Genomic DNA, 576,716 nt, shown 5'->3' on the forward strand with positions numbered 1-576,716 from the left:
GACCCTTGCTGACTGGCATGTGGGAGGAGGGCCTACCCGGGAGGAATTTTGTCAGGCACAAAGGGCGTGCCCCACGCTTGAAGGCATGCGGCGACAGGCCGAAGCCCAAGTGGCCAGTCAGGAGTTGGGAGGTTATCATGTGTATTGGGAGGATGGTCTCCTATACAGTGAGCCCAGGGTGCAGGTACATGGATCTTCGAGGGCCATAGTGGTCCCCCAATGTTACCGGGCCTTCCTGCTGGAGTTAGCGCACGAGATACCCTTAGCCGGACATCTGGGTCAGGACAAAACCTTTGCACGGTTGGTCCCCCATTTTTATTGGCCCAGGATGAGGATTGCCTCAGACACCTTTTGCAAGACCTGTAAGTCTTGTCAGGCAAGTGGCAAGACTGGGACTAAATTGAAGGTCCCTTTGCAACCGCTCCCCGTGGTCGGGACCCCTTTTGAGAGGGTCGGTATTGATATTGTTGGGCCATTGGACCCTCCGACCGCAGCGGGACACCGGTTCATCTTGGTTTTGGTGGACCACGCCACAAGGTACCCAGAGGCTATTCCTCTGAGGACCATCACTGCACCGGTGGTGGCGCGGGCACTGTTGGGGATTTTTACCAGAGTGGGATTCCCCAAGGTCGTGGTGTCGGACAGGGGCACGAATTTTATGTCGGCCTACATGCAGGCCATGTGGAAGGAGTGCGGAGTGACCTACCGGTTCTCCACCCCTTACCACTCCCAGACTAACGGACTTGTAGAGCGCTTCAATAAGACATTGAAGGGGATGATCCGAAGCCTGCCAGAGGGCTTGAGGCGTAAATGGGACGTCCTCCTCCCCTGCTTGTTATTCTCCTACCGGGAGGTACCGCAGAAGGGAGTCGGGTTCAGCCCGTTTGAGTTGCTCTATGGCCATCCCGTTAGGGGTCCCCTCAGTTTAGTGAAAGAGGGGTCGGAGAAGACTTCGCAGAAGCTTCCCCGTGACATTGACAGCTACATGCTGGCGTTCCGCAGCCAGATGGCTAAGCTGTGGAAGGCGGCCTCAGAAAACCTAGAGGCTAGCCAGACCGTGATGAAGGAATGGTATGACCGCAACGCTCGGACGGTCGAGTTGGACGTTGGACAGAAGGTGTGGGTTATGGAACCTGGGGAGCTTTGTGCCCTCCAGGACCGGTGGACTGGCCCGTACGACATTGTGGAGCGGTGAGGCCAGACCACGTACGTTGTGGACTTGAAAAACCCCCGTCAGCCCCTCAGGGTGCTCCACGTCAACCGCCTGAAGCCGCACCATGAGCGATCGGAGCTTGCTCTCCTTATGGTGACGGATGGGAGCGAAGAGGAAGAGAGTGAGGCTCTTCCTGACCTTCTAGCGGTACAAGAGAAGGATGGTTCAGTGGAAGGTGTAGTCCTCTCCCCATCCTTGACCCCAGAGCAACAGAGGGGCGGCCGCCATGTCCTGGGACAGTTCGCCTCGTTGTTCTCCCTCACGCCTGGAATCACTCATCTGTGTACCCATGATGTGGACACAGGGGACAGCCCCCCGGTGAAGAACAAGTCTTACCGGCTCTCTGACCGAGTGAGGGATAGCATCCAGCGTGAGGTAGCCAAAATGTTGGAGCTGGGGGTGATAGAACCTTCCAGCAGCCCGTGGGCTAGTCCAGTGGTGTTGGTGCCGAAAGCGGCCCCACCGGGTACGACACCGGAGCTTCGGTTCTGTGTGGACTACCGGGGGTTGAACTCTGTCACGAAGACAGACGCTCACCCCATCCCACGTGCAGACGAGCTGGTGGACCGGCTGGGAGCAGCCCGGTACCTCAGCACCATTGATCTGACATCCGGATATTGGCGGATTGCCATGGCCGATGGAGCAAGGGAGAAAACAGCATTCTCCACCCTCGAGGGCCACTACCAGTTCCGAGTGATGCCCTTTGGGCTCAAAAATGCTCCGGCCACATTCCAGCGGTTAGTGAATCAGGTACTATCTGGCCTGGAGTCCTTCTCAGCGGCCTACCTGGATGACATAGCTGTCTTCAGGGGCACCTGGGAGGACCATCTGCAACACCTCCAGGAGGTATTGCAGGCGCTGCAACGTGCAGGCCTAACAATTAAAGCCAGCAAGTGCCAGATTGGACAGGGATCTGTCGTGTACCTGGGACACCTGGTGGGCGGAGGTAAGGTGCAACCCCTCCAGGCCAAAATAGAGACCATCTTGGCTTGGGAGCCCCCCAAGACCCAAACAGAGGTCCGAGCTTTCCTCAGCCTCACTGGGTATTACCGCCGGTTCGTCAAGGGATATGGTACCATCGTAACCCCCTTGACAGAATTGACCTCGAAGAAGCAACCTCGCAAGGTCATATGGACAGCTGCCTGCCAAGAAGCCTTTGACACGCTGAAACATGCGATGTGTACCGCTCCAGTACTAGCAACACCGGATTTCAGCAAGGAATTTATTGTGCAGACCGACGCCTCAGAGCACGGCATAGGTGCGGTGCTCTCGCAACTCAACACCGAGGGCCAAGACCAACCAGTGGCCTTTATATCCAGGAGACTCATCCCTCGGGAACGGCGATGGAGCACCATTGAGAGAGAAGCCTTTGCGGTGGTCTGGGCTCTGAATAAGTTGAGGCCATACCTCTTTGGAACTCACTTCCTTATCCAGACCGACCACCGCCCCCTTCGCTGGCTCATGCAGATGAGAGGCGAAAACCCCAAGTTGTTGAGGTGGTCCATTTCCCTACAGGGGATGGACTTTCAGGTGGAACATCGGCCCGGAGTTGACCACGCCAATGCTGACGGTCTCTCCAGGTTTTTCCGCCTTAGCGATGAGAACTCCCTAGAGGTTGGGTAGCGCTCCCCTCTTTCGGCTGGGGGGCGACGCGTGTTGGACCTGTCAGCCCTAGGGTGGTCTCCCCATCTATTTTTGATCGTGCCTCATTTTTTCCACCCTTATTTTTGATGTTGGACTTAGGTCTCCGGGAGCCTTTTCATTGCCAATCAGTGTTAAGGCGCAGATGTTCCCTTCTCCCAAGATGGCTGCCACAGACCCCTGCTACTGCAGAGTGGTCTTCATAGTAGCACCCTAGCTATCAGGAGCTGGCTGGAACCCCACAACAATGTTGCGACACCAGCCCGCCTTTTTGTCCCATAGGTAGAATGGGGAAGCTCCTGGAATGTGCTGGAACCTTCTAGAAGGGAGGTGTGGTTTTATTTTTGCCGCCTTGGCTAGAGGTCACCTGACCTAGGGCTACTTAAGTGAGGGAGGGAACTTTTTGTAGTTGGTTGGCCAGTGGGGTAAAGCAGAGCTGGAGAATCCACGCCGGAGTGGAGGCGGTAGGGCCTAGCCAGGGACTTATGCCTCTGAGAGTGACAGGATTTAGGTGCTGCCTCTTAAGTGAGTGAGGGATCCTGTGAAACCCACTGATCTTGCCCAGCAGTAGGAGGACCCAGGGAACCTCTGCCCAGCCTGTCTAGGAAGGACCTAGTCGCCAACTCAATCCTTACCCCCCTGTAACAGAACCCCTCAAGGGCGACATCTGCGCCATCAAGACTTCATAGAGTACAGACACCGAATGCTGAGACTGCGTGTCCAGACTGAGCCCTGAAATCATATGCCAAGCGCTGAGACTGCGTGTCCAGACTGAACCCTGAAATCCTATGCCAAGCAGACTGAGGAATCGCTGGGGATCAACCAGGTATTAGCGCTGTGACCCCTGCGCTCCCTGACGTGGCCTGGGACCCCCGGCAGTGTGCTCCGCTGAGCGCGGAGCTCCCCTACTTAATTTGAGCCCCCCCGGTGGCGTGGAGGCGAAGCGCGCTCACCGCTGCGGCCCGGAGGCCGGAAGAAGTGCCCCTCAGTGTCACGAGGCCCGCGGAGAAGCCCGCATGCACATACATGACACGGTCCAAGGAAACACAGTTGAAAACACCAGTGACTGGCAGTACAAAAGAGAACACACAGACTGCATGATCTATCTGGGGACTCAGAAAAACTGCATGTGACATCCATCAGAGATCTGCGTGAACAATTACCTGGTAATCCCCTCAACACAATGCAAACATGCACATTCATGACACTGTTCATGTAACCTTCATCTACAGCTGACATTAAATGACCATTCATCATGGTCCCCCCCCCCCCCATTAAAGCAGTGGGGTCCTGCACAAACGTGATGTGCTCTGTGGACCCAAAACCAACTTAACAGTGTCGAAGCCTGTGATTCTTTATCTTTCAAAAACAGCAAATGTATTATTCACAGGGAATGACTCAGTGTGTGCCCTTAAAACTAAACGCAGCACAAAGGGGTCAGTCAGCTCCACCTTGCCAACACAGACCGGATACAAAGCCCACTCTGGTGGCCCAAAGGCAACAACCAGGGGTCGCTCCCTGTCATTACTTCCAAGCAGCAGCAACCAACTCCCTGGGAATGAAAAGACATGTGCTCTTGGTACCCAAAACCAGCTTGTAATAGTGCATCTCTCCTTCACAGCAGGCTCAGCACACACATGGTGCACAGCCTGCCTGGGGGCCCAAAGCTAAAATGCAGGGAGGGGCGACACATTATGATTACAATCCTTAAACACAGTTGTGGGGGCCATGGGAACTTGTTCAACTCTATCCAAGACCCGGGACAAACTGTTCCGGCGCTGCGGCACTCCTTGAATATTCAGAAGAAACCAGAAAAATAGGACCAGTAAAACTCACTCTTTTCCAAATCTCTTTCTAAATATTATCACTTTCCATGTAATGTTCCTTTGATGGGAAGAGGAGGTTTCTGAGGTGGGAGTATCAGTCAAGTGATACTACTCAGGCTCCATCTGTTCGAGCCTTCATGGAGGATCCCTCTTCATTACTACCTCCACCTGACCACGGACTCTGCAACGCACTCCCTTACAGGCTCCCTCTGTGCGAGCCTTCTGGGAGAATCCCTCTTCATTACTACCTCCACCTGACCCCGGACTCGGCAACGCTCTCCCTTACAGGCTTGATTATCCACTACTCCTCTCTCCAGTGCACCTTATCTCACAGCTGACCTTGGGCCCCCAGCCCCATATCAGGCCCCATCGGGCTCCACTTTGCTTTTTCCCGGTAAAAACATTAGTAAAATCACCTTCAAACTTAAAACATTGAATATAGCAGTAAATATAATTAGCATGCACTTTAAAGTATTTTCCACAGTAGCCCTTATGACCCGACTGCTAATTAAATAAACAAAAACAGAAAGGCCATAACAGGGCCGGCTTTAGCGCTGATGCGAAAGTCTTTTTTGGCGCCACACTAATAACCTCTTTCTCCATAAATACCTTTACTACTGCTGGAGCAGAGTTTTCTGTTGAAAATTTATCGAGTTTTAAGCTCCAGTTTCGTCTATATGTTATGATTTAAAACCACTAATTTGTAACGACTAATTAATAGTTTGGTTTTGTTTGGATTAACCAACATTACTAATGAGAGAAATTACACGTGGGATGCATATATGTTGCGTAATAATAATGTGCGGTTCTACTAAATAAGTATTGTAAAGTGCTATTTGTTTTGTGTTTGTGCGTTTAAAATAACGTGTACTAATGCTTTGTTGCATTGCAGAAGGCTAGATAAGTACATACACATAAGGGTAATAGTGGGATTTAACACTGTACAATCATTATGATGTGGTAACGTTGTTTGTGTTTCTTTTAATTAAGATGGTCCGTTTTGGCCTAAAACAAGATGGCTGCCATTTACAGCCTGCACTCGAGTGATTGAATTTTGATGAGAGGCCTTGCTGAACATGGTCGAGAGTCACCTGACCACAGCCTTTGCCTGGTTAGAAAGTTTTCCGTGAGGACAGCAGCTCCGGGAACGATTCCAGCTGTCCTTGGACAGGGATAAAGCCACAATGAACAATGACCAGTCTGCGGTGGCTCTGCTAAGATATCAAGGAAGAGCATTTACGAAAGAAACATTTGCAAACTCGAGTTTCCTTCTTCCATCTTTTTATTTTTGTGATTTTTCCTGAGCGGAGGTTTTCTAAATGTAACCAAGAGACTTCCTTTCCTGCTCGCTCTGCTCAGTGGCTCAACGGATATCTAACATTTGTTTGTAACTTTTATTTGCAACTTACCCTATAAGTATGTTAGACTAGAGAGGGTCCATGTTCGTTCGCTGGTTCATTCTTTCATCGCGTTTGGACGTTTCCTATGCTGAGGACGGCGGCTCGAGAGACTTTACCGAGAGACCTGACCTGTCCCATTTAGCTAGAATAGGTAACTATGAGAATAAAGATTTTGCTAATGATTGATTTCCATTTGAATTAATTTAGATAAACAAGCATTGTTTGAATTCCAGTGTCGGGTGTTTATTCCTTGTCATTTATTGAGTTTCAAATGTTATTTTTTATGTTCAAAATCATGACTCAAGGCAATGTCATTAAGGTCGCATTGACCTCTTTGTAGATGCAGATTGGTTTAGGTTTTCTCTCCTATATTCAGAGTGGATAGAGTAATAGTGTGAATTTAGTGATATGGGCCCTAGCGTATGATGTGTGATTGCGCGTGTGACTGTGGATTTACTCTGTCCGTGGAAGCAGGAAGAATTTATATGTGCCGATCTGCAGCAGTTTCCTGGTAGCAGTATGATGGTTATGATTATTGTCTTGATCTGATAGATTGCTTGTACAAAGGCTTTGATTTATTGATTATTGATTGATGTTGGTATATGTACTAATACTATATGTTGAGGTCGTCGTGTTGAGTTCTATGTAGTGTGTACGGCTTCTGGAACTTGGGAGCTGGTGACAGTTCCGTAATAGGGCAGAGGGAAGTGAGTGCTGCTCTCGGGAAAACGGGATTGTTGGCCCTGTAAGTATGCGGGGAAAAACGTGTGACAATTGAAGTCGCGCGTCACATTGTCTGGGTTCGGAATCAGTGACATCGTCGTGTGTTACTATTAGGGATATATTTTCGGTATAAAAGGAGTGTGTATGGTAGCGAAGGTTATCTGTGAAACTCTGGTCTTAAGTCCCAGGGATCCGTAAGGTTTGCCGTTAAAGCTTATCGCTGGAGGAGTAATAGGTATTCTCTGAGCTTGTCTGAAGGACTGGGCAGAGGTAAGCTGCTTGGTTAACGTGTGTTATAATTCTGTGGTGGGACAGATTGTTCGCTGTTCTCGGGAAGGGCAGGATTCTGTGTGTATGTGCTATATTTTCTAGTGTGAAAGTGCGTGAATGTATGAGCATTTAATTGATTGTAAGACTCTTTGGAGCAGTCCTAGAGGAAGCAGTTAATGGATGCATGTTAGAAGGGCAGAGTAGAGGGATGTGCTACTGTGTCAACAAAAGTGATTATTCCGTGGTGGAGCAGAGGTAAGCGCTGTTCTAGAGAGAAGCGGGATTCTTGTGAGAAAGAATTTCTTTACTATTCTGTGGTTAGCGAAGCAGACAATGGAGATGTTTATATGTTGTAACTAATAGATTTTGTAGAATCTGAAACGAAGTCTACTGAAAAGGCTTTGTAAAGGAGGGGTAGACGAGTGACAGGAGACAGAGCAGAAGCAACTGCAGCGACTGCTGACGTCATTCAGACCGCGCTGTGATTGGATAGTGGCTCAGAACAGTGCTCGCGCTAGGATTGGTGCGTTGGTGTGAGCCGCGCAGGGATTGGAAGGAGTACAGAGTGACGTAGACGCTCCAGGATTGGTGCGTTGGTGTGAGTCGTGCTGTTATTGGACAAAAATTTGCACAGTTGCGGAAGGGACTAGAGAATATTGGTAAACGTTAAAATGTATTACCAACCAGAGGAAAAGAAGAAAAAATCTTTGTTCGGTAAAATAAAGAGGTGGTTCGACAAAGATAAAAATGTAATAACTAGAGAGGGTGAATTGCTACCTCCGACGAGAACTCCTGCATCCTTCATGGTTGCGAAATATGGGTATCATACCTGTATATGGTTGGATAACTGGGCTAAGTATACTAAGGATGATGGTGTCTTAGCGTTCCCAGAACATGGTTCATTTAATCTGGCCGTGTTGAGAAATTTACACAACATGGTAAAATGGGTAATGAGAATTCAGCTGAACTAGCGAAAACCACTTTAGAGTTAACTGAAAAGATTAGGGAATTGACCAAAAATGTGGAAGCCGTAACCGTTCCTGTAACTATAGGACCTGTAATGCCTATTTTTGATAAACAGAAGGATAGTGAGCATTGTCTGACGATTCCTTATAACAGTAATAAACAGACCGAGAGGCCAGAAAAAATTGCAGATGAGAACCCATGGAGACAAACAGCAGGAATTTCAGAACAAAGTACGCCTAAAAATTTGACAGTAAATCAAAGTTTAGTGGCTAGAATAATAATGACAACAGAATCAGTTCCAGGATCACCAAAGAGTTTAGCACAACCAAATAATGAGAAAAATAGTGTAGGGCCTACTTCAGAAGAATTAAGTGAATGGCTGAGGAGTTTACAGCGGAAAGATACAGAATCCCAATCTATAGATGTGGCCAAGCTGAAGATTGTTTTGGAAGAATTAATAGTAGGGACTATCCCCACGGAGAAGTTAAAAGCCTATCAGGATGAATAATTATTATTTTTATGTAAAAGTATAACCTGGAAAGCAAGGAATCTTCACGAGAGACTAGAAGTGGCAAATGAAATGGGTATAGACTTTGAAAGAGTAAAGGCTTTACAAAAACCATACCGAGTAGATTTTTCTGAAAAGGATATTGAAAATCTGAACATCGCAGGGAGAACAACTCAGATTAAAGACATAATCATTTTGTTAAGAAAATGGGGAGATGTAGATTAATGGAAAAGTAGGTGGTTTCGAAAACGGGATGATGTCTCAGACAAAACATTTGCAGCCTTCCCCGTAAGAGAAAAAGAAATGGTAGTAACAGAATGTCCCATGAGAGAAATTCCAGGAGGAGGATATATGCATGTCCCTTGAACTAGACAAGATATTTTGTCATTTACCAATGATTTCCCTCGACTACGCGAAAAGCCAAACGAGTGGTATAGGCAGGTAGATAGGTTTGTAAAGTTATCAAAAGTTTTATGGATTGATTTAAATAGTCTTTTTGACATAATAGTACCAGCAGATTTATGGACAGAATGCAAAATTGTGATTAGCTGGCCTACACAAGAGTATCCTAGAGACCCAAAAACGGGTGCCCCTGATCCTGAAGTGATGAAAAAATATGAACAGGTGATTGCTTTTCTGAAAAACAAAGTACCTCCAAAGGAGACTGATTGGGTAAAAATTGATCGAACTCATCAGGAAGCTAAGGAATCGGTACATGCTTATTATGAGAGGTTAATTCTCGCCTTTAAGCAGTTTAGTGGTGATGAAAATTTGAGTGAAAAAGATTTAAGTCACTTTGTATACCGATTTGTATATGGACTGCGTCCAGAAATAAGTGAAATGATTAAACAGCATACAGTGGACTGGCAAAATAAGAAAATAAATGAAGTACTGAGACATGCAAAATACTTTAGTGATGAAATTGAAGCCAAACAGCGTAAGTTAAAAGAAAAGGCTATATGGGCACAGGTAAAAGTGGCAGAAAGACAGGAAGCTCAATTGATTGAACAGGCAAATGGTGCAGGTATGAAACCCAAATTTAATGTTGGAAAAGGAAAGGGACAATTTAATATAGAAGAAGCCAAAAAGAAGTGGCCATGTCATAATTGCGGAAGAATAGGGCACTGGAAATCCGAGTGTAAATTTCCACGACTACTAATGGTGATAATGCATCATTGAATTCGCAGGTGCAGAAAGAGGTGAGTTGTCAACCACAGCGACAGAAGCAGGTTGTTGCCCAACAGAATCAGGCGCCAAAACCGCCTTTTCCACAGAGCGTAAATCCTCAGAAATACAGTAATGAGACAGGATTCTACAATGAAGAACAGGTAACTAAGCTGCCGCGCGCTAGTGCTGTTTCTCAGTATTGGCTACAACGCGATGAGAGTGAGTCAGAAGAAAGTTATTGACGGTGCCGAGGGGAGGAAGAAGAGTGCGTACTTGGCGCAACTCTAGAAGTAGACCAGACAGGTCCTTTTGTGGATGGAAAGGTAAATGATGAAAATATTACTTTCCTAGTAGATACTGGTGCTACTCGTTCAACTGTCAGGTCAGCTGATGTTAAAAATCTTCCTCTCTCGGACGAAACAATCCAAGTAGTTGGAGTATCCAACAGACAGATTAAAACGTATCTCACTGAACCAGTAAAAGTTAACATAGGGACATTTTATGAAATGCACCGTTTTGTAGTGTGCGATTCAAGGCCTATAAATTTGTTAGGAAGAGATTTACTGTGCAAAATGAATTGCACCATATTTTGCACTCCCGATTAGGCTATTTCAGGCCCATAATTCGTAAATGATTAAACAAGGTATTTTGAGAGAAATAATGAGTAGTCCATGTAATTCACGAATTATGGGCCTGAAATAGCCTAATGGAACGTTTAGAATAGTGCAGGACTTGAGAAAAATAAACAAAATTGTTGTGTCATGTTGTCCTATTGTACCAAATCCATCTGTGATTTTGTATCAGATTCCTCATGATGCGGAATGGTACACAGTAATTGACCTGTGTCATGCTTTCTTTTCCATCCCATTGCATCAAGACAGACAGCAGATTTTTGCGTTCCGGTTTGGTGAACGTATTTTGGCATGGTGCCGAATCCCACAGGGGTATACAGAGAGCCCCTCAATTTTTAACCAGATATTGAAAAAGTCCTTAGAAGATCTAGAGATGTCCGAAAGCTCAGTACTGGTGCAATACATTGAAGACCTACTTGTGGCGTCAAAAACTCGAGAATCTTGTGTAGTGGATACAATAGCATTGCTAAATCATCTGGCAGATGGAGGACTTAAAGTATCCCCATCGAAATTGCAATTCTGTCAGAAAGAAGTACAATATTTAGGCCACAAAATTGAAAAAGGACTTAGAAAAATAACTGCAGAGAGAATCAAGATAATGAAAGGAATGAGAGTCCCAATGATGCAAAGAGAAGCGAGAATGTTTCTTGGAATGGTCGGATATTTTCGTCAGTGGATAAGTAACTTTTCCCTGATTGCAAAACCTTTGGTACGCCTGACAAGACGTGATGTAAAAGACCCCATTGAATTAAATAGGGAAGAATTAACAGCCTTTAAACAATTGAGAGGCAGTTTGTTTGAAGCACCAGCACTTGGTATGCCTGATTATGAGAAGGAATTTGAACTATACTGCAGCAAAAGGAATGGATGTGCACTCTCTGTATTAATACAGAAACATGGAAAACTGAGAAGACCAATTGCATATTTTTCAGCTATACTCGACCCTGTAGCTGTAGCATTGCCTGGCTGTTTGAAAGCTGTAGCAGCCACCTGTAAGAGCATAGAACAGAGCGAAGGAATTGTGATGGGATATCCTGTGCGAGTGTTTGTACCGCATGATGTGGCAATCCTTTTAACAAGGAGCCGCACTCAGTTCATGACGCATAGTCGGCTGACTAAATATGAGAAAGTCATATTAGGTGCAACAAATGTGAGCCTTGTGAGATGTCTGAATGTGAATCCTTCAACGTTATTGCCTGATGCTGAGGATGTGGAAGTCAGACACGATGTGGATCATGACTGCTGGGATATGCTTGATTTCTGTACCAAACCACGTCCTGATATAAAAGATGTACCTTTGACAGAAAGTGACTATGTGATGTTTGTGGACGGGTCATGCTTGAGAACAGACGAAGGAATTCTGAGTGCAGCATATGCAGTATGCACAGTAGCAGCGGTAATGGAGGCATCTTACCTAAAGGGAGTAAAATCAGCCCAGGTTGCTGAACTTTTTGCGTTAACCAGAGCATGCAAGTTGGGAAAGAATGTAAGAGTGACTGTGATAACCGATAGTCAATATGGCTTCGGTGTGGTGCATGATTTTGGTCAGATATGGTCCCAAAGAGGGTTTTTGACTTCAAGTGGAACCCCTATAAGGAATGCTGAAGTGGATGGGAAATTGCTTGAGGCGATACAGCTGCCTAAGCAATTGGCTGTTGTGAAGTGTGCTGCACATACAAAGACTGGAGACTATATCGCAGCTGAGAACCAGTATGCAAATGATATGGCTCAATATTGTGCACGAAATCAGAATTCTGTTAATCGGGCAAAAGAAAAGGAAATGAATTCATGTCCCTTGCTGTTTACTAACATTGTGAATACATGGGAAGAAGTGAGACAGTTACAGGAAGAAGCAGGAGATGAGGAAATGAGACAGTGGGTAAAAGCAGGATGTGCACCAAGGGAAACAGATCATGTGTGGGTTTATTGAGATGGAAGACCAGTTATGCCTGATAGCATGGTGTCCGCCATGGCACGGACGTATCATGGACAAGCACATGTAGGGAGAGATGCAATGCTTAGATTGTTTAAGCAGACATGGTATAATGCAAAATTCAGACTTGTAGCTGAGAGCCTTTGTCAAAGATGCCTTATATGTCAACAGTTCAATCCTGGAAGAAAAACAGTGGTAAGTCTAGGAACGCTAGGTCGAGAAGGAGGGCCTTTCACCAGAATGCAAATCGACTTCATTGAGATGCCCCCCTGTAACAGGTTGAGGTGTGTTTTAGTGATGGTCTGCATGTTTTCTAGATGGGTAGAAGCATATCCCACAAGAAGAAGTGATGTAATTACCGTAGGAAAACTACTTTTGAGGGAGTTTATCCCTAGATTCGGGTTCCCAGTCACAATTGAGTCAGATAGAGGAAAACATTTCCATAATGAAATCATGAAGCTAATTTGTGAGGCATTGAATGTACAACAAAAACTGCATTGTGCCTATCGCCCAGAGGCTTCTGGTGTGGTAGAACAAGTAAATGGCACTATTAAAAACAGATTAGGAAAGATGTGTTTAGCCACAGGATTGAAATGGCCTGATGTCTTGCCTCTGGTACTCATGACTATTAGATCAATTCCAGATAGGAACACAGATTTGAGTCCCCAAGAGATTGTGATGGGGAGAGCAATGAGGCATGTGTTCATACCAGTCAACAAGTTGTTGCCTATCTCTGATGACTTGGTGTTGTATTACTGTAAGGGGTTGGCTGACTCCGTTCATTCTGTGTTTCATCAGGTTGGATCGGATGCCACCACCCTTGAAAAGAAGCCAGCTCATGATCTAAGCCCAGGTGACTGGGTGAGAATTAAAGTGCACAGAAGAAGGAACTGTTTGGTCTCACGTTGGGGAAAACCATGACAAGTGATTTTAACTACGACAACAGCTGTGAAGTGTGCAAGAGTAAAGAACTGGATTCATGCTAGTCATACATTGCGAATTCCAAACCCAGTGGATAACAAGGAAGGAGAGTACTTTGAGGAGTCAGAAACTAGTTCTGAATCTGATACTGAAGACACCAGAACAAGACAAAATCCTGAAAGGGGGGAGTCAGAACCAAATTTGATCGTTGCCCCAGAGAACATTCCCTTGAGGAGGAAGTTGCAGATTTCTGACACCAGCTCAGACTCAGAGACTGAACAAACACAGGTACATGCTGGAAAAGAGAGAAGCAGTGAAGAGACAATTAAAGAAATGTTCGATAAGGAAGTTCCTGATGAAAAGTTGAGAGAAATTCCACCTGAAGTAACAAAAGCAGATGGTCAGGTGTCAGATACAGAAAGTGAGGGAAAGATTTTTGCGGAAGACCCCCGAGGAGTTGTAGGGAATTCAAACATCCAGTTAGAGGAAGGGACGGTTAGTCAGCAGGAAGATTGTGTGGAAGAACCACGAGGAGGGACAGAAGTAGGGAAAATAAAAGAAGTGGTAGAAAGAAAAACAGTTGAAAGTAAAAGTCAAGTTGAAACAGAATCAGAGGACAGTGATGAAGAAGTACCAGAAGGTCGAGTCTTGAGAAAGAGAGCATGGAGAGCTGAGAAAAATGATAAGGGAAATAAATTGAAAAGATCAGCAAGAGATGAAATTTGGCCAAACAAAATAAAGAGATTGAGATACCGATTGACACAAGTGAATTCATCTAGAGCTGAACAAGTGAATGAAGTATCTAGTCAAGAAAAATTGAAAGACGAGGGAAAAACGACAGCAGAGGAAAATAAGAGAACGAGAAAACCTAACCAGAAGTATAAGTCGCCGGAATGGTCATATGTGGCGCTGCCTGAAATAAAAGAAGAGGCGGATAGCCAAGAAAATCCAGAGGTGACTGTACCAGAAGTGGTTGAGGAAGACGAAGAATCGGAAATCCTGAGAGTTATCTTGTCCGACATTGGCGAAGAAACAGATGTTCAGGAAGTTCTGTATCAAGATTATGAAAGAAAAGTGAAAGTCGATCAAATGCCAAACTGAAAAGACCAAAAGTGATTCTAATGGAAAGACAATAAATTACTGGAAAAGACATAACTGATAGAACCAAGTAGGTGCTTAGAGCCTTGGGTAGACAATACTAGTTGTGAAGTAGAAGAGGCTAAGTCAAAAGACACTGATCATTTTTCGAAATGACAAACACAGAAAGTAGAAAAACTAAATGTGTATTTCTTAGAAGATGGATTACAATGTGTTGTTGTTGTACAGGATTACTAATGCTTCTATGGAGTGCGTTGGCTTTAATGATTTCATTTAAAGTTACACTAGAAACAATAGAAGGACATAGTGAGAATAAAACTAATGTAGAAAAGATCCATAAAGTATATCCGACTAATATAGATAGAAATTATTTACATAAAGATAGGTCTATAAATGATTTCTCTAACAATGCATTTTCAAAATTACTATACGAATATGTAAAGACGATGGACGTGAGGGACTGCTACGTCTGCATGCAGTTATCTGCATCTGTGTCTGAGGGAGTGACATATCATCACCTCCCAGTAACATATGGAATAACATGTAGTGTAATAGCAAGTTTGTTTTACAAAATAGGGAAATTAGAATATTATTTTTTGGATGTAGATAACATATTTTCACAAGTACCTGTAGTTAACAAATTGAATAAAGTGAAGCCTGCAAAGGTGTTAGGTGAATTTTTCTTAGAAACTAAAGAACTAACATTAGAGTCCATATTTAGAAATAATCTAACTTGTAGCTTAAAGAAGTAGGAAAGGATTTTCTTAGATATGGTTGAAGAAAGGAGATTAAAGATGCAAAGGAAAATACCTGAAGGAAAAGAAGAAAAGACAGTTTGGGATGTTGAAAGAGAAAAGCATTTGAAAGGAGAAGCTAGTCCAACAATGGCTTTAGATTGGCCCCAGAAAGGAAAGTTGTGCATTAGAAGGAATCAAACTGCATATGATAATTATTTTGTAGGCACAAGTGATTGCCATGATACATATCGAATCATGGGTGGATGGGGATTTAAAGGAGGAAATGATCCAGTTTCTCCTGGATTATATTTTATCTGCGGGAACAAAGCATATTATCGATTACCAGACCATTGGTTTGGCACATGTTATGTAGGCCTGGTTTTGCCAAAAATACTCCATGTGGGAAGAGGAAGAGTTGGTGTACATGAGTTAGGTAGTCAACTAACACGTAGAAAAAGAGAAACTTGGTCAGAAATTGTGGGAGACATTTTTGGAGCATTGATACCAGCAGTGGGAATATCTCTGAATGCACACAAAATTTGAAAATTATCAACAGTAGTGGATCGCTTGTCAACAAGCACCGCTGGAGGATTTTTATTGGTAAATACAGAGATGGTTGCCATGCGTGCCATGGTAATGCAAAATCGACTTGCCCTTGATATAATTTTGGCAAAAGAGGGTGGAGTCTATGGAATGCTGAAAGTTCAACATTGTTGTACTTACATTCCTGACGAAAGTCAAGATCTAAAGACATACATTAAAAATATAACAGATTTGCATGAGGAAATTGCACCACTGGAGGTTGAAGGTGTTTGGGAAAAGATTGGAAAGAAATTATCTTCTATTAAAGATTTCCTATTAAAATTAGGTAGTACATTTATAGGTAAGATCCTATTTCCATTAACCTGTGTGATTTTTCTAGTATTAATTTTAAGACTAGGATGTTTATTTTGCAAAAGAAAGAAAATACAGATATTTTTTTAAAAGAAACATTGAAAAACAGAGAGAATAAAAGACGAGAAAGAGAATTTGAAGAAATAGAATTAGAAGAAATGAAAGATAGTATGTATAGAGGAGAAGAAATTGGTGAAACAGAAATGTGAACTAATAATATGTGAATTCATTTCTTTTTATAATAAACTTTACAAAATGTAAGGTATTGTGGTGATATAATCACCAAAGGGGGGATTGATGGAGCAGGTTGTGCAAAATTTTGTATACCTCCTCTATTCTTGCATGAAAATACTAATTTTATAATCTATTAACAATAATATTATTAAAAGAGTGTTGCATGTATTGTGGAAATGTGGATTTTCCTGATCAGTTATGTCCCCTATCTTGGACCCCAACGGTTCTATATGCATGTTACAAGTACATGTATGTTCCCTCCAGTTCCAGTTTCTAAGACGCAAACATATGTGTGTCTACCGTTGACATGTTCTCTGTCAGATCCGCCATCACAGGGTTGGATATTCGATTCCTAAGTATGAAAAGCCACCGACTTTATATGGCTAAGTTACTCCATTTTTACAGTTCAGGCAAGTAGGCCCGATTCTGTCCTCAAAGCCTTTCCCTGCTCTCTGTCTTTGACAGCTTCAGCTTGAGCTCGCATCTGTATCCATGAACTTTGTCCTACTCCCTGTGCAGCTAACGGTGACTGCCTCGGCCCGTTTTCGCCTGTCTGCCAAGAAGTTGTATTTCACCTTCGAATTATCTATTTTACTCTTCAGCCGATGCATTCCTGTCCAGTGATTTAGGTAAACATTTCCTTTAACTCACAAGCAAAGGACTCAGCCTTTCCGTCCTCCTGCAAGTGATTCATAGCCCTGTTGCCATGGAAAGTTTTCTATCCCTCGCATCTCATATAGACACTTAGACGCTTGTACACGCACACAGTCAGTATAGAATAGATTCTGTCCGAGAGTTCTTCCTTGTGGATAACATAGTTCTTTAAACATAGGATGTTAGATATGATTTGGGATTAGGTTGACTTGACCCCAGACTTCTCGTCTCCACATGTAGAGCTAAATGTCAAGTCCCCTTCACCCCCTAGTTGCACGTCAATTACACGTCATGCTGCCGCGCGCGCATCTATGCCAAGTATTATCTTATAGATCCACCTATGTCTGATAATTCTAACCAATCATGTTTCTTTTATTCCTTATTACGCCTAGTTTCGATTATGTCACTGTTTTGTCACTTTTCTTATCAAATGTTACGCCTTCTACATTCGTTTCATTGTAATGCACTTATTATAAAAATACATGTCTGTTAATGAATTATTGTACTTCACTTCCTGAACCCTCGTGGTGACGGAACCTGAAGGCCGCGACTCGAGTCGGCCATTTTGAATGGAATAAAGCCCATTAGAAAACCTCTTATACCACGGATTCTGCCTCTTGTTATTTTGAGCTATTTTACTTTATTTTAAGATTCCGTATGAAATTCAGTCCGGTAATATTTATTTTTATTTACCACATAATGGCGCCCGAACAGGGACACTTTCTCATCTCACGCGCCGGCGGTGCGTTGCAGGCCCGGTCTCCTGCCACAGCTGGACGGACCATAAAACGCGTACCAGCAGGATTTCCTGTAAGCTCCCTCCGGTCAAGCGGGGGCGACTGAGGCTGCGATCAACCCAGACGAGGCGGTGAGAAGTGCGAAGTATCCCGACCAGAGCCTAGCTGAGAGAGCAAGATCCGAGGTATACAGAGGCCCACCAGGTTTTCCGAAATCCCGACGTCCAGAGGGTCCGATGTCCGCAGTTATCGAGTCCTGTCCATTCTCTGAGGCCTTCCGTTTCAAGGAGCTACTCGGTGAGTACCATCGCCGGGGAGGCGTGTTGACGCGCACATAGGTTGTGCCGGTCAAGACGGATTTGGGTACACAAATCCGGTCTGCACTGTTTAGCAGTGTATATGTACTGTTTAGCAGTATATCAAGTATTCCGAAGTATTCAGTTATTGTCAAGAATTCAGCGTGGTGATTAGTTAGGCAGACTGTCATCATTGTCGACCATTGTTATAATGTTTAATGTTTAAAGTTTAAAGTATTCAGAAATGTCTTGCATATTGTGGTATGAATGACTGTTCATTGTTCACTGTTCATTATTGTGTTTTTCGTATTAAGAAAATTCAAGAGTAAGTATCAGATCAGTTGTAAATATGCCGCTCTTCTCGAAGTTAAGACAGATTACTACCAGAAAAGGGGTGCTTGAAGAAGCAGTTCCTATTCCTCCTAGAGACACTCCAGGGCATTTCATGTACCATAAACATGGCTTAGATGCCATATTGTTTCTTGATCTATGGGTAGATTATACCAAAGGATTACCGGAAAGTCAAAGGTGGCCCATAGCGGGAACCTGGGATGCAGAGTGCATCATGAAAGTGGAGGAAGAGTTATGGAAAAGAAAGGTCAGACAGTCACAGAAAGACGCTGTTGAGTTATGGCGTAAAGAATCTCATAGACGAACAGAAAAAGCACGTAGACAAGAAGAGAGGAGTAAAGAAAGTTCAAATAAAGTTCAAGAAAATCTATTAATTGAGGAAGGTATCCGAGTGAAATCAGAACAAGTGAATAGACAAAGAAATGCTCTTATGAATGGTATGTATCCCCTTCTAGCCGAAGGACTACCTAAGGCTGCTCCAGAGATACCAAAAGACTTGCCACCCCCATTATTTCCAATTAAGGTACATCCAAAGGGGCATCCCAGAACCGCAGAAGATGTTTTTCTTTCCTCATATCTAGACGATGCAGCTCCCGAGTATGCTAACGCCACACCACATAGACCGTCTGGCGGAGGGGTCCAACGTCAGGATCAGGTATCTGTCCCCGTGCAACAGCAAGTCCCGGCTTCGGCAAGCACATCTGTTTCCGCATCTGTCTCCGCAGTCGACTCTACAGAGGTATCGACACCCATAGTTGCTGTGTCACGTTCAACGAACCCATTCACACCCGACGCCCCAGATAGGGCCACGGGAGGTGCTAGCAGTACTCACCACCTAGAATAAATAAACTTGTCTTTCAAGAGTCAGCGCATTCACGTACACCTAAATTCGTAAGTGAACGTACGCTTAAAGAACTCCTTGTAAATTGTAGATATGACCCAGTGGTTGGTAAAGAGGACGAAATGGTCCTGGCATCATTACGTATCAGGCGAGCCGCAGAATATTTAGCAAGGTTACCAGGGATGACTACGCATCTAGATAACATATATCATTTTGTTCAAACAGGACGAGATCCAGGATGTATTAACAGAGCTATGGAATTCCAGAAAGTAGAGATACAGGGGGAACTGTTACGTTTCCTCATAAACTGTGTAATCAGAAATCAAGATCGTCCGGGGGTAGACCCGAATGCAATGCTTATTCTTACAAGATGGAGTCAGAATATATCAGAAGGGAGACACGATAAGCAAAATTGTATAATAGCCATGTGCCAAAAAATACGTAAAGAAATAGAGCGTATTCATGAAGAGAGATTGGGAACAGACGAGTTTGAGCAAGATGAAGTGTCCGAATCAGGGAATTCCGCAAGACAGTCAGAGACCATAGCTTATGTAGGCAGAGGAAGATCTTGTGAAAATACTAGATGTTTTTCTGATCCCATACACTCCGTATGTCCAAATAATAGCAGAACGTATCCGACGCCTGTAATAAATCTGAAGTCTCCTGAACATTCGTTTCAAGCCGCAGATAAGATACTACGAGAACGAAGAGGTTACCACCTCCTCGATTCTATGGATGAGCAAGAATTAGCCAGATCAGCCGTTCACTGGATTGACAGTCCTGAAAAATACGGTGATGAGACCGTAGCACACACGTTTCTCAACCTCAGTACAGATGAACAACGCTTAGCTGGAATCTATATGATTCAGCAACTTCTCATATTATATAAGAGCCAACATGCTGACCCTGGTCCTTTACCTGATATATTAACGGAACTACTCACAAACAGATGGAGAGGTTCTAGTAATAAGCTAATTAAAGAGATATTAGTGTCACGTAAGCAGTACGTCCTTTTTGTAAGTCCGGATTCTCTCTCGCTGCCCCACAGAGAAAGAACGCCGTACTATATGGATAGACAAAATCCTTTACGAGAAGTGCACCCAATAAAAGGCGAAGACAATGAGTTTCACCGTGTATTTGTTTACACACCCATATCAAAAATGGAATTATTAGAAATGAAGAAAGTAGTACCTAGTCATGACAAAGACCCAGCGGGTTTCCACCGAGAAATTAAAGACATGTTACTGATGGGAGAGTACACCTTTCCTGATATTATGACGATATTAAAGGTGCTTTTGCCTGCTGGCATATATGAAAAACTGAAAGAAAAAGAGTGGGAAGTGGGAGACCAAAAGATAGACTGGACAGCATTAGCAGAGGAAGAAAGGAGCCGAGCTGCAGGTTCAGGGCTCGGGGATAAAGTTAAACTGTTACCAGGTTTACTAGTACAGGTACTGCCACGTTTATTAACTACAAAAAAGGAAGATTGGGGTGCAATCACAGCCTGCAAACAAAAGCAAGATGAAGACACAAGCGATTATTATGCTCGATTTGAAAAATGTTTTGGTATAAATAGTGGTATAAAAGCAAGTAGTGACTCATATCCACATTTATTTGTGACAAAATTGGTGGAAAATGCATTGCCTCCAGTGAAGAATAGAATATTGAAATTCGAGAGTACCTGGCAAAGTAACACTCCGTCGCAAATGCTACAAATGTTACAGTATCATCACAATAGAATTAGGGATGAACAAGAACACGAGCATAGACGCATGAAGGATACAAAAATGAAAATGCTAGTTTCTCAGACAGTACCAGCAGATGGTCACAAAAAGGGTGTGACACATTCTGGTGATTCTGCAGTTCCTGTAAAAGGAACCTGCAATTACTGTAAACAACTAGGCCATTATGTACATGATTGTCAAGTCCTGAAACGTAATATAGCTACAGGTATTGCAAAAGAGAGACCACGATTAGTTAGACAAGATCAGAATGAACAAGGAGCTATGCAGCATGGACAGTCCATGCCAGTTCAGCAACAGTCTATGCCAGCCTCACAGCAACCCATACAGTTTGTGCCAGCTGCACCACCGTTGCCTGCTACTGCCACACAAACCACAACACGACAAATGTATCAGACTGCACAGTATGAATACCCTGAGTATCAGCGCTACGCATGAACCAGCCTAAAGAGGGAAGTCGACTTACCGCTTATCGAGATTCCTGTAGATCAAGAAGGACCTTATGTACATAGTGAATTATTAGGTCAAGATAGAAAATTCTTACTCGATACAGGGGCAAGTCGAACAACCATAAAACGTAGTGAAGTTCCAGGGGCACCCCTCTCAGGCTCTCAAAATGTTTCCCTTGGTTTTTCAGGAAAACCTATTGTTAATGAAGTATCACAGCCTCTACCACTTACGTTAGGACCTTTGACACGAACTACAGATTTATTGCTTACTAAATCATGCCCAGAAAATCTGTTAGGAATTAAGACTCTGAAAGCACTAGGAGCCATAATATGTTGTTCTCCGGAAGGAGTAAGGTTGTTTTTACGTGATTTTAAAGGTCACTATGTGTCTAGAGACATGGATCCCCGACTACAGACTTTACCAGTACATCTATGGGCACAAGGCCCTACGGATGTTGGCTGCATGAACATTACACCCTATCGAGTTACATTGAAAGCAGGAGTGGTACTACCACGAATGCGACAATACAAGTTACCGCATGATGCTGTAGTGGCTTTGTTGAAAATCATTGATGAGCTAATTGCCCAGGGAGTAGTTGTAGAAACAGACTCCAATGTATGTAATTCACCGATAATTCCGATTCTTAAACGAACTGATCCTACTGCTCCGCCAGTATACCGATTGGTTATTGATTTGCGTGAACTAAACAAGTGTATTGTACCACAATTCCCTGTGGTCCCTGATATATCATCATTGTTGACAGCAATTGATTCCGAAGCAACATTCTTTACTGTAATCGATCTCAAAAATGCCTTTTTCAGCGTCCCAATAGATCCGGAAAGCCAATACTTGTTCGGATTCAGTTTAAATGGGCGCAGTTTTAAATTCTCACGCGCTCCCCAAGGATTTACAGAAAGCCCCAGCATCTACAGCCAAGCACTGAAAAGAGAACTTGACAGTATCCGCATGCCAGTCAATACTGCACTGCTTCAATATGTCGATGATCTGCTGATCACCGCAAGAAGCGAGTCAGAATGTGAAAAAGCTTCTCTGACAGTTTTACATTTCCTAGCCGACAAGGGGCACAAGGTGTCCCCTTCTAAGCTGCAATTCTGTGTTCAGCGAGTTATTTATCTTGGTCACTCGCTGTCCAAGGAGGGAAGGCAGCTTACACCAGATCGCATTCAGTTAATTGCTAACATGTCAATACCCCAGACACAAAAGGAGGTGCGAGCTTTCATAGGCCTCACTTCATATTGTAGGCAGTGGATCCCTCAGTACGCATTTCTAGCAAAACCACTTATTCAGTTAACCACACAGGAGGCAGCCACATCGACTGTTCTCCCTTGGACTCAGGAACATACACAAGCTTTTGAAAGCCTAAAGGAAGCTTTATGTCAAGCACCTGTTTTAGCAACGCCATGTTATAGCAAACATTTTACACTCTTTGTTACAGAACGCGAAGGTACTGCCTTGTCAGTACTCACTCAGGATCAAGCAGGATCATGCAAGCCATGTGCTTATTTTTCCAGTACATTAGATCCCGTAGCTCAGGCTTTGCCTGCATGCCTGAAATCAGTGGCAGCGACAGCTTTAGCAATCAGACAAAGCGATGCCATAGTATTAGGACACCCATTGACAGTTCAAGTACCACATGCAGTAGAGGTTCTTGTGAACCGAACACAAACACAACACTTGACCATAGCAAGACTTACCGGTTATGAACTGACATTGTTTCAACCACACATAGAGATCCGACGGTGTAATACATTGAATCCTGCTACACTATTACCTGTAATTGGAACAGACCCACTAGCTCATGATTGTGTTGAAATCATTGAAATAAAGACGAAACCTAGACAAGACTTGACAGACGTTCCATTGTTAGATCCAGACCTGACGTTGTATGTAGACGGATCATGCATGAGAGCAAGTACAGGAGATTTAGTGGCCGCGTATGCAGTCACAACAGACACTGAAGTTATTGAAACAAATTGTATAGATACTTTGTCAGCCCAAGCAGCAGAACTCATTGCTCTAACGCAAGCCTGTATTCAAGCCACAAATAAGAAAGTTAATGTATACACTGACTCACGTTATGCATTCGGAGTTGTACACGACTTCGGCGTGCTGTGGCGAGAGAGAGGTTATTTAACGTCCCATGGTGCCCACATTCAGCACGGACCCCTCATTCATGCTTTGTTAGACGCAATACATCTACCCACTGCTATATCGATTATGAAATGTAAAGCACACACGAAGGTTACTGATACCATTTCTCAAGGCAATGATTTAGCTGACAGAACAGCTAAACAGACTGCTCAGAATCGCACATTAGACATGACAAAGCCAATAGTTCAGACACCAACACAGTGTATGACAATTAAGGATCCCGCACTTGATGTAATTGACATACAGACACATGCCACAGCAGAAGAAATAAAGAAGTGGACTGAACTAGGAGGGATCCAGACAGATCAAGGGTGGATGACAAAGGAGAAATCTGTATGGTTTCTCCCTGATTCCATGGTTCAAGCCATTATAGCTACAGTTCACAGTCCAGCACATTTAGGAGAGAAGGCTATGCTAGACAGCATTCAGCACATTTGGTTCAACAAACATTTACGAGCAGCAGCTAAACAAAAAGTTCGTACCTGTATGATATGTTGTCAGTTTAATCCAGGAAAGAGTGTTCCCGTAGAGCAGGGTGGATTTCAGCCTCCTGACCATCCTTTTGAAGTCCTCCAGATGGATTATATTCAGATGGAACGTTGTCGAGGATTCAAATATGTCCTCGTAGTTGTCTGCGCTCTCTCCCGTTGGACAGAGGCGTATCCCGTATCAGATTACACTGCCCCGACTACTGCCAAGCAGCTAGTTCGAGAATTCTTCCCACGGTACGGTTTACCACGTGTTGTATATTCAGATAACGGTCAGCCTTTCTCATCCGAATTAATGAAACATGTCTCACTCTTGTTGGGATATCAGTGGAAATTCCACTGTGTCCGACACCCCGAGGCAGCAGGTCTCGTAGAAAGACATAACCAGACACTGAAAATCAGACTGTCCAAAATATGTAGAGAGAAAGGTGTCGACTGGATAGTAGCATTACCAGTTGCACTCTTTTATATGAGAATGGTAGCACACTCTAGAACAGGGCTATCCCCGTATGAGGTGATCTTTGGTAGACCACCGAATATGTGGGGGACGCCTATACCACGCAAAATAACTGACATTGACTGTAACATGCTGACAGATTACTTGGCTTCCTTGATGTCTGCACTACAATCTTCTCGTTCACAGGTAGCTGCAGCCTTTCCCGACAACACTGAGGCGAAACCCCATGACATTGTTCCGGGTAATCTTGTCTTTGTGAGAAATTTCGACAGGAAAAGTCAATTGGAGCCCAGGTGGAAAGCACCGAAGTTGGTCCTGTTGACCACAAGAACAGCCGTGAAGATCGAGGGACGTAAAGGGTGGATTCATTCAAGTCACGTCAAAAAATTCCATGGACTACCTTCAGATATAGACACTGTGCCCTGCACTCCCTCACAGACTGATTCAAACCTTCCTTTTGTTGAAAAGAATGACTCTCAGTGCTATAAATTAAAGCTTAGGCCCAAACAGTCGAGCAATTTGATTGTTTAAGTCCTCTCCAAGGTGAAGCGGTTGAATTGTCTCCGACATGTATCCCTTGGACCTGAGTAGAGAAAATACCCGAGAAATGTTGAAACGACAGGCGTATTGTAAATCACTGCGTAGCCACTGTATTGTGACTTTATTAATTTTGTTTTTCTTGAGTTTTTTAATAGTTACTGCAAGTATATTGTTGCATATGTATTATCCTGATTCTAAACGTGTTTTCAATATAACTGATGAACACTCTTTTAGTGACCTACCGCCACATGAGTTGTCCTATAGACTTGCGCTGCGTAATAACACATTCATTAGTATGTTACATCATTCCCATCAGACTAGTAATGCCACCAATTGTTGGGTGTGTGGCCGACTCCCTCCCTATCAGAATAACAAAGGAGTTCTGCCTTTCTTTCCACATCCGTTCACACACAATGGCTCCTGTGGAGCATGGTTTAGTTTATTAAATTCCATAGACCCAGACACAGCAGTTTATCAACAACATTGGATATGGGGAAATCTGAATTTAGTTTTATTCAAAGTCTGTCACCCTAATAAGGAGGGTCACCCCAGTAGAACAGGAACTGATTTAGAAAATGAAGTGTATAAATTAGGTAATTTTACGCCTAATCTTATGATTTTGAATGTCAAATCCGAAGTTGAACTAATTCTGCCCACTATGTCAGTATTTCCAGTTAAGGGTGAATTATGTGTAAGAAAAGTTGGTTCCATACACATGGGCCATAGCCAATGCGTTACTATAGTAGAATATAGTGATCAAGGTAAATCTTCATTTAGAGCTTCTCGCCATTCTTACTTTATATGTGGTCAGACGGCATATATGCGTCTGCCTCTAGATTGGGATGGTACCTGTTACATAGCATTCCTTTTGCCACCTGTTTTCCTAGCTCCCCCTGATTATTATCGAAATGTTCATTTAGTACACAATAGAGAGCAAAGAGATCTCCCAGTTGTCGATTATACTGAAACAGCATGGGACAAGTATGTAGATTTCAATAAAGGTATCTTTCCCTATATAGGTACAATATCAAATAGTAAGCTGATACGCAGACTCACCAAGACTCTTGAAGCTGTAGTAAACGAGACTATAGCCGCCCTAGGCAATCTGACAGAGGAACAATCAGTGATGAGAATTGTTGTTCTCCAGAATCGTCTTGTCCTTGACGTCATCCTGGCCGATAGGGGCGGAGCTTGCAGGGTCATCGGATCCAGCTGCTGCATATTCATACCAGAAAATTCGCCATCTGTATATAAAGCTATAACACGCCTTCATAAAATTGTAAGCCAGATACACGAGAATCCAGGCACTTGGACGTGGTCCGGGTGGTTTTGGAGTGTGATATCAGCCTGGGGATGGAGAGTTCTATCCTTCCTAGGTATTGGCCTTCTTATGCTCTTCAGTTGTTGTTTATGCCTACAATGTGGACCAGCGATTTGTGGTCTGTGTGCCACATCGTGTATTCCACATCAAGGTTTTCGTTCAAAATACCGGAAGAAGAAGGAAGAAGAAATGATGCTCCATGAGCAAATCAATGGAATGATGAAGATTGATGTCTCGTGAAGGGCAAGAAGGGGACAAGGAGGGAATGTGGAAATGTGGATTTTCCTGATCAGTTATGTCCCCTATCTTGGACCCCAACGGTTCTATATGCATGTTACAAGTACATGTATGTTCCCTCCAGTTCCAGTTTCTAAGACGCAAACATATGTGTGTCTACCGTTGACATGTTCTCTGTCAGATCCGCCATCACAGGGTTGGATATTCGATTCCTAAGTATGAAAAGCCACCGACTTTATATGGCTAAGTTACTCCATTTTTACAGTTCAGGCAAGTAGGCCCGATTCTGTCCTCAAAGCCTTTCCCTGCTCTCTGTCTTTGACAGCTTCAGCTTGAGCTCGCATCTGTATCCATGAACTTTGTCCTACTCCCTGTGCAGCTAACGGTGACTGCCTCGGCCCGTTTTCGCCTGTCTGCCAAGAAGTTGTATTTCACCTTCGAATTATCTATTTTACTCTTCAGCCGATGCATTCCTGTCCAGTGATTTAGGTAAACATTTCCTTTAACTCACAAGCAAAGGACTCAGCCTTTCCGTCCTCCTGCAAGTGATTCATAGCCCTGTTGCCATGGAAAGTTTTCTATCCCTCGCATCTCATATAGACACTTAGACGCTTGTACACGCACACAGTCAGTATAGAATAGATTCTGTCCGAGAGTTCTTCCTTGTGGATAACATAGTTCTTTAAACATAGGATGTTAGATATGATTTGGGATTAGGTTGACTTGACCCCAGACTTCTCGTCTCCACATGTAGAGCTAAATGTCAAGTCCCCTTCACCCCCTAGTTGCACGTCAATTACACGTCATGCTGCCGCGCGCGCATCTATGCCAAGTATTATCTTATAGATCCACCTATGTCTGATAATTCTAACCAATCATGTTTCTTTTATTCCTTATTACGCCTAGTTTCGATTATGTCACTGTTTTGTCACTTTTCTTATCAAATGTTACGCCTTCTACATTCGTTTCATTGTAATGCACTTATTATAAAAATACATGTCTGTTAATGAATTATTGTACTTCACTTCCTGAACCCTCGTGGTGACGGAACCTGAAGGCCGCGACTCGAGTCGGCCATTTTGAATGGAATAAAGCCCATTAGAAAACCTCTTATACCACGGATTCTGCCTCTTGTTATTTTGAGCTATTTTACTTTATTTTAAGATTCCGTATGAAATTCAGTCCGGTAATATTTATTTTTATTTACCACAGTATACTAATCAACATTATTAAAACTTAAACTACACATGGGATTTGCTATTTGCATGGCTAAATAACTCTAATAACTAAAATCTGTACGCATATTAATGAATAGTATATGTGGTAATAGAAAATTGCATAATATATGTTGCTTTGTAATGTTGCATCATCGAGGAGGATCGAAAATGGTGAATATAATGGCTTTAAATGTCGCTATATGCTAGATAAATACAAGCACATAGAGGGATTAGTAAGGGGTTAACATTAGAATCACCATTTCTATGTATTAATTATTCTTTTGTGTTTGTTTTGCTTAAGTTGACATCTGGGCCTAATCCAATATGGCCGCTGACATCGCACGCAGAAGTGGCCACTGTCTCGTGAGGCGCGGAGTGATTTGCGCATGTGCGAACAGTATCGTGAACCTCTTAGCGACCTTTGCTCATCATGTTCCCGGTCAAGGATATGAATTTGGTGGTCAGCCAAGATAGGGGAACAATCAACCTTACAGTAAACCGGAACTAGCCGACACTTTAGCTGACAAGTGACCTCACCCCTCGAACTGTATTGAGAATCTGGGAATAAGAATCGGACGATCCCAACCAGTCAATGACCACTGTTCTTGGCCTAAAAATGTATCTTCTTTAACCTGAAATCATTATAAAAAAGGGTGGGAAAATAGAGAGGGGGTTGCTTGTTCGTTGCGAGTTCGTGACGCCTTTCCTGATGGTCCAGATGCTGCCGACCGTTTGCAAACTTTTTCCAAATCCACGGGCTATGATAGATGCTTGCACGATTTCTGGTCCTTTGATAAAATTGGGGACTGTAACATGCTGAGCAGAGGACTTTGGACTTTGAGCTTTGGCCTGCTTTAGTCGGACAATTTACGACAAATTTGGTTATGCAGAGCCAATGAATTAGAGGGCTCCAAATAGCCAGTTTAGGTAAATATGATGTTCTGCGATTTATTCAAATTGATCTAAAATTTCTAAACTTTTGACGAAACAAATGATAATATAGATTATTATGAAAATTTAGATAAACAAATATTGATTAACAAGAAATATGAGTTTGTGGTTTTTCATTAAGGGAAATAAGGATTTTAAATCACCATCAACCAATCCAACTAATTGGTCCGTCGACCAAGTGGGTGGAGTGCCTTGATGTTTAGGATTAGGTATCTATAGGCGACGGATGTTAATGTATATTTTGTAAAATAACTTTTCTTTCCCTATAGGTTATAAGGTGTTCCCCCCACATGTCCAGCGCTTGAATTACTCATCCCTCCTGTGTGTGTAGACTAGTGAATGATGACGTGTGTGAGTTGGTGTTATGGGCCCCACCAATGAATGCGTGTATGAATGAGTGTGCGTGACGACGGGTCTGCGACGCAGGGAGGATATCGGTATATGTTGCTCCCCATTTCCCAGTCTTGCGCTGGATCAGGAGTAATAGGCATAGTCCATTTGAGTTAATGAAAGGCAGGGCACCGTTTGCAAAGGATAATCTAGGGTGGATGCTAGAATCGAGAAGAGTAGAGTGGTCTCTAGAGGAAGTGAGAAAAAGATTTGTCTGTGGACAGTGGGCATACAAAACCATGTATGATATTAAGAATGGTGCCAAAGAAGTAAGTATGAAAATTGGAGACTGGGTCAGAGTTAAGGAAGGTTTCGTAATGATGGTTGAAAGCAGATTTGCATCGCCTACGGAGGTTAAATGACTGTTATGCAATGCTCTTTGGAGTGACAGGACGGTATGGCATGTGAGTAGTCTAGCCAGATGGAAGCAGAGAGGTGAAGTACAGCTTATGTCTGATAGATATATCAGAAATCTAGATTGGATGGATGAATGAGGAGCGGAAGGGTAGCAGTTTGGAGTGAGAGGGAAGACAAGGGGAGAAGAGAGAGTACAAACGGCAACGGGTGAAAGTGCTTTACCTATTACCTTTAGTGGGGTGATTGAGTCAAGGAAAATTTAGGAGGAGGATTGTAAGACCTAAACAATGAGAAGATTTTAATCATGAGTAACAGGAGTAAAATAGGTTTTTGGCATCTTAAAGCCTTGACGAGTGATCTACGTACACATTTTTGCAGGGTTTATGTTTTGTTTTTCTGTGTTAACGGGAAGATGTGTTGTGTTGTATTCCAGTGGGAATTACTTTTGCTCCACTTGCTTCGCCCTGTGGTGCATGCAAGACCCAGTGATATGAAATCATCAGGTCACCCTATCTGTGATGGGAATTGACGCCAAACTCAAACAGAAGTCAGGACATTACAAATAGAGCCATGTTGGTTTATTTTATTATTTCTAAGATATCAGATAACATGAGCGTAAAAACCAAGGGCAGGCTGGATTTTTCCCATCCCGATTTGGACTAGAAGAGAGAAGGAGACAATACCCTCCCTAGATTATTGACTGCAAGGAAACATCGAGAATAAACAGTGGCAGAACAACTGTCTATGCAGTGCATCACTTAAGTCTCTTTGAAAATCTGTAAACTAAACCGAGGCGTAAACTCTGTGGGGGGCTTGAACACCTCTTAGTTTTGTAAATTATTTAATTGTGGGTACTGAGGTGTTGAGTCTCTCCTAAAATCCGCTGGTTGTTAAGTGAAGTGTGGCGAGCCAACAGTAACATTCACTTTAAAATAACATCTCCTGCCTTCCCTTATACTTAAATGTTGCAGCCTGTATTAAAATGGTACTTTTTTCAAATATAAAGTTAAAGGGGAGAGGATGAGTTCTAACGGCTAGAGCGGTCGACTTCTAAGGTGGGGAGCCAAGTTCGAGTCTCGGCAGGGACGCTCAACATCCTTTGATTCTGGGCAAATCACATAATCTTCTCGTACCTAAAATGAATGTGTCCGTCTGTAACATAACTGGTGCTCATGTAAAGCGCTCCGATACCTTCGGATTGAGTTCGCGCTACATAAAACTAAAAGAAACAAGCATTGAAAATGCAATAGGTCTCGCCTTTGATTAAGTTAAAGCCATTTGCTTTGCTAATGGGATTGCATAGCAAAGCAAATGGCTTTAACTTAATCAAAGGCGAGACCTATTGCATTTTCAATGCTTATTAAAGTGGCTTCTAGGTTACGTTTCTGGTCCAACATGATTCCAAAGAATCAGTAAACAGTTTGATGCTAAAAACCAGCAGACCTGCTTATTTTTATTCAATTTTTATTCAGAAGCCTGTCAGGTTTTGGGGATAAGAGAAACATATTCTGTTTTTCTGTTTGCTCAGTTTTAGATATTTACTTTTTTAGTCATTTTCTTTTGGGTAGACAGTTCAGCACTGGGTGGGCAGAGGCTCCGGACACCTTAAGGAATAACTGGGTTTCATGTTCACAGAGGTAACAGAGACTTTCTTACTCTGCTAGTGGTGACCCCAGGGGTTCCAAATACATATTGACATGTGGAGGTACCACTACTGGTACCTGGGGTGCACCATAAGAAATGGGGGTTGGTTTGACGGGAGGCTCCACACAGAGACACTGGGGAACTAGATAGATTCAAACCATAGTAGTGCCATGTTATTAAATGTGATCCCTTCTACGGGGGTAAAAAGTAGGCTTTGGTGAAATGTAAATTACTGCTGTGAAATTTCTAGAAAAATGCTTTACACTGTTATGTGGAATTCCTGAAATGACTCCATCATGCCATTTCACATAATTTCGTGCCATTTGTGGTAAAAACCGACCGGGAAGGCATGGGAACAACTGAACGCGAGTGGCTGCTGTTCACGGCTGCTTTTGTTAAATGCATCCTCGTGCCAAAATTTTACATGAGGGCTCATTTCGCACTAAAATATAGCTCGGAATGGCGAACTTGTCTTTCCCATGATGAGGAGTAATTTTGTGTTCATTTTGCCAAAATTACGTGCAGTTATGCGAAATCAAATTTCGTGAATTTCACAGACCCCTCGTGAAAAGGAGATCTTTGTTGCCAACTCTATCCATGGCTGCGAATGTCACTCTGTTTCCTGCTTCCTCCCTCTTAAGTCCCACCTTTCACCACCACTCTCCCTCATTCTTTTGTTACTTTGATGTTTCTTTATTTCTTTCTTCTTTCCATTGTCTCTTTCTTTTCTTTCTTCACCTCCGTTTTCTTCTCTTTTTTTTCCTTCTTACTTTCTTTTCTTTTTCTTTCTTGATACCGGGCGCAAGGCATCTCTCATCCTCCATGTAGTGATAGCAGTCTGACCTCTAGAGATGTGTAGTGGGGGGTGTAGGAGTAGGGCCTAGAAGGCTTGAGGGAGAGCAGCTGGGAGAGGGGGCAGCTGTGGGCAAGACATTTTACAGGCCCCCACCTGTCCAAAACACACACACAAGGCACACAGTCCACATGGCAGCTCAGATAGCAACATACACACACACAAACACAGGACATGCACAGCAACACTCAGAACCACACATGCAAACCACTACACAACAATTCACACAGCAATGCAGATAGTAAAACAGAGAAACACAGATAACACGCAGAATACATAGCAACATCCACACAACACCCATCTCTCTCTCACACGCACACACAAGTTCAGCGCCATTATAATGTGAGCAACAAGTTTTAGAGAAATGCAACACGACCCTTCATTAATGTGTTTGTGGTTAGAATTAATTTCACACTGACACACCTTAAAACCACATAAGCATACATGTTAGACCAAAAACATATGAGGCTTCTTGTGGACGGGTTAGTCACACAATCATTTAGTCATTTAGTGCACCGCTCACTAGTGTGTGAGCCAAAGTATATTTTTGGCAGGTATCAGTAACAGCTTGTAAACAAATAGCGACTGCACAACACTCAGATCTGAACAGAAACACAAGCTGACACGCACCGGGTTGGAGCCCGCCCGAAAGGGCGAGACGCATTCTAAGGGAGGGGGGCACCAGAAGATACTGGATCTCACAGCCCCCATCCCACAGAGACAGTCCCATAACCATCTGGTGACCCCCACCTCCCAGAATCAGAAAGCTATCTCAGGAGAAGTAAACGTTTTGGAAATAACAAGTCTGGCAGACACACACAACACCACGCCCCCCTTCCCCCAGCCCCCACCCCGACCACCCCCCAGATCCGTGGTTCTGTCTGGGTCTTCATGGAGAAAAAAATATGTGCCCTGCGAGATACATATACATATCGACAGAAACATCTATATATATATATATATGGATAAATGTGCGTACAGATCTATACACGTGTATAGATACTTGAATACACAGATAGACATTACAGGTATGTATATCTTTAAATATATATATATATATATATATATATATATATATATATATATATATATATTCACTGAAAAAACCATAGGTTTCACGCATGTTATAGTTAGCTGGACATTTCACTCGTAAAAAACCATTGAAATTCCCCCGTTATAGTTAGTTCAGCTAACTATAACTCGCGCGACCGCAATCCACTGCTGATGACGTCACATATTACATCACTCATGACATGGTCAGTGACATCACTGATGACATCACTGATGACATCTCTGATGAAATCACTGATGACGTCATCCAGTGAGTATGTGTTTCTGTAAAATTGTAATATGTTTAATATATCTAGGTAAAGGCCTGTTGAAGAATGAGTTGGTGTACATGTGTGTGAATGGATGATATTCTAGGTGTGTAACTGACTCTATTAGTGAGTCATTAAATGTATCTTACTGCAGACTAGTGACTAAACTGTGTGAATGTCTGTATGTTTCTGTGTGTTGGTGTATATTTGGCTGCATGGTTTTGTGAGTAGCTATATCAGTGTCTATATGGGTTATTGATTGGTTGTCTGAGTATATGTATGGGTGCCTGAGTGTTTGTGTGGGTAGGGAGTGTGTGACTCTCTGCATAGATGTGTGAGTGGGTGATTCTATGGGTGCATGGTTTTAAGAGTGCAACTGTGATGGTCTGTATGGTTGGGTGAGTGTATGTATGGGTGTGTTAGTGATTGAATGTATATCTCAGTTGTACAAGTGTCAGTAACTATATATCTAAAACGCAGTGTATATGTGTGTAACAGTATATAACTATCTATATGTGAAAGTGTGTGATTGCAGGAGTGGCTGTATAGATGAGTGAGTGCTTGTATCAGTAATTGTATAAGAGCATCACAATTTGATAGTATTTTTATGAGTAAGTGAACTTTAGTGTGTATAACTGTATAGGTGAGTAAATTGGACTGTGATTAATTATTTGCATGACAGGACTAGGTGTGTCAGTACCTCAATGGATGATTGGCGTTGTGTGATTGTCTATATAGGTTTATAAATGCATATGTTAGTCCTGTACGGAGTGACTGTAAGTATGAGTGACTGTACAGGTGAGTGAGTGGAGATGTATGTAGACCTAAGAGTCAATGAGTCGGTATGTAGTTATTGGTATTGGAGTATCTATGGTTTTCAAAATGGCAGTCGAAAATTTTGAGTCGGTGTATCTAAGGTTATATTAGGGTGTGAGAAGATGCACTAATTTTTCACATGGATGACGTCATCAGTGATGTCATCAGTGATGTCATTTGAGATGTCATCAGTGATGTCATCAGTGATGTCACTGACCATGTCATGAGTGATGTAATATGTGACGTCATCAGCAGTGGATTGCGGTCGTGCGAGTTATAGTTAGCTGAACTAACTATAACGGGGGAATTTCAATGGTTTTTTACGAGTGAAATGTCCAGCTAACTATAACATGTGTGAAACCTATGGTTTTTTCAGTGAATTTCTAAGGTTTTTTAAATGCCAATTCCTAACTATAACGTGTGTGAAACCTATGGTTTTTTCAGTGAATTTGCAAGTTTTTTAAATGCCAATTCCTAACTATAACGTGTGTGAAACCTATGGTTTTTTCAGTGAATTTGCAAGGTTTTTCAAATGCTAATTTCCAACTATATCGTGTGTGAATCCTAAGGTTTTTTAAGTGAATTTTCAAGGTTTTTTTAATGCTAATTTATGTATGTATTATTATATTTTTTATTTATTTATTTTAAAATAAACTACCTATGTATATAGTTATAAATTAACTATATCCTGTAATATGGAATGGCTGTGCTCTTTTTTTTTTAATTTAGATAAAGTTGAACAGTATAGTTAATATATTCTATAAACTTATAAACACTTAAATTATTATTATTTTTTTTTTAAGGGTTTTTTACCGTGCGCGCACCGTACGCGAACGGTACGCACCCTTGAGGTTAGGAACTGTTACCTGCTACAACTATTTTGCCTTGCCTAATTCGTTTTAATTTTGTCCTAATCTTCACTTGTGGGGCTAAGGAGCTGTGTGTTATGCTCCTGGGGGGTATTTTAGCTTTTTAAAATCTTGTCATTGCGCCTATCAGTTGTTTACGTACTTCCATGTACTTGCACTCGCCACCTTCACGCTCCCAATACGAAGGGTAGCGTCATAGCTGTTGCTGCTGTCTGCGCACGCGCCACGCACCTCCGCTATTTTAGGAGCGAGATCGCGGCCGCGCAGCAGCACCCTTGAGGTTAGGAACTGTTACCTGCTACAACTATTTTGCCTTGCCTAATTTGTTTTAATTTTGTCCTAATCTTCACTTGTGGGGCTAAGGAGCTGTGTGTTATGCTCCTGGGGGGTATTTTAGCTTTTTAAAATCTTGTCATTGCGCCTATCAGTTGTTTACGTACTTCCATGTACTTGCACTCGCCACCTTCACGCTCCCAATACGAAGGGTAGCGTCATAGCTGTTGCTGCTGTCTGCGCACGCGCCACGCACCTCCGCTATTTTAAGAACGATGTCGCGGCCGCGCAGCGGACGCGCGCAGCGGGCGCGCCGCTGGCGCGCCGCTGGCGCGCCGAAGGCGCGCCTAAGGCAAGCCCGTCTGCGCCCGTCCGCGGCCGGCCGGGGCCTGGGGCCTGTTACTCTGCCCAACTTTTATCCTACTCCCCTAGGGACTTAATCTCTCTACACATATCCCTGCCGCTGGCCGCTACTATTCAGTTAAAACTTAAACAACTTGGCATTCTACAAGCCCGCAGGACTTTCCCTGAGTTCCGGACCCTCCCATCTTCCCTTGTTTCTGGACACATTGTTACTCCCTCTCCCCCCTCATCTCTGCCTGCTCAGGCTCCTGCCAACATGGAATTAACAATTATATATCTAAACACTCGGTCGTTAGTCCGTCATCAACTTGACATATGCCACCTTCTGGACGTTGACCGACCAGATATCCTACTTATAACTGAGACCTGGCTGAACGAGGATTCCTCCCCTGACATTTTGGCAGCCATTCCACCTGGGTATTATATTCTTCAAGCCAACCGCCCAGCTGGGAAACCGGGTGGCGGCGTTGCCGCCATTATTAAACTTCCCCTTAGGTTTACCTCCCTTTCCCTACCCGATATCCCTCAGGTTGACTACCTAGTTATCCGCTTTGAATCCTCGGTGTCTCCTCTTACCTGCGTCTTGGTATACCGCCCCCCCCAACATATGCCAAATTTTTCTTTGCTCTTTGGCGACTTACTCTCCCAGCTTATTATTAACTACTCCAAACTTCTGGTTCTGGGAGATTTCAACTATTGGCCATCAGACGCCTCTGAATGCTCTTCTTCTCTGGCTTTTACCGACCTATTAACTGGGCTCAACGGCCTCCAACATATCCATATGGCTACTCACTCTAAGGGCCACACTCTTGATCAAGTGTGGACCTATAATCTAGGTATTAAGTCGCTCACAATTACACCTTGTCATTGGTCTGATCACTTTTTAATTTCTTTCTCCCTCTTGGTCCCTCCACCGCCTTCTCGCAGCCGAGGCCCTAGCCTCTTGGCCCGCAATTGGAATAAAGCAATCCTTGACTCATTTTTTACATCTCTTACATCCTCGGCTCTACCCAGTTCCGGCTCCATAGACTCCCAAGAAGTCGCACTTGCTAAATGGCTGGAGTCCGCCAGCGATAAGGTTGCCCCCCTTAAGACAATTAGAACTAAGCGTCCCCATGAGGCACATCGATGGTTCTCGGACAGCCTCAAATCTCTCAAATTGGGACTCCGCCAAGCCGAGCGCCGTTGGCGCAGAAACTACGATCACTCAGGAAAGCTACAATTCCTAAAACTCTCCGGCGAATACAAACAGGCCATTTCAGCTGCAAAAAAGGCCTACTTTTCTACCAAAATTCTTAACTCTGCACAAAAATCAAAAGAAATTTTTGCTATTGTGGAGGAGCTCTCACATCCTGATAGGGTGACCCTCAAACCCCTCCCATCTCAGGCTCTCTGTGATTCCCTCAATCAATTTTTTATTGACAAAATCAGTAAAATCAAACACAGTATCCTCTCTGGATCCCCGGTGATGTTCCCTACTGATATCACTCCCTTTTCTAATCCCCACTCTCTTACTCAGTTTCCCCCTATACTTGAATGCGACTTTCTTTCTCTGCTTAACAAAGTCTCTTCTGGTTCTCCCATCGATTGCTGCCCTCCTGCGATCCTCCGCGCTGCCTTTTCAGCTTGCCCCACCCCTCCACTAGCCCTCCTGAACAATTCTCTTCTGTTCGGTGAGGTGCCTAGCCAGTTTAAGAATGCTGAGGTGGTTCCTGTTTTAAAAAAACCTAATGCCGATCCTACAGTTATGGGCAATTTTCGCCCTATTTCCCTTCTCCCTTACCTGAGTAAGGTACTTGAGACTCACGTGACTGGAGTCCTCACCTCTTTTATTGAAGAGTCTAATTTCTTAGACTCCCAGCAAGCCGGGTTTAGACCTGCTCACTCGACGGAAGCAGTTATACTCTCTGTCATGGAGGAACTCCGTAGAGGTGCCGACTCTAATACCAGTCAAGCCCTGATCCTCCTAGACCTTTCGGCGGCCTTTGACACGGTCGACCATACCATCTTGGCCGACCGTGTCAAAGAGGCAGGTATCAGTGGGACGGCCCTTAGTTGGGTTCGTTCCTTTCTGACTAACCGCCATCAATCTGTGCGGCTCTCCCAGTTTTCGGCTGACAAAATGCGGCTTACCTGTGGCGTTCCACAGGGCTCGTCTTTGTCACCACTTTTATTCAATTTGTATCTTACTCCTCTCATTCGCTCCCTCCGGGGAAGGAATGTCACTGCATTTAATTATGCAGATGACATTCAGCTTGTTTTCAACCTTGACTCATCTGACGAAGCAATTCAAGATTTCCAACTCACCCTTTGTCATATCAGTGATTGGATGGGTGCTCACCACCTCAAGCTTAATCCCGACAAGACTGAGCTTGTTCTTGTCGGTGGCCCATCCAACCCCTGGAATTCGATGTTTTGGCCCCCTTCTCTGGGTCCTTCTCCCTGCCCGGCTGACAAGGTGAAAAGTCTGGGAGTCTACATTTCCCACGATCTCTCTATGAAACACCAGGTCAGTGCCACTGTGTCTTCTTGCTTCTTCCAGCTTAGGAAGATTCGGAAAATAGCCCATTTCTTGACCACCGAGGCCCTCACTCTGGCACTACTGGCATTAGTCATTTCTCGAATTGACTATGCCAATGTTCTGTATGTAGGCATCCCACAGTATCAAATTAAAAGACTACAGCTGATACAGAATCAGGCTGCTCGCCTGATCTACCACTGCCCCAAACATTCTCACGTCCACCCTCTGCTCAAAGCCTTGCACTGGCTCCCTGTATCGGAGCGTTGCAAGTTTAAACTTGGCTGTATGATTCATAAATCTTTGGCCGGTTTTGGTCCTTCTTTTATTTCTTCTCTCTTGCATCCCTATGTTCCCTCTAGGCACCTTCGCTCCTCTCATCACGCGCTCCTCCAGACGCCAAGGTTTAGGCGCAAAAAACACGGTGGCCTCAGATTCTCTTTTCTAGCTCCCTCCTTCTGGAATTCACTCCCGTTGGATATCAGACTTTCTCCTTCTCTCCCTCACTTTAGATCCCTTCTCAAAACCCATCTCTTTCACTTTATCTATACATAAGCCCTCTTCTTTCTTTTTCTGCCTCTGCTCAAGTAAGTGCTTAGCGCCAAGAAACCGTCCGGTGTAAGTTGCGCTCTATAAGAATTTTTTACATTACATTACATGCCGTACGCGTACGGTGCGCGCACCGTACGATGCGTACGTGCTCCGTGTGCGCATGCATACGTGCTCCGTGTGCGCATGCTCTACTTTCGCATGAGTATGTCGTATATGCTTCGTACGCGCATGCTACTGACGCGCATGCACGTGTGCTCCATACGCGCATGAGCACGTTCTGCGTACGCGCATGCACGCGTACTCCCTATGCGCATGCGTGCGTTTTCCGTACGCGCATGCTCCGTACGCGCATGCGCGTGCTCCTTACGCGCATGCGCGCATGCTCCATACGCGCATGCGCGCGTGTGTTCCGTGCGCGCTCCGTACGCGTAACGTGCGCGCACCGAGCGCGCACGGCAAGTCATGTGATTTAAGAAACAACACTTTTCAATGGTTTATACTAGTTTCAGGTCATGTGATTAAGAAACAACACTTTTCATTGGTTTATAGTAGTTTCAGTTCCAGAAACTTCCAACACCACACCCACTCCCCTCATTATTTCTTCTGATTCCATGGGAGAAGGAGCTGAACTGTTTTTGTGATACAATGGCAGAGCAGCAGTCATCTTCTGGGAGTGAGCAGGAGACCCCTGTGCCACAGAGACAGAGGAAACAAAAAGACTCTTTCATCTGGCAATTTTTTACATTTCCGCAGGGGCAAAAGAAGGTGAATGCTCCAAAAGTCACCTGCACTCTTTGTGCTCGTGTCTTATCTAGAGGAGTTCCTAAAAAGAAGTACTCTTTTAGTATCTTCACTATGATCAGGCACGTTAGGGATGTACATCCTGTGGCTTATGCTCGAACTGATAGAGAAAACCCTCCAGCAGCTCAGCCGAGTACATCCGCAGCAGCTCAGCCGAGCACATCATCGGCAGCTCAGCCGAGCACTTCATCTGCGGCGGCAGCTTCACCTTCTTCTGCTCCTCTTGATGTACACCCTCTGTTTAGGAGGGTGCTTATAAGGTGCAATACGTGTAATGCTCTTCTCTGTATAGGGGAGACCAGCATACTCCTAATAGAGAGCAAGATCCAGCAGCACACGTGCGGCACCCTATAATTTTTGCCATTCTTTTTTTCCTCTGTCCCTCTATTAACACAACGGCTCTTTTTAGAGCCACCTAACATCTAAACCTGTTTTTTTTTTTAATTCTATTTTTTTTATGACTTTTTCCCGCCGTGCGCGCACGGTAAGCGTACCGTGCGTGCACGGTAAGTCATGTGATTACAAAACAACACTTTTTATTGGTTCATATTAGTTTCTGTTCCAGAATGTTCAAAAACCACACCCACTCCCACTCCCCTCACTATTTCTACTTACTTCCTGAGAGAAGGTTGCTGAAGAGCTACTCCAGTAAAATGGCAGAAGTCCAGTCATCTTCAGACAGTGAGGACCTTTCAAGAACCACCCAGAAAGAGTAAACAGAAGAACTCTTTCATTTGGAATTTTTTCACTTTCCCTGAGGGACAAAAATAAGTGAATGCTCCTAAGGTCACTTGCACAATTTGCGGAACTCTCCTGTCTAGAGGGGATGCGACCAAAAAATACTCCTTCAGTATTTATAGCATGCTCAGGCACTTTAAAAAAGTGCATCCAATTCGGTATGCTCGCGAAAGCACAAGAGCCCTAAGGGAGAACCCTCTACCTGGACCATCTCAGCCGAGCACATCATCTGCGGCTGCAGATTCACCATGCTCCAGATCTCTCAACATCCGTCCTTTATTCAGTAACGTGTACATTCCCTGCGCCGGGGATGGAGGGATTTTGGAAACTGCAGTGAGAGAAAGGGAGTCAGGATTTCAATGAGCAAAGGAGAGTGAGGGAGAGTGAAGGAAAGAATGCGAAAAGGTGAAGGGGTGTGAGATACAGACAGGAGAAAGTGAAGTAGGAGAATAGGAGTGACTATAAGTAAAGGATAGTGACAGTTAGGGAAGGTGAGGGAAGGAGAATGATGGAGAAGGTTAAAAAATTAACATAGATGGAAAATGAGTGATAGAGAGAGGAGGAGTGGTAGAAACAGAGGGGCAGATTTATAACAAATTAACGCAGCACGGTGCAGCAAGTAATTTTGCTGCGCCGTGCTGCGTTAGTTTCGAAGCATAAAGATGAAACATATTTACACGAATATGTCGCATCTCTATGCTTCCCCTGCGCTGGCGTACAAACTGCAGCCATGCACCGGCGCAGGCTCCCTTGCACCATGCTGCAAGCATGCCTGCGTGGTGGGGACATTGTTCTTCTGCAGGAAGGGACACCTTCCTGTACAAAAAGAATCACAAGAGGCTTTTTCCTCTTTCAATGCATGCTGTAGCATGCAGCACGCACTGAAAGAGGAAATAAATAGGAGAAATGAAAACTTTTCTCCTCATTGTGCCTCGCTACTCTACCTCTACGATGGCGTAGCATTCACATTCATCTCCAGAGTTACGATTTCACGTAAATCTGGAGATGTGTCTGGTTCTATGGGTGTTGCGTGGGAACACCCACAACAACATCCATTGAATGCCCCTTCAACGCACAGTGCTGCGTGTGAAGTGGCTATATTTACGAGGAGAGGAAAAGTCACACAGGGGGGCTTTTCCTCTCCTTGTAAATATGGAGGAGGCCCCTGCGCCACCAGTACGTCTTGAAAAGTGACGTAGTGGTGGCGCAGGGGGCTTGTAAATCTGCCCCAGAGATGTTAAGGAAATTAAGGGTAAGACAGACAAAGGGAGAGAGACAGAAACAGAGACAGATAGGAAGGAGTAAGGCAGTTAGAATAACTCAGACATATAGAGACAGGGAGAGAAACATGGTTGAAAAAATAGTGATGGAGGCAGTAAACCTAGGGGAGTAGTAGAGAAGGAGTAAGGGAGTTACGAAAGAGCAGTAAAGGAAGAAGAAAGAGAGGGAAAGGGAATGAGAAAAGCTGAGTGAGGAGAAATGAAGAAAAAGGAGCATGAAAGTGAAGGGGTGAAAAATACAGATTTTTTTAAACTTACCTGACCAACAAAATATCCTAATTAGAAACAAATGGGTTCAATTTCCTAAGTTTTCTTTCTCGATCTGAAAAAAAAGAAAAAAAGTAGTAATATTTATCAATACATTTTAGAATACAGTACACATATTTTCATATTTAAAAAAGTAATTTTTTGCCCTTTTTTTGCTGTTTTCAGAATATATTGAATTTCACTGTAAATCGTGAAATCAATTGCATTCATCACTTAACAGCGGGAAAAAAAAACAATCAGAAAGATTGTTTAAAAAAACCCCGAATCTATCCTCAGTAAAAAATACCTTGATAGAAATGTAATATATAATTTAAAAATATCTTCTAAGAACAATAACTATTTACAATAAATAACGTCTGTAAATCTTGTTGCTTAAGCACATACACCAAATTAATATCTGTCAAAGAAATCCACAATAGAAACATTTACCTTTCCATGAGGCCAAATGGTAATTTTAAAATTCTTTTTTGGTGAAATATCCAATGGTAATCCAATAAAATCAAAATAATGGTTTCTTCAGATAATGCAATTTTTATCTAAAATTTTGGTTTTAGAAAAATTAAGTAAGAATTTGGTAATTCTGCAGGCAAACGTTGCTTGAAAATCAATTGAGAATCATTACACAGTGGCCAGCCTTTTTCACATTTTAGACAAACTGTGTAATGACCAGAAGTTATAGAAGGTCCATCATGGGAAATTATTGCAACTGCAACAAAAGTCTTTCCTGATATTGATAATTGATTTCCTGTAAACTTCTTTATTAAAGTGTCCAATTTTGTTCCATCAGCTCTACAACGTTGCATCATTAAAATTATATACTGTCCATATTTCTTTAAAAATAACGTTGATAACATGTCTGATTTACATTGAGAACATTCCATGTTGTGATTTGCATCTTTAACTAATTTACTAAAAGTCACTGATTTACTCTCTGGTAATGTTAAATATATGAACCTTTCAGAATCAACATTAGAGCTGCATGTGTTCAAACAGTTTTCACAACAATGTTCCCATTTATAAGACAGACCAAACATATTTTTTATTTCTACCCCTTCATCTTCCAGTACCATAAGCATATACATTAAGAATTCCTGTGCATCTTGCTGGACATTTTGTGTAAACTGTGTACATCCAGAACATACATCTAAAAGATTTCTAACATCAGAAGCAGTTTCTATTTTAGTTTTATCATTACTCAAGGTCTCATAAAGGAAACTCAGCAGAGAACAAAATCTTTTTTCATGATTTAGTATTATCTGCTCTTGCAAACTTTCAAGATAAAAAACAACATTCAGCACTACATTAGCGTAGCAGTTGACACCAGAGCTATTTTCAAAATGACAACCAACAACCTCTTCAACATTGTCCTTTTTCTTTTTGCTTGCAATCACATCACTCTCCTTTTGTTTTCTCTTCTGTACATCCTCATTACAGATATTCTCAATTCTCCTTTTCCGAGAAACAACACGTTTTTCAAACACAGGATACTGACCTAAATGAGGAGCATAGGTTCTTCTTAATCTATTATACTCCTTTACACAATTTGCATCAGCACTAACTTTCGAGTCATCAAAGTCTATCATGAATAAACCAGATAATGTTTTCACTCGTGACAAAGCAACATATGCCATACCTTCTTTGAACACACTAGATCCAATGTTTACAAAAGCACTATCTACAGTTAATCCTTGAGATTTGTGAATAGTTACAGCATATGCTAGAGAAAACGGAAACTGCTTCCTACGTACATATAAGTCTTTCACAAGCAAAAAATGAACTGAACAACGACTAATGTCTTTAACCTCTTCAATCTGATCAAATTTTATTTTAAAAAATTCAATTCCATCTTTTTTCTGGTATTTCACAAAACCCACAACTTTACCCATAGCTCCATTCACTAAACCTTTTTCTACATCCAAATTACGTCTTAAAAATGCTCGACAGTTCATACATACATAAAGATTCTTTTCTAAACCAGCTGTTTTCGAAAAAAAATTCTCTAGAGAATCCAATTTATTTTTCAATTTGCCTGTCAATGTAATAGTTATTCCTTCATGCTGTATTTTGTCCACTGCTTCCATTTTCATAATCTCTTCATTTTCCAATTTCAAAAGTTCTTCATTGAATATAGCGCATTCATGTAGTGTTGGCATTAAGCAGATTACAGTACTTTTTCCTGCAATTTTCTTGTATATTTTCTCTGGAACTATTTGTTCTGTTGGAAACAAATTACATAGCAATCGACTCTGTAAAGCTTTTCTGCCATTTTCTGTGAGTAGTCCAATTCTGATATCTTTCAGAATACTTGCATAATCTTCATCATTTGCTTGCCGCATATTGGTGATGAGTTCTTTGTACTTAAAGAATGACCAAATATTCACATTACCTATACTTCCTAATGACTTTTTCGTGTCTTCATGTGTAACAGTATTAAATACTGGTTGTCCTTTAACTGGAGTGAGCTGGAGTAGATCCCCAAAAACTATAACATGTTTTCCACCAAATAACACGTCATAGTCTCTCTTTAGAATTTGCTGCATTCTTAAATGCACAAAGGCAAGCATTAAGTTTGATACCATGCTTACCTCATCAATAATGAGAACTTGCATTTTCTTCAACACTCTTGAAACTTCAAAACATGCTTCTCCTGTTAGCTTGTGATATTCTATTTTGTTCTCATGCTCCACTGGTAACATTAGCAAACGATGTAAGGTAATTCCTTTTATGTTATATGCTGCTAACCCAGTTCGAGCAGTAACAACACAAGACAAAGTTGAATCCGTTTTTTTCTGTAGGTAGCTTCTAATTACTTTAATTAAGAAACTTTTTCCAGTTCCAGCTTGTCCACTAACTTACATTCTGATTGGTTCAAATGATGTGCATGAGCACTCTTTATTTTCATGTAGTAATCCACGATCAATTTGTTTTGTGACTTCTTCATAAATTTGTTGTTGTTCTTCATTCAGTTGTTGTTCCAAATTTGGTAAGTCTATTAAATCTTCCTGAGCTTGATTCATAGCTGTTTCCACTTCAGTCATGGCTATTGCAGCTTCATTTTCTACGATTGGTTGTCCTAGGGGATCTTGACGGAGCGTTCCAGAACTTTGACTGTCTTGAGAACTGTCTCTAGCTACTTCAGCTGCAATTGTAGCTTCCTGTTCAATTTCTTCATTTAACATTTATACATAATTTGTGAAAGTACTGCATTCTATGCCATCTTTACATGCACTAAAGGAATCTTCATAGCTGTGAAAATCTCCAAGTAATTCATCCTCTGAACGCCATGGTTTAAACATCTGTAAAAGTGCTAAGTAGTAAAATTCTTTTTTTTCAGTAGTGTCGCAACTCAGCTTCCTGTGATTAATCAAACTTCCTTTTGTTTGTTTCACCAAACATCCTTCCTCACCAATGACTTTATATTTTCCATTGTTGATGTCTTCTGTGGCATTCCGTGTAAAAATGTAGTTCTGCAGCACTTCATAGAGACACGTTCTCAAGATGATGACTTCTTTTTGGGTAATATGTGTCCAACATATTTGATTTAAGAATGTCTGTACTTTCCGGTTCGTTCTCTGCTAAATATTCAATTTCTAGAACAGATTTCAGTACCCGATTTCGTATTCCTGCAAGGCCTAAACTTACCCAAATTATTCTTCTGGATTTGGAGTAAAGACTTGCAGATGATAATCTATCTGAGCATTCGTATGATCCAATTTCTCGATGCGATAACATCTTTAAACTGAAACTGTATAGCTTCTTACTGACAGTCTTGTCGTGAGAAATCTCTTCCCACATTTCTTTCAATTCCGTTTTCTCAGATTTAGTGATGTAAGATGTGACATACCGAGCAACAGCAATAGAATTGTCAGCTACATACTGAATATCCATGTTAGCATTCCACATGGATAAAATGACTGGGTTGTAGTCATTTATAAATTTTGACTCTTCTTTTCTTCTTAGGTTGTAAGTATTTTTTGGAGATTTTCTTGTAATAGTATGTCGCACAGCTGACATAAAACTGTTTACTCTTCCTTTACTCTTGTACTTTCGCCGACAGTATTTTCCACACCGATGACTTTTCTGTGCTTTTAGGTATAGCACATGTTGCATATTCTTCAATGAAACTTAAAACTGCATCATCAGAATCTGTTCCAAATTTTGGGGCATCCTTGATCCACAACAGCATATGAATATGAGGAGCACCTCTTGCTCGGTACTCTTTTCTCCAAAAGAAATCCACAACTTCTCCAAGAGGTGCATTTTTTTTATTGCAGATGAAGGACATCATAGCCTCAAATCTATGATTGAAATATCTGCAAACATTAACCGGATCCAATGAGCACAATTCTCCTGCTGTCTTGTATTGGATGTTTTCAATATTTGAATTTGCCTCTCGAAGAAAATCCAGTAAATCATCCCAAGCGTACTCAGCACAGCTTAGGGTAAGGAACCATGTAGGAGTTTCTAAATTCCGTAACATACATCTCAATTCTCCATGGCGTCGGTACCAATATTCATTAGTTCCATGCTGACAAGCCATCAGATTCATCAATTGTGATTCCAAATGATCATCTCGCTGTTTCACTTTGTTCATAAAATCCTTTGCAGACACATTATGTAGATATACTCCACTTTTTAAAATGTGATTTACTGCATAAGACAAGTCACTTTCAAATAAAAGATGGAACAAATAAGGAATACTTTGACGAAATCTTGGATCTTCTGCATATAATCTTGTAGTCCGATACTCAGAAGCAGGAATCTGTACTGGACGTTCATCATATCGTCCACCTTTTCCTGTAGGAAACAGCTGGGGAAAACATCGAGCTTCCAAACTCTCCTCCCATACACTCACTGGAGTTCCTTTTGCTTTTTTCATCTGAAACAGATCAATAGTGTTTGCCATAACTTCTTTAGAATGAAGAGGATGTATGCTGAAATGTTCATAAATTTCTTCTTCTTCTGTTGACTTGTCCACTTTTTCAATTTGCCCAGTTGGTATTCCTGTGTCTGCTAGTAAAACTTCTTCATCTTCATCCATATAAATTGATTCATACCCATTTATTGTTTCTTTTCAAATATAAATTTGCTCTTTGTACTTTTCGTACATCTACTAGCTCCTGCCAAATTTTCTTATTCTTTGTAGGTACACCATTAACCAGAATAACTAATGGTTCAGTTTCCAAACTATCTGCATCAATTGTTTCAATATTTTTTTTCAAATCTAACGGCAAATAGACAACTCTTCCTTTTAAACCTCTTTGTAAATCTGGAGGAGGTAATTTACCAGTTTTGGGCTCCATACGAACTATAGTCTGAAACGGATGGACACATTGAATGAGTATAGACTCATATGTATTTAAATCACTAAGTTCTGCAGGAATATCGACCAATTCTAAATTATTATGTACAGCTCTAGCTGGCATTTTATTTTCTTCTAACTTGTTATAACAATATTTACAAATACGCTGATCTTCACCCAAATCAAAACAATTTTACAGAAACAAATATGTAGCAAAATCCTTCCACTCATAATTATTTTCTTTTTCACTTTTTTCATAGAGATCAACATTCCTTGTTTGACTTATATAATGGGTTCTTCGGCAACAAATACAAGTAATATTTGGTCTTTCATTAGAAATGATAGTAAATTTTGTCATTTGATCTTCAAAATTTTTACTAGCAGTGGGTTCTACATTCTCTTCCACATTTTCTTCAATAACTGTGTCATTTCCTGCACTTTCTGGTTCTGGACCAAAGTAACAAAACTGAATTTCATCAGTAACCTTCTCTACATCTGATACAGATCAACGGAACAGAGCCCTATTCAACTCATTTAACTTTAGTGCTGGACTTTTAGCAAAATACAATCTTCTCACAAACTTTCTCATTTCAGTATGATGTACTGCCAGCATCCTAAAATGGTGAAAAACACTTTGACAAACTTTCCTAGAAAGACAAGCCAGAGAATGTCCTTGCAAACCAGTATTCTCTCTCACTCTGCATGGATCTAGTCTTTGAAGCAACTTAATCTTCTGTTTAACAGTTTTTTTTAGTATATTCTCTTAGAAACTCACGTAATTTATCAATAGATTCTTGTCGTACAGTACAAATACTACTACAATTCCAAGTGTATACTGGGGCTTTAGGACGTCTCCCCATAAGCTCATCAGCTAACACTTCTTCCTCATTTCTTGGAACCATTTTCTCCTTTTCCATTACACAACCATTTTTAACTTCATATGCACGACCTCTGGTGTCAACTGCATGCAGCAAACTATTACTTTGAAGATAACTCTCTTCATTAAAAAATGGTTCAGTACTTGAACTATACATCCATTTTCCTAAGAACACTTTACAAAAGTTATTTTTTTTCACAACTCTTTTCCTTTTGCTTTGTGACTTCATTACATTGACCATTTTATCTAATGTACGGATCCTGTTCAAAATTAAAATGAATAGTTTTCTTTTTAATTCCAAAGCCTTAGCAACAATTGATTCAATATGTTTCTTTCTCTTATAAAAGTTCGCTTTCTTCTTATATTTTTTCACATCCTTTAGCAAATTGGACATCACTCTTCTCTGAAACATTTTTCTACGAATGTTTTTGAATTCTGTTTTTCTTTTTAAGTCACTCTTTATTGCTTCTGATTGTACATTAGCATTTAGTATTTTTTTACTATTGTCTGGTTGTTTTCTACTTGAAACACTATTTGCAGTGGATACATTTTTTATATTTTTTCTTTGTTTGAAGATATATTTTTTTTAAATCCTTAGTCTGCTTACCAGAAGACTTTTTCTTTTTTCCAACATGAGGTTCAACTAATTTGGGTTGTCCAGTTGTCTTCAAATATAGATGTTTTTGCTGTTCTTTTCTCTTTCTTGATTTTATAGGCATGTTTAATTTATTTCAGTGTTGTTCAGCAATACCTGAAAGAAACTAAAAAAAATACCATTATGTAATTTAAATATATTACTATATTTTTTTTGAGCTTTTCAAATCCTATCATATTAACTGCCCCTTTCCTACAAATGCAACTCTTACAGAAGCAGACCAACACAAATTAAATCTCTGACAACAATTCCTATGTGCAAACAGACTCATGGTGTGATTCTAAGCAGAAAACGATATTTGATTGGCAATTTGAAAGCACATTTACTACTGTGGTTTTGCAAGTGATAATTACTGTTACAGCCTGACACATTTTCCTTATAGTTTGGAGAAGCAGAAAAGACCACATGTCCTAACAGCTACTTGAGACCATAAGCATTTGTAACCTGGGTGAGTGACTACACTACAGCAAAGGAAATGAGCCTTGGTGATGTTGAATGTATTAGCGTTACTCACTGCTATCTGAAACACCACACAGTCCTGAATAGTAAGCATGACTGTACAGGAGAAGCAGCTGGCTGTGTGCTAAGAGTGTGCTTCTGGCGACTGTGTATTGTCAGGTGCAAGAGAGATCTGCATGGACGCTTGCACAACTGCATAAACACTGGAGAGATGTATGTAAGAGTACATGTGTGGTAAGGGTTAATAGGAGTTTTGAACATGTAGGAAATACCTCACCCATTGCAGGAGTGGAAGGAAAATCTACCATGTTGATTTCAAATGTGTTAGCATTGGCCTCTCATTTGTGACATATTAATTTGGGCTGAATGCTAACCATCACAGTTCAAGAAAACAAGCTGCCCCTTTCCTACGAATGCAAGTCTAGGGTGAGTGACTACACTACAGCAAAGGAAATGAGCCTTGGTGATGTTGAATGTATTAGCGTTACTCACTGCTATCTGAAACACCACACAGTGCTGAATAGTAAGCATGACTGTACAGGAGAAGCAGCTGGCTCTCTGCTAAGAGTGTGCTTCTGGAGACTGTGTATTGTCAGGTGCAAGAGAGATCTGCATGGACGCTTGCACAACTGCATAAACACTGGAGAGATGTATGTAAGAGTACATGTGTGGTAAGGGTTAATAGGAGTTTTGAACATGTAGGAACTACCTCACCCATTGCAGGAGTGGAAGGAAAATCTACCATGTTGATTTCAAATGTGTTAGCATTGGCCTCTCATTTGTGACATATTAATTTGGGCTGAATGCTAACCATCACAGTTCAAGAAAACAAGCTGCCCCTTTCCTACGACTGCAGGTGAAAAAGAACCAGAGTAACACAAATTAAATCTCTGACAACAATTCCTGTGTGCACACAGACTCATGGTGTGATTCTAGGCAGAAAACGATATTTGATTGGCAATTTGAAAGCACATTTACTACTGTGATATTGCAAGTGATAATTACTGCAACATCCTGACACATTTTCCTTATAGTTTTGAGAAGCAGAAAAGACCACATGTCCTAACAGCTACTTGAGACCATAAGCATGTGTAACCTGGGTGAGTGACTACACTACAGCAAAGGAAATGAGCCTTGGTGATGTTGAATGTATTAGCGTTACTCACTGCTATCTGAAACACCACACAGTCCTGAATAGTAAGCATGACTGTACAGGAGAAGCAGCTGGCTGTGTGCTAAGAGTGTGCTTCTGGAGACTGTGTATTGTCAGGTGCAAGAGAGATCTGCATGGACGCTTGCACAACTGCATAAACACTGGAGAGATGTATGTAAGAGTACATGTGTGGTAAGGGTTAATAGGAATTTTGAACATGTAGGAAATACCTCACCCATTGCAGGAGTGGAAGGAAAATCTACCATGTTGATTTCAAATGTGTTAGCATTGGCCTCTCATTTGTGACATATTAATTTGGGCTGAATGCTAATCATCACAGTTCAAGAAAACAAGCTGCCCCTTTCCTACGAATGCAAGTCTAAAAGGACCAGAGTAACACAAATTAAATCTCTGACAACAATTCCTGTGTGTGCACACAGACTGATGGTGTGATTCTAGGCAGAAAACGATATTTGATTGGCAATTTGAAAGCACATTTACTACTGTGATATTGCAAGTGATAATTACTGTAACAGCCTGACACATTTTCCTTATAGTTTTGAGAAGCAGAAAAGACCACATGTCCTAACAGCTACTTGAGACCATAAGCATGTGTAACCTGGGTGAGTGACTACACTACAGCAAAGGAAATGAGCCTTGGTGATGTTGAATGTGTTAGCGTTACTCACTGCTATCTGAAACACCACACAGTGCTGAATAGTAAGCAGGACTGTACAGGAGAAGCAGCTGGCTGTGTGCTAAGAGTGTGCTTCTGGAGACTGTGTATTGTCAGGTGCAAGAGAGATCTGCATGGACGCTTGCACAACTGCCTGATCACTGGAGAGATGTATGTAAGAGTACATGTGTGGTAAGGGTTAATAGGAGTTTTGAACATGTAGGAACTACCTCACCCATTGCAGGAGTGGAAGGAAAATCTACCATGTTGATTTCAAATGTGTTAGCATTGGCCTCTCATTTGTGACATATTAATTTGGGCTGAATGCTAACCATCACAGTTCAAGAAAACAAGCTGCCCCTTTCCTACGACTGCAGGTGTAAAAGAACCAGAGTAACACGAATTAAATCTCTGACAACAATTCCTGTGTGCACACAGACTCATGGTGTGATTCTAGGCAGAAAACTATATTTGATTGGCAATTTGAAAGCACATTTACTACTGTGATATTGCAAGTGATAATTACTGTAACAGCCTGACACATTTTCCTTATAGTTTTGAGAAGCAGAAAAGACCACATGTCCTAACAGCTACTTGAGACCATAAGCATGTGTAACCTGGGTGAGTGACTACACTACAGCAAAGGAAATGAGCCTTGGTGATGTTGAATGTATTAGCGTTACTCACTGCTATCTGAAACACCACACAGTCCTGAATAGTAAGCATGACTGTACAGGAGAAGCAGCTGGCTGTGTGCTAAGAGTGTGCTTCTGGAGACTGTGTATTGTCAGGTGCAAGCGAGATCTGCATGGACGCTTGCACAACTGCCTGATCACTGGAGAGATGTATGTAAGAGTACATGTGTGGTAAGGGTTAATAGGAGTTTTGAACATGTAGGAACTACCTCACCCATTGCAGGAGTGGAAGGAAAATCTACCATGTTGATTTCAAATGTGTTAGCATTGGCCTCTCATTTATGACATATTAATTTGGGCTGAATGCTAACCATCACAGTTCAAGAAAACAAGCTGCCCCTTTCCTACGAATGCAAGTCTAAAAGAACCAGAGTAACACAAATTAAATCTCTGACAACAATTCCTGTGTGCACACAGACTCATGGTGTGATTCTAGGCACAAAACAGTATTCCTGAGTGATACCAGTACACCTTAACTTATGGTGAAGACATAATCCATAATATCTTACAAGTTCAAGGCAGTTAAATATCTTCCAAAACACAAAATGAAAAACACAACTTTAAAAGAAGAATCACATTTCTATTATTTATATCAAAATGCACCACATACATCCCCTCTCAAATCCATAACTCACCTTTAAAAGTAGTTAGTTGAGAAAAAAATGTGGCACTCAAACAGCAGATTATCAGAGCCAGAATCTCTTAGGTGTACATCTCTCTCCTCTCACCAGAACCAGTAAATGGCAAACTTTCCCTCTCTTTTTTCACACATATACATGTTAACTTCAAATCACAGTGCTTCCCACATTTTTTCAAATGGAAACAGACATTTCTATTGGTTGCAAATTTCAACCCTTTCCAAATGATCCCTACCCCCAACTTGACTTCTGCCTGCTACCATAGCAACAGGTCATGGAACACTGGTGTGAGCAGAGAGGTCAGAAGTTCAGCACACAAAGTTTCAAATCCAAAGAGCAAGAGTGCTTGACTTTTCAAACCTAACAGCAAATCCAAAGTAATGTTCTGTGGGAACACATTTTTCTGAACCAATACAAAACATGCTAGTAAAAATGTAAACATACAGCCTAGTTTTTAGTCTATAATGGTTTAAAACAGCCAATGAGTTCATTTTATTAAAAAAAAAGTATGTAAGACACCACTTTACAACTATCTTTCTTTTCATATTGCCATTCTACTGAAAGACACCTTCTGAGTGCATCCAGATCTCCTTGAAAGATGTTCACAGTGTGGATTGTAGGTCATAGCTATGTCTTCTGGAGTGAAAAATATGCAGAGAAAAGAGGTATTGTGACAGACCTTTCTTTGCCAAATGTAGACATTAAATAGATTGGTCAGAGAGGGTTAAAGTAGCACCAATTAATGCCTTTGGTGAAATCCTTTCTACATCTCCCACACCCTGACCTCATAATAGTGCACTGTGGTGGAAATGACCTAGGCACTTTAACTGGGGTAGGTCTGGAAATGCTTGTTAAGGACACCTTTGTGCAATTGATGTCGCTTTTTCCACAAACTACCTTTGTATATTCTAATATATGCCAAAGGCAAAAGTGGAACTGGTCCAACCAATTTTGTCCGCAGATTGACAAAGCAAGAAAGCACGTCAATAAATCTGTTTCTGCTTTCCTCAGAGACTATGGTATGGGTTCTATATACCACAACAACCTGCTTTACAACATGCAAGGCATTTATAGAGGAGACGGTGTACATTTCACAGATGAAGGCAACAGAGTCTTCCTCTTGAACTTTAGACTCTGCGTCGGTACTTACTTGTAGGTACCGAAAAACACTCAATGAACACAACGGCTCTTTTTAGAGCCACCTAACATCTAAACACTTAAATTTGATTTTTAATTCTATTTTTTTTATGATTTTTTTCAGCCGTGCGCGCACGGTGCGCGCACGGTGCGCGCCCCCGTGATATTTTTCAATTTTTTTTTTGTGTGACCTAACGGGTCTTTCATAGTCCCCCTGAGAAGGCCTAGGGGGTCAGGGACTCTCTACCCTACCCCCTTTTCACGTTCTCCACTTGTGTTTTTAACTCTCTTCTGCCTCTATAACTCAAAATGGCCGCTGGGGTGCGCGCACCGTGCGCGCACCCCGCGAATTTTTGAAAAAAAATAAAATGTTTTTTTCACCCTTCAGGGTCCTTCAGGGACCCCCTGACAAAGGCTAGGGGGTGAGGAACTCTCTACCCTGCCCCCTTTTCACGTTCTCCACCATTTGTTTTTCAGTGCGAGACACACAAAATGGCAGCCGACACTTCCTGATTTCGACCGATTGGAATGTTGACTGTCATGTAACCACCAATCAGAATTACGCTCGCGCACGCTTCCGTGCGCGCACGGTGCGCGTACGGTGCGCGCACGGTGCGCGGCTATAGATATTGATGTACGTTTAACTGCAATTTTCTCAGGAACTACTGAACAGATTGACTCCATATATGCAAAAGGCACATCCCTGACCTGAGGACTACCTCTTTGCCAAATTTCAAGTAATTCTGTTCAGCCATTCGGGCTGTACCTTCGACTAAAGGTCCCTATGGAAAATTGCATGGGGAAAACGTGTTTTGGGACCCCCCTTTTTTCTCGGCCCCCGCTTGTCGAATCACCCCGAGACTTTCAGGGTAGGAGCGGAGCGGAGTGCCCCATTAGTTTTGAAAATTTCGCGAGGATTCGTCAACCGGCACCAAAGTTATTCCAAATAGAATGTTGCGGATTTCCTATGGAAACACGGTCCTAACTATAACTATCTACTGGCGACCGCCAGTAGATAATATATATACACAGACCGGCAGATGTACATATATTTAAACTTACAGCTACACCACACACACAGGCACGTGCACACACAACGTTAATCTGCAAGACTGATACACATACGTTCCGACAGAGCCATAAATGTACAAGACAGGTACATATGTATAGACAGATCAATAAATATAGAGTCAAGACCATTAAACCTAAATATGTTGTAATATTTGTGGGGAGTTAAATAATTTCTGCACCAATAAAAGTTTGAAAACTGTGTCAGGTTCTTAATAGTGGATCTCGGAAGAGATTTAAACCCTCCATAGCACTCTACGAAAGATCCAACGTACGGACAGTGAACCTGCACTGGAGGTGTCGGTCTGTGATTTACTTCTCATACAAGACGGAATAACTGGACAGAGGGAGCTTTGCAGATATACAAGGAAGCAAAAAAGGAAAGATCGATAGAGGAAAATGGAGCGAGTAAATATAAGGACAGATGGAAAGGGAGAAGAAAGAAAGAAAGAAAGAAAGAAAGAAAGAAAGAAAGAAAGAAAGAAAGAAAGAAAGAAAGAAAGAAAGAACATTTGCAAGAAAACAAAATATCGGTAACAAGGACATTGTCCAGATGGCACAGAGATCAAAACATACAATTTCCGGGGGAGTTGTTCACTGAAGCAGATTCAGAGGGTCCGGGGTCGGTTAATTAGTCTCAACTGTACCTTTTTGCATCTCAGAGAAAGTTGCAAATTTCACCGCAGCACCCCCCCTCCCCCGAGCCCTGGAGCCAAGTCCATCCCAGCCCCTGATGTGGGGCAGGAAAGGGTTGACCGTTGGTGGGAGCCTTGGTTTCAGAGAGGGTTCATTTTTCTGTTGTTTTTAGTTATTTATCCCTAATTGGCGCGTGCTCGGGAAAATCATTAAAGAAAAGCCACTTGGCGCTTCCTGTCTGCGGATCGTAATTACAGGCCCAGGGTGGACGTGTCAGCCGGACACGGCTGCCCCCGCGGGTGGGGGGCTAAGTTTGTTCTGCTAACGCCCCCCTTCCGGCCCTTGTTATGCCCTGAGACCGACCTGGAAAAAATAAAAGCAAAAAATAACAAGGGTGGCATATCAGGTGTCCCCTTACAAACAAAACACCCCAGAAGACCCGGAGACGTCCGCGTTTCCTCTGCCCACTCCACGCGGCCATGGGCTTTTTTTTAATTTTATTTTTAAATAAATGACTCTCCAACAAATTAGAAGCTGATAGGGTTAAGCAAACCCCACAATAAACAATATTATAATCACAGCTCGCACCTTTCAGTCTCAAAGATACTGTTCTTTAAATTGTGTTTCTCGATAAACTGACACATTTCCGACTTTTAATTTGTTGTTGCAAATTGCATCACAGACTTTTTGAGGGAGGGATGCTTAAAAGCAATGTGTCATTAATCTTTCAAAACGTCATTGGCGCCCAGCCAATATCCCTCCTAACTTTCTGCGCTCCCATAAGTAAAACTTTAATATTTAAGCAAATTGCAAGTATGGAAAAAACATCTGGAAGTTTGTGCAAAAATCGCTGGTTAAGATCAAATGTAACAAGCTCTCAGCTTTGTCAAAGGCAGCCGCATGTTTATAATTGCATTGCGCTTTCTCTTTAGTGAAAGTGTGATGCAAAAATAAACACGCAGCTGCTTTTGACAAAGCCGAATGATAACAAAAAAAGTGCCTGAAGGCTAATTAGGAGACACTGTCTCCCTCCGCCAGTAAAAGATGCAATCCCGGTGGGCAGAGCCAAAAGGGGACAGGGTGGTAACCAGGAGATACTAAAAACCCTCCTGGACAATCAGAACACCCGGTTTTGCATAATTGGTGATGCAAAATGACGCGCACCAATGCAAAACACGGGCGGAGCAGAAAGCGAGCTTCTGGAATCGTACCGATTCCAACAAGCCTCATATGACGAGGCAGCGCATGCGCTGCTTTCGTCAGGCCGAGACCTAAAAAAGTGTAAAGGAAGACGGGGATGGTATTTATATATTAATGTTACTGTTGGTTCACCTGACTTAACTAAAAAAATGTTTCAAGTAAGGCTAAACACCTAAATGGCACAATTAAATAATTAGCAATCCCGGTGTTCTTAGAAAACCCGATTATTATTATAGAGGTCAATGTACTAAATCTGATTTGTGAAATAACTGAAAACAGAGCATTGACCATTGGTGCTAAACGGAAGAAAGAAGGATGTAAACCTACATTGGCTAAATTGCACGATTTTAAACCTGATCTCAAATCCCAGTTTACCTACTTGACCAAATTGTGTGATCCTGGCACATTGCTTTAATTCATTTTTATGTATTTTCCTTAACAACCAATTTGACAGCACCTTCAAATAATTCAGTTCAGGGTCTGAGCTACACAAAACCTCACTTGCACATGGGTAATGGTAATATACAATAATATTGCTTCACATTAGTAACAGTATGAGCCTTGTAAACAGAAAATATGACAAACTGCCATGTCTGGGTAACTCGTGGTAACGGTTTCAAAGTATACAGGTATTCTCGAATGTTTCATGTTAAAAAACATTATTCACTCAATTTAGTCATGTACGCAATTGAAAGGCTCGCGTTAAAAAAAATGTGTTCAATTTTTAGAGATTATTATTATAGTTTATCCTGACGCATGTTGGCCGATTTACATTTTTTGATGGCTCGGCTAGCGCTTTGGTTCGTGGGGGAAAGCAAGACCGCTGCCTCGGCTCTGCTGACAACTTTAATGTGCGTGGTGTGATTCCAGTAAGGCGAACATTTTCCCTTTCTGCAGACTATTGCGAGAATGGCTCGAGTAATCTGTAAGGAAGTCTCAAATTCGCCAACGCCCGTTAAAAACACACTCCCTCTCTAATAATAATCGATAAATAATAATACTTTCTGAACTGGTTGACCATGTATGAACACAAAAAGTGCCTTCTCCGTTAAGGTACCAACTAAGTTTACAATAAAGCGGGCAGTCGTTCCATCGTCGTGATCTCTTATTCCTCCTAAATAAAATTATTCGTGGGCGTGTCCAATCTTTCAAAATATTCATTTTCTAATGCCATGGCACAGTCCTCAGCCGCACTCTCTGATTGGCTCTGTCTCTCTTCTGACGTCGCATGCATGTCGCGGTCTGCTTACGTCGCCTTGATTTACATTGCAGTTTACTTCCTGCTTGAGCTGCTGAAGGCTGAGTGCTCTGAAATATGCATCGACGTGGGGTTGGGGCTGGCGCCATCGCCAAGAAGAAACTGGCAGAAGTAAGGGGCATTTAGCGGTAAATGTAAACTTGTCTAATCCGTACAGTCTGCAGTCACCCTCATTATTTCGTCGCGCTTGCCAAAGCACAGCTCATGTCAGAATCTAACAACTGTTGCAGACACCAGGACCGATAAAACAACAAACACCGAAAAGCAGAGGACAAGCTGGCAACAAAGATTGTGTTTTACATTGTTATGTCATTTCCATTTGGATAGCACTTTCAACCATTATCGTGGCTCTGTAGCACTATCACCCTCTGTGCGTTTGAAGGAACCGTCATTCAAAATGTGTGATGGGATTTGGTTGTCCCTGGGTGGTACACATTTTACACTTTCTTTAGTTTTTAATATGATTGTGTGAATTTGTGTATGTAATAATGAAGATTGTCTCGTAGACAGGTCACGTAGAACAAGTTGTAGGTTTATTGGTTAGTCACAAAGTCCATGTAAAGCTCATATAAAGCCCATGTAGATCTCCTGTAAAGCCCCACCAGGAGCAGCCTCCCTGCTGCTCAGCCCATCTCATCCAACTGCCAACTCCTCCAGTCCCACACACTCAACATTCCAAGTGACATCACTCATGGCTGAGCAGCAAGGGACAGAACAGTAATCAGGAAGATGCACCAACTAACAACTAAAGGTTATAGCACATCTCCCTTCCTTAGGAAAACTAAGCAAAAAGATATAAATATATTAAGTCAGGATAACACAAAACAACTTAGCTTGCATAGACAAGAATAAACATCCTGAAAGAATTAATAAGAAAATACATCAAGCAATTGAATATACATAAGGCAATCAAATCGTTTAAATCTTTATTTCGACTTTATAAAGTCATAAAAGAGAAACAAAACATATACAACAAATATACACAATAAACAACGCCCAGAATGAAAAAGGGTTACATCATCTGCACAGATATATAACAAGAGCTTCTTACATTACAGTTATGATTTCAAATCGTCAAAGAAGCTCTTCTAATGTTCCATACAGCTGCTAAATACTTGCTAACAGCAAATACAGTAGGAGGGGATAGGTCAGATTTCAGCAAACAATAAGCATCCACGTGATTCCTAAAACCCCAATTTCTGCAGATGGGAAGAATCCACTTTTTCCTGGGTTTCAAATAAGATGAACAAAAAAACATTAAATGAATATCATTTTCGAGCTCATTTATACAAGCTGGACAATTTTTGGGAGTGGGTGGGTGCCAGCTACTGGTAAGGGCTCTAATAGGTAGTACGTTGTGTCTCCATTGGAGGAATAATTTCCTAAGACCGATGGGGTTTATGTCGTCCAAGACTGTCTCCAGCTTGTAATAGTCCTTCACTGTCAAGAAGGTGGAAGACATAGGCCCCAGTTTAGTAGATGTTACGGACATGGTTAAATTGCGCTCATAGTACAAGGCGACCAAGTTTTTACGGGTTATAGTACTACATGCCTCTTGAGGATTTGTCCATAGAGGCAGTAGGCCCAGCACCGATAACTCATCCTTTATGTACTTGAGCCAAGGGATTTTGCGTAGGGCTGCGTGTTGGTATAGCTCCATGAATTCACAACGATAGCTCAGGAGTTCGGGTGTCGTCCAGAGTCGCCTCCAGAAAGTTAAGGGCTTCACACCAAGTTCTTCCTTTATTGATCTTAGACCCATATCAAGCCTAAGTGGTAAAAGGGGAGTGCTTGGTGGGAGAGCGGACAAGTTCCGAAGGAACTTGTTTTCCGTTACAACAAGATCAGAGACACAATTGTTGCCCCACAGTTCACCACCAATGTTCCCTCTAATTTTTTTCCTCTGTGTGCGGCAGTGATGTGTCTCTGTGCGCTGCAGCCATGGCTGTGTGCGCCAGGAACCAGACCGCGCTTGTGCGCAGAGCCAAATATCACTCCACACGTTTGCTTTAAAAAACTGAAAAGACGGTGCATTTCCACACATACAACCCACGTTAAGGGGCTTAAGGCAGATTTGCAACGACATGACATGAATTGGTTACACAGGCAAGTACACTTTAGGTTTAGAAAAGCACAAGACTCCAACGGCTGAGGGTCCATAGACTGCCTGAAGTACATGCAGTTCTCCAGCTGAAAATGCCATTATAACGGAATGGTCAGAATGAAATTAGGGGAGAAGAAATTAGATGGGCGATGGGGAGAGCCTGCAAGCTGACAGGGATAACTGACATACTTTAGTTAGAACCTTCCAGGACTTAGTGCAATCTCATAATATCCCACATACCCTACAGTGGAGATATGCTCTACTGGTGCACCCAATACGTGGAAAACTGGGCCCATGACCTATCTACATACCACAGTCCCCAATTCTTCAATATCTACTCACCTGGAAGGAATATGGTGGGACAGATTCTGGCTTATATGCAACTCTAATTGCTAAGCTCTTCTTGCAAGCCACCTCAAATGCACTTCATAATTGGAGAGAAGTGCAATTACAGACACAATTCTTTGAGGGGGATTCGGAGGAGCCATTAGAAAAACATGATTGATGGTTAAGGGAGGCCCGTCTGAAAGATAGTTATATTAAGATACTACATCAATGGCAGTGGACCCCCAAAAGACTCTATGCCTCCTTCTAACCCAACCTTTTTTTCTCTCCTTTTCTCTTTCATGTGTCTTGCTTCTCCTTTTGTCTCTGTCTCCTCCCATTGCTCCCCTCGTCCTCTTCTTTTTGCTTTTCTCTTCTCGTCGCCTTACTTGATTTTTCTCTTTTCCTACTTTTCCTTCCTTTTCTCTAGTTTTCCCTGATCCTTCAATCACACAGGTGATCTTTGTTTCAATCATCGCCTTGTCTCATCCCTTTCCCCTTATTCCATTTATCTCTCCCTCATTTTGCCCTTCTAACTCTCCTGTCCATTAGCCTTTACCTCCCTTTCACCTCTCCTAGAGGTCCTGTCCATCCCTATCACTCCTTTCCTTTTATTTCCCTACCCCTCTCTCTTTCCTCACTGTTTCCGTTCTCGCTCCTGGGAAGCATAGACTGTCAACTCGTGGAAATGAGAGTTAGTGAGAGAGACTGTGCCTAATTAAAAAAATAACAAGCACAGGGGCCCAAAGATTTTCTCAGGGGCCCGCTGCAGGAGCAGCCGAATGCTGGAGTGGCTAGACTTGTGGATAACTAATGTCTGTTTTTTCACCCCACCCCCCCAACACTGCTTGTCTCATTATCTCCCTCTCAAAGGTGCATTTTCGTTTATGCTTTCTCCTTTTTTTACAGTTTTCCTATCCCTTCTTCTTTTTCCGTCTTTATCTCGTACTCCGTCTGAAAAATGAAAAATGTGTCCCATTCCTCTAACAAGCATTAAAAATGCAATAGGTCTCGCCTTTTTTTAAGTTAAAGCCATTTGCTTTGCTATACAGTACCATTAGCAAAGCAAATGGCTTTAACTTAATCAAAACCGAGACCTATTGCATTTTCAATGCTTGTTGTTTCTGGACCGGCACTTGTTTTTGCTCATCCAACTTCGACCTTGAGCAAGAGCAAAGAAAACACAAAAGGGATAAAGAAGGAGGAAGAGAAATTTGGAAAATCAATGACTAAGTCAGAAAACAGGGAGGAAAAAGACCGTATAAGAGCGAAATAAAGGGACAGGGAGTTTCGGATGGTGGATGGAAGAACCATGAGGCAAAATCAAGACTTCGGTAAATTCCTGGAGCTGCACAGGGGATTTGGAAGTGCTAAAACAACACCAAGTTTGTTTTCAAACTGGACTCTTTCAGGCACTCTAATGGTGGTTTGGGAGATGGATCATGGCATGATTGTATTATTTAGCCAATGTAGGCACACACTAGCAATTAGTGATGGTGGTGTAATAAACATCTGTCATACTGTGCCAAGAAACCCTCGGGCGCACATTAGAACGAGAGTTTAAGCTATTGGCATTGTAAATGACAATGCCTTTCATTTATGTTTTAAAAACCAACAGGTAAATAAAAGCCATTGACTTTTTCAATGTCAATAGCTCAAACTCTCACAACTGCGAGACCTATTGCATTGCAAATGCTTGTTCGCTTTGCAAGTGGACGTGGTCTCATTTGAAATTTCCAGACGTACTCACTGGACTCGTCTGCTATAATCGTCATAAAAAAAACCATATAGGAGTCCAATACAAAGACATGCTGGTTGCACACACAGGATGGAAACCCATCGAAAGCACATGCTAATACGAACACACCAGATTCATATCCTGAAACATCCAAATTATACAAAATCCACACTTTGTCGAAAATTATCAAAATTACTGTTGTTGGCATATATGAGGACAACTGTCTGCAAATGCAAGTTAAATGTAAATGAATTCAGTCAGAGATGTTACGCAAAAAACAACGTACACTTGTGAAAAGATTCTACCATTTGCATGTGATATTGCGGATATTTCAAACTTGTGCCCAAAAAACTGACAAGCCTAGATTTTTATATAAAACACCCCACTATTGTCACAAAACCCAATTTAGCCATCCTTTTAAACAGCTGATCCGGTGTGAGCACAGTAAATGATACGATTTGTAATTATTTTTCTTTAAAATCAAACAGATGTTGCCTATTATAATTAGAAAGTACCTTCCATTAAGTTATTGCAAAAGCAGTAATTGCGTCTCCCAGATGGAGGTGAAGGGGAGCTCAGAGTAAGTCACGGACAGCATAAAAAGATATTTAAGGTCAGAGCAGAGGTCCCGGCCCTTTGTGGTAAATATTTCATTACCGGTACTATTTTTTATGCGGTAAAGTCTAGTAAGAATAACTCAGTAAATATAAGAGGCAGAATCCGTGGTATTAGAGGTTCTAAAAGGCTTTATTCCTCTACAAAGGAATTACAGTTCGAACTGCAGGCTTCAAATTCCATCACCACGAAGGTTCAGGAAGGGAAGGCAATACATTATTGACAAGTAATGGTATTTATATGGAAAGCATTACATTAAGACAGATGCAAGAGGCGTAACAGCTGATAATACAGATATGATACACATACGTAATGAAAAAAGGCGTAAACATAGGCGTAACTAAATACGTCATTAAACATGATGTCACAAGTGGGTGGATCCATAAGAGAATCCTGCAATGTCAGCAGAAATAGTTGGCAGAAATGCGCGCGCAGCCGCATGACGTGTGATTGACGTGCAACTAGAGGGTGAAGGGGACTTGACATTTAGCTCTACATGTGGAGACAGAAGTCTGGGGGGTCATGTCAACCTAATCCCAAATCATATCTAATATCTTATGTTTAAAGAACTGTATTATCCAAAAGGAAAGGTCTCTAGGATGAAATCTATTCTATACTGACTGTTAGTGCGTGTACAAGCGTCTAAGTGTCTGCATGAGATGCGAGGGGGCAGGAATCTTCCATGGTAACAGGGGCTATGAATTACTTGCATGAGAACAGTGAGGCCTGGCCCTTTGCACGGTAGCTGGAAGAATGTTTACCTAAACTCCTAGACAGGAATGCATCGGATGAGGAGCGGAGCAGATAATCTTGAAGGTGAAATACAGTTTTTGGCAGGCAACAGGCTGGATCAGGCACCGTTAGCCACGCAGGGAGTAGGACAAAGTTCATGGATACAGATGCGGGCTCGGACTGGAGCTTTCAGAGGCAGAAGGCAGGAAAAGGCTTGATGGCAGAATTCAGGGCCTACTCGCCTGAATCTGTAAAATGAGGAAAGTGAACCACATAAAGTCGGTGGCCTTTCATACTTAGGAATGGAATATTTGACCCATTCATGGCGGATCTGAAAGAGGACATGTTGACGGTGGACGCACATGTATTTGCGTCTTCATAACTGGAACTGGAGGGAACATACATGTACTTATAGCATGCACATGGAGCCGTTGGGGTCTACGATAGGGGACATAACTGATCACAAAATTCATATTTCCTCATTCCCTCCTTGTCCCCTACGGACCCTCAGGAGATATTGATCTTCATCAATCCATCGATCTGTTCATATAGCATCATTTGTTCTTCTTTCTTCTTCCGGGATCTTGAACGAAAACTTGGATGCGGGATACACGATGTGGCACACAGGCCGCAAATCGCTGGCCCACATTGTAGACATAAGCAGCAACTGAATAGTATGAGGAAGCCAATACCTAGGAAGGATAGGATCCTCCATCCCCAGGCTGACAACACGCTCCAGAACCAACCGGACCAAGTCCAGGTGCCTGGACTCTGGTGTATCTGGCTTATAATCTTATGAAGGCGAGTTATGGCTTTATATACTGACGGCGAATTTTCTGGTATGAAAACACAGCAACTTGATCCGATGACCCTACAAGCTCCGCCCCTATCAGCCAGGATGACGTCAAGGACAAGACGATTTTGAAGCACAACAATCCGCATAGCAGACTGCTCTTCTGTTAAATTGCCTAAGGCGGAAGTAGTCTCGTTCACTACTGCTTCAAGGGTTCTAGTTAATCTACGTATCAGCTTACTATTAGTGACTGTGCCTATATAGGGAAAGAAACCTTTATTGAAATCTGTGTATTGCTCCCATGCCGTTTCAGTGTAATCGACAATCGGGAGATCTCTCTGCTGTCTATTGTGTACTAAATGGGTATTTCTGTGATAATCAGGAGGGGCTAGGAAAACAGGTGGCAGAAGGAATGCTATGTAACAGGTACCATCCCAGTCTAGAGGTAGACGTATATATGCGGTCTGGCCACATATGAAGTAAGAATGACGGGAAGCTCTAAATGTAGATTTGCCTTGATCACTGAATTTTATTACAGTGGTGCATTTACTATGGCCTATGTGTATGGAACCATTCTTTCTTACACATAATTCCCCTTTAACTGGGAATACTGACATAGCGGGCAAGATTGGTGTAGCTTCGGATTCGACATTCAGAATCAGGAGGTTAAGTGTAAAATTACCTAATCCATATACTTCATTTTCTAGATCAGTTCCTGTTCTTTTGGGAAGTCCCTCCTTGTTAGGGTAGCAGACTTTAAGCAAAACTAGGTTCAGGTTTCCCCATACCCAGTTGTCTTGATAAAGTACTGAATTTGAATCTAGGGAATTAATCAAACTAAACCATGCTCCACAGGAGCCATTGTGTGTGAACGGATATGGAAAGAGGGGCAAAACTCCCTTATAGTTCTGATAGGGAGGGAGTCGGCCACATATCCAACAATTTGTAGCATTGCTGGTCTGATGGGAATGATGTAACATACTAATGAATGTGTTGTTGCGCAGCGCAAATCTATAAGACAACTCATGCGGAGGTAATTCGCTAAAAGAATGTTCAGCAGTAACATTGTAAGCACGTTTAGAAATAGGGTAATACATATGCAGCAATATACTAGAAATGATGATCAGAAGACTTAGAAAAAACAAAATTAATAAGGTTACTGTGCAGTGACTACGAAGTGATTTACAATACGCATGCTTTTTAAGCTGCATCTGTCGATTTCTTTCTCTACTCCGGTCTAGAGGATACATGTCAGAGACAAATTCAACCGATTCACCTTGGAGAGGACTTAAACAATCAAATTGTCTGACTTGCTAGACCTTAATTTCAGTTTATAAAGTTCCGTTTTTGTTGGTTCAACCAAGGGGAGCTTTGAGTCTGTCTGTGAGGGAATGCAGGGCTGAGTGTTCACACTGGACGGTAGTCCATAAAATTTCTTGATATGACTCGAGTGCAACCACCCTTTACGTCCCTCGACCTTCACGGCTGTCCTTGTTGTTAGTAGAACGAGTTTAGGCGATTTCCACCTAGGCTCCAGTTGGGTCTTCCGGTCGAAATTCCGCACCAGAACCAGGTCACCTGGAACCACGTCATGGGGCTTTACCTCTGTGTTATCGGGAAAGGCTGCAGCTACCTGTGAACGACAAGATTGTAGTGCAGACATCAAGGAAGCCAGGTAATCTGTCAGCATATTACAGTCAACATCAGTGATTTTGCGAGGTATAGGCGTCCCCCACATATTTGGTGGTCTACCGAAGATCACCTTGTACGGGGATAGCCCTGTTCGAGAATGTGCTACCATTCTCATGTAAAAGAGCGCAACTGGTAAGGCTACTATCCAATCGACTCCTTTTTCTCTACATATTTTGGACAATCTGATTTTCAGAGTCTGATTATGGCGCTCCACGAGACCTGCTGCCTCGGGATGTCGGACACAGTGGAATTTCCATTGGTAACCTAATAGAAGTGAAACGTGTTTCATTAGTTCAGATGAGAATGGCGGCCGTTATCTGAGTATACAACACGTGGCAAACCATATCGTGGGAAGAATTCTCGAACTAGCTGTTTGGCAGTAGTCGGGGCAGTGTAATCTGAAACCGGGTAGGCTTCTGTCCAACGGGAAAGAGCACAAACAACTACGAGAACATATTTGAATCCTCGACATCGTTCCATCTGGATATAATCCATCTGGAGGACTTCAAAAGCATGATCGGGAGGTTGAAATCCACCCTGCTCTACGGGGATGCTTTTACCTGGATTAAACTGACAACATATCATACAGGTACGTACTTTCTGTTTGGCTGCTGCTCGAAAGTGTTTGTTAAACCAAATGTGTTGAATGCTGTCTAGCATAGCTTTTTCTCCTAGGTGCGCTGGACTATGTATTGTGTTAATGATGACTTGAACCATGGAGTCGGGAAGAAACCATATAGATTTTTCCTTCGTCATCCATCCTTGATCCGTTTGGATCCCTCCTAATTCAGTCCATTTCTTTATTTCTTCTGGTGTAGCATGTGTCTGTATGTCAATTACATCAAGGGCGGGATCCTTAACTGTCATGCAATGTGTTGATGTCGGAACTATTGTCTTTGTCGCGTCAGTTATATGAGTCTGGTTCTGAGCAGTCTGTTTAGCTGTTCTGTCAGCTAGGTCATTACCCTGAGAAATGATATCGGTAACTTTTGTATGGGCTTTGCATTTCATAATCGATATTGCAGTAGGTAGATGAATCGCGTCTAATAGGGCTTGGATGAGGGGTCCGTGTTGGATATGGGCGCCGTGAGAAGTTAAATAACCTCTCTCTTGCCACAGTACGCCGAAGTCATGGACGACTCCGAATGCATAACGTGAATCTGTGTATATGTTGACTTTCTTATTTTTGGCTTGAATACAGGCTTGTGTCAGAGCGATGAGCTCTGCTGCTTGAGCTGACAAAGTGTTAATACAATTTGTTTCAATGACTTCAGTGTCTGTTGTGACTGCGTAAGCGGCCACTAACTCTCCTGTACTTGTTCTCATACATGAACCATCTACATACAATGTCAAGTCTGGATCTGATAAAGGGATATCTGTCAAGTCTTGTCTGGGTTTCGTCGTGATAGTAATGACTTCAATACAATCATGTGCTAATGGATCTGTTCCATTTACTGGCAAAAGTGTGGCAGGATTTAACGTATTACAACGTCTGATTTCTATGTGTGGCTGAAACAATGTTAATTCATAACCAGTGAGTCTCGCTATAGTCAAGTGTTGTGTTTGTGTGCGGTTCAAGAGAACCTCTACTGCGCGTGGTACTTGTACTGTCAATTGATGTCCTAACACTATGGCATCGCTTTGTCTGATTGCTAAAGCTGTTGCTGCCACTGATTTCAGGCACGCAGGGAGAGCCTGAGCTACTGGGTCTAATGTACTAGAGAAATAAGCACATGGTTTGTGTGATCCTGCTTGTTCCTGAGTGAGTACTGACAAGGCAGTACCTTCGCGCTCTGTAACAAAGAGTGTAAACTGTTTACTGTAACATGGTGTTGCTAAAACCGGTGCTTGGCATAAAGCTTTCTTTAAGCTTTCAAAGGCATGTGTATGTTCTTGAGTCCAAGGGAGAACAGTCGATGTGGCTGCCTCCTGTGTTGTCAACTGGATGAGTGGTTTTGCTAGAAATGCATATTGAGGGATCCACTGCCTACAGTATGAAGTGAGACCTATAAAAGCCCGCACCTCCTTTTGTGTCTTGGGTGGTGACATGTTAGCAATTAACTGGATGCGGTCGGGTGTAAGCTGTCTTCCCTCCTTGGACAGCGAGTGCCCAAGGTAAACAACTTGCTGGACACAGAATTGCAGCTTAGAAGGGGACACCTTGTGCCCCTTGTCGGCCAGAAATTTCAAAACCGTCAGTGACGCTGTTTCACATTCAGGTTCGCTTCGGGCGGTGATCAGCAGATCATCGACATATTGAAGCAAGGCAGTGTTAACTGGCATGTGGATACTGTCAAGTTCTCGTTTCAGTGCTTGGCTATAGATGCTGGGGCTTTCTGTAAATCCTTGAGGTGCGCGTGTGAATTTAAAACTTCGTCCATTTAAACTGAATCCGAACAGATATTGACTTTCCGGATCTATTGGGACGCTAAAGAAAGCATTCTTGAGATCAATTACAGTGAAGAACTTTGCTTCTGAATCAATAGCTGTTAGTAATGAAGAGATATCTGGGACCACAGGATATTGTGGTACAATACATTTATTTATTTCGCGCAGATCAATAACTAATCGATATACTGGTGGTGCTTTTGGATCTGTTCTTTTGAGAATCGGTATTATCGGGGAATTACATACATTGGAGTCGGTTTCTACAACCACTCCTTGTGCAATGAGCTCGTCAATGATTTGCAGCAAAGCCACAACAGCATCTGGTGGTAACTTGTATTGTCGCATTCGTGGTAGTACTACTCCTGTTTTTAGTGTGACTCGATATGGTGTAATGTTCATACAACCAACATCAGTTGGGCCTTGTGCCCATAGATGTGTAGGTAAATTCTGCAGCCGGTGATCCATGTCTCTGGACACGTAGTGACCTTTGAAGTCACGTAAAAATAATCGTACTCCTTCCGGAGAACAACATATTATAGCTCCTAGAGCTTTCAATGTTTTTATACCTAACAAGTTTTCTGGACATGATTTAGTAAGCAATAAATCTGTAGTTCGTGTCAATGGACCAACCGTAAGTGGAAGAGGTTGCGACACTTCATTAATGATGGGCTTTCCTGAGAATCCAAGGGAAATATTCTGTGAGCCTGAGAGGGGTGCCCCTGAAACTTCACTGCGTCGTATAGTTGTTCTGCTTGCCCCTGTATCAAGTAAAAACTTTCTGTCTTCCCCTAATAGTTCACTATGCACATAAGGTCCCTCTTGATCGACAGGAACCTCGATAAGGGGTAAGCCAACTTCCCTCTCTAGGCTATTTCATGTGTATCGCTGATAATCGGGATAGTCATTTTGTGCATACTGGTACATCTGTTGCGTGGTTGCTTGTGTGGCAGCAATAGGCTGCACTTGTGGTGGTGCTACGGTCTGTTGTGGAGCTGCCTGTTGCGGAGCTAGTTGTTGCGGAGCTGACCTATGTTGTGCATGCTGAGGTATTTGTTGTTGATTCTGATCCTGTCTAGGTGGACGTGGTCTTTCCTGGGTTCTACCTGTGGCAATATTATGTTTCAGGACTGGACAATCGTGTATATAATGACCTTGTTGTTTACAATAGTTGCATGTCCCTTTCGCCGGACCTGTGGAATCACCCTTTTTATGACCATCAGCTGGAACTGACTGGGCAACAAGCATTTTCATTTTCGCATCTTTCATACGTCTTTGTTCATGTTCTTGTTCTTCTCTAATTCTAGTGTGGTGATATTGTAACATCTGTAACATCTGTGACGGTGTGTTACCTTGCCAGGTACTCTCAAATTTCAATACTCTATTCTTAACTTGCGGCAGGGAATTTTCAACTAGTTTTGTCACAAACAGATGTGGATATGACTCGCTACTTGCTTTTATGCCACTATTAATACCAAAACATTTTTCAAATCGGGAATAGAAATCACTAGTGTCTTCATCTTGCTTTTGTTTACAGGCTGAGATTGCACCCCAGTCCTCCTTTTTCGTAGTTAATAGACGTGGCAGTACCTGCACTAGTAATCCTGGTAGTGCTGTAGTCTTTTCCCCAAGCCCTGATCCTGCAGCTCGGGCCTTTTCTTCGTTCTCTAATGCTGTCCAATCTATCTTTTGGTCTCCCACCTCCCATTCCTTTTCTTTGAGTTTCTCGTAAACACCGGCAGGCATTAACACTTTCAATATTTTCATAATGTCGGGGTAAGTATACTCTCCCATGAGTAACATGTCCTTTATCTCACGGTGGAAACCTGCTGGATCCTTGTCATGGCTGGGTACTACTTTCTTCATTTCTAATAATTCAATTTTAGTTATAGGCGTGTATACAAACACGCGTGTAAAGTTATTATCTTCACCTCTGATTGGGTGTACTTCGCGTAACGGATTCTGTCTATCTATGTGATACATTTTTCTACCCATAGTGGGAATTGGAACGTGTTCTGGGTATGCGAAAACTATATACTGGTTTCGAAATTCTAGAATTTCTTTAATTAAATCAGTACCTGACCCTCTCCATTTATTCGTGAGTAGTTCTGTCAATATGTCAGGTAAGGGTCCAGGATCGGAGTGTTGGCTTTTATATAATATAAGGAGGTGTTGAATCATGTATATACTAGCTAAACGCTGTTCGTCTGGGGCTAGATTCAGAAACGTGTGTGCTAGTGCATCATCACTGTATTTGCTGGGACTGTCAGCCCATAGTACTGCTGACCTGGCTAATTCTTGTTCGTCCATGGAATCGAGCATATGGTACCCCCTTCGATCTCGGAGTAATTTATCAGTGGCTTGGAATAGGTGTTCAGGGGACCTCGTATTTAACATAGGGGTTTGAAAATGTCTATTACATTCTGGACGTATCGGATCATTAAAGCCTCTAGTATTATTATGGGGTTTTCCTCTACCTACGTAAGCTATCGTATCTAATTGTTCTGATTCTTGCTCCTCCTCTCCCTCTGATTCAATTCTGTCTGCTTCTCGTCTTTCTTTATGTATTGGTTCTACTTCCTTGCGGATCTTTCGATACATGGCGATTATACACGCCTGTCTATCATGTTTCTCGTCTGATATGTTCTGACCCCATTTGGCAAGTTTTTGCATGGTATCATGATCTGCCTCAGGCCTGTCTTGGTTCCTGATCACGCAGTTTATGAAAAAACGTAGTAGTTGTCTTTGTACATCCACTTTCTGGTATTCCATAGCTTCGTTAATACTTTCTGGGCCTCGCCCTGTTTGGACAAAGTGATATATATTGTCTAGGTGTTCAACCATTCCTGGTATCGTCATTAAATACAATGTAGCTCGTCTTATACGTAGTGATGATAGTAGCAATCTGTCCTGTTTACCTGGCACTGGATCATATCTACAATCCACAAGATGTTCTTTAAACATGTCGGATGTCGCTAGTTGGGGTGTACGTTGGAGTGCTAAATCTCTAAGGGTCTGTTTATTTCGCGGCGGTGTGGCAAACATGTCTGTCGTACCTCCTGTAGCACCATCTGAGGTGCTGGGCAAGAAAGGATTCGTTGGACGTAAGATAGAAATTGTAGATGCGGGAAAAACAGTAGAAACGGATGGACCTGTGGGAATGGGCGTAGGAGTTTGTTGTTGCGGGGATACAGACGGATGATCTTGACGTTGAACACCATCAGCAAGCGGTGTGTGTGGTATGGTATTAGCATACTCGGGAGCTACGTCATCTAAATAGGAGGAAAGGAAAACGTCTTTTGCTGTTTTAGGATGTGCTTTTATCGGGAGTAATGGGGGTGTCAAGTTTTTCGGTATTTCCGCGGTGGCCTGAGGTAACCCTTCGGCCAAAAGAGGATACATACCATTCATAAGGGTATTTCTTTGTCTATCTACCTGTTCTGATTTGACTCGGGTACCTTCCTCAATTAATAGATTTTCTCGGGCTTTATTTGAATTCTCCCTACCTTTCTCTTCCTGTCTGAGCGCTTTTTCTGTACGTCTATATGATTCTTTACGCCATAATTCAATGGCATCTTTCTGTGACTGTCTGACTTTCTTTTTCCATAATTCTTCTTCTACTCTCATGATGCAATCTGCATCCCAGGTCCCCGCTGCGGGCCATCTCTGACTCTCTGGTAACTCTTTGGTGTAGTCCACCCATAAATCAAGAAATAACACGGCATCTAGGCCATGCTTATGATACATAAAGTACCCTGGAGTGTCCCTAGGTGGGATGGGAACAGCTTCTTCGAGTACCCCTTTTCTGGTTTTGATCTGTCTTAATTTCGAAAAGAGCGGCATTTTTAGACCTTATTACTAGAACACACTTTATACAATAAACACAATAATGAACAATCATTCACACCACAATATGTAGAACGTATTAAAACAATTAACATTTAACAGTTTAACGAACGATAATAACTAATAGAAAACTAGTTACTGACATAATACTAACACTAAATAATACTTAATTATATGCAAGACATACTAGATATACTGCTAAACAGTACAGATACACTGCTGAAACAGTGCAGACCGGATTTGTGTACCCAAACCCGTCTTGACCGGCACAACCTATGTGCACGTTTAAATGCCTCCCCGGCAATGGTACTCACCGGGTAGCGCGGAACGGAAGGCCTCGGAACTGAACTGAAACTGGACCGGACTGGACTCGACTCGACTGGACTCGGAACTTCGGAACCTGGTGGGCCTCTGTATACCTCGGATCTTGCTCTCTCAGCTAGGCTCTGGTCGGGATACTTCGCACTTCTCACCGCCTCGTCTGGGTGTTGATCGCAGCCTCAGTCACCCCCGCTTGGCCGGAGGGAGATACAGGAAATCCTGCGGGTACGCGTTTTTGTCCGTTCAGCTGTGGCAGGAGACCGGGCCTGCAACGCACCTCCGGCGCGTGAGATGAGAAAGTGTCCCTGTTCGGGCGCCAAATTTATGTGGTAAATATTTCATTACCGGTACTATTTTTTATGCGGTAAAGTCTAGTAAGAATAACTCAGTAAATATAAGAGGCAGAATCCGTGGTATTAGAGGTTCTAAAAGGCTTTATTCCTCTACAAAGGAATTACAGTTCGAACTGCAGGCTTCAAATTCCATCACCACGAAGGTTCAGGAAGGGAAGGCAATACATTATTGACAAGTAATGGTATTTATATGGAAAGCATTACATTAAGACAGATGCAAGAGGCGTAACAGCTGATAATACAGATATGATACACATACGTAATGAAAAAAGGCGTAAACATAGGCGTAACTAAATACGTCATTAAACATGATGTCACAAGTGGGTGGATCCATAAGAGAATCCTGCAATGTCAGCAGAAATAGTTGGCAGAAATGCGCGCGCAGCCGCATGACGTGTGATTGACGTGCAACTAGAGGGTGAAGGGGACTTGACAATTAGCTCTACATGTGGAGACAGAAGTCTGGGGGGTCATGTCAACCTAATCCCAAATCATATCTAATATCTTATGTTTAAAGAACTGTATTATCCAAAAGGAAAGGTCTCTAGGATGAAATCTATTCTATACTGACTGTTAGTGCGTGTACAAGCGTCTAAGTGTCTGCATGAGATGCGAGGGGGCAGGAATCTTCCATGGTAACAGGGGCTATGAATTACTTGCATGAGAACAGTGAGGCCTGGCCCTTTGCACGGTAGCTGGAAGAATGTTTACCTAAACTCCTAGACAGGAATGCATCGGATGAGGAGCGGAGCAGATAATCTTGAAGGTGAAATACAGTTTTTGGCAGGCAACAGGCTGGATCAGGCACCGTTAGCCGCGCAGGGAGTAGGACAAAGTTCATGGATACAGATGCGGGCTCGGACTGGAGCTTTCAGAGGCAGAAGGCAGGAAAAGGCTTGATGGCAGAATTCAGGGCCTACTCGCCTGAATCTGTAAAATGAGGAAAGTGAACCACATAAAGTCGGTGGCCTTTCATACTTAGGAATGGAATATTTGACCCATTCATGGCGGATCTGAAAGAGGACATGTTGACGGTGGACGCACATGTATTTGCGTCTTCATAACTGGAACTGGAGGCAACATACATGTACTTATAGCATGCACATGGAGCCGTTGGGGTCTACGATAGGGGACATAACTGATCACAAAATTCATATTTCCTCACCTTCACAACATAAACGCCATATGAACAGTGGACACTTGGCCTCGGAGGGGTGGTGAGGTGGGAGGGGATGCACAGGGAGATTCAAGGAAAGCAAGGGGCCTGCGAGCAGTGTTGTGGGGGGGTAAGGGGAGCCACTGGAAGGTAAAGCGAGGGACGTTGTTTCAGCTAATAAGTAACAGTAAAAACACCAGCATTTGCAATGCAATAATTCGCGCAATTGCGAAATTTTGAGCTATTGGCATCGTAAATGACAATGCCTTTTCTTTTTGCTTTTGTTTTTAAAAACATAAATAAAACGCATTGTCATTTAAAATGCCAATAGCATTAGCGAGAGTTTAAGCTATTGGCACTGCTGTCTCTCTCACACACCATGCTCTCCCTAGGACACACACACACACTGCTGTCTCTCACACTGCTGTCTCTCTCACACACCATGCTCTCCCTAGGACACACACACACTGCTGCCTCTCTCACACTGCTGTCTCTCTCACACACCATGCTCTCCCTAGGACACACCCACACACTGCTGTCTCTCACACTGCTGCCTCTCTCACACTGCTGTCTCTCACACACCATGCTCTCCCTAGGACACACACACACTGCTGTCTCTCACACTGCTGTCTCTCTCACACTGCTGTCTCTCTCTAGGACACACACACACACACACACTGCTGTCTCTCTTACACTGCTGTCTCTCACATACACTGATGTCTCTCTCACATACACTGATGTCTTTCTCTCTTTCCCTCAAACACACACACTACCTCAGGCATACACAGCTGCCTCTCTCCCTCACCCATACACAAACAGAGGCTGCTAATGTGGAAATATGTGTTTAATACGGCGATGGCTAAATTATGAGAAACGCTTCCATGTGGCATGGCAGAGGAGCAGTGTTCTAGCAGAAAAGAATTCCATACGGACATACCCTAAGCGCTAGATAAGAGAATTCTGCAGTCCTGGTGCTGATGGCACATCCTGTGCAGCATTCAGGTGCCCGTATTCCTAATTTTTCAATCACTTTATAGGAGTACCTGAAGAAATGTACTGTCAATAACGTATTTGCAGTAAGTTAAATATCTAGTAAATAAAGAACATTGCTTTTATGGCTTCCAGAAAAACCCTGACATAACATTTTTTGGGAGCACAATATTGATCACTTTCGGATATTAAAATATGAAAAGGTGCTTGAAACCATATTGTTGGAAGTCTGCTCTTTGGAACTTCGGCACAACAGAAACAATACAGCCAAGAGCGTTAAAAAAATAAAAACAGGAGGCACTTACTAGTCAGTTCTATGCAGAATGTGTGATGTTTGTGTCCTGGAACAAACAGCATACACTAATAAAATTGCTGAATATACAGTGATACAGGCGACGGCATGACTGCACTCTTAAGTCGTTCGGCAAGTGATTGGCCTCTTATACACAGCAAGCGGGGTTTGGTTAAATTACTTCCGGTACATCAACAAAAGAGTAGAGCAAGTTTAAAAACACAGCGTGTTTTTAAACTTGCTCTACTCTTTCGTTAGAAAAGCGCGGTGCGGGGAAGACTGTGGGCTTTTGAAAAGGAAGTAGAAGTGACTTTTCTCAGAGTGCAAATGAGGGCCGGAGTGCTTTTGGTAGTCCGGGAACCATTGGGAAGAGGAGTCCAATACGACAAAGCTCATTGACATGCAAATGGTCTTTTAAAGACCCGTGAAGTACTCGGTGCGGGAAGCTGGCTCAGCCGGGCTGACACACGACGGGGATGTGGGGGGCTGAAGCAGAAGCCCTTTAAGCACAATGGGCTTTGCACGCCTGCAAGCACCATGTCTCTCCCCCTGCCTCACGCCGGGATTTCGCGCCGCTCGCGTTTAAAAATACGGCGGCGCGAAGGGTCTTGTAGGGATGTCTCGCAGTGTGCGCGCCAAATGCAGGACACTGCGCGCTGCGGGTGACCGTCGTGCGCGCGCGCCCGCGCACGCAGGTTAGTGGGAACAGTGTTCACCACCGTATATTACTGCCCCACGGGCCTGCAATTTATAAATTTCTAATGGCGCACCAGTAGGATGTGTCATGGATCCTTTCCATAAATTCAAAATACCCCCCACCTTTTGGGTTAACTTTATATTTGATTTTATTTGATGGTGGGACCATGACATCTTTTCATTCAGGGTCAATCCAAGATACTCAAACGTATGAACTCTTTCTAAGCTGATACCATGGATGACAGGATTAGGACGGGATGACCTGGGAGGGTTAAAGATCATGAATTTAGTTTTGGCCGTGTTAATCTCTAGCCCCCGATCAGTACAGAAAGAGACAAAGCCATCCAGAACGCGCTGGACACCCATAGGAGTCTTGGCGAGTAGCAAGGTATCATCGGCGAACATAATAGCTGAGATACCTATGCCAGCGAGTCGTGGGGCATCTCGATTTGGTACTTCATTCAGATGGGAGATGAGTCCATTTACATAGAGGCAAAACAGGGTTGGTGCCAAAACACAACCCTGCCTTACCCCCCTTTCGACGGGGAAACTAGCTGATAAACCTCCGTCACTCCCACATCTGACCCTTGCAAAATTATTAGTGTGGAGACGCACTATAATCTGCAAAAGGGATGCTGGAAGACCCAAATCCCGCAGCACTGCCCAAAGTTTCGTGCGTGGAACCAAATCAAAAGCCGCACGTAAATCAACGAAGACAGTATAGAGCGAGCCCCCCTCCACCCCAACTGCCTTCCAAAAGAGCATACATAATCTAAAAATCTGATCAGTTGTTGAAACGCTCTTTCTAAATCCTGCCTGATAGGGACTCAGGATCTCAAACTCCTCCATCCAGTCCAAAAGATGATTTAGGATCAGCCTTGAAAAGAGTTTTTGGGCAACATCTATCAGACTGATAGGCCTGTAGTTGCCAGGGAGTAGAGGGGACCCTTTTTTAAAAATACGGACGACTTCAGCGCCAAGCCAAGTATGGGGAACTGGCATACCCCCAAGAATAGCATTGAATAATGCAGTAAGGTATGGTGCCCAGACTCTTGGTTCGTGTTTATACAGGTCGCCCGGAACCCCGTCCAAACCGGGAGCTTTTCCCGGAGGGAGCATTGATATGGCGAGTTGAACCTCACTCAGGGTAAAATAAACATGGACATCAGTAAGCTGAATAGGAAGGGGTGAGGAAAAAACCCCCCTATATAGAGCCTTAAAATGTTCTTCCCAGACTTCGGAAGCAATATTAGGGTTCACAGCTGGAACGGATTCGGTTGCACCTGTAGAGACAATCAACCAAAATCTCCGTGAGTCTCTACATTGAAGTGCAGATGTTCATTTGTCCCAAGTTTCTGAGGCCCACTCAAGTTTGGCATGGTAAATTAAAATCTTATAGATACGTCTCTTTTGTTGTATATCCTCCCTGTTGGTTCTCTTTTTTATTGCATCCAGAAAATCCACTTTAGCCGATCTACAAGCCCTATTATACCATTTAGGCCCTCTACAGATCCTTTTGGTACAGCGGGCAGGTGGATTAAATGTATCAGCTAAGGTGTAAAATAGTTCTTTGTTGACATCAGCCAATTTTCGACAATAAAAATCAGGGGAGTGAGACTGGTCCATAATTTCTATTACATCATCCAGTGCACAACCAACCCTCGCATAGATTTGGGAGAGTCCACCTTGATTAGCAGCCAATTTCGCCCATTTGATTCTGCGTTTATTGTTTGTCAGGGTAGCTTTGCTCAGTGTTAGAGATTTAGGTACTGAGCATAAGTCAACAGGACACACACCCGCTAAAGATGCTTCCAGGACCAATGGATTGTGGTCACTCTCACCCCTAGAGAGGACCTTAAAATCAACAACTCTGTGCCACTCCTTGCATTGGACAAAAATATAATCAAGTCTGGCCTCCCGCCCAGGTTTATTAAACGTAGGCCTAGAGGGATTATCCGAATTTTCGGCCATTACAAGCCCTAATAGAATGGGTCATCACCAAAGAGGTGATTTGGAGGGCCAAAGGGGCCCAAGCCCGAGCCATTGGGCCCACAACCTTTGGAATATGCCATATTTCATCCTCCTCATGATTTGCTTGGTCCACCAGCCCCTGGAGTGGTTCAAAATGACAATTTAAATCACCAGCTAGAATGAACATTGTACCCTCAGGGATCTTGGCTAGAACATTAGATACAACATCAATCACCCCAGATTCTGCACACACATTCATGGGCCTGGAATACACATTAATCACTGCCAACTTTGTGCCTTGTGACCAATCTAATAACAAGCAAAGGACATCCTCGGACCCAGTTTCCAGGGTCTTAGCACTACAGCCCAAGTGAGTGGCAACCCAGATGGATAGGCCGCCAGAAGGGCGGCCTCTACCCCCCCACACAGCCGGAATAGAAAAAGATGCAAAGCCCAGTCGAAGACATTCTTGCCTCGCCCATGTCTCTTGGAAACAACATATGTGATAGGAATCTATAAAAGAGCCCCACAAAGGGCAATCAAGTTTGCTAGCTAGGCCGGCTATATTCCACGAAAGAATTTTATGCGTGGGTAGTGAAACTAGAATAAGATCTGGTTTTTTACACGTGGAGGGTTCGTATGGAATCAAGGAAACAGTTGGAGAGGTAACACACGAGGGAGTGGAGATACAATGTTGCTTAGAAGGCGTCATCGAAACAGTAGGGGAATTGGGAATAACAACCTCTGGACTTAGTCAGTCAACCTCTTCAAGACAAGCATATCTGTTATTGCATAAGTAATTGCCTCGTGTAGGCACATCAAAACGAATGTGCCTCTGTCTTCCTCTAAGAGGAGAGGGTCCAACCCTAGTCCAGTTTCCGTCAATCTTAGGGTGGGAAAAAGTAGTAGTTGGCGGATAAAAGAAGGACAATGGTAAGGGTTTAATAGTAGTAACTCCAGTATTACCATACCAATTAAAAATATAAGAAACAATCTGGGGATTTCTAAAATTCACTGTAATGCAATCACCCTTGATTTTCTTTGTAGTAATTCCCAACCAAGAAACCCTCCTCACCATTAGAACCTCAGAAGTTACATTAGGAGGGAGAGGTCTGTGTGTGTTGAGCCAGCTAGTCACTTTATTTTTTAAGAGAAGCATAAGTCTCTAGTTCGGGGTTAGTAAGTTCTGGGACGCCAGTTAGAACAATAACATAGGGCGATGCTTCAGGAGGAAGGTTTATCACATTTTTCCAGCTTAGACTAGGCACCTCTTCACAAGTGCAATTACCAAGATCTCTAGAAGTTCCAGGTTCATCTATGTGGTTTGATTTAGAAACTCGAGAGGGAGTTCTAGTTATAGTAGGTGGTTGAGTTTGGGCAGGTAAAGGAATGGCAATGGAGGAAGGGAGGGAATTGAATGTGGAAGGTGATGCACCAGATAGAATAGATTCCGTCCGGGAAGGGGTTTTCGAGGCTACAGATGTGGGAAGGGAAGAGGGTTGGGGATCTCTCAAATTGTTCACAGATACACTAGAGATTATACCTCCACTCCCACGTAAGTTGGCTGTGTCTAGAATTACCCTTTCAATTTCTTTAAGCCTTGCCTCAATAGCATCGAACCTAGCCATCATTTGGGGTGAAAAATCCCTTAAGAATGTTATTTAAGGTATCATTAATGCAGACATTCCCCTGATCGGGACCATCGTCCCTGTCTTCAGGAGATACGAGGGATTCAGAATGGGGGAGGGTTGTCACCGAAGGTATAGTGGATGTCACCCTGTTATTTGTAGCTAGCCTAATTGGGGTGTTTGTCGTCGTATTAACGGTACTGCTATGAGAGCGGTCCAGTCTTGGTTTTTTCCCTTGTTTCAAATTCCCCTCACGTTTTCTTTTAGGGACTGCTCCCTGGTGTGTCACATGAGTATTGCTAAAATTTAAATCAGATGATACTTCGAGCCTAAGAGGGGGTATACACTCCGGAATAGATTGGAGTTTGTCTCTGCCTGAGGAAGTACTGGTCCTGAGGTCATGTATGACTGATTCAATTGTTTGATCGATAGAATCCAGGAGTGCTGTATGTGAATCATCCAAGTTCGATGGGGATCTAACAGAAGCAAGTAAGCCCAGCGAAGACCTCCTAGTACTATGAATCCCATCAGATAGGCGCCTTTCTAACATATTCAATTCACCTTCTACAACAGAATTCGCCCTTATAATAAAACTGTCCAAAGTGCCGGCTACAAACGGTTGTGCTCTTGTACATTTACCTCGGGTATCCATAGTAATTGTGGCCTTATTCCAAGATTAGACACCAAAATACAAATCCAAGAGACTAAGCCCGGTCCGGTCTTAACCGTGCTTGAACGGGCTTAAACGGGCCCGCCCTTGGCCCGGGCTTCGCCCCGGACTTAGCCCCGCACGCGTCCCGCTAACGCGAGAGTGGGTATGATTTAAATAGTGAAAGAGAGGAGGAGTCAGGAAGAGGACCCAGGTGCGTCCGGTAAACTCTTCGCACGGCGCCCTGGTCCTCGCAGTCCCAGAACTCAAGTGAAGATTAAAACAAAGTTAAAATGTTCGTGTCCTCCTGCAGCTTGTTGCTTTGCCACCAATGCAACCCCGATGGAGATTTCACAGTATTAAAGCCTACGAGCGGCATCAAATCAGAAAATACTCACAAGAAAATATCTTTAGCAAATGAATGAATGAGCCCCATCCCCCTCCCTAGGGAAACTAATAAGATGGGTACTCACCACCAACAAACTAACAGTAATAGGGTAAACACACCACCCAATAGGGGAATACACCTCCCTTAGAAACTAAAACAACGTAATAGGGGAAAACACCTCCCTATAGGGGAAAACACCTCCCAAAGACTCACCGAACACTGTAATAGGGGAACTCACCTCCCTATGAAACTCTGAACACTGTAATAGGGGAAAACACCTCCCTATAGGGGAAAACACCTCCCAAAGACTCACCGAACATTGTAATAGGGAAAATACACCTCCCTATGATACTCCAAAACTCAAAACAACGTAATAGGGGAATCACACCTCCCTATAGGGGAATACACCTCCCTTAGACACATAGAACATTGTAATAGGGGAACTCACCTCCCTATGAAACTCTGAACACTGTAATAGGGGAAAACACCTCCCTATAGGGGAAAACACCTCCCAAAAACTCACCGAAGACTGTAATAGGGAAAATACACCTCCCTATGATACTCCAAAACTCAAAATACTGTAATAGGGTAAACACACCACCCTATAGGGGAATACACCTCCCTTTGAAACTAAGCAAGACCATAAAATTAAATGTAAAATAGAGTGAATTTAGGACTAAAATAGAGATACTAATACTATAACTATAAAACATTTAAACTGCGCACACGCCGGTGAGCGACCTCTCACCCGATGATTAAGTGGGACTCCCATACGCCAGAAGTCAAAGTCACCAGGATGCATAACCATGTAAACAAATCCATAGTCACAGTTCTGAGTGTACCAATGCAAAAATGCGACAAAAAAAAAAAAAATGAAAAGGAGCCAAAAGCAATAAGTCAACGTGAAGAACTGCTCCTCAAATGTGCACTGTGTACTTCCATGCTGATGTAGCTGCTCAACCGTGCACTGTGTACCTCCCCCGCACAACGAATAACCATGAAAAAAAAATACTTGAAATAACTGTCCTCCAGCAACTTTGTACAATAATGTCTTAAAACATGCTATTCATGTAATGTCATGTCACTGACCCCAAATGCTCACTTGTGAAGATCAGAGCATTTGGCATGAAAACGAAACATGCGCTTTCATGAACACACAGCGAGAATGTGAGTGATCTCACAGAAATCTCCCAATCCAAAATGGATGCCAAAAGTACGCGTGAGCGTGCTGACGTCTCGCAGATCATCTCGTAGATGACGAAAGTAGATCAACAGTGCAGCGCGCACCGTGTGTATCGTGTTACGTGCTTGATCTTGGTCAGGAAGAAGATTCCATTGCGTCATCACTCTCAGGATGGGAACGAAGGACGAACATCTCTTGCACCAACGAACATCCCTCGCACCAACGGCTCCGACATAGTGGTAACAGAGCACAGCAAATCAAGTACGGTAAGATGATTCTTATAGAAGCCTTCCACCCTGTCTTCGCCCCCCAGGGGCCCAAAAGACAACACGGTTCAACTCATATAGAGCAACAATACTCACAGATAGTGTACAATACCCCTCCAATAGTTTTACACAGGAGTGCAGATTTCCTCCACAGCGCGTCTCTCCTTTTACTCTGGATCGCCAAGGCTCACATTCACAGCATCTCACTGCACCACTCTTGTGTAACTCCTCACCGGGGTGTCAGTTTTAACCAGCATACGTCACTGCTTCCTCTGGAGAGCCGTGGAGCAAACAATTCCCAACTCTAGTATTTACTTCAAAACAGCTGACCAGGGTGTCTATCGCCACTCCCAAAACAGATAGCTGGGGCAAAGCAACTCTTCCATAATAGTTGGATTTCTACAGTAACTTTTCGCTGACTAGTAATAGAAAGTGAAAGGGTATTCACAACCATCCCTCCTCAACATGTAGGTTCTCTTTAACGTGCAGAGAACAAGAGATTCTTGTATAGAAAGTTTCAAAAGGAACTGGCACTCACTTATTAGGGCGACCGATGGAGTGGTCACTGGTGGGGCTCTGAAGTGTCAGCTTCCTCAAATGTACAGCTAGTTCCAGTTGATAAGTTTAAATTTCTTTTACTCACATCCTTAGTTCCAGTACAGTTTCCATCAGCAACACACAGGTTCCTCAAATACCAGCTTGTAAGTTCTTTTGAAGTTTTACTTGTAAATCATTTAGGCTTCAGAAACCATTAACCTTTGAAGTAACACACGCGTAAGTCCTTCCAAATCGTCGCCAGTGTAATAATGAAGATTGTCTCGTAGACAGGTCACGTAGAACAAGTTGCAGGTTTATTGGTTAGTCACAAAGTCCATGTAATGCTCATATAAAGCCCATGTAGATCTCCTGTAAAGCCCCACCAGGAGCAGCCTCCCTGCTCATCCAACTGCCAACTCCTCCAGTCCCACACACTCAACATTCCAAGTGACATCACTCATGGCTGAGCAGCAAGGGACAGAACAGTAATCAGGAAGATGCACCAACTAACAACTAAAGGTTATAGCAGTGTAGTAGAAGAGTGCAGTGCTTTAAATGACAGCAACTTACCGGTACTCGTTTTGATACTGGAACTCTCCTAGTAGAATGAGAGTTCTTGAAGTTGGGTCAGCGTTTTGCAGGAGATTCTGATGATGAGGGTTTATCGGAGAAAACCCTGTCTTGCAAGGCTGGGCGGAAGCTGTGTGGCAGTCACCAGAGACATTGAAGCACTGTGGATGGCAAGCATATATAAACCAGCATTGCCATAGCCAATAGGTCTCGCCTGTGTGACCTCATCAGTGTTTAGCCAACCGATTGGCTTTGGCAATTTTTTAAAGCTATGATGCTGAGTGATACTGAGGTGGTGGTGATTAGGTGTAGTTGAGTGTGCAGTGAGTTGTTTTGTTGAGGTGATGCTGATGTGGTGCTGTATTGGTGCTGAATTGTTGTTGAGGTAAGGTTGTGCTGGTGCCGAGGTGGGGGCTGCTCTGGTGCTGAGGTGGAGCTGTGTTCTTGCTGACTTTGTGCTGGATGACACTTATGGTGTGCGCTTGTAATATTCTGTAGGCGAAGGTGAGGAAAGGAAGCTTGCAGTACAATATGATTGTTGGGGACCCAGAGTATAAATAGGTTAGCTTAGTTGGGGAGAGGTCACCCCTCAGTAGTAGCCTGGAGTGGAAATAACACAACCTGTGCGTATTTGTGAAATATTTAAGTCCACGCAGTAAAGTGGTGTGCTGGTCATAAGTATGAACACCGAAAAGTTTTCAACCTTCCATGCTCCAAACTTTAAAGTCTTAAGTTGTAAAGTTTGAAAGTGCATATTGCACTCCTGCACTGTTTAGCTAGCATGAATGTAACACCAAAGCGATCCCCAAAAAGAAATTAAACATGTGAGGTGGGCTGGGGCGAGGTGACTATAATGTTATTGATGCATACGGAACATAAAAGTAAAGCCTACATTAATAACCGTGAATACAAAATCGCTCCAAAAAGTTTTGCACAGTATAATTAAAAGATTCTAGGAGACTTAAAAAAAAGCCAGAATGCTCCAAAGTGGACAGGTCTATTATTTAGACAAGCATTGATTTCGCCGATGTCATGAAGAAAGAGCTGTTTTTATCATCTGGGAGAAGGAAAGAGCTCCCTGACAGATAACACAGGAGTGGAGATGATGCGGTCAGAGCTGGGGATCCTGGTTCTAGTCTCGGCGGTGCCGCACAACAACCTGTGATTCTTTGCAAATCACTTATTCTCTCCAGGGGATACATTTTTATATAAATATGCTGCATGAGTGAAAGAAAAAACTTTAGGAAAATATAGTTATATCAAAGCGGATGTTAACTATATTTCGGTGTTGGGAAAATAAGAGAATCAGACGAGGAACAAGCATTGATAAATGCAGGAAAATATGTTGCAACCAATAGAAATGGAGGAAAGGTAAGTGGCACGCACAGGAAACAATGAGAAGGCTGGAACGAGAGGAGGCAGGATGTAAGTCCCTTTCAAGTTTATATTAAAAACATAAGATTTCTAAAGCACAGTGCACCAATACTTCCAGGTCACAGCTCCGACCATAGGCTGCCTTGAGGAGGAAAACATGTAGCCGATGTCAACACCACACTACATAAGAGCGTGCCAGCAAGGAAAATGAAAGTCTGACCGACTTCGACCCGGCAGCTACAGACAGATAACACACAGGCTGCCTTGAGAAGGAAAAAATGCAGCTGACATCTCGGGATCTAACGAAGAGTACCACTGAAGAAAGAAAGGACAGTCGGACACCCAGCTGCCAGTGCTTAATTAAAGCCGGTGGATTCCGGTGCTTGGCACCAGCACTTAATTATCAACACCGGCACTTACGCCAGCTGCCACATAGTGGGGCTGATTGTGTATTTTAAAGAGGAACAGAACAACTGTTGATTATTATTTCAATATGCATTTAAAACAGCTAATACCTGCCGCCCAAGCTACTCTTATAGCTTTGGGGGCCTTGACCAGTCTGAATTGTCAGACTTGAAGCAGTGTGATGGTTAGTAGTTGTGTTGATTCTGTGATGGGCTGCGCTGGAAGGGGCTGAGGTCCGTGCATGCTGTGGTGGCCTCCTGACGAGGGCTCTGGCAGTTATTGTTTTACAAGCTAAGCACTGTCAGCAGCAACAGACAACACCCACAGGGCAGACTGGAGGAGGGAAACATACAGCTGACATCACCACCACAGGACATAACGCAGGCCGCCGCAGCCCCGTCGTGTGGGTGTGTGAGGGACATGGTTTCTTGTTGTGGTGGGCGGGGGGGCATCATTCCTTAACCCAACCCATTGTATGCCTGGCAGAACTCGTGCAATGTCATGGAATAAGAAACATTTAAACGCCAGAGAAAGCCTTGCTGCTTTCCCAAGCAAAAGGAAACAGAAAAGCAACACAGTTTATTTGATATTGCTGGCAGAGAGAGGCCCACCAAAAGGTACCCTATGTCCATGGCAGGGGCGTAATTCAGGCCCCTGCAACGTAGGAGGGTGGGGGAGGGAGGGGGCACGAAATAAAAATAACCGGCCACCCGTAGAGGGTGCCCAGACTCTGAAGGCATTATACAACCAGACACTTGGTATTAAGCGCTGTATAGAAGCAGTTGTTTTCCAGAATATTTTATACAGTAATATAGCATGACATACATATTGTGTTCTAGATACCGTGTACAAAAATATCTTCCCATTCAGTGTGAATTTTCTATTTTTAATTAATAATTTAGGACACAATATTGATGTGACAATATTCTGGACCACACCACTAACCCCTGTCATTTACAGTGCTTAGAAATGAAATGAGATGTGAAATCCTGTATAAAAATCAAGTTATTGTCGTGTAGAAACCAGTGGGGCACAAGATCTAATCCTCAAAGCTGCCCCCTCTGCTGTGCCCAGCCCCTCAATACACCCGCAAACTCCAAAAGCGCCAAAGGGCAGCTGGAAACTGGAGGGGGCGCTATATAAACACAACTTGTGATATGAACAGTGTGTGATCACCTGTGATGCCGACAGGTGTGTGAAGTGACTGGCTCCCCGCTGCAGACTGGTCATCACCTACCACGGAGGGTGTTGGCAGATGTGGGGTGCAACCTGTGCGAACATGGAAGAAATGAAAATTCAAAGTAACAGAAAACCCGGCCATTATGTTTCCAGTTAGCGAAACCCAGAGAGGGTGAGGCAATGTAGGAGAAGCTCCCCCACCACCCCCAGACACCAGTCCCCCAAGAGAGACCCCTGTCACAGTGGATAACTGGACATGGTTTAGCGAAACGGTTTAACGAAGGGCTATTTGGGCGAATTCCACTGTTTCTTCTGGGTCGCTGAGGAGAGAAATTGGGCTAAAAATTCACTTGGTGGCGATGACAGGAAAGAAGCAGATTTCTAGACCGAACTACCAGGACAAAACAGAATGGAAGACAAGCATTTGCAATGCAATGGGTCTCTCATTTTCTAAACTCTTAAATGTGAGACCTATTGCATTTTCAAATGGTTGTTTGCAAAAGCGCCCCATGCAGCACTGTCACATTAATGGCGGCCATGCCACTTTCCTTAGACAAGGCTCGTGTAAAGAAAGGGTCGTGGCCACCATTAACTTGAAAGTGCAGCATGGTGCGCTTTTACAAACAAAGTTTAAAAAATAGGGAAAAAAACATGCAGCCGCGTTTGGCGCCACAAATAAACCTAAGGCGCTGCTGCCACTGTGGCGTGCTATGAAAATATAAATTAAGCCCACGAACGAGCACACAGACTACGAAAGAGCGTGTCCCGCAAGCAGGCAGGGAAAAGCATTAAACAAAATAGTGCTTGGAGGCTGTAATTCAAGCCTACCAAGCAGCAACACAGGTAAGGGGGGGTGTCGCCATGGGAGGTTACAAATGAAGACAAGGCGGTACTAAGCAGGGACTACCAAGCCTATAAATGAATCAGAAGCCAGCATTTACCAAGGACAATGACACAGCCCAAGAAAAAATAGGGGCGAAGAGTGGGCGGAGCTTCACCTCCATACTCCGAATACAGCATACCTCGCAGAGCAGCGCGTGCGCTGCCCAGGAGCAACCTAAAAACAAGCATTGGCATAGCCAATAGGTCTCGCCTTTGGAACCTTATAAGTGTTTAGTTATCCAGCACAATATCCTTGGTGCGACAACATCAATTGTTGCATGGCTAAACACTTATAAGGTCCCAAAAGCGAGGCCTATTTGCTATGCCAATGCTTGTCTGAGTTTAATGAATGTTCTCAGATTGGGATACAATGATTTAGGCGTTGTCGGCGTAGGATACAATGTCGCAGCCAAAGATATGAACGAGGTACAGAAGAGACATAAATCTTGGAGTAGGACTCAACGAGGAGCTTTTAAGTACACTGAACTTAACAGAGTTTGCGATGGAAAGGGGGGGACAGTCATAGCCCGAGTGCAGTCTGAGAGAAAAAAGTAAAACCGTTTTAGTGCCTGAATGCAAATTCTGTTCTCAAACAGGAGCGAGATGAGAAAAGAGTTTGAGACTATGCCAAAGCTGCAGAGAAATCCAACAGCACCATTGCTGGGCCACCATGGTCGATAATGGCTCTGATATCATCAGATATTGCCAATAGTGCTGGTTTCAGTGCTGTGTGAAGGATGAATTCAGACAATGAAGAACCCCACGAAGAAGGGGTACAGGAAGAAAAGAGTGTACAGAAGTCAAAAGGAGGAGGAATAGGGAAATCTTAATATATTTTTGTGATCATTTCTATAAAAAAAAAAAACAGATCGTCACAGCTTCTGAGATGGCTGGTTAGTATTACCGCAAGCAGACTGATTTAGTAGATTTTGACAATTAAAAACTAAAGTCACAGGCAGAGTTTTTTTAATGTTTACATTTTTTGGTATGGAAAGCTGTGGACTGACCTGATTAACTGCTTGTAATTCTAAATGTCGGAGCGATAACCGAATGCATCCGCACGTGCAAAAAAAAAAAACAGCGCATGGGCCTTAGATCACAACGGAGATTTATAAATAAAAAAAACAAGAAGCGCGAGCAAAAAAAAAACACGCGAGTGGTGCGCGCGAAAGGAGAGGCCTGTGCATGTTCACGCTCACATGCACACAGGCTTTAAGCCACTCTGGTAGCACTTTGAAAACCCGCTTACTAAAGGTCTCGCCTGAGCTAGCGCATGCGCTAGCGCTCAGGCGAGACCTAATGAGTTGAAAAGTGTGTGCATGTGCCACTGTGTGTATGTACATGCCTGTGCGTGTGTAACGATGTGTGTATGTTGTGGTTGGCCTTCACCCTTGGTAACATGCTGGAACGTGCTCTGAAGTACAACCCTGAGACCTCGCGTTGGGATACAGGAGCAGAGCACACCAGGCAATACACTTGCATGTGGGTCTACTGGTAGCACATGGCCTTCATGTGCGGGATCTCTCCATTCATAGCCATTATCTTCAGAAACAGTGGGAAAAGCATCAGAGGCAGCGCCTATCGGCAGCGCAGATTGTTTCTGAGATTTGGCGCGGTAGCAGTTGCTGTTGCTCATAAATAAGAGGGGGCAGCATTCAAGTGATTCTGCACCCTGAACCAGTGGTAGAAGTAGGGGTCGGGCGGGGTGGAAGTGGATTTGAGGGGTATGACGTGCCCATACTCTTTATTTTTATTTTAGGAGAACAGTCCCCCTACTTTTGTCAAAAGTCAACCACCCCAGAGCGGCTAATTCCGACATTTGAAATGCATCAAGCTGCAGTGTCATTCAGGGAGTCTCCTGTGCTGTGAAACCGAAGGAGGGGCAAACAGCTCACAAAGCCTTCTTGCCAGGGTGCCTGCTTGCCTGAAAGAAGTGTAAATGTTCACAGATGTTCAATCGGCAAATGTGAAGGACCCCTGGAAGCCGGTTTCGTCTTTAATTGAAGCTTCCTGGTGACACACATTTATTCTTTTTGAGAGGTATTGTGAAGGAGCTATCAACAAAGCTGAGCAGTGTGTGCTTTTATAAAGACAGTTACAAAAAATTGCTTCCTGATGACTCATTCTTTCGTTTTACGGGTTACTGTGACGTAGCGAGCTGCCAGCTAAGCTGTGAAGTGTGTTCTTTTAAAAGATTGTTTTTTAAAAAACGGCACTACTACAGCCTGCAAAAAAACTATCTTTTTGGAAACACTGTATCCTAAACTTTTTTGTGCATTCTGTAGCAGCCAATGTTCTACTGTGTGTAATGCAAGTTTAAAGTATTGACTTGCGTGTTCACAGTGCTTTCTGTCACAGACTGGGGCCATGTAGCACTAAACATACACAAGTCACTATTCTCCACTGCACCAACCAGGATTTGGTGCAGTGCATTAACTAATAGAGGCTTCATAATCTACGAAAGTGCATTTCCCACTGATTGACATTAATTTTCATTTAAGCTGTGTGTTATTTTATATGTAGTTACCTTACCAGAAGGTGAAAGACTGAAAAAAGTTACAAAATATTTTGTTATTAGCCACACCCACATGCTCACTCACCACGCCCCCTTGCGCGCATCAACACAGATCGCAATACTTTTTAAATGCACTTCAACCACTGCCCTGAACCAAATGCACCATCATGCATATACACCTTCTTAGACTGACACTTTCTTTCTCTGGCCTGCGTAGGGCCATTTATCACCCTTGTATCCAACACCTAATTCGAGCACTGACTTCCTGGCCGACCTGAAGATAGCTAGCTCGCCATTATAGTTCCGGGGGGGGGGGGGGGGGGGGGGGGGGGGGGGGTGTGTGTGTGTGTGTGTGTGTGACCATTCACGCATGACCGACTCAGCCGCTGACTGGGGTACCTCAGGAGAGCCCACTCACTACCATCCATGTCCAACTCTCGACTTACTCGCTGATTGCTTGATACATGCATATAGTCCCCTTACCTCCTATGTGTGCCTGACGCAGCCACTGATTCTTTGTATGATCTGAAGCAAATCTGTGTTTCCAGCGCCACCCGAGGAGGTCCATTTGCTGTACTACATGGTCCCGACTAAGACACAGACTCCCGAGGTGACCTTAGGAGAGCACACTCACAACTCTACATGTCCAGCTCCTGACTCATCCACTGACTGTATGACCCGAGGAGGGACACCAACGTGCCTTTCCAGCTCCTGTCTCTAGTGGAGACTCATTGTGGGGCATGAGTGCCACTTAATACCCTATGTATCCCGCACCTTACTCAAACACGGAGTCCCAAGTGTGACCTCTATAGTGGAACATTTTACCACTGTGCTTGTCCAACACGAACACCTGGTGTGAACGGATATGTTCCAAACGGAGAGCCTGTTAACACGATGTCTCATTTGCAACTCCTATCACTGACTTCCTAGGTGACATGGGTAGTGCCCACGCGCTACCAAGTCTATCTCACGGCTGAGAGCTTGTTCTGAGGGCCCATCTGTGCCAATCTCGGCCGTTCACTCCTTACTATTGCTCAAATGAAGTAGTATTTTGTCTCAACACTTACAAAGGTCACCAGACACCATTGATGCACACGAAGAAAATCACGAACCCATAGCATGTCTGCCTCTTAGCCAACCTGTACCTAATTTGGTGAGGAATCGGTAAAATAAAATGAGTTCACTCTAGGGAGATCTCCGTGTCATAATGTGTCGGAGTGTGTGTGCCTAAAGACGGACATTTGTCTCCCCGTTTGTGACTGGAGGGTCAGGTAATTGACTAGAAGGAGCGCTCAGAAAAGAAATAGACCGGCTTCTTTCTGCACCATCAGTACCTGCACTCTAACAACACCAGTTTAAAAGAGATTTTTCTAATTGATAATTACTTTTGAACACATTCTCTTTTACGTTTGATTTTTTAGGCTAAATATAAAGAACGGGGAACTGTGTTGGCCGAAGACCAGTTGGCTCAGGTGAGAACTAGTTTTTTTTACAGTGTGTCTTTTGTTAGAATTCGAAGTTCTTAAACTGGTGTGCATAGCTAGTCTGAGAGATGCTTCCTGTTACGCTGCATTAAACATTACAATAGCATTTAACTCTTAAGGTGTCCAAAGACAGCAGAAAACCTAAAGATCACTTTAGTCAGGGTGTGATCACAGGAATTCTGGCAGGCATTGAGCGGAATAACGCGGAGCATCGCACATACTTTCAGGAGGCCGCACACTGCCTAGAAGTTCCTCTGGTTATTATTTGAACAAGAAAATACATTGCACAGTTCTATACAAAAATCACTTAAACATGATTTTAGGTATATCATGTCTTCCTCTGAAAGGATTCAGTGTCTCTAGAGTGAACTCCAACTGTTTGTTAGATAAGCTATGCTTGGGGCTATTTAATAATGACAAAAATCATAGGCTTAATGATCTATACCAAGATAACTGCCACCCCTCTATGGTAGGTGGCAAAGTCCATAACTGTTAAAATCCACACTGCAAGCAAATGAACAAATGTTTACTTCTGTGATAGGCACCAGTCACCGACTTCTCTTTGTATGTGTACAAAGATGGGGTTTTTCATAGACAGGAAGAAAATGGCGCACCACTTATATATACGTGATTCAAAAAACAAGTAAACAATTGGGTATGGTGCTAACAGGGAGGGGAAGACCCTAAAACCCCTCAATCTGTGAGGGAAACTCCCCACACATAATAAACAACTGACAGCAATCCCGTGCACTCATACAATATTAAATTACACAATATTAGTGTATCTTAAGCTTGACATAGAAACACTCCAGCGTAGAAGTCTTTGTGTTCTTTAACAGGTCATCGTGTGAAAAGCAAACAAACAGCCAGTCGACACGTGTTTCATCAGAGCAAACGTGAATCTCTGACTCTTCAGGGCTATAACGCTGTGTCCAAAATCAGTGACATCCAAAAAAAACAGAAATTATTCCACCTCAATCAGTTGTATGTATTCGATAAATCTAGATGGTAAGTACAAGCTTCAACTGCCAGCCTTGTCGCAGCAAAAGACTGGAGCTATAAATTATAACCAACAATCTGTTATCAATACTGATCACGGTCTGTGACGCCAGTACAGTTACGAACGGGAAAGATCTTCCCAGTCATCAAAGTTACGCCTGAAGATACGGATGGATCCAGCAATACAAGATATAGACATGCATTCTTCCAGAATACAAAAAGGTCGAGAGACAGAACCCTGAATTTCCTGTTTTCTTTCTGGAAAGCAACACTACCCAGTAAAAGAGACCTCGATGAAGTCAAAATTCTGAAACTGTGATTATTTGGTCTTTTTTTAATGTTATCAGCTACTAAAGGGACAGGAGGACCTTGCAGGTCTCTACCATGTTCTCTATTCCCAACTACGGGTGGGGGCATCATCAAGCCTGTCTACTAGGTAGGGAAGGATGTACAGGACCTCTAAATCACTGCCACTATGTTCTTTGTGAAAGTCCTGGTAACCAACTGGAGCACAGATGGAACTACATGAAACTGATAATGCTAATCTGAGATGGTGAACCAAAAATACCTCACAGCTCTGGTGAAGCAAAACATTCATATTGCCATTCTGGAGAATACGCCATACAGGTGATTGTATCAATACATACGTTACTTACGTCCTTGTTTTCTTTTTTGAGATTAAACACTGACTGATACCTACCAAACCACTTTTGTAATAGAAACAAAATGGAGTAAAATCCTTTCAGCTAATTTTTGTCAGCAAACTTACGTGATGGGCTGATTCCTCAATAACTCTTCCTGTGAGGCTCGCTGCCTGCCTGGATTGCTCAGCCAAGGCATAACGACCAGTTAGAGTCTGAATAAGTATAATATAGCAGTCTCATAATACTGCAATGAACCCCAATATTTTTTCTAATGCCTTCAAGTTGCCTGATGCAACAACCTACAGTTTTATCTACTGACCATCTCGCTCCTTGACTGTTGCGGAAACGTTTGCTACATATTCGCAAAGGATGCTTGACTTCTCAGTATAGGAAAATTCTGCAGAGAAGCAAATTGTCAACATGTACCCTGCAAATGTTTCACAACCTCCTCACGGTTCTGGTCCAAATATTAGACCTACGAAAAGAGGACTTTACTCAGCAGATTGTTCGGGAGAGTGTACAAGTGCGTGTTCTGAAACTAAATATGGCATCTGACAGAGATGGTGTTTCCCCCGGCTTGGGAAGAGTCTTTCACAGCATCCATATCTATGCACAGAGCTGCTGAATCTGCTGCTCAGTCGTGGGTAGAGTCTTAAAGCCTTCACCCCCTCATAATAAGATCTCGAATCTCACTGAAATTACAGAGACATGCATCCATAAGTATTTGTACTGACTGAACTCGAAATTTTCACCAAGGTTGCCTCCACTTTTCAATCATGTACATTTTAATGGGGCATACTTCTAGTTACCTGAGATATATAGTTTTTTACCCAGGTATATGAAGGTATTGATTTTGATGGACTTGGATGTGATACAGATTTCTAAAAATGATATACGCCTAGAAGGCACGCCACTGCAGTTGCTTCGGCTTTGGAGTGATGTAACCTTCAAGCCCTTCATAAGCCGAGCCACTGAGTTTGTGATGTTTTTAAGGGTGCCAAGGTGCTGCCTGGTAAATTGGTGAGCAGTGTTGCCATCCAGGTCAACGAGCCAGAGCTTGCACTATTTATCTGAAATTGGCTTTTGGAAGAATAGCTTTACTTCCTTTCAGAAGAGGTGTTGGCATCTTGCTGTTTTGGTTGTCCTTGTAATTTTCTGCCGTCATATTTGTGGTGGCTGAGCATATTTAGTCCAGGCTTCTGCATCTGTAAGAAATCGCCAATCATCTGAAAACCAGCAGATTTTTACAAATGGGCTGTTCTGTCCATCTACTGCGGCGACTAACGCTTTCTTTCATCTATGATCAAGAGCCTGTGTGAACATGCCGTCTAACATAACACAACTTAACCACACACAGATTAATGAATGGTTGGTTCTCCTATGATTCAAAAATTCAATTACCAAAGGAAAAGCAAAGGAAAGTATTATGGCACTGAACTTAAGAATTTTAGTAAACACGAAAATGTAGTCCCTGCCCATACTCGGGCGAAAAATAGTTTAGTTAACAAACAAAGGTGGTGTATTCAGTAATAGCTTTCCCGGGAAAATATAATGTTCTCTATGTTTTTGTAATTTCTGGTACAGAGTACAACATGGAGCACATCGGCTCTCCTGAATGTGGTTAAATAGGGACACAATTTACTTTCAGTACTTTACACCACTTGCTTTCGGCAACTGACAGAGAATGAGTCACTGGATTACTTGATGCTGGCCGCATGCTCAATGAGCCCCTTAATAGTGCTTAGGATAAAAGAGACACACACATAGGACATTCTGGTACCTCACTGCAGGTAATGCTAAGGTTCGACCTACGCTACAAGCAATGTCAGAGAAGAAGAAAGCAATACACTTTTAGGCATCCGAGGAGCAGGGATTCGGGTAATATTTTGAGAGGGAGCAGTAAGTCATGGGGTAACGTGATTTTTGCAGGAAGTAAAAAGCAACTCTCATTCCACGTAAAAGTATTATCGGATCATAAAAATATTTTTTTATTAAGCTGGTATGTAACATATATATAAAGATGTATTTTCATCATAAAGACTTGATTCAGATCAGACAGCAGCAACAGCAGACTACCTCCTCGTTGTGCCGTGGTTCATATACCATCAATCCTCACATAACCGAGCAGTATCAAGGACAGGCTGCTGCCCATCTCTACCTCCTATTTCTGTTCTGAGAAGCAGTGGCGGAGAATGGATCTCACTGGAAGATCGAAATGGACTGTTACACCACATACACAGATACACAGACTCTTCCGGTTGGATTTTCAGACGCCAGGACGCTTTTTCTCGTCGGATCTTAGTTCGGGAAACACACACACGTGTTTCTACATGATTAATATGGAGCGCTGATCTTGGAAATATGTAATCTTTGTCATCCAGTTTTGGATGTCAATGACCTAGTTTTCCATAGTGAAGAGGATGCCAATTGGTCACAAGTGGTTGCAACTCCTCTTATACAGTACTTTCATGTCACCTTGCATCTAATCTCTGATGTTTGAAAGCTTCACCTCTCGGTTTAGAGGTTTGTAAAAATGTGGGTTTTTAAGGGAGGTTTCCCACAATGACTCTCAATTCAGATGTCCCCCCTCCATAAGAGATTGCATTCCACTTTTCTTTCAATCATGGTTTTCACAAAATGGTGTAAGGCCACTTAGTTTGTGATCCTCATCTTAATTTGCAGTTTTTGTGGGTTTTCAGGTAGGTCTGCTGGTATCGACCTGCAGGGATGAGTGGGTCGCTGCTGACACATTTTGACGAGCCCCAAGAGGAATTATCATGCATTTTTTTCAGTGTTAAACCCTATTCCGTTAACACTTCCTTTCTTGAGGCACTTATATCAGTTAGCCATGTAGGGCTGATTTAGACGCCTTTTTGTGTAGAAAGCCTAGTCTGAAATTTTTTCTGATTTTGTTTTGTTGGGACACACAAATCCCCTGCATGGTGTCGGACGTGCACCCCTGCCCTGTGTGCCCCAGCTGCGTGAATATTTGGATCCCTGGTACTGATTTTTGGTCATGGAAGAACACAGATAATGGGTGTATGCAATTATCTAGACATATCTCGTGGTGATGCGGTCATGTTAGACAAAACGGGTGCTCCAAGCTCTACTCTCATAGTGGTAGAGGGCTACTGCTGTTGCAGGGATTCTGCTTATACACAGAACTATGCGTAGAACCCCAGGACATCAGTGAATTGTGGTGTACCAGAAACTCACCTCAGAACCCAGTATCCGGCTAGCATAAGTGTCCCATTCGTTATCCGAGATTTAGCTCGGCGGTCCCAATGAAAAGACAACCCAGAACAAGCGACTCAGTATACTCTCAGGAATGGTGGGAATCGGAAATACCTGTTCGTATATTATTCTCACATCAGTCCACAACAATAATCAACAGAGACACGGTGAAAATAAAAAGAGTTTATTTTTATAGACCACGTGTCCTAAGATGCAGTACTTTGGCTAATACAAGCAGACAAATGATTAAAATCAAAACCATCAGCATCGTTACAATACCATAGAATATAAAAGGGTTGATCATGTTATAATGACAGTGGACCCTACCACCTTCCCTTTACTAAGAAGCTAATATTATTATTAGGCTAGTAGAAGGTCTCTTAGGCTTGAATAGGGGACCCCATACCTCAAAGATCAGCTTAGTGAAATCACATCACAGGAGCATCAGGAGTCTTCTCGCAGGAAGGCTCGTCTTCGGTCTGAATAATAAACATGATGTCTGTGATATTAAAAGCACCAACTTTCAGGTATTCGCAGCTGCTCGTGTGTTATGGCTAAATAGTGGGTCGATCAACCTAGAGTGGAAAACATGCATTGTGTAATAATCCAGACTGTTTGTCACACCATGTACAGACCAAGGTCGCTGCGCAGAGCTCGGGATGGTAACAACAGATTGCTCCCGTGTGAGGCGAGTCTCGAGTCAGCAGTTTGTTTAAGAAATAACATGTAAACGCAGTGTCGTGCGCAAAAGCAGCAAGATGGCTTTCTACCCTCTAACGTGGTTATGCTAACTTAACAATGTATGTACATACTCAGGGAGTCCTCACTACATGCCCCCTTGATCGAAGCACTATTTAGTAGGCAAGAAAACAGAGAACGCAGAGTTCAGTTTCGACAGAGCAGAACAAGGCGTAACCAATCTAAAGCTTCAGAATGTGCAAAAGTCTGAAAAGACAAAAAATAAACAGGGGTTTAAAAAATAAAAATAATAAAAAAACTCAAAACTTCCATCAGGAAGTGAAAAGGAAAAAAAAAAAATTGCTGCGCCAGGTTGCTGTCCAAAGGCACAGTTGTAAAGGACGTCAGTTCAGTTAATCCATGAACGTATAGGCAGCATACGTGGCAACTGCTTCCAACAAGAAATCGTTTGCAGGGCCACTAAAAGTCTCAGCCATCCAATTAAGCAAAGAAAAGGAACATACGTGTTCTTCAACCATCGGAGCCTCTAGCACAATCAGAGGGCAACCGGACTGTTCCTCCAAGTAGCTCATAGCTAAGAAGTCGTAGGCAGCCATTGCGATGTCCCAATTACCCAGGATACCATGTGCCGCACCACAGGCCATAATCCGGACACCAGAACAGGCAAACTCGTGAGACACTAAGGGCCTCATCAGTCGATCGAAATCCGGCACCGGAGACACCGTGTTGGTCAAGCACAAATCCAGAGGCCATTCAAAGGGACAATCCAGGCAGTGAAAAACAGGTTGCACGCAGGTGAAGTAGGAATACCTGAAGGATAATCCATACGCCAGGCTCAAAGTCGCCAATGGCAGAGTACGATAAAAGTCAAGCATCCTATCACGAAGAAGATGCAGACGGGACAGGCGCTCGTGTGGCACAGAAAGAGCAGCCATTCCGTAGTATGAAAAGTAAAAGCAGCACACCTGCCACCAGCGCCAGAATCAGCGGAACACCTCCAAAGATGCTCGAGAAAATCGAATGAAAAAATGCCGGAATCACACCAAAAATAGTTTGGAAAGAGGTCACGAGGCCTGAGCTTACAAGTTTAAAAAAATGAGCCAGGCCGGTCGTGGACGAGGCATTGAAAATTGTTTGTATCAAAGCTCCAAAATGTAGGGGGAGGTCAGTATTCAACAGCGCCTGCACCTCAGTGCGCGTATTTGCAACGTGAAGGACAAATGTTTCACGAGAGGAAGTCAATGGCACCTCTTTTTGGGACAATAGAGCTCTTATTCTGCTCAACTTGTTGAACTCTGCTTTCAAGGTTGGAATCGAAGGCCAGATGGAAACATCCAGCCGCCCGTGCGGGGGCGGAAAGAGAACATTATTGCAGCAGACAACCCTACGCGATACAGTTACTATATATGGGATTCCTACTAACATCCCGCAGCAAGCTTCATTATTCAAAATTAAATAACTACCGTTTGCAAGCAGCGTGAAAGAAGGCGAAATCACAGGCACCGGGACACCGCGGAGGACGCAGGCCAAATTCGGGGCTTGTACATTGCATGCACCGTGTAATTGAATGTGCCTACATACCAAGGAATGATCTGGTGTCGTGGTACATTCCTCACCCTTCAGATAAACCTCAGTACTGTCTCTAGTACATCTATACGTAAAGGGGAGGGACCAAACCTCATGTATGAAAGCGGTGCCCAGCTGTTCATATCTACCCAGAGCATAATGTTTCATACAAGACGTAAACTTAAAAAGTGCAAACGGGAGAGTTATCAACCCGTGGATAAGCCACGTGGCCGAATTGATTTCCGCCACCGAAAAAGGTAACGGCTCCAATTTTTCAATATGTAATAATGAATATGTAGCATCCTTCATGGACATGAAACGCTGCTTATCTGTCAGGTTAAAGGGAAGGAATAACGCTGTAGTGTTCAAATAGTCCCAAGGGACCCTCCCTGCCTTTAACGTCTGCAATGTCCATGCAAACTGCATAACAGAACGCAACTGGTTTTGACCATGATATAACACAGACATATCATCATGCACAATATCAACAACTGAAGAAACAATATTTTCTAATGTATAAATTCTTGAAGAGAGAGTGTTAATGCTGTTATCTATAACGGCTAATACCTTTTCCATGTTTGCTTGGTCAATAGCTCTCAATCTGGAAGCCGCCTCAATTTGCGACAACTTCCACACTTCGTTGTAAATAGCATATGCCCACCTTTTGGTTCTGCCACCCACAGGACCCTTAACAAAATCATTCAAATCTATTTTGTCATGTAACTTTGATAAATGAACTTTGACAGATGCCAAGGTGGAATGTCGCAGCCAGGATTGACATAACTTTCCTACAGAGTATGTAGTTACTGTATGTGTCGACTCAAACCGAGGGTCTACGCGTTCCTGAGTATACCCTGGGTTCAGCCCTAGAAAACGACGTTGACAGGTATCAGAACTGCTTTGCCAAATTAGCCAACCCTCATTATTAAATTTCGAAATATTGAAAGATGAATTTGAAATCAATGACTGCAAAGCAGGAAGCGACAGAGCTGTGTGATTATCCCAATTGGGGTAAGCGCCCAGATCCGGCACAGAAGGTGACTTTAGTTGTTTAGAAGTGGCCAATCCGAAACAGGTGGTTTGGAAGATGGATGAATTTAAAAACCGTATATGATTTGGTATAAGACAGGCACGATGTAAAGCTTCAGTTCCCTGAACCTGCCACGGTTTGGATCCCCAAACCGACTTAAGATCAATTGTAGCCTTCCATAGATCATAACCTTTGATTGACAACTCGTCCATAAAGGACTTGGAATAAAGTAACTTGGTGTGTGTCAGTCTAACCTTTGCGGCAGACTCAGGCATAACCTTAAAATAAAAGGATGCCGGGTTGGAAACACCGAAATCAGTAAAATAAGTATACTTATCAACTAGTGTATGTGAACTGCCGAAAGAGGGAGTAGGACAGTGTTCCCATTGGGTAAAATTTACAAAATTTCTAAATGTATTCGCTTTATGCTGGAAGTGATTGCCATAATGCTGAAAACAATACTGTTCCGCATAATTAGCCGCATTTTCATATAAATCTTCAGCATCAAAAGCGGCATAATATTTCAAATCTGAAAACAGTGACTCAATGGCGTGTACATCCCAATCATCAGAACGTATGTTCTGCCTAACCACATCACCCATAGAAACACGAAATACATTAGGTACATTAATGACCTCTGTAGGCCCATGAATTTGGAATTTAACAGCATCCCACGCGATTCCATCCAAGACGGGCCAGGCAGTAATATTCACAAAAGTCTGGTCCCTTTTCATGATGTGGGACGAGGAGTGGGGGGCCAAAGTTCCATTGATAAGTCTAATTGTCGATCTCTCTTTGAGATAGTGGCCATCCACCAAACGGAAAAAAACTATCACAAATCCAATTGACATAAACAAAAAAATACTGAAAAGCAGCAACCAGATGTATGTCCAAGGGGCAATCAAAAAATGTCTCTTAAACCAGCTTACAAAAACAGCAATGTTCGATGGGGGAGTTGAGGGCAATGAGTTAGTGTCAAAGGAGAAACGGGACTGGCCAAGTGCTGTAGATTGTAAAACAGGCGAGGGACCACGTGTAGGATAAGCATACTCAGTCTCGTCGGGCAAACCACCAGCCGGTGGTGTCAACAAGGGATCAGTAACTGTTTGCATCTCGATGGCAACATCAGGCAAGGTGTGAGAAGCAGGAGCCAACATTGAATTTCTTTGCATCGTCTGGCATGAAACTGCTGGAGTCATACTAAGAAGTATCGGCCACTCGCTGAAGTTTGACATTGTCAATAGAGGTGTACCTGTTTTCTTTGCGACCAGGAAGTGGAGGTAAAATGACTGTTCTTGTACCCTGCACTCCAAGCACTGGAACTGGTGCACGATAAGAGGGGCCGAACTCCTTCTTGTTCTCCACCTTCTCACGGACCAGGTCTCCAACTCGGGGTAGCCAGCCGACTACCGGAATCTGAACTTCAGCTTCAGATGTGGAGGGCAAGTGTTCCTTCGAAATAGTGTCTCTGGCTTCTTGTAGAGTCTGCAAAACAGCACAGTGATCATCTACGTCAAAGGGTGCGGTCGACGCCGCCATGTCTAGACCATCAAGGTCTGGGACAAACATTCTGATTCCGAAGAGCATCATGTACGGGGTCCGCCCACCCAGAGACCTTCTAGGGAGATTATTAAGTGCACGTTGGACGTTATACAAATGGGCTAGCCAGTTCCGGCCTGTGCCTAAAACACGTGCTGTCAATGATTGCTTTAAGTCACGGTTCATTCGCTCCACCACACTATTACCCTCAGGTCGGTAGGGGGACGAAAATTTGACTAGGACCCCCAAATTTCTCATAGCCTCCTTGTAAGCCTTAGAGGCGAACGCAGGGCCCTGATCAGAATGGAAGGTACCACACGCAAAAGTTCCCACAAAGACACGCAAATCCCTGATGACAGTCCGCGAGTCAGCACTCCTTTGTGGCCATACCCATAGAAAACGTGTGCACGAATCCACTGCAACCAAGATGTACTTGTACGCAGTATCAGAAGAAAAAGGACCGCAGTGATCCAAATAAACACAACCAAATGGTTTATTAGATATGTACAACTGTGTTTGTGGTGGGCGCGCAACAGTAGAAGGTTTAATCTGTTGGCAAATGTCACAATCAAGAACATAAGCGCGCGCTTGTTTATATAAACCAAACCACCAGTAACGTTGTTGTAGCAGAGATATTGTAGCTGACACACCGGCGTGGGCTGACGCCAACCCCTCGTGCGCAGCTAGGATCAGTGCTGGTCTGCAGTCCACGTTGGGAATAATCCTGTCACCAACGTCGTTAATCCTCACTAATGGGACGTTATCAGGACTTAAATGATAAAAATAACGAGAAGGAAAACCCTTCGGGTAATCACTTCCCTTTTCTGTAGCAGCAATAGCTGCCAAGATGTCATCATCAATCTTACTTTTGGATCTTGTAACTGCTGCCACTAAGTATGTAGCCACTGCTGTTTTTGCTGCCTCGTCAGCCAAGCTGTTGCCGACAGCATGGACACCAAGTCGTTGGTGACCAAGAGTGTGAATAACATTCACGAGAGGGAGACGTTCTTTAAAGTCTGCCACTCGAACCCAAAGCGTTTTATGCTTAATTGTGCTACCTTTCGTGTCTCGATAATCATTCTGAGACCAGAAGTGTAAATTGTCATTGTAGGACTGGACACAGTAGAAGGAGTCACTCACTATAAGAGTAGTGACTCGGGGATCAGCAAACTCCAGTGCAAGCACCAGAGCCCGAAGCTCCGCTAATTGCGCGGTACAATCACCCAATGACTGCGTATGCACTGCATCAGATTGGAATTCACCATTTACGAATGTACCTACGACAATTGCGCAAGCCGCTGAATAAGCGTGCTTTGATCCAATTGCGGGCTGCGCAGACCCGTCAGTGTATATGACACAATGGTATTCTTCGAGCGGGCGCAAAGACAGAGGTGCCGGATGAACGAATTCATACTGCAAGTACTCTTGAGTCTGTAATGAGGCATCAAAGATGTAAGTGACATCTGGCGACGTCAGTGTTGTGGCCCATTGTATCCACCGTGGATGCAAAGCTTTAGAATTTGGTACACTTGCTTTAGTCACTGCTTCTAAGGCAGGATATGGTGTTACAACCAGAATCTGTTTCCCATGCGACAGTGCGCGTTCCTTAAGGATCGCCATCTGCACAGCAGTCAGAACTTTTTCGACCGTGGAAAAACGTAATTCAGCAGAGGTGTACAAGTGGGATTTGTACGCAATGGGGACTGTATCGCCCTCATTAAACGTCAAATACGTGAAACCCACGGCGCCTGGCACTATTCTTATTACCAGGTTAGTGCGGTTATCACGTGTCAGCAAATATTGTGAAGCAAGAAGGTCAGCCTGTAAAGACTGTAAAATTTTAGAATGTTCTAGCTGCCAGCTAGACTTCGAAAACGATGGTTGTACCAAGGCGTAAAGCGGCTTGATACGCTGGGCATAATCAGGAATGTACGTACGGCCGAAATTCAGAAAGCCCAGCAGAGATTGTAATTTCTTCAGTGTCGTAGGAGCACTTAAGCATGCGCACTTCTCCAGAAAGTGGGGAGCTAACCCCTTACCTTCATTATTGAGCTCGTAGCCCAAAAACAACACTGTATATTCCGCGATGTGAGACTTCGCAAAATTGAATTTGTAGCCATAGTCAGCAAAACTCACTATAATATTGTCGACTCGAGACAGATGCGGCATCAGCTCATCATCCGTGAGGTAGATATCGTCAACATAGGAGTATGCGTCGGGGTCTATTCTTTCTAAGAGAGAAACCACGCGAGCGGAAAAGACGCCAGGGCTATTTTTGTAGCTCATGGCCAATCTTGTAAACTGTTTTTGTTTGCCGCCCGAAGTAAACGCTGTCCACTGGCTACTCAGTGTGGACAGGTTGTGGCTAAAAAAGCCATTGGAAATGTCAAGTGTCGTTTTAAACCTTTTACGCACGAGACTGTCGACAAGAGCCGAGCTATGTGTATTTTGTACCGCGCAGGTCCGGCAATGGGAGTTTAGGTGCCGGTAATCCAAAACTAAACGGTACGAGCCGTCAGGCTTCGTTACAGTGAATAAAGGGTTATTCATAGGGGACACACAAGTTTCAATAACACCCTGATATTCCAATTGTTCAAGGATCGCCGCGACGTGGGGTCTAGCTTCACGACGCATGGGATATTGGGGTTGAGGCTGGGGCATAGACCGCAATGGAATCTCATGGCAGGGGGACAACCGGTCCCATCCCACCTGAGTACGATACACCGCTGGCGCAAGCGCCAGCGCCCACTCCTCAGCGTACACTTCAGCCTGGTCCTTAGGCACCGTGTGCGCAAAGGACGGGAGGATTACCTCCTCCCCTCTAGGAGCTTCCAAAATGAAGGCTGGGGGCCAATCTGCCTCCGCTAGGAGGATATCATAGGTGGTGGTCAGATTATCCCAAAAGATCCCTTTTATAGTACGTTGTATGTCACCCTCAATTAATAAGACTATTTCATAAAGTCTGTCAGGGGGAGCCACTCTGGTGTCAGCTGTTTCAACAGTAACCAATATATCAGTTGCTGTCACCGCCAGAAATGGACGCAGAGCTTGACGGACTATGGTAATTTCCGCCGCGCTGTCCAGTAGCGTCAGCGCCCATGTCCGGTTCCGAAGCTGTGTCCGCACTATCTGAGGCATACCTTGCCGTCAGAGCCGCCACTTTCTTCTTCTGAAACGGGGGTCTTTGTCGTGCAAATTCGTCCTGCTTGCCTTTACCCTCAGTCAGTCGGGGCTGTTCACGTGTTTGTGGTGCACCCCGACCTTTTCCACCGCCTCCGCCACCGGACTGTGAAGCCGATGTTTCCTGTGAAGAACGAGGAGAACGTTGTTCAGAAACCTGAAATCTATCAGGAGACTTAATAGTAGCACGATCTCGCAGATCATAAGTGCGTTCACTACTTGACTGAACGGGAGAGGCAGGCCGAGAGCCCTGTTTCTGCTGCTGCTTTCTTTGTTGTTTAGACCGCCAATTTTGTTTTGGAAAGCTTGGTCGGTCATCCTTACCAGTGGCTTCTGCATTACCCTGCTGCTTAAAATCGGGATTTTTGATCACAGGCTTAACTCCTAAAGAGCTACGACCTAAATCTCTGTATGCACCGGAGATTATTTTCGCAAATTCCTGCGGCTTGTCCTCTTCAGCAACTTTCTTTAGTTCATTACGAACCTGAAACTGCAAAGCATCACCCTTAAGGTTACCCATTATCATGGTAGCCACCAGGTCAAACTCTCCGGGGAGCCGCATCCCTAATTCTATTGCAGACTCCGCACCGTGGTTATCTTGAACACGTTTAATAACGGAGGGCAGCTGCAACATAGACGGAGTGCCAAAGCACTGCGCGTACGTCGCTGCAAAAACCTTACCCCAGGTAACACAATCATCTATGTGGGGGACTAGGTCTTTAGGCAAACTAATGGTGAGGATCCTGTGTTTCTCCACAGGAGTTGTATTCGGGTATACCACTTCTATTTGGTCAAATTTTTCAGCAAGCCAAAAGGGAAAATCATCCCTTGTTTGGGGGCGCTTGCCCATAACAGAATTAACCATAACAGGACTAATGACCACCGCGTGATGATCATTAGGTTGTCCCGCACCAGCAGGCGCCCCCGCCTGCACAGTGCGCGACACCTACTGCACCAATGCCCTATAAACTGTTATAAGGGCAGTGTGTAGTACACGCAACTCAGCCACCGTCACTGTGAGGTAACGGGGATGAGGCGTAAATCCGGCTAGTACCGGCCATGTGGCCCCTGCAATTGATAAAGGGCCCATTCTCGGCGGTATAACCACATGGGGGAGGGCGCCATTAAACCAAATAAGATGCTGCCAAGCAGATATTGGTATTTCTTGTGTCCTATACGGTACATAGTTCGCTGGCACGGCAGTTGCAGTGTAAGAATGAAAGGTATTATCAACCGCACTCACCGCCGGAATCATCACCCAAGAGTAGAACAACTCATATGGATATGCCGCATCGGCTCCCACCACAAAGATGACGTCCATGCCAGTGTCCGGCACCCCATACTGCGTCAAATGACGTTTCAGAGCTGCACGGCTATGTGCCGCAATATCTACCACCATAAGGACAAACCACACTCGAAGCTATCTGTAGCACAAGGGTTCAATAACCTTTTTAATGATCAAGCTTGAAGGAACCTATATCAATAGAACTAGGTAGGTTTAAATCCGTCAGACTTGTACAAGAATGAGGGTGCTGTGGACTAATATAAGCACTACTAAGGCGTTTCAACTCATAGACCAAACGTTAGGTGCGCCATGTTGCAGGGATTCTGCTTATACACAGAACTATGCGTAGAACCCCAGGACCTCAGTGAATTGTGGTGTACCAGAAACTCACCTCAGAACCCAGAACCCAGTATCCGGCTAGCATAAGTGTCCCATTCGTTATCCGAGATTTAGCTCGGCGGTCCCAATGAAAAGACAACCCAGAACAAGCGACTCAGTATACTCTCAGGAATGGTGGGAATCGGAAATACCTGTTCGTATATTATTCTCACATCAGTCCACAACAATAATCAACAGAGACACGGTTAAAATAAAAAGAGTTTATTTTTATAGACCACGTGTCCTAAGATGCAGTACTTTGGCTAATACAAGCAGACAAATGATTAAAATCAAAACCATCAGCATCGTTACAATACCATAGAATATAAAAGGGTTGATCATGTTATAATGACAGTGGACCCTACCACCTTCCCTTTACTAAGAAGCTAATATTATTATTAGGCTAGTAGAAGGTCTCTTAGGCTTGAATAGGGGACCCCATACCTCAAAGATCAGCTTAGTGAAATCACATCACAGGAGCATCAGGAGTCTTCTCGCAGGAAGGCTCGTCTTCGGTCTGAATAATAAACATGATGTCTGTGATATTAAAAGCACCAACTTTCAGGTATTCGCAGCTGCTCGTGTGTTATGGCTAAATAGTGGGTCGATCAACCTAGAGTGTCAAACATGCATTGTGTAATAATCCAGACTGTTTGTCACACCATGTACAGACCAAGGTCGCTGCGCAGAGCTCGGGATGGTAACAACAGATTGCTCCCGTGTGAGGCGAGTCTCGAGTCAGCAGTTTGTTTAAGAAATAACATGTAAACGCAGTGTCGTGCGCAAAAGCAGCAAGATGGCTTTCTACCCTCTAACATGGTTATGCTAACTTAACAATGTATGTACATACTCAGGGAGTCCTCACTACACTGCCTTTCCCAGGAGTCAAGTGACATGAGCGCAGTGGTGGCACCATACCCATTTAGTGTTAGTAAGAATCAATTATGTGATTGGACCTTTTTACCTATGTCATGGAGTGGTGCCTATGGGCACACTTGTGTACAGGTCTGCTGCAGTGTACTTAACACACCTTTGACCTAAACAGTGACTGTGTGTTGCACCATGAAGTGCATGACACTTGCGTGTTCGTGCAGGGTTGTATGTGGTCCTGTAAGTGGTACATACCGTGAAGGCCTGCGAGTTACATTCTGAAAGTCCAGGGCCTAGAAAGGTTTTTGAAGGTGAGGTCTGCAATCCTCAGACAAGAGATGTGGATTTCTGAACCAGGACTAGTTACCTTTGGGTGAGGGCCCATCACCCAGGAAGTCAAGACCACTTGTTCTGAACCTGGAGCACCAGCCTTCTCCTTGTCTCTTCAGACAAGCGGACTCTGTGAGGAGGAAAGGGCTGGAGGGAGTGAGGCCCAGCAGATCCCAATGAGCAAAGTGTGATTCTCCCGGTTTGGACCCCTGCAAGAGTGCGGCTAGCTTCCCTGTTCTTTAGAAGTCAGTGACCCCTGTGTGCCAGGAGGGGGCCACCATGAAACTAGGATAATCGGCCTTGTGCAAGCGAAATCGGTGACCCTCATGTGCCAGGAGGCAGCCGCTGTGAAGAATACTTAACAATTGCCAAAGAAGTCCAGGAAAGGATGTCCGACACAGGCCATCCACCCAAAGACTGCGTCATTAGGGAAAAACTGCGATAGGTCGCAGACCCTCGGCATAGGAGACCAGAGCCAGCAAAGACGCACCCTGGTACTCCTGCACTTACTGGTTGCAATCAGGTTGTGTAAGACTGTTCGAGGCTGTTTTGCCTGCCGGAACCTTGCACAATCCATTGCATAGAGCTGGTATAGTTGATTATTAGGGTAAACTTTGTTGCGTGGGTACTAGCATGGGCACATCTGAAATTCACGTCCATTACCGAATGGGGAATAACCAGCTCCACTACAAGGGACTGCTTGACTCAGGGATACCACCCAGGACAACGCTAGCATGTTGACCTTAATAGACTGTGGATATTTTTTAGTGTGTTGTCTCTATAACTTTGTGTGTGTCTATTAAAATACGGTTATTTTTTTTAGCAAGTATTTAGACAACCAGCTTATTGCGGTTACTTTTTAGGCCGAAGTCTACCAGACAGCATAGCTGTCTGGCTGTGACAGACTTCTTGGGGACAGCCTGGAAGGTGTCCTATGAATGCATTCCTGCCACTTCCCTTTTTTCTTTTTTTTTATAACCAACTTTATTGGCATTTTATAAACAAAAACAAGACCGTTATTGGAATTATTTGTAGCACCGTGACATAAACGACATTTCATTGCATATCCTCTTATTATCTTCTGAGTAATAACTTTTAAGATTACATAAGAAAGAGTCTACCCTTAGCGCCATGATCAATCAGTCCAATAAGCCCACTCATTTCCCCCATATTAGCTCATATTTATTTGGGCACCCACTTGCCTCATAAACCGCTTTTTCTTGGATCGCACACCAATCCACTCCCCTGTGCCATCTCGAAATAGCAGGTGGCTTGGAGTCTTTTCAGGCCACTGCAGTATCTCTTTTAACAACCAGGAAGGCTTTACCTAGGAACGCCTTGTCGGCTCGGGAGCTGTCCATCCCTTCCATCATCCCGAGGAGAAGACCCAGTGGAGCAAGGGGCACCTCCCATCCCAGTACTCCACTAAGTTCCGTTGTGACTGCCGCCCAGTACTTAGCTATGACTGCGCAGGACCAGACCATTTGAAAAAAGTCAGCTGGTTCCTCTCTACAGCGTGGACATTGTGGGGCTGGGAGGAGTCCAGCTTTGTGCAGTCGTGCCGGTGTAAGATATGTGCAGTGAAGATAGTATATCTGTATGAGGCGAAGTCTAGCAGAGATCGTGAGATTTCTTGGGGCCATAAGGGCGTCTCTCCAATCCTCGTCCTCAAGAGGGTCCACCCAAACCTCCCACCTACTTTTAAGAGGGTCCAGCGTGGACGGAGTGTTGTTTATCAGGGACCGGTAGATTTGGGATACGCCTCCCTTCCCCAGGTCCCCCATGGGAATTTTGGCTTCCAAGGGGCTGATCTCGGGGAATGACCCTGGGTCAGGGATGTGAATGGCAAGGGCGTGCTATAGCTGGAGATATCTAAAGAATTGCGTAGACTGCAACGAATATGTGCGTTGTAAGTCTTGGAAGGAGGACAGATGGTCTCCTTTCCAGACGTTCCCAAGGTGGGTAATGCCTATCAGGTCCCACGCCTGAAAACCCATCAGAGTCCCCACCTCCCGGAACCAGGTGCTGTGCCATAATGGAGTTAGTCCCAGTGGATGTGTCTCAGTGCCAACCGCCACGCCAGGAAAGCCGAACGAGTCACTACTGGTAGGGCCTAAGGGATTGGGGTTCCGTATAGCAGTGCTTGGGCCTGAGTGAATCCGAGACTTCTCAGTTCAAGCCCATACGCCGGATCCGACCATTCCCCGTTAAACCAATCGTGGATTATCAGGAGGCGAGTGGGGAGATAATATAAAAAGAGATTACTCATGGATCGGAAGGTTCTGAAGGACATACAAGAGTCGGGGGAGGGCCATCATTTTGAAGAGGGCCACTCTTCCGAGAGGGTTAAGAGGGAGTTTGTGCCACCTACGTAGGTCGTCTTTAGTTCGTCGGAGGAGTGAACCAGCGTTAAGGAACCAGGTCAACTCCGGGAGAAGTACCACCCAGATGCCCAAATATTTAAAGGATAATCGTCGAATAGGCATGGTTGTCTGCCAGTCGAAGCATTCCCTGGAGGTATGGAGGGGGACCACCGTGGACTTGAGGGGGTTGAGGTGCAATCCAGATGCTCGCCCAAATTAATGTAGGGTCTGTAAGCATCTTGGGCCGGAGCGGGCTGAATCAGCGAGGTACAACAGGACATCGTCCGCTTATAGCGCGATTCAGTCTTGGGAGTTCTGCCAACCCTGTATCTGATCATCTATGCGGATATAACAGGCTAGAGCTTCATTCGCAAGGGCGTAGAGGAGAGGGGAAAGAGGACATCCCTGTCGGGACCCTCTTATGATCGGGAAGGCCTCGGACAACGCCCCGTTTATAAGGACTCTCGCTGAAGGGTTAGAGTAAAGAACTCCCACCATTCTACGAAAATAGGGTCCAAAGCTCGCTATTCTTCCCACTTCTAACCATTGGTTTTGTCTTTTGCCTTTTACATATCCTTGCTTTCTGTTGGTTGGCTTTATTTGTCCCTCCTGCTTTTCTTTGTCTCTCCCGTAGAGCACTGCATTTTTACCACATCCCTGATAGGCTGCTTCTATCTTTCCAGGAACGCTTGCTTCCCGGGAACTATTTCTTTCCTTTTTCGAGAAGCTCTCCTTGAAAGTGCATGTTTTGAGCTCTCTTTCTCTTATCTGCTTCTCTCACCCCTGCCACGCCGTGTGCTGTCTTGCACAATGCTGCAGTGGACCATTGCTTTTCACGTTGCTGTCTCGCAGCCCGTATTGCTTTCTCTCACCCTTCTGCTTCTGTTTCCCACCCGCTTTGCTCTCTAGTTAAGTTATTTTGTTAAAAAGCACGCTTTTGTGGTTCTGGTTTTATCAATCTTTGTGTCCATCACAGATCTGTAAGGTAAATGATTTCTTTTGTGTCTAGCCCTGCAGGTGTTTGAGAGCATCTCCCTTGTGTACTTCTGTCCCCCTGCATTGCTGTTTGTTGCCTGCACCCTCTCTGTAGTGCTCTCCCGGGTGTTTTTCCCATTGTCTCTCTTGCAATGGTGTATGCAGTGATGGAGGGGCATTTTTGTAGGCGTGCATATTCCTTCTTTCCTCTGCCTTTCAAACGAACATTGAGGATGAATGTGTGTGCATTTCTGCGCACCTCTGGTTGGAAGGGAACTCTGAAGTAGCACAGGAGGGGGGTTTAAAGGGCATTTTATGCACTTTTCTTGAATGACATTCTGGAACCTCGCCAATTATGAGTTTCTGTCACATGTTCTAATAGGCTACCCTGTGCCAGATAGTAAAAATCTAGTGGCAAGCCTCTATACTTGATTAATATAATCCGGCATCATTTTTGTGTAGGTGGGTATGTTTGGTTGGCAACTCCTCCCTGATCGTGTTCTTTATTTTAAATTTGTTTATGAATGCTCTAATGGTGCCTAGAAAAATGTACATAGTTTGTCTTGGAAAGGTGGCAGTCCGCGAGCCTAGCTTTGTTATTGATGCTTCACGGATTCTGTGATGGACGACTTCCCCGTGGGATCAGGCCTGATGCCATTAAGAAAAAGTTGACAATTTGAGCAGTTTGGGGGTAACACTGAGATTGCAGCATGTGTCGGATTATATTAACTTACTTTACAGTCGTGTTTTCTTACAATACCCATCCAGCGTGACATCAAGTCGGAACACCCATTTTATATCTGTGTTTGGTACATCCGTAAGTCGATCCCTTGGGGCACTTCAGAGAATTATCACCACATGTGGCCTGTAGGTAGGGTCTGGCTCTCCCTCTGTTATGTTACATGGTTTTATAGAGCGTTTGAATGCCCGGCGGCGTCTTGGCGCTAGCTTAGATGACTAACTGTGCTGGGATGACATGTGCCTAAGGAAGATGGAATAACCAGGTTTTTAAAGATTTCCTGAAGGCTAATAGGTTAGGGGCCACCTTGATATGCAGCGGGAGTGAGTTCCAGGCTTTTGTGGCTCTAAGTACAAAGCTTTTGCCACCCCAAGTAGCCCGCTTGAGCCTGGGAGGCACTACAAGTTTGGAAGAGGCAGACCGAAGAGTCCTAGTTGGTGTGAAGCTCTTTTGGAGGAAAAGAGAGCCTAAGCCGTTCAGTGCTTTGTAGGCAAAGCAAAGTGCCTTGAATTTGATTCTATGTCTTATCGGGAGCCAGTGCAGTTTTCTTAGGGCATTGGCAGCAGAAGGGTTTTTGGGGATATTGAAGAGAAGTCGAGCAGCTGCATTCTGTAAAATTTGTAGTTTGTTCAAAAGATATTGGTGGGTGGTGAGAAATGGACCATTGCAATAATCTAGTTTAGCCATGACCAGCGAGGTAACGAGTTTTTTGTAAGTGTGTTGGGATGAAGGGTAAAATCTTTGATGGTCTTTAAGTCTGTCATCCACCAGAACCCCCAGGTTCTGGGTTTTCTTCACAGGAACTGGTAGCGGGCCAAGTTCCTGTGGCCAACAGCAAGCAGTCCAAAAGGAGATCTAGGCTCCGAATAGTAAGACCTCAGTCTTATCTGTGTTAAGTTTTAAGCAATTACTATCCATCCAGGATTTGATGGATAGCATGACCAGCTGAATATGGAGCCTAGTGTGTTGATGTTTTTGGCTACGGATGCGACTATCTGACAATTAGAGCGAAGCCAAAGTTCTTTATGAGGCCGGCCAGAGAAGTAACATAAATATTAAAGAGTTGGGTTGAGCGTAGAGTCCTGTGGAACCCCGCATGGCAGTGAAAAGTAGTGAGAAGTGAATTGGCCCAAGCTGACTGACTGTTCACAATCCTAAAGGAAGTATTTCAAGAGAGTCCAGGCCTGACCTGAAATCCATTGGTTTCGATGATGGCCTAACAACAATGTGTGGTCACTGTATCAAAGGCCGCCGAGAGATCAAGCAGGATTAGGGCTGCCCCTTTCCACTAGTCAACAACTATTCTGATCTCTTCGGTGGTCTTGATTAGAGCCGACTCGGTTATGTGGCTGCTCTGAAATTATTTTAATGAATATACTTACTCCATGAGCTGCGAGTTCATTATTTTTTCCTCAATTGTGGCTGGAAGAGGAAGATGCGAGATAGGAAGGTAGTTGTTTGGTCTTTAAGGTCAAGTGTGGATTTTTTTAGAAGAGGCATTATTGAGGCTTTTTTCCATGAAGTAGGAAAAGTGCCACAGTTGAACATATGTTGGAAGATAGATGTTAGTAGTGAGGCAATGACGCGTTTTGAACTAAAAAGACATCCCCAAATGCCAGTTCTACATTTTATGTAATTATGCACAAGCAAATTATGCACATTCCGCACATACTTAGGAAGCAACTAGCTAGAAGCTTGTTTCTTTTCTGTATTATGAGGACTAGGTAACTGCAAGGAAATGAATCGTGGTGCAGAAGGACTAATTTTTCTGCTGCATGCATGAAGATGTCCCAGCTGCTGGCGGCAAGATGCTGTTACTGAAGTTAAAAACAGAAACCTACCTATCACAATTGTGCAAATAAGATTGATTGGCAGGAGCATGAAGGCCGCTGTAGAGAAAACGGATACAAGTTCTTAGTGACATACAAGTGAAAACAATTCTATCGGATGCTGGACCATGACTTCCATAAATATGCTGCCCATAAAGAGTTCAATTGTGTAAACACGTACCGTAAGGCCACCAAAAGAGAGGGGTGTTGCTGTAGCAATTTTATTATACACTCCTTCTACTTTTTGTAAGAAAAAGCTAGCCAAACTGTTACGTAAAGATTGTGTAGGTTCAATATGCTGTTTCATGTCTGTTGTCAGTTTGATAACCATATTAAATAATTCTTTGGTAGAGTTTTTAGCTTCCTCTATTCTCTTTTTGCAATAGGATGCCTTTTCCTTGGCAATTAAAGCCTTATACTCTGTTAGGCAGAGTTTATATTGTGTCAAAGTTGGCTCTCCATTTTTTCTCCTGTTTCCTGCAGCGTTGCTTTTGGGCTCTGCCTCTGAGATCTATGGAGAACCAAGGTGCCGACATTTTTGATCGTATTTGTTTTGCTTTGCTGGCACCAGTAAGGTGATAGTAGAGTCTAGCCATTGATTGTATTGGGAAACAGCTGTATCTACATTGTTTGAAAGTTCCGAGAGTGAGTTGATAGGGTGCAAGAGAGAAGATCTGATTGAATTATATGCCAGTCCCGAGATGAAGAACTAAGTGGGCGTGCATTATTTTGGAGGTTAGGGTTATTAATGCTGATGTCGAACAGTACGGCCCTGTGGTCAGACTAAACTAGTGGAGGGGTTTTAATGTTGCCCAGAAAATAATTGCTAGAGAGAATTCCATCAAGTGTCTGTCCTGCCAGGTGTATAGTGGCATCTACCATCTGTGATAGACCCAGACTCGATAGTGTATCTAGAAGAATGTTAGTGTCTGTGTCAAAATGGGCTTTTAAGTGGAACTTAAAATCGCCTAGTACTGGGTAGTCAGTGGTGAGGATGTTTCGCCTTAGAAGGCTGAAGATTTCCTGAGAGAGAGCTCGTCTGGGTCCAGGAGGTCTGCAAATGATCGTGCTGTTGAAAGACTGTTGAGGAAAATCCTATCATAAAAGAGGAAGCTTCGCATTGCAAAGCGGCAGCAAGGCCATAGTTTACTGAGAGATCTGCCCTGTGGACTATTGTTTTAGTGTCCAATCTGCTCTATACATTACAAAGCCGCCAGGAAGGGCAGATAACAAATAGGAATTACAAGCTGGATCGGCCCACGTTTAAGTAATAAAAGCCAGGGACAGCTAGTGGGTTTCCATAAACAGGTGGTAATCAATGCTATGTTTTACCAATGACCTGGCATTGATCAACACGCAAAGCATGACTTCACTAGGCAATAACGCATTGCTGTAAGAATTCTCAAGAGTTGAGGGCTGTTCCAAGGTCCCTCCGTCCAGGTCAGAGGTCGAAGAGGTAAACCCACCTGAAGCTAGCTGATCTCCACAGCTCTGGTAAATTAGTGGAATTTCAACTATGAAGCAGGAGTAATCCAAAATGGGCAGTCAGCTCCCTTTCCTGGATTTAGTGTGAGCAGCTGGTCCCTGGCGTAATAAAGGGGTTTTGGAGCTTTCCCGGAACAGCCAGGGGGACTGGCACTAGTCGCGGATGGGCGCAGTTGGGCTTGACTTTGGTGTGCCCGTGGCAGAGACATACTGGATAGTTCTAGATATAGCCTGCCATGAAAAGGGGGACGCGGCTTGCGCACAAAGCTCGTCAGCTGGAAAAAACAGCAGGGAAACGAAAAGAGAAAAAACAGGGTCTAGCAACTACTACAACCAGCCGTAGGCTCCCCTGCGAGCTGGTAGCTACTAGTAACATAAAACAAATTAAAATAATTGCGAGGAAGTTAAAACATAAAATCAATGAAATCTAGGGGAATCCCCCTTTCCAATGGCCCGTTGTCTCGAGCGAGCCAGGCACCTCCCAGAATAATGGCAGCACTCTGCCTACAAGGAAATTAAATGCGGGCACTTGCTGTGTAGCATTTTGAGCTCCCGGAAGGATAAAGGTTGAAATAGCATTGATCCTTCGACCCTGCAACTGTTTAAGGGGGTCTGTGTGATCAAAAATGGTTCAGATACGTTTTAAAATCGGGATACAATCAGGCATACCTTTAAGAGGAATTGGCATTTTAGAAGGTTGTGTATTTAAACCTTAAAAACAAGTCAATCGTATTTTAGGCTTTACTTGGCATTCCTTGTCAGTCTGTGTGCTTAAAACGCATGAAATAGGGAATGCATATGTCTCCATATTCTTTCACACGATGCACTGAAGTGGCCCCTTTATCTTCAATGCTTCTCAGGCTAGCTTGATTCCAGTGGCATAGTGAACATGGGACCCATATCTGGGGATACCCTTCCCACTAAGGGCTACTATATCAACACAAAAAGTTGATGGACGGGATGCTGAATATTGTCAAACATTCACCTCCAGTCACAGATCTGGGTTTAATCCATCATTCTTTAGCTCACTTCGCCACCACAGTTTAGACCCAGCCATATGCAAATCAGTCTTGACAATGGTCCCTGTAGAAACAATCCAGCCCGAACTGCCAGGCCAGGTCCTCTCTGGACTAGACAACAAGCATCCTGGGACCCATTTTGGGGTATCACCCCTCATCAGCGAGGCTAGCTTTGTAAGAAAGTGCCCTCTTTTTGCATGGTTGCCCCCACTTTTTGCTAAACTGCTGATGTACTTTGAGTGTGCCCTGGGTTCCTGCCAAACAAGTACCCATGGCCTATGTTCTTTCCCTAAGACTGCATTAAGACAACACCCAATTGGCACTCTTTGGCTACAGGTCAGTCCCTTGTAAATTGTAGCACAGACACCAAGGGCACTGTAGCCAGGGAAGGCCTCTAGGGGCTGCATTACTTATTGTGCCACCCTTAGAGGCCCTGTACCTTGACACACACACACACACTGCCTTTGCAGGCTGCATGTTTTGGTGCAGAAGAAAGTGAAGAGTCGACATGGCACACATCCCTTTGTGCCATGGCTACAATCCACTGCCCTGGCATAGATCAGCCACCCCTCTATCTGGGTGCACCATTCCAGTGGTGAGGGTCCAAGTGCATGAGCCCTGTACCCCCTACAGTGTCTAAGCCAATTCTTAGACATTGTAAATGAAGTAATGCCATTAAGAGTATATGGTGCTGGGAGTTTGTCATTACGAACTCCACAGTACCATGATGGTTTTACTGGAAACTGGGAAGTTTGGTATTAATCTTCTCAGCACATTAAACCCACTGATGCCAGTGTCGGATTTAATGAAAAATGCACTCAGAGGGCATCTTAGAGATGCCCCTGAAAAACGACCTAACACTAGTGTCCAGGATGAGTGGCTGCTCGCCAGCTGCCACCATGTTTCTGGACCCCTGGGTCGAGAGCCTGCTGCTCTCGGGGGTCTGAAACAATGCACATCCTGGGACGAGGTGCCAAGCCTCCTCCTCCAGGATGGGTAGGGGCCACGAAGGGGAAGTTTCAAAGGTTTGCCACCTTTGAGCTTCACCAGGCCTTTTGCTGCTTCCAGCAACTGACCCCCACCGGTTCTGACCCCCACTTTGTGCGGGAAAATCAGTGTGCAAAAGCAAGTGAGGAAGGGAGGTGTGCTGACCTTTGCCAACCCCACCCCTCATGTGGGGGAGGCGAGGTGAAGCACAACTCTCAGTCCCAGCCAATCAGATTGAGGCATATGCCCCCCTCTCACTTGAGGGTGGCAGAATAGGGGGTGTACTCACCCCAAGGAAGGGACCCATTGGTCCCTACCTTTACCTACCTGTGACATCCCTAAATCTAGTATAATGGGTCAACCCTAAACCTTGCCTCCTCAGATAAGAACCGACCAAGAAGAAGAGAAGAAGAAGGACCGAAAAGCCATGCTGAATCTAATAGGAGGAGGATGCCCACTGACTTGGTCCCAGCCCTACCGGCCTGTCCCCACCTCAAATCTGCTCCAGCAAAATCCCGGTGTGTCCTTCAGCCAGCAGCCACAAGAACCCGAAGGACCATCCCTGCCATCCACAAGAAAGACTTTGTCTCCCGTGAGCCCCGGATTTGCTCACCCACAGACTCTGACTCCGGCCAAATCCGTGAGTCTTCACCACTTTGCACCCGACACCCACGGCCCGAGTTCGAGTGGCCCAACACACCGAGGAGGTCTCCCTGGCAATCCTTACCTGAGGTCTGGTGATCTCTGACCTGCTTTGAATCTCCAAGCGAAGCCTGCAGCCTCTCTCTGGAGGATCTTCCCGACCGCGACCGGAGCTGGTAAGAAAGCTCGACACCTAAAGACACACCTGCACCCGACGTCCCACGGCCATGGGTTGCCCAACCGACAGTGTCCCAGCATCTCCAGGCATCCCAAATTACCTCTCCAGCCGGTGGTCACCTCCAGAAGATCTTCGTCCCCGAACCGGAGAATCCCTATTGAAAACAACAGGGCACCTGGCGCCAAAACAGTACCCTGCACCCAGCCGCCGCTGCGGGTGTACTTTGGGTGGGTGCTAACTCGGATCCCCCTTTGCTCTGAGCTTAACACCACAAGCTTTGCTCCCACACCCTGTGGCCTACCCGTGAGCATCCACCAACCGGAGGCCCCTGTCCCCCATTGGATAACATTGGGCCTCAGCACTCTGTGCCCGGCCGCCGTAGTGCCGCTGAGGGTGTTTCTAGGGTGCATCCTTGACCTTGGGGGAACCCTGGTTCTAACTCCAGAATACCAACTCACACAACAAAATATTTACCTGTTAACCGATAAATTAAATTCTCTCCATAGGAATACATCGACTGTTTTTTCTTGAAAAATGTTTTAAGTGTGGAGTTGATTTGTATGACAACCTGAAAAACTGCAACTGTACAAAAACTGATTTACCTATCTTTTCTTTAGAAAATGTCCCAGTGTGATATCTAGGCATATCACACTGAGTAGATCCGCTGCGGGTCTCACATCATTCTGTGCATCGCCACATGCTAATCTATTGAATATACTATCACGTATTGCTGAAAAACGCCTGAATATCTTCACCACCTTATCCACAGAACCATCATTACTGCGGCTCCAGCCCCTCCTGAGTCCACGTACGACTATCCTTTTCCCGCAAGTACTATCCAGGCTATTTTCATTGATTCAGGCTTGCACCTTAACTGTCCTGATGATGATCCTATTATTGTTTTTAAGTGATCGAAACGTCGTCGACTAATGTAAACAGTCTACACGTTAATCGCACATGATAAAAAAGTGCAGTTACTGTTTCTCTTGTTAGAAATTGTGCTCAATATTCCACAAGCTAACCCGTCTTGCCTGATATGTTTTTGTCCTAAATGTATTTGTTATGTGTTCATGTAGGATGCAGGATTGTGTCCCGCGTTATTGCTACGTTTGTAATTTTGTTCTTTGACATTTTTGATTTATTAAATTGATTGTCCGGCTGGACACTCGCATTATAGTACTGATTCAAGTCCATCATTTTTTTTTTTGATACTCTAGTTTTATTAGATTTGAAACATACAAACAAATCAGAAAAATCACGGATGGCAAATGATCATTTACATCTTCAAAATCAATGCAAACCACAGTTCCACTCCCCAGGGAATGCATATTGGCAAGAAGATTTAGCAAATCACTCAGTTTCTTCCACAGTGCCCAGCCATTTACCCCACACCCTCCGATATTTCTTAGGGCATCCTCGTGCCGTGTACAGGACTTTTTCTTGGCTCGCGCACCAGTCCACTCCCTTGCGCCACTTTCCCAGGTCTGGAGGATCGGGACATTTCCATGCCGCCGCTATGTCGCGATTAGCTTTAAAACATACAAACAAATCAGAAAAATCACGGATGGCAAATGATCATTTACATCTTCAAAATCAATGCAAACCACAGTTCCACTCCCCAGGGAATGCATATTGGCAAGAAGATTTAGCAAATCACTCAGTTTCTTCCACAGTGCCCAGCCATTTACCCCACACCCTCCGATATTTCTTAGGGCATCCTCGTGCCGTGTACAGGACTTTTTCTTGGCTCGCGCACCAGTCCACTCCCTTGCGCCACTTTCCCAGGTCTGGAGGATCGGGACATTTCCATGCCGCCGCTATGTCGCGATTAGCTTTAAAACATACAAACAAATCAGAAAAATCACGGATGGCAAATGATCATTTACATCTTCAAAATCAATGCAAACCACAGTTCCACTCCCCAGGGAATGCATATTGGCAAGAAGATTTAGCAAATCACTCAGTTTCTTCCACAGTGCCCAGCCATTTACCCCACACCCTCCGATATTTCTTAGGGCATCCTCGTGCCGTGTACAGGACTTTTTCTTGGCTCGCGCACCAGTCCACTCCCTTGCGCCACTTTCCCAGGTCTGTAGGATCGGGACATTTCCATGCCGCCGCTATGTCGCGATTAGCTACAATCATAGCTGTGTTAAAAAAGGTCTTGCCATTTCGGGACCCATCTAGCCCATCCATGATCCCTACTAGCGATGGACGTGGGTCGTGGGGAACCGCCCAACACAGGACCTCTGTAAGCTCCTCCTCAATGGCCCCCCAGAATCTAACCAGCCGAGGACAGGATGAGACCACATGAAAATAATCTGCTGGAGCCTGGCCGCACCTTGTGCAGGACGGGTCAGAGCGTAAGCCCGCTCGGTGGAGGTGCAGTGGAGTGAGGTAAGCTGTGTGTAGATAGTATAGTTGGATTAGCCTGAGTTTGGCGGAGGCGGTGACCGTCTTGGGTGCCATGAGGTGGGAGTGGTGTTGATTAGGGTGCGGTATATACGGGAGATGCCCCCCCTACCCAAATCACCCAACAGAGTCTGGGCCTCCGTGGGGCTGTATTCTGGGAGCTGGGTGTCGTCAGTGATGTGTGCCTGGGGGCGTGTCATAACTGTAAATATTTATAAAATTGGGAGGGGTGTAGGGAATAGCGGGTTTGCATGTCTTGGAAGGAGAGCATATGGCCTCTAGCCCAAACGTCCCCAAGTTGCGTGATGCCGATGAGATTCCAGGTTTTGAACCCCCGCAGGCCACTTACTTCCCGAAGCCAAGCCCCATGCCAGATGGGTATGCATTGGGTCAATTTACCCGACCAACCGGTGTGGCGCAGCGATGCCCGCCAGGCCAGCAATACAGACCACGTCACGTCTGGCAATTGGGACGGGGTGGGCCCCCGTACATCATTGCCTGGACTTTAGATAAACCCAACTCTCTCAATTCCAGCCGGTAGGCCGGATCAGACCATCCCCCATTAAACCAATCGTGGACCACCAATAGACATGCAACTAAAAAATACAGATACAGATACAGATGCGTCATTCCCATGCCTCGGTCAAAGGAGGGGATCTGACATGTGGACAGGGCCAAACGCGCCCTCCCTCCGATGATGGGGCGGGGCGGGGCGTGGCACCAGGAGGAGGCTTGGAGTACATAGAGGAACCTGGGAAGGATCAACATTTTAAATAAAGCAACCCGACCCAGAGGGTTCAGGGGTAGTGTCTTCCATTTTTGAAGGTCCTCTTTGGCCTTTTTAACCAGTCGGGCGACATTGAGGGACCAGCCCAACTCTGGAAGCACGGTAATCCATATCCCCAAATACTTAAAGGAGTTGCGCCGAAGCGGTATATTGGACTGCCAGTCGTAACAATCCCTCGATAGGTGAAGTGGGACCAATACTGATTTCCCTGGGTTCAGACGAAGACCCGAAGCCTGCCAAAATGCCTGCAGCAACCGGAGACAGTGTGGCCCTGAGGAGGCGGGTTTGGCCAGAAAGAGCAAGACATCATCTGCATATAGCGCAATCTTGTCCGTTTCGGTATTTGGCTACTCCTAACCCGTAATGCGGTCGTCAGCCTGCACCAAGGACCCCAGGGGTTCCATCGTCAGGGCGAACAGCAAGGGCGAGAGGGGACATCCTTACCTTGTACCCCTAGTAATGGGAAAGGCTTCGGACGGCACACCGTTCACCAACACTCACGTGCACGGCTGTGCGTAGAGTACAGGGACCAGTACCCGGAATTGGGGCCCGAATCCCATCTCTGCCAACACATCTTGGAGGTAGGCCAAGTCCACTGAGTCGAAAGCTTTTGTGAAATCTATGAGGAGGAGAGCGAAGTAAGGAGTGAGTAAGTGTCGATGGGGCAGAGGCAGTGACGGGTCGCACGTTCGGACACAGAGCCGCATTGGTCCGGATGGACTAGCGAAGGCAAGTACGGCTTCAGTCGCTGGGCCAGGATGGTTGCGTAGAGTTTGATCTCTATATTTAGGAGAGATATGGGACGGTAGTCCGCGCAGTGATGGGAGGGAGGCTGGGAATATCAGGAGGACCACAATAGTGGCAATATCAGTTTCCGCCGGAAAAGAGCCCTTTATCAAGGGCTTCCCGAAAAAGGCTGGCTAGATGGGGCACGAGAGTGTCACGATATGACGTATAATATTCTTGGGGAAGGCCGTCTGGTCCTGAATTCTTACCCGATGATGTAAGGGAAATTGCTTCCTCAATTTCTTTTCTAGAGATGGGGTGGTCTAGGTCCTTCTGGGCGGCCGTCTCCAACCGGGGGAGAATCACATTGCCCCTTTCTAGGAGAACGTGAAGCGATAGGTCGGGGGTTTGTGCTGCATAAAACCACCGATAGTAACCTGCGAACGTGCGTGCCATCGCTAGAGGGGCACCATGCATCGTACCTTGATTGTCTACTACTTCTGGAATTATACGATTCGCCTTAGGAAAAGTAGCTAACCTATGCAAAATCGTACCATTTTTGTCTCCCCAGCCATAGATTCGCGCCACTGAGGTCCTCCAGAGGAGCTTGGCCGCATCTACTGATAACTGCTTGATCTGGGCCCGGAGATGGGCTAGCTGACAGCTTTGGGCGGCATCCTCCGATAGGGAGAGTGATTGTTCCAAGCGAAGCGCCTGCACTTCCCTCAGGGTAATTTTCCGTTGCTGCGTCTGCCTCTGTTTCTTAAGTTGCCCTTTCACGATACCCCGTATGGTTGCCTTCCCGGCCTCCCACAGGGTGCCCGGGGAGGATACGGATCCCTCGTTGGTAAGAAAATATTGCTTGAGTTCCTTCCCTACCGCCTTCTTAAATTCTGTGTCTTGGAGGAACCAAGCGTTCATCCTCCACGTTTGGCGGGCCGAGGGAGGGGGAGTCCCTGTACTGAGGAGCACTGGAGAATGGTCTGAGATTCCCCTAGGTAGGATACGAGTGTACACAATTGTAGAACAGTCAGTGGCGGGGAGAAAGATCGCGTCTATGCGTGCCTGTGTACGGTGGGCTGCAGAGGTATGAGTAAAGTGGGTGGTGCGTAGATGCCACGTGCGCCACACATCAGAGCCCAACGACTCGGACCAGGTCCTCAATTGTTTTGCTTGCGCAGTACGGGCAGCGGAAGGAGGGACCGTTGTATCTAAGGTCGGGAGGGAGACTGCATTGAAGCCGCCACCCACGACCGTGGTGTCCAGAGGGAGAGTGGACAGGAGGACGGATGTCTGTGCCAGTGTGGGAGTGAGCATTGAAGGGGGAGAGTATATGGACATGAGGTTGAGAGGGGAGCCACAAACTGCCACGTATGTGCCCTGAGGGTCGTGTCTCACCTGGGACAGGACGAAGGGCAGATTGCGTCTTATGAGGATGGCCACTCCGCGGGAGCCTCAGGAGAAGCTGGAGTGCCACACTCTGTCATACCCATATTGGGCAAAGAAAGGGCAGCAGTTACCCAGGAGATGTGTTTCTTGGATGAGGAGGATGTCAATGTAGAGGCGTTGCGCAGGACGGCAGAGCACTTCAGTCTGTCCAGGAGACCATTAACATTCCATGACAGGACGTGGAGAGAAGCCCCGATTGTGGTGTCGTCAATCATGGCGGGTGATATCTGGGTCTAAGACATGCCCTCCCAGGGGGGTGCGTGTGGTGGCCAACATATATGTGACAGATCGCATGTGTTAAGAGCTAGTACAGCCCTTGAGGAAGAGGCATGTGCCGGTCCGTGAAAGCTGAAACAACAAAACAAACAAAACAGAGGGAAAAACCAATCCCAACCCTTTCCCCTCCTTTCTCCCTCCACCCTCCACCTTCCACTTCGAAAACAGAAACATCTGTCGACCCCCTCCCATTTAACTAGACCAAACTAAAACGCTCTGATTGGTTGCGTGGAGGACCCCTCCAGAAGAACGGATAATCAGTGCATCGGCATTAAACAATTTGAATGAACATAGAAGTCTACCAATGTCAGATGACCACCCTCCCCCCTCCCGATGAGGTGCCCCGCCCCGGTGGTGGACCTACATTTGAAACGGACCACAAGGCTACAAAGAGTAGGAGTGCGGGAAAGGTCCGAGTCCACCTGGGCCAGCGGTAAGGACGAGCCCAATAAGTTCTCAGTGGCGTGATGCCTGTTTCGTGGTGGAGAGCCGGATTGGCTAGAGGAGTCGCGAAGTTCGGGAGCCGCCACACTGGAGGATCTGAGCACTGTTGCTTGTGACTGGCGCCCCTTACGAGACCTCGTGCGACGTCAGCGTTGGCGTCCCGGTGACCTCGGCCCCTTGGGTTGTGACCCCATGCGCTCCGATGAGGTGTCGCGCCGTGGTCGGAGGGGGCGCTCCTCCGTTAGCCATGTCCATGTCGCCTGGGGCGAGTCGAAGAATTGCGTTTTGCCCTGAAAAATGACCCAAAGGCGTGCCGGGAATTGCAGCTGGTATTGTAAGCCCAGGGCGAGCAGCTTTTTTTTTTTGGAACTTGAGAGGTCCTGCCGCCTGCAGGATGGCATCACGGTCCTTGAAGTTGAGAACTTTTAGGATGATGGGGCGGGGCGTGGCACCAGGAGGAGGCTTGGGCGCCAGGGACCTGTGGGCTCTCTCTACAACTAACCACGTCGACAGAGCGTCTTCAGGCATCCATGACTTAAACCAATCTTCAATGAAGGTGGCCGCCTGGCCTGCTTCCACCCCCTCAGGAAACCCCACCAGGCGAAGGTTGTTGCGATGTTCACGATTTTCCGTGTCCTCGGCATGCCTATGGAGCTCCCTGGTGTGAGTGGTAAGGTGGGCCACCTGTTCCTTGAGCTGTGAGATGTCGTCCTCGGCCGTGGATATGCGGGATTCGGCTTCTATCAGCCGCGCGGTGGCGTTGCGGAGGTCCTGTCTGAGGAGAGACACGTCAATCTTGATTTCCCCAATTTTCCCTTCAACAGATGCTTGCGAGGCACTGATAGCCTGGAGGATGGTGTCAAGATCTCTGTCCTGGGGGGGAGGCCCCCCCCACAGCCCTCCCAGGAGGCTCTAGCTCAGATGTGGTAAACCGGTCCATTTTGGTCTGCGTGGGAGCCGGTGTAGATTTGGGGCCCTTGTCCCTCCCCATGGCCAGGAGTAGTTCTCAGTGTCGCTGCGGTGGAGGGAAACCAAACAGGTCGGAAGGTCGGTGTGAGGGCCAGGGCCCCGCAGACGAGTGGAGTGTTTATAGTCAAATCAGAGGCCACTCCAGATGCAAATAGAAGGGGGACACTGTCCACCGTAAGGACGCAGCGGCGCTGACCTCGGGTCCGAGCGGGAGGGGCGGGAGGCAATAGAACCCCAGGAGCCAGCAGGCCCAATCCTGTGCCCCCAATCAGTCCCTGGTACCTCCAGTGTCACCCCCTCTGTAGGCGGGGCTCCCTAGCAGCGAGGGACCAGCTGGTGCGGGAGGCCCCCCACCAACAATCAATCGGGTGACACCCGCAACTGTACTCTTCACCGTCACCCGGTGTGATGGCCGAGACCGCCCTTCCCCAAGGGCAGGGCCCATTGCTGAGGGAACGTGTGCAGACCAGCCTCCTCAGCGTCTGAGGTCCGCAGACAGCCGCGAGGGAACAAGAGCGGGCGGGGGCACGAACTCACCCCAGGGCCCAGCTGATGGGAAATCAATTGTCTGAGGCCTGCGTACAGGGAGCGCCCTCCGCCACCCGGCAAGATGGCCGAATGCGCCCGTCACAGACCAGGCCCCAACGAACTCATGCACCACAAAAACCGGGAACTCTGGTCCAGAGCAAGGGAGATGCAGGGGCACACGCACCGCTGCACAACGGTGCAGCCGATCCCCGCCTCAGGTATTAGATGGAGAGAAGACTCCCCCGGACTCGGCGAATGAATCAGCCAGGCAACGGGGGGCTCGACCCAGTGTCACCTTCTCCGCGGGCCCCACCGCAAGCCCCACCGCTTCGGGCACCCTGGTCCGGCCCCACAGTCAGCCCCGGTGCAAGATGGAGGGACAGATCGCCCCACGGCACCCAGCAAGCGGAGGCGGGGGGGGGCGTGAGTGTCCCGCGCCGCTGCCCGTGCCGACAGCTGGCCCCCTCACACTGTTAAGGACCGCAGTGAGGCCCACGGCCAGAGGCCCGCCCAGCCTCGCGATCCGTAGGCCTTCTTTGGCGCCACCTCCTCCACGTCGCTGGTGCCAGCCGACGTGCTGGCAGATCAGACGCCGGAGGCCACAAGATGCTTCCGGGCCGGTCTCGCCCCTCGACTGCAGGGCCCTCACGACTTAGGAGCAGCCCGGCCCCTGCAGGCCTCGCCAGCCACACGACCCTTTCTAGCACCAGCACTCGTCTGGCGCCTCGACCCCGATGACAAGGGGCCGCGCACACGGGGACAGACAGGCCGCAGCAGGCTGCGGGCCACAGATGGCTGCAAAAACCCCACTCCGGCACCGAAACACCGGACAGGTAGAGGTCCCGTATGGGTGCCGATGTCCGTAGGATTCTAGGCGGATGACGAAGGGGGTCCGGAGTAATCTTAGAGTGCGACCGCCATCTTGACGCCTCAGGCCACGCCCCCCAATCTATAATTATCCTATCTCCTCAACTGTTGCGTTTAAGGACCACTGTTCTAATACTAAACTGTTACCCAAGGTCCTTATCTACCTTCTGGGTTCCCTTGTTTTTGTAAAAGTATAGTAATTCCCTGCAGCAGAGATCTGAAAGAAACACGTTAGTTATAGATTCCTTACCTTAGTCCATATATTGTGAAAAAGAGGTGGCAAAACAAAAGGCATACAACATATATGTGAGAATGGAATTCCTTTCAAAGGTTATCGCATTCAAGTATAATTTGCTGATAAGTCTTGAGGTGCAATAAGTATACAAAACCGTGATGGATGGAATGCTTGAATTAATGAACAAGTTACTTACCTTCGGTAATGATATATCTGTAAGAAACATTAGTTAGTTATAGATTCCTTACCTTAGAATTACCCCCAGGCGTCAGACTGGATCATGAAGGTTTTTTGGCAGCAGTACTTCTACGCGTTGGAAGGTGGCATCGGTCGGCTCCGCGTCCGTCGTTGGCGTCGTGTCGCCGGGATGACGTCGCGGCAGCTACTTAGACACCGCTCTCGCGTGCTGACATCAGTTTTTTCTTTTTCTGCGCCAGCCAGTGCAGATCTGGGAAGAGCGGTACCTCCAGTCACTTTTTGACTGACATTTTCTCGACTATCGTCGACTTCTTTTTTGTGTCTTCGACTTCTGGTGCACAAGGGATGCCCAGCTTCAAAGCCTGCTGTTCCTGTAACCGACTGATGACGGTGACTGATCCGCACTGCATGTGCCTCATTTGCCTGGAGCGCGACCACGACCCCAGGTCGTGCTCCGACTGCCGGTCGATGGCGCTGAAGGCTTTGCAGGTGCAGTCCTGAAAGCTGCTGGAGCACCGGCAGTCGGATCCATGCCGTTTGAGGTCCCGGTTGCGAGGGAGGTCGATGGACCGGTCGCGGAGCCACCACCATTCGTCCAAGTTATCGAAGTCTTCGCACTCGTGGTCGGGTATGTCAAAGCATAAGAAGAAGTTAAAGAAGCATCGCCGCTCTTCGACTTCTCCTCGTCGGTCTGCCGATCCGACGAGGGATGCGGGTGGTGCCTCTCCCGCGGCTCCGCGTGCGGAGCCCGAAGAGTTGACTCCGCATTTCTCTCCCTTTCCGGGACCCGGAGTGACTCCCACCCAGCTTCGTACGTTCTACGAGGCGATGCATGCCATCTTTGGGTGGCCCAGACCCGTCGGCGTGCCTTCGAGCCCTGCGGAACCGGTTGGGGGGGCCTAGGCCTTTACCGCCGACAGCTCCGGCCCTGGCGCCGCAGGCCCCCCTTGGATCCAGGCCGGGATCCGGATCGGCGCTGGTTGACCTCATTACGCCTCCACCGGCGCCGCTTACTCCGGCACCATTACAGGGGTGTGGAATTGTTTAAAAAATGTACTTGTCTAAGGGACAACATTTTTTAGAAATCTACTTTTCCTGCAAAGAAATCTACTTGCCTTACCTCTTCACTAAATCAATATGATGAACAGATTCAGTCCCACTTAGATCAAAGCATCATCTCTGAAAGTGTGTAAGGTTTTCATTTGGATGACTCAATCTGTGACATTGTGATACATAACGGCAAGTTTGGAGTGGGTTGGGGGGGGCTCTCTTAGGCCTATGCTGTAGAGGTTTCGCCATTACACAGGCAGTCCTAGAAGCATTATTAGGGAATGAACTGCCCTTTAGAGCATGTGGAAAAATCACTAAGCCTGAATCCGTACTGCACTACCCTGTAGTTAGCATTTTGTGATTTCTGATATAAAGCATACAGCATAAGAACAATTTCACTTGTTCTGCTGTATATCCGGAGAGGTTTGTAACATTAGCTCTTTCTGAGTTTCGCAGCTTCTATAGGACTTTCTACATGTAGTGTATTCACCTGCTTTACATGTGATTATTTTCCAACAGCAAATCCTTCCTCACTGCCTCGGGGTACAGACCTTATCTCTGTGGTGCCATTTCAAACACCGCTCCCTTGCAAGATGTAGCTGTAATATAGAATCCAGGGCATAGGGTTGAGAAGATCAGCACAACACAAAGGACAGACGTCTAGGCCCAGAGAGGCATTTACAGCCTGAAAGCCACAAGCGTTGCTGTTGTGGAGCAACAGAGGGCCTCATCAACCTATCTACTCTAAGCAGGATTTATTTGAATATATTTACATTACTATGTTCGCTTTACTCTGTACACTATTAAGAAGCCCATTTCAATGTACCGAATAAACACACTATCCAGTTATACGTGCACCTTTATTTATTTACACCTCCCGCTACATTTGAGATAACCATTCCACATATTACCTTCTTATCTTACCTTGCAGTGCACCAGGCTCTTGTAGGCTCTTGTAGGAATGTGGCTTATCAGCTTCCAAATGAGGGTGTTGAGCCTCTAACCTAGGCTCACCACCACCTAGCCACATCGTGTGATCCTGGCAAGTGTTTTATTTTTCTGGTCTTCCATTTCCTAATCTTACAAGATTAGTAGTGCTCACTTAAAGGTAAACTCATTTTAATAAGAGCTACCTAAAACAACAGTAAGTTGCTAAACAGCACAGGAGCACTGTTATTAACCTTAACTTTAATAGTTTTTGCAGGGGGTAGTAGGGACAAGAAGAGCTTTTCAGAGACTTGCCTGTTATTGTTGTAAATTAAGTAAAATGTTGGATATTGGAATGCCTGAGCTATAGTCAGGGCCACTGGAATTATGCGGCAAGAGAGGACAAAATTATGTGGCAGGGTTGAGAAAATTATGCAGCAAGAAAAAGAAAATGATGTGACATAATGCGGCACATTTTGTAATAGTATTCATTATTTCATCATTTTAAAGTTCCGGGTGGATGACCAGCTCTTTGTTGGATACGTGGGTGCCAAGAAAGGTCGTGCCGTACACAAGCGGACTATCTCCCGATGGGTCGTCTTGTGTATCAAAACATGCTATTCTCTTGCTAAGAAGGAGCCTTCATTGGGGCTGCGCGCCCATTCCACCAGGGCGTCGGCAGCCACAACTGCTCTGGGACGGGGCGTTCCTCTGAATGACATCTGTCAGGCTGCTACATGTGCATCGTTGCACACGTTCACCAAGCACTACTGCCTGGACAGTCCAGTCCGGAGAGACAGCTTCTTTGGCCGTTCTGTTCTCCAGGACTTTCTGGTGTGATCTTGGTTCGCAGGCCCACCTCCGGGGTTGGTATTGCTGGGGTACCTTTTCTAAGGTAAGGAATCTATAACTAACGTGTTTCTTTCAGTGGAACAAGTTACTTACCTTCGGTAACGATATATCTGTAAGAAACATTAGTTAGTTGTAGATTCCTAACCGTCCCACCCACCCTCCCTGTTCTGTGAACTGATTTCTAGGGTTAAGGTTATCCTTTCAGGGCCCTAGTTTTGTGCTCCAGTGGTCAGTGTCTTGCATGGCGTTTCTGGCGCGGAAAGTCAGGTACAGAACTGACGTCAGCGCATGAGGGCGGCGACTAAGTAGCTGCCGCGACATCATCCCAGCGACACGCCGCCAACAACGGACGCAGAGCCGACTGACGCCACCTTCCGACGGTCAGAGGTACTGCTGACGAAAAACTTTCCGGATCCAGTCTGATGCCTGGGGGTAATTCTAAGGTAAGGAATCTATAACTAACTAATGTTTCTAACAGATATATCATTACCGAAGGTAAGTAACTTGTTCATTAATTCAAGCATTCCATCCATCACGGTTTTGTATACTTATTGCACCTCAGGACTTATCAGCAAATTATACTTGAATGCTTTAACCTTTGAAAGGAATTCCATTCTCACATATATGTTGTATGCCTTTTGTTTTGCCACCTCTTTTTCACAATATATGGACTGAAGGCAATAAGTACAGCATTGAAAAATTATATTGAACGTGGGCTCAAGTTTCTATTCTGCTCGGTCCTATGTAGAATTGTGGTTGCCAAGAGTTTTGCTCCCTGAGCTTTTAGAAAAATAGCCGAAATGGAAATTAATGCCCCCCCCTTCACTTACCATGTGTGAGAATGTGCCCTCTTTCTTGCATGGTATGCCCCCACTTTTTGCTGAATTGCTGATGTGCTTTGACTGAGTGTGCCCTGTGCTCCTGCCAATCAGGTACCCAGGGCCTGTGTTCCTTCCCTAAAACTGCATTGAAGCCTAAACCCAATTGGCATCTCTGGCCACATGTCAGCCCCTGGTAAATGGTACCATAGGTACCCAGGGCACTGTGACCAGAGAAGGCCCCTAAGGACTACAGCACTTATTGTGCCACCCTTAGATGCCCGGTACCCTGACACCAACACACTGCCTTTGCAGGCTGAGTGTCTGGGTGCAGAACAAAACAGAGTCGACATGGCACACATCCCTGTGTGCCATGTCCACAAACCACTGCCCTGGCATACATCAGTCACCCCTCTAGCCTGGGTGCCCTATGACAGTAGTGAGGGTACAGGTGCATGAGCCCTGTACCCTACAGTGCCCAGGTCTATTCCTGGGCCCTGTAAGTGCAGTGCTGCCATTAAGAATATATGGTCCTGGGAGGTTGTCATTACGAACTCCACAGCACCATAATGGCTACACTGAAGAATGGGACGTTTGGTATCAAACTTCTCAGCATGTTAAACCCACACTGATGCCAGTGTGGGATTTAATGTAAAATGCCCCACAGAGGGCATCTTAGAGATGCCCCCTGAAAAACGACCAACTACCAGTGACCTGACTGAGTGGCTGTGCAGGCTGCCACCACCAGACATGTTTCTGGACCCCTGGGTTGAGAGCCTGCTGCTCTCGGGGGCCTGAAACAATGCACATCCTGGGACGAGGTGCCAAGCCTCCTCCCCCAGGATGGGCAGGGTTCACGAAGGAGAAGCTTCAAAGGCATGCCGCCTTTGTGAGCCTCTCCAGACCATTTGCTGCTTTCAGCAACTGGTCCCTACTTTGGGCGGGAAAAATAAGTGAGGTAGAGAGGTGTGCCCACCTCTGCCAACTCCACCCCTAAGGTGGGGGAGGTGAGGTGAAGCACAACCTCGCGTCCCCGCCATCTTGAGGATGGGGGGACCCAGCCAACCAGGGACAGGCTCCTGCCCCCCTCCCACTGGAGAGTAGCAGAATAGGGGGTGTACCCACCCCAGGGAAGGGACCCATTGGTCCCTGCCCTTTACCCACCTGTAACGCCCCTAAATTTAGTATTTAGGGGCACCCGGAATCTTCCTTCCTCTGATCCAGCAACCACAATAAAAGAAGAGAAGAAGAAGGACGAAAAGCCGTGCAGAGCTAACAAGAGAACGACGCCCACTGACGTCTCCCCTCGAACCTGCTCCTGCAAAACTCCAGCGTGTCCAGCGGCCAGCAACCTCAAAAACCCCGGAGTACCTGCCTGCATTCACTCTCCAAGCTGTTTCTCCCGTGAACACCGGACATGTTTGAACTGCAGCTTCTGGTGCCAGCCAGAAACCGCGAATCCAGCCCTCTCTGCACCTGCTGAGCCAGGCCCGAGCTTGAGTGGTAAAACACCACGAGGAGGTCCCCCTGGCGATCCTTACCCGAGATCCGGCGACCCCTGACCTGCCTCAAGCCTCCAGACGATGCCTGCAGCCTCAATCCAGAGGACCCCCCTAACGCGACCAGAGCTGGTAAGAAAATCTGACGTCCCAAGGCACCCCTGCACCCGACGCCCCACGGCCTTGTGTGCCCAACCCAGCGGTACCCAACTAACCCTCAACATTCCAACTTACCCCTCGAAGTGGTGGTCACTCCTGGAAGATCCTCGTCCCCGAGCCTGCAGTGTTTCTTTGTCCTGGAGAATCTCCATTGAAATCAACAGAGCACCCGACCTCAAAACAGCACCCTGCTCCCGGCCGCCCTAGTGCCGCAGAGGGTGCCCCTTATGTGCTAACCTGGTCCCCAACTTGCCCTGAGCTTGACCCTAGGAGCTTGGCTCCCACAACCCCGTGGCCTGCTTGCCAGCAGCCACCAAACGGTGCCCCCTATCCTCCATAGGATAACATTGGGCCTCAACACTCTGCACCCGACCGCCCTAGTGCCACTGGGGGTGCAACAACAGTGCATCACTGACACTGGGATACCCCTGAGTCTAACCCCAGAACCCTAACTCAAAAGACAGATTACCTACCTGGAAACCGATAACCTCTTTTTCCTCATAGAATAACATTGACACTTTTTCTCCCAAAAAGTTTCTAATTGTCGACTTTTGAAAATTACAAATATTCCTAAAAAATCAGCCGAATAACCAAAATGCATTTTCTCACCTGTTTTCAGGAAATGTCCCAGTGCTGAATCTAGGTATCCAGCACTGAGTAAGAAAACGTATCATTAACATAACTTACCTGCTAAGTGAATTTCCTCCCATAGGATAACATTGGTGATCCAATGTGAAAATGTTTTGAAGTGTCAACTTTTGAAATGCAATGATATTCTTTAAAAATCGTACCTCTAACTAAAACGCATTTACTCACCTGTTGTCAGGAAATGTCCCAGGGCTGAATCTATGATCCAACCCTGTGTTAGTAAAAGTAATCTGAAAAGTAATTAACTGCATTTTACTTAAAAAGCCCATTCATTTGAATGTACTATACCTGCAATGTGTTGCAAACTGCTTACTTAAAACTGTAGCCAAAACCAGTACAAGTTATACTGCAATTTTGAACTGTGGTTATACAAGTAATTTACTACTGCAAAGTATTAATATGCTTACCTGTACCAGGCTTGCTTGGTTCTAGAAATAAAACAACAGTATATTTTTTAGGTCTCGCTGAGCAAGCGCATGCGCAGCTCTGAGACATTTAGTAGGTGAGTTTTCAAAGTGCTACCCCACACTTTGGCTAACCTAGCGCTTGCGTTCACGCGCGCAGCCGCCAGCTGTCTTTCACGGGTGATTAAGTGCACCACTCGCCGCACGTCTTGTTTTCTTTCTTAGCCTGCTTTTGATAGTCGAGTCCTGTTTTTTAAATCGATCTGACGAGCGCAGAATACTTGAATTTATTTATGTAATCTCGGACAGAAAGAAAGTTTCTTGTTTTTTTTTTCTTTTCTCGTGCTTGTTGTTATTCACAGGGAGGCCGAGGACATTGCTGAAACCGATAGCTTTTCAGCTGTGTGGCCGAAACATATCTGACGAGGGCAGAATACTTGAATTTATTTACGTCATCTCGGACAGAAAGAAGGTTTCTTGTCCTTAGTTCAAGCTAAACAGCCAACTGCCATTTATTTAATTAAATGCAGCTTTTCTGCGGGGCCTGCATATTGCATAATGTTTCCAATGCCACAATGTCATCCTTAAGATATCAGTACCGTAGCTTGCTGGTGCACTCTTCTCGCTTCATGTACCACTGACATCCATTGTGTGAAGTGTATTGTGTTCGTTATCATTGCCAGTTATTCTCAATTACCGAAATAAAGCATCACAAGACAATTTGTGATGTATTTCATCCGAGAAAGTATTACTAGGACTAACAAGTTTACTGTAAAAATAACTATTTCTTAGGAAAGCAAACACATTTGATGGACATCACTTTGAAAATAAACATGTACATGAAAATCTTTTTTTTATTGTTACCTCACATTAAACTTGCATTGGTTATAGAAATATCTGCATTGTAACTGGCATTACATCAGTGATGTTATCGCAGCCAATCGAAGGGTGAAGCGATTGATTAAAGGTTTTTATATAATTGACACAAAAAAACGTATTTTGTGCTCCCTCATACGTGGTGCATTGTAAAAGGACACGGGGAATAATTTCTTCTGAGTGCGTCTGCCACGTGCAGAGCTTTAACTCCATCAGTTTGCCAAATCAACTATTAATTAAGCATTGCACATAATTTTATTAAATCTAGTCTAGTAAGGAAATATGTACGTCACCAGGCGAGGCAAGCAACCTTTAAAAAAGCACATTTCTATGCCTGTTTTTTTGCACATTGACTATAAAGATTGTACGATTTCAGTATGTGTACAACCTGTATGTGTACATTGCACCCTTCTACCCACTGTCTTTAACCTTTCTTTAACTACATCTTTCAAGATTTTAACCACGTCCACCACATCCACCCCCACCACGTCCACCACCACCACGTCCACCACCACCATGTCCACCACCACCATGTCCACCACCACCATCCCCACCACCCTCACCACGTCCACCACCACCACGTCCACCACCACCACGTCCACCACCACGTCCACCACCACATCCACCACCACGTCCACCACGTCCACCACATCCACCACCACCACGTCCACCATCACATCCACCACCACGTCCACCTGCACCACGTCCACCACCACCATGTCCACGTCCACCACCACGTCCACCACCATGTCCACCACCATGTCTACCACCATGTCCACCACCACCACCACGTCCACTACCACATCCACCACCAGGTCCACCACATCCACCACCATGTCCACCACCACCACATCCACCACCACATCCACCACCACATCCACCACCACATCCACCACAACGTCCACCACCACCACATACACGTCCACCACCACGTCCACCACCACCAACACATCCACTACCACATCCACCACATCCACCACCACGTCCACCACATCCACCACCACCACATCCACCACCACATCCACCAACACGTCCACCACCACGTCCACCACCACCACATACACGTCCACCACCACGTCCACCACCACCACCAACACATCCACCACGTCCACCACCACTACCACATCCACCACCACATCCACCACCACGTCCACCACCACCACCATGTCCACCAGGTCCACCACCACCACATACACCACCACCACCACATACACCACCACCACCACATCCACCACCATCATTTCGACCACCACGTCCACCACCACCATGTCCACCAGGTCCACCACCACGTCCACCAGGTCCACCACCACGTCCACCACGTCCACCACCACCATCACATCCACCACCATCATGTCCACCACCACCACCACGTCCACCACCACCACCACGTCCACCACTATCACGTCCACCACTACCACTTCCAACACCACGTCCACCAACACCACGTCCACCACCACCACGTTCACCAACACGTCCACCACCACCACCACATCCACCACCACCACATCCACCACCATGTCCACCTCCACGTCCACCACCACCACCACGTCCACCACCACCACATCCACGACCACCCCGTCCACCACCTCCCCGTCCACACCGTCCACCACCACATCAACCACCACGTCCACCACCACGTCCACCACCACATCCACCACCACGTCCACCAGGTCCACCACCACCACATACACCACCACCACGTCCACCACCATCATATCCACCACCACCACGTCCACCACCACCATGTCCACCACCACCACCACATACACCACCACGTCCACCACCATGTCCACCACCACCACCATCACATTACCACCACCACCAAGTCCTCCACCACCACGTCCACCACCACCATGTCCACCACATCCACCACCACGTCCACCACATCCACCACCACGTCCATCACCACATCCACCCCCAACACCATGTCCATCACCAACATGTCCACCACCACCACCATGTTCACCACCACCACCACATCCACCACCACGTCCATCACCACCACCATGTCCACCACCACCTCCATGTCCACCACCACCTCCACCACCAATACCATGTCCACCACCACCAACTCCACCACCAAATCCACCACCACATCCACCACGTCCACCACCACCACATCCACCATGTCCACCACCACATCCACCACCACCATGTCTACCACCACCACACATCCACCACCACCACCACCACACATCCACCACCACCACGTCCACCACCACCACTACTACCACGTCCACCACCACGTCCACCACCACCACTACTACCACGTCCACCACCACCACATCCACCACCACCATGTCCACCACCACGTCCACCACCACCACCACGTCCACCACCACCACCACGTCCACCACCACGTCCACCACCACCACATCCACCACGTCCACCACATCCACCACCATGTCCACCACCACCATGTCCACCACCACCATGTCCACCACCACCATGTCCACCACCACCATGTCCACCACCATGTCCACCACCACCATGTCCACCACCACCACATCCACCACCACCACCACACAACCACCACCACCACTTCCACCACCACCACCACATCCACCACCACCACCACATCCACCACCACCACATCCACCACCACCACGTCCACCTCCACACATCCACCACCACACATCCACCACCACACATCCACCACCACACATCCACCACCACCACGTCCACCACCACGTCCACCACCACCACATCCACCACATCCACCACCACGCTGCATCACATCAAACATTGGCAAAGCTAAGTGGTCAGAAAGCCGAGACCTATTGGCTTTGCCAGTGCTAGTTGTAGTTGGATTCTTGTGCAAGCATATGCCTCACGTCTACCTCTTCCTCGAAGATCCATAGACCCAATGCAGTAGTCCTCATTTCATTAAATCCTCTTTCTCGTCCCAGTACTTCCTACCTGGGGTGCCAACAGATATTATCAATGGTATAGAAGAGGAATGAGTGGATTCCCATTTTATAATCTTTCTACCAGGCAAGAGGACTTAATGTCTTAACAGTAAAATAATGGTTTAAGATTATATTGAGATGAGGTATTGACTACCTTAGTTCGCAAGTACTCTGATAAGGTAAAGAGGAAGTGGTATAGTGATGATTACTAGTAAGTAATCAAGACTTTAAATTTCTCTCTGCGCTTCACAGCATTGGTTGGTAAGTCGTATGCGCTCTATAGTCCAAGCTTTTGATTGCAATCCTTGCAATTTAATTTTTATATTCTTTCTTTTACAGATGTCTAAGCAGCTGGACACATTTAAGACTAACCTTGAGGAATTTGCAAGCAAACACAAGCAAGAAATTCGGAAAAATTCTCAGTTCAGGGTGCAGTTTCAAGATATGTGTGCAACAATCGGTGTGGATCCATTGGCTTGTAAGGCATCTGCTCTCAGTTTCTTAGCTCACTTCTGAAATAAGCATAGTTTTTCCATTAGCTTGTTCTGATTAAAGCTGAGCGCTGGCAGAGACTGGATTTGGGTGAAACCTCTTACGTGGACTGTTGGACTTTGTTTCCTTATTTAGCTTGCAACTTGTATTTCAGTTGCTGTGTTTCTTTTACTACTAAAAACTGCTTTTTGACTTGCCATGACTTTCTGTGCAGTGGTGGCAGCACTAACATGCTGCTGATATCTGTGCGCCAACATTGTGCCTCTTTCCCTTAAACCATTCTGTTTCAAAGCATAATTTGTTAGAAGCTCTTACTATTAAGTTGTTCAGAGTTTACCTTCTTACATGGGTGGACACAGTCCTAAAATATTTTTTTTATTTTTGTTTGCTCATCGTGCACCTGCCTAACTTTTCTCAAGTCTTTTGCAAATTATGAGTAATTAAAATTGGTAAATAGTAGCATGGCCACACAACTATCTTCTTGCAAGATGTGTTTGTTGTCGTTCAGAGCGTGTTAAATTAAAAATTGTACTCATTATGCTGTGTATTTCATACACACTTGTGCTTTTTTTTTTTATAAACCTAAATGTAGCACACTGCGGCTGTATGTTAGATATGTGTCCTTTTGAATGACTGTACTGACACTGAAAATGAAAAGGGAGGACCGGAGAATGATCCTTGAACTTGTGTTACCATCAAAATGTTGACTTCCATCACCCGTCACTCTGCCATTTTTACCAGAAAAAGCCTTTTCACCGACTCTGTTCTTCCTTCAACATTCTGAACTGTTCTCCTTTGTTCTGCCTCTGCTCTCTTTCCTGCCCTCTTCTCTTTCCTTGGTCCTACACCTAATGACATGGTATATTTATGGTAATGTCACAATGAGCTGGTTTCCACCCTGTGGTGCTTGCATCATGTATTAAATCAATGTTTATTAACATTCAAAATGCTGCAGCCATCTTACCATTAAGCTGATGATGCCCCCTTCATGAAACTAGTATTTCTCTTTCCATGCCCCCCTTCCCCGTAATTGAATATTTTGTTATTTAGCTCTTTATGTTAAAACATGATCTGATAAAGTGACCAACTCTGTACTAATATTTAAATGAAGATGGTGTGACCCTGATAACTGACGCTATGCCTGTGACCTGCAGATAGAGAGTAACTGCAGGCAGTAAACTTGTATGTTACTATTGAACGCACCATCAGTAAAACCTGACTCCCTGTCATATGTTACACTTGCAATGGTTCACATAATCCATTGTGGTGTGTATCATGCCTCAGCATATTGTTGACGTCTTGTGGACCAATTGTCTGCTGTGGCGTTTACGGCTTTCTCCCTTACATTTGTTTTTTTTCTGTCCAGCTGGTAAAGGCTTTTGGTCGGAGATGTTAGGAGTTGGAGATTTTTACTATGAGTTGGGGGTACAGATTATTGAAGTCTGCTTGGCAATGAAGCACAGAAACGGAGGTAAGGATGAACATGGGTTTCTTAAGGTATTTTGTGGCCATGTATTACAAAATGACACACACAACTGCCCAAGTCTTCAAACCTTCCTGTACCCAGTTTTCATGTTTTAAATCAAATTTTCATGAACAGTTTGATTTATTTCCAAGTCACTGGATTCAACATAGATGTGCAAATATGCAATTTGTTGTCATGAGGCAAGTTCATAATAGTGCAGTGTTCTTTGTTTTGTCTGCAAACTGTGGTGTCACTTACTTAAAGATTCAGTTACCACCTATCACTGTACTGAAATGATCTTTAATTAGTGTTGGTTAGTAATAAACATGCAAATCATATTCAATAAAACCCAGAGGAGCACTGGCCCTAATAAATATCCTGAAGCATAATGTGTTAGTCACAGTGCAAATTCTGGAATGGAACAATATAACATAGTATCTAGGCTTCAAATCGTTTTGTAGAGCTCTCCGGGCATACAAACTATCTGTTCAAGGTTTTCTTATAATTTAATCAAAATATTGCATATTGTACCAATCTACTGCACAATCTTAATCAGTCCAGCAAAACATTATTTTTCAAGTATTTCTTCTCACCCCAGTATCTGCACTTATTTTGTGCATACGTCTAACCGGGGTATGAGGAAATCAAGTTAGTTATATCTTCTTGCTTAGACCCTAGAAGCCTACAGCATCCCCACACCTGAGGGAAATATGACCAGGAAAACTGTATCTCTTAATAGTCGGACTCAGCGCTCTTAAGCAAATAAAAAGTATATTTTAAATATTGAGAAAGAGGGATGATCAAATATGGTTGATGGAGACAAAGATACAGAGGATGGCAATAAAATGTTTGGCATTAAGATTATTATACATCACTACTTTAAAGTTAAAAAAGTGTCATCTCAGAACCAAATGATTGTCCTTCTCAGTATTTTAATAACATCAAGGAAAACTTTTCATTAAGCACTGCAAGCAAAGGTGACATTTCTGTAAAATGTTTGATTTAAGCTTTTAATCACATATTATCTAAATTGGTTTTAAATCCTCACTAGGGGTTTTCTGCCTCATGTGCATCCTTGTTCCTAAATAATTATCGGCTGGCTCTTACCTCACTTCAAGTTTATCACTATATTTAAATAATTTATTTGTGCAACTGAATGATTTAACCCATGTTTTATAAATAACTCTCCAGGGCATTTTGTGACCTTTATATGGTAAAACATATCTGATTATTTCCTTCTCCAGTCGAATGGTACTTTTTCCCCTACACTGACCCCAAAAACCTACCTAGTGCTGCCACATCAGAAGCCTGCTCTGGTGTGTGGCCATGGGCTGCCATTACCGCCCGTTGTGCTTCTTTTTTTCTCAGTCGGAATGTAATGCATCTGTCATGTGCTCCTTCTGGGGCTTAAATTAAATTAACATCGTAAATAGACATGCTCTTCTAACATTGTTGGGCTCACTACACTGTAGCAAGGTTTTCAACACAAAACGATTTTATTACCTCACACCTGTTTCCCCATCTGTCAGATGGCTTCCCTTTGAACTTAATCCAACTTAAAAAACAGCAACATCACATACAAGGTAGTTCATCGCAACACCTCTAGCAGAAACTGAGTGCAAATAAGGCACTCCCTTTTCACAAGTTATATACCCACACCCACACTGAAACATTTCCTCTCTGTCACACATCACTTACTTTCTTGCTCCTTCATACAAGAGAAGCCTCCCAAAATGCACTCATTAAACTTGAGCTGTTTCAACCTAGTTTCATAGCGCCAATACCAGCTTATGCTAAGCTTCATCAGTAATGTCCTATCAACATATTTTAACATTTCATGCTTTCTGTTCGCCGAATGATCTTCTCTCTTAAATGCTCTGCTGCACTTAGACCTCTATAAGGGCCCAACATCGACCATTATAGAAAGTCTTTTTTATAACCACAATGTTTAGGATGATCAGAAAGTGTTTTGCAAAATATGCCAAGTCATTACTTGGCCACTTGAGTGATCCACATCCTGTTGCATTCAGTTTCAACATTTCACAACAAGTTAAGCACAAATATGGCTGGGGCCCTAGGGGCGTACCAGACCATATACTAAAAAAGAGACTTCGAGATAACGACTTGAGAAGGGACAAGGCCTAGGACCTTCAGAAGCGCTGGGGCCTCACTAATCCACCCAAGGCAGGTAAGTAAAGGACCCAGGGGAGACGCATGCAGTGTGAGAACACAGCAGCGGATCCCAATTGACTTCAATGGAGCAAGTCGCGATTGGAAATTTAGAGTTTTAGGATACTTTGGGAGAGTCTACATGCAAGTCACTTACAGGGTAAGTAGTTCTAGAGCCAACACCCACAGGAGCACCGTAGTGCTGGATTTACCTCACCCAGGGAAGCCGGGTGCATAGGTGTCTTTTGGTGTCGGGTCGCGGCGCCGTTTTCAATGGGAGCCAAAGAAGACTTGCTCCTTGTGAAGACAGGAGAAGTGTCCGGTGGAATCCAAGCCTGGATTCAGAAGAAAGAAGACCTGAAAGCAGAGGAGACAGTGTTCAAAGTCTCTTGGCAGTGACCCGGGGCAAGGAAGCTGGATGCCCACAGTCGTCGGGTGATTTCAGGTGATCACGGGTGTCTTGACTCTTCAGCCACGAGGTCCAGGAGGCGTCGACGACGACCAGGAGCTGGATTCGGCATGTCCCACGAAGTCTGCAGCTTACTGCGGTGTCGGCGACCAGATTGGAGCCAACAAGCCTTGACAACAGCAAGTCTCGTGGAAAGTGTAAAAAGTCAACGGTGCAGACCAGCAAGGTGTGAGGGATTCACCCAGCAAGTGTAAGTCAGGGCAGGCCTGGAGCAACCAGGGGAGCCCTTTGGTTTCGTAGAAAAGTCTTCTGGGGACCCACAAGCCAGCCGGCAAGGGATCGCGAAGACGCCTTGGGAGGATTCACTCACCAGGAGCCCATGGTCACTCGGGACGAGGTAGGCCTCTGATCTTCGGAGGAAATCCTGCTGGAGGCTTGGACCACACGTGGTCCAATGCACACGTTTGTAGAACGTCGTGAAGGGGTTGCACTCGAAAATAGTGCCCGGTACCCAGGTATTGCGGTTCCTCGTCACTCGTGGGGTCCACTTGCCTCAGCATCGCTGGGGACTCACGATGGCCTTGGAGAAGTCAGGAAATCCATTTCAGGGGCTGCAGGGACTTCGGATTCCGGTGGGAGCGGGAAAGTTTGCGACCGTTGATTCAAAGTTTTGGTGCCTGCCAAGCAGGGAAGTCACTCCTTGATACCAAGGGAGATTCTTCAGTCTTCCAGAGGTAGTGAAACGTCGAAGGTCCAGGATTCTTCTTCAGAGCGTCGTCCAGGGATATCTAGTTTGCAATGGCAAGGGTTCCCTAACTTATACTACAAGGAAAGGAGGGACTAGCTCTATGACCCCTCCTATGGGAGGGTCAGGGGAGTGGGTGGCTACACCCACTTTCCTTTGTCCAGTTTCGCGCCAGAGCAGGGGCAGGTAGCCCCTGAACCGGTTTGAGCTGGCATATGCACAGAGGAGCCTAATGATCCCCCAGTGCAGGACTTCAAAGCACTCTAGGAGTGCACCCACCCAGCCCCAATACACTAATCCCTGTCTGGGAGGTGACCACACCTCCCTGTGACAGGATGCCTATTGTTGGGCCTCTTCCACTGCGAGTTTCGGTCAGCAGCAGGAGGGCAGCCCAGTGTCTGTGACTGGTGGCATCCATTTTGTGATGCCAGGACTCTTCAGGATTCTACAGTGTTTCCACAGTGGGTACATGTCTATCCCTCCAGAAGGGTGGGATCATACTCCCACACCAGTTACTGGTGTGGGGGTATGATTCCAAAGCGTTTGACACCAAACACAACATGTTTTGATGCAGCCATTCCAAAGTTAGCATTTACCGCTAGGTTATAATGCACTTAAGAGTATATGGTTTAACCGCATCCACAAACAGCCACAGATAATGGACTCTGAGAGCTGCAGAGGGGCCCTGCTCAGGCAGAGGCACCCCCTCACATGGAAACCAAGCACCCTGCCCTCAGGATTGATAGGGCCTGCCTTAGGGGTGACTGATAGGTTTATATGTGTGTGCAGGTAGGGATATAGTGTACCTATATCTCAGTGAGGAGTGCTAACACTACCTCACCCAGGCTGCAGTAGCAGGCCTGTGGTGTCATGAAGTACTGGGTTTTTCAGAACCCAGCGGTGCCAGGGAACACACCCTAAGACTTCGAGTCCTTCCTGTTTCAGACTACAGAAACACAGAGTCTTCTTGGTGAAGATCTTGTTTATTGGCTGCAGCCAGTAACAGGTATCCTAGAAGTACAACACGGTGTATATTCTCAGGAGACTGCTCCCCTTTACAAAGCCAGTCTTCTCCTTTTATACAAAATATTATGCTTTAGGCAATCATTCCTTATTTTACAGTTGACCATTCACATATTTTCACTACAAAGAAAAAGCAGAGTCATGATGATAAGCCCATATTTCAGTCTGTCCAGCCCTCAATCAATTACCCGGCAATGCTCAGTACTTTCATCAGATATCGACGGACCCTCAATAAAAACGGGCACCTCCTCCTCGTAAAGCAAGTCATAAAGAAAGAAACAGGGACAGGTGTGTGTAAGATTATGCATGGTTTGTGTGTGATGAAAGGTTTATGATATGTTGTGCCTTGATACTAATCTCATTCGGCCACTGGGAAAGGAACTGGCCGAACAGGTTTGGCTTCAGGCAGTGGAGTCAGCTTGCCCAGGTCACAGAGGAGTCAGCTAAGGTGCACGTGTCCTTCAGACTCGTTTTTGGCCTTAGTCATTGGCCCATGTAAGGGCAATCACAAAATGGCTGCCGTTTAAATGGAACCCGAGGGTTCAGGACAGAAACAGTGATTTTAAGGTGATTTCGTCACCCGAATATGACGAAAATGCTTGTGCATAGTATTCTAATCATTCTCGGTCTGCTGATACCAAAATCGTCATGATACGACGATGTTTATAACAGGGTCCAGAATTTTCCGTACCACAGACCCTCCTTTTGCCCTTACATAGGCAATTACCTATACTCACGTTAATCTGAGTCCAGGTCTATATCCATAAAGTCGTTGAGATGTTGCTGTAGCATCATCCTATTACTTAGCTCGCCTTTTGATACAGGTTTCCTTACACACGATGTAGCACAGAGGCCACATATTGCAGGAGCACACTGTACACACAGACAGAACAGGAAAAGAATGGCTAAGATCATCCCAATGACTATCAGAATCTTCCATCCCCAGGCTAATATCAGTTCCCAGAACCACCCCATCAATGACCAATCTCCTTTATCCACGTGAATAGATTCGGAGATCTTGTGTAGTTTGGAAATGGCCTGGTAGACTGTCGGAGCGTTATCTGGAATGAAAAAACAGCAACTTGATTGGATCACTTTACATACCCCACCTCGGTCTGCAAGTATGACGTCTAATGCGACCCTGTTCTGAAGAGTCATAAGGCGGTCCGACTGGAGCTCAGCAGTCAAATTACTAAGGGCACCGGCTGTTTCAACTACCGTGGATTCAACCACCCTTGTCAATTGCCTTATGTTCCTGCTGTTAACCATAGGGACCCAAAACGGCAGAAAACCCTTTACGAAATCTCCAAGTTCGTGTCCTGTAGTGTCTTCTTTACTGATGACACCTCTAATTATCCTTGTCTTATGGTAATCTGCCGCGGCCGTGTAGGTGGGAGGCAACAGGAACGAAACAAAACATGTGCCTGAGAAGTCAGGGGGCAACCATGTATTGGCTCTATTATGGCAGATTGTGAGGGATTGCGGGACGATCTCACGAATATGACGCCATGGAAGGGCTCTGGTCAACACTTACCACACAAAGTCCCCCGTAAGAGAATGATGGACTGCCCTGAACCACGATACCCATATTCCTCTCCTGTTTATCCACAGACAGGAGGCGATCCACAGACAGGAAGCAAGGAACCGGAAGAGGGCGGGGTTAACCCCGGAACTGCAAATCAACACCCAATGAAAGGCAAAGGAGAAGGGACACCGACGTCACGGACCAAAGGAGAGAGAGAGGACGGGACGCGGAATGAACAGCAGGAAGAAGACGAAGGCGGAGTAAGAACAGCGGGAAGAGCGGACGCAAACGAGGACAGTCGGAAGGAAGACCAGGAAGATGCGGAGTCGGAGGACCGGTGGTGCCAAGATTGGTGGTGCCCTCCGGAGGATGCTGGGGAGCGGCCGCAGCTCTGGAGAGTTGCGGCGGGGCCGGTGAGTGAAAGCGTCACAGGGGTTTAAGAACCGAGGGTTTGACGGGCTCTAGTGGAAGACGGGAGGGAACGCACTGAGGGGGAGGCGGGAGAGACCAAGGAAGGTTGAGCTTGGTACGCTATATTGCCCTATGCCTGCTTTGTTAAAGTCGGACCTAGCTATACGTCTTTGCAACCCAAACCTCGCTGACTCCTCATCCCGCGAACCTTGTTCTTACGTAGTGCACGTTAAAAAACTTGAACGAATAAGTACTTAGAAGAGGGTTTTCAGGTCCTTTTTGTAACTACCCTATTCCCTTCACTACCCTATTCCTGCACGATCCTACAGCCGATAGACCCCGAAGAAACACTCCTAGTGTGGTGACGGTGCTTCTTAAACGCAACCTACCAGTCAATACATAACTGACGGCTCCCTTTTTTCCCTCCTATGAGCCTCCGGGAAGACGACCGCCGCACGGACGAAGACCCCCCTGGCACGTCAAGCTCAAGCTCTACAGACCCATCGGACTCGGCGGAAATACTCGCAGGAGGGAAACCAGAAGACACAACAACCTCCAGAACTCTCTTGTCTCAGAAACAAAATAAAACTCTTTCTTTAGGCAAATATATCCAGCCTCCTCGCCTGTTTATCAAGCCTGCCCTCCCACACAGATGAAATAGGTACCCTTAGCTGCTAAGAACGAAGGGGAAGTCTGAGACGCAAAAACATATGTTTTAGTGCAGATACTTCTCCCCAACTGAGCTCTGGGATTCTTGCCATTACCTTGCAGACATAGGTGACCCTGATGGGGTACAATCCAAATCGGGGAAGATCTCTTTGCTCGCTGGTTCTCACTCAGAGTAACTCCATATCCTGTTATGTTCCATCCAATATATGCTAGTGTCTCATCTCTCGGGATAGTCTCATAGGAAATACCTTCCCTAATCATATCTACATTACCCTTAACTAGAGCACTATTCTTAGGATTATCTTTCACAGAACGTAGGGGGTTGGCTTCATGAGCGTATATGAACACCGTTCTATATGCCCACACAGAACCATTATGGCTGAAAGGCAGGACCAGATAAGGGATACCTTTATCAGTAGTATGAGGCATAAGACCACACACCCAACAGTTAGTTGTGTTCACTACTAATTGGTGTTGGTGTAGAAGCTGAATGAATGAATTATTGTCAAATTCTAATCTTCTAGCGGACTCGTGTTCAGGCAGAGGGTGAAAAGAATGCGAGGGAACAGTAGAAGGAGGTATGGGCTGTGTAGTGGGTGCAAATGCCACTTGAAAAGAGAATAAAACATATCCTATTAAAAACGTCATTACACTAAGCAACATGAAAATACATAATATCAAAAATCGTTTCTTTGTCATCATTATACACATTCTGGCTTTAAAGTCCATCTGTTTGGCAGGTCTCTCATTCTCGAAAAACTCCATCCTCTCTGATTGCTGCTCGTGGTGGTAGGGTGTTCTATGCTAAAGAGTGCTTCTGTCAGTCCAGGGCAACTCCCTTAGACCGACCAGAACTGTCGACCTAACGTCTTCAGCTGCACTCCAAAGACTTGGGCAACCACGACCCTACAGCTGAACCCGGATGGCGGTTCGAAAAAACAAAAATAAGAAAGTTTCTCAGATGAGAGAGCTGCACTTTCAAAAATAGCAAAGAAAAAGAATGTTCGAGGCATATGAGCTGCAGATTGTACACTTTGCATAGATCGCCATCTGGTGTTGGGCCCGGATGTTTGCAGTTTGTTTTTGTTCTTTGGACAGTCTTTGGAAGTCACGAGTTGGGTGACTCCTCCTTCGGTCCGTACTGCGCATGGGCTTCGGCTCCATCCTCAGATTGTTTTTTTCCGCCATCGGGCTCGGATGTGATACTTCGTGCTCCGGCTTCGAACTTTTACGGTTCCAGCCTCGACGGAAAATCCTCGTTCATCGAGTTTCTTCATCTTCTTCATCTACTCGTAGAAGCACTTTTCCCGATTCCACCATCGTCACCGGCCTTCGGGCCCTCCTCGACTCCGGTCCCGGCCGATGGAAAGGACTCCGTTCAAAAAGTGCCCAAAATGTGGGTCTAAATTTCCCCACACCGACCTCCATCAGGTGTGTAACCTTTGCCTCTCTCCAGAGACTGCCCCGCCTGTAAGTCTTTTCGATCAAAGAAGACCATCCGGGATCGAAGAGCTCGACGCACCATGGCGCACTCATCGACCGCGGCTCCACCGGACATCTTCGGAGACGGCGCCGGAGCTTCGGGGCAGCAACACACCGAGCAGGAGGACGACATCGTCAGCGCTTCTGAGGCCGACGACTCCGACCTGGAGGACATCACACCGGCGCAGAGGGTCGTGAGTACTCTACCCCCTCCCACCCCCGTGCCCATATCCAAAGAGACTCAGGTTACACCTTCGCCTTCGAGCCTAGGGAGAACCAAATACGCAGCTTCTATCACCCCACCTTCGGGCCCGGTGTCGAAGCCTCACAAGTCTCACGGCGGCTCGGGCTCGAGCCAGCCCACTCCTGGTGCCGATACACACCGTTCGGCACCGAAGAAAGTGACGCCCAGCTCCACTCCGAAGCCACCGGTGTCGAAGCCTGGACTCTCGGTGCCGACCCAACACAAACATAAATCCCTCGGCACCGACGTTCCGGCGTCGAAGCCGGCCTCAACGCCGAAAACACCGAGGTTCCAAAAAAGCATGGCGCACAGAAAACGCCCACATCCTCGGCTCCGAAAACATCGGCCCCAGCGGAACATTCGGCGCCAATGGACCTTTTTACACCTGATCCTTGTCAAAAAACCTTGTCAAAGGATCCAAACACTGGGTTATTGATTTTGACTGTCAAGAAAAGACGTCTTGACACACCAGCTCCTCCTCCACCGCCCAAGCGCAAGGACTCTGCCACATCTCCTCTCAGAGTGCCCTCCCCACCACCTCCTCCACCTCCTCCTCCTCCTCCTCCTCCTCCACCTCCACCTCCTCTCCCTCCCGGGTCTCCGCCACCCTTGCCTCATCACTCCCCGACCCCGTCCCCAGAACCGGATTACGGGGATCCAGATTATGATCCAGCGGACACCCCAATGGACCCCACACCACCGGGGACCCCAGACCCATGGGAGGATTACCAAAACCCTGACATACCAGATGTACCTCAAGATGACCTCTACCCATCCAGGCCATCTCCTCCAGAGGACTCACTAGGGTTTCACCACTTAGTGCAGAGAGCAGCACACTATCATGGGGTGGAACTACATAGCTAACCAGTGGAAGACGACTTCTTACTGGATACATTTGATATTCAAGATAAGTCTACAGCCATCTTGCCCATGCTCAAGGGCGTTACCAAACATGCTGCAGAGGTGTTTAAAGACCCTGTCCGGGCCAGGGTCTTAAACCCTAGAATAGAAAAAAAGTACAAAGCAGCACCCACAGACCCTACATACATTAAGGGCCCTGCTCCTTTAGATTCCCTAGTTGTGTCCACAGCTAGAAAGCGGTCTAACTCCCAGTCCTCAGGCGACGCTCCACCGCCAGATAAGGAATCGAAACTCTTAGATGCGTCTGGTAAACGCACTGCCTCCCAAGCCGCAAACATCTGGCGCATTGCGAATACACAAGCGCTGCTTGCGCGTTATGACAGAGCACACTACGATGAGCTTGAGGCTCTTATGCAGCACCTCCCGGAGAAACACAAACGTAAGGCTCATGACCTAATACAGGAGGGAAAGCTCATTACTAACACCTCCATTAAATGTGCCCTCGATGCAGCGGACACTGCTTCTAGAGTCATAAATACTAGTGTCCTGCTTCGCCGTCATGCCTGGCTCAGGATCTCTGGGTTCAAGCCAGAAGTCCAGGCATCCATACTAAATCACCCCTTTGACCAACAACACCTCTTTGGGCCAAAGGTGGACGAAGCATTAGAAAAAATGAAAAAGGACACGGACACAGCAAAGTCTATGGGGGCATTGCAATCCCAGACCCCTAAACGCTCTTTTCGGCGTTCGTCCTTTCCTGGCACAGGCAGAGGCTACTCCACCGATAGCGCCTCTACCTCCTACAAGTCCCCTCCTCAAAATACCTTCTCAAAGGGAAGGGGTGGATACAGGGGCAACAACAATAAGGGCAGGGGCAAAACCAACACCACCCGTTCTGCCACACCGCCCGCACAGTGACTTCCCCTCGCTCCCCCCAGACCATCTCACTACGGTCGGGGGCAGACTGCAACACTTTATTCACGCCTGGGAGTCCATAACATCGGACAAATGGGTGACCCAAATTATTCGGTCAGGGTACTGTCTCGAGCTAACTTCTACCCCACCCAATATCCCACCAAGGCACCGTCCAATGTCACAGGAACATTCCACAATGCTCAAACAGGAGGTGATCTCCCTCCTCCAAAAACACGCTATAGAGCAGGTCCCCGTCAATCAGCAAAATTTAGGGGTCTACTCTCTCTATTTTCTAATACCGAAAAAAGACGGGACCCTGCGGCCCATTTTGGACCTCCGGCCTCTAAATGCATACATACGTTCAGACCATTTCCACATGGTCACCTTACAACAAGTCCTCCCACTCCTATGTCAGGGAGACTTTCTCGCTACCCTGGATCTGAAAGACGCATACTTTCATATTCCAATACACCCTTCTCACAGGAAGTACCTCAGGTTTGTGGTGGACGGTCAGCATTACCAGTTCACGGTTCTCCCCTTCGGGGTCACCACCGCACCACGGGTGTTTACCAAATGCCTAGCTGTAGTAGCAGCACACCTCAGACGTCAACATATTCACGTCTTCCCTTACTTAGACGACTGGCTCATAAAAGCCGCGTCCTACCACCAATGTGTGCAACATACAAACAGCACCATCCAACTGCTCCACCAGCTAGGCTTCACGGTGAACTACCAAAAGTCTCACCTCGTACCATCTCACATAAAGCAATATCTCGGGGCCACTATAGACACCTCCAAAGGTATAGCCTATCCCAACTCAGCGAGGATCGCAAGCATACAGGCCTTGCGCCAAACGTTCCTTGCTCAGCACTCTCTCCCAGCCAGAGTATTCATGAAGCTACTAGGGATGATGGCATCTTGCATTTTTATAGTGCCCCATGCAAGACTCCACATCCGTCCACTCCAAGAGTGCCTAGCAAAACAGTGGAACCAGGCCCAGGGACAGCTGACGGATCTGGTGTTGGTAGACGGCCGCACTCATCACTCTCTGCAGTGGTGGAACACCACAAACCTTTCCAAAGGGCGACCGTTCCTGGACCCGGTTCCTCAGGTGGTTCTAACAGCGGATGCATCGCTCTCCGGCTGGGGAGCGCACCTCCTACACCTCACAATGCAAGGTCTATGGACGCCACAACAAAAATCGCTCCACATCAACCATCTGGAGCTCTTGGCGATCTTTCTAGCCCTAAAATCTTTTCAAAAACAGATTTCAGCCAAAGCAGTCCTTATTCGCACAGACAATATGACTGCAATGTACTATATTCAAAAACAGGGGGGGACACACTCTCCCCAGCTCTCCCGCTTAGCCCAGAGCATATGGAGATGGGCAATTCCACAAAACATCTTTCTCCTGGCACAGCACGTCCCAGGCATACAAAACACCATGGCAGATCTGCTCAGCAGACAAACGCAACAAATACACGAATGGGAACTGCATCCACAAGTTCTTCTCCCATTCTTCCACAAGTGGGGGCATCCTCAGATAGACCTCTTCGCCACCCACGCAAACAAAAAATGCCCAAGCTTCGCCGCCAGATACCCACAACCATTGTCCAAAGGCAATGCGATATGGATGAACTGGTCAGGCAGATTTGCATACGCCTTTCCACCTCTCCCACTAATTCCATTGGTGGTCAGGAAACTGCAACAGCACTCCCTCACGCTCATTCTAGTAGCCCCAACATGGGCCAGGCAGCCGTGGTACACCACACTACTGCAGCTCTCAGTGGTGCCACACCAAAAACTGCACCTGTCCCCATCCCTCCTAACTCAGAACCATGGAGAAATCAGACACCCGGACCCAGCGCAGCTCAACCTTGCGATCTGGCTCCTGAAATCTTAGAATTTGGATACCTTAATCTTCCCCCTGATTGCATGAACATTATCAGGGAAGCCAGACGTCCTACCACTCGAGCATGCTATGCCGCTAAGTGGAAGAGATTTGTTGTTTACTGCCGTAACAATACGATCAACCCTTTAGATGCATCCATTCAAAACATATGCTATCTACTTCATCTTCAAAGGTGTAACCTGGCATATTCTTCCATACGCCTACACCTAGCAGCGATTGCTGCGTACCTGCAAAACAGACAGCATTTATCACTGTTCAGGGTGCCCGCTATTAAAGCCTTTATGGAAGGCCTTAAACGCATAATTCCACCCAGGGCACCACCTTCTCCTGTATGGAATCTAAACATAGTTCTTACAAGGCTTATGGGTCCGCCCTTCGAACCACTGCATAAATGTGAGCTACAGTTCCTCACCTGGAAAACAGCCTTTCTAGTAGCTATCACTTCCCTTAGAAGGGTTAGTGAAATACAAGCGTTCACTTTACAGGAACCCTTCTTACAAATACATCACAGCAAAGTGATACTTAGTACCAATCCAAAATTTCTGCCCAAGGTCATTTCCCCCTTCCATCTCAATCAATCGGTGGAATTACCTGTTTTTTTCTCGCAACCTCAATCTGTTGCGGAAAGGGCTCTGCATACACTTGATGTTAAGAGGGCTTTACTGTACTACATACAAAGAACGCAACCCTTCAGGAAGACTAAACAATTGTTCATTTCCTTCTCTCCACCACATAAAGGCAACCCCATCTCTAAATCAGGGATAGCTAGGTGGATTGTAAAGTGCATACAAATTTGCTATCAAAAGGCAAAAAGAACATTATCTGTTCCACCTAAAGCCCACTCTACAAGAAAGTTAGGGGCTTCTATGGCTTTTCTAGGGAACATACCCTTAGATGACATCTGCAAAGCAGCCACATGGTCAACACCGCACACCTTCACAAAACATTACTGTGTAGACGTGCACTCCAAGCAACAAGCTAGTGTGGGCCAGGCTGTACTAAAGACACTATTTCAAACCGCTGCAACGGATACCGGTGGTCGCCGCTAAGGTGGGGTACTGCTATGTAATCTATGCAAAGTGTACAATCTGCAGCTCATATGCCTCGAATGGAATATGCTACTTACCAGTATGCATCTGTTCTTGGCATGTAGAGCTGCAGAGTTGTACACGCCCACCCGCCTCCCCGGCTGCCAGTATCCGTTCCAGTCTATCTTATTTAGGTACAACACACATGGGTTTCTCACTGTTATTACTACGCTCCATCATTTCCCTGTTGGCGAAAAACAATCTGAGGATGGAGCCGAAGCCCATGCGCAGTACGGACCGAAGGAGGAGTCACCCAACTCGTGACTTCCAAAGACTGTCCAAAGAACAAAAACCAACTGCAAACATCCGGGCCCAACACCAGATGCCGATCTATGCAAAGTGTACAACTCTGCAGCTCTACATGCCAAGAACAGATGCATACTGGTAAGTAGCATATTCCTTTTTATTTGTCCATAGTTCTCGGCCTCAAATTATAACGGCTTTTTCCAGGTACTGTCTGGTTCTGGAACAAGAGTTCAGGCTCTGTAGTGTTCAATCGAATTGACGGTGGCACAGCTTCTTGCAAAATATTGTCACTTTCTCGTTCAGAAATTGTTCCTTTTACACGTGCATCGCTAAATGGCAGAAAACGAGGCACAGTCTCCGTCTCAGAGTCAGCAATCCCCTCCTGGACCCACCGGTCGTACGGTAGAGGTAAAGGGACCCTCTTGCAGTGTATGCCGTGGATCCAGTTCTTTTTCCCTTCCACTCGAACAGCTGATCTCGTTGAGAGAAGGACGAGGTGGGGGCCGGTCCAACGGGGCTGATCATTCTTTGTCCGCTGGAAGTTTTTGACCAGCACCCATGATCCAGGATCGATAAGATGTCCTGGAGCTTCAGAGACCTGAGGCAGAGTATCGTGAACCTGTTGGTGTAGAACACGCAATTTAGCCGTCAATTCATACAAATAATCAAGCAGTACAGGGTGTTCAATCTCACTGAATTTTGTCGGCCTTGGCACTCCCCATATGTTGGCTGGGCGGCCGAACACGATTTCATAGGGACTACGTCCCACTCGCGAATGCACAGTCATTCTTGTTGATAGGAGTGCTAAAGGCAGAGCGTCGGGCCATTTAAAACCAGAGCTCGCTTGTATCTTTGCCAACTTCAGTTTTAACGTGCCATTATAGCACTCTACTAGTCCAGCTGATTGGGGGTGATTTGCAGCGTGGAATTTTTGCTGGATACCTAGCCCCTCACATACTTTTTTCATCACTTGACCCACAAATTCACTCCCATTATCACTCCAGACCATTCTCGGCATTCCAAACCTAGGGAAGAATTCTTTGGCAAGGGCTTTAGCTGTGGATAAGGCAGTGTTGTCTTTTAGGGATATGCTTCTACCCATCTTGAAAAGGCACAAACAACAACGAGTACATATATCAAATTGTTGCACCTTTCCATGTGGATGAAATCTAGCTGCAAAACCTCGAACGGATACGTTGGAGGCGCAAAATGACCAGCTGGAGTTGGGGTTCCCCTACCAGGATTGTATTTCAGACACACCATGCAATTCTTGACCACATTCTCTGCACATTTAGGAATTCCAGCATTTTGCCATACTGGAGCCAACAACTTACAAATCCCTTTCACACTGATATGGGCCATTCCATGAGCCATTGTCACCACTGCAAGCACATACGCATCGGGTAACAACCATCGCTGATGTTCTGACAAGTCAACCCAACAACCATTTTCATCCAATTTACCCGTACTTTCTTTCCACACATTCAACTCTTTCTCTGAAGCTTCAGCTTGAAGAGACTTCACACTCTCTATCGTATCTTCACACATTCCAACGTCACCAACCCATCTTGCAGGGCCTGCAACATACATTCGATTCATCACATCTTTTGCTGTTTCTTTTGCGATTTCGTCAGCAAATGCATTGCCACGACCAACATCGTCAGTAACCTTCTTGTGTGCACTGCATTTCACAATTGCAACTTGTAACGGCAAGGTCAGTGACTCAAGAAGCTCATTCACCAACGGACCATGCTGAATTTTAGCTCCATGCGAAGTCAGGAACCCACGTTCTTTCCACAATCGTCCAAAACTATGAGCCACACCAAACGCATACTGGCTGTCGGTATATATGGTCACTTTCATTCCTTTCGATAACACACACGCTCTTGTAAGTGCAATCAATTCTGCTGCTTGAGCTGAATTATGTGGTATACGTGCAGCTTCAACAATCGTATGCAAAGTCGTGACAGCATATGCTGCAGTCGAATCACCATTCGGAAGCTTGAAGCATGAACCATCCACCCATAAGGTACCATCACACTTTACAAGAGGAGTATCTTTAAGATCTACTCTCCCTTTAGTTTCTTCTTCTGTCCTGATAAAACAATCATGCTGTTCAACATCCTCTGTCTCTACTGAAATCGGCAATAACGTGGCTGGATTCAACGTATTGCACCTCTTTATGTGCACATGACTTGCTAACAGTGTCAACTCGTAACCTGACAATCGAGCACTAGTTAAGTGCTGTGTCTTGGTCCTGTTTAACAACGTGTCCACTGCATGTGGAACCATCACAATCAACGTATTATTCATCACTAAACCAGCAGATTGTCGAATAGAAACAGCTGCTGCCGCTGTGGCTCTCAAGCAACTCGGCAATGCTTTAGCTACCGGATCTAAAGTCGGCGAAAAATACGCGCATGGATGCTGCTTGTCTCCAAAAGACTGTGTCAGCACTGACAATGCAAAACCCTCTTTCTCATGGACATACAGTGTAAAGGGCTTACTGTAGTCGGGGGTACCCAACACAGGAGCCGAACACAATGCATTACGCAATTCGGAAAAACTTTTCTGACAATCTTCAGACCATGGAACGGGGTTTGGTGTATCTTTACAGGTCAATGCTATCAAAGGTTTGGCCAGCAAAGAAAAATTTGGTATCCACTGTCTGCAGTATGATGTAATGCCCAAGAAAGCACGTACTTCTCTCTGTGTCCTTGGCACACTCAATTTTGCAATGGCCTGAATTCTGTCTGGGGTCAGTTTCCTTCCCTCCTTCGATAAGAGATGACCTAAGTAGGTCACTTCTTGTCGACAATATTGCAGTTTTGAAAGGGACACTTTGTGATGTAAATCAGACAAATGACGCAACAACGACAAGGTGGCTTCTTTACAAATTTCTTCAGTATCTGCAGCGATTAATAAATCATCTACGTACTGAACAAGGGTAGCGCCATCAGGTAAAACAATTGTATCAAGCTGTGTTTTTAAAGCCTGACTATATATTGATGGACTTTCACAGTAGCCTTGAGGAGCGCGTTTGAAGCGGAAGCTTCGGCCTCCTAAACTGAAGCCAAAAATATCCCTGCTCTCCTCGGCAATCGGATGCTGAAGAAAGCATTCTTCAAGTCAATCACCGAGAACCAGGTGGCGGAAGCTGGAATCATAGTCAATAGGGCAGTGATATCAGGAACAACTGGAAATTGTGGCAAAACTATTTTATTGACCTCTCTAAGATCAATCACGAACCGGTAAACAGGTGGCTGAGAAGAGTCAGTACGTTTCAAAACAGGCAGAACAGGACTATTACAAACGTTGCCTCTTGTCTCTTCAATTACATCTTTTTTGATCAAATCATAAATGATCGCTAGCAACGCCTTCTCGCCTTCACTAGAAATCTTGTATTGCGGAATGCGTGGCAATTTAACATTGGCTTTCAATGTTACAACATATGGCGGTATTTCCAAAAGACCCACATCATTAGGACCAGTAGCCCAAAGGATATCAGGAAGAAACGACAATTCAGTCGGAAGTTTATCCTTCGACAAATACATTGGAGAGATCACTTTTCTACCCAGTGTAAGTTGTACTCCTGAAGGAGAACAATATAATGTCGCATACAATCTTTTCAACAAATCCAATCCTTACAAGTTTTCACCTCAACCTGTCGTCAGAATAAGGGGTGCTTTCAATTCACAAGGTCCAACAGAAAGGGACATAGTAATAGAAATCGGGTTCCTAACCGGGGCGCCAGAAAAACCTACTGAAACATTCATCTCGCCAGACAAAGGTGCGCCAGGGAGTTTTGAGTGCATAATAGAACTCTTTGTAGCACCAGTATCCACCAGAAAAGGCTCTGACACACCTGATGTAATCACCTTAACATAAGGTCCACTCTGATCTACTGGAACTAAAACAACTCCCCCTCTTTGTCTATGGCTGTCCTAGCAATTATTACCTTCCATATTCTCATCTTCTGCATAGTAGTCGTCAGCATAGTACTGAGCCGTCCTACCAGACGCGTTATTTTGCTGGTCAAAACTATTCATTGAATTTTGAGACGGAAGCGAACGCGCGTTCTGGGGGAGACTTCCACGTCCTCTACCTCTAGGGGCTTGTTGAACACCTCGACCTCTTGCGCCAGAAGCACCATTCGTACGCTGTAACAAAATAGGACAACTATACTTGAAATGACCCTCTTCTTTACAATATGAACACTGATTGGGACCTACAGGAACACGTGGTTGAGAAAACTCGAACCTTTGCGAGTTTCTTTAAAACTGTTGAGGTTGCTGATAGTTACTCTGACCACCACGTGGCGGATACGCCTGTTGTAAAATAACCTTCGTCTTTAATTCTTTAGTTCTCTTGTCTGCTCTATCCTTCTCATCTTTATCCCTATTTTCGTAGTACTGTGCAGTGGCCAATATTTGTGCTGAAGAGGAAACGGCCCAAGAACTCTGAATCTTTCAATTTCTTACACAGCTCGGGAAGCAAATTGTGCACAAACTTGTCAACAAACAACCGTTGACCACCTTCTGTACTCATATCTTGACCACTGTGGTCGATAAACGTTTCCTCAAACCTGGTGAAGAAATCAGACACTGTTTCATCTTTCTTCTGCTTACACGAAGACAATTTATCCCAATTCACACGCATCGCAGGCATTAAAGTCTTCATGTAAGTAATGATCCTAGCAGGGAGTTCTGCTACCAAAGGCTCAGGCTTGGCACCACCAACTTGTCTATCATTTGCAGCACTAATATTAGCCCATGAGTCACCTAACTCTTGCGCATGATCTGTATGGCGAATCAATCCCCACAAAGGCTGTGGAACAACATTCCCAAATAACATGTCTATGTCGGCTAAATTCATAATGCATGAGTCTGCAGTCTGTGATAATTTCTTATAATACCCTGCAGGGTTTTTAAGGGGGTCAGGCAAAGTCTGCTTAAGAGTGAAAACTTCAGCTCGCTTCCAAGGAACATGTACCCAAACACGCAGAAAATGAGCTGGAACAGCATCAATTTGATTAGCGGCATCAGCCGCAACGGCGTCCTTCCATACCGGAGGGACTTCTCTCATTGGGTACTGTCGCACTTTCTTTTTAACAGAGGAGTCATGTTCAAACAGTGACTGAGAAGGATCCATATTCCTAAAGGACAACACCGTCGCAACTGCTTTCTCAACATCAGAACCCACAATCGTGCCCTTTTCAAACTCAAACCGTACACGGCACAAATCAGGTGGATTTGTTTCCAAATCATTATCCTCCAATTCCTCACAAAGGAAAGCACACATTTTCTCAAAAACGTATCTTTGTTTCGGTGCTTCCCATTGACGGAAGACATCCATAACAGATTCCACATCATATTTTGAAGGGTAAGCAACCCATTTACGCGCCATACGGTCAAACATTTCTCTCTCTTGATAATCAGGCAGTTGACTACGCGACTGCTTACGCTCCGAATTAGGGGTCACACCAGATGACCCAAAGAGAGGAAATATAAGGCTAGCAACAGTATCTGTCATTCTCTTTCCGACAGAAGGAGAAGTTGACAAAAGAACAGGAGGAAAAACAGAGGGAGGCAAGGCAGACGCATATGCAGACGCAGAGGCAGTATCAGGAAGAACACCAGAAGAGGCAGTCGATGTAGTAGACAAAGTCGTAGGAAGTACAGTTGGAGCAGGTAGCAAAGTCGGCGGCCCTTGAGGGGGCTGCGCCATAGGAGTAGGAGCCAACTGAAGAGGAGCTGGCGGCTGTGGAAGAACCTGAGGCACAATAACCGGATGTTGCACAACTAAAGGTTGCGGAGGTGCTGTAGCATTCTGCGCATAAGGGGGTGGCGAACTCAACAAGTGTGACATTAAAGGATCTTTCTCAAGTTCTTTTGCTGCATCTTGCTGAAGAAGCGGCAAAACTGGATAACATTTATCAATCACCATTTTACGTTGCCTGTGCAACTGCTCACTCATCTGTTCTTCTTCATTATCTTTAAACTGTATAGCAGCTTGCATTATCGAGATACCCTTTTCTCTCTTATTTCTCTTTGCTAATTTAATTTCCTTCTGTTTGGCTTCCTTACGCCATAGGCGGAAAGAGTCAAACATCGCCGGCCGGGCTTTCTTCTTAAAAAGTTTAGCCTCCAGATTATCCAGAATCTCTGTGTCAAAACTACCATATTGGGGCCATTTTAAAACACCATCTTTTCTCGTGTATCGGACCCATACTGCATTATAAGTGAGGGGGCCTATGCCATGTTTCACATATAGTTCATACTTTGGAGTTCCAATCGGAGGAACCAGACACGAGTCCTCCAATCGGGAATCCCTATTACAACCAAGACAAAACAAATTTCCAAGTCTGCTAAGACCAGGCATCTTCGCTCTCTAGTCTAGCTTCAAACTTCAAAGGATTATCGAATACGATAGTCTCGTGAATACACGAATCCCTCGGCTTTGGTACTTGCAAGTTCCAAATCAAAGATCCCAAGGGGATACCAAACTAAGAACCAAACTAAGGACTGGGAGACGCTCCACTTATACTTAACTGAGGTACCGATGACGTCACCAGAAGACTCGTTTATCGTTTCGCTCTACCAATCATCAAGGGTCCAAAACAGGGCGATAGTCAGGGCAGCAGTCCTTCGTAGCCGTCGGGAAGCGGGGAACCTCGCAGCAAAGACTTTCGGACCACGTCGACATACAGGGGTCGATGAAGTGGCGGCCTTCCTCCAGAATTTTCACACGAAGCGCCTCACGAACCTCTGGCTTGGACCGGTACCGCTGAAATCGCCTAACGTTGGGCGCCAACTGAAGTACTGGGTTTTTCAGAACCCAGCGGTGCCAGGGAACACACCCTAAGACTTCGAGTCCTTCCTGTTTCAGACTACAGAAACACAGAGTCTTCTTGGTGAAGTTAAAGATCTTGTTTATTGGCTGCAGCCAGTAACAGGTATCCTAGAAGTACAACACGGTGTATATTCTCAGGAGACTGCTCCCCTTTACAAAGCCAGTCTTCTCCTTTTATACAAAATATTATGCTTTAGGCAATCATTCCTTATTTTACAGTTGACCATTCACATATTTTCACTACAAAGAAAAAGCAGTCATGATGACAAGCCCATATTTCAGTCTGTCCAGCCCTCAATCAATTACCCGGCAAGGCTCAGTACTTTCATCAGATATCGACGGACCCTCAATAAAAACGGGCACCTCCTCCTCGTAAAGCAAGTCATAAAGAAAGGAACCGGGACAGGTGTGTGTAAGATTAGGCATGGTTTGTGTGTGATGAAAGGTTTTATGATATGTTGTGCCTTGATACTAATCTCATTCGGCCACTGGGAAAGGAACTGGCCGAACAGGTTTGGCTTCAGGCAGTGGAGTCAGCTTGCCCAGGTCACAGAGGAGTCAGCAAAGGTGCACGTGTCCTTCAGACTCGTTTTTGGCCTTAGTCATTGGCCTATGTAAGGGCAATCACAAAATGTCTGCCGTTTAAATGGAACCCGAGGGTTCAGGACAGAAACAGTGATTTTAAGGTGATTTCATCACCCGAATATGACGAAAATGCTTGTGCATAGTATTCTAATCATTCTCGGTCTGCTGATACGACGATGTTTATAACAGGGTCCAGAATTTTCAGTACCACAGTCAGATTGAGAATGCTTCCCAGGGGTGGCATAATACATGCTTCAGCCCCTGGTAGGCCTGTGGAGTACCAATGCCCTGGTACCATATACTAGGGGCTCATAAGGTACCACAGTATCCAATCACTAGCGCATCTAATATGCACTCCAAGTTATTTAGAGAGAACAGAGAGGCTGGGGCCCTGATTAGCAGGGTCCCAGCCAGACTATAGCCAGAAACCAGTGTTAACATCAGAAATAAAAGTGGGTGCAACATAAGGTGCAGATCCTACTCTCCTACAAGTACCTCCCCAGGTGATTGGTGTGTGGAATGACTCTGACCTTCCCGTCAGACCCAGCTGTCAAGGCAGTAGTGCTTTGTGAAGGTGTGCACTGATGTCCGCATTACAACCTGACAAATATCCAGGACAGGCACTCCTCATGCTAACGCAATGCTAGCAGCCTTGGTCCTGATGGAAGGGGCCCTCAACTCTTCTGGAGGCTGCTTTTTGGCAATCTCGCACCTGATATTAATGCAGAAGTCTATCTTTCTGGACAGTTTTAGTTTCTGCACTGCTTTGCCTATCTTTTTCCCAGGAAAATACCACAAGGAGATGATCGTCCACCTGATGGTCTTTGGTGCAATCAATGTAAAAGCTGAACGCTGTTTTGGAATCCAAATGTTGGTATGTCTCCTCCTCTTTTGAGAGGTGAGGTAGGGCAAAGAACATCAGAAAGTAAGATTGTCTGGTAAGAAAGAATGCCACGTCTTTTAAGAGAAAGGCTGCGCTGGTGTCCTCGGCACCAGGTTGTCAAGAAAAAAGGAGGTATTGGGCAGCTGGACTGACCGAGTAGAGAGAAGTTCACTCATAAGACATACTGAGGTTGTTGTGATGAGAAAGACAGTCTTAAAGATGGAGACGTAGGAAAAAGCTGTGGAGCAGGTTAGCAGTGTAGGAAACTGGCTCGATATATACTACACCAAAATGAAGTATAGTGTGTATAGAGTCCAGGTGACCCCAGAGGTAGGCAGAGGTTAAAGTTAGATAGAACCTTACGCTCTATTTGTGGTAGAGTGTTCGAGCAGTAAGGCAGTATCAGAGGACAGTGTTAAGCATTTGATGTACACACTCAGTCAGCTAATGAATTCACACACTCAAGAACTGAACTCTAGGCCAATTGTTTTTGTAAAAAAAAAATACTTTTGTTTTATTTTAGAACCAAGCAAGCCTGGCACAGGTAAGCATTAAATACTTTACAGCAATAAGTTGCTGAATGTAGAACAGTTTGAAAATGCAATAGAACATGTACTTTGTTTGATTTACAGGGGATGCAGTCGGTTGCAACACTTAGCAAATACAGTACATTGAAATGAATAGGCTTTTTCAGTAAATTACAGGTAAGTTACTTTTTACGTTAATTTTCTAACTCGGTGCTGGATACCTAGATTCAGCACTGGGACATTTCCTGCAAACAGGTAAGTAAATACGTTTTGGTTATGCGTACGGTTTTTAAAGAATATTTTAGATTTAAAAACTCCATACTTGAAAACTTTTTGGAAGAAAATTGTCAATGTTATCCTATGGAGGAAAAGTAGGTTATCGGTTCAAAAGTAAGTTATTGACTGTGGGAGTTAAGGTTCTGGGGTTAGACTCGGGGGTCCCCCAGGGTCAGTGATGCACTCTTGTTACACCCTCAGCAGCACTAGGGCGGCCGAGGGCAGAGTGTTGAGCCCAATGTTATCCAATGGGGGATAGGGGACCTCCGGTTGGTGGCTGCTGGTAAGCAGGCCACTGGGTTGTGGGAGCAAAGCTCCTAGGGTTTAGGTCAGGGCAAATGGGGAAACAAATTAGCTCAAAAGGTGCACCCTCAGCGGCACTGGGGCTGGGTGCAGGGTGCGGTTTCGAGGTCGGGTGCCCTGTTGTTTTCAATGGAGATCCTCCGGTTTACAAAAGCACTGCAGACAGGGGGACGAAGGACTTCTGGGTTGCGACCACCACTTCGAGAGGTAAGTTGGGAAGTTAGGGGTTGGTTAGGCACCGTCGGTTTGGGCACACCAGGCAGTGGGGCGTCGGGTGCAGGGGTGCCTTTAGGGGTCGGATCTTCTTACCAGCTCCGGGTCGCGGTTAGGGGGACCTTCTGGATTTAGGCTGCAGGCGTCGGCTGGAGGCTTGAAGCAGGTCAGGAGACGCCGAATCTCGGGTCAGGATCGCCGAGGTGACCTCCTCATGGTCTTTTTCCACTCGAGCTCGGGCCAGGTTCGGCGGGTGCAGAGTGGGCTGGATTCGCCGTCTCTGCTGCTGCCAGAGGTTGCAGTTTAATAAATCCGGTGTTCACGGGAGAAGCAGTCTTTGTAAATGAAGGCAGGCAGGTCCTCCAGGGTTTTTGAGGTTGCTGGCTGCAGGACACACCAGGATTTCGCAGGAGCTGGTTTGAGGGGAGACAGGCCTATAGGGCTGGGGCCAAGTCAGTGGGCATCTTCCTCTTGTTAGCTGGCTGCACGGCTGTTCGGTCCTTCTTGTTCTTTTATTCTTGTCGTTTCTGGATCTGAGGAAGCAAGGTTCGGGGTACCCCCTAAATACTAGATACAGGTAGGTAGAGGGCTCGGAGTTGTGCTTCACCTCGCTTTCCCCGCCTAAGGGGTGGAGTTGGCAGAGGTGGGCACACCTCTCTTCCTCACTTGTTTTTCCCGCCCTTTCTCCCGCCCAAAATGGGGGGCAGAACCAGTGGGGACCAGTTGCTGAAAGCAGCAAGTGCTCTGGGGAAGCTTACAAAGGCGGCATGCCTTTGAAGCTTCCCCTTCGTGAACCCTGCCCATCCTGGGGGAGGAGACTTGGCACCTCGTCCCAGGATGTGCATTGTTTCAGGGCCCCGAGAGCAGCAGGCTCTCGACCCTGGGGTCCAGAAACTTGTCTGTTGATGGCAGCCTAAGCAGCCACTCAGTCAGGACACTAGAAGTGGGTTCGTTTTCAGGGGGCATCTCCGAGATGCCCTCTGTGTGCATTTTTCATAAAATCACACACTGGCATCAGTGTGGGTTTATTGTGCTGAGAAGTTTGATACCAAACTTCTCAGTTTTTAGTGTAGCCATTATGGTGCTGTGGAGTTTGTAATGACGAACTCCCAGCACCAAATACTCTAAATGGCAGCACTGAACTTACAATGTCTAAGAATGGACTTAGGCACTGTAGGGGTACAGGGCTCATGCACCTGTACCCTCACCACTGTTATAGTGCACCCAACTAGAGGAGTGACTGATCTATGCCAGGGCAGTGGTTTGTAGGCATGGCACACAGGGATGTGTGCCATGTCAACTCTGCACCAAAACACGCAGCCTGCAAAGGCAGTGTGTGAGTGTAGTGGCACAGGACCTCTAAGGGTGGCACAATAAGTGCTGCAGCCCTTAGAGGTCTTCTCTGGTCACAGTGCCCTGGGTACCTGTGGTACCATTTTCGAGGGGCTGACCTGTTGCCAGAGATGCCAATTGGGTTTAGTTTTGGGGAAAGAACACAGGCCCTGGGAACCTGATTGGCAGGGACCCAGGGCACACCAAGTAAAAGTGCTTCAGTTATCTGGCAAAAAGTGGGGGGGTTACTGCAACAAGCACCCACTTTCCTACAAGCAGGATTACCCACAAGGAGAATTCGGACTAAATTAAGGTCCCACTGTGGCATCACAAAATGTTTGGGAGGAGACATGTGGACCAACTTTTGAGAAAACGTAACATTACAGGTGATTTGAACAAGGACAGCTGGTCCAATAGATGCAAAAAAGAGTGAAAGCTACCTTTAACAGAGCCCAGTGCAAATCCTTGATGTACCAAAGACAAAACAAACGTGTGGCAGTTTAGCTTGCAAGGGATGCTTCTAATGGGTGCACACCAAGCCTGATTTTGTTGAATACCTGGCTGGCAGGATGACCTCCTCTTCCGCGGGAGGTAGTTGGGTTGCAGTCAACTGCCACCTCTCAATCTCCATGCATGGAGGTGTAGATTGTGCAGGCCTGGGTGCAAGACGGTGCCTGACAGAAAATCGTCTGCAGAACTCTGGGTAGGAGAGGTAGCCTTGGGGAAGTGTACAGGAGTCCCATACTTCACTCTAGACTGACTGACTCTGAGAGATAGAGCCTTTTTTGGGAACTCCAACATGCATAGTCCTTGGTGGGGAAGAGATCGAGCCACCTCCAGGTATAGCTGCCATTAGTGATCTGCTAGGCGTAGGTCGTCCTCCCTGGAATTTAAAAATCCTGCCAGGTGGTATACGATCAGGGAGATGCCCTGATGATTCAGCCAAGTCCAGAGGTGCCCGGGGCCACATGTATGTAACCTTTTTGTTTCTTGCAAACGACCCGATTCACAGAATCGAGCCGTTTGAGACTGCCAAAAATCCTTTTTGTATGAGCAGAACCTATTTTTGAGATTCGGTGACCTATTACCGAAGGGGGGTGTTAAGGGCGTCTGTTCCTAATAGCGACTCACAAGATATGTACGAATGTTTTGCAACCGAAATGCTATCACAACACATTTGCATTTTACTGGCTACTTAAATTAGGCAAATGGGAAGGAGTCCGCAGGATACCCCTTCCCCTATGTGAATACATGTGAAATATTTTTTTAAGAGCAGGCAGAGGTCCCAGTGACATTGCGACTTACCTCATAAATAATAATGAGGTAGGTCAATTCAGACCCCATTAGGAATCACTAAATGTGTCGAGGGCACATTTGTACATAGTTGTTTGCGATTTCCTAATAGCGAATCGCAAACATTCGCTATTAGGAACTTGAAATTACATATGTGTGTCCCCTGGCCTCTTGGCACAGAGCCCAGGAACTCGCCCCATCCTGATTTTGCAATACAATGTGGCTGTAGTGTTCTCGGTGAGGACCTCTTCCCCTTGATGGACGGCAGTAAGGCTTTCAATGTCTCGCAAATGGCCTGCAGCTCTAGGAGGTTGATGTGGAGGCAGGCCTCCACCGGAGATCAGAGTCCTCTGATCTCCAACTTCCCCAAATGAACTCCTTAGCCCAGCGGTGACACGTCTTTCACCATCGTCCGCTCTAGGTGGAATAGGGATAGGGGTCTGCTGCTGGTCCAACTGCAGTTCTTTTGCAGTCTCCTCTGAAACCTGCATGGAGTCGACAGGTTCCGATAGTGCTGGACCCACTGAGACTTCAGATCCCTTTGCAGAACCCGCATATGCCACCTAGCATGTGGATGAGCAGGATGGAGGAGGCCAAAAAGAGAAAAAGATCCAAGACTGAGGCTTGGATCTCTGGAAACAGCTGGATCGTTTCCTAAATGTCCTGATCTCGTTCTGGATGAAAGGCCCAAAAGTGCACTGTATCCAGGATGGCTCCAATGAAAGGGAGTGTCAGCGAAGGACTAACTGTGACTTCAGCCGATTGATTTTAAACCCCAACGATGTAAGGAGGTTCACTGTCTTCTGGAGGTGGTCCACAACTAACTGTGGTGAGCATGCATTTAACTGCCGGTTGAGGTAGGGGAAGACTGGTACTCCAAAGGTACTCTGTGACCACGGCCATCAGCGTCGTGAGCACTCCTGTGACACGGGTGGGTCAGAAGGGAGCACGTAAAAGTGCTCATAACCCACCTTGAACTGCAGGTAACTCCTGTGGGCCTGCAAGATGGGGATATGGAAATAAGTGTCCTGCAGGTCCAGCGCCACCATACAATCTTCTGGATGCAGGGTAGAGAGAACCTGGGCCAGCATGAGTATCTTGAATTTGTCCTTCTGCAGGAAGAAGTTGTGGGTCATAGAGCTAAAATAAGGAGAAGGCCTCCAGCCTTTTTTTGGCTCTAGGAAATAACGGGAATCACACCCAGGTCTCATCTCTGAAGACCGGGATCCTCTGTCTAGCACATTTGTGCATTTTGCTGCAAAAAGTTCAGGCTGTTTTCGAAAAGTGGCCCTCTGAAAGCCGCTCTGATGTAGGTGGAAGAGGTGGTGTGGCAGAAAAGAAAGGCAGGGTGTACCCCTGTTGTATTGTCTGCAAGACCCTCCTGTTGGATGTTACAACTTGCCAATAAAATGAGTAGTCCTGCTGTCTACGGTGTGGTTATGCACAGCTAAGGACCAACTAAAGTGCCTTCAGATGCTGCTGCTGGAGGGACCGGTGACATGAATGTTCGCTGACCCTGCTGACCTAGACGTTGTCCCCTACCGCGACCCTAGACAATCTGCAGTTTCTTTTGTAGGGGAGGTGGGCCTTGATGCTGGCGGAAGGCGAAATCCCTATTGATACCTTGAAATGTGCGTCATTTTAAAAAGACAGTGGGAGTGCATAGTAGTTCTCATCTCTTTAAAGTTTTCGAGTTTGGAGTCAGCCATCTAGCTAAAAAGGCAAGACACCTCAATAGTCATAGTCATGAGTGATGCCTGGATATCGCATGAGAAGCCCATGGATCTCATCCATATGTGGGGCTGAAGTACAACGCTTGTGCTAACTGCTCTGCCTAAGTAATCTGTGTCCAGGCCTAACCAAATGAAGTACTTATCCACATCTTGGCCATCTTGAATGGTCTGTGCCAAATTGGCGCAAAATTCTTCTGGGACTGCAGGTAATATTTCAGAGACTGAGTTCCACAATGCGAGGGAGTAGCTTCCAAGCAGGCAGCTGGCTTTGACTGATCTCAGAGCGAGGCTAGTGGAAGAAAACAGACAATTTCCAAATGCCTCATTTACAGGTAGGCAAGAGCAGGGTTTGGTTCAAGTGACCATGTGGGTGTGAGTCAGTGCTTTGTTGAAGGCACTAGGTTTTCATATGAGGATTGTTCAGGTTGTAACACTTTCTGAGGACATTGTTTTTTAGATTTTTTAGCTCCAAGGAAGGAAATAGCAAATCCAAGACACAGGCTCCCCATCTAAGAACCATGGCAAAGGAAGCCTACTCTTCCGTGGAAAGGCTGGAGGGAGGGAGGTAGGAGACCACTCTTGTGTCACAGGAAGCGTCCAGCCCACTACCCTCTTGTGGGTCATATAAAAAGTGTCATCATATTGTCAGGAGAATTCGTCCTCACCATCACCACACAAAGCTAGGTGGCTCTGGTCCGAGTTCGATCTGAAAAGTTGCTAGAACACTAGGAGGTGTCAAAGGCACTGTCTTAGCAGATTCAGAATATATAGGGGCCGGGTGCATAGGAAATGAGCTCAAGCATGGCTTCAGACGAAGTAGAGACAGATTTGGCTCAGAGTCAAATAAAACTATGGGATTGAAGTCATCCTTCAGAATAGATCCTGGTGCCAGGCGTGGAGTCCGATCTGAACCCAAAGCAGGACCAGGAGGCATAGACTGCACCAAGCATAGACCCGCCATGGGAATCCAACCAGATTAACCCGAAAATTTGGGGTGCATCGGAATCAACTGCAGAATCTGCTTTTCAGTCGGGTACCGTAAGCGAGACCGTGGGGCACCATGATATCCTTGTGACTTCTCAAACAGAGAGTGGTAAAGCTGGGACGAGGCCTGCTTGAACTTTTTTTTTCTTTTTCTTTAAATATAATTCTTTTTATTAAAGTATCATCGACATATCATACCATTCTTAACATGCTGAGGAGACGGTACATTTCAAGCAATTTAGTTTCTGGATTGCATAGATTCAATTAGGGGGGTGTGAGGCTATCGTCTGCAATCAAGTGTGCCGGTGGGGTACAAATATTTCCTCGGTAGGAGTTCCAGGGCCCGCAGACCCTTTTCCATTTCCTGGGACACCCCCTGGCTATGTAGACTGACTTTTCTCTGAACATGCACCAGTCTAGGTCTTCCTTCCATGATTCTACCCCAGGTGGTGGAAGGGCTCTCCAATGTCGTGCGATGTTTCTCTTCGCGATCATTACAGCCAGTGTAGCCCAGAGCTTTGTGTAGGAGGTGAGGTCTGTTGGTTCCCATATGTTCAGGAGGCACCTGTGCGCCTCCGGAAGCAATTCAATTGCGAGCACCTCACTGAGGATGCGGTGAATTGCGCGCCAGTATGTTTAAATTTGGTCACATTCCCATATGATATGTATGAAGGTGCCATCCTTCCCACATTTACGTCTACACTCCCCACTTTCTGCTCTACCCATACGCACCAGACACGGTCCCGTTATGTAGATTCTGTGGAGAATCTTGAGTTGCACTAATCGCAGTCTAGCCTAAATCGCCACCTCCCTCGGGGAAGAAACCGCCTCCCGCCTATCTTCCTCGTCAAGCTCAAGTCCATCTCTTATCCATTTCTCTTTAAGGGACTGAACTGGGTCCTCCATGTTATTAATTAGTTTTTTATAAATCAGGGAGATGGCCTTTTTCAGGCAGATGGCCGTCTAATATTCTATCCTCTAAGGGAGAGGCATCCGGGAGGGAAGTCCCCCTAATGAGATGGGTTTGGAGGGCATGACGGATCTGGAGATATCTAAAGCGTTCAGTGTCTACTAAACTATTCTGCTGTTGGAGGGAGGCAAACGGTACGATTTCATCTTTGACCCAAAGATCTTTGATCTGGGAGATTCCGATAAGATCCCACTTATCAAATCCCCGGGTTCGCCACAGGTTCCCCAGTTCTTCGGAATCCCACAAGGGGGTTGCCAGTGTGAGCTTGCGGTCCCAGCCCAGATGCTTGTTTACGGTATGCCATATATGGACCGAGTGGGAGGTTGGACCTGTTAAGGAATATTTACGTGGTCTAGAGTAAAGCGCTCTACTGTTGTTCCCTCCCGGCAAGAGCCATCTATCCATGGCGTATCCCGGGTCGTCGAGACGGCCAAAGGACCCCTGGTTTATGGCTGCTAGCTGAGTCGCCCAGTAATATTTATTGATATCCGGGAGCCTAATGCCTCCGTCGTACCAATTGAGGGTGAGTTTAGATAGGGCGATTCTGGGTTTTCCGTCTGTGAGAAGTTGGCCTGGTATATGCTGGTCACTAGTTAAAGTGGCCACCTTGCACCAGTACAATTCGACTCTTATGGTAGATAGGTTTAAGACAACCCTTTTAAGAAAGCTATCCTAGTGGTAGCTGTGGAGAACAGCCTTCAGGCTAAGTCTCTGAGGAATGTAAAGCAGCTTGTTTTACCTTATAATCTCTTGAATTACCAAATGAAAGGACACCACACAGGTATATATTTAAAATATATATGTATTTATTTCTAGACACACTCTACTAATCTCTTTATGAGATTAGAAGTCAGGAACATATGCACAAATCAATATTTCACAACAAATTAAGCACTTGTATGGCTGGGGCCCTAGGGCCGTACCAGACCATATACTAAAAAAGAGGTATAAGAAGAACGACTTGAGAAGGCCTAAGGTCTTCAGAAGCGCTGGGGCCTCACTAATCCCCCCGAGGCAGGTAAGTAAAGGACCCACGGGAGACGCATGCAGTGTGAGAACACAGCCGTGGATCCCAATAGACTTCAATGGAGCAAGTCACGGTTGGCATTTTAAAGTTTTAGGATACTTCGGGAGAGTTTACAAGCAAGTCACTTACAGGGTAAGCCAAAACACACAGGAGCACCGGAGTACTCGAGTTACCTCACCCAGGGAAGCCGGGTGCATAGGTGTCTTTTGGTGTCGGGTCGCGGCGTCGTTTTCAATGGGAGCCAAAGAAGATTTGGTGCTTGTGAAGACAGGAGAAGTGTCCAGTGGAATCCAAGGCTGGATTCTGAAGATAGAAGACCTGAAAGCAGTGGAGACAGTGCTCGAAGTCACTTGCCAGTGACCCGGGGCCAGGAAGCTGGATGCCCACAGAAGTCGGGTGTTTTCAGGTGATCACGGGTGTCTTGACTCTTCATCCACGAGGTCCAGGAGGCGTCGACGACGACCAGGAGCTGGATTCGAAGTGTCCCACGAAGTCTGCAGCTTACTGAGGTGTCGGCATCCAGATTGGAGCCAACAAGCCTTGGCAACAGCAAGTCTCGTGGAAAGTGAAGAAAGTCAGCGGTGCAGACCAGCAAGGTCTGAGGGACTCAACCAGCAAAGGTAAGTCAGGGCCTGGAGCAACCAGGGGAGCCCTTTGGTTCGATGAAAAAGTCTTCAGGGGACCCACAAGCCAACCGTCAAGGGATCGCAAAGACGCCTCGGGAGGATTCACTTCACAGGAGCCCACGGTCACTCTGGACGAGGTAGGCCTCTGATTTTCAGTGGAAATCCTGCTGGAGGCGTGGACCAAACGTGGTCCAATGCACAAGTTTGTAGAACGTCGTGAAGGGGTTGCACTCGACAATAGTGCACGGTACCCGGGTATTGCTGTTCCTCGTCACTCGTGGGGTCCACTCTCCTCAGTTTTGCTGGGGACTCACAATGGCCGTCGAGAAGTCAGGAAATCCACTTCCGGGGCTGCAGGGACTTCGGACTCCGGCAGGAGCGGGAAAGTTTGCGACCGTTGATGCAAAGTTTTGGTGCCTGCCAAGCAGGGGAGTCACTCCTTGACTCCAAGGGAGATTCTTCAGTCTTCCAGAGGTAGTGGAACGTCGAAGGTCCAGGATTCTTCTTCAGAGCGTCGTCCAGGGATATCTAGTTTGCAATGGCAAGGTTTCCCTATCATATACTAAAGGAAAGGGAGGGACTAGCTCTATGACCACTCCTATGGGAGGGTCAGGGGAGTGGGTGGTTACACCCACTTCCCTTTGTCCAGTTTTGTGCCAGAGCACAGGGCTGGTAGCCCCTGAACCGGTTTGAGCTGGCATATGCACAGAGGAGCCTACTGCTCCCCCAGTGCGGGACTTCAAAGCACTCTAGGAGTGCACCCACCCAGCCCCAATACACTAAATCCTGTCTGGGAGGTGGTTACACCTCCCTGTGACAGGATGCCTATTGTTGGGCCACCTCCACTGCGAGTTTCGGTCAGCAGCAGGAGGGCAGCCCAGTGTCTGTGCTGGTGGCATCCATTTTGTCATGCCAGGGCTCTTCAGGATTCTACCGTGTTTCCACAGTAGGTACATGTCTATCCCTCTAGAAGGGTGGGATCATACTCCCACACTAGTTACTGGTGTGGGGGTATGATTCCAAGGCGTTTGACACCAAACACGACATGTTTTGATGCAGCCATCCCAAAGTTAGCATTTATCGCTAGGTTATAATGCGCTTAATGGTTTAACCGCATCCACAAACAGCCACAGAGAATAGACTCTGCCAGCTGCAGAGGGGCCCTGCTCAGGCAGAGGCACCCCCTCACATGGAAACCAAGCACCCTGCCCTCTGGATTGATAGGGCCTGCCTTAGGGGTGACTGATAGGTTTATATGTGTGTGTAAGGTGAGATATAGGGAACCTATACCTCAGTGAGGAGTGCTAACACTACCTCACCCAGGCTGCAGTAGCAGGCCTATGGTGTCAGATTTAGTTTGCTTCCCAGGGGTGGCATAATACATGCTTCAGCCCCTGGTAGGCCTGTGAAGTACCTATGCCATTGGTACCTAAGGTACCATATACTAGGGGCTCATAAGGTACCACAGTATCCAATCACTAGTGCATCTAATATGCACACCAAGTTGTTTAGAGAGAACAGAGAGGCTGGGGCCCTGATTAGCAGGGACCCAGCCAGACTATAGCCAGAAACCAGTGAAAGCATCAGAAAAAAAGTGGGGGCAACATAAGTGCAGATCCTATTCTCCTACACCGTCCCACAATAGGTCTCTCTGGAGGTTCTCGATTTCTTGAAAATATGATTTGGGGACCGTATCTAACGAGTTCTGGAGGGCATACAGGAAGCGGGGTAGAGCCATCATTTTAAAGAGGGCGGCTTTGCCCAGCAATGAGAGCGGCAAAGACTTCCAGCTTCCTATGTCTCGTTTCAATCTTTGTATAGGAGGCAGGAGGTTCTGGGTGAAACGGAGCGTGGGATTCAGCGAGATGAAAATGCCAAGGTATCTAAAGCCCTCTGTTGTTGTCTGAATCGGGCAGTTCCTCTGCAGGACAGGCGGCTCCCCCCGAAGGACGTAAATGACGGATTTGGTCCAGTTTATTATGAATCCTGAATACCTGCCAAATACTGCCAGTATATCCAATGTGCACACCAAAGAAGCTTTCGGGAGGCCAGATTTAGTAGAATATCATCCGCATATAGAGGTATCCTATAATCCCAGTCCAGGGACCAGCACAGACTGCGAATGACCGGATCCTTGCGAATCCATGCGGCTAGGGGCTCCAGAGCTAGAGCAAACAGGAGTAGGGACAAGGGACATCCATGGCGTGTTCCACAGCTTAATTGAAAAAACCCCCATTTCCTATTGTTCACCACTACCGGTACCATTGGTTTCGAGTACAGTAGTCTGACCTAGCCCATAAAATTGGGCCCAATTCCCATTTTGTCGAGTACTGCAAAAAGGTATGACCATTCCACCATGTCGAATGCCATGGTGGCATCCAAGGAAACCAGTATGGCAGGCTCCTGGATAGTGGCTGCTCTTCCCAACACCCTGTGCACTCTGCGCAGGTTTAAGACTGTGTTCTGATGTGGCATAAAGCCTGACTGATCGGGATGTGCTAAGCTGTCTATTACTTTCACTAAACGAATCGCCAGAAGTTTTGCGAGGATCTTGGGTTCCGCGTTAAGGAGGGATATCGGCCTATACGAGGCACAGCTGGTTTTGGGTTTACCTTCTTTGTGAATAACAACAATGTTCTCTACTCTTTGATCAGTCGTGAGCCTCCCCTTTCTCTGCTATCTATAAACATCGAGCAGAGGTATGGGGCTATCTTGTCAGGTCTGAGCTTGTAAAGCTTGATGGGTATGCTATTGGGACCCGAGGCCTTCCCCAAGTGCAGAGACCGTATCGCTTAAGCTGTTTCATCATCCGATAAGTCAGCTTCGAGATATTTACGTTTTTTGTCCGTCAGGGTAGGAAGTGTAATGTTATGAATTTGCAGTACACTGTCAGATAGTGATCGGCAAACCGGTTAGAAATTTCTTGTGGGTCAGTAATAGGATCAGTATCCTCTCCCTCAGCTCAGGTACCAGACGGTTGGCCCATTCCTTCCTGTCCAGCCATGCTATCAACTTCCCCGCCTTATCGCGATGCTCATTTATTCTACTTTGTGTTTCTCTCCTCTGAACCCTGGCTCTGTCTGTTGCTAAGGCCTTGAATTTGTCTTGCAGTCTGCAGTTTCAGTCTGCAGTTAGTGCTGTTTCTCAGGGGTTACTGCCACGTCTAGTTCTTCTTCCAATCTATGGACCTCGTCCTCTTCCTTTTGTCTATCTATCTTTTTGCCGGCTATCAGGGACAGGGCCTGCCCACGGATCACTGATTTGTAGGCCTCCCACAATGTTTGGGCGAAATCCACCATTCCCTCATTCTCTTGAAAGTAATGGTCAGTGGACTGGATTAGGTGTATTGGATCCTATCTGGGTTATGTGTTCTCCACCCATCCACCAATCCCATAGCCCCAAGAAAATTGGGCAGCCACCTATGTGCAGGTCTAATGTCTCGTGGGGGGTGCCGATCCATCTGCATTAAAGTCCGCCCCCCCCCCACCATGAGTAGGCCTTCTGGGAGCGATAATAGGATTGTGCCCAGATCTTTGAGTGTATCACCCTGGAAACCCGGGGGTATATAGACCGAAACAAATGTCGCAGCTTTACCCTCCCAGAGACCTGAGATTCCTATATATCTGCCCCGGTCATCTGATCATGTGGATTGAATGGCGAAAGGGAACGAGTTCTTGACCATTATGCCTACCCCTCGTGAACCGGTTGTAAAACCAGTATGCGCCAACAGTTCATCGCCTTACAGGTGTTTCCCACTAGGAGTGTTTCTTGTAATAGGATAACGTCTGGGGCTTGTCTCTTTTCGTACTGGTGAACCACACTACGTTTCACTTTATCGCCAAGCCCATTGACGTTCGAGCTGAGGATCTTAATCCCCGTTTCCCACTGCGTACCCATCTAAATCTACGTTTGTGTACTGCTCCTGTGCTGCATTACATTCTGGTGCTGTCGATATAACGATTGTTACATTAAACTTAACTTCTAACAATACTAATACCCCTTCCCACCCCCCCCCCCCCTCCCTGCTTCCCTGCACTGTGGGCTTCAAACTGCCCATGATTCAACTTACAGAGTGCCTGTCGCCCAACACGTTAACTAAATGTAGAAAAGTGGGGTGCGTGATCCTACGCCTCCCCTCTCCCCCTCAGGCATTACTATAATACGATCCCTTATGTGAAAGCCAGAATTTGCTCAAGCCTTTTGCGTTTGGGAAACTATTGTCGTACGTATAAGTCCAACGGTGCTCTCTGGCGCCCGCCCCACCCTCCCACCACGGCCAAGCTTAGGTTACATGCAGGTCTGGCCCATTACCTTCGTCTTTCAGCCATCACCCGCCCAGTCCAATTAAAGTTCACCCCACCTGTAGCATGTTCTGCGGTTCCGCAGTTCTCCAACCAGTCTGCTGCTGAATCCGGGTGGTCGAAGAACCAGGCCCTACCATCGGCCTCCACCCGGAGTCTGGCCGGGAACAACATAGCATACTTGTATCCCTTGTCTCTCAGTGTCTTCTTGATTCCCAGGAAGGATCGTTGTTGCTTCTGGACCATTTGGGTGAAATCAGGGAAAAATCTTATGTCTGCGTTGTCATATCGGAGCGGGGGTCCCGTGCTGGCATGTTGGAGTATTACATCCCGGTCTCGGTAGTTGAGGACTCTGGCCAGGATTGGACGAGGAGGGCCCTCTGGTTTTGGGTGACCTCCGGGAACTCTGTGGGCCCTCTCAATGACAAAGAACTTCCCTAGCCCCTTGGGTTGGAGGTGCTTTAGGATGACGTCCTCAACGAAAAGTTCAGTCGCCTGGCCCTCTGATTTTTCCGGAACACCCAAAATGCGCGCGTTGTTGCACCGTAGACATCCTTCATCCAGTTTAGCTTCAGCGAACTTCTGAAAGGTTTGCAAGTCTTTCACGTCTGTTTGCAGCTGGGATGTATCTTCCACTAGGCTTGTGGCAGTGATTTCCACCTGCTTAACTCGTCTACTATTCTTATTAAGGTCCGCTCGTAGCAGGTTAACTTCTACTGTGATAGAGTCCATCTTTTGTTCCAACGAGGTCTTGATCCCTGCTATTCCCTCCATGACGTCGTTAAGGGTGGGCTTTGGGTCCACTGTTCCCTATGTGTCTGCGCTTTTTTCAATGGGTATGGGGTCTGGCTGGGACGTCTTAGGGGGAGTGTACCAGTCTAGTCTGTTCTGCTGTACAGGTTTGCTGCCTCTTGTGGATGACATTGCGCCTCTCTCCAGTTGTCTCAGTCACGTCAGTAGTGAAAAGGATGTGGCAGGGCCAGATCACTGCACTCACCCTGGGCGTAGGCCACTACGGCTCCACACTGGACCGGGCCGCAGATGTTGCCACGGGAGTCAAGCACTTCCCCAGGAGAGATAACGGGCAGACAGGGGCCCCCCCGCCATGCCACGATCTCAGTTGAGGCGTCTGTACCAGGGCCCTGTGCCTCACGCACCTCCCTGCTCCGCGGTATGGGTTGTCGACAAGAAGACCCGAAGCACCGTGATAATGTGTCGTTCCACGGGGATATGATCGTCTTCCCTTAAGTTCTAAAGAGGTCATAATTCGGGCGATCCGGTTAGTCAAGGGCTGCTCACCACCCAGCAGCACGTGAGTGTTGCTTGAAGATGCTTCTCTATGGGATAGTTCTGGCAGTTTGGGTCTCGCACCGCGCTTGGGTTTGTGATAGGTCTGGGGTTTTGGTTTACTGCGTCATTCTATCTCACTGTGCCTTGCGATGCCGAGCGGAGCGGGCGCCACCGCCCCCGCCGTGTAATCGCGCGGCTTCTGCGCTCCAGACCTCGCCTCAGCCGATGATCCTCGCTCGAGTGTCTCCGGGGGCAGGGCGGCGCAGCAGACCCAGGACCAGTGGCTCAGCCAGCCTGATTACGTGAGCACGCACGCAGCCTCAGCTCTCGCGCGAGGTCGGCGCGCGCACCCACAGCAGGCCGCACTCCAAAGGGGCTTCGCACAATAACTCACGAACCACTACTTACTTGTTTAGCAAAAAAGGCCACTTTATTAAGACAGGCGCCAATTATAAATTTCTGCAATGAAATAAACTTCCCCAAGTTTGTCTTCACTTTTTCCCCAAAGCCTACCCTCAATGTAAAACCCCCACCTAACCAGAACACTGCCCCCTGTGTGTATGTTCTCATAAATCTCATTTCCTGATCACGTGACTGCTCCCCCCCCTCCCCCGTTGGAGGATGGGCAATCCCGCTCAAGGCAGCCACCCCCCCAGCAAAAAACCCCGCCTACCCAGTACGCTGACTGGCCTGAAAATAAATAAAACCTGTCTTAGCGTGGCAAGGAGAAAAACTAAATGAAGGCTTAATGCCCACCTAAAGCGGAATAAAACATAATGGCTCCTCAGAAAAAGGAGAGGTGTGGGTACAGAATAGATAGTAAACAAGCATTTGCAATGCAATAGGTCTCGCATTTATAAGAGTTTGAGCTATTGGCATTGTAAAATTACAATGCCTTTTATTTATGTTTTGGTTTTAAAACAAATAAAAAGCATTGTCATTTACAATGTCAGTAGCATAAACTCGCATAAAAGTAGTGTGTGGAGTGCAGCAGTGTGCGGCGTGCAGCAGTGTGCGGCGTGCAGCAGTGTGCGGCGTGCAGCAGTGTGCGGCATGCAACAGTGTGTGGCGTGCAGCAGTGTTTCGTGTAGTAGTGTGAGGCATGCAGCACTGTGTGGCGTGCAGCAGTGTGCGGCGTGCAGCAGTGTGCTGCGTGCAGCAGTGTTGTGCAGCATGCAGCAGTGAGTAGCAGTGTGTGGCGTGCAGCAGTGTGTGGTGTGCAGCAGTGTGTGGCGTGCAGCAGTGTGTGGCGTGCAGCAGTTTTCGGCGTGCAGCAGTGTGTGGCGTGCAGCAGTGTGTGGCATGCAGCGGCATGCAGCAGTGTGTGGCGTGTAGCAGTGTACGGTGTGCAGCAGTGTGAGGCGTGCAGTAGTGTGGGGCGTGCAGCAGTGTGTGGCGTGCAGCAGTGTGTGGCATGCAGCAGTGTGGGGCGTGCAGCAGTGTGTGGCGTGCAGCAGTGTGTGGCATGCAGCGGCATGCAGCATTGTGTGGCGTGCAGCAGTGTGTGGCGTGTAGCAGTGTACGGTGTGCAGCAGTGTGAGGCGTGCAGTAGTGTACGGCGTGCAGCAGTGTGAGGCATGCAGCAGTGTGAGGTGTGCAGCAGTGTGAGGCGTGCAGCAGTGTGAGGCGTGCAGCAGTGTGAGGCGTGCAGCAGTGTGTGGCGTGCAGCAGTGTGTGGCGTGCAGCAGTTTTCGGCGTGCAGCAGTGTGCGGCGTGCAGCAGTGTGTGGCGTGCAGCAGTGTGTGGCATGCAGCGGCATGCAGCAGTGTGTGGCGTGTAGCAGTGTACGGTGTGCAGCAGTGTGAGGCGTGCAGTAGTGTGGGGCATGCAGCAGTGTGGGGCGTGCAGCAGTGTGGGGCGTGCAGCAGTGTGGGGCGTGCAGCAGTGTGGGGCGTGCAGCAGTGTGGGGCATGCAGCAGTGTGGGGCGTGCAGCAGTGTGGGGCGTGCAGCAGTGTGTGGCGTGCAGCAGTGTGTGGCATGCAGCGGCATGCAGCATTGTGTGGCGTGCAGCAGTGTGTGGCGTGTAGCAGTGTACGGTGTGCAGCAGTGTGAGGCGTGCAGTAGTGTACGGCGTGCAGCAGTGTGAGGCGTGCAGCAGTGTGAGGCGTGCAGCAGTGTGTGGCGTGCAGCAGTGTGTGGCGTGCAGCAGTGTGTGGTGTGCAGCAGTGTGTGGCATGGTCCTAATCTAACCGAAGGGAATGTGCTGACGTGCCTTCCTTGTGTATAGCGCGGTGACTAACGGGGATGTGCCCCCTCGCCGATGCAAGTACTGGCCCCATTCGTGCTGAGATCTTCCCTGCAGGGTGTCAAAGTGCATGTCTTTGTTAATTGCACGAGGACTTGCGAAAATGCTGTCCACAAGTAAATCTTTAGGAAATACAACCGAGCTCGCGCACAAGCCTCCTTCTGACTGATTACTTGCCATTAACAATAACTTGCGCAAACGTTTGTCTAATACCAAACTGCTCCCGACTCTGGCTTGGCGCACTTGTGTTTTTATATACTTATGACGGCGTTCATGTAGGTTTGTGCCTTCGGTTCAGTGTATGAGTTGGTGGTCATCCGTGCGTGAGTGCACAATCTAAACCAGACTATCTTCTCGCCAGGAGAGCAGCTGGCTTTGTTCAATGCCAAATGAGAAGTTTTTTATTTCAAACTTTATTTTCATTTTACATAACAATCGAACAGCAGATGATGACATTTCAATTTCTGACGAGATACAAAAAGCATTAGAGTAGACGTTACTGACTCACAATGAGCACGGTCATATACAGGATGATTCTGAGAGTGCATTAGAATTCATGCAATTATTCAGTGCTAGTTTGACTGAGGTAAGCGGTTTTGCTGGAGTTCTGCCTTCAGTTGTAGGGCTAATTGACGCTGCTTTTTACCCCAGCCAGGAATTTGTTTGATGCGACGAAGAGGGAGTGGGAGGGGGGAGTGGGGGCGGGCACGCAGGCTGCCAAATGGTGCGCTGAAAGTGACGCGATCGCGATCACATCACGGCGAAAGTGAAAGAAAACGTGTGCTTTCAGGCCTCCAAATGGTGCGCGCGCCCGGCACACATGCACTGTATTTGGAGGCCTGAAAGCACTCGTTTGCACTTCCAAAACTCGCTTACTATAAGTCTCGCCAGAGCAGCGCTAAAGCGCTGTCTCAGGCGAGACCTAAAAAGGGGGTGGCTGGGTGGGACAAAATTCAAATGCAACCCTTCCTCCCCGCTCCCCGGGCACACTGATTTCCCGCCCTTCTTCCCCCTATATATTACCTTCCCTCGCGCGCCTCCCTGATTGCCCCCTTTGCCTACACCTGGGTGGCCGCTCCATTGTGCGAAGCCACCCAGAGGGAGACCTGGCTCGCGCCCTGCACCCCCTGGGTCCCCCCTCGCACAATAACTCACGAACCACTACTTACTTGTTTAGCAAAAAAGGCCACTTTATTAAGACAGGCGCCAATTATAAATTTCTGCAATGAAATAAACTTCCCCAAGTTTGTCTTCACTTTTTCCCCAAAGCCTACCCTCAATGTAAAACCCCCACCTAACCAGAACACTGCCCCCTGTGTGTATGTTCTCATAAATCTCATTTCCTGATCACGTGACTGCTCCCCCCCCCCTCCCCCGTTGGAGGATGGGCAATCCCGCTCAAGGCTGCCCACCCCCCCAGCAAAAAACCCCGCCTACCCAGTACGCTGACTGGCCTGAAAATAAATAAAACCTGTCTTAGCGTGGCAAGGAGAAAAACTAAATGAAGGCTTAATGCCCACCTAAAGCGGAATAAAACATAATGGCTCCTCAGAAAAAGGAGAGGTGTGGGTACAGAATAGATAGTAAAAAAGGGGGTGGGTGGGTGGGACAAAATTCAAATGCAACCCTTCCTCCCCGCTCCCCGGGCACACTGATTTCCCGCCCTTCTTCCCCCTATATATTACCTTCCCTCGCGCGCCTCCCTGATTGCCCCCTTTGCCTACACCTGGGTGGCCGCTCCATTGTGCGAAGCCACCCAGGGGGAGACCTGGCTCGCGCCCTGCACCCCCTGGGTCCCCCCTCGCACAATAACTCACGAACCACTACTTACTTGTTTAGCAAAAAAGGCCACTTTATTAAGACAGGCGCCAATTATAAATTTCTGCAATGAAATAAACTTCCACAAGTTTGTCTTCACTTTTTCCCCAAAGCCTACCCTCAATGTAAAACCCCCACCTAACCAGAACACTGCCCCCTGTGTGTATGTTCTCATAAATCTCATTTCCTGATCACGTGACTGCACCCCCCCCCCTCCCCCGTTGGAGGATGGGCAATCCCGCCCAAGGCTGCCCACCCCCCCAGCAAAAAACCCCGCCAACCAGGAAAACCAACAGAGTTTTCCTGCCCCACCAGAGAGAAAAATGGTTTGTTTGCAAAGAAAAAAACCCCATCTCAAGAGCACCATATATGTTCATTCCAGACTTGCGCAATCAAATCCCTTAGCTCCAAAAGGTAGAACGCCTGCCCCATTGTAGATAAATGTACCCCATCTTCCCGAAACAGATACCCTTCCGTGCTTTTCATGTTGGCGTGAGCGAGTACCCGCACCCCACGTTCTTCACAGAAAAGTCTCATAGTTCGGTTGACCTTCCTTCTCGCCTTCTCCATAGCTGCATGATGACGTGCTCCTCTCCAGTGCAACCTCGTAATGAACTCTGTCCAAATCAACTGAGTGCCCTCCCAAGTAGACTGGAGGGCCTCCAAATCATGTTTCATTAATTTTATTAGCGTCAGCCCAGATAAGCTGACCAGGTCATTTTCCCCCAAATGAATAATGAGCAAATTCGGTGGTCCCCCTCCATAACACATTGTGGCCAACACAGGAAACAACCCCTCCCAACGCATTCCCCCTACTCCTTTCCATACCACCTTGTGGCTAGCACTTTGCAGTCCAAGGGAACGCCCGCAAATCTGTTGCTCAGCATAAACTGCAGCCCATTTTACGAAGGAGTGTCCTACTATCCATGTTGACTTTTTCAAACTTACAGGCCCCGGCGCCTTACCTAGATAGAAAAACAATGATTAACCAAAGAAAACAAGGATCTAAACAGAGAATTTTCTAACATATTTTTCACAACATTTAGACTTCCATCTCCCAATACGGCGTATGTCTGCCCATGACCACCCCAACCTGGCCGCCTCTGTGGCTGCCCCAATGCGAAAAGAGTGCGTTCCAAAACCGAAAGGGTTTTCCCCCAGGCTAAGGAGTACCTTTCTCATCACCGCCAGCAACTGGGCCACGGAAATCGGTTGTCCCGAGGCATGGCAAAATATGTGCCCAGTAGCAAAACTACTAGAGGCCTTGAAAATCTCCCATTCCCCCACAGGACAAAAGAAACCCTCCTCACTTCTGCTTAAGAAAACCCATTTTCCCCTGCCCAGCTGATCAGTCTTGGAAAAACGCAACCAAAGGCGCAATCTGTGCTCCTCCAGAAAAACCTCTTCACTGTGAATACCTGGCCTATGACGCAGCCCAAGAAGTTCCGAAGCTCTGAAAGCCCCAAAAAACAACCATAGAAAACAAAGCCTAAACAGCCTACACTCAGACTCATTGTAACATAAAAGTGGTAGTTGCAACAACATTTTCCGCAGCAGATCATAAGTCACTGCCCTGCGTAACTGTTTCGTCCCCGCCTGCACCCTACTTAAACCTCTGAGGACCCTCTTCACCAAAACTCCCTTTACCAGATCCCTCCCCCACCACAACTGCCCGTAAAAAGAAATCCCCGCCAACTTGCCAGAAATGGTGGTATGGGCCAGACCCTTGTCTATCATGTGCAAAACAAAACCGAGAACCAACTGAGCATCGTCCATCCTCCACCTATTCTTAGCACACAGTTTACCATAGCGCAAGAACTCGCTCCATGCTTGCTGATAGCTCCGTCTTGTAGAAGCCGCTATTGAGTTCTCTACGAAGGCAACCAGTCTCAGTCCCCCCACTCCCAGACACACTGCGGGATTGGAGTCTTGCTGTGTTCCGCCCCAGGGGCCATTCTACGAAATCTCGCCCACTGTAAACGAGACAGAGAGTCTGCTATACCGTTATGCACTCCCGGGATATGCCGCGCCTTAAAAACAACATTGAGCTGTAAACATTTTAGCATAAAAGCACGCAGCAAGCGCAACACTCTCAAGTCCCTGGCTTTCTGTTTATTAACCAACTCAACCACCGTCAGATTGTCAACGTGAAACAGTACTGAACGATTCTGAAACTCATCACCCCAAACATACAATGCAACCAAAAGGGGAAAAAACTCTAGAAAAGCGATACTACGACCTTGCAACATCCAATGACGTGGCCAACTTTCCGCGCACCAACGCCCTTCCCAAAAGACACCAAAGCCTTTCGCACCAGACGCATCAGAGTAGATCTGCACTTGCCAAATCATGTCTTCATCCGCAAAAAACAAAGACACACCATGGGGCACGCGGCAGGGCTGCCCGTTATCACCGCTCCTTTTTGCGCTTGCCTTGGAGCCCCTGGCGGAGTGGCTGCGGTGGCATCCTTCTATCCGTGGTCTCCGCTGGACCCCTGAGTATGAGGACCGCGTATCTCTATACGCTGATGACATACTTCTGTACCTGGCTTCCCCACGTAAATCACTGATAGTACTGGTTGATGTATTGCACTCATTTGGCCTCTACTCCGGCCTTGTCATCAACTGGGCTAAATCGTGTGTGTATGTTCTCTCTGGGGAGGATCCTATCCTTCCGCGGGGTTGTCCTATCCAGATCGCCCCGCGGGGATTTAGGTACCTGGGTGTCTTCATTACTCTGGACGCGGAGGCCCGATATAGTCAGAATTTGCTTCCCCCCCTCCATCGCCTGAAGGAGGACGTCGCACGTTGGAGGCGCTTGCCGCTCTCGCCGCTCGGCCGGGCGGCATTGTTTAAGATGATGTCGCTGCCACGTTTCCTGTACGCTTTACAGAACACAATGGACGTCGTCCCGGCGCGCTACTTTCGCGAGGTGGAGAGTCTGCAGCGCCGACTGTTTTGGGAGGGTAGACCGCGTATCGCCCTGGCGAAGCTGACGCTCCCTTGGTACGATGGGGGGGTTGCCCTCCCGGATATCAAGCGATATTATTGGGCCTCCCAGCTGGCTGCGATCAATCACGGCCTGTACGGGCCCGCTCTAAACCCTGCCTTTGAAATGGATAAGATGTTACTGCCCGGTGGTGATTATAATCGGGCGCTTTACTCTAGCTCGCTCGATGCGCGTCTGACGGGCCCCACGCGGGTCATGGTACGAGTGTGGCACGCGGCTAATGCGGCGATGGGGTGGAGGGACCGCTTGACCCGGGCGACGCCACTATACGCATCTGAGCGGCTGGGCTCCCTGTGGACCTCGAAGGGCTTTGAGAAGTGGGACATGATAGGCATTAGCAGGGTGGGCGATCTCTGGACGAGGGGGGGATTCAAGACGTTCGATGTGCTGGAGACAGAATTCCAGCTGCAGGACAGGGAGTATTTTCGATATCTGCAGATTCGTCATGCGTTGTGCTCCGTCTTTCCGGACGTCGCCTCCATCCTGGAGTACTCCCCTCTGGAAGATAGAGTGCTGGATGGGCATGTACCGGCCGGCACGATTTCGTTAATTTATAAAAAACTTATTAATGACCGTTCGGGACTGCTGACTAGCCTTCGGGAGGCATGGGTTGCCGATGGATTGGAGCTGGATGACGAGGACTGGGTGTCTGCGGTGGCCTCCCCGAAAGAGGTGGCCATACCGGCCCGCCTTCGCTTCGTCCAGCTGAAGATACTCCATAGGGTCTATGTTACGGGGCCGAGGCTGATGTGTATGGGCTATGCTGTGGACAGGTTGTGTAAGCGTGGGTGTGGTTCTTTGGGGACCTTTCTCCATATTTTGTGGGAATGCCCGGATGTGGCGCGATTCTGGCGTGGTGTGCATGAGGTTTTGCAGGTAGTCACGCGTGTGCCGCTGCTGCCCGAGGCGAGGAGATGTCTTCTGAATGTGTGGTAGCCAACCGACTATTCGGTGCCGCAGACGTGGTGGGTGACTCTGGGATATATGGTGGCCAAACGTGACATTGCTCAACTGTGGGGCTCCCACAGGTCGCCGACCGTCTCGGCGTGGAAGGATAACATGGATTGGTGCATGTTTCGGGAAAAGGTGGTGTATGTTGCGAGAGGTAAGCCTGGGACATGGGTGAAAGTATGGGGCCCCTGGAACGCCTACCGTGGGGGAATCTGTACCCCGCCGTTATTGCCCGATCCGTCACCGGCCCCGTCCCCTTAGCCAGTTTGTCTTCCCGGTTCTGGGCAATGAGTCTACTTAGTCCCCGTCCTGACCTTTTCCCCCCCTCGATACTCCTATGGATTGGTGGGGTCCCCCTCTTAGGGGAGCACATGCTGCTGTTTCCGATTGTGGGTTGCCTTGTGGATTCGTTTTTTGTTGTTATTTATATAAAAAAGAAACCGTTATGTGGGGTCCGGATGGTGTGGCTGCCAACGCTTCTTCCAACTCCTGTGAATTTCCCTCTGCCGCAGCATGCGTGCTATTGTCTGTATCACATGCTCCTTCTGTTTGCTAGCGGCCGGCCTGAAGGTTGTAGGCCCATCTTTGTATATTTTTTGGATTCTGTAATAAACGGTTTAAAAAAAAAAAAAAAACAAAGACACACCATTAAAGTCTGCCAAGAAGGTCAGCCATATCGCCAAATCAGCCCTAGCAGCTGCTGAGATACGCACCCTGTGATGAGGAAGAAAAGCCCCAGACATGGACATTCCCAACCTCCTGCAAAACGTTCTCCCAGCCCAAACCACCCTGCACGCAAAATTGAGATAGCCCAAAAGTTTCTGCACCTTCCTGAGCTCCAACTTGCGCTCTTCAATCACGGATGTCAAAAATTCAGAGATCTCCTGAACTTTTACCGCTGGCAACCTTGCGACCATGGCCACTGTGTCTATTTCAATACCCAAGAACACCATTGTTGTACTCGGCCCCTCTGTCTTATCCGGGGCCAATGGCACTCCCAGCTCTTGTGCCATCATCTGAAAAGAATGCAGAGCACCCTGACACTGACCTGTGTCCTGAACGCCAATGAAAAGAAAATCGTCCAAATAATGACAAATGAGGGCATGACCAGTAACATGCGTGAAACGCCATTGCAAGAACGTGCTGAACGTTTCAAACAGGGCACAAGAGATAGAACAGCCCATAGGGAGCATTTTATCTACATAAAAAGCCCCTTGTACCTGCATACCCAAGAGTCCAAAATCGGAAGGATGAATGGGTAGCAACCTAAAAGCAGACTGGATATCGCTCTTGGCCAATTGCGCCGCTCTCCCTGCCGATCTAATCAAGCGCAGAGCATCATCCACTGACGTGTATGCCACGCATGAATCTATGGGAGATATGAAATCATTAATGGAAGAACCCTCAGGCCATGACAGGTGGTGTATCAAACGGTACTCCCCTGCTTTCTTTTTGGGTACCACCCCCAGCGGAGAAACAATCAAATTTGGCATAGGACAGCGAACAAAAGGACCAGCGACTCTACCTGCCTCTACTTCCTCCCGCAACTTCTGCTGAACCACCTGTGGAAACTCTTTAGAAGACTTCAAGTTATCAGACCACCTACTCTGTCTCGGACCTTGGTAACCTATTTTGAAACCGTCCCTGAAGCCCCAAAAGAGTCTGCTGGCAGCCTCAGCATCTGGATACTCCTCCAGCCATCTCGCCAATACCTCAAAATTAACTGGGGTAGGACCCTTTTCCTGCAAACTGGAAAACATTGCCTCTTCCCCGCTGCCCCCTGCCCTGATCACCAAACCTCTGGCCAGCGAAGCATTGTGTGAGGGGATGTTTGCCGCCACATTGGGAACACTCATGTTTATATTGGCAAAACTGCCTATTGCAGAAACCCCTGTTGAAATTCCAACAGGCCCCAAAATTGATTGACTGACCTCTGCCTCCAAACCCCGCCCCAGGCTGGGCGGGACGAGATTGAAAGGGACGATAAGCTATTGGCAACCCACTAGCCGTGTGCGTAGTAGCAGGCGGCTGAGAAGACGCCATCCATTGTAGCCACAACTCAGAATCCACATCGCCCCAGGGTCTGTCAGGAGACACGCTCAGCCGAGCTCTAAACTCTTCGTCATATGACAGCCATGCAAAACCCCCAAAATAACTCTGAGCCTTTCGAATAATATCCATGTATTTGAAGATCGCTACCGCCCTATCAGGATATTTTTCACAATATACACTTGCGTATATCAAAAATGCGGAAGACCAATTCTCAATAGTCTTAGGGACTCTGGGACGCCTAGCCAGCTCCCATTCTTCCTCTTTAGATCCCTCTTTTGCCTGAATGTCACGGTGCAACAATTTGAAAACATCCACAAACTCATGACGCCAAATCCTGCTTTTTGTCTTTTCTGATAAATGCGAGCCCAACGGCATCGCAATCCCCATGTAAGGCAATTTGTGTATATTTTTATCCTCTTCCACTGCATCCGTGGGCCCCTTACCCGGATCCGAAAAGGACTGTGACGCAGGGACGAGGGCAGCCCCATCCCTCCCCCCGCCCAGTGATGCACCATGTTGTCCCATCTCTGACGATACCTTGTCCCCCACTGTATCACTCCCAATGCCAATAGACCTGGTTGCTTTGGGCGTGTGACCCCCTTGCTGCCACACCGACCACCACCCCGTCGTACCTTTAGGCAAAGGAGCTGTTCTTGGGTTGATGAATGGCCGGTCTCCTTGTGGGTGACTGACAGTTGCAGGATCCTGTGCCTTTGCATTGTCCGCACTTGACGTCTGCAAAAAACTAAGCACATTTTGTTGCCCCAAAAAACCCCTCTTACCCTTCACAGATTTCCCCACTTTTTCCCCCGTGTCACCATCCCCGTCTCTCAATTCGCCTTCCTCCAATTCATCACTGTCCAAATCCAGACGCCCCAAATCACCAAAACCACCAGAAGGTGCCCCACAGTCCCCCATCTTATCCAAAAGACCCCCTCTTCCAGAACCCAAATGCCACTGTTCAGCCCTTATATCGGAGGGGTGACCCAGCTGGGAAAGGAAATCCGCTCCAGATTGCCCTCCCTCAGTAGGCCCCCCAGACAGAGCCGCAGCGTGCTCCATCCGTCTTGAGCGCTGGCCGGCCGCAAACCGCGTGGCTAAAACCGGCATATCTTCCTGAAAGCCGCTCCAACCATGTTGTTCCTTCTCTCCCGCTGCAAACCCTCTGTGCTCAAAACTTCCACTCCTACTAGTGCCCGGAGCACCCTCCCTACCCACCCATACCCACTGTCCCTCCCGGGAATCCTGTGCCCCCTTTGGGGAAAGCCCTGCCAAATGGTGCACGTGTGGCTCTTGCCCTGGCACTGAGTCTGCGCCCTGCTCCGCTGCCTGTCCGCTGAAATCTGCATGCGAATCAAGGGGGCATGCGCCAACTACTTGAGGGGATCTGTCAGGCAACTGCTTGTAACCCACCCCTCCCTGTGCACTCCTCTGCCCCATTGTGCCTCCACCTGCTTGGCCTGCCCCTGACCCAACTGTGCCCTGGGCCCCCACCACACCCTTAATTGGCACTACCACTGGCTTTCCCCCATAGGGGTTCTCTATGCTCTCTTCATGAGAAAATATACCGGGCAATGACGGTGCTGGGCTCAAAATGAAATTTTGCCCGTTAACCTGCACCAATTGAGGGTTGCTCTGCCATAAAAAAACCCGCAGGACCTGAAACCGGGGGGGGGGGGTAGCTTGCTTAGGAACCGGCCCGGGGCAATCCAGCCCATCAAAACTCCGGGCCCGCCCTCCTCTCCTAACATTTGCAGTCTGTGAGCCGGCCCTGCCTCCAGCGCTCCTCCCACGAGGCCCGGCTGGCGCTAGGGACCGCCCCCTCCTTCCTCCCACCTTCGCGCGCCTCCCGGCCAGCACAATACGGGCGGGCGCACGTACCTGCACCTCGGCTGCCGCCTCCTCTGAAGGGCCGGCCTGCGCCTCTTCTCCCGCGAACCGGGCCGGTTCGAGCCCCACCTCCGGCTCAAGCGCGACCTCCTCAGCTGTTGCAGGCCCCGGGGACAAACAGGCCGCCACCGCCTTCGCGACACCACTCCTGACTTTCCGAGGTGCGCGTTCCTGGCAACACCAGGCTTCAGGAGGTCGCTTCTGCCGGCCTCGCAGAGCGCCCGGACCGCCTCCCGCACTGCCTCCTGGGAAGACATAACTCCTACGCAGACCTACGGTAGGCAAAAGCGGACAAAATTCAAATGCAACCCTTCCTCCCCGCTCCCCGGGCACACTGATTTCCCACCCTTCTTCCCCCTATATATTACCTTCCCTCGCGAGCCTCCATGATTGCCCCCTTTGCCTACACCTGGGTGGCCGCTCCATTGTGCGAAGCCACCCAGGGGGAGACCTGGCTCGCGCCCTGCACCCCCTGGGTCCCCCCTTATCTAGGCCCCGGGGCGATCGACAGAGTTCGCTGTCACAGGAGAATGTACCGGGCGTCTTCCGATAGCTAAATTTCCTTTCAGGGTAGCGGATGGATGTGCCGGATATGCGGGGGAGAGATGGGAGTCACGGAGCTTCGCTAAGCGGCAGCCATCTCTCTTCGCCGTGCAGCCACGCTCCCCTGCTTGGACTTCTTGTATTTCTTTTGGAATTTAGACCTACCCAAAGATGTGGAGTGTGACTACAACATGTAACAGATGGACCTTGGGAACAGTAATTATTACGTGTCCTTGAGCGACTTCCTTCGATGCTCATGATATACAGCTAGCCTTGCAGTCCTGGATTGCCTTAGGGTGCATTGAGGTGCACTATGCAGTTAGAAGTATCCATTAGAATTACCTGTGCTGGTTAACCAATATTTAAATGACAAGATTTTCAGCTTAGAATGTATAGCTCAGGGTTGGCATAGTTTATTTTCTGTGTCTTACTCTCCTATTCAATATGAGTTTCCTGCTTAACGTTGCTACCAATAGAGTGTCATGTGTTTAGAGAGAGTAAATAAATCAAAGAACGTGCAAGCAAAGAATAGAGAGAAGCGCCTATGGTTTGGGAAGCCATGGTTTACTCGAGGCTGAAGCGAAGCGAAAGCCAGGGGGACCAGTGCAGATATGTGCTAAAAACCTGTGTTCTTGCAAGGAGTGTTGGAAACCAGCGGTGGTTGGGCTATTTAGGCAAAAACCTGGCTATTGCCTCTTCAAGAGGCTCTTTCTTTAGGTTTAGAACCTGATGGGAAGGAATAAACCTGGTTGATTATATATGTTCCTGGAGGTGTTCCATGTAGTGGCACTTCTTTAATTAGAGTTGGGGAAGATGGTTGAGTGGTGGAAAGAACCTATTTCTCAACTGAATTTGAGCGATGTTTATGTCCAAAGCCATTTGTGCTATCTTTATGCTTCAAATGGTGTGTACTGCAGACTTCACAGTTGTGCGCGAGCCCCATCTGGAATGGTGGAGTGTCTGAAGTGTGGGAGGGAGGACATGTGAACACATCCAGTGGCACCTGATAGCTTCCTGAGCTTAGCTATTACGGCACATCCTATTTTTGACATGAATATTTTCCCAATTGTCTGATGTCTGGAGATTTTATATTAAATGGGAAATCTACTGAAGGAAACGTTAAGACTGTGAGCAGTGTGGCATTTTAGGTATTTCTCGCGATTAAATATTTGTTTGAGTTAGAAGGATTGGAAGGGGTTCCCTTCTAACAGTCTCTCGAGGAAGCTTTACTTTTTATTTATTTTCTGGAACAATCACAACGCAACGCTTGTTAACTACTTACTTTTGCCTGCCTAGGTGTTGCAGACCATCATTTCTCAAATAGAAGCATTGTTTAAGGTTACAATGCATTCTCAGTCTTAACTTGTCCACCAGTAGGGTTCATGTAAAGATAGACCAATGCATAGCCAACAGCAGTTTTTTTTAACACTACAAGTGTATCCATTTCTTAGTATCTACTATCCCCCCTATCCCCCCCCATGCTCAGTTTGTGAGCATCTCCTCTGGATACAGAGGCCTTCAGGTGTATGACTGTGCATATTTGTGAAGACAAAGGCATTCAGAAGCACCTCTAACAGTAATAAACCTCTCATGCCTAACTCCTCTCAAACCCCCATCCATCCGCAACTCTGTTGACTTTGTGACATGGACACGTTTTGTTCCCTGCGGTGTCAAAAAAGAACCTTATAGGGGGTGCTAAAACTGATATTCACATTCTGAATTTGAAAAATAAAACTTCACAAAGTTATCATTCTTTAAGGCTAATTTTGTTTCAAATTACAGACCTGCTCAAAAATTAAAGTGCAGCATGTAAACAAGTGCCACACCATCGCTTACACATCTGATACATTTGCTTATTTCTGTGCATACTGTTACTTTCCTATTACGCTGAACCTTGCTCTGGCAAGTCTTTTGCAAGATGTGCCTGAGATTATATTAACGGTACAGTACAAGCAGTGCAGCCTCCAATGCCAATATGTGGAGAGGTTTGGAGTTACATTTCCATATTCCGTAACCAACTAGCAACAAGGGTTGCTCTTATGAATTAAAATGGTTGTACAGAAAAAGTGACATTGTGATGATCATTTCACTTAAAAAAAACAAGTTTGATTACTCTTTCTTCACAAATTTTTCTTTTATTCTTACATTATTTCCTTACTCGCACAGGTCTCATAACTCTACAGGAGCTCCATCAGCAGGTGTTGAAAGGCCGAGGAAAGTTTGCTCAGGACGTTAGCCAGTGAGTATCATATTAGTTTATTGATGTCTGCTCTTGGCTTGATTTCCTGCATCTTCATTTGACGTATGCAGGACCTGCAACCCACACTTTGGTTATCCATTTTTTTCTCCACCCTTCTGTCCTTGTTCAGAGATGATCTCATCCGGGCAATTAAAAAGCTGAAAGTTCTAGGAAATGGATTTGGAATTATTCCAGTAGGCGGAACATACCTGATCCAGTCTGTGCCAGCAGAACTCAACATGGATCACACGGTCGTACTCCAGTTGGCAGAGGTGAGATACTCTGTGAACATAAGAGCGTGTCAGCCTGTAAGAGGTTTGCATCGCCAGAGTTTATTAACCCCAGTTAATTTTGCAAAAGCCCATATGTAGAGTTATGCATCCTCTTTATCACCCACGTACTGTTGAAGCTACAATATAAAAATCTCGATCAAACACTTGGGGAAACAACCCGTACATGTTCCTTATGAAAACCATTCTTATGTGGGTAATCCATCTGCTTTTTTGTTTTATGGATGAGTTTCTCTCTATCACCTCAACCACCGTTCCTGTGTGAGGACAGATGAATGGAACTCTTCTACTAGTTGCAGTTTCACAGTTAGACCAATTTAAAAATGTGTGGCGTAGGATAAGTAGTTTTTATTCTGCCCTCCTGCCACCTGGTATGTGAAGTGGTCTCTGCATGTCTATACATTCTACATATTTATGTGCTCAGATTTCTGTCTAGAACAGGTCATGTAGATCCATTGGGACAATTGATTTTAAAGGGCCCTGGAAATGTTTTTAGAGACCTGGACTGTGAAGGTGAGTGGGACTTAAATGCACCAACATGGACCAATCCTTTGAATCCACCCTGTCCATTATGAGGTTGCTGGCACCTGTAAAAACTCATGCATTATGTAGAGAACTAGGATTGTTGAAACATCAGAAGCCATAGAGCACTTAGAAACTCTAAACCCGTCATGGGTTATTTCACTGAAAATTGTAGAAACAATTGTAGACATCAGTGAGACGGATGCAGCCTTTAGCATGTGGAATAGGGTATGCCTATTAAGTCTGCCTGTCCCCATATTTATTCTTTTTCTCCATGAAAACAGTTCTTAGAGGGGTGCTTTGAAGCACTTGGAAAGCAGGGCTGGACATTTGCATGAAGTCATAAAGCTAGAGTACTACTATAATTAATTCGACTTTGCAACAAATAAATGTAAAACAAAGGCTTCTGACGTTGAATATTGACTGCAGTGAGGAGAATTTACTCCCAGTTTTAACCTGCATTCTAATTGATACATTTAGAAACAAGACCTGCATTTGATTTCAGCAAGCATGTGGAACAGATATATTGTTAGCGGCATAATTCAGTTATTTTTGGGTAGCTCACATTGCTTTGCTGTTTATACGTAGATATTACCAGGCCTCCCAGCTAGTTGTAGTTAATGGCTGGCTGTTTGCCGTCCAGTAGGAGTAATCCTTGAACACTGATCAACAAGCTTTGAGCCAGAGAGCGACCCTTGACCTTGCCAGGTAGGTCACCCCCCCCCCCCGCTGCAGCTCCACCTGCGCTCTCTGAGAGCCCTTTTGCTCCTTTTGCTCCTTCTGTGCCCCGCTGCCCATTTTGCATTTTGTCCCCTGTTCTCTTGTATGCCCTTATTCCCTCTGTGCCCCGCTGCCCATTTTGCCTTTTGTTCCCCGTTCTCTTGTGTGCCCTTGTTCCCTCTGTGCCCCGCTGCCCATGTTTGCCTTCTGTGCCCCCTGTTGTGCCTGCTCGCCCCCCTCGCTGCTCCCGCTCCCACCGCTGCATCCCCTGCGGCCCCACCCCCGCGCCCATTCGCTGCTCCCTGCCGCCCGCCTCCCAGCTGCTCCTCCCTTTCACCTCCCCTTAAAATGGCGGCCGCTGCGCGGTGAGAAGAGCGAACCTTCACCTTGCCAGGTAGGTTGCTCCCCCCGCTGCAGCTCCACCTGCGCTCTCTGAGTGCCCTTTTGCTCCTTTTGCGCCCCGCCGCCCATTTTGCCTTTTGTCCCCCGTTCTCGTGTGTGCCCTTGTTCCCTCTGTGCCCCGCTGCCCATTTTGCCTTTTGTCCCCCGTTCTCTTGTGTGTGTGAGAAAGTGGCTCTGTATATACTGTTCCTTAATAGGTACAGGGTGTACAGAGTCCACAGTCCCCAAGGGTTTGGCAGAGGCTAAAGTTAGATATAACCTTACTCTCTAAAGTGGTAGCTTGGTCGAGCAGTAAGGCAACATCAGAGGACAGTGTAAAGCATTTGTTGTACACACTCAGTCAGCTAATAGTCTCACACACTCAATAACTGAACTCTAGGCCAATGGTTTATATATAAAAAATATATGCTTGTTTTATTTTAGAACCAACAATAGGTATTAAAATATACTTTCTCAGAATGAGATGCTTTGTATAAATACTTTTGCAATATGCAATTGACTTGTCTGTTGATCGCGGTAGGGGGGGCACCTTGTTCTGAGGCTGCAGGCTTCTTCAGGAGGGTCGAGGGAGGTCCTTGGGTGCCGGACTCGAGGTCACAGTCGCCGTGGGGTCGTCCTCGTGGTCTTTGTTCACTCCGGCACTGGCCAAGCTTGGCTGGTGCAGAGTGTGCTGGGTTCGCGGTTCCGGGCTGCTGAAAACAGGTTTTGAGTAGAGCCCCTACTCATGGGAGTCCCAGGGGCTTAGAGCCAAAAGGTAGCCAGGTCCTCCGGGGTTTGTGAGGTTGCTGGCCACAAGAGATGCCGGGTTGGAGCAGGAGCAGGTTCGAGGGTCGACAGGCCGGTAGAGCTGGGGCCAAAGCAGTTGGTGTCTTCCTCTTTTCAGCAGCTGCAGGGCAGGTCTTCTTTCTTCTTGCTCTTCTTGTAATTTTGAATCTGGAATCTGGGGAAGGAAGGTTCAGGGTGCCCCTAAATACTAGATTTAGGGGCGTTACAGGTAGGTGAAGGGCAGGGACCAATGGGTCCCTGTCCTGGGGTGGGTACACCCCCTATCCTGCCTCTCTCCTGTGGGAGGGGGGCAGTAGCCTAATCCTGATTGGGTAGGGCTTCCCATCTTCAAGATGGCGAGAGCCCGGGGATGTGCTTCACCTCGCCTCCCCCACCTGAGGGGTGGGGTTGGCAGGCTGGCACATTCCTTGTCCTTATTTGGGGTTTCCGGCCAAGCTTCCCGCCAGAGTGGGGGGTTGCAGTGGCCTGGGGAAACTCACAGAGGCGGCATGCCTTTGAAGCTTCCCCCTGCCCATCCGGGGGGGAGGAGATTTAGCACCTCGCCCAGGATGTGCATTGTTGCAGGCCCAGGAGAGCAGGGGTTCTCCTACCCAGGGGTCCAGCAACATGTCTGGTGTGTGGCAGCCTAGGCAGCCTCAGCACAGACGTGGATTGTAGGTTAGGTTTTAGGGGGCATCTCGAAGATGCCCTCTAGGGTGCTTGGCACATTAAATCCCACACTGGCATCAGTGTGGGTTTAATGTGCTGAGAACATTAAACACCCTAGCACACGTTTTTTTATGATTAAGGTCAATTTCCCATATTATACATAGCATAAAAACACAAGCGAAGTCTTTTCGTTTTTCTGTCTTTTAATCCATTCGGGTGTTCTTTAGCCTCTTTAGCCAACACGTGTTTCGTCGTCTCTGTAGTTTAATACACACGACTTGTTCACGGCTAAATAAGAAAACACACAGTACGGTGTTTCAGTTTCAACAAACGTAAAAAGCTTAAGGGGCAATAGTTTACAATTATATAACGAGTTGTTACATTAATTGTGAGCGTGTCTGTGCATATACCACACAAAAGTGAATCTAGAAACAGTTGTGGTAGGGTATTTAACATTGTATACCCTTCACTTTTGGTTAGGAAGAGATTGAAAAACACACATGTGAATAGTGAAGGTTGTATGTGATTGAAATTAAATCTATATGAAAGATTCCCTGTGTCTCATACAACCTTAACCCAGGAAAAAGAACCTAAGTGCATATAGAAGTCCAAGGACAGGACCACCATTCTGGTCCAAAATGATAAAAGCCAAGAGTGGAAAACAAAACCACTAAAATCCGATCTTAAAACCATGCATTTAATATTAGGAAAGATATAGAAATCCAAAGAACAAACCTGTACTGTTATAAACAGAGTAATCTGAGGGGAAACAGGAGAAAGAAAATGTATACACTGATATCAGTATACATAATATATAAATAAGGTGATAAAGTGATTAAGTGTCCACAAACTCAGAAGAGAGGAAAACTAAATACGTACTCCTATTGTGGCGATAATTCCAGGCCACAATAATCCTGTGGCGTGGGGTACACGAGCAAATCCTTCTTAAGAGCGAGTCAGTTAATTAGTGCTCTGTATGGGTTGTCAATCCACAACCCTCATTAATCCCTGGTTTCACGTCTTCATCAAGACACTAAAATAAACAGGAAATCAATGTTTACTTAATCTAATTCCAAAATTTTCTTAATCAAGAAAATATTCTTTACTTCACTAATGTGAAGTTGGTGCTTAAAAGGTGTCAAGCACGTCCTGTCCGGTTGCTGTCTCATTACTTACTTAAAGTTTGTAGACTCCTTAACTCGTAACGAACGTCTCCCCACGCCGGTCTCCTCGAGTGCGAGTGCCGGGTTGCCGAGTAACCGTTCTAAATAAACGTATTTGCGTGATCATGTGACCACGCGTAGCGCAATCACGTAGAGTTCCAAGTATCGCGTTATTTTCGTATGGGTGGGTTAAAGTAATATTAGTAAATTCGATTATTAAGTAGGTGGCATAAATATAGGCGGTTTCTAATGTCGGTGATATCAGTCTCACTACGACAGACCCAAATATCGGTAGTACTGTAGATTTAATCAGAATACCGCGATCACGTGACCCCATATGTCGCGTGACCGTATCGGAATTCCGAAAGATGCGCCATGTTTGTATGGGCAATGGCAGTAAAAATTCAGTACGGAAAACATAACATAAAGTGAAAAAACTCAGAATTCTAAGTCTCTGGATTTCAAAGCACGGATAAAAAATGGGCAAGACCAAAAAAGCAAGTTTTTTTGCATTCTACGAACGATAGGTTCTATATAGAGCATCTCTCTTAGATGCCACTTAATAATGTTTTATTAACATCCAATCAAGTCCGCAATGCAAAGAATAGCCTTATGTGTCGACAAGCATTGATGCAAGGAACTCTCCTATAGAAGCCGGACCTAAACCAACACGGAATTCGATATTCATGAGTAAGGTGAAGTCGGTTTTTTAAACTAGTCATTCAACTATCTCATTATGTGTATGTTACTAGTCCCTCTGGTTACAAGGTCAATTTCAGTGACTATTTCGTGTGGGTGACATCATACATATAAGGTGAATGGCTAATACATCATTTAACCTTTCTTACATTGCTGTACAATTTTTCCATTCTGTCATACTACAATATTATTTTTCTTATGATTTACGTTTTGTAGGTTTTGCAATAACAATTTCTTTATAAGGTAGGCTCAAATCTATTACACATATCTTGTGTCCAAAGCATACTAGAAAAGAAGAGACGGATCAGCCAAAACAACACCTCTTCCGACTCTTAGATACTGGTAGATGTGCATAGTTCGCATTCAGAAATTCTATTTCCCCAAGAAATAATGCATCTCCTGGTCCACATTCATCCCTACTTCAGTTGTCCGTAGTTTGAGGATCCAAGATGCCTCATTTCTACGCAGTTGCAATTCTCTATTGCCTCCCCTAGGGTGTCTCGGAGTTTGTTCTATCCCATAGAACGCAAAATCTTTATGAGGTCCTTGTTTGTGGCAGGATGCAATGTGTGTCGCTATTGGGTACCTGAGGTCGCCCTGTTTAACCGCCCTCATGTGTTCCCCAATCCTCTCACGCAGTGGTCTTATAGTACTTCCTACATACTTTATATGGCATCTACATTCTATTATGTACACCACAAAATTCGAACTGCAGTTGATATTTGTGTCAATTGTATAACACTTATCGTTTGGGCCCATGAAGTCCAATTTATTTTTTACTGCCCATAAATTGGACTTCATGGGCCCAAACGATAAGTGTTATACAATTGACACAAATATCAACTGCAGTTCGAATTTTGTGGTGTACATAATAGAATGTAGATGCCATATAAAGTATGTAGGAAGTACTATAAGACCACTGCGTGAGAGGATTGGGGAACACATGAGGGCGGTTAAACAGGGCGACCTCAGGTACCCAATAGCGACACACATTGCATCCTGCCACAAACAAGGACCTCATAAAGATTTTGCGTTCTATGGGATAGAACAAACTCCGAGACACCCTAGGGGAGGCAATAGAGAATTGCAACTGCGTAGAAATGAGGCATCTTGGATCCTCAAACTACGGACAACTGAAGTAGGGATGAATGTGGACCAGGAGATGCATTATTTCTTGGGGAAATAGAATTTCTGAATGCGAACTATGCACATCTACCAGTATCTAAGAGTCGGAAGAGGTGTTGTTTTGGCTGATCCGTCTCTTCTTTTCTAGTATGCTTTGGACACAAGATATGTGTAATAGATTTGAGCCTACCTTATAAAGAAATTGTTATTGCAAAACCTACAAAACGTAAATCATAAGAAAAATAATATTGTAGTATGACAGAATGGAAAAATTGTACAGCAATGTAAGAAAGGTAGGGATGATGTATTAGCCATTCACCTTATATGTATGATGTCACCCACACGAAATAGTCACTGAAATTGACCTTGTAACCAGAGGGACTAGTAACATACACATAATGAGATAGTTGAATGACTAGTTTAAAAAACCGACTTCACCTTACTCATGAATATCGAATTCCGTGTTGGTTTAGGTCCGGCTTCTATAGGAGAGTTCCTTGCATCAATGCTTGTCGACACATAAGGCTATTCTTTGCATTGCGGACTTGATTGGATGTTAATAAAACATTATTAAGTGGCATCTAAGAGAGATGCTCTATATAGAACCTATCGTTCGTAGAATGCAAAAAAACTTGCTTTTTTGGTCTTGCCCATTTTTTATCCGTGCTTTGAAATCCAGAGACTTAGAATTCTGAGTTTTTTCACTTTATGTTATGTTTTCCGTACTGAATTTTTACTGCCATTGCCCATACAAACATGGCGCATCTTTCGGAATTCCGATACGGTCACGCGACATATGGGGTCACGTGATCGCGGTATTCTGATTAAATCTACAGTACTACCGATATTTGGGTCTGTCGTAGTGAGACTGATATCACCGACATTAGAAACCGCCTATATTTATGCCACCTACTTAATAATCGAATTTACTAATATTACTTTAACCCACCCATACGAAAATAACGCGATACTTGGAACTCTACGTGATTGCGCTACGCGTGGTCACATGATCACGCAAATACGTTTATTTAGAACGGTTACTCGGCAACCCGGCACTCGCACTCGAGGAGACCGGCGTGGGGAGACGTTCGTTACGAGTTAAGGAGTCTACAAACTTTAAGTAAGTAATGAGACAGCAACCGGACAGGACGTGCTTGACACCTTTTAAGCACCAACTTCACATTAGTGAAGTAAAGAATATTTTCTTGATTAAGAAAATTTTGGAATTAGATTAAGTAAACATTGATTTCCTGTTTATTTTAGTGTCTTGATGAAGACGTGAAACCAGGGATTAATGAGGGTTGTGGATTGACAACCCATACAGAGCACTAATTAACTGACTCGCTCTTAAGAAGGATTTGCTCGTGTACCCCACGCCACAGGATTATTGTGGCCTGGAATTATCGCCACAATAGGAGTACGTATTTAGTTTTCCTCTCTTCTGAGTTTGTGGACACTTAATCACTTTATCACCTTATTTATATATTATGTATACTGATATCAGTGTATACATTTTCTTTCTCCTGTTTCCCCTCAGATTACTCTGTTTATAACAGTACAGGTTTGTTCTTTGGATTTCTATATCTTTCCTAATATTAAATGCATGGTTTTAAGATCGGATTTTAGTGGTTTTGTTTTCCACTCTTGGCTTTTATCATTTTGGACCAGAATGGTGGTCCTGTCCTTGGACTTCTATATGCACTTAGGTTCTTTTTCCTGGGTTAAGGTTGTATGAGACACAGGGAATCTTTCATATAGATTTAATTTCAATCACATACAACCTTCACTATTCACATGTGTGTTTTTCAATCTCTTCCTAACCAAAAGTGAAGGGTATACAATGTTAAATACCCTACCACAACTGTTTCTAGATTCACTTTTGTGTGGTATATGCACAGACACGCTCACAATTAATGTAACAACTCGTTATATAATTGTAAACTATTGCCCCTTAAGCTTTTTACGTTTGTTGAAACTGAAACACCGTACTGTGTGTTTTCTTATTTAGCCGTGAACAAGTCGTGTGTATTAAACTACAGAGACGACGAAACACGTGTTGGCTAAAGAGGCTAAAGAACACCCGAATGGATTAAAAGACAGAAAAACGAAAAGACTTCGCTTGTGTTTTTATGCTATGTATAATATGGGAAATTGACCTTAATCATAAAAAAACGTGTGCTAGGGTGTTTAATGTATGCATTTTTGTTGCTTTTGCCACAAATCCTTTGGGGGAGGCTGGTGGTTCTCCCTCACCTTTTAGCACCGTTCGTAATTAGTAAGTGACAGTGAACACTTGAAGTGTGATTACTTGTGGCGCCTATTCCCTATTACATATACCGCCAAAATCTGTTTAATGTGCTGAGAAGTTTGATACCAAACTTCTCAGTCTTCAGTGCTGCCTTTATGGTGCTGTGGAGTTCGTGTTTGACGAGCTCCCAGCACCATGTACTCTTAAAGGGCAGCACTGCACTTACAGAGCCCAGGAATGGACCTGGGTACTGTAGGGGCACAGGGCTCCTGCTCCCACACCATTGGCATAGGGCATCCAGCTAGAGGGGTGGCTGATGTATGCCATGGCAGTGTAGGTGATGGGCATGGCACATAGGGATGTGTGCCATGTCGACTCTTTGCTTTGTCTTGCACCCAGACACTCAGCCTGCAAAGGCAGTGTGTGTGTGTAAGGGTACAGGGCCTCTAAGGGTGGCACAATGAGTGCTGCAGCCCTTAGAGGCCTTCCCTGGTCACAAGGCCCTGGGTACCGAGGGTACCATTTACCAGGGGCTGACATGTGGCCAGGGATTGCCTATTTGGGTTATGTGTTTTTAGGGAAGGAACATAGGCCCTGGGCACCTGATTGGCAGGAGTCCATGGTACACTCAGTCAAAGTACATTCAGCAATTTAGCAAAAAGTGGGGGCATACCATGCAAGAAAGATGGCACTTTCTCACAGTGTGCCCTTGTTCCCTCTGTGCCCCGCTGCCCATTTTGCCTTTAGTTCCCCGTTCTCTGGTGTGCCCTTGTTCCCTCTGTGCCCCACTGCCCATTTTGCCTTCTGTGGCCCCTGTTGTGCCTGCTCGCCCCCCTCGCCGCTCCCGTTCCCGCCGCTGCATCCCCTGCAGCCCCACGCCCATTCGCTCTCCCCTGCCACCCGCCTCCCAGCTGCTCCTCCCTCCCACCTCCCCTTAAAATGGCGGCCACTGGCGCGCCTAAGACAAGCTCGTCTGCGCCCGTCCGCGCCTGGACCGCGCCCAGCACCAGAACCCCTGGCCCCCGCACCAGCCATGAAGACCGCCTCCAATACGACACCAGCACCTTCATCGCTCTCAACCCAGGACGGACCCTCACCTGCTGCAGGGCCACCCCGAAGCGCACCCACGGTCCATTCGCCTGCCAGAACTGCAGCTTCTCCAGCATCGAAGACGCAGAGACACCCGCCACGACAGAACACAACCAGCTCCGATGCATCCTGATCAACACTCGCTCCGTACGCAAACACGGCGTCGAGCTCTGGGACCTACTCGACACCGCATCACCAGACGTCGCCTTCCTGACCGAGACCTGGATGAACGAAGCCTCCTCTCCAGACATCGCCATAGTCATCCCCGATGGATACAAGATCTCCAGCAGAGACCATACCAACGGAGTCGGAGGAGGAATCGCCATCGTCCACAAGAAGACCATCAGGGTCTCAACAAACACCGACGACACTCTCAGCACCGCCGAACACATGCACTTCCAGATCCACATGGACCCCAAGACCACCCTAAGAGGCACCCTCGTCAACAGACCACCCGGACCCCGACCACAATTCTGGGACGCCATCGCCGACTTCATCAGCACGCACGCACTGACCTCCACCGACTACATCCTCCTCGGAGACCTGAACTTCCATCTGGAGAACAATGACAGCAACTCCTCCACCCTGATAGACAACCTCGCCAACCTCGGACTGGAACAGTTCGTCACGACGTCAATGCCATCTTCTCCTCAAGCCCCCACGTCTCCTTCAGCCACATCTCCGAACTCACCTTGACCGACCACCACTGCATCCACTTCACCTTCCGGAAACCCGTCGCACATCACCGCACCCTACAGATCCCCCGCTTCTGCTGGGGCAAAATCACGAAGTACAACTACAGACAAACCTCGCACTCAACCCACCGACCAACCCCTCCAACCCCGACGATGGTGTGCGCACCCTCAGACGATGGATGGACGACTGCGCCAACACCTTAGCCCCGCTGAAAAAACAAACCCTCAGAGACACCAGCAAAAGAGCCAACTAGCGTCAAAGCGCACATGCCGGAAGTTGGAGAACATATGGCACAGCGAGAAGTCGCCGGGCAGCCGCGCAGCCCACAAAGACGCCATCCGCAACCACCACCACCACCACCTCATCAGAACCGCCAAGAGGACCTCCTTCAAAGACCGCCTCGACAACAACGCACACAACAGCAAGGAGCTCTTCAACGTCGTGAAGGAACTCTCCAACCCCAGCTCCCCCAACGACCTCCTGCCGTCGCAAGCCCTGTGCGACTCCCTCGACACCTTCTTCCACCGCAAGATCGCCGACATCCACGGCAGCTTCAACCCCCGGACGACCCTAACAGGCCCCAACACGCCGGACCCACCACACCCCACCGACCACGACCCCCTAACAACCTGGGCCAACGTGAGCATCGAAGACACAATCAAGACCATGGGCACAATCCACTCCGGCTCGTCGTCTGACCCTGTTCCACACCACATCTTCAATAAAGTAGGCAGCGCCATCGCACCCTACCTGCGCAACATGATCAACCTCTCCTTCGAGACCGCGACCTTCCCTGAGAGCTGGAAATAATCCGAGATCAACGCCCTACTGAAGAAACCCAAGGCGGACCCGAGCGAACTCAAACTTCCGGCCCATCTCCCTGCTTCCGTTCCCAGCTAAGGTCATCGAGAAGATAGTCAACATCCAGCTCACCCGCTACCTCGAAGACGACAGCATCCTGGACCCCTCCCAGTCAGGATTTCGCAGCAACCACAGCACCGAGACCGCCCTCATCGCCGCCACAGACGACATCAGGATCCTACTGGACAACGGCGAGACGGTGGCCCTCATCCTTCTGGACCTCTCCGCCGCCTTCGACACCGTCTGCCACCGCACACTACGCACACGACTCCACGACGCAGGGATCTGAGACATGGCCCTGGACTGGACCTCCTCCTTCCTCTCCGGCAGAACCCAGAGAGTCTGCCTCCCCCGTTCCGAAGCCTCCGAGATCATCTGCAGCGTCCCGCAGGGATGCTCCCTCAGCCCAACGCTGTTCAACGGCTACATGGCGCCTCTCGCACGCATCGCCCGACATCACGACCTCAACATAATCTCCTACGCCGACGACATGCAACTGATCCTCTCCCTCACCAAGGACCCCCTCACCACCAAATCCAACCTCCACCAGGGAATGAAGGCCGTCGCCGACTGGATGGAGAATAGCCGCCTCAAGCTGAACACAGACAAGACGGAGATCCTCATCCTCGGGCCCAACCCCTCAGCATGGGACGACTCCTGGTGGCCCGCGTTGCTGGGGACACCCCCCGCACCCATCATCACGCACGCAACCTGGGAGTCATCCTCGACTCGAAACTCACCATGACCAAACAAGTCAACGCTGTCTCCTCCACCTGCTTCAACACCCTCCGTATGCTCCGCAAGATCTACAGATGGATCCCGACAGACACAAGGAAAACATTCACCCATTCCCTTGTCAGCAGCAGACTCGACTACGGAAATGCCCTCTACGCCGGAGCCCCGACCAAGCTCATCAACAGACTGCAAAGAATCCAGAATGCCTCTGCACGCCTGATCCTCGACTTGCCGCGACCACATCACCCCCCACCTGAGGAACCTGCACTGGCTCCCTGTCGACAAAAGAATCTCCTTCAAGCTCCTGATCCACGCACACAAGGCACTCCACAAGACCGGCCCAGCTTATCTCAACAGTCGACTCTCCTTCTACGTACCCAATAGGAAACTCCGCTCCGCAGATCTCTCCCTGGCTACCGTCCCATGCATCCGTAGAACCACAGCCGGAGGCAGATCCTTCTCCCACCGCGCCGCCAAGACCTGGAACACCCTCCCCCTCATCCTAAGACAAACCGAAGACCTTCTAACCTTCAGGAGACAACTCAAGACCTGGCTGTTCGACCAGTAGCAACAGCACCCTCAGCGCCTTGAAACCCTTGCGGGTATGTAGTGCGCTTTACAAATTATTTGATTGATTGATTAATTGATCTCAGTGCTTCATTTAAAGGATGTAAGTATTCTGACAACTATGCCAGGCGGCACCAGAGAAGTGGTGAATGTGGCATTTAAGCGAACAGATCGACAGAATGTCCTAATGTTAGAAATGTCATTGTGGGGCTCGGTTTTACACAGCAACCTGCAGCAACTATAATGATTTAAAAGATGGGATACTATAGGTATATCGCATTTGGTATATGTGGGAGATGGTCAGCTGGCATCAAAACATTCTCAGATTTGAAGGGGGAGTTTAACCATGCACATAGGTAGAGGTGTGGCACAGCGGCCACAGCGACTGACTCCGGAGTGCGGGGATCACAGTTTGATCGCCGGCTGCAGCTCAGCATCATGCGACTCCGGGCAGTAGCTCACTTAATCATCCAGATGGCCCCCAGCACCTTGAAACATTAGGGGTTGGTATGTACGCACTTTATAAGTCAGGATTATTATACATTTGCAATTCTTCAGGTACATACAGGCTTCAAAAACACTAGACAGGGAGCTGTTGTGTAGTGTGCAGAAGGAATGTCTCCTCCGTTGAGTATCCAAGAAGAGGAAGGTCACTCATGGGGTTCCAGAGAGCAGGGCTCATCATTGTCTCCTATTTTGTTTAATATTATGCACTTCCTTTAAATTTCTTGATTCGTTCCTTTTGGCTTAGTTTGTATGTGTCTTGATGTCTTATGCAGATGACACAGCTGTGTTTTAGCTTAATCATCCTGTGAAAGAAACTCAATCATTTTAACCCCTGTTTCTCTGCCGTTCAGTTATGCATGAGACATAATAAGCTCAAACTGAACCCAGAAGACTGATCTTTTGATTGTGTTCCTGTATCTTCTTGAATGGCTAACTTCTGGCCTGATAATCTTGGCTTTCTTTCCCCCCTGAACCCTTGTAGGTGCTTAATTGTCTGAGCTTTAAGCTAGATAAATAACTATCACATGAAGAGCAGTTCAATTCAATGATATCCTATTGTATCAGCTTAAATTATTGAGGAAATGCTTGAAAGTAATGTCTCTTAAACACAGGCCTACAGCATCAATCCTCAAGGATTGACTATGTCAACACCTACTAGATCGGCTAACCTTCTAAGCTACTCAATCAACTACAATGTATCCAGAATACCGCTTGAAAGAAAATGCCTCTTTTTGTGTGGTCACCCCCAAGTTTTTGGACTGATTCTGCTGGTTTATTGACTCAGAGTACACTGAGGCCTGTTAACCAGACCTTAGAGCCTGCACCCTTATCCTTTAACTGGTATGTAATTAGCTCTTACCCAAATGGCTAAGCTAACTTACTTGTAAATCCTGAGTAAATGGCACCCAGGGCATGCAAGTTAATACAGCACTGGTTGTGTGATCTTAGTAAAACAAGACTCCTAGCCCGCCATTCTCAGGCTGGAAGAGCAGTTTAACCTGCTAGCCCACTTTGCTGTTTAAAGTAATGTCAAAGTCAGACATCCCCCTTGTACATGTGTACGTCACCCCTATGGCAGGCCTATTGAGTCCTCAGGCAGTGTGCAACATATGCAACGGGCAGAATGTGTAATTTCACTTGTTGTGATAGTAAAAACATAAAACTGTTGTTTTTACTGTGGAAAAGCTTGGTCGCCTAATTGGTGAGTATAGAATTACACCCTGACCCCTCAGCTACGCAAACTCTGGAACGGTGCGACGGTGAGTAATCCAAGTTATCAAACAACTTGTTACATTAAGCCAGACTTGATTCTCAGGTCGAAATTAATGTAACACGTTGCATTGTGCAACTTTAGCAAAGTTGCCACTTTGTTGCCTTTAGTCCCCGGTGCCCATAGTGGTTGCTCACTGGGTCCTGTCGCTGAGACAGCTTTCTGCCCTCGTGGGGAGACATGCTAACGACAAGAAGGATACAATGGGAGCCTGCTATGAAAGGAGATTTCACCTCCCACCTGCAGGAAGCCACACAGGTGTCGGCCCAAAAGGCAAGCTTTAAAGGAGAAACTACCTTTGACGGGCAAATGGTAAGACTTAGGAGAGCGGCTGCCCATTGTTCAGGCAGACGGACTGGCACTAGGGAAAGGGAAGGGGACGCCAGCTGCCAAACTGGTTTTCCAGGGGCATGTAGCTCCCTTGGTAGCCACCCCTCTTGGCTGGGCTAGGGAGCTCTACGAGCTGGGAGAATGGTCCCTGCCATATTGGAAGTGGGCAAAATGGTGCATGATCATCAGGTGGGAGGGAACCTGGTAGCCACTGGCCACCAACAGCATCCTGCCCTGAGATTTTCTGAGCAGAAGTAGGGCATCCCAAACTCAGATGTCAACTGGAAGAAGGACTGCCCTACTGCACTGTCGCGGACAGCACCTGCTAGCAAGCAGAGGAGAGGGACTGTGTCTGCTGTATCCTGCTTAAAAGAAGTTGTCAAATTGTTTACAAAAGATCCTAGACAACTATATGTTTTAACATGGATTTAACTCCATTTTCGCACAATTGGGGCATCGATTGAAATGATCAGAGAAACAGCTTGACTCACATTTCATGCATTTATTTATCAAAATTATGTTTTTATATAATTTTAAATGTATAACAGCGATTTAAATATCATCTAAAAAATCATCCTGATTATTTTTAATAATAATTAGTCGTACAAACAATCATCCTTCCATACAGTATATAGTCATAGACTTGCATAGTTTTAACATGCTTATCTTTATGAACTCTCAAAAGCTTGATAATGTAATGTTCATAGAAATTAATTTAGATCACGGGCCTTGTGTTCTAAAATTTAAACAATCACTAGGGAGTATTGTCTTCCTCCTTAGTCAGACGGATTTGTCAATCATAGGTTATATAATTCATTCCTCTACGCGCGTTTCGGCTGGAAGCCTTCATAAGGAAGCCACACATTAGCCCAACAAGTCCTGTATCTGTAAACAACATAGCATACTTATTAATAGTCATTTGCACTCTAAGTTCATGCTGTGCCACCTTTTGTGTCATAGTGTTCATAGAGATATGGATCCATAGACATATGTATGTCACATGGAGCCGATATATTTGAGTGCTCCAAGACAGAAAAAGAGGTGAAAGGAAGATGATTGATCAATAATTAAAAGATACCAGGTCTAACCAAAGGGTATAGGAGTGGGTACAATCCAAGGACGCATACAGTCTCTAATAGACAAGAGAACAAGTGACCTGGAAATGTTAACATGGGTGTTGAAGAATTGAAAAACATGCTAAAGCATAGATTTCTTGCACCACTCCCCTACGTGGCATGAATAGATTCCTACCATACCTATTGATTGTTTGTGGTTATATGCAGTTACGCAGGTGTCCCGTAGTGGGTTCTAGTTTGGGTGTTCAAATTATGTTGATGCTAGTCTATATTGACTTTTTATGTGTACAATTAAGTCACATCTTTAGAGATTGTCATAAAATTAATTGACGCTCACCCTGAGAAATCTTTCGTACGAGTGATGATTAGCATATGTAGTCAGCAACTCACTCTCGTGAATGGCTGCATGGCTATATGCTACAAAACAATATGGTTGGAGTCGAATGTCGGATGTCCAGAGTGAAAATGATTTTTTGGTTAGGTTACGCGGACTACTATACATAAATGAAGAACGCTCTGTGGGGGTCGAGTATCAGCTGTCCAAAAAGGGGAAGATTTAAAAAAAAATAGAAATTAAACTAAGCAGATGGCTATTTGCTATGGATTGAAACAACTCAATGTGAGTCGAGTGTCTAATGGCCAAAATGGAAAAAAATTATTAGTTGAAATGTAATGTTCTTACCCTGCTGTGTTATTGGATTAGTGCCAGTAGTTTCAGACTGCTTTCCGAGCAGTCTCTTCAGTTGTGAGCTGTATTCCCCAGAGTCTGTCTGGTCCTTACTCTGACGCGTCTTATTTGGGATCCGGCCGCGTAACCGGTCTTCTCATTGCGCATTCATACAAAAAACTGGGAAGGGCAAGAAGAAGTTGTCTCCAGAGCCCAACCAAAGTCAAGGGACTCCAAGGGCCAGCTGACTGGCCTCCTGTTTGTACACAGGGACACAACAGCTGAAGAAGCCATGCGTTATTACGCGATGACTAACTCTAAACTGGCTGTAATGAACCCTGTTGTGTTTGGTATCAAACATATTGAAATCATACCCCCAACACCGTAAATGCTGATTCAATGCACTGTAAAACTCCTCAGGAGGCCCTCAGTCCTCCTGGTACCAGTCTTCTAGAACCGGACAGCAAACTATGGCTGCTGCTTATAAGAAAGTGCCCTCGTTTTGCATGGTCACCCCTACTTTTTGCCAAACTGTTGATGTACTTTGCCTGAGTGTGCCCTGGGTTCCTGCCAACCAGGTACCCAGGGCCTATGTTCTTTCCATAAACTGCTTTAAAACAAAACGCAGTTGGCATTCTTTGGCCACATGTCAGTCCCTTGTAAATGGTACCATAGGTACCAAGGGCACTTTAGCCAGGGAAGGCCTCTAAGGGCTGCAGCACTCATTGTGCCACCCTTAGAAGCCCTGTACCTTTACACACACACACACACACACACACACACACCAATTGCAGGCTACATTTTTTGGTGCAGAACAAAGTGAAGAGTCGACATGGCACACATCCCTGTGTGCCATGCCTACAACGCACTGCCCTGTCATAGGTCAGCCACTCCTCTAGCTGGGTGCACTATACCAGTGGTGAGGGTACAGGTGCATGAGCCCTGTACCCCTACAGTGTCTAAACCAATTCTTAGACATTGTAAATGCAGTAATGCCTTTAGGAGTATATGGTACTGGGAGTTTATCATTACGAACTCTGCAGCACCATAATGGCTTTACTGAAAACTGGGAAGTATCAAACTTCTCAGCACATTAAACTCACAATGATGCCAGTGTGGGATTTAATGAAAAATGCACACAGTGGGCATCTAGAGATGCCCCCTGAAAAACAACGTAAGTCTAGTGTCCTGGCTGAGTGGCTGCTCGCAGGCTGCCACCACCAGACAGGTTTCTGGACCCCTGGTTCGAGAGCCTGCCGCTGTCGGGGTCTGGAACAATGCACATCCTGGGACGAGGTGCCAAGCCTCCTCCCCCAGGTTGGGCAGGGTCCACGAAGGGGAAGCTTCAAAGGCTTGCCGCCTTTGTGAGCTACCCCAGCCATTTGCTGCTTCCAGTAACTGGCCCCCACCGGTTCTGAACCCCACTTTGGGCGGGAGAATTGGCGGGAAAACCAAGTGAGGAAGGAAGAAATGCCCACCTTTGCCAACCCCACCACTCAGGTGGGGGAGGCGAGGTGAAGCACAACTCTGTCCCTGCCATCTTGCAAATGGGGGAACCCAGCCAACCAGAGAGAGGCCTATGCCCCCTTCCACTGGAGGGTGGCATAATAGGGGGTGTACCCATCCCAAGGAAGGGACCCACTGGTCGTGACCTTTACCTACCTGTAACGCCCCTATATCTAGTATTTAGGGGCAACCCCCGAACCCTTCCTCCTCAGACAAGAACTCACCAAGAAGAAAAGAAGAAGGACCAAAGAAGCCAGGCTGAACTAAGAAAAGGAGAACACCCACTGACTTGGCCCCAGCCCTATTGGCCTGTCTGCACCTCGAACCTGCTCCAGTGAAATCCCGATGTGTCCTGCAGCCCCCAAGAACCTGGAGGATCTGCCCTACTTTCCCAAACCAAGACTTTGTCTCCCCGTAAGCACCGGATTTGCTCACCCACAACTCTGGCTCCGGCCAAATCAGCGCGTCTGCACCCGACCACCACGGCCCGAGTTCAAGTGGCCCATCACCACAAGGAGGTCTCCCCGGGGATCCTGACCTGAGATCTGCTGATCTCTGACCTGCCTCGAATCTCCAATCGACGCCTGCATCCCCTTTCTGGAGGGTCCCCCTGATCGCGACCGGAGCTGGTAAGAAAATCCGACACCTAAAGACACCCCTGCACCCGACATCCTACGGGGTGGCCCAACTGACGACATCCTCAGGCATCCCAACTTTCGTCTTCAACCGGTAGTCACCTCCAGAAGATCTTCGTCCCCAAGTCTGCAGTGTTAGTTGCAACCGGAGAATCCCCATTGAAATCAACAGGGCACCCAATGCCAAAACAGCACCCTGCACCCGCCACTCCTGTGCGGCGGTGGTCTACTTTGGGTGCTGACTCGGATCCCCCTTTGCCCTGAGCCTAACACCTGGAGCTTTGCTCCTACAACCTTGTGGCCTGCTCGTGAGCAGCCACCAACTGGTAGCCCCCTATCCCACATTGGATAACATTGGGCTTTAGCACTCTACACCTGGCCGCCCTAGTGCCGCTGACGGTGTTCTGAGAGTGCATCCTCGAACCTGGGGGGAACCCTGGTTCTAATCCCAGGAATCCAACTCCCATAACCAAATACTTCCCTGTAAACCGATAACTCCATTTCCTCCCATTGGATTGCATTGACTGCCTTTCTTGAAAATTGTTCTAAGTTGGTTTGTATGAAAACGTGAACAACTACAAATGTACTAAAAGTGAATTACTTACCTTTTGTCCAGGAGATGTCTCAGTGTGCAGTGTGATATCTAGGGATATCACACTCTCAGTGTGATATCTAGGGATAACACACTGATTAGCAAAAGTAACTTAAAAAGTAATGTGCACAGTAATCTGTAAAGTAACTGGAAAGTAATTTCGAACTGTTGACTTAACTGTAATTCAACCAATTGCATTTGAGCCTGCATTCAACTGTAAATAACTGCATAAGATTTTGCAAAGTATTATTTCACTTACCTGCACCAGGCTTGGTTCTAGAAATAAAAGAATTAAATAATATTTGTTTTTGAGTGTGTAACATCATTTGCTGTGTACCACAAATGCTTAACACTGCCCTCTGATAAAACCTTGCTGCTCGCTCACACTACCACAAATAGAGAGTAAGGTGTTATCTACTTTTACCTCTGCCTACCTTTGGAGGTTCCACTGGACTCTGCACTTTATACCTCATTTTGGTGTAGTATATACAGAGCCAGCTTCCTACACTGCTGACCAGAGACCCCATTTGCCCCCCTGCTGCTCAGCCAAGCTCGATCAGGGGAAGGCAGGACAATAGGTTTCCTGTCACAGGGAGTTGTGACCACCTCCCAGGCAGGACTTAGTGTATTGGGACAGGGTGGGGGCACTTGCCAGCGCCACTAGACTGATTTGAAGGGCACATTGCGTAACCTCCTTGTATACTCCCGTTGGAACCATTTCAAGGAGCCGTTAGCTCCAGCTCTGGCGTGAAACTGGACAAAGGACAGCCCATCCTGTGGGAGTAACCCTGGAATCATCCCTACCCTTTCCTTAGGGTACTTAAAGGCTTACCTGTGGGTGGTTCCTTAGATTCGTCGTGGGACAAGATTTAGATCCAAAACCACTTTATCTTCAACCGTCTTGGCATTTTGGACTTCGCTGGACTTCCCTTTTGGAACAGAGACTGCACCTGGGAAGACTAGTGCTGGTCCTGATCTTGTAGTCCTGCCAGTCTTCTGCGTTCTGCGCCTGTGCTTCATACAGGTTCTTCTACAGGCCTATGGACATCCTAGACACCCGAAGGAATCTCCCTTGAAGTGAAGGAGTCGCATCCCTGCATCTGCAGGCATCGCAATGAAGCTGGCTGGTCTACTGTTCCTGAGCTCCTACAGACTCCGAAAGGTTCAGCAACACAGGTGGTGGCTCTGCAACTCCCTCGAGGCCTGCACTGTCTTCACAGCAAGGTTGAAGCCTGTATCCCTCGTCCGAACCGCTGGAGCAGTACCCCTGTGCATGTGTCGACTTGCCGTTGCCAAGGCTTGTTGACTGTCTTCACCAGAGATCTTCGCGCTCCAACCTTAAGCATCTCTTGCAACCAAGATCTTCGTCCGCACCGCAACCTCTGCACCGTGGGCCTACATTCTTTGGTGAGTTGCTCGAGGTCCTCTTGCCACTCCTGTGCCTTTGGCCTGTGGGTCCTCTTGAGAGTCTTCTTTGGCTCCAGTGGGCCCCCCTGCTTGCTCGGGGCCAGCTCTGACTTACCTGCTTGTGGTGAGTCCCTTGCACATTCTTGTCCCGACATTGCACCTTTTTCGACTGCTACGTTTGTTGTATTGCCAAGGCTTGTTGGTACCCCTGCAGGACACTGACCCCCTGGCTCTTGGCATCCGACGTGGGACAGCTCTTGAACGGCTCCTGGTCTTCCACAGCGTTGCCTGGTCCGCACAGCTGCAACTGCAAGGGCACTGTCAACTCTCCTGCATGTCTGACATCAGTGGGCATTCGTCTTCTGTGCCTCCTGTTCACTCCTGAGTGGCATAGACTATGTCCCCTCTGCTTGCAGGTACCTCTCAACTTAAATCCACCTTTGGGTTACACCGGACTCTTTCGCCTTCTTCGCCAGCGGCATATTCACTAAAATCCTCCATTGTGGTCTACGGAGGTCTCCGACGTCACTTCGCTCCTCCGGTCCAGGCCAGCCCTCTCCCCAGCAGCTCCGATTGCAGCAACACTCGCCTCTGTTCCAGAGCCCTCCCGCCTTCTGGGTTCAAATCGGCAGCCCGCCGCCTCTGCTCAGTGTACTTTTCTCTCCTGGTCTTCTCAGGACTTTTGCTGGGAGACTCATTATAGTAATTTTAAAGTTATTCTTGAACTTAATTTAAAGTGCATTTCTTTTACTCCACTGTCTATTTTCAGGTAGCCTTTTTCCCGCCGCTGCTGCCCCTGCGGTCCCTCCCACCAACACAGTCCCCGCTCCCACCTCCAGTCCCGACCCCCTCCCCTACTTAATGGCGGCCGCTGCGGGGGAGCGTGTGTGATACCTAGACCTCCGGTCCAAGCCAGCACTCTCCCCAGCAGCTCCGCTTGCAGCAACACTCGCCTCTGCTCCAGAGCCTTCCCGCCTTCTGGGTTCGAATCGGCAGCCCGCCTCCTCCGCTCAGTGTACTTTTCTCCTCCTGGCCTTCTCAGGACTTTTGCTGGGAGACTCGTTTTAGTAATTTAAAGTTATTCTTGTACTTCATTTAAAGTGTATTTCTTTTACTCCACAGTCTATTTTCAGGTAGCCTTTTTCCCGCCGCTGCTGCCCCTGCGGCCCCTCCCACCAACACAGCCCCCGCTCCTGCCTCCCCACCTCCAGTCCCGCCTCCCTCCCCTACTTAATGGCGGCCACTGTGTGGTCGCCCGGCTGGCATGCCGAAGGCGCGCCTAAGGCAAGCCCATCTGCGCCCGTCCGTGACCAGCACCAGAAACCCTGTCTCTCCTAGACCCTACCGCTACGATACCACTATCCTCCACACACTCAATCCCGGAAGACACACTGACTGCGAAAGTTCCTCACCGAACACCATCCATGGACAGTTCTCTTGCAGATCCTGCCTCAGATCCTTCGCCATCGACAAAGCCCTCACAACCACCGAAGGCCCGCCTGATGCACGCACCGCTGAAACCCTGACATGCTTCTTCCTCGACGTGCGCTCCTTGCACCGACACGCTGTAGAGATCTGGGACCTGATCGACACTCACTCGTCCGATGTCTCCTTCTTCACGGAAACCTGGACCAATACCACCTCCGGCCCTGACATCGCCACTGCCAGCCCTGACAGCTACAAGATCCAGAGAAAGGACCGACCTCACCGCCCAGGAGGATTACTCGCCATCGCACACAAGACCCACCTCCGACTCGCCACATCCAGCACGAGTGACTCCCACTCCAATACAGAACACCTCCACTTCCAGACCGGCCCCCAGGACCACGCTACGTGGCACCCCATCTACAGACCACCGGGACCTCGCACCCAGTCCGCTACTACCATCGCCGAGCTCCCCGCACCCCACGCCATCACCTCCATGGACTACATTCTACTCGGGGACCTGAACTTCCACCTCGACAACTGCAACGACCCTGACTGCACCAATCTCCTCGACAACCTCGGACTAAGCAGCTGGTCAATACGCCCACTCACAGAGCAGGACACACCCTCAACCCAATCTTCGCGGGAGAGACAAACGTCCACTTCAGCCACACAACCCAGCCCCTCTGGACGGACCACCGCTGCGTCCACTTCACCTTCAACACTGCCTCCGCATCCAAGCCCGCCCCTCGCCCGCCACGAAGGAACTGGAGCAAGGTCACAGAGGAACCCCTCAACACCACCCTCCTCCAAGACCACCCCAGCGCCACGACCGACACCAACTCCGCAGCCATGGATTTCACCGCTGGATATCCCACTGCGCCGACAAGCTCGCACCCCTCCGCCACTCCGTTAAACAACACCCTCTGAAGGCCGTCTGGTTAAACCACGTTACTGCAAGAACCAGACGCTCCTGCAGATGCCTAGAGAAAACCTGCCGAAACCAGAAAACCACGGAAGCACAGAACAACCACTAGAGCCCCCTGAAGGAATACGCATAAGAGACACCAAACGGGCTTTCATAAGAGACAAAGTCCAGACCAACGCCAAGGAACTGTTCAACGTCATACAGCAGTTCACAAAACCCCCCAGCGAATCCACGGACGTCACACCTTCCCAGGAACTCTGCGACAAGCTCAGCTCCTACTTCCATCTGAAGATCAAGGTCCTCTACGACAACTTCAGCGAACAGATGCCGGCAACCCCCCCCCCCCCCCCCATCCCCCAACGCAGCCGATAAACCAACCATCAATCCTGCCACCGTCGAACACATCACCGCGACCATGAAGAAAACCCACTCAGGAGCCCCAACGGACCCTGCCCACCACACATATTCCACAGGGCCGCCATTGCACCCGAACTGGGATGGACCATCAATGCCTCGTTTATGTCTGGCATCTTCCCAGACAACTGGAAACGGGCGGAGGTTAAACGCCTCCTCAAGAAACCAACGGCCGACCCAACAGACCTGAAAAACTACTAAACTAAGAGAACGCTATCCTGGACGCCTCCCAGTCGGGATTCCGCAGCAACCACAGCACCGAGAGCACCCTCCTCGCCGCCACTGATGACATCCGCATGCCACTCGACCAGGGACACACTCCTTGTAGACCTCTCCGCAGCCTTCGACACCGTCTCACTTCGCACACTCGCAACCAGACTTTACGACGCGGGGATACAAGGAGCCGCCCCCAACTGGATCCAATCCTTCCTCTCAGGAAGAACCCAGAGGATCAGACTCCCTCCCTTCCTCTCCGAACCCACCGATATCAACTGCGGAGTACCCCATGGATCATCGCTCAGCCCCACGCTCTTCAGCTTCTACATGGCCCCCCTTGCCGCCATCATCAGACAGCATGGGCTCAGCATTGTATCCTAAGCAGACGACGCCCAGCTCATCCTCACCAAGAATCCCCAAGACACCAGACTCTGCTTCCAGGAAGGAATGAAGAACGTGGCAGCCTGGATGAAAGACAGCTGTTTGAAGCTCAACTCAGGGAAGATCGAGGTCCTCATCCTCGGACCCTGCACCTCCGCCTGGGACAACACCTGGTGGCCCTCCGCACTCGTGAATCCACCCACCCCTACAGATCACGCACAAAACCTCGGCATCATCCTCAACTCCTCCCTCTCCATGAACTGCCAGATCAACGCCGTTACTTCCACCAGTTTCAACTGCCTGCGGATCCTCCGCAAGACCTTCAAATGGATCCCCCCCAACTGCAGAAGGACCGTCACCCACGCGCTCATAACCAGCAGACTGGACTACGGCAATGCCCTGTACGCCGGAATCAACAGAACACTTCTACACGAACTCCAAACCATCCAGAACGCCACATCCAGACTCGTCCTCGGGACACCCCGTCACGAACACATGATCCAACACCTACGAGACCTCCACTGGCTCCCCGTCAAGAAGAGGGTCACTTTCAAACTCCTCACCCACGCCTACAAATCCTCAACAACATCAGACCCAAATACCTCAACGAGAGAGTATCCTTCCACGAGGAACCTCTGCTCCACCGACTTCGCCCTGGCAGAGATCTCCCGCATCCGCAGAAGCAGAACAGGCAGGAGAGCCTTCTCCTACATCGCAGCCAAAACCTGGAACGAGCTCCCTGTGAACCTCAGACGCTCCCCGACTCTGCACACGTTCAGGAAGGACCTCAAGACCTGGCTCTTCGACTGATCCGAAGCTGCTCCTGCCCCCCCCCCCCCCCAGCACCTTGAGACCTTCACGGGGGAGTAGCACGCTTTATAAACCCCTGATTGATTAATTGATTGATTGATGCACCCGGCTTCCCTGGTGTAGGTATCTTGGTTCCCGGGGTATCCACGGGTGGGGTTACTCTCCAACCTTCCATCTTGCACTGGGTTTCTTCAGTGTCCTCTGGGAAGGGCCGTTCCGAAAAAACTGCAACCGCGACTTACCCATTGACTTGTATTGAGCTCACGGTTGTGTTCCCACTCTGCCTCAGTGGGGTTCCTGGGTACTTACCTTGGGTGGTTCCTTGGGTCCCCCGCACTTCTACGGCTTCTGGGTCCAGTCTCATCTTAGGTCCTGGTTCACATTCCACTATTTTGGTATATGATTTGGTCTCCCCCTGGAGAGCACTGTTTTATTTGTGCTACTTGCGTGTTCTGTTATTAAAGTATTGTGTGTATTGTGGTTATTTCTCCGGGTAGGAGATATTGCAATGTGTTGGTGAGTGTTTATAATAAATATATATTTTTATAACTACACTGTGTGGTTCTTTTTCACTTAACCTATACTATAAGATTAAGTACTGGTAAAACAAGCTGCTTTACACTCCTTCTGGACTAAACCTGAAAGCTGCTCTTCACAGCTACCACTTAAAGAGCTTTCTACGCTTGTCTAAGACCACTAAAATCATCATAAGGGTTGTTCGGATTAATGCAGGGTGCTACACTTACATAAGTGAGCACCATATACTAAGCCAGCCTCCTACATTGGTGTGCAGCGGTTGGGATTCAAGCCTGCATTGTTTTACCACCTAATCTAGATGTTAATTAATTGAAAAACCATCACTAGCATTAGGCACATAAAATATTTTATAGACAAAATAAGTTCTACTGAACTTTTAGATTGGTTGTTAAGGGTCTAGCACAACCGTTTCTCAAATCTTAAAAAGTTTAGTTTCCCCTAGGGTAGGTAGGTGCAACAATGCACTACACCTAGTCACCATGTCTTTAGTTGGGGATCTCAGTGTACTCCAGTCTGCTAAGTACAGTGGTCTGAAGTGCCAGGAACTAAGGACCCTGTGTAGCCTTAGAAGAATAAAGGCAGGTGTGAGAAGTTGGCCTGGCATATGCAGGTCACTAGTTATAGTGGCCACCTTGCACCAGTCCAATTCGACTCTTATGGTAGATAGGTTTAAGACAACTTTTTCAAGAAAGCTATCCTAGTGGTAGCTGTGGAGAGCAGCCTTCAGGCTAAGTCTCAGAGGAATGTAAAGCAGCTTGTTTTACCTTATAATCTCTTGAATTACCAAATGAAAGGACACCACACAGGTATATATATATATATCAAATATATATGTATTTATTACTAGACACACTCTACTAATCTCTTTATGAGATTAGAAGTCAGGAACATATGCAAATATCAACGTTTCACAATAAGTTAAGCACAAATATGGCTGGGGCCCGAGGGGCGTACCAGACCATATACTAAAAAAGAGGTTTAGGAATGTCGACTTGCAAGGGGACAAGGCCTAGGGCCTGTAGAATCGCTGGGGTTTCACTAATCCAACCAAGGCAGGTAAGTAAAGGACCCACGGGAGACGTGTGCAGTGTGAGAACACAGCCGCGGGTTTCCAATTGATTTCAATGGAGCAAGTCGCGGTTGGATTTTTAAAGTTTAAAGATACTTCTAGAGAGTCTACAAGCAAGCCACTTACAAGGTAAGTAGTTTGAGGGCCAACACCCACAGGAGCACCGGAGTGCACGAGTTACCTCACCCAGGGAAGCCAGGTGCATAGGTGTCGGGTCGCGTCGTCATTTTCAATGGAAGCCGAAGAAGTTTTGCTGCTTGTGAAGTCTGGAGAAGTGTCCGGTGGAATCCAAGGTTGGATTCAGGATGAAGAAGACCTGAAAGCAGAAGGGACAGTTTTCACAGTCACTTGCCAGTGACCCGGGGCCAGGAAGATGGATGTCCACGGAAGTCGGGTGATTTCAAGCGATCAAGGGTGTTTTGACTCTTCTGCCACGAGGTCCAGGAGGCGTCGATGATGACCAGGAGCTGGATTCAGAGTGTCTGCAGCTTACTGAGGTGTTGGCAACCGGATTGGAGCCAAGAAGCCTTGGCAACAGCAAGTCTCGTGGAAAGTGAAGAAAATCAGCGGTGCAGACCAGCAAGGTCTGAGGGACTCACCCAGCGAGGGTAAGTCAGGGCAGGCCTGGAGCAACCAGGGGAGCCCTTTGGTCTATGAGAAAGTCTTCAGAGGACCCACAAGCCAACGGGCAAGGAATCACGAAGACGCCTCGTGAGGATTCGCTTCACAGGAGCCCACGGTCACTCGGGACGAGGTAGGCCTCTGATTTTCGAGGGAAATCCTGCTGGAGGCTTGGACCACACGTGGTCCAATGCACAAGTTCGTAGAACGTCGTGAAGGGGTTGCACTCGACAATAGTGCACGGTACCCGGGTATTGCTGTTCCTCGTCACTCGTGGGCTCCACTTGCCTCAGCTTTGCTGGGGACTCACAATGGCCGTCAAGAAGTCAGGAAATACACTTCCGGGGCTGCAGGGACTTTGGACTCCAGCGGGAGCGGGAAAGTTTGCGACCGTTGATTCAAGTTTTTGGTGCCTGCCAAGCAGGGGAGTCACTCCTTGACTCCAAGGGAGATTCTTCTGTCTTCCAAAGGTAGTGGAACGTCGAAGGGCCAGGATTCTTCTTGTAGAGCGTCGTCCAGGGATATCTGATTTGCAATGGCAAGGTTTCCCTATCTTATACTAAAGGAAAGGGAGGGACTAGCTCTGTGACCACTCCTATGGGAGGGTCAGGGGAGTGGGTGGTTACACCCACTTCCCTTTGTCCAGTTTCGCGCTAGAGCTGGGGCAGGTAGCCCCTGAACCGGTTTGAGCTGGCATATGCACAGAGGAGCCTACTGCTCCCCCAGTGCAGGACTTCAAAGCACTCTAGGAGTGCACCCACCCAGCCCCAATACACTAAATCCTGCCTGGAAGGTGGTTACACCTCCCTATGACAGGATGCCTATTGTTGGGCCTACTCCACTGCGAATTTTAGTCAGCAGCAGGAGGGCAGCCCAGCGTCTGTGCTGGTGGCATCCATTTTGTGATGCCAGGCTCTTTGAGATTTCTACCGTGTTTCCACAGTAGGTACATGTCTTCCCCTCTAGAAGGGTGGGATCATACTCCCACACCAGTTACTGGTGTGGGGGTATGAATCCAAGTTGTGTGACACCAAACACGACATGTTTTGATGCAGTCATTCGAAAGTTAGCATTTACCGGCAGGTTATAATGCACTTAAGAGTATATGGTTTAACCGCATCCACAAACAGCCACAGAGAATAGACTCTGCCAGCTGCAGAGGGGCCCTGCTCATGCAGAGGCACCCCCTCACATTGTAAACCAAGCACCCTGCCCTCAGGATTGACAGGGCCTGCCTTAGGGGTGACTGATAGGTTTATATGTGAGTGTATGGTGAGATATAGGGAACCCATACCTCAGTGAGGAGTGCTAACACTACCTCACCCAGGCTGCAGTAGCTGGCCTGTGGTGTCAGATTTAGTCTGCTTCCTAGGGGTGGCATAATACATGCTTCAGCCCCTGGTAGGCCTGTGAAGTACCTATGCCCTTGGTACCTAAGGTACCATATACTAGGGGCTCATAAGGCACCACAGTATCCAATCACTAGTGCATCTAATATGCACACCAAGTTGTTTAGAGAGAACAGAGAGACTGGGGCCCTGATTAGCAGGGACCCAGCCAGACTATAGCCAGAAACCAGTGTTAACATCAGAAAAAAAGTGGGGGCAACATAAGTGCAGATCCTACTCTCCTACAGCAGGTAACTACAAAGTACCTCTTAGAGCTACTTCACCAGTATGACCAGAATCCTGGTGGGACCGAGGAGCAGGAAAATGTGGGTGGGGAGGCTCCAGAAAAGAAGCCAGGAGGGCTCCCCCCTACTGACCTTAATTTAGAGTATGGCCAAGAGGGGTCTGGGGACTCCACACTCGCAAACTCTGAGTCCCCAGGGAATAGTGCCAATGGCACAGAGGGTGGCCCCTTTTTCCTCCTGGGAGGTTTGAGTAGGCAGAGGAGGTCTAGTTCCCCCTCTGCCAAGTCCAATGCTTCAGATCATTCCATAGGGACCTCCATCTCTAGCAAGAGGGGAGACTCCTTGGAAAGGGAGACAAATGAGTCCTCACCAGGGTTAAGCAGAAAAACCCTGGTGGTGGAGGTGACCAGAAGAAGCAAGATTCTTCTAAGCCACAGGAGAACGGTGGGGAGAGGTCAAAGACAAAAAGTAGTCTCTTCAAGGTCCCCAAAAACCTGCATCTGGGGGTGAGTCCCAAAACTCCAAGAAGGGTAAAAAGAAACCTTGGTGTTACTTTTGTACGGTAAAGTCCCATTGGACAAAAGATGCTGATAGTGCAAAGGCCAAGGAACCTACTACCACTGACCCTAAGGCAACTGCTCCCCCTAGCACCAGTTCAAGTGGTAGTACAGCAACCAAGGGATTAGTAGGGTTAACCTTTGGTTCTGAGGTGGGTTCTGGCAAAGTCAGAACTCCAACTTAGGCTGTTCTAGTCTGTGATGGTGGCATACATCTTGCCACCTTACTGGGAAGTCCCAGTAACTTGGGCAAGTACAGACAACAGCCTTTAATCAATGTAAAGGAAGCTATGGCTTACAGGGACACAGGGTCCAGTGTCACAATGGTGACAGAAAAACTTATGTCCCCTGAACAGATTATACTTGGACAGATGTACCAAGTAATCAACGCCAGCAATGTGGAGAAGTGTGGCTCACTGGTTAGAGCAGGCATACCCTGAAGCAGAGGTCAGATCCGGGACCAGGGTTCAATTCCCGTCGCGGCAGGGTCTGAGCCCAAGTGTCCACGGACTCGATAATTCTCACTTCGGTGCCTACTCGAATCATGGGTTCACACTCTGCAACTCTGGGCAATAGCTTGCTTAATCTCCACTACGGCCCCCCCGCGGCGGGATGCCTGGCTTTCACCTTGGGGATGCCCAGTATGGGTTATCTCACAGGGAAAAGCCAGGACGGGTTCCCAATGCAAGCGCCGAGATGCCCAAGGGTAAGTCGAGCGCTATATAAGAACACACACACACATACAATGTCAGGACTGATCATTCCTTGGCAGGTGCGAGTCCCAGCTGGGGAGGGGTAACTGGCACTACAGGAGTTGTGGTGTCTCCAGATCTACCTGTAGATTGTCTGTTGGGCATAGTAGAGTTCAGGACTCATGCAGAGATTATGGGTATCTGTGCCAGTGCATTTGCTGTCACCAGGTGTTAGAAATGGGGGTCTCTAGTTGGCAATGGCTGGCCACTGTCCAAGTAGGAACCCTTCTTCCTAAGTCAGAGTAAGCGGGCTACACCCTTTGATAACCCCTGCTCAACCCTGTGGTAACGTAGCACGAGCAGCTAGGCCTATCTCAGAGGCAGGGTGTGAAGCATTTATGACCATACACAGCAACACAGTGAAGGACACTACAAAGGGACACCACACAAGTAGTTATAAAAAATAAGTATATTTATATATAGAGTTAACACAAGACCAATAACAGTAAAAATCCACAATACTAGGAAAATAGGATTACTCTTAAAATGCTGCAAAAATAGTTCAAAGTGTGCAAAGAGGGATTTCACTTCAAGGCAGTGGTCTCTGCGACCCTTTTACTCTCAAACTACCTGGATTCTGTAGCAAAGCAACCAAAATGTCGCTAAGGAGTTGTAGGGATGATTTACCTCATGCGTGACCACCGATGCGTTGAATCCTTGTCGTGAAGGGAGGATGATGCGCCGAGCCTGTTGCGTGTGCGATCTTGTTGCGATGAAAAGAAATGGCGCCCCGCGAGGGTGCGACAATCCTGATGCGATGAAAATGGCGAACGCTCGGCGTCCGCGCTGCGATGTCGTGAAGCGATGAACTCGCTGCGATGATCTTTGGTTAGCGAGCACTTGGAGGCCCGCAAACATGCAATGCGATAATCTTCGGGTTAGCGAGCATTTGGCAGCCCGCAAACGTGTGATGGGATGCTCTCCGGTAGCGAGCACTTGGCGGCAGCAGCGCGATGATTTTCCTTACGCTCTTCAGCTGCGGCGGCTCGCTAACTCTCTTCTCCACAGTAGAACTAGAGGCCCTGGAACTCACAGGGGCCTCACCAGCAGATAGAAATCCTCGCTGGGAGGAAACAGGAGGCTGGTGGTGGAGTCTGATGTGCCCGAGACTCCTGCAGGATGCTAGCTCTCTTCTAGCCCTTGGGTGATTGCTGTATCAAGATAAAATAAAAGTTCATTCAAAGTCCTTTTCCTCTTCTTCCAAGTCCATTAGTAACCACTGCAGGCCAGTCCAAGAAACAGCGCACACGGACAGTCCTCTCCTGCAGATTCCTTCAGTTACACGGACAGAGGTTCCTCTTGTTGTCCAGGAGCAATACCCCTTGTAGGGGTTTCAGCACAGATATTTATACCCCAAAAGTCTTTGTTCTCAGAAGCTACAAGTCACTGAACCCAGCCAGAACCAGTTCTGCCGAGCCCTGGAGCACCTTGTTTACCAGGCTGCGTCCTGCCTTTCAGAAAGAGGGGCTCTGCCATCAGACGCACAGTGGGAGGTGGAGCCAGCATTCACCTTGCCAGGCACAGCCCTATTCAGGTCCAGGAGCTACCCCTCACCATACTCCAATGCAGATCTCTCTATTCAACCCAGGTCTGACTCAGCCTGCCCTGTCCCTCCAAAACCAGACAGCCAATACACATAACAGCAGAGCACACTGGAAGGCTTAGGCAAGAAAATACCTACTTTCTAAAACACAGAATATAAAAAATAAACTTCACTAAAAGATGTATTTTAATATTCTGAGCTCAGGCATACTAAATTTGTTTTTCTACCATGTTCTGTCGGTCAGTTAGGACTATAGAATGTAATAGCCAAACCTCTCTTTCTGGCCTCTGGAGAACAGGTAGCCTTACAGTAGTGAAAAACGAAATTGGGTGTAATTCACTACCAGGACATGCTACACACATCAGAGCATGTCCTACCTTACACATACAATGCACCCTACCATAGGGGTGGCTTACATGATGCCAAGGGAAGGTTCAGGGGCTGGGAAGTAGGTGCACTTCACACCCAAGATGGCAGTTCTAGACTGCACGCAGACACTGCAGTGGTAGGTCTGAGACACACTTTACAAGCTGCTTCTGTGGGTGGCGCAAACCAGCGCTGCAGGCCCACCAGCAGCATTTGGTTTACCAGCCCTGGGCACACACAGGCCACGCTACTAGGGACTAACAGGCAAACCAAATAAGCCAATCAGGGATATACCAATTCACATGTCATCTTTACACAGGGAGCATTCGCGCTGTGGCATTGAATGGCAGTGGCACAGCGCCCAGAGCATCTATTACCAGTCAAAACAGAGGAGACAACAGCGAAAAATGGAAGGGAGACCCACGCCAATGGTGTCAGGTCTAACACCAGGGCTCATGCCAAACCGCGCAGCACTGTGAGTGAACTGGATCCCGGAAAAATGGACCAGATTGCTCCTAAGAGAAAGAGCAGGAAGAGTAAGGACTTAACCTCCTCCCAAACTTCCAGTGAGGATCAGTCCCCTGAGGAAGATGATCCCAGTCCCTGTGAAGGAACTGTTCCAGAGGAAGTTGGGCCTGAATAGGCAGAGTTCTTGAGGACATTTCCAGGGCAGACTTGAGTTTGGAGCAGCAATCCTGCCCCTCTCTTGAACAGCTCAGACTGCAAGCTGCTGCTGACGAAGCAAGAAATGTCAGTGGGTCCCATAGGAACTATTGGGAGGATGGGCTCCTGTTTTCTGAAGGTAGAGACCCCAAGCCAGGTGCTACCAGGAGGTTGGTAATATCCCTGAAGTTCAGAGATTTTCTTCTCTCCCTGGCACATGACATTCCCCATGCAGGACATCGTGGGCAAAGCAAGGCCTGGGACAGCATTGTTCCTCATTTTCACTGGCCCCATATGTTTGAAGACACCAAGGAGTGTTGTCGCTCCTGTGTCACTTGCCAAGCCAGTGACAAGTCAGGTGGTGTTGCAGGGATTCTGCACAAACACAGGACTATGTGCAGGATTATGGGACCTCGGTGTATAGGGACTGAGTCTTCCTACCACCTTAGTACCCATGAGCCCAGGACCGACTATCTATCATGCCTAACTTGCTCTCTTACTCACTTACAGAGAAACAAATGATTAGACACCTCAGAACACAACACTCCCATTTCTCTCAGGAATCGCGGTAATAAGACACACCCTTTCTCTCTCACTCTTGTCCACAGTGAGATCTGACAGAGACACAGAATAGTTTAAAATATTTATTTTAACTAACGTGCCCTAATATGCAGTATACGTGCCACAACAAGCTGGAAAATGCACAGTATCAATACAGTCAGCATAGCAGCTAGTCCATATATCATGAAGGGAGATATCATAAAAAGACGATGGAGAAAAGACTATAGTGCCTAACATCCCTCCCCTTGCTAAGAAGTATTATTATATAATAGGAGATCTCTGGGATTTGTCAGTTGACCCCATACCTTAGCCTCTAGGTGGTAGATCTACATCATAGGTGCTGTCTCGTTCTTCTCCCTGGAAAAGTCCCTCTCCAAGTGTGTGCTACCTATTCATGTATCCCTGGTACGTTGTCCAAACAGCTGCATTGGTATGTTTTGTCTAAGGGCTAAGGTCTGGCCAGAACAAAATAACAAGGGGCATTGTTGTTAGACCTTGCACATAATGTTCAGTCAAAATCCATGGAACATGTAGAGAGTGAACACAGCGATGAGTTCTCATCAAAGCAGCCATAGAAATGATTGCAAAAAATTAAAATTAAGACGTTTAGTAAAATGTATAAAACAGCAGGCAGCTACAGCGTGCTCATGGTAACTTGGTGAAAATGACAATGTCCCTATGGGCCACCTGACACCCTCTCCTTGGCTGGGTCGTTAGCCATATGCTAAGACAGAAGTCAGAGGTAAGCAGAGGCAAAGCGTCTCAGATCTTTTCCAATTAGGATAAGTATGAAAGCAAAAAAAATGTATTAGTATTATTAGAGGGTGGCATTTTTCAAAATAACATTTTGCCAATGTGGATTTTTCATTATTATAGAGAGTATACATCCAACAATGAGATGAACCAATTGCAGGCAGACCTGGAAGTGGTAGGCCTGCAGCAGAAGGTGGGTGGCCCAACACCCTAGATTAACGTTTTACTAGCTCCATTAATCTGAAAATTGACAGTCCCATGCCTTTAGTATGGACCGACTGTTATTCCATTGGCTTTGAGTTATTACCGACCCACACTGTGGGTTATAGGCTTGGTTAGACCGTGGAGGAAGGTAAATTCAATGAACTCTCAGTCTAGCCTCCAACTTCCACACATTCAGAAGACTGATTATATCAACGAGGCAGTCTCTCGCTTTCATGACTTCCTTATCAAGGCCTTTGACTTAGTGGCTCTTCCTATAGTCTGTAAGATCAGACAGGCTAAACAGCAAGCAGCCTGGTACTCAGAGGAGCTTAGTAGTGAAAAAAAGCACTGTAAAATACTGGAAAGGAAGTGGTAAAGGGCCTAAATTCCCTCAGGATAGAGGGGAATATGAAATTACCATCACCCGATCAAGGAGGCGCGCAGAAGCCATACTATTTCTAGAATTGAAAAATCAGGCAATTCAATGAGGGAGTTATTCAAAGTGAATTTGCTAAGCCAGAGGCCCCACCTGCCTCTCAAGACGTATGTGAGTCGCTTGCAAGCTACTTTAAAGACAAGATCAATACAATATATAAAGTATTTTCACCTCATGCAAAAAGGTCAGATAAAATAGTAAACTAAAAGATACCACCTTCAAAAGCTCCGAGCCATCTGGGAAGGTTTGATGTTATCACCCAGGATAGATACTCTGGTGAAAGTAAAATCTGGCTCACTGGGAAACCCTTACCCTGTGCATATACTGACCTCTATGTCATCCTTGCTGATATAAGTAATAGAATAAGATGTACGGTTGCACTCAATTGTAAGAAGAAAATTCAATGATTAATCCTGGTAGGAAAACTTTGGTGCTGGTGAGTCCACCTCCTAACCTTAGAGGTGTGAGCGAAATAATGTTAAGACAGCGCCTTCAGGAAAAGACGACCTCACTTTAGCACTCAAATGGCGGAATTCCGCTTAAGGAAGAGGTACAAAACTTGTATATAGTTGTATATGGAAGCTTTTAATTCATCTGTCGTGACGTATGATAATTCTCATACTCAAAAGAGAATTTCCATGTAGGTTAACAACACTGTTGGATATTTCACAGTTTTTTAAGTAGTCTTTTCAGATATCCCCGATGCATTTCGGGACTCGCCCTTCGTCAGGGGGATGTATTTCTACAAGAAAAAAGGAGGAAATTGGCAAGGGTCCAGGACATAAGAAAAATGTATTAAGTAGAGTGAATGAACCCGGGTGTCGAGTTACGAAGGTAAATATGAAGTGATAGGTAATAGCAATGGTGAGTATTAGTCAACCGAGATGTGGACCTTAGGCAAACAAAAAACAAGAAAAGTGAAACACGGTATCCATTGTGATAGCGTCGGAAAGGTGAAAAAATGAATAAACAGCGGAAAGTATGGACTGAACCGGGTAGCGCGGTGATAAGTTCCCAATACAAATCGTAAACCACAGCATAGAAGTATACCAGTGCAAGGTAAGCAGTGGAGAGAGGAAAGAACATGCGAAGAGTCAATGGTGAAGTACCTGAAAAAAACCATCGAAGTTTCTGGGATGAAGTTTCATCAAGAGGTGATAGAAATCCAAGTAGGGACAGCGGAATAAATGTGCTGTTAACCCGGAAATGATACCGACGTAACGTACGTGAGGTGACGTGTGACTAAAAGAGAGTGAAGAAAGACTTAGTGCGTGCAGTAGTCATAGTAGCTGCGGGTGAATGCTATGATATAGGGAAAAGTGGATGAGAGTTATATCAAAGACATAAACTAAAAGCTGAACAGACTGGGAGTAAACATTGGTAAAAGCGACCTAAAAAAATAATAATAAAAAAGTACACAGTCGTAAAAAACAAGAAGATACAATAAAGCACGAGATGGTACAATAAAGCACGAGAAGGTACAATAAAGCATGATTGCTAAAACATGAAAACAAATAAGTGATACAGTGTCCAGGAGTCGTATTACAAATAGCAACTGTATTCAACACGTTCATTCATTCCAGAAGGATAAACTGAATTAAGTTTGTTGATCCAAAACATTTCACGTTGTAATAGGAAAGCATTATTGTCTCTTCCTCTTAGTAATGGAACTTGTTCCAAAATTAGAAATCTCAATTGGCTGCAATTATGTCTGTTCTCAAGAAAATGTTTTGCAACAGTTGACTTGGTGTTGTGAGTTCTTATGTTGCTTTTGTGTTCAATTAGTCGAGTTTTCATTTTTCTTTCGGTTTTGCCTACATACGGGAGTCCACATGGGCATTTGAGAAGGTAAATTAAGTTGCTGGAATCGCATGTCGCAGTTACTCTGAGATTGATGGGGGTTCCTTTAGAGGGATGCATGACATTGGTTCCCTTAATGATGTTATTGCAGCCACCACAATTGTGACATGGGATAGTTCCTTTATAAGTCTTGTCAGAATCGGAGGAGGTCTTGTTCAAAAGTTGTTGTAAGTTGGGTGTTCTCTGATAAGCGAAGATGGGCAATTGGTTGAAAATGCCTTTGAAATCTGTTTCAGACTGTAATAGTGGCCAATATTTTTTTATCGTGTTTTTGATTCTGTATCTTTGTTTAGAAAACTTGGACACATATACCAGTCTTTCATTGGAAGTCTTGTGGGTACATTTTTGTAGGAGATCAGCTCTGTCTTTGATTTCGGCTCGATTTATGGCATCCTGGAGAATTGGTGCAGGGTATGCTCTCTTTTTAAATTTGTCAATGAGGATATCACTTTGTTTCTTGAAGATCTCTTCATTGGACGAGATTCGTTTGATTCTCAATAGCTGTGAGTAAGGCAGGTGTTTTTTCAAGGATTTTTGATGGAAACTAGAGAAATGTAAAAGATTATTACGATCAGTTATTTTGGTGAACACTGAGGTAATGATCTCGTTGTTTTGTATTGTGATGTCTACATCCAAGAATGTGATATGTTCCCGATCAATTTCATGCGTAAATTGGATGCGGTCATTGATGGTATTCAGGTAGGTAATCTCAGTCAATAGTTCCATTTGTGTACCTTTCCAAATCAGGAAGATATCGTCGATATACCTGTAAAATATTAGTAAGTTTTTTGACCATCTTTCCCGTGACAAAATGTGATCAAGCTCGAAGCGATGCATGAACAGATTGGCGTAGGCAGGTGCGGCACAATTGCCCATTGAAGTTCCGGACAATTGCATGTAGTAATTGTCATTCCAAATAAAATAGCTGTGGTATAATGAGAAGTGCATGAGTTCAAGTACAAAAACTTTCAAATCTTCATCCATGTTATCCTTGACGAGAAATGATTCAATCGCTTGTATGCCCAAGTCATGTGGGATGGAGGTGTACAGGGATTTAACGTCGATGGTACACAAAAGCAATTGATCCTGGTGTGTCATTTCGATTTGACTGAGTTTGATGAGAAAGTCTGTGGTATCCTTGAGATATGTGGACATAGCTTGAACAATAGGTTGTAGGTGTTTGTCAATATATTTACCGACAGGTTCATGAATTGTATTTCTGGTGCTCACGATTGGTCTGAATGGAGGCTTCTCCAGGTTCTTATGAATTTTGGGTATCATATATAAATATGGTACCTTGGGATGGTCTGTAATAAGAAAACGTTTGTCTCTGTCGTTGATGGTGCCTTGTTCAAGAGCTTTGTTGATCATCAACAAAGCTCTTGAACAAGGCACCATCAACGACAGAGACAAACGTTTTCTTATTACAGACCATCCCAAGGTACCATATTTATATATGATACCCAAAATTCATAAGAACCTGGAGAAGCCTCCATTCAGACCAATCGTGAGCACCAGAAATACAATTCATGAACCTGTCGGTAAATATATTGACAAACACCTACAACCTATTGTTCAAGCTATGTCCACATATCTCAAGGATACCACAGACTTTCTCATCAAACTCAGTCAAATCGAAATGACACACCAGGATCAATTGCTTTTGTGTACCATCGACGTTAAATCCCTGTACACCTCCATCCCACATGACTTGGGCATACAAGCGATTGAATCATTTCTCGTCAAGGATAACATGGATGAAGATTTGAAAGTTTTTGTACTTGAACTCATGCACTTCTCATTATACCACAGCTATTTTATTTGGAATGACAATTACTACATGCAATTGTCCGGAACTTCAATGGGCAATTGTGCCGCACCTGCCTACGCCAATCTGTTCATGCATCGCTTCGAGCTTGATCACATTTTGTCACGGGAAAGATGGTCAAAAAACTTACTAATATTTTACAGGTATATCGACGATATCTTCCTGATTTGGAAAGGTACACAAATGGAACTATTGACTGAGATTACCTACCTGAATACCATCAATGACCGCATCCAATTTACGCATGAAATTGATCGGGAACATATCACATTCTTGGATGTAGACATCACAATACAAAACAACGAGATCATTACCTCAGTGTTCACCAAAATAACTGATCGTAATAATCTTTTACATTTCTCTAGTTTCCATCAAAAATCCTTGAAAAAACACCTGCCTTACTCACAGCTATTGAGAATCAAACGAATCTCGTCCAATGAAGAGATCTTCAAGAAACAAAGTGATATCCTCATTGACAAATTTAAAAAGAGAGCATACCCTGCACCAATTCTCCAGGATGCCATAAATCGAGCCGAAATCAAAGACAGAGCTGATCTCCTACAAAAATGTACCCACAAGACTTCCAATGAAAGACTGGTATATGTGTCCAAGTTTTCTAAACAAAGATACAGAATCAAAAACACGATAAAAAAATATTGGCCACTATTACAGTCTGAAACAGATTTCAAAGGCATTTTCAACCAATTGCCCATCTTCGCTTATCAGAGAACACCCAACTTACAACAACTTTTGAACAAGACCTCCTCCGATTCTGACAAGACTTATAAAGGAACTATCCCATGTCACAATTGTGGTGGCTGCAATAACATCATTAAGGGAACCAATGTCATGCATCCCTCTAAAGGAACCCCCATCAATCTCAGAGTAACTGCGACATGCGATTCCAGCAACTTAATTTACCTTCTCAAATGCCCATGTGGACTCCCGTATGTAGGCAAAACCGAAAGAAAAATGAAAACTCGACTAATTGAACACAAAAGCAACATAAGAACTCACAACACCAAGTCAACTGTTGCAAAACATTTTCTTGAGAACAGACATAATTGCAGCCAATTGAGATTTCTAATTTTGGAACAAGTTCCATTACTAAGAGGAAGAGACAATAATGCTTTCCTATTACAACGTGAAATGTTTTGGATCAACAAACTTAATTCAGTTTATCCTTCTGGAATGAATGAACGTGTTGAATACAGTTGCTATTTGTAATACGACTCCTGGACACTGTATCACTTATTTGTTTTCATGTTTTAGCAATCATGCTTTATTGTACCTTCTCGTGCTTTATTGTACCATCTCGTGCTTTATTGTATCTTCTTGTTTTTTACGACTGTGTACTTTTTTATTATTATTTTTTTAGGTCGCTTTTACCAATGTTTACTCCCAGTCTGTTCAGCTTTTAGTTTATGTCTTTGATATAACTCTCATCCACTTTTCCCTATATCATAGCATTCACCCGCAGCTACTATGACTACTGCACGCACTAAGTCTTTCTTCACTCTCTTTTAGTCACACGTCACCTCACGTACGTTACGTCGGTATCATTTCCGGGTTAACAGCACATTTATTCCGCTGTCCCTACTTGGATTTCTATCACCTCTTGATGAAACTTCATCCCAGAAACTTCGATGGTTTTTTTCAGGTACTTCACCATTGACTCTTCGCATGTTCTTTCCTCTCTCCACTGCTTACCTTGCACTGGTATACTTCTATGCTGTGGTTTACGATTTGTATTGGGAACTTATCACCGCGCTACCCGGTTCAGTCCATACTTTCCGCTGTTTATTCATTTTTTCACCTTTCCGACGCTATCACAATGGATACCGTGTTTCACTTTTCTTGTTTTTTGTTTGCCTAAGGTCCACATCTCGGTTGACTAATACTCACCATTGCTATTACCTATCACTTCATATTTACCTTCGTAACTCGACACCCGGGTTCATTCACTCTACTTAATACATTTTTCTTATGTCCTGGACCCTTGCCAATTTCCTCCTTTTTTCTTGTAGAAATACATCCCCCTGACGAAGGGCGAGTCCCGAAATGCATCGGGGATATCTGAAAAGACTACTTAAAAAACTGTGAAATATCCAACAGTGTTGTTAACCTACATGGAAATTCTCTTTTGAGTATGAGAATTATCATACGTCACGACAGATGAATTAAAAGCTTCCATATACAACTATATACAAGTTTTGTACCTCTTCCTTAAGCGGAATTCCGCCATTTGAGTGCTAAAGTGAGGTCGTCTTTTCCTGAAGGCGCTGTCTTAACATTATCCTTGCTGATATCGCACATTACAAATTTATTTAACCTATCTTTGGACAAGCCAAGATCCCAAAAGCCTGGAAGTTGGCATTTGTTTCCCCTATTAAAAAAAAAAAAATTAAAAAAGCTAATGTTGACCCAAACAACTGCACTAACTATCCGCCGATTTCGGTTCTCCATTTTCTCAGGAAGGTTTTGGAGAGCTTAGTAAATAAACTGCTTTCTGAATGCAACACAGCTGTTCTAAAGCCTGACTGTAAAGAATCCAGTCTTTCGTTGTTCTCTAAGTCTGGTTTTAGAACAGCACACAGCATGGAGACAGTACTTATGGCAGTTACCGTCTCTATTATGATCATGTTGGACCAAGACTGCCCGGCAACGCTGGTATTAGATTTGTCGGCTGCCTTTGATATGGTCTCCCATCCTCTTTCAGAGAGGTATGTGGAAGCTCTAGTGTGGTTCAGGTACTTCCTGGAAGAGAGAACCCATGTGGTTCGGATCCATCTTTTCAAATCTAGGACAGTCACAAATACCTGGGGTACCTCAAGGGTCTTCCCTTGGTCCCACCCTTTTTAATATTTATGTGGCCTGCTTGCGAACATTGTAAAATCCTGCAGGTTCGTAATAATATCCTAAGTGGATGATACCCAACTGGTGATTTCAATAGGGCAAGACCCAGGAGCCTCCAAAGCCAGATTTATTGACTGTATGTGGAAAGTGGCTGCTTAGATGAATATTATTTTTTTACGGCGTTTTATATAGCGCAAACTTGACCCGGTATCGGGTATCAGAGCGCTTTACATAGCACCAGTTGCGTTACATGAGGACACATTCATTTTTTTTTAGGCAGGGGGAGATTAGATGATTTGCTCAGAATCACAGGATGTTCAGCGTCATTGCTGACACTCAAACCCGGTTCCCCAGATTCGAGGTCGACCACCCTAGCCGTTAGGCCAACTCTTCTCCCCAATTTGACCTACTTACATCTCAACGGAGGGAAGACCGAAATCCTTCTGTTTGGGAAGGTGCAGGAATTATGGTCAGAGAACTGGTGGCCAAAAGAGTTTTGTACTTGCCCTTGTCCAAAGGAAGTGGTAAATACATTTAGGTTTTTTGGTTGACAATAAGCTCACAGTGATGGAAAAGGCAACTTACACTTGCGATACCTGTTTCACCATCTTACGACTCCTCGAGTTTTCCCCTGGCTCCCAATTAGTTCTAGGAAAATGATGGTCCAGGCACTCCTAATGGGTCACCTGGACTACAGTAACACACTTCTTGTAGTGGTGAACGAGACTCTCCTGTCTGAACTACAGGTGATACAAACACCCGCTTGGTCTGTAAACTCCCTCCTGGCTCTCCTTCTGAACCCACTTTAAGAGCCCTGCATTGGCTAACCTTGAGGAAGCGCAATCTGTTCATACTTGTGTGTCTGACTCACAGAGCATTATTTGGGAATGGCCCTGCATACCTTCGCACGGGGCTCCCATGGTACCTCCTGGGTAGAAACTGGAGGTCTGTGGACAAGGTACTGCTAACCCCACGGCACATACATACAACTGAATATGGATGTCGTTCGATTTCATATTTAGCCCCCTTTCATTAGAACAGACTACCTCATCAAACTCGCTCCTGCCTAAATTTTAAAAGGTTTAAAAAACTGCTGAAAACCTGGCTCCTTTTAAGTTACATTTGCTGTCTTTCTCTGAGACTGCAGTCTCCGCGCCGGGAGACTCCTCTGATAGTGATATGTGCGCTTTCCAAGAATAGATAACATAACCATGCCATATAATACACCCCTTTTCCTCACACCGCTGAGAGGTTGGCCTTTGGAATACGTAAGCTTTTTAGGTCTCGCCTACGCAGCGCACATGCGTTGCATTGAAGGACCTTTAGCCGTCGCTCTGCTCTTTTTGGAAGCACACACTCGTGCTTGTGGCGGCATCCAGCTTGCGGGAGTGTGCAGTGGCGCGCCTCAAGCACATGTGCAGTGCTTCCAAAAAGAGCAGACTGCTCACGCACCCACCACTCCCGGGCTCTCGCTCGCTCTCTCCCTCTCTTCTCTCTTTCTCTCCTCTCTCGCTCTCTCTCCCCCTCTCTCTCTCTCTCTCTCTCTCTCCCCCCCTCTCTCTCTTTATCACTCTTTCCCTTTCACTCTCTCTCTCCCGCCCCGCCATGTGTTCCATAATGTCGATTAATAATGTCCAGTAGCCAATACAATTCAAAGTGATTCTCATCTTCATGTCTAACACAGGAAATCGGTGTAGGGTGGGCCCTACAACAGGAATAAATATATTGGGAATGTGGGAGATTTTCAAAGGTGGCTGCGGAGGGTCAAACAAGTCTCAGCTTGTGTAGGGCGGCTCAGCTGCCGCTGCAAGATATCATCCGCCTCCACCGGCAGCATGCACCACAATTTCTCGCTGACTTAAATTTATCCAGCCTACTTATCTGCTGTTACTCGTTTTGATGAAGAGTGGCATAATATTCCCCTTTCTGTCATTTGCTAGGACGCCATGAGTGTTTTTGGAAACACAAGGAATTGGGGATCCTATGAAGGCATCGGCCATTTATTTACCCGGGCTAGAGCAAGGACAGGACCATGCGCTACAATAAGTACATTCATTCCCAGGGGTGGCCTTGAGTAGCTGTCCGCATCTGCAGTCCTAGATAAAGCATGCAATTAGCGCCACCGCCGCCCCTAGTATTTTTTTCATTTTCATTGTTTTGGTTTGGATGATATCCCCTTAAATCGACGCCCCAGGCCGGCCGTGTTCAGACTCGCCGTCAATAAAAGCGCAGGAACTTGAAACCAAACTTGTTTTTCCAGACTCTGGAACTTTGGTTCTTTAATTCCTTTGCAGCTCACGCGGCACCCAGTCACCCCGGGGCACTAATTGTAATATGTAAGCTATAAAAGCTTCCGAAATGTGAATGCATTTGACAAGTTAATTCAGCTGTACTGTCTTCCAAAAAACTTCTGCTCGCTCGGATTCCGAGCGACCGTGGAGAGTAGTCGTCCTCAGACTGCTAGGATTAAAACTGATGGGTTTCCGGCCCATTCTGCAAGTTTATGGAAAGCGTCTATTAATATTTCAGAATGGAGACGCAGCTGCAAGTCAATAGCTTCCCTTGAAACCAACGCTTACCGTCTGGAAATTGGCACATTATCAGAAGAGGAGGATTTTCACAGAGCCAGCTACGGAACGGTGCCGCAAAGTCCTCCACAGACACAAGGGTAAATTGCCCTCCTTCAAAAATGCGTTGCAAAAGCACTTTACGAACGCGCAATACACGTCACCTTTCACACAAAGCCTAATTGGTAGACTTTACAGAAACCAACGTAAGAATATTTGAATAATTTGCATCCCAAAGAGCCCTTCATTCTCACTGTATCATAAAGCAGTTTGGAGCCACGGGACATTTCACACAAGCTGAGGCCATTGTCACAATATCAGCCTGCCCCATTTACAAACTGCGTCACCTGGAGCCTAATAACTTCCACCGAGCTTAGCTTGTTGGGGGCGGGAAAATGACTCTCTTCCCCCGAGAACATTTGAAAGAAAAAGGAGTAAAAAAATGCATTTTAGAGCGTAATTTTCACATACATCTGCTAAAAGCTCTGAATAGGCACTCGTGAAACATCCCAGTACTTTCATGATGTGCCAAGCCTACGAAGCGTCCCAAGAGGGGACCCTATTTTTGTCAGAATTGCTATGTGGTACCCTGTAAGTTGAGAATGAACTCTGGTTTGACATTGCAAACAGTGGTGCCCCCATTTTCCAAAAATCGTTTTCTGGATGCCAAGGGCAACATATTACCATGCGTGCCCTCCATTATGCCAAGAATCGACTGTAGCATGCCAGGGCCAGCATATTGCTGGGGTCCTAAGTAAGGCAAGTATTCCCTTGAGTAGGCCAAAACCAGTGGCAGACTTTCAGGCATAACACACACACTCACTCACTCACTCACTCACTCACACTTACTCATTCTAACTCGCTCACATTCACACTCCGCCTCTCACTCATGCTCATGGCCTCTCATTCATATAAACCTACCTACACACTCTCACTCACAAACACACACTCACGCTCATGGCCATTCATTCTAAGTCACACTACTTCAGTCATACTCACGGTTTCACTCACTCTTGCTTTCGCAATCCTTTTTCACTCAGTCTCACTCATACTCACTTTCACTCGCTCTCACTGTTGCACACGCTCACTCAGACTCTCATTCTAATGCACACAATCACACTCAGACACACTCCTTCCCTCACTGATTTCCACTCATACCCAATCACACACACATGTTGTCACACACACACACGCACACACACGCGCGCACACACACACACACACACACACACACACACACACACACACACACACACACACACACACACACACACGCACACGCACACACACACACACACACACACTTTTATGCACTCACTCACATGTCCAGAGCAACAACATTGGATTTTTTTTTTGACCTATCTTGATGCCTCTGATGGCGACTCTTCCATGGCAACAGTGGAGTAGGAATCTGTATCTGGACATAGTAGCAATCAACACATGATTACCACACTGCAAACGAGGAACAGGGCAGAGGGGACAGGATGTACATTAAGACTTACGACGTGCCATGTCCCAGCTTATGTCAAGGCTGGTCCTCCGGTCCTATCAGATGCTGGGACCAGTCTAAGGATCTCACCCCTGATGCTCTGTGTGAATTCTGGTTGGACAAAGAAGTGCACTGATGAGCACCCCGACAGTCTCATTTTCAGAGACATGCTGTGCTTCCTGAGGCATGCACAGTATGCCTGCTAAATAATATGAACTGTGCCTGGTGAAGGGACGTAGTGGAAGTGTGACCTCACGGATGTACAATCCAAACAGATGGATTGTGGCTCAGCCCCTCCTCCACTTGACTTTAGGAGTCTGGTTCAGTAGAGAGGGTATACCTGCACATAATGTCGACCTCCTCTTTCCCCATCCTGGATGCATATTGCTTTTCATTGACCTCATTCCAACACATTTTCTGCTGCTCCTTGCCCGCAGCACAACCCGCTATCTTGTTCTGACACAAGGGAGTAGGTTACATGAACATATTGCCTCAGACAACGACAGGTTCTAAGATCTTCGGGTGCAGTGATTATGGCTTAGCACAGACGAGTAATTCATTACTTCGCTATTGGTATGGGTGCCCTGTGAGAGTGCTGCCTGAGATGAATTCCATAGTGGTTGTTTTTCAAGTGAGGAGGATCATGTACCTGGGAGATTTCAAGTTTTTAAATTACTTTTTGGGACTTGTGCGTATGCTGAGCTGGGTTTTGCAGCGAAGGTTCAGCAGCTTCGTGTTTTGCAGAAATCACACAGAGAATTAGGGAATGATTGAAATGGTGCATTCAGCTGCTACCAGGTTCGCCATTTTCTTTTTACTAAGCGAAGTGACTGGGGGTGTTAAATTGACACATCCTGGTAGATACAGTTGCATCTCAAATCCAACATATGAAGAAACACCAGTTGTCTCACACTTCACCTTGCACAACTGGTGCACACACTTTTCTGTGGATGTATTCAGTGGATTGGGATGGTGCTGGATATGGATTGAATACTCTCAAACCAAAGAGTCTGCTTGACATCAGAAGAGAGAAAATGGACGGACAGGCAGATCTAGGAGTAGTTAATGCGCTGTCAGTGAGAGAAGTCAAAGTGGGGACACCTGACCCATCTGTGTTTATTGCTACTATTCAATTCAACAGTTTTCAGACCACCTTTTGGTGGGATGAATTGTTGTTTTTCAGTCTTCTGAAGTTGAGAGTATGGTGGACTGTTTGTATCTTAAGATAATTGGCATTAATGCATAACTTTAAAGCACATGATGCGAGGGTTCTGCAAAAGAAGGAGTTTATTTAAACAAGCATTGGCATAGCCAATAGGTCTCGCCTTTGGGACCTTTTAAGTGTTTAGCCATGCAACAGTTGATGTTGTTGCACCAAGGATATTGTGCTGGATGACTAAACACTTATAAGGTGCCAAAGGCGAGACCTATTGGCGATGCCATTGCTTGTTTTTTTCTTTTTTACCTGACATATCAATGTAACATATTGTTGGCAGTGTTGCACTGTGCAGTTATATCACAAGTATACACCTTTATATAAAACCGTATACAGCTAATACAGGTATTGCTAAGTTTCAACCCAAAGAGTGACTTCACCTCTAGCATTCCATGCAATAAATACGACTGAAACAGGTACATGAATTCAATATCTTGGGGGTAATCACTGGGACACAAGGAACCTTTTCGGGCATTACCTTAATTAATATACACTTCAACGATTTCATTTTGGTACAGGGCCAAACAAATACGGATGCATAACTCTAGTAAGAGCTGCGCGCATTCGGTAGTGTTTGTCAGGTCGGTGGATGGGATTAAGTTGGCAATTGGATGGGATTAATTTGGCAATTGTGAGACTGTGGCTGATGTGGAAACGTCTGGAATACATAAGCTTGAACACATTATGGAAGCCAGCCGAAAATTGTACTGGCTTCTGGGAAAGTGAAGTATACCATTTAAATGACTTTGTGTGGTTCACAAAGCTCTGCATGGAGAGGAAGCGATGTATCAGACCAGGACACATCCATACATCGCCCACCAGTTTCAAATGTTCTTCCAAGTACATCAGGACCGTCTATCACACCAACTACATCTGGGGACGTACAAATCGCTGCAACATCCAGGGTTTCTTTTTTGTCGCAAATTCCAGACCAAGGACAACCTCCGTTACAGAGTTCAACCACATCAGGAGAACTCGTTCCAAGATCAGGAGAGGACAAGGTGGGCAAAACCTTGCAAAGCGGCAAGAGTGTAGCTTGATTATTAATATTTCATCCACAACTTTATCTAGTCAACAAACGAGTACTCTCAATAAAAGGTATGTCCTTCGTACCTACCACTACTACCACAAGATTGGACACGGATATTTCTATTTTCAAATTCATGAGAAAATTACGTTTACGGCATTGTTTCTCCAACATTGTGCAAACATCTGACAATGAGAACCATAATATAGTTCAATTTAGACCCATGGCTAACTTTCAGGCTCCGGTTTCGCACAAAATACCAGATACATTTGAAAATGTTGTGAAACGCGATTGCGCCCAGTTACAATTTGGAAAATCCAGAACTAACAACTTAACTGAACATGAAAAACGTATCATTAAATCAATAGCTAACAATGCATCATTAACATTAAAACCAGCTGACAAGGGTGGAGCTTTGGTAGTCATGGATACCGCCTACTATACCAAAAAAGTTGATGACCATGTACAAGATACCTCAACATACCTTCCACTGGACAACGATCCAACAACAGTCCTACAAAAGATGTTACAAACCATTTTGGATCAAGCTGAGGAATCAGGCATAATTGACACACAACTTAAATCTTATTTCATCACACCTAATCCAAGGAGGCCAAAAATGTACATGTTACCCAAGATACACAAACATCCGACAGATCCTCCTTTTCGCCCTATCGTTTCTGGCTGTGGGTTGATTTTCGACCCCATAGGAAGGTTTCTTGATCACTACTTCCAAAAGTTTGTACAAGCATGGTGTTCCTACACTAAAGATACCACAGATTTTTTAAACAAACTTGAGAATATTTCTCCTTTCTTTCGCGAGGATTGGGTACTGTGCACAATCGATGTAACTGCCCTTTATACTTCCATAGCTCACTCTGAAGGCTTGGAAGCTACAGAATGGGCTTTATTACAAATGGATCTGCCACAAGATTTTTGTGTATTTTTACTCAAGCTTTTGTCATTCTGCCTCTGCAATAGCTATTTTTCATGGAAAGACAACAATTTTTTTGGACAACTCACTGGGAACATCCATGGGTTTTTCTGGGGCACCCACATATGCCAATATCTTCATGTCCAAATTCGAAAACGACTTCATACTCACTGACGAGAACTGGACTGATGGTTTGATACAATACAACAGATACATAGATGATATTTTTTTAATATGGTCACATCCCCTCACAAAACTTGAGATATTAATTGACCAACTCAACACAAGGAATCCCAGAATCCAATTTACACACAACATCAGTAATCAACAAGTGAATTTTTTGGATGTCTTAATCAGAAAGGATTATAGGAAGCAGAAATTAATCACAGAAATTTTCAATTTACGAGTTTTCATCCGAGGGGTCTTATTTCCAATCTACCGTACTCTCAATTTCTCAGAATTAAACGCATTTGCTCTGAACCGGAAACAACCACCCTAAAGATCCAACACTACAAACAAAGATTCCAACAGCGCGGATATCTTTTTTCCTTTACAACTCACCCATTATTACATCGTCCTTTGTCTCTTTTTTCTCTCTGCATGCTCTATCCATGGTGACCAACACGGGTTTGCAACCCTTCATATCTTCAATGGCTATTTTCAATTGTTTCTCTCGAGGGTCTCGAGCATGCTGAATATTTTCTGGACACGGATTCCACTATACTTATGCGTTAATACTAACATCCACCATAATAGCATACGCTCTTAAGTAATTATTCTTACTCTCATATTCACAGAATTTTGCTCCTGAAGAAGGGACCCAAGAGTCCCGAAATGCATTGGGCTATTTAAACAAGCTTGCAAAGTCCATCTAGCAACGCTTTTTGAGTATTGTTAAACGAAGCAATGTGCTTTATTATATGTGTATTATAATATATTATTGTTTTTACATGGTGAATACAAAATTATGATTTCAGTTCATGATTGTACTACTATGCAAAAGGTATTGTCATTGTTAACAACATTGTGATTGCATATATGATGGTAATTTCATGTTTAATAATTACTATATGCCCAAAAAACGTTTTTGTTTATTCATGTGTTTGTATAACTCGTGTTTATTGATGATTAATTAATTGAACATTCTGTTCACTCGGAACAGTGCACACTACAATCAGGTGGTTCACCTGTATATCTTTACTGTCGGGTCCCGGCCCATGTAGTCTGGGGAGGAGATGGAAGGACAGAGCGCCGTCGACCATACAGTTCTATCCTGGCAAACATACATGTCATAAACTGTAGAATAAAAGTAATAGAGCTTGGCCCCCGGGTTGAGGTGTCTGCAGACGAATTGGAGGAACCATTGTTAGAGCCATGACACCAGATTACGGGCATTATGCATAGTAGGAGCAGACGGAAGTGGGGGACGTGAACGATCTAGGGAGATCTCCATGATGCAGTTGAAATTGCCCCGATAACCCACATTTTGCCAGGTAAGAGGAAAGGCGATAAAGGAAGGCAGGTGGCCAGAGTTGGGGACACATATACTATCTAGCAATATGGGCTGTCCGTCCGGTCTAGTTTCAAGGAATATAAACTGTCTGTCAGGGTCTATCTCGTGGAAGAAGGGGTGCGGCGGCCCCTGCTTACCCAAATAAGGATCCCTCTAGCATAGGTTAAATATCTTAGTGTAAGAGTAATAAAAATAAGGGGAACAACTATCAGTTCTAAATTCAAAACCAATTCACCACACAGCGAGCCAGGCACATGCTGTCCAAACCAGTCAAGAACGCCCTCATTAGGGGAATAGCGATGGCTATGTGACATAGCGAGACAACCATGTGGCAGGGACCCCCATTAGTAAGGGATCTATATAAGGTGGGAGACCAAGGGCTCTACAGGGAACAGAGGAGTCTTGGAGTGAGCGAGTCAGTCAGGGTTCATCACCTGGTGAAACCAGGACATTGGAGGACGGTCCAGCACTCTAGAAATATCGCCCCACAGTCCTCAGCAGAGATAGGGGTGGTCGTTGTTCGATCCCAGAGGAGGATCCCCATGTCCAGGGCAGAAGGGTGGTCGCGCATGGCAAGACCCCAAGCAGGAGTGGAGGGGTGACCAAAAAGTGGAAGTCAAAGGAGGTCATCTGCTGTCCACGGTGTCACACAAGGGCAAGGCCCCAGACTCATGAAGGGCAGAAGAGGCATCCCCATCCGAGGAGCCATTCTAGTCCTCCACAGGGACCTGGAAGGTGGAAGCAGCCTCCAGCGGAGAACATCTGCGACTCTGAACCTGTTCCATGTATGGAGCTGTAGAGGGGGATGGGACTTTATCTGTTCCATCACAGGAGGAGCAGCGTCTAGGCAGGTGAGGGGGGATGGGGGGGGGGGGGGGGTCTCCAGACCACCTCCGCGTGATGAGGTGCACCCTCTACCATCTTCTGAGAGTATAATGTACGGAGCTGGCTCTGTATATACTATACTAAAATGAGGTATAGTGTGCACAGAGCCCAGTGGAACCCCAAAGGCAGGCAGCGGTAAAAGTAGATAGCACTTTACTCTTAATTTGTGGTAGTGTGAGCAAGCAGTACGGCTTTATCAGAGAGTAGTGTTAAGCATTTGTTGTACACACTCAGTCAGTAAATGAGTTCACACACTCAAAGACTGAACTCAGACCAATTTGTTGCTATCAAAAATATTATTTAGGTATTTTATTTCTAGAACTAAGCTAAGCCTGGTGCAGGTAAGTGAAATAATACTTTGCAAGCTTTACAGATTACTGTGCACGTTACTTAGATAACCTTTTAAGTTACTTTTGCTAACCAGTGTGATATGCCTAGATATCAAACTGGGACATCTCCTAGACAAAAGGTAAGTAATACAGTTTTTGTTTATTTACAGTTTTTCAAGGTTTCATACAAACCAACTCCACACAAAAGAATTTTCAAATAAAAGCAGTCAATGCAATCCTATGGGAGGAAATTAAGTTATCGGTTTACAGGCAAGTACTTTGTTGTGTAAAGTTGGTATTCTGTTCCCCCAGGGTCAAGGATGCACTCTTCAAGCACCCTCAGCGGCACTAGGGCGGCCGGGTGCAAAGTGCTGAGCCCTAATGTTATCCAATGCGGGAAAGGGGGCCCACTGGTTGGTGGGTGCTCACGAGCAGGCCACAAGGTTGTGGAAGCAAATCTCTTGGTGTTGGGCTCAGGGCAAAGGGGGATCTGGTTTAGCACACAATGTGCACCAGCTGCAGCACTGGGGCAGCTGGGTGCAGGGTGCTGTTTTGGCGTCTGGTGCCCTGTTGATTTCAATGGGGATTCTCCGGTTGCAACAAACACTGCAGGCTCGGGGACGAAGATCTTCTGGAGGTGACCACCTGTTGGAGAGGTAGGTTGGGATGCCTGGGGATGCTGGGACACAGTCGTTTGGGCCATCCGAGTCCGTGGGACGTCGGGTGCAGGGGTGTCTTTAAGCGTCTGGTTTTCTTACCATCTCCGGTCGCGTTCGGGCAGGATCCTCCAGAAAAGGGGTGCAGGTGTTGATTGCAGATTCGAGGCAGGTCAGAGATCACCAGATCTCAGGTCAGGATCACAGGGAAGACCTCCTCGTGGTGTAGGGCCACTCTAACTTGGGCCGCAGGCATCGCGGATTTGGCCTTAGTCTGAGGGTGAGCAAATCCGGTGCTCACAGGAGACAAAGTCTTGGTTTGGGAAGGCATGGCAGGTCCTCTGGGTTCTTGGGGGCTGCTGGCTGCAGGACACACTAGAATTTCACTGGAGCAGGTTCGAGGTGAAGACATGCCAGTGCGGCTGGGGCCAAGTTAGTGGGCATCCTCCTCTACTTAGATCAGCACGGCTTCTTCGGTCCTTCTTCTTCTGGTCGGTTCTTGTCTGAGGAGGCAAGGTTCGGGGTTGCCCCTAAATATTAGATTTAAGGGCATTACAGGTAGGTAAGGGTCAGGACCAATGGGTCCCTTCCTTGTACACCCCCTATTATACCACTCTCCAGTGGGAGGGGTGCATATGCCTCTTTCGTTGGCTGGGTCCCTCCATCTGCAAGATGATGGGGACTGAGAGTTGTGCTTCACCTTGCCTCCTCCACCTGAGGGGTGGGGTTGGCAAAGGTGGGCACACCTCCCTTCCTCACTTGCTTTTCCTGCCGATTCTCCCGCCCAAAGAAGGGGTCAGAACCGGTGGGGGCCAGTTGCTGCAAGCAGCAAAGGGCTGGGGTAGCTCACAAAGGCAGCACACCTTTGAAGCTTCCTCTTCGTGGACCCTGCCCATCCTGGAGGAGGAGGCTTGGCACCTCGTCCCAGGATGGGTTTAATGTGCTGAGGAGAAGTTTGATACCAAACTTCTCAGTAAAGCCATTATGGTGCTGTGGAGTTTGTAATGATAAACTCCCAGTACCATATACTCTTAATGGCATTACTGCATTTACAATGTTTAGGAATTGGTTTAGTCGCTGCAGGGGTACAGGGCTCATGCACCTGTACCCTCACCACTGGTATAGTGCACCCAGCTAGAGGGGTGGCTGACCTATGCCAGGGCAGTGTGTTGTAGGCATGGCACACAGGGATGGGTGCCATGTCAACTCTTCACTTTGTTCTGCACCAAAACACGCAGCTTGCAATGGCAGAGTGTGTGTGTAATGGTACAGGGCCTCTAAGGGAGGCACAATAAGTGATGCAGCCCTTAGAGGCCTTCCCTGGCCACAGTGCCCTTGGTACCTAAGGTACCATTTACAATGGATTGACATGTAGCCAAAAAGTGCCAATTGGGTTTTGTATCAATGCATTTTAGGGAAAGAATATAGGCCCTGGGTACCTGGTTGGCAGGAACCCAGGGCACACTCAAAGTACATCATCAGTTTGGCAAAAAGTGAGGGCAACCATGCAAAAAGAGGGCACTTTCTTACATATAATATCCAGGAAGATAAAAATGCAGTGGTTATCCTTGTGGATGGGACAAGATTGTCTGGTTTGTTTAAGGATAGTGTTGTGATCTTTGTAGTGGAGAATCTTGGCCACTGTCTGGTGTGGCGCAAGGGTACATGGTGAGGTCTTTCCACAGAGACGCAGGGTGTAAGATCCTGAGGGGGATGGGGAAGTAACCAATTCTTTAAGCCAGGCTTCGAGAGAGTCTTCCATGTTCCCACCTTCACAGCCCTCTGGGAGACCTACAATCCAGTTAGATGCTGGGACTATTGCTGCGACGGGAGAGGCCTTCTGCCCTTCCAAGAACCGAACTCTCTCTCCGTTCGGCCCCCTAGCTTGGGAGATCGGCTGTTTGGGGCTGCAGGTCAGCCAGAGTTTTTTTGGATTGGGTGACCCAGTCCAACAATTTTCGGTGATCAAAATGTAGTAATAACATTCACAGCGTCTACCTTTTAAGGAGATGCAAGAAGTCTCTATGGCCTTCAAGATGGTGTCATGCTTGTCTTGGTCCGAGACGGGGGCGTTAGACAAAGGTGGCAGTTGAGGGGTATCTATTTCCATGCGGGTGTTGGTCTAGATGTCTAGTTCCCCTATTATGAGAAGCTCCTGTGATGGGCGATGGTAAGGGTTGCCAATCAATAGGTGGGGAGTTGTGTGGGAACCCTGCCACCACCGAAGCGTGAAAGAAGCTCAATGAGGCAGCGCACGTTGAATCCCCTACGTGCAACCACTGGGGAGCTGGGGTAGAAAGAATGTACTCCTGCTGGGTTCCCATCCCGCAGGCGCAAAGTGCGATCTACTCTGGTCTCAACTGGTAATGCCTAAAAACAGCTGACATATGTCAACCTCTCACAGGGCATGGGCCCCTCCCGAATCCTAGGGCAGGAGGCAGAGACACCAGAGCCTTTTAAAGGAAGGGAAAGTCAATAGGGCCAGCAGGTTGGGGGACCTTCTTCCCTGTTTCCAGCAGCCCCACCTAAAGTCAGGCTCCTCTTTCTGAAAGCGAGATTCAGAATCAGTCCCTCAGCACATCCGAGGGTGGGCCAGGTGCTCCCAAACTCCTCACCTCTCAGACGTCTCTCTTGTGGGTGGAGTGGGTCCTTCGAGTCTGTTAGACGTCTGCCGGGAGGAAGCAGAGCAGGAAGCCCTGCCAGACCAAAGGAGATTTGGATTAAAGTCTGAGAGCTCCGCTCGGTTGACCACTATTGAGAGCAGGCAAACCATGTCCCCTTACCCCTCTTGATGTGCACACCTTCCTTCTTTGACCATAAAAACATTTTCCTATAGAGATGCCCATGGACTTCACAGCAGTTAAAGTATGACAGAGAGTATAATGTCCAGCTATGAACAGCCAATTTGATTTCGGCCTTCTTGTTTTTTTAACCTTATGAGCAGACGGTCATAAAATTGACCCTTTGCCACTTGACTGAAACATATGTTTACTAGTATCAACACCTGCTAAACAGATTTACACTGTTTGGAAAGAACACAAATGAATGTAGACCTGAACCAAATATGGCATTACTCTGACTAGATGTTACCCCAAACCTTTTCTCAGAGAAAGGACTTTTAAATCCCTAGCTCCTCAATTTGCTTCCTCATGAACAACTCTGTACAAAATATTCATGGAGCACCCATAATATGCTTGTGGAAAGTGGTTGAGAGGAGTGGGGTTAGATGGTAATTAGCGCTACTGTGTTTTAATTGGCGACACCTTGGGCAACCCTAGGATTGTGCCTAAAAGAGTGCCAAGCACACCATTTTAGCACTGAATTTCAGGCTAATGAACTAATGCAGTCCAAGGCTTTCTTAGGAGGTGGTATTGGCTAGAGATTTAGGGCAATGTTATAATACTTAATAAATCAGCGTCCAACCATTATTTTCACTTAAAATAGAAGTACTGTAAGCTAATACTACACATATAAAACTATCAACATACAGATTGGCCCCTATTAGCAGTGCAGGTTGATCATACTAGTTCTTCCTAAGAGGGTGGGGTGGGGCGTGGCCGGACGCCGATGGAGCAGGGAGCCTAGGTCTGAGCTCCTGTCGGTGATCCCCCATCCAGTGCCATCTGCCTGATATAGGGGGGCCCACTGTGCATAAAACATTCCTCCCAACCCCTGAAGTGTGGGGCAACTGCGAAGCCCGAGAAAGAGGGGCAAAACGGAGTAGAACCACAGAGAAAAAAGGATTGACTGCGAGCCCGCAGGGGCAGCCAAGATGGCGCCCGCGGTACCGGCCTGATCGGAGGCGAGCCTCGGGAACAGCAAAGATCCGAGGACAGCAGGCGAAACACACTGCTGGCTCTGGAAGACGGGGGCTTGGAGACTGAGGTGGCCAACAAAAGTAAGGAGAGTGAATCGAGGGAGGCCCTGGCAGGGAAGTCACTGGGACCGGCAGGGGCCGGCAGTGCAGAGAGCCCCGAGCGCTGTACGCGAACAGCCGAGCACGGCTGAAGAAGCGCTAGCGGAAGAGGCGAGCAGGGAAAACAGGAGCCCCAGCCGCATCCGGTACTGGTGGAGGAGCGGGAACCCCTGGACGTGGCCTAGACGGCGGCACCAGAAGCTAAGGGGCGCTGAAGGCAGCAACGCTCACAGGAGTGGCTGTCCCAAAGTGGGACTGGGAGGAGACGCAAGCAAATCGGGGTTTAAGACTAGAGCTCTCCCCTGTCTGGGCTACGTGAGAGGAAAGAGCTCAGAATGACCGGACTCTGTGGAGCCTGAGCCGCCCAACTGAAAGTAAGGAGTGCAAATCAAGGGAAGCCCTGACAGGAGAGCCAGGGAGACAGGTGAGAGAGCCTGACGGCGGCCCTGAGTGCCAGGCTAGTAGTGCGCAAGTGGCTTTGAAACGGCTGAAGAAGCACAAGGGGGAGAGGCGCGCAGGGTAATCAGGAACCTCAGCGCTATCCAGCTCTAGCGAGGGAGCGGAAACTCCCCGACGAGGCCTCAACAGCGGGACCAGAATCCGAGGGCGCAGTAGGCAATAGCGTGCACAGGAACGGCTGATCCAAAGCGAAGCTGGGAGGATAAGCCAGTAAAAGCAGAATATAAGAATAGAGCTTTCCCTTACCGGGACTGAGTGGCCAGAGAGATAGTGGCAAACCAGCATCAGTGGGGCCTGGAGCGCAGATCGAGGGTAGCACAGCCAAGACGACTAGGAAGAGGACCACTAAGAAGACATAAGGAGCCGCAGCAAGCAAATAGGCAGGGAGAGACCTGCGCCTGGACCCGCGTACCCAGAAGAGCTACTGGAAAGAGGACAAGGAGCGAAAGTCTGCTGGGAGAGGGCCCAGAAAGACTAGGAAAATAATGGGCTAAAACAGAGAGAAAGGCTGAGGGGAAACTTGCGCAGGGCCATGGACTGGAGCGCAAAGAGCCCTATCAGGCAGGAGGCACAAAAGAGAGGATCGGTGCGGAGCGCGGAGAAGGCTAACAGAACCCGACAATCCGGGAAAAGGAGTTGGAGGGTTGAAAGACAAACAGTCCTGAGAGGGAGTCCTTGCCAGCAGGCGACCTCCATTATGGGGAAAGTATCCAAAAGGCGGGAAACAGAGCGTGCAAGAGCAGACAGGAGAAGACCCTGAAGACACACACTCTAGGGCAGGGACCCACACCGACAGGAGAGAGGCCTAGGAAGACCCCTCTCTCTCTGACAACCTACAGGCCATTGAAACTTTGAGAACGGCAGTAGAAACCAAAATCGACACACTTAGAGAAGATCTGCTGAGGGCAGATCATAGGAAACTAACAGACTGAGTTACGGCTACAGAGGGGGATGTCCGAGACCTGCAGCCCCAGGTGACCACGGCTACCCAAAGGCTCACAGAAAAAGAAAAGAGGGTACACATGCTAGAACTCAGAGTGAGTAGGCCTACCGGAGAACGTTGAAGGGAATAACTTGGTCGCCTACTTGGAGAATTGGATTCGCACTGAGGTGGCGCTGGAAGGCCTGTCTCCATACTTGGCTTTGGAGCGAGCGCACAGAGTCCCTGCCAGAACACTCCCACCTGGACGGCGCCGCCGAGAGTAGTGGTAGCACGGCTACTATTTTATAAGGACAGATATCATGTGCTGGGTCAGGCTCAGATTAAAGGACACCTCAAAGTAGGCAATAGCATTGTTAGAATTTTCCCGGACTTTTCCAGAGAGGTGCAAAAGCAGAGAGCATCCTATGTCGTAGTAAAAAGAAAACTAAGACAGAAGGGAATACAATACTCCATGGTGTTCCCAGCCAAGTTTATGATGATCTCACCAGAGGGGGCGAAATTCTACAGCACTCCACAGGAAGCGTGGGATTGGATCAATGAGCATGCCCCGCAAGAAAGAGGAGACTGGAGAAGCCAGAGCGAGACACTGCACGGTTCACAGGGAAGGGAGGAAAACCCACGAGTCTACCCACAGCGGCGGAAACACGGCGAGACAGGGAAAAAGCGTGCAAGGGACACAAGGCACCTCCTCACTGTCTGGGAGGATCCTAGAGAGTCTGATTCAGATACCAGCTCTAGCATAATGGGGAGGACCAGACAGAGCCTTCCTGAGATGACTCCCAGAATGGCGGATGACATTATTTGAAGGTCATAGGTCATGCAAGTACAAGAAGGAACATAGCACAGGAGTGGACCATAGAGACTGGGATACGGGCCCACTCTCACATGAGTGGAGGGGGGACCGGAACCAAGGCCTGAGATTAGTATGCAATAAGCACTGGATGGGGGGCGACCAAGGGGGGCTGGGGGGTACAGCTCTTCTCCAAGTAGGCACTAGCCTCGTCACTACCCAAACTTTGGACAACTGTTCTAATTGCACACAAGTGTGTAGTTTGGATGAGGGGGAAATTCTCACTTGTCCTGGGGAGGGGGAGTTGGGGGCACTGCTGTCAGCCTAAAAAGGGCACAAGTACAGACCTGTATGGAGAGGGGGAGGGCTAGAAACGCTAGGACTAAAACAGCTGATAACTGACCCTACACATGAGGCTGGACATACCCTAGATGGAATCTGTACGAATTCCAACAAACTTACAGTAGATACTCCAGCCACACTAACTTGGTCTGACCATAAGTTTATCCCTTTCGGGATTGCAGACACTACTACATATGCAGCCAAACAAAATTCTTATCAACTGCAAAATTATCAAGAGGAAATGGAACAAAATTTTAACAAATCCTAATTTGCACATGTTGGCAGAATTAAGTAAACCCACACCAACAGGGGACCCTGTACTTGACACGAATATTTTCAATGATTGGCTGACCGTGTTAGCCAACAAAATGGCACCGGTGGCCACACTTGGTAGAACCTCCCTGGGGAAAACCTCAGCCCCTTGGTTTACCCCTCAGCTCAAAGAGCTACAAGGCAAATGCAGGAAGCTCGAGCGAAAATGGGGGGTGCAATATAACAACAATGATCTCATTATCTTCAGAGCAGTGCTGAAAGAATATCATAGGAAGATCAAACATGAAAAGAAAGTTCACTACACTAACCTTATTCAGCAGGCAGCGTCTGATCAAAAAATGATTTTTAAAATTGTAGAATCTTTTACCCACCCTAAGATGTTCAATCAGGAAATTCCCCTGTCACTAGAGCTATGTGACCAGATAGAAGACTACTTCGATGAAAACGTCAGTGACCTTAGAAAGGATTTTAAATTAACAGATACACCATCTAGAGAAGGTTCAAATCAGAATCTAGATAATAGACCGATGTTAAATCATTTTAATGAAATCACCCTTGAACAGTCCAGACAGGCTATCTTGACATGCAAATCAGGCTCTCCAGGCGATCCTTGCCCCCCTAAAATTCTACATGCACTGATTGATACTATTAATCCCATTATTAATCAGATTATCAACTCTTCACTTAGACAGGCTGTAGTACCAGACAGTTGGAAAACTGCCTCGGTTAAACCACTTCAAAAGAAACATCTCCCAGATCCAACTACCCTGACCAATCGTAGAACCATCTCCCTACTGCCCTGCTTAAGCAAGATAACGGAGAAACTTGTAAATAAGCAATTAAATGACTTTCTCCTTTTAAACAACGTGTTACACCCCAGGCAATCAGGTTTCAGGTCCGGGTATTCAACGCAGTCAGCACTGCTACACACTGCAGAGACGCTAAAATTCACACTAGATCAAGGAAAGATGGCGGTGCTGATTCTGTTGGATCTCTCAGACGCATTTGACGCTGTTTCCCATGTTGTTCTGGGTAAACGGCTAAGAAGAGCAGGGATTTCACCGAAAGCATTGGCTTGGCTAACATCATTCCTGGGAAACAGAAGACAATCCGTAACACTCGGCAATTATACTTCAACAAAGAAGCAGCTGCTCTTGGGTGTGCTTTTAACATATATATGGTGCCCCTGCTAGACCTACAATCATCTTTTGACATTGAGACTGTGTTTTACTCTGATGATACACAGCTCATCCTTACCCTGGATAAAGATTCCACAGCAGCAGAAAAAATTTCCAACAATGTCTATCTGCTGTCTTCGAATGGATGAAGACCAATCGCCTTAAGTGTAACAGCCAAAAGACTGAGATTCTGTTGCTCGGAAAATGTAATACCTTCTCACCCAAAATGTGGTGGCCAACAGACGCAGCCCCACCCCCTAATACAGTGGACACTGCCAAAAATCTAGGAGTCCGATTTGACACCTCCCTCTCCTTTCATCTGCAGGATCTGTCGGTAGCAAGAACTTTTTTTTATCGGATAAAAACTCTGAAGAAATTCTTTGACCTCCTTCCAGCCATAGCTCGCAAGTCTGTGGCAGTGGCTTTGATCCTATCACGACTAGATTATTGTAACAGTCTCTATGCAGGAGTGAAGAAAAGTACTCTGAAAAAGTTGCAGACTGTACAAAATGCAGCAGCCCGAATGGTACTGAATTTACCAAAGGGGTCATCTGCCTCCGAGGCCCTCCAAATCCTTCACTGGCTACCAATACACAAGAGAATTCTCTTCAAAATCCTTGTGATAACCTTCAGAGCTGTAAAACAAAGTGGCCCCAAATACCTCAGGACTTGATTGAAAGCCTATGTATCTGCACGTAATATGAGCTCCTCCAAGGAAAATCTACTAGTGCCCCCCATTTCCGTTTGAAGACCAGAGGAGGAAAATCTATCGCTGTACTGGGGACAAAAGCCTGGAACTATTTACCCACCCAACTGAGACTTACACAGATGGAGTCCATGTTCAAGAAAAAACTGAAAATTTGGATCTTCACAGTTCCAGATAGTTTAGCCCCATACCTTATCTGACATTAGAGACCACACTCCCTGACAGTCTACCCGTTCCCAGCACCAAAATGCTCCATTGGAGTAAAAGCCAGCGCTTTATAAATGTCATCATTCAGTCATCATTCATTCATTTTAGTTAGCATGGGTCGCCTAGATCTGTGTCAACCATTGGAGGTCCGTAGCACGGGCGGCAGACAGAGAGAAGGGGGAGAGATAAGCAACAATGACAAAAAGATGACATATAACCGGTTCGCCTGGAACGTCCGGGGTATGCACTCCATGCACAAGCGATATAAAATATTGAAGAGCCAGGTTTTGAGGTTTCTTGCGAAGATGGGGAGCGATGTTATCTGTCTGAGGTGGAGCGGAAGGTCGTTCCAGGCTCTGGCCGCGAGGAAGGAGAATGAGCGGTCTCCCGATCTGGTCTTTCTGGTGCGGGGGACCACTGCGTAGGAGAGCTGGGCTGATCGTAGGGTCCTTTGGGGTGCGTGGAATTTGAGTCGGCTGTTCAGGTATGCTGGTCCGGTGTCGTGGAGGGCCTTGTGAGCGTGGGTTAGCATCTTGAAGGTGACTCTAGCTTCGATGGGGAGCCAGTGGAGTGTTTGCAGGTGCTGGGAGATGAGGCAGTGTCTTGTCAGGTTGAGGACCAGTCTTGCGGCGGCATTTTGGATGTTCTGTAGCTTGCGGGTGAGGTTTTTGTGTATTCCGGCATAGAGTGCATTGCCGTAGTCGAGCCTGCTGGTGACCAGGGAGTGAGTGACGGTCTTTCTGTGTTCGAGGGGGATCCATTTGAAGGTCTTACGTACAAGGCGGAGGGTGTGGAAGCAGGAGGACGAGACGGAGTTGATCTGGCGGTCCATTTTGAGCTCTGAATCTAGGATGAATCTGAGGTTGCGTGCGTGGTCCGTGGGGGTAGGCGGGCTTCCAAGGGCAGGGGGGCCACCAGTTGTCATTCCAGGCATCTGGGTTTGGGCCCATGATGAGTACTTCAGTTTTGCTGGTGTTTAGTTGTAGGCAGCTGTTTTTCATCCATTTGGCGACGGCTTCCATGCCTTCTCGAAAGTTGTGTCTGGCGTTGTTGGGTTCGTTGGATAGGGAGAGGATGAGTTGGGTGTCGTCTGCGTATGACACAATGTTGAGTCCGTAGGTTCTGACGATGGGGGCGAGCGGAGCCATGTAGATGTTGAAGAGTGTAGGGCTGAGGGAGGACCCCTGGGGGACTCCGCAGGTGGTAGGTGTAGGGTCTGAGAGGAAAGGGGGGAGTCTGACCCGCTGCGCACTGCCGGAGAGGAAGGATCGGATCCAGTCAAGGGCCTTGTTTTGGATCCCTGCGTCGTGGAGTCTGCGTATTAGGGTGCGGTGAGAGACTCTGTCGAACGCCGCTGAGAGGTCGAGGAGGATGAGGGCTGCTGTTTCTCCTTTGTTCAGTAAGGTACGGATGTCGTCTGTTGCGGCGAGGAGGGCGGTTTCCGTACTCTGTTGTTTTCTGAAGCCGGATTGGGAGGAGTCGAGGATGTTGTGCTCTTCGATGAATGTGGTGAGTTGGCTGTTGATGGCTTTCTCAATGACTTTCGCTTGGAACGGGAGCAGGGAGATGGGTCTGTAGTTTTTGAGGTCGGTGGGGTCTGCCGAGGGTTTCTTCAGGAGGGGGTTGATCTCAGCATGTTTCCAGTCGTCAGGGAATGAGGCGGTTGCCAGGGAGCGGTTCATGGTGTGGCAGAGCATGGGTGCGATGGTGTCGGCGGCTCTGTTGAAAATGTGGTGGGGGCAGGGGTCGGTGGGGGCCCCGGAGTGGATTGACTTCATCGTCTTCAGTGTGTCTTTGGTGGTGAGGGCTGTCCAGTTGTCGATCGCTGGCTTCAGGGTGTCGGGGTGGTTGCTGAGGGTTCAGTGTGTTGGTTGTCTTCGTCGAAGTTGTCGTAGATGCTCTTGATTTTCTGGTGGAAAAAGGTGCTGAGTGTGTCGCAGAGGTCTTGTGAGGGAGGGATGTCAGTGGACTCACTAGTGGCTTGGGCGAACTCCTTGATGATGTTGAAGAGTTCTTTGCTGTTGTGTGCATGAGTGGAGATTCTGTCTTCAATCGCTTTTTTCCTAGTTTTTCTGATGAGTTGGTGGTGGGCGTTGGTGGCGGCTCTGAAGTTGTTGTGGGCTTCTGTGGATTTGGTGTTCCTCCAGGCCTTTTCGAGGCGGCGGCAAGGTCGTCTGGACTCTCAAAGTTCGGTGGTGAACCATCCAGCTTTCTTGGTGTGGGTGTTGTTTTTCTTGAGGGGGGCTATGGTGTTGGCGCTGTCGGAGAGCCATCTGTGCAGGGTTTGGGCTGCGGTGTTGGCGTTGTCGTTTTCCGCGATGGTTGGGGTGGAGTTGCTGAGTGATGAGGTTAGCTGGTCGTCAGTGATTCTGGTCCAGTTTCTTTGTGGGAGCAGGTGCTGGTGTCTGTGGATGGTGGGTGTTCTGAATTACTAATTTGGATACAGGTGGGGATTCCTTTCCAGCACACAGGACCCAAGGTAGACCCAGAGGGCTGCTATGTGATAGTAGTAGTGATGCTAGATGGTCAGGACGTAACACTGATCAATGTATATAGACCGAAAGTCGACCAGGGGGCCTTTCTAGAGCAGATGTCTGGTGTCTTGGCGCCCTACATGATTGGCTCGACAGTCACAGGGGGAGACTTTAACTGCATAGCGGACCCGGAATTAGATTGGTCCCACCCACCTCTCTGAGACTCCCCTGTCCACAGAACAGCCAGGGCTTTTAGGGAATGGCAGGCCCGCTGGGTGTTAGTAGACACGTGGAGGCGTGCTCACCCACTGGACAAAGAATACTCTCACCTCTCACATGTCCATGAACTACATGTACGACTGGATACTTTTCTATGCTCACCTGACATGCATGCATTGTTACAGGGAACGGAGTACCTGACACGCACTGTATCAGGCCACAACCTGATACTGGCAAGGCTACAATGGGGAACACAGCAGCAGCCCATCCCTACTTGGCGCCTCAATTCGGAGGCACTGGAGGACCAGGTGTTTTTACAAGAGATCAGGGGACCTATCACAGCATATTTTACTGATAACGCCCACTCCACTGACTCCGGGGTGACGGAATGGCAGGCCTTTAAAGCAGTGATTAGGGGACGGTGCATGGCAACATCTATTGGGATACGGAGGACATTGGTCACAGATGTGGAAAGGGCAGACCAGGCGTTAAGGTAGATTGAAGTAAGGCATCCTTAACACCCAGAGATATGACATAAGTTACTATAACATAATATGTGTATTTGTAAAGCGCACGTTCACCAATAGGTCTCTTGGCGCTGAATAACAGATGTTTATTGTTACCCAACTCAATTGGTACTCATTTTATCGACCTCAGATGGATGAAAGGCTGAGTGGCCCCCCGGAATTTGAACCTGTGACCATGAGGTCGAACACAGGCCACTGCAGTGGATGCATTAGTCCACTGAGCCACTAGACCGTGCTCAGTGGACTAATGCATCCATAGATGCAAAGGAAGAGGTAGCTGTGCAGGAGTAACGGCTGAGATGCTTTGAAACATACACAGATCTGACCCAAGCAGAGCGAGATAAGGCGGGCAGTCTGCTGGCATGGCTTGCCAACCCGGCCCACAGGGGGAATGTCATAATTGAGATAGCGGGTCAGACAGGGCACTCACTGTATAGGCAAGACGAAATAAACAACAGATTCCACAGCTACTATGTACAGCTTTCTAAGAGCTCCGGACCCAGGGGGAGTGCGAGATAGAGGTATACCTGACAGAGCTACCTCTTCACACACTATCAGCAGAGGACGCAGACCAGTTAGGAGCGGAAATCTCGGAACATAAAATTAGAGTGGCTATTAAAGAATTGGCAAGAGGGAAGACCCCAGGCACGAACTGACTCCCTAAGGAGTTCTACGCAGCCTATGTGGAGGAGTTAGCCCCTGGACTAGCGGAGTTGTATGCAGAGACCAGGTAGAGAGGAATACTACCGAAGACCATCCGGGAAGCAGCGGTAATTCCGCTTGCTCAAACCAGATAAGTCCCCTCTTGAATGTACGGCATACAGACCCCTGTCGATGCTGAACCTCAACTTTAAAATTCTAAGCAAACTACTGGCAACGAGGTTGCTCCCACACTTGACTTCCCTGGTACACCAGGACCAGGCGGGTTTATACCGGGCAGAAACACGACTTTGAACATAAGACGCCTTATCTCCATACTAGAGCTGGGTAAAGAAGAGGAACAGGATGGTGCGATATTCGCAATAGATATAGAGAAGGCATTTGACAGCCTGGAGTGGGGGTTCCTTTACACCGTCCTAGCAAAGATAGGGATTCATACGGTGGGTAAGACTGCTGTATGCGATCCGGTGGCCAGGGTGCATACGGGCCGCACGATATTGGAATAGTATCAGGTGGAGAGGGGCACGTGCCGGGGTTGCCCCCCCTCCCCCTTGTTGTTCGCTCTGGCCGTGGAGCCATTGGCATGCAGGGCGTGGACCGGCAGGGGGGGTATAGGGGCCTGCAGCTGGGAGGACAAATACATCACATAGGACTGTACGCTGACAACCTCCTACTGTTCCTAAAAGAGACAGAGGGGGAATTGAGAGGGGCTAGGAGCATGATGGAGGAGTTTGGTGCTCTTTCGGGGCTTCAGGTTAATTTGCAGAAATCCAGATTGTTCCCAGTAGTGGTGGGTGCACCAGCACCAGAAGGGCTGGGGGAGTTGCAGTGGGAACCCCGGGGCTTTCGGTATTTCGGAGTAAAGATTTTTCACTCTACACTAGATGTGCAGGAGGGGAATGTGGGGGGGAAGCATTAAAATCACTGAAGGACAACAAGGCTTTGTGGGGAAGGCTCCCTCTGTCGGTAGCGGGAAGGATTTCCCTGTTAAAGATGGTGGTTTTCCCCAGACTGCTATTTTACCACATTACCTGTGTGGATACCGAAGGCATGGATTCAGGAATTGGACTCCTGCATCTCAGCCTTTATATGGGGGGGCGGGCGGTAAGAAGGAGGTTGGCCCTTACTATGCTAAAAAGGGCACAGTCGGAAGGGGGACTAGCAGTACCTGAAATGGAAGCATATTACTTAGCGAGGCACCTGCAGAGATTCACGTAATGGGTGGCAGGGAGTCTGACACCGGATAGGAAAGAAGTGTTTGGTCCCCTTCTGGGGACTGTGAAGACACAGCACGTCCGCACCAACGAACATAAGGTGATTTGGCGGTGTTGGGGCAGGTGCCTGCAGAAGACTAGTACAAGGCATCCATAGTCGCCGGAATTGCCGCTGATAATTCTTATGGCATTTCCCCATGGAAGGCAGTGGAGGGGAATTGAGGAATGGGAACAGGCAGGGGCCACAAGAGTGGGAGACCTATTCAAAGATGGGGAGTTACTCAACTTTGAAGAATTCAGTACAGTTTGGGATATCCCACAGGGACACTTCCTGCTTTATAGGGCAGCCACGGGGGCAATGGGACGACATTGGGGAGTGGGTACCACCGAGCCGCCGCGACATGCCACCTGCGAATACATAGGTCTGGCGAGGGGTGGGTTGAGGATTTAGGCAGACTTCTAGAGGATAAGGATTGGGAGAATATATTACAAAGAACAGCTAAGGTTTCCCAAAACTCACGCTTTAGCCTGATTAGCTTCTACATGCTGCATCGGGCGTACATCAACCCAGAACGAATCAACCGGTTCTCCCACAGGGATGAGACACAATGCCCGTGATGTAGAGAAAAAGGGGCGAATTTCATCTATATGATGTGGAGCAGTCAGTCCCTGATGCATTACTGACAAGAGGTGACGAGTGAGACGGCTCGAATAACGGAGCGGATAGTACCATGTACCCCAGAGCTTGTCCTACTTAACCTGTTCCCTCACACAGCTAAGACTAAAGTCACAGACAAATTCCAGGACCTTGCCTTCATACTGGCAAAGCATGAAATCACTACTAAATGGAAGGTGCTGAATGGCTCCAGCATAGATAGATGGAAACGGGAGCTGGAGAAGTGGGCGAGCTGCGAGGGAAGAATCTTGCTCAGAAATGCGAGGAGGGGCCTGGGTAAGATTGAGAGTGCTCAGGCATGGGAGGTACTAGTGAAGGAAATAAGTAATGACCGGGGATCCGAATCAACCACACCTAAAGGGCCCTCACGACAGGGTAGTCCCCTGAGGCAGGAACAGGTAGGGGAAATAGAGCGAGTACAAGGAGAGGGCGGCCCCTAAAAGCAAAGGGGATGAGGCAGGACCTGGAGGAAACACCTGAAAGACATGGAGTTACATAATACCAGACGGAAGATTCAATAAGCTGGACTCATCATAATACACTGGGTAACAGCAGTGCGGGGAGAGTTGGGGGGGTTATCTGAATGTATGTATGAATCGGAACCAACATTAAAAAAGCAGAGATAGCAGATGTACAGATATGCATAATATGTCGATGAGATATGACGTGAGGAAACAAAAGGTATTGAAAAATGTAAAAATGGTTCAAAGAGAACGGTGAAACAGGCCTTTTACAAGTTTCACTCCCACTTTTTGCCCGTATTTTGACTACTAAGCACTGGTGTAATGGCTCTTAAATGCCCTCAGCTCTGCTAACCAGGACGCAGTGCATGTGCTTTGACCCTTAAAATTGTATCTGTTTAATTGGCTTGTCCCCAATTGATATATCCCCACTTACTTGTAAGTCCCGAGTATATGGTGTCAGGGGTACCTAGTAAGTTGGAGTGTCACTCGTGGATTGCAGCACCAGTTGTGCCACAAGGTAAATATTGGCTCACAGTCTGCTGCAGCGAGTCCTGCGGAAGGTGTGGGAGGAGAGGGCATCTCTAACCCAGATTGCCGGATGTCGGAAGCGGTCTCTCTATATAGTGCACCAAAACGAGGTACAGAGAGTTCAGGCAACCCTTATTGGTTTACAGGGGCAAAAATTATAACACTAAATGCTCTCTTTTGTGGTAGTTTGGGTGAACAGTTTAGGCTTATCAGAGGGTAGTGCTAAGCGTTTGTTGTACTCACCGAGGCAATAAATGAGACACACACTCAAAGAATAAATCCAAGACCAATATAGAAAAAGAACTCAGATTTTTTTTTAATACATTTTGATACAAAGAACTTTGCAAGCAAGTACTTTTTAAAATATCGCCTTTCACAGGTAAGTAAAATATTCACTTAAATGTGTCTTTACGCGTAATGCTTTTCTTTAGGAGAAAAAGACATATATGGTTTACAGGTACTTGCAGGAGGTTTTTGTGGGATCCCCTTCAGGACTTAAGATGGGGGGGGGGGGGGGAGAGGGAGAGGTTCAAAGTACCACCAGCAGGTAGTAGAGTTTACCTGCCTTGGGGCGTCCGGGTGCAGGTGCTGGTCATGTTGGTAGCCTTACACGCTACACCAAGGGAGAGAGGGGAGGGCTACCTACAGGCGGGTGGGGGTGGGAGGAGGGGAGGGGAGGGGAGGTTGCTGCTTTGGTGCCTGTGGACTGCCGGTGAGCTCCTCTACTCCCAGGGAGATGGCTGGCAAAATGTAAAGGGTTGGCAGTGTACCGGGTTTCTTGGTAGAGACTCGGCTGCAGGACGAAGTGGTTTCTTCACAATTGTTGTTACTGGTGCAGGCAGGGTTTGGTGCCAAAAAGTCCACAGCAAGTCTTCAGTTCTTTGTTCTCTTCTGGGTCCATCAAATCTGAGTTCCTGACATCAGGAGTTCCACCTAAATACTTAGGGCCTCATTTATGAAGTCTTCCTGCTGTGCTGCCCTACAGCAAAAGAAAAGGGCAGGAATGTGCCCTATCAATGAAATACGCGGCATTACTGTCCTTTTCCCCTGCGCTGGCGCACAATGGGCTGCTGTGAGCAAACGCAGACACCTTTTGCGCCGTGGTGCAAGGGTGTCTGGGTTGCAGGGATGATTATTTTTTGTGCAGGAAGGGAAGACAATTACAAGACGCTTTTTCCTCTTCCTATTTGTGCTGCAGGATACAGCACACAGAAAAAGGAAAAATTGGGAGAAGTAAACCTATTTCTCTTTGTTGTGCCTCCCCTGGGGAGGCGTAAGTTTTTGGCACTGCCTCAGTTATGAATGATTTCTCGTAAATCTGGGGCAGTGTCAAAAAGCCATGGATGTTGCTGGCAACGTCCCCAGCAACACCCATTGCATGCTCCTTTAATGCAGAAAACTGTGTTAAAGGGAACGATGTTCACCAGAAGCATTAAGCCAAAAAACGTAGCTTAGTGCTGCCTAATATGGAGCAGGCTCCTGCGCCACAGAAGCATCACAAAAAGTGATGCACCGGTGGGGCAAGGGGCCTTTCTAAATGAGGATCTTAATCTAGGGGCAAAGGAATGACTGGTAAAAGCCAATGGACTACTCACCTTTAGGGTGACTACATCCCCTATTTGACCCCTTCCTGTGGGAAGTGGGCATAACCCTGACCCAGTGAACCAAATTCCACCAAAACCCAAGATGGTGGAATTCTAGTTTTTGTGTTCACATCAGGCATCCCCCCCTTAGGTGTGAAACTCACCTGATAGTGAACCCGCCTCCTGATTAGCTCATTTTTCCGTCGGTCCTGGTGCCAAATGGGCCTTGGGTGACGGGTGGCATTTCCCCTGTCTAGGGAATGCCTGGGTGCATATCAAAAGCAGCAGAGGCCTTCAAAGCCTCCTGCCTTGATATGCTGATTATTAGCCAACCTACTTTGAGGAGGTGACAACACCCCTGGCCAGAGCAGGCATTGATTCTGCTCTCGTCTTCAGGGATCAGAAACCTGTCTGTGGTAGCAGGCTGAGCTGATCTACACCAGTCAGCCAGCACACTAGAGGTTGGTAGGTTTTCATGGGGTACCTCTAATGTTCTCTCTGGGTGCATGTATTAATAAAACCATCACTGGAATTAGTGTGGGTTTATTAATACAAGATGTTTGATACCAAACATCTTTGGTTTCAGTGAAGCAATCAAGGAGCTGGGGAGCTTGTAATCATCAGTGCCCAGTACATATAGGCAAGATGGCTTCCCTGTTCACTGGCAATGTCCAAGAATCGACTTGGACATCATAGAAGCATATGTACTCATGCAGATATGTCCTCACATCTAATATGATGCACCCTGCCTTAGGACTGTAAGGCCTTCGGTACGAATGACTTACATATATTGAATGCAGTGTCTGGAGGCATGGCACACAGAAGTTGTGCTATGTCTGGTCTTCACTTTTGTCTGCACCATGGCACGCAGCCTGCAATGGCAGTTTGCATGTGTGGTGAGGGGTGGTCCCTTAGGGTGGCACAATACATACTGCAGCCCTTAGCGGCCCTCTTTAGCATCCATGCCTTAAGTACTAGGGGTTCCATTTACGAGGGACTTACAGGGTTGTTGACTACCTTGCCAAATGTGGGAATAATTGTACAGTTTTAGGGAAAGCGATCCGGCAATCGGGACCCGGACAGCAGAAACCCATTGCATTTCTGTCAAAATTGCATTATTTACCAATCAAAAAGTGGGAGTCGCCATGTTAAAAAGGGGCACTGTTCTGACCTCCTAGGGTGAGAGCTTTTGCTCATAGGAGACCCAGAACAAAAGCATGTCCAGGAGGAGGGTGTAACACTCCCACAGGATGACCTGCTGATCAGCCCTTTTTGGCCGGTGAGCTTTAAAAAAGCTACCTCCTATGGAATGCGAATCTGGCTCCCCTCAAACGAGAGGAAGCCACCCTTCCTGTCCAGAGCTGTCTTGGCACCTGGACTGGCGGGGACAATTAGCTTGTCAGGTAAGCGTGCCACCCCTAAGGTGGGCTATAGTGACACAATTTTTCAGAAGTAGCTATCTTTGTCATATAGGGGGCATAGTGACCCCCTTGGGTCAGTAACCCATTAGCTACTACCCTGATAATTCTCGCCTCGGTGCCTATTCCAATCATGGAGTCCCACTCTGCAACTCTGGGCAATAGCTTGCTTAATCTCCACAACGGCCCCCACAACGCTAAGGATGCCTGGCCTCCACCTTGGGGGTGCCCAGGAGTGGACGCCTCACAGGGAAAGCCAGGATGGGTTCCACAGCGGTATTCGTAAAAGCGCCTTGAGACCCTTGCGGGTGAGTAGTGCGCTATACAAGTATCAAATTTACATTTACATTTTACACTCCCCTAAATTCAGTATTTAGGGGATCACCTGAGAAACAGATCCTGGCGACTTAGAGAGCGAGAGAACACTGAAGAGCTGCAAAAGCAGGGAAGAGAGAAGCAGCTGACCTAGTACCAACCCTGCCGGCCTGTCTGCATCCCTTGTCCAAAATGGCACTTAAGTCAACTCCTCCTCCAGCTGTGACTCCAAAAACTTGAGAGGACAACCTGCCTTAGAAAAATACTCAAGATTTCCCGTGAACAGCGAACCTGTTCTGAAAAAAATCCAAAAGAGAAGACTCAAAGGCCTCTGCGACTGCCAAAACCCAACACCTGAAGCCACCACTCCACCCGTTTCCTCTAGCCCAAGTTGAAGTGAGCCACTGGTTCCAACAAGGTTCCCCAACCCTCCAGAGTTTGAGTCCAATGTGTTTTCACCCCTCCTGGACTCCCCGATGTGCTTGCAGTCTCTGCACGCAGGACCCCTCAACCGGGACTGCTCAGATAAGAAAAAACCCATCACCAAGGGACACCTCGGCCCACATCGCCCCTGGACCTTGGAGAAGAGGACCAAAGGTGTTCCCCTGACCCCAAGCATCACATGGTCTGAGTCCACTTGCTGGTTTAGCCCATCTGGCTTCCCAGCCAGATCCTGCAGCCTCTTTTTACAGCGACTGGTCCCCATTGAAATGCATTGGGCTCACAGTGCTGATTTGCACCTGGCTGGTGGTGGTGTACTGTTGGTGCTGCCTTGGATCTTGCCCACCACTCAGCTTAACTCCTGGACATTGGTCTGGTAGGTCGATGTACTGTATCTGTTTTCAGAACATGTTCTTTCTTCTATAGGATAACATTAAAAAAAACTCTGAAATTGCACTGTCCACTTTTTAAAGTGAAAAGAATTTATATTTAAAAACTGACTTACCTGAACGATTTTTCTCTGATGCCAAATCATATATAGAGATACTTGATATTTTTATAAATTGGTGTGGTTCTCCTCGAGTCGTGTGTGTGTGTCATTTATTAACCATTGTGTGTATCTGCAAATGTCTTGCAATCCCGTGTTAAGCCTAAGGCTGCTTGCCCACACTACCCCCAATAGAGGAGTTTGGATTGCATAGCAAGCCCCTCTCCACTCAAAAAAGGAACCCTGTACTCTTTAAACAGTATATCAACCTTTTGAAATATCACATAAAGATCCAGCTTCTTATATGTGGATTAACATACATATCTCTCGGAGCATGGATAACCAAGTTTGTGTGGCCTAGTTTGGCACCACTAGGATGGGTCATTTTTCCTGGCAACTTTTGGAATGAGAGGGAGAGGAGGAAAGGCATAAGCAAATAGTTTAAACCAGCTCATTCGGAGTGCATTGCTCATGGACAATATGAGTATCTAGAGGCGAAGCTTTGGCCTTTTGTGTTTTCAGGAGTGGCTAACCGCTCCATGTTGGTGTGAACTTGAGAGTTCAGTTTCTATTTGCCGACTTTTTGATGCATCCTGCTTAGCATGTCCACAAAATCTGTGTGCGCCAACAGATGTGTGTTGTGAACTGCCCAATTCCAAATCTCCTGTGCCAGTGCAGACAGCTGAAGGGAGTGGGTGGCCCTTGCGTATAGTACATGGCTGTTATGTTGTCCATCTTTGAGTACTGATTTTGCCCTGGATGAGCTTAAGTAAAGCCATTGGGGCTAAAGGAATGGCCAAGAGCCCGAGGTAGTTGATGTGACTGCCTTGGTATTGTGAGGGCAAGGTGCCATGAACTGGCATGTGGTGGAGGTGAGTTCCCCACCCTGAGTGCGGCATTTATGGTAATGGTCACCTGCGGAAGAGGGTTAAGCAAAGGCCCTTCGGGCAACTAATTGTTCCTGTTCAACCATAGGTGAGCGCACTGGGTTTTGGATTTACCAACACTGGATCCACCAATTGACCCTCTGCTTTTGACCATTGTCTCATGAGGTGCTCTTAATTTATATATACAGTCTGGCATGCTGCACTGTGGCAATGCGAAGAGCCATCATCCTAAACAACTTCTTTACTGTTCTTACAGAAGAGGACGTCTTGTCTGAAGAAGAGGAAGTAGCTTTTGGTATACTATCACCCTTTCTTGGTTGGGGTATGCTGTCCTGGTGCAGACTTCAGGACAAGCCATAGGAAGGATGTCGGTCATTTTGGCATTGTGGTGAATCTTAACCTATGGAGTAGGGACACCTGTTTGATCGTGTGCTAGGCTGTTCTTGATGAGTCAGCCATCTAGATACAGAAACACGTGGATGATGTTTCTGTGCTGATCTGGGGGCTAACTAGAAACTCTGTACATACCCTTGGAACTCTAGTGACCCCCTAAGTGTTGAACCTTGAACTGGTAGTGTTGGCCACTTACCACGAAGCAGAGGTACCACTAGTGGGCTGGGTGAATGGGGAGGTGGAATTAGGCATCTAAAGTCTAGCGCCGCAATGAAGTCGGAGCAGAGGGAATGATATCCTGCTGAGTGGTTATGTAAAAGTGCAGCAGGATGTAGTGGTTGAGGATAAGCTAGAGGGACATGACCTTCTTGGTCGAGGCAGTACACTTCTTTGCCATGCTGTTGTGTGGGCACCATATCGATGGCCCGTTTGGGTAGGAGTGCCTGTACCCCTTCCTTCAGCAGCTGAAGACTGTCTGGGCTAAGGACATGGCATTGAGGCAGACTGTTTGGTGGCATGGTGTGGAACTCTAGGCAGTACCCATCTGTCTGGGGGAATCGCCTCCCACAGGGGAGGGGGGGAGGAGACAAAGAAGGAAAATGCTACTTACCAGTATGCATCTGTTCTTGGCATGTAGAGCTGCAGATCTGTACACTGTGCATAGATCGCCATCTGGTGTTGGGCTCGGATGATTGCACCTTGTTGTTGTCTTGGAAGAAGTCTTTTGTAGTCACGAGATAGGTGACTCCTCCCTTGGACGATAGTGCGCATGGGCATCGGCTCCATCCTTTGTCTTTCGCCATGATGGGAAATGATGGAGTCAGTAAGAAATAGAAGAGATGTCCATGTGAATGTATCTAATTAAGATGATACTGGAACAGATACAGGTTCCGGGGAGGTGGGTGGGCGTGTACGGATCTGCAGCTCTACATGCCAAGAACAGATGCATTCTGGTAAGCAGCATTTTCCGTTTGAGGCATATGAGCTGCAGATCGTACACTGTGCATAGAATGTACAGCAGTGTATCCCCTAACGGTGGTCACATGTATCGGTTGCAGTAGTTTGAAAAAGTGTTTTGAACAGCTTGGCCTACAGAAGCCTGTTGCTTAGCCTGCACGTCAACACAATAGTGTTTGGTGAAGTTGTGTGGTGTAGACCATGTTGCTGCTTTACATATGTCATCTAAGGGGATGTTCCCTAAGAATGCCATGGAAGCCCCTATTTTGCGTGTTGAATGCGCTCTAGGGGGAATTGTTAATGTGCGTTTAGCCTTTTGGTAGCATATTTGAATGCATTTTACTATCCACCTCGCAATCCCAGCTTTGGAGATGGGGTTACCTTTATGTGGTGGGGAGAAGGCTACAAACAGTTGTTTTGTTTTTCGAAAGGGGTTAGTCCTGTCAATGTAATAAAGTAGTGCTCTTTTGACATCTAGTGTGTGAAGAGCTCTCTCTGCTACGGAGTCTGGGTTTTGAAAAAACACCGGTAACTCAACTGATTGGTTAATATGAAAATTATACAAAAAATGGGGCGACCCTGTGTCCCTCAGAACCTGGGTATATCATAGTAGTCAAAAAGTGGTTCTGTCGGGTTTCAGATTAATTACAAATGGTGCATTAACATGTCACAAACGTATCTCAAGATACCTAGATATGGATAATTAATTTACAAACAATAGGGCACATGACTCAAATTGCTGTTTAGTGTGTAAGTTTTTTATCTAAATAGAAGTCTTTACATTCTTTACACATATATTAATTAATGGCTGCCAATACAGTCAAAATTACACAATAGGTGGAGGTGACATTAGTGCTCAGTGTTAGGTGGTGTGCAATATATACAAGGTGGTGAAAAAAAATTTACAAGTGAAAAGGGGGGCCAGATGTTACAGGAAATACAATAGGCCTGCCAAATAATGATTCTTTCTTTGGGCAACGCCTTTGGATGATCCGGGCCTAGTATACTTGTCGACGTTTCAACCCAATACAGCTCCCTTAGGTGGTCAAGGGTGGGTCTCCATCAGGACGGGACGGGTGGGGGGGGATTGAAGGGCAGCCCTGAAGAACCAGAGTTAATCCTGGGACGAGACCTGGTGGCACGGTGAATGATGACCCAGGTAGAGGTAATCTTGGCAATCGGCTGTAAATTCTTGTAGCACTTGACCGGGGATTACAGGCATGAGTCCTGTATCGTGGCTGCAGCTGGAACTCTGTTTCTTCAATCCGCCTATTATCCTGCCTAATCAGTGCCATCCAAGGCTCTACTACACAGCTTCGCTCCCCTTACCGCCTGTGGATCACTTCGATGTATTTCTGCTGGACATAGCTGCCTCGCAACTGTATTTTTGCCCCTCATCTGGTTCCAGCGCGAAATGGCGGCGTCGCTTCGCACTCCCAGACGGCCTGCTAATTGAACTGCTGCGGCCCTGGTAACAAGTGCGGCACATTTCCGGCTGTGAGACGGGGTGTCCCCTGTGGCGCTGCGGGGCTGTGCTCGGCCGGCTCCGGAGACTGCTGCCCTGCGGTGCTGTGAGTCGCTGGGGCTGCGGCCCTGCGGTGTGGAGGCGGGCTCCTCGCCCTGCTCCTGACTGGCCCCTGGTGTGCGGCTGTGATTCCCGGCTGAGAGCGGAGGGGCGGAGACAGAGTACAGGGGACCCTCCTCTGCTGTTCTCGGCGGCTGCTGCGTGGCCTTGGCGGCTGAGTCTCCCCCCTACTGGCTGCGGTGGCCGCTCCTGTCTTCCCGTCCAGCGCAGAGGTGAGGTGGATGTTTCCCCCTGGGACCAGATCGGCCTACGCTGTTACCGCCAGGGTTGCTGCGCCTGGGCCTTCGCACTGTACCTCACAGGTTTGCCTGCATCTTGTCTTCTGTTTGGGGCCGGCGCATATCGGGACTCTGCTGCTGCCTGCTCGTGCTTCTCTGTGCGCTCCACTGGGTGACTGAGGCTTGGGACCTACTGTGTGGGGGTCGCAGGCATTGGCGCTGAGCGTGCATGTTGAACGTTGGCTTGCCTGACACCGCGATTTTCGACAGTGCGGTGTGGATGATTGCGGTGGCTGGGCCTAACAGAGCGCCACCACTCTTTTGCTCCTACAGTGTGTGTTCCCCTGACGCCCGCATTGTGTTGTGGATTTTGGTGAGCAGTTGAGACTCCGGGAGGCCCTCATTGTGGATGCCTGTCAGTACTGTGTTGTGGCTTACATCCTGTGGCTTCGGGTGTTGGCGCCATTGCGCAGTTCGCCAGCTTATTTAATCCCCCGGTATCCTACTATATAAATACAGGGTTTTGATTGGGACATTTTGCAGCGTTGGCTGTCTCCTGTTGGCACTATTTGACGCTACTAGTTCCTCCCGAATACGCCTGGCAGTTCCCCTGACCAGCCATGGGGCGAACGGACAAGCAGCAAAGCAAGCTTAATTTTGAAGCCAAGAAAAACCCTAAGTCTCACACGCCTAATGTGTCGGACACCGAAATTGATCTTGAACAGGGCTCAGGGGCTAAGCTGGAGCGCTTGATGATGTCCATGCAGCAGAGCCTCCACACAATTGACGCAAAAATCGATAACCTGAATCTGCGTATGGACATAATGGCGTCCAAATTGGACAAACATGGCGCGCAGCTGGCCGAGGCTGAGCAACGCATCTCCACCGTTGAGGATCGGGTTGAGGCAGTCAGTACTTCATGTGCAAGTATGGAAAAGTTCCTGGAGGTCATAAGAGCTAAAAATGAAGCTATTGAGGCCCGATCTCGAAGGAACAATCTGCGAATCACTGGTATTTCGGAGTCGACCAACACTGGGCCCATGGAGCTGTATGTGGAGACGCTTCTTACCTCTCTGTTAGGGACGGAACATTTTTTGAAAGTTCTCATTGTTGAAAGGGCTCATCGCTGCTCGGCCTATCCCGGGAGCGTCGCCTCGGCCTATTATAGCCCGACTGCTAAATTACCGCGATCGGGAGAAAGGCAGTCTGAATTATCAGGGAATGAAGGTGGAGCTGTTTCCTGATTTTACAGTGGCGGTACAGCAGGCACGCAGGGAATTCCATGCTGTGAAGAAAAAACTGCAATCTCTGAACATCCAATATGCAAATGCTTTACCCTGAACGCCTACGCATTCAGCACAATGGGAAGGCCCGCATCTTCGTGACACCTAAGGAGGCACTTCAATACCTTCGGCAGCTGGAGCGTCGTTCACCGCAACGAGAAAAAGTGGGGGACTCTGATTCTGATGGTTGAGTGGATGGGCCTGGTATCCTTTTGCATTGTCCACTATACACTTGCCTTGCATGTTATTGGTGTGGCTGTCTCCACGTGCTAGCTTAGCTCACCTCTGTTGCTTTAGGGTGCGATTTTATATATATCACTGTGTCCTATAATGACTGCTTTGTTTTTCTCAATCTACTTTGCCTCTGCCGCTTGGAATGAAACAACTGTTGAGATCATTGCCGGTAGTTTGAGGACATTTTTTGTTGTTACAATGTAAGGGGCCACCTGGCTGCACTTGAGACCTGCTTTGGATGGCCCAATCCTTTAGTCTCGACCCACCCTGTACTTCACGGGGTGCCAGTGGCTTCTAGCGCTTCTCTGCATGGGAAATCCCCACAAAGTTGTTTTTTCTGTTTTGACACGTTTTTGTGTCTTGGTTGCATTACCTTTTGATAGGAGATCTGTCTTGTACGCCTTGTCAACTATGCAACTTGGTCTGGGGTTCTTTCTTCTATGTTGCTTTTGGGGGTGTCATGGCAGGCTTACGCTGTTGGAGTGGGTGGGATGGGCTGTTGGGGATCGCTATGTTTTGAATTGTACATTGGCAGTACACTGGGGTTGCGGTATGGTAATGCTGAAGACCTATTATGGACATTATGACAGGAATCTGCATTTCACGGGTAGGACATGACTGACTCTAACGACAGGACGATATCTTGGCTTAGTTGGAATGTAAGGGGGCTCAATAATCCGCGAAAAGTGCGCCAGGTGCTTTCCTATTTTGACCGTCACCATATCCGAATCGCTCTCCTACAGGAGACACATCTTACCAAGCAGGCGGTGTCCGCTGTTGCTACCAGATGGGCTGGGGTACGGCTTGCTGCCTCCTCCTCCTATGCTGGGGGGGGGGGGGGAGGGGGGCGGTAATGATTCTGATTAAAAAAGGCACCCCCTTTGTACCACTCTCCGTAGATGAGGATGATGGTGGGAGATACATAATAGTACAGGGTACATTGTATGGTAAGTCTCTGGTGTTAGTTAATGTATATGGTCCCAACATTGACGATCCTGCCTTCTATGACAACCTATGGGGCAAACTGCCCCCTTCTACTGTTATATGTGGGGGCGATTTTAATGTGACACTGGACCCCACTATGGACAGAGTGTCTACAACTGACTGGCCTCCTAAGAAGGCAGCATCTGCGCTGAGGGATGGTATGCTGACACTGGGGCTTGTGGATGTCTGGCGTCTGCGTCATCCTTGTAAAATGGAGGGTACCTGTCACTCCTATGCCCGTCCTGCCTGGTCCCGTATAGATTTCTGGTTACTGACCCGGGATGCAAATGACTGGATAGTGCATGTTGAACATTTGCCTAGAACACTATCGGATAATTCCCCTGTGCATCTTCGTCTGGCCCTGCCGGCTCACACTCCCCCTCCCCCCCCCCCTTTCCAGTGGCAGCTCCAGCCCTCCGTCTTGTTAGACCTGGTATTTTGTGCGGGTATTCGGGAGGCTATTGCTGACTACTTACACATAATAATGGCTCAGTTGAAACAATGGGGACACTATGGGAGGCCTTTAAGGTGACCATCCGTGGTGTCTGCATTGGTCTCCAGGCGGGGGTTCTTCGGTCACTCAGGGGCACCATGTCTACACTGGAGCTTGAGTTGAAGGGGCTGGAACAGCGACATGAAAGCGCACCCGACCCTTCTGTCCTTGCACTCATTAAAGAGAAAGTCGCAGAATATAACGAAGTGGCAGACAAAGAGATACTTCACATGTTTCGGAGAAGCAAGGCCAGATACTATGGGGAGGGTGGCAGACCTGGCAGAGCACTAGCGGCCCGTCTTATGGAACCCGGGGGTGGGGCATACATGGTTAGTTCGATCACAGTTGACGATGTTACACATCACAACACCTCTGCTATCTTACAAGCATTTACCGATTTTTATGAAGATATGTATGCTCATCGCCCGGCTGTGGCTGAAGCTGAGCTGCAGCAGTATTTGGATGATATCGCGCTAGTGTGGCTCTCTCGGGGGCAACAGGAATTTCTAATGCACCCTCTCACCCTGGGTGAAATACAAGACGCTATTGCAGCTCTCCCTAATGGTAAATCAGCTGGTACTGATGGTCTGCCAGCGGAGTTTTATAAAACCTATGCCGACAATCTTGCCCCTTGCTTACTCCAGGTCTATGAGGAGGCCTACGAGACTCAATGCCTACCTCCAACGTTACGCGAAGCATTGGTGGTCGCGCTTCTCAAGCCGGGCAAGCCGTCTGACATATGTGACTCCTACCGACCGCTGTCCTTAATTAATACAGATGTTAACATTTTAGCTAAAGCCCTGGCGACCAGACTACAGCTGCTTCTTCCGGTCATGATCCTGCCGGATCAGTCTGGTTTTGTGCCCACTCGTTCCACCTCTCATAATCTGCGGACGTTATTTGCGGTTATGCACGTCCTGGAACCTACGTTGCCGGTGGTGGCAGTGCTCCTTGACGCCGCTAAGGCTTTTGATTCTGTCTCCTGGTCCTACATGCTCGCGATTTTACATCGTATGGGGGTGCCCTTTGTCTTCACCAATTGGATAAAACTGCTCTACACTTGCCCTACAGCGCGAGTGATGGTCAATGGTGCTTTATCTAAATTAATCCCTATTCATCGAGGCACGCAACAGGGGTGCCCGCTTTCCCCATTACTATTTACGCTTATTCTCGAACCTCTGGCCTGTATCTTGCGCCAGCGTTACTCTCGGGCAGCATTGCGGTTCTTCCAGCGCCCTCTGGCAGTCTCCATGTATGCAGACGATATGGTGCTGTATGTGCGTGAGCCTGCCCTCCATCTGCCTCCCCTCCTTCGGGAACACGTTCGATTTGAATGGTTCTCTGGGCTAGGAATCAATTGGTCTAAATCTATGATATTGCCCCTTACGGATTGTACGTCTCCCATTGAGCTAGAATTTCCCTTGGTGTGGTGTACTGATACAGTGAAATATTTGGGTGTGTGGTTACACCGTGACCCCCAGGAGGTACTGCGAGCCAACTATGGAACAGCCCTTGCGCGCCTCGAGGAGCAGGTCACCCGCTGGATTAAGCTGCCCTTCTCCTTTGCTGACCGTATAGCATTAATGAAAATGGTAATACTCCCCCGCTTTCTGTATCTATTCTTAAATATCCCGATACATTTGTCACGTCACTTTTTAGGTCGAGGACTACTGGTCTGCCGAAGGCAGAACCGGAAGTTTGAGATTTAATGTTTTCTAGAGTGGCTATTTAGCCCGCCTCTCTTTTTGCGTCTCCTCCATTGGCTGGCTTCCTAAACGGAGGCCAGCCATTGGAGGAGAGAGCCGTCCCTCCAAATAGGCTCCGTCTTTTTCAGATTCGGGGGCGTGTTTTTTGGTGTTCTTTCCACTTTTTACCCACGCCCCCGAATCTGAAAACCGCCGCTGCGTTTCTTTCCCCCATGTGATCCCCGCTCTACCCTTTCCTCCCTCCCCTTCTCTCTCCGCTCCTGCGCACCAGAGCCCTGACGCTGGTTTCATCCTCCTTGAATAACAAAAAAATCTCCACACGAATTGCGAGTTAAAGCGAAGGAAAAAGGCAAGAGGAGAAATAAGGTAACTAAAAATAACTCGTAGCTTTGGTCACTGAAGTGAACCCCTTGAGAGCATTGGGGGATGTGGGGAGAGGGGGCTGCCGCCAAGGGGGAGGATTAAGAGAGAGAAACTGCACGCAACTTTATACCAGAAGAGATCAGAATCGAGACCAAGCAACCCCGAAATCTGGATATCGTTGTCGAGGCGCAGCATATATGCCTTACCCGGCATCGTGCAATTATACACATTCGTAATTAATGAGCTGCAGTATTTTATTGCAGTATTCATATACATATATGCACTCCAATTTTAAAAGATACGTTGTACATCGTGGTAGAAACTTCCACACAACTGCCACCGCCTATGTCTTTCTTTTAATTATGCAAAATTTCTAGTATTTTGTTATTTTATTGCTTCTCTCACTGGGGCAAGGGAAAACGCCAGAGCAAATGATTTATATAGCAAGCACCCTATCGCCCAACACCTCTGCGCCATTGTTTACTTTTGTTTATTATTATTTCACGGTGTTTTCCTAGGGCTGCTTGAAACGCTTCAATCGACTGGGGTGCAAAGTAATATTTTATAGCTTGCTTGTTTGCTACGAAAGTATGTATTTTTCACAAGAGGAGGTAGACCGAGTTTTAAAATTATTTTTCCACAGGGTGACTTTTTCCCCTTATTTCTCTCGTTGCAAGGGATGGACGCAAATAAGCACCGCCCTTTCCGTCGCCATTTCGGGCGCCCCGGACTCCGCTATAAGCACGGAGAGTAAACGGGTAGATCCCGAGCCCGGCTACCTCGGCATGGAAATAGAAGAAAGGCGACTACCCACTTCTTGCAGGATGCACATGAAGCGGTATTACGATAAAAATACCAACGCTGCCTAGGTGCTGCTAAACATTGCCAAAATAAAGTTTGCATAACATTCCATTATTATGTTTTAAAGATGAGGTCCCACTTCCTAAACGTGAACTTTTCAGAAACGATATTGGATGCGATGACTATAGCTCGTTCCATAGGATAGTCGTTTTAAGTTTATAAATTAGTTTGGAAATGCCTACAAGAATAGTGCCTCCTTTTCTAACAGTGTAATGTTTTCTAACCGTCTTAACTCCCGTCTGTCCATGCCTCCCGGAAGTGGAAGGGAAGCTTAGAAATACTGCTACAGTATTCGTCTGTGTATTATTGGTCGAGGGATGCCAAATAGCATCCAGTATGGCTATCTGCTTTCTGGGCAACCAGGCACCTCCTAAATATGTGCACTACCTAAGTGCCGCCAGGGGGAAGTAAGAGAGGAGCTGGAATAGTTGGATTTAAGCTAACTCCCTGATTGCTCCAGTGTGAAGGGCTAGAGTTGTCATAAAACAGCCCGGTCCTATTGAGATTTCACGTCCTGTGCTTAGTGTGGCATTGCTGTCTGTGTGTCTGACGCGCTTCCTGCTGTGTTGGTATGTGATGACACCATTTAATGGAATACGATCCGTAGAAGGTTCACGCTGTAGTGGGATGCAGGAAATTGACAGGCATGAAAGTGGTGAAGGAAGCAATGCAGACACAATTTGTCTCTCTCTCTCTCTGCTAATGCAATAGGTATCACATATGCAAAAAAAAGCTAATGCCAATAGAAATGACAATGCCATTTATTTAGGGATACAAAAATAATAAAAAAATAATGAGCAATACCAATAGCTCTACCTATAATATTGCCGAGACCATTGCATTGTAAATGCTTGTTTAACTTACTTCGATCACTTTTGATTACGTTAGCATGGGGGGGTAAAAAGCCTTATCTCAAGTGGGAAACACTTATGCTCCCTTACGAGCAGGGTGGTTTTGCAGCTCCCGATTTCCAGTTATACTATTTATGCGCACAAGCCCACTTTGCGTACTATGGGCAGCATGACCCTGCTTACATTCCCCATGTGGCAGTTGAGGCTGGAGCGGTGCACCCCATACCCCTCAAGGCCATGATTGTTAATACACTACCCCTTCTAGGGTAAAGCTGATCACCAGATTATATCGGATATCACAGAAGGAGGTAGCCGCCTCCGGTGTAGCGGCGTTGAATAAATGGAATGCAGTTTTACCGCGCGCTCTGACTGAGGACGAGTGGGCGGACTGTTGCCGCCTGACAGGGCACTTAACAGCTAATGGAAATTTGCGAATAGTTCACTTTGACACTGTACGCACCTTTCCCTCCTGAGGCGGAAGCCGGGAGGTCTCCTGTCTTTTCTTGTTCGCAAATCGCATTTTAACAGTTTACCTTTGATATTTTATTTTATTTTTTTTTATTTTTTTTTGTCTCTCGTGAATTTTATACCCTGATTGCATTTGGTGTGCTGTAACTCCTCAGCGCTTAGCAGCGCCTAGAATCCACCCCTACCCCCTCCCTCCAGCTCCAGGCCCGCTCTCGGCTGAGTATCGACGCCGAGAGCGCTGGGCGTCGAGTTTGGCGGCCATCTTGGGTCGGGCTGGGTGAGTGAGGACATCGTCAGCGCTATAAAAACGGACAAGGATGGCTCCGCGCAGCGGACGCGATCAGCGGACGCGCCGGATCTGCGCCGGAGTCGTGCCAGAGTCCTGCCCGTCTGCGCCCGTCTGCGCCCGACCGGGCGCAGGGCTCAGGGACTCTGGCACACGCTCCTGCTATACCTCAGCGGACCTCCTAGGACTGAACTCTGACAGGTATATCTTATCCCCGAGTATATGTGCTACACTCAAGGAATATAACATCCTGCACATCTCTAGCTGTAAGTACCAAAGCCACTTAACCCCTTTGAAGCTAGCTACCCTTAACACCAGGTCACTGCAGAAACATCATTTAGAGATCTTCACCCTGCTACAGGATGAGACCATTGATATCCTGACACTCACCGAAACATGGTTGAGCGACGCCTCTTCCCCGGATATCATCGCCGCCATTCCCAGTGGGTATGATATGGTCTGGCACAATCGGCCAGAGGGGACTCGAGGTGGCGGGGTAGCAACGATCTTTAAAAAGCAATTTATGGTAACAAAGATCCTAGCTGAGACTACAAATACTGTCGACCTACTGGGGATAAAAAGTACCATGAACAACTCCTGTCTCATTATTTTAACAGTATACTGCCCACCCCAAAGTACTCCTGTGTTTAATGATCTCTTCCATCCAATTATATCAGATCTATGCACACGTTATAAAAACATCCTGGTAACTGGCGATTTTAATGTCCATTGGGATAAAAGTAATCAAGACCCGTCAGCCCAGAAACTACAGACCATCATGACCACCCTCGGACTGACACAACTTGTGGAAGTTCCAACCCACATAAAAGGCCATATTTTAGATCTTATTTGGTCTTCGACACCAAAAGCGGTCATTACAAGTATCTCACCTTGTCTCTGGTCAGACCACCATCTTATCTCATATGACTTATCGCAAGACATCTGCCAGGTCAAACTACCGTTAAAAACTAAAAAAGTGCGCCAATGGAAAAAGGTGAATGTTGAGACCCTAGCCAAAACCATGCCCAAGTACATACAGAACTCTATATTCCCTGCTGATAGTACCGATCTAGACTCAAAGTACAATACGATAACAACCATCCTTAGGCAATCTATTGATGAGTTAGCTCCTGAAAAGGCACAAAAAATAAAAGGTGTAGAGAAAGGAGCCCCCTGGTTTACTGAAGGTCTACGCGAACAAAAGAGAAAGCTTCGCTACCTCGAAAGATGCTGGAGGAAATCTAAAAAGGATACCGATAGGGAATCATATCGAACGTCGTTCCAAGCATATAAAAAGCTTATTACATCAGCCAAGAAGGAGTACTACGAGACGCGTATCAATAACGCCACAAACATCCAGAGAGAGACTTTCCAAATTTTGAAAGAGTTAAGTAAGAAAGAGGAAAAGACAGATATCACGATCGATTGCGATACCTTTCAAGGATACTTCCTGGGAAAGGTAGCGACAATCCTGTCTGATATCAAGAAGAACAACCCAGCCCCTTACATCGAACAATTGCCCCTCCCAGACTCTCTAACTCCAACTTTCACCAGCTTTCCCCACATTGACTCTAGTACTCTGAGAAAACTCGTAGCGTCTATCAAATCTGGTTCCCCCGCTGACCCCTGTCCGCCTGACACCTTTCGGATGGCAATACCGTTTCTAGAAGACCAGATCCTAGACCTTTTAAACATCTCATTAGTCACTGGATCTTTACCATCTACCTTCAAAGAGGCATGTGTCAGACCTTTGATAAAAAAGCCTGGAGCTGATCCAACTAGCCTGAAGAACTATAGGCCAATCTCCCAGCTGCCATTCCTGTCAAAGGTACTGGAACAGCACGTACTTAAGTCCCTGTCAGCCCTTCTGGAATCTCACCATCTGCTCCAGGAGCGGCAAGCTGGTTTCCGTGCCCACCATAGCACAGAACTAGTAATGCTGTCGGTACTGGATGAGCTAAGATGCATGGCTGACAGTAAAAAGCCAAGCGCGCTGATATTATTAGATCTTTCAGCGGCGTTTGATACTGTCAGCCATGCACTGCTCTTGGACAGATTGGCTGGGTTTGGGATGGGAGGGCAGGCTCTTAAATGGCTCACAGCCTTCTTAACAAGAAGGACGCAGAAGATCCAGTTGGCAGACCAGGTGTCAGAGGTGGGCATGTTAGTCTGTGGGGTCCCGCAGGGGTCAGCGCTCTCGCCGCTCCTATTCAACCTCTACTTACAACCTCTGATAGAGTCACTGGCAAACATGAAGTGTAAAGTTTTTTACTATGCCGACGACACTCAGCTATTGCTGAGTATCGATAACACATCATCGGCACAATCAGTGGCTCAAGACATCCTACGATTTACAGTGAATTGGATGTCATCCAATTTGCTGAAAATCAATCCGGATAAAACGGAAGTCCTTGTCATTTCAACTTCTGTTTCCCCCTGGAGCGACTTGTTCTGGCCACAAGAACTAGGACCTACTCCAAAACCATGCCCCAATGTCAAGAGTCTTGGGATGAAAATCGATCAGGAACTCTCAATGGCCAACCAAGTATCCGCTGTAGTTAGCTGCTGTACCAATCTGACCAGGCAACTACGTAAACTCGCCCCCCTGCTCTCGAGGAATATGCTGCAAACCATTGTTTCAGCCACAATAGTGTCTAGAATAGACTATGGAAATGCGCTGTATCTCGGCCTTCCAAAGAACTCCATCAACCGTCTTCAGGTCATTCTAAACGACGCAGCACGCCTGATCTTTGGAGTGCCGAGGAGGACCCATGCTTCCCCCCTGCTCCACCGACTACATTGGCTGCCCATGGTGCAGAGAGTGGAGTTTAAAAGTATGTGTATCTGCCACAAAGCAATCCACGGACAGACGCCAGCCTATATAAAAGAAAGGCTGGAACTCCACGAACCTAAACGCGCCTTGCGATCGTACGGATCTTTTTTACTGTCTCGACCACGCTTTAAGTTAACAACTAAAGGAGGCAGATCCTTCTCAGTGCAGGCTCCTATCATTTGGAATAAGCTACCGGAGGTGCTTCGTAGAGAGCCCAACCTTCTCCACTTTCGGAAGTCCTTGAAGACCTTACTCTTCAAAGACGCATTCCCGCTTCAATAGTCGGTTGCTAGACCTGATACCCATATATCCTCATTCCATCTTTGTTCTGTACTTGGTCAGTAGCGCTTTGAGACCTGTCGGTGAGTTGGCGCGATACAAAACCCAGTTACAATTACAATTTAAATATGTACACCAGCTATATAGTGGAGAAGTGTAGCTCACTGGTTAGAGCAGGCATACCCTGAAGCAGAGGTCAGACCCGGGACCAGGGTTCGATTCCCGACGCGGCAGGGTCTGGAGCCCAATTGTCCACGGACTTGATAATTCTCGCTTCGGTGCCTACTCTAAGCATGAGTTCACACTAGGCAGCTCTGGGCAACTAGCTTGCTTAATCTCCACAACGGCCCCCCCGCGGCGGGATGCCTGGCTTTCACCTTGGGGATGCCCAGTATGGATTATCTCACAGGGAAAAACCAGGACGGGTTCCCAATGCAAGCGCTGGGATGCCCAAGGGTAACCGTGCGCGATATAAAACTCCTAATAATAATAATAATATTATACACCTGCCCAATTGTACAAATATGGTCTGCGAGACTCTGCTGCCTGTAGACGCTGTGGGGCCCCTGACGCTGATTTTTATCACTTGGCATGGGTTTTCCCCAAGGTGTTCTCCTATTGGGAAGCTGTAGTAAAGATTATGCGCCTGATGGTTGGGCTTCCTTTGGACTGTACCCCTCAACTATGTCTCCTAGGTCTGGTCGCCAGTGTCAGGGCCTCCTGCAGAAGGTTTGTGGCTATTGCGTTGCTGATGGCCAAGCGGAGAGTCTCTATGTGTTGGGAGAGTAGACTGGCCCCCACTATCAATTTATGGTTGCAGGACTTAACCTACTGTCGAGATCAGCTGGTCTGTTATGCTGAAGAGTTGCCCGCACCATCGAGGCCCGGGACATTTGGTCACCCCTCACGGCCTACTTGCTGTCTGTGCCTACTATCTAATCTCCTGTTCTGTCGGGTAATGTGATGGATATGTATACTGTATGACTGTGTTGCACTGTGCTCTTTTGTCCTTATACATTTCCCTTGTATTCCGAATGAAATGCCATTTCTATGATTGTATGTGTAGTCCGGGCCTGCCCCCAATGGATTTCTTATCATTGTGTACTGTATAGATACCGACATGTATGCCATGTACTGTATTGCCTTGTGATGTTTGTTTCTTTTTGTTGAGAAATGATCAATAAAAAATAAAAAAATTAAAAAAGGAAAGCACTACATAAAAAAGGTACAGTTGTACTTCACGACGGAAACAGAGATCTGTAGGCAGGCATGATATCATAGGAGAATGCTGGTGTTAACATCTATGGAGGTGGTGTCTGCAGCATCCAGGGCACATCTGCAGATGGCATTGGATATAGTTTTGCTCTCCACCTCTCTGTATGTCTTGAGGAGGGGTTTGTTGGGGTCTTGCATTTTCTCCCAGCGATGCCACTCAGAGGAAGACCATGCTAATGGAAATTGCAATGTGCTACTGTGTGGCAGCCCCCACTGCCACATGTATGCCAACATCACCTGTCCTTTTGCTCTCATTGTCAGACGCCCCCCCCCCCCCCCCTTTCCTGTTTTTAACTAGCTCCTGGAATTTGTTTCAGGATTGTATTCCCTCTAGAGCATGGGGAAGTACTGCACCGATTTCTGTTTTGAAGAATCTCCACAAGGCAGTTATCCTCATCCTAGAAACCTGCATTTTCACTTTCTGGTGGCGGGTGGCCCTTTAATTGTCACAAGAAGCGCTGGTGTCATCACGTGGAGAGGATTTGGTGGAGTACGGGTCTATGTCAGGTTCATGTATAGGATTCACATTAAAGCGCTTCCACAGGTCATACCCTTTCCTGGACACTAAGGGTTCATACTACAAGTCCTGAGGGAGATGCAAGGGGGGGAGCGGTGAAGATGAATGCCTAGGAGCAGTGGGAGGTGGAGGGCGGCTTGTAGCAGAGTCCCTTACCCCTTGTGGTGTAGAAGGCTGATTTCCATTTCTTGGGAGAAGCAGAAGGGTGTATGTTGGGCTCAAGTGCAAGAGAGCTTAGCAGGAATCTTCCTTGGGGGGGGGGGGGGGAGGGGAATTTATTTTGCAGTGGTGTGGAATTTTATAAAATATTTGGTTGTCCTAGGGACAGTATGCTTCATAAATCTACAGGTCACTTTTGGTGCCATGAAGTTAAGTGACAAATTGGAGCAGCACTCTTATGTCAGAGCTCTACAACTAGCCTGATTATGTTATGGCTCTTATCAGGCTTTGGATTCTAGCTGTGCTTTGATTTTGGCACCTTTCTGCAAATTGACATGCATACATTGTAAGTCGGTGGGAAACAGTAGTTTGAGTTGGAATACTTTCTAGTATGTGCACGTCTACACAAACTAACATGCTTAGAAGCATTCACCAGCTCCTCTGTAACACGTTCTCACACTGGAAAACGTCAGAGTTTTTGACAACGGCAGGAGTAAACAATTTACTGTGCTGGGTAAAAAAAAAAAAGTTTTAGGAAAAGTGGATTTGCAATTGCTCAGCAGGTTTTCGCTCGGGCAATCGTTAAAATTATTGAATGCAACAAAGTATGTTAGGTGTATGATTTCCAGGCCTGCTTCTGTATACTTGTGATTACCTTGGAGTCGTAAATCTGCATCAACGCAAAGAAATGTACTAGTAGGTACGCTTTCCTGACCTTTTTTTTTGTTGCATATAATTAAGGAGCATTATGGGCGCACAATAAATAGCTTCACATTATTACATTTAGGCAACCTGAGTATACATTTTTATTCTGGAACCACTAGCAGTTATTCAAGCTGAGCTCAAACTTACAGTGCACGCTCAACTATTACAAGTTTTAGTATTAATGATATATTTACGTTTGAACAAATTTTACAAAACGTTCTCACCTTTAGAGGCAGCCAGTCTTTTCACAAAGTGCTGCAGCGGCTTGGGCTTACGTGTCAAGTGGGCATATTAGACATGAACATTTGTTCTCCTAAGGCGATAGGAATTCCACAAGGAGTTAACATAAGGCACTTGTGTGTCTGAATAGTCCTCCAGGCATAGAATGAGCAGGAATTGTTTTTGATGTCACTGGGATAGGAGAACTCTTAAGGCTGTTCCCAAAGAATCAGAGTTAGAACATGTCGGTCTTTGAGCTGGCACTTGACTATCCGAACCTGATGGTGGAACAAAACCATCTAAGGTGGAAACGTCCAGGTACATTGTGGACTAAGGGAGGAATCACACCAAATCTTGTGACTTAAAATGTCTTCAGATAAAAACAAGTTGCAAAGTCCGTGCCCAACACAGAATAGCAGGAGTATGAAGAGCATGCGTATCTACATCAACAAATGCTACAAACATATCGTTACTTGAGGCCAGGCACCTTTACATGGTTCTCCTGGTGCCACATTCTTTGGGGCACAGTACCTGCTGGATGTGGTGGGTAAGCATTCTGGCCTCCCACAGAATCCAAGGGGTTGCAGTTAACTGCACACAAACGACATTTGGGATGCTCCACAAGCCAAGCTTTAATTGGACAAAGTTTGTAGGGCAGCAAAACTAAAGCTACTGGCAACTCTCCCAAGCTAAGCAGATGGCTCTAGCTCCATTTCAGTGGGCAGTCAGGGGCGCACGCACATTGGGCTTCAGGAACTGGGAGCACACCATAGTTCCTCTTAGTGCTCATCATCCCCATGCCTCATAATGTTAATGCCATGGTCAGTTTTAATCCCTCTTCACAACAACTTCTTTACTGCAGGTTGCTTAGCTGTGGGCTGCCATTTTTAGACTGTGCTCCTCTGGGCACCATCTTTCCCAAAAAGTTTGCTTCTCTCACGGACCGGGTCCAGCTGCTCATTTTGCAGATCTCGGGATTCCCCCAGTCTTTCCCCATCTTGGACGGGAAGTTCAATAATCCATCCCTGTAGCTTGAAAATTACTCGGTCACGCTTTTGTGGGCTTCCCTTCCTGGTACATAGTATGCTATGCTAGCACAATGATCTGGGGATTCAATCCTGTTTTTGTCCCTGACTAGCAGACATAAATGTGAATTCTATGGCCTTGCTGTGTTTTTGGGTGTTTCAGGGAAGATAGTATGTTTAAAAGGGGCTGCCAAGGCACAGCCATTTATTATGAATATTTGGCAGGTAAGATAGAAAACAGTGGCACAAAAGGAGGTCTTTCATGCCTAACTGCTACACAAAAAAGTCTGAAGCACTCCAGGGTAGGGGCGACGTTAGGAGCACCGCCTCAGCTTCTAAAGAACATTCGTCCTCAAATCACTACAGCATGGCTCACTTCCAAGAGTCCTCAGTGTATTCCAGGGCCCACCTCCAGACTAAATCTGACTAGGCCACCTTCAGTCTTCTTTTTATCAGCCAATCACACACAGTGGTTTCAAGATTGATTCCGGTCCCCATATAAATCAAGCACAACACACATACTCACTTTACTTCATACATGAGGTGTAAACATGCAGGCTTCATTCATGTCCCACATGGATGGAGGTAAGGACTAGCTCGAGAACTAGCATTACCTTTAAAAACAGGAAAGGCCAGTAAGTATTTCTCCCCTGCCCCGAGCGAACAGGTATAAAGGCCTGGATTCAAATTAGATCTGTTGTTCTTAATCATCACTAGATTTCCATTCTAGTAACCTCAAGTGAATACTTCAAAATTACACTGCAAGCGAAAGCCGCCTTTATTGAAGAACTGCTTATCTGATTCATTGGCATCTGGCAAGATTATACAGATGCACATCAATTTTTAATTGAAGCAAGTAAATTGTATGTCATTGACTAGTTAAATTTTTCTATTTAAATTTCAGAAAAAAGGATTCGTAACAGTCAATGAAATAAAAACCAGTTTAAAGTGGGAAACTGAAAGAGCCAATCACGTGTTGGTATGTATCGCAAGGAGTTCCAAAATGCATAATGACGAACTTCTGACTTTAAGATTACTGCAGAAATTAGCAGTGAGCATTTAACTCAATCTGGATGGCTGTGTGCGACATAGCTTAAAAGCCACTGGGCACAGTGGCAATCCCACTATAGCTTTAAAATAAATAATAAAAAGCAACTAAAGAAAATATGTTCACACAGGTGCGCTTGTTACAGTTCAAACATGTTTAAGTCCTAGGTGTTTTCATAGGTGCCCTCGGTTTTCAGACGCTAAATATCTCTTTCCCTCTTCCGACAGGAACATTTACTGAAGGAAGGCCTGGCCTGGTTGGATTTGCAAGCACCAGGAGGGTCCCATTACTGGTTCCCAGCGTTATTTGCAGACCTCTACAGCCAAGAAATAACTCCAGAGGAAGCTAAAGAAGCCATTCCCTGAGTTGGATGCAAAACCGTGTCTGAATATAACCACATCAGAAACACATAAGCGAGAACTTGTCAAGGAGGGTGTGTGGGAACATTGTCCTGCCTCCCTGGTTTAATCTACAGGGTGTTTTTGTTGTGAAGTAACAGGCTACAAGCCAAAGACTGCATAAAAAGACATGTGCCCAGATACTAGCAAATCAAACACACAGCAAAGGTTTTCGTTTATGTACACTTTATTAACATGTTGTCACAGAAACGTCTTTGTAGCCTTAGAGCGGTGCCTCCCGACGCCTGAGCAAGTGCCAGGTGAGGCGAGGCGAATACCCAGATTCATTTGGGTAAGTGGAAATTTGCAGTACCTCTATTGTTTTGAAGGGGTGTTCTTACTAATATGTATTTGGCTAAATTGAATAACAAACTTTATGCATTGTGTGATCTATTATGTACAAGGTTTTCACCTCTGATACACTAAGTCTTATTATGTTTATTTCTACCTGTATAGGTAATTTCTTCCACACCTATCCCAGGTGCAGGTCGTATGATTTACCTTTTTTTCACAATCATTATGCAGTAGCTTATAACGGTCCTGACGAAAGCTAGGGTACATCCACCCAGGGCTGAAACATGTCGACCACTTCCATCGCAGTTATTTGTTAAAACTGCCAAAAGCACTGTTTTAATTTGGTACCAAGGTAGCACTTTAATAAATGATTTTTGTGCCTTGTTCCCAATTTTATTATATCACATTCACCCCAATTGCACTGCATACATCATCCCACACAAATCTCTAGAGTGGTCTTCTCATTGGAATAACCTCGCCATAGGTGCATCCGGGACGAACTCGGAACCCTGCCCCATGACAACTTGGCGGCATCCGGTCCTCAGATAAGTCCCTGGTCTCCCAAATGATGAAGCAAGCCACTGTATGTGGGTGATGGGAACCTTTGATGCATTCTCAGATCTTAAATGCATGCACATATCCAGAGAGATATTTTGGTAGAAACACATTCTTCGTTTAGTAATGATGGTGTAGCTGTATAAAGGTCACCTAGCCCGACAGACTCACAGTTCTTTTTGTATTTGTATCCCGGAGTTCCCAGGCATCTAGTCTCCAGTCAGCTCGCTGTCTGTCCTCTTTACCTCCCACCGCCAGCCACAGCGGTGAATGGTCTAAGATCCCCCTTGCAAGGTATTCCACTCTGTCCACTCTTTGTATGTCACCCGCTGGCACGAGAAAATAATCTAGTCTCGAGAAGACCCTATGCGCCCCTGAACAGTAAGTGAACGTGCGATCTGTAGGATGCTGCTGCCGCCAAAGATCTGTGAGTCCATTGATTTTGCAAAATCTGCCAGTGGAGTAGGAACCCGGGTCCCCGCCGCCACTCGTGTCCAATCGAGGTATGGGTCCATCACATCATTGAAGCCCCCTCCAACAATTAGTGTGGATGAGCCAGATTCCAGGAGGATCCTGGCGAGTGCGTCTAGGGTGCTTCTAGAGTTTGAGGTTGTAGTTGCGGCGGGGCATAGACACTAATTAGTGTGAGTTTTTTGATGTGTGGAATGAAGGGGTTTTCCTAATGAGTATGGCAACTCCTCACGCCCCTTGTGAAAATCCTGCATGAGCTAGCGTTGTGTACGTCCCCTTCCCTATGAAAGCACAGTGGGTTTCTTGTAGGAAAACAATGTCCGCCTTTAACTTATTAATGTGTTTTGCAACTAGTCCTCTCTTAATCTTATTTTCCAGTACTTTGACGTTCCTTGTCAGCGCAGTGTATGTAGTGCCTCGGTTTGCATGCATATTGTCTTGTCTATCCTGATAATCTTGGGTAGGCCCAGCTGTCTATCTCCCTCTGTATGGTTTCCCCTGCTGGGGAGAGGAGTTGGCCTAACGGCTTGGGCGCTCGACCTCGGACCTGGGGAACTGGGTTCGAGTCTCTGTAATGACGCTGAACATCCTGTGATTCTGGGCAAAATCACTTAATCTCCCCGTGCCTAACAAAAAATGAATGTGTGTCCTCATGTAACGTAACTAGTGCTATGTAAAGCGCTCTGATACCTGACTGGATTCGGGTCAAGTTCACGCTATATAAAACTCTGCAAAAAAAATTAAATAAAAAATCTACACCTCTGTACCTGGCTATGCGTGAAATCTGTCTAACACCTAAACTATGACGTTTTTGACCCCTTTCTCCCCCACTCTCTCCCACTCCCTACGCCTCTCCTCAATAGTCAACATGACAGCTTGGCGTAAGTTCAGCTTGAGAGGTCTGTAGCCCCACCCCTTCCCTATACCCTCCCAACAATGTTCAGTTTAACAAAGGATATAATCTAGTAGTAGTTAGTTTCGCTCAGTGATACTAAGCTCTGGGATTCCTGCGTGAAGTTTTGTCGCAGTTCCGCCATCCGGCTTCCCTCTGGCCCGTATTTCAGCCTTCCTTGCCATTCTCTTCTTGTTGCTGAAGTGTGTATTCCGGTTGTCTTGTCTCGGTGTCTTGATTTTCCATACTATTAATGTTCCTTAGCAGCGGGTGATCACTTTCCGTGTCTGTTTGGTACTCTTTGTTCGAGGGCTCCGTGTTAGCGCTTTCTTGTTCCTTGGGAGGCGTTTTCCTAGTGTGGACTGTCTCTTCATCAGAGTCTGATTCCATCTGCTGCTTCAACCCCACTGGGACTCTTCTCAGTGGGGTCTCTGTAGGGCTTCTGCGTCCTTTTGAATGCAGGCACCTCTTTTTTAGTGTTGGCGGTTTTGGGTCTGACCTTGACAGTGCATCCCTGGCCTGTGAGCCACTGGCTGTCGTCGTACGTCTCGGCATGGGGCGCTCCTCTATCCAGGCCCACACTTCCTCCAGGGTTTGGAAGAACTGGTAGTTGCCCTGAAAGATGACCTTCAGCTTGGTGGGAAAAAGCAGCATGTCCTGGACCTGCATGGCTCTCAATTTCACCTTCACTGAGTCAAATGCCCTCTGCATCTTTTGAACCTCTCTTGAGTAGTCGGGGAAGATCATTATCTTGCTGTTTGCATGCTTATGTTTCCCAATTCGTCGCGAGTCTCTCAGAATTACGTATCTGTCTTGATAGTTTAGAAACCTCGCAATCAGTGGTCGCGTGGGGGCCCCGAGGGGTGGTCGCATGCCAGGCATCCTGTGGGCTCGTTCAATTGAGAAGCAGGACGAGAATCCCCCCTTGGGTAGAGAATCACGCAGCCACGACATCAGGAAGGTCACTGGATCTGTGCCCTCCGCTCCTTCCAGGAACCCAATACAGCGCAGGTTGTTTCTTCGCGCCCTGTTTTCCGCGTCGTGGGATACCTCCGATCCTATTTCATACACTTGTGAGAGTGGTGACGTAGTTCACTGAACTCTGTATATGTAAATATGTCATTGAGATACATGTGATTTGTAGTTATGTTTTATGTACATTTCTTATAGATGATTGTTGTCAATAACTAAGAGTCTCGAAGAAGGTGGTATATTGATTTTCGTCCACGGAATCGCCGCATCACAACTTTCTATTGGATAGGAATAGGATAGGATAGGATTGACATTTGTAGAGCGCACGAATGCCGAGGCGTCTTGGCGCTAGGGGGAAAGAGTGAGAGGACCAGTGTCCGCAGAACCGACACCTTAAGCCCTGGGGATCAGCCATGTTTTTATTAGCTTCCTACACAGTGTCCTGTTTGATTGGAGTCTCACTGTGATAGCTAGTTGGTTCCACAACCTAACCACACAGTGAGATAAACTCTTACCACCCCATCTGGCTTTACGAACTTCCTTGGCACAGATGAGACCGGAATTAGCTGATCTAAGAATTCTAGTGGGAATGTACCAGTGGAAATTGTTTCGAAGGTCAGCAGCCCCTCCGCCATAAAGTGTCTTATGAACCAGACATAAGGCCTTGAATTCTAGACGTTGCTGTATTGGAAGCCAATGCAGTGACTTAATGGCATCAGGTGTGAAGTGACCTTTAGGAATGTTCAATAGTAGCCGCGCAGTAGCATTTTGTATGGACTGTAATTTAGTCTTCTGTGCCTTGGCAATACCTATATATAGAGCATTACAGTAGTCTAGACGGGATAAAACTAAGGCCACTACCACTGTTTTCCTTAACTCCTGCGGAATAAAAGGAAACACCTTCCTGAGTAACTTCAGAATATAGAAACAAGTGAAGGTTACGATTAATCTGGGCCGAAAAGTCCAGTTGCTCATCAACTATGATCCCCAAGTTCTTGACTTTAGAGGATGGTGTTGGACATATGCCAGCCTCTATCGGCCACCAGGTGGGGTCCCACAGGGACGGACCGCCCCCAAACTCCCATCACCTCCGTCTTATCCGTGTTTATTTTCAGATAATTGTTGCTCATCCAGCTCATGATGTGAGTCAGACATGCATGGAAACTCGCAGCAGCAGACGCCGCCTGATGTGATACAGAGATGATAATCTGTGTGTCGTCTGCGTAAGACACAAATAAGAACCCATGCTGTCTAATTAGACTGGCGAGAGGGGTGACATAGATGTTGAACAGAGTAGGAGACAGTGCTGATCCCTGTGGGACTCCGCAAGGCAGAAGGAATGTTTCAGACTGTACATTTTCCCAGTACAAAGTCTGTTCCCTGTCCTCTAAAAAAGATGATAGGAGGGACAGAGCCGCCTCCCCATTCCCCACCGCCTTCAGCCGCGGCACTAACACCGTGTGATTCACGGTGTCAAATGCTGCCGATAGGTCAAGGAGGATGAGGATCCTCCTCCCCCCTCTCCCCCCCACCCCTCACCCCCCCCCCATCCACCTGTCTCCGAATATCTTCTGTTGCCATGACTAATGCAGTCTCGGTCGAATGACCTGACCGAAATCCATGCTGACTTGGATCCAGCAGGTTTTTAATGTCTAAATAGGTCGACAGCTCCTGATTTATTGACCTCTCAAGGATTTTGGCTGCAATCGGCAGACAAGAAATAGCTCGATAATTCTTAGCCTCCTGTGGCTCAAGCTGGGGCTTTTTGAGAATTGGTCTGATGCAGGCTTTTTTCCAGACTGGCGGATAAATCCCTGAATCTATCACTTGATTTAAGATGGGGTCAAGGAGGATGAGGATTGCTCTACCCCCCCCCATCCACCTGTCTCCGAATATCTTCTGTTGCCATGACTAACGCAGTCTCGGTCGAATGACCTGACCGAAATCCATGCTGACTTGGATCCAGCAGGTTTTTAATGTCTAAATAGGTCGACAGCTCCTGATTTATTGACCTCTAAAGGATTTTGGCTGCAATTGACAGACAAGAAATAGGTCGATAATTGTTAGCCTCCTGTGGATCAAGCTGGGGCTTTTTGAGAATTGGTCTGATGCAGGCTTTTTTCCAGACTGGCGGATAAATCCCTGAATCTATCACTTGATTTAAGGTGGGAGTTAAGTGTCTGCTAATAGCGCCAGACACCATATGCATGACAGTAGGTGGACACGGATCCCTCGGAGATCCTGACTTAGTAGATAGCAGGAGTTTATTTACTTCAGTGGGTGACAGTATGCTGAACGTGTTGAACTGACAATGCTGCGTCTCGTCCTCTATTAAGGTAGTTTGACCCTTGTCATTTACCTGCCTGTTATTCCGAAGGTCATCATAGATCGTTTGGATCCTAGTTTGAAAACAATCAGCCCTTGTAACTCTCACGCTGCCCAGGCGTGCCAGCGGGCCTTTTAGCCCCTATGTGCAACAACTAGAAAGCTGACCTAAAAACACACTGCGGCCCGCTCTTACAGACAGGGTCGCCGCTGTCCAGAGGCACACGATGTTGTTGGGCCCCCCTCCACAGGCGTAGGCACCCCACCTCTCTCAGGGGTCTGAGGCAGGAGAATGGAGCAGTCCAAGCATCGAGGCACAGTCTCTGCGGCGCCCCTCCTCCTCACGTCTTCCACCAGGCTCTGCTCTCGGCCCCGGGGACAGTTCTAGAGGTCGGCCACAGCCACTAATGCCCTCGCAGAATCCCCGTGTTGGCCCATGCGTGGTCCACATCCCCCAGTGAGGGAAAACCCATGCTGGGCCCAAACTGCGCTGCCTCACTCTCTCTTGCACTTCTGTGCGCAGTCCCTCACATCTGCGCACGAGTTCAGGCCTTCTCCTTTCGCTCCCCTGTCTAGAGCGTGGACCCACGCTCTTTCTCTCTGGCCACCTTCGGAGCAAGTCTTGGGGTCTCTCGGGCTCCGGTCGGGGAACAGGAGGTCAGCTGTTGCCGTGTACTTCTTTAGCGGACCTGCGCCTCTAACTCAGTGCGCTCCGTCCGCCATCTTGAGCAAGACTCCCCACACCTCCGTTTCTTCACCTTCTTTTTGTCGTTGGATGCCCCACAACACCGTACGGACCACTAGCACACATCACCACCCTTCGCTGCCGTCCTCAATTTCACCTTTGTGGCGTGCGGAAGGGCAGGATTCTTATCAGGATATCATTTGGGCCGCCGGAGCTCCGGCAGATGCAACCAGCCGGACATGTTGCTGGCCATGCCCCAACAAAGTGAATTGTTAATTGGAGTGGATAGTGGTCCACTAAAACAAATTAAGTCATTAACTTGTGCAGCCCAGGCAAAGGTGTCAGTAATTTAAATCTGAGCTTAACCCGTGAATGCTATGACACACAGCGGACAAGTTTAGCTGAAATGCGAAAAGCATTTAGAAGTAGCAAAAAAGTAGGGAAAGTAAAAAACACAAGAAAATGACATCAAAATAACAACAAATAAAACAGGGGACCCACAGATATGAGTTTGTAAAGATTAATGAGATAAAGAGTTAACAAAGTCAATCATTAATCACTGTTTGCAGGTTCGCTTGTCAGATACACCTGGAAGGTTCATCTCGGTCAAATCTTTTACTTGATGCCTTAGTCTCTGAAATGAAAGTCCAAATACTTCAGTTGGGCATGGTTGCAGACAGTATACTAGAAAGTTCAAATTTGGCACCCAGGAAAGTTCATACTTGGTCTTTTGGAACTCAGAATCCTCCAGCGGGTAAAGCCGTGAGGTTGTGCTTTGGGCAGATTGACTTGGGTGCTTGGTTCCGGTCCTCTGGAGGTCTGGATAGTTATAGACAAAGGTCGAAGGACATCCTGGACAGCACCTAGGGGTTATAACTTACACCAGCAAAGCCCATTAGCAGGGTCCAGTCCTCTTCCAGTAACAACTGGTCATTCCAGGAAAAAGGCCCCTTGTGGCTTGTTGTGTCCCTGTAGCCACGCAAGAGGGCCAGCTGACCGTGGCATCCACTTCTTTGTCCTGAGTACAAGTGGGAGTAGGTTCAGCCCTTCAGGTCTCCTCGCATGTCTCAAACAACATGTGTTCTGTCACAGGTCCAGAGTTCTGGAGAGGATTCCTTTGGGTGCTGCATTTATTATTGGCACTAGTTAGTGGGGTACATGTTACCAGGTGCAAGCCTTTCCACTTTTTTGCCCTACTGCAAACAATCCCACACATACACCTTATTCCTAAAATCCAAGATAGGGAAACACTTTCTCCCTTGTACAGAGCCTGTGGCCTGCCCAGAGATAGGCCCAGAGAAATGAGGATGTTCCCCCTTCTTTGTAGTTACTCAAAACTGGTATTGGAGGTAGCCTTTCTCCCACTGGATTTATAGCCTGCCTGGGTGGGTGAACAAAGTTTGCCTTCCCTGAGTCTTACCTTACATTTTTTAGTGTGCAATAAATCTTTATTAGTATAATGAGCCACAGCAGGTTCAGTAACAAATATTGCAAATGTGGTATCGGTCAATACTAGTATAAACTTATAACTCCAACGGTACATCAGTGCCAGTGTTAAACATTTCAATCTTTGTCTATTATTGTTTCTGCATTTAAACTATTGTGCTTGCATTCACAATCATAAGTGGTAAAACACAATACATTATAACATTTAATGGCTTAAACAATGCAACCAAGTGTGTGTGACTACCCAGCTTATCCAAGGGGAGAGTAGGCGGGAGGGGAGGGGAATACGATCCTTGAGGGGCCAATATTGGCTGCATACAACGTCTGTTTGCAGGAGAGAGAAACAGGGTGCGGGGGATAAAAAACGTCTTCACAGAGCCTCACGGAAACAGACGCTTTACAAGTTAATGAAGTTCCTAGGTCTACCTAAGCTGGTCTTCCTGCAAGGGGAAACAAACAGCCCCCTCAGCCAGTCATTGTTTCAGCTCTGAAAGCAGTTTTCACAGCTCATTACAAGCACTGGCTGGGTTGCAGGTATTCAAAATGTATGTTTGTCTCGTAAATGTAAGGGAAAACAAACTAGAATAGAACTGTACAGAGAGCTGAAATGTATTAGCTTGATCTCAGAAAATATAAGATACCATTGAGAACTCTGCTAAACTGTATTAGAAGGTCTGATAAATGGCATGAAATAATAACCGAGCAGAGAGTACAGAGAGAGCTCTTAAGTGAGGTCCAGTGCCAGTAGGTCAATGTCACAGATCAGTAGTATGTGTATCCGTGAAGAAGTTACTGTGACTGACCAGTATAGTCTCAATCTGCCATCCTATTTCATTGCATATTTTCGATTCTTCTAAAAAGATATCAGGACTTGGTAAAGAGGACGAGTAGAGATTGGCTCTGGTCTCTGAGTTCTGTAGATTCCATATGATCTTTTGTAGCAGTTATGCTCACTATTTAAACTTGTTGAAGACTCCACTTCATCATGGTCCTTTAGCTTTAGTTTTGCCGTTTTTCCAGAATCATTCAGCTGGCGCGCAATAAAGTCCCCCGTTTTCCATCAGTACTGTTTTAGAAGGTCTTTGACCTGAATTGGGATATTTTTTTTTTTTACTAGTCAATTTCTATTACTTTTTGTATTTACTCAAATTGAATAACTAATAGTGCGTGGCAAAGAATTTTTACACCTATTCAGCTATTATTCGTGAAATAACGTGGTGTGGTTATTGAATTAACATGCTTGTGGTGGCCACTGGAGATTAAGTTGGTCACATCAAAGCTTAAAGAAATAGTAGTTTGATATAGGAAAGAGCAGGAAAAATCGAGATACATACTTATGCTGTGCTGCCGTGTGGAACAGCTGCTTGTTGTTGCATTTTGTCACATGGCTCAGTGCTGGCTCTGTACCGCCCCGAAAGTGAGCATATGTGCATATAAATGCCACCAGTTTACGCTGACGTCAGTTCCCTTCTTTCCACGCCTTTGAATGTAGTTTCGGAGCTCTGCTACTGAAACAAAATCCAGTGTTCAAGAGAATTGTTACCCCTTCCTAAAGTTACAGCGGGGTCAATATACTCCTGCCCTTTGGGACATGGACAGCAAGATCTCACCTGCGGCCCCGGAAGACCCGAGGACATCACCGCTCAGTCAAGGGTCAAAATGAGCTTATTCAATTTCTTCATAGAAAACCATAAAAGCATGTACAAAATGTTGTGATGTACTAATTACCCAATGCACCCTCCCTACAGTGGTTCTCTGCCTTGCTGCTCAGCCTATGATGAGGTCATATAGAATGTTCAGTGGGTTTGGTTTGAAGGGAGAATCAGTTGGTGTGGAAGGGCTGAGCAGCGAGGAGGCAGCTCCTGGTGGGGCACTTTTATGGATCAGAACATCTTCCTGTAACCTAGAACCTGTGATGTAACTTAAGGAATAAATCTACTACCTTTACTTACAAGACATGCTTGCGCACCTTTCTTCGTTTTAACACTGGCGATGATTTTAAAGAACCTACGTGAGCTAACTTTAATGGACTTGTATACCTAAGAAGCTGAAGAAGCGCAGTTAAAAGAAGCAAGCTGGCAGTCCAGAAGCCCCACCAGTGACCAAAAGATCAGTCAGCCCCATCGTGGATGAGCCAGTGCTTGCTGAACTTGGGTGAGTGTTCCCCATAAGAGTAACTAGACTAACGTAAGTCCCTGATATTCCTCACCACCTGTGAACCGTCAGCTCTTATTTCTGTGGAGCCTGCTGTTACCCTGCCTTGGATAATCTGTTCTTGTTGGACTCTATTTGTTTGAAATCTGCTTGACTCAGGTGAGTCCACATGCTTCTAGAGTAGAAGATATAGAGTATCACCTGATGTTTGACCTGCGTGACAACGATCTGAAGTCATCCTGAAACATTGAATAGCTTTGACTTTAATGTGGATGTGCAGTGTACCGTCAGCGTGTGTTTTTAAAGCTTGCCATACAAAGATGTTATGAACTTTTGCCGTGGTGTTGACAGTGCGTGATCTTGACTGGAAGGTATTCAGCAGTCGGGGGCGTGGGTCGAACCACGAGGAGTGTTTGGCTGAACTTTCACAGCAGTAACAGTTGGAGTGCACTAGTGTCTTTAATGAGGTAACGATCAGCAGTTGTATCCTGGTGCCAATCTAGGCGTGTATTATGTACTAAGGACCTGTACATCCATACTATGGCGATGGTCAACTGCCGTGTTATGGTTCAAAACACGGAGTCGCAAGTCACATACTGAGCGCGCGTAACCTTACCTGAAGTTCCTTTGTGGGATCCTCTTTGTCGTCATGGACTTTTCACAGTCTTTGCCTGCCTTTGAATGCCGCATGCACTGATGTGCCGTGAACCTTCCGGCACGACGTGCGCTGCGTGCCGCCATCTTATGGTGGGCGGCCACATCTTCCTTCTCTCTGGTGGTTCCTGTTTGTTTGCCGCCAACCATGCTGTTTAGCATCGCAATAAAGATCGGGAAAAAAAACTAGATGGACTCAGGGGACAACGCGATATTCTATGCCTGAAATAAGAAGAGATCTGATACCTCCGAATACTTAAACTGTGCTGACTTACCTACATTCAGTCGTCCGGCGATGCCTCCTCCTCTGTGACGTTTTCTCATCCTTGAAGCGTATTGCTGCCTGGTATGTTTGGAAGCACGCTGATGCTGTGAGCCATCCGGCTCAGCATCACTGCCGTACCGCCATCTTTTGGTTGGAGGATGCAGCCATATGGTGTGCCAGAACGTCAGGGAAGTCTCGCACTGCAGTTCTCAATAAAGTTATTTCAAGTTCTGGTGGACCGCGAACGACGCCTCATCATTATCGTTCCTCTCGTGATTTTTGCTGCAATACTTTACATATAAGCACAGCAGTGGTCTGTTTCAACGTATGGTGTGGAGTTCGTGTCTTCGTTGCTGCAAAACCTGGACACTGGACTTTGCTAGCAGATGGTGTGCCATTAACAACGACTTCATGACTGGGAAATTTCGGGTGAGTGATCGCTCACCGGAGTAAGAGAGTTTCTTTTTGTGTTCATTTTAGTACTGTAATACTGTTTTGTGGGGGTGGTTGCAGAGTAGTGACTTTTGTTTTTAGGGAGTTCTTGTGTCCTTTCTATGTGTAGGGTGTGGTGTGGTGAGTGCAGGGTTTGGGGCGGTGAGTACCCCAGTTTTGGGTTTGTTAGGAGGTGTGTTCTCTGTTGTGTGGAGGCTGTGGCCTGTGGGTGTTGGCTGTAATTCACTGGTTTTTGGTTACCCTGGATTTTGCTTTGTTTTGGGTTTAAAAATACCCATAGATTGTTCGAGAGTGTTTTTGGGTTAAGAATGCCCTGGATTTGTTTGGGTTTAAGAAACCCTGGATTTGTTTGGGTTTAAGAAACCCTGGATTTGCTTTGGGTTTAAGAAACTCTGGATTTGCTTGGGTTTAAAAGAAACCCTGGATTTGTTTGGGTTAAAGATACCCTGGATTTACTTTGGATTTAAAGATACCCTGGATTTAAAAACACCCATAGAGTGTTCGAGAGTGTTTTTGGGTTAAGAATACCCTGGATTTGTTTGGGTTTAAGAAACCCTGGATTTGCTTCCGGTTTAAGAAACTCTGGATTTGCTTGGGTTTAAAAGAAACCCTGGATTTGTCTTGGGTCTAAAAAAAATACTCATAGAGTGTCTTGAGTGTGTTTTGGGTTTAAAGTTACCCTGGATTTACTTTGGGTTTAAAGATACCCTGGATTTACTTTGGGTTTATAGATACCCATATTTGTTTTTAGAGCGTCTTGGGATCACAATTTCCATGTTTTGGTATGGGTGGTGTCTTATTCCTCTTCTTTGAGGTAGACCTGTCCTGCCGTTGGTTTGTGCAGTTGAAGGTTGTAGATCCTTGTTCTGCTGCAGTCTTGTGCTTTAGTTTGTGGTGCAGTGGGTACTCCGTGTGGTGTGGTGGTATTGCACCCGCTGTTTGTTGTGTGAGTTATGGAGGATAGCATCCTCTGTTTTTAGGAATGTAACTCTTTATCTTGCATTCTTTGTTGTCTATCATCATTATAGCAGGGGGGGTGATGTATAATTATTTTGTTGTTAATGCATCCTCCTTTGCTGAGATGTGTGTTTTATCACCTTAACACATTTTGAATATTTTCGATCATTATATGGGGGGGAGATGTGTTGTGATGTACTAATTACCCAATGCACTCTCCCTACAGTGGTTCTCTGCCTTGCTGCTCAGCCTATGATGAGGTCATATAGAATGTTCAGTGGGTTTGGATTTAAGTGAGAGTCAGTTGGTGTGGAAGGGCTGAGCAGCGAGGAGGTTGCTCCTGGTGGGGCACTTTTATGGATCAGAACATCTTCCTGTAACCTAGAACCTGTGATGTAACTTAAGGAATAAATCTACTACCTTTACTTACAAGACATGCTTGCGCACCTTTCTTCATTTTAACACAAAACATATTGTTAAAAAGTTAAAATCAGTATATATGTCATAGATAAAAACTCGAGGCACTTTTACAACACAATAGAATATTCAAATTATGAGGGACTTTCTACATCTAATCACAATCTTTAAAAACCTCATCATAATGTAGCATATATAAACAGTGGGTAAGGCCATTAAAAATATAAGAGCAGGTCGACAGTCTAAAAGCACAGTACCTCAATATCGGGAGAGTCCAGCACTTTCTCTGTTCACTATTCAACTTACAGAATAGAACGGTATGCATTGTCATCTGTAGTGACACCTAACAGGGGTATTTAGATCAGCATTGTGACCGGTTGTTTATAAACGCATTAAAACAAATAACTCAGTTAATTCAAATGGGCAAGATGCAGCCGAATACGTGATTCTTGCTGGCCTTGATACTATTGATTGTCTGAGAAGGCCTGTTGGCACCAGTGAGGTGCTTCGCCACCAGTGGTGAATTTGAGCCAGAGGTTTCCGGTGCTTGGCACCTGCATTTCATTTTCAACACCAGCACTAATGGCAGCTGCCACAGTTATGTAATTTAGAGATGAGCAGAACAACAGTTGTTTATAAATGCAATATACATTAAAAACAGCTAATTCCTGCCGCCCAAGCCATTCTTATATCTTTGGGAGCCTCGAACAATCTGAATTGTCACACTTTAGCAGTGCGATGGTTAATAGTTGTGTAGGAAATGTCATTGGCAACGCTGGCAGTGGCAATGGGCTGTACAAACTGTGGTGCCCTCCTGATGAGGGCCCTGGCACTTTTTTAAGCGCAGCTCGCCACTATGCATGGATGCACTCCACAGAGTTTTTGGGAGACGTACAGGCTTCTCTCATGTATATGCCTCTTGATGTGTCGCACCGGTTAAGCGAAAAGGCAATTTCTGCCTTGGAACGTTTCAAGGAAAGTAGGGCCACAGCGCACACACTGGGATATTTGGCCCCTGCCAAACCGTTTCCTGCAAGAATTTAGAAAATTCCAATTCTACTCCAGGGCAATGACGTATAGACACTGACAGTCTCCCCAGCCCCTACGGCAGTCCCGCAAGTTCTTTAAGATCTGATCATGGATTTCGCAGACAGCTCAGAGCTACACAACAAACCCCTGTGGCTGTCCTTCTGCTGCAGCTTTTTATGTTAGAAAATGGGTGGACCTCGTATGTTCTCCATTAGAGAGTGGTCAGAACTATACAATGGCGGCGCCCATAAAGCTTGCATCCTTTTCTTTATTTAAACGGTCTGAATTTAAGGAGTGAAATGGCAGATCATACGCGTTACTGAGATACTACAGCAAGGGACTCTGGAATCCCACTGTCACCGTGATACTCCTTGGTGACTTGTGGTGCCTGGAGTACATGGAGTTCGGGTACTTCAGTGGTGTGTCCATATGTTATAGAGGTTAGTGCCTGTAGTTCGGATTAGGTCAGGGTTTCCGGTTAAAGGCATGTTTTGCTTTCTTAATGAATCTGACATCAGTCAACAAATCTGGGCTTAAATGGATTCCACTTTGGTTCTTTATGACAAACTGGGTGCAGATCTGTTTATTGAGGGCCAAAACTAAAACTGATATTTGTAATTTTAACTCCCCTAGGTACAGGACACACGGATAAACAGAATTACACCAAACTTGCCATGCAAATGGAACTTTACTCAAGGGAGTAAGTGCATTTGTTTAGTGTGGTGTAAACCCGGTCAGTAGTTTGAGAAATTAGAGTTTAAAAAGTGTTCCAGTCTAGACTTGAAGAGGTAAAATTTTAGAGATATCAATCATTAATTTACAAACCCTCCACGCATTCAGAAATCCATGGGCGGGGGGGGGAGAAGAGAGAGAGAGAGAGAGGGGAGAGAGAGGGGGGAGAGAGAGAGAGAGAGAGGGGGGAGAGAGAGAGAGAGAGAGAGGGGGGAGAGAGGGGGGAGAGAGAGAGAGAGAGAGAGAGAGAGAGAGAGAGAGAGAGAGAGAGAGAGAAAGAAAAAGAAGGAGTAAAAGAAGAAGAATAAAAAGAAGAATTATTATTATTGTGTTGTGGCTGCTATTACCCAACACGGAGCACCAAACAAAGAAAAAAAAAATACATACGGGAACAGGGTGAAGCTACCCTAAAGCACGTGAGGGCCCCCAAAGGTGAGACTCAGAAATCATGTGCTGGATTTGTGAATTCTAGAGCCTCCCAGAGTCCAAAGGTTTGCAAAATCCTCAAATGAAAAAAAGAAAAATGAATGATGCAGCTGGAGGTGGTCACACACGAGGTTTGGCAATAGGCCCTGCGGTCAACAATGATGCACAGGCTGAAGGCCGCGGTTGGCAGCCTGCAGTAGGTTGGCGAAGGAACTAGCAAACAGCCAGACCATGATCCCAAGCCATGTCTGTGGCCAGTGCTACCCCCACCCCCCCCAGAGGTACTGTCGAAGGCCCCATGTGAAGCAGGAATTGGCTTCCCATAGTGGGTTTGGCCACATGCCAGGCCTTAGCCCTATGTGCCAGCCCTCACTGAGCAGGGCGTCTGCAGCAGGGATTGGCTGTCAATAGAAGATTGGGGGCAAGGAGCAGTTTCAGACGATTTAAAAAAACTGAAATTCACTGAAAAACCAAAAGGTAAAAAAGTAAAGCTATGGTTACCAGTGCATAATTTTTGTAAGTTAGTTCACCTAACCATAACTGGCCGTTTTCAGTAATTTTTGTTTAGGTTTTGGAATCATAACTGCACTTTAAATGTGATGTTTTCAATGAATTTCAGAGGTGTTTTTTAAAACACATTTTAAAGGTCTTATTACCAAGGCTAACTATAACTTGAATTTAACCTTTGGCTGTTTTCCACTCAATATATATATATTATCCTCTAAACAAATTGGTGTTAGAAGGAAGTTGAGGTGGACTAATATTTCAAAAAGTGGCTATACCATAAAACAAATGTGGTCTGAAACTCACAGGTTGAGATGGTGCTTCCACCTGGCGATCCAACTGACCCTGCGCTAAGTCAACAGCACGAGTGAAAAATGATTTTGCCCCCCCCGCCCCCCTTTGAAACTTCTGAATTTTTTGACTAATCTGCATGAAAGTTGTCGCGCACTTAGATGTATTCTAAATTATTGTCATTGCCAACTTTGGTAGAGATTAGTCAAAAGGGGAAAGTTATGAAGGATTCAAACATCCATTTTCCAATGGCGTGAGATAGAAAGAAAGGCATGAAGACAAGGGGTAAGAGAAAGAGTGTTAGAATAAGGGATGGAGAGGGCATTCTAATAGGGGAAGGATCGAAAGAGCACTTTTAGAATGAGGGAAGGGAAACTTGCAACCAAAAATAGACAGCTGTCAGAAAGCAGGGGGAAAAAAGTAGGTTCCTCTCACATCCAACTTACCCTTCATGCACCCTGGGAACCGTGCAGCAGCCGCCCGCTCAAAGTCCTCAGGAGACATCCAGTTGCCCAGCTGACCCTTGGCACCACCAACAGGAATGGGCACAGTGTCCCGCTGATTTTCAGTCACAATCACAGTCTTTGATTCCACTCGTGCCACATCCTTAGGATCCGTCCTGGTCAGCCAGCTACAAGAAGAGCAACAATGCCGGCATGATTAATATAAAAGATACTCCCCAAATAATGACTTTAACCCCAATAGAAATGAAGAACAGTGGACGTGGTGTGTCGGCTACCAGAAGAGCAGTTTACTTATGTGTTACAAGGGTAGGTGTCCAGATAGGCTCTGAATGGCCACCTTAAAGAGGACTACTCAATCCTGATTGGCTGGCCACAACCTAAGCAATAAGCTATGGCAGCCATTACAGGACTCTGGAACATGGTCCCTGCATCCTGAAAACAAATGAAAAAACATATAAGAGGCAGGCAGGGTGAGTTCAACCTGACACCAATAGGCATGTGGGGGAGGGACTCTCCAAAGAGGCCCCTTCCCTATGACTGGCTGGCCACAACCTGAGCAATAAGCTATGGCAGCCAATACAGGACTCTGGAACATGGTCCCTGCATCCTGAAAACAAATGAAAAAACATATAAGAGGCAGGCAGGGTGAGTTCAACCTGACACCAATAGGCATGTGGGGGAGGGACTCTCCAAAGAGGCCCCTTCCCTATGACTGGCTGGCCACAACCTGAGCAATAAGCTATGGCAGCCATTACAGGACTCTGGAACATGGTCCCTGCATCCTGAAAACAAATGAAAAAACATATAAGAGGCAGGCAGGGTGAGTTCAACCCGACACCAATAGGCATGTGGGGGAGGGACTCTCCAAAGAGGCCCCTTCCCTATGACTGGCTGGCCACAACCTGAGCAATAAGCTATGGCAGCCATTACAGGACTCTGGAACATGGTCCCTGCATCCTGAAAACAAATGAAAAAACATATAAGAGGCAGGCAGGGTGAGTTCAACCTGACACCAATAGGCATGTGGGGGAGGGACTCTCCAAAGAGGCCCCTTCCCTATGACTGGCTGGCCACAACCTGAGCAATAAGCTATGGCAGCCATTACAGGACTCTGGAACATGGTCCCTGCATCCTGAAAACAAATGAGAAAACATATAAGAGGCAGGCAGGGTGAGTTCAACCGGACACCAATAGGCATGTGGGGGAGGGACTCTCCAAAGAGGCCCCTTCCCTATGACTGGCTGGCCACAAGATGTTGTGGCAGTCATTATGGATGATGTGGGCATGTTCCCTTTTGAAATACATTGTAGTAAATGCCAGGTTTTGAGGGTCATAAAAAGGAGCACATATAAAGGGCGATAACAGCTTTTAGTTCGAATATAAATCTGTTGAGTGTACCATACTCATTTTAAGATTTGTGGTGTGTTCTACAATGATTTTATCATGAGAAAAACGCTGACCTTCTGCTGAGATTTGATGAACCATGTTTGAAAAAAAAGTGTTTTCTCTTATGATTTTCTCATTGTAAATTTGTTATATTTATTTATTTTTTTTACATTCCTTGCTTGCTGTGTTTGATATTGTGTTCCTCTTGCCTGCTGTGTTTGATTCTGTGTCCTGCTATTTTTGTACGTTCTATTTTGTAACATTTCTCTCATGTTACGTAACTGGTTCTATTGTACAGCGCTCTGACACCTTCGGGTAAAGTCCGCGCTTTATAAAAATGCATAAATAAATAAAGTGTGTATTTTAACTTTGACAATGGCCGACCCTGGGGGATTAAAGTAAAGGGGCGGAGCCCCGACGCCCTGGTTTAGAAACCGCCACTGGTTAACTCCCAAGTAATCAACTGCAGCATCACTACAGTGGTCTAATGAACAACTAGAGTGCTAGCAATTTGCATTCAAGGCAAAAGAGAGGTACGCCTGAACACCATTCTGTTGAACTATGAGCTGCTGGATTTACAGCCTTTCAGAAAGAGCAGGCTGAAGTAAATCAGCATTGAACTGTTAATGCAGGCATGGAACCTGAGAGTTAAAAATGTGAGAAGAGGTCTGCGTCATAGTTATTTAATCCACGATGTATTTTTAAAGGGCTAAATGTTGGTAAAAAGAGATATCTGCATAAATAGAGCATCCAATATCCGTGTGTCTACTCAGCCTCCTGATCTTCTCAGTTGCTTAACAGGTCCCTAATGTATATTAACTTTATGTGACTATGGTCTTATCCCTGCTGTCACCAGTGATGTAATTTGACAAATCATCAGCGACGTAATATGTGAGGTCATAAGCAGGGCGCAATTTATAGTTAGCTCAGTAAACGGTAACTGGTGAATTTCCAGGATATTAAGTGGGCCTTCTCACGGTGCCCGCGAGAATAAAAAGGAGCCTTTTCATGGTATCTGGGAGAAAGGGAACTTCTCACAGTGCCCAGGTATGAAGAGTACACATTCCCACAGTATCCTGAAGGACGCGGACCTTCTCATAGGGCCCATGGAGAGATGAGTGATCTTCATAGTGCCTAAAAGAGAATAAGATCATCTCAAAAGTGCCATGGAGCCCTGGAGTGGCACATGCAATGCTAAGGAAGATGAGGGATGCCTCTTAAAGTGCCTGGAATGCTTTCTCACAGTGCTCAGCAGTAGGATATATTCACACAGGGGAGAGAAAGGGGCCTCATCACAGTGACCCGGGCAGGAGGCCTTTTCACTGTGCCCAGAACAGCAGGGGAATTGGTGCACAGGAGTAGATGCCATGTTTTTTCAAGCCGGATTACCTTTTTACTAGTGCACATTACAAAATGGATGTTTTGTGTATAGTGGACAACCTGAGATATAGCGTTCTTTGTGGGCATTGTATACCATAGCTAGCAGATGTGCGCGTTTTTGTACGTTTGAGCCAGAACCAAAAGTCAATTTTTACACAGGGGCTTTGGTCAATCCTCTTCATCCACTGGTCTGTTCAATTAGTATTTGCATTTTGGTTCTATCCACCACAACATGGAGCATAGGGCGGTTATCAGCTCACTCCTGTTATTGGCTTTCTTCACTGCAGTCGGTCATTTTTACGTATGATCATCCACCCAAAAAGCATTCCACTTCAGCGCAATGGATGGTGACATATGGTTTATATTTCTACTTTTATTTCATTCTTTTTTCATTCATTTCTACCAACATATGAACATCACCTTTAGACGACAGCAATTTCTAGGTCGGCCTACCAGAACATGCAGCTGTCTGGCTGCTAAGGACAGATTGTATGCTTCCCAAGAACAGAGAGGCTTGAAACCGACCCACTGTTTAAAATTGTTTGGCTTTACTGTCCCTCTTATTTGTCTACTTCGTATTCGATGGCTTGCCTAGTCCATTTTGTGTCTGTCCAACCCCTGGAGCATTGCCAATTTACTTGTGTCTTTCCACTCTTCACTTTTAGGGAACAGTTTTTTCTTTGGCCTAGAGCTCTTCATGAGAGTGCATGCGTTTTCCAGTTGTTCTCCTGACCCTTGGCATATCTGGAACTGTTAAGGTTGAAAAACAGAGACGTCCCTGTCTATTGCACTGTGCAGCCCTTCTGAAGGACGCCTTGTATCGAGCGGCTCCCATCGTTCTTGCTTAGTCAGTGACCTTCGTTTGCTCCAGCAAGTCATCTACTGCTCCACCAAACAGGTAGTCTCCTTTATGTGGTCTATTGACCAATTAGGCCTATACCTTTGGTTTGAAGGTTGGAATCATGAGTACTGTGTGTTTTGTCACTACTGTTCCAATACACAATTATCTATTGGCAATGTCTGCTATGTCTAAGGATGATTTCGCGAATGTATTTGATCGGGTCTTTCCCTCTTGAGTGGCACATTTTAACCTATTTTTATAGTTTTCTGGTGGATACAGCATGAGGTCTCACTCTCCATTGTTGATGAAAGCATCTGCTGAGCTGATTAGTGGAGCTCACTGTTCTCTGTTTAGTTGTGCTGCCCTGTCTGTGTTCTCCTAACTACATACAGCCTTCTGCTGTGTTTGTCTGGTGGTGGGTTGTGAAGGTGAGCACATTGGCTCTCTTATGGGCTGTTGTCTCCATTAAGAAATCCACAGATATATTGGTTCTAATGTATCCACAGGTCTTGAGGTAAGGCCATATATTCCTTCCCCTCTCAAAGTTACCACCTTTAGTGAGGCTGGTTCACTGATGGCTTCCTTACCATCGTGAATTATGCTTTGAAGGAATTGGCTGGTTTCATCTCCGTTTTGGGTGTAGCGACTCTTGTAGGAAACCTAACGGTCTGTTCTTCCGCTAGCTGTACTCCCTAAGGGCCGGTTTTCTCTTCCTAAGAGTAGGGTACAGGCAACGCTCATCGGGGGGTGATGGCGGGTGCTGGAAGTAAGGATGCAAGGAGCGCTGCAACAACTCCAGTAAAACCAAACTGGAATTCAGGGGTATGGAGATTGGTGTTTACGTTTCTTTCTCTGACTGCAACTTTGTAGGATTTTGTAAAGTGATCTATGAACTATGTGATAGACTTACCTGGAATACAGTGAATGAGAAAGGAAAGGCTGGGTGCCTATTTTTATCTAACACACAACACAATTTAAATACCGGTCAATGAACTGTACACTATTTCAGAATATATCACCAGTTACAAGAGCACCAATGAAGCACGTTTTTTTGTAATTCTGAAGTGTGATGGAAACAAAGGGTTTTCATATGATCGAAACAAATCAAGACATGTTACTCAGTGATGCACAAATGATAAATACTCGCTGAAAACCGACACGTTATCTATCATGTGTGCTCTGTATAGTTTTATCAGTACATCTGTGCAAAGTTAGTGGCCATTTCAATGGAATATATGCTGCCTCCAAATGGCATTGTCCTACCTCCCATGCTTTAACAATGGATTTGCGACAGTGTGCTCCAAAATGCACCCAAGGCTGCAAATCACATCCTCACCTGCTGCTGAATGGGCGTGGCTCATCTGCTACACTTGATCTTTCTGTGACGCATTAAAATCCCTTCAGTGATATTACATTGATGACAGCACCCCCACTCTGAAAATTGTTCCATCAACACTGGGGGTGGCGGCCTTCATGGGTAGGAATCTACTTCCCCCTGTGGTGAATATGCTATTACATCCTGCCATTAATTTTTCATCCCAGCGTGTGTCCTCATTTAAGGGGACATTTTTCTTCCTCACCAATTGAATGCTCACCATCCTAGAGCTCCCATAGAGGTTTTGGGGTTGCTTTTAGGAGTTCTTCCACTGTCCCTGTGCCTGGCGTGGGGGATTTTTGAAGCACATAATCTGTGATCAATCACCTTCTCCAGTAGCAGCGCTGCCATTTCGACTTCAGGCATTCATTTTTCTTCTCAAAGCCGCCTCGATGTTGACGATTGATCCACTCTTCTTCTGGTATATCTTTCTCCCTTGGGATGTCCTTGTCCTTTCTTTCAGTCTCTTGAAGCCAAGCGCCAAGGTTTATCTGCACGGAGGTCTCGTTTTCGGCCCGGTCGGCTCCTTGGTCTTTGAGGTTGTTCGACTGCCAAATATTTCAGCATCTAAGGCTGTTTCCTTTCTTCAAATACAACTCTTGTGGCTTTCACTTTAAGGAATTGTAGGTGCACATTTTGTTTCTGATGTCGAAGTTACTTTTTCTGAGATGTTCTCATACTACTGATGCAGACTCTTGCAGACACTTTCTGCTCCCCCATGGATCCTCCTGCATCTGCTTCTTCTGGGACATGCAAATCTTCTTAAACTAATAGTCCTACAGCCTTTAAAGATGGTATCTCCTGCATCTTCCAGGTTTTAGAATTACATTTCTCACCAGTCTTATGGCCTTCAGGTTTCTGATCTTTTGGAAGACGTGCTAGTTTATGTTGTCACTTCAGGCAAAAACGAAAGGGAGCATTTTCTTAGAGGCTTTGAAGAACCTTTTTCCTTTGTTTTTCAGCGATTGTTTTCAGCATCTGTGTACTTTGTCAACCACTCTGTGCTTTGCCGCCAATTCTTAATTTGAATAACCGGTTTAAACCTAGCCACTTTTCTTTCCCCTGATTTTTGGTGGCCGTCTACCTAGAGTTCTCAGCGATGTGTCAAAACCCAACAGTGATAAAAATTCTAAAAGAAGGCTATTGTGTCGCCTGTTCAACACTCAAAAACAAATAAAATAAATAAATAGCGAATGTTTCGGGATGCCAGGTTTAGATGGTGAAATGATGCACAGCATGGGACTCTAGAATAAGTTCCACATCAAAATTAAATGATCTTCAAGTACCCTGGAGGAGAGAGAAGAGTTTTTTTTTTTTTTTAACAGTGTCCAGGATGAAAAAAAGTACATTCTCACAGTGCCTGTGCAGTTGATGGTGTTGCAGTGGAGGGTCTCACAGTGAGCATTTCCTGAATCTTTCAGTGTCTCAATTCTTGGGTCAGCCAAGCAGCTAACCTTAAAGCACTTCCCTTCTAGTACCTCCTTGCAATTGTTAAAATGCCTTGGAAGTAGTCCTTGGACTACCACATGCAATTCAATCCCATAAAGACATCAAATAAATAATAACTGCTCAGTGTGCACTATATAAGTGCCAGGTAACAAAAACGCCCACCCACGCCCTGCCACCACGCTGCCTGCTCTTACCAGTTCTCATATTTGCTCAGTCTCTTGATCATGCCATCCTTCTGCAGCAGTGCAAGCACACTGCGCTCCTCTTCTGGCGTGCCATCACATATGTGGATGCTGTCTGGTTGGCATAGCTTGGCACTGCTCACCACAAACTCCCTCACCCTGCCAGATAGCAGGTCCAGATCCCCATTCAGGACCCGCAGAGTATGCACTGAGCGACCTGGACTCTTCTGTGCAGCTGCACATTGTTTCAGCGAATGGGAACAGATCCTGCAAGGGGGAGAACACGAGATTATAAGAAAAGAGAACACGCGTCAGACAGTGCAAAGACTAGGTCGTGGTTTCTTTTTAGAATGGCAAAACATTCTATTCCGCCTTTTCACTATTTCAGTTCAACTCAGGGCAACCCGCTCTAAAGTTTTGTCAAAAAGCAATAACAGACCATTTTCCCTAATTTCTGTACATATAGACAAAGCTTACAACAGTAAAATACGAATAACCCCTTCACCCCCCCCCCCCACCTCCCCCTCCCTCTCTTTTCCTCTTGGGGTTTTCTTGATAAGCCAGGGGAAAAACCAAGGTGTGCATATCATCCACACAAATGAGTGAAGCAGCATGGCCAATGTCTTTCTTACCCAACGGACTACCCCATTAACGTATAATATATCAGATAAAGTACCCTCTGACGTACAGTAAAAGGATATTGCAAGTCACCAACAGTTCCATCACCATCTAGAGGAACGAGACCAAAAGAACAAAAATTCGAAAAGGGGGGTCATAAAACTCCAAGGTGACTTGTAATAGCCTTATAATGTACAGCAGATTATATTTTATTCTTTAAAATACATGGTTACGCCATACTTGCGTTTTCATGTTCATTGAAGACTAGAAGAATAAAAGCAGAATCTTTAGATTGCAATTAAATGCAACAAAAGCAGTTCATATTTTTATTTATTTATTAGAATCAGTTTAAGGCAACTCAAGTTAAAAAGTGTTGTGGCTCAAGTGACATAAAACATCCAGAGATTGTAGCTTTCCTATAATAACCTATAGTGTGAAAAAATAAACATATTGCTATAAATATCTCATTTCTGCTGATCACGTTTTCTATTCACAAAAACCTAGCAGAGGAAGTATACACGAGTTCCTGGTTTCCTTGTTTAAACTGCAGCTGTATTCATACTCCATGACCCGCCCTTCACCCTTGTTACTGGCTCTGGCATCTGAAAGAGCTATTATGTTTACACCCATGAAGAACAAAAGTATACTCTGTAGTGCAAAATACATACAATAAAAAGTAGTTACAAGTGTGTAGAATCAGTTTATGATTAAGAAAATCTGCTGTGGCTCAGAACGTATAGCAATATATACTATGCTGTTCCTGTAGTTACCTAGAAGGAAAAAATAAACATGTTGCCACAAAAATCTAATTTTTGCTGATCACTCTTTATTTTAGAAAAAGAAAATCAGAGGAACGAAAAGCCATTTCTCCTTTTAGTTACTTAAATGAAGCTGTTAACTGCTTTTCACCTTGGCTGCTGGCAGGATACATTATGATTAGGTCTCCCGGTTTTATGGTATTTATTTTTTCAACATTTCCGTCTGTATTTATCCACATTTATTTTTTGCTAATTTGTTCTATATTTATCCATTTTTATTTTGTGTTCACTGTATAAATGAAGCAGCAATAAGTATTTTTCCACATTTATTTAAATTGTAAATGTATACTCGCATTTCAATGTCCTAATGGTTTCATCGGTATACAGTGCAATAGCGTGGTCTGAAAACACTTGCATTGTAGAATAGCATAAAAACTGTAGAACTGCCCTTAGTTAAGCTTAATTAAGAAATCTATTGTCTTTTTTTTTTTTAATCTCTCCTACTTCTCAATCGGTACACTACTGACCTGGCACTCATGATTGACAGTAGAAAAAAAAAAAATCACCCAAGCAGGCCTATTTTCCATATTTTTCTGTATTTAAAAATGAATACACACAGGAATATACATAGTTTTCTGTCTGTATTTATCTGTAAAAATCAGTAAAAACGGAAAACAGGGAGCCCTAATTATGATGTCAGAACTCCACTGAAAAAGTTATTACAGTTGATCAGGTCCATCATTTATTTTATTACAGGCCTCTAGACACATCACAACTCGACTGCAATAAGGAAATTAGAGACTGGCTTTTATAAAGTAATTGCAGGCTTCTATGTATTAAAAAGGCATAAAAGGGCTGCTGTACACTCTAATGATGTATTCATAAATGTGATGTGCACGTGCCACAGCGGTTAAGGATAAGGTCCCTCAAGTGTTTGGACAAATATTCGTTAAGAAAGTACGAGGCATAGGAGCACGCAGGCACCTGTGCAGTCAAGGAATTAATACAATTTTAAATCAGACTCTAATATGAATTTATCTTTTATTGATGTAAAGAGCATTCTCCACGGCGCCACTAAATACAAATTACTAACTAGACGCATGTTTTCAAAATGACCGCAAAAGACAAACTGAATAATCGTTTCAACACCATAGTATAAACTTGGAGCTTTCCAAACACGTGGCCTGGCCCATTCCTTCTGCCTTTAGAGATGTGCTTGCTCTTACTCCAAACAAATACAGGGAAATATCTGACCATGCTTGAATCATAACTAGCAAGAGAATACCTCATAATGGAAAGTAATATTCTACATAGGGACCTGATAGACTTACCACCCAAGTAGCGAACAACAGACAAAAACGTTGTCTTACAAACTCTGATGGACGAATATGTAAAGAACAAGAACAGTGCACACATATTTGCTTGCTTTTAGGTACTTTTGAAAAGCTGTTTACCTCACCGGGCAACCAAGACGAAACAGGAGACTGGAATAGGGGAAAAAAGCATACGACATACTAAATCTATGGTATACCTTAAACCAGTGCTTTAAACGGGCCGGTACTGTCCGGTACGGAGTACCAGCACTTTTTTTTATTTTGAGAGAGAGTGTAGCGGCACTTCTCAAAAGAAATGCAATACTTTTAATTGGAAAGTACCGGCACTTCTCAGAAACACGCAGGTACTGTTGTATAGAGTACCTGCATTTCTATTTTTCCATTTCAAGCACTGCCTTAAGCTAAGCAACAAGAAAAACACACACATTGCCAATAGGTCTGACATTGGCTTGCATCCTTTTGGCTTCTAGAATGCTGGATTTGTCATGGTTTTTGGAACAAGCTTTGGCAGGCCAATAGGTCTCGCCTATGTGAAAGCTAATGGGTTTGCTGTAGCCGTGTTGTAGTGCAGCGTGACTGCGCAGCATGGCTAAAAGTAAAGCGCTATGCTCAGCCAGCACTTTTTTCTAACTTTACTTTTTGCCATGATGCTGTACAACATGGCTATAAGACACAGGCAAAGCCACTAACGTTGGCATAGGCAAGACCTAACGGCCTTACCAATACTTGTTATTGTCTCCATTTACCCCTATTAAGGTTATTGGGGTTTTTTCTGCCATTAACAAGTGGGACTGCTTTGCCACGCTTATCTCAGTTTGTCCTCCAAGCATGCAAATCGTGCATTTTATTTACATTTTGCATCACATCTGATCTTTACTGGTTGTTTGTTTTAGTAGAGTAGTTAGTGGATGGTTTTTCTGCACGGTCAGACTCTTCACGAGACAAGTTTCTCCTAGTTCCCAAAAAGTCTTAAGAATTTCTTCTCATGGTCTGAGACTTTTATAGCCTCAAATGGGGCATGTTTTCCTGTTTTCCTCTGTGGCTATGCCCATACCTTAATTATGTTGACAACACAGGAGTACATCATTTTTGTGGTTTTGCTTACTTGAAACGTTTTCTGTCATCTTTGAAGAACCTCTACAAATCCTATTGAAATGCCCTTTGATGAAAGATATTTAAACATCGCTGCATCTTCATTCCACATGCCACAACATAAACCACTTCTTTTTCTGATCTGCAACCGGAGGATAGTGGCATTTTGAGTGGAGTGCATGAGAGCAGACAGTATGGCCCAGATGTACTAAATGTCAGGAAGCACAACTCACTGTTAAAATCTATTGTGCTGCGTTTTGAGAATAGTATACAAATTGTACAGTCCCTTATTTACAAACAGTGATGCACTGATGACGTCGTTGACCATGCTTGCACAATTAATGCCATGTTAGTGTGACGCTAAGAGTCATGGCAGCGATCAAATGCAATACAGTGGGGTCTTGCAGGACAGTTGTACTTGAGGTACACCAATCTCTACAAATGTCTACGTGATGAGAAATGTCCACAGATAAGCCTCCTAAAATGCTTTCGTTGCATCTTGTGATACCCTGTCTGCCCATTGTTTGCCCACTGGTTTCATGTATGGCTAGGATTTAATGCAAAGGCAAGTTTGGGCTACTTTAGAAGAGTTGGCTCTGTGTGAAATCATAGGGCTATTCACAACATTCCCACCCTAGTATACCACATTCGCTACGCAACTCAAAGCCACTGGCTGCTGCACCCGGTCTACGTTTCAACAACTTTTATTTCACACAGGAAAGTTAATTGTTGCTGCAGTCTGATCTGTCTGGCATCAAGTAGCGATGCATTGCCTGGCACAGGTGCCCTTGACAACGCATGTGCCTATTACATTTTTAGAAGAATTTAATACAAATGTGTGTGCATGTGTTTGTAGGAGGGAAGAATAAAAGTGGCAGCACTTTTGTGTGTCTGTGCAAGTGGCCACACGTGAGTGTTCATAAGTGTGGACTATTTCATGTCAAATAGGATGGAACTGCCAAACTGAACCAGACAAACCTATCGGCGCGATGATCGACAGGTCCCTCAAACTTTTTGAATATGTTTAAAGTACATTATAGTATGTGGAACACAAGGTTTGATGCAGAAACATTTCCTTTAGTCCAATGCGTGGTTGTTGGCAATCAAAGTGGACTTGTAGTATAGAATACTAAAGAATGCACGCTTTATTATAACTACATTTTCATCGAGTACATCAGGCTCTTCTCATGTATTGCTTAGTGTACTCAGGATTGCAAAGTTTCTGTATAACAGACCATATCAAAGAATGCCAATAATAACGAATAGCTAGTCAAGGACCATATCAACTCCCGCTTTGTGTGAACACGGTTGTGTTGCTTCTGTTTGCAGCAGTGACTGTGTAATAGTTTTAATTCTCTATTTTTTTAACTCTGGAAGCTTATTCGTCACTCCAGCACAGGCCGGCATGCAGTGCTCCTTATACCTGCGAAATGCTGTAATGTTTAGATTACTTCTAGAATACCAATAACCGGTGCTTGGAGGCGCAAACAGCGACTGGACGGGTTACCGTGGGCAGTACTGTCTGCTACCTGGTTTAGAAAACATCCTTATGGTGCATCGTGACTGTGCAGAGCCAACCAATACACAGTGCCCCCATCTGTGTGTGTGAAGGTGTTCCATAAGAGCTCTCTTGCAGTGATTTATACTAGAAAGGTTAATCCCAAGAGAAAATGGCCACAAACCAACAGCCAGCCCAGAATTCGCACAACAAGGCAGTGCGCTCTTTCACAAAACAGCCGACCAACTAAAAAGTATCTCCATCTGAGTGCGAGCAGTGGAAGAACATTACTCTGTACTTGGTCCACACTCCACCAAAGGGACGAACACACGAAGAGGAAGTGCAGTCTGCATGCGCTAACCAACAAGATGTGGACAAGAACAAAGTAACCCCCACTCCTTTTTTAACATCTTCTTTGTCATTGTGTAAAATCAAAAAGTGCTCCCACGTAGTCCGTAGGCCGCATCATGCCCCGATCTGCAGCAGAATGGGATTGACCCGATGATGAAGCATGCTACCAAGGGGTAAACCTGGTGGGTGAGGGTTTTTACAAGAAAACCTTTTTTTTCATATGTTTTTTTCAGTGGAGAGTTATTTCGCATGACATAGCTGGGTTTCTATTTTTTGAATGATACTGAATAGGACATGAAACAAAATTGTACGCATTCATTTGTAACACAGCTTTTAGGCCTTTGTTTATCTTTAATTATTAATCATTAATGTAGCTCTAGAACACATTTAAAAGTGCTTTCTATTTGTACATGATGTATGAAGTATACACCGATTAGGACTAAAAATACTGGCTTGAAGTGATTTTGCTTATTTATGTACTGTGCGTTACATTACAACACTAGTGGTGCCTAAATCAGCAGCATAATGTAAACTCATTGCAACCCCTTCCCCTGTAAAACTCACTTAAGGGTCCCTAACCAAGGCTGCCTCTTGTGCTTGAATGTCTCTCACTTGCAGTCTGCAACGGCCTATGAGGGGCCCCTGAAAGTTGACATCAAGGCGCTGGGGGTTGAGGGCTCTATGCATTCCGACAATTTGCGTTTCTTGTAAGGTTCCTTTTTCTTTTAACTGACGAGTAACGCTTATTTAGTATCAGCATACATGCGAACCCTCCTGGTTCAGGCAAGAGACTACCGATTTCAAGGCTTCTCTCCCGTCTCCCGATTCCTACATGCAAGAACCTGATTCCTCGACAGGCGTCTGCCGACCAGGACTGGTCTAGTGTGATTCAGCATATGAACTGCCATTAACCTGCTCCTGCAGGCCCGTGCACAATGTTTTTGTCACGCTTTCTCTGCTTGCTGTAGAGCTTTCTATGTGCTGCTGACAGGTAAGAACAAAATATATATGTGCATTTCTGATATCCGACCTAAGTTGCAGCAGCACACTTACAAGTCCCACCCATGACCATAGCCCCGACTGAGGCCTCGCCCTTAATAGAAGTCAATAGGAGAAATACATTCTCTCTGTTCTATTTTTTAAATCTCCAACTTTCCTCTTCTAAAATATTCTATTTTATTGTAGAGAAGGAGAACGCCAGTAATTCCAGGAAACACTGATAATGTCCAGAATCTTCTTTTATTTGTAGATTACAGGAAGTAGTAGTATGCAGGACGGAGCCCATGGCAAAAGCAGTTGCGGGAGCAAGAACCAAACAGCAACTGACCAGGCATGGAATCAAAAATGACATAACAGTATTCTAAACCTAACATTTTAGTAAATTAAAGGAACAGTAGTAAATACCACATACCCTCCCCCCATATAATACAAAACTTTAATATAATACATAATCATGAAATTTGACAGGCATTTTACAAACTCGTTGATTACGTGCAGATGTCATAGCTAGTGAATTATAAGAACGAGTACTAGGTGAAACAACATTAGAGCAACTTGGGGAAGAAAATGCAGTAGAATCAGAGTTAACCGATGCATTATGAAAGTTTATGATGTCAAAACCAGGTCCAAAAGTAAAATCAGTATCATCTTCATTAGACCTGTTGCCATAACCGTTGTTAAATATGCTAACTTGATTGTCAGTAAGTTTCACAATATTGTTCTTATTCCACCAACCTTTGTTTTCTAAAAGGACAGAAGGTTTGGTGACCCTGATAACCCGAACTGGTAGTGTGAACTTAGATTGGCCCTTGCAAACCTTGTAGGTTTTTTTGATGAGAACCCAATCATTAGTTTTGAGATCAGGGCCAAGAGATGTAGAAAACCCATCATAGGATTGCTTTTGCAGTGATTGCTTTGCAGCAACTCTAGCTTTAATTACTTTTGGAATGGTAGCCAATGGCAACCAGACAGTACCTTTTGTCTGAGGGTAACAAATTAAAAGGTCCTGAAAAGTCCAAGGCAATTTTTTTTCAAGGGGAATAAGGGAATGGAACTGGAAGTAAAGGCTTCTTGTTGGTTTTTCAATGTTTGTCGGAAACAACACAATTAGGGCAATTATCTATGAAAAGGGCCACTTATCTGTCTAAACCTGGCCACCAGTAGATGTCTTCTAATCTTTTATAGGTAGCGGAAATACCTAAATGGCCTTCATGGCCAATCTTGATGATCTTCTCTCTGAGGGTAGTGGGAGGTAGAAACAAACATTCCTCACGCAAACTCCATTTTCAAAAGACAATAATTCACTGATTTGTGCAAAGCACTTTACACCTTTGCTCAAATTTTTATTAGCAGGCTATTTACTCTTAATGAACACCACCACTTTTTTGAGAGTCTCATCAAGTGCCATGGCAGAAGCCCATTCATCCTGTGAGATGTTGCCATTGCACATGGAAACAGCATCTATAAGACCAACCACACAATCTTTGTGGACATTATTTTCACCTTCACTGCAATCAGGGAGAGGAATACGAGAAAGGCAATCAGCCCGGATGTTTTTACCCCCTTTGAATATATTTTATAATGAGATTATATTCTTGTAATTTGGAAAGTAACCTAACCAGCCTGGCAGAGGATTTTCCCAGACCATTGCCAGATAATAAGGAAACCAAAGGTTTGTGAACAGTGAAAATCTCACACTGAGTTCCCCAAATGTATGTTTAGAATTTCTGAACTGCCCAAGAGCCTCCCGTTCAATCGTGCTGTAGTTGCATTTAGTAGGTGTTAGGGCACGGGAGGCAAAAGCAATGGTGTTTTCTTTGCCATCATACCATTGTCCAAAAACTGGCCCAAGACCTTTCTGACTGGCATCCACAGACACAAAAGGACTGGCGTTAGAAACAAATGGGTTTATGGCAGGTGCATTGATAACTAAAAGTTTTATTTTTTCAAATGTCTCACAGAGTGTCATTCCATTCAAATTCAGTACCTTTCTTGAGGAGACACCTTAGTGGTTGCACTAATTGTGCGTAATCAGGTATGAACCTGGCATAGTATTTGCACAGGCCAGGATACAAAGATAAGGCGTCTGTCAGAAGCAGGAGGTGCATTACGTATAGCTTCTACATTACAAAATGTTGGTTTGATGCCTTCACTTGATATAGTGTGACCCAGATATTCAACTGTATTAACAAGTAATTTACATTTATTAGCTTTTACAGTCATGCCTCTGTCTTGTAAAATAGTTAGTACTTTGTTAAGAATTTGTAGGTGTTTCTCCTTGGTTTGTGTGTGAATTAATAAATCATCTTGGAATGCTTGCACTTGCGAAAAACCACCAAACAAACTGTCCATGAGTTTTTGAAAAACACTCGCGGCTGAAGCGAGGCCAAAAGTTAACCTAAGATACTTAAAAGCCCCAAAAGGGGTTACAAAGGCAGTAAGTGCTTGACAGTTAGGAGAAAGTTGAATTTGGAGGTAGGAGGAGTGTAAGTCAATAGTGGAGAAAAACTTTTACTTCCCAATATTTGCTAACCTTTCGTGTATGAGAGGTAGGGGGTGGCAATCGACAAGAATGTTTTGATTGAGAGATCTTAAATCCACACATAGTCTCAGGTCCCCAGTCTTTTTTTTCCATAAAACAACCGGAGAAATCCATTTTGATGAATCTATAGGAGAAATTATACCTTCAGTTTGGAGGTCATTAAGCAGAGACTTTAAATCCTCTCTGATACTAAGAGGTACATGTCTGACCTTATGCACTATGGGAACAGCATTTGTTTTTAACATAATAGTGTGTTCGTAGCCTTTGATAGTGCTAACAGAATTTTTAAATACATTTGGAAAAGATTTTTAAAAATCTTTAACAATTGAGTCTGGTTGACTGACAGATAAAATATTTGAGGGAAAATCACCTAAGATAATTGGAGGATCTTGTCCAGGACGATACCTAGAAGGGCAAGGTCCTTCCATCCAATGATGTCTCTTCCTTTGATGGCTACTAACATTTTTGTCCTAACAGATCTGCCCAGACACTCCAGACTATAACCCAGCAGATCAATGTCTTGTTCCCCGAAAACTTTGGGGTTGATATCAGAGATAAGATGTGGCATGTCAATAGGCCAAAAATTTGTAAAATGTACAATCTGCTAGAATAGTAACAGGAGCTCCTGAATCAGCCATGGCTAGAATAATTCTACCATCAATGGAAATGTCAACTAATGGCCCTTTAATAGGTTTGTCCGAAGATTCAGGGACTTCGACAGTAACTAAAAAATTAGCAAATTGAGAAGTACAATCTTGGACATCAGGAGTGTCCAAAGAAATGCTTGAAACTTTAACCCTACTTGATGGTGTAGTATTCATACCACTCCTACATACACCCTGAAAGTGTCCAAATTTCTGACATTTAGTAAATGTTTTCCCTAAGGCTGGACAACTGCGATTGTTTGCTATGTGGTTTCTAGAACCATACCGAAAACAAACCAATTGGCCTCTTGAAGGTTGATTTTTGTAAGGCCTTTTGTTGAAAGTCTGTTTAGCATTCATAGCACACACAGTATTGTCACCAGAAATCAGACTTATATTAGAAGAAATTGCGGACTGAGTAGGAAGAAGTGTAGTTTGGTTAGAATGACCAGATAAAACCTTAGATGTAACAATTGATCTTTCAATGCTTTTAGCAATATCAATTGTTTCAGCCAAGGTGGGATTACGTGAGGTAAGAAGGCGCTCTTGGATCTTCTTGGAATAACAATAGAAGACAAACTGGTCCCTTATGTGAATGTCAACATTGGGGCCAAACTCACACTTCTCAGCCAGAACCCTCAAAGTTGCTACGTAATCTTCCACAGACTCCTCTGAAGATTGCTTGCACATGGCGAAAGTAAATCTCTCTAATAGAACACTTGTTGAGTCGGAATATTGTTTGGCCATGCGTAATTTAGCTTCGATGAAAACATTCCATACAGTATCTTCACATGTAGGAGAAGGATAGCATGATAGATTGTCAAAGACCCTGCGACCAGCTGTGCCCAGATGATTTATTAGCAAAGCTAATTTCCTCGAAGGAGAGTAACCATCAGCATCAATGGCCGTAAGGTAATTTTCGAAATCTCTTAGCCATTCGCTCCACTTTAAATCAGACTTGCCTGGTTTTGACAAAAAAGGTGCGGGCTGAATAACTCCCTGGCTGGACGCCATACTGAATGAACAAAGGATGTAATAAAATTGAAAAAATTGCACTGAAAAAACTACAAATGCACAAATTAGAAATAGAAAAATATATCAATAAAATAACGTGTGAGCCACCGAGAAGAGAAGTATAATATATGCAATATGGACTTATTAGTTGATAAAACAGGCACAGAAAGGTGTGCGAATCACAGTGTGTCACACCACAAAAGATCCAAATGGAAAGGTGAAGGCAGGAAAAAAATTAAATTGTTACGACTGTGGTGTGCGAATCACCGGTGGCGGTATCGCACTTGGTAGAAGCAGACACTTGTTGTAAATAGCATATGGTGTGCAAATCACCGTTCGTATCGTCACACAAATGAGAGGCAAACAATCGCTGTAAGTACAACGCAGTAATCCAGTATCTGACTCACCTAAAATGGCCACCGCTGTGAGTGTGTCATCAAGGAGTCTCCCAGGATGCACCGCGGCAACTTCCTTTCGGCGACGTCAGAGGAAGCAACAGGGAGAACGAAATGGAGGACGAAATTCCAGAGGAATTAAAAATTTGCGAACATTCGTGACAAGAATTTTCAATTCTATTAAGGACAACGGAGGCGAGGATTATGCTTCTCATTCTTTGCTTTATTACCAACAGCAGCCAATAAAAAAACATCTTTTTTATTCCAAAACTACAAATCCCATGAATGCAATGCATCAGAATACCATAGAGACTATCAGTACATAAAGCCCAGCTGAGGCAGACACCTCCTCTTTCTTTGTGTGACCGATAACTGTTAAGTCCAGAACTTGAACAAATCACTCCTTCTTGAACTGAGATCTTGAACCATTGTCCATGTGAACTAACATCCGAAAACCAATAGGCGAACTTCGGCTCCGAGGAACGAAACTCTGAAGATCAAAACAGGTGAGCGAGCCTCACATCGCGAAGGGGAAAGCCATTCCCAACGATATCCTGAACAGAAACAAGTTTCACTTGCCACTGGAATCTGAAACAAAGATAAAAATTCCGTAATAACGGTAATCTCCCAGACAATGTTCCAATCACAATGGTATAAGAACTACAACAACAGGGTGGGAACAAGAGAGAGCAATACGGCAGTCAGTATAATGCAACCTGAAATCATCATAACTTGATTTACATCTATATTCAAATAACATATAAACTCTGGGTGGGATAATCCTCGCCTCCGTTGTCCTTAATAGAATTGAAAATTCTTGTCACGAATGTTCGCAAATTTTTAATTCTATGTCAGGACCGGAGGCTCCGATTAAGCTTGTTTAAAGCCGAGCCAACCACTGATGCAATATCCATTATAGGTTTGTAATAAAAATGACTTAAAGGTGGACTCATTCGACCAATCCGCAGTATTCATGATGTCAGCTAAGGTTACACCTAAGGAAAAGGATTTAGATGCCATTGCGCCACGCACAGAATGCGCACCAAACTGAGACACATCAATGCCTGCTTCATTCATGAGCCAACGCACCCATCTCGCCAAAGTAGCTGAGGACACTGGGCGAAAGGGTTTCTGCAAAGCAATCAGCAGTTGACCCTGCAAGTCAGAACGGAAACTAGATGTACTCACCTCGTACACTTTGACACATTGCACCACACATAAGTGAAATTGCTTTTGGACCGTCTGGAAATAGTGAAAGTCACCCCTTCCGGGGAAAACCGACGGCCTGCGAGATCCAAAGCTCGAATATCAGAAACTCTCTTGCAAGAGACCAAACATAATAACATCGCCAGTTTGGCGGAAAGCTGTTTCCGTGACAGGTGCTCGTTAGGTGGCCAAGAATCCAAAAAGCGAAGTACCACCGTAACGTCCCACAAAAAAAAGAGTACTTTGGACACAGGGGCCTGACCATCCGGATACCCCTAAGTAGTTTGCACACCAGAGGGTGTTCTCCCACTGGCTTGCCCTCCAACGGAGCATGCCCAGCGGAAATAGCAGATCTAAAATTGTTGACTAACCTATAAGCAAAACCAGAGGACGCCAAAGAAGCCAGGAAATTCATGACCATGGTGACATTAGTTGCAGTGGGATCGACGTCCCGTTGAACACACCAGCTACACCACTTGTTCCATGCTGATGAATACCACCTATGGGTACTATCTGACCACGCCTGCTTGACGAAGGCGGAAGCGTCTGTCGAAAGTCCCGGGACCTGCCATCTGTCCCTGAAACTCGCCACGCTACCAGTGATAGCTGCCCCAAGACCACTAACGGATGAGGGGCCCTGAGAGGATCCAGCAACAGGTTCCATCTCTGAGGGAGGAGAATCGGTGCCGCACAAGACATTTCCAGAACTATCGGAAACCAAGCTTGGTATCTCCACAAAGGTGTAACCAACACCATCTCTGTGCGCTGGCATCTGGCCTGAGCCACGACCCTGGAAATCAAGACAAACGGTGGGAAGGCAAAACAAAGGACTGGTGGCCAGGTCTGAAGAAACGCATCCGAGGCCAGCGCCTCCGGATCCGGGCGCCAGCTGTAGAAATCCGGAAGTTGCTTGTTCAGCCGTGACGCAAACAGGTCCAACTGACACGGACCCCATAGGAGATTCAACATCCGGAATACTCGAGGGTGTAACCTCCAATTGCTGTAATCCCGTAGGTACCGGGAGTGCCCATCGGCCACCTCGTTCTTCCGGCCCGGGAGGTATTCCGCCACTATTGACAGATTGTACTGAAGGCAATAATGCCAAAAGTCTTTGGCAATCTCCGCCAGGATGCGGGATCGTGTACCCCCAAGTTTGTTCACGTAACGGACTGCTGATATGTTGTCCATTCTTAGTAGAATGCAGCAGTTCATCTTCTGCGGGGAGAGACTGCGAATTGCGAACGATCCCGCTAACAACTCCAGGCAATTGATGTGAAGGGAGAGTTCCTCCGGAGACCACCGACCCCCCGTCGAGATCGGACCGCAGCGGGCTCCCCAGCCCCAACGACTGGCGTCCGATTCGATCAATACCTCCGGATTGGACCCAAAAATGGCTCTGCCATTCCATGTGGTCGAGCCACCACAACATTTCCCACCTCGCTTCCTCTGAAAGAGGGATCTGATCGGCATAGCTGAGGCCTTTGTGGAGATGTTGAATCTTTAATCGTTGGAGAGCACGGTAGTGAAGGGGGCCCGGAAATATGGCCTGAATCGAGGAGGCCAACAAGCCTACTACCCGGGCTATGGATCTCAAGGACACAGTCCGCTTGTTCACAATCGACCTCAATTCTTTCTTTATCGTTCTGATCTTGGGTGCGGGTAGGAGAAGCTGGCAGGTGCGAGAATCCACCTGAAAGCCCAGAAACTCTATAGACTGCGTGGGCACCAGAACGGACTTCTGAGAATTCACAATGAAGCTCAGATCCTGAAGAAGGTGAATGGACCACTCTAGATGTGTTGTCACTAGATGCGGACACTGTGCCATGATAATGACGCCGTCCAGATAGACTATCAGCCTCACCCCACGCGAGCGAAGTGATTACATTACCGGACGAAGGAGTTTCGTGAAGCACAATGGTGCTGACGAAAGTCCGAAGGGAAGAACCGCGTACTCGTAACAGACGCCTTGCCACAGAAATTGAAGAAAGCGCCGATGAGGAGCGTATATGGGCACGGCCAGGTAAGTGTCCTTCAGGTCCAGCCGAACCATCCAATCGCCTTCCTGCAGCAGATCGCGCAGCAAATGGACGCCCTCCATTTTGAAATGGCGGCAAATGATCCAGCCATTGAATTCCTTGAGGTTCAGAACCAACCTGTACCCGCCCCCTTTCCTCTCGACCAGGAACACGTTGCTTAGAAAACCGCGAGGATGCGGTTGAGACTGGACAACCGCCCCCTTCTGTAAAAGGGAATGTATTTTGCCCGTGATAAAACTCTGATCGAGTTGGGAAAAATGGATGGGGGGGGGGGGGGGGGGGGGGGGGGAGGGGGAAACGCTGGACGGGGGTGTTGAACATTTCCAATTTGTAACCCTGTACCGTTTCCAGGATCCAGGGATCCTGCGAGAGCGTTTACCAAGCATGCAGGAAACATTGAATGCGACCCCCCAACTGTACCTCCGAACAAAGGATAAGTCTCACCTGCTGATCCAGAATCCTGGTGGTTTCCCTGGTTACCACCGAACCTGCCTCTGCGGAACCGGTTCCGCGCTCGTCTGGAGGGGTAGAAGTTGGAGTTCCCGGAGTAGTTATCCTGGTAACCTCCTCTGTTGTGTTGTTGACTGCGCTGGGCGCCTGGGGGATGACCTTGGCCGGACGACCGCCCTCGATTTCGTCCGGCCCGTCGGAAGGCTCGTCGTAGCGACTCCTGCGCTTTATCCAGGCCGCTGAAAGTAGCCACGAATTTGGTGAGCTCTTTCAAAAAGGGTTGTCCGAAAAGGAGACCCTGGGCTACTGGACCTGCCTCCGAGGAAGACAATTCCGCCAATTTCGGGTCGAGCTTGTGGAGGATCGATCTCAGCCTTTCGCTAGACATGGCGCAGTTGGCATTGCCCAACAAGCACACCGCACGCTGCGCCCAACCAATGAGGTAATCGGGATCCACCGGGGACCCGGACTCCTTCGCTTGGAGACCCAACTCCAGAAGTTTTGCCAACAGCCCCGACAAATCTAGAAGTTTATCCTGGCATGACCGCGAGGCGCGGTCAATGCCCTTTTTCGGGTCCTTAGAGTATTTCCTAAGGTAGGTTATCATGGTCGGGTCCACCTCAGGAGTTTCTGCCACACGGGCTGCCAGGTCAGGCCTGGGGCACTCAGACTTAAGGCGGGCCCTTACGTCCTTTTCAAAAGGGCGACGGAGGTTTGACTGGAGGTAATCCGCCACTTCCTGCAAGGGGGTCCATGCCGTAGAATTGGGGTGGATGATATCGGACGGGTCGAAAGTCAGGTGTCTAGGCGGTGGCGTGGGCTCCGTATGATGCTCCTTTCTAGTCTTTTTAGCAGGCTGCGCGCTTTCCTCTAGATCAGAGTCCCCGTCCGCCGAGGAATCCCCCTTGTCTTCATGAGAAGACTCAACCTGGCCAGTGCGCGCCAAATAAGAGTGATCATTCGCAAGGGCCCTGGAAAGCCGAGCGAAGTCCTCAGAGTGGGGGTTAGAAGCCTTCTTACTAGTTGGCTTGGGGTGGGTACTTTTAGCCGGAAGCCATCCTTGCTGTCGTGCATAATCATTCAAATGCCGTTTCAGGGGCGCAATCGCCCTTACCAGCGCTGAGCTGACAGAATGCTGAACCCCAGCATCTAAGGCTTCAACGAGCTCTTGCTCAAAGGAACCCGCAGGTTCTAACTCATAATACTCCTCCTCATAAGAGTATTCAGCCATGGTGCTAGTAACACGTATACTTTATAGCACAACAATGGTGCGAAGGGAGAAGTAAATCAGGGGGAGAGGAACAACCCCAGGCACAAAAATGCCACAATACTTGATTAAAACAGTGGAGGGAGGGCCTGCTACCTCTCTCGGCAGAGCCTATGCCTATATTGTACAGCCCGAGGTTTAATTTCTCCTTGGGCGTCAGTCGGGGCACAAATACGGGCTTTGAATTTGAAAAAACCGAGCGTTTCCCGCTCTGACAACAACTCCGATCAGAACGAGATCGGAAAATGGCCGCAGCGCATGCGCGGAGACTGCCGCCCGTGAAAAGAGAAAGAGGACGCACGCGAGTAGAGACGCGCCGTCCTCAGGCCCCCAGTTACTCCCGCTCCACTCAGAACCAGACCACGGGCACAGAGCGCCCGGCCGGGGAGGCCGAAGCGCTCCCAGCTGATCAGCACAGACGCGAGCGCTCCGCTGCACGAGCAGCGTGACGGTAAGGAGGGGACAACGAAGGTTAACGTCGCGTCAATAAATAAGTAGCCAAACGCTTTAGCAGAGCGAAACTCACAGCAATACAGCAAATACAATTATAACAGCGCGCTAATTATCATATACAGTGCGCATCCAACCCATACACCACAATCATAAGAAAAGCAGTAAGGGAGAGGCACTTAACTGGCTGCGGAGCAGCAAAGAAAGAGGAGGTGTCTGCCTCAGCTGGGCCTTATGTACTGATAGTCTGTATGGTATTCTGATGCATTGCATTCATGGGATTTGTAGTTTTGGAATAAAAAAGATGTTTTTTTATTGGCTGCTGTTGGTAATAAAGCAAAGAATGAGAAGCATAATCGGAGCCTCCGGTCCTGACATAGAATTGGGAACGATGAGGTGGGAGCGGTAAGAATGAGCCAGGCAAGCGACTTTTGAAATAGGAGTGCGCGGCCCAATATAAGAAAGCTTGCGTGAATGATAAAATTGACAAAGTTTCGACCCACCTCAAAATTATGTCCCGAGAGGTCGTCAGGGTGCCAGGCACTCAGAGAAGGTAGTCCGGTGGGCTCCAAATTAGATGCAGGACAGCACAGAATAGGTGGAAGAAATTACCCCACTCCTGGTACCAATATGTAGAGGAGGGGAACGCCAAAATTCCAGGAAACGCTGATAATGTCCAGAATCTTCTTTTATTTGTAGATTACAGGAAGTAGTAGTATGCAGGACGGAGCCCACGGCATACGCAGTTGCGGGAGCAAGAACCAAACAGCAACTGACCAGGCATGGAATCAAAAATGACATAACAGTATTCTAAACATAAGATTCTAGTAACTCTTCTAGTAACTCAAAGGAACAGTAGTAAATACCACATCTATAACCTACAGAGGTGTCTGTACCCTCTGTAGGTTAATCAGGAGAGGGAGGGGCTCCGATTGTCTGATTCCTGCTCCTCCTAGCCCCTAGGCGCTGTTAACCCAGCTCTCATTTATAGTAACCTGAAGAGCCGGATCGACTTGAGAGGGAGGGTGCCGGAGAATGGACGTGGAGGGTGAAAGTGCCGGGTCACAAGCAAGAAGTGCAAGAGGTATCGATGGCAAGCTCTAGTAAACCAGAATCAAATATTAGAGGACGTTTGAGACGAACAACAAAGGGCGATACTAGCACTTGCCAGATGTTCCGTTGACATTTGTACTTTACACAGGTTCCCGGTACTTTACATTTAATTGGGCGGTACGAGAATTTCTCATCAAGGGTATTTCTATATGGACAGTGTCAGTGCGTCTCATCAATGCTAACCTCTAAACTAAACATTATTACAGTAGTCACACACCCACGCACGTTGATGCACCCCCTGCGTGAACCCCACCTGTTCCCCAGACATCGCTCGACTTCGTGTAATACATTTGTTTCATGAACTTTCACCCAGATGTGGAACCAGGCACAGGCGCGTAGCTAGGGGGGGGCGGTGGGGGCGGACCGCCCCAGGCGGCACTATATTTAGGGCGGCTGCCTGCAATTTGCCCACTGAATTTGCCACATGAATCAAGATGATGATGACCGTCCGTTGTTACATAACGTTAATCTCTGCCCGCGGCCGCGGCGCCGCCCCGGCGCGCATACGTTGACTTCACTGGCCCATCCCAGCCTGCCAGTGCCTGCTACATTTTTGCCCGGCCCTCGCGATGAGAACGTAGCGGTGACGCGTCATGCGCATCACCGCTACGCACTCTCGTGACGACCTTGTGGCCTGGGGCACGGGCACTGGCAGTCTCTGGCTCTGCTGCGTCACCGATAATTCGTTTTAGTGTCTGCAGTAATAGGTAAGAGAATCGGGGTGCTTTTAGGCTTTGTACCTGTATCCTTTGTTTTCCCATCAAATACTCATAGTTCACATAGACCTACCAGGATTTCATTGGTTGTTGTAGACTGACTAATAATTGAAAGAAATGAAAGACGCCCTTTCTGCAGCAGCCCGGGGGTTCGACTGAGCCAGGCCAGGGGTTTGATACTGTTCATCTTAGTTGACTTTTTCAAAAACAAGATATGTATTTATTTATTTCTGAAACTCCCCAGTGAGTGCGAAATGAGACCCGCCAGGCCGCCATTGATTCTTTGCAAAAACAACTTTAAAAAGGATGCACTAAAAATCAATGCGAAACAAGTAGATAGAAATCATCACACATTTCATTATGCACACACTGACTAATAAGTAGCAGGGGCGGCTGGTGGATTTTGAAACTGGTGGGGCGAAAAATTTGTACCCTTGTACAATGTGTGAGCGAGCAAGCGAAGCGAGCGAGCCCGAACTGAAAAAGGAGGGTGCGGGGGGATTTCCCCCCGGAAGAAAATTTTGCAAAAAATGTATTCAAATGGTGGGTTTTACACCACATATTTACTGTAAATTTTTGCAAAAACGGGATCCAAATATAGCATTTTAAAGCACAAGTGTGAAGAAAACATTACAAACATATCAAAAAAGTGTCCAATACTCTAACTGTTGTGCTTGCAAAACGACCCCCAAGCCAAGCACACACAGCCAATGTGAAGAGGCCCTCTAAGTGTTTTCTACCTGTAACACATCTCTTTCTTCCAAATGTCCAGTCCTGCAGCAGCACACTTCCAAAGCCCATACATGACAGTAACCCGATTCAAGGCCCAATCAGTAATGGCATTAATTGTTACGCGTGCCATTTCGTTTTTAAACTGTTGTGCACCTGTCAAATAATTGGCCTCTTTCTGCTTATTTGGAGTCGAGTGAAGATATGAGGAGCGCTTGCCTTGGCTTTGAGGAAAGCTATTTACGTTGTGTTAACCTTGTAGCCAGCCGTATTAAAGAATGTCGATACTGTTGGTCCATTGGTGTGTTGCAAGCAGTGCTAGAGTAGGGCCAAACTCATACATGTACAACGTTCTCAGTGATTGTGAAGTGTTCTATCATTTGGCTCTGCTCTGTGACGTTCACAGGTATGTGTGTTGTGGGTAGTGATTTTAGGGACAGCTAAGTAAAGGAGATCGGTCAACAGCATTCCTCTAGACTCAAGTTTGCTGTCTATGAGACAGGTGGATGTACTGAGATCACTTAGCACCAATTTAGAGTTGGGTGAGCAGGGCACTCTGTTGCAAATGTGATGGAGTACCCTACCCACCAGACCTTCAGTCCGTCCGCCTCATTTACAGTCGTATTCTGTCCATAGAGGCCCGGTTGGTGCTTTTAACGGAATACTTTCTCTGATGAACCCGAGGGAGTAGGAGCGAGAGTGGAAGAACATTGCACTCCCCGCCATATTTAGGATGGATGGTGTACTGATTTTATTTCCAGTTTGTCACAACCAGGAAAAACCTGAAGGTGTGGGATGGGAAATAAGCCAAAGTGACCCCTATACCATGGGAGAAAACTCACAGGGTATGTTCATTCGTTTTTTTTGATGTTTCAAAAGCAAATTTGAACATTGATAGTTTGTCTTTGAAAAGCAGAACATTAAAAATGTTTGAGGACTGTCCACCATGGTTGACGGTACCGTCTGTCAAACTTTTCCCGCATTGACAATGAACCACCAATTTAGGAGTTGTCGATGGGGCTTGAGTACAATTCTAAATCTGGTCAGCGGAGCTCCCTCGGAATAGCAGAGGTATTCCCCTTCGCCATCGCAATGGAGTAAACTTTTTATGCACATATACGTATTTGTCTGCGTGTGTTTGTGCTTGCGTGCATTTGCATTATCGTAGCTATGAGTGGTGTGTGTTCCTGGTGTGAACTATCCCCTGTTTTGTGTACAAAGGATATAAGAAGACAGAGATCAACAATGAAACTATCAATCACGTTATACTATACGAAACCATATTGGCACTGAACCAAACTACATGGCATTGAATACAACTACACAATCCAATATCTCCCATCGTACCACGTCCCCTACTCTACCCTACACACATCACCATAACACATCATACTCACATCTCATCCTAGCACTACGCGACCACCCACAATGCATGTGATGTACCCTCTTTGCATCACCAAGCAAATTACACTGTAGCAAAAACTACACAACCAGTCACATGTTCCTCTAAACAAGGATCCTAACTGAAACTCATGGCTGTCCCTAATATATAACATCAGGACATCGTGCTCCCAGTCAAGGGCTTTTATTTTACAAAGAATTCTAGATGTTTTAGGCAGGGCCACTGGCAAAATGTGATTGTGAGCTGTGGGCTTTCTTGCAAATATCCCACTCTCTGCTGCATAATTTGCAGATTCCACCAAACAAACGTTTTTAGCTCAAAGCATCAAAAGTTACAAAAAATAATGTACCTCACATGGTGCAGCTCAGCGACAGACACTTTGCAAAAGTTAAGTGTGGCAGATACATTCGGGGCACATATAAATGTTTGCTTGAGTTGCCTGGCATTCATTTTTAGGGCTCACCGACCAGACAGTGTGAGCTTACTAGTTGCAACAGACCTATTGTGGACTTACCAAGAACTTATTACGTGCTTATTGTTGTCCGAATGAACAGCTTTATTGTAGCCCTTATAGGTTTGCTTAATATTCAACGGCTTTCCTTGTCCCATCTTGCTCATTCTGCGTTTGTCCCTTCCCTGCAGCATAGCCTCTTTGACATCCTTTTCATTGCCAGGCTTGTATTCGCTCACTGCTCACTTTTGGTTATGCACTTCATGAGAGTGCATGTGTTTTCCAGCTTTCTCCCTTTTGCACTTCTCTCCCGGCCAAATACCGCCGTGTTGCTCTCAACCTAGTATATTGCCTTTCCCTCCTCCCTCAACCTGCCTTTCTTTTTTTTGTTTCCCCCACCGCACTCGGTACCCATTGCTTACCCTACACCTCCTAATCCACCTGCTCCTCTGTAACCATTCTGTTCTTTTTAATATTAATTTATTTTTGTAGCGCAAAGCAGTAAGTTGCAGCTGGCCCACCCTCCTTACAGAAAGCGCTTTTGCACTGCATCTAGTTAATTCTCTTAAGTTAGTGATTCTTCTTGGACCAATAAATTAAAAGAACTGGTGCATTGTCCTTTTGTAGGCACGTGTATGCGTGATGACGCATGTGTGTGCAAAAGTCAGCCCCCAATCTCCCGATTATTTTTTTTTAAATCTCCCACTTTGCTCTTCGGAAATGTCGGCATGTATGCCACACACACCAGATGCCCTCCGTTGCCTGGGATCAATCCCAGCTTCCGCACTTGACCAAACTGTGTAATCTTGGGTCATTGTTTTATTTCACTTTGGTGATTGGCATTGTTCTCAGGGGAGGGGGGCATGAATCATGTTTCCAAATTCATGCTTGAAAACTGTTAATTAAAAAACATAAAATGCAACGCACTTTTATAATCTCATGTACCATGGCGAAACGCTTCTTCTGCGGTTAATAATGCTTTGTAAAGTAAACTGCGGCCTGGTGCTGCTGCTCAACCAGGGGCCGCATGGGCAGGTCCCCGGCCTACTTTGAGTATCACTGGTTGAGAGTAATTAAGAAACTAGAAAATTCAGAAAAACAGTGGAGATATCGTGAGTGAGTAAGGAAACCCAAACACGTCATTTTCCCTACATTAACAGAACTCTCTTCTGACAGCGCAATCAAGTGTTCCAGTTGGGCAGCTCGCGCTTCTTTCTCTGCGTGGCATCTCAAGGCCTCCCGCGGCCTAGTTTCGGATTCTAGCAAAGGAAATACAGCGTTCACCGAAGACAGTGGCCCACTGTCTTCGGTGAACGCTGTATTTCTGGCGTCTAAGAGAGACATCAATCAAAGCCTATTTACTGTTCCTTATCAATTAAACATGTTTCTATTTTTTCCTAAATTATATCGATTTTTTAAATTAACTTGATGCTACCTTAGTGGTGTGCTGCCCGTTTCCTCGATCCCTGGGAAATGCACTTTTCTTCGCTATATTTACCTTACAGGCTCACAATGAATTTCGTTCCCAGCAAGCACGAGCTTGCACATGTTTAAGATTCTGTTAACGTTGTTTCTTGCAGCTCAGCTTCAATCATTCCACCATGACCCCACAGTGTAGACTGACATGGGGGATCACGTTATTTCGCTTTATGTTACAACTGAAAATAAAATGCCCCTGGTGATGGACGACAGAGGTGAAAGTGTAATTGCAAAAGGGAAATCCGAAAAAAATCTGAGAAATACCAAAAGGTACACGCCTATACTCATTGTTTGCCCCACACAAAACGCATGAACAGAGGAGTATGTTCGGAGTATTGCAGTTATATGAGCTAAAAAAAAAAAAAATCACCGTCACATACAAGCATGTACACATCGCAAATAAATTATAACAGCTGCCAGGAACGACTCAGACAATGTCCTGCACAAGCTAAAAGGAAAGGTAGCAGTTGCACAATAAATGAAACTGAGAAATTGGTGCTTTCACGGCAGACAGGTAAAACGCATACCACAAATCAGAGTGTCTAAAGTCACAACAGAGAGTGACAAACAACTGCCCACGCACTCTCGAAGCGAGGGAGAGTGCTTCTCACTGACAGGGCCGGCTTTAGTGCTGGTGGCGCCCTGTGCGACATTGTTAGTTAGTGCCCCCCCCCCCATGACACCTCCACCACGGATTCTCTCACTAGCACCCTTTAACAGTGACCAATTCTCCATAACCACACTCTCTCAGCTGAATTGAATTAGTTATATAGCGCCACTCATACCAGTGTAGGGTATCTGAGCACTTTGCATCACACGCACATTACACAGAGACAATCAATCATACTTGTGTAAATCAGTGTATAGGAAATGTTACATAAGCCAAATGACTAAAAGTGTAGGAGTCACATGTCATCCATACTGGTAGGCAGTATAGTTTTAGAGTGCTTGGTGTGGAGAAGCACAAACTCAGTTTGAAAGCAGTAACCGGCTGATCTTTTTACATCATACGCACTCTGTAATCTACTTGGTACACGTTCTTTGCAGCAGGTATATTAACCCTCTGCACTAACTTCACCCAAGTCAAAACCTCAACTATACAAAATGCTGATCTCTCTCCAGGAAGATAATTAATCACACCAGTTATCTTGACATTTATGTGAGGCCTGGTAATTGCGGGGGGGAAAGAAACGCTGGAGCAGGTGCTTCAAAAGCATAATAAACTTTCAAACACCGTGCCCCCAGGAAGCCAGCACCCGGTGCGGTGGCACTGGTCGCACCCCCCTAAAGCCGGCCCTGGGCTGTGGTCAGTCCCAGTGAGACGGGGGCTCCCGAAGTGCTTCCTGCAGTAGAGTTTATGGCTGAGCCAAGCGGCTGCCCGGAGAGTGGAGACCCCCATACCTGTTACAGAACACGGGAAAAGTAAGAAAAGATTAGTTTATTTACAGCATCCGCTGTCACCTTTTCCACTCTCCCACTCAGGAGAGTGGCAATGAACACAAAGAAACCTGGTAATCAGACCGGAAACTCAGGGCCGGCTTTAGTGCTGGTGGCACCCTGTGCGACAATGTTTGTTGGCGCCCCCCCAATGACCCCCTCCACCACGGATTCTCTCACTAGCACCCTTTAACAGTGACCAAGTCACCATAACCACACTCTCTCAGATGCATTGAATTAGTTATATAGTGCCACTCATACCAGTGTAGTGTGTCCGAGCACTTTGCATCACACACATTACACAGAGACAATCAATCATACGTGTGTAAATCAGTGTATAGGAAATGTTACATAAGCCAAAGGACTAAAAGTGTAGGAGTCACATGTCATCCATACTGGTAGGCAGTGGTGTGGAGAAGCACAAACTCAGTTTGAAAGCAGTAACCGGCTGATCTTTTTACATCATACGCACTCTGTAATCTACTTGGTACACGTTCTTTGCAGCAGGCATATTAACCCTCTGCACTAACTTCACCCAAGTCAAAACCTCAACTATACAAAATGCTGATCTCTCTCCAGGAAGATAATTAATCACACGAGTTATCTTGACATTATGTGAGGCCTGGTCATTGCCGGGGGAAAGAAACGCTGCAGAAGGTGCTTCAATAGCATAATAAACTTTCAAACACGGCGCCCCCAGGAAGCCACCCGGTGCGGTGGCACCGGTCGCACCGCCCTAAAGCCGGCCCTGCTCCAGTCCCGCTACCTCCCCCTCTCTCTCTCTTCTAAAGCACCCTCGGTGTCTGCTGCAATGACCTTACCTGTAAAGTGCCAGAGACGCCAGCCGCGGTTTCTGCCTCCAAGATTCCAGACCAAGAACAAAACTCTCCCAAAATCCTTGTTGAACTTGTGAGGATACACCGGGTTAAAAACACGAACCCTCCTCCTGTTCCAGAGTTAAGAGAATTGTCGTTACCAAGAGAAGACTTCCAAGAGGACTGCAGCAGTGAGCGTGGCAATACCAATGAGAGCACAAGCCCAAACTGGAAATTTCTTTCGATTTCGAATCGACTCCTCCCCCAGACCCCAGCAAACCAATCACTGAACAAAAACAACTGTTGCTGGGTCTGGTGGAGGAGACAACAAAGGCCACTGCCACACCCCCACAAACTCTAAACCTGCCGGAATGCTCCACCCTCGGCCATTGGAATTAATTGAGGCCTCCAGCTCCGCCCTGGGCCAAGGGAATAACGCCCAAAATCGAAATGCTATTCTGGTAGTTAGCAATAGGCTGCACCCACCAGTGTGTCGTCACTGCCCTGCTTTCTGGCTCTAGGTCGAAGAAATCTTCGCCCAGCCAAAAGCATGTGCAGACACTGCAGAGCAAAGGCCATACCACCACACCCCCCTAAAGAAAACCCCAATTTTGTACATGTTTGTTCACTGAGCACTAGCAGCCAGCACAATGTATTCCTAGCTGCTCAGTGTTTTTCAACAGGCATTTTTTTTGTCCGCCAGGGTGGGAGGGCGACGCCCATCTCACCCCTATGCACCAGCCTCCCCTGATAAGTAGATTCCAAATTAAATGCAGTCTCAAAACAACGATGAACAAACACTCAACAAGCTGCTAAGGAATGCATTTTAGACATCAATAACCAGCATCATAAATCCTTACCTGAGAGATGCGCGAGATCACCCCATAATGACGTGCTTCCTTGATCTTTCCTAGTAGGTGAAGGGCTTTGATTGGCAGAAGTAAAAGGAAGATTTTCTGCAGATAGTACCGTCCCTGTGTGAGGAGCGCGCCGCTTCTGTGTTTGTGGGTGAAGTAGACTTTGCAGAAAAATGGGGGAAGAGGCGGCAGGAAAACGGGAGGCAGAACCTGACAGAGGAAGTAGGGAAGGCACAGGAAAGCGAACCGATGGAGATGGAAATTAGAGTAGAGGGGGCTGGGGAAATTAATTGAGGCTAGAGAGTAAAATAAACAAGAATGAAAAAGTAAGATAGATGAGAAAAGAGAGGTTGAAAGATAGGTAAGCATAAAAACATAAAATAAGGTAATTCAGAAATACATAAAAATGAGAGCAATAGAAAAGTGATATGCAGTGGCAATAAGTGTGAAGATGGGTGGAATTTTCAGAAACAAAATCAAGAGATGACAGATTTTGTGAGAGATATGTTTATAAAGGTAAAGCAGAGAGATTAACATTGATGTAAACAGTAATGGAATGAAGAGTGTACAGAAAGTGCAAGATAATGGATTGCAGGTTGAGAAAAGAGGGATGAACGAGACATATGAAAGAAGCAGAGAGCCAAAGACCAAGAGGAGAGCAGAAAGATGAAGGGTAGGATTGTGAGAGAGTAACAGGGAGACGAGCACGCGGTGCACTATAAATACTTTCATCTCGTCCTCTCTGGGCCTCTGGCCTGCCTTCACAGATTTGCAGCCTCCTTGTCATCTGACATCTTCTCCACATGCCGGGTGTTTCTGCCGGAGTTTTTGGGGAGGGATGAGAAATGAATCCCCTCGACTGGGTGAGATAGATAGGAAAATGGCCAATAATTTTGGCTAAAATGTGACGGGTCATAATCAGGACAACACAACCCCCCTGGCATTTTCCAAGTCCAATACCCGGATGGGTCTCGTATGCCCGAATCATGCCCCAAATCAGGGGTCTTATTCTTGCATGTTAGTGTGCATCTGGGAAGCACTCTTAGACACTTCCATGGTTGCAAGCTTGAGAGGATGTTAAACCGGAGTTCGAGTCTGGGCGTGCTCCTTCGATTATCTTTCCATAAAAAGAAAGCAAAATAGTGGTTTTTAAATCCACGGATTCAGGAACACGAACAGCCTCTTACAGGGAGGTTTCGTCTTATTCCTCGGGGATCTGAGAAAAACTCCGTTCTATAGCACATTATGGCAAAAGTTTAGCCAAGGTTGTTTGCCATGTTAAGATCTCTTTATTGAGGATGTGATGAATGGTGCTGTTCTCTAAAGAATATTCGTGGAACCTACAGCAAAATATCATTTTATGAATGTAAAGCCCTGGTGGGCAATAATAGTCCCCAATGTCCATATTTAGGTGTTAACCGCACATTGTGCGGTTTACACAACCTTGTACTGGGGTCTCTGCAGTTTGTATGACACAGTTATGGGGTCGCTGGCAGTAACCAGGGATGAGTTAAGGGCATGCCGCAAACTGACACCTTCACATTAGAGGCTTCAGACCCAATGTGGTACCCAAGTTGGTTAAGCGCCTGCTGCAGGCATGCTTCAGATCACACCTTCCATTACAGTGCCAGTATTATAGGTCTGACCTCTTATTGGGCCTGATAGAGCGAGAGAGATGGAGAAAGTACGACAGACCATATCAGAATGACTTTGAAAGCCTGAGTCCAGCTGGTGTATTAAAATATTTGTTGTAAAGCCTAAACCCTTTAAGAAAACTAGAGTCCCTAGGGCTGCCTCAGTTCCACATAACAAATATATCTTCCCACTTTCGTCAGGGCCACGTCAAGGGGTGCCACTTCCAGTGATGTCACTTCCGGTGACATCACATGGTTACATTTGTCATTAGAAGCCCAGCTCCCTTCGGCAGATCTAGAAGGTACCTCCTCCGGCAGTGAGTAGGTCAAATGACCAACCCGGAAGTGGACAAAGTGGACGCTTGTGACATCATCAGCAAAAACACTACACTGGTAGGTGCCCAACAAAGGTGCACTTTAAGGCTATATTTTACCCTGATTTCTACACGAATGCTCTTTGTAGTCGCCGTGTCTTTCACAAAAGAAAGATATAGTAGAGAGAGGAAAACAGTCGGAAGTGGGTTCCGTGTTTCTTTTCTTTTTTAAAAATATGCGCAGGTGGCAGGCCCAGCAGGACATGTACTTCTTGTGCGCTTCATTTTTTATCATTATTTATCATGGCCGATGCAGGACAACAATAAGACAATAAATTTAAAAGATGCCCCAATAACGCTGGTGATTAATGATCCGCTAGTGGAGAGCAATTATTTGTCTGTTAGTTTTCAAATAACTGGATGAACTGTATTTTGTGTCAAATGCATATGTCATACTTGTTTACAAACGTACATGGTGTTTGTAATGCAATAGAAAATGAAATTATGATTGCAGCCTGTATTTAGGAGGTCAAACTGTGACGTCACAGAGAAGCAATGCATGAACGTACATTTAGGGCCTACTTCGGTCATAGGCAGCAAGTGTATGCGTCACACGGTCAAACCGGTACACAGACTGATACGCAGGGACGGGCGGCAGACCTTTTATTCCACAGGACAGGACATTTCCCAGGTGGATTGAACCCCATTGAGGCCGGTTTGGAAGCCCAAGGCCGCTCTTCGTGCCTCTGTTACTGCCCCGCGCCGCCAGGTGCATTTCAGGAATTTTAGGAAGAACAGGAGAGAGGACTGATTTTGGTTCCCCAGTCCAGCCATGCCATGCTGATAAGCTGTCAGCCGGCCTGCGTCACGGATGAATAATGCATGAATGCGGGCATCAATACAGCCCGTCATTTTCTCATTGACGGGGAATGCATGCAGCTTGGTTATTTTTCTAACCAACAAACTGTGACATCACGCAGATGCTTTGCGAGAATACCGACAGTTTAGTTTACATCTTCCAATCTTGTGTGGAAGCTCAGTGGGTTGCTGCGCGCAGCGCCTGCCTTAGAGAATTGGTAGCAGACCCGGGCCAGGGCCTGCAACAAGAAACAAGTTACCACCAAAAAGCCTGTGCTGGGATACAGTGATTCGTAATAATGGTTGCATTTATCCTAGCCAGTGCTTTGCCTCGAGTCGGGGTTATTCAATTCATTCCATTGTTTTATTTTTTCCTCACCTGTGCCTGGACGAGCCATGTGCAGGGCTGACTTGGCTCCAGCAGACTAGAGAGAGCCCACTAAGTGGGTGGGAACACGAGCCGCGGCCCGCCGCACCCCCTGGGCGGAGTAGAACTCTATTTGCTGCCAATTTGTCGATGGGTCACGCTTGAAGAGTTGTGTGCTGTGTGCAGAGGGTACAGTGCCAGAATATCAATGAAGAATAGCGCCTGGAATAAATATCAAGACCTAAGCATTGCTGACAAAAATATCACTTCATTGGAGTTATTCATAGGAAATCTATAATATTTAGCAGGGTCAGACTGGCCTATAGGGTACATTAGGGAATGACCGAGTGTACGGTCTCACAGGTCACTGTGTGGGCAGGATATCTGGCTGTTTGTGGTACTGTTTTATGATTTGCTGGCCGGTTTTTAGGGTCGAGCCAGTGTGAGCAGCAGGTGCTACTATTGTTTACATAAAGGGCTTGGAACCTGCCCATTTCTTAACATTTGTTTGACTTCAGAGTCATTCTTCTTGGCTGCCTCCTAATTGGACAGTGCAGCCCAGGCGTCACTTCCTGTTTCATCTCAGGTGCACATATCAAGTACAGATTTATTCTTTTTAGTGTCTCTCCGCTACTCGCGCCGTGATTGAGGGACTTTTTGTTAACCATAACCCGTTTTGCATCTTTCCCCTCCCACGCACTACTTCTCAGTGTTGCTGCCCCGTCCCCCTACCTCTACAGGCCGTCCTTGGTTTCAAACACACCCGCCCCTTCCCCTATCTTTTCATCCTGGCCTGGGGGGTTTCTCACTGTAATTCACTATTAAAGTATGTCACCCAGGCCAGGAGTTAGTCTTATTTCCAGATTCTACATAGATACTTCATGAGCTCCTGTAAAATCAATGCAAGCCCAAGGGGCATGTGTCTGCTCAACATGGAAGTCTGGCGGTGAGAACTACGCTTGCCTGATGCCACGTGCACAGTCAGTGCATATGTGAGTTGATGCAATCAGATTGTACACATTGTACGTTCGGTTCGGCCTTGTCGGGCGGCGGGCCTCGTCAGTGGGGTGGGGTGGGTCGGGTGCAGCCTGAGTCCAACAGAAGAGCAAACTAGGCCGGGGTCCAAATAGGACATGCTTATGACACTTAGGTGTCTCACTTAGGAAATCGACGGAAATACTTGAATGAATCCGTCACCGAATAAGTCAGCGTGTTGATGTATGAGTGCAAGGATGAGGCACAAAGTGAAAGAAAGTGGGATGACTTATTCAGTGCCTCAACTAATTAGTGACTGAAGAGGCACGTTCCGTTACAAGCCTATTAGCATGGACATTGCTTGATCATCTTTGCGCACTCACACACACAAGAACAGACACATGTGGGTACATATGTGGTCTTACATTGGAGATTTGCACTCATTGCTTTTAGCATGAAAATCCCAACTTTGGGTGAGTTGGGACCTTCAGTACAATGCCATGACTGGTCACAAATGTGGGCCTTTAATGAATGAGCTTCATGGCTCTTAGTTAGAGAGAAGTAAAAATGTTCTTTTAGCAGCATCAGCACTTGGTATTCTAAGCATGTGGACCCTGTATCACTTGGACATCCCCTTCAGTGGGTAGTAACAAAAGGAAGAGGGGTATAAGGAAGAAGCGGCACTACAGGGGCTTCCTGCAACATCACCTGCTCTGTCAAAATGCTGTGCCTTTGGTTCATAGCCCACGTGTTGGTGGGGTGTGCAGCAAGAGCACAGGCTAGGTGGGAGGGATGGACGAGACTGCATCCTCGTAGAGCAGAAGCCAGCCTACGAGCACTTCCCTTGCCTTGCATGAAGATCATGGGCCATCACCCACTGCTCCCACAGATGATACCGAGCAGCTCCCCACAGCCCCTTGCCACCAGTCAACTCCATGGATTGACTGGATGGCAACGTGCATATTGAAAGGTTAAGTAACAAACAATCCACTATACCCATAGTCTATCTGTAACAACTCCGTTCCCGCGGCAAACAATTTCATTCCTAAAGTCACACTTACCACACTCACCTGAGATGAGATGAACGCAGAGAAGACAGCATCCCCAGAGGGTACAGGGCATGTTGTTTGGCCTTCATGGCATGTTACGGCTGGTTACTGCAATTAGTCCAATACCATGACTCAGAGGAAATAAGGCAAGGTCTAAGTGTGCCTTCTGGTCACTGTGGTGAAAACAGTACAGAGTACAGCAAGCAATCCATGTCCCCATCAAATCGACCAGTGTGAACACACACCTCTACTTAGCATGAGTTTTTAAGTGTTGGTATGATGTTTATCCATACTGGCAGGTGCTGCCCAGCCATCACCGATGGTGCTGTTCTGGTTACTAGGATAATGCAGGGTAATAGATTCAATGAAATACGTTTGTAGCTGGTCAGGTACAGTTCACATTGAATCACACAAATTAATAATTAAATGTGGCTTCAAAATAAATTGAAAAGAAAAAAGGTATTCGGTTTTTGCAGCAAGCAGGAGTGTATGCAGTTGAAATAGCATACACATAAAGCAACACTTGGAGTGTTTTGCTGCGAATAATCTTTTATTGGGGAGGTTTTTAGAGACATTTCATAACAAATCACACTTTTGCTTCCCTCCTCAACATGTTTAATTCCATTGTGCTAACATTACAACGAAATCATTGTATCTGTATCAATGAAACAAGATGAAAGAGGGTGTGGATGAATTCAAATGTGAACACTTTGCAGAGACAAGAAAAGACAAACAGGGGCATATTTATCAAGGTTTTGCGTCGTTGCAAGGGCACAAAACGGCGTCACAAAACCTAAATGAGATTTATCTAGTCACGCAAGGCCACCTTGGTTTGAGGCATCTAGAGTAACACAAGGCAGCGCAATCGCTGCCTTGCGTTAATCTGCAGCAGGGAGGCATGCCTCAGGTGGAGTGTAGGTGTTCCAGCACATTTAACCATGGATTCTGACACATTCCCAGATTCACCAACATTAGTAGACCTGGGAATGTATCAGAATTGTACGCCTCCCCACCAGAGGCACAAAGGGGAGAAATATCTTTATTTATGGTTGTTGTGTCCTCTTTCTAAGTATGCAGCAGATTCCTACACCTTGTAATCCTCATTGGCTTATGTGACATTCCCTGTAGACTGATTTACATACTTGTATGATTCGTTGTCTCTGTATAATGTGTTCGTGGTGTAAAGTGCAGACACACTACACTGATATGAGTAGCGCTAAACAACAAATGCATATGAGAGAGGGGTTACGGAGCGATGAGGGGCACTGGTGGAGGGTGGCAGTGAGGGAATCTGAGGAGGAGGTAGTTGGAGGGGCTGTGGAGCGATGAGGGGCACTGGTGGAGGGTGACTGCAGGGCTCGAGTCGGGGTACCAGGCGGGTGGATGGCGTCCCTCACTTATTTTAATGGGAGATCGATTACTGGAGCAAATGGAGCCACACATTTACTCTTTGGCCTCTCTGGGGAGAGATCGGAGCTCATTCAGAACGCTGCTCACGCGCTGGCTTCTCTGATGTAATGACATCTAAGGGGTGAGCGAGGGGAGGCAATGAGTCTGATGGTGCAAGCCACCTTTCGTGACATCACTTGCTGTTGTGACTTCAGCGTCCTCCCACCCACTTCTTTTTTTAGGACTTGTGCCCTGGGTGACGGTGAGGGAATCCGAGGAAGAGGTCATGGTGTCGAGGGGGAGCTAGGGTGAGATGAGCACTGGTGGAGGGTGGTAGTGAGGGAGTCTGAGGAGGAGGTCATGAGGGGGAGAGGCGGCTACAGAGAGATAAAGGGCACTGGTGGATGGTGGCAGTGAGGGAGTCCAAGGAGGAGGTCATGAGGGGGAGGGGCTATGGGGAGATGAGGGGCACTGGTGGCGTGAGGCAATCTGAGGAGGAGGTCACTAGGGGGGCCATGGAGGGATGAGGGGCACTGTTGGAAGGTGGTAGTAAAGGTATTTACGGAGAAAGAGGTTATTAGTGTGGCGCCCAAAAAGACTTTCGCATCAGCGGTAAAGCCGGCCCTGTCATGGCCTTTCTGTTTTTGTTTATTTAATTATCAGTCGGGTCATAAGGGCTACTGTAGAACATACTTTAAAGTGCATGCTAATTATATGTACTGCTACTTTCAATGTTTTAAGTTTGAAGGTGATTTTACTAATGTTTTTACCGGAAAAAATCAAAGTGGAGCCCGATGGTGCCTGATATGGGGCTGGGGCCCAAGGTCAGCTGTGAGATAAGGTGCACTGGAGAGAGGAGTGGATAATCAAGCCTGTAAGGGAGAGCGTTGCAGAGTCCGGGGTCAGGTGGATGTAGTAATGAAGAGGGATCCTCCATGAAGGCTCGAACAGATGGAGCCTGAGTAGTATCACTTGCCTGATACTCCCACCTCAGAAACCTCCTCTTCCCATCAAAGGAACATTACATGGAAAGTGATAATATTTAGAAAGAGATTTGGAAAAGAGTGAGTTTTACTGGTCCTATTTTTCTTGTTTCTTCTGAATATTCAAGGAGTGCCGCAGCGCCGGAACAGTTTGTCCCGGGTCTTGGATAGAGTTGAACAAGTTCCCATGGCCCCCACAACTGTGTTTAAGGATTGTGATCATAATGTTTCACCCTTCCCTGTATTTTAGCTTTGGGCCCCCAGGCAGGCTATGCACCATGTGTGTGCTGAGGCTGCTGTGAAGGAGAGATGCACTATTACAAGCTGGTTTTGGGTACCAAGAGCACGTCTTTTCATTCCAAGGGAGTTGGTTGCTGCTGCTTGGAAGTAATGACAGGGAGCGACCCCTGGTTGTTGCCGTTGGGCCACCAGAGTGGGCTTTGTATCCGGTCTGTGTTGGCAATGTGGAGCTGACTGACCCCTTTGTGCTGCGTTTAGTTTTAAGGGCACACAGTGAGTCATTCCCTGTGAATAATACATTTGCTGTTTTTGAAAGATAAAGAATCACAGGCTTCGACACTGTTAAGTTGGTTTTGGATCCACAGAGCACATCACGTTTGTGCAGGTCCCCACTGCTTTAATGGAGGGGACCATGATGTATGGTCATTTAATGTCAGCTGTAGATGAAGGTTACATGAACAGTGTCATGTATATGCATGTTTGCATTGTGTTGAGGGGATTACCAGGTAATTGTTCACGCAGCTCTCTGATGGATGTCACATGCGGTTTTTCTGAGTCCCCAGATAGATCATGCAGTCTGTGTGTTCTCTTTTGTACTGCCAGTCACCGCTGTATTCAACTGTGTAGCCTTGGACCGTGTCATGTATGTGCATGTAAGTTGCATGATCAAGGTAACTATTAGCGGCGATACTACGTGTCTCTCGGACCTCTTTGAAGTGCATGCCCTCCCCCCGCCCCACCCGCCGGGGGGGGGGGGGGGGGCGGCTATCTGAGGGATAGCCCCGGGCGCCACATGCTCTAGCTACGCCACTGACCAGGCAAGGCAGCACGTACGCAGGCTGCTGAAACGTGGAGGTCCGAAGCGCCTCCTCGAGGAGTTCCCTCCCGTAGCCCGCCCCGTCCCACCCCTCCCCTGGAGGCAGAGTCCTCCCCGCCCCCTGTCCCCTCCTTGGCGCCGCCTCCCGACCATGAATTATTGAGTGCAATTTATGTCCGCAGCAGCAACACTTTTCAGTGCAGTTATGAGGTGGGCACCCGAACGTAGCCTCGAAAGCTCGGCCGTTACTGCCACCCTCTTGTTCTACCCTGTGCTGTGACGTAGCAAGGCTGTCACGAACTCGAATGCAAGGAAAAAGTCCTCTGTATTCTGTTCGAGGATTAAACGAGCATTAACAAAGATAACAGGCCGCGCCTTTGCAATGCAGATCAATGTATTTTTATCGATGCAGTTTCACATCCTCAAAAAATTAAAAGGCTGCTGCAGGTATGCGTCATGACGGGATATATATATATATATATATATATATTTTTTTTTTTTAACTTTTTTAATTTACCGTTCCCAGATGGTAGGCACCAGTCTTGGAGGGGTAAATTAAAAAATATACATACATATGCAAACGCCCATCAGTGCAAGAGGAGCAGCGCGGCGGTAATTCATTGGGAAAGCAGCACAGGGAGACGAGAGCAGGAACACGCGGAATCACACGGAGTGCTGGTAAAAGTTGTTCCCTGAATATGGGCATTCCAAAAATATAACTCAATTTGTCAGTCCACGTTCAAGGTTGCAACAGGGCAAAAGGGCAACTGGGCCCCGACTGTGGTGGCGGAGGTAGTTTGCCGTGGATGTCTTGGGTCTGGCCTACTAAGGCTCTGGAAACTGGAATATGCACAACACTTTCTTCACTTGACTCACAGTGTAGTATAAAGCTCTCAGGGACCCAAGAGCGAGGAGTAACAGGTTTCTCCAGGAGGAAATGTGGGGGGCATGAGCTCAGAACTCAAAAATCAACCTGATAACTTGAAGTAGCAATAACTAAAGTATCACCCAGCAGAACCAAATACTACCCAGTCCAACCTAGCACACAAGCAGAGACCCTGGTTGCAACGCTTCCTTGTGGTGTTACACCAACTGTGGTGCCTGATATTAATCCCAACCTGGGTGACCCCTTGATGGCTGATCTCCACAAGTAGCATGAATCAGGTTCAGGATTCAGTCTCAAATACCCCAACAAGTCAAATGTGCACACAGGTCATGTTTTCGAAAGACTTATCACTGGTGGTGTAGTGGTTAATGCAATAGTTCTTTATGCTCACCTCAATGTCGTAGCCTTTCCCCTAGGTGAGGACCCGTGGTTAGCAAAAACAATCGCAGGGGCAGTCGAGTAAGCCAGGTGCATCCACGCCTCTGTATGCCTGACTGTCCAGCTTATCTCCATGGTGCAGTGGCCCTGATGCTAGAGTGCAGGTTTGGGCCCGGCGGTTGTCGCTTCCGGATGGCATTGGATGGTGTTAGCCCAAACTGGGCCAGTCAGTCGGCTGACGCATCTCCAGGCCTCGACAGGGCAATTCTAAGCGCAACAGCAGATGCAGCCCAACCAGGCCAGTACAGGCAGTTCCAGTCTCGATCGGCCTATTGTCACACAGCAGGTGCAGACACAACTGCGCCGATATGGGTACAATATGTGAAGCAGATCCTACCAGAAATCAGTTATGAGACACCAGGAGGACCCTCCACAGACCGGGTCACTCCTAGCTAACTATGAGGTAGTCAGCTTCCTCTGGATGTTGCTCAGTCCTGGGGACACAATGGGATTCTCCTCTTGGACACTGTTCTGCAAGACCAGGCAAACTCCTTCCGTTTCTTAGCAGGTAGGAAGGCTTCTAGACACTTAGGCAGACCCTCAGCTTCTCCAGCAAAGTGAAGACTTCAGGTTATGTCACCTCACCTCAGGGAAATTGGCTGTTTAGCATATATCAGCCATGGTACACAGCAGTCCTTCAGGTACTCTGCGGAGCACTCCCTTTCCTGGTCTTGAAAGACTTGGAACTGGCACCACATAGGGTGGTTTGTGCCCCACTTTTATACAAATTTTCTAGATAGAGGATGTTACCGACCGTCTCAATGTCAGAGTTGGTCTGTGGTGGTTCTCTTTTCAAGTGTCTTTCTCAGGCTAATCTCCAAACGCAGTATTTATGCGGAGTGATGCGTCTCACAGCCGGTAGCAATGGTGCTTTCTCTTACTTTGAGCACCCACAACACAGTTACAATGAAGTGTGAGGTTTCTGCACCTGGCTGCCATCGGCTCATTGAAGCAGTGGTCAGGGATAGAAGAAGGGACAGGCCTGAATTAGAAACATCCTCACCTTGCACAACAGAAACTGCAGTCCCATCCTTACCAACAACCAAATTGCAATGCCCAGAAAGAACTAATCAGCAGTCCCTTACCAACAAAAGTCCTCGTAGAATTTCTAAAGGTATTCCTGCCTCATTCCTCCTCAACGGATCTCACCCTCCAGCTATAGGAATGCAAGTAATACATTTCCACTGTCTGGAGAAGCTGGCCTCATTGTCCATCCTATGCCATACCAAGTCACGGTTATCCAAAATAGATCCCACTGATCTCAGTACTCAGGCTTACTCACACACGGACCCCTGCTACTATACTTGTGCTACTCACTCACTGTATGTAGGCTGCCCCTGCATCATTCTGAGCACTGCAATAACAGTGTAACTTTAAACGAGAGGGCCCTATAAGCTTCACTCTCAGTGACAGAGATAAAAAGGTCTGGTCACATTTTTTATCTCCAAAACCGAGTTTACTGCCACCACCACTTGGTGCGCTTTACCTAGGACAGAGACAGTAGTACACGGTTCACTGTGAGGGCACGTTTGGTGCGGCCCCACTGGACACAGGACAGGTTCAGGACCGCACATTGTCGGTGACAGGACAAGGCCACCGTGTCCATGCTTAGGTTAGAGTGACACTAGGACCAAAATAGAAGTCAGGTTAACCGATATACCTGCAGTCAGGCACTCAGACAAGGAAACACACCCACATATTCTCACCCCAACACAAGCCACCCAATTAAGAGGATGGTAAAGAAGCTATGGTTTAGAAAAAAAACAAGCATATGAAGAAGGAAAGCCACTGAATGAGAAGCAAGAAAAATGATACCGACAAGAAAGCCAACCAATGGTAGGCAACAGGCTGACCCAAAGCAGACTTTGTGTTGTTATTGTCAGGTCTTTGACAACAGCTAAAGCTTCTGGAGGAGAGACCTAAAAAGAGCCATTGTTGGGGTGAGGTGGTCCAGCCAAGCCTGTGTGCCCTGGCACCACTGTACATGCTACATTAATAAAAATTGTACCCCTCTTATTAAGCCATTTTCACTGCACAGTGAAGTGCTGCATAACCGTTTTTAGGAGCAACACCTATGTGCATGATAAATCCGTGCTGTGAAATACTCTCCAACTGCAAAAGCATGGCACGTTGAATATGCCATGTGAACATCAGTCTTCTCGCGTCATCACTGCAGAGCTTCCATCCCCAATCCCCATTAGACAGTTTCAGAGATCGGCAATGGGGTCCTTGGTGTTACCACCCTGGCCCAGTTCTGCGTGTCTGCTCCCTGTGAGTGTGAGGAGCACGAGGCAGATCTGTGTGGGTTGGTGAGTGGGTCTGTGCCAGAATATGCTGGAGGACTAAGATATCCACAGTGTTAAAATGCACACAGCCAGACCGGCTTTTTACAGGGGGCTTCGGTTTTGGGTCTGCAAGACCCAACTATGCCCTTTTGACCCTGTGCTGTTCACGGCCTTCTGCAGTGCGGGGATGGTTTGAATATTTTTGCCAAGACTAATTTGTCTTTACAGTCAAACCTCTGAGTATGTGCACGTGTATGGTCAGAAGGCCCACTCCTAAGTGTGTTGTGTCAAAGTTGTCCTAAAATATGGAGTGTGTGCATGCTTGCATTGCCCATCAAAGGTTGTGGGACTGAGACAGGGTTCCCCAGTAGTATCTTTTTGTAAGTCAGTCCTGAGGGTGTGTGGTGGAAAGGAGACCAGCTGTGTCACCAACGAGAGTATAATATGGCAATGCGGAGTTGAGACTAGCCGTCATGGCAGTGGCTGCGTGGTTCTATGTGCGATGCAAGATGGTTTTGTGGGGCGGACACAGACTGTTTCTTATTTGAATTACTTCGAGGCCCTGATACCTTATAATAAATACCAACAGCTCCTATTGCACTGTGTCTCCTCGGAGCTGCCTTGTATTTGGTTTGTGTCGTCTAAGAATGAAACAGACTTTGAAGTCACGATTAAACAATGCTTTTGTGGCCGAACCCAAACAGTGTGCACTCAACTTTATAAAAAATTGATTTATGTCAACCACTATGCTGGAGACAATAATTACTTTTCTGTACAGGAAGCAGCAGCCCGTCATGAATTGAGCAAAAGTGGCGAATCTGGACTGAAATCAAACTATGAGTTTAGAATGTGTGGAATAGAGATGATTGGGACACACAGAGAGAGCATCATCTGTGCCAAAGATCGACGCCCTAGCCCGCTCCGGCGACCAGTGGGCGCATCTTTACGCACGCCAAATTGCTGCCTCCCGCGGTCCCTTGTCTTGACTGGTGGGCCCTAGCGGAGGTCAATCTTCACTTTCAAGAGTTCCCCTGGTTGCTCCAGGCCTGCTCTTCCGTCTCCTCGCTGGAGACCTCGCTCAGACCTCGTGGGTCTGCACCAGTAGCTGTGTTGTGATTCTTGCGTGGGTTGCGGTTGCCAAGGCTTTGTGGATCCAATCCGGACACTAACATCGTAGCGACCCTCATCCTTTGAGGGACAGTTGCCCTCCAGAAGCTGGCCTTCCTTGAAGCCTCCCGGAGCCCGTGGCTGCTGATCCAAGATACTCATCTTCCACCTGGAAGCACCCGACATTGAAGGGCTCTTTCTCCTGAGCTCCCTGGTCACTGTGCCGTGACCCAGACTCTGTCCCCTCTGCTTTCAGGTCCTTCTCTTCAAGATCTACATCTTCAATCTTCACGACATCGACGATGCTTTTGGCTAGCAGTAGTTCTACACGTTTTCCCATTGAAAACCAGCCCGCGACCTGACATCGAAAACGACCTATGCACCCGGCTTCCCTGGGGCAGGTAACAGTGGTACCTCGGTACTCTCGTGGGTGTGGGCACTTCAAAAGCTTAACTCTAAGATCCTGAACTTGAACTCCTGCTAGAAGTGTTTTTAATCTTGTAAAGTTCAACCACGACAATCTCCATAGGGTTTAATAGAGATCCCGACAGCAGCTTATACCACTGCACGCGTCTCCCGCGGGCCCCCATCCTCACTACCTTGGGTGGTTTCTTAAGGGGCCAGCGACCCTCAATGCTCTAGGCATTATCTGTAGAATTGTCGTGGTTCTTATACCACTTTTTTAATATATGGTTTGGTCCCCCCCTGGGGCCCAATGATTCCAGTGCTATTTATTGTAACTATCAATGCTTGTTTGAATTGTAACTTTACCTCCAGCCTCATAAAGAGACTAGTGGGATTCTGCTTAGAATAAATACATATATTTTATATATATACACACCTGTGTGGACTACTCTTTCATTTGGTTATTCAAGAGGTTATCTATGGTAAAACAATAAGCTTAACACTCCTTCAAGACTTAGCCTGAAGGCTGCTCTCCACAGCTACCACTAGGATAGCTTTCTTTAAAGGTTGTCTTTAACCTATCATCAATAAGAGTCGAATTGGACTGGTGCAAGGTGTCCCCTATAACTAGAGGACAGCATATGCCAGGCCAACTTCTCACAGCCCCCAGATGGCTGCCTGGAACCAGGGCACAACAAGTTGAACTTCGAAGCAACCTAGGGAGTCCTCCTAGAGTTGCAAGGGGCACAGACCATAGCTATACCTCCCTAAAAAGACAAGGACAGGTTCTCTTGCCGGTTGTATCCTCCCAAGTGACCATCAGCACAGCCTAGGACCATCAACCAAGACAGTGAAAGGGGAGGTGCTAAGAAAGACTCATTGTCGAGTAGAGAACTGCGGCAGAGAAGGAGATGATCCTGGGAGCGCTTCAACAGAGTGGGAAGATATACTTCCCCCGTGAGAGGATGCTTAAGTGCTCAGACTACAGCAGGGTCTCCGTGAGATGGCGCCATCAACTACAGAGAATTAAGAAAGGCTTGATTGCCACAGGCGCGGAGTAATCGCTATGGCATCCTGCGAGACTGCAGGTGGTTTCTGAGGGCAAGTGACATTTTTTCCACATATGAAAGCAGTGGGGTCTGCCTGTTAATATTGCTGGGTGCAGTGGGATGGCAGGGGTTCCTAGCAGTGGCGGATGGTGACATTTGAAAGTGGTGAGGCGTAAACTTTCTGTCGGAGTGCACCGTGGCGAGCGAGCGCAGCGAGCGAGCTCGACCACCTTAGAGGGGGTTTTTCCCCCCGAGAAAATTTTGAAAAAAAAGTGGGTAAAGGGTGCATTTTCAAGCAAATTTGAGAAGCACAGAGACTAGAGCTGCAAACACACAGAGCCCACTGCAGAGGGTATGTTCTTAGGTGAAGTCCTGCTGAAACTAAAATGCATTAACATTATAATCTCAGTTTCCCCACTTAACAAAGAGAGTCATCCCCAGAAAATGAGTTCCCCATCCTGTTTCTTCATTACATTTTCAGGCAAAATTAGAAACATTCATAGACCATCCACACATGCATTAAGCACATTGTAAAAACAAAAAAAAGAATCACGTACAATAAAGCACAAATACACACACACAGTCGCACATAGAGACATACATACCATAACACACACTTACAGACATGCACAGGCACATCTTGAGACTCAACATAATGAAGAACATGACAAAGAGACAGAGGGAGCAAAAATGTTTTGTGCTGATGGAGAGTTAATGTACTCACATCATGCCAGGAAATGGGAAGGCAAGAAACCAGAACACCAGCCAAATGCTTCGACAAGAACGTTGGCCACAGCAATAACACTAATCGACCTATCAATGATTAAAAGACAACTGCAAACAACAGCAGAACCACCAGACACCGGTGATATGACAGCTCTTAGGAAGGAAACTCCATGACTGTGCTGTCCTGTCTCCAGTTGTTCAGCATCTATTTAAATTCTGCTTCAGTTCTAAAGATAGTAAGTGACAACAAAGGAAGGAACCTGGCATATACTAGTATCCAAGCGAAAGAAGCATTGTCCAAGTCATAGTCAGTATACCAGAAGCTCATAAAATATTAAAATATTTTTTACCCTCGACTTCTAGTGCTAAGACCATAGCAGTAGGAACAAAATATCAGCAAGTGAAACATGTCGCTTCTACTGGCCACACATTTGCCTCAGGCTCACACATTTTGCTATCACCCCACTTGGTGGTGCTCATTTTATCTGTAAGCATCAACGAATAGGTGAAAAGCACCAAACATTAAAACAGATAGTACGTTAACCCAAAACCTGTTACAGAAGCCTTTTCTGCGTAAACTAATGATTAACTCGAATGGGAAATATGTAAAAATAAAAATGAAACCGTCTATCTTTGCTTGCCGTGGTTCTTTACAGAGTGACACATTGGGAGCTCGACTATCAAAAGTAATGACCTATCAATGAGCCAGTACGTCTGTGTGATTTCTTTATTTCAGTTGTATTCCTTCTAGCAAACATTCTTTAGTGTGTGTTTCCAGAGCATACATCTTAAGAGGTATGTTTAATACCAGGGTAAGTCCAGACCAGCATTGACACTCCCCCTGTTTCTTGTAGTTTCACTTCACCACTAGGAGCAATGGGCGCAGGGTTTTCTTGGAGCCAACATGTGTAGGGGAATTTCTGAAATAACGGGGAGGAAAACTGTAGGGTTATTTGTGCAACGGCATTGTGAGACCCAGAATAACCAGTCTACGATTTCTTTCACAAATATATCCTAAAACACAGAAAGTAAAATGTAATGGTTGAAGTAACACAGCAACAGAATGACACAAGAGACTCGACAACATCACAGACCAGGGTGAAACATGAATTCCCATATAATGTAAAATAACCAGGTAGTTTTGAAGTTATGACCCATCAGCCCAGGAAAAAGATACACCATACTTCCTTCTTACTACAATGTAACAGAACATAAAATAACCTCAACCCATCAATAACGCACACCACAGAATATCATGGACACTGCAAAAAGGCGTCTTTCAACCCCTACAAACGGCTGCCTTTCAGCCCATGAGCTCAACAACAGCAGAACAGATATTTCAACCAACACAAAAAGTAATATGCAAAATCGAGAGCAGGCTTGCTGCATAGTGTTAAAGTGGGAGATTACGAGCCCATGATTAAGGACTCAATTCAGCTAAAGACAAACCTTATTTCTCTTATTCTTTTTTTAGACAGGGAAGCAACCCACCACTCAAAACAGACGGTAACTCACAATCAGAACTCTCATATCTGACATAAGCATGTTCAATTACAATAACAACTAATAAGTTATAACACACACCCTTACAGTCGCCGCGCGGCTCGGGGGGGGGGGGGGGTTGCGCACGGGGGAAATTAAGTATTAAACAAAAAACTAAACTTACCTTACAGCCGGTCCACGCCACCTCTCAGACCTCTGCTCCCCTTGGCGCCTTCACGAACGGCACTGGAGAGGCCTGCCAACCCCTCTCAGCCAATCCTGGCGCTGCCAGCAGCGCCAGGATTGGCTGACGGCACAGCTTACGCTACGCCCGCCGCCTGCCCATTAGGAGACCGAGGGGCTCCTAATGGGCATGCGCAAGCCAGTGCAAATACAAGTGCGCATGACTGGGCATGGGTGAAAATTCGCTCACCTTCCCCACTCATGCGCACTTGTGCTGCTGCCTGTTGTCCCTCCCTGGTCTGACAAGCATGTCAGTCAACATGACACCGGACCGCCCACCCCCTTCAGACTCTGAAGGGGGTGGGCGGTCCGACGTCATGCTGACTGACATGATCGTCAGTTGGTTCTCCCTCGGCGTCAAGTGTTTACTTAAGACAAGTTTAGAAATGCCGAGGGAGCTACGGGCGGGAGCTGGGTGGGGGGGCTACGCCCCAACGCCCCCAATGGACGCACCGCCACTGGTTCCTAGTTGTTCGACAGCATCTCTCCTTACATTTAATATGCCATCGCCGTCTTCTAAGGCTGCAGTTGGAGTTACAGGTTTCTGCAGATTAGGTTTTTACTGGATTACACACGAGTCTGTTTGGTTGCTGCCACTTCCTTCTCTTCCCATACAACGCGGACTGGGATGGGAGGGCGCCATATGCTGCACGTGAGGGGGCATATGGTGATGGAAAAAAGTATATATTTGGTCCGACCTGGAATAAAGTGTGCTGATGTAATCACTCTGTGATTAAATGAGGACGTTTAGTCTGTCTTCAAAGTTCTATTTGTAGCCTTACTTTCATTTATGTTTAAAAACGATTTAAATATAAACAACCAACACATTGATCATCTTATTGAGGCGAGTAATATAGTGGAGGGTGCGGAGCCAATTCTTTTTTAAGGAACACAACCCTTCTAATTAGAAGTATGCAATTGGCGTCCTTTAATAGCCCAATGAGATGTTATATTGAGAAATTCAGCCCCAAAGAAGTTCCAAAATTGTATTTAAAAAATCGGATTTATTTACTTTCCCAAGAAATTCAGTGGCGATGTCAAAGCGCTCTCTGGTAACTTGACACATAATTGTGTCATTCCATGAGAGGTAAGTTTATTGTGTACAATACCAGAAAGACAAGAGACAAATGAGACAGCCATGGAAAAAAGCATACTTTTTTCAAAGATAAGTGCGTGTGGTTCCCCATACATTGTATTTTGTTTAGCATTTATACAGCGCATTACTACTACTACTACTACATTAAGTGACAGTCCTACCCTCCCTGTGCGCTTCAGCAAGCTGTAGACAGCGGGCTCGGTTATTATTCTGTTCACATGGCCCACCACGGTGCTGTCAGCAGATCTGTAAACATGCACCGCCCTGTGCTGTAACAGCAAGTTTTGTCGCTCTGATATAAGACCTGTTTTATTAGGTTTGTCTCCTATAAAAAAAAAAAAAACACAAAAAGGTTGTTGTCAAATAGTAACAAGTTTTAAAAAACCGTTGCTGACGAGGGGAATTACGTGTTGTGTGACTGGTTAGTTTCATTGCACCCTTGATCTATGGGGTGAACTGCCCTTATAACTTGTGGTTCTGCCTTAAGCTCGGCCCTGTTACTTGTAAGTTTGTCCTTGGCACAACTGACTAAGTTGCACGCTACCAGGTTTCACCTAAGCAGAGGATGATCATGTTTTCCAAGAATCGATGCCATAAAAAGGCGTGTACCACTTCAGGGACCGGTTCTTCCGGATATCGCTCGAAGAATGCAACAGAACTGCATTGGCTACATATGATTGACAGTAACAATACATAAGTGCTGGTGTGTCCTAATGAGCATTGGTGGACCCAGAACTTAAGGCATGAAGCCCAGGGCCTCGCCCACAGCCTTCGTGACCAGTTAAAAACTCAGCAGTCGCACCGAAACGCTCATTTGAGGCCCAAAATGAGGCCATCGTTATAGCATGGCACTTCTCAGTCAGCATCTTAAGGCTTGCGTTTCCAGGAACCAACCCTCTATAGTTTACACTCTAGCCTTAGAAGAGGGAGTGCTACAGGCGTACAAACCTGGGGCTGCGGTGGCACGTCGCGCAATAACCACTCCACGCAAGTTCTTAGCGTAAAAGGCCATTTATTAGGACAGGGTTGAACAACCATAACCAAACATTATACAAACCCCCCAACGACATATCTCTCATCTTTCCATCCTCTCCCATACTCCAAATACTCAGTCCCGCATCACACAGCAACCTCCTCACTTATCCCATTCACTTCCTCACTTCTCTTCCAACCTCCTCCATCATCTCCATCCATCGTAATCCAGTATGACGCACCCCCACCTTGCACCAGTATCCCCCTCCCCGGAAGGGTGAGTATGCCCGTCATGGACTCCCCCCACCCCCCCAAATCTGCCAACCAGGGAACCCCCGGAGGGCGGTTACCTGCCCCACTCCATTCCAGTGCACCTTTCGTCCTCACTCTCTCCGGCACCAAATGGACTCATTCCATAACGCGCTGATGACATCCCTCAACTCCATCATAGAATACGCATTGCCCATGTGCGAAAGGTGCACTCCGTCGTCCCTAAAATGCAGGGGCTCTTCGAGCCGCAGCCCTGTGTGCGCAATCACTTTGATCCCAGTGTTCTCACAAAAGACCCGCATTGCCCTATTCAACTTCCTCCTTGCTCGTTCCACAGCTGCAGGCTTCAATGCCCCCTCCAGATCCGTCGTGGGATGAACTCAGTCCATACAATGCAGGCGCCAGCCAGATTGCGTTTCATAGCCTCCAAATCCCTTTGCATCAAATGAAGCAACGACACCCCTGATTGTTTCACCAGATCATTTTCCCCCAGATGGATAACGAGCATGTCCGGGCATCCCCTCTGTGAAACTTTCTTTGTCAGCCAGGCAGCAGTTCACCCCAGCGCATCCCACTCTTGCCCCACCAATGTACCTCATGATGACTGCTTCGCAGGCCAAGGCTATGACCGTACACCTGCCTGTCCGAATATTTGGAGGCCCAATGCACAAAGGAATGTCCAACGATCCAGGTAACCGTCTTGGCTCCTGGACCCCCCACGCAACCTAAGGAGAGAAAAGAAATTAGAACACGAAACAGAGCCCCACCGCTCCAGCAGCCCTCGCGCCCCTTCGCGCTCAACAGCCCTACTTTCGCACATACCGCTCGCAACAACACGACCTCCACCTACCAATCCGCCTGATCTTCTCCCAGGACCACCCCAGCCGAGCTGCCGCAGTCGCCGCGCCAATCCGAAAGGAGTGTGTCCCATACAAAGCCGGGTGCCTGCCTGGGCGCTTCACTGCCATACGTAACACTGCCAGCAGCTGAAACGCTGTGACCCTCTTTCCCGAGTCGTGACAAAAAATCTCCCCCTCTCTCCTACCCGCCTGCCTGCAAAACGCTCTCCATTCTTGCACCGGAGAAGCCCCCGCCCCACCCGACTCGAACAACCACACCCATTTCCCCCTCCCTGCCTGATCTGTTTTTGTCCGCCCCAACCAGATACCCAGCCGTGCCTCGTCCACTCGCACGTCCTCAAATCGCCTGCCAGGCGCACCTCTCGCCCCCAACAACTCAGAAACCCTGAACGCCCCAAAAAACATCCATGTCATGCACAAACGAAACACAGCCAGCTCGGCCGCATCATAACAGAGCCTCAATTCTGCAAATATCTCTACCAACAAATCAAACGTGATAGCCTCCTGCAAAGCTGCCCCCCCAACTCCCCCCCTCACCCTACCCCAACCTTTCAACATCCTACTCAACAACTCACTCCTCGCTGGATCAAAACCCAAATACACCATGCCATAGAAGGAAATACCCGCTAACTTTCCCGCAATCGTAACATGCGACAAACCCCTGTCCATACAGTCCAACACAAACCTCATCACCCCTTCCTCACAGCCGTCCTGCGCCAAGTCTCCTTTGACCACCCCAAAAACGCTCCAAACTCAGCCCAAGCCAATCGATACGCTCGCCTTGTGGAATCAGCAATAGACTTCTCAACCAGCTCCACTACTCTCACTCCCCTCAGCTCCAGATACCCTCCGGCACCTCGGTCCTGCAAGCCTCTGCTCCTGGCGCCAACCTCCTGAAGCGCTGCCACTGCGAATGAAACAATGCATCCGCAATGTCATTGCTAGCGCCCGGCACATGTTTCGCGCGAAACAGCACATTGAAACGCAGACACAGCAGCATAAAACTTCGCAGTAAGCGCAGCACCCGCAGATCCCTTGCCTTCCGATTGTTCACCAGGTCCACCACCGTCCTGTTGTCCACGTGGAACAATACCGATCTGTTCTGAAACTCCAACCCCCACACCTGTATCGCGACCAGCAACGGAAAGAACTCCAAAAATGCAATACTCCTGCCCTGTGCCAACCAATGTGCCGGCCACTGCTCCGCACACCACCTCCCGTCCCAGAAAATGCCAAAACCTTGTGCTCCAGCTGCATCCGAAAAAATCTGCACTTGCCACACCATATTGTCGTCCAAAGACACCCCGTTGAACTCGCTCAGAAAAACGTTCCAGATCCGCAAATCCGCCCGAACGCCCATGGAAATCCGCACTCTGTGATGGGGAAGCACCGCCACGGACATGGCCATGCCCAACAGTCTACAAAAAGTCCTGCCAGCCCGCACCACGCGACAAGCGAAGTTCAACAAACCCAACAGCCGTTGCACCGATCTCAAGTCAATCTTCCGCTGTGCCACCACCTGTAGCAAGAATTCCTGCATCTCCCCCGCCTTCTGCTGGGGCAAACGCACCGCCCATGCCACGGAGTCCAATTCGATACCCAAAAATGACAGACAACAGCTAGGCCCAGCCGTCTTTTCCGGCGCTAATGGAACCCCAAAGTCACCGGCCAGTCGCTGAAATTGCCGCAAAGCCTCCCCACACTCTCCCGACTGACCGCGCCCAACAAACAAGAAGTCATCCAAATAGTGGGACACCAGCCGGTGTCCCGATCTGTCTGTGGAGGCCCACTGCAAGAAAGAACTGAATGTTTCGAACAACGCACAGGATACAGCACAGCCCATCGGCAAAACCTTATCCACAAAAAATCGCCCCCCCCCCCCAAACTGCATACCCAGCAATGGAAAATCCGCCGGATGAATGGGAAGGAGGCGAAACGCAGATTTAATGTCACACTTAGCCAATTCCGCCCCCCTGCCACAGGCCCTCACCAGATCAATCGCATCATCCACCAAATACAGTACCCTGGAATCCTCCACCGCGATAAAATCATTCACAGACGACCCCTCCGGCCACGACAGGTGGTGAATCAGATGAAACTCCCCTTGCTCCTTTTTAGGTACTACCCCCAATGGAGATATGATGAGCTCAGGCATTGGCCACGTGTCAAACAGGCCGGCAATTCTACCCTCCAGATTTTCCTTCCGCAACTTGGCCTCCACCACCCCCGGCAATTCCTTCGCCGACCGCAAATTCTCTGCCCATCTCTGCTCCCGAGGACCCTGATAACCCACTCGAAAACCCTCTGCAAACCCCCAGTAAAGCTTCCGCGCAGCCTCCCTGTCAGGGTATCGGGAGAGCCATGGACCCATGGCCTCCACCTTAACCAGCGTAGGAGCCCTTTGGCCCAGCCTGTCCCCTTCCTTTGGTAATCCGCCACTGCTCAGAGGGAGTGGCCAGTGTGAAACATTGTGTGACCGGGTGACGTCCCCCACACTTAGAACACTCGTGTTTGAATTTACACGGATGGCGGGTGCAGAAACCCTTGTTAAAGTTCCAACATGCCCCTGTGGTAGCTCCCCCACTCTTACTTGACTGTCCTGATGCCGCCGAAGTGGAGGCCTGTCCTCCCGTGCTCCCGACACCACTTTGCCCCCCCGCCCCGGTTTGGGCGGTACGAGACTGAAAAAACCGATACGTCACCGGAAGCCCACTAGCCGCGTGCGTAGAAGCGGACGACTGCGTGGAAGACATCCATTGTACCCACAACTCCTGGTCCACCTCCCCCCAGGGTTTATCGGGATTAACACTGATTCGGGCCCCAAACTCCTCGTCGTAGCTGAGCCAAGCGAACCCCCCAAAGTGCATCTGCGCTTTGCGTATAATATCCATATACTTCAATAACGCGATAGCCCTGTCCTGGTGCTTTTCACAATATATGCTCGCATAGATCAAAAAGGCCGACGTCCAATTCTCCACATTCACCGGCACCCGAGGCCTGCTTGTCAATTCCCACTCCTCTTCCTTCGAATCCTCCTTGGCCTGTATCTCCCTGTGCAACAATTTGAACACATCTACATATTCGTGCTTCCAAATCCTCGTCGATAAGTGTGACCCCAAGGGCATCGCCAGGCCCAGGTATGGCAACTTCTTCTTGTGCTTCTCTCCCACCTCGTCTCCCCCAACTTGTCCATCTGCACACCAGCCCCCACGAACCGTCTCCCTTCCCCCGCCACGTCTACCCCCTTCAACAGCGCTCCCACCTCCCTCACCGACCCTTCACCTACACCTACTGACCTACAGGCCTTCTTCCGTCCCCCCCTGTCTCCCACCTCCCACGCCTCCCACCAAGCACCCTCACCTGCAAGATTCACTGGCGCCTCCCGCTCCCGTCCACCGGAAACTTGGGCTTTCCTCCTCTCCGTCTGTGTCCCACTGCTGCTGGCCTGTGGCGCCTGCAAGACACCAATCTTTCCGGTTGCCGCTTTCCCCTATGCACCTCACGCACTTCACCTTCCTCCAACTCCTCACTGTCAGACTCATAATCCAGCTCCTCCTCAAACTCATCCTCAAACTGCACCTTCTGGACCTCACACACTACACGTTTCGCACCTTTCCCTTTCATACCCGGCACAAAATCACACTCCGGCGCCGACGATGCCCGCTCCCGCGACGGAGGGCAGGCTGCCACGGACCCCCCTGCTGCTTCGCCCCGGCGTTTGGAGGCCGTCTTGCGCCCCGCCGGCCCACCCTGGCCTCTACCAGCAAACAGCGGTGGTTTGATCCCCTCCCCCCCCCCGACTGGCACAGCCCGAGGGGGGCACCAGCGCCACCAGGTCTCCGAGACGTCAAGTCAGTCCCTACCTCATCTACCCACACCCACTGTCCTCGAACCCTAGCTTGTCCCCCACTCTTCCTGCGCGCCGACACCAGATCTCCCGGCCATGCCGGTTGGCACCCCCACCCGATGGCACCCCCCCCTGCCGCCGTCCCCTCCCTGGCCGCACACATCTCCCGCCACCTGCGCTCCGTCTCTTCAATTATCTTACGCTGCTCCCGAATGCGCTCTTCAATGTTCAGCCCCTCCCACTTGTCCTCCCCCTTGAATTCACCCCTGCCCCTGCGGCCTTGCCCCACACCTCAGGAGGGGCCCGGGGCCTCCTGCCCTTCCACTAGCGCCCCCGCCGCCTTAACTGAGACTTTGCCCTGGCCCCCGCCCCCCACCCCTCCCCTTGCCCCCTCTGGAGAGGTCCATGGGCTGCTCCCCCCACTCGCCCTCCTTCCCCCCCACCGACTCGCTCACAGATGCAGCGTAAACTCCTCCCCAGCCTGTTCCTCACTCTCCCCCCCTGGTCACTATCCTCACTGTATTCCACTAAGCCCACCCCCGGCCCTGATAACCCTTCCCCTTCCCGTGCCGGCCGTGCTCCCACCTTGCTCGCCCCCAGGGGCCCCCCACCGCTTTTATCCGCAACTAGAGCCAAATTTCCGGGGTGGGGTGCTAAGAAAAATTTCGGGGGGGTGGAGGGGGGCTGAATCTTTAAGCAATAGGCAGAGTGGAGCTGCAGGGGCTCTTAGAAGGGGTGAAACAACAGCAAGGCCTCATTAACATGCAAATGGTATTTTAAAGGCCTGTGAACTGCTCCGGTGCGGCTGTGTATGTGCCCCGGAACCTGTCTCATCCCGGGCTGCCACACACGATGGGGGGCGGTGCTGAAGCCCTTTGAGTCCAATGGGTGTTGCGCGCCTAGTGCCACACAAAGCACGTATGGGGCTCTGGCCGATTCCAGACAATCCGCTTCGAACATAACGTTCAGGTCAGGGACCTTCGCTCTGTCAATAAACTCCCGTTCAGAACGTGACGAACTTCCGGGTCCCGGCCGACTGGCACTAGACGGTGGCATTCCATTGCAGGTAGAATGTGCGAAGTATGGGTGAGGGGTAGTGCTGGTTATTGTGGCTCTTCCAGGAAGCGCCATGATAAAATATTGGCGTACGAGCGCTTAGCTACATATATAATTATTACGTCTTTGTAGTATGTTGCTTTAAGATGAGTCACACTATTCTAGATTGTAGAATGTATTGTATTCTTAGATTCTTTCTTAAGACAGTTCTGCTACGGAGACTGTCAGCGCTGGAGGTGCTTTTCCTGTATGCGGGGGGCTGAAATAAAGAACTCAGCAATTTCATCTTTATTTGGGTTGAGTCTCATTTAAGGATACTACATCAATTTGGCGACAAGGATGCTCAGCCCCCTGCCAAATATTGAACCGGATAAATAATCAAATTATCCATCATTATTTCACCAAGAGCACTATTTCGCGAAGTGGAACAACAACGGACAACTCAACATTTAAGTGAGTTTAGTTGCGATTTCTTTCAATCCCCAGCGTATTACATCAAGAATCTACTTATTTCTGCCAACACAAGCGCTGTTGATATTTAATCTAGTGACGGTTACTTCCCTGGCGCGAGCGCGGTTTACCTCGTGCAGATGACAGCAGCTTCCATTCCTCGGCGCGGCGTTGATTCGAAAGAGGCGTCTACTTTGTGCTTCTTGGCAGCGCAACGCGGTGACATCCGCTCGCGTAAGCTTCGAGGTCACGCAACGTGACCCTGGCGGCCATCTTGAGTATTCATTAGAAATACAGTACGAGTGAAGCACTTCGATTGTAACAGCGGTTACAAGGAATTCTCAACATTTTAAGGAGTTACAAACTGAAAATCGACCGTTTTCACTCTATTCTACAGTAAGATTTGTTTTACATATTATATTAAATACTTCAACAGCATTTCTAAGTAAGTGAATATGGATGGTGAATCCAGTACAACCTCCACAGCCAGCAAGAATACACAAAATACAAATGTCAGCATTACTCTAAGTAACCCAAAAGAATTTCTGACCAATCCTGGAGAACGTATTATTAAATGGCAAGAATATTTCATTAATTATATTGCTACTCTTGAGGATAATGGTAGTGTTATGTCTCCTGAAAGAAAAAAAATAATTTTAATGCATTGTTTAGGACCTGAAGGTCTCAGAGTTTATAACCAAATGCAGAAAAATGAAAGAAGTGGTGATGTTGACGTCTTCAAATGTGCCATAGCTGACCTAGATGACCATTATTCACCTATTTTTTTTGCAGCAGTATCCAGACGCACGTTTTATAAACGTAAACAAGAGACTAACGAATCGATTGAGGATTATGTCTCTGCTTTAAAAAGTCTTGCCATAAAGTGCAAATTTGGTTCTTTGCATGACGACATGATAAGAGACCAAATAGTTATGTGCACCAAAAATAAGAGTATCCAGGACAAACTTTGGATTGAAGGTGATGCTAGTCTTAAAGATATTATTATTACGTTAGTTAAAAAAGCAGAATTATCAGAAAGATAAGCAGTTTCTCCTTCAAGTGAAACAGTCACTGTCAATAAAATTACTGACACCAGGAAAGACAAAGGTCTTACTTACAAGCAACCTAGATCTTATCAAAACAATAATTGGAAACCACATCAAATCTCTAACTCTAAAAAAGAAGAAAATCTTTATCAGTCTGGCTTTGTATGTTACAGATGTGGGAGTACTTCTCATACAGCAAGATTTGAAAAATTCCCTGTCAAATCTACGAAATGTTCAGTATGTGGAATTATTGGAAATTTTTCCAAAGTTTGTAGGAGGAAACGTTATAAAAAAATCACATGTAACTTGTATTACGAACAGCAATTCTGATTTATCAGATAACAATGAAGATGAAGACTCTTTAGAGAACTCGAATGTTTCCAGTGGTGTAACTAAGCATGTTGTGGTCAATATTACAAGCAATGATAGTAATAAGCCCTTATGTATGATTTCTTTTGGTGGCATAATTTTACAGGTTGCAGCGGACTCTGGATCTCCGTTCACCATCATCGCTAAATCAGTGTGGGATAATAAATTTGTTAACACTATTGGCCCACAGTTACAACCAACTGATGTGAACCCAGAAAGCTTCACTGGACAAAAAATTGATATGCTTGGCTTTAGATCTTTAATATTCGAGTTCAAGGGTAGAAGGGCATTGTGTAAATTGTATGTAGCCCAAGATGGGCCTTCAGTTTTAGGTTGGAAAGACCAACGTTCTCTTGATATTATTTTGAATCCCAATAGTCCTGAGCAAGTGTTAGTCATGTGTGAAGCAGAGAACACAAAGAAATGGATTTTGGAAGAATTTCCAAAAGTTGGCGCTAGGTGGCGCACTTGCGGAAAGGCTGCCCTTGGGTGAAGCTCCCGCAGTCCGGTGGAATAATCCGTCCATTAATCCTCCTTCCTGATGAGGCATGAGCTGCAAATGCATGGCACTGATGGGGAACTGATCGGTATACAAATCTGGCGAGTTCTGCGGCTGGCGGTGGGGTGAGGAGCCGATACGAGGAGGTAACATCCCCGACCGGAGGTAGACGTCTGCCTAACTGGAGACCGTGCTAGGCAGGACACAGCTACGAGAGATCGGTGCGCCCACGAGGTGTGCAGGCCACGACGGTCTGGGACTCGCGGCTGCGAAGGCACAAGAAGGCCATAGAGGGGCGGACAGGTCGCTGTGGCGCCAGAGTGACAACGCCTGCAGCGGCAGGAAATAGCGACACGTCCAGGGAACTCGTGGGTGCGGACTGCGGAAAGCGCGTAGCGCACCGGAGGACTGGGAAGATCGCACGCTGCGACCCTCGGTGGCGACCGGAGCGGAGGCGCCCGAGAGGTAGCGGCGGCAGAGCCCTGGTCCTGACAACGGAGAGCTGCCCAAGACAAAGTAAGCTCCTAGAATTGACTGATAGCGGCGCTGCTGGGGATGCGGCGCTGAGGTGTATACGACTCTATTGTAGCACCAGGGAGCTGCGACACAGGTGCAATTAAAACGCTGTGGGCACAGCGAGGAGAGGCGACTGGGAGCGCGACCTTTGACTGTGAGGGTGTGAAAAAAAAAAAAAAGAAAACAAACCGGGCAGACGCATGAGGACATCGCCCACATAATACCCTGGAGGCGCCACACGGGGCTAAGTCCTGAGGCCTAGAGGAACAGAGGCGCTTGGCAGGTCAGGGGTGGACGGGCCGTGCGAGCTGGCTTTGTGGAGCTGCTATTGAAGCTGCGAAGGTCGAGAGGAGACAACAGAGCAATTAAAAACGGACACATTGCGACATACCTGAAGAGGCCTTGTCTCCATTCTGTTGCATGGTGCTGGGAGAGTGCCCTTCGAACGGACGGTGAGTGAGGCCTACGAGGCGCTCCATTGCGCGACACCCTACAACGCGGAGTATGGCGATATCCTGGCCGGGGGCTTTACGTGAAGGGTGACCGCTGCCGAGGCCGTGTGGCACTGCGCTTGCGACGGGGAGGACGGAGCACTACACGACCAGACCACGATACGAAAAACCCCTGGGGACAATCTATAGAGGGAAGGCACCCCAGACACAGCGAGTGATGCAGCGCCCTGAACACTGGCCGATAGGGACATCTACGTGTCGCTCGGCAGAAAGATTTGAGCCACTGCCGGAGCTCTCCTGGGTACTAGTAGTGGCAACCCGTGACCCGCAGAGATGGGTAAGACGGATCCTCGCCAGCCTCGGCTCCAGTTCGAGTCGAAAAAAAATCCCAAGGCGAGCTCGGAAGGTGACATCGAGCCCATGGCAACGAAAACCCCCGACTTGGAGATGGATCCTGACGTAGACATGAAAACTATCCTTATGGAAGTACGACAGGGAATAGCTTCGATCGTGGGCAAAATGGATGACATGACCACACGAATGGACACTATTGTGCGTAAAATAGATGGGCATGAAAACCGGCTCAAGGAGGCGGAGACGCGCATATCAGACTCGGAGGACGCTGCTGCACGCATGCAACACACAATCACTCAAATGGACAAACTCTTGAAAGTCATTGCAGCTAAGAGCGAGGACATGGAAGCGAGGAGCCGCCGCAACAATCTCCGCCTTTTAGGAATACCTGAAACTACGAATACAGGTAGGGTGGAGCTGTACGTAGAGAAACTACTCATGGCGACAGTGGGGGCAGAATCCTCTCAATTCGTGGTGGAGAGCGCGCACCGATCGCGAGAGCGCGCACCGATCGCTGGACCCAAGACCACCGGTGGGGGGGACCTCCGCGGCCCGTTATCGCACGTCCCCTCAACTATAGAGACCGGGATGTGGCCCTCAGGGTGGCACGGGAGAAGAAGCAGCTTCAGTATGACGGAGTCACTTTCACTATATACCCGGACTTTACTGCTACGGTGCAGGAGAACAGGAGAAAATTCCTCCCCGTGAAACAAAAGCTTCGGCAAGCACAAATAGACTATGCTCTGCTCTACCCGGCCCGGCTCTGCATCACCCACCAGGGCAAATAATCATTCTTCACTACACCACAGCAAGCTGAGGACTTCTTGAAGCAATTGAGGCGCCGAAATAAAGGGGGAACGCCTTACTGCGGGGTCCCAATCGACTACCACCTCAGACATTGACTGATTGATAGGGGTGTTATCTGTCGTGGGATGGCAACCAACGAGGAAGCGAATAGTGCACCTCACATTGGCGACGGACCTGCACCACTTGTTGAAATATTTCCCCACATCATACAGTATACTAGTCCTGGTAATGAAGACTTTCCATGGACCACACCGGACACCCATGCCTTCCTGACGGGGTACGGCGCGTTCCTGCGAGTCCCCGGGGAGGCAGGTGATACCTTATTATTATTATTATTATTATTAAGACTTATATAGCGCGCAGCTACCCTGGGGCATCCCGGCGCTATGAACAGTGCATCAACCGTGGAACCATGGAGTGAAGCTAGCGACTCACCGGGGAAACAAATGTGTTTTCAGGTATTTGCGAAAACGCAGGGTACAGGTCTCAGCGCGAAGTTTTAATGGGAGGGAGTTCCAGAGCATTGCTGTATGCACAGAGAATCGCCTCCCTCCCGTGCGTGATCTTTTTACTCTCGGGACCTGGAGCAGACATCTCTGGTCCGACCTCAGAGCTCTATTCGCTTTATAAGGTACTACCAAGCTCCCTAAAAGAGGGGGCCCACCGCCCTGGAAAGTTTTATGGGCGATGGACAGTGCCTTGAACTGTACTCTCTCCCGCACCGGTAACCAGTGCAGTGCCTTGAGAGCGGGTCTGGCGGATTCTGTTCGGGGGGTACCCATAAGGAGTCTAGCTGCCGCGTTTTGCACCTGCTGAAGCTTGTTAAAAGTCGATTCAGGGGCGCCCAGAAACAGACTGTTGCTGTAATCGAGGCGGGATGTTATCAAACCCTGAATCAACAATACCTGTGAGCCACCTGGTGACAACCCCATCTGGGAGATCCCTCAGAGTGTTTTTCCATTTTGAAGAATCTCTTCGGCAATTAGCTGAAGTGTCTTTGTTTTTGTTGGGGGTTAAGTTGCGAAGAGAAAGGGGGGGAGGGAACAGAGGTACTGGCATGGTTGGGATGCTTCAGTGGGAGGAGGGTTGGGGGATGGATAGGGAGAATGGTTTAGAATTGGTTCAGATGTTTTCAGACAGACGAATGTGCAACTGTACAGAAGTAGACAGTGACACACCCATTGGGATACGGAAGGTTCCTGTAACTATTAATGGAGCGAGCGGAAGGCAGGGTGCCTTACAATTGTATAGGGATACTGTCCTGGAATGTAAGGGGAATGGGGGACCCTAGAAAGAAGAGACAAATACTCTTCTATTTAGATCGACATAAAATCAGTATTGCACTATTGCAGGAGACGCACTGTGCTCCACACACTAGTAATACATTTGCGGGAAGATGGGCGACTTGCAGGCTCTTCTCCTCCTACTTCTCCTATGCCAGAGGTGTTGCCATTTTAGTAAAGCACCATGCGCCCTTCGTGCCGCAGGGAGAACTAATGGATCCGCAGGGAAGATATGCGATAGTGTGGGGGAGACTGGGAGCTGATACATTCACGTTAGTGAGCTGCTATGGGCCAAATGTGGACACACCAGACTTCTTCACTGTCCTCTGGGGCAAAATACTGGCGCTAGGCACCACACACGTCATCTGGGGCGGAGACTTTAATGTAGCCTTCAACCCTGTCATGGACAGATCAAGAGCGCTGCCACACCATTACAATCGCACACAGGCCACGATGCGAGAGATCATGGAAGAAGGCAGACTAATAGACACTTGGCGCCACATGCACCCACAATCCATGGAGGGCACGCACTTTGTGTCAAGCATGGCCTCGGACAGATTACTGTCTAACATCCAGGGGACTGGGGCCATGCATTGGAGGAGTCCGTCATCTGCCGCGCACATACTCGGATCACTCACCAGTACACCTTGTGCTTGACCTGCTGGGTGGGAGGGGAGCGCAGCGGGCGTGGAGGCTGCAGCCCGCAGCACTGCTGGATGCGGTATTCCATGCTGAGCTGGAGGAGGAAATTGGGCTTTTCTTCCAGAGAAATAGGGGTTCCGTGACTTCGGTGGAAATTATATGGGAAGCATTTAAGGTCACGATCAGGGGTGTGTGCATTTCAAAGAGCTGTGGGGTGCTCCGAGATATGCGTGGGAGGCTCCAGAGGCTAGAAACCGAGCTGAGGGCGCTGGAGGTGCGGATGACTCAGGACGCCAGGGGACGGGCACATGCAGAATTTAGGGACAAGCTAACGGAATATACAGATGCGGCTGAGAGAGAATCTAGGTTCTTGGGGAAATACTGGACGGCTCAGAGGTATGGGGGAGGCAGAACGCCCGGGAAGGGTGATAGCTGAAGCCATACAGAAACCTAGGTTCTCCAATTATATTCTTGAAATAGCAGACGTAGGGGGGGAGCTATGCAGAGACACGGGGACGGTGCAGGATATATTTGTTGACCATTATGCCAAATTGTATGCGACACAGCGCAGAGACCCCTTGGAATTCGAGACGTTCCTGGGAGACGTTGCATTGGGATGGTCGGAGGACCATCATAGAGAGTTCATCTGCGCCCCATTTGAGTTAGACAGGATCCGCGAGACTATAATGCAGCAGAAATCTGGGAGGGCGCCGGGCCTCGACGGACTCCCTGCTGAATTTTATAAAACGTATGTAGATACTATGGCCCCTATATTGAAAGAACTCTTTGAGGAGGCTCTTGAGGGTGGAACATTACCCCCTTCCATGCGTGAAGCCCTGATTACGTCAATATTAAAGACTGGCAAGGAACCACAATTTTGCGCTTCCTACAGACCGCTATCGCTCCTTAACTGTGACACCAAGATATTGGCAAAGCACATAGCGAATCAAGTCCTCCTCCTCATAGGCAAACTGGTCCTGCCGGATCAGGCGGGATTCATTCCAGGGAGGGCAACCTCTCATAATCTTCGTACGCTGTGCTCGATCCTACGGAATGTATCGCTGGAGCTCCCATTGGCTGCGGTGTTCCTGGACGCTACTAAAGCGTTTGACTCCGTCGAATGGGATTATCTATTTGGCATTATGCTCCGCATGGGGTTCCCCCCGGGATTTGTGTCCTGGGTCCAGCTGCTATATCGAAAGCCCACGGCTAGGGTACTCGTTAACGGCCGCGTTTCACATGCATTTCCAGTTACAAGAGGGACTAGACAAGGGTGCCCACTGTCCCCCCTCTTGTTCGCCCTTGCGATCGAACCCCTGGCGTGCAGTCTGCGACAGCACCATAATGATAGAGCGCTCCGATGCCCCCTGCGACAAATATTGATATCAATGTACGCAGATGATCTGACTCTTTATGTTCGAGACCCCCAGACTAACCTCAACCCCCTGCTGCGAGAATTTATAATCTTCGGGAAACTGTCTGGCATTCATATTAACTGGGAAAAATCGCATGTATTTCCCTTGACGGCGGCAGCGGTCAAATTCCCACTGGACTACCCGCTTGAATGGTGTGACACAGACCGGAGATATCTGGGGATCCAGATCTCAGGAGATAGGGAGGAAATGATACGACTAAACTATGGCACTGCCATGAGTCGGCTCACCGACAACGTCACTCGCTGGATTGCCTGGCCCCTGTCAATGGCAGGACGAGCCTCATTGATTAAGATGGTGATATTGCCGCAGTTTTTATACCCATTTCTTAATCTCCCTTACTACCCGGGGAGTTTCTTCCTTAAAACGCTGCGTTCTGAGCTTATACGACTGTTTTGGGGGGCAGAAGGCCGCGGGTCCAGTGGAAGGTGCTTACCAGGCCTGCACTGAATGGAGGGTTTGACATCCCGGACTTCGAGCTATATCATGCCTGCGCCCAAGCCCATTACGCCTATTACTGGGTGCATCCGCCGGCATGCATGCCACAGGTGGCGGCGGAACACTGGCTGGCAGACCCGATTCCCCTGGATGGAATGATACTTGCGCCTCCTTGCCCTCGGAATAATGCACCAACTACAATCACAAGCACTATTGACGCCTGGCAGTATGTTATGAGGACCCTGGGGGTTTCGACCCTCTATTCCCCAACTTTGCCTCGGACGTATCACCCCCGGCTGACGCTGTTGCAGGAGACAGGTTTCAGACAATTATGCAGTTCTTTGGGGACGTACAACACACTCCCCTGGAAATGTTTCTGTACGTAATATTGCGGCAGGGCATGCGGGCCATTCTCCCGAGCTTTCCAAGGGAGCCAGAGATACTGAAGCCACTACACCAGATGCTACAGAGTGTAAATCCTGGATACCTGGTGTCCAGCATGTATCGCACGATACGAGCGGAATGCAAGATCCCGCATGACAAGGCGCGGACGCACTGGGCGACTGACCTGAAAAGGCTCGAGTTGGTGGGTCCCCCCTGACGGACCTGATATCAGCGATAGTAGAATCACCCCCCTGTGACTGGGAATTGATGCAGAATCCAGGGAGCTGATGGTGCCTCCTCGAACGGCAGTAACGGTGGGTGGTAAGCTATGGGAATGAACTGATTCCGGCAATATGCCATATAATATATATTTAGGGCCACTGAAATGACACATCTGAAGAAAAATGTGAAAATAGAGACTACGCAAAGATATGTATTGTGTTTGGGGGAGGACTAAATGGTGTGCAGACTGTATCCCGCAGAATGTCCCGGTTCATGTGACTGCAAAATCCAGGGAAAACTACTAATAACTGTGGACATGCCCCAGTGCCTTCCTGCTTTTCTGTATATCTGCGTCTTCTGGTCGTGCATTTTGTATATGCTGATTTGTTTGTGTATTGTATGTATTATGGTTGCATCACCATTTAATAATAATTTAATAAAAAAAAATTAAAAATTTGATAGCTATCCAAGGTAAACCAGCTTGCAATCACCCCTGTAAATGTACGTTTATAACCTAACACTGGATTCAGTAATTGGTATTCGGTTTATTCCTCCAGCATCTGGTCGCCCTTCTTAGATATTTGATTTAGTAGGTCAACAGACCCTAAGATCAAATTGGACTTTTTACATTTTTTTTTTGCTCTATACAGTTTAATTTAATCAATTGTACTTATTTCTATGGGAAAAACTAATAAAGTTGGTTTACAAAGGTCAAAAAAAAAAAAAAAGAAATTCCAAAAGTTTTTAGTGGCAGCATTGGGAATCTTGAGGGTTTTACACACAAAATTTTAGTCAGACCCAATGCAATTTCCAAAATTCATAAAGTACGTCACATTCTACTAATTGTTCGAGATGAGGTAAAAGCAGAACTTAAAAAATTATCCTGATTGGATTTCCCCGATTGTTATTGCCAGACGCGCTAATGGGAAAATTCGCATGTGCATAGACTTAAGGTATTTGAATGAAAATATAATCATTGATCAATTTCCTCTCCCGAGAATCAATGAAATGCTTTCATTAACCAAAGGTGCAAAATGGTTCTCAACGATTGATTTATCGTGTGGATATCACCAAATTTCTTTACAACCTTTGAGTAAACATCTCACACCTTTCTGTACTCCTTTTGGTTGTTACCAGTTTCGCCGCATGCCATTCGGGTTAGCGTCCGCAGCTGCGGTATTTCAAAGGCTCATGCATGAATTATTTGGCGATATGCAAGGTATAATATTCTTCCAAGATGATATTCTTATAATGGGTCCTAACAAAAAATGTAATGATGAACGTTTAAGGAAAGTTATGGGCATCTTACAAGACAAAGAAGTTGAACTTTCAAATGTAAATTTGCAGAAAATAACGTGACATATCTGGGTCATGAAGTCAGTGCCTTAGGTACTAGACCCAAAACCAGCCTGGTAAGTGCCATTAAAGATGCTCCTTCACCCAAATCGAAAGAGGATCTTAGATCTTTCTTAGGACTTGCAGAATTTTACTCAAAATTTGTGGACAAGTTCTCAGAGAAAACTTGTGTAATGTGATCCCTACTTAAAAACAAGGCACAGTTTATTTGGTGTGCTTCTTGACAAAAATCATTTGAGGAAATAAAAACAGCCATTGCGCAAGCACCTAGTCTTCAAGGTTTTGATCCTTGCGCACAAACCATTGTCACCACTGATGCTAGGAGCAGGTGGTTAGGTTGCGTACTGACACAATTAGATGAGAACAACAAAGAAGTCATTATTGCTTTCGCATCACGTTCTCTCACTCCTACTGAGGAACGTTACTCTGTTGTAGAAAGGGAGACCCTAGCTTGTGTATGGGCTCTAGAACATTTTAGGAAATTTCTTTGGGGAAGGAAATTTATCTTACGATGCGACCATAAACCATTGACTAAATTACTGACCACTGATGGTTTGACCAATGCCACAGCCAGAATTGCTAGATTATCCATGAGACTACAGGACTTCATGTATGAAGTTCAATATATGCCTGGTGTCAAAAACTTTACTGCAGATTTTCTAAGTCGTATGTCTTTACCATTGGTTGAGCTCGACATGAATTCTTGGAATGATTTTTCAGTAGCTCACATATCATCAAATAGGACTCAAAGTAGTTTTAGCAAAGAAGAATGGCTCGAAGCAGAGAACTCTGATCAAATATTACTTGTCCTCAAACAATTAATTATGAAGGGATGGAATGGAATTGATAAAAAATTTGTCAACGATGAATTGAGAGGTTTTTGGGAAGTTCGGAATGAACTAAGTCTTTCTGATACACTGGTTTTACGTGGTGATAAAATTGTACCACCAAAAAACTCAAGGAATAAAATAGTTGATCTAGGTCATGAAGGACATTCAGGAATTACACGCACCAAACTACGTCTGAAAGAATTATATTGGTGGCCTAGGATTGATTTAGATGTAGAAAGATGTGTGAGATCATGTGTGAAGTGTGAGATTTCTGATAAAACGCTTAAAACATCCAATCCACCTTTAGCTTCTCCTGGTTGCCCTAATTTTCCCTGGGAAGTTGTTGCCATTGACTGTATGGGACCAATTTGTTGGCAAGATAGTTCACAGAAATACATTTTGGTACTCATTGATACTTTTTCAAGATGGTTAGAAATGTGTGTTGTAGATATCATCAATACTAAAACGGTAATAAAATTTTTAGATGATATTTTATTATGGGAAGGTTTCCCTAAGTTCATTCTATCTGACAATGGAGTACAATTTAAATCCCTTGAAATGAAAAACTATTTAAATGCTTCTGGGATTCAACAGAGATTCACGGTATTGTATCACCCAAGCGGTAATGGTATTGTTGAGAGAGCCAACCGTAGTATTAAAGGAGTTATCCAACTTGCTAACAAAAGTAACCTATCTTGGGAAGAAGAATTTAAAAAACTCCTTTGGGCATATAGAAGTACTATCCATGGTACTACTAGTAAAAGTCCTTTTTCTTTAATGAGAGGCAGAATTCCACATTCAAAAATCAATCCTGGTTGGTTAAATAAAAGTGAAATAGTTTCTTGCGACATACCTATAGTGAGAGAGAATATTAAAGAATCTCAGATGAAAAACAAAACCTATTATGATTTGAAACATGGCACCAAACAGGTTAACTTACATAGAGGTCAATGGGTTAGAGTTAAAAATGCTAAGAGAGTTTCAAAAACCGAAAGCAAGTTTAGTGAAACTAAACTAGAAGTCAAGGTTATGAACAACACTGCTTTACTTCAAAATGGTGAAGTTTGGCATTGTAGTCGTCTTGCACCAGTTTCATATAATTCTGAAACAGAAGAATGTAATAAATGCAAGAATTTTTGGTTGTTAGATACATGTGATTTCTCACAACATATTAATAGTTCTAATTCAAATGATGAAAGTGTAACTTCTGATTGTTCTATTCCAAGAATATCTTCTGATGTTAATCTTGAGGATTCACATGATTGTATTGTCTCTCCAAAAAGTGTTTCCTTGCCGGAGGTTTCATCAGATGTCAATTCTCCCCTGGGTGACACAAGCCACATGATGTTCAGAATTCTGTTACACCATAGTTATCTTGTAATGAAAACATCGTAAAAACATCTAGTGGTAGAATTGTTAAAAAACCAAAATCTTTAGAAATCTTTGATTGTAGTTGATTTTATTTAGATATTTTTTTTTGTTGTTGTTGTGGTTGTTTTGTTTCCTTTAAGAAGGGGGATTGTGTAGTATGTTGCTAGAAGACGAGTCACACTATTCTAGATTGTAGAATGTATTGTATTCTTAGATTCTTTCTTAAGACAGTTCTGCTACGGAGACGGTCAGCGCTGGAGGTGCTTTTCCTGTATGCGGGGGGCTGAAATAAAGAACTCAGCAATTTCATCTTTATTTGGGTTGAGTCTCATTTAAGGATACTACAGTCTTGTCGCTTCAGTACCTTGCAACACGCGGCGTTACCATCCCCCCAAATAAAGTCGAAGGATTTCGTTATAATACACTCTAAAATAGGCCCTTTTTGCATGGTTCCCGTGACTCACAGTGACCTGCAGGTTTCGTACAGATCTTCGCTGCAGGCAGTGACTGTTATACCTGCATTCAATTAAATAATATTTAAGGGCTATTAGCCCTAAGTAAACAAAATTGCATTTGTACCCGTATTTTATATAGCGCTTACTACCCCCGAGGAGGCTATTAAGAAAACTTCAACTCGTGAATATGTTTCTCCAGGTCAGTGCACACTTATCTGAACGATTGGCGAGTGTATGAGCGTGCACGCACTGTTATTTATGGAAACTACAAACTACAAAAGAGAAACCTCAGAGGCGAATGAAGCCAATGGGAGGTGTCCCACTGCCTTCTTAACCCCTGCGATCCTCCAAATGAGAGTTGAAAGATGCTCCTGGAAGTGCTCCTCCTGTCAGAGATTCACCATTGCCACTGTAAGCATTTTAAGGTCTGCAGCCGAGGTTTATAGCGAAGGCTTCAAGTTTGCTGATTTGATATATTTATTTATTTTTACAGATTTTTAAAGTCAAACAGACAGAAAACCATCTAGTTCTCTGGCTGTGTTTATTTAAATGTTGTATGAACTGGAAAGTGCATCTTTCTTTGTGTGATTCTTAATGTTGCCAACAATGACTCGTCTGTGCATAACGACAGGCGGAGGGTACAAAGGGGTCTGTGTCTAGAACCTTTAAACAGCTGCAGATATGCGTACACTTGTGCTACAATCCGAATGATTCATTGCACTGCATAGGAGAGCCGCATTAAACAGGGCTTCTGAAAGCGCTAACATCCTTTCAAGTAAGAATGCCCTTTATTGATTGAATAAGTGCAGAAATGCACTAGTCGTAGATATGTTTTCTTACCCCAAATAAATATGGATAAACAAACAAAATGATAAAAATAAACATGGAAAAATACAGACAGAAATGTATTGACAATATAAATACCATAAAACTGTAAGCCCTATTTATAACAGAGCGACATTTGCTCAGGGGACATCATCATCCTTCGAAATCAAGTAAGGTGCACGCATGCAGAGTGTTTGTTCTGTCACAGCGAGTTATTGGCCAAAGGAGTAGGGTGTCTAATGTCACAGTGCGCTTTATCCCTGTCCGCCAGGACACGCATCTAGTACTTGACACCACCCACAAAGTGGTATCACACCTGATACACCACCTGTATCCCAACACCTTCTGACGCCAAGGGTCCTTATAGATGTAAGCCACTTCTATAGGCCCTAGCATCTATAGATGTGACTGAAATAAGCGGACCAGAACACATTATAATATCACCCAGAGAGCCCAGTGCTGCCTGTTATCAAACCCGTGGACTATCAGACCTTCTGAGATCACCACCACGGGCTCGCACTCCATCTCACATCTCCACATGGACCTTCTCATTTCCTCCTTTACCCCTAGAGGCCACAAACCACAGAAACACCAACGTGAACCATCACATGCTCTGATATCACCATGAGGGGCCTCTCACACCTCATATCGACCCCAGTATTCCACACATCTAGCATCATCGTTTGCACCTTCTTTTTCACCCGTACCCCATGGACTCTCATGCCACCTCCATCACACCCAAGGACCTGACACTGACAACATCGCAGGCACTCTTGCAGCCCTCATACTACTGATATTACCACCAGGACCCTGCGCTCCCTCAGACATCTCCACCATGACCCTCAACTTTTTTTAATTCAACCTTAGGAATCTTTTCACCTTGGGTACTACCATAAGGGCCACACACCCTCTGGTATCACCACCGGAGCGCTCACATCTGACATGACAGCCACAACCCCCACACCTCCTGACTTATCCAAATGGATCCATGCATATTCTGGTACACCGCAAGGAATCCTTACACTTTTGATACAAATACATGGACTAGTAGATATCATATCTAGGGGTCTGACACCAAACACAAGTACTTCCACACATCTAAGGAGCCCGCACATGTGCCCCACAGACATTCTTACACCTTCAAAACCCATCTTGCTAACTCACCTACTGATACTGCAGACAACGAGCCTCACTCTCTCGAATAAACTACTGGAGACACGTAAATGGGCCCACCTCAGAGACTCTAGTACCATTTGGTTATACTTTCCTATACAGCCTCAACACCAATAGAGACCTCCATACCTTTCCAAACCACCCTTAAGAATCCTTACACCTTATTCCACCTTCCACTCACACGAACTTCATACTCACCTTCACCATCAAAAGGGTTCCTCGTATGATGGTATGTACGGTCGTACTGCCCTGAGGGACCTTTCTACCTCCATATCCCATCCATACACCTATAGGAGCGCTCACACCATTAAACAGCATGTCCTATCTCCCTCACCCATCCATAGAAGCCTTAGAACTTTCGATGCAGTCCAGTTATACCCCCACACCTTTCAGACCCACCCACAGGAACCTGCATGTCTTTCTATTATGCCCAGACAGACCCTTACACCTTCTAAATCTGAGTACAGGGGAACTAATACTTTCCTATACAACCAATAACTTTCCTCAAATTAACATAGGTTGTTCATAAACTACCTGCAGCAACAGAACTAACCCTTATTCCTGCCTATACCACCAAGGATGACCCCTGTACCTTTCTATACTGCTGACTGTGGCTGCCTTAAACTAGACGTATGAAACCCAATACTTTCAAATACAACACAGGTACTATCATCGTATACCACCTATAGAAACTGCATACCATTGTATACCACCGATAGGGGCCCTCAACGCATACTACACAACCTATCTCCCAGCATGACCCGTGACAGTCCTTAGCTGCTATACACCGCCCATGTCAGGTGTGCGATAGGACTCCATCTCACCACAGTCACAAGGCTCCACATCCGGGCATTTATGTTACAATCAAGTGTATTCTGGTAGTTGCAGTCTTGGTTCACGTCTCTGAAACCAACTGGATCGAATTAGCAGAATATAAAAGCTTGCACAGGTAAAGCAGCGAGGGGTATTTGCATCGAGTGGCATGGACGCTGCTGGTCGAACTTTTGCACATCTTGCCAGTCTACTGTATTCAGTGTCCGTGAACTAACCTCCGGGTGCCTCGTATCTTAACCTGCTCACATGAACGATGAACCCTAATACCTCCCCACACCACGCACAGGACCCTTCTTGGCTTCTGATGACACAGAGCTCTCATGTGGCCCTATTAGGATTACAAGACCCAAAATGCAAAGGAAAAATACTGTTCTGGGAGGAAAAAAAACTCGAAGCTGCGTCAGGGAAACTTGAGAGCTCCGCGAGACTCTCCCGTACAAGGGTAAAGGAAATGATGACGCTACTCACCCCAAAATCCGTCCGTAGGAGGGCATGTTGCGAGCCCCCGATCACCGTCCCTTTGCGCCCTCTGCAGACCGGTCAGCACCCTGCAGCCGGAGAGAGCGGTGAGGGGGAGACAGGACTCCACTGCAGAGAAGTTGGAGACTTGGGAAAGAACGACAGCTGAGGGGAGCAGGACTCACGGGACAGGAGACTCAAGAAGGACAGTCCGGGGACCCGGAGAGAGGACAGGACTATTTGTGAAGCCCAGGTGACTTGGGACCTTTGGAACCAGTCGAGAGGGAAGCAGAGTCCAGTATTTACCGGTAGGGGCCGGACTATGGACCAGAGGGCGTGGACGGAGGAGGAGGAAGAGGAGGGGTAATAAGAGGATGTAGATGTAGTATCCGGCTGGATACATTCTAGTGTTCCATTTCACTGTAACCCACACTGAACACCCACCCACCACAGGCGTCACGAGTCAGGTGACCCTGTCAATAAAAGGGGCCGAGCGCACGTGCTCGGGGCCAGTTCACAGAACCAGTAATCTTGTGTCCCGTGTCCATCCTTCATCGGCATGCGGGCCTGAAGGCCCAATCACCACAATGGCGACGAGTGGGTCCGATCCCACGTGTGCGGTGGCCTCGCATCCCCCGGTCCTGGTGGGGGAAGTTTGAGGCCGAGGAAAAAGGGAGAGTGAGGGGAGGAGAGCTGCCGCGTCGCGTCGGCACCCCCCCCCCCTGCGAGGACGGCGCCGGCTGTCGCGGAGGCCTGCGGGCGTGCCAAGTGCCCCAGGGAGAAGAGCGAGCCGAGCGGAGCCCACCCGCATCGGCCGCGGAACCGTGACCCGCAACACGACGAAGTCGGGTGCCCACCCCGACCCCGGTCAGCCTGCCGAGGTGCCCGTGGGGAAGCGCACGCCAAGCGGAGCCCACCCGCATCGGCTGCGACCCCCGCGAGACGCCTGTACCACGCGGAGCCCACCCGCATGGCCGCGTTGAAGTGCCCCGAGTGGCGAGGGAAGTAGAAGCCGAGCGGGTGCCCACCCCGCAGCAGCGGAGCCCACCCGCGACGAAGACGAGCCGTGCCCGTTGCACCTGCACCCACGAAGAACTGCGAGCTGGCGCGGGGTGAGGTAACAAAGCGGAGCCCACCCGCGGTCGAGAAACAACAGTAGCGTTCACTCCCCGCCGCGCAGCGTATGAAAGGTGAGGCTGCTGCGGCGGGGTGCGGGAAAGAAATGGAAGCGTCCGGCGGGGTGCGGGAAAGAAATGGAAGCGTCCGGCCCGCGGCCGGAGAAATGAGGCCCTAGTACCCCTTCCCCCCGTGCGGCCCGAGAAGAGCGAAGGTCTGCCGGGGGGACCTACACGAAAGCAGGCACCGGCAAGTGTGGGTGTGCTCCAGCCCCCCCCCCTCGCGTCCCGCGACGCGTGTGAGTCGGCTGCGGGGGGGCGGAGCACTGCAGGCGGACAGCTCCGTGGAGCGAAGAAGAGACAGCACCGGCCCGTGGCCGCTCAAGCGCGGGATGTGACAAGCGCTGGCGGGGAGAGCAAAGTACCGGTCACCATGTGGACGGCGGCGCATTGAAGTGCTAATTCGTTTGAGAAGCGCGGTATGCCCCAGGCGGCCGCGACGGAGAGGGCGAGGAGAGCAAAGTGGCAGGACCGATCAAGGCGCATCGAAGCGCGAATTTCAAATATGCGCGAGGAGCGCGGAGTGCCTCGATCACGAAGGAGATGTGCCCCGACCACATGTGCACACAGTGACAGTGCCCGGCTGGTGCAGATAAATGAAGGTACAGGAACTGAGCCCAGCCGCCATCCACATGAGCAATACACTGCCCTAGCTCACAAGTAGTGTCTCATCTTCCAGGCCGCCCCCTGACACTGCCTTTGTCCCCCCTCACCTGCCTCAGAGCAAAATAAAAGCAAAAGAGACTTACCTGCTGTCATGCCCTGGACTCCACAGCTCCAGCCCCATCTGGACTCCACTGGTCTGCCTGGCTCCAGCTCCCCTCCAGCTCTCCTAAGCACGAGTGAAGCCTGGAGGAGTGGAAAGGAAAACAAGGCATAGAGTTCTGGCAGTACAGAATGGTTGCTGCTGAAGCCAAAGAAAAGCAACACTGCCACCCAGTGGCCACTGGTGGTATTGCAGCCACCAAGCACATCAACAAGCCTACAGCAATCCAAGGAAGTCCAGCAGCCACAGGAGATCGACGGCTCGCAGCGCAAGGACGAAGATGCAGCAAGGCACGCACCGCAAGGTCTGACGGAGGCGCGAGGGTGAGCGCACGGGAGTGCGACGGAGGCGCACAGGAATGTGCCAGAAGCGCAGGAACGCGACAGAAGCACAGGAAGAAGAGACAGTGTGTCACCGGGATGCCGCGCCGTCCCACAGCAAGACAAGGAGAAAGAAGAAATGGTGTCAAGCCACATCCACCCCAGCGAGGACTGTGCTGTCGCCGCATCAAGTGGAGCGGAACCCTCGAGCGAACTAAAGGACTCAGCGCAGATGTACCCCGGACGCGGAAGGTACACAGCAGCGCCGAGGAAGAGGAACCCACTGACGAGGATGCGCGCGGCAAGAATCCGACACTGGCGGGCTAAGGATGAAGAAGTACACCCAGTGGCGCCAAGGAGCCACCACATCAAGAAATCGCACAGCACAAGGAGCAACGCGACTCTGAAGATGTACCGCGACGGTACGAAGAGAAGCATGCACCAGCACTCGACAATTCCACAAACACAGGTAGTCGCACGACGTGACGCACCTCGTGAAGCCGGCCACCCAGATGGTCGCGCGAAGGTTGCCGACCACCCAGATGGTCGCGCGAAGGTTGCCGACCACCCAGATGGTCGCGCGAAGGTTGCCGACCACCCAGATGGTCGCGCGAAGGTTGCCGACCACCCAGATGGTCGCGCGAAGGTTGCCGACCACCCAGATGGTCGCGCGAAGGTTGCCGACCACCACGATGGTCGCACGAAGGTTGCCGACCACCACGATGGTCGCGCGGAGGACGACGCCAACCATCAAGATGGTCGCAAGGAGGAAGGAGCCGACCAGCAAGATGGTCGCAAGGAGGAAGAAGCCGACCAGCAAGATGGTCGCAAGGATGATGCAGACCTACAAGAGGTCGGAGAGCACAATGACCTGCCAAGGGTCAGAGCCGGAGAGAAGAGAAGTGAAGAGGACCCCGTGAGAGGTTCACAAAGAGGGCCAGGAGGAGCAGGAAGAGAGGTCCGGTAACATCACTCTACATCAGAAGCAACATCAAAAGCAACTACGAGACAGAAGGTCGCGACGGCCGGTCCAGTCACAGAGCGAAAAGAAGACAGTGTCCTAGTGGCGGGACAAGACCAGAGGGAAACGCGTAGAGTGCACGCTACACGAGGAAGCCTGGTAAGGACGAGCAAAAGGCGGGAAGACTGGATCACGTCGCAGTGGAAGGAGAAGGAGAACACCCGAAGAAGAAAGGAGAAGAGCACAGGTGTGCGTACCCGAAGAAGAAAGGAGAAGAGCACAGAGGTGTGCGTAACAGATCAACACGCACACACCAGAAGGAGAACACCCGAAGAAGAAAGGAGAAGAGCACAGAGGTGTGCGTGACAGATCAACACACACACCGGAAGGAGTACCCGAAGAGGGGAGTGAGAAGGTGCGTGGACACCCAGACCCAGTACCTGGAAAACAACATTAGCCCCACTGGGAGTATACGTCGATGCGCTAACCCGAAGGTCACCAGGGGATGACAGAGACGAGCAGGCCGGTCCGTTGGTAACAACCACCTCTGGGACGTCACGGAAACAGGACCGTGGACATCCAAGGGGCAGAGGCCTCAGGGACACCGGTGGCAGCGGATCTCAAGACGAGAGATGGACTGTTGAAGCTGGCTCTGGAGATCCTAGGAGAACAGAGGCAGAGCGCGAAGGACCAAGTGCCAACAGCACGCTTTTAGGTGGAACTTCGGACACGGAAAAAGGACCCGTAGCGACTCCTCCAACGCGATTGGAGCGACCAGGCGCGGTCAACCGTTCCAGTGGAAGCCTGGCAACAAAAGGGCCTCCGGGTCGTCCAGTGAGAGGGGACACCCACGAGAGAGGGGTATCCGTGAGAGGGATATCCTGCAACGGTGAGTCCTATAAGAAGACAACTACTAGTTGGAGGAAACACCTCTACCAGGGCATACAGCAGAGAGTTGAATAACAATGGTCCACCCTCATTTCACCCACACTTCCACCGTTGGCGGTACAAGAAAGAGACTGTGAGGCGCACTTCCACGGTGTAAGTCCAAAAGAACACATCCGTAGAGCACTCGGACATCGTGCCAAGGAGACGGAGTGGTCCCGGCTGTCAGAACACCCTCGCCGGCAGTTGACCATCAGCAAAAAGACTACGTGGAAGTCTTGATCACCAACTTCTGTTTTATTTGTAATTTGTGTTTACTCCCACAGGTTCGGACTTCATTTTGGTTGAACTTTCATTAAAGTTTGGGAGGGATGTAGTATCCGGCTGGATACATTCTAGTGTTCCATTTCACTGTAACCCACACTGAACACCCACCCACCACAGGCGTCACGAGTCAGGTGACCCTGTCAATAAAAGGGGCCGAGCGCACGTGCTCGGGGCCAGTTCACAGAACCAGTAATCTTGTGTCCCGTGTCCATCCTTCATCGGCATGCGGGCCTGAAGGCCCAATCACCACAGTAAGGAGGAGAAGGCGGGCATGTAGCCTGCAGACACTTGATGGGAGAATCCTCCGAACAATGGCCGGAGAGGGCATGATATACTCACAAAACACACACGCAAAACACAAGGTTCCAACGCAGAGTATTACAAGGCCATGTTTGCAGTATTTGCGATTTGTATGTGTTTGCTCTATTTATTTTGACTGCACATCGTTTTCCTTCCCAGTATATTAGAGACGATTAATATTTTGGAGGGTCGCACAAAAAACGTGCACTTAAGCAAGACAGTGCAGTTACAGTGAGGGTCTGACCAATCAATCCTGGGTCCGTTGGCATCTGGAGCAAAGCGAAAGACACACAATTGATGGACGGAATGCAGAACAAATCAAAATATTCACCCCAGTCAAGAGATCTGGGTTAAATCCATCATTCTTTTGCTCACCATGCCACCCTAGTTTAGACCTGGTTATATGCAAATCAGTCTTGACCTTGTGCCTCATGGGAACAGACCAGTCCGAACTGCCAAGCCAGGTCCTCCCTGGACCGGAAACAAGCCTCCTAGGACCGGTTTCGGGGTTTCACCCCTCTTCAGCCAGGATAGCTTGATTCCAGTGGCACAGTGAGCCCAGGACTCACGTCTGAGCATACCTGGCGCACTTAGGGCGAGAAAGCAAAAGACACACAATTGATGGACGGAATGTGAATGTATGACATTGTTCTGCATTCTGTCCATCAATAGTTCTTTTTGCATCTGGAGCAAAGCAAGCGCCGCCAGTGAATACGATACTGAATAAAGTGCCACCAATAACGTTTCCAGTATTATGGGGCACACCCCTCCTTAGAGGAAATAGGGCCCTAGTATTATTAGGTGTCGCCTGGCGTTGCAGCGCTACTCGCTGGGCGAGAGATTTTGTAGGAGAGTAGACTTGAGAAGGGCACTTGAAGCCCCGCCCCTCATTTTCATTGGCTGGCGTCACCGTTTATTCTAAACGGTGGCCTGCCATTGGAAATGAGGGTTTTTTGGTGACGCCCTTTCGCTTTTTCATCTGGCCAATCCGGACTGGCTCGTCTGCTTTGCGGCTGTCGCAAAGCACTTTGTTATCTTTACGGGGCCATGTGTTTCTAATTAGCGTGGAGGAGCACACTGCCCCGACCTCTCAAAGGAAATAAATCTTGCTTTTGTCAAGATTTTTTTCCTTTGAGAGGTCGGGGGCAGTGTGCGCCTCCACGCTAATTAGAAACACATGGCCCCATAAAGATAAGAGATCGGTGCTTGGTTTGTAAACAACCCATGTCTTCAACTCCCAGAATGCATGGGATTGTCAAATGAAAGCCCAGCAGCAGAAAAATGTTATCCTGATGGCATGGATGTAGCTGGCTAACCTGATGGCCTCGTTATCCTCACACATGCTGGGCACAGTTTGAAACCCTTGTTTTTTCCTCGGTGTCCGGAAGCGCTTAGAAGCTCTTGCCGATGTGCTTATGTTGCTTGGTTTTGTGCTTCAGCGGGGATTGGTTACCAGACATCCAACATCCGCTATCATTCCTCCACCCCCCAACAGTTCTCCTCTCTTCACCCCACCACTCTGTCCCTTTCACCGCATCTTCTCATCCTCTCCGCCCATCATCTTTAGAAAGACATTATTCCCTTTCCATCAGCTCTGCCTTTCATCCTTACGCAGTTTGCCTTTCCTCTCACCCACTTTACATTCTTACCTGTGTTTGGTGGCCAGTGAGAGGGTGATATATTTTCTGTCTTTTTTTTAAAGCTGCTGTAATAAGGCACGTGCGTGACACGCCAGAGGTCCCTGTGATTAGAGCGCTTGTGATTGGAGTGTTTGGTGTTGATTTATTCTCGTCTCCTTCTTAAATAATTATACAATGTACCGTAAATTGAAAGACTTGCTATTAAAAAAAGCCCACTAGTAAAGCAGCCGCCTCAGTGAATGTTTTATAATGTAAACATTTTTATTGCGAGCGTATAGCAGCCAAGTTCAGACACCTGCATTTGATTTCATTTTATTTTGTGCCATGTGCTTGCATTTGAAAAAGAGAAGCAACGAAAGCCCCGCCATGTGATTTTAAGGGTGCACAGCTGAGTGAGAGCTGTTGGGGCACACGAGCTGTGTGTGCACCCGCCTCTCTCTTTTACACTGGAAAGAACGCACGTTGTATGATGCTGGCAGGACAAGCGCTCTCTGCCTCTGCTTCTTGGCGCTACATTTGCAGTTTTATAGAGTGTGAACTTGACCCGAAGGTATCGGAGCCCTTTATATGAGCACTAGTTAAGTTACAGGACACATTCATTTTTGCTAGGCAGGGGGAGAATACGTGATTTGCCCAGAATCACAGGATGTTAAGCCGACGCCGAGAGTCCAATGAACCCGGATCCTCCGCTCCGAAGTCGTCAGCTCTGGTTGTTAGGTCACATCCTCTCCATGTGCCTGTGCAGGCTCGTTCACTGTACTGTGCATCTGAACTCAGCTTCCAAAAGGCGCTCTCTTACACCAGGATGTAAAAACCACTGCAGTTCAGGATAAGGGCTTTTAACAAGTGATGAGGGCAAGAACTGGGGCTGTGGGCAATAGAGCACCACCCTCCTTGCCAAACATGCACCCTGGCACTGGTGACAGTACCTGGTGCATTGACTCCAGTGTCAGGGGTGGAAGGCAGAGCTCAGGGGCTGCAGAGCGCCTCCTGCTGGAACAAGTTACAAACGAATGCAGGCTAGGACTTTAATCACATTTCACAGTATCAAAGTGGCTTATTTACATGTTATTGTGTGTTGTCGCCCTACGTGCCACGTGTGTGTCCTGCGCATGCGCACCGCTGCTCTCTCCTGCCGCCACACACATGTATGATGCACACATACAAGACCCACATTTTCCTGTGCTCTAAACAGTACCGAACAGATTTGTGTGGGTTTTTGATATAATGCCATAAATGTCATGGAGAGCAGCAACATATTCAACATTTTTAAACTGCAGTGGACTTTAGTCCATAACAAATGACTTTTATTAATGGAAGCCCCGTTGCTAAACATTAGAAGGAGCAGTTTTCAGCTCTTGCGGAAGGTTGTGGGAGAAGTTCCTTGTACAGCGCTTTGCTTCCCCCCCTGCATGTCCGGACCTCACCCTCTCTTCAGGAATTCAGAAGGGGACTCAAGACCTGTCTGTTCAACTGATGCCACCCGTGCAGCTTGGTTCTCAGTGCCTGGGTGTCCTCGCGGGTGATTAGCTACGCTTATGAATCCTGTTTGATTGATCCATTGCTGCCTTTTGACTCGGTTGGCGCTCTAGAAATCTCATATATACCTACGGACTGAGCTCCAGGGAAGCTGGTTCCATTCTTTGGCAGCTGCCATTAAAAGTCCTGTTACAAAGTTTGAATCTTTTTTAAAGTGTTATTCCCGCTATTTTAGAGATGTACAAGATAAGAATAATAATCTTTTTTGCTTATAAAGAATTTCATGATATATTGTAATACTATGGGACTGGAAATCTGTATATATTATTTTAATATATTGTGGATCTCGGATGAGGCCTATATAAATCAATACATTTCATTTCATTCCTGTCTCCATGCTGGGTGCGCCCTGTCGCCACCCTCCGATGCGCGTAGTCGGTGTTGCGACACCGCGTGGACTCCCCATCACTTTGTGTCGCTGAGAGAGCATGCTGGGTGCCAACACCAACCACAACTGAAAACTGATTTTGTTGATGTTACTTCCAGTGCTTTCCTCACAATAAAAAGTCAATTTCTATATTGTCTTGAGAGGTCAGAGGTCACCTGATGCCACTTTGGTGTTGTCCACCTAACGAATGCCCAATGAGCCGGCCGACCAATGGTCCTACTTTTGGCAGGTTTGCCCCACAGTCGTGTCTCCTGTCCTGCTGCCCAGTCAGAGGCACCACAGAATGCCAGTTGCCACCCCTGGCCCCATCATAGGACAAGCAGGGGGGGGGCAGGCAGGGCACCTGGCAGGGTGCCCAGCTCTTGCAGCTATGCATGAACCGTAAAAGGGGTGCCTGTCGGTGGATGGGGGGGCGGATTGCAGCACGGGGGGGTTGAGGCATGGGGGTCCTGCACCAGATTCAGGAGCAGAGGTGCCATCACAACCACCCGCGGTTTACAGGTTTGAACGAGTGACCACGCGCCAAGAAACCTTGGGTGATCATGCGCTCTAATAAAGAGGTCTAACATCCGATACCAGGCTGGGCGCTGTGCTGGGACATGGGGCGGTTTTTAATCACCCTCTAAATTATGTTTTCCTATATGTAGAGGATGGCGCGAGGAGAGTGGGCCCTTTCTTTGCGTCCTGTGGCAGTCGATGATCAGTGGGCAGCATCTGTGATGGAGCTCATCTGGTGTCTCCCGCCATAAGACTATTTCATTCCGTTTGGATTACAGAATTGTTGCTGTAAACTGGTCTCCTCGCAAACAGTCAAGACTTGCTCCTGGAGGTGGTAAAGGGGCCGGAGCTCAAATCCAGCTTGAATAGTAATCAGACTCCATTGGTTTAATCTTAGCGAGTTATATTGTTTAAGATGACCTGGATTAAAGGAGGGATTATGGAATGAAACCCCCAAAAGGTACTCTGCGTCTGTCCTGCCGCTCCCTTGCAAACGATGTCCGATGTCTCTACATGCGCAGTGTTCCCTGCGCAGTGATAATGGACAGTTGACCACAGTAAATAGACATCTTATAATACAGACGTCATCTGTTCTCGAATACTGTTATTAGAAACATTCATAGCATTAAATGCTAGTAAATGTTTTACTTCACCTCCTCGCCTTCATACAGCTCAGGAAATATCACAAGTGTAAAGCTGTCAACAAAGCCAAAGTACCGAAAAAGGAATACCCTGATGTATTATGGATTTGTAAATGCTTGTTATCTTCTTTGATCTGGTTGTGTTGCTGCATCATAGGGGCTAATCCCATTTTCCATGCTCTTACATTTGTAAAGGCTTGTTACCTCCCCTAAACTGGCTGGGAATGCTGGATGTGTGGCTGCGCTGCTAGTTCTTAGCAGGTGCTACCAGCTTCGCTTCTCTTAGCTTTGACGGAGTTGAGTATCTCGGTGAGATCTGTAAGAGGCAGGGCTTTGAAGGGCGACCATGATGAGATTCTACGGGTAGGTGTGGCCATAAGAGGCGAATCGGGCGTTCGTTGATGTACTGTCAGATCATCCTGTATTTTTCAACTGAAGAAGAGGTTGATTGCACTGCATCTTTCTGTGGAGTGAGGAAGAGGAGGGTCCGGCAGGGGGTGGAGGCCGTGCTTGATTGTCATGAAGAGTGTTCTGCATCTATTGGGCGCGTCATTGATGGCGTTGGACACTACTTTGCTTTGGCTGATGTGACGAACTGTCTGCGTGTTGCGTGGTGGGACTTCAGTTTCATGACGTCATCAGGAGTTCTGTTTTTCTGCCATTTTCTTTCCCGCCTGCGGATGGGGTGTTTATTTTCGGTGATGTGTTTAGAGTATCGGGGTGCTGAAAGTTTTGGCTTCCACCTGCTTGTTTTCAGTGGAGCCAAAAAAAGCATTGACGACACCTAAGAAGGTGGTTGCATTGGACGTGGAGCTGGCAGGGTGGGAGTTGAGTTCATGAATTAAGTTGCCGATGGAAAAGTCTTTGAAGCATCTGCAGGTTTAGTTTTTCTCTTCTGGGTTGACTTTGTTTTGTTGTTAGATGCTGAGAAGGGAGATAGAGATGGTGAGGTGTTCGGTCTGGAGCATGTGTGGTTTGCGTTAGATTGCTGGTGCTGTTGAGAAGACGCGGTCATAGTTGTGGCATTTGAAGCGTATTGGTTGAACAATGGGTTGTATCATGTTGACTGTGTCAATGAGGTAGGTGAGGGTGTCTCTTGTGTTTTTTGAGCTTTGGTTTTCTGGGAAGGTGAAGTTACCCAAGAGGGTGGTGCGGGTGTGTCTGAAAGATGAGGGGGTGAGACCACCCGAGAATTCATCAATTATGTTCTTGTATGCCCAAGAAGCCTTTGGCGTCGAGTATTACTTACATAAGGTGCAGGACCAGGCTGATTTACGGATGACAGTGAAGACTTCTCCCTTCTTTTGTGCACAGTCCACACGATGGCTGCTGTAGCCTATGTGGAGATGGTTCCTAGGATGTGGGTGTGAGCCATGTTTTTGTGATGAGGAGGGTATCAAGCTTGTCATAGGTGATGAGGTCTGCGACGTCTGGTGCATGGAGTATGCTGAGTGATCGTTAATGAGCATGAGTTAGCATGTGTGCTCTGTAGTTAAAGAGGTGTGCGCGGTAGTTAGTGGGGGGTGTACAAGGTTGTGTCTATGTGTAGTGCCAATGCTATGCAAGTGTCTGGCTTGTCTTCATCTCGATGTGGGTGTTTGGGTTTATAGTATGCAGGGCTGGGTGATGCAGGGTGTTTCTGGCAAAAACAGTCAGTGCTTTTGCCTGAGTCCGTGCTTTCCTGGGGTGCCCTGGGGAGTTGACTGAAGTAAGGAGAAGGCAGGATGTGATGTCACTTCCTGTGCGGATGGATGATGGGAAGTGAAGTGATCTCCTCTTGTTGGCTTCTCCTTTTCAAGTTGGTTTTGGTGGGATGCCAGTGATGTTGCTTGCTGAGGAGACTAATGATGTGTAATTTATTATGTGGTGCCTCTGTGCAAGATAAACCTCTCTTTACAGTTTATAATCGGTACTGTCAATTGTAAGCAATTGGAGAGCCAATTGCTCCTATAAGCTTCTTAGTTGAGGCATTTGGGCATCAAATACTGTTTTTAGGTCGAGCCTGGGCAGCGCATGCGCTGCTCTGCGAGGCATGCTGTATTCAGGTATGGACTTGAAGCTCCGCCCACTCTGTGCCCATATTTTTCATTGGCTTGTGTTATTGTCCACTGTAAACGGTGTGTTTTTAATTGGTCTAAGCTTTGTAGTCCCTCCCTTAGTACCGCTTTGTCTTATTTTGTACCCTCCCCTGAGGACACCACCTGTTAAGTGTGTTGTTACTCGGTAGGCTTTAATTACAGCCTCCTACTATTTTCTCAAATAGCTTTGTCCTGCCTTCTGTTGCAGGCTGGACACGCTCTCTCATAACGCTTTAAAATAAATCTTTACAGCACGGGCACAGAACGCATTTGTGAGAGCTTAAGCTATTGGCATTGTACATGGCAATGCCTTTAATTTATCTGTTTTAAAAACAACACAAAAATAAAGGGCATTGTCATTTACAATGCCAGTAGCTCAAACTCTCCTAAATGCGAGACCTATTGCATTGCAAATGCTTGTTTTTTTATAGCGCTAACTCTACGGCATTAAAGCTTTTCTGGTAAAATAGCAGCGCATTTTTATCATTTGTTCTACAATTTACTGACATGTCCATGGGCGAGTGGCACGACAGACAATTTCACGTATATGGTTTAAAACTAGTATGGGCAGCCGTCCAGGCGCCGCTGACCGGTGGTCTAATTAATGCCCCCTCCTGCAGGGCGGGAAAGGAAAGGGGCCGGGACGAGCCAGAGATGCGATTTGTTCGCCCATGGCAAGCCCCTAGACCGCCCATCCACCGGCGTTCTCTGGCCGCGCCTCTCCCCTTTCTGTCCCTGATAGGATGTCAGAAATCAAACGACTTGCACTGGGTATGGACTCGTAGCACTGAGAGAAGCAGGCCCACGGTCTAGCTTTTTAGAGCAGGATGCAGATTATTTTAATATGAGGTGGAATGTGGTCCCTCTCAATGTGTGGCAGCAGAAAGAGCTTTATGGGGATTTTTTAGACTTCATTAGATTTTAAAACAAAACAAAATGAGGTGGGGTGGACTACCCAAGGTATGCAGTAGACAAGTGGCATCACAGCGTGTTGCATCACAGGAAGTGAAGTCTCAGGTGGCGGCCTCACAAAGTCACAGAAAGTGACCACAAGAAGTGGCATCGGATCTTAAGTCCTCACACATGTTTAGCAGCTCTATCATGAGAACATTTGAGCGCATTATGAGATTTCACAAATGAAAGTGGAGGAGTACTTAAGCCTATGACTTGAGTTCCCTGTTTGAAGGAATAAACAGCTCAAATGTGGATGAAGTTTGGTGTCTGTCTGACTAACTAAGGCAGACAAGCCTCTAAGTTCTACAAGCCAGACATACAAATCTTTGCAACAAGAACTAAACACAGTTCATGCATTGAATAAAAAATGCTAGAAGCTGCAATTGTGACTATTAAAACTATAACATTTATTAACCTACCATACATACCACTATTATCTACACTGACAATTTTAGCACTTTAACCATTATATAAATTAAAAATGCACGTTTCCCACTCAAATGGTTATTCTGAGCATGGCAAATGGGATTCCCTAAGAAAGATACAGTTTTAACTGGAGATTCTGCACATACATTATAGAGCAGTATTGACACAAGATGTTTAACCACAAGATATGAGTAATTAGTGAGACCTTTTGCATAAAAGAATCCCTCACATGTGGGTGATAAAATAACTTTAAAAAATACCATGAAGCCGGTAACTTTTGTTGTGATGGGCAGGGCTTTAATTGGGCCGGGTTTCACCGGTGCTGAGCACTGGCAGTTTTTTAAAGGGGGCCTCGAAACAGGTCTCTATCGGGCTCTGTTGTGTGCCCTGGCACAGGCGGTCCGTTGTTTTCCGCACTTCGATGTGCACTTGCTCACACTGCTCACTAGTGGTTAAGTTAAAGCATAATGTTATGTGTAGGGAAGGGCAATGAGTAGAGGAGACAGAAGGACGTTTTAATGCTGGTTTTATTTTTCTATAGACTTTGTTTGTATAGTACTCCAGTCTGTATTGGTGGGGATAATGCTTCTTATCCTCCTCCGTGTTAGGAACAGGGTTTGTGGTCTCCGGTCTGCAGAAAGCGGATTGGGAAAATGCTTCTTATCGCCGTTTCCTTGTAAGGCCAGCGACATTTCCCCCTAGCACATCCTCTCTCCCGTGGGTCAGGTCTTCTTGGTGCACTTGGTGTTAGGGAGAAAGAGAGAGACAAAAAATATGGCGTCTTTGAGGTTCTGGGAATAGTAATGAGTGAAGGGGAAAAGGAGCGAGGGATCACCGGTGCACTGTCACACAATCTAGGCGGGTGATAGTGCAGGGAATCCGGGGTTGAGGCGGGACGACGGGAAGGACATTAAGCAGCAGGTTTCCTCCCCACCCACCCGGTAACGCGCTCCCGTACCTGTTGAGGCCACGCTCCTCCTGGAGCGTGTCTCCGCGCAGCACCGTCTCGGAGGCCTCCTGGCTCTCTCGACGATACCGCCTTCACATTGGAAGTACACAGCAAGGCTCGGTCTCTCCCTCTCATACTTCTCGGCTCCTCGACTCTCCAACACACTCCAGTGCTTCTGGATTCCTCCCACCCTGCCCCCTGTTCTCTCGGTGGATCCCGTGTGGAGATGACACCGCGACACACCCTCTCCCTAGGCTTCTCCTGTTTGGGGAGAGGCAGTATTCTTAATAAGAAGTCCGGATTACTGTTGGCAGAACCCCGTCGATTTCTTACATCAAACACATATGGTTGAAGAGACGGAAACCAACGCAAAATGCGGGGGTTATGACCTTTGTTTCTGCTCATCCATTAGAGCGGGGCATGGTACGTATAAAGTGTGAAGGGGCTGCCATCCAGGTATTATTTAAGTTTGTCGATCGCCCATTTTACTGCCAAACACTCTTTTTCTATAGTGGGATATTTTTCTTCCCGGGGAAACAGCCTTCTACTGATAAAAGTAGTGGATGTTCTATACCAGAGAGCGAGATTTGTGATAAGACTGCTCCTATCCCAGTCTCGGATGCATCTGTATGTAAAATGAAGGGTTTATTGAAGTCAGGGGTGGCTAGTACCGGGCTGGTAGTGATGGCGTCTTTTAATTGAATAAAGACTTTCAGCATTTCTTCAGAGGGTTGTGTTGAGGTCTGGGACTTCAAGTTTTTTCGGAGTACATCTTTGAGTGGGGCCGCTATCTCTGAGTATTGGGGTATGAACCGCCAGTAATATCCTAGTAGCCCCAGGAAGGCCCTGACTCCCCTCTTTGTTGTGGGAAATGGGGTGTCTCTAATTGCTTTTACTTTTTCCTTTTGTGGTGCTATTACCCCCTCGCCTAGGACATAACCGAGATAGTTAACAGAACGAAACCCCACCGGGGCTTTTTGGAGTTGATGTGGAGTCCGGCATCTCGGAGGGACTGCAGAACCAATTGGAGGTGTCTCAAATGCTCTTCCCATGTCGAACTGAATACTACAATTTCATCCAGATACGCAGATGAAAAGACCTGGTGTTCCCGGAGCACCGTGTTCATCAGACGCTGGAAAGTCGCAGGTGCCCCGTGAAGACCGAAACGAAGAACATTGAATTCGTACAGTCCGTCCGGTGCTACAAAAGAGGTCTTCTCTTTGTCACTCTCTTGGAGGGGGACTTGCCAGTAACCTTTAGTTAGATCAAATGTGGTGATATCGTGAGGTTCCTATCTTCTCTACCAATTTATCGATTCTAGGAATAGGGTACAAATCGAATTTTGAGATAGAATTGAGGTTTCTGAAATCCATACAAAAACAGGTGGAACCATCCGGTTTCGGAACTAACACGATTGCGGAGGACCACTCAATCTTAGAGTGGCGTATGACACCCATTTCCAACATGTTCCTGACCTCTTGTCATACCGCTGGCCTCCTTGCAGATGGGCTACAATAGGGTCGTTGCTTAACCTTTTGCCCTGGGAGTGTGGTTATGGTGTGGCCTAGGAGAGCGGTTCTTCCTGGACTGTCTGAGAAGAGGGTAGAGAAGGAGCGCAACAACTTGTCTAGTCTTTGTCTCTCTGTGGAACCCAGTTCACTGTTTATGATTAATTGGTCTAAGGAACATGAGGTATCTCTGTTGGTCAGAGACACAGCGATATTGGCTGATCTGGGAGGAGGGCCCAACCATTTCTTTAGTAGATTAATATGATATGTCTGCACCTGTGACGGTCGTACTTGTACTCTATAGCTGGTCTTACCCACAGTAGCTACCACTTTATACAGCCCCATCCACTCAGCCTTGAATTTACTTGAGGTGGAAGGCAACAGTGCCAGGACCCAATCACCCTCAGACAATCTCCTTCATTTCTTTCCCTTATCATAGTGGTATTTTTGTTTTTGTTGTTTCTGTTCTAGGTGGGAGTAGGCGAGGTCTCTGAGCTTCCCTATTCTGGTTTTCAGGGTGGATGTATATTCCAGAAAGCCCCTTGCCTCGTCTGTTTCCTCTTTCTCCCATGCCTCCTTCGTCATCTCCAGGAGAGACCTGGGTTGTCTCCCGTAGAGCATTTCAAATTATGAGCACCCCAAGCTATTCTGCACTTGACCCCGGATTACATACAATGCTAAGGGTAGTAATCGATCCCATTCAGGCCCTTCGCTGCTCAACATTTTCTTCAGTATTTGTTTCAGCGTTCCATTATATCGCTCCACCAGACCGTTGGTCTGGGGATGGTAAACCGATGTTCTAATATGTTTTATATTAAGGATTTTACAGACTTCCTTCATGAGGTGTGAAACAAACGGAGTACCTTGGTCCATCAGTACCTCACGTGGGAACCCGACTCTGGTGAAAAATGCAACTAATTTCTCCGCAATATTAGTGGTGGTAGGGGCTCTCAGGGGAAAAGCCTCAGGGTTCCTCGTTGTGTAGTCCACGATGACTAATGCATACAGATGGCCTCTTTGAGTTTTGGGAAGCGGAACGATAAAATCAATGCCTACTCGCTCGAATGGGGTCCCCCAAATTGGTATAGGTTGAAGGGGTACAGGGGGAGGGCGATAGGGGTTTGCGTTTTTGGCAAGTCTCACACTCTTGACAATAACGTTTTATATCTGCATAGACCCCAGGCCAATAGAAGTACCTTAGCACATCCTGGGTCACCTTTTCCACCCCTATATGTCCTGCAGTGAGGTGGGTGTGTGAAAAGAACAGAATTTGTTCTCTAAAGTCACAGGGGACAAGCAGTTGGGGTTCTTTCTCTTTATCTGCTTTACGGTAAAGTAAATCGTTCAGCACCAGGAATTGGGGATAGGTTCTAGATGTCCCCCCGTCAGTTCTCTGGTCGACTTGCCATGCCTGCTGAAGGGTAGGACCGTTAACTAGAGTAAATTTGAATTTCCTGTCCAGGAGCCAGGGTTCAGAGGTTATAAGGGCTGGATGCATACCTTTATCTGTTCTGTCATTTGTTCGTTGTACTGTCGAGAGAAACATACCAAGAAAGTCCGGGTTGTCAGTACCTATTATAAGTTCCTCTGGTAAGTCTGGTAAAACCCCCACCCTGACTTGATGCGGAGTACCCCCTTTTGGAGTGATGGTGACTACAGCTATAGGGTAGGGTTTTACGTCCCCATGGACACATCGTATATGCACTAGGTTATCAGCCTTCACTTGAGCGTGGTCTATTAAGTCTTTCTGGACAATGGATTGTCTACAGCCCGAATCCAGTAACGCTTTCCCGACCTTCCCATCCACCTCTACTCTTACGTAGAAGGCTGTCCCCATTTCAGAAGTAAAGAGGACCGATCGTGGTATGTATCCGACCTCCATGGGCTCTTCTTGTGGTTTTTTCCGTGGACACACCCGAGCTATATGCCCCCACTCGCCGCACTCAAAGCTCTGGGGACCCTTGTGTGGCGGGGCTTCAGGCTTTGGAAGATGAGGTCTTGTGAGTTCGGGCGGAATCTTATAGTTGTTTCTCTCTGTCTTGCCTGCTGAAGGACGATGAGACTTTTCTGGTTCACAAAGCAGTACCCGGGGTTGCGCACGAGAGAAGGTGGTCGCTATTTCTACTGCCTGTGTGGTAGTCAGGTGTGAATGTTGTCCAAGCCACCTTTGCGTATTGTAAGGGAGTGTTTTTAAAAACTGCTCTAAATAAATGCGGTCCATGATCTCCTCTTTGTTGCTTTCGTGGAGCTTTAGCCATTTGTCTGCTGCTGCTTTCAGTCTAAAGAAGAGAGTCTTTGGGTTTTCGCCCGGGTAGCCCTTCTCCTTCTGGAAGTGGACCCGGAATGCCTCCGCATCTAAGCCCAGATGGTCTAGAATTACAGCCTTTATTTCATCGTAGGACGTCTTTCCATCACTGTTGGCGACTTGATAGGTCGCCTGGGCCTCTCCGGTCAATAAAGGTGCTAAAAAGAAAGGCCATTTCTCCACAGGCCATGCACAGGCCCTGGCTGCCCTTTCAAAATTGATCTAGAACGTGTCCAGGTCTTCCCCCGGCACGTATTTCTGTAGGGCTACCCCTGATGTACTGGTGGGGGTTGGATGTCTCACCTCCCGTGTTCGCAGCGAGGTTTGCTCGGCTGCTAGTTTCTGCAGCTCCTCCAGTTGTGCAGTCATGTTATCTCTGAAGACGTCCAAGTCGGCCTGTGTCGACTTCATCGGCCCATCGCAAATTCTCCTGTCCTGCTATTAAATGTTGGATCAGATTCTCCATTATGCCCATGTCAATGGAGGGGTTGCCCGCATTCTCCACCAAGTGTAGGGAAGGGCAATGAGCGGAGGAGACAGAAGGACGTTTTAATGCAGGTTTTATTTTCTTATAGACTTTTTTTGTATAGTACTCCAGTCTGTATTGGTGGGGATAATGCTTCTTATCCTCCTCTGTGTTTGGAACCGGGTTTGTGGTCTCCGGCCTGCGAAGAGCGGATTGGGAAAATGCTTCTTATCGATGTTTCCTTGTAACGCCAGTGACAGTGCCTCCTAGCACATCCTCTCTCCCGTGGGTCAGGTCTTCTTGGTGGACTCTGGGTTAGGGAGAAAGAGAGACAAAAAAGATGGCGTCCGTGAGGTTCTGGGAATAGTAATGAGTGAATGGGAAAAGGAGTGAGTGATCACCGGTGCAGTGTCACACAATCTAGGCGGGTGATAGTGCAGGGAGTCCGGGGTTGAGGCGGGATGTCGGTGTAGGAGAGTAGGGTCTGCTTTCTATGTTCACCCCCACTTTTTGCTTTTGCTTTACTGGTTTTCGACTTAGATGTGGCTGTGGGCCTGCTAATCAGACCCACAGCCCAGCTGTTCTCTCTCTAAAATCATACTATGTACGTTAGGTGCATAACCCAATTGGTAAGGATCACCTTATTGGACCCTGTATAGTGTACCCTAGGTACCCAGGGCATAGGTGTACCCTAGGCCTACCAGGGGCTGCAGCATGTATTATGCCACCCCTGGTCTGGCCTTCCATTATGACACAACTGGCTGATCACTCAGCTGGGGCAAGGTCGTGTAATCACCCCTTGCTTAGGTGTAGTAGTCCTATACCTACCTTATATATAGACACATGTGTACCTATCAGCCACTCCTATGGCAGGCCTTAACAATCCTGAAGGCAGAGTGCTTGGTAACATGTGAGATGGTGCTCTAGCATGAGCTGAGCCTGTCTGCAGCTTTCGGAACCATGTCCTTATAGCTGTTCTATGATATGGCCTACCATATACTCTTAAAGTACCTTCTAATCTTAAACGGTTATGGTAACTATGGTTTGGCTTTATCGAAACATGTCGTGTAAGGTGTCTAACACTTTGGAATAATACCCCCATGCCATTTCTGGCCATGAGGATATTATTCCTCCCTTCTAGAGGGAGAAGACATGTGGAAACCTACTTACCCGGTTAAAGTTAACCAGAGCCCCAGCATCACAAAATGGATGCTGCTGCCACAGACACCAGTCTGACCTCCTGCTGCTGGGAGTCCTTCCAGCGAGGGAGGCTTGGACAATAGGTTCCTGCCTTGGGAGGTGCGAGCACCACCCCAGACAGGACTTAGTGTATTGGGGTAGGGAGGGATGAAAGAAAGTAGACACTGCCTGGGGCACACAAGGTGTCCCATGCATAGTCCAGTTCAAACCGGCGCTGGGGCACTCCAGCCCCAGCTCTGGCGCGAAACTGGACAAAGGAAAGGGGGTGTAACCACTCCCCTTCCTGGTCCCACCCATAGGAGGGACCTTGCAGGTAGCCCAGCCCACTAGCCCAGTATATCAGTAGGTAGCTGAGCCCTGCAGAATTAGATTATCCTGAATCTGCAACTTGAACAGAAACTCTGGACCTTCGACATTCGACCTCAGGAAGAAGACTGAAGAATCTCCCTTGTGGCCAAGGAGTGACCACCCTGGGCAACCAGGCACCATCCAGCGACCGCTGCTTGCTTTGCGACTGATCCTACGAGGGACAACTGCAGAGACTGACCAGCGCCGAGACTTCCAGACACCTCTGAACCAGATCCACATCTACAGCAAAGCTGAGACCCGTGGAGGCGACGAGGGACGTGGGACCGGCGACTTGGGAAAAGTGGCTAGTAACTGACTAGCGCGACTTCTGAGGCTTCCTCGAGGCTGTGCTGGGGGAATTGAGAAGCCCCCATCCAGAGCACCATCTGCAAAGAAGATCAGCTCCCCACACTTCACGTGTTCTGTGTGGGGCCCTTCTGCACCTGAGTTGCTCGACGTGTTGTTCGGTTGCTGGCCCGTTGGCTAGTGACCCTTGTGACGACGAACCTTTGATTTCACCTTGCTGGTCCGGCTCCTCCAGACTGGCACGCTCCTCTGTGAAAGAGAAGCACCCCAGACCTTCCTGGTCTGCACCAGAAGCAAGTCCTCCATTCTGCGTGGGTTCCGCTAGCCAAGGCTTGTTGAGTCCTAACTCGACATCGACGCCGCCGACAGCAAGAGCCTTCGTGGGACAGCTCGCCTCCTGGTCCTGGTCGTCCTCGACGTCTCCTGGTACCCGTGGCTGCTGCGACAAGCTTCACCTCTTCACCTGCAATCTCCCGACATCGCCTGGTTCCTTCCTGGTTCCACGTGGTCACTGGCTAGTGACCCAGACTCTGTCCCTTCTGCTTGCAGGTATCCTTCCTTCTTGATCCCAGCCTTGGGATCCACCGGACACTCTTCACTGACTGCCTGTCAGCATCTTTTCTTCAGGCATCCATAGGAGTCAATGACGAAACCCGACACAAGTTCACACCTATGCACCCGCAGCCCGTGGGCTAGGTAACTTGAGTACTCCGGTGCTCACAAGGGTAGTGACTACCCTAGGGTCTAGTTTCCAAGTCTCGAACTCCTAGCTATTCCAGAAGTGTCCTAAAACTCCTAATTTCTAATTACTAACTATTTCTATCGATTATACGCATTACGCGTGAGTGTTTCCACTCAGCACCTGAATCCCGTGGGCCTCCCACTTCCTAACCCTTGGTAGTATAGTGTAGCCCCAGCGATTCCCTAGGCCTAGGCCTATCCTATGTTCGTGACAGTGGTTCTTATACCACTTACTTAGTATATGGTTTGAGTGGCCCCTAGGGCCTAACTGTATTACTTACCTGTGTGACTTAATGTATGCTTAAATAAGACTGTGTTGTACTTACCTCGAATCTCATAAAGAGTGCTGAGGGTATTGTGACTAGAATAAATACATTCTATTTTTATATATCTGTTGTGGTGTCCTTTCATTTGGTATTCAAGGGATTATATATGGTATCACAGCTGGCTTCACATGCCATACAGAGTTTAGCCTAAGACTGCTCTTGTCCATGCTACCACTAGGATAGCTGGTCTGTAAGGTTGACTTACAACCAATCACCATAAGGGTTGTTTGGACTGATATAAGGTGTGCACTAGAACTAGTGACATCATACATCAGGCCAACTTCTCACATTGGTGAGCAGCGGTTGGGATCTGAGCTTGCTGTTGTAATACCATTGCAATCTTGAGATATCAAATTGGAAGATCACAAAGATATTTGTCAGATACATATAACATAGATTATAAATACTTAAGTTCTACTGAACTTAGTAGTTGTAGGTTGAAGGGCCTAGCACACCCTGACTACAACTACTAGATAGGTTTTAGTAGGTACAACTAGTGTAGGTAGGTGCACACACCACACCCTCACTAGATCATGTCTCTGAGAGCAGATCAAGATGATTTTCTCAGGAGGGGTAGATCCTAAAAAGATACCCTCCAGATATGATACCCTAACTTTTCAGGAGATGAGACAACTGTGTACCTCCAGAAAGTTAAAACAGGGTTCAAACCCTACCCTCATCCAACTAGTGGAGATCTTAGAAAAGTATGATACTCAGAGAGCCTCCCAGGATGGTACCCTAGGTACCAATGAGGGTCTACCCTCTACAGATGAGTCAGAGGAGATTTCAGAAGATGAGGTAGACAGCCAGGTCAGAGTTGGGAGACTTAGCCAGGCTAACTTAAGCCTACATGGGAGTCAGAATGGGGTCCCCCCATTCAGACCCCCAGGTGGACTTAACCAGAGGGATGAGAGAGATAGATCCCCTTCAAGGGAATCTGACCACTCCCATGTCTCTAAAAGCTCCCATGCCTCTTCTCGCAGGAGAATGACTTCTCCAAAGAGAAAAGAGCATCAGGCCAGAATGAGGGAAGTCAATCTGAGGATTGAAAGGGAAGAACTTGCCCTTGCCAAGGAGAGACTTGCTCTGGCCAGAGAGCAAAAGTTAAGTGGGTTAGAACCCACTGGTGGCAGCACTATCCCTAAAGATAGAGACAGGTCCTATGACAATAGAAACCTGAGCAAGATTGTCCCTCCCTACAAGTGTGGGGATGACATCCACAAGTGGATAACTGCTTTGGAGAGGGCTTGCAAAGTACAGCAGGTACCCCAAAGTCAGTGGGCAGCTATCTTGTGGCTCTCCTTCTCTCTTCCTCATCACAGTTAGTGATGAGGATGCTGACAATTACACTGTCCTGAAGAGTGCTCTAATTGATGGGTTTGGCCTAACCACTGAACAATACAGGTTGTTGTTCAGGGATACCCAGAAGACACAGACTCAGGACTGGACTGACTTTGTAGATTGTGCCACTAAGGCTTTGGAAGGCTGGTTATTGAGTAGTAAGGTTAAGGACTATACAGGATTGTATAATTTGATCATGAGAGAGCAAATCCTTAACAACTGTCAAAACCAGCTACTGCATCAACACATGATTGACTCTGATCTGACTTCTCCCCAAGAATTGGGAAAGAAGGCAGATAGGTGGGTCAGGACTAGAGTTAAGCAGAAAAACCAGAACCAGGGCGGTGATCAGAAAAAGGCAGACCAAAAGGGTAATGATCAGAAACAAAAAGACCAGAAGTCTTCACCAGGCCCCCAAAAGGCTCAGGGGGAGGGTGGTCCCAAAAAGGATAAGAAGAAAGATGGCCAAAAGAAACCATGGTGCAAGTATTGTAAGTCAAACTCACATTGGTTTAGTGAGTGCTCCAAAAAGGATAAGCCCCTAGCCACCATTGCCCCTAAGGCAACTGTACCCCCTAGTCCAGCTGTAAGTGGTGGTTCCCAGCAAAAGGGTGTAGTAGGGTTGACCCTGGGAACTGAGGAGGATTCTGGCCTAGTCAGAATGCCAGCTCAGGCTGTTCTGATCTGTGATGGGGACATAGCTTTGTCCTCTACTGTAGGCCCCAGTAACCTGGGCAAGTACAGACAGACTCCTTTTATTAACCAAAGAATGGCTCAGGCCTACAGGGACACTGGGGCTAGTGTCACAATGGTGACACCTGCCTTTGTGGACCCTGGACAGATCATGCTAGGTGAGAATTACCTAGTGACCAACGCTAGCAATGCCGCTACTTCCCATAGTGTGGCAATTGTTAATTTCTCCTGGGGAGGGGTAACTGGCCTCAAGAAAGTTGTTGTGAGTTCAGACTTTCCTGTAGAGTGTTTGTTGGGAAATGACCTTGAAACTTCAGTTTGGTCTGAAGTGGAGTATAGGACCCATGCAGAAATGCTGGGGATAGATGCATATGTCCTTGCTGTGACCAGGTCACAGGCCAAAAAGTGTAACACTGAACAGGTGCTGGATCCTGGGACAATGGACCAGACACAACCCAAAAGAAAGAGCAGTAGGGGTAAGGCTGTGCCTTCCCCCCTTGCCTCAGGTAGAGACTCAGCCCTCACAGGAGGATGATTCTGAGAGCCCTGAAGGAACTGTCCTAGAAGAACTGGAACCTGATCAGGTTGAGTTTCTTGGGACAGGGGGACCTTCAAGGACAGATCTGAGGCAGGCCCAGTTAGACTGCCCTTCTCTTAAACCCCTCAGAGAGCAGGCTGCTGCTGAGGCTGCAGGGAATGCTCAAGGTACCCATAGAGTGTATTGGGATGAAGGGCTGCTGTACTCAGAGGCTAGAGACCCCAAGCCTGGTGCTTCCAGGAGGTTGGTCATACCATTGAGTTTCAGAGGCTTCCTTCTTACCTTGGCCCATGATATTCCCCTTGCAGGACACTTAGGCCAGAACAAGACTTGGGACAGACTTGTCCCTCACTTTCACTGGCCTCACATGTCAGAAGATGCCAAGGAGTTTTGTCGCTCCTGTGTCACCTGCCAAGCCAGTGGCAAATCAGGTGGCACCACAAAGGCCCCCCTCATACCACTACCTGTGGTGGGGGTCCCCTTTGAGAGAGTGGGGATAGACATTGTTGGACCTATGGACCCCTAAACAGCATCTGGGCACAGATTTATACTGGTGATAGTGGACCATGCCACCAGGTATCCAGAAGCTATACCCCTAAGGACCACAACAGCTCCTGTTGTGGCAAGAGCCCTACTTGGAGTATTCTCCAGAGTAGGATTTCCAAAGGAGGTTATTTCTGACAGAGGTGCCAACTTCATGTCAGGATATTTGACTGCAATGTGGAAGGAGTGTGGTGTAAACTACAACGTCACTACCCCCTATCACCCACAGTGCAATGGGCTTGTGGAGAGATTCAACAAGACCCTAAAGGGAATGATAAAAGGTTTACCAGACAAGCTTAGGCGAAGATGGGACATCCTTTTACCCTGCCTTCTGTTTGCTTACAGAGAGGTCCCACAAAAGGGGGTTGGCTACAGCCCTTTTGAGCTTTTGTTTGGGCATCCTGTAAGGGGACCCCTGTGTTTAGTAAGGGAAGGATGGGAGAGACCTCTCAGACAACCCAAACTGGACATAGTGGATTATGTACTTGGCCTCCGCTCCAGGATGGCAGAGTATATGAAGAAGGCTTCTAAAAACCTTGAGGCAAGCCAAGAACTCCAAAAAGCTTGGCATGACCAAAAGGCTGTGCTGACTGCGTACCAGCCAGGACAGAAAGTATGGGTGTTGAAGCCAGTGGCCCCAGCAGCACTCCAAGACAAATGGTCTGGACCCCACACTATTGTTGAGAAAAAGGGAGAAGTCACCTACTTGGTGGACCTTGGGACTCCCAGAAGCCCCCACAGGGTGCTTCATGTCAACAGATTGAAGGCATATGTTGACAGGGCAGACAAGGGCTTACTCATGGCTACAGATGATGGGCAGGAGGAAGAGAGTGACCCTCTCCCAGACCTGTTGACTCAGAACCCTGATGATGGCTCAGTTGATGGTGTGGTCTTTTCTGACAGCCTCACTGATCATCAGCAACAGGACTGCAGACAAGTTCTGCAATCCTACAGACATATGTTCTCTCTGACCCCAAGTCAGACAAACTGGTGCACCCATGAGGTGGACACTGGTGACAGTCTGCCTGTGAAGAGTAGAATCTACAGGCAACCTGACCATGTCAGGGACTGCATAAAAGTTGAGGTACAAAAGATGTTGGAGCTGGGAGTCATTGAACCTTCAGAGAGCCCTTGGGCTACTCCTGTAGTCCTTGTGCCAAAGCCTCACACCCAAGATGGTAAAAGAGTGCTGAGGGTTGTGACTAGAATAAATACACTTTATTTTATATATATCTATTGTGGTGTCCTTTCATTTGATATTCAAGGGATTGTATATGGTATCACAGCTGGCTTCACATGCCATTCAGAGTTTAGCCTAAGACTGCTCTTGTCCATGCTACCTCTAGGATAGCTGGTCTATAAGGTTGACTTTACAACCAATCACCATAAGGGTTGTTTGGACTGATATAAGGTGTACACTAGAACTAGTGACATCATACATCAGGCCAACTTCTCACACAGTCTTCTGAGGATCTGCCTCAATTGTGTGATCCTGGGCAACTTGCACTGTATCACTGAGCTTAAGATCGTAATTCATCAAAGTGAAGAGTTGTTAGAAGCTGTCTAACATCAGTGCCTAACATTGTGTGAAAATGGGACAGCGTGTAATATTTCAAGCATAACTCACACATTTCACAATCCCTAATTTGTCACGAATTCAGTACCTTGCAAGTGGAATGTGTCAATTTGTGAGTATTCGAGATCCTACATGTTTGAGTTAAATAGTGGATAGTATGTAATGTAATGTAAGGTAGGACTTTTATAGCGCGGCTGCCACCCAACGGGTATCCTGGCGCTGGGATTACCAGATAAAGACACTGTGTGTAGCGAAATTGAAGCGCAGCTAGGAGTTAGTCTCTAGGGAAGAGTCGAGTTTTCAACTCCTTCCTGAAGCGTGCCAAAGTATTCATTTGTCTCAGCTCAATTGGTAGAGAGTTCCAGAGACGAGATGCGGCAAAACTAAAGGATCTGCCACCCATTCTGGCTCTGTTAACACGAGCACTACAAACCAAATTGGCTGAGGAGCGTAAGCTTCTGACTGGAGAATACCATTGAAATTTCTTCTGTAGAGGTTTATGTCCATTTTTATGCATCGCCCTATAGACTATACACAGCGACTTAAACTGTACTCTCTGCACCACAGGCAGCCAATGACGATCTTTTAAGGCAAGCAAAGCTGATGCACTACGTTGTCTAATTAGCGCGAGCTTGGCTGCTATATTCTGTATTCGAGTATGAGGTTTGAGAACCATGCTCTTGAGTGACCCCTCTTTGACACACCCTGAAAACGCCCAGTTAAAAATGTTCACACATGTTGGTTCCATAACAGTAGTTATTCCACAGCCTAAAGGCCCCACTCAATGTGACATCACTTTTAGGCACAACATGAACATGACATGAACGTGCTCATTTCCTATGTATTTAACGAGATGCAGTTTGTATTTATCCACTATGCAGAGAGTTGAGGTGATGGTGAGGAAGATCACATGCCCAGAAGATTGCCCAAGATCATGAAGACAGGTTGTCTTTTCTTCTGAACCCTCTCAGATGTATGCATGACCTTGTTATGTTAGTATGTTATGTTAGTAAGATTTATAGAGCGCGACGGTTACCCTAAGGTGTCCAGGCGCTATGAGTTGCCTAACCGGAGGAGGAAAGCCAAGTCTTCAAACCCTTCCTAAACAAGAGAAGACTGGAAGCATTCCTCAAGAAGAAAGGCAGATCATTCCAAGCCAAGGATGCACCGGCCGTAAAGCTCCTGCCACCCCAGCTGGCCTTTTTAACAAAAGGCGTCAACTTTTTCGCGCTAGAGGACCGAAGGGTCCTAGTAGGAACATACCATCTAAATTTGTCCTGCAGATATTGTGGACCAAACCCATTAAGGGCCTTAAAAACTGTACAAAGGGCCTTGAAGCATACTCTCTGCTTCACAGGAAGCCAGTGTAGCCTAATTACTTCTTTTTTTACCGAAATAATTTCGGAATACCTGATAACAGCCTCGCAGCAGCATTTTGAGCCATCTGCAGCCTGTTGACCAGATGTTTACGGGCATTCAAAAGAATGCCATTGCAATAATCCAATCTTGACATAACAAGCACCGTGAACACCGTCCTGAAATTCCCCTCGGAAAGGTAAGGTTTAATTTTCCTTAGAATTCGTAACCACATAAAACCGGCGGAGACCACGGTGCTTATATGATCGCAAAAAGTCAATTTACAGTTACGCCCAAGTTTTTTCTTTCAACGAGGGTGGGGGGCAGCTGCCCAATTCTGCCGGCCAACAGTCGGGGGTCCAGACGTTGGGGTTATTTCCAAAAACAAAAATCCCGGTTTTGGACGAGTTTAGTTTTAAACAGTTTGAGACCATCCATCCAGCTATCTCTTTCATGCAATCATGAAAGCGCACTCCCATTTCTTTTTCCTTGCCATCCTTAAATGATAACACTTTTTGAGTGTCATCCGCGTATGAGGTTAGCTGAAAGCCATGAGATTTTATAAGACCTGCCAGCGGAATCATATAAATGTTAAAAAGGGTGAGGCTCAGTGAGGATCCCTTTGGGGACCCCACAAGGAAGACAGAAGGAGTCAGATTTATGGTTATCCAAATTAACAGTCTGGGATCTGTCAGAGAAAAAGGAATGTAGCAGGTTCCAAGCCAACCCTTGTACTCCCACCTCCGACAAACGGTCCATCAAAACCACATGGTGGACCGTGTCGAAGGCTGCCGACAGATCCAACAAGATCATCACAGCCTTCCCAACACCGTCCAAAGCCTTCCTAACTTCATCTAAGGACTTAATTAGAGCCAGTTCGATATTGTGTTTGGCTCTAAAACTGAATTGCGTTGAGTCCAGTATTTGATTAGTTTGAAGATAGGTGCTAAGCTGGCTGTTCATAGCCTTCTCAATGATTTTCGCTGACATTGTAAGCCGCAAGATCGGCCTGTAACTGCCGGTATCCGTAGGGTCCAAAGTAGGCTTTTTCAATAAAGGGAGAATCAAAGCAGTTTTCCAAACCTTCGGAAAGTGCCCCGAGATCAAGATGTCATTGATCAAAGGATGTAAAACAGCCCCTATCCTCTCTGAGACAGTTTTCACAATTGGGACCGGGCAAAGATCTGTGGGGGAGCATGAACTGATAGAATTCAAAAGTTTAAGAGTTTCTGCGCTTTCTAAAGGGAGAAACTGATCGAAGGTCGGCCCAGTATAGAGATCTGACTGACTCTTACTGTAGGAGGGGGTTCCGGTTCCATCCTGACCTGAGGAGAAGGAGGAGTAGATACCCTCCACCTTCTGTTGAAACCAGGTTACCAATTTATTACACAAACCTGGGCTACTGATAATCTTCGGCGTATTGGGTACAACCATGGCATGTACAGTACACGATGATAAAAGACACGTTTACCATGAAATACAGGCAAAGGAGCTGGAATTTACACTTCAATATAAGCGAGTAGTATTTCATGCAGAAATAGAAACGTTTCTTTAACTCCACATGTTACAAATGACTTTGCATGTCCCGCAGTAAAATACATACTTGGGGGCATATTATCAAGGGCCTATTGCCGCTTTAGCGGCACTTTTTTGCCACTAAAGTGGCGATATTGCTCTCCCCATATTAGCAAGCTGTCGCTAACAGGCGTTAGCGACATCTTTCCGGCTGATAGAAGCTGGATTTTCTATCGCCGTGCATGCCAGCGATATTTATCGCTAATGACATGCAAGGTAGGCGTTCCTTCTCTAAATTTCACAAAAACTCCCGCTAACCGCACTTCGCCCGATTAGCAAGGATGGACAGGACCCGCGAAGGGCTAAAAAAAAAAAATCGCACTAAGACCCGTTAGCTGCAGGAACTTAAGACCAGAAAATAGCTGGTCTGAAAAATGGGGATAAGTCTTGGGCCCACATCTATGCATGTTTTTGGTGCTGGACAGCGCTGCAAGCAATGTTGCAGCGCTGCCCTGCGACAAAAATACAGTGAAGGAATGCACACAATCAATAAGATAGTCCGCATTCCTGTGCCACAGTCATGAAAATTGTTGCTGTGCTGCGACAAGACAGCGTTGCAACACTTCTCACTACGCCCTTCTTGCGACAGCATGGATGCGCTGTAATCACTGGACAGCGCTCCATGACACGAGTAATGACAGATACGTCAGGAATCATGACGTATTCACAGCGCTAAAGTCACGCATTGCTGCAGTCGTGTCACAACCTTGACACAACTATGCATGGGGCCAGCCTAACCCTGTGGCACTGCCTCACCCTCACGCCTGCCATCAGGCAGGCAGAAGGTACTGACGCAGTGCTGTCCATGAGTGGTGCCCGAATGTTAGTGCTGTTGGAGATCCATCGGTGGTGGTTGCGTGTTGCGTTGTCTTCGTTTGGAAGCATTGGTGGAGTTTTGGTGCGATGGGAGTTGACTAGATGTTCTGCGGTGGCCCTGATCCAGCTGCAAGGGGGTGTAATGATGGCGGCGGCTGGTGGGCATGGTGAAGACGTGATGTTACCAATGATGGTCAGTCCAGGAGAGTTCGGTGTTGTGGTTGAAGTCAAAGTTCCCCGCTGGCGGAGGCGACGTGCTTGACCGTATGTCCTGTTATGTGGTCTGTTGAGGTGAGTTGCAGCTTGCGTCTGATGTTGGGGACCTTCCCCAGAAGGCTGTGGTGTTCTGCTCACTGGGGTTGTCCAGGTAGAACTTGAGATAACCGAGTAGGATGTCGTCGGTGGATGGGAGACCCTGGGCTGCCAAGAGGTCAACAATGGTATGACAATGGGGGGGCCAAGGGCCGGGGGGTCTGCACGTGAGGGTACCGCAGTGGATGTGCTTGGGCTTGGTCTGGATCTGGGAGTTGAGGTGGTCCATGGTCGCCGTTGGGTCATTAGAGTGCGTGGTCAGTCGGAGTGTGCCTCTGTAGGTGATGGCAATGCCTTGTCCTCGAAGGTGAGGCTGCTCCTTGCAGGTGATACTGCATCCATCAGTGATGGCGACGTCCGGTCCGGAGCAGAGGTTGGTCCTGGCAGGCGAGGTGGCGTCCAGGGTTGATGGCGAGGAGGGTGCTGGTGTTGTAGTGGTGGAGTGTCCAAGAGGAAGGCTCCTTGGTGCAGATGGGCTAGCCTATGGTATGCCTTTGGCATGGGAGACATCCAGTACAACGCAGGCAGTACATCATTAACTACCCAACTCCGACAACGCATGTGCCTTTACATTCCATTTGACTACAACCCATTGTGAGGTGAGTAATGTGGTAATTTAAACTTATTCAGGTGTGTATGGGTTTTGGATGTAAAAAATGAAAGATGGTCCATTTCCTGGGGTAAAATATGAACAATGGGGTGTTTTTTGGGCTAAAATATGAAAAATGGGGTGTTTATTGGGGTAAAATGTGAGAAATGGGGTGTTTTATGGGTTAAAATATGAAAAATGGGGTGTTTATTAGGGTAAATTTTGCCATATTTGGGTGTTTTTTGGGGGGTCAAATTTCGAAATCTTAGGTGTGTTTTGTGCCAAAATAAAGAAATTTGGGGGGTGCATTGATCTCAAATGTGATCTTTTGGGGGTTCAGAAAGGAATTCCAGGGTTCACGGTTGGGTTTGTTGTGCAACGGTTATTTTTGGGTTGCACTCACTGTAGTGGGAACAGTGATCTTTATGTCTCTGCTATGCAACACCTACTCTACTGTTGCAATGTGCCTAGTATTAGTATGTGTTGGAATGGCATGCGATGTTATGGCATGCATTGCAACTACGTATGTGCCTTTGGCACACGAGTGGTACGCCCACTGTGCATGGGCATACAGTGGCCACCATTGAGAAGTGCGGGGGTGTCTGGACAGCTGTGAGGTGGTAAACCCCGTAAAGAACACTGGATGATGCGGGGATGTGTGTGTGAGCGTGTGTTAAAAATTTATTGAGGAAAGTCTTACCTCTAAGCCATGTCCCGTGTCTTCATAGCTCCTGCTCTCCTGCGTCTGCTTCCAGGAAAAGAAAGTAGGCAGCCAGGCTCCCTCCCCTGAGTCAATCACAACGCTGCGATGCGGAGGTGAGATTGTTAATTGGCAGCGGGACAAGTCATGCAGCCAGGGGCCGGAGGGGTGGGCATGTTCTCCATGCAGGCTATAAAGCAGCCTGCATTGCGAACAGAGAAGTGCGCATGTCTGCATTGGATGGCCTAAGTGGGCCGACTAAACAGTCATTGCGCACTTGAGTGTGCATGTCAATCCGCACATTCCCTGCTCCGTGTTTGGAGCAGTCCTACCCACCCAGCCACCCCCTGAGGATACAAAGCATGATCACATCAGTTAATTATCCCTTGTTTTTTCCTTTTTTAACTGTTTTTTTTGGCTTCTCTGAGCCCACACTTCCCGCTACCCTCCCCTACTTAATGGCAGACGCTGCACGAATGCGCAGCGGGCACGCGCCGCTGGCGTGCAGAATGCACACCTAAGACAAGCCCGTCTGCGTACGTCTGTGACCCAACCGCGACCAGCGCCAGGAAGCCTGGATCACGGGCCACCCACTGCTACAGCACAGCCACCCTCCACGCACTCAACCCCAGGAAAATCAGAGACTGACAACAGACCTCGGCAAACAGGAGCCACAGCCAGTTCTCATGCCTCCATTGACTCCTGAGTTTAACCACCACCCCGGACTCCAACACAGCCGACGCTAGCATCGGCGACACCAGTGCACAAACATGACGTGGAAATCTGGAACCTACTTGACACTCTTTTGCCTGACATCGTCTTCTTCACGGACACCTGGACCAATGCCTCCTCCGCCTCCAACATCAATATTGCCATCCCGGACAGATACAAGATCCAGAGGAAGGACCGCACCAACCACCCAGGAGGGTGCCTCGCCATTGCCTACAAGAGCACCCCACCTCACCAACTCCAGCGAAACCTTCCCCTCTGCCGTAAACCTGCACTTCCAGATCCAGACCAGCCACACTCCGAGGAATCTTCATCTACAGACACCCCGAGCCCCAGACACACCAGCCAGCCCACCATCTCCACCTAGACGCCAGTCACAGCAGAAGACACAGCCTCAACCATGAAAGGCCCCCACCAACCCATGCCCTCCCACATCTACCACAGGGCCGCGGCCGCCATCACACACGAACTGCAACACACCATCAACACCACCATCAAAACAGGCACCTACCCAGGCGACTGAAAGCATGCAGAAGTCTGGCCCCTTCTCAAAAAGACCACAGCTGACCCCACCGACCTCAAGAACTACCAGCCCATCTCGCGCCTCTCTTTCGCGGCCAAAGATGCAGAGTAAACAGTCAACGGAGAACTGACACGATTCATTGATGACCACGCCGTCCTTGACACGTCCCAATCCGGATTGCGAACCAACCACAGCAACGAGGTTGTCCTACTCACCACCACAGACGACATCCGCACACTCCTGGACCAAGGCCACTCCGCAGCCCTCATCATATTCCCCCTTTCACCGTCTCTCACTACACACTAGTTGCCAGACTACATAACACCGGCATACAAGGAACCGCCCTCGACTGGATCCGATCATTCCTCCCCAGAAGAAGCCAAAGAATCAGACTGCCAACCTTCCTCTCCGATCCCACGAAAATCACCTGCTGAGTCCCAGAGGGTTCATCTCTGAGCCCCACCCTCTTCAACGTGTACATGGTGCACCCTCAACGCCATCGTCCGACAACACGGCCTCAACATCGTATCCTACGCTTATGACACCCAGCTTATCGTCTCCTTCACCAAAGACCCCACCACCGCCAGACTCAACTTCCAGAAAGGAATGCAAGACTTCGCAGTCTGGATGACCAACAGCTGCCTGAAGCTCAATGCTGAGAAGACAGAAGTCCTTGGAACCACACCTTCAGCATGGGACAACACCTGTTGGCCTTCGTTCTCGGAAGCCCACCTACCCCCTCAGACCACGCCAGAAACCTTGGCATCGTACTCGACCCATCCCTCACCATGAACAGACAGGTCTATGCCATCACCTCCAGCTGCTTCAACACCCTTAGCATCCTCCGCAAGAACTTCAAATGGACACCCCCAGAGTTAAGGAAGACAGTCACTCATCATCAGCAGGCTGAACTATGGTAAAGCACTCAACGCCGCCATTAATAAGTCCCTACTCCGCAAATTACCGACATTACAGTACACGGCCGTCAGACTCGTCCTCGGCATCCCCCGGCACTAACGCATCAGCCAACACCTACGTAGACTCCACTGTCTCCCCGTGGTGTAAAGAGTCCCCTTCAAAATGATCACTCACGCCTGCAAATGCCTACACAACAACGTAACCAAATACATCAACTGCAGAATCAACTTCCACGTACACAAATGAGACATCCAATCTTCCAACTTCGCACTGTCCGAAACCCAGAGCATCCACAGAGCCAGAGCAGGTGGAAGATCCTTCTCCCACATTGCATCCAATACATGGAATGAGCTACCGGCAGACATTATAGGTGCGCCCTCCCTGAACACCGACAGGAAGACCCTCAAGACCTGGTTCTTTGGCTAACAGATCTGCGGCCCCCCCACCCCTCCGTACCTTGAGACCCTCATGGGTGAGTGGCACGCTTACAATTACCCTGAGTGATTGATTGAGTTATCATCATGTGATGATTATTACTCTTCTGCATTGCTAGAGGTGGTGAGGCAACGCTTTTCCAACATAGCGGTAGAGCCGCCACTGGGGGTTCATCATCTACGTGTGATAGGCACGAGCCACTCCACCCCTGGCCCTCCTGCACTACGCATCCCACCATCTCCTTACCTGGACATTGACCATGTGGCGCAATCCACTGCACTCTCTCCAAATCTGTGACTCAGCCAGCAGGAGCATGAGCCAGGTGTGCTTTCACTGGGCTGGGTACAGCAGTCACGGCGTAGTCCGCTGGTGGACCACCTGAGGCAGTTGATGCAGCAGGGATCCCTTAGGCATGTGGATGCAGCGCTCAGACCACACAAGTTCGACGTAGCACAGGGGCCTCACCCTCCAGAGCATCCAGCCAGCCCAACATCATCCATCCTGTGATGAAGGGAGACGGCACCCACCGTTGGTAATCCCCTCTGTGCACCCCGGTGTAGTGGTGGATCATAGTATGCGAAGCAGACCTCACCTCTACCATTGACTGCACCAAGGTGCGCAAGGCGGGCTTCTCACACAGGTCAGCAACGTGTCTCCATGCAACCTGCCAGACTTCACCAACAGGTACGAGCAATCGTCACACATCAATGTCTCCCGCCATGGCTCATCGACTCCACAGCTACTCCACATCCCACTCCAGGCCACAGACACAGGTCCAGTGAGGGATCCAGGAACCAGGCGCAGGTCCAGCAAGGGATCCAGGAACCAGGTGCAGGTCCAGCAAGGGATCCAGGAACCAGGCGCAGGTCCAGCAAGGGATCCAGGAACCAGACGCAGGTCCAGCGAGGGATCCAATACCCATACACAGGTATAGCGAGGGATCCAGGAACCAGACGCCGGTCCAGTGAGGGATCCAGGAACCAGACGCCGGTCCAGCGAGGGATCCAGGAACCAGGCGCAGGTCCAGCGAGGGATCCAGGAACCAGGCGCAGGTCCAGCAAGGGATCCAGGAACCAGACGCTGGTCCAGCGAGGGATCCAGGAACCAGGCGCAGGTCCAGCGAGGGATCCAATACCCATACACAGGTATAGCGAGGGATCCAGGAACCAGACGCCGGTCCAGTGAGGGATCCAGAAACCAGACGCAGGTCCTGGGTGGGAACCAGAATGTCATCCTGGTCAACCGAGATGTTGGGTGACTTGAGTGGGTTGTTGTGTGCTACTCTATGCCCTGGCTGCTCAAATCTGCATTTTTATTTTTTTGTGTGCATCTTTTCTATTGGAGGTGGATAGATAGGCTAAGTCCAAACTTGTGGGTTAGTGTGCATTTTTCTATCGCTAAGGGCCTATCGCTGGATTCCACCCGCTATCGCCATTGCGCTAATGTTAGCGGCGGTTTTCGCCACTGATCCCTGAAGCTATCGCCTGTTAGCAAAACGTTGCTAATACGTCACTAACAGGGCGATAACTTGCAGGGATCGCCGCTAATCTAGGTTAGCGATAGTTATCGCCATTTCTTTGAGTTGCACGTAAGTTCATGTTAAAGGGCACCATGTAGAGTGAGAGAAGTCTGGGAGGTAAAGAGAGAAGGGGTGAAAGAGACGGACGGATACAGTGGAGGAAGAAACAAGGAGGACACAATGAAGGAGGGGCAGAAAGGAACATAACAGGGCAGTGAGCAGGAGAACGAAAAGCAAAAATGTGTGAGAGCAAGAGAGTGGAGTGGTACTGAAGGAGAGATAGTGAGAAGGAGTTGAGAGACCATACACAACCACAGCAACAGGGAGGCAGAAGGTTGAGAGAGAAGAGGGGAGAAATGAGGGCGAGAAAGATGGGAGAGAAAAAGACAGTGAGAGCGCGAGAGAAAGTGACAGAAAGAGAAATATGTCATATTAAGAAGATTTGTAGGGTGTGCATATCACTCATAGGGTATCCTGGTACCTAACGGAGGGGAGCGCCCCTGACCAGGAATGTATTGTAAGATCCAGGTTTTCATTTTCTCGCAAAATTTTAGGAAAGATTTGCTTTGGGATGCAGAAAAGAAAATGCGCAAGCTCAGGCTCTGGCTCGAAGAATGCGGGCATTTGGGCAAGTAGGGGGCAACAGAGCGGAGGTGTCTGGTCAGGGTGTGGCATTTGATGCAAGTGTTAAGATATTTGGGGCCTTGCTTGTGTAATGCTCTGTATTTTTAAGTGAGGAGATGGCAAGTTTGTGTATGAGGAGCCAGTGGCGTCACTAATGTGTTTAGCTATGTGTGTGGAGAGCGCAGATTCAGAGTGAGTCTGGCTGCTGCGATCTGTATATCCTACAGTCTGTGGGTGAGTTGCAAGGGCATTCCAACGTAAAGGGTGTTATCATAATCCAGTCATCTGGTGATCAGTGCTTGAGTGGTGGTTCTCCGGGTGCTAAGTGTGAGACCTCTGTAGACGTTCATGAGGAGTTTGAGGCGGTGGAAGCATATGGAGGTAACTATGCTGACTTGCTTATACATCGAGATATGATCCTCAATCATGATACCTGGGTTTCTTGAAGAGTTTGGGGGGGTGTTGGTCCTAATTTGGAGGGCCACCAGGCTGTGGAGTCTTTCCTAAAGAGGACCACTTCCGCCTTGTTGGAGTTGAGCTTCAGACAGTTAGTCCACAACCAGTTGATACCTCAATCATGCAGCTGGTGACCTTCATCTGGTTTTGGAGGTGTTGTCGGGGAGGAAGAGGGTGAGCTCGGTGTCATTGGTGTAGGAAATGCTGTTGAGTGTGGAGAATTAGATGATTCTGGTAGGGGGGGCCTTGTAGACACTGAAGAGCACTGGACTGAGCAAGGAGCCTTGAGGGACACCATGGATCAGGTTGAAGGCAGAGGACGAGAATAGGGTCAGGCTTACAGATTGGTTGTGATCTGTCCGTAAAAAGCTGATCCAGTGGATGGCGGGTTCTCGTATACTGGTGTTGTGGAGGCGTTGGATGAGGATGGGATGGGAGATAGTGCCAAAAGTGGCTGAGAGGTTGAATATGATGAGTGGCGTTGTGTCCTCCTTGTCTTTGATGAGACAAATGTCATCTGTGGAGGCAATGAGGGTGGTCTTGTTGCTGTGGTTCTGTCTGAAATCTGATTGCGAGGGGCCCCGAAGGTGGTTGGAATTGATGACGTGGTGATTCAGTAGCTTGTTGACTTCTTTAAAGACTCTTTGCCTTGTAGGGCATAAGGTAGATGGCTCTGTACATTACCAGAGCCTTCGGTCCGCTGAAGTCTTGTTTAGGAGGAGTAAGATGATATGTTTAGGAGGCGTTTTCCGTGCATCCAGGAAGGTGACTGTCGTGAAAGAGTCATTGAGTATTGGCATGTGGATGGGGAAGATGGGGTTGAGTCCTATGAGGATGATGAAATGGAGACATGAATGCAAGGGGGCTCCCAAGAGGTATTATGCATGGTGGTGGCTGTTTCCTGGGTGTTGATAGTAGGCCAGCACATCTTGTGAGTAAAGCGGTGTACTATATGGTGGCGTTGTGCAATCTCACCTAGTAATACACTCACTAATCCATCTTGGGTCCCATCAGGCTCTTATGCAAACAATAGGCAGCTGTGGTTTGAGGTAATCAGGCTTTAACTGAGGAAGGAACAAGTGCAAAGAATTTAAAGGCACCAATATAGTTAAATAAGAAAGAAATGCAACACCAGTTTATTAAAAAAACTCTTATTTTTATGAATCGTGCAACATTAAAATGAACAAAATCCACGCAAATAATAAATCACTGGTTTTCATTCAATTTGCAAATAAGCATTGGTAATTTCCGCAGTTCGTGGTTACTTTGAAAACTTTTGTAAAGTTGAGTATGGCTACTGAGGCCCAATCTGGGTGACCAACTCCAGCAGGGGGCGATTCACAGGGGCCAAAAAGACTTGGCCGGACAGTTACCTTGCAGTCAAAGCAGTCTGCAGTCCTGTTCCAGGTTCTATGACTTCAATGGAGTGGTCCTTATGCAAGGGATACAGGATGCTGTAGATGCTGAAGGATGCTGTGGATGCCTATCCGGTGACAGGGGTTCTCCTGGGCTTACTCTTCGGTTCACGGTCAATGTGCGGTGTCTTTGGCTACAGGGGTCAACTTGTAAGGCTAGAATAAAATGGTACTACATGTACACAGGACCTGTAAGTTAAATGTAGGGCTCCTGGTTTTATGACGTTTTTTAATAGTTTTTTTGTTTTTTTACCTTTTCCGTCTGTATTCATCCATATTTATTTTGTGTTTTGAGCATAAATGGAGCTGTACAATGGTTTATGTCCACATGTATTTAACGCTATTGTATTCTATTCAAATAACTTTATTTCGGCCTCCGGGGCTATAGAAGTGCAAGTGCAAATACAACAGTGTATAATAAAAAATATTAAATAAAAACACTGTACAGTACAGTCTGACGTAAGCCAATCAAATGTTACAAAAAAAATGCCAAGAGTGCCATGATGGGTTCAGTTATCAGCTTGCATAAACAAGATAAAATACTAAAAAAATAACAACAAAGTTGTTGCACTACAATTTAACCCCTTCAGTGCCCGCCCCTTTCCCCGCCCTGTGCCGGCCGTTACATTAGCGGGCGGGGTTTATGACGAGCTGGACTCGTCATGGGCACAGCGCAACCGCGGCCCATGACGAGTCCAGCTCGTCATGGGCACCGAAGAGGTTAATATGAACAAGATAAAATCAGAGAATCACAGTGAGTTAAGGCGGGGGTGCTATTTTTCCGCAAAGTATCCACATGGCTCCTAGGAACTTGGCTACAGGTATGGCAAGCTATAAAATGCAATCAGACCTCAAAATTCAGTGGCTATACTGATGTAAACGCATATGGCTATTTAACTCTTAGACATGCACTCGCATATCCAGGCCTGTCATGGTTTAGCAAATTAAGCAGCCACATGTACGAAAACATTACACTCACAAGTATATATTATCATTATACTACAAATATATGCTAACATATGTCTGTATTTAATGTAATCTCATCCTGTTTTTTAACTCTCCACGCTGTCTATCTGCTCAGCTGTTGCCTGGAACTTATGAAGTCAGAATGGAGAGTCTCTCAGCAGAAGTGCCATTTTCAGTATTTTTTCACTTTTAAAAATTAATGCAGATAGGAAAAGCATTGGTTCCTGCCTGTATTTATCTGTAAAAATCAGTAAAAACGGAAAACCAGAAGCCTTAGTTATGCTATTAGTGGACCTGCAGCACTCATTGTGTCGCCCACTTAAGTAGCCCTTTAAATATGACTCCGGCCTGCCATTGCAGCCTGGGTGTGCAGTTTTAGACTGCTATTTCGACCTGGCAAAATACATCTTTTGCCAGGCCTAAATCGTCCCTTTTAATACAGATGTCACACCTGGGGTAGACCCTGAACAGCCCGTAGGGCGGGGTGCAGTGTATTTAAAAAGTTGGACATGTACTTGTAAGTGTTACATGTGCTGTAGTGAAAGGGGTGCAGGTGAGGAGTCCTATAGGAGGTGTCTCTCTGACAGGTCATGTGAAAGGGGTCTTGGCGAGGAGTCCTTGGATGACATGTGTCTAGTCGATGAGACATGTGAAAGGTGTGTAGGTGCGGAATCCTATGATAGGTGCCTTGATGATAGGTCATGTGAAAAGTGTCTTTGTGATAGGCCATGTGATTCATGGTGGTTCTAAACCCTCGGTGGGTAAGTCGTCCTAGAGCGCCATCATGTGCTTCTTTCAGGTAAAGCTGCGTGGCTCACTTCTGCAGCCAAAGGAAGTGAGGACTGATAGAATGGAGCACTGCGGTCTGTGTGACCGGAGCACTGCAGTCTGTGTGACCGAAGCACTGCGGTCTGTGTGACCGGAGCACTGCAGTCTGTGTGACCGGGGCACTGCAGTCTGTGTGACCGGAGCACTGCAGTCTGTGTGACCGGTCTGTGTGACCGGAGCACTGCAGTCTGTGTGACCGGAGCACTGCAGTCTGTGTGACCGAAGCACTGCAGTCTGTGTGACCGGAGCACTGCAGTCTGTGTGACCGGAGCACTGCAGTCTGTGTGACCGGAGCACTTTGTGAAGTGGGGTAGGGCACAGATTATCAGGGATGCGCTAATTTGGGGGAGACTCATAGTGCTGAGGCAGGGCAGGTACGTGGGGACCACCTATTGTCTGCATATTTTTGTCTCATATCTATTTACTTCAGTGCCAATGCCCCGCTGCAGGGTCCACCTCAGGGGGTTCACAGTGTCCCATTTTCTCAAGGGATTGTAAACATCAGTGTAAGGTCCAACCCACTGCATATTTTCTCTCTCTCTCTCTCTCTCTCTCTCTCTCTCTCTTCTCGCCCCCACCCCCCCCTCTCTCTCTCTCTCTCTCTCTCTCTCTCTTCTCGCCCCCACCCCCCCTCTCTCTCTGTCTTCTCCCCCCACCCCCCCCTCTCTCTCTCTGTCTTCTCCCCCCCACCCCCCCTCTCTCTCTCTGTCTTCTCCCCCACCCCTCTCTCTCTCTTCTCCCCACCCCTCTCTCTCTCTCTCTCTCTCTCTCCTTCCCTCCCCCTCTCTCTTCTCCCCCACCCCCTCGTGCTCTCTCTCTCTCTCTCTCTTCTCCCCCACCCCCTCGCGCTCTCTCTCTCTCTCCTCTCCCACTCGCTCTCTCTCTCTCTCTTCTCCCCCTCGCTCTCTCTCTCTCTCTCTCTCCTCCCCCCCACCCCTCGCTCTCTCTCTCTCTCTCTCTCTCTCTCTCTCGGTCTTCTCCCCCCCACCCCCTCTCTCTCTCTCTCTCTCTGTCTCTCTCTCTCTCGGTCTTCTCCCCCCACCCCCTCGCTCTCTCTCGGTCTTCTCCCCCCTCCACCCCCTCTTTCTCTCTCTCGGTCTTCTCCCCCCCACCCCCTCTTTCTCTCTCTCGGGCTTCTCCCCCCCACACCCCCTCTTTCTCTCTCTTCTCCCCCCCACACCTCCTCTTTCTCTCGGTCTTCTCCCCCCCACACCCCCTCTTTCTCTCTCTCTCGGTCTTCTCCCCCCACACCCCCTCTTTCTCTCTCTCTTGGTTTTCTCCCCCCCACACCCCCTCTTTCTCTCTCTCTCTCTTCTCCCCCCCACTCCCTCTTTCTCTCTCTCTCTCTCTCTTCTCCCCCCACTCCCTCTTTCTCTCTCTCTCTCTCTTCTCCCCCTACCCCCTCTTTCTCTCTCTCTCTCTTCTCCCCCCCACTCCCTCTTTCTCTCTCTCTCTTCTCCCCCCACTCCCTCTTTCTCTCTCTCTTCTCCCCCCCCACACCCTCTCTTTCTCTCTCTCGGTCTTCTCCCCCCACACCCCCTCTTTCTCTCTCTCTCTTCTCCCCCCCCACACCCCCTCTTTCTCTCTCTCTCTCTTCTCCCCCCCACACCACCTCTTTCTCTCTCTCTCTCTTCTCCCCCCCACTCCCTCTTTCTCTCTCTCTCTCTTCTCCCCCCCTCTTTCTCTCTCTTCTCCCCCCACTCCCTCTTTCTCTCTCTCTCTTCTCCCCCCACCCCCTCTTTCTCTCTTCTCCCCCCCACCCCACCCCACCCCCTCTTTCTCTCTCTCTCTTCTCCCCCCCACCCCCCTCTTTCTCTCTCTCTCTCTCTTCTCCCCCCCACACCACCTCTTTCTCTCTCTCTCTCTCTTCTCCCCCCCACTCCCTCTTTCTCTCTCTCTCTCTCTTCTCCCCCCACTCCCTCTTTCTCTCTCTCTTCTCCCCCCCACACCCTCTCTTTCTCTCTCTCTCGGTCTTCTCCCCCACACCCCCTCTTTCTCTCTCTCTCGGTCTTTCCCCCCCACACCCCCTCTTTCTCTCTCTCGGTCTTCTCCCCCCCATACCCCCTCTTTCTCTCTCTCTCTCTCTTCTCCCCCTCACCCCCTCTTTCTCTCTCTCTCTCTTCTCCCCCCCACACCACCTCTTTCTCTCTCTCTCTCTCTTCTCCCCCCACTCCCTCTTTCTCTCTCTCTCTCTTCTCCCCCCACTCCCTGTTTCTCTCTCTCTTCTCCGCCCCACACCCTCTCTTTCTCTCTCTCGGTCTTCTCCCCCCCACACCCCCTCTTTCTCTCTCTCTCTTCTCCTCCCCACACCCCCTCTTTCTCTCTCTCTCTCTTCTCCCCCCACACCACCTCTTTCTCTCTCTTTCTCTCTTCTCCCCCCACTCCCTCTTTCTCTCTCTCTCTCTTCTCCCCCCTCTTTCTCTCTCTTCTCCCCCCACTCCCTCTTTCTCTCTCTCTCTTCTCCCCCACCCCCCCTTTCTCTCTTCTCCCCCACCCCACCCCACCCCCTCTTTCTCTCTCTCTCTTCTCCCCCCCACACCCCCTCTTTCTCTCTCTCTCTCTTCTCCCCCCCACATCACCTCTTTCTCTCTCTCTTCTCCCCCCACTCCCTCTTTCTCTCTCTCTCTCTTCTCCCCCCACTCCCTCTTTCTCTCTCTCTCTTCTCCCCCACCCCCTCTTTCTCTCTTCTCCCCCCCACCCCACCCCACCCCCTCTTTCTCTCTCTCTCGGTCTTCTCCCCCCCCACACCCTCTCTTTCTCTCTCTCTCGGTCTTCTCCCCCCACACTCCCTCTTTCTCTCTCTCTCTCGGTCTTTCCCCCCCCACACCCCCTCTTTCTCTCTCTCGGTCTTCTCCCCCCACACCCCCTCTTTCTCTCTCTCTCTGTCTTCTCCCCCCTCACCCCCTCTTTCTCTCTCTCTCTCTTCTCCCCCCACACCACCTCTTTCTCTCTCTCTTCTCCCCCCACTCCCTCTTTCTCTCTTCTCCCCCCACTCCCTCTTTCTCTCTCTCTTCTCCGCCCCACACCCTCTCTTTCTCTCTCTCGGTCTTCTCCCCCCCACACCCCCTCTTTCTCTCTCTCTCTTCTCCCCCCCACACCCCATCTTTCTCTCTCTCTCTCTCTTCTCCCCCCACACCACCTCTTTCTCTCTCTCTCTCTCTTCTCCCCCCACTCCCTCTTTCTCTCTCTCTCTCTCTTCTCCCCCCCTCTTTCTCTCTCTTCTCCCCCACTCCTCTTTCTCTCTCTCTTCTCCCCCCCACACCCCATCTTTCTCTCTCTCTCTCTCTCTCCCCCCCACACCCCATCTTTCTCTCTCTCTCTCTCTCTTCTCCCCCCACTCCCTCTTTCTCTCTCTCTCTCTTCTCCCCCCCTCTTTCTCTCTCTTCTCCCCCACTCCCTCTTTCTCTCTCTCTCTCTCTCCCCCCACCCCTCTTTCTCTCTTCTCCCCCCACCCCACCCACCCCCTCTTCCTCTCTCTCTCTTCTCCCCCCCACACCCCCTCTTTCTCTCTCTCTCTCTTCTCCCCCCCACACCACCTCTTTCTCTCTCTCTCTCTCTCTCTCCCCCCACTCCCTCTTTCTCTCTCTCTCTTCTCCCCCACTCCCTCTTTCTCTCTCTCTCTTCTCCCCCCACCCCCTCTTTCTCTCTCTCTCGGTCTTCTCCCCCCCACACCCTCTCTTTCTCTCTCTCTCGGTCTTCTCCCCCCCACACCCCCTCTTTCTCTCTCTCGGTCTTCTCCCCCCCACACCCCCTCTTTCTCTCTCTCTCTCTCTCTTCTCCCCCCTCACCCCCTCTTTCTCTCTCTCTCTCTTCTCCCCCCCTCACCCCCTCTTTCTCTCTCTCTCTCTTCTCCCCCCCACACCACCTCTTTCTCTCTCTCTTCTCCCCCCACTCCCTCTTTCTCTCTCTCTCTCTTCTCCCCCCACTCCCTCTTTCTCTCTCTCTTCTCCGCCCCACACCCTCTCTTTCTCTCTCTCGGTCTTCTCCCCCCCACACCCCCTCTTTCTCTCTCTCTCTTCTCCCCCCACACCCCATCTTTCTCTCTCTCTCTCTCTTCTCCCCCCCACACCACCTCTTTCTCTCTCTCTCTCTCTTCTCCCCCCACTCCCTCTTTCTCTCTCTCTCTCTCTTCTCCCCCCCTCTTTCTCTCTCTTCTCCCCCACTCCCTCTTTCTCTCTCTCTTCTCCCCCCCACACCCCATCTTTCTCTCTCTCTCTCTCTTCTCCCCCCCACACCCCATCTTTCTCTCTCTCTCTCTCTTCTCCCCCCACTCCCTCTTTCTCTCTCTCTCTTCTCCCCCCTCTTTCTCTCTCTTCTCCCCCCACTCCCTCTTTCTCTCTCTCTCTTCTCCCCCCACCCCCTCTTTCTCTCTTCTCCCCCCACCCCACCCCACCCCCTCTTCCTCTCTCTCTCTTCTCCCCCCCCACACCCCCTCTTTCTCTCTCTCTCTCTTCTCCCCCCACACCACCTCTTTCTCTCTCTCTCTCTCTCTTCTCCCCCCCACTCCCTCTTTCTCTCTCTCTCTTCTCCCCCACTCCCTCTTTCTCTCTCTCTCTTCTCCCCCCACCCCCTCTTTCTCTCTTCTCCCCCCCCACCCCACCCACCCCCTCTTTGTCTCTCTCTCGGTCTTCTCTCCCCCACACCCCCTCTTTCTCTCTCTCTCGGTCTTTCCCCCCCACACCCCCTCTTTCTCTCTCTCGGTCTTCTCCCCCCCACACCCCCTCTTTCTCTCTCTCTCTCTCTTCTCCCCCCCACTCTCTCTTTCTCTGTCTTGGTCTTCTCCCCCCCACACCCCCTCTTTCTCTCTCTCTTGGTTTTATCCCCCCACACCCCCTCTTTCTCTCTCTCGGTTTTCTCCCCCCACTCCCTCTTTCTCTGTCTCGGTCTTCTCCCCCCACTCCCTCTTTCTCTGTCTCGGTCTTCTCCCCCCACACCCCCTCTTTCTCTCTCTCGGTCTTCTCCCCCCCACACCCCCTCTTTATCTCTCTCGGTCTTCTCCCCCCCACACCCCCTCTTTCTCTCTCTCGGTCTTCTCCCCCCACACCCCCTCTTTCTCTCTCTCTCTCTCTTCTCCCCCCAACCCCCTCTTTCTCTCTCTCGGTCTTCTCCCCCCACCCCCTCTTTCTCTCTCTCTCGGTCTTCTCCCCCCCACCCCCTCTTTCTCTCTCTCTCGGTCTTCTCCCCCTCACACCCCTTCTTTCTCTCTCTCTCGGTCTTCACCCCCCCACACCCCCTCTCTCACCCTGTATCTCTCTCTCTCTCGCTGTCTTCTCCCCCACACTCCCTCTTTCTCTCTCTCTCTCTCTCTCTCTCTCTCTCTCTTCTCACCCCCCACTCTCTCTTTCTCTCTCTCTCTCTCTTCTCCCCCCACGCCCTCTTTCTCTCTCTCTCTCCTCCCCCCACTCCCTCTTTCTCTCTCTCTTCTCCCCCCACACCCCCTCTTTCTCTCTCTCCACACCCCCTCTTTCTCTCTCTCTTGGTTTTCTCCCCCCCACACCCCCTCTTTCTCTCTCTCTCTCTTCTCCCCCCACTCCCTCTTTCTCTCTCTCTCTCTCTCTTCTCCCCCCACTCCCTCTTTCTCTCTCTCTCTCTCTTCTCCCCCTACCCCCTACCCCCTCTTTCTCTATCTCTCTTCTCCCCCCCACTCCCTCTTTCTCTCTCTCTCTTCTTCCCCCCACTCCCTCTTTCTCTCTCTCTTCTCCCCCCCACACCCTCTCTTTCTCTCTCTCGGTCTTCTCCCCCCACACCCCCTCTTTCTCTCTCTCTCTTCTCCCCCCACACCCCCTCTTTCTCTCTCTCTCTCTTCTCCCCCCACACCACCTCTTTCTCTCTCTCTCTCTTCTCCCCCCACTCCCTCTTTCTCTCTCTCTCTCTCTTTTCCCCCCCTCTTTCTCTCTCTTCTCCCCCCACTCCCTCTTTCTCTCTCTCTCTTCTCCCCCCACCCCCTCTTTCTCTCTTCTCCCCCCACCCCACCCCCTCTTTCTCTCTCTCTCTTCTCCCCCCACACCCCCTCTTTCTCTCTCTCTCTCTTCTCCCCCCCACACCACCTCTTTCTCTCTCTCTCTCTCTTCTCCCCCCCACTCCCTCTTTCTCTCTCTCTCTCTTCTCCCCCACTCCCTCTTTCTCTCTCTCGGTCTTCTCCCCCCACACCCCCTCTTTCTCTCTCTCTCTTCTCCCCCCCCACACCCCCTCTTTCTCTCTCTCTCTCTTCTCCCCCCACACCACCTCTTTCTCTCTCTCTCTCTCTTCTCCCCCCACTCCCTCTTTCTCTCTCTCTCTCTCTTCTCCCCCTCTTTCTCTCTCTTCTCCCCCCACTCCCTCTTTCTCTCTCTCTCTTCTCCCCCCACCCCCTCTTTCTCTCTTCTCCCCCACCCCACCCCACCCCACCCCCTCTTTCTCTCTCTCTCTTCTCCCCCCCACACCCCCTCTTTCTCTCTCTCTCTCTTCTCCCCCACATCACCTCTTTCTCTCTCTCTCTTCTCCCCCCACTCCCTCTTTCTCTCTCTCTCTTCTCCCCCCACTCCCTCTTTCTCTCTCTCTCTTCTCCCCCCACCCCCTCTTTCTCTCTTCTCCCCCCCACCCCACCCCACCCCCTCTTTCTCTCTCTCTCGGTCTTCTCCCCCCCCACACCCTCTCTTTCTCTCTCTCTCGGTCTTCTCCCCCCCACACCCCCTCTTTCTCTCTCTCTCGGTCTTTTCCCCCCACACCCCCTCTTTCTCTCTCTCGGTCTTCTCCCCCCCACACCCCCTCTTTCTCTCTCTCTCGCTCTTCTCCCCCCCCACTCTCTCTTTCTCTGTCTCGGTCTTCTCCCCCCCACACCCCCTCTTTCTCTCTCTCTTGGTTTTATCCCCCCACACCCCCTCTTTCTCTCTCTCGGTTTTCTCCCCCCACTCCCTCTTTCTCTGTCTCGGTCTTCTCCCCCCCACTCCCTCGTTCTCTGTCTCGGTCTTCTCCCCCCCAAACCCCCTCTTTCTCTCTCTCGGTCTTCTCCCCCCCACACCCCCTCTTTATCTCTCTCGGTCTTCTCCCCCCCACACCCCCTCTTTCTCTCTCTCGGTCTTCTCCCCCCACACCCCCTCTTTCTCTCTCTCTCTCTCTTCTCCCCCCCACACCCCCTCTTTCTCTCTCTCGGTTTTCTCCCCCCACTCCCTCTTTCTCTGTCTCGGTCTTCTCCCCCCCCCACTCCCTCTTTCTCTGTCTCGGTCTTCTCCCCCCCAAACCCCCTCTTTCTCTCTCTCGGTCTTCTCCCCCCCCCCCACACCCCCTCTTTCTTTCTCTCGGTCTTCTCCCCCCCCCACCCCCTCTTTCTCTCTCTCTCGGTCTTCTCCCCCCACCCCCTCTTTCTCTCTCTCTCTCGGTCTTCTCCCCCTCACACCCCTTCTTTCTCTCTCTCTCGGTCTTCACCCCCCCCACACCCCCTCTCTCACCCTGTATCTCTCTCTCTCTCTCTCTCTGTCTTCTCCCCCACACTCCCTCTTTCTCTCTCTCTCTCTCTCTCTTCTCACCCCCCCACTCCCTCTTTCTCTTTCTCTCTCTTCTCCCCCCCCCACCCCCTCTCTCACCCTGTATCTCTCTCTCAACAGGCAGGGCAATGGCAAGGGTCACTTTCCGGAGCTTCGGACTAATCGACCTCGACAACCAGCTGAATGGCCGGGCGCTGCTGCAGGAGGTACGTGCAGTGCTTTACACCACAGCTGCAGCGAGCAGGGGGGGTGGGTAAAGGCCTACTCAACAGACCTCTATCTAGGCCCCCAGCAGATGGACTGGAAGACTGTGTGAAGACACAGACTCCTGCCTTACTCTTCTTACCAGTCCTCAGCATGGGTGGCGTGAGGGGGGATGTGCTCTGCACACACTACTTTTTCACCAGCCACCACTCTCTCAAGCTGCTTTGCTTATATTGGTAAAGTGCATGTTTTAAACCCCTCTCTTTCCTTTTCCCTTCCTTGTACTTAAAGCATCTTAAATGGACTCTTGAATGCCCCCCCCCCCCAGCAGATGGTACGATACACCTCTGCCTGTGTGGTTTATTTCTAAAAACAGACCTGTTACCATGGAGATCGCCCCCTCTTTCAAGCACTCCTGTCACACAAGTCCCCACGTCCAGGGTTCCAGTCTTTCAGGGACTCCCAGAAGTAGTTTGACAGGTATAAAGGATATAATGAACTAAGAACGTAGCACTTTAATTATATTATAGCCCCTCCTCCTGTGGTGCGTCTGATGTCCCTGCCCTGCACTGTGAAAGAAAAGGAGTCATGTAAACAAAATGCTCCAGGACTGACCAGAACTGGTTTGGACTAGGCAAAGGCCTCTCTGCCTTCAGAGAACCTGTGTATAAAAAGGGGGACCCAGACCCCAGAACTTTAGATCACTTTTGGGAAACAAGAAGAAACCTTTGCTGAGGAGAGGAACCAGAGAGACTGAGGAGTTACTATCACTAAGCGTGAGGGATTGGCCTGCAGTGATCACTTGATTGCTAAAGAGAGGAGAAAGGACTTTGTACTACTTTCATTCAACTTGTGAAGTATCTCCAAGGGCTTGAGATAGAGCTTGCCTCCTGCCGAAGTCTCAGGGACAACAGACTTCACCCACCAGCTCCCCAAGAGTTCTTTGGAAGTGCCTGCAGTTGTGTTGGGCTTTCTGAGGGACTGCGTGTCGCAAGGAGCTGGAAGCGTGATGCACGAAGAAGAAGCGTGTTGCCGAACTGCCGCTGTCGCTTGACAACGCGAAAGCGCCTCTCATCATCGGAGAAGAGGATCGACTTCACCCCAGACAGGTCACATCATCGGAGAAGCGTGTCGCTGTCGTGCATCGCTGGGAAAGTGTGTTGCTGCTGCAGTTGCTGCATCGTTGCCGAAGCGCCTCGCATCGCCGGAGAAAAGGATCGACGTCGCCCCAGACGCTTCCGCATCATCGGAGAAGCGTGTCGCTGCTGCAGCTGCTGTCGTCGCATCACTGGGAAAGCGTGTCACCGCTGCAGTTGTCGCATCATTGCCGAAGCTCCTCGCATCGCCGGAGAAGAGGATTGACGTCGCATCAGATGCCACTGAATCACCGAGAAACGTGTTGCAGGGCCTGTCGCGGCTCAGAAGAATCGTTGAGTCGCCGCACGGCCTTCGGGCATGCACGCATCGTGTCGCATCAAGAAGATGATGCCATTTTTGTTTCATTGCACCGGATCTTCATCGCATCACGGCGTTGTGGGCCGCATCGCCACGGAAGAGCAGTAAAAAACCGACGCGTCACCTCCCCACGCAGAGAAGAACTGATGCAACCCCTACGCATCAGTAGGCCCCTGATGCATTACCGTTCTTGTGTGTAAGGAACCGACGCATCACCTTCCCTGCAACACTTTCGTTGTATAGCGTTACACATCCAAAGGTACATTGAACTCAAAGTGTTGCATTTAACATCTTAAGAGAACTAAGCTATTTCTACCATTTTTAAAGTACAGTATTGTGGACTTTTGTTGTTAGTGATCTTGTGTTAAGTCTATATAAAAATACTTTCTTTTATACTACAACTTGTGTGGTGTCCAACTGTTGTGTTGTCACTGGGTTACTGTGTGTGTTCACAAATGCTTTACACACTGCCTCTGAGATAAGCCTGTCTGCTCGTGCCAAGCTACCAAGGGGGTGAGCAGGGGATATTTAAGGAGTGTACCCCTTACCCTGACCAGGATCGAGGTCCCTTATTTGGTCAAAGGTACCTACCTCTGCCAGCGAGAGACCCCCAGTTTTAACAGTGACATGAAGGAGTTCACAGCTCATTGACACAGTTTACGTTCCCTGCCAGGGAGGACATGCTCTACATCGGACTGGCTGACCTGTTTGTAGGTGACACTATGGTCTCAGGGGCTTATTTACAAGTCCATTGCGCCACTCGTGTGTAACCTTTTGGGACGCACGAGCGGCACAGTGTGCCTTCCCATATTTACAAAGCCGTGTAAGGTCTAGCCTAGACAGCGCTTGCACTGTTAGGCGATCTGTTGTCTGTATTTTGTGGGGCCTGACTCCTCCCACGCTTTGGATTAGCTTTCGTGACTGTCATTTCAAAATGGTAGCTAGAAAATGGCTAATGGTGAGTGCATGCCCCACCTTTTCTTGAAAGTTTACTCCCATGGAGTATTGTGGTGGGAGCGAGCAGCAACGCGCACGCTGCATCTATGTGCAGTGCTGACCTGGGAGTGCAGCCGATGAGTGCTTGTTATTGTTGTCAGTACAGAAGGAAATGGTCACAGTGTAAGTCACATCAGTGTGGTACAAAAATTATAATAAAGTTATTCAAACATCACCATGATATTAGCAAATCAATGCAATTTTATTCTATTCATTATTACATGATTATTTATAGGCAGCATGATTGTCTGTACATTTAGAAACAGAGTGCTCAAGAGGAAGTTTGTGCTATATGCAATTTATACATCAGATATAGCTACAACCTATCCAGCATAAAGATGGCAAATTAATCCAAACAAAACATAGCAAATTGTGTGCTCAGAGAATTGATCTCTGTTGTCAGTGCTAGAAATGTGGTGAGAAAGACAGTCGACGTTTCGACCCCTATATGTCATGTAGGTAATTAGATCCTTATCCTTTGGTCTTCATCAGGACAAAAGATTAGGACTAGGGGGAGGAAGAGCACTGATGGCTAGCAGCAAGAATAATCTGGCTGCAGATAAAGGATTGGAGGGCCTTTAGGCTCTCATAAACATGACGTTGGAACAAAAATGAAATTGTGGTGGGCTGTGAGGCCTCATGTTCCGGGGATGGGTAGAATTAGAATGTCATCCATCCGAAAGGGGTGGTCAGTAACCTCCTTGGAGCCTTTACGATAATCAAGCGTACTTGGATTTCTTCGTGCAAGTAGCTCAACTGTGTCTGTTCCCGACGTCCGACTCAGGGTAATAACTGTTATTGCTGTTGGCAGCTCTTTCCATAGCCTCCCCTCGGATTCCCCCATTCCTCCTTTCTTTCTTTGCCTCTCTGACTCGGTCCTCTTTCTTTTTCCATGACGGGCAATGCGAAGCAGCCGACGCTCGACCTATTATAGGTAGTGTGTTTTTGTTTCACGCTCGTTTAGCTATCTGATTTTTTTTTTTAGTTACACGCACAAAGAGAAGCTGCTAAAGTGCCCGTAATTCAAAAAACGATTTTAATGCAAGCAGGCGGCTGTACTGTTATCTGAGGTTGTGAGAGGTCCCTACATCAATTACTCTATCGAATGAAGCTGTACTGTAGCGCCCAAAAGTATGGCAAAACCGCTCACTTCAGTGGGCGAGTGTGTGCGAAAACCTAACTCAAGAATAATGGTGTTGTAATATTATGCATAAAATCGAACACCCAAAAATCTAAGACATAATGGCAGCGTTAAGTGCCACTTTACCCTGAAGATAAGTCCTGTCGGACTTGGCCCTTTTTGCAGGGTCATCCCTGAACTTTTTGCCTTCCTCCTGGTTTTCTTTCTGACCAGGTGTTGGTGGGTTTAGGACTCTGGGCACTTTAGCACTGCTGTCCAGTGTAAAGTGTGTGTGCTCTCTGTGGTAAACATGGTAAGATTGGCCTACACCTGTTTGGCGTATTTAATTTACCTATGAGTCCCTTGTAAAGTGGTATCTCAGATACCCAAGGCCAGTAAATTAAATGATACTGGTGGGCTTCCAGCGCCGATTGCGCCACCCACCAAAGTAGCCTTTCACACCTGTCTCAGGCCTCTGCCATTGAAGGGCCTGGGCGCGCAGTGTACTGCCACTGTGACGTGGCACATAAAGTGAGTGCCACGTCTGTGACCCCCCTGTTACTGCATGTCAGCCACCTTTAAGGAAGGCCCTAGCTAGCCCTATGGCAGGGTGCATTGTAGGTAAAAGGTAGTGATTCAGCTGAAGCCCAGGGATGAACACTTCACAAAACAAATATATTTCAATGGGGCCCATACACATTTATCCAAATGTTCACACACACTCCCTGGACAATCCGCTGGGGGTTCAAGTTTTGTAATTCACTTAAGTTCAGATTAGTTAATTCCCTGTAACCACAGACAACTAAGAATTAAATGCTTAACGAATCTTTCACAAATCAACACACTTTCCTCTGGTTGATGGACCATTAGTTGAGTTAGTTGATGGTGATATTAACATGCTATCTAACTCATTTTGTAGGTCTCCGTGAAATAACCACAGACTCTGGGTAAGATTCTAAAGTTTTCTCTAAGATTTTCAGTCATAAATTAAAAGCTCATTAATACAGATTCACAGTGCAAACTCCATCATTCTTCATATGGGAGAGAAAAAAATCATTTAGCAAATACACTCATAAACACAAATTCACTCAACAAATCAAATGCAAAGACAGTGAATAGATGAAGAGACAAAAGATACAAATGAAAAATACATTTGCAAAGAATATGCAAACTTTGAAATAGAATACTATTTACCTATTAGAAAACCAACCCTCTGGCCAAAGGACTGGTGGGGTTCCCCTGAGTTAGAATCAGGAGACAAAGACTATTCTTCTCTACAAACCCGATGCACCAGTGCGCATCCCTCTTACACTTTCTCCCTCCTCAATGTTCTTCTGCAGTCTTCAAATCTAATCAGGCTGTCATTCGGATCTGAATCTTCCCAGATTGCTCTTTTTTCCCCGTCTTGACACAGCAGCAACAGCGCTGTGTCTCGGTACTCTTTTCTCTGCTCTCGAATCGCTCTCTCTACCCAGCAGCCGTCTTTTGAAAATCTCTTGCTTTGCGCACACTACATGTCTCTCCAAGTTCCCCAGTTATAGTCTTTATTTTAACATGTCCCACCCTCAATAGTTGCAAATATTAGTAAAATACGAAATGTGATTGGACAAGGATAGGGGATTCTTCATCACACTATGCTGACATTCATTTTTAGGTCTCGCCTAGCGTTGCAGCACGAATGCGCTTCCATCGCTTTGCGAGGCATGCAGTATACACTATAGTGTGGAAGTTTTGTGGATGCTCCACCCACTCTCCAGCCCATCTTCATCGGCTTAGGTTCTAAATGCTGCCCTCTGATTGGTTTTAAGCTTGTTAGTCCCTCCCCGTAACAGCCATGTCAGTCATATGTGTGTCCTTCCACGGCCACTGGCCCCTTCACAGCACAGACTACTTTCTTCTTGTTAGGTCTCACGTAGCGTAGCAGCGCAAATGCGCTGCCATTGCTTTGTGAGGCATGCAGTATACACTATAGTGTGGAAGCTTTGTGGAAGCTCCGCTCACTCTCCAACCCATCTTCTTCATTGGCTTAGGTTCTAAATGCTGCCTTCCGATTGGTTTTAAGCTTGTTAGTACCTCCCCATAACAGCCATGTCAGTCATTTGTGTCCTTCCAAGGCTACAGGCCCCTTCACAGCACAGACTACTTTCTTCCTGTGCCACCCCTCCCGCAGTCTGATGCCTTCTCGCCGCCGCCCCCCCTCGTGCCTAGTCGCCCACACGCATTAGTATTTGAAATGCGATAGGTCTCGCGTAAATGCGAGTCCTATTGCATTGCCAATGCTTGTTGGTATTACTCTAATCTGTTTCACGCAAGAGCTTTAGGGTCACAACATTATATAACCTACCCTGTAGATGAGACAATATCCGCGGTTCAGCAATTATACAAAAGAAAATGTATGCTCTCCGGCTTTCCCTTATTCGCCGCACCAATGTCAGTTCCGACAGAGCCCACAAGAGGGCAGTAGAGCTCCAAACAAAATGACTTTGCAGCAATTTATTTTCAAGACAATCAAACTGTCCATCTCAGAACCATCATTTCCATGTACGCTGCAGATTATGAAAAATTTCTATTTCCATACATGTGGGCTAAGTAAAATCCAGCCATCCAACACACTTGAGAACTGATTTCAGACATCACGATATTGCTTCAAGAGGAAACGTTTATCCATTCGTTAAAAAGAGTGGCTTAAGTGTTTTTTACACTGGAAGATAAAACATCCGGGATTTAATAAAAACAAATCAGAGATTTAGTACTCCAACATTCCTTGCTGAGTACAAACGTGTCCTCTACCTCTCCTGGCCTGACCAGTCTCCTGTATGTGACAATCTCTTGGGGCTCCCAGACATTTCCCAGGTCACAGCGCGGGCAAGAAGATGCAGGAGGAAGAGAGGCTCTGCTGCAGGGTGAACCGTGCGCAGCCTTTTCTAAAACCCACGGCATAGCAAATATGCAGTATGTTTTAAAAATGACTTAAAATGTTTCTCTTTGCTACAGAGTACATGCAGTTGTCGTTTATTGACTCGTTCAAGTAAGTGAATTGTGTAGCTATGGTACGCCAGACCCCTGGACTGCTCACTTCACTGGTGTTACATTTTGAAATAATACAGCCTGCTGTGACCGCTGTGTGTATCTCTCAGCTTCTCCTGAGGCTTGCCCAGCACCATGCTGTCATGATACTGCTAACTGCGCCAGCCGGAAGTCCGCGAGTCAGCTGACTCTAATTAATGTACGCTATAGGCCCGAGGCAACTGGGCTCTGTGTTAGGGCCTCTCACACCCTGTTGGCTGGTTCTGCAGTAGCGGAGCCATGTGACCTGCTTTCTAGCTGTCCTCTTTTTTTTTTCTTTTCCTAGTGGTGACATCTGAGGCTAATATTAGTAGTTACCTCACAAGTCTTACTTTTCTGCTCACAGCATTCGCTTATGAATAAGGTGGCCCCTGCAGTGACAGCTTTACCGACTTAGTTCACCCCACTCCAAGTGAAAGACCTTTTCTCATCATGTTAATTTTTTGCATGGCCTCGTCTTGGACAACAAACACCACCTGGTAAAAGTGATTTGTTTTATTCTCTGTTTTATCATGCTCCTTTTCTTTTCTTTTTGTCTAATTGGCATTGCTTCTGCCTTTTTTTATTCTTATTAGTCAATACATTATGCGAACCAAAATTCACAAGTTTATTATATGATCAGCATTGTACAAGAGAAGCAATAAAATAGCAATAGAATAAAACATGTACTTCCTATCGCTTTTATGAAATATTTAAGTAAACAAGACTCGGTGTCAAGAACAGAAGTATGGGCACGGCCTTCAATGCTGTGTCATGTGAAGTGATGCTCGCCCTCTTTCATATCTGCCAAGGTTTCAGATTGCTATGTATGATATTTTGATAATTTCGTTGTAATTATGACTCTGCCACCTCATGAATTTGCAGTAGTTTTAAGATCTTAGAGTTTCTCGTTGCTCAAATGGGTCAGATTTCTGATATTTATGTTTCCCTCATCTTTTATTGGTTGATTTTGCTGGCGAGAAAAGTGTCACTCATAGTGGTTCTAAGGGCACTCATAATTACACAGACCTTAGGAAAATGTCACACAGGGCAATTTAAAACCTTGGCAGCTATGCTCTCGGGTAATTTCCGCGTTTCCTACCTCGTGCGTCAGCTGCTCGGCGTTTCTCCCACCGGGACAATAATCCCCGAGCCCTGCAGCACACAAGGAACTTCCATTACAGTCCCTTTGAGGAGCAAGTTGGTCAGAGCACGAGCCTGAAGCACTTCCACACGCGGGGTGCGGGAGCCTGCGAGTGGAATGTGAATAGGAAAGCACCGCACCACAGTGGAATTAGTGCTGTGTGCATCGTAGAAGGCAATGTATTCTTCAGATGCATCAGTGCTTAATTTGCCAACTAATGAGTAGCGGTGCCCAAAGCTCTGCTCGGAAGCCTATTAAATAAATGTCGGCAGGCTGAATACCAGGGCTCTCTAGAATTGAAACCACCCCGAGCCGCTTTAATCCAGCACCTGACACCCTCGGCTTGTTTATTCCTCTTGCTGGTTCCTGCTGTCTCCCTTTGAGACGGTACTTAAGTCTTTCTCATCCTCCTTCTTTCCCCTTTGTGTGTTTAGGTTGATCATTCGAGACCTCTTGTATATACTTTATTATATACTTATGTGTATGTACTATGTGGGCTCTGGAGATCAGCCCTAGGACTAGTCTGCTTCCGCTTAACGACTTTTTTTCTGTTCAACTGCCTCTATTTGACCAGCAGAGGTTAGTAAAATACCAGAATCACTTTAGCATGCTCTAGATTCCAGTCCATAGATATCGTCTTCCACGAGCACCCGTAGACAACATTTATTTTTTCAAATCTTGTATTTTCAGTGATATGACCACCGAAACAGAGCTTTGGACTATACCATTTCCTGCTGAAATGCAATATTTCTCACCATGTGTTCCCATACCTGGTGTGTCACGCAGTTTGGTGCTTACTTTCCCTCCATTTTAAAGAACAGTATATGTTCAGCACCCAGGCTAATGTGCTGCATAGCTAAATACATATAGATTCCCAAAGGCGAAACCGATTGCATTGCAAATGCTTGTTATTAAAGTACCATTGTCTTCCCCTTTTAGCTCATTGATGATTTTCTCTTCCCATACATATATTGTTGCCATTGTAATAATTTCATTCAATACAGGCTACATGGATGAGCGATACACATCTTCTCTCTGCCACGTCTTCTGTCCTTGGTGTCTGGCAGCTATTCAGCTTTTCGGTCATCTCGAGTATTCATTGAGCATGCGCGACTCGTTTCACCTGTCGCCATTTTCTCCTTCTGTTATTGACTTAACAAGCCCAAATGCACACTTTTAATAAAAGAATCATAAACAAATGTTATTTTCTTAAACTTATAATTCTCACTGTTCACCACCCACTTCCACTCTATCTCATGTTAGCATTATTTCTCTGAGCAAAAGCATTAACAGCAGTAGCTTTAAGTTCAAGCAAGCATATGCCGGGCATGTGGTGCCTCACGACCACATGTTAGTCCTTCTTGCGCATGCGTGAGTTTTTCCCTCTCAAAGCGGGTTAGTCATGTTATCTGTACGTAATTCTGGTTTGCACATGCGCGAAGCGTTTATCCGCTTTAAAGCGGGTTTTAGTCGCGTTGCAATTTTATTCCACATTAATTAAGCATGCGTAAAGCTTTCTCCCCATGTGTCGGTGTCTGATGCGTATTAGTCTTGTCTCATCTACAGTTTTAGCAGTTAATAAAAGTTATTGAAGGATTCGTTTTCTTGAATCCTTGCTCCATCACTAGGACATGTACCTTAACTGGGTGACCTGTCCTGGTAGTGACAAACAGTCATTTTGTTTTCTCACTGCTGTGAGGCTGCCCTCTCATAGGAATGCATTGGGGATTCCCTGATGAGTGTTTCAGTGGTAATTCCTGATATGAGAGGAGCAGCGTGGTCAAGTTGTGTATGCTTGGAATAGTATAAATAAATGCTGCATAATGGTATCCGCAGATTTTGTATCACTATGTTAGAAATTCCACTTTCAGAAGTTGGCATTTCTGTGTGCTATGTGTCTTTGTGCCTGCCTGATGTGTATTGCATGTCTGGCTCTGGAGTGACAGGGGCTGGTGAGGTGTGTGGCTCCAGAGGGGCTGGGTAAGTCAGCGCAAGGCTGAATAGGCAGATCTGCATGTGGAGTAGTGAAAAGAGTAGTCCTTGACCCTGAATAGGTCTGTGCCTGCCTTGTACAATGCTAGCTCCACTGGGATAAGCCTGACTGCTCGTGCCAAGCTACCAAGGGGGCGAGCAGGGGTTATCTTCAGCGTGTAACTCCCTTGCCCTGACTAGAGTGGTGGTTTCTGCTTGGCTTAGGCGCATGCCCTAGCCACTAGAAATCCCATTTCTAACAAGGCCTATTTACTGCCAGCCTGGGTTTAAGAGCGAGGCAGTCTATGGCCCAACAATCAGGGCTCTGTTTAGTTAACTTCCAGGGAGCGCCTCGCGCTGGGCCTCCATTGGCTGTCTGTATTCTAAGCTGCACATACGAGGAACACAATGGACCTAGTGTGGGCTCAGGGTTCACTCCAGGGAAGTGCAGGAAATACCCCTCTGTTTCCCTTACATCAGGCTTCCCTTTCATCTCCCTATTATTCCTGCCCCCTGTGCTCGATCTCCTCCTTGTCCCATCAGGAACAGAGAGGCTGGCAAGCTTTCAATCCAGGGGTTCCCAGCACTTGGTGCATTTCCCAGCAGGTCAGCTCGAAGATTAACCCTATCAGATCTGAAACATTGAACGCCGAGCCTTGTGCCTGCTCTAGCCCAGTACCAGAAAGGGAGATGTCTTCCTTGTTGATGAGCAGTCAGTCCTGCACCCTTCCCATCTCTGGCCCCGCATTCACTGTCCCCTGCCGGTGATAAATTACGTGCAGACATATAGCATGCCTCTGGGAACTGAAATGCTTCAAGGAGCTCTGTATGTAGTTGGGGAAAAGGGTGTAATTACAGCAAGTGTGTCTTAAGTTGGCTTCTGATAGCGAGGGGGTCGGTATCAGTGCCGATGCTCACAGGTAGCATATATGTATGGGGGAATTGGTTAGATCAGCAAGAGTGCAAGAGAGTAGTGCTGAATCCTCTCGGACAGGTTTTAGTTAGATGAGCAAAGGGCAGTTTTGCATCCTCTAGGACAGGTATTAGTTAGATCAGCACAGTAATGGCCAGAGGACAGTGCTGCATCCTCTAAGCCAGGTTTTGGCTGGTTGAGCACAAGACGTGCCAGAGGAGGGGTGCTTCCCCCATCCTCCCACCTTACCCTAATGACAGGTTTTGACTAGGCGAGCACAGTGAGGGCCATGGGATTGTGTTGCATCCCTAGGACAGGGTTGTGTTAGTTGAGCGGAGGGAAGGCAGAGGATACTGCTGCATCCCTAGGACAGGTTTGCATTACTTGCGCACAGGGAGGGCAGAGGTTACTGCTGCATCCCAATGACAGGTTTGCGTTAGTTGCACACAGATAGGGCCAGACGACTGTTGCATTCCTAGGACAGGTTTGCGCTAGTTGCGCATAAATAGGGCCAGAGGACTGTTGCCTCCCTAGGACAGGTTTGCATAACTTGAGCACAGATAGGGCCAGATGACAGTGTTGCATCCCTAGGACAGGTTTGCATTAGTTGAGCACAGATAGGGCCAGAGGACTGTTGCATACCTAGGACAGGTTTGTGTTAATTGAGCACAGATAATGCCAGAGGACAGTGTTGCATTGATAGAACAGGTTTGCGTTAGTTGCGCACAGATAGGGCCAGATGACTGTTGCATTCCTAGGACAGGTTTGCGTTTGTTACGCACAGATAGGGCCAGGTGACTGTTGCATCCTTAGGACAGGTTTGCGTTAGTTGAGCACAGATAGGGCCAGAGGACTGCTGCATCCCTAGGACAGGTTTGCATAAGCTGAGCACAGATGGGACCAGATGACAGTGTTGCATACCTAGGACAGGTTTGCGTTAGTTGAGCACAGATAGGGCCAGAGGACAGTGTTGCATCCCTCGGACAGGTTTGCGTTAGTTGAGCACAGATGGGGCCAGAGGTTAGTGTTACATCCCTCGGACAGGTTTGCGTTAGTTGAGCACAGATAGGGCCAGAGGATAGCGTTGCATCCCTAGGACAGGTTTGCGTTAGTTGAGCACTGATAAGCCAGATGACTATGTTGCATCCCCAGGACAGGTTTGCGTTAGTTAAGCACAGATAGGGCCAGATGACAGTGTTGCATCCCTTGGACAGGTTTGCGTTAGTTGAGCACAGATGGGGCCAGAGGACAGCATTGCATCCCCAGGACAGGTTTGCGTTAGTTAAGCACAGATAGGGCCAGAGGATAGCGTTGCATCCCTTGGACAGGTTTGCGTTGGTTGCGCACAGATAGGGCAAGAGAACAGTGTTGCATCCCTCAGACAAGTTTGCGTTAGTTGAGCACAGATAGGGCCAGAGGATAGCGTTGCATACCTAGGACAGGTTTGCGTTAGTTGAGCACAGGAAGGGCAGATGAGTGTCGCATCCCTAGGACAGGTTTGCGTTAGTTGAGCACAGGGAGGGCAGATGACAGTGTTGCATACCTAGGACAGGTTTGCGTTAGTTGAGCACATATAGGGCCAGAGGATAGAGTTGCATACCTAGGACAGGTTTGCGTTAGTTGAGCACAGGAAGGGCAGATGAGTGTCGCATCCCTAGGACAGGTTTGCGTTAGTTGAGCACAGGGAGGGCAGATGACAGTGTCGCATCTCTAGGACAGGTTTGCGTTAGTTGAGCACAGGAAGGGCAGATGACAGTGTTGCATCCCTAGGACAGGTTTGCGTTAGTTGAGCACAGGGAGGGCAGATGACAGTGTCGCATCTCTAGGACAGGTTTGCGTTAGTTGAGCACAGGGAGGGCAGATGACAGTGTTGCATCCCTAGGACAGGTTTGCGTTAGTTGAGCACAGATAAGCCAGATGACAGTGCTGCATCCCTAGGACAGGTTTGCGTTAGTTGAGCACAGGGAGGGCAGATGACAGTGTTGCATCCCCAGGACAGGTTTGCGTTAGTTGAGCACAGATGGGGCCAGAGGTTAGTGTTGCATCCCCAGGACAGGTTTGTGTTAGTTGAGCACAGATGGGGCAAGAGGTTAGTGTTGCATCCCTCAGACAGGTTTGCATTAGTTGAGCACAGATAGGGCCAGATGACAGTGTTGCATCCCTAGGACAGGTTTGCGTTAGTTGAGCACAGGGAGGGCAGATGACAGTGTTGCATCACCAGGACAGGTTTGCGTTAGTTGAGCACAGGGAGGGCAGATGACAGTGTTGCATCCCTCAGACAGGTTTGCATTAGTTGAGCACAGATAGGGCCAGATGACAGTGTTGCATCCCTAGGACAGGTATGCGTTAGTTGAGCACAGATAGGGCCAGATGACAGTGTTGCATCACCAGGACAGGTTTGCGTTAGTTGAGCACAGGGAGGGCAGATGACAGTGTTGCATCCCCTGGACAGGTTTGTGTGAGTTGAGCACAGGGAGGGCAGATGACAGTGTTGCATCTCTAGGACAGGTTTGCGTTAGTTGAGCACAGATAGGGCCAGATGACAGTGTTGCATCCCCTGGACAGGTATGCGTTAGTTGAGCACAGATAGGGCCAGATGACAGTGTTGCATCCCTAGGACAGGTTTGCGTTAGTTGAGCACAGGGAGGGCAGATGACAGTGTTGCATCCCCAGGACAGGTTTGTGTGAGTTGAACACAGATAGGGCCAGATTACAGCGTTGCATCCCCAGGACAGGTTTGCGTTAGTTGAGCACAGATAGGACCAGAGGATAGCGTTGTATCCCTAGGACAGGTTTGCGTTAGTTGAGCACAGATAGGGTCAGATGACAGTGTTGCATCCCCTGGACAGGTATGCGTTAGTTGAGCACAGATAGGGCCAGATGACAGTGTTGCATCCCTAGGACAGGTTTGCGTTAGTTGAGCACAGGGAGGGCAGATGACAGCGTTGCATCCCCAGGACAGGTTTGCGTTAGTTGAGCACAGATAGGGCCAGATGACAGTGTTGCATCCCCTGGACAGGTATGCGTTAGTTGAGCACAGATAGGGCCAGATGACAGTGTTGCATCCCTAGGACAGGTTTGCGTTAGTTGAGCACAGGGAGGACAGATGACAGCGTTGCATCCCCAGGACAGGTTTGCGTTAGTTGAGCACAGATAGGGCCAGAGGATAGCATTGCATACCTAGGACAGGTTTGCGTTAGTTGAGCACAGGGAGGGCATATGAGTGTTGCATCCCTAGGACAGGTTTGCGTTAGTTGAGCACAGGGAGGGCAGATGACAGTGTTGCATCCCCAGGACAGGTTTGCGTTAGTTGAGCACAGATAGGGCCAGATGTCAGTGCTGCATCCTTAGGACAGGTTGCTGTTGGACGAGGTGGGTCTAGATAGTAATGCTGTGTTTTGAGGCTGAGATATCCAGGACCTTTCACCACATGCGTATCCGTGTGCATGAAGCCGTCCTACAGCTGATGTGAACCAGGTATTGGGTGGGTCTGGGGCTCTGGTACCATGATTTAACGCTTGGTGAAAAATAGCTCCTTGTTTCAAATCGGATCTAACTGTGGGCCCCTTATCTCTCATGAGTCCTGCTCTGCCATGACGCTCTGGCACCGTCAGTCCCACAACTCTCCAACGACATAAATTGTAGATTCAGAAGTAACAGCGGTTATTGAAAATGATGCTCCTAAATTCAACAAGGTTCTCTAAATTAACTCATCTGCATTCCAAGACACATAACAATGATGGGACACATGTCTCTATTTACTAACAAAAGTCTTGCAAAAGCAAAACTGTAGTTATGGTTGAATTGCAAGTACACAGTAAAAGCATTCCATTCCCACTACTGTGTTTCACCCTGTTTAATGAATCGGATTAAAATGGGAAAAATATCCATGAAGATAATTTCAATCCTGTAAAGTTTTGTGAAGATTGGTCAATACAGAAAAGTATACTTTTAGGAGCTCCAATGTTTGTGTTTCATTTCAAATTGCTATGTGAGAATTTTACTGAATGATAAGTTGGGAAATGCTGTGAAAAGGTATACCAAATTTGGCATGTGGACTAAAGGGACAGCATTTTGTCTGAGTTCTATAATGTCTTGTAAATCTGTCCAGAAGTTGCTGCAGTGGTCACAGCAGAATGCTGATATTTAGGTTTTGCCAGCACAGTGCTTGCCAAGTCTCTTATAAGTTAAAAAAAACAAGAATTTGCAATGGAATAGGTGTTTGCGAGAGTTTTAACTATTGGCATTGTAAATGACAGTGGGCCAGATTTATGACCGTTTGTGCATGCGCAAACAGGTTTGCAAACCCCTTTGCGCATGCAAAATCAGCATGGGCCATGTACAAGACCTATTTAGCGATTTGCAATTTATTTGTGACTCGCTAAATAGGTTTTGCGACTCGCTATTAGGGAGGGGCGTCCCCTTCCTAATAGCGAGAGGAAGCCCATGTATGTATGTTTTGCGACCTCAATTGCAGTCGCAAAACACTCGCAAAGGGAAGGGGACCCCAGGGCACCACTTCCCCTTTGAAAATGCAGGGGGGAATATTTTTTAAGTGCAGGCAGTGGTCCCAGGACCACTACCCGCCCTTAAAACATTAAATGAAAACGCGCTGCATTAAAAAAAAATGCTTTATTTAAAAGCAGTCCCACACATTGTGGTCTGCTGAGCCCAGCAGGACACCATACATGGGAGGGCCTGCCATTCCCAATGGAGACGCAAATTGCGAGAGGCTCATTAATATTCATGAGACTCTCAATTTGCGACCCCATTGGGAATCGCAAACAGTGGGAAACACACTGTCATACATCCAAAATAGCGCCTCGCAAAGTGCGAGTTGCAAAAACCTCGCAATTTGTGATGCTCTATTTTGCGCGTCCTACATCTGGTGCATTGTGTTTTATTTATGTGTTTTGAAAACTGCAAGTGGTATGAAAACACGCACTTTGTACTTACAGTTGTTGCTTACAAGAAGCAAGGCTGGTAGTATATGAGGCGCAGTTACTGCCATCCTTGCTTCTCGTAGGTGTCCCTTCCTGCAGAAAAACAATTTACCCCTACAACGCAGACTCCCTTGCATCATGACGCAAGGGGCCTGTGTTGGCGTATGACAGCCAATTGTGCGCCAGCGCAGGGGAAAAGGACAGGAATGTGCGGTATCTTGTAGATACAGCGCATTCCTAGCCTTTTCTTTTGATACAGCGCAGCAGGAAGGCTTGCTATGCTGCAGTGCATCAATATATTGTAAATGAGGATCTCACTGTCTGCCCTACCATATTTGTCTCAATTTCCAGTCCCCAGAGATCTATGTCCCTCAGAAGAGTTAGGTGCATGAGAGACAGGCCCATGGATTGGCATCTGCAAGGCATGAGAACCTATGGTGGCCATCAGCAGAGGGTCAAAGACCCAAGTGACGTGTGAGACACCATTGCTGTATGTAATTCTGACTCCACAGAGCTCTCGGCACCCCTGTGAGCAAGTTGGCACCTGAAAGACAATCGCCAATTCCCCCCACCCCTTCAGTTTGGCTGTGTTGGCACAAGCAGGGTTACTGGGAGCCGCGGCGTATCTGAGGACATTGGGAGAGAGGCGGGCGTACATGGCGTGGCCATGGACACAGTAGGCAGCTGATGGGTGCCAGGGTTTGGTGAAAGCTCCACCACCACAGCTTGCAAGAAACCATTGCGAGGAGGGGCCAAGTGGAGAGGCCCATTTCACTGTGAGTGGAAACCCTTCATCTAAGATTGCAGCCGCAGCGTCACATTGTAGTGTATTGATATGTGTATTGCGCTTTCTTTCTATTGGTGAGGACTAACGTGCTTTTTGGGTGTTCACCTAAGTAGCTACTCTGCACCTTTTATTTACATAGCGCTTTATACTACCGACAAGGTCATTAAGCACTTCAATATGAGCCGTATCCCTGGGTGCCCTTCTGAGGGCATGGTCGAAATGGAGTAGGTTTTACCTTGGACTATATGCAGCATGATGGGTGAGATGTGTGATGTGTGAGGATGAGGCACAAGCATGACGGGGTGTTGAGTGTAAGCATACATGTATGTATGCATGCATGTCGATGTTTACAAACCTTGGGAGCGAATATAGCATGCTACAACGCATGCTTTTACATCGCGTTCCATGAAAATTAGGTTGTTACAACAACCGCGTTGTTAGAACGCGATACCTTTACAATGCAAGTCATTAGATCGACTTGCACAAGATGGTGCTCCAACATTAGGAATAGTATAATATACTATTCCAACTCCTCCCTACGCAACAGTACGGAAGGTGCTGGAATAGTAAATCATACTATTCGTTAGGTTGGAGCGCCATCTAGAGCAAGTCGATCTAATGACTTGTGATGAAATGGCATTGCGTTCTTATGCTAACGCGATGTAACAACCGCTTTGTAAAGGTGTTTCCCCCTAGGGAGCTGGCTGTAGAGACTGTCATTGTAGTGCACCAGAACGGTTTATGCTAGATGGACTCCGCTCAGTAGGGACAACATAGGTGAAGCCATTGGAGGCCTGGGTGAAAGCCTGGAGTGTGCTTGACGGATCCCACCTGGAAGTGACTGGGCGCTACTTTCCGGTGGCACTGTTCAGCCAAATATGAGTATTATATAATGTTTGACCAGGAGCCACAGAGTCCCAGCACTGCAGGAGGCACGGGTAATCTGCAGGGAGTATTGCATGGAGTGCACTCCAGCCAGGAGGCAGGAGAGGAGCAGCCTCACTGTCAGAAGGGGTGGAGTGGGTGAAAAACGATGGACTGGAATGCAGCTCCTGCCATTGCCAGTAGCTGACCTTTGCAAAGAAACCTCTCAGCAACTTTGTGTTTTTCTGACTGTTAAGCAAGCAGTGAATAATATATGGAGTCCAGCCAGCAGCAACAGAGGCACACCTCACAGAAGGCACTGTTAGGAATTGTATTCTATTGCCATTTTTGTAGAGCCTTTTCACCTCTTGGAAGGCCTAAGTCTGGGTGCAGGACTCCGTCGCATGATCGCAAAAGTGCTGCATGTTGAGCATCCACCCTGTCCTCAGGTGTGAGGAGTGTAGGAGTGCAGCAGTAGTGCTGTAGGAGTTCTGTCTCAGAGCAGTGCTGTGAGAGGAGTGCACTGCAAGGAGCTTGGGAGATAGCACTGCAGATGGCATTTACAGACGGGTCCTGTTTTGATGGGTTCCATTCAGTGAGTGTTATGAGGCTCCAGGTCTGGGTGCATGCCTTGTCCTCGGGTGTGAGGAGATATGAGTGCAGCAGTAGTGCTGTAGGAGTTCTGTCACAGAGCAGTGCTGTGAGAGGAGTGCACTGCAAGGAGCTTGGGAGATAGAGCTGCAGATGGCATTTACAGACAGGTCCTGTTTTGATGGGTTCCATTCCGTGAGTGTTATGAGGCTCCAGGTCTGGGTGCACGCCTTGTCCTCAGGTGTGAGGAGTGTATGAGTGCAGCAGTAGTGCTGTAGGAGTTCTGCCACAGAGCAGTGCTGTGAGAGGAGTGCACTGGAAGGAGCTTGGGAGATAGAGCTGCAGATGGCATTTACAGACAGCTCATGTTTGATGGGTTCCATTCAGTGAGTGTTATGAGGCTCCAGGTCGGGGTGCACGTCTTGTCCTTAGGTGTGAGGAGTGTAGGAGTGCAGCAGTAGTGCTGTAGGAGTTATGTCACAGAGCAGTGCTGTGAGAGGAGTGCACTGGAAGGAGCTTGGGAGATAGAGCTGCAGATGGCATTTACAGACAGCTCATGTGTTGATGGGTTCCATTCAGTGAGTGTTGTGTTACAGAAAGAGCCGGACCTTCTTCACCCCATGAGGCTCCCGGTCTTTGCTGGTTATTCTTATTTCATTCAGGAGAGGTGTGCAGAGCTGGCATGCCTCTGCTGAGAAACATTGCCCACACAGACAAGATGAATTATAGGGGTCGACCAAGATTTGAGGTACTCTGGATCGGAAGTCCCTCCTTTGGAAGTAGACACTGAGCTTTCATTGTAGTAATGTTCTGGGGATCACCAGTGGATGACGCTGAGAGCTTGGAATTAGATTCTTCTGCCATGGAGACCCAAGCCAGGCCAGAGGGCAGGGGTGAGGTGGTCATGCCTTCAGAAGGTTGGCACTTTTCCGGGTGGATCATTTCTGGCTTTGTTAAAACCTATTGGCATAGTCAAGCCAAGTTGGCTCTCTAGTTCAAGAGGGAAGGACCCTGTGACGCAGTCCCAAGTGAGAGAAGACCCGCCAGCGGATTCCCATGGTGGAGAATGGATGTTTCACCCCTTGACTGACCTGAGGCTGCAGAGACAGGTTAAAGTCTGCGATCACACCTGGGGTCTTTACTTCTGCAGAGGGGTTCAGGAGTCGGCTGATTTCCTAAAGCCGGACTGCAGTGGGGGGACGTTTCTTTTTTCTGTGCTCAAACAGGGAAGGGTCTCTGTTTTTGAGGAGTTGTGCTTCAAGTTATTCTGAAGAATATAGTCCTCTATGACCTCAAGGATGGGCTGAGTTCTCATGTGTATAGGTATCAGGGTTTTTCCAGAGCAGGGCTTAATATGAGCCAGTGGTTTCCGGTGCTCGGCACCAGCACTTCATTGTCAACACCAGCACTTAAGACAGTCTGCCACATGGTGGCGCTGCTTGTCTAATTTAGGGATGAGCACAAGAACAGTAGTTTATTAAATCAGTATATATTAAAAATGACTAATACCTGCCGCCTACTCCATTCTTATAGCTTCAGGGGCCTGTAATAGTCAGAACTGTTACACTTGCAAGAGTGTGGTGGTTGGGAGTTGTGTTGTTACTGTGACTGGCAGAGCTGACAGCAGCCATGGGCAGTGCCAGTGGGCGTGGCCTCCTGACCAGGGCCCTGGCTGCCGGGAACTTGAAGCCCTGTCCAGAGCCAGGATGGTGTGCTTGTCACTGTTGTTTTAGAAAATAAGACTGAAAATGTTGGTGACTTCAGGGAGTCGGGAGAGGTGGATATTGAGAAGTAATGAGGCGGTGGTTGAACCTTGGGGGGCCCCCGCGGCATTGTCGAACGATGATGCACACAAGACAGGAAGAGGGATGGTTTGGACTATTTCTGCCAGACAGGTCTGCACCTAATGAAGAAAGGTGCCTGAGATTCCAGGTTGGCTCAAGCACTGAAGCAACACTGAATGGTCAGTGCCCCAAACAGGGCTGACAGGTTGAACAGGAACAAGGCTGCCATGCCAGTCACAGAAAAGGGCATTTCCCCTATTCTGCAATGGGGTTTCCCGAATGGATCATGGTCGTTGCGTCAGTTCTTTTAGTGCCTCCCTCAGAATTCAAAGCACTACCCCCCGCTGTGGTGAGCTCTCCGGCGTTTCTGCCAGCACTGACCTGCCCCTGGGGCTGGTCCAACACGAGGCTGGCACTCCAACAAGGAAGTGGATGAGTGGGCAGTGGTGACCCTCGTGCTCAACACAAGGAATGGAAACCCTGCTCTGGGGAAGCCCTACGAATCCAACCTGCGGCGCGTTCCAAGCCGTGACCGATGCTGCAAACCATGCCATGATAAATATTAAAGGTCGTGATTTCTGTTTTTTTATGTTCACTTTTTTTATTTACAAAAGCTCTCCACGACAGGTGAAGCTGCCTCAAACCTAAACATGAATTTACTGGCTGATGACATAAGCTCTACATAGTCGGAGACCCTGCAGGTGAACAGTGCCAGCCTCTTGGTGACTAAAGCAGCGGCAGCACATGGTGACAAGGACACTGTTCATGTTAATGACGCATGAAGGTGTCATGCGGCTCGTGCCAGCCATGTCCAGTAATTGTTCAATGTCTCTTGCTGGTTCTTTTGGAAATGTTGAGCGTTTAACTCAACGAAAAGCGATTTCTCTGCTCATGCGCAGTAAATACCGGCCCTTCCCTCTCCCCTCCAAGAGTGACAGTGCCTCGAAGCTTTAGTCGGACAGCTGTTTTCAGCTTCAGCCTCCTCGCTTTTCATGACATGTGACATGTTTGTACATGAACCGCTTTACGGAGACACGATAGGGCGGTATGCACATGCGTCATAGAGGCTACTCAGCCGCGAGACCCTCCGAGTGCGCGCGCTTTACAGAGCGGTGCAGCAGCTCTGAGTAAACTGGTCGTAGCAAGGACCTCCCCTGTCCTGCCCAGGGCAGAGCACAGCGCTCTGTGTGCTGCATCCTTTGCTGACTCACTAACTGTGAATACTTTTAGGTCACACTTACCACAACCACGTCTGCTCCCCGGTGCCAGATCCTGGTGTGTCTCCTGCCCCAAGAGAGACTGTTCTGCCTCTGCCTTGCCCCGCGCAAGGCTGGCCTGCCCGGGTGGGGCTGGAGGGGCACATGTTCATTTCCCGGTGTGTCTCCTGCCCCAAGAGAGACTGTTCTGCCCCTGCTTGCTCCACGCAAGGCTGGCCTGCCCAGGTGGGGCTGGAGGGGCACATGTTCATTTCCCGGTGTGTCTCCTGCCCCAAGAGAGACTGTTCTGCCCCTGCTTGCTCCACGCAAGGCTGGCCTGCCCAGGTGGGGCTGGAGGGGCACATGTTCATTTCCCGGTGTGTCTCCTGCCCCAAGAGAGACTGTTCTGCCCCTGCTTGCTCCACGCAAGGCTGGCCTGCCCAGGTGGGGCTGTAGGGGCACACGTTCATATTCTAGATATATCCCATGTTTGTCATTGGACCTTGACTCCCCGTTGTGTGTAGATCAAAGGCAGGAATGGTGTGGGCTTCATGTGACAGACTCAATACTTACTCATGCCTACTTTCCTTTTAGATTAAATGCACATTGTAATACATCTGCCTCAACTCTGGCTCCCCCTCTGCTCGCCCAAGTTCCACAGCGGGTCACTGGTTTGGTCTGGATTGTCCCTGGCATGCACAGTGTGACAGGGCTATTCTGTTGCCAGGGTGCACCTCTAAGCTGCCTCTCGGCTGCTGCAAGGGTAGTTAGACCTTGGGCTTATGCCAGTTCTTGTGGGTACGGGGGACATAACCCGGCTGCATGGCTGCTGGACTGTAGGTCTTTGTTAGTTCTTATGCTGCATAGCTGCTGGACTGTAGGCCTTTGTTAGTTCTTATGCTGCATGGCTGCTGGACTGTAGGCCTTTGTTAGTTCTCATGCTGCATGGCTGCTGGACTGTAGGCCTTTGTTAGTTCTCATGCAGAATGGCTGCTGGACTGTAGGCCTTTGTTAGTTCTTATGCTGCATGGCTGCTGGACTGTAGGCCTTTGTTAGTTCTTATGGTGCATGACTGCTGGACTGTAGGTCTTTGTTAGTTCTCATGCTGCATGGCTGCTGGACTGTAGGCCTTTGTTAGTTCTCATGCTGCATGTCTGCTGGACTGTAGGCCTTTGTTAGGTCTTATGGTGCATGGCTGCTGGACTGTAGGCCTTTGTTAGATCTTATGGTGCATGGCTGCTGGACTGTAGGCCTTTGTTAGTTCTTATGGTGCTGTGGGAGGGAAGGAGCCACAGGCTGGTGGCTGAGACTTCACGGATCGGTTTCAGAGGTGGCTGCGAGTAAATGGACCAGGAGGGCAGCTCCACAGTAGGTTCCCTCTCAGCCCACACTTGTGTTTGTGCTGTTGGCCGAGGGTTGTGGTGAACATAGACGGACGTGGGGTAGTTTGACATAGTGCTTAAGCTGACCTGGTGAGCACCACCATTGGATATTAACTCATATCATCAACCACACCAGAGCCTGAAAACAAACACTATTGCAGATTAAGAAAGCAGGGTCTAACTTACAGTGTGCACATAAATATAAACCATTCCATCCTTCCTCCCTGTTCCGCTCCGTTGTAAACCAGCCTGTGGTGTACCCCACATTCAGCTCGTACCCACCTCGCAAATTCCCATACCCCTTGCTGTCCTGCGGGCGGTCATTGGGCCATCCATCTCAGTGCTATAAACTTCTCTGCCACAGTGAGGCGTTCCAATGCCTTCTCCACATATTTAGTGTGTTTATTGCGGGTGATGAGTCCCAGTAAACATATCTGTATCGCTGGCTGTAGTTACAATTCGGGTAGTATTCCTAAATGACTTCGCCCCACAAAGCACTCCCACCCGGGCATGTCCACCGCATGTAAATATGTAGGTTTCCTCTGTTATTCTGCATTTGGGGCACTTTTCTGATCTGGAGGAATGTAGTCTGTGCAGCCACTGTGGTGTGATGTGATTCCTATGTGCGCATTTATAATGCATACATTTCAGTCTGCATTACGTGCAACTCTCCTGCAGTTACTCAGTATAGATGTCCAGGCCCCTTCCCTTAACTCCATGCCCATTCACCCTCCCACTGTGTCTTCAGTGTAGTTATACGGGTAGTTGTGCGTGGTATCAAAAATGAGTCAATTCGAGTCCTTAACCTATAACCAAACACTCCTTAAGCTATTAAAATAAAACTGCCAATAAGCAGATGTTACTCTACTCTAGCCCATAATATCAAAGCAAGAAAAAATCAAGTACAGAAAGTCAATGAAAGTAGACTGGCCCCACTACTGTCCATCATCCTACACCTGACCTCTCACAAGCACCACAGAGCATCACATGGCGGCGGCCACCAATCTCAGCAATTCAATTCAACCAAATATCATCGGACTCACTAGTTCGACCAATCACTGAAGCAAGGGAGAAACTAGAGAACAATGACATTGAGACAACACCAGAGAACCACAAGGACGCCACCAAATACAGGGTGGGTAAACTGGCCCCTCAAAATAAGACATCAACTAATATATATAACCCTTAGTTCAATGAAGAATGAAACATCAAAAGAAAACACCTTAGGAACCTAGAAAGAATATAGTGTGCCATCAAATCACACAATGATGGTGCTAAAAGTAGCAGTGAAAAAGTACAAGTCAGACATAATGAGCATAAAAGAGACGCAGAATTTTATATACAAGCCATAATAAACTTTCCCCATCAGTCAAAAACAATAGCTCTGGCATACATTTCCATTAAGGGAGCAGCCGCCAGGGATTGGGTGGTGGGGTTGGGCTGGGCTAGGAACTGCCCCTAGTCAGTAAGGACTAGGACTGAGGGCCACATGTACAAACCTTTCCGCTGTTTGCAAACGGGCCGATTCACAGAAGGCTTTTTGGCATGTACAAAGCACAAATAGCAATTCGGTATCTTGTTACCGAATCGCCATTAGAGTTTTGCAATTCGGCATTAGGAAAGGGCATGTTAAGGGCGGCCGTTCTTAAGAGCGACTTGTAGTGCCATGTACGAATGTTTTCCCGCCTACTTCAAGTAGCTGGTAATCCAGTCGCAAACATAAAGAGGGCTCCCTTCCCTTTGTGAATGGTTGCGAAAACGTTTTGAACGTTTTGAAAGAGCAGGCAGGCCACAAGGACCACTGCCTTCTCTTAAAAAATGAAACTGAAATGTTTCATTTTTATTTTTGAAACTCTTTTTGTTTTCCTTCAAGGAAAATGGACAGCATTAAAAAAACGTCGCTTTATTTAAAAGCAAACACAGACATGGTGGTCTGCTGTCCCCAGCACGCCCCTATCCCTGTGTTTTTTGCGATTCCCAATGGGTTGCACATTGCAACCTACCTCATGAATAATAATGAGGTAGGTCATTTTGTGACCGACTGGGAATCGGAAATGAAACTCCATAGAGTTTCGTAAATCTGAAATTGCGAATTCCTAAAGGAATCACAATTAGTAACTCGCAGTTCTACCATACGTACATGTGGCCCTACAAGTCTGCTAGAGGTCTCCTGAGGGCCATGAAAAGCAACTTCTGAAGGGTATGGTGTTGCCTTAAAGAAGATCGAGGGATTTCTAGGGGTTGGCTGAGGGTCTCAGAATACCTGCTGAGAATGTCTCAAGGAAGGTTAGGGTATTTTAGGGACATCTTGTGGGATATAATGATCAGCGGGGTGTTGTTTGAAGGTTGGTGTGGGGTTGACAGAGGTTCCTAATGACCAACTCAGGGTGCCTGAATGCTGGCTGAGCCATAAGCAGGGTGTAGAGATCTCCAGCGTGTGAAATAAACTATTTAAATACCTGGGAATCATCAGCTTCTTTTAAAACAAAGCACCATACCTGAATTTCTCCTCAACAAGTACCTCTCTATGGTCCAAATAAAACAGACTGTCAATGTAACAACACTAAAAAAGGACTTTCAATACTACAAACACTGAGAAGAGATTATCATCTACAAGGAAGCAAGCACATTTCAGATGAAAACAAATAACAAAGAAAACAGATAAATTCATAGTAATTTTTGAGAAATTACTTACACTGACAATAAGTCATTATAAATATAGTTGTTTAATATATATATATATATATTTTTTTTTTTTATTATTATTTATTTCTAACTATTCCTTCCTTACAGGTGTCATGTCTGACCAAACTATGTCATCCCCTCCACCCTTCCTATCATCACCAGGGGAACCATCTATACCTTGGTTACAATGGAAGAAATTGTTTGTAACCTACCTTTTAGCTATTGGTGGAGACAAATATGGCCCAGTTAGACGCCAAGCTATTCTTTTACATCATTTAGGTGTCGAAGGCAGGAGAGTATACGAAGAGATACCTGAAATCTCTTTAGGAATGGGAGATGGTCAACCTTGCAATATTTATGACATGTCGCTGCAAATGTTAGAATTGCATTTTACGCCTAAGACTAATGTTGTGCTTGAACGTCATAAATTTTTCACAAGAAGTCAAAAGGAAGGTGAAGATATCAAATCATATGTATCTACGCTAAGAGGATTGGCCATAACATGCAAATTTGAACAACTAAATGACTCCTTAATAAGAGATCAAATTGTAAGATGCACCAATAACAAAAAGATAAGAGAAAAAATGCTAATGAAGGAGTATTCCTTAGATGAAGCAATACAGATTGCGAAAGGAATGGAGCATACCGACATATGGATCAAAGAAATGGAAGGACCTATTAGCAATTTTAAACAAGAGAAAGTTGAACTTGTTGAAAAGAAAGAGAGAAAAATGGAAGTAAAAGCCAATAGTGCTACCAAAAAATATCCACCTCAATTTGAAAAAACTAATTTCCAGCCTAGGGAAATTAAATGTTTTAGATGTGGCGCTCCTGGACACATAGCTACAAGTCTTAATTGTATGGCAAGAGGAACACTATGTAGAAATTGTGGAAAGAGAGGACATTTTGCAAAAATGTGTCGCACAAAAGGGCTTGTGAGAAACCAGGTTCAAGAGGTGGAGGATATTTGTGAATATGTTGATGATATTCTACTAATGGTCGATGGAGAACAAAGTGTAGTAGAAATAAAAGAAAGCCTTGGGGGACATACACCCAATATAAAGATGGAAAGTACTGATAAGCTAGAAAAGCCACATTGTAATATTTTGATCAACGAAAAAGAAATAAGAGTGTTGTCTGATTCGGGGAGTTTATATACTCAAATATCAAATAAATCCTTTGAAAATAATTGGCCTGGGGGCAGTGGTCTTGTCATGCAAAACCCTGATATACGTGCAGTAGGTTATGCGGGGAAAAGGATTGAAATTCTAAGTATGGCTTGGATGACTTTAAAATTTAAGGGTGAGGCAGTTAGGGGCAGAATATATATCACAGATTATGGATTAGATCTTCTAGGATGGCGCCATCAGAAGGATCTAAATATCATCATTAATGCCAAAGAACCGGTTATGGTATTGGAAAAATTTAATGTCCATAATGTAAATGATGATGTAAAAATTTATGAAAAATATCCTAATGTTTTTAGTTCTAGGTTAGGATTATTGAAGGGATTTGCACATAAAATTATTTTAAAAGAAAATGCCAAATCTGTTGTCCATAAGGTGAGAAATGTCCCTAACCTCATGCTAGAACCTTTACATCAGGAAATAGATAATTTGTTGAAGCAAGGCATCATAGAACCAATTGAGGCTTCTGATTGGTTGGCTCCGATTGTGATTGCCCCTAAGGATGGAAAAAAAATTCGTCTTTGCATAGACTTACGAGATCTTAACAAAAACATTTGGGTAGACAGAGAACCCTTGCCTAATATATCGGAGATGTTGTCAACAATGGGTGAGGGCAAGATTTTTAGTGTCCTTGATATGTCTGCCGCTTACCATCAGATTAAGCTACATGAATCATCCAGGCATTTGACCTCTTTTGCTACACCTCTTGGTGCGTACAGGTACAAGAGGATGCCTTTTGGTTTGGCGTCGGCTTCAGCCGTCTTTCAAAGGGCAATGAAGAACATTTTTGGTGATATGCAGAAGATTTGGTGTTTCCAAGACGACATCTTGATTGCTGGGAATGATTTATTAGATCATGATAAGTTGTTTGAGGAAGTGATGAAAAGGTTAGAAAAATATAATCTGACGATCAAACGGGAAAAATGTCAATTGAGAAAGGAAAAGGTTGAATATCTGGGGCATGAGGTGAGTTCAGAGGGAATACGACCTAAGAAAAGTATTGTTGATGCTATTACAATGGCTCCTGAACCAACTAATAAGGATGAGTTTAGATCCTTTTTGGGATTAGCCGAGTATTGTTCAAAATACGTAAATAGCTTTACTGAGATTGTTGAACCATTAAGAGAAATTATGAAAAAAAATATTCTCTTTGAATGGTCAAAAAGTTGTAAAGAAAGTTTTGATCTTATAAAAAGGAAAATATCTGAAGCACCTACTTTAGGACGTTTTGATGTGAGTGCTAAAACCTTTTTAACTACAGATGCGAGTGGAGTTGGTGTTGGAGCAGTGTTATCTCAAATTATCGGTGGGGAGGAGCGGATCATTGGTTTTGCTTCAAGGAGATTACAAGGTGCTGAAAAGTCATATTCAGTATTGAAAGAGAAGCCTTGGCATGTTGTTGGCGATGTGCCATTTTAAGTTTTACCTGTGGGGTCTCCCTTTCAAAGTACGAACTGATCACAAGCCATTGTTGTACATCTTCAAGGGTGGAAGAGGGTTAGAAGGGAGTATAACCCCAAGAATTTCTAGATGGCTATTGTCTGTCTTAGAATTTAATTATGAGATCGAATATGTTAAAGGAGTAAAGAATGTAGTCGCTGATTACTTATCAAGGATGCCTCTTGATGTAAAGTCTGATGAGATTTGTGTGAACACAAATACTGACTTTATTAGTAAGATTGATGTTGTTGCTTTATTGCCTGAAGAATGGAGCAAAGCTATGGAAAATGACCCTGTATTAAGGAAGGTAGGAGGTAAGATCATTAATGGTTGGAATTCTGAAGACTGCAAGGATTTGGAACTTGTGGAATTTTTCAAAATTAGAGAAGAGTTAAGCCTGAGTAACGGAAATGTTATGAGAAGATGGCAAGTTGTACCTCCTAAAGATGTGAGGAAACATATTCTTAACATAATTCATGAAGGTCATCCTGGGCAAGGAATGTCAAAACGAAGAGTGAGGGAATCTTTTTGGTGGCCTGGTGTAGATTCAGAAGTTGAAGCTTTAGTAAAAAATTGTCAAATTTGTTTAAACAGTGACAAGTCTAAAGTGGTACGTCAACCCCCATTGGAGTGTACGAAATTTCCATCAAGACCGTGGGAGAAGTTAGCCATGGACTTTATAGGGCCAGTGAACAAGTTGGGGTTAAGAGATAAGTTCATTTTAGTCTTAGTAGATTATCACTCTAAATGGTTCACGATAGGGACAATGGGTGAAATCAATACTGGTAACGTAATAAAATTCCTTGAGGGAATCTTTCTGGAGGAAGGTATACCAGGCAGTATAGTGACCGACAATGGTGTACAATTTGTTTCAAGGGAGATGCAAGAGTATCTTGCAACAATGGGCATTGTTCATGAAAAGGTAGCTCTCTTTAGACCTCAAGCTAACGGTTTGGTGGAAAGGGTTAACCGAATAATAATGGAAAACATTCAGTTATCCCTTGCAAATGGTTTGTCATGGAGGGAGGAGTTGCAAAAAATGATGTGGGCTCATAGGATTACCCCTCATTCTAGTACTGGAATAGCCCCTTTTGTGTCCCTTAAAGGTAGAGAACCAGGGAAAAAGGAATGTCCTGTTTGGTTATATAAGAAGGATAAGATATGGATTGATCGTGAGGAAGTGTTGAAGAAAGTGGAAGTGGGTCAACGGAAGATGAAAGACACGTATAATTTTAGAAAGGGAGTTAAGCATATGACATTGCATGTTGGTGATTGGGTTGTGGTGCGGAAGAATGAATGGGTCCGTAAGGGTGAAAGTAAATATTTTGGACCTTTAAAAATCAAAGGCGTGAAGTCCAATATTGTGATATTGGAAGATGATACGATGTGGAGTTTAGGAAACGTTTGCAAAGTACAAAGACCATAGGATGTTTCCTGGAAACATAAGTTGGGAAATAAGAATATTAATTTATGTTTCCTAATGCCATAAATTGGAAATAGCATTTTTATTTATGTTTGCAATGTACAAAGGTTATAAGATGTTTTCTGGTAATATAATTAGAAAGTAAAAATGTTAATTTTGATTTTGCATTTATATAATGTATTATTAGAGAAACAAATATGTTAAATTTATTGATCCTTCTGTATTTCCATAATAGTGTTTTACACTGTATTTGTTGTTGTATAAAAGGGAGATATGTAGAGATCTCCAGCCAGGAGATGTCATGGACTGTTACCTAGTTACTTGTAGAATCACATGGGGAAGATTCTAAGTGGGGACAGTTGAAGAGAGCCATTGGATGTATGAGAAGTTGCTCTCTGCTGGGATGCTGTACCATTAATAAATCTACAAGAAAACCTTAAAGAAACCTGTGAAGGCTCTTCTTTTCAGTCCCCCAGCAGGACCCGTGCGATCCTCCGCGTCCAGCACCGGATATCCTGCCAGTGTTTTCTCACCTGGGCCAGGCGCCGCTTGCGACCGTCCGTCCTCCTCACGGCACTGACGGCGTTCATCCAGATCTGCTTCTTGGCAGAGGCGCCTACCTGTGAGGATGAACAAGTGACACTACATCAATACACCTGGCACATGTCACAGAGACACATATTAGAACAAATTTGCTGTTTACAACAAGGCATAGTATGCATCCAACGCATTGCACCTTTGTCATAGGGACATGATCCTCTGGGGAAGGGCAAAAGCAGTACGTGCCATTGAAAGTACACAGGTGGAATGAGGGCAACGACACAATCAATGATCCAGGCTCACACTGTGCATCACAAGCTACACCAGGATTATGTGCAGCACCTCTAAGCAGTCACATGCCACAGGCCACTGACGCTACCTCAGCAGAGTACACAGACACACACAGGCACAGGACATTCACCTGCCATTACCAAATGCAGCGACAAACCTCACTCTGCACATGTGCCACTAGACGGGGGGGCTCACAGGTGTGGGGCTGGCTCTGCACGTCAGACACACAGCACTGCTCCCTGCTCACATCAGATGGGCAGGGTATATCCATCCTTCATGCAGCCCGGGTGCTACACTCCACATATGCACCCACCCACATGACAGGGGACTTACACACACACCGATGTCCAGGGTACGAACACATCATGTGGACACTCTCAGCACAGGTACACAGAACTAACACACATCTGTGGGTACAGTCACCTGTCACACTGGGCTGACCACATAATCACATGAGGACTGTAGAGGCTACATTCCCAGGAGGATAAGACAGGCAGAATGTGGCATGCACCATGCAGTGATTGTCACAGTAAACACAATGCAAGTGAGGACGGCAGACATGCACCACAGCATGCTCTGGCTGGGAGACATCAGGCATTCCCCCCCCTGGGACCCCCCCTACAGTACATTGCATGTGTGTCACACCTGGACACAATGCCAGAAGTCACAGTCACAAGAAAGGGACACAGTATGTGCTAGTAGACCCTGCACTCACCTGATACCCTGGTCGCCCATACAGCAGGGGGTACTGTGGGAGGATCACATCCAGCAATGCCAGGTTCTCCTCCAGGGTGAAAGGCTGTGCCCTCTCCACAGACCTTGACATGGTTCCAGGGAATCAGAAGCAGCAGCTGGGTCGTAGAATCCAAAGATGTGCAGGCAAGTGCTCCCTCATGGGACCTGGCTGCCTTATATCTGCCTTGCTGGCCTGTTTCATGCACAGGAGTACAGAGTGATTGGTCACTCACATTTGCATCCTATGTTTCCTCCAATCCCTTCAAACCTAGCACAGTCAGTGGGTTTTTATTGTTTTTTTTCTTGAGCATGATGTCAACTCCAGAACCACATTGCAACAAAGTAGATTCATTCAAACTGACTTCTGCTGTGCACCTGCAGAAAAAAATTCATACTTTAAATTTGGTCTCCATGACAACCAGCATGCATGTAGGCCTTTATACTTGTCCCTCATGTGTCCCCTATGTAATTTGGAGTTTTACACAGAGGTACGGTGCGTTCCGGGGCACTAGGGCACCCCAAATGCATAGCAACGGCCCGTACAGGCGTGTGTACGGTCCGTATCACTATGGGTACGCATACGCGAGCACACCCATAGTGATAGTGAGCGTACAGGCGTGTGTACGGTCCGTATCACTATGGGTACACATACGCGAGCACACCTATAGTGATACGGACCGTACACACGCCTGTACGCTCACTATCACTATGGGTGTGCTCGCGTATGCGTACCCACAGTGATACGGACCGTACACACGCCTGTACGCTCACTATCATTATGGGTACGCATACGCGAGCACACCCATAGTGATACGGACCGTACACACGCCTGTACGCTCACTATCACTATGGGTGTGCTCGCGTATGCGTACCCACAGTGATACGGACCGTACACACGCCTGTACGCTCACTATCACTATGGGTACGCATACGCGAGCACACCCATAGTGATACGGACCGTACACACGCCTGTACGCTCACTATCACTATGGGTGTGCTCGCGTATGCGTACCCACAGTGATACGGACCGTACACATGCCTGTACGCTCACTATCACTATGGGTACGCATACGCGAGCACACCCATAGTGATACGGACCGTACACACGCCTGTACGCTCACTATCACTATGGGTGTGCTCGCGTATGCGTACCCACAGTGATACGGACCGTACACACGCCTGTACGCTCACTATCACTATGGGTACGCATACGGCAGCACTCCCATAGTGATAGGGAACGTACACAGGCCCTCTGAGCGAATGTACGGTGCCTTTCACACATCACAGTGGTGACAGGCAGCACACAGGAAGGAATAGAGCTGACATACTTGTCCATGGATGGACATCAAGGCATTGTCTGGGCAGTACTACATGTGTGGGGCACAGGTGTGAAAGGCTGTGATGTGGCACATTACTCCTGAGTCGAGAAGGCAATAGATGTATGATGAGATGTGTACAGATGTTATGTGTGACGGTGCAATATGTGTCAGGCATGCCCTTAACTCCTTTGACATGTGTGCATGTCGTACTGCACACTTGGGATGAGCGTCACTGGCATGGCACAGTCAACAACACATGCAAGTGTCCCCTGATGCCCGCTACAGGGGTTACCACACCAGACATGTGACTACCCACGGTGCACGATGTGTCTATGTCATGTATGTGTGGTGTGTTCCCATTAGCTTGATGTTGGTGCTCCCTCAAAAGCATCAGCTGTTGCAGCAACCAACATGTGTCTGTGTGTAGATGGACATGGCACACAGTTACGCACACCAGGCCACATGTGGTATCGGATGTGAGGTGCGTATGTATGCATGGGACACGGAGTAGCAAAACAAGGACATGTCTGCATCCTCTCAATGTATGTGTGGTCAGTCATTACATGTACACCTTATTGGCAAGGTGTGTGGGCTGTCCTAGTGTAATGTCATGTGACCTGTGGCTCTAGTGTTCCGCTACCTGTCTCTGAAATCGACATCCTACTTCTGCTGATGTGTTGATGTATGTCACTCCTGTGTTGCGTCTGGCTGTTCACTTACACTGGGACACAGCTAATCCCATGCCATGGCATGTGGAGGTTCACAATCTCTGTGTGTAGCTGGGTCTTGGTAGGAGTGTCACCTGGCAGCCATACGTGTCCAGGGCATGTGGCACATACCTGACTCCGTATGTAGCATATGTGTATTGACAGATTAACATGTGCTCAGTACAAATAAATTGTTGTTGTAGTGCACTCACTCTTCCTTGTCACTTCCAAATTACTGCAGAGCGCCGCCTCTTCCCCTACCAATTCCGGACTTGGCTGACATGCGGGAGAATGACTGTATACGGTGCTACCGCTTCCCCCAACCGTTGATTGAGGAGTTGACGGCAAGGCTGGCACCACACCTGCAACCGCTGCACAGGTATCCTACGGCACTGACACCCAAGCTGAAGGTAATGGTAGCCCTACATTTTCTTGCCACGGGTACCTTTCAATATACCATAGCTCATGTTGGTGGCATGTCCCAGAGCATGTTCAGCCGTGTGCTGCATGATTTCTTAGAGGCCATGTTGCTTCACCTGGATGAGTTCATCCATTTCCCAACTCCTGAACAGTTGACTGGGGTCAAGCGTGGATTCTATGCCCTGGGAGGGATGCCCCATGTCATTGGGTCCATAGATGGGACACATGTGGCTTTGGTACCACCACAGGCACAGGAGGTAGCGTACAGGAATCGCAAACACTACCACTCCATCAATGCCCTTGTGGTGTGTCTGTCCAACATGGTGATTTCACATGTCTGTGCTCGTTTTCCAGGATCTGCACACGATGTCTACATCATGAGGCGTAGCAGGGTGCCTGAAATGATGACGCAGCTGCGCAACGAACGAGCATGTGTTGTTGGTGGGTACACTCTGTCTGTCCTGTATTTTGCGTAGACTTCCAGCACGACCGCTTCTCCTGTCCTACTTATGTCCATGTGGTTTCCATGTAGGGGACGCTGGCTATCCCAACATGCCATGGCTGATCACACCTCTCCGCAACCCCATCACGCCGGCCCAGCTCCGCTACAACACCGCCCATGGCCGGACAAGGCAAGTGATAGAGAGGACATTTGGCCTCCTGAAGAGCCGATTCAGATGCCTCCACAAGACCGGCGGCGCCCTCCCATATGCCCCGTTGAAGGTCTGCAAAATCTTCATGGTCTGCTGCATGCTGCACAGCATGGCAGTTGAGAAAGCTGTGCCACTCATCCTGGATCAAGATGATCAGGACCATCCACCCGTGGAGGACGAAGGGCTTGGCAATGGGGCTAGTGATGTGGAGGATGTGGTTCCGCAAGAGGACATCCGGAGTCGGCTCATACGCGACTTCTTTGCTTAGTGGTGAGTACCAGTGTCTGAGTGTGCACGCATTGGTCCCCGTGTGGCATGTGTTGCGATGTGTGTGTCCATCTACATGTATGCCACGTGAGTCAGAGGTGTGTGTGGATGTGTCACTGGAGTGATGGTGCCAGTGATGAGTGTATTTCCCCAGTCATAATTGTGACCTAGCATGTTGTCATCCTTACATGTGTCGAGTACATGCACATGCAAGTGGCTGTGCTTTTTGTGGCTGACTTCTTGTGTGTCTCTCATCCCCAGGTACTTGCGCATGCCATCTGCTGGTTGCATTGTTGTGGCACTGCTATTCCTCATGGACACGTCATCGTGTGCTGACTCAGCGTTACACGCACGGACAAGTTTGGAAGTCTCCTTAGGGTAAGGGATGCATCAGGGGTGTGTTGGGTGTGGCAGTTGTTTACGATGTGTGCACACTGCCCCTGTCGATGTTTGGTTCCTCTGCAGACATGTCGCATCACCATGGGACACATGACATGTAGCTGGGTACACCTGAATAGATGGTCAGACTTGTTGACAGTCATCTGTGATGGGATAGTGGATTGTGATGATGGCATCAATGTGTGTAACACTGCCCTCGGACACATACGGTTTGCATTGGCTTGACATGGTGTGGGACTTCCACATCAGAGGATCAATGGTGTATGGCAGCCTCTCCGTGAGCAGCAGGGGGTGTTTAGCTGTTAGCCGACACTTGTGTGCCAGTTCCATGGCTATCACGCATTTGTGCTGCAGAAGGGGGGTTCCAGTGTTGGACCCACATGTTACTCCACATGACCTGTGTATGTGTACTCCGAGTTGCCTCTGAATTCCCGAATACATGAATAATAAAGGTGTCCCTATGCCTCCAAGGTGCCTATTCTCAGTCAATGCTGGTGTGTTGCCACGGTGCATACGGCATGTCTGGCATGGTTTTCCGTGATAGTGGCTATGTGTCTATGTGTCGAGTAGCAAGATGCAAGCTGTTTGTGTGGGATTAGACCGTGTATTGTTCATGATGTCCATGACTGTGTGGGTATTGTGACATGTGCCATCCCCATGCATCCAACGTTGGCCAGGCCACCATTCTCTGCATCCACCTGACTCAAGCTTGCAGGACATGGTTCTGCCACCTGTCCACACATACCTGGGTGCCCCCCAGGACACTCCACATGATCCCTGACCTCTGCGCATGGCTGTCGCTGTACTCAATATGTCTGTCGGCACGGTTGTGCAGCCACCCCCTCAGCTGGTTGGGCCCATCACGGGTGTGTATGGTGCTCCATGTCTGTGTTGCCTAATACATTGTGACCCATGTATGTCCTGTGCCAGACTCAGGCCCCAGTGTGTGGATGGTTGAAGTCATATGAGAACTCAGGCATGGTTAGACTTAACAAGACACATGTAAGGTAATAATGCAAAATGTAGGCATCATCTCTTTATCGTGTAACTTTTTATTATTGTTGGGGTACGTGGGGGGGGGTATGACATGAGGGGCTTTCCGGGTGTGTGGAATCCAAAGTTCACTAGGGGAGTTGGTGTCCTTGCCATTGGAAATCCTCAGAGTCCATGCCACAGTCTTTGTCAACATTGGTCAGACAGTGACCAGCAAGTCCATGTGGCAGAGAATGTCTTTTGCTGATGTGCTGCTGTTGGTCCAGTGGGCCAGTTGCCAGGCCAGGTGTCCTGGGAGATGGTGCTGTTGCGCCGACCCTCACGGTCTTTTCCGTGGACGACCCGCCCTCCTGCGGGAACCCTCAGAAGCAGGCTGTGACGATGTTTGGGATGCTCCGTCGGATGTCTCCTCCTCCTCCTGATCCCTCCCTGTGGGTGGTGATGTTCTACGCCTGGTGGCACAGGGAGGGTTGCCCATGTTGTCGGCTATCCGACGGAGTGTACGGTGAATTCCCGTGAACACCGTCACGAGCTCAGCCTGTCTGTCCTCCATCCGCCCTTGGTGTCGCAGTAGACAGGCATGTTGCTCTGCATGTTGCTGGGCCTGCTGGGTCTTGATCTCCTCGAGGATGGACACAACCTGGGCCATGCCCGTGGTGTCCTGCCGGTATGTGTCCAGGATGTTTCTGACATGGGAATATACCGGTTCCGCAGCCAACTGGTCAGGCTCGCGCCTCCGCCGTCCTCCACTCCCACCACCCCTGCCCACTTGCACCTGGCCTGCCCTTGTGGGCACATCGGGTCTCCGGGACCCCTGAGGGGTGGCATTAGCGTTGTCGCCTGCCTCCTCCTGGGTGCCCAGTACACCGTGTTCCTCCTGGTGAGCCTGGCTGCGTTGTGGTGGTGGGGCAGGGATCCTGGGTGTCTCCTGGGATGTGGCAGGAGTGGGGGTGGTTGTTGGCCCAGTTGTACCTGACGCAGGTGCTGCAGGTGGTTGGACACCAGAGGGGCCAGATTGGTCGGGGTCGTCCACAGAGTGGTGAGAGTCTTCGCTGCCGGTGGGTCCATCATCCCGCAGAGCCGGGTCCTGTGAGTCTTTCCCCCCAGTGTTGGGGGGTGATCCACGACGTTGACCTGTGTGTGAGAGAGACAATGTTAATTTTGTTCCATGCAACATCCATGTTTCATTCGTTTCTAAGTTGGCACATTTCCTCTGGGAATTAGGATATGTCTTGCATTCCACTCACAGTGCACTTGTGCATGGGTATGTCCCTTGGCCACAGCTTTTGAGACTTTACCTATGTGTGGCACAGTCTTACTTGCTGCGTCAATTGTGACTGCAGTCAGCAGTGGAGTGAGCAGGTGTGGCGAGCCATGCATTGGCGCCTTCCGTGTTGCACTGTACGTGGGCACATGGAGTTGTTCCACACACTTATATGATGCAGGTAGCTGGCGTTGTGCTCGTGCACAGGTTGAGACATGGCCCAGTGTTTTGCCATGGAGGAGAGAGGGGGATTCAGGCACTGGCCACCCTTGTCTACATGCACGCAGTCCACCTGCTGACGAGCAGACATTCCCACACCCCACAAGGCTGAATTGGTCTCCCTGTGTGTCCCTTTCTCACTCCCTCTCTGTCCCCCTCTCCCTCCCTCCCTGTGTCAGCCTCCTCCCTCTGTCCGTCTCCATGTGTCTCCCTCTCTCTCTCTCCCCCTCTCCCTCCCTCTGTGTGTCACCCTCTGTCACCTCAGCCCAGCTTCCTAGGCACACACGTTTTGCAGATCTTTGAATGGCCCTTGGCTTGTTGATGTGAGTTTGTTTCTGATCTCCAGGCACCCATTGGGTGTAGTGTCTGTGTCTGCGCTGCTGCTGTGGTGGTGTGTGCTGCCACTCTTTCACAGTGTTGGCTGTTCATTAGCTGCTGTCATGTGCAAAAACGTGCCTACACCCCCATGTCTTAATGCAAGGTGTCCGCCATTTGCTGAAAAGTCTTTCCTGTGTGGGGACACACTGTTTGTCTGGCTGTGACCTAGGCCATATGGGCAGAGGGCATTGTTGTCTGCTTCTGAGTTGCACTATGTGATTTTTGGGGCACACACTCCCGCCATCCGGCTTACCGTGTTTTGTGTTGGTGTTTTCTGTGACTTGGCATTGTCCAACTGGGTGCATGGGGCATGGTGGCGCTAGTGGCATGTGCGTGTTCATGGAGTGTGGTTGAGTCATGCGATAGCTTGGGGTGATTGCGTGCCTGATTGTGAGTTTGGTTGTGGATGACGTTCCCCCCATGTGAGGTGAGTTGTTTGTGTACTCACCCGGCTCTCGGAGTCCTTCTACTCCGTCCACTGACACCACCGGCAGTATGGCCATCACCCTCTCCTCCCAGGGATGATATTGTACGGGTCTGCGGGGCGGCCCTCCTCCAGTGATGTTGGCCTGGTTGTGTTCGTCGGTCATTTTGGCTCGGACCCTCCTCCGCAGATCGTACCACCTGGCTTGGCATTCATGCCTGGTCCTTCTGGTGGACGCAACAGCATTCACAGCATCGACAATCCTGTGGGGATGTTCGGCGCGTATGCGGGCACATGTCTCCATGGTTGCTATGGGAGTTCGGTGCGGACGGTGTTTTTTCCATACGGTTGTAACATCGGCCGCACGGGACGGATCGTACTTGCGCGGTCGGACTTCACTTTTCACATTTGTACGGTAAATCGTCCGGGGACGTGTCGGACACATTTTCCGACCCGAGGACGTGTGGGGAATAATTCCCAATGCGATTCGTATGGACTTTTTCCCATACGAATCGTACTTGGCAGTTTGTACGGCACTTGTACGATTCGTACGGAAAAAAATCCGGATACGAATCGTACGGGGATATTTTTTCCAGGATCGGAATCGGCACCTATGTCTTTCGATATACTATACCTCGATATTTTACTACACATAACAATATCGACATTTTTTACATCGATATAAAAAACAGAGATATTTTATTCCATCGATATTTTTACTTCGATATTTCTGTATATCGATATTACATTTCCGATATTTTGTCTACTCACCACAATGGAGCAAGTCGCGGTTTGTATTTTACAGTTTTAGGGCACTTCGAAGAAGTCAACAAGCAAGCCACTTACAGGGTAAGTATTTCGAGGGCCAACACACACTTGGGCACGGGAGTGCACGAGTTACCTCACCCAGGGAAGCCGGGTGCATAGGTGTCTTTTGGTGTCGGGTTGAGATGCTGTTTTCAATGGAGATCACTGAAGACTTGCTGCTTGCGACGACTGAAGAGGTGTCCGCTGGAATCCGAAGGTGGATTGAAGATGAAGAGGACCTGAAAATTGAAGGGACAGTGTTCAAAGTCACTTGCCAGTGACCGGTGGCCAGCAAGATGGATGACCACAGCTGTCGCGTCGATTCAGATCGTCAATGGTTTTTTATCTCTTTGCTCACGAGGTCCAGGAGGGATCGACGATGACCAGCAGCTGGATTCGGAGTGTCCCACAACGTCTGCAGCTGATGACGGTGTTGGCAACCAAATTGGAGCCAACAAGCCTTGGCAATTGCAAGCCTCATGTAGACTGAAGATTGACGATGGTGCAGACCAGCAAGGTCTGATGGACTCACCCAGCAAAGGTGAGTGAGGGCAGGCCCGGAGCAACCAGGAGAGGCCTTGAAGTTGGTTAGAAAGTCTTCGGGGGAGTCACTAGCCAACAGGCAAGTAACCGCGGAGACGCCTTCACAGGAAATGTTTCACAGGAGCCCACGGTCACTCGGGATGGGGTAGGCTGCTGATTTTTGGAACAAGACCTGCTAGTGACTTGGGCCAAAAATGGTCCAAAGCACAAGTTCGTAGAAGGTTGTTTAGGGTTTGCACTCGAAATTAGTGCACGGTTCCCAGGTATTGCAGTTCCTCGTCACTCGTGGGGGCCAGATGCCATAGCTTCGCTGGGGACTCAAAATGGCTGTAGAGAGGTCAGGAAATCTGCTTCTGGGGCCGCAGGGACCTCGGACTCCGGTGGGAGTGGTGAAGTTTGCAACCGTCGATTTAGGTTTTTGGTGCCTGCCAAGCAGGGGAGTCACTCCTTGACTCCAAGGGAGATTCTTCAGTCTTCCAAAGGTAGTGGAACATCGAAGGGCCAGGATTCTCTTTTGTAGAGCGTCGTCCAGGGTTATCTGAATTGCATTGGCAATGCTTGCTATCTTATAGTGAAGATATGGAAGGGACTAGCTCTATGACCACTCCTCTAGGAGGGTCAGGGTAGTGGGTGGTTACACCCACTTCCCTTTGTCCAGTTTCGCGCCAGAGCAGGGGCAGGTAGCCCCTGAACCGGTTTGAGCTGGCATATGCACAGAGAAGCCTACTGCTCCCCCAGTGCAGGACTTCAAAGCACTCTAAGAGTGCACCCACCCAGCTCCAATACACTAAATCCTGTCTGGGAGGTGGTGACACCTCCCTGTGACAGGATGCCTTTTGTTGGGCTTCCTCCACTGCGAGTTTCGGTCAGCAGCAGGAGGGCAGCCCCGTGTCTGTGCTGGTGGCATCCATTTTGTGATGCCAGGGCTCTTGGAGATTTCTACCGTTTAGTACAGTGGGTACATGTCATCCCCTCTAGAAGGGTGGGATCATACTCCCACACCAGTTACTGGTGTGGGGGTATGATTCCAAGTTGTTTGACACCAAACACGACATGTTTTGATGCAGTCATTCCAAAGTTAGCATTTACTGCGAGGTTATAATGCACTTAAGAGTATATGGTTTAACCGCATCCACAAACAGCAGCAGAGAATAGACTCTGCCAGCTGCAGAGGGGTCCTGCTCATGCAGAAGCACGCCCTCACATAGTAAACCAAGCACCCTGCCCTCAGGATTGATAGGGCCTGCAATAGGGGTGGCTGATAGGTTTATATGTGTGTGTATGGTACCGGATGAACGCCTCCTCAGCGCCGGACATCGCCATCGTCATCCCGGACGGATACAAGATCACCCGGAGGGACCGCGCCAACCAGACAGGGGGAGGCATCGCCATCGTCCACAAGAACACCATCCGCATCACGACCAACTCCGACGACACCCTCACAGCCGCCGAACATCTCCACTTCCAGATACACACCGACCCCAAGACCACACTCAGAGGCACCCTCATCTACAGACCCCCAGGACCCCGCACACAATTCAGTGAAGACATCGCAGACTTCATCAGCCCACACGCCCTCCCCTCCGCTGACTACATCCTCGTAGGGGACCTCAACTTCCACCTGGAGAACAACAACGACAACAACACCACCACCCTGCTGGACAACCTCGCCAACCTCGGACTCAAGCAACTGGTGAACACCCCCACCCACTACGCCGGACACACGCTTGACCCAGTCTTCTCCTCCAGCAAGAACATCGCCTTCAGCCACTCCACCGGACTCCACTGGACAGACCACAGCTGCGTCCACTTCAGCTTCAGCTTCAGAAGATCCACGACTCACCAGCACCCGCAACAGGTTCCCCGTAGGAGCTGGAACAAGATCACCACCGACCAGCTCACCAAATCACTGAACCAGAACCCTCCCGCCAGATCAACGAACCCCAACCAAGCAGCCAACAACCTCACACAGTGGATCACCAACTGCGCTGACGACCTTGCACCCCTGAAAAACCGCCCCGGCAGGCCCGGCAGCAAGACAGCCTCCTGGTTCAACGACGACCTCAAGAACTCCAAGAAGAACTGCCGCACCCTCGAGAAAGCCTGGCGAAAATACCCAACCACTGACAACATGACCGCCCTCAAGCACGCCACCCGCAAACACCACCAGCTGATCCACACCACCAAGAAGACAGCATTCAAGGATCGACTAGACAACAACGCACACAACAGCAAGGAACTCTTCAGCATCGTCAAAGAGCTCTCCAACCCCAGCGCTGGAACCAACGACATCACCCCCTCACAAGAACTCTGCGACTCTCTCGCCTCGTTCTTCCACAGCAAGATCGCCGACATACACAACAGCTTCAGCGCTCTGACCACGCACCCAACCACCGAACCGTCGCCCCCCACCATCACCCTCCGAGCCTGGACCCCGGTCAGCACCGAAGAGACCATCCGCATGATGAACACCATCCACTCCGGTTCTCCTACCGACCCTTGCCCCCACCACGTCTTCAAGAAGGCCGACTCCGTCATCGCACCCCAACTCCGGGACATCATCAACTGCTCCTTCAACACCGCCACCTTCCCGGAGAGCTGGAAGCATCCCGAACTCAGCGCCCTCCTGAAGAAACCCTCAGCAGACCCCACCGACCTCAAGAACTACCGCCCCATCTTGCTCCTCCCGTTTCCTGCCAAAGTCATCGAGAAGACCGTCAACAGAGAGCTCGCCGCCTTCCTTGAGACGAACGGATCCCTCGACCACTCGCAGTCTGGCTTCCGAGCCAACCACAGCACCGAGACCGCCCTCATCGCAGCCACTGACGACATCCGAGCCCTGCTCGACAACGGGGAAACAGCGGCCCTCATCCTCCTGGACCTCTCCGCAGCGTTCGATACCGTCTGCCACCGCACCCTAGTACAACGCCTCAGCAGCATCGGAATCCAAGAGAAGGCACTGGAGTGGATCATCTCGTTCCTCGCCGGAAGAACCCAGAGAGTCCGCCTCCCCCCGTTCAGATCCGAGGCCACCGAAGTCATCTGCGGCGTACCACAAGGATCATCACTCAGCCCCACCCTCTTCAACGTCTACATGAGCCCCCTCGCAGCCATCGCACGCCAACACAACCTCAACATCATCTCCTACGCCGACGACACCCAGCTGATCCTCTCCCTCACCAACGACCCAGCCACCGCCTGAACCAACCTACACGACGGGATGAGAGACGTCGCCGAGTGGATGATGAACAGCCGCCTGAAATTGAACTCAGACAAGACGGAAGTCCTCATCCTTGGATCATCACCCTCCGCCTGGGACGACTCTTGGTGGCCCCCCGCCCTGGGCAGCGCACCCAAACCAACGGACCACGCACGCAACCTGGGCTTCATCCTGGACTCCTCCCTCTCGATGACCAGACAAGTCAATGCCGTCTCATCATCATGTTTCAACACCCTACGCATGCTCCGAAAGATCTTCCGATGGATCCCCACCGAAACCAGGAAGACGGTCACCCAGGCACTCGTCACCAGCCGACTGGACTACGGAAACACCCTCTACACCGGAACCACAGCCAAGCTGCAGAAAAAACTCCAACGCATGCAGAACGCCTCCGCACGACTCATCCTGGACATCCCCCGGCACAGCCACATCTCCGGACACCTGAGAGACCTGCACTGGCTCCCCGTCAGCAAGAGAATCACGTTCCGACTCCTCACCCACGCACACAAGGCCCTCCACGACCTGGGCCCCGGGTACCTCAACAACCGCCTGACCTTCTACACTCCCACCCGCCAGCTACGATCTACCAGCCACGCCCTCGCCGCCATCCCACGCATTCGAAGAGCCACCATGGGAGGAAGATCCTTCTCCTACCTGGCAGCCAAGACCTGGAACTCCCTCCCCATCCACCTCCGTCTTACCCAAGACCACCTCTCCTTCAGGAAGCAACTCAAGACCTGGCTGTTCGAGCAGTAGCGGTCCCCTCTCCCCAAGCCCCTTGAGACCCTCCGGGTGAGTAGCGCGCTATACAAATTTCATGATTGATTGATTGATTGATATGGTGAGATATAGGAACCTATACCTCAGTGAGGAGTGCTAACACTACCTCACACAGGCTGCAGTAGCAGGCCTGTGGTGTCAGATTGAGAATGCTTCCCAGGGGTGGCATAATACATGTTGCAGCCCCTGGTAGGCCTGTGAAGTACCAATGCCCTAGGTACCTATGGTACCATATACTAGGGGCTCATAAGGTACCACAGTATCCAATCACTAGTGCATCTAATATGCAGACCAATCATTAAAGGGAGTAAGCAGATAGGCTGGGGTCCTGGATAGCAGGATCCCAGCCAGACTAGTCAAAAACCATTCAAACACCAGGAAAAAAGTGGGGGCATCCATATAGTCAGATTCCACCTTCCTACAAGTCGCGCTTCCAGCTCCTTGCGACATGCAGTCCCTCAGAAAGCCTCACACATCAGCAGGCACTTCCAAAAGAACTCTTGGGGAGCTGGTGGGTGAAGTCTGTTGTCCCTGAGACTTCAGCAGGAGGCAAGCTCTCTCTCAAGTCCTTGTATATCCTTTACAAGTTGATGAAAGTACACGCAAAGTTCCTCTCTCCTTTCTTTGGCAGTTTAGGCAACCACTGCAGGCCAATCCCCCAAGCAGCACTTCAGCTTAGGGATAGTCTCCCCTCAGTCTGTCTGGTTCCTCTCCTCAGCAAAGGTTTCTTCTTGTTTCCCAAAGTGATCTAAAGTTCTTGGGTTTGGGTCCCAATATTTATATTTATATTATTGAATTATATTTATATTATGTTTATATTTATTTATATTGTGAAGAGGTGTGGTGCCGCGGCCAGGGCGACTGACTCTGGAATCTGGGGATCACGGTTCGATCCCCGGCCCCAGCGGCAGATTAGCCCAGTACCATGTGACTCTGGGCAATAGCTTGCTTAATCTCCCCGACGGCCCCCAGCACCTAGAGACCCTTACGGGTGATTGTTCGCGCTTTACAAATGTGGATATTATATTATTATTATTATTATTATTATACACAGTTTCTCTTTGTTCTCTGAAGGCAGAGACGCCTTTGCCTAGTCCAAACCAGTTCTGGTCAGTCCTGGAGCACTTTGTTGACAAGACTCCTTCTTTCCTTTCACAGTGCAGGGCAGAGACATCAGACGCACCACATGAGGTGGAGCCAGCATTGTGGAGGGAAGGCACAGCCCTATTCAGGTCCCAGGTGCAACTCCTCCCACCCATCTACATGGAGATCTCTCTATTCAGCCCTGTGTTGACTCACCCTGTCTCCTGGAATCCTCCAGCCCTTGTCATTCAAACTCCAGACAAGGAATACACAACCTAGCAGAGGCAGGCTTGGATTATTAGACAAGAAAATACCCACTTTCTAAAAGTGGTATTTTCAAACACAGAATGTTAAAACCAACTTCACTAAAAGATGCATTTTATCATTCTGAGTTCAGGCCCATTCTGGCCTATAGGAGAACAGGTAGCCTTGCAATAGTGAAAAACGAAAATGGCTGTAATTCACTATTAGGACATGCCACACACACCTACCTTATTCTTACAATGCACCCTGCCATTGGGCCTACCATAGGGGTGGCTGATATGAAGAAAAGGGAAGGTTTAGGGACTGGCAAGTGGGTGCACTTGCCCAGTCAGCATGGCAGTACCAGACTGCACACAGGCTCTGCAATTGCAGACCTGAGACACAGTTTTACAGGCTGCTTCTGTGGGTGGCACAACCAGTGCTGCAAGCCCACCAGCAGCATTTGGTTCACAAGCCCTGGGCACCCCTGGTGCACTGTATTAGGGTCTGACAGGTAAACCAAACCAGCCAATCATGGAATCACTAATCCATACATCAATTTACCATAGGGAGCACTTGCACTGTGGCACTGGACAGCAGTGGCACAGTGCCCAAAGCATCTAACACCAGCAAAAACACATGAGGCAACAGCAAAAAATGGAAGGGAGACCCACGCCAAGGTGCCAGGTCTAACACGTGTTCCCTCCAGCTGAAATGTGGGGAGAATTACCCTACCTCCTGGGAGTTCTCATCACTAAGGCGGAAAAATTTGGACAGGCCATCATCATTGGCGTTTTCTGTACGAGGGCGGTGTTCCACCGTGAAAACCATCCCCTGTAGGTAAATGGGCCACCTCAACAGTTTTGGATTCTCACCCCTCATCTGCATCAAACATCTGAGAGGCCTGTGGTCTGTCTGAACCCGGATGTGAGTCCCAAACAGGTATGGTCTCAACTTCTTCAGCGCCCAGACCACAGCGAAAGCCTCACGCTCAATCGCACTCCACCTCTGTTCCCGTGGAAGTAACCTCCTACTGATGAAGGCTACGGGTTGATCTAGGCCCTCCTCATTCATCTGTGACAAAACAGCCCCCACACCATTCTCTGAAACGTCTGTCTGAACGATAAACTCTCTGGAGAAGTTGGGTGTCAGGAGCACGGGCACCGTGCACATGGCAGTTTTCAGGGCCTCAAAAGCTTTCTGACAGGTGTCAGTCCAAATCAGTTTCTTGGGCTGCTTCCTGGTAGTCAGCTAGGTCAATTCTAACTGCCCACTTAACTTGAGCTTGGTCAGCTCCATCTCATGTATCCTATACCTCTCCCTGTCCTCCAACTCCTCTGGAGACAGGCCTTTGGCAGAAACACTGCTACCTACTGGGGAAGTTGCTCTCCTCCCCCTGGACCCAATTACACACCCAGCTGCTCCTCTTCATTCTCAACCCCCTCCTCATCCTCAGGGGTACTCCTTGCTGCGACCCAGGCCCTCAGTGCCTTCTGGAACTCATCCTTCTTGGAGAGACTGGTCATTGCAACCTTAAATTTCATGCAGAAGTGCTTGAGCTGTCTCACATTGTAGCATTCCAGTTTCTCCTCTTCCTAATCACAATCAACAGATGCTATGGATGCTGCTTTCTCCATGGTGATTAAACTTGGCAGTTCTTTGCAGAAATAGAAAATCCCGGGAAAATAAATCTACCAAAAGTATGTGGTCACGTTTTGGTCTGCACTCACTAGTAGTGTTCACCAATCACTGTACATGAGTCACAAATGCAAGTCCAGAATCCTCACCGCTGACCACCAATGTTAGATTTGGGGGTCTCTAGTTGGCAGAGGTAGGTACCTTTGATCAAATAGGGGCCCTTGCGTCTAGTCAGTGGTCCTAAAATAACCCCTGCTCACCCCCTTGGTAGCTTGGCACGGGCAGATAGGCTTATCTCAGAGGCAGTGTGTAAAGCATTTGTGAACACATACAGTAACTCAGTGACAACACTACAGATGGACACCACACAAGTTTTATATTAAAAAATAAGTATATTTTATATAGATTTAACACAAGACCATAAACAACATTCCATTATGTCCATTAGTGGTCATGTTTCCCAGGAATCTCTTATAGTACATACGGCGCAGAAGCGGGCTACCTCACAAACAACTGGAGATGCCCCTCTGTTGGATAAAGAAAGTAAAAGACTAGACGCTGTGGGGAAAAGAGTGGCAACACAGATGCTAACCACTGGCATATTGCCAAATTTGTAGGTCTCTTGGGCAGATATGACAGAACCACTTGGGATGAAATGGAGGAATTCCTTAAGAGTGCATGAGTTGGTTTCTGAAGGGAAATTAATTTTGAACACCACCATATGATTTGCCCTTGATGCCGCCGGCACTGCTGCTCGGGGTATCAACTAAAGCCTCCTTTTCAAATGCCATGCATGGCTACGTATATCAGGGTTCAAACGTGAGGTACAGCAGAAATTGCTGAGCCCTCCTTCTGACGGCCAACATCTTTTTTGGGCCCCAGGTGGACCAAATCTTTGAAAAGATGAAAAAGGATACTGAGACAGCAAAAGTCATGGGCGCACTTCAAACACCCGCTTTCCATGGTTCCTTACACCGCACTTCCTTCCGTGGAGACTCGAAACAAACTTCTCCTGAAACCTCCACAGTGTACAATCATCCACAGGCCCTGACACCCTTAGGTAGAGGTTTTTTTCCAGAGGCATCTACAGGTATAATAACTCCAGAGTTAGAGGCAATGTCCCTTCCCAAAACAACTCCTGCCACAGTCACCAAACCCTGACATCCCCCTCCTAGCCCAATCACACATCACCTGTTGGGGACGGTTTTCAAGGGTTCTTCCCACTTGGTGGAACATCATCTCCGACCAGTGGGTGCTGGACATCATACAGCATGGTTACTGTCTGGAGTGAACTACCACACCTCCCACGATTTCACCTGGACAAGGCAGACTCAGCGCTTAGGGGCTTCAAGGACTCTATAGCTACGGCCAGATCTTTGGGACTCACGGCTACCTCCTGTCCACTTCAGTCTGCCTTTTGTCCCTTTTGTGGCTACAGAAGGGCTGCCCAGCCATGTCCTGTCCAGCCCAGCCACTGAATCATGCAAGCTGTCCAGCCTCTGCACAGCTGCAAGTGTGGGACCCAGCGTTCTTGTGGGTCAGGGAGCCAGCGGGCAGGCCAGTCCACCCTTTTCCCCATGCCAAAGACTCCAAGCTACCCAATCTGACATTTCAGGCTCATCAATGGTCAGTCGGAGGCAGGAATCACCATCACCTCCTCCCCTGGCAATCCATCACGTCGGACAGGTGAGTTCTGCAGATCGTCCTAAGGGGCTACTCACTCCCATTCGGGTCTCCCACCTCCAGACTACGGCAAACCTCCTGCACTCAATAGGGTTCACTATCAATGTGCCAAAGTTACACCTGACTCCCTCTCAGATGCTCCCTTTCATTGGGGCGGTTCTAGACACAGTGCAGTTTCAGGCCTATCTTCCCGAGCAGCGAGTATGGGATATTCGGGCTATGATACTAATTGTTCAGCGTCTGTCCTGGATTTCGGTAAAAATTACTCCAAAGCTGTTGGCCCTCATGGCCTCCTGCATCCTGCTGGTGGATCATACCAGGTAGCATACGCGGGCTCTGCAGTGGGACCTGAAGATCCAGTGAGTGTAGTATATGGGGAATCTTTCTGACTACATTCAGATCTCAGAGGGAACTGCACAACTTCTGCAAGCCAAGATTGGGTCAGAGGCAGATCCCTCTCCCTTTTTCAACCAGATCTAATGGTGGTGACTGATGTGTCACTCCTGGGATATCAACCTCCTGGAGGTCTGGGTGATCAGACTGGCACTGAAGGCATTCCTTCCCTCTCTCAAAGGGAAAGTGGTACAGGTGTTCACAGAAAACACCACCGCCATGTGGTGCTGCAACAAACAGGGCGGGTGGAGTAGTGGACCCTTTGTCAGGAGGCTCTTCGCCTCTGGACATGACTGGAACATGATGGCAAAACCCTGGTGGTTCAACACCTGGCGGGTTCTCTGAACGCCAGAGCGAACCTAACTCACGAATGGCGTCTCCATCCGGAGATGACACAAGGCCTCTTTCAGCGGTGGGGAGAGCCTTGGTTAGATCTGTTCACCTCCGAAGAGAACACTCAATGTCAGCAGTATTGCTAGCTGGAGTTTCCAGGGCAGAGATCGCTCAGCGGCGTTTTTGTCATGATTGGAGCTTTGGCCTCCTTCACGCCTAGGCCACTTCTGCCCAAAGTGCTCAAGAAGATCAAGCACGACCGGGCTCAAGTCATTCTTGTGGCTCTGGATTGGGCACGAAGAGTCTGGTATTCTGACCTTCTGAGCATGGCCATCGGTCCTCCGATCAAACTGTCCCTTTCGGAGGATCTTCTGTCGCAGCAGCAGGGGACGGTTCTTCACCCAAACCTGTCCAGTCTCTACCTCCTTGCGTGGAGATTGAGTGGTGGCAGTTGACAGCTTTCGGCCTTCCACCCGAGGTCTGTGATGTCATCTTGGCAGCCAGGCATCCCTCCCCTACATCAGTATATGCCTGTTGATGGAACAAGTTTGTGGCATGGTGCACAGCAAATGCTGGTGATTCCCTCTCTGCCCCTCTTTCAGAGGTTCTCTTCTACACACATTCTTTGGCCCAGCAGGGCTCTGCCTTGAGCACTCTTAAAGGTTATCCTGCAGCGATCTGTGCCTTTTTGAGACTTCCAGATCAGCCTTCCTTGTTCACGTCTCCTTTTGTAAATAGGTTCTTTAAGGGCCTTACTCACTTGTTTCCTCCGTCTCCTTTCATAATGCCCCAATGGGATTTAAATCTGGTTTTGACCTTTTTTATGTGTGCTCCCTTCAAGCCTCTTCATAATTGCCCTCTGAGACTTCTCATTCTTAGAAATGCTTTCCTTATTGCCATCAAATCCGCTCGCAGAGTTAGCGAGCTTCAGGCTCTGTCTTCCAAGCCTCCTTATCTGTCTGTGCAGCCAAATAAAGTGATGCTAAGAACAAAGGGTTTGTTATTCCCTAAAGTGGTCACGCCCTTTCATGTGGGACAATCCATCACTCTTCCCTCTTTTTACCCACCCCTGCATCCCTCCAAGGAAGAGTAGAGACTCGTCTGGACCCTAAACGCGCATGTCTTTTTATCTTGATCGTACCAAAGACTTCCAGGTGGATGAGCAACTCTTCATTGGCTATGTGGGCGCCATAAAAGGTCGGCCTGTGCAAAAATGGACCATCTCTCGATGGGTTGTCCTCTGCATTAAAATATGCTATGCATTGGTGAAAAAGTCCTCCTGTGGAGTTGCATGCTCACTCCACTAGAGCAATAGCGGCAACAACTGCATTAGCACAAGAAGTCACAGTCGTTGATATCTGTCAGACAGCGACGTGGACATCCCTGCACACTACTGAATGGACAGCCAAGTCTGGAGGGACGGGTACTTTGCCTGTTCGGTCCTCCAGGACTTCCTGGTGTAATCTGGGTTTGTAGACCTCCTCCAGGGTTGGTATTGCTGGGGTATCTCTTCGAAGCTAAGAAATCTACAACTAATAATCTCTATCAGATGAACAAATTACTTACCTTCGGTAACGATGTATCTGGTAGAGACATATGTTAGCTGCAGATTCTTTACCGCCCCACCCATCCTCCCCGCTCTGCAACTGAAACTATGGAAAGGGACCCCCCTAAAGGGCCCTAGTTGTGATGCACCAAGTGGTCAGTGTCTTTCATGGCTCAGCGCTTCTGGCGTGGAAAGTCGTGTTAGGAACTGATGTCATCGCGCATGGGCGGCGTCTATATAGGTCTCGCAACATCGTTTCACCACCGATGATGGACGGGGAGCCGACTGACACCACCTACCAACATGCAGGGGTACTGCTGTTGAAAATTACCCTGACGCCTGGGGAAAATTCTACGGTAAGGAATCTACAGCTAATATATGTCTCAACCAGATACATTGTTACCAAAGTTAAGTCACTTGTTCATCTGGATGATTGGCTCATCAAGAGTTCCACCCACCAACTATGCTGCGAACACACTCAGACCACGATACATCTTCTGCACAATTTGTGATTCACCAAAAATGTTGCATAAAACCCACCAGCAACCCTGACAAATTCAGCCTTACCTAGGAGCAATCCTCAGCTCAGAAAGCAGCTGACCTACCTCAATTTGTCAAGAATCCAGTCTTTTCAGACACTCCTTCTGCGCTTTCAAAAAGACCACCAGGTCACAGCCAGGACAGTTACGCGCCTCATAGGCATGATGGCCTCCTACATTGCAATCATGAGCCACACAAGCCTACACATGCTTCCGTTGCAGAAACCCCTAGCACAGCAATGATCTCCAGTGGAGGGTCATTGGAAAGATCGCACTTGTCACTCTCTCCTGTGTTGGAACACCAAAAACCTGTTGCAGGTGCAGCCTTTCCTCGACCCAGTTTCACAAGAAACCATCGCAACAAGTGCCTCCCTCTTGGTATGGGGAGCACATTTGCGAGCTTTAACCATCCAAGGCCATTGATAACTAAAACACCAGGGCCTTCACATCAATTATTTAGAACTCCTAACAGTTCACCTTGCATTAAAAGCTTTTCTTCCCTATCTGATGGGCAAAGTTTTCCTCGTCCACATGCAACACCACAGCCATGTTTTACCTTCAAAAACAGGGGAAGACTCAGTCTCCAAAGCTCAACCAGCACATCTAGCGGGGGACTCTCCATCACAAAATCCACCAATTTGCGGAGTACCTCCTGTGGGTGTACAACAACTTTGCCGACCTCCTCAACAGTATATGGCAACAGTTGCACGAGTGGGAAAAATAGAACAGTGCAAAAGAAGACAGTGACAATTATCTGTCTACATAAGGGCCCTTATGTAGACAGATAATTGTCATTGTCTTCTTTTGCACTGTTCTATTTTTTAATTAGGAGGCGTGTCCAGTCCGTAGAATAAAGTATTTAGAAGGAGGACATTCCATCCTATTTTAAATCACTTTTTTGTTCGTTGCACTATTTCTTCTTACTTTACCATCAAAAGATCAGTCATCATGGACGGTTTGTGTATTTGGTGGACCAAATCCTGATACAACAATAAGGTGCGGAGCTGAGTGTCCCACTGATCAGGGGACCAGCCTCATTTGCACATGGGTTTGGCCAAATGATAGGATTGATCATTGAGTCTAATTTGATGGAAACCCTTTACAATCTGTTGAGGATTAATCAGCCATTTTACGAATAATCGATGATGTACCGGTCTCCTCTATGCATGTAGTGTTAGCCTTTTTTCCTTCTTTATCTTTATTAATACGTTATGTGTGTGCGATAAAGATATTTTGAGATCTTGTTGACTCAGTATCGACAGTGTAGCCTCTCAAATTTGGCTGTTAGACCCCCTGTGTTTCGTGTGTTATACATTCAGTTGGTGCTGGGGATAAAATCAGGTGTGGGTCTTTAAAATATATATCCCTTGGACCCTATTTTAAATGGTTTTGTTTAATCCACTCTTGGTGGTTTCGCATGAGAGACTCCTGATCAGGCCGGACCTTTTCACACAAAACCATTTAGAAATACAGCACCCAGACCCCAAGTCCCTCAGCCTTGCAATCTGGATCCTGAAGTTTTAGAATTCGGATGTCTCAGATTACCTTCCGAAAGCATGGCTATCCTGAATGAAGCACATAGACATATTAAACTTCTCACAGCTAGAGTACAGGCCATTGTCTGTTACCTGCTGCTTCTACAAACGTATGGACTGTCATTCACTTCTCTTTGGTTCCATCTAACCACTGTGGCCACTTACCTACAGAATAGAGAACATCTTTCCCTTTTCAAAATTCCAGTTTTCAAAGCTTTAATGGAGGGCCTCAAGAGGGTAAATCCTCCCCGGACTCTACCAGTTCCACCATGGAACCTCAATATCGTCCTCACCAGACTCCTGGGTCCCCCTTTTGAGCTTCTCCAATTTTGCACCCTTCAGTTCCTCTCGTGGAAGGTGGCTTTTCTGGTTGCCATTACTTCCCTTCAATGTGTCAGTGAACTCTAGGCACTAACCCAAGGATAACCTTTCTTTAAAGTGCATAGGGACAAAGTCGTCCTACACACCAGCCCTAAATTCCTTCCTAAGGTGGTAATCCCCCTGAACCAATCAATAGAACTCTCTATGTTTTTCCCTCAACCAGACTCAGTTGCAGAAAGGGCTCTTCACACGCTAGATTAAAGAAAGCTACCATGTATCATATAGATAGGACAAAGCCTTTCAGAAAGACTCAGCACCTATTTGTTGCTTTCTCAAAAACCCCCAAAGGAAAGGCCCTCTCCAAATCAGGTATTTCCAGTTGGATAGTTAAATGCACCTACACCTGCTATGCTAAAGCAAAGAGAACCTTATCTCTTCAAGCCCACTCTACTGGCAAAAAAGAGCCTCCATTGCCTTACTGGGTAATGTTCCAAAAGCTGACTTATGCAAAGCAGCTACCTGGTCCACACCACACACCTTTACAAACAGGGCCGGACTGGCCGTAGCGGGCACCGGGCAATCCCCCTGTGCGCCGCATGGGTGGGGGCCGGTTTTGGGGTCCTGGGAGCCGTTTTTGTTACAGGGTCGGCCCTGTAACAAAATCGGCCGAAAACCGGCCCTGACAAAGAGCTCGGCGGCAATCTCCTCCCATCGGGGAGGGGTGGGGGGAGGCCGGCCGAGCACTTTGCCAGGGCCGGTTGTAGTTCCCAGTCCGGCCCTGTTTACAAAACACTATCGTGTGGATGTGCTTGCCCGTCAGCAGACCAAAGTTGGCCAGACAGTACGCTGTACTCTTTTTCAATCTACTGCAATACCCACAGGCTAGCCACCTCTTTTGGGAGGTCTGCTTTACGGTCTATGCACAGCATGTGTATCTAGAGCCACACATGCCTCAAATGGAAAATGTTACTTACCTAATAGACATCGTCCGTGGCATGCAGTGCTGTAGATTCACATGTGCCTACCCTCCTCCCTGGACACCTGTCATCTTTTTATTCTTTTCCACTTTCCTCTTTCGCATGGACATCCCTTTGTACATCGCTTCTCACCTCACTCCATCCTCACCCACTTTACGGGAGAAAACAATGGAGCGATGCCCATGCGCATTACCAGCAAGAGGAGCAGACACCGAACCTCGTGACTAGAAAGACTTTTTCGAAGAAAAATAACTTGCACACATTCAGGCAGAACAGTAGATGGCAAGAGTATGCACTCCATGTGAAGCTACAGCATTGCATACCATGAAAAGATCTCTACTGGGTAAGTAACATTTTCCATATTAGGTACCCTAGATATGGTTAAAAGAACTGAGGCAGATGTTTCTGGGTACTATGACCTTACCATCTACATGTTTTTTGCTAAGGGAAATGCTTTAGGACTCTATGACTCTCACATCTATTTTCCTGCCAACATACTGTTCATCGTCTAAACTCGTCTAATATATGGTCTTGGCCTTCATCACGGCTAGTAAGGGTAGAGATAATAGATCCCTTATAATTAAAGTAGCACCTCTACATGCAGGAATTCCAACCTTGCTTGTAAGGAGATGACCACCTGGAAATAACATCATAATACGTAATGAATGACAATGTTGACATAGTGATATAAAGTCAGCACATGCGGTCCTTAAAGTGACATTTGATTAACCCCCATGGTGAGAACAGTGAGCGACTCTACATCTAGATCAAGGATACTTGAGTGGAACCATCTGACGTAATTTTGGGGTGATATGAACTACTGGGGTCCGGTGAAATTCATTCAAAAGTTACGTTTTTGAGAAAGTTTACTACTTTTGGTATTCACAAGCTCTGAGGGTAAACTTACGGTACACTTGCCACAAAAGTGAAAGTTACATGTTTCCACCCCCAGAGCAATACAATTGGATTAGTCTCGAGTGGGTGGGAGACGTCCTTTCTAACGCTCTTTGTGACCAGGGCCGGACGGGGAATCCAAAGCAGACCTGGCAGTTTTCTCGGACCAGCCCCTGGGGAAACACTGCCTGGATCCCACCCAGGAGGTTGGAAACCCTTCTTTGCTGCATTTGTTACTGGGTGCAATATTGCCGCACCACTGCAAACCTGGACCCCAATAACAAAACCTGCTGCCCCCGCTGCAAAACCAGCCCCCACCCTTCCAGCCTCTCGGGGAAAGGCCTGATACCCGGTATGGCCAGACCGGCTCTGTCTGTGATCCTCCACAAACCCCTCAGAGTCCTTTCTCATCCCATCCCCTTTTGTAGTAAGTATGCCACTTTTCACTCCCACCCCTCCCGCATTTACTACTTAAATGTATACTTACATGCGAAGAGACTCAACAGTTGGGGCATAGAACTATAAGATATAAGCAAAGGCAGTGTGTAGTTTGTGAACTGCAATTTGTAGTACAGTTTGTTAATCAGTCCCTGAGTTTGTGAATACCGAAATATAGTAAACTGACTCAAACGTGTAAACTGACTCCAACATCTGTAAACTTACTCCAAATGATGACTCTTTGTTACAGGTGCAGGTCCTGGGATAAGAGGCATCAATCAGCACCCTCCTGAAGAAGAGAACAGCCTGTAACATAGACGAGGAATCCATCATTGGGCATCGGTTATCCTCCGCTCCTGACTGAGGCTCGCCTCAGCCGCGCTGCTCCTTCTTGAACTAGAGTACTTACCTCTGTTACCCTCTTCACGCTTCCATGGGAGCTCCAGCTTTTTTATTCTTAATTGTGCCCTTGATTAGAAGTTGGTGGGGAGAAGATAGTAATGGAAAATTCTAAGATTCAACAGAGGAATATAATATTTATCATGTGTTTTGATTTATTGTGCCTGGGAGTATTATACCGTGAAAGCACATATCATTCTTGCTTTTAGATTGAAGTGTAGGCATTTAAGTTCAGTTTTTTAGACACATTTAATGTTTGTGCCTCAGCAAGCAATAGGTTCTGTTTTTGACTGTTCATTTGGATAACCCCAAGTTATATCACTTTCAGGAAGCACCAGCTCTCTATGTATTTCCCACAATGCCCTTCACCCTTGCACACGTCAGATTCCTGTACCTTGCTGAGGTCTGTGAGTACTGAGACTTGAGGTGATTACAGAGAGGTGAACTGTGATTGATGAGAGCAAGGTGAACTGTGAGTGATGACAGGGAGGTGAACTGTGAGTGATGAGCTGGAGGTGAACTGTGAGTGATGAGAGGGAGGTGAACTGTGAGTGATGTGAGGGAGGAGAACTGTGAGTGATGAGAGGGAGGAGAACTGTGAGTGATGAGAGTGAGGTGAACTGTAAGTGATGAGAGTGAGGTGAACTGTGAGTGATAATGTTGAGTGAGGTGAACTGTGAGTGATAATGTTGAGTGAGGTGAACTGTGAGTGATAAGGTTGAGGTGAACTGTAAGTGATGAGAGGGAGGTGAACTCTTTGTGATGACAGCCTTGTTATAAGTCTCATCTTTCAGTCTTTGCAGGTACCTGAATACAGAGGACTTTAATAAACTAGTATTGGGCAGCGTTTCAGGTGTCACATGACACTGACTGTGGGCTCCAGAATGACTTTGCAGAAGCTGTAAAATTTGTCAAAGGATAGAGCAAAGTCCCCAGCGAATGGAGTGTTGCATATGTGTACCTCAAATGTTGGCTTATCTGATGAGAGAATGATTGACAGCATTTATTCAGGGCCTCCTTTTACAGGGGGCATGTTCACCTAAATGCCTGCTCTTATGGGGTTATTTAACTCGGACCTGTGCAAATAGGTGCAAAAACACCCTCACGCTTGTAAAGTGTGCCATGAGCTCTGTATGTTTTTGCACTCAGGTTACAAATCTAAAAATGTGGGACAGTCACTAGGGGGTGGAAAGTGTCACAGCTGTACATCTTTGTGTTAGGCCTGGGTATGAATTTTAGAGTTTTTTCCTCAGTCACGCTCACCAATGTTAATCGAGTTTATGGTCAAGGGCCGCCGTTGCGGTCGGTTGCAGTAGGAAGGTGGATCCCCAGGTATGGAATAGAAGTCGTTGCCCATTGAATGAGATAACTCTATAGTAAGGATTTATATGTAGGGGCCCGAAATGATAAATTGAGAGCTTGGGACTTATGTACATTAGGCCCAGGCCAAATATCTCTAATTCGTTAAGGAAAGCAGGTAATGAGGTAGAGGTGTCCTTCAGCATTGCGATTACATCGTCAGCGTACAGACTAATGGTATGTTCCTCTCCTCCGAAGGCAATACCCTTAACCGTGGGGTTATCTCGAATCCACTGGGCTAATGGCTCCAAATATAATGCGAATAGTAGGGGTGACAATTGACACCCCTGCCACGTGCCCCTGGAAATCAGGAATGGAGCAGAGGAATATCCATTCACCCTGACTATAGCTGATGGGTGGCTATAGTTACTAATCACCCAGTTACAAAAGCGATCTCCTAAGCAGAAGTGTTTGAGAGTGGCTGCCATATACGGCCAATGAACCCTATCGAACACTGTTTCAGCGTCTATTGCCGTCAGCATACGCTGCTCATGCAATCTTCGGGCTTTATCAATAAGATGCAGCACTCTCTTTGTGCTATCGCTGCATTGGCAGGTCCGGACAAAACCTGCTTGATCTAGAGAGATGAGTCCAGGCAGCAAAGGACCCATGCGACTTGCAAGAATACCAGTAAAGAGTTTAAGATCTACGCTCAACAGAGATATCAATCTATAGGAAGCGCAGTGGCATTTATCTTTCCCTGGCTTTGGTATAACAACAATGGATGCTGATAGCATAGAAGAGGAGATTGAGGAAGGGCTCTCAATAGCATTGAATAACCTAATAAGTAAAGGAGCAAAAAGTGAACAAAACGTTTTATAGAGAATGGCAGAGAAACCATCAGGTCCAGGAGACTTGAGCAGCTTCTGTCGAGCTATGATTGATATAACCTCCTCTACACGAATAGGATGGCCAAGGGCCGTAGCTTGCTCTAGCATCAATTTTGGAAGTGTGGGTTTCATGAAGGTAGGTATCCCACCCATCAATATTGCTGTCCCGTGTGTAGATCTCTATAAAATTCTCAAAATGTCTCAGCAACTTGCGGATCATCAGTCCATTCTTGGCCATAAGGATCCACCACTGTCTGGACCCCCATCTCCTGGTGCTGTGCTCTGAGCCAATCCGCTTCTGCCCCCCCAATATAATAGCTATGGTGGAGGCAGAGAGCCACGTATACCACCCTGTCCAAGTCGAAGGTGAAGTGTGGCGCAGTGGCCAGGGCAGCTGACTTTGGAGCATAGGGCTCACGGTTCGATCCCCGGTTCTGGAGGCAGCTCAGCTCAGCACCATGTCACTCTGGGCAATAGCTCACTTAATTAGGCCCTAAGCGCCTTGAGACCCATAGGGGTGAGTAGTTTGCGCTTTACAAATACCGGAAGCCTGCTAATTGGGATCGGGCTGGCTCAAGTTAAAGCCATACCCAAGGGGCCCGTGTGTTTATGAATGCGCTGGAGATCTGGGACCTAGCAGGATAGTGAGTCTCTCTTATCTTTGCGTTCCTTGTTATTTGCAGTGGAAATCGCAATCAGCTTGCCTCTGATTACAGCCTTTAAAGTTTCCCATAGAGTAAAGATAGAAGTATCAGGGGTATCGTTGATGGGTAAAAAATCTTCCATAGCTTTAATAATTAGTTTGATGACTTCCTGGCACTACAATAAGGCTTCTCGGAGTTGCCATGGTTTAAAAGGTGATCTCGCTGGGGGTACAGTCAGTGTAAGCCTAATCACGGCGTGATCGGATAGGGAACGAGGTGCTATCTCAGACTTTTGGACTATAAATGTGATCTCATGTGAGCCGAGAAAGTAATCTAATTTGGCATATGTTTTGTGCGCATGAGAATAGAATGTATAGTTATGATGTGGGGGTGTAAGTATGTCAAATGTCCCTGAGGCCTATATCTCCCACCCATCGCTGCCCCTCCCCAGAAAGATCTCCATTCTGCTCGGCCGGAGTGCCGATCTATCCAGTGTATTGTCATAAACCAAATTTAGATTCCCCCCTAAGAAGATTGAGCGGTCCGGTGTGTTGTTCAGCTCTGACACTGCATGTCGTAGAAAAGATTCCCGCCTGTCATTGGGTGTATAAAAAGTCCCTAAGGTAAAAGAGAAGGAGCCCACTGTTATCGGATATGCTAGAAGTATACCCTTAATTTCAGCCCATTTGGGACCCACTTTCCCATCGACTTTTTAATCTCAGAAAAGACAAGATCATCTGCTAGCACACCACCATCCTCAATTCCTCCATCACCATGGTCAATTTTCCCGATGCCTGGTCTCACACAGAGGTCAGACCCATCCTCAAGAAACCCTCTGCAGACCCCAACATGCTCCAGAACTACTGTCCCTTCTCTCTGCTACCATTTCCCACCAAATCCTGGAGAAGTCATCAACCTCCATCTCACCGAACACCTTGAAAGAAACAACCTGCCAGACTCCTCTAAATCAGACTTTGGAGCCAATCACAGCACGGAGACAGCCTTCATTGCCACAACAGATGACATCTGCATCATGCTCAATAGAGGAGAATCTGCAACCCTGATCCTGCTCGACCTCTCTGCAGCCTTCAACCCTGTCTCCCACCACACACTCATCGACTACGCCAGATTGGAATCACAAACAACACGCTGAGATCCTTTCTCACAGGTTGCATCCAGAGAAACTGTCTCGTCCCTTCACCCCATAACCCAAGCATACCATCTGCGGCTTCCCTCAAGGTTCATCACTCAGCCCTACCCTCAAGGTACAGCCCTTGCAGGTAAGAGTGGTTGGGTGGGGGGGAGTTGACAGATGGCGACAAGGGACACTTAAATAAAAAAAGAAAACCACTTCCCTTGCACTGGCTGCAAGGTAAGTGTTTTTCTTTTTTTAAATTTAAGTTTCCCTCATCGTCTGTTGACTCCCCCCTCTCCCCCCCAGTCTGCCCCCCCTTCCCCACTGCTCTTACCTGCATGGGCCACACCTGCTTCCCTCTTCAACATCTACATGTCGCCACTTGCAGATATGGTCCTATTCCAAGACATCATCTCTTATGCTGATGATACCCAACTCATCTTCTCGCTCTCAGTAAACCTCACCTGGACAAAAACCATCTTCCACAACTGTATGAAGAACGTCGTAGCCTGGATGAAGAACAACTACCTGAAGCTCAACATTGACAAAACTGGTCATGATCTTCTGCAGACACACCGTACTCTGGAACGACTCCTGGTGTCCATCAGAACTGAGAACCAGCCCACTCCGATAGACAATGCACACAGCCTAGGCATCATCCTAGACAGCAAACTCTCCATGAAACGTCAGGTCAATGCCGTCTTCTCAGCCTGTTTCCATACTCTGCGTGCTTTGCAAGGTCTTCAAGTGGCACCCCTTTAGCACCAGGAAATCGGTGATGCATGCCCTCATGACCAGCCAGCTGGACTACGGCAACACACTCTACGTAGGCACCACCACCGAACTGATGAAAATACTCCAGACTATCCAGAAAGCAGCAGCAAGAGATGCTAATTTAAGCTTCTGATCCATGCCTACAAAGCCCTACACGACCACGGACCCACTTACATGAACCGCCGCCTAAATTTCCACCAACCTCTCAGAACATCTGCTTCGCTTACCTAGCCCTCGTACAGATATTACGCACCCGCCACCTCACCACCAAAGCCTGGAACACCCTCCCTCTTCAGCTCTGCATTTCAACCTTGCTCACCCACTTCAGGAAGGGATTCCAAACTTGACTCTTCAACTAAGACCCACCGCACAGCGCCTGTATACACTATCGGGTGATAAGCTGCACTATATAAATACTGCTTGATTGATTTATGAGATTGTAACGTTTAGGCTCTATGGTAGAGTATTTGGGTGCCATCTTTATTGACTTACTTGGAATTTTAGACATCTTAGAGAGTACCCACTTCTGGGACAAAATTCATTCCATTTGATGAAGCAATTTTACATCGAAGCTGGACACATTTTATAAAAGTCCAAGGTATGAATTCTAGAAGTCAGCTTATGAAATCGGGGAAATACTGGATTACTGTCAGATAAAATATCTGATTTTATTTTTCAGCCACTATCTGTGTAAATTATACTAATATGCTTTGTGTTAATGTATTTGTGAATGTCTTTGTTCATTTGTACATGGTAGAATATTTTTTTTCATTTGATTTAAGTTGATAACCTGGCCTGATTACGACAAAGTAAATATAACTTAGAACATAATTTAAACAAGCATTTGCAATGCAATCGGTCTTGCCTCTGGGACCGTATTTGTATTTAGCTATGCAGCACATTAGCCTAGATGCTGAAACATCTACTGTTCTTTAACATAAAGGGAAAGTAAGCACCAAACTGCGTAACATGCCCGGTATGGGAACACATGGAGAGAAATACTGCCTATCAGCTTGAAATTGTATTGTTCAAAGCTCTGTTTTTAATATACAATCAGCCCCTTTCGATGGTCATATCACTGAAAATACAAGATTTGAAAAAAATATTCATGTCTACAGGTGCTCATTGAATACAAGTTTCTATGGCCTGGAATCTAGGTAATGCTAAAGTGATTCTGATATTTTACTGACCTCTGCTGGTCGTTTTCTATCAAGAAAGTTAAATAGAGGCAGTTGCCAGAAATATTTAAAAAAGAAAGTCCCTAAAAGTAGAAAGCAATTCTGGTATTTTGCTGGCCGCAACTGGTCGTTTTCTATCAAGACAGTTAAATAGAGCAGTTGAACAGAAAAAAAAAAATCCCTAAGCAAAGACCAGTCCTAGGACTTATTTATTTATTTTGAAGGTTTTATATATAGCGCTAGCTCCACCCTGCGCTTTACATCAGCTATGGTAATACACAAGAAAAACAATCATAGCATTTGAACGAAACACGCTATACATGTGGTCGAACAAAATAAAGGGAGCAATTTAGGGTACATAGTGAGCAGAAGTACATATAGGATAAATAGAAAACAAATTGAAAGAACTAGAATGTTCTTATAAATAGCAATTTTACAGCATGGCAAGGTGGACTCAGTGGACATAGTAGGGAGTGGGGGGGGCGTATTATGAGGGGTATGGAGGTGAGGAGGGTGTCAGGAGGGGGGTGGGTGAGTGTGGGGGGTAGGCGGAGTTGCCTAAGGAAGGAGGAGGGAAAGTAGTCAGAAAGGAGATCAGGGATTTAATTTCCCCAAAATATAATGAGAAAATGAATTTTAAGGTCTCTTTTGAAGCTGGAATAGGAGGGGTTGCATCGAAGGTCTTTGGGGAGGGCGTTCCAAATGGTGGGGCCTTGCCTGAAAAGGAGCGGGACTTTGAGGCGATTTTTTTGAGTAGGGGGGGGGGTATGAGAAGAAGAGTGTTGGCGCTTCTCAGTGTTCGATCTCAGTGCTGATCTCCAGATCCCACAAAGTATGTACAACAGATGTTCCAGACAGCGCAAGTGCTTTGTAGGCTCGACTTAAAAAGGCCAAAAGCCCCTGTCATGCAGAATGAAAACTCCATGCACCTCAGGGACATTTTGGGGCTTATCTATGAGAGCCCTGCGTCACTTTGCACCACGTAAAGTGGTACATGCATAGCGCAGGGCTCTTAGAAAGATTTATGAAGCCATGCAAAGCCACCCTGTGTGGCTTTGAGTGGTCTCATAAATCATGAGTACGGTGACGCAGCGCAAATTGCTGTGTTGTCCTACTCTGCACCTGGGAGACATTCCATGGGGGTTGCGGTGGGATTTCCCCTGCAACACCCATGCAATTTGATGCTGCCCCAGATTTACAGTGATGTAAACCTGGGAAAAACCTAATCCATATGCCTTTCGAGGTGAGGGGTTGTTACTTAAAAGCACATGCACTCTCATTACTGAGATGCCCAAAAGGCAGGTGGGGAATCACTGCTCATAGTGGGTGGCCCTCGTGGAGGGCCGCCAGCCAAACTTAAAATTGACCCGTAAATCGCCAGTCAGAATATACAGAGCTACAAGTTGGTATCTTGCAATCATTAGTTTTATACGTAGCGTCATTTCATGTCATATCGGTGGCTCTTTACGAATTAAGGTACTTTTGTCACCTTGGGAGTGAACACAATGCTGTGCTCGCAGTTGGAACCTGGATAAACGGTTATCTTTCCTGGACACCCAGAGCACAGTGATTGATGCCTGCAGAACGGGAGCAGGAGAAAAAGGGACAACTTCTGATGGAAAATGTGAAAAAACAAAGTTGGGTAGTGACTTTGTTGCACCCGAACCCGCTGGAATTACACTTTTGACAGAAATAATTTCACAAAGTACAGCAAAGGTACACAGGCACCATAAAAGAACTATGCCAATATAGAAAACAGAATTATAAAGAGGAGATTTTTTTACCAAGTCCGACCTTGGCTTCCAGTCCTGCCCTGACTGAGGAGGTACGGAGGACAATAAGCAATGACAGGACACCAGTGTCAAGGGCCCAGAACTTAAATTGGTGACATCAGCGGATATGGAAGAAGTCAGCGGTGAAATAGTTTCAAAGGTTCGTAAGTTAGTGGTATTAGAGTGACGTGAATGAGGGTCCAGGACAAGCAGCAGATGAGATGGGAGACAAGGATGTTTTATTATTTACACAAAAACATCAATCACAGGAGTTTGCATGATGTGCTAAACCTCGGCCTTTTTAATCTTCTTCCACAAATAACTCTTTTGGTTGAATGACCCAGTTATTGGTTACATTTGTTGAGATGTAGGTAATGGTATTGCAGAAGGAACTAAAAGTAGCGACGTGGAAGCTCAGCCAAACGAAAGTGAAAGTGATCGCGATCAAACATCAAAGCGGAAAGTGAAAGTAATGTGGTGAAGCGCGGCGCGCGCGCCCTCGCACATGCACTGTAGCTCTAGGCTGGCCTTTTAGCACTTTTTGGAGCCCTCACAATAAGTCTCGCCAGACCAGCGCATGCGCTGGGTCAGGCGAGACCTAAAAAATTCATAAGAAAAAGTTAATGAATAAAGTCTGCATGTTATTAAGTTTGATGGAGAAATCTGTGACCAATTCTGATCACATTTTTGATTCTGTTCTGTCCTTAACAAATTTTGGATAAAAAAACTCTTGTGGAAAAAGCTACTTCTCCTCTTGCTAAATCCTATAATAAATCTGTCCCTTCTAAAGGGGTATGGCTACCCCAACATCACTATTGTGGCTCCAACTCAAATATGTCTTGCCAAGTGAAGGTTGCCTCACATTATAGTTGCGAGGTCTTCAGTACCTGCGCAGACAGCCCTTTAGTAAGAAAAAGAATAAGGAAAACTTGGACCTATTTGAAAAAGATCATCTATTTTCTTTACAAAAGTTCTTTGAGTGAGGAGACAGTTTGTTATTGCCTTTGACCTCCCTGTGTTTAAATGAGACAAAAGCAAGAAAGGCAAAGAATGTCTTCCCTGTCTTTCAAAAAAGAGACGCTGTTATAGTCCCGCCACCTGTAGTGGTGGATAGGAAGATCAATAGTAAGAATAGAAGTGAGAACACAGAGAGGAATGCAAAGTGGAAAAAGCTACGTAGTAGAAATTAAAAAAGAATAAGAAGATTTTGCTTTGATTGAAATGTGGTCTCGAATTCCAACCCGACTGCTGCAAAGGTGGAAGGAGTACAAATTGAATCAAGTACTAGACCCTCTTTATTGTCACCAGGGAACTTCTGTGATCCAACATCGATCTTGCAAGGAGACAATGTAACCTGTTTCTAGCCTAGTAATGGTGTCTCCCACATACAATTTGAACCACAATAATGCATTATTCTTAATTACATTGGGGGATAATGTTATTTATAATCCTAATGGGAGAGGCCTTGGAGGGGATATTTTGGCTAACAATCTCTTGTCAGTGTCTTTGTCTTTAGAATTATTCTCCATTTTCGATCAGGAGTTGTTTCTGAATAGGTCTTTCCTATTGGGTTGTTTCTCTGATATCGCCGGCCTCCAAATGGTACAGAGTAGTGATCTTGCACTGGTTCAAGTCTTATATCATGGTAGTAATGGCGGGGCTCGAGTGACTTTCTGTTCTATGGTGATTTCCAACGTAATAATCTCGAACAGTGATAAGTTGCAATGTTGTGGTACTGATGTTTTTGTCCCACAGAAGGGGAGAGATCCTTTCAAATCTATTCATACAATCTTAACGGTCTTAATGGCCAGGTCACCTGCCATTCTTGCCTTTCTCCTTTAGAAGCTCCTCAATTGGTGAGGGAAAATAAAATGCGGGTCTCTTTTTGAAAGGAGGTAGGAGAGTCTCTCTGCTCTTAGAGAGAGAGAATAAACAAACACCAACGGCAGAAGAGGAAGACAGGAAATGGAGCTAGGTTGCAGGGGCTCTTGATTGTAACAGCTCTACAGGGTTAAAGTTTAAAATTGCTCCTAGCGAGGGAATTCATTTTGTGGAATGCAGCCGGCTTATTCACTGATAAAAATAAACTGGTAATCTTGAAAGAACTGCAAGCTGATATAGTGTGTATTCGAAAATCTTGGATTGTAAATTAGTTAATATAAGAATATATTGTGTTAAGCCGTCCTGCATTCCTGGTTAAGAGATGACATGCGAGAGGAGGAATAGCATTATTGCTCAGTACTAGTTTTATATGGTTACATAAAGATGTTACGCATGTCTCTAATTTAATCCAGTTAGTAAAGGTAGAATTTAATGAGAATCATGAAAGTATAGGTTCATTATTAATTGTAAATGCTTACATCTCTCCAGACTCCACTCATGCTCACCTGTTAAAGGACCTGGTTGATTTTATTTCAATTACTATGATGAGTAAGGATTGTGCACAGTTAGACCTGGTTGGACATCTGAATGCCAAAGTTTCTACACACAGTTTAAGGTTGTTTGCACATGCTTCGAAAGAGGAAGCTTTAAAAATTCCTTCAGCTATATTTCCTAATAATAGTCGGATATGTAAAAGAGGCTTGCGCCTATTAGAAGGCTTGAGAAATACAGAATTACTAATCACTAATGGGAGAATAGGAAATTTCATCCCAGCGAAGGTTACGCATAAATCAGTTTCTGGTGAGTCTATCATTGATTATATAATTGTTTCAGCTATTACTTTTGATGGGTTGTCACATATGGAAATGCAAGAAAATATCTATAGCAATCATATGCTGATCTCCTGTGAAACTGATGTGACCCTAAAAGAAGTAGGTCCTTGGAATTTTAAAGATGAATCAGTTGGTTTAAAAAAATCAAAGGGCAGAATACTGGAATACCAAACCATCCTTAAAATTGAAAGGGACATTGACAATATTAGTCCGAGAACAGCAGCAGGCAATATTAGAAGGAGATCAGCAGCATTCTCTTCCAGACTGATTGGTATAACATGGATTCTGTATAAATACTCTGGTTTCTGGCTGTAAAACTAATCATCTACCTACATGGCAGAGACCATATCCAGATCCGGTAATTAATAGGGAAATAAACAAATTAGTGAGGGCTCAATTCCAGAATTTCTCTTTAGACCAAAGTAAATTAATCAATCTCCTCAAGAGGAAAAGATTAAGGACAAAACATCTCCTACGGAAAGAAAAGGATGATTATAACTGGGTCCAGTTAAAAGAGGCAGCATCAGGGAGTGATGCTAAAAGGTATTGGAAATTATTTTTGGAAAGTTGCGGTTCTAGGGTAAAATCTCTCCCAATTCCTATAAAGAAGTAGATTGGAGAGCTTATATTTAGAAACTGTATTCTGCCAAGCCTGATTCAGTTTGGTTATCTTCCCTTATAACCGTAACATCTACATCACCCCAGTTATGCTATGCTCCTTTCTCGGTGTGAGATAGTGGAACTCATTAAGAGAATGAGAACTTCTGGAACGATTGGTCCAGATAAAATTCCTATGTCAGTAATTATAAGAGAGCCTATGCTGCGGGCTTCATGTCTTACTCATCGTTTTGCTTACTGTTGCCAGCAAAGAATGACTCACCGCTCCTGGTCAGGAAGAATTTCAATTCCACTGTTTAACTTTTTAAAAAGGATCTTAGACACCTTCACATCAATTACTGCTAAATAGCTTTATTTGATGCAGTAGGGAAAGTTTTTGCCCAGAGTATTTGTATCACCTCACTGGTTGGGTGATGGAGGACAAAATTCTTCCCATTGAGCAAGCGGGATTTAGGACAAAATACTGCAATTTGGATATTATCTGTATGCTGAAACTGATCGAGGAAACGTACACTTTAATGCAAGGGACAAATGTTTATGTTGGATACATAGATTTTTCAGCGGCATTCGATAAGATAGATCGGACAAAACTACAAAAAATACGTATACCTGTCACCCTTCTAACACTTATTTTTGCTTTACACTTTTCTACTTGGCGTCAGGTGTTATAAGGGGGAGATCAAGGATTATCTTCTGTGATAACAACAAAAAATGCGTTGAAGCAAAGATGTTTGTTGATCCCTCTGCTTTGCTCTTAACAAGGATGATGCTCCGAAAATAGGTGGCCGTCCTTTTCCTGTCTGAGATACTCAAACATAATTGCAATTATTGATTTAACTCCTAATGGGTTGAATAAGAAGCCAATGTTGCTTCAGTTATATACTGCTGTACAATATCTGAAGATAAATGTTTCTAAGAGAAAAATCTTGATATTAAAAAGTAGAAAGCGTGGAAAGAATAGTTTGGAGTATTGGCTTAGAGAAACTTGAAATTGTAAATTCTTATCTTTAGTTAGGGAAAATGGTAACTGGCAGCATAAAGAATAAAGCCAACATTGAACATTGCTCCTGCAAAGCTGTCTCGCATGCAAATGAGTTACGCACATTTTATAACGTGATGGGCCGAAACCATTCTTTGCAAATGCTCTCTGTTTTTAAAATGACAGTCCCTCCAACACTATTATATGCTGTTGAATCCATTCAGGTAGAAAAAAGGGGCTTCCTGGAAAAGATAGAAGGCCAGATCTTGAACAAATTATGTGATTTTATTAATTCTGTTTCGACACCTGCTATGAGATTAGAATGCAGACTGATAACCTCATATGTTCAAGGATTAGCTAGAGTGAGTCAGTTGAAGAAGAGTGAGTTGGATTCTATAAAGGGATTTTTGAACCTGGAAATTATTGCAAATATTCCTTCCTTCTCCCGTGATTTTACTCTGCCGTTTAATTATTTTGATGCTCGAGAAAACCATTGACTTCCCTTTCTTTTTTTGAACTTAAAAACGTTTTAAGGTGTACTAGCTATACAGTACGTTCTTAAGTGCTGCAGGATGAAGAAAAGGTTGGAGGTGATATCCTCATCTTCCAATCCAAGAGTACCCCAGATGTATCTGGCTGGGAATCTGGATCATGGGATTCGCCACTTGTTGATTTTGTTCCGTATGAAGTTACTTTCATTAAATGATTTAACAATAAATTGGTCATGTTCTGTGAGAGCAGGGATGGATTGTATCATGTGTAATTTGGGGGATTAAGAACCTCAGCCATGTCCTGTTTGTCTGTCTAGCCCTGTTACTGCATTGTTACCGACTGCTACGGCCAATGTTTTTACAGAATAATGTTAAAACTGTAGCAGCAGTACATGAATGTAATACATGTTCACTACATTGGCCCCCGGTAACTGAAACTAGAAAGAATGTAAATTTCGGGTCAAGATGCTGACTTCTGTTATGACTGTTACTGCTTTTATTTTTCCAGAGTAATTTGCACATAGCATTTGCTGCTATGGGGGACTCGATAATTTGCACAAAATTGTAACTTTTCACTCTTTGTTTTATGAACTGATGTTATTCACAGAAGCTTTAAATATAATGAAATGTTATATGTACTTAACTTGATTAAACTGATTGTGGGTAAGGTTATAAATATGTATTTATTTATTATTATTATTATTATGACACAATTATGACTTAATTTTAGTGTAATTTGTCTTATCCCCCTGGGGACCTCATTTGAGATCACAATCTTAATAAATGATTGAATTGAATTGGCCTTGATATTGGTACTGGTCCAACTGCGCTGCGTTTGGTATGAAGAGGATTGGTACTGGTTCTTAGGGAATACGCCCGGTAATGAAACATTTGACTAGGATCGGCCTGGTAGTCAGATGACTACGTCCTGAGGAGACTCTAATGGTCATAAGGGGTCCAAACATCGACAAAACCTCCTTCATGGTTGTTACATGTAATTTAACTTGGAGGGGATTCAAACTGACCTATGCAAATTCTGGTATGAATTTTATCAACCAATTCATACTACCATTCAGATTTGTACAATGTCTTTTATCTATGTTCTTTGTATATATAATCACCATTGGAGCACTGTGTCATCTGCACTAAGATCACATACCTTGTTTATTGCTACACTTGATTGGACTCAAAACATTACACAATGCATATCAGTCCTGTGTTTTGCCTAGGGGTAGGCGGAATTTTTTTATTTAGTAACTCATTTGTTGCAGAATTACTAATAAATGTTGTCACTCCACCAATGGAAATAATCAGCACTGTAATATTGTTTTCTACTGGAAATCTGTTTAATAAAGTTTTTATCATGAAATAGAACATGACAAGATTTCAGAGTCAAAGCTACAACGCTTTCCCAAAGCATAGCACATTGATAAGCATCTCAAAAGGAATGCTACTGTACTTGGTTAGAGATCTCTGGTGTGGAACACATTACAGGTATGAGTAACCGGCAGAAAGACATGTCACGGAACAGATAACAACAAGATGAGTGGTTAACAAGTTCCAGGTCATAATACAACCTTGAGAAGAACAGGCTTACACTACTCCATCTGGGAGGTGTGAATCTGAACCATCTTAGGGAATGGGCAAAAGAGGGAGGTCCAGAGCAATAGTCCCAGTTGTGTTGAAGAGTAAACCTTATTCAAAGAGTTGTAGTGCTTTAGGCTTGGGTGGAGTGAAACAAGTATGTTCAATTTGGGAGAGGAAGTCAACTCACAGCTGCTAGACAAACGGGAATTTTTGATCAGTGTGTGTCAGATTGTGGGATAATTGCTCCATTACAAGAAAATGCCAAAGACGCATGAACCAAAGGGCTACAGGAGGGGTCATGGGCTATGACCTGTTTCGCGGTGCCTAACATGTGATTAATAAGCCTCCAGCCTGCATGGGTCAAAACCTCAAATATGAGGGTTGTCTGGTGCCAGTCCAAAATGCCAACATGTAGTAGGTGTAGTGTGGAAGATTGCATGCAGAATCATCGGAGTGTAGTACCATTGTACCATCATTTTATAAGCAGTTTCTCATTGAGGTATACTTTTGTATGTCTTGGGAATGTTTCACCAGAGTGTTTCCCATTGCTTTTGGTAGATACTTTTGGAAGTTCCAGAGTGCCATTGCGTTTGATAAGGGTGGGTGAAGGGCATTGCTGAATAATGGATGACTTCTTAAGTTTTAGATATGAGACCCCTGGATCTATTAAAGGCCCTGACTAGTTTCTCAAAGGGGTGTAAGCCCATATGGCTCCTTGAGCGTTGAGGGTGGGCGAATGCCCAATTTCTCAGTTGGTAGTATTGCAGACAGAAAGCTCCAGGGGTCTTAAAATCTAGTTGGCATTGCTCAAAGGGCTTAGTGGTGCCACTGCTAAGAGGTCACACAGAGTTCAACCTTCACCATATTCCCAAAGGTAAAAGGTGTGAGGGTGATGGGCTGGAGTGAAGTCCGGGTTTCGGGCAATCGGTGTGTTCTGAGACGGAAATGTAGTGAAGCCCCACGCAAGCACACGTTTATCCTAGATCTCAAGGACTGTTCTGGTGGGGGAAGCAATGTATGAGCTTCTAGGCTGGGCTTGTTACAGGAGCCGTGCTATAGCCCACAAAGTATGACAAGCCAATGTGTGGGTCATGTGAAACCAGTGTTTCTCACTTTCGAGAAGCAACCCATTCAGAGATAAAGTGGAGATGAGCTCCCCTATCTGTAGGAAGCATTAGGTAATTTGCCTCCCCAGATGAAAGTGCGTATATCCGTTGTAAGTGCATGATGGTGTCAGAGGGAATGGCTGTGGGCAGGCTATGGAAAAGAAAAAGTATTCTAGAGAGGACATTACATGTAATAACATTGATACGACCCAGCAATGAGATGTGTAGTGGCTTCCAGTGACCGAGGTCTTCTAAGACCATTGATACTCTGGCCAGTTGGCCTGTGTCCAGGAATACAATGTGGGGTTATGTTAAGGCCTATTTATCGTTATGAGCATGATGCTAATTGGAGATTGCAGCATGGGCAGTTCCTACTTGGGTATAGGAAGGTTCCGTGCATAGGATTTTATCATGTTTATTTTAAATCCTGATACTGCTTAAAAGACAGTGAGGCATTGGACCACTACTGGTAAGGTGGTTGCAGGCTATGTGAGGTAAGTAACAGGTCGTCTGCAAAAAGGCTGACTTTGTGTGATTGACTGCCAAAAGGGACGTCAGCAATGGTGCAATTTGGTGGATATTGATGGCGAAAGGTTTAACTACCAGGATGGAGAGCAGGGGTGATAGTGGACACTGTGACATCTGCTTGTCTTTAGCATTACTGTTGATGCCATGGTTACTTTAGAATTCATGCTGCAAGACCTCTCTTGCAGCCTAGTTATAGAGTGGTGGAATGTTAGCATTTGAAATTTGGGGATCACAGTTGATGTACCTGGATTGTACTTACATGATGTGCCTGGATTGGATCTTCTTACTATTGGAATAAATCTACAGTTTGAACCTTCAACCTGCCTTGTGTGATCCTTTTTTCCACGCTTTTGGATCCTACACTGGCGTAGTCGGCAGCTTTTAATAGGCAAGAAGATCTCAACAAGCCTCTTTATTCACTTTTCCTCCCAAGTTCCAGTGTCCTGCCTTCTTCTCTTAAGGTACTGTTTCTATACCTATTATTTAAAAGGATTTACTAAGCTGTGGACAACTCTTCAACTCACGTTTTACAAACGTTGCTACGCTCGCCTCTACTTAGACTCTGTTGTGGATGAGACATTTTGGGAGAGTAAAGTGGTCTCTTTATTGACTCTGTTTTATCTAAAGAGTGCATCTGGCAATTTACCGGCATTTGCTTCTATCGTGTTGGGAAATTAGCGGCACCTACTTATCCCACGCTCCTCATTTCTGCACGTGTACTGATTGTACTGAAATTGACTTTGACTTTTGAGGTGTGTTTGAGGTTCCTCAACATTACAGGAATTTACTACTGCTGGGTATTACTTTTATCAGAAGCTTACCGGCAGTTGCTGCTCTCGCGCCAGTGCTCGTGCTCTGCATTTCCATATAGATTCTTGTTTTGTTTCCCCTTCAATTCTCTTCACGATATTTCTTTACGTTCCTTGTGTAATTCATGGTCTATGTGGTTGCGGAGTGACGTCATCACATTTTTGACCTCAGTGAACAACGTTGGAGGCCATCTTGTGTTGGGCTGCTCAGTTTGCGGTATCCTGCTTGCCTAGCAGCAAACTTCCCGTGAAACTGTGACCCTTTACATTTCGTTTTTTTTTTCTTGCGCATTGCTTCTGTGATGCGCACACAAAATTACAAACATTATTTCTCTGGTCAAAAGGATGGAGGAGTCAGGGAAGGAGTGTATGCCTTGGCATTTTAGTCTGGTTTAATTCAAATGGAAAAACAAATGGTATATACAAACCACCGGAACTTCTATGGGCAATTGCGCCGCACCAGCGTATGCTAATTTGTTCATGGACAAATTCGAACAAGATCACATACTCACGAAAGATCCATGGAAGAAACACAGTAAATTATTTTTACGCTACATTGATGACATATTTGTTGTATGGAATGGACAACTACCTACATTAATTGAAGCACTTCAAAATCTCAACCAAATCAATCAACGAATACAATTCACACATGACATACAAAGTGAACACAGCAACTTCTTGGATGTTCAAGTATCCCTTATCAATCGCAATTTTGAAACAGACTTATACAGGAAACCAACAGATCGAAACAACACGCTGCATTATGCCAGTTTCCATCAAGAGCCGCTAAAACACCACTTACCCTACTCACAAATGTTACGAGTAAAACGTATAGGATCTAATCCACAAACAACCAACATACGTTTGCAAGAAACTATAGAATGCTTTCTACAAAGAGGTTACCCACCGAAAATATTAGATGAAGCACTTAATAGATGCCAATCAAAAAACAGGAATGACCTTTTATCCAAACTAACAGAAGAAAACCCTAGTGATGGTGTCTAAATTCTCTACAGTTAGCCAAGACATTAAACGTATAATTAAACGCCATTGGCCAATGCTAACTATGGAACCTGATTTCAAGAACCTATTCATAGAATTACCCACCTTCGCATATACTAGGAATGAAAACTTGCGAGAAACGCTCAAACAAACTTACAAAGCTGACCTAAACACCTACAAAGGAACGATGGCATGCCACAACTGCAATATCTGCAATAACATCATACCAGGCACAACCATAACGCACCCAAGAAAAGGAAACATAATAAAACTCAAGGTTATAGCCACCTGCGATACAACCAACGCAGTGTACCTGTTTAAATGCCCTTGTGGCAATATTTATGTTGGAAAAACAGAAAGAAAGGTCAAGACAAGAATGAACGAACATAAATCCAACATTCGCACCAAACAACTCAAATCAACAGTGGCTCAACATTTTCACGAAAACCAACATAACATTTGCCAACTCCGATTCCTGATCCTCGAAGTGGTACAGAAAAAAGAAGGATGCAACAATAAAAAATTCTTATTACAGCGAGAAAATTTCTGGATCAAAAAATTGGACAGCGTACACCCACATGGGATAAATGAACGCATTGAATTTGCCTGTTATCTTTGAGCTGGCTGTATATTCCTTTCATTTTCATTTAATTTAATTTAATTTTTATTTTTATTCATTTTATTTTCTCTTACTCACTAATGTCCTCATTTAAACATTGTACTCAAACCCTACAGCGACCTACAAACACACTCCAAGATGGCTCCCAAAGTCATCGGACCTTAGTCCTTTTACCATGTTACCTACACAAACGATTCTTAACAAAAAATGGCCACTGAGCCAAACCGCACATACCGGCAATTAACATTTCCAAAAACGGAGCACCCAATGGATTAATCTACGCATGGTATGTAATGGCATGAATCTTATCCCCATTTACCCTTGCACATCGCACGGGCATTAACTTTAACCCCTTGTGTGCCCATGACGTGCTGGACACGTCATGGAGCACAGTCGCGCTTTGCCCATGACGTGTCCAGCACGTCATGACACCCACCCACGGGGGAAGCGCTGGCGCTCCCACCGTGAGTGGTCGATTTTTTTTTTTACTGGGAAGGCAGGGATACTCCTTCCCCTGCCTCCCCCCGCCCCCCAACCCCGCGTCATCAATGACGTAAGCGCGCGAGCCGCGCTGACGTCATGGAGGTTTCCCCTTTGTTCTCCGAGGTGCAGGAAGCCATTTGATTCCTGCGCGTCGGAGAGGAAAGGTGAATTTTGGGGCTGGGGAGGGGGGTATTTTGCGATCGGTGGGTTAGGTAGGGTGGGGGCACAATGTTGGGGGGAGGAGAAATGATTTATTTTAGGCTCCGCTTGGTTCGTGCGCTTGGTTCGTGCTAATTGCAGTTGCTTTCATGTGAAATGGATCCAAAAAAGAAACACACGCTTGCGAGAGATGCCCTTTTTCTCTCGTTTTCTCTCTGAGGGGTGCTGCTAGCGTGGGAAAGGTAGGTGGGGGGGGGGCGAAATAAAGTAAGACAGAGGGGTTGCAAAGTGGCCAGATTGATTTTATTTACATCCAAATACACCAGCATCACAGAGTTTGCCAGTGAAGCGCTACTTTCGTTTTCTCTTCTTTCTTTGAACAGCATTGTTGTTCCCAGGTTGGGAGAGTGTACCATTCCTGGAGGTACTGCAATACCTGGTTGTTGGTTGGATTGGAAATCACAATGTGTACCATGGCTCTGTGTTTATGGATGTGGTCTTTTTATACCATACTGCTTACGTTTTGTAAGGATATAAGCAATGGACATTGAAACTGTTCCCTTCAGGGCCCTCTAGTCATGTCCATAACTTTTCAGGTGAAACCACTCGCTGATTTCTGAATAGTGAGTGAGAGATCGTTAAGGTAACCATGTTGTTTCTGCTTACATTTCACATGCTTCACTTAATCTTGCATTCCCTATGAGTGGTTGCTTTTACTTTTTTTAGGCAGCATATTACTCTTATCAAGTGCATAATTTGTTTTGAGCCACACCCAAGTGTTTATAGCGGGCACAATTAGTTTGTAGCTGAAGGCAGTGCGAGTTTCTCTCAGTGGGGAAGTATGGTGTTCAGTGGGGGAGAGGATGTGGCACTATGGCCAGAGCTGTCGAATTTGGAACTGGGGAACCGGGTTCAGCCTTCATGACCAGTCCACCAGACCACTCTACTGAGGGAGCACATTCCCATGCTAGACCGTAGAAGGCCCCACTAGACCTTAGAAGGCTTGATGTCTTAGCACAAGGAGGTGTACCCTAGTGGTGTCTATTGTGGGTTAACCTTGAAGGCCTGTCCACCACAATCCGTCTCCAGTCTTGCGGGCAGGCCTACAAAGCAGCACACCCTAGAGCAACAGTGATCCAGTCGCTGTGACTCTGTCACTGAGGTCACATGAACCTTGAGCAGATTAGGGCGATGCGAACGGTGTGACCTCACTGGGTACCTATTTTGGGTGGGTGCGTAGTGTTTGCAAGTATATTATGTTTTGAAAAAAATTTGCTGCCTCCTTCCTGGCCTCCAGCAATTTTCAGAAACAATAAAAATGTAATGATAACTTTGGTGATTAATGTTCTTCCTAGAGAGAGATGGAGTTTTGTCTAGTGGAAGGGTTGACTCCTGGAAAGGTAGCACAGAGGGTTAATGTGCCCGCTGCAAAGAACATGTACCATGCAGATCACAAAGTGCACTGCTTTAATGGGGGGACCATGATGAATGGTCATTTAATGTCCGCTGTAGATGATAGATCCCTGAACAGTGTCATGTATGTGCATGTTTGCATTGTTCTGAGGGGATTACCAGGTAATTATTCACGCAGCTCTCTGATGGATGTCACATGTGGTTTTTCTGAGCCCCCAGATAGATCATGCAGTCTGTGTGCTCTCTTTTGTACTGCCAGTCACCGGTGTATTCAACTGTGTAGCCTTGGACCGTGTCATGTATGTGCATGTAACTTGCATGATCGAGGTAACTATTAGCGGCGATACTACGTGTCTCTCGGACCTCTTTCAAGTGGTCACTGTCTTTTTTCCCCAGCAACCCCCCCTCCCCAGGGGCGGCAATCTGCGAGATAGCTCCGGGCGCCACAAGCTCTAGCTACGCCTCTGCCCCCAATGTCTCTTTTATGCATTCCTGCTGCACGATCGTGCAGCAGGAATGGCCACTAGCGCCAGTTTTTTTTTCCGTTTTTTAGGTTTGGGGTTGTTTGTGGGAGCGGCGCCTTAGTCAAGGGTCGCTTCCCTTATGGCCACATTATTTTTTAAATATTTTAAAGTGCAAACAAAATCAAAGAGGTAGCAGAAGATACGTTACAAGAGGAAAAAGTGATGTGTGCATGTTACAAAAGACTACAAAATACAAGTATAGGTAAAATACTGCAATAAATGGCAGACACCCAAAACACAGGAACACACTGGGAAGGCACTTCTATAGGCATGGAGAACAGAATTTCCTATAATGTAAAGACTTCCTTCAGACAATAGAGAGGGCGTGAATTAAGTTTGGAAGTGTCTTTGCAGGAGGAGAACTTTGAGGTCAGTTTTGAAGGACTGGGAAGAGGGGGTGTGTGATCGTGGGCTGTAGGCGGACTGGAAAAGCAGGCAAGGAGGCCGGATATAGTGGGCAATATTGACTGTTTATTGTACACAAGTCAGGTTGTATAGAAACCAAGGGGTCCCAGAAAGGTCTCAAGCCGTGAGAAGGACGACACTCCGAGTCGGATTCTTCCTCTTTTCCCGTCTTTGTGGTGCCCCAGGACCTTTGATTCGTTGACGTCGACTTCGGCACCCGGCACCCGGCGGGGACGAGTCCTCGGAGGGCAGTAAGAGAAAGAAAAGGAGCCGTTAGTCCTACTGAGGCTCGTTGTTTGAAACCGTAACCATAACCAGGGGTGAGAAAGGCGAAGAAATGACCGTGAGGGCAAAGGGGAGAGAAGGGAGACGGAGCGGGGCTGACAAAAGGGAAAGAGGGGTGCTCGGAATGGGGCGTGAGGGACAATATTTACAAAGTGCACGGTGCTGTATACGATTTAGACAGGATCTGTCCGGTGAAAAGTACGTGCCTAGGGGAGAGGGGCATTTACACTGGAGTTACACTATTTACACAGAGCACCTAGCGTGCTATTAAGATGGTAACTGGTACTCACGCGCTCCGCCGTAACTCTCCTCCGAGTTACGGCCGCTCTTCAGCCACCTCCGTAGGAGTCCACCACTCTTCGGACCACTCTTCGGTTTCTCCGCCGCCGCCTTCACCGTTCTCCGCACCTCCAGTCGAAACCTCCTGCCATGATACTCCGACGCTCGCTGACTCCCTCCTTCCGTCTTTTCTCTGGCTGGCCGGCAGTAGGGAGGAGGGACTTCCGGGGTCACGGGGCAGTCCTTCCGGTCCGCTGTCGTTCCGGATTGGCTCCTGTAACAAAGAGAGGGGCGGGGTCTCCGTTGTCACGGACGCTGTAGATCGTTTTCCGTATGTTGTACCCTGGAAGGGAGAACATTGGAGGGGGAACAATCCAGGGGGGGGGACACACGGGTTTTGGGTGGCCGGGGACTACCTCACATTCCCTTTCCCTAGCTGTCTTTCTTGTACGGGTTGTGGACATTGGGTAGCGGGAGAGGTAGTCCGCATTACCTTGGTTCGCTCCTTTCCGATGCACTGTGGTGAAGCGATAGGGTTGGAGGGCCAGGAACCAGCGGAGGACCCGATCGTTATGTCCTTTGTTCCGAGCCATCCATTCTAGAGGGGCATGATCCGTGAATATGGTGAAGTCCCTTCCTTCCAGATAGTAGCGGAGGCTTTCCACGGCCCACTTGATTGCCAGAGCCTCTTTTTCTACAACCGCATAGTTCTTTTCTCGTGGAACTAATTTGCGGCTGAGGTAGAGGATAGGCTTCTCGTTCCCAAACGGGTCTCTTTGGGACAACACCGCCCCTAGTCCCTGTTCGGAGGCGTCTGTCTGGAGGAGGAAGGGTTGGGCATAATCAGGACTGACTAATACAGGGCTAGAGGTCAGGGCATTTTTCAGGTCGGTATAAGCATTCCACAAAGCAGGGGTTGGGTTCTGAAGGAAAGTTTCTGTTTTTATGGACTTCTTTAACAAATCTGTAAGCGGCGCTGCTCTTTGGGAAAAGTTAGGTACAAACCTCCGATAATAACCGAGGAGGCCCAGGAAAGCACGAAGGTCTTTTCTGGTCTGGGGAAAGGGAAGGGAGTGGATGGCTTCAGTTTTGCTTTGCTGTGGTCGTATCAGGCCTTCACCCAGGAGGTATCCCAAATACTTAACCGTTTGGGCTGCTAGGGTGGTTTTGGCAGGGTTGATGGTGAACCCGTAAGACCCCAGGGAGGTGATGACCTTTTGCAGGTGTTCTAGGTGTTGTGTCCAGCTGTCGCTATAAATGACGATATCGTCCAGATAGGCTCCCGCATACAAGCTGTGGGGCCGCAATATGTGATTCATTGCTCTTTGGAAGGAGGCAGGGGCGCCATGCAGGCTAAACGGAAGTACTAGAAATTGGTACAACCCCTCAGGGGTGGAAAACGCCGTTTTCTTTCTGTCCTCCTCTCTGAGGGGTATCTGCCAATACCCTTTACAGAGGTCTAGCGTGGAGATATACTGAGCCTTCCCTATACGCTCGACCATCTCGTCGACGCGAGGCAACGGATATGTGTCGAAGGAGGATATCTTGTTGACTTCTCGGAAGTCAATACAGAATCTGACAGACCCGTCTGGTTTGGGTACAAGTACTATCGGGGAGTTCCAATCGCTCACCGAGGGTTCTATTATACCCATTTTCAACATCTGCTCGATCTCCCTCTGTATAACCACCCTGCGGGCTTCAGGGATTCTATACGGTCTTTGCCGCACCACCTTCCCTGGTACTGTTCGTATGGCGTGTTCGGTGACGGTGGTATGGCCGGGAAAAGATGAAAAAAACGTGCGTAAGGGGTATAGGCTATTTGTTAGTTCGAGACACTGTTGTGATGTTAGTCCAGAGTCTATGCAAGGGGAAAAGGAAAGGGGAGTATGGTCCACCGAGCCAGAGAGGGCAAGACGAGGGCCTTCCCATTTTTTCAACAGGTTTATATGGTATATTTGAGTGGTGCCGCGTGTGGGATCAAGGTCTAATTCGTAGGTGACTGGGGTTACCTGGCGAAGGACAGCATAAGGACCCTGCCACTGGCCTAAGAGGATGGCATCATTAGGAGAACCTGGTCACCCACGGAGAAGACGCGGTTTTTGGTACCCCTGTCGTATTGCTCCTTCTGTTTTGTTTGTGCGTTCTCTAGATTACGGTGGACTATGTCTCTTATCATAGCTAAGTGTGTTTTTAGATTCTCCATGTATTCGGGGAGGGGTCTCGTGCGATCAGGTTCTGCTTCCCAGGCTTCTTGGGCCATATCCAGTAGGGTACGAGGGGGTCGGCCATAGAGCAATTCATAGGGTGAATAACCGGTGCTGCTCTGAGTTTTACAGCGAATAGCGAACAGAGCTAATGGTAACATGTCCTCCCACCGCTTTGCCTCTAGCCCCAGTAGTTTTTTTAGGGTTTGCTTTAGTGTGGCGTTATACCTTTCCACAAGACCGTCGGTTTGGGGATGGTATGCTGAGGTTCGGATCTGTTTGATCCCTAGGTGGGAGCAGACTTGTTTCATTAGATTGGAGACAAAAGGGGTGCCCTGGTCGGTTAGGATTTCCCGGGGAAACCCTACCCTAGAAAACACCGAGATGAGTGCATTGGCAACATTTTGGGTTGTTGGTTGACGCAGCGGCAGGGCTTCAGGGAAACGCGTGGCATAGTCCACTATGACTAGCGCGTACCTACAGCCGCTTCGTGAGGGCAACAAGGGACCTATAATGTCCATCCCTACTCTACTGAACGGGACATCAATAACTGGAAGGGGTTGTAGGGGTACCCTAGGTGGGCGATATCGGCTATGCTTTTGACATACCGGGCACTCTCTACAATACGTTTTAATGTGTTGGTGTACCCCCGGCCAGTAGAACCGTTCTATGATGGATTGGCTGGTTTTTTCCTCCCCAAAATGACCGCCCAGGAGGTGGCTGTGGGCCAAGAAGAGGACCTTCTCTCGAAAAGGGCCAGGGATCAGAAGTTGGGGCTTTTGTTGGGTCCCCCCTGACGATATAATAACCCATTCTTCTTGTAGAAGTAAGGACCTACGGTAAGGGGATCCTCGTGGTCTAACGCCTTTGCCCATGCTTCCTGTAGGTTAGGGTCTTCTTGCTGTGCCGCCCTGAATTCCCTGTCGGTCTGCCAGGGGTGTTCTTCCGGTATGACTGGAAAAACCCCGGTGTACTCTCTTTTCTCCTTTTTCTTTTGTGTTTTGGTGTTCGGGACTTTGGATTCCATCGTAGGGGAGGATGGCCCCTGGGGAAAAGGGGCTTCTTCCCACCAGCGGGTCAGGGAATCGGTAGTGTCCTGCAGAAGCCCTGGTAAGCCAGCATAGTCGCTCCCCAGGATGGCCTGTTCCGGAAGAGCAGGTATCAGACCTACTGTGAGGGTGGTTCCAGGATCCTTGGGGTGTTGTACTTGCACTTGGGTGGTGGGGTAACTTTTCGTGTCGCCGTGAACACATTGAATGGCGACTGTGCCTGACGGGGAAGGAACAGGGTTAGGCAAGACCTGAGGCCTAAGAACGCTTTGTCGACACCCGGTGTCTGCCAGAGCCATCAGCGTTTGTCCCTCAATGGTCACCGGACAAAGGAAGGGTGGTGGCGCAGTACCCGGGACTGAGCACACATAGTTTCGGGCCAGGCCAACCTCCATTGGTTCCCCCTTATGGGGGCAAACCCGAGCGATATGTCCAAACCCACCACAACTGTAACATTGGGGCCCGGGGTTGATAGGCCTCGGTAGCACAGGGACAGGAGGCAGAGGGACTGGTTCTGGTCTTCTTGGGAAGGGAGGATGGTGAGCTCGTGGCCCTGTTGCGGGGTGGGCCTTAGGGGGATGATCCTCCTTGCCTCGTTGCAGGTCCTGAGCATGACTGTAGGCGCTTGCTATTTCTACTGCGACTTCCAGGGTAAGACGGGCATGTTGTCTTACCCACCTTTGCGTGCTAGGATATAAGGACATCAAAAACTGTTCAAGATAGATTTTCTCGAGGATTTCCTCTTTGGTGGCAGTATCCGGTCTCAGCCATCGATTGGTTAAGTCTTTGATTCGGAACGACAGGGCTCTGGGGGTTTCTTGGGGTCCTTCCTTGACCTGACGTAACTTTACGCGATAGGTTTCATCATCAATGCCCAGTCGTTCGAGGATGCATTTCTTGATATCCGCATAAAGAGTGGTACCCTGTATGTTTGCCTGTTGATATGCGGCCTGCAAGTCACCGGTCAACAAGGGACCCAGGTAGTGGCCCCAACGGTCGTTAGGCCACGAGGCAGCTTGTGCTAGTCTTTCGAAATTGGTAAAGAAGAAGTCGGGGTCCTCTCCTGGCACGAACTTTTGTAGAACGACAGAGGGCAGGGAGGTTGTTGGTCTCTGGTGTTCCAGAACGGTTGTCAGTTTCCCCATGGCTTGTTCGTGGGTGTCCCCCTGTCCTTTCAAGACATCGTGGAGCTGTCCCCGATCATTTTCGGCGGTCTTTAAGAATCGCTCCATTAACTGCCCCAATTGTTCTTGGGAATCGGCCATCCTCTTCATCACGGCCTCCATGCTTCCAGGTGATCCCACTTCTGACACCAAATGTGATCGTGGGCTGTAGGCGGACTGGAAAAGCAGGCAAGGAGGCCGGATATAGTGGGCAATATTGACTGTTTATTGTACACAAGTCAGGTTGTATAGAAACCAAGGGGTCCCAGAAAGGTCTCAAGCCGTGAGAAGGACGACACTCCGAGTCGGATTCTTCCTCTTTTCCCGTCTTTGTGGTGCCCCAGGACCTTTGATTCGTTGACGTCGACTTCGGCACCCGGCACCCGGCGGGGACGATTCCTCGGAGGGCAGTAAGAGAAAGAAAAGGAGCCGTTAGTCCTACTGAGGCTCGTTGTTTGAAACCGTAACCATAACCAGGGGTGAGAAAGGCGAAGAAATGACCGTGAGGGCAAAGGGGAGAGAAGGGAGACGGAGCGGGGCTGACAAAAGGGAAAGAGGGGTGCTCGGAATGGGGCGTGAGGGACAATATTTACAAAGTGCACGGTGCTGTATACGATTTAGACAGGATCTGTCCAGTGAAAAGTACGTGCCTAGGGGAGAGGGGCATTTACACTGGAGTTACACTATTTACACAGAGCACCTAGCGTGCTATTAAGATGGTAACTGGTACTCACGCGCTCCGCCGTAACTCTCCTCCGAGTTACGGCCGCTCTTCAGCCACCTCCGTAGGAGTCCACCACTCTTCGGACCACTCTTCGGTTTCTCCGCCGCCGCCTTCACCGTTCTCCGCACCTCCAGTCGAAACCTCCTGCCACGATACTCCGACGCTCGCTGACTCCCTCCTTCCGTCTTTTCTCTGGCTGGCCGGCAGTAGGGAGGAGGGACTTCCGGGGTCACGGGGCAGTCCTTCCGGTCCGCTGTCGTTCCGGATTGGCTCCTGTAACAAAGAGAGGGGCGGGGTCTCCGTTGTCACGGACGCTGTAGATCGTTTTCCGTATGTTGTACCCTGGAAGGGAGAACATTGGAGGGGGAACAATCCAGGGGGGGGGACACGGGTTTTGGGTGGCCGGGGACTACCTCACAGGGTGGTCCGGAGCTGAGGCTGAGTTCCAGATTCTCGCCGCGTTGCCTGTAAAGGATTGGGCCATCGATCTTTCCTTCTTGAAAGTGGGAGGGTCAAGCAACAAATTTTGCGCAGTACGTGATGGTCTAGAGCATTATATGCATATGTGACATTAATGTTTTTTTCTCCTTTTTATTCTAGCCTAAAGCTTTTGATTCCTGTTTTGACTGTGCTTGTTTTGCAGTTTTGTGTAGTTGCATTGTTTTGGTAAGAATTTCTTTGTTGTTCTATTTACTCCAAATGAGTAATATTGTAATGTTTGAATGAATTTTTTTGTAAGTGATGTCAAAAGGGCAGCATATTTAGTTAGTAGTTTGAGCATGAAATTCTTTGCGATGTGTTTTGCATAGTCTTATGTGTAATTTCTTTTCTCTTTCTTTTTTAGTGGGATATTGTTGATCCATACTGTGTCTGTGCAGAGTAGGTGGTGGTGAGTAGTTTAGCTGCCTCTGGCAAGTGAGTGGTATTGTTTTGGAGTATATATGTGTTTTTGTTAAAGGTGCTTTTTGTTTATTACTTATTTTACAAAGTGTTTGTTGTTGTTGACTTGTTGGACAAGTTACCTTTTTTAGTAAGCATTATGGCTAGCCGTAGAATGACTGCTCAACAGGTGGTTGGTATGCTTCTTGAATCTTCCTCTGAGCAGGATTATGAGACTGACAGTGCGTCTGAGGGAGAGGAGGGAGGGGAAGATTCTGGCAGTGAGTTTTCTCTCAACATGGAATCATCGGATGATGAAGGTACTCTCAGTGCAGATGAAGGTACTCTTGGTGTGGATGAAGCAACTCTTAGTGCGGATGAAGTGCCTGTTATAGAGGAGGAAACTGCTGTGCCGATGGTGCAAGAGGCATCTGGATTGCAGTCTGAGGCTGCTAGGCTTCCTACTGGAAGTGCTGGACTTTGGATTGATCCAAACATGGTGCAGCCGGTGTTGCCTGCCTTTAGCGGTGATGCAGGGTGTACAGTGGATTGTGAACACTTTTTGCCTATACAGTTTTTTCAGTTTATGGATGATGTATTTTTGGGTGAGATTGTTGAGCAGACGAATTTGTATGCTGAACAGTTTTTGAGGGACAACAGTGACAAACTTAGGCCCCAGTCTAGAGCTACCCGGTGGACTCCCACATATCTGGAAGAGATTAAGAAGTTTTTGGGTTTGACTTTATTGATGGGTGTGTTAAGGAAGCCAACCTTGGCTTCATATTGGTCTACTAGCCCCTTGTTGGCAACTGCCATATTTCCTGCAGTTATGACTCGTAATCGGTATTTACTTTTGCTACGTATGCTGCATTTTGTTGATAATTCTATGGCGTTGCCACGAGATCACCCTGACTGTGACCATCTTTTTAAGATTCGGCCCGTTCTTGATCAGTTTGTAGATCGATTTTCTGAGATCTATACTCCAGGGAAAGAAATATCTATTGATGAGTCTTTGGTCTTGTTCAAGGGCCGTTTGGTTTTTAGGCAGTACATCCCTAGCAAGAGGGCACGCTATGGAATTAAGCTGTATATGTTGTCTGAGAGTAGGACAGGATATGTTTTTAATTTTCGTGTGTACACTGGTAGAGATTCTACTATTGACCCCCCAGGTTGTCCGTCCACTTTTGGAGTTTCAGAGAAAATTGTGTGGGATCTTGCAAGAAGACTATTTAACAGAGGCCACCATTTGTACCTTGATAACTTCTATACTGCTGTGCATTTATATAAGGAATTGTATAAAGTGGACACTTTTGCATGTGGCACAATCCGCTCTAACCGTAAAGGTTATCCGAAAGAGCTTGTTTGCAAAAAACTTCAGAGGGGGCAGTGCAGTTCCTTGCGTAGTGATGAACTACTAGCTGTAAAATTTGTGGACAGGAGGGATGTGTACATGCTGACTACCATCCATGATGAGAGTACTTCACCTGTGGCTGTTTGGGGTCAGGTTGCTGAAGTGCGCAAACCTGTGTGCATTCTAGACTACAATAAGCACATGGGTGGTGTTGACAGAGTAGATCAGAGGTTGGAACCTTACTCTGCTATTCGGAAGGCTTATGTTTGGTATAAGAAGTTGGCCATCCATTTCTTCGAATTAGCAAATTTCAATGCTTTTATTGTGTTCAAGGAGTGTTCTCCTGCGTCAAACTTGACATTTCTTCAGTTTCAGCACTCTGTGATAGCTAGCCTTGTTGTTGTGGAACAGGCAAGTGTTCCTAGATTTGGAGTGGTGGAGGATGTGGTTCGATTGAAAGATCGCCACTTTCCTGATCTCATTCCACCCACACCCTCAAAAGATTTTCCCTGTAGGAGATGTAGAGTCTGTTGGCGAAGAGGTACGCGGAAGGAGATTCGTATGTACTGCCCTGACTGTCCTTCTAAACCTGGGCTGCGTGTCCCTGCTTGTTTTAGAGCGTACCATACGCAAAATAATTTTTGGGAGCATTCATGAGTGGTAAAGTGAACTGCCTGGTCTGTATTCTTTGAAAAATGTTATTCTGTTTCAAGGCGTTAGTGCAATGTATTTAGTTTCTGATTTTGTGTTTGTAGATTTGTATCTATTTGCGATTTGTTTGTGTTTTTATTTTTGTCTAAAAAAAATCCTAAATGTGTTGGCGGTGTGTGTGGACTGGCACTTGTTTGGCGGTGTGCGTGGAATGGTGCTTGGCTGGCGGTGTGTGAGTAGTGACTTGCTGCTGGTCACTACACACACTGCTAGCTGAGTGCCACTCAACGCAATCCATCAGCTTGTGTAGTTGCTGTGTCAGGAATGTGGGCGTGTGAAAGTGATGGGCCCATGAATGGCGCTGTGTGCTGGTGTGAGTTTTGTTATGTGATGGACCTCCCACACAAGTGAGGCACCATTTTTATCGGGAGACCCAGGGGAACGCTGGGAGGTGGGAAATTTGAGTGAGCCCGGTGATGCCACAACTTTCCCACACAAAAATGAGTGAAAAATGTGATTTTTTCAGCTAAAATTGAGGTTTGCAGGGGATTCTGGGTAAGGAAACGTTGGGGAATCCACGCAAGCCATACCTCCCTGGAAGCCCCCGGGTGTCTACTTTTCAGAACTGTATGGGTTTGGTAGGTTTCCCTAGATGGCCGCCGAGCACCGGGCCAAAAACCCAAGTGACCCCCCTTGCAAAACCAGGTGGTTTTGAGCTAGGCAATTTTGATGTCACCTCACTACGTTTTGGGCCCTTGCCTGTCGCGGGTACTTGGGCCTCCCATACAAGTGAGGCATCATTTTTACCGGGAGACCCAGGGGAACGCTGGGAGGTGGGAAATCTGAGTGAGCCCGGTGATGCCACAACTTTCCCACACAAAAATGAGTGAAAAATGTGATTTTTTCCACTAAAATTGATGTTTGCAGGGGATTCTGGGTAAGGAAACGTTGGGGGATCCATGCAAGCCATACCTCCTTGGAAGCCCCCGGGTGTCTAGTTTTCAGAAATATATGGGTTTGGTAGGTTCCCCTAGATGACCGCCGAGCACCGGGCCAAAAACCCAAGTGACCCCCCTTGCAAAACCAGGTGGTTTTGAGCTAGGCAATTTTGATGTTACCTCACTACGTTTTGCGCCGTTTCCTGTCGCGGGCACTAGGCCAACCCACACAAGTGAGGTACCATTTTTCTCGTAAGACTTTGGGGAACGCGGGGTGGGTGGAAATTTGTGGATCCACGCAGATCCCGGAACTTTCCACCACAGAAATGTGGGGAAAATGTGTTTTTTTTTACAATTTTTTAGGTTTGCAATGGATTCTGGGTAACAGACCCTGGTGGGAGGCAGTCAAGTCACCCCATCCTGGATTTCCCTGGGTGTCTAGTTTTCAAAAATGTATAGGTTTGCTAGGTTTCCAAAGGTGCCCGCAGAGCTAGGGTTCAAAAACTACAGCTAGACATTTTGTCAAAAAAGGGTAATTTTTCACTGCGAAATTTAGGTGTGACCACATTGCGTTTTGCGCCGTTTCCTGTCGCGGGCACTAGGCCGACCCACACAAGTAAGGTACCGTTTTTCTTGTAAGACTTTGGGGAACGCGGGGTGGGTGGAAATTTGTGGATCCATGCAGATTCCGGAACTTTCCACCACAGAAATGTGGGGAAAATGTGTTTTTTTTGACAATTTTTTAGGTTTGCAAGGGATTCTGGGTAACAGACCCTGGTGGGAGGCAGTCAAGTCACCCCATCCTGGATTCCCCTGGGTGTCTAGTTTTCAAAAATGTATAGGTTTGCCAAGTTTCCCAAGGTGCCCGCAGAGCTAGGGTTCAAAAACTACAGCTAGTCATTTTGCCAAAAAAGGGTCATTTTTCACTGCGAAATTGAGGTGTGACCACGTTGCGTTTTGTGCCGTTTCCTGTCGCGGGCACTATGCCGACCCACACAAGTGAGGTGCCGTTTTTCTCGTAAGACATTGGGGAACGCGGGGTGGGTGGAAATTTGTGGATCCACGCAGATTCCGGAACTTTCCACAACAGAAATGTGGTGAAAATGTGTTTTTATTGACAATTTTTTAGGTTTGCAAGGGATTCTGGGTAACAGACCCTGGTGGGAGGCAGTCAAGTCACCCCATCCTGGATTCCCCTGGGTGTCTAGTTTTCAAAAATGTATAGGTTTGATACGTTTCCCAAGGTGCCCGCAGAGCTAGGGTTCAAAAACTACAGCTAGACATTTTTCCAAAAAAGGGTCCTTTTTCACTGCGAAATTGAGGTGTGACCACGTTGCGTTTAGCGCCGGTTCCTGTCGCGGGCACTAGGCCGACTCACACAAGTGAGGTACCGTTTTTCTTGTAAGACTTTGGGGAACGCGGGGTGGGTGGAAATTTGTGGATCCACGCAGATCCCGGAACTTTCCACCACAGAAATGTGGGGAAAATGTGTTTTTTTGGACAAATTTTTAGGTTTGCAAGGGATTCTGGGTAACAGACCCTGGTGGGAGGCAGTCAAGTCACCCCATCCTGGATTCCCCTGGGTGTCTAGTTTTCAAAAATGTATAGGTTTGCTAGGTTTCCCAAGGTGCCCGCAGAGCTAGGGTTAAAAAACTACAGCTAGTCATTTTGCCAAAAAAGGGTCATTTTTCACTGCGAAATTGAGGTGTGACCACGTTGCGTTTTGCGCAGTTTCCTGTCGCGGGCACTAGGCCGACCCACACAAGTGAGGTACCGTTTTTCTTGAAAGACTTTGGGGAACGCGGGGTGGGTGGAAATTTGTGGATCCATGCAGATTCCGGAACTTTCCACCACAGAAATGTGGGGAAAATGTGTTTTTTTTGACAATTTTTTAGGTTTGCAAGGGATTCTGGGTAACAGACCCTGGTGGGAGGCAGTCAAGTCACCCCATCCTGGATTCCCCTGGGTGTCTAGTTTTCAAAAATGTATAGGTTTGCCATGTTTCCCAAGGTGCCCGCAGAGCTAGGGTTCAAAAACTACAGCTAGTCATTTTGCCAAAAAAGGGTCATTTTTCACTGCGAAATTGAGGTGTGACCACGTTGCGTTTTGCGCCGTTTCCTGTCGCGGGCACTATGCCGACCCACACAAGTGAGGTGCCGTTTTTCTCGTAAGACGTTGGGGAACGCGGGGGGGGTGGAAATTTGTGGATCCACGCAGATTCCGGAACTTTCCACGACAGAAATGTGGTGAAAATGTGTTTTTATTGACAATTTTTTAGGTTTGCAAGGGATTCTGGGTAACAGACCCTGGTGGGAGGCAGTCAAGTCACCCCATCCTGGATTCCCCTGGGTGTCTAGTTTTCAAAAATGTATAGGTTTGCTAGGTTTCCCAAGGTGCCCGCAGAGCTAGGGTTCAAAAACTACAGCTAGTCATTTTGCCAAAAAAGGGTCATTTTTCACTGCGAAATTGAGGTGAGACCACGTTGCGTTTTGCGCCGTTTCCTGTCGCGGGCACTAGGCCGACCCACACAAGTGAGGTACCGTTTTTCTCGAAAGACTTTGGGGAACGTGGGGTGGGTGGAAATTTGTGGATCCACGCAGATCCCGGAACTTTCCACCACAGAAATGTGGGGAAAATGTGTTTTTTTGGACAATTTTTTAGGTTTGCAAGGGATTCTGGGTAACAGACCCTGGTGGGAGGCAGTCAAGTCACCCCCTCCTGGATTCCCCTGGGTGTCTAGTTTTCAAAAACTTATAGGTTTGCTAGGTTTCCCAAGGTGCCCACAGAGCTAGGGTTCAAAAACTACAGCTAGTCATTTTGCCAAAAAAGGGTCATTTTTCACTGCGATATTGAGTTGTGACCACGTTGCGTTTTGCGCCGTTTCCTGTCGCGGGCACTATGCCTACCCACACAAGTGAGGTACCATTTTTATTGGGAGACTTAGGGTAATTCAGATTTGTAAAGGAACTGTTATTATCTATTGACTTTCGATGCATTTCTGCGTTCCAAATGAAAGATATTGTGTAAAAAAGAAGTCATTCTAAAAAATGACTGATAATTCTCATGCTAGTATGAGTATTCCCAATTTCAGAAATGTGCAAATATCTACTGTTTCTAAACTCTATATTTTGTTCCCATTTCAGAAATACATAGGTGTCTTTCATACCGATTTTTCCATGTACACATTTTTACAGAATAATTACTATATACCCGGTACATAATAAAAAACCATTGCAAGTTGCTTCTCAGTTTTTGGCTCTGGGTTTGTCGGGTTCTTGGTGAACCTACAAGTCCTATATATCCCCACAACCAGTAATGTCCAGCGGATGCAACGGTATATTGCTTTCAAAGAGCTGTCATAATTAGAAGAAGTTACAGGTGAAAACCTTGACACAAAAGGCTGTTTTTTAAAACTAATTTTCGATTTATCCTATATTTAACTGTTTGTTTCTATAAAAAACGATGATGGATCTACACAAATGACCCCTTCCTGAATTCAGAATTTTGTCTTCTTCTCGAAAATGTATAGCTTTCCAGGATCCATTATTGCTTTTGTACCCATTTCTGCCATTAACTGGAAGGAGGTCAAAAGCACAAAAAATGGCAAAAATAGGCTATGTCCCAGAAAAATGCCAAAACTGTGAAAAGAATGTTGGGTTTCGGACAAAAGTCTGGTATCCCCGAAAAGCTGGGAAAATGGTGATTTCAACCCCAAAAACCCTTTTTTGATAACATTTGCAGGGAAAAACCCAAATGCTTTCATTTGCAGCCCGTTTTTCCAATTTTTCCGAAAAAAAACAAAATTTTGCTGTATTTTGGCTCATTTCTGTGACCCCTCCAGGGGAATCCACAAACCCTGAGTACCTTTAGAATCCCCATGATGTTGGAAGAAAAGGACGCAAATTTGGCATGGATACCTAATGTGGTCAAAAAGTTACAAGGGCCTAAGCGCGCACTACCCCAAATAGCCATAAAAAGGCTTGGCACAGAAGGGGGAAAAGGCCTGGCAGCAAAGGGGTTAACATTTTTCCACTTCTAAACGGCACAGCGCGATAACTTCCCAGCATCTCACTCGCCGTCACCTATCTCACTTTTTAACACAACGAGTGTTAATTCAGCACGATATTAACTGTTGCTTATATCTTCTCACATTTATCACGGACCTAAACTCGTCACCTCTTCATTTTAAAATCACATAGCGCAACAAAAAAACATTTTACGGCACATATTTGCTGTTACCGATAACTTTTCGGCACAAAACACCATTCACTTAATTGAACTATACACGCTGAGAAAACCGTATCGGCACACTATCTGTTTACCGCGCACCATGCTTCTTAACCAGTGCACTCTTCTCATCCCAATCTGCACAAAGCATTAACAACACCAAACACTAATAAGTTGAATTTTATAACTTTATTGGTACACTTCAGTCTCCATCTCACATGCAACTCTTATTGTAACTGATAGACGATGTTATGTTTTTGTTTAAATCTGAACACCAATGTATACTTGTTAAATACGAGAGAACCAACAGAATATTATACAAAAATACCACTGTGCACAGTTGTTCATGATACTTACATTCTTACCACAGGACTAATCCCTGACGAAAGGTATTTACACCCGAAATGCATTGGATAAGAGAGTCCACAAAATATAATAACAAAGATTAACCATCTATTGCGGAAATTCACAATGTATGAATAAATACATGAATTGAAACCCAATCAACTACGAGTCGCCTCAAATATTTTAAAACTTCTATTTGATCAACGCTGTGCCCAGGCGGACACATCTATGAACGAAGTGCAGCAACCAATTGTACTGATGACGTTTTGAATGAAAACTCCGCCCCAGGAGCACGCATAAAAAGTTAGAAAGACCAGCAACTACGACAACAAAAGAATCAAGGTAGTAGCGCGTATTCACATCCACTTAATCCTGAAGTGCTCAGCTTATTCACATCATTCACACTGATGAGCACAGCTTGACAAGGTGTGTTTCATCTTTATACGCTTGTTTCACGCTGATAGGCACAGCTTCACGCTGATGGACACAACTTATTGTTTTAAGTGCCTGTCATTCACGCTGATGAGTACAGCTTGACTTTCTTCATTTTAAATGCTCATCACTCACGCTGATGGGCACAGCTTGTGGTGCTAAATGCTTGTCATTCACGCTGATGGGCACAGCTTGAGTTTGTTACTACATTCCATATTTTAGGTAGTGTTCTGGCAAGAGAAACATTGCACTTTAAAATTTCACTCAAATACATTGTGATACTCTTGTGTTGTACAATAATTATATTTGTTTATTGCTCATTTTAACTTGGTCATTTTTCAACTCAAGGGTTCAACTCCAAGTCCCTTACTTTACATAATGCAAAATGTAACCGCACCTCCCTTTTTCTTAGTATCACCTGGGGAGCCTCCCATAAAATAGCAGAAGTGAAAGAAAGTTTTCGAGCGTTATGGAAGGGTTCGTGGCACATCACTCAGTGCTGAGCGAATGTCTTCACTACTGCTACATTGTTTGGGTTCTGAAGGCCAGGATGTGTATGATCTTCCTGAGTTGAGTGATGCTGAAGCCCAAAATCTTAATGAGTATGAGATTTACATCAAAAAGTTGGACAAGCTCTTTCTTCCTAAAGTCAGTACGATATTAGAAAGATACAATTTTGCAAAGAGACTAAAAGTTGAAGGAGAGACAGTTGAGATCTGTGTCACTCACCTGAGAAAACCTGCTTCTTCTTGTAAATTTGCCAATCTTCTAGATGAGAGGATTAGGGATCAATTAATGTGGGATTCAATATTGAAAGGGTAAGAGAAGAATTATGGATGCGAGATGAGGCTTCTCTTGACGAAGTGTTACAGGTTGCGAAAAGAGTTGAGCACTCGTTGAAGTGCGTTGAAATTATTAAGAAGGATAAACAACCTGTGGTACAAGTTATTAAAGCTGATGGAGGTGATGTCAAGTACAAACCCATCACACAAAGGTGTTACAGATGTGATAAGCCTGGGCATTTGGCTAACAATAAGAATTGCCCTGCGCTTAAAACCATATGTTCCAAGTGCAAGAGAAAGGGGCATCTTGTAATTGTATGTCAGGCAAGAGTCTTAGCATCCTCAACTAAAGTGAAATATATAGATACTGAGGATGTTGTGGAAGAGGATTTTGTTTGTGGACAGATTCTTCTTCAAGTTGATAATTTGGACAGTAAGTCCAGAACATGTCCTGTTGATACCATTCTCGTTGAAGGGGAACCTACTGAAGTTCTTTTTGATTCTGGTGCTAAAATTACAATAATTTCTAAATCTTTCTTTCAGAACAAACTTGCACACAGGATTACCTTGCACAAACTGGACATAAGACTGGTAGCGTATGAGCGACGCCATGTATCAGGGAAGATTTATGTTTCTGAAAAGGGGGACAGCATAATAAGCTGGTTTCACCAAGGGGATTTGGGTGTCATGCTTGATTCTGGCAGTAGTACTCCTATCTTACTAAAGGAAAAAGTAAACATGATTCAACATTGTTCTCCTCTTGGAAGTGGGTCCATCAGTCACATTAAAGAGAAGTTTCCTAATGTTTTCAGAGAAGGACTTGGATGTCTGGAAAATTTTAAACATGAAATATATCTGCTTGCTGGGGCCCAGCTTTCATGTTGCAAAGTCAGGAATGTACCTTAGCGATTAGGGATGAGATGCAAAGGTAATTGCAAAATCTTAAGGAAAGTGGTATAATTGAAGAGGTGGAAGGCACTGAGTGGATGGCCCTGGTAGTTGCAGCTCGTATGTCCAACGGAAGTCTTCGCCTCTGTGTGGACTTATGGCAGCTTAATAAGAATGTTATAGTGGATCATTTTCCGCTCCCTAACATTTCTGAGCTGTTGGTGTTATTGGACGGTGCTAAGGTGTTCAGCACCATTGATCTGGCATCAGCTTATCACCAGATCTAGATAGATGAGTCTTCTAGAGATCTTACCGCCTTTGTAACACCCTTTGGGACTTTCAGATTTGTGAGGAAGCTGTTTGGCCTTGTGTCGGCAGTGTCTGTTTTCCAGCGGGTGATGGAAAAGTTCCTTAAGGGTTGCAAAGGAGTATGTGTATACCAGGACGACATACTGGTGTTTGGTAAAGATGAGCAACAACATAGTCATCGTCTTGACGTGGTACTTGGAAAGCTGGATAAGGCGAATTTGACCATTAAGTTTGCCGTCTCTTCCATCAATTATTTAGGTCACACTATCTCTGGAGTTGGTGTCTTGCCCAAATCTGACTTGGTGGACACCAACACTCGCATGTGTGCTCCTGTCTCAAGGGAAGAGTTAATTAAGTTCTTTGGGATGATAGAGTACTATAACAAATTCATAGAGAATTTTGCTGAAATGAGTACCAACATGAGAGTACTTCTCAAAAAAGGTGTTGAGTTTGTATAGAATGATGCTTGTGAGCAAGAGTTTAAAATGTTGAAGGAAAAACTTAATTCTGCTCCATGTCTCAAGAGTTTTGATCCCCTTAAGGTTTCTATTATCACCACTGATGCTAGTCTGAAAGGTTTGGGAGCGGTGCTTCAACAAGAAAGTGATGGAGGCATATCAACTATTATGTTTGCCTCTCACGGATTGAAAGATGCCGAGTCACGTTATTCGGTTATCGAGCGTGAGGCTTTGGCCGTATTCTGGGCCACCAGTTAGTTAAAAGAATTCTTGTTGGGTACGAAATTCATTATTAGGACAGACCACAAGCTCCTGTGTGAGATATTTACAAAGAAAGGGATTGACTCTGTCTCAAGCAGGATTACCAAGTGGGTTATTGCCTTACAAGAGTTTGAATTTGATATAAAGTATATTCCTGGAGTGGAAAATGGAGTAGCTGACACTTTGTCCAGGTTGGTGGATACGGTGGGTGAAAGTGAGGCATGTGATGACGCTTATGAGGATGACACTCATGTGTGTGTGGGGAATGAAGAGATTGTGTCTGAGGACGAGTGGCATACAGAATTGTCCTCCGATTCCATACTTACTGATGTTTTATCTCTTATCAATAAAGGATGGCACTCTAAGAGACAAGCCCCTGAGGAAGCCAAGAACTTTTGGGGAGTGAAGGAAGAGTTGAGTGTTTCTGGTGGGCTTCTGTTTCATAGTAGAAGATTGATACCTCCCTTCAATCTCCATACCAAGCTTGTTGACTTAGCTCATCTTTCTCATCTACGTATGTCTAAGATGAAAGAAAGGCTTTGTGCCTCGTATTGGTGGCCCGGAATGGATCTGCAGGTGGAAAGAATAGTTAGAGATTTTGTGGAGTGTGCCATGTGTGAGAAATCTAAGATGGTGAGGGTACAACCCATGGTAGTAAGGTCATTACCTAGTGGTCCATTGAAGGAGTTGGCAATAGACATATTGGGTTCCAACCATAGAAATGAGCAACACGTTTTTGTCATTGTTGCCATATATATGTTTTCTAGATGGCCAGAAGTGTGCTTCACCAGCAGTATTGAAACAAAAAATGTGTTTGCCTTTTTGGAGCACCTCATATCAAGGGAAGGACTTCCCAACACCACTTTAACTGATAATGGTGTTCAGTTGGTTTCTTGCGAGATGGAGGCATTCTTAATGAAGCGTGGGATCACACACAAGAAATGTTCCCTATATCACCCTGAAACCAATGGTATGATTGAACGGTTTAACCGTGTCTTAAAAGAGGTTATTGCTTTAGCAAAAGGATCTGGTCTTGATTGGAATAAAGAGGTCCTTAAGAAAGTTCACATGTATAGGTTGATCCCGCATAGCACCACTGGCAAATTTCCTTTTGTTTTGTTCAAAGGCAGAACTCCTTGTACTTTGGTTGAACCTTCTTGGGTGCGAGATTTGGAAAATATTTCTGGTAAGGATGTGGTCACAGACTTGTGGCGTGAGATAGAAGTTGAGAAAGCTATGGCCAGGAATTCTCTCTTTGATTCCAGGAAGGCTGTTAGAAGCACTAAAATTGCTGTTGGTGATATGGTTGTAATCAAACAAACTGGTTCGATTTTGAAGTTTTCTAAACCTATTAGAGTTATTAAGTGGTATATTATCAAGGATGGCGTTAAAAAGTATCGCCGGTTTAGCGGCAGAAAACTGCCGCTAATGAGGCAATAATGGGCTTGATAATATGCCCTTGAGAATTCCAATAGAAGTATAAGTATAAAGTATAAAAAAGGCTTATAAAGCGCTCTAATGCCAACGGCGTCTTGGCGCTGAGGTGTGAGAAAGTGGACCGAGCTACAAACAGAGAGACCTAAAAGAGATTAAATAACCTGGACTTCAATGCTTTCCTAAAGGAAAGAAGATCCGGCTCCAGGCGAAGAGAGACAGGAAGCCTGTTCCGTAGCTGCGCAGCACAGATGGAAAAAGTGCGACCACCCCATCTAGCACGTTTATGTCTGGTGATGCACATAAGGCCAAGGTTGGCCGAACGTAGATTGCAACGGGGAACATAGGGCTTGAACAGGTTGTGACAAAAAATGGACCCACCCCTGTGGTATGCCTTGTGGACCAGGCAAAGTGCCTTAAAGTCAACTCTCTGTTGGATCGGGAGCCAGTGCAATGATCGCCTAGCAGAGGAAATGGAATGGCCCCTCGGAATATGCAACAAGACACGGACAGATGCATTCTGAAGAGATTGAAGTTTACTGAGCTGAAACTTGTCCATGCCCAGAAACATGGCATTACAGTAGTTAAGTCTTGACATGAAAAGAGCGGCCATGACCGTCTTCTGAAGAGCCGCCGGAATAAAAGGAAGGATCTTACGGAGAGACTTAAGCAGGAGAAAGCATGCTGAAGTTATGCTGTTGACCTGTGCTGACATGTTCATCTTGGTGTCAAATATGACACTCAGATTTCTAACCCTTGGCACAGGTAGAGGGCACAGTCCTGCCTTCGGAGGCCACCAATTATTGTTCCAGATGGGAGGCCCGACCCCGAATTCCATGACTTCAGTTTTTTCGGTGTTAATTTTCAGAAAGCTCGCCGACATCCAAGCCATAATGTCTTTGAGACACGAATGAAAACGCTGTGCGGTTAGCTCTGGAGAGTCTGCCAGTGAGATGACCAATTGCGAATCATCCGCATATGAAACAAAAGAGAAACCATGCTTCCTTACTAAATCCGCCAGGGGTCTCACATAGAGATTAAACAAAGTAGGGGATAAAGCCGAACCCTGCGGAACACCACAGGTCAGGTGGAAGTTCTCAGATTTCAAGCCCTCCCAGCTAAGAGATTGCTGTCTGTCCTGCAGAAAGGAGGAAAGAAGGGCCAAGGCACGGTGGCTGATACCTGCCTCCTTTAATCGCTGCACCAGAACCGTATGGTTAACCGTATCAAAGGCAGCCGACAGATCGAGGAGAACTAAAATAGCTCTACCACCTCCGTCGACCGCCATACGGATACCCTCCGCAGCCGCAATGAGAGCAGATTCCGTAGAATGGTTGTGACGAAATCCATGCTGAGCTGGATCAAGTAGACCATTACGGTCCAAAAAATCAGCAAGCATGGTGTTCATATGCTTTTCCAGAATCTTAGCAGCGAACGGCAGGCTAGAGATTGGGCGATAGTTTTTTAGCTCAGCCGGATCAAGCGAGGCCTTCTTCAGAATTGGTCTGACACTGGCCGTCTTCCATACAGTGGGATAATACCCAGACAGCAAAACTTGATTAATCAAAGGCGTGAGGATGGAACTGATCTTATCTGCAACAGGATGCAAAACAAACGGAGGACATGGGTCTGAGACAGAACCTGACTTAGTAGACCTTAACAAATCTGTCACAGCCTCTACCGTCAAGGAATCAAAGCTGGGAAAGCCCCCGTGCCTGATCGCCGGGGACGAGTAGAATTGATGAGAAATGTCGTGTCCAAGGGCTGGAGTTGCAAGATTCAACAGCTCGTCATATATGGTTTGGACTTTAACATGAAAAAAAGAAGCCAGCAGGTCACAAAAAGCCTGATCGGGGCTAAATACACAGCCCTGCTGAGGTTTGGCCAAATAAGATACCGATTTAAAAAGCTCTTTTGTCGAGTTGCCAGCAGCCAGAATTTTCCTCGTAAAGTAGGAGGTCTTCGCTGCCTTAATGGCCTCTTTATATTTATAGAGGGCAATATTGTAAAGATCTTTACTAGCCCTGGTATAGTCCTGTCTCCAACGGCGCTCAAACCGTCTGCAATGTACTTTTAAAAGCTTGAGATCAGGGCTATACCAAGGGGCCCACGCCGGCTGCCTATTGAGCGTGGCTGTCTGTATGGGGGCAACTAAATTAATTGCTGCCCTAACCCAATCGTTGAACTGTACCACAGCCACCACATTATCCGCATCTAAAATAGGGGGGGAAAGATCCAGGGCGGGCCCTAAGTCAGTACTACTGATTTTAGACCACCGCCGAAACGCCACCTTCACTGGTTTATATGGGGCACTCGTGCCGTCATAGATGGCCTTGACCTCAAAGAAGACTGCTTTGTGGTCAGTCCAAGGGAGCGACTCAGCCCTCTATTTAAATATGGATCCCCACCGATGCCGGTTACCTCCCCTTCCAGCTCAGTACCAGAGAGGGGTACCGACGGAGAGGTGAGTGTGGCTCCATATTGACGATCACACTAGTAAATTATGCTTACAATACTCGACATTCGAGGTGGTCTTAACAATTGCCTCAGGTAGTACTTCCTGTGTTTAGAGACATAGACCCTGCATTTTGTATATGCACGCTTTGCCTATGACGCTAGCAATCGTGTCTTAAGATCCTCCAGTGCTTATCGTTATGACTACTTCAATTTGGTGCTGTATAACTATTAAAGGTCGTTTTAAAAGGCTTTTTTTGTCAGTATGGCATTCAAGAATTCGTTTTTGAATTGTGAGATTAATATACATGCTGCTTACACAGCTAAAATACTCATCAATACAGGGGCTCCTGTGAATCAACCTGTCGTGGTTTTTAAATGTGTGCTAAGATCACTTTATAAGTCAGGTGTATGATATTATACAAACCATCTCCAGGTTGTGAAATGTTTTACACTTGTATTATATTTTAGAGCGGTGCCTCACAACCTGAGCGGTTGCCAGGTGAGGCGAGGTGCACACCCACAACAAATCGGGTAAGTGCCCAAAACCTTTTCTCAGTATGATATGACAGACTTTGAGGTGTCAAGATACATATAAAGTATTTGCATAATTGATATATTTTATTTATATGCGTGTTTTGACCTATTTGTGATGCTACACAATTTAGTTTGCCTTCGTCGTGAGTCTGTTCGGCTTTTGATTTCTCTAGGTAAACCTTCCAGAAACACTCTCTATAAATCATCCTGGACTCACAGCAGGGTTCAGGTTGTATTGTTACCGATTCTTTCCTTGTTATGATTGCACAACAACACTAATTTTTGCAGTAGCTTTTTCTTTGGTCCTGACGAAAGCCTGGATTGAAATATCCGTTGGCTGAAACATGTAGACCAGTTTTCCATAACAATTATTTGTTCAAGCTGTTAAAGCACTGTTACCTTTTGGCATCAGGGCAGCGTCTTAATACATTGCTTTTGTGCCTTGTTAGCCAATTTTAAATAGCACGTTTTTCTTCTTTATCACTTGCACTGCAAACATCACCCTAAACCATAACTTACTTTGTCTCCTTCACTAGAAGAAAAACACACTGTTATATATATCTGGGACTTACATTGAATCAATATCTACATAATTCTAGTAGAAGATGGTTCTCTGTTAGCTCCAGGTTCCCAGATGATGAAGCAAGCCACTTTCAGTGGTTGATGGGAATCCTTCTTCCACACATACATATATATATATATATTCAATGAAAAAACCAAAGGTTTCACACATGTTATAGTTAGCTGGACATTTCACTCGTAAAAAACCAATGAAATTCCCCCGTTATAGTTAGTTCAGCTAACTATAACTCGCTCGCCCGCAATGCACTGCTGATGACGTCACATATTACATCACTCATGACATGGTCAGTGACATCACTCATGACATCACTGATGACATCTCAAATGACATCACTGATGACATCACTGATGACATCATCCAGTGAATGTGTGTTTTTCTGAAAATTAAATATGTTTTATATATGTATATCTCAAGGTCGATGGAAGAATAAATGGGTATATAAGTGTCTAAATGGATGATTTTTTTTTGAAAAATTGATTGTGTAACTGACTGATTAAGTGTATCATAGTGAATACATGGCTTAGTGAGTAATGTTTAAATATTTAAATATCTGTATCAGTCTCTCTCTTTGTGTATAAGTGGCTGCATGGGTTGGTGAGTAGCTACATGAGTGTCTATATAGGTTATTTGTTGGTTTTTTGAGTATCAGTGTCTGATGTCTGTATGGTTTGGTGGGGGGTATTACGTAGTGCATAAATGAATGACTCAGTCTTTGTATGTGTTGAAGACAGCATGTGTGCAGGACTCTATGGGTGCATGAGTGTGTGCATGGGTGTGTTAGTGAGTGAATGACTGTCTCAATAGTGTCTCTATGAGTAACTACATATGTTTTAAACTAGTATATGTGACTATTGGTGTATATAAGCGAGTATATGTGAGAGTGAGAGATTGAAAGAGTTCCTGTATGAATAAGTATGTGTTTCGTTAAGTGATTGTTTAAAAGACTAAGTATGTGTAAGTTTCCGTAGAAGTAAGTGTGGTGGTGTGTGTATAACTGTATATGCAAGTAAATGGATGTTTGATTCTTTATTAGCATGAGTGACTATGTGTGTGAGTAACTCTATGGATGAGTGGCATTGTGTAACAGGGTGTATAGGTGTATGAGTACATATGATGAGTGAGTACATGTATGAGTGACTGTATAGGGCTGTTGGTGAATGAGTGGATGTGTATGTGGATCTTAGAATTACTGTATAGGTTGTTGTAACCGGTATTGGTATGTCCATTGTTTTTAAAATTAAAATTTCTCTTTTTTTAAGTGTTTGTATCAAAGGTTATATTAGGGGAAGAGGTGGTCTGTCACTCTTACACAAGGATGATGTCATCAGTGATGTCATCAGTGATGTCATTTGAGATGTCATCAGTGATGTCATGAGTGATGTCACTGACCATGTCATGAGTGATGTAATATGTGACGTCATCAGCAGTGCATTGCGGGCGCGCGAGTTATAGTTAGCTGAACTAACTATAACGGGGGAATTTCATTGGTTTTTTACGAGTGAAATGTCCAGCTAACTATAACATGTGTGAAACCTTTGGTTTTTTCATTGAATTTGCAAGGTTTTTTAAATGCTAATTCCTAACTATAACGTGTGTGAAACCTATGGTTTTTTCAGTGAATTTGCAAGGTTTTTTAAATGCTAATCCCTAACTATAACGTTTTTGAAACCTTTGGTTTTTTCAGTGAATTTGTATGGTTTTTTATATGCTAAGTTATGTATTTTTAATTAAAGATATTTTTTTTATTAAAATAAAATTACTATATATTCATTTATATATTATCTGTATTTTTTTATAAATTATTTTTAAAAAAAATTCAATTAGGATATTTATTTTTTTTTAAATTTTTTAAATTATTTTATGTCCACTTTTTTTTTTTTTTTTTATAAATTCTTGGGGTGCGCGCTCTGAGCGCGCTCCTAGTACTATTTCGTAAGTTTTTTATGAATTCCGGCGTACGTTATTTACGTGCGCAAATATACTTCATGGTGCGCGCTGGGAGCGCGCACCCAGTACGTATGCGTACGTACGTACGCATGCGTCCTACGCGCTCGACGCGGTTTACTTCCGCATACGCTAAAATTATGCGCAATAACGGTCGCGTATACGCGTGTTCAACGTATGCGCGCTAGGTACGCGCATATGACGTATGCACCTGCGCGTTTACGCGTTCGTGCATACGTCATCACGGGGTGCGCGCTCGGAGCTTGCGCAGTGCGCGCACCTCGGGTTTATACATAATAAAACAGTATTTCTTATTGGTTATCATTACTTTCAGTTTCTAATTGTTTCAATACCACACCCAATCCCCTCATGGCAAGTGATGTGATCAAGATTCATCACTTTTGATTGGTTTGAAGTACTTTCTGTTCCAGATTCTTCCCAAACCACACCTACTCCCCTCATTATTAGTTCTGATTCCTTTGGAGAAGGAGCTATTCTGTTGTTGAGAGACAATGGCTGAACAGCAACCTACTTCAGACAGTGACCAGGACACTCTTGAGAGGCAGAGGAACAGGAAGCAGAAAGACAGCTTTATATGGCAGTTTTTCACTTTTCCAGATGGTGAGAAAAAGGTAAATGCACCGAAAGTTACATGTGTACTTTGTAAAAAAGTCTTATCTCGTGGGAATCCTAACAAGAAATATTCTTTTAGCATTCACACTATGTTGAGACATGTTTACAAAATGCATCCAGTAACTTATCGTCGAGCTTCTGGAGAAAACCCTCCACCTGCTCAGCCGACGACATCAGCAGCAGCTCAGCCGAGCACATCTTCGGCAGCTCAGGGGAGCACTTCAGCTGCGATGGTGCCTTCACCTGTTTCTATACCTCTTGTTGGTCCACCTTGTTTGGCGAGGTTGTCTACACGGTGCACTGATTGCGGTTCTCTTATTTCTGTGGGGGAGACCAGTCTTGATCTCCTTCAGAGAAAATTTGATGCGCATCCGTGCACTAGGCCATAGATGTTTTTTCTTTTTTTGCGTTTTTCTCTTCCTGTTTCCCTCCATTAACTCAAGGGCTCTTTTAAGAGCCACTTATAAACTTAACCAAACAAATTTTTTTTGAAATTTTTTTGAGGTGCGCGCACCCTGCGCGCACCCAAGGTTTTTTTTTTTTTGTTTTTTTTTTTTGAGAGACTTCAATTAAAAATTGAAAATGTGATTGTAGAGAAGTAGAAAAAAAGGAACCATGATATTGGTGACTTACCATACCCACTCAAAAAAATATTTTTTCATTTATTTTTCTAAAAAATTGCTTTAAAAATGGTTCTAGTTCTCGTAAATTTTCTATATCAATCTGAAAAAAAAGAAAAAAGTATTAATATTTTTTAAAACATTTTATAATACAGTACACATATTTACATAGTTATCAAAAAATATTTTTGCCTTATTTTTGCTGTTTTCAGAATATATTGCATTTCACTATAAATTGTGAAAGCAATTGCATTCATCATTTAACAGCGGGCAAAAAAAAAATAACAATCTCAAAGATTGTATTAAAAAAGCCCAGAATCTCTTCTCACTTAAACTTAACATTACAGAAATGCATAATATTCTAAAAAAATATCATCTAAAAACAATACTTATTTCTTTAAAATACCGTCTGATATTTTTGTTTCAGAAGTATAATCACAATATTATATCTCAAATAACTCCACAATACATCTGATTCCATTTCCTTTAGGCCAAATAGTAATTTTAAAATTCTTTTTTGATTAAATTTCCAATGGTAATCCAATAAAATTCTAAAGTTTAATTTGTACAGATCTCACCGATTCTCTGTAACATTTTGGTTCCCGAAAGACTTATTAATAATTTATTAAGTCCACAATAGAATTGGTTACTTTTCCGCATGGCCAAATAGTAATTTTAAAAATCTTTTTTGAAAAAATTTCCAATGGCACTCCAATAACATTCCAAAATTTAAATTGTGCAGATGTTACCGATTTTCTTTAAATTTTTGGTTTTTGAAAGTTTCATAAAAAATTATAAAAGTCCACATTACAATTGGTTATCTTTCCATTAGGCCAAATGATAATTTAAAAAATCTTTTTTTTGAAAATTCCAATGGTAATCCAATAAAATGGTAAAATTGTTTTGTCCAGATTTTGCCAAGTCTCTCTAAAATTTAGGTTTCAGGAAGATTAGATAGGAATTTGCTAAATCAAAAGGCAAACGTTGCTTAAAAACCAATTGGGAATCATTACACAGTGTCCAGCCTTTCTCACATTTAAGATAAACTGTGTAATGTCCAGAAGTAACAGTAGGTCCTTCATGGAAAATTATTGCAACAGTTACAAAAGTTTTTCCTGAAATTGATAATTGCTGTCCTGTAAACTTCTTGTATCCAATTTTGAACCATCAGCTCTACATCGTTGCATCATTAAAATTACATACTGTCCGTATTCCTTTAAAATTAATGTTGAAAACATGTCAGATTGACACTCACCGCATTGCATGCTATGATTAGCATCTTTAACTAATTTAGCAAAAGTGACTGTTTTACTCTGTGGTAATGTCAAATATCAACATTAGAGCCACATATATTATAACAGTTTTCACAAGTATGTTCCCATTTATAAGAGAGACCAAATAAAATATCAATTGCAACTTCTTCTTCTTCCAGTACTTGTAGAAAATACATCAAAAATTCATGTGCATCTTGCTGTTCATTTTGAGAAAACTGTGTTCGTCCTGAACATACATCTAAAAGTTTTCTAATTTCAGTAGCACTTTCTATTTGACTTTTATCATTACTCAGCTTATGAAAAAGGAGACTCAGCTCAGAACAGAATCTTTTTCCCTGATTTACTATTATCTGCTCTTGCAAACTTTCAAGATAAAATGCAACATTCAGCACTACATTATCGTAGCAGTTGACACCAGAGCTATTTTCAAAATGACATCCTACAACCTGTTCTTCATTTTCCTTTTTCTTTTTGCTTGCAATTACATCACTCCTCTTTTTTTTCCTCCTCTCTACATCTTCATTACAGATATTCTCATTTCTCCTTTTACGAGAAACTACACGTTTCTCCAACACAGGATACTGACCTAAATGAGGAGCATAGGTTCTTCTTAATCTATTATACTCCTTTACACAATTTGCATCAGCACTAACTTTTGAGTCATCAAAGTCTATCATGAATAAACCAGATAATGTTTTCACTCGTGACAAAGCTACATAAGCCATACCTTCTTTGAACACAGTTGAACCAATGTTCACAAATGCACAATCTACAGTCAATCCTTGAGACTTGTGAATAGTTACAGCATATGCTAGAGAAAATGGAAACTGCTTTCTACGTACATATAAGTCTTTCACAAGCATGAAACGAACTGAACAACGACAAATATCTTTAACTTCTTCTATCTGATCAAATTTTATTTTTAAACATTCAATTCCATCTTTTTTCTGATAATTAATAAAACCCACAACTCTTCCCATAGCTCCATTAACTAAACCTTTTTCAACATCCAAATTTCTCCTTAAAAATACTCTACAGTTCATGCAAACATATAGATTTTTTTCTAATCCAGCTGTTTTGGAAATGTTCTTCTCTAGTGAATTCAATTTATTTTTCAGTGTGCCTGTTACTGTGACAGTAATTCTTCCATCCTCAATTTTGTCAACTGCTTCCAATTTCCTGATCTCCTCCTTTTCCAATTTCAAAAGCTCCTCATTGAATATTGAGCATTCACGTAGAGTTGGCATTAAGCAGATGACACTTTTGTTTTCTGCAATGTTCTTGTATATCTTCTCTGCAACTATTTCTTCCTTTGGAAATAAATTATGTAGCAGCCGACTCTGTAATGCTTTTGTGCCAGCTTCAGTGAGTAGTCCAATTCTGATATCTTTCAGAATACTTCCATATTCTTCATCGTTTGCTTGCCTCATATTAGTAGTAAGTTCCTTGTACTCAAAGAAGGACCAAATATTTGTATTACCGATGCTTCCCAATGACTTCTTCGTGTCTTCATGTGTGACAGTATTAAACACTGGTTGTCCTTTAACTGGAGTAAGTTGCAAAAGATCTCCAAAAACTATGACGTGTTTTCCACCAAATAACATGTCATAGTCTGTCTTCAAAATTTGCTGCATTCTTAAATGCACAAAGGCAAGCATTAAGTTTGATACCATGCTCACCTCATCAATAATGAGAACTTTCATCTTCTTCAATACTCTTGAAACTTCCAAGGATGCTTCTCCAGTTAGCTTGTTGTATTGTATTTTGTTCTCATGCTCCACTGGTAACATTAGCAAACGATGTAAAGTGATTCCTTTTATGTTATATGCTGCTAACCCAGTTGGAGCAGTAACCACACAAGACAAAGTAGAATCCGTTTTTTGCTGTAGGTAGCTTCTGATGACTTTTATAAGGAAACTTTTCCCAGTTCCAGCTTGTCCGCTTACATACATCCTGATTGGATGAAATGATGTGCATGAGCACTCTTTTTTTTCATGTTGAAATCCGTGATCAATTTTGCTTCTGATCTCTTCATAAATTTGTTGCTGCTCTTCATTCAGTTGTCTTTCCAAATTTTGTAAGTCTATAAATTCTTCTTGCGCTTGATTCATAGCCGTTTCCACTTCATTCATGGCTATTGATGCTTCATTTTCAACGATTGGTTGTCCTAGAGGATCTTGACTGAGTGTTCCTGAACTTTGGCTGTCTTGAGAACTGTCTCTAGCTACTTCTGCTGCAATTGTAGTTTCCTGTTCAATTTCTTCATTTAACATTTGCAGATAAGTTGTGAATGTACTGCATTGTATGCTGTCTTTGCAAGCATTAAAAGAATCTTCATAGCTTTGAAATTCTCCCAGTAGTTCGTCCTCTGAACGCCATGGTTTAAACAGCTGTAAAAGAGCCAAGTAGTAAAATTCCTTTTTGTCAGTAGTGTCGCAACTCAGCTTCCTGTGATTTATCAAACTTCCTTTTGTTTGCTTCACCAAACATCCTTCCTCACCAATCACTTTATATTTTCCATTGTTGATGTCTTCTGCGGCTTTCCGTGAATAAATGTAGTTCTGCAGCACTTCATAGAGACACATGTTCTCCAGATGTTGACTTCTTTTTGGATAATATGTGTCCAACATGTTTGATTTCAAAATATCTGTACTTTGTGGGTCATTCTCGGCCAAATATTCAATTTCTCCAACAGATTTCAGTACCCGATTTCTCATTGCTGCAAGGCCTAAACTTGCCCAAATTATTCTTCTTGATTTCGAGTAGAGACTTGCAGAAGATAACCTATCTGAACATTCGTAGGATCCAATTTCTCGATGCGATAACATCTTCAAACTGAAACTGTACAGCTTCTTACTGACAGTCTTCTCGTGAGAAATCTCTTCCCACATTTCCTTCAATTCTGTTTTTTCTGATTTCGTAATGTAAGACGTTACATATCGAGCAACAGCAATGGAATTGTCAGCTACATACTGTATATCCATGTTAGCGTTCCACATGGATAAAATGACTGGGTTGTAGTCATTTATATTTTTTGATTCTTCTTTTCTTTTTAGGTTGTAGGTATTCTTAGGTGATTTTCTTGTGATAGTATGTCTCACAGCTGACATAAAACTGTTTACTCTTCCATTTGAAAGAACAGGTCTAGGAAATCCAAATCGACATTTAGTGTAGTATTTATCTTTGCTCTTGTATTTCCGTCGACAGTACTTTCCACACCGATGACTTTGGAAACGTAAAACTTGCTCCTTTAACTTTTTCTCTTCTGTGCTTTTTGGTATAGCACATGTTGCATATTCTTCAATGTAAGATAACACTGCTTCATCAGCATCTGTTCCAAACTTTGGGGCATCCTTGATCCACAACAGCATATGAATATGAGGAGCACCTCTTGCCTGGTACTCTTTTCTCCAAAAGAAATCTACAACTTCTCCAAGAGGTGGATTTTTTTTATTGCAGATGAAGGACATCATAGCCTCAAATCTATGATTGAAATATCTGCAAACATTAACTGGATCCAATGAGCACAGTTCTCCTGCTGTCTTGTATTCGATGTTTTTAATGTTTGAATTTGCCTCTCGTAGAAAATCCAGTAAATCATCCCAAGCGTACTCGGCACAGCTTAGGGTAAGGAACCATGTTGGTGTTCCTAAATTCCGTAACATGCATTTTAATTCACCATGGCGTCGGTACCAATATTCATTTGTCCCACGCTGACAAGCCATCAGATTGATCAGTTGTGTTTCCAAATGATCATCTCGGTGCTGCACTTTCTCCATAAAATCCTTAGCAGACACATTTTGTAAATGTACTCCACTTTTTAAAATGTGATTTACTGCATAAGACAGTGCAGACAAGTCGCTTTCAAATAAAAGATGGAACAAATAAGGAATACTTTGTCGAAATCTGGGATCTTCAGCATATAGTCTTGTAGTCCGATACTCAGAAGCTGGAATCTGTTCCGGACGTTCATCGTATCGTCCTCCTTTTCCTTTAGGAAACAGCTGGGGAAAACATCGAGCTTCCAAGCTCTCCTCCCATACACTCACGGGAGTTCCTTTTGCTTTCTTCATCTGAAACAGATCAATATTGTCTCCCATAACTTCTTTTGAATGGAGAGGATGTATGCTAAAATGTTCATATATTTCTTCTTCCTTTGACTTGTCCACTTTTTCAATTTGTCCAGTTGGTGTTTCTGTGTCTTCTTGTAAATCTTCTTCTTCTTCTTCTTCTATATAAATTGATTCATACCATTTGTTATTCCTTTTCAAATACAAATTTGCTCTTTGTACTTTCCGCACATCTACCAGCTCCTGCCAAATCTTCTTATTCTTTGTAGGTACACCATTAACCAGAATAATTAATGGTTCAGTTTCCAAAGTATCCGCATCAATAGTTTCCATATTTTTTTTCAAATCCAACTCTACCTTTTAAACCTCTCAGTAAATCTGAAGGAGGTAATTTACCAGTTTTGGGCTCCATACGTACTATGGTCTGGAACGGATGAACACATTGAATGAGTATAGACTCATATGTATTTAATTCAGAAAGTTCAGCAGGAATAGCATCCAATTCTAAATTATTATGTACAGCTCTGGTCGGCATTCTATTTTCCTCTAACTTGTTGTAACAGTATTTACAAATACGCTGATCTTCACCCATATCAAAACAATTTTCAAGAAATATATATGTGGCAAAATCCTTCCACTTATAATTATCTTCATTTTCACTCTTTCTGTAGAGATCAACATTCCTAGTTTGTTTTCTATAATGAGTTCTGCGGCAACAAATACAAGTAAAATTTGGTCTTTCATTAGAGATTATTGCAAATTTTGTTATGTGATCATTAAATGTGTTACTTACAGAGGGTTCTACATTCTCTTCCACTTCTTCCTCATTTACTGTGTCCTTCTCTGCACTGTTTTGTTCAGGACCAAAGTAACAAAACTGAATTTCATCAACAACCTTCTCTACATCTGATACCGTTCCTCGGAACAGAGCCCTATTCAATTCATTTAACTTTATTGCTGGACTTTTTGCAAAATACAACCGTCTCACAAACTTTCTCATTTCAGTATGATGAACAGCCAGCATCCTAAAATGATGGAAAACACTATTACACACTTTTCTAGATAGACAAGCCAGAGAATGACCCTGCAAACCAGTATTCTCTCTCACTCTGCATGGATCCAGACTTTGAAGCACCTTAATCTTCTGTTTTATACTTTTTTTACTATATTCTCTTAGAAACTCACGAAATTTGTCAATAGATTCCTGACGCACAGTGCAAATACTACTACAATTCCAAGTGTACACTGGGGCTTTAGGACGTCTCCCCATAGCCTCATCCGCCATCACTTGTACCTCATCTCTTGGAACCATTATCTCCTTCTCCATTATGCAACCATTTGTCACTTCGTAACCACGACCTCTGGTGTCAACTGCATGCAGCAAACTATTACTTTGAAAATAGCTCTCTTCATTAAAAAAAGGTTCACTACTTGAACTATGCATCCACTTTCCTAAAAACACTTTACAAAAGTTTGTTCTGTTCACTACTCTTTTCCTTTTGCTATGTGATTTCAGTACATTAACCATTTTGTCTAATGTACGCATCCTATTCAAAATTAAAATGAATAGTTTCCTTTTTAATTCTAATGCCTTTGCTGCAATGACTTCAATTTCTTTTTTTCTTTTATAAAACTTTGTCTTTTTCTTATATTTCTTCACATCCTTCATCAAATTGGACATACCTCTTCTCTGAAACATTTTTCTACGTATCTCTTTAAACGCTGTTTTTCTATTTATATAAATCTTTTCAGTTGCAGAAGGTATATTTGCATTAACTAAATTCTCAATTTTTTCCTCTCTTTTCCTTTTCAAAACATTCTTTCCAGTACAGACATTTTGTACATTTTTCATTCTTTTGAATATATTTTTTAGAAATTGTTTTTTCTGCTTACCAGAAGATTTTTCCTTTTTCCCAACATGAGCATCTTCTACTAACTTTGGTCCTCTAGTTGTCTTCAAATATAGGTTTTTTTTGTGCGTTTTTTGAACTCTGGATTTTGTAGGCATCTTAAATTTTGTTAACTGCTCTTCAGCAATACCTGAAAAAAACTAAAAAAAAATTCCTTTATTTTATTTAAATATATTACTACATTTCTTTTCACAATAGTCACAAAACATAATTTCTTTGCCAATTTGAAAACACACTTACTGCTCTTTTTTTTTGGCAAGTGAAAATCACTTTTACAGACTGACACATTATGAATCCACTTTTCAGATTTTTTTAAAAGCCCATGTCCAGACTGCTTTTTCAGACCACAAACCATGTGTAACCTGGGTGACTGCCTACACTCCAGCAAGGGCAACCAGCCTTAGTGATGCTGAATGTATTTGCATTACAGACTGAAACCTCAAAACCCCACTCGCTTGTAAATACTGTGCATGATTATACATGGAAAGGAGGTGGGTGTGTGCTAAGAGTCTGCTTCTGCACCAAAAAAATCGCTCCCCCTTTTTCCTACTAATGCAACTGTGAAATCACCAGAGCAAAACGCAACAAATCTCTGCCTGTAATTCCTATTTGCACACAGAGTCATGTTTTCACATTAGTCACAAAACGAAATTTCTTTGCCAATTTGAATGCACACTTACTGCTCTTTTTTGTTGGCAAGTGAAAATCACTTTTACAGACTGACACATTATGAATCCACTTTTCAGATTTTTTGAAATGCACATGTCCAAACTGCTTTTTCAGACCACAAACCATGTGTAACCTGGGTGACTGAGTACACTCCAGCAAGGGCAACCAGCCTTAGTGATGCTGAATGTATTTGCATTACAGACTGAAACCTCAAAACCTCACTCGCTTGTAAATACTGTGCATGATTATACATGGAAAGGAGGTGGGTGTGTGCTAAGAGTCTGCTTCTGCACCAAAAAAATCGCTCCCCCTTTTTCCTACTAATGCAACTGTGAAATCACCAGAGCAAAACGCAACAAATCTCTGCCTGTAATTCCTATTTGCACACAGAGTCATGTTTTCACATTAGTCACAAAACGAAATTTCTTTGCCAATTTGAATGCACACTTACTGCTGTTTTTTGTTGGCAAGTGAAAATCACTTTTACAGACTGACACATTATGAATCCACTTTTCAGATTTTTTTTAAATGCACATGTCCAGACTGCTTTTTCAGACCACAAACCATGTGTAACCTGGGTGACTGAGTACACTCCAGCAAGGGCAACCAGCCTTAGTGATACTAAATGTATTTGCATTACAAACTGAAACCTCAAAACCCCACTCGCTTGTAAATACTGTCCATGATTATACATGGAAAGGAGGTGGGTGTGTGCTAAGAGTCTGCTTCTGCACCAAAAAAATCGCTCCCCCTTTTTCCTACTAATGCAACTGTGAAATCACCAGAACAAAACGCAAAAAATCTCTGCCTGTAATTCCTATTTGCACACAGAGTCATCTTTTCACATTAGTCACAAACATAATTTCTTTGCCAATTTGAAAACACACTTACTGCTCTTTTTTTTTGGCAAGTGAAAATCACTTTTACAGACTGACACATTATGAATCCACTTTTCAGATTTTTTTAAAAGCCCATGTCCAGACTGCTTTTTCAGACCACAAACCATGTGTAACCTGGGTGACTGCCTACACTCCAGCAAGGGCAACCAGCCTTAGTGATGCTGAATGTATTTGCATTACAGACTGAAACCTCAAAACCCCACTCGCTTGTAAATACTGTGCATGATTATACATGGAAAGGAGGTGGGTGTGTGCTAAGAGTCTGCTTCTGCACCAAAAAAATCGCTCCCCCTTTTTCCTACTAATGCAACTGTGAAATCACCAGAGCAAAACGCAACAAATCTCTGCCTGTAATTCCTATTTGCACACAGAGTCATGTTTTCACATTAGTCACAAAACGAAATTTCTTTGCCAATTTGAATGCACACTTACTGCTCTTTTTTGTTGGCAAGTGAAAATCACTTTTACAGACTGACACATTATGAATCCACTTTTCAGATTTTTTTTAAATGCACATGTCCAGACTGCTTTTACAGACCACAAACCATGTGTAACCTGGGTGACTGAGTACACTCCAGCAAGGGCAACCAGCCTTAGTGATGCTGAATGTATTTGCATTACAGACTGAAACCTCAAAACCCCACTCGCTTGTAAATACTGTGCATGATTATACATGGAAAGGAGGTGGGTGTGTGCTAAGAGTCTGCTTCTGCACCAAAAAAATCGCTCCCCCTTTTTCCTACTAATGCAACTGTGAAATCACCAGAGCAAAACGCAACAAATCTCTGCCTGTAATTCCTATTTGCACACAGAGTCATGTTTTCACATTAGTCACAAAACGAAATTTCTTTGCCAATTTGAATGCACACTTACTGCTGTTTTTTGTTGGCAAGTGAAAATCACTTTTACAGACTGACACATTATGAATCCACTTTTCAGATTTTTTTTAAATGCACATGTCCAGACTGCTTTTTCAGACCACAAACCATGTGTAACCTGGGTGACTGAGTACACTCCAGCAAGGGCAACCAGCCTTAGTGATGCTGAATGTATTTGCATTACAGACTGAAACCTCAAAACCTCACTCGCTTGTAAATACTGTGCATGATTATACATGGAAAGGAGGTGGGTGTGTGCTAAGAGTCTGCTTCTGCACCAAAAAAATCGCTCCTCCTTTTTCCTACTAATGCAACTGTGAAATCACCAGAGCAAAACGCAACAAATCTCTGCCTGTAATTCCTATTTGCACACAGAGTCATGTTTTCACATTAGTCACAAAACGAAATTTCTTTGCCAATTTGAATGCACACTTACTGCTGTTTTTTGTTGGCAAGTGAAAATCACTTTTACAGACTGACACATTATGAATCCACTTTTCAGATTTTTTTTAAATGCACATGTCCAGACTGCTTTTTCAGACCACCACCATGTGTATCCTGGGTGACTGAGTACACTCCAGCAAGGGCAACCAGCCTTAGTGATGCTGAATGTATTTGCATTACAGACTGAAACCTCAAAACCCCACTCGCTTGTAAATACTGTGCATGATTATACATGGAAAGGAGGTGGGTGTGTGCTAAGAGTCTGCTTCTGCACCAAAAAAATCGCTCCCCCTTTTTCCTACTAATGCAACTGTGAAATCACCAGAGCAAAACGCAATAAATCTCTGCCTGTAATTCCTATTTGCACACAGAGTCATGTTTTCACATTAGTCACAAAACGAAATTTCTTTGCCAATTTGAATACACACTTACTGCTCTTTTTTGTTGGCAAGTGAAAATCACTTTTACAGACTGACACATTATGAATCCACTTTTCAGATTTTTTTTAAATGCACATGTCCAAACTGCTTTTTCAGACCATCACCATGTGTATGCTGGGTGACTGCCTACACTCCAGCAAGGGCAACCAGCCTTAGTGATGCTGAATGTATTTGCATTACAGACTGAAACCTCAAAACCCCACTCGCTTGTAAATACTGTGCATGATTATACATGGAAAGGAGCTGGGTGTGTGCTAAGAGTCTGCTTCTGCACCAAAAAATGGTTCCCCCTTTTTCCTACTAATGCAACTGTGAAATCACCAGAGCAAAACGCAATAAATCTCTGCCTGTAATTCCTCTTTGCACACAGAGTCATGTTTTCACATTAGTCACAAAACGAAATATCTTTGCCAATTTGAAAGCACACTTACTGCTCTTTTTTTTTGACAAGTAATATTCACTTTTACAGACTGACACATTATGAATCCACTTTTCAGATTTTTTAAAAAGCCCATGTCCAGACCAATACACCTTAATTTATCGTGAAAACATAGTCCATATTATTTTACATGTTCCTCACATTTAAATTTCTCCCAAAACAGAAAATAATAAACACAACTTCAACAAAAAGAATTACATTTCTATTATTCATTTCTTAATTTACCATATACATCTCCTCTCAAACTCTAACCTCACCTTTAAAATTAGTTAGTTGTGATAGAAATGTGGCACTCAAACAGCAGATTATCAGAGCCAGGACCTCTGTTCTCTACACCTCTCTCCTCTCAGCAGAACCAGATAATGGCAAACTTTCCCTCTCTTTTTCCACACATATACATGTTAATTTCAAATCTCACTGCTTCCCCCTTTTTTTCAAATGTAATCACACATTTCTATTGGTTGAAAACCAACCCTTTTCCAAAAGTACCCTTCCCCCTACTTGACTTCTGCCTAGTACCCTTCCCCCAACTTGACTTCTGCCTGCTACCATAGCAACAGCTCATGGAACACTGCTGTGTGGAGTTAGGTCAGAAGTTCGCCACACAATGTTTCAATTCCACAGAGCAAGAGTGCTTGACTTTTCAAACCTTACAGCAAATCCATAGTACTGTTCTTTGGTAACACATTTTTCTGTACCAATACAAAACATGCTTCTATTATTTTACACATACAGCCTAGTTTTTAGTGTAGAATGGTATGAAACAGCCAATCAGTTCTTTTTTTTTATAAAAAAATATGTATGCCTCCATTTCCAAACTGTCTTTCATTTCTTTTTACCATTCTACTGAATTACACCTCCTGAGTGCATCCAGATCTCCTTTGAAGATGTTCACAGTGTGGATTGTAGGACACAGCTATGTCTTCTGGAGTGAAAAATTTGCAGAGAAAAGAGGTACGGTGAGAGACCTTGCTTTGCCAAATGTAGACATCAAATGGATTGGTCAGAGAGGGTTAAAGTGGCACCAATTAATGCCTTTGGTGAAAACCTTTCAACATCTCCCACAGCCTAATCTTATTATTGTGCACTGTGGTGGTAATGATCTAGGCACTTTAACTGGGGTAGGTCTGGAAATGCTTATTAAGGACACCTTTGTGCAATTGATGTCGCTTTTTCCACAAACTGCCTTTGTATATTCTAACATATGCCAAAGGCAAAAGTGGAACTGGTCCAACCAATTTTGTCCGCAGATTGACAAAGCAAGGAAGCACGTCAACAAATCTATTTCTGCTTTCCTCAGAGACTATGGTATGGGTTCCATTTACCACAACAACTTGCGTTACGACATGCAAGACATTTATAGAAGAGATGGTGTGCACTTCACTGATGAAGGCAACAGAGTCTTCCTCTTGAACCTCAGACTCTGCATCGGTACTTACTTGTAGGTACCAAAAAACAAACAATAAACACAAGGGCTCTTTTTAGAGCCACCTTATATCTAAACACTTAAATGCGATTTTTTTTTAATTTGTTTTATTAAGTTTTTTTTCGGGTGCGCGCTGGGTGCGCGCACTCGGCGATATTTTTTAACAAAATATTAATCTTTTTTTTTGCCCTACAAGGTCCTACTTTGACCCCCTTACAATGCCTACTGGGTCTATTTCTACCCACTCTGCCCCCTTTTCAAGTTCTCCCCCTTTGTTTATCACCCCCTCTTTATGCGATAGACAAAATGGCGGCCGCCGCTTCCTGATTTCCACCGATTCGAATGTTTACTAAGATCTAACAACCAATCAGAATTGCGCTCGCGCACGGCGAGGTGCGCGCACCCAGCGCGCACGGAGCGCGCTTAGACATATATATATTGATTTAAAGGCTACTTTCTCATAATCTACTGAACAGATTTACACCAAACCTACAAAAGGCACTTCCTTGACCTGGTGACTACCTCTCTGCCAAATTTCTAGTAATTCTGTTCAGCCGTTCGGGCTGTAGCCCTGTCTAAAGGTCCTATGGAAAAATGCATGGGGAAAACGCGTTTTGGGACCCCCCTTTTTTCTCAGCCCCCGCTTGACGAATCCCCCCGAGACTTTCAGGGTAGGAGCGGAGCGTAGCGCCCCACCTATTTTGAAAAATTCACGAGGATTCGTCGACCGGCGCCAAAGTTATTCAAAATAGAATGTTGCGGATTTCCTATGGAAAAGGGGTCCTAACTATAACTACCTACTGGCGACCGCCAGTAGGTAATGTACTGATATATATATGTTAGCAGCCAGACTCTACTGAGTACTCAGTTTCATTTTTGTAGTAGCGTAAAGGTCACACACAATATTTGACTTACAGTTTTCATTATATATACTAGCGACTCAGCCCTGACATACTCCATGTCTGGGTAGTTTGAAAACAAACCGTCAAGAGTATGGCCCCCTATGTGTGTTGAAGCAGTCACCAACTGCTGAAAACCAAAGGCTGCCAGCACATCACAGAGTCTGTTGGCATCAGGACAAATAGTCGATTCCAGATGAAAATTAAAATCACCTAAAATAGAGAATAAGTCTGAATCCGTACAAGATTCCATGTATGACATCAGAGCCAAGGAAAAAGGACCCCTGGGGCCGGGAGGTCGATAGATCAGCAAACCCTGAAATATCGTGGACTCCTTCCACTTAATGATAAAATGAAGGGCTTCAGCATGAAGCTCTGTGACCTCCATGATCTGCACGGTAAACATTTGCTTATAAACAATAGCAATACCCCCACCTCTACTACCTAAACGATCCTGTGACAAGACAGCATAACCTGGGGGCAAAGCGACGTTCCAATCGGGAACAGAAGAAGCCTCCGCCCAGGTCTCCGTTATAAAGACATAATCCGGACTATGTGCACTTATAAGAATCTCCAGCTCAAGTTTGTGCTTTACCACTGAACGCACGTTTAGCAGAAAGCCCTTAAACCTCTTCAATGAGGGCTGTCCCAATATCCCAGTCCGAGCAGATGATATATCAGTTCGAGGGGCAGCTAGAGGCAGAAGGCCATCCCCACCGCCAAACTCGGCGTGGAAGGCCTCATCAGCATAATTTGGCATGGGGCTATTACTGTTCCTGAACGGTACGAATTTACAATGGGTACACTGACACAGACCATGGTCGTCCCCGCGACTTAACATAACATTGGCCCCACAGGGTGCAGGCCGAAGCTTGTAGAGTGCCTGAGAGCTGTAATACACCGAGAACACAGGAGCAGAGCTCCTGGCCACGGACACATTCCGGACGCTGACGGGCGCAGACGGGCTTGCTTTTAGCACGCCATTGGCGAGCTGTCGGCGCGCCCGCTGCGCGCGTCCGCTGTGCGCTCGAGCCATCGCGCTGGTGATATTGGTGCCAGGAAAACAGCTAGAACGCTGACCTCCGGAAGACGGGCCCGCTCACACGGACGGGCCCAGCGACCGGTCAGGTAGCTAAGGAATCAGCAGGGAGAGAGACGAGCACCAGGTGAAAACCAGGGGGAAAAATGTGAGCAGATTAAAAGTTCAGCGTAATTCACAGGTAAAATGTGAACAGTTAAAAGTTTAGGCGTTATTCATAAGAGTAAAATGCCACCAGGTGCCTGTCCCAGCCCTGCAGCCCACCAGCGTGAGCGTGTTCTGGTGTGAACATGGGCTTCTATTGGAATTCTCAAGGGCATATTATCATGCCCATTATCGCCACTTTAGCGGCAGTTTTCTGCCGCTAAACCGGCGATAATTTTAACGCCGTCCTTGATAATATGCCCTAAGTTATTCAACAATGCTATTAAAACGCAAGATCATCGGATATAGAATCTTGGAAGAGTTGCTCTCTACCAAGGTCCCTTAGAGTCAAGTGTGAGGGACTATAAGGCAAATGGTTCTACTACTACTTGGTTGGCTGTGAAAGATTCAGATTTGTCTATAAGTATTCCCAGGTTGTCCTCTAGACCGTAAGTGAAACCTTCGTATCTTGAAGTCTTTGTACAGTAGGCCTCTTGTGCCTTATCTTCAGTATTATTTTATTCCGTTTTTTGGGGGGGTTTCTTTTTGGGTTTTTTAAGGGGGGAAGGTATGTGGGAACATGCTTGTCTTTAGCATTACTGTTGATGCCATGGTTACTTTAGAATTCATGCCACAAGACCTCTCTTGCAGCCTAGTTACAGAGTGTTGGAATGTTAGCATTTAAAATGTGGGGAACACAGTTGATATACCTGGATTGTACTCGCATGATGTGCCTGAATGGGATCTTCTTACTATTGGAATAAATCTACAGTTTGGACCTTCAACCTGCCTTGTGTGCTCCTTCTTTCCACGCTTTTGGATCCTACAGGCACACCTGACGGGTACGCCTGTAGGTTTTGAAGGCCAGGATGTGTATGATCATCTTCCTGAGTTGAGTGATGCTGAAGCCCAAAATCTTAATGAGTATGAGATTTGCATCAAAAAGTTGGACAAGCACTTTCTTCCTAAGGTCAGTACAATATTAGAAAGATACAATTTTGCAAAGAGACTAAAAGTTGAAGGAGAGACAGTTGAGATCTATGTCACTCACCTGAGAAAACCTGCTTCGCCTTGTAAATTTGCCAATCTTCTTGATGAGAGGATTAGGGATCAATTTATGGTGGGAAGCAATATTGAAAGGGTAAGAGAAGAATTATGGATGCGAGATGAGACTTCTCTTGACGAAGTGTTACAGGTTGCGAAAAGAGTTGAGCACTCGTTGAAGTGCGTTGAAATTATTAAGAAGGATAAACAACCTGTGGTACAAGTTATTAAAGCTGATAGTAAAAAACCTGTGGGCAAAGTAGATGGAGGTGATGTCAAGTACAAACCCATCACACAAAGGTGTTACAGATGTGATAAGCCTGGGCATTTGGCTAACAATAAGAATTGCCCTGCGCTTAAAACCATATGTTCCAAGTGCAAGAGAAAGGGGCATCTTGTAATTGTATGTAAGGCAAGAGTCTTAGCATCCTCAACTAAAGTGAAATATATAGATACTCAGGATGTTGTGGAAGAGGATTTTGTTTGTGGACAGATTCTTCTTCAAGTTGATAATTTGGACAGTAAGTCCAGAACATGTCCTGTTGATACCATTCTCGTTGTAGGGGAACCTACTGAAGTTCTTTTTGTTTCTGGTGCTAAAATTACAATAATTTCTAAATCTTTCTTTCAGAACAAACTTGCACACAGGATTACCTTGTACAAACTGGACATAAGACTGGTAGCGTATGAGCGACGCTATGTATCAGGGAAGATTTATGTTTCTGAAAAGGGGGACAGCATAATAAGCTGGTTTCACCAAGGGGATTTGGGTGTCATGCTTGATTCTGGCAGTAGTACTCCTATCTTACTTAAGGAAAAAGTAAATATGATTCAACATTGTTCTCTTCTTGGAAGTGGGTCCATCAGTCACAATAAAGAGAAGTTTCCTAATGTTTTCAGAGAAGGACTTGGATGTCTGGAGAATTTTAAACATGAAATATGTCTGCGTGCTGGGGCCCAGCTTTCATGTTGCGAAGTCAGGAATGTACCTTAGCGAATAGGGATGAGATGCAAAGGTAATTGCAAAATCTTAAGGAAGGTGGTATAATTGAAGAGGTGGAAGGCACTGAGTGGCTGGCCCCGGTAGTTGCAGCTCGTAAGTCCAACGGAAGTCTTCGCCTCTGTGTGGACTTAAGGCAGCTTAATAAGAATGTTATAGTCGATCATTATCCACTCCCTAACATTTCTGAGCTGTTGGTGTATAAGGTGTTCAGCACCATTGATCTGGCATCAGCTTATCACCAGATCTAGATAGATGAGTCTTCTAGAGATCTTACCGCCTTTGTAACACCCTTTGGGACTTTCAGATTTGTGAGGATGCTGTTTGGCCTTGTGTCGGCAGCGTCTGTTTTCCAACGGGTGATGGAAAAGTTCCTTAAGGGTTGCAAAGGAGTATGTGTATACCAGGACGACATACTGGTGTTTGGTAAATATGAGCAACAACATAGTCATCGTCTTGACGTGTACTTAGAAAGCTGGATAAGGCGAATTTGACCATTAAGTTTGCCGTCTCTTCCATCAATTATTTAGGTCACACTATCTCTGGTGTTGGTGTCTTGCCCAAATCTGACTTGGTGGACACAAACACTCGCATGTGTGCTCCTGTCTCAAGGGAAGAGTTAATTAAGTTCTTTGGGATGATAGAGTACTATAACAAATTCATAGAGAATTTTGCTGAAATGAGTACCAACATGAGTGTACTTCTCAAAAAAGGTGTTGAGTTTGTATGGAATGATGCTTGTGAGCAAGAGTTTAAAATGTTGAAGGAAAAACTTAATTCTGCTCCATGTCTCAAGAGTTTTGATCCCCTTAAGGTTTCTATTATCACCACTGATGCTAGTCTGAAAGGTTTGGGAGCGGTGCTTCAACAAGAAAGTGATGGAGGCATGTCAACTATTATGTTTGCCTCTCGTGGATTGAAAGATGCCGAGTCACGTTATTCGGTTATCCAGCGTGAGGCTTTGGCCGTATTCTGGGCCACCAGTTAGTTAAAAGAATTCTTGTTGGGTACAAAATTCATTATTAGGACAGACCACAAGCCCCTGTGTGAGATATTTACAAAGAAAGGGATTGACTCTGTCTCAAGCAGGATTTCCAAGTGGGTTATTGCCTTACAAGAGTTTGAATTTGATATAAAGTATATTCCTGGAGTGGAAAATGGAGTAGCTGACACTTTGTCCAGGTTGGTGGATACGGTGGGTGAAAGTGAGGCATGTGATGATGATTATGAGGATGACACTCATGTGTGCGTGGTGAATGAAGAGATTGAGTCTGAGGACGAGTGGCGTAGAGAATTGTCCTCCGATTCCATACTTACTGATGTTTTATCTCTTATCAATAAAGGATGGCACTCTAAGAGACACACCTCTGAGGAAGCCAAGACATTTTGGGGAGTGAAGGAGGAGTTGAGTGTTTCTGGTGGGCTTCTGTTTCATGGTAGAAGATTGATACCTCCCTTCAATCTCCATGCCAAGCTTGTTGACTTAGCTCATCTTTCTCATCTAGGTATGTCTAAGATGAAAGAAAGGCTTTGTGCTTCTTATTGGTGGCACGGAATGGATCTGCAGGTGGAAAGAATAGTTAGAGATTTTGTGGAGTGTGCCATGTGTGACAAATCTAAGATGGTGAGGGTACAACCCATGGTAGTAAGGTCATTACCTAGTGGTCCATGGAATGAGTTGGCAATAGACATACTGGGTTCCACCATGGAAATGAGCAACAAGTTTTTGTCATTGTTGCCATATATATGTTTTCTAGATGGCCAGAAGTGTGCTTCACCAGCAGTATTGAAACAAAAGATGTGTTTGCCTTTTTGAAGCACCTCATATCAAGGGAAGGACTTCCGAAAACCACTTTAACTGATAAGGATGTTCAGTTGGTTTCCCGCGAGATGGAGGCATTGGTGTTCAGTTGGTTTCTTGCGAGATGGAGGCATTCTTAATGAAGCGTGGGATAACACACAACAAATGTTCCCTATATCACCCTAAAACCAATGGTATGATTGAACGGTTTAACCATGTCTTAAAAGAGGTTATTGCTTTAGCAAAAGGATCTGGTCTTGATTAGAAAAAAGAGGTCCTTAAGAAAGTTCACATGTACAGGTTGATCCCACATAGCACCACTGGCAAATTTCCTTTTGTTTTGTTCAAAGGCAGAACTCCTTGTACTTTGGTTGAACCTTCTTGGGTGCGAGCTTTGGAAAGAATGTCTGGTAAGGATGTGGTCACAGACTTGTGGCGTGAGATAGAAGTTGAGAAAGCTATGGCCAGGAAGTCTCTCTTTGATTCCAGGAAGGCTGTTAGAAGCACTAAAATTGCTGTTGGTGATATGGTTGTAGTCAAACAAACTGGTTCGAGTTTGAAGTTTTCTAAACCTATTAAAGTTATTAAGTGGCATATTATCAAGGACGGCGTTAAAAAGTATCACCGGTTTAGCTGCAGAAAACTGCAGCTAAAGAGGAAATAATGGGCTTGATAATATGCCCTTGAGAATTCCAATAGACGTCCATGTTCTGGCCTTAAATAAATTTTTCTAATGTATTTAAGGCGGGCGGGAGGCGGGATGTGTGTAAGGGAACTATGCGAAGAGTGCGGAGATTGATTTCATCTCCGTGCCTCTCCCCGTAGGTCTCTTATGCACATTACGCCCACCTTTAGTCTGAACATCCCTTGGGGGTGTCCAACTCGAGACCAAGAAGGGCTCCAGCATTTCTCATACTGAAGGTACTGGGGTTCAACTAAATCCTAGAGGGGTTCTTGGCTTTTACACCTACTCATATGCTAGGTACACTTAGGTACATCTAGATAGGCATCGTAGGAGTACGCACACTTTTGTCATGCATTTGTATTTATTCATGCAAATTGCACAATGGTAGAACTGTACTATTCATAGTACTGCTAATCATATATCTCTGCTACTGTCTAATGGTTGTTGCAGCTCATATATTCTACACGAGAATAACAACAGTTCAATAAACCTTAATTGAAGCGCCCAGACTGTTTATTCTGTGTATCTCTGAGATAAACTAAATGTGCAGCAGTGACTGAGCGAAAAGTAGCACATTGTTTCCACGATCTTGATGGGTCAGGGTTTTCATGTTCTGAGGCTGCCAGAAACTAATTTCTCCCCAATAAGAGGAGACCCTAGTGGCACTGTGAGCTAGCTAATGCAAAAACCGGCTAACATATACAGTGGGGGTGCTCAGAGTTAGCATGCCACCAACCCTACAGTTTGTTATCCAAACGAGCAGGTCCTGCATGGGTCCTATAGGAACTACACGATATGACGCCACCAACAGTGGTATGGCACTTATTTAACAGTAGAATCTGAGTAGTTCAGTCATGCTAATTCTCAGAGAATGCTACTCACAAAACCCAGAGATGTCCGGAGTGGGTGGGCCAAAACTCTGCCACAGCTGAGTAGGTGAAATATCCTATTTATTGGCTGCTGGTTAATCAAGCTTGAAGGTCATAGTGTTCCTAAATTGTGCATACCACCTTATCTTAGTTCCCTTGAACAAACTTCTTTGTTTTAAAATGACTGAGAGTGGGGGTGAAAATAATGTAGTTATAGATCTACACCCCTTAGAAAAAGAGGTGGATGGAATTCTCATTCCAAGTAAATTCAGACGTACTATCACCCTAAAAAATTACTAGAACATGGTTTAAAACCTAGGGGTGGCTTAGTAGCCTTTGTGATTGAGGCACACAAATCAAATAAAACAGATGTATTCTATTTGTGCATAACATTCCCAGAAGCAGATGCTAGAACACATACATTTCACTCTTACACAGAGGGAGATACTCCAGTGGAATACGGTCCCTGCGAGGACATAGAGGTTCCGCTCACGTACCAGGAAAATGTTTACTGGTTTAAAGGCTCCCTACCCCACATAAGAAACCGAGTAAAATTAGGCCCGCTCGGAGGAGATGGAGCAACATGGCCTATACTAGTAGGCTAGACACCTCATCCTGACATTGAAACAATGCCACAACCTGACTTACTCACACAACACAAAGGTCGAATTAGAATCTACAGAAACTTGACTCAGTACGTCATGAGGACTTTCACAGTCCAACAAACAACAGTTGGAACTAATGGTACTCAATCCCAGGGTATACCAACAAAAATAACTCCACAAGCATTACACGCGGTAATGGGCAAAATGCCCACGAAACATGAACAAATACCATTCTGGGTAGCTCAGAAAATAACTCAGCTCGAAGCTGTATTTCCAAATACTACCACGTTTGAAAAACACAGAGGTGCCAATTACGATCCGGTAAAAAAATTCCCCGTACGACTCGTATCCGGTCTTTTTACCGTACGAATCGTACAAGTGCCGTACAAACTGCCAATTACGATTCGCATGGTAAAAAGTCCATACGAACCGCCTTGGGAATTATTCCCCACACGTCCTCGGGTCGGAAAATGTGTCCGACACGTCCTCGGACGATTTACCGTACAAATGTGAAAAGTCAAGTCCGACCGAGTAATCACGATCCATCCCGTGCGTCCGATGTCACAACCGTATGGAAAAAACACCGTCCGCACCGAACTCCCATAGCAACCATGGAGACATGTGCCCGCATACGCGCCCAACACTCCCCCAGCCCCCGTACGTCCGAGACGTCCCCCCCGTGTATGTACACCCCCACCCGTTTATGTACACCCCTGTACGTGTCCCACCCCCGTGTATGTACACCCCTGTACGTTCGAGTCGTACCCCCACCCCTGTACGTGTCCTACCCCTGTGTATGTACACCCCTGTACGTTCGAGTCGTACCCCCACCCCTGTACGTGTCGTACCCCCGTGTATGTACACCCCTGTATGTTCGAGTCGTACCCCCACCCCTGTACGTGTCGTACCCCCGTGTATGTACACCCCTGTACGTTCGAGTCGTACCCCCACCCCTGTACGTGTCCTACCCCCGTGTATGTACACCCCTGTACGTTCGAGTCGTACCCCCACCCCTGTACTTGTCGTACCCCCGTGTATGTACACCCCTGTACGTTCGAGTCGTACCCCCACCCGTGTACGTGTCCCACCCCCGTGTATGTACACCCCTGTACGTTCGAGTCGTACCCCCACCCCTGTACATGTCCTACCCCCGTGTATGTACACCCCTGTACGTTCGAGTCGTACCCCCACCCCTGTACGTGTCGTACCCCCGTGTATGTACACCCCTGTACGTTCAAGTCGTACCCCCACCCGTGTACGTGTCCCACCCCCGTGTATGTACACCCCTGTACGTTCGAGTCGCACCCCCACCCCTGTACGTGTCCTACCCCCGTGTATGTACACCCCTGTACGTTCGAGTCGTACCCCCACCCCTGTACGTGTCGTACCCCCGTGTATGTACACCCCTGTACGTTCGAGTCGTACCCCCACCCCTGTACGTGTCCCACCCCGTGTATGTACACCCCTGTACGTTCGAGTCGTACCCCCACCCCTGTACGTGTCCTACCCCCGTGTATGTACACCCCTGTACGTTCGAGTCGTACCCCCACCCCTGTACGTGTCCCACCCCGTGTATGTACACCCCTGTACGTGTCGTACCCCCGTGTATGTACACCCGTGTACGTCAGAGTCGCACCCCCACCACAACCTCCTAAGTACGGAGCGCACCCCAGGCCCCAACATCACAACCGCATGTACGAGTCGTACCAAGCCACACACAAGGACAGCACTGTACAACCAAATGGCCCATGTACACACCGTACACACGCTAAAAACGCACGTACACAACCAGGACAAACCAAAAAAACACAAGAATACACCATTCGAATGGCACAAAGCCACAAAACATGTCCAACAACCACTAAAAAAACACATTCACTGACCTGCAACTGCCAAAAACAAACAGAGGCCCAAAACACCACCACTCCTTATAACACACCCACCCAAACTTCAAACACAGCCACACCCACCAATGGACCAATAAAAAGGGCCCACACACACAAACCATGAGCCTTTGCAACAGACTCACTGCTGCCAGACCCCACAGACAACCTACAGCACCAAACTAGAAGCTTCACCACACCTTACACTTGCACACCTTCACACAACCACCTTTACAAACACCCCCTCATCACATTCACACACACACCTGCACAACCACACCCACACACCCACAACCATCCACACACACCCCCCCACCATCCACACCCACACCCCTCACCATGGCCACTAACAAGAATCCAAAGTTCAGTAACCGAGAGTTGGAGGTCCTTGTCGATGAAATCCTCAGAGTCGAGCCACAGCTCTTTGGAACATTGGTCAGACAGACCAGCATTGCAGCAAAAACAGCCATGTGGCAGACCATCGTCGATGCTGTGAATGCTGTTGCGGACACCAGAAGGAACAAGCAGGAATGCCAAGCCAGGTGGTACGATCTGCGGAGGAGGGTCCGAGCCAAGATGACGGATGAACACAACCAGGCCAACGTCACTGGAGGAGGGCCGTCCCGCAGACCCGTACACTACCATCCCTGGGAGGAGAGGGTGATGGCCATACTGCCGGTGGAGGCAGTCGCAGGATTAGGAGGACTCCGAGACCCGGGTGAGTACACAAACAACGCACCTCACATGGGGGGAACGTCATCCACAACCAAACTCACAAACAGGCACGCAACCACCCCAAGCTATCGCATGACCCAACCACACTCCATGAACACGCACATGCCACTGGCGCCACCATGCCCCATGCACCCAGCTGGACAATGTCAAGTCACAGGCCACAGAAGACACCAACACATGACACGGTAACCCGGATGGCGGGAGGGTGGGCCCAAAAAATCACATAGTGCAACTCAGAAGCAGACAATAATGCCCTCTGCCCATATGGCCTAGGTCACAGCCAGAAAAACAGTGTGTCCCCACACAGGAAAGACTCGCCAGCAAATGGCGGACGCCTTGCATTAACACATGGGGGTGAAGGCACTGTTTTGCACATGACAGCAGCTAATGAACAGCCAACATTGTGAAAGAGTGGCAGCACACACCACCACAGCAGCAGCGCAGAGACACACACTACACCCAATGGGTGCCTGGAGATCAGAAACAAACTCACATCAACAAGCCAAGGGCCATTCAAAGATCTGCTAACAGTGTGTGCCCAGGAAGCTGGGCTGAGGTGACAGAGGGTGACAGAGGGGGACAGAGAGGGAGGGAGAGGGGGACAGAGAGGGAGGGAGACACAGGGAGACGGACAGAGGGAGGAGGCTGACACACAGAAGGAGGGAGAGGGGGACAGAGAGGGAGGGAGACACAGGGACACGGACAGAGGGAGGAGGCTGACACACGGAGGGAGGGAGAGGGGGACAGAGAGGGAGGGAGACACAGGGACACGGACAGAGGGAGGAGGCTGACACACGGAGGGAGGGAGAGGGGGACAGAGAGGGAGGGAGACACAGGGAGACGGACAGAGGGAGGAGGCTGACACACAGAGGGAGGGAGAGGGGGACAGAGAGGGAGGGAGACACAGGGAGACGGACAGAGGGAGGAGGCTGACACACAGAGGGAGGGAGAGGGGGACAGAGAGGGAGGGAGACACAGGGACACGGACAGAGGGAGGAGGCTGACACACGGAGGGAGGGAGAGGGGGACAGAGAGGGAGGGAGACACAGGGACACGGACAGAGGGAGGAGGCTGACACACGGAGGGAGGGAGAGGGGGACAGAGAGGGAGGGAGACACAGGGAGACGGACAGAGGGAGGAGGCTGACACACAGAGGGAGGGAGAGGGGGACAAAGAGGGAGGGAGACACAGGGAGAGCAAATCAGCCTTGTGGTGTGTGGGAATGTCTGCTCGTCAGCAGGTAGACTGCGTGCATGTAGCCACGTGTGGCCAGTGCCAGAACCCCCCCTCTTCTCCATGGCAAAACACAGGGCCATGTCACAACCTGTGCACGAGCACAACGACAGCTACCTGCATTATATAAGTGTGTGGATCCACTCCATGTGCACATGTACAGTGCTACACGGAAGGCGCCAATGCATGGCTCGCCACACCTGCCCACTCCACTGCTGACTGCAGTCACACTTGACGCAGCAAGTAAGACTGTGCCACACATAGTTAAAGGGGCCAAAGTGGTGCCCAAGGGACACACCCATGCACAAGTGCACTGTGAGTGGAATGCAAGACAGATCCTAATTCCAAGAGGAAATGTGCCAACTTTGAAACTGATGAAACATGGATGTTGCATGGAGCAAAATTAACATTGTCTCTCTCACACACAGGTCAACCTCGTGGTTCACCCCCCAACACTGGGGGGGAAGACTCACAGGACCCGGATCTGCGGGAGGCCGATCCCACCGGCAGCGACGATTCTCACCACTCTGTGGACGACCCCGACCAACCTGGCCCCTCTGGTGTCCAACCACCTGCAGCACCTGCGTCAGGTACAACGGGGCCAACCACCACCCCCACTCCTGCCACATCCCAGGAGACACCCAGGATCCCTGCCCCACCACCACAAAGCAGCCAGGCTGGCCAGGAGGGACACGGTGTCCCGGACACCCAGGAGGAGGCAGGCGACAACGCCAATGCCACCCCTTAGGGGTCCCGGAGACCCGATGTGCCCACAAGGGCAGGCCAGGTGCAAGTGGGCAGGGGTGGTGGGAGTGGAGGACGGTGGAGGCGCCAGCCTGACCAGTTGGCTGGGGACCCGGTATATTCCCATGTCCGAAACATCCTGGACACATACCGGCAGGACACCACGGGCCTGGCCCAGGTTGTGTCCGTCCTCGAGGGGATCAAGACCCAGCAGGCCCAGCAACATGCGGAGCTACATGCCTGTCTACTGCAACACCAACGGAGGATGGAGGACGGACAGGCTGAGCTCGTGACGGCGTACACGGGAATTCACGATACACTCCGTCGGATGGCCGACAACATGGCCAACCCTCCCTGTGCCAGAAGGCGGAGAACATCACCACCCACAGGGAGGGATCAGGAGGAGGAGGAGGAAACATCCGATGGAGCATCCAAGACGTCGTCACGGCCTGCTTCTGAGGGTCCCCGCAGGAGGGCGGGTCGTCCATGGAAAAGACCGTGAGGGTCGGCGCTACATCACCATCTCCCAGGACACCTGGCCTGGCACCTGGCCCACTGGAGCAACAGCATCACAGCATCAAGAGACATTCTCTGCCACATGGCCTTGCTGGTCACTGTCTGACCAATGTTGACAAAGACTGTGGCATGGACTCTGAGGACTTCCAATGGCAAGGACACCAACTCCCCTACTGAACTTTGGATTCCAAACTCCCGGAAAGCCCCTCACGTCATACCCCCCCCCCCCCCCCAAAAATAAAAGATTCACACCATGAAGAGAAGATGCCTGCTGGTTGCATTATTACCTTACATGTGTCTTGTAAAGTCTAAACATGCCTGAGTTCTCTTTTGACTTCAACCATCCACACCCTGGGGCCTGAGTCTGGCACAGGACACACGGGTCACAGTGTATTAGGCAAGACAGACATGGAGCACCATACACACCCGTGATGGGCCCAACCAGCTGAGGGGGTGGCCGCACAACCGTGCTGACAGACACATTGAGTACAGCAACAGTCATGCGCAGAGGTCAGGGATCCAGTCCAGTGTCCTGGGGGGCACCCAGGTATGTGTAGACAGGTGGCAGAACCATGTCCTGCAAGCTTGAGTCTGGTGGATGCAGAGAATGGGGGCCTGGCCAACGTTGGATGCATGGGGATGGCACATGTCACAATACCCACACAGTCATGGACATGATGCACAATACACAGTCTCAGCCCACACACACAGCTTGCATCTTGCTACTCGACACATAGACACATAGCCACTATCAGGGAAAACCATGCCGGATATGCTGGATGCACCGTGGCAACACACCAGCATTGACTGAGAAGAGGCACCTTGGAGGCATAGGGACAGCTTTATTAGTCATGTTTTCGGGATTGCAGAGGCAACTTGAAGTACACATGAACACTTCATGTGGAGTAACATGTGGGTCCAACACTGGCACCCCCCTTCTGCAGCACAAATGCGTGATAGCCATGGAACTGGCACACAATTGTCGGCCAACAGCTAAACACCCACAGCTGCTCACGGAGAGACTGCCATACACCATTGATCCGCTGATGTAGAAGTCCCACACCATGTCAAGCCAATGCAAACTGTATGTGTCTGAGGGCAGTGTTACACACATTGATGCCATCATCACAATCCACTATCCCATCACGGATGACTGTCAACCAGTCAGACCATCTATTCAGGTGTACACAGCTGCATGTCGTGTCCCATGGTGATGCTACATGGCTGCAGAGGAACCAAACATCGACAGGGGCAGTGTGCATACATCGTGAACAACTGCCACACCCAATACACCCCTGATGCATCCCTTACCCTAAGGAGACTTCCAAACTTGTCCGTGCGTGTAACGCTGAGTCAGCACACGATGACGTGTCCATGAGGAATAGCAGTGCCACAACAATGCAACCAGCAGACGGCATGTGCAAGTACCTGGGGATGAGAGACACACAAGAAGTCAGCCACAAAAAGCACAGCCACTTCCATGTGCATGTACTCGACACATGTATGGATGACAACATGCTAGTTCACAATTATGACTGGGGAAATACAACCATCACTGCCACCATCACTCCAGTGACACACCCACACACACCTCTGACTCACGTACCATACATGCAGGTGGAGACACACATCACAACACATGCCACACGTGGAGCAATGTGTGCACACTCAGACACTGGTACTCACCACTAAGCAAAGAAGTCGCGTATGAGCCGAGTCCGGATGTCCTCTTGCGGCTCCACATCCTCCACATCACTAGCCCCATTGCCAAGCCCTTCGTCCTCCACGGGTGGATGGTCCTGGTCATCTTGATCCAGGATGAGTGGCACAGCTTTCTCAACTGCCATGTTGTGCAGCATGCAGCAGACCATGAAGATTTTGCAGACCTTCGCAGGGGCATATGGAAGCGCGCCGCCAGTCTTGTGTAGGCACCGAAATCGGCTCTTCAGCAGGCCAAACGTCCTCTCTATCACTCGCCTTGTCCGGCCATGGGCGGTGTTGTAGCGGAGCTGGGCCGGCGTGATGGGGTTGCGGAGAGGTGTGAGCAGCCATGGCATGTTGGGATAGCCAGCGTCCCCTACATGGGAAGCACATGGACATCGTTAGAACTGGTGAAGCGGTCGTGCTGGTAGGCTATGCAAAATACAGGACAGACAGACTGTACCCACCAACAACACATGCTCGTTCGTTGCGCAGCTGCGTCATCATTTCAGGCACCCTGCTACGCCTCATGATGTAGGCATCGTGTGCTGATCCTGGAAAACCAGCACAGACATGTGAAATCACCATGTTGGACAGACACACCACAAGGGCATTGATGGAGTGGTAGTGCTTCCGATTGCGGTACGCTACCTCCTGTGCGTGTGGTGGTACCAAAGCAACATGTGTCCCATCTATGGACCCAATGACATGGGGCATCCCTCCCAGGGCATAGAATCCACGCTTGACCCCAGTCAACTGTTCAGGGGTTGGGAACTTGATGAAGTCATCCAGGTGAATCAACATGGCCTCTAAGAAATCATGCAGCACACGGCAGAACATGCTCTGGGACATGCCACCAACATGAGCTATGGTATTTTGAAAGGTACCCGTGGCTAGAAAATGTAGGGCTGCCATTACCTTCAGCTTGGGTGTCTGTGCCGTAGGATACCTGTGCAGCGGTTGCAGGTGTGGTGCCAGTCTCGCCGTCAACTCCAGAATCAACCGTTGTGGGAAGCGGTAGCACCGGATACGATCATTCTCCCGCATGGCAGCCAAGTCCGGAATTGCTCGGGGAAGAGGCGGCGCTCTGCAGTAATTTGGAAGTGACAAGGAAGAGTGAGTGCACCACAACAACAAATAATTTGTACTGAGCACATGTTAATCTGTCTATACACATATGCTACATACGGAGTCAGGTATGTGCCACATGCCCTGGACACGTATGGCTGGCAGCTGACACTCCTACCGAGACCCAGCTACACACGGAGATTGAGAACCTCCACATGCCATGCCAAGGGATTAGCTGTGTCCCAGTGCAAGTGAACAGCCAGACGCAACACAGGAGTGACATACACCCACACATCAGCAGAAGTAGGATGCCGATTGCAGAGACTGGTAGCGGAACACTAGAGCCACAGGTCACATGACATTACACTAGGACAGCCCACACACCTTGCCATGAAGGTGCACATGTCATGACTCACCACACATTCATTGAGAGGATGCAGACATGTCCTTGTCACGCTACTCCGTGTCCCATGCATACATACGCACCTCACATCCGATACCACATGTGGCATGGTGTGCGGAACAGTGTGCAATGTCAATCTACACACAGACACATGTTGGTTGCTGCAACAGCTGCAGCTTTTGAGGGTGCTCCAACATCAACCTAATGGGAACCACCCACACATACATGACATAGTCACATCGTGCACCGTGGGTAGTGACAAGTCAGGTGTGGTAACCCCTGTACCGGGCATCAGGGGACACTTCCGTGTGTTGGTGTCCGTGCCATGCCAGTGACGCTCATCCCAAGTGTGCAGTACGACATGCACACATGTCAAAGGAGTCAAGGGCATGCCTGGCACACATTGCACCGTCACACATTACATCTGTACACATCTCATCATACATCTGGTGCCTTCTCGACTCAGGAGTAATGTTCCACATCACAGCCTGTCACACCTGTGCCCCACACATGTAGTAATGCACAGACAATGCCTTGATGTCCATCCATGGACAAGTATGTCCGCCCTATTCCTTCCTGTGTGCTGCCTGTCACCACTGTGATGTGTGAAAACCGCCGTACTGCTGCTAAGAGGGCCTGTGTACGTTCCAATATCACTATGGGAGTGCTACCGTATGTGTACCCATCGTGATGGTGAGCGTACAGGCATGTGTACGGTCCGTACCACTACGAGTACGCATACGCAAGAACACCCATAGTGGTAGGGCCGTACACGTGCCTGTACGCTCCATATCAGTATGGGTGTCCTCGCGTATGCGTACTCGTAGTGGTACGGGCCGTACACGCGCCTGTACGCTCCCTATCAGTATGGGTGTCCTCGTGTATGCGTACACGTAGTGGTACGGGCCGTACACGCGCCTGTACGCTCCCTATCACTACGTGTACGCATACGCGAGAACACCCATAGTGATATGGAGCGTACAGGCGCGTGTACGGCCCTACCACTATGGGTGTTCTTGCGTATGCGTACTCGTAGTGGTACGGACCGTACACACGCCTGTACGCTCCATATCACTATGGGTGTTCTCGCGTATGCGTACACGTAGTGATAGGGAGCGTACAGGCGCGTGTACGGCCCGTACCACTACGAGTACGCATACGCGAGGACACCCATACTGATAGGGAGCGTACAGGCGCGTGTACGGTCCGTACCACTACGAGTACGCATACGCGAGGACACCCATAGTGATAGTGAACGTAGGCACGCGTGTACGGGCCGTTGCTATGCATTTGGGGTGCCCTAGGGCCCCGGAACGCACCGTACCTGTGTGTGAAGCTCCAAATTCCATAGGGGACACATGAGGGACAAGTATTAAGGCCTACATGCATGCTGGTTGTCATGGAGACCAAGTTCAAATTTTGAATTTGTTCAGGAAGCTGCACGGCAGAAGTCAGTTGGAATGAATCTACTTTGTTGCAATGTGTTTGTGGGGCTGAAATCATGCAGGAGAAAAAAACAGATTGAGAACCCACAGACTGCTAGGTTTGAAGGGATTGGAGGAAACATAGGATGCAAATGTGAGTGACCAATCACTCTGTACTCCTGTGCATGAGATGGGCCAGCAAGGCAGATATAAGGCAGCCAGGTCCCATGAGGGAGCACTTGCCTGCACATCTCTGTATTCCACGACCCAGCTGCTGCTACTGATTCCCTGGAACCATGTCAAGGGCTGTGGAGAGGTCACAGCCATTCACCCTGGAGGAGAACATGGCTTTGGTGGATGTGATCCTCCCACGGTACCCCATGCTGTATGGGCGACCAGGTTATCAGGTGAGTGCAGTGTCCACTGGCACAGACTGTGTCCCTTTTTTGTGACTGTGACTTCTGCCATTGTGTCCAGGTGTGACACACATGCTATGTACTGTAGGGGGGTCCCAGGGGGGGGAATGCCTGATGTCTCCCAGCAGTGCCCTGAGACAGGAGGGGTGGGTGCAGAGTCCTCCCAGCAGTGCCCTGAGACAGGAGGGGTGGGTGCCTATCACTCCCAGCAGTGCCCTGAGACAGGAGGGGTGGGTGCCTATCACTCCCAGCAGTGCCCTGAGACAGAAGGGCGCTGGGTGCCTATCACTCCCAGCAGTGCCCTGAGACAGGAGGGCTGGGTGCAGAGTCCTCCCAGCAGTGCCCTGAGACAGGAGGGGTGGGTGCCTATCACTCCCAGCAGTGCCCTGAGACAGGAGGGGTGGGTGCCTATCACTCCCAGCAGTGCCCTGAGACAGGAGGGGTGGGTGCAGAGTCCTCCCAGCAGTGCCCTGAGACAGGAGGGGTGGGTGCCTATCACTCCCAGCAGTGCCCAGAGACAGGAGGGGTGGGTGCAGAGTCCTCCCAGCAGTGCCCAGAGACAGGAGGGGTGAGTGCCTATCACTCCCAGCAGTGCCCAGAGACAGGAGGGGTGGGTGCAGAGTCCTCCCAGCAGTGCCCAGAGACAGGAGGGGTGGGTGCAGAGTCCTCCCAGCAGTGCCCTGAGACAGGAGGGGTGGGTGCAGAGTCCTCCCAGCAGTGCCCTGAGACAGGAGGGGTGGGTGTGATGCACAGTGTGAGCCTGGATCATTGATTGTGTAGTTGCCCTCATTCCACCTGTGTCCTTTCAATGGCACGTACTGCTTTTGGCCTTCCCCCAGAGGATCATGTCCCTATGACAAAGGTGCAATGCGTTGGATGCATACTATGCCTTGTTGTAAACAGCAAATGTGTTCTAATCTGTGTCCCTGTGACATGTGCCAGGTGTATTGATGTAGTGTCACTTGTCCATCCTCACAGGTAGACGCCTCTGCCAAGGAGAAGATATGGCTGGACGCCGTCAGCGCCGTGAGGAGTGCGGATGGTCGGAAGCGGCGCCTGTCCCAGGTGAGGAAACGCTGGCAGGATATCCGGTGCTGGACGCGGAGGATCGCACGGGTCCTGCTGGGGGACTCACCTGAGAGCCATAAGAACCGCGGGCGCCGCCGTCTCTCCCACATCCAGAAACGTGTGCTGGCGGTGGTCTTTCCTGACTTGGACAGGCGCCTACAGGAGATGCAGCAGCCGGAAGGGGGTAGGTACATGTGTGTGTTTGTTGTGTTTCACCAGCATTTGTAAGTGCACTGTTCCATGGATACACTTCCAGGGTTTATGGTGCTGTACAGATCCTGTTACCCACAGTATTGCAGGGCTCTCCTGCCTCCCTTCCCCTCCTTGCAATGTGTTCCCTGGTCTGTATGTAGTCACTCCATCACAAGGTTATGTAGCCTGACACCTTCTCCAAGTGTACAATGCCTGCAGCATCATGTGTGGGGGTGGTGTGTAACAGGTTTAGTGACCTTGCCTGTGCCCTGTCCAGTTCTGGACTTGTGGGTTCCATGTCAGTTGGCACTAATGCTGATTCCAGACATGGGAGTTAATCTCTCGAGTGCGAGGCCTTCCAGCAGGCATGTCCCATGTGGTGGCCTGTGACATGATGTGCATGATTGTGCGTTACGCATCGTGCAGGGATGTTAGCGTGTGTTGCAGTCATTCCCATTCAGGAGCATGGAGTTGTGTGGCCACTACTGTCCCCAGGGGCATCTTTTCCTAGGTATCATGTGTGTAATCCGAGAATGTCGACAATCTCTGTGTCTACAGCATAGGTTGTGCTCTGTTCCATTGTACCCTGGCACCATGTATATTGACGTGAGATGTATTACAAGTGTCCACTGTCCAGCCTGACCTGATTTTCCAATTACATACTCACGGTGGCCATTGCCTTTGTGTCTTGTTGCAATCATCTGATGATGCCCATTTGTACATGATTATTTGGACAGGCGCACCTTGGGTAGTTTGTGTGCAATATTGAATTTTTGCATCCCATGTGTATTTCACCCTGACTAAGAGATGTAAGTGCTTCCTGTGTCTCCACAGATTTGTCTCATGTAGGGGGTGGGTGGTGCGGGCATGGCCTACATGTCAAGACCTGTCATCTCCTTGCTGGGACTGGCCAGTGTGTGATGTTTGTCTGGACATACACTCAAGGTGCAGTGTGCCAGTCAGGGTGGGCATGTTATCAGTATTACCTATGCTGCATGTGCCTCTAGTTCCTGGATGTGGTCCCTGCTCATCCCTATTGCCTGCCACGCTGTGTGGTGCAGATGCAGTGCTGGATTGTCCCCAGGGCCTTGCTCCTCAGTCAAAATTCCATGTCATCTCATTTGCTATTGTGTCATGCTCTCCATAGTTTTTCCATGGCATGGTGGGTCACACAACTGTGTCTTGCAGGGCCTACATATGTACCTTGTTTTGTAGTTGTAACTCTTCCTTTGTTTCAGGCTATGCACTGTGACCTAAGTAGATTTGACTCATGTGACATATGTATACAGGTGTATGATTAATTTCTGTCTCTTCACCCTGCCCACAGCATCGTCGGGGGACACGGAGGGAGACATGGACACAGACGGCGCGGAGGGACCGAGCACCAGTGCCAGCGGTGACATCGTGCCTGGCACTTCGAGTGGGACTGAGGCGGAGGAGAGTGAACCCGGGGACCTGTCGACTGGCACAACAGAGTATGAAGCTGACGGGTCCGAGGATGATCTCTCCGAGTGGGCGGTGGCTGCACCACCATCTGACAGCAGCCCTACATCTCGCACCGCCCCCTCCATTGGCATCAGCCGCCTCCCACTTGCTCGTGTCCCTTCCCAACGTGCCCGGTCACCACATGTCTCCTTCCTGCCAGGCACCGCACCCCCTGCACTGTCTCCACTGCTGCCGCCAATGCTGAGTCTGTGGACATCCAGCGGCAGTTGCAGATTGGTCAGACTGCGATCCTTAATGTCCTCCATGCCCACAGCCAGGTCCTCAACAACATGGAGGCATACTTGGAGGGCATTCATTCATCGCAGGCTGACCAACGCAACTTGCTGAGGTCCATAGACTCCACACTGACTGCAGCAGTGGGTCTCCTGCAGCGCTACGTCCCACCCCCTACCCCTGCTCCTTCCACACTTCCCACTCCCATGCCTGTCCCACATACACACAGACGTAAGCATGCACCCACCACAACAGACACAGGCACCACACCAGCAGGGAAGGTCCGCCACACACCTCCTGACACGCACACACAGGGTGAAGTAGGCACACCCACTGGGTCGGGGGGCAAACGTGTGACACGCAGCCAGAGTGGGAGTTCGCATTCCACCCAATCCACTCCCTCCAAATCCCCTCCCCTCAGCTCTCCTGGCCACATCTCCCCCAAAGACTCCTTCATGGCCGCTTTGTCCCTGAGCCCCACAGTGACACCACCCCGCAAGCGGTCAAGGAAGTCCACGGTCAGGGTGCTTGAGTCCCCCCCCTGTCCACACCCTCCCCCAGTGGCGCTGCGACCCATCCCTCTGACCCCCCCCCCTCCTTGGGCCTGTGGTTCCTTCGGGTGCAGGGGAGTCCCTGGAGGACCTTGCCGAGGTGTGCAGCGCGCTCCTAGAATCCACCTTTGGCCCTGCCCCACCCCCTGTGGTGGAGTCCTCCATCCCTGCACCCACGTCGCCTACCCTTCGCCCTCCTGTCCCTGCGGTGCCTGTTCCTTCCCCCCCACTTGATGCCCTCACCCCTGTGGAAGACAACGGCTTGTAACTGTGCAGGCAAGCTAGGGGACACGCATCCCACTGTGTCCCCCATCCAGCTGTGACTCCTGGACTGCCCTATGGGCTTTGTAAATATTGAACTTACTACATACCAGTTTTTGGATCATGCTGAATAAAGCTATTTATTTTTTGACCTTGGAACACTCCTGCTTTGCTGGCATTGCTGTCGGTGGGGCTGCTACATGGTTGTGGGTGGTGTTCATGTGTTGGGTGTGTGGGAAATGTAGTAGTGTGCTGCTCATAGGGGGGACCATGGGATCTGTGTGCCATCACACGGTGTTAGCTAGCTTTCTCAATTCATGTAAGCAGTTGCTGCATGTTGCTATTGTCCCAAGGTGTTTTCCTTCCTCTGTGTACCCTGACTTCTTCCCTGCAGGGTGTTCCCAATATTTAGCGCCGAGCTGTGTGTACATTAGCTGGGTGTGTGACGGACTCCTTCAACTTTGCACATGCATGCTGAGCCATTCTCCACCTGCATCATTCGTGGCATCCTTGGTAGTCATTGTACTTGTGTATGTGGACTATTGACATGACTTCATGTGTACATGTTTTCTTTTTGGCCCTATGCATGCGTATACTCCCAGCCTCGCACACATGTGGTACATGTACTGCAGGGTCTTTGTGCACCTGACTGACATTTGTGGGCATGGTATCTGTGGCTACTCCACCCTTTGCGTTCCATGGGCACTGCTGGGAGTGTTAGGCACCCACCCCTCCTATGTCTGGGCACTGCTGGGAGGACTCTGCACCCACCCCTCCTGTGTCTGGGCACTGCTGGGAGGACTCTGCACCCACCCCTCCTATGTCTGGGCACTGCTGGGAGGACTCTGCACCCACCCCTCCTGTCTCAGGGCACTGCTGGGAGGACTCTGCACCCACCCCTCCTGTCTCAGGGCACTGCTGGGAGTGATAGGCACCCACCCCTCCTATGTCTGGGCACTGCTGGGAGGACTCTGCACCCACCCCTCCTGTGTCTGGGCACTGCTGGGAGGACTCTGCACCCACCCCTCCTGTCTCAGGGCACTGCTGGGAGTGATAGGCCCCCACCCTCCTGTCTCAGGGCACTGCTGGGAGGACTCTGCACACACCCCTCCTGTCTCTGGGCACTGCTGGGCGTGTTAGGCCCCCACCCCTCCTGTCTCAGGGCACTGCTGGGAGGACTCTGCACTCACCCCTCCTGTGTCTGGGCACTGCTGGGAGTGATAGGCACCCACCCCTCCTATGTCTGGGCACTGCTGGGAGGACTCTGCACCCACCCCTCCTGTCTCTGGGCACTGCTGGGAGTGATAGGCACCCACCCCTCCTATGTCTGGGCACTGCTGGGAGGACTCTGCACCCACCCCTCCTGTCTCTGGGCACTGCTGGGAGGACTCTGCACCCACCCCTCCTGTCTCTGGGCACTGCTGGGCGTGTTAGGCACCCACCCCTCCTGTCTCAGGGCACTGCTGGGAGGACTCTGCACCCACCCCTCCTATGTCTGGGCACTGCTGGGAATGATAGGCACCCACCCCTCCTGTGTCTGGGCACTGCTGGGAGGACTCTGCACCCACCTCTCCTATTTCACAATATGTACGCTCATGACATACACGGATGTGGGTACGCTCCATGCATTCGAGGTGGGGGTACGTGTCGTACTTACACTGTTGGGGTGGGGGGTACGCTCCATGCATTCGAGGTGGGGGTACGTGTCGTACTTACACTGTTGGGGTGGGGGGTACGCTCCATGCATTCGAGGTGAGGGTACGTGTCGTACTTACACTGTTGGGGTGGGGGGTACGCTCCATACGTCCGCGGGTGAGGGTACGGGTCGTACTTACACTGTTGGGGTGGGGGGTACGCTCCATACGTACACGGGTGGGGGGACTTGTCGTACTTACACTGTTGGCATGGGGGGTAGCTCCTTGCATTCGTGGGTGGGGCTACGTGTCGTACTTACACTGTTGGCATGGGGGGTACGCTAATGCATTTGAGGTGAGGGTACGGGTCGTACTTACACTGTTGGGGTGGGGGTACGCTCCATACGTACGCGGGTGGGGGTACGGGTCGTACTTACACTGTTGGGGTGGGGGGTACGCTCCTTGCATACGCGGGTGGGGGTACGTGTCGTACTTACACTGTTGGCATGGGGGGGTACGCTCCTTGCATACGCGGGTGGGGGTACGGGTCGTACTTACACTGTTGGGGTTGGGGGTACGCTCCTTGCATACGCGGGTGGGGGTACGTGTCGTACTTACACTGTTGGCATGGGGGGTACGCTCCTTGCATACGCGGGTGGGGGTACGGGTCGTACTTACACTGTTGGGGTTGGGGGTACGCTCCTTGCATACGCGGGTGGGGGTACGTGTCGTACTTACACTGTTGGCATGGGGGTACGCTCCTTGCATACGCGGGTGGGGGTACGTGTCGTACTTACACTGTTGGGGTTGGGGGTACGCTCCATGCATACGGGGTGGGGGTACGGTCCGTACATATCCGTCCCCACGCTATGTGATGCTTGTGCGGGCCGTACCCAGGCCTTTGCCACGTGGGTACGAGCCGTCCCGCCATTGTTGGGGTGACGTAGGTGTGGGCGTGGTACGACTCGTACCCACGCTCTTAAGGCGTGGGTACGGGACGTACCTGTCTGGTTGTGTTGCCGGTTCGCGTCGTCAAGAACTTCCGTTGTGGCGGTCGCTGGCTTAGCTGGACACGCCCCCACCCCCTCGTAGTGACCAGGGCCTGGGAGTCAGGTATGTCCAGGGCATGTGTGCTGTGTGACTTTGGTGGGGGTTTTGTGACCTGCCCTGGTCCTGCCACCCCCCCCCCCCCTTTCCCCCCTCCCTTAGTTGTGCTGACCTTCTGCGGCGTCTGCGTCGTAACCTGTAGAGGAGGTCGACTGCTATGAGGGCCGGGATGACACGTAGGTTCGGGTCCATGTCTGTCCGTCGCGTACGGGTACTCCTTGTTCGCGTCGTCCTGTCTGTCCGTCGCGTACTGGTACTCCTTGTTCGCGTCGTCCTGATTTCCCGGCAGTTTTTGGCTGCCGGAAAATATTCACCGTGCGGGATGACGTCGGTGCGAATCGTAATTCCTGGTTCGTGAATGGCAGGCTGCGTGCGTCCCGACGTCAGGTCGGCGCTTTCCCGGATCGCATTTGTATGTTTATTTTGGTCGGTCGGGGTTTTGTACGATTTGTACGGAAATGGTGTTTCCGTGCGAATCGTAATTCCATGTTGGTAGATTTTGACGACCGGGTACGCGTCGGACGGAGAATATGCTCCGTCCGACGGTTCGTACCCGGTTTTTAACGGATCGTGATCGGCGCCAGAATGTTAACAATCTGCTTGGCCATGGGGATAGCTCCACAGTTAGAGGATTGTACAACTTGGGGTACAGTCTTTGCTGCCATAAATACCAGAACACATGGTATTCCTTCATTAACAGTGATATCTGTTGTATTGAAACAAATACAGAATAAGTACAGATCAGAGCCTGCTCTGAACTTAGGGATGAAGTTATTAAATAACTAGGAACAGGTATCAGCCATAATACTGGCTAATATTAAAGGGGAAGCAACATCATTGGCAATCCACCAACACCTAAGGGAGTTCGATCCATTAGATCAACCACATGAACTACCAAAAATAATTGAAACTACATACGCAGAATTAGACAGAGACAGTTTGGGAGGGAAAGCTTTAAAACCACAACGGATGGGCTGTCCTGAAAAGGACACTTCTGAGCGGCCTCCTGCTTCTTCTTTTAAAAAGAAGTGGGATAATAAAAAACAATCAAACTATACAGAAAAGAGATCTCAATCCCGAGGTAGATCTCCTCCACAGGAGCACTTCGAAAAGAGGTATAATCTCAGGAATAGGGATAAAATTAGGAAACCTGACAGGCATCAGGATACTGATACGCGTTACTCTCATTCCTTTCAGGGCTGAACGAAAACTACAGAGAGAGAAGGATGGTCAGAACACAGAGAAGAGCGTACAAATTCCAGAGACAAGCTGCCCGCTCAAGACTACACTCCCAAAAAGAAGACAAGCCAAAATCAAAAACTCAATTTAAGAAAAAGAAAGTTGTAGATTTGAAGATCAGACATGCCCAGAATTCTGAGGACGCAGCTTCTGAATGGGGAATGGGCTCTGACGATGCTAGACAGTGCAGCAGAAGTAACAATAGCTCGATAGAACCTGAAGGAATTTCTGGTGACAGCGTACTTGAATGATTACATCACGGTCGAAACACCAGACACCAGGGTAAGCGTCCCACATAAGTTACACGCGATAACACTCCAGATGGAGGGGGACAAGCCCAGGAAAATAAAGGGTCTCTTTTGGGAAAATCTGTCTTCCGGGTAGGACATCCTATTAGCAGAACAAGATTGGCCACCTGTGTTCGTTATGGAGTGCGCAAGGGGAGAAAATGTAATATTTTCATCTTTTTCCAACCTTGTTCCCATACATCTTAAACATGCATATACACCGGAGTAGGCAGTAGCCCTAGCTCCAGCATTGTATAAAAATCACGCCGGATGGGATGAGGACTCAAACCACCACGTGATCCCGTTAAAAGTATCACCAAATGCTCAGAGGCAATACCCTATAAAGCAAGAAGATAAAAAACAGGTTAGGGACATCTTAGATCAACTTGAATACCAGTGGGTGATTGAAAATTGCACCTCATCAATGAACAATCCTTTGTTTCCTGTATCAAAACCAGACAATACATATTGTCTAGTTTTAGATTACAGACATTTAAACACTTGCACAAAGACATTTGCTTTCCAAAACGCACATTGTATGGAAAAAATACAAAGCTACACTTGATATCTCAAATTGATTTTTCTGCCAAAATATAGTGCCTGAAAGCAGGTATTTGACCGCATTCTCAGCCTTAGGGTCACAGCAGCAATTTTGCCGACTCCCCGAAGGGTATAAGAACAGCCCGGGGGTATTCTCAGCAAGTGTAACTGAGTTACTCCAAAATTACGATGAGGAAGCATTGTCCTATGTGGATGATATTTATGTAACGAACGATGACTTAATGAGGCACTTGACCAGGGTGAACATCATTATTATGGGATTCGCCTCTGAGGGCTACAAATTTAACTTTAAAAAATCAAAGATAGCCCACCTCAGTGTCCTGTTTTTAGGATACGAGCTATCAAGTGAAGGGAAAAGCCTGGCAGCTAACATTTTTGAAAAGTGTGCGCTGCTCCAACCTTCAAAATCATTAAAAAACGTACAATCGATAGTGGCATTCCTAAATTTCGGCAGAACATACATTTTGGATTACGCAGACAGAGTAAAACCTTTCTATGACTTAATAAACCCTGACTTTTCAGTCAAACATTGGACACAGGAACATTCCAATATCCTACGTTCATTACAAGAAGACATGATTGCTTCCAAACAATTGCAAACATGCGTAAACGTACGCAACTTGATGATCCGTGTTATAGCGGGTCAATGCGGGTACCATGGAAAGCTGTGCCTGTCAGCATTAAAGAAGGTTGGCAGGCAGAAAAGGAAGCAGCTTCTCCTTTAAGAAAAATTTCCCAACTGAAGGTCTCACAATGAAAAGTACACTCGTAGAGTTGTGTGCCATAGATCAATGTGCTTGACTTCACTGAGGATGGAACGGTGCTAACAACACTTCCCACGCTTTAAGGGAGAGAAAAAAAATCAACGTACCAAATAGCTTAGCTTAGCTTAGCTTAGCCACAGCTGGGAAATAAGGTAAAAACAAATATGACAGCTGAACAAAGATAAGCGGAACTAAGAGTTACACTCCGCTCTCTCAGGTCTGGTAGCAAACTAGAAAGCAGCGAAGAACTAGCAGAGTCACGCTGCCACCTAGTGGAGAGAGAGCGTAAACGCACCAAAATTCTCCTCAGCTGACGAGCTAGTCAGCTGCGGCGGTAATCAGCTGAATTAATGCGTCAGAGCTCACGAATCAAGCTCTAGCACTCGGTCAGAACCCCATTGTAAAGAAATATGAGCAGGCACAAAGAGGAAAAATTCATGAGGAAGCACAATCTCATCGAAAATACTCCGGTGCTAAACGTGTGCGCTGACGGCAGATTTTCAGTCAGACGCCTACACACTATGTACCACAGTCACGGTCCTCCAAAGAATCAAAACCAAAGTCCAAAGACAAAAATCCGCTCAGACGGCAGATATTAAGTCATACGCCTCATGCTTGTAATTAATTATACAACGCTCCCCCGGAGCAAGCGCCGCCGAACAATCAATGTCAAGGAATAAAACAGCCACGGCAGCTGGGGCCATGTGAGAGAACCTCGACTAGGCAGAGGCGGATGCAGGACGTCCTCAAAAGCACACACAAAGGCTCAGCAAGGCCGGATGAAGAGGCCAGGCTGGAGGAACAGGCTGTAGAAGTCAGGGAGATTACTCACTTGTACATAGTAGAAACTGAACAGCTGACCTGGAGTAAGCGTTGGGGTGGTGGTGAACCGTCCCCACCCGGTGAATCGTCGCCAGTGTTAAAATAAAGACAAAGCGCAGGTAAGCGTAGAACTCTTCTTTATTAGTCTTCACACCACCACAGATTCCAGTCAGCTGTAGGGCACTGTGGAATGTTGGCAAACACTGGAAGGGGGAAACCACTGGGAGGTGCAGAGGAGGGGGGACGGAATGTACCATGTAGAAGAGATTACAACACAGTGTTTTCATCCAGACGTCCTCCAATAGTCTGTGGGTGTGTCAGTGACATTTTTCTTCCACCATCTCCCGCATGCATCATGGGGCAGTGGGTCAGCTCACTCAGCCATTGGTTGACCTCATTATGAGTTGAGGCACGCTGTCCTTTCACAAGGAGTGCATCCACACACAAATGAGTTATTTCAGTGGCACTACTTTGGCAATAAGTGCTTTTCAAGACGAAAACGCATTTTTGCCTTTAGTCAGCAGCTTCCCAAAATGTATTTATAACGCGCCAGGACAGTCTTGACTATCGGAGCGCGTTATAAATCCACTTATAACATATAACATATAACATAAGGTTTTGCAAAAAGCATGACAAACTAAAAGTCCATCACACTACCTAATGACTTGCCAATACTTGTTTTAACTTGAGGATTCAAAAATCCATGCATATAACTCAGAATGTCTCTAACATAATTAATGCATGAACATTAAACAACAGAGAGAGGCCATCTATGGACCGTGATCCTGACTTGGGTAGTTTTAATTTCATGCATTCATTTTAAGAATTTCTGAATTATCTGTTAATACTTTATGAACCTCAGCACAAACACCAAAAATAATGGTAACAATGCGAGAACGCTCACTTCGTTCCCAAAGTACAGTCGGATATCTGTTTATTGCAATATTCTGATCTCTGCTGAATTGTGATTGAGGACAACCCACCGTTTATTCAAACTGGTTATTTTTATCAATTATGATAATGAAGTGTCATGGAAAATGTAATTATACGTGCCCGAGCTCAGCTGGAAACTATGATGAGCAGGGCTGCACCCTTTCCGAAACGACTTATAAACCAGCATTCGAACCGCCGGCGCGTGGTTCACAACTTTGCACTTTGAGCGGCTACAATTAACTAACAAAGTGACTTTTAGGGGGCTATTCCAGATGACTGCTTCGGACCCACTCTTTTGAGACGCAGAACGGACACCTGGTCAGGCCAAGATGCGAAGTGCGGGCTCAGTCGAGCACTTGAATGAAGTGCTTGTCAGATGTCTCTTGAGACTGCTGGTGACTGTCCTACTGTTCCCCTCCAGTGCGGGGAATGCCTCAGGCAGCAGCCCTCTCCAGTGCCTCATATGTGTACATACATTTACTTGCAGGAAAGAGTCCTGTTTTCCGACAGTTGACTGAGTCACTATTTCCGTCCAAAACGGAAGTCACGTTTTTCACAACTTTTGTCCTTTGCTTTCAGTAAGTATTGTCTCTGATTGAATTCTCTTCCCGCAATTCATAGGGCCTTTTTTTTAATTCAATGCGTATTTGAATTATTTATTTAATAAGTGCCTCATACTAGTACAACTGTACATAGATCATAGCATATCATTCTCGTGATGCGTGTACTTACTCCTTTGAATACAGTACAGATCTAATTTAACCTTTGGAAATAGGTGTTGGTGAAAGCAACAAGTATGGCGTTTTATAGACATGCATGGCTGCACATCAAAAATAAATGTATTCAAGAACTAATAATACACCACATTTTCAGAACCTGCAACAGAACAATAACAGGACACCACCATTTTCAGAGAACATGGTGATGGTTTCATTAGCCCTCACCGAATAGGACTCTATTTAGATAGCAGGAGAGGCCAAGACAGATAAAAGGGCTCCCTGAAGGTAGTATGTAACCCAAGGCATGGAACACAACATATGACCACGCAGAAATACGAAGTAACTCGGTGTTCCTCGGAGCAACCAGCACCTCCCACCACCACCAGCCAAGGAAACACTAAGGGGCATATTATCAACGGCCAGCGATAATTATCTCTGGCCGTGCTTAGCGATAAATTTCTTATTGCAGACTATCTCTGGAATTTATCGCCGTGGTAGCGCATTATTAACAACACGTCTTAAAAATTCCAGAGCTAGCGAGGTTATCGCCGTTTTGCAGGGAACATCGCTGGTTTTCCAACGATGTTCCCTGCAAAACGGCGATAACCTTGCTGATACGACCCTGTGGTCGTATCAGCATAATCTACCCCCTATGTCAAACATAGGTAAGTCAGGATTTTAGCAGACGTTAGATTTTGGCGAAAACGTCCATTTTCACCAAAATCTAACGTCTGCTAAATTCCTGTAGGCTGCCTTGTAAATATTGTGATGTGAACATCAGCGATATTTGCAAGGTAGTCCATCCGGGGTACGCCCAGTGACGCCCACTTTGCATCTCATTAGAGATGCAAAGGGAGGCACTGGGAAAAAGGGTGCTAACATGCGATTATGCATGTTTGCACCCTCTTGTAAATAGGGCGATAGTTTTATCTCCGCTTTTATGGCTTTTTAAGCCAAAAAAGCGGAGAAAAAGCCCTTGTAAATATGCCCCTAAATACCTGCTCGTAGGCAGGAAGCATACTGTAATACCGATCACGGGTCTTTAATTGTTTAGAATGGCTGTGCATGATTTTTTCTGGAATATAAATCATGGTACACAGAATACTGCATGTGGCTCCACATGGTAAGTACATTGTACGTAAACAGCTGAACAGTATGGGTTTGGGTATGAACAAGTGCTGAACCGGTGCATGCTTCTCGACCCCTTGATCGTGATCGTGGTCACTGTTACTGAGTGTGGAAATTCACCTGGCTTTGCAGCGCAGAGGCATGGATATCAGTGTTTACTCCCTTTGAAAGGGATTACATGCGCATATGTTGAGATGTACCACAGCATGCTGACAGAGGCCTTGAAGCCGGGTTTCTAGCACTGCTGCCCATTATTTAAAGAACTTGGGGGCATATCAACAACAACCGGCGATAATTATCGCTAAGCGCACTTAGCGCTAGGATAATTATCGCCGGCTAGCGTGGATTTTTATCGCTGAGATAGCGTGCTATTAGCAACGCTTATCTCAAAAGCGATAAAAATCCTAGCGCTAACTGCCTAACGTGAGATTATCGCTGGAAACCCAGCGATAATCTCACGAAATGTGGCGTTAGCTTGTTGATAGGGACTCACAAACTTAGCCATGATATCCACCTTCCATAGGATATCATGGTTAAGTCAGTCCTGAAGCAGGCGTAAGGAAAATAGCGATAACAGGGGTTATCGCTACTTTTCCTGCCGCTATGCTTCTTAGCGTGGGGCTTGATGATAGGAGAAATGTCGCTTAGCGACATTTCTCCTGTCATGTCAGGTCAGGAACGCCCACTTTGCATCTCATTAGAGATGCAAAGCTGGGCGTTAAGATTTCGTACGCTAAAGCAAGGTTTCACGCGTTAGTGTGACCTTGTTAATTAGGCGACAAAATTATCACCGCTTTTCGGCCGAAAACAGCGATAATTTTCTAACACCACGTTGTTGATATGCCCCTAAACCTTTTGACAGTGATGCCTCAAATCTTTTTATTACATTTGTGCATTGAGTTTGATTTTTCTGAGTTCCTAGGAGATAACATAGCAAGTGTATTTGTAAAGCACACTATTAACCAAAGGTGTCCTGGCACTGAATAACAGATCTTTATTGTTACCCAACTCAATGGTACTTATTTTATCGACCTCAAATGGACGAAAGGCTGAGTGGATCCGCCGAGATTTGAACCTGTGACCATGAGGTCAAACACAGGGCCCTGCAGTGGCTGCTTTAGTCCACTGAACCACCAGACCCGGCTATTATTCTCTTATCTGCAAAAGTAACTTGAAAAAAGAAACCCTTGTTTTCTACTTTATTTTATTTTCTTCAGTAGCAATGGTAAAGGCTGAACCAAATAACGTACACTGTCCCTGATGAGCAAAAACAAATTTGCAGTTGCAAACCATACATTTCATAAAATAACAGCGTCTGCAACTATAAAAGAAAGGTTTTTGATGCACACAATTTCTTTTGAAAACCATCTTTGCAAGTCACAAAATAAGTTTTGCAAAAGCAAACCGAATTGAAACTAGGATGTGGCAGTGGTCGAAGTGCATTAAAATGTATGGGAAGTGTGTGAGCCTCAGACCAGTGGGGGTGGGGTCAGTAAACGTGCGGGCAGCATCAATGGCATGGCTAAAAAGAACAAACTATTCAGTAACTATTGTTTGGTCATCCACCGTCAAGTAACTGTATATACCATAGCACACACCTGAAATGGAAAAATACATGCAAGTTAAACTAATCAGTGAGAGATGCAATTGTTTATGTTATGAAACCTCTATTTGTTAATGTGATCACTGCATATATCTGTCTATGTAACCAAAGAGACACAGAATTGAAATCTGGTTGGTGCGATTTGAAATAGTGACTTGTGAGTTTTAGTGTTACGAGGTCGCAGTCTGTGACATAAAGCGTTGTGAATATGTATGGTATTACACACAGTATGAGATAGGCTGCCACAAAGTGCACAAAAAGATTTAGATTCAAGATTAAAAAAAAATGCTTCCAAAATATAGATATGATTAAAATGCAGACTATATCTAGTGCAAACAGTTTTGCTAACTGTCCCTAAAAAGTACACCCTCCAGAGCTCATCAAGTCACCTTACAATACCTCTCAAACATACTCTTCAAGTGACTCCATCAATCATGGCCAATACCAGCGTCCGAGCATCCTTTACATTTGCAGATTAACCAATCGCACACATGTACATTTCTTTCAGGCAGCAGGTTCTCTGGCAAGAAGGCTTATTTTTTGTTCAGCTGTCTGTCCCTCCCTCAGCTTCACAGAACAGGAGACTCTCTCCCCTTCCACTTCAGCTGAGGCATCTCAAATGTTGGAATAAACCATCTCTGTACAGTTACCTTGTAACATAAAGTAGGGGAACTGTTTTTGTCAACTTAAAGTAAAACATTATGAGCAGGTCATGCACCTATATGCTGCCCACTTCAGACTCTGGCTTGTGGCATGGAAGGGGTGTACCCTTTCAGAGGGAGCAAAAATAAGGCATTCTAGGTGCTGGTGAGAAAGCTCTGAAGCTGATTTTATAGGAAATTAGAGAAACTGGCATTAGAGGATACTGGACGTATGCAGACATGTGGGGGTATAGACAGAAGAAAAGCAGGAGAATGGAACTATGGACAGATAAAGAAGATGCAGGCAGGAGTGGGTGAGAATATGGTGAATAAGGAGAAGCATGAAAGGGGGAAGGAAGAGATGAAAGGTAATGAGTTGAGTGGATATGGTAGGAGAATAAAATTGTGAAAATTAAATTGGAGATTGCAGTAAAAAGTTGCCGGACACATGATGGCTGAGGGGAGATCATTTGAATGGTTCTTTCGGCACCATGACATCTTTGCTAAGATAATTGTCCACCAAGAATAGGCAGTAAAAATATTTGAGTCTGCCCAGGAATTGTGTGATACAACCCACCTGGAAGGAGCAGGTTCTCAAACCACAACTTCTAATAGTCTATGGATTCCACCTGGAGTGTTGTAGGCAGAACCCATGGGAACAGAAGATTACAAAAAACACCGGGGGCAGATTTACAACTTCGGGCGCATCTCTGCTAATCTGCAGGGATGCGCCAGAACAGTTGCGACACGCCAAACCACCCGTGCGCCACCACTGATGCGCCACATTGATAATGCGGCGCACCGTGGCGCACGGATGGCCAAATGCATGTCGCATCCCCCGGCGGGAAGGCGGTGCATTGCTGGAGTCGCAAGCGCAACGCATCTCCAGCAAGGCTCGGGGTGCCCCTATGCCTAACGTGCTGTGTCAATCCTTACGCCTGCTTCAAGCAGGCGTAAGGTTTTGACGCAGCGGGGTTGGAAAAGTGACTGAGTGAAATCTTGTAGATTTCACTCAGCCACTTTTCTGAGGCGTTCCTGCGCCGGAACGCCCCCCCCATGCCGGAACGCCCACATGTGGTGCAGGGCTTTACAACGTGACACATCTCCCTAGATGCGTCACGTTGGAAATACCCAGCAGCATGGCGCTGGCTTTGCGCCGCCGCTGCGTCACAAAAGTGACGCAACGGCAGCGCAAATGTGGCGTACGGGGCTTGTAAATCTGCCCCTGAATGTCTTAAGATTCTGAGTGGGCAACAAGAGAATGACGTATACATATCTACTGACAGATGCAGTATAAAATATCAACTTGTTATTAAAGGCCAGGTATCTTTGAGGGTGTGGATTAAGTGGGCACCCACATACAATTGTTCTACAGAATAAATGGGAGAGGGAAGGGGAGGCCACAACAGAATAACTTGTGGTGACTGTTCCAGGTAAGGACAGGGTTGGACTGCCTATAGGGCAATTAGGCAGTGTCTGATGGGCTGGACTGACAGATCGTCAGTGGGCAGGTTTTCTTTTATCAGGTTGAGGACCTATTTTATGGACAGGAGGGACAGTTTTCACTGTTTATTTCCCTAATTGTACCTGTTGGAAACGGCCCTTTTTGCAGGGTTATCCCCAAACTTTTTGCTTCTTCCTCCTTTATTTGTTTCTGACCCGTGGTTGTTGGCAATAGGACTCTGGGCACTTCACCACTGCTGATCAGTGCTAAAGTGCATATGCTCTCTGTATAAATTGTTATATTGATTGGTTATCCATGATTGGTATATTTGTTTCACCTGTTAGCCCCTCGTAAAGTGCACTGAGTGTGCCAGGGCTGGTGATTCAAATGCTACTAGTGGGCTGCAGCACTGATTGGGCCACCCACAGGAGTAGCTCTAAAATGATGTCTTAGGCCTGCTTGCAGTGCCTATGTGCAGTCCAGGACTGCCAAGTCGACCTGGCCAGTGCACCCACTGACCAGGCCGTATCCTTCCCTTTCTGTACATGTCAGGCATCCCTATGGTGGCCCTAGGTACCCCCCTGGGCTAGGTGCAGTGTATCTGAAAGGTAGGGCATGTACTGAGGTGTGTAACATGCCCTGGTAGTGAATTACAGCCATTTTCGTTTTTCACTGCTGAGAGGCTATCTTGCCCATAGGACAGAATGGGGGAGGCTGTTTACATGCCTATCTTCGCATAAGGGCCAGATAGAAAATCCAAGTTTGGTATCTTTGTGTTCAGAATTTAATTATACATCTTTTTAGCAAGATGGTTTTTAAATTCACTGTGTGAGAATAGCACTTTTTAGAAAATAGCTATTCTCCTGTTTAACCTTCCTGTGTGCCTGTGTGCTGGTTGGCTGACTGGTGTCATGTGATGGGCTAGGTGGCTCCAGGAGTCTGGATGAGTCAGCAGCAGGGTGAATAGGGAGATCTGCTCTAAATGGGTGGGAAGAGTAGTCCCTGGGTTTGAGTAGGGCTGCCTCTGCCAGCACAATGCCGGCTCCACCCCCTGCTGGCCAGGCTGAGGACTCTGCCTCTGCCAGCACAAAGAAGGCTCCACCTCCTGCTGAGCGTCTAACGACCCTGCCCCTCACTCTGAAAGGAAGCAGGTGCTCCAGGGCAGAGCACACCCAGGAACCGGTTTGAGCAGGGGAATCCCCCCACTGAAACACAGAGAGACAAAGACTTGGAGGGGTATAAGAAGAGGACCCCAGACACCTAAACTTTAGATCACTTTGGAACTAAGACGAAACCTCTGCCAAGGAGAAAGCTGAAAAGAACTGAAGAGGAGAAGACTGCCTGCTTGCTGTTTTGCTTTGCTGCCAAGGAGAGGGGAAGGACTCTGCTGTGTCCCCTTCTTTAAATTCTGATCTCCAAGGGCCTGAGGAGAGCTGGCTCCCTGTTAAGATGTCCCAGGAACAAAAGGACTTCACCACCAGCTCCCCTGGAACTCTGCTGAGGGAGTTCTGACCTGCCTTGGAGTGCTTGCCTAGTCTTGGGGCCTCAGGAGGTCGTTTTGCTGTGTTTGGGAGCTGGAAAGCAGAAAGCGTGAACAAGAGTAACTGGTACCCATCGCATCATCCGTTTGAGGGTCGCATCATCCGGTTGCGAGTCGCAAGACCGAGAGTGCGAGAAGAATTTCATCGCGGCGTCATCGCAGCATCCGGAGTCCCCGCATCGCCGAGTGCGTCGAGCATCGTCCCGGTGCGTGAAGATTTCTGATACTGCAAAGGTCGTCGCAGAACCAGTTTGCGGGCCGCACCACTGCCGGTGCGTGAAAGTATCCAGTCGCTGTGTGCGTCGACGCAGAGTCCCGTCCCGTGGCGCATCGAGGGTTGCGGCACCAGAAGTCAACGTTGCGCATCGCGCCCCATCGAAGAGCGTCGCACCGTACCTGTGCGTGAAGCTTTCCCCTAAGAAACCTACGCAACGAAAGCCAAAGTCATCGCATCCTCCCCCTACAGATAGGAGCCGGCGCATCCACCTCTGCTGCGTGAAGCAGGGCTGCTGCAAAGCCTCCCCAAGGTCTCAGGAGTATCGCATCGCCTTTACCATCTTCATTGTTATAGCTTTTGGGAACCTTAGCGCAACTACAGGTACTGTTGGGCACGAGAGTGTCGCATTTTGTGCATTGACAGTCGCATTGTGCAGGACACTGATTTTTACATCCTGGAGTACTTTCTACAAACTCTTGAACTATCTTTAAAGTAACCTTTTTAATTGTATGTTGGTTTTTCTGAAGTATTTGCTCTTGTGAAGTTTTTAGTAAAGATACATTATTTTTCTAAAACTGGTGTGGAGTAAATCTGTGGTGTTTTCACTGTGTTACTGTGAGTGTTGGTACAAATACTTTACACATTGCCTTTGATAGCCTAGACTGCTCAGGCCAAGCTACCTAGAGGGTGAGCAGGGGTTATCTTAACAGTGTATCCCCCTTCCCCTGACTAGAAGCAAGGGTCCCTACTTGGACAGTGGTACCTACCCTGCCAACTAGAGACCCCCAGATCTAACATTGGTGGTCAGCAGTGGGATTGAACTTGTATTTGTACTTGACCCACAGTAATTGGTGTACATCACTAGTTTAAGTGCAGACCAATACGCAACCACATACTGTATTTTTGATTCTATTTTTGAGTAACTCTTCAAGAGCATCATGTCTCAGGTGGCAACAAGTGAGAGGGCAGAATTGGAGTTTTCAATTGAGGATCTGTATTCGTACAGAGTTGAGGAGCTCAAGCAATTCTGCAAAGACCTTGGTTGCCCTGTGAAAAGCGGATCTAGAAAGGATGTGCTACAAAGAGTCTTGAAGGCCTGGTGGGAGGCCCAAGAGGAAGTTGATGCAGATGAAGAGAATGGTTTTGTTCCTCAAGATCTGACCGTGGTCGGACCAGTCTCAAGGGCTGGCAGCTTCCATTCCAGTAGGGGGCTTACTCCAGAGGAGTTGGAGGAGAATCAAAGGGTGAGAAACCATGAATTAGAAATATTGAAAATAAAAATGAAGCAATGGGAATTAGAAAAGGTGGTGGAGGAGAAGAAATTGCTATTGGCTCATGAGTTGAGGATGAGGGAGCTTGATTTGGAGCTCGAGAGGCTTGAGGCCATGAGTGTCTCAGCTGAAGAGGAAAAATGGGTAGCTCAAGAAGTGAGCTTTGCTGAGTTGGAGGTGGAGTCCAGCTCAGATGGTGGCAGCAAGATTGTAGTTTCTAGTGCTGAGAGAAAGGTACAAACACCCAGAGATGTGGCACCTGACTTGAAGGAGGGGGTTGACATACACCAGGGGGTTCAGGTTTACGATGTAGTTCCAGTGGAGTGCAGTGTCCCTGAAGTAGATTGGGGAACTGGCACAGGGGACCATATTCCTAGTGGTGGAAGGGACACTCTACTGACCCTAGATGAGAGGTACAGGGAGAGGGGTTCCCCCATGGTAGACACCTTGGTGTGTGAGTGTGAAGACCGCCCAGAAGAGTGTGAGTTGTGTGACAGAGACAGTCAGATACTGTCTTGCCAATCTCAGGAGAGTGGTGTGGGGTACTTGTGTGAGGCACTGGAGGGTGAGGCAAAAGGTAGCTTGGTTAACAACTGTGGGGGGCTGTATGATTCATTTGTTGGAGAGCATATTTTAAGTCCCTGTTTTCCAGAGCTATGCCAACACCCGGTGGAGTGTGAGTTCTCTGGTTCCAGAGACCTTGCGTTGGAGGCAGACCTTTGGTTGGATGCCAGAGGGTCTGAAGAGGCATTGGGGAGTGATCCAAAAAGGAGTGGCACAGATATCTTCCAGACCTGTGAGGTGGAAGAGGTTCAGTGTAGCCCAGTTAGGTCCCAGCGTAGTGGGAGGGGTGTAGGGGCTCACGTCCTGTCTCAGTGGAGAAGGGGTGAGTGTGGGACTGTGGGTCCCAAGGTGCCCGAAACCCAGTCTCAGGGCCTGGAGGGTTCCTTAAGGGAACACCAGGTTGGGGGCCTAGACCGTGCTAGTAGGCCATTTGAGGAGGATCTCCTAGTGTCAGGAGAACCTGGAGCCTCTGTAAACAGAGCTCCAGTGGTTCTGGTGTCTGGCGGTACCGCTCCAGTTGGGAGGGTGCAGAAGTCCAGACTGAGGGGTGAGAGGGGGATGTGTTCCCCAGTGGGAGAACCAGTGGGTCAGGGACCAGCCAGAAGGGCTGAGTCCCCTAGGAGTGACCATGGTGACACCACTTCTGTCCTGGGGGATCTTCGCGCACTGTCAGGTGGACAGGTGTCGGGAGATCTGCACCAGGCAGACTGTCACGCGACACATGAGTCATGTGTCACCCTCGGGGAGATACTGTGTGAGTCCCCAGAAGTCCTGGCATGCCAGGCAGGTGTGCAACCGCAGGGTTTAGTCCCTGGGTTGGGAAGCCAGGTGCAGGTGTTTCCTGACCTGGAGGGAGGGACATCTGTAAGCAGTGTCTCTACCAGTTTGTCTTTGAGGTGTACCACTCCGAGTGGGAGGGTGCAGGATTCTGGGAGGGGGTTCAGAGGGAGGGAGTCCTCGCCTCTGACCCCGGTTCACCTGGAGGGTGTAGACCCTAGGTTGGAGGGCCAGGTCTGGGGTGTCCCCCCTGACCTGGAATCCCAGTTGCAGGATAGTACCCCTGAACTGGTGGGCGAATGGGGCAGGACACCTGCCACAGGTGCCCTGACTATTCTAGAAGGGGGTACCGCTCCAGGTGGGAGGGTGCAGAGCCCAAAGGAAGAGGAGGACCGGGTATGGAACAGCCTACCCCAGCCTCCTGTCCAGCCACCGGATACAGGCCCGGGGCTGGTGGGTCAGAGCCAGGTTGTCAGACCCGACCTGACAGGGAAGGGAGTGGACAAAGGGTGCCAAGCACCTGGGGCTACTGCCCCCCACCCTCTGACACCACAGGAGTTTGAGAGCCCTGAGAGGCATAAGGCCTGGGTCTCATCCCTGGCCACTGTCAGTGGTCACTGCGGCCTGCTGTCTGTCTGTTGGGACACACCTGTGAGCAAGTTACGGCTAGGTGCTGCACAGGTGGTGTCCACAGGTGAGGAGAAGGGTTCCACATGGGTTTGCGTGGTGGACCCTGAGAGTATGGATGAAGAGATCCACCCGGGTTCAGGAAGGCGTAGAACAGGAATAGTGCCCTGCTGTTTGGGCCAGTTTCCGTGTTCTATCGCCCTAAGCAGGGAATCCCATCGAGGTATCGCTTGGTCTACCCTAGCTTTAGGCTGGAAGGGGGTTGTGTTGGAAACGGCCCTTTTTGCAGGGTTATCCCCAAACTTTTTGCTTCTTCCTCCTTTATTTTTTTCTGACCCGTGGTTGTTGGCAATAGGACACTGGGCACTTCACCACTGCTGATCAGTGCTAAAGTGCATATGCTCTCTGTATAAATTGTTATATTGATTGGTTATCCATGATTGGTATATTTGTTTCACCTGTTAGCCCCTAGTAAAGTGCACTGAGTGTGCCAGGGCTGGTGATTCAAATGCTACTAGTGGGCTGCAGCACTGGTTGTGCCTCCCACAGGAGTAGCTCTAAAATGATGTCTTAGGCCTGCTTGCAGTGCCTATGTGCAGTCCAGGACTGCCATGTCGACCTGGCCAGTGCACCCACTGACCAGGCCGTATCCTTCCCTTTCTGTACATGTCAGGCATCCCTATGGTGGCCCTAGGTACCCCCCTGGGCTGGGTGCAGTGTATCTGAAAGGTAGGGCATGTACTGAGGTGTGTAACATGCCCTGGTAGTGAATTACAGCCATTTTCGTTTTTCACTGCTGAGAGGCTATCTTGCCCATAGGACAGAATGGGGGAGGCTGTTTACATGCCTATCTTCCCATAAGGGCCAGATAGAAAATCCAAGTTTGGTATCTTTGTGTTCAGAATTTAATTATACATCTTTTTAGAAAGATGGTTTTTAAATTCACTGTGTGAGAATAGCACTTTTTAGAAAGTAGCTATTCTCCTGTTTAACCTTCCTGTGTGCCTGTGTGCTGGTTGGCTGACTGGTGTCATGTGATGGGCTAGGTGGCTCCAGGAGTCTGGATGAGTCAGCAGCAGGGTGAATAGGGAGATCTGCTCTAAATGGGTGGGAGGAGTAGTCCCTGGGTTTGAGTAGGGCTGCCTCTGCCAGCACAATGCCGGCTCCACCCCCTGCTGGCCAGGCTGAGGACTCTGCCTCTGCCAGCACAAAGAAGGCTCCACCTCCTGCTGAGCGTCTAACGACCCTGCCCCTCACTCTGAAAGGAACCAGGTGCTCCAGGGCAGAGCACACCCAGGAACCGGTTTAAGCAGGGGAATCCCCCCACTGAAACACAGAGAGACAAAGACTTGGAGGGGTATAAGAAGAGGACCCCAGACACCTAAACTTTAGATCACTGTGGAACTAAGAAGGAACCTCTGCCAAGGAGAAAGCTGGAAGGAACTGAAGAGGAGAAGACTGCCTGCTTGCTGTTTTGCTTTGCTGCCAAGGAGAGGGGAAGGACTCTGCTGTGTCCCCTTCTTTAAATTCTGATCTCCAAGGGCCTGAGGAGAGCTGGCTCCCTGTTAAGAAGTCCCAGGAACAAAAGGACTTCACCACCAGCTCCCCTGGAACTCTGCTGACGGAGTTCTGACCTGCCTTGGAGTGCTTGCCTAGTCTTGGGGCCTCAGGAGGTCGTTTTGCCATGTTTGGGAGCTGGAAAGCAGAAAGCGTGAACAAGAGTAACTGGTACCCATCGCATCATCCGTTTGAGGGTCGCATCATCCGGTTGCGAGTCGCAAGACCGAGAGTGCGAGAAGAATTTCATCGCGGCGTCATCGCAGCATCCGGAGTCCCCGCATCGCCGAGTGCGTCGAGCATCGTCCCGGTGCGTGAAGATTTCTGATACTGCGAAGGTCGTTGCAGAACCAGTTTGCGGGCCGCACCACTGCCGGTGCGTGAAAGTATCCAGTCGCTGTGTGCATCGGCGCAGAGTCCCGTCCCGTGGCGCATCGAGGGTTGCGGCACCAGAAGTCAACGCTGCGCCGGGCATCGCACCCCATCGAAGAGCGTCGCACCGTACCTGTGCATGAAGCTTCCCCCTAAGAAACCTACGCAACGAAAGCCAAAGTCATCGCATCCTCCCCCTACAGATCGGAGCCGGCGCATCCACCTCTGCTGCGTGAAGCAGGGCTGCTGCAAAGCCTCCCCAAGGTCTCAGGAGTATCGCACCGCCTTTGCCATCTTCATTGTTATAGCTTTTGGGAACCTTAGCGCAACTACAGGTACTGTTGGGCACGAGAGTGTCGCATTTTGTGCATTGAGAGTCGCATTGTGCAGGACACTGATTTTTACATCCTGGAGTACTTTCTACAAACTCTTGAACTATCTTTAAAGTAACCTTTTTAATTGTATGTTGGTTTTTCTGAAGTATTTGGTCTTGTGAAGTTTTTAGTAAAGATACATTATTTTTCTAAAACTGGTGTGGAGTAAATCTGTGGTGTTTTCACTGTGTTACTGTGAGTGTTGGTACAAATACTTTACACATTGCCTTTGATAGCCTAGACTGCTCAGGCCAAGCTACCTAGAGGGTGAGCAGGGGTTATCTTAACAGTGTATCCCCCTTCCACTGACTAGAATCAAGGGTCCTTACTTGGACAGTGGTACCTACCCTGCCAACTAGAGACCCCCAGATCTAACAGTACCACATATATTGCATGCAGTAAACACAAGGGCATGCAATCTTTCATACTTGGCAAAATATCCATACAGAGTTCAAAAGTGGCCTGATTTGAAGATGAGGGTCACTTTCTTAGCAATTCTCCGGTGGGGGGCACTTTTCTTTTAGTGCCCAGCCCGATGTTGTGTTACTCTGATCCTGGGTAAGGGTGCTGGTTTATAGTGGAAAGAGCCCCAATAATCTTGCGTTAGCAATAGCGGAAGGACTAACGCTCAGGCCCTGGGTTTTATTCCACTCCAACAGGGACAACAGGGAAGGAGCTTCTTCAAGAGACATAAACTCCTCACTATTCACCCTTGATTCAATAAAACAGCAATTTCAATAAAGAAAACATAGGCATTAAGTCAACAAACAGTGATACGTGCGTAAAACTGTATATTAAACACATGATCAATGATTTGAAAGGTTAATTCAGCAGTACATGATGAGACCCTGCACGGGGTTGGGCTGTGTACGGGATATCGTAATAACTCAGCCATTATTAGCTTGCACATGCTAAGATGTCCTCAGCAAACTGAAACACTAATGAGCGCAAATATTGGGACCAGGCAGGTTTTTGAGGTCGAGTGCAGCGCGCAAGCGCTGCCTGCAAGACCTGCAGCACCTGATTTATGCATAATATGGGCTTTAAGCAACCCATTGACTGCCAGTAGTTCTTTGTTGTAGCAATAGGAAGTGCTGTCTTTTTATTGGTGTATTATCCCTCCTTAGGGTGCCTGGTTTTTTCCCAGGCAACTTCACTAAGTGATCCTTTTGGTTGGCCATCACAATGCTATCTCCTGGCCCAGCGTGCAATGGCCCTTCTTCCTGGCTAGTCTCCAGGTGGCCAGCACTTGTGCGGACTCTTACCGTCCCTCCCTCACTTACTCACTCTCTTGCTCACCCTCTCGCTCCCTTCAGAAAGATTTGTTTCCACTGCCGTTCATCCTGGGCACCTTTTTATCAGCAGCAGGAATTCGATGCTCACAAGTCAGCATATTCTCGTCGTCTTGGTTTTAGGCAACTTAAAGTCACAACAGCGGGTCACGGGTTGTGGAGTGGTCTGATTTGTGAAAGGCCTATTTGACAGAGACTGTTCTGCAGAGCTATCAGTGCACCTCACTGCATGGATGGATAGGACGTGAGGGGGCTACCGCGGGGAGGGAGGGATGTGCCTGCTTTAAGTGCAGAGCCACACAAGAGGAAAGAAAACCTGCACTTACACCCACCATGCTGCTGCTGTCAGCTTACCCCCATCTGGAGCCCGTGAACTGCCCTCTGCGTGTTTTACAGTTTTGGAGCGCTTCGAGGCTACCTCGGCTCCCGAGAAACACCAAAACAAGGCTCTCACACTTTTAAATATTCCCAGTTGAATCTCTGGCAGTTTTGAAGTGAAATTCGCCATGTAAAGAGTGTGCTGTCCCCGTATGTTTTGCCCATCTAATTAGTGTTTTTCAATGAGGTAGAGCCAAGCAGTTACTATACAGACATCTTTTAAACACAGCACAGTGGCATGGGATGGCAACCGTGATACCCGTCACCCTTCAGTGATATGATGCACAGTGACAAGATTGTGTGCCTGTCTCTCTGACTCGCTGGTTTGCATACTCACACATTAGCTGTTGTGTAATTCGTTTCTCACCCACTTTGTAAAACAATTGTGTTCTCTTTTACAAACATTCCTGGCACAGAAAGGGAGACTGGGCCAGAGAAAAACGATTGGCCTTTCGGCATGCGCCTCTCCCTTCATCTCTTCCTTCAACGAACAAACAGCTGTGGAAAATGTCTGTCACTGGGAAACTGGAGGAAGCAAAATACATTTAAAGGGATAAGTGTGCTTTGGAATGAACCATTAAATATAAATTTATAAATAAATGCATAATAATAATTCATAAGGGATAGTCGGAAATTCAAAGGTGAAATAACGTGATCTATTCACATTCCCGCCTTTATTTTCAAGAGCCCTGTGCCTGCTGGGAAATGTAGGCCTCTCAGTTATGGAAAGCAAAACTACCGGTGCTGCAATGGAAGCTACTTTACAAGAGGTCCTAACACATGTCCACGGCCCTCCTGGCAGGGCGGTACATGGATTGTGGTTGTTAGAATAGTTCTCAGACTTTACACTTTTGCTAAGCCTGTTACAGATCCAAAACAGCACAGCACAGCAAAGTTAAATAATTTAAGCACCCCGCTACAGCTTCCTCTGCCCCTCTCCCTCTCTTCCACCTCTCCCTTCGGGGCATATCAGCAACAACCGGCGATAATTATCGCTAAGCGCACTTAGCGCTAGGATAATTATAGCCGGCTAACGTGGAGTTTTAGCGCCGAGACAGCGTGCTATTAGCAATGCTTATTCAAAAGTGATAAAAATCCTAGCGCTAACTGCCTAACGTGAGATTATCGCTGGGAACCCAGCGATAATCTCATGAAATGTGGCGTTAGCTTGTTGATAGGGCCCCACAAACTTAGCCATGATATCCACCCTCCATAGGAAATCATGGCTAAGTCAGTCCTGAAGCAGGCGTAAGGAAAGTAGCGATAACAGGGGCTATCGCTACTTTTCTTGCCGCTATGCTTCATAGCGTGGGGCTTGATGATAGGAGAAATGTCGCTTAGCGACATTTCTCCTGTCATGTCAGGTCAGGAACGCCCACTTTGCATCTCATTAGAGATGCAAAGCTGGGCGTTAGGAATTCGTGCGCTAATGCAAGGTTTCACGCGTTAGCGTGGCCTTGCTAATTAGGCAATAAAATTATCGC

General features: G+C 46.8%; 2 protein-coding genes across 7 annotated transcripts; one reads left to right on the top strand and one right to left on the bottom strand.

The window, feature by feature from the left end:
• Positions 1–57,347: 57,347 nt before the first annotated feature.
• LOC146869531 (vacuolar-sorting protein SNF8) lies at positions 57,348–282,583 on the top strand. 4 transcript variants are annotated; one of them, XM_085603876.1, is made up of 9 exons: positions 57,348–57,522; positions 90,417–90,467; positions 117,220–117,277; positions 135,823–135,961; positions 137,342–137,446; positions 189,010–189,082; positions 189,213–189,354; positions 279,958–280,032; positions 280,329–282,583. In XM_085603876.1, exons 1-9 carry the CDS (start codon positions 57,386–57,388, stop codon positions 280,464–280,466), a joined length of 918 nt encoding a protein of 305 aa, XP_085460002.1. In that variant the 5' UTR covers positions 57,348–57,385; the 3' UTR covers positions 280,467–282,583. The 4 variants fall into 4 exon arrangements, with proteins under 4 accessions (XP_085460002.1, XP_085460051.1, XP_085460031.1 ...); XM_085603892.1 differs by lacking the exon at positions 117,220–117,277 and having other exon boundaries at positions 57,373–57,522; XM_085603925.1 differs by lacking the exons at positions 117,220–117,277; positions 137,342–137,446 and having other exon boundaries at positions 57,371–57,522.
• Positions 282,584–291,131: 8,548 nt separating this feature from the next.
• Positions 291,132–372,330, bottom strand: LOC146869532 (phosphoenolpyruvate carboxykinase [GTP], mitochondrial-like). 3 transcript variants are annotated; one of them, XR_014961114.1, is made up of 3 exons: positions 327,901–328,114; positions 303,111–303,365; positions 291,132–296,652 (listed from the first exon to the last, which is right to left on the bottom strand). XR_014961114.1 is itself a non-coding variant. In XM_085603946.1 (3 exons), exons 1-3 carry the CDS (start codon positions 372,257–372,259, stop codon positions 296,421–296,423), a joined length of 525 nt encoding a protein of 174 aa, XP_085460072.1. In that variant the 5' UTR covers positions 372,260–372,330; the 3' UTR covers positions 296,406–296,420. The 3 variants fall into 3 exon arrangements, 2 of the variants coding, with proteins under 2 accessions (XP_085460072.1, XP_085460087.1); XM_085603946.1 differs by lacking the exon at positions 327,901–328,114 and adding an exon at positions 372,222–372,330 and having other exon boundaries at positions 296,406–296,652; XM_085603961.1 differs by lacking the exon at positions 327,901–328,114 and adding an exon at positions 370,307–370,585 and having other exon boundaries at positions 296,406–296,652.
• Between the last annotated feature and the right edge of the window lie 204,386 nt (positions 372,331–576,716).

The sequence above is a fragment of the Triturus cristatus genome, chromosome 1_1 (genome assembly GCF_964204655.1).
Source record: "Triturus cristatus chromosome 1_1, aTriCri1.1, whole genome shotgun sequence".
NCBI classification, from domain to species: domain Eukaryota; kingdom Metazoa; phylum Chordata; class Amphibia; order Caudata; family Salamandridae; genus Triturus; species Triturus cristatus.

Excerpts from the sequence above, each read along its gene's own strand:
- LOC146869531 (XM_085603876.1), top strand. The coding sequence starts at position 57,386 with ATGTCGCGGTCTGCTTACGTCGCCTTGATTTACATTGCAGTTTACTTC. Across the intron at positions 135,962-137,341 it reads CGGTGTGGATCCATTGGCTT|CTGGTAAAGGCTTTTGGTCG; the intron begins GTAAGGCATCTG and ends TTTTCTGTCCAG. Across the intron at positions 280,033-280,328 it reads AAAGAGCCAATCACGTGTTG|GAACATTTACTGAAGGAAGG; the intron begins GTATGTATCGCA and ends CTCTTCCGACAG.
- LOC146869532 (XM_085603946.1), bottom strand. The coding sequence starts at position 372,259 with ATGGGGCTGGAGCTGTGGAGTCCAGGGCATGACAGCAG. Across the intron at positions 303,366-372,221 it reads AGTCCAGGGCATGACAGCAG|GATCTGTTCCCATTCGCTGA; the intron begins GTAAGTCTCTTT and ends TCCCCCTTGCAG. Across the intron at positions 296,653-303,110 it reads CTGAGCAAATATGAGAACTG|CTGGCTGACCAGGACGGATC; the intron begins GTAAGAGCAGGC and ends CTCTTCTTGTAG.